This window comes from Mustela nivalis (genome assembly GCF_964662115.1).
Source record: "Mustela nivalis genome assembly, chromosome: 3".
Lineage (NCBI taxonomy): Eukaryota > Metazoa > Chordata > Mammalia > Carnivora > Mustelidae > Mustela > Mustela nivalis.
In genome coordinates, this window is record NC_139022.1 from 153779093 (window position 1) to 154355808 (window position 576716).

Consider the following 576716-nt stretch of genomic DNA (forward strand, 5'->3'; position numbering starts at 1 on the left):
TCTCAAGCCCTGCCCAAACATCAAGGACCATCTTAAGGACTTCATCTCTAATTAATAGGTTTTTGTCTGTTTACCTTCCCTGTTTCTTCTGTCATTCAGAGCCTACCTGATTTAATGGTTGCGGTGTGTGTCTCGGATTGTGGCCCCTTGCTTTGGTCTCTAATTAGCTCCCATATTTAATATTTGCCTCTCTTACCCTTTGAGAAAAAGAATTATTTCATATAATAATATGTATTATTACATATTGTGTATTGTATGTTCCTCAACTTAAGTTGTATTGTAGTTCTTCAACTTAATTCAGCTGTATTGTAGTTCCTCAACTTAATTCAGCACTGGGAATATAATAGGGACTCAATAATACTTCTTTGAATTGAATTAGATGAAGTTAAGTGGATTTCTGTATCTAATCAAATAGTTTTTTAAAAATTCAAATTATAAGTCCAAAATTGCCATCTTTGTGACTCTCTTGTGTGTGTGTGTTTTTAAAAAATCAACTCTTTCGTACTCTCTGCTCATGAAAGAGCACAGGTCCACAAGAAAGAATGGAGGCTCTGATGTCACAATGTGATTTTTGTTGTTGGCTATGACTGGTAATGAGGAATGTTCAGAATACACACATTCCAGAATTCCAGGCCTACACATTCTGGCTTGGCTCCTTGACATACACACCATTTTCAATTCTTTCTGCCATTGTCTTAGGGTAGAATTTTCTTTTCTCCTCCTGCCAGAGTCCCAGCGTTGCTTCAGCTCCCGACTCAGGTATACAAGATGTTTTGTAAGATAGAGGCCTCTAGTGTCCTCTGAGTTTTGACCATCTGTCTCCTACAGGATTCTGTTCCTTCCAGCCTTCTCCTTCTCTGAGAACGCAGGTGTACATGCTGAGAGGAAGGAAAAGGAAGATTGGAGGTTTTCATGTCTAAAAAGGAGAAAAAGATTTCAACCACATAGTAAATATCAATATACATATGTGGGAGCTCCTGGAACAGAGCCTGGGTTTCATTTCAAGGCAAATTGCAGGTGTTTAAAGCCTGTCCAGGAGGCCAGGAACAAGCTGATGACTTCATACTGAAATCATGCAAACCCATGAGCTCATGGGCTGGAAGATGAAACCAGAGGAGAAAGCATGACTTTGAGGGAAGTTGCAGGAAGTCTATATACGATCACAACCAACCTGGAGAGGCGAAAGTGGGGAAACCTGGCTGCTGGAATGTGGAGACTTTCCTGCAGGGACTTGTAGTGAAATGAAACTGCTTGGTTTCGCTCAAGCCCCAGCAAGACTCTCAAGAGAAACTGAAGGATCAGAACTGGAAAGCCAAGGGACACTTTCTGTTTGCTTTTTGCTCTCTCTGACCTCAGCGAGTGCCATCCTCAGGTCAGGATGGGGTCACAGCAGTCAACCTGCCCTCTCTCCATGTGCAGTGCCCATGCCTGGTGTCACATGGCTCTTGTGTCACTGGGCTACACAGAGTCATCCATTTGTCACCCCCTTGGTCAGAGACGGGGTGCTGCGGGGCCTGGCCCAGGCTCCCAGAAGCCGGGCTGGAGTGGGGGCAGTGTTGGGAGTGGCTCTGGGCTCTGATGACACCAGAGAGGACCTGAGACACGCTGCTCAGGAGCACAATGTCCAAGTCAGACAGACGAAGGGAGCAGAGGTGTTGGTCTGAAGGAAGAGTCAGACAAGGTAGACTGAGGCACAAGACCAAAGCTGAGAAAACCTTACCAAAGAGAGCAGGTACAATGGAACAATGAGGCCCCAGAATGTAGCCAGTGGGGCTTTTCCTAAGACACGGGAATCCTGGTCATGGAAGGGAGGTTATTATGTGCCCCGTATTGGTCAGATGCATAGAAAGAACCCATCTAGTTGTTTTATGCAGAAAGGATTTATTTCAGGGACTTGCGTGGCCTACAGAATTATTTTTTAAGATTTTATTTATTTGACAGACAGAGATCACAAGTAGGCAGAGAGGCAGGCAGAGAGAGAGGGGGAAGCAGGCTCCCTGCAGAGCAGAGAGTCTGATATGGGACTCGATCCCAGGACCCTGGGATCGTGACCTGAGCTGAAGGTAGAGGCTTTAACCCACTGAGCCACCCAGGCACCCCCTACAGAATTATTGAGAGGGCTCCAGAAGCCAACTCAAAATTAGGGTTTCCGGAAAAACTCCCCATGTGACACCAAGGAAGCAGGCCACACAGGGAGCCGTGGTTTCTTCTGCATCTGGAGGCTGCCTTCCCAGTTAGGGAGCTGGCTCTGGAGTACCCTGCCACTGATGAGATGGGGAGGCTGCTCTGACTGGGGGTTCTGCAGCCACCACCTGCCACCGCAGGCACCCCTGGTGCCACTTCAAGCCACCCAAACCTTGAAGGGCCCTCTGTGGTCAGCAGCACCAAATGAATGTGAGGCACATGTTCTGATACTCAGGACTCCAGGGATGGAGGGCTGGGCCCTCTACTCCCACTATCATGGGACAGCAGATGCCCCTGTGAGCAGCCAGCCCAGAGAAGCAGAAGGAGAGAAGCCTCATCTTCATTAGACCTAGCTCTAACGCACACACGGAAGTATGATGGAGGCCCACTCCCCATATATGTTAAATGCTCAAATTACAAGTCAGGTATGTTCTACAAATATGTTCTGTTGTATGCATCCTGAAAATATGTTCTACCTCCTACTTAGACCACTACACCCTTATAACAATGTGGACATTCAGTGTCAAATTTAGATTCTTGAACTCCTCTGAAGAATGTGCCAGAACTTGGCTGTGTGGGAGAGCTAGCCCGTCACCCCAGTCTCCTGCCACCCTTGGCTTGTCCTACACTGCCAAGAGCTTTGTGCTCATGTGGGGACACTTGGGCTCCCATGTCCAAGCTCAGCTTAGACTGAAAACTCCCTTCTGCCACCCATTAGCTACCCCGTCATGGAACTTGCTTTGCTTAGTGATTCTACTTTCAGCCTCCAGTCCCCTCTGTTCTCTTACCTATCCAAGCAGCTGATTTCAAGGGTTTGGGGCAGTAATAAATGCTTCTGCTTATAAGGAATTGAAAACCCATTGGTCTCTAGGAGACAGGAGAGCAAAGTGGGGAATACATGGGCTTTGGCAGTATTAGACTGCATCTGGCAAATTATCTAAGTTCTCAAAGCCTCAGTCCCTTCATCTCTGAAATGGAATAGGATGCTGCTTAAGAAAATGCATGGAAAGTGCATACTCCAGGGCCCAGGCATGTAGGAAGTGCTCCCAGAAAGTTAGCCATTATTAGTGTTGTTGTGATTACAGATAAATAGGTAAGACTGACTCTACATTAACAGTCATTCGCGGGTCTTGAATCAGATTTTGAATCCAATGAATTCTTTTTTTTTTTTTTAAGATATTTATTTATTTATTTATTTATTTATTTATTTATTTATTTGACAGAGATCACAAGTAGGCAGAGAGGAAGGCAGAGAGGAGGAAGCAGGCTCCCTGCTGAGCAGAAAGCCCGATGCGGGGCTCGATCCTCAGGCTCATGACCTGAGCCGAAGGCAGAGGCTTTAACCCACTGAGCCACCCAGGTGCCCCAAATCCAATGAATTCTTATACTTATGCCCTGAGCCAGTCATGGGTACTGCTTGGACCAGGCTGGAGAAGAGCAGCCTTCATTTTCCTCTTGTGGCTGATAATGGCTGTGGGAGAACTGTGCTGGGGAGGAGCCCACAGCCAAATGTGGGCACAACTCTGTGATTGATTAATGATGTCTGCCCCGGGTGTGGGAGAAGATCGAGTTGTATGTGGGCCAGGTATTTGGCATTCTTAGCCTAGACCTCATTTCTGAGCAGTAGAAAAGAAAACAGACTCTTAGAGAAGCAACCAGATGGAGTCCCGCTTCTCCTGGCCCCTGGGTCTGGGATCAGGGCCCAGCCACTCAACCCACCTTTGCCCAGATGCTTGATCTGTCCAATGAGGATAGCCAGGCTTACCCTGCCTACCTTACAGAGTTCTTTGTGAGAGTCAAATGAGATAATGCTTATAAAAATGCCATCAGTTGTGAGGTATTGCCTAAATGCAAGGTGTTTATTATTAGTGGGTGGTATCTGGCCAGTTTGTACTTGACAAAGAGGAAGAGCCAAGTCAGGGATAGTTTTGACCTGCCTCTGCCTGGGTCATCCGGGCCTTCCTTTCTGTTAGTTTCCGAGGGCTGACCTGTTGTGGAGAGCCTGGTAGGGCAGAGAGAACATGTATTTGAAGCCAGGGGCCACCTCACTTACTGACTACATGCTTTAGGTCAAGTTCTGTAGCCTGTGCGAGCCTCAGTTTCTTCTTCTGAGACATGGAGTTGGGATAACGATGAGGGGGACATCTGTTCTGACTGTCCCAGGGCGAAGACAAGAGGCTGGCGAAATCCAGAGTGGTCACAACCCTTTAGGATGTTCTGAGCGGCGGGCAGCCTCGTTCTTCTCGCTTGTCTGGTGACGATTCCAACCAAGGTGATTGAATGAAGATGAAGAATGAGGCAGAACGAAACAACAGGGTAACTCAGAATCTCCTTGTACACAACTAGAAACCAGAGACGGCGTCGTGCTAGGTAGACTCGTCCCTCGTATTCTGCTGGGGGAGGGCAAAGGGCGTTCCATCCTGTGTCTTTAGGGCTTAGAACAGCCCTGGCATGGAGCAGATGATCAGCTTGGCACCAGCGGCTGGCTGGGCTTTATCCTCGGGTCCCCGAGACTGCCTGGGCTGGAGAGAGGAGACACGAGAGGGTTGCTGGGTTTACTGTCCCCTTGTCCCGGACAGGACACACGGCCTCATCTGTAAGGGCTAGGCCTTCCCAGGAGCACAATTAAGACCTCCGGGGAGTGAGTCTCAGGGGACTGGGCCCTTCCTCAGCCCCATGTCCTGGCCTGTGATCTCAGCCCACCCACTCCAGGCCCTGTTCTGAAACCAGTCTAGATACCTGAGCTCAGCTTCACGTCTCTAAGCTGTGAGGAGCTCATCTCCCCTCCCAGGACACGCCCAGCCCACGCCCCCTCACCTAGCAGCATCGTCATGTTCCAAGTGCCCTGGTCACTCTGGAGTTCTGCTTCTCCACTCGTGCAGGAGGGAACCGAGGTTACAGGTGAAGTGATGGGACTGATGTCAAACAGCCAGCACCCCTGAGCCCCGTCTGTGGCTCCTTCACCCTCAGCCCTGCCTTCTGCTGCTGATTCTTAGTAAAGAATGCATCAGACACCGGGATCCCTCTGCATGTGTGTGGTAGACAAGAGAGGGCTATGCTCCAGCTCAAACACTCACGTTTCCCCAGTGTGTGACGCCAACCGTGGGGACCTGGGGCATTTGGCTGGTGGCCAAGAAGGGGCACTAGTTCACACAGCCACCCACCCAGCTGGTGGTTTGCTTCACCTACAGGGAAGGCTGACTTTCCATCTGGGAGTCCCTGACATCAACTCTCTCACCATCCAGAGACAAGAGCATCCTTGTGGAAAACCAGGCAGCAGCCCAGTCCTGACCTCACACGGGGCTGCCCTTGCTTGTTTTCCCATCCCTCCTGGCCCTGGCCAGTTTCGCCGAGACCGAACAATGTCTGCAAGTAGGTGAGCTCATGGCCTTGGCCTCTTACAGGTGCTGCTTTCATACAATGGCCAGGTCAGATGAAGGACGTGTGGCCTTAATGGTCCCCCTTCGACTCTTTACAGCTCATGATGTCCTAAGAGAAGGCTGATGGAAGCCCAGTGGCCTCCTCGTGCTTCCTTGGCACTGCGCCAGTCCCACAGATGCTTTAGAAATGGCCCCTTGTCACTCACTGTGTGAGGGGCTTACCTGCAGTAGCTCCTGCCTTGGAAAGCTATGCGTTTGTAAAACCTAAACTACCAGTAAAAAGCCAAGTTTAATAAGGAAGAACCAACCAACCAAACCAGAAGCAGAGGGATTGCCAGATAAAACAAGTAACCCAAGAATTCATTTTTCATATCAGTACGACTGTGCCGTAATTAGAATATCTTCATACTAAAAATTATTTGTCATCCATCGGTATCTGAAACTCAAACTGAACAGGCTGTCCTGTGTTTTCTCGGACATCCCTCGTTCTTGTGGAATTGCATGGTCGGGGTATCTTATGAACCACACCTCGACTCTTGACTGTTGGAATGACATGTGGAACTCTTCCAGTCCTGACGCGAGCAGCTCTGCTTGATTTGTTACTGTTCACAAGCCCCGGGCCAGGGACTTGGGAAGTTCCCCAGGAAGGCTGGTGCCTGCTCCCTGCTGCAGGAAATGCCCTAGAGCAGGAGGTTCCCAGCCAAGGCATGGAAAATGCAAATGAAGCAAAGTCAGCACACTTTGACACAGAGGAGCTACAAAGGGCTTTCATACAGCTTTCTCCTTTGGTTCCTCAACATCCTTGAATAGGGTCAGGCACCTGTCATCCGCTGCAGAAGAGAAAACCCTCAGGTACCATGGGCCCTGTCAGTGCCTGGTGAGTAAAGACCCAAGAGTCACCTGGCTGTCAGGCTCTAAGACCAACTGCACTTTCCCTTTCTTTACTGGAAAATTCGGTGTTGGTATTACAGTCAAATAATTTTTTCCAAAAACCATTTCCATATTTCTTCTCTTTATAAATATAACATTCAAGTATCACAGCAAACGTGGGGACTACAGATATGAAAGAAAGAAAATCAAGAAAGAGAGCAATTCCACAATCGGCTGATAACTAGATAACTATTGCTGACACGCACGCGTGCGCTCCTCCATTCCGGGTCCTCCTTATGTACGTGAGTATGTTATGTCCTAGTCAGCCTTGGCCACTAAAACAAAATACCATAGACTGGGTGGCTTAAACAATAGACATTTATTTGTCACAGTTCTGAAGACTGGGAAGTCAAGATCAAGGTGTTGGCAAACCCAGTTTTTGTCGGAGGCCCTCTTCCTGGCTTGCAGATGGAAAAGGGCCTTCTCCCCATGTCCTCACATAGTAGAAACGGAAAGCTCTGGTGTCTCTTCTTATGAGGGGATTCATCCCATTATGGGGGTTCACCCTTATGACCTCATTGAAACCTAATTATCTCCCAAAGGCCCTACCTCTTCACACCATCGTATGAGGGGCTGAGGCATCAATATATGATTTGGGAGAGGATACACACACATTCAGTCCATAATACATTCCTACTTTTAAATAAAAAGGCCATGTCATTTACTCACATGCACACACATGTGAGAGAGGTAAATACAAAAATAGTAACATACGTGAAGCTAACCCAATGTACATATGCATAAACGTATCTCTAGGAATGATTCTGAAATGAGATGATTTGCTTTTGGCATTAACCAGGACTTAAGACCAAGCACAGAAAGAGGTTGGTAAGTACCAAATAAACCGCAGATAAAGAATAAAGAGCGCGCAATGAGGGGCATGGGGCTATGTTCTGCCACCCTGAATGTGGAAGCCAGCAATCCTGTGTAATGAACTGTTCCTAGTCAAGAATGAGGCCTTGGCAGCTGAAGAGGTTTGAATTAAAAATCTTTAATGCTTTCCCATTGAAATGGTGATTGCTGGGGTACCTGGGTGGCTCAGTCTTAAGCCTTTGCCTTTGGCTCAGGTCATGATCTCAGGGTCCTGGGTTCGAGCCCCACATCAGGCTCCCTGCTTGGTGGGAAGCCTGCTTCTCCCTCTCCCACTCCCCCTGCTTGTGTTCCCTCTCTCACTGTGTCTCTGCCAAATAAAATCTTAAAAAAAAAAAAAGAAAAAAAAAAAAGGAAAGAAATGGTGATTGACAACTCACTACTACTCCCCAACAATTGGTTTCCCCTTGGACACAGGCACTGGGAAAACACAACTCAGAGTAGATGTTATCGTGATTTTTAATGGTACTTAGGCCTTGGCTATAATATGTCTGTAATCAATATATTCATAAATAACTCATGCTTATATATCAGCTCAGGACAGCTGATGGTTTTAGGATTGGAAGCCTTTCTTCATTTGGAAAGCTCAATACTATAAAACTGGAGGCTCTTTATCTTACAAGGCAGCTCAAAGGGCTGATTTTTTGCAGACAGACACCAGACACAGTGACTCAGCAGAGCATATTCTGACAATGGCCTGGGGCTGGGGTCAGAGGCACATGTTGAGAGCAATGCTTCTCAGGTCTTGAGGCTAGCAGGCACCCAGAACCAACATGTGGTTCCCTGGTCTTGCTGAGGGCTCAGTCACATTAAATGGGCCATTTATCATGTTTTCCCATCATATGACATACTAGTTCTCAGAGAAATTTTGCTCTCTCACTAAATGAACCTCAAAACACCTACTCCCCTAAATAAGTATGCTATTCAGGTCTTTGCAACCCATTCTCTAGCACTGCAGCAGATCTCGCCCAAAACGACAGAGGAGAGACTGGGAGCTGAAGATGATTCCCCATCTCATTCAAAGGATCCATCTGACCTTTTGAGTCTCCACTGGATCTCCTGCCTTAGTAAGAAACACTGGCATAAGCCACTCAAGCAACAGATGGCGGTGGAAATCTAGATAAACGCAGGCACCATATTTGGTTATTTTTAGTTCTATGCATGTACGTAAGCACTAAAGGTATAGTGTTCTTTGTCTTCAGAATAAACCTTTTATAAAGGGATCCTATTCAAATTCCTTATCTCTCTTAACTGGGCAAAGTCAGGGTCTTTAAATGCATTAGATAGAATGAGAACCTACAGAAGAAAAATCTATCCAAATATTGTAGCATCTTATACCATTGTGATGTGACATGGTTTGTTCAATGTTAATCTTGCTTGGAAAAGAAAATGTTGGAAAACTTCATTTAAACCTACCAAAGAAGATATCCAAACTAATACAAAACAAAATCCCAAACAGCCAGTTGTTTCAGACCTGAGACCTTGTTCTACTCCTTCATTTGTAAGACTTTTTTGCCTGGGACACGGTTTTTAATTATTTCCAAGTTCCTAAGGAGAACAAAAGAGGTGCAGTAAGTGTGAATTCCCATCATGGAAGGAAGATCACACCAGTGAGTTCAAAAACAGTGTTTCAGGCCATCATTTTGGCCAGTGGTAATGAACACTGATAAATTGCATCGAATAGTGAAATGCAACCAAAGTAGAATTTGAAATTAGAATTCATTAGTGCCATGTGGTCCTATGAGGCACCAAGCAGGCCAATCACTCTGTTCTGCGACGTCCTCAGTTATTCTGAACGTGTGAATGCCACCTAGTGGCAAACGATGACTTTACTTACAGGGCAGAGGAATTCTGCAGCACCCCCCTTACCTAAAGTTTGGGAAAATAGCTCCATTCTCTGCTAACGCTGACCTCAATTCTCTTTGCCCTTTTCTGTTTTATTGTATTCCTCCTTAGTTCTGTTTTTCATTTAATGCAAAGTCATCCATTTACTTTCTCTAACGTTCCCTTTACTTCTACATACTACCAGTCCAAAAAAGCCCAAGCGCCTACCTGAAAACCTCCCTCCGTGTCCAAGATCCTTCTGTTCTATCCCTTTCTATTTCATGGCACGGGATGCAAAGATCCCTTAAGAGAGCAGCCCTTTGAAGACGGCTTGGTATGAGCAACTGAAGAGCTGAGAACACTAGCACATCCATTAAGGGATTAATTAAGTAAACATTTCTATAACTATGACTTCCAAGGTTCAAAAAACCAATCATACAGATGGTATTATGCTAACTGAAATAAGTCAGACAGAGACAAGTTCCGTATGATTCTACTCATATGTGGAATCTAAAAAACAAAACAGAAATAGACTCATAAACATAGAGAACAAACTGGTGGTTTCCAGTGGGGAGAGGTGCAGGATGGGAGAAACAGGTGATGGTGATTAAGAGGTACAAGCTTCCAGTTGTAAAATAAGTTAAGTCACAGGGATTAAAAGTATAGTGGATAGAGTATAGTCAGTCCTATTGCAATAATGTATGGTGACAGATGGCAACTACATTTATTGGGGTGAGCACTGCATAATGTATAGAATTGTCAATCACTATGCTGTGCCCCTGAAACTAATAAAACATTGTATGTCAACCATACCTCAATAATTCTTTAGAAATGTTGAGATAGCAAGTATGGTACAAAAATACATGGGAAAAAAGTCTCAATATTTTTCTTTCATATTTTCAGTTAAGGAAGGATAGATGCCTATCTTCATGCTATGGGGGAAAACAAATAAACCAACATACAGTTGGGTCAGTACAAAACAAATATAAGGATACAAAATGGCAAAGCAATGGTGAAGAGAGATAGCATAGGTCAAAATAAGAAATGCTCCTCATAAAAGATTTTGGAAAACTGTATTAATGTCCACTCCCTCCAGCAAGGTATGCCCCCCAAAGTGTGACCTAAACCGGCTTTCAACCTAACCTCCAATCCAGCATCGTCCAGGTATCCAAGGCATCCTTGAAAAATCACTCAGCCCAGGCACCTAAAGGTACCAGTCAGTCATGCCTTTTCAGGCATCAGCAACACCAGCCTTATAGTATCCAGACTATCATCTTCCATTTCCAAGAGGTTCTACAGGACACAGGTATCCAATTGTATTCTTTTGCTATTTTAGGAGGCAGGAACATGACTGTCTAATTTGTTCCTCTAACCTATTGCTCAGCGCCAAGTGGCCAGCTTATATAGTTGAATAAATATTTGCCAAGTTGAACTGACCTAAAAAAAGAAAGAAGAAAGTTGGTAAGGTGAGCATGTGAAGATCTGGCATCTTCTCTATGATGGAAAATGTTTAAAAAGAGAAGTGGGAACCACTGGTTCATAAACCAGACCCATGAAGGAAAAGTCTACAAAACTGACCTGGGTCTGTGAGGCACAGAGTAGGGGGCTCTGGGGTAAGGGTTAGCCTTTGGGTGGGGGTGATGTATGCAACGGTGACAGCTGGGACTTGTGCATTCTGGTCATGTTCTTTTCTCGTCCTGTGTTCAATTTGTGAAAATTTATGAAGTCATACACTTATGTGTATTTTTCTATATATACATTAGACAAGAAAGAAGTTTACATAATAGCAATCTTTTATAGGCAATCCAACTTCAAATAATGGAGCCTCCGAAGCATGGCCTGAAGCCATTTACCCTTGAACATTAATTAATTAAGAGTCTGGGCTCTGACCAAAAGGCTGGAGTCCCGATTCCACCCCTCACTAACTGGGAGATCTTGGTTGTATTGTGTAATACCTCTGTGAGTCCACATTCTCATCCATAAGGTGGGCAAACAATAATATGAATGTGACTGAGGAGTCGAGAAGGCTACTCAAGATAGCTTATGCCCAGGACCTGTTACCTAGTCCCCTGCCAACGAGCGACTGCTAGCCCCCTTAGAATTACTGCCGTGCCTACAAACCTCAGCTGTCAAATGTAGATGTGCGGGAAATTCACCTTTGTTTCTGCTTCATACTTGGCCTTATTTATTTATTTATTTTTAAAGTCCTGATTCCTTTGGGTAGCAGAAAATCTCTTGTCCTTTCAGATTTCCTACTCTCACCGCTAGGATTACATCTACATTTCAGGTTGGCCTATTCATTGCTCTGCCCATGTCTGCCTACTTTTTACTCCCATGAGACCTTGGGAGGCCAGCCATAGAAATTCAAACTGCCCGGCTCCTTAGCATCCCATCAGCAACTCCTGTGTTCCTCTGGGGAACACGGCATGACTACACTGCTCCTGTTCCTTGCTAGGGTGAGAGGGCTCTGTGAGGCTGTTTTAGGCTGTCTAGCTGTGTGCACGCTCTCTACTCTGGGATCCTATTGACCTGCCAGTGCTATATGTGAGAACGTGGTTTGTCTTCCCCCCAGCCCTGCTCCCTGCCCAGCCCGCCTCAGCCAATGGAAGGAACAGGACACAGGGAGGCATGCATTACTTAGCAAAAGGACTGTAACACAGAGACTCTTGAAACGGGGGGGGGGGCACCTGGGTGGTTCAGTCATTGGGTGTCTGCCTTCAGCTCAGGTTGTGATCCTATAGTTCTGGGATCAAGCCCCATGTCCAGCTCCCTGCTCAGTAGAAAGCCTGCTTCTCCCTCTCCCACTCCCCCTGCTTGTGTTCCCTCTCTTGCTGTCTCTCTCTCAAATAAAAGCTTTGAAAGAAAGAAAGAAAAAAGAAAACCAGAGAGAAGTTTATTTCTGTCTTACATAATTATCCAGTGTGTCTGGGCTGGTGGACAACCTGCTTCATGAGGTCATTCAGGGAACCAGGTTCTTTCTGTTTTATTTTTCCATCATCCCTTAAAGTATTTCTTCTTCTTCATGGTCAAAGTCAGACTGAGGCACATTCATGTTCCAGATCACAAGTAGGAAAAAAGAGTAAGTCCAGGCAAATCATTACTTTAAGCAGGTAAAGCCGAAGTTACTCCAAATCTTATCACTCATGATCTTTTGATGAGCGCTTATCTCATGACCACATCACTGATTTATCCAAGCATTCCTTTCAACAATATTTGGCACTCTCCCTCTGGTAAACACCAGCTTCTTCCTCAATGCCAGTGGTGTTTATTTTCCATTTCAGTTAGTGACCGTCAGGAATTCTCTCTTTGCCCACTCTACTGGCTTTGAGTGTGAAAGGACAATGGAAATTATGGAAGCAGAATCAACAGGACACGACAACTGCTTACAGCTGATGACGATTTTAGATTCCACATATGAGTGAGATCGTGCAATATTCATCTTTCTGAGTCTGACTTATTTCACTTGGGTTATATGCCCCGTATTTGTCCGTGTGGTAAAATGGCAAGATATCCTTTTTAAAGGCTGAATAATATTCCACTGTACATATACACATTGTGTTTTCTTTATCCATTCATCTATCAGTGGACATGTAGGTTGTCTCCACGTTTTGGTTATTATGAGTAATGCTGCAATGAGCTACAATAGTCAAACTCATACAAGCAGGGAGTAGAATGGTGGTTGCCTGAGGCTGGGGCGGGGGAAGAGGAAATAGGGAGATACTGGTGAAAGGGTCCAAAGGTTCAGTTATGAAAGATGAGTAAGTTCTGGAGAGACTAACATACAGCAGTGTGACTATAGTTAACAAGACTGTATTGCATACTTTAAATTTGCTAAAAGCATAGATCTTAAGTATTCTTATCACACACACACACACACACACACAAAAGAAAGAAAATAATGATGTAGATAGTCAGACTGACTATGGTGATCTTTTCACAATGTATAATTTTTAAAAAATATTTTATTTATTTATTTGACAGGCAGAGATCACAAGTAGGCAGAGAGAGAGAGAGAGGGAGAAGCAGGCTCTTCACTGAGCAGAGAGCCTGATTTGGGGCTCGATCCCAGGACTCTGGGATCATGACCTGAGCTGAAGGCAGAGGCTTTAACCCACTGAGCCACCCAGGCACCCCACAATGTATACTTATATCAAAACACCACACTGTATACCTTAAATATGTACAATTTTTACATACCAATCATATCTCAATAAAGCCAGGAAAAAGGCTGGTAAAGTAAAAACAGGAATTGAAGTTTTTTTTTTTTTTTAAATGTTAAGCCTAGGGTAATATGAGCTGATAGGGGAAATACTAGAAAAGGAACATATTTAGTGAGAATTTAAAAATTGTATTGAAGATAATAGCAATACCCACCTTACATACATACAGAAAACTTTGACTGTATGACTTCCTTTAATCTTCAAAACACTTACTGTTATTTTCATCCGGAGATAAAGAACAGGGGCACAGTGAGGTAAATCAAACAGCCTGAGATCATGTTGCTTAAAGCCACAGATCTGTGGGTGAATCCACGTCTGTTTTGGTGAAGACAGGTCCTTCTATTTCTGCCTTACCTTGACAGCTCCCTAACGAAACTGAACATGGGCCAGTCCGCCTGACTGCCAACCTCGCCTCCACCTGCCTCCATGCCCTCTCTGGCTCATCGCCTTCCTCTGACAGCAGCCTCTTCCTCCTGAGGTCCGTGAATTCACCAAGACTTTTCTCACCCAAGGGGCTTTGCTTTTGCAATTTTCCTTGCGTGGAACAGACTCCTCCTTTTTGTCACCTCTTCAGAGAAGTCCACCAGGACTCGAAACCGATGTGAAAAGTCCATCCCTACCCCCCGCCGCCCCTTGCAGGCTGCTCTTCCGGAGCATGAGCACACTCTTCACTCCTGTACAGGCTATCGATTTGTATTTCTCTGCTGAGGAGGGAGCCTGGTGTAAGGTCTATGGGCGCTCGACCAGACCGCCTGGATCTCAGCCTCGCCCAGCTGTGCGATCCTGAGCAGGTTACTCGAACGTCCTGATGCCTCAGTTTCCTCAACCGTAAAATGCGGGATATTAACATCCCCTACCTTGTGGGACTGTGAGGAGGGTTAAACGTGTTAATATTTGTAAGGTGCCTAGAACAGTGGCCTTTACATAGCAGGGACTTTGTGTTAAATAAAAAGAAGAAAGAGCGTACCTTTCGTCCACCAACCTGTGCAGTCCACGAAGACAGTGGCCACATGTGCGGTCTCGCAGTGGTAGCTGGCCCAACGCCAGACCACACCATTGTTGCTGTTGGTGTTGCCGTTGGTTTGCGTCTAGTGAGCATTAAGTCTCTACTGAATGAATAAACACATAAATCAACAGCTGAGTGATGTTCTCCATGGGGGAGGGGAGGAGCAGGATAACCAGGTCACCAAAACTAGCACATAGAAAGAGCACAAGTTTCTAGAAAATACTGACCATTAGAAGTCCCCGACTCAGTGAGGAGTTGAAATTTGAACTGCCTCTGCTGTCTGTTGGAACCAGACCATTCCTGACAGAGTGGGAGAGCCGCATGGGCCACCCCCTAGAACCGTCCCCCTCCTGCTTCCCAGCAGACAGAGCAGCCACCGATGCTGCGAGTACTGCATGGTCCAGGGCAGCCCCGGGAAGGGAAAGGATCCTCTGGGTGGGACCCAGATGCCCCCTCCCACCTGCTTGGAAAGCTGCGGCACTGATGAAGCCATGCCCTTTGAGGACCCCACCACTCAGGCGACAGCGGCTTCCCTAGCTAGTCTGAGTCCTGGCCCTGTAACAACGCGGGGCTGTTCTGACTCTGAAATAGATTTTTCCAGACCCCAAACTCTGGCAGCTTTGTAGGCCAGCTGCACTGCGTTCCCTTTCAGAGGCAACCAAGGCCCTTAAATCATGTGAAAAGTACATCCAAATTACACTGTTGGGGACTCAGGCAACCGGCTGCCCCACCAATTCTTGTCCACCTGGGTCTCCAAGGAGCCAGCAGAAGCCCAGTAAAAGGACCTTGATCGCCCCGGCTGGCTTCTAGAGCCTACCCTGCACTGGCCTCCGCAGCCTCAGTGGAGCCCTGACCCTTCCCTGTGGCCTCTGGGCGGCCCAGCAAACACGGTGAGCTTCGGCCTTCCCGTCTGCTGGGTACCACTTGTTTTTCAAGCCTCTTTGCTGAATGGCCGCAGGGTTTCCCCTGTCCTGTTCCAGCCCAGCTGGAAGCCTCTTTATGAACAGTTTGTTTACAAGCTCATGGTGGTCTATGAACTCGTCTGCAATTTCCCCGAAAGGGAACAACTGCTCCCAGAGGAACGTTCTGTCAGTCTCTCCTCAGATAATTCTCGCTCTGCCCTCTCTCTGTCCCTCACGCACCACACACCTTGAAAACACTCCCATACTCCAGAGTTTCTGAGGACGGAAAACACTTCCACCCCTAAAATAGTGAAGCAGGGAAAGTCACCTCCCAAGAGGCTCTTTCAGGATGGTTTTGGGGGAAATTCCAGGTCAGCTATTTAGAAGCAGGTTGCCGTTGGGTCTACTCATTAAGGAGAATTTGTGGCCCCACTTGGTTGTGAGAACCAAGCCATACTGAGGAACAGGGAAGAGAGTGACAATGACTAAGATTTGCTTTGGCACAAATGTCTTCAACGGTCTCTTCCTGTCCGCAAGGCCTGGCAGTCACTCTGAGCTCTTCCCTGGACGCCACCCCAGAGCCAGACAGCCAGCTCCTGGGATTCGCTCTCCAGGCACCTCCCTTTGAGCGGACTAGCATCCATTTCCCACAGCAGCCCTCCTGAGAAAGGAGGAGCCAGCCTCGCTGCGCTAACACCTCGGTGGGTCTTGGCTGGAAGCGTGCGTGGTCAGACCCTCACTTTCAGCCAAAGCCTATATAAGTCATCAACATGTCCTTCCATTTTCTTAAGGCTAACGAAATGAAACAAACCTTAAACTGCTAATAGCTTTTTGACTTGGAAGAGAACTCAGAAATGATCCAGTTCATTGGTGTTTAGGGTTTTTTTTTTTAGCCACAGCAAAATCCCTTCCAGTGAGATCTTACTAAGAAGCTCGTGAGGCTGCCCATGGAGTGGAGAAGCGCACAGACCCCACAGACTCAGACCCCCTTATCCTCTTGGTAGTCCCTGAGGCTCTCACTCTGAATTTCTGGACTCTCTGGATCCTACCTGAAAAGTAATTCATTACCAGGGAGGAAAGTGCAGCCCAGAAAACCCAACCAATATAGCAGTTATTTGGAGGTCTGAACATAACTGGAACCCAAGTTTCTTGAAGCCAGGCTTATACACTTACATTCTGCCATGTAACATACTATCCACATTTGTGTTTAACTTAGCCCTATTGTGAAATGGCTTGTTCCATTTCTTTTTACTCATTAATTTTAGTCATTTCTTTTTTGTTTTTTAAAGATTTTATTTATTAATTTGACAGAGAGAGATCACAAGTAGGCAGAGCAGCAGGCAGAAAGAGAAGGGAAGCGGGCTTCGCACTGAGCAGAGAGCCTGATGCGGGGCTCAATCCCAGGACCTTGAGATCATGACCTGAGCCAAAGGCAGAGGCTTAACCCACTGAGCCACCCAGGTGCCCCAATTTCAGTAATTTCTATTGTGTATTAGTTTTCTAGGGCTACCATAACAAAGCTCCACACACTGGGTGTCCTAAACAAGAGAAATTAATTTTGTCACAGTCCTGGTGGTTGGAAGTCCAAGATCGAGGTGTGTGCAGGCTTAGTTCCTTCTGAGGCCTCCCTCCTTAGCTAGTAGATGACCTTTTCTTTCCCCCATGTCTTTACATGGTCTTCTCTCTGTGTATGTCTGTGTCCGAATTTTCTCTTCTTACAAGGACACTAGTCACATTGAATTAGGATCTCATTTTAACTTAATTACCTCTTTAAAGGACCTATCTCCAAATACAGTCACATTCTGAGGCACTGGGGTTTAGGACTTAAACATATGAATAATTAGTGGCATGAGGCAGACACAGTTCAGCCCATCGCAGTCGGCCAACATTCACCTTTGAGTGGTTCATTCAAACAGAGCATATGGAAGCTATAGTCCCCTGACTTCTTGTATGGTTAAAAACATTTTTCCATAGTCTTATTTTTAGGTCACCTTTTTTTTTTTCTCTTAAAACTTGGAAGATATTGCACTACTGACTTCTGCCCTTGCAAATCATGGAGAAAGTCTGAGGGAAGTGGAATTTCTTTTTCTAGTTCCAACTGGCAGACACACGAGGGAGGCCATTTTGGACCAGCCCTGGCCAAACAACAGCATGACTTCTGCCTAATCGGGGTGACTAGCAAGAAATGCCAGCTGAACCCAGCACAACCTGCTAACCCCAGAACCTTGAGCAGAAGAACAGTCATTGTTGTGAGCCACTGTGCTGGGGGATGATGGAGTGCTGCCCAGCAACTGAGGCCCAGCACACGGAGCCAGGAGGAATTCTCCAGGGGTCACGGTGCAGTTTAGGACCCAAGGTTATGTGAGTGGGTGGGCAGTTTAGACAGCCTCTCCCTCAGGCCAGTAGGCACCTGCCTCATTGGTGGTGTGTAGAAATGCCTACCTCATCCACAGACTGCTTTCTCCAAATGTGGGGAGTCTGAGCACATCTTCTCTCAACTTCTTATAGGCACCAAACGTGGCTCTGCTGACTCCAGCGCCCACCATCTCTCTGGGGGTCCCCCAGCATTCCTGTTTGGATTGCCGTGGATTTGACAGCTTTTCTCCAGATGGGGCACCTCAGCTCAGGGGGCGATCACAAATAGTGCCTTGTCTTGCCACCGAGGGAGTTGCTGTCTCTTGATTTTGTATTTGTAGGGGGTGGGGAGGCAGTTACATAGTCACTCTACCATTTACAAATACTAGAATAATAAAAATTTAAAAATGAATATGGGGGACCAAGGCAGGATTGTCAATTTTTTATCTTACCACGTAAGCGTATTTTCAAAAGAGGAGGTTTTTCTTTACTATCATCATCGATTCACCAAACAAAGTCATCAGAGCACCAAACTAACTGCAAAGCACAAAAACTCAGAGAAAAGGATCATCCTCCTCGAGAGAGAATTAGTGTGTGCTGCACATCTTTATGGGAAATACTCGTTTTTGGAGATGCAGAAAAACTGCAGCTTAAAAACAGATTTCACCCAATTTTCCCGAAAGTGGCCGATTTTCCTTAAAGTGTGCCTCCAGAATATAAAGGAACGCGTTCCTCTTCCTGCAGAGGTGGGAGCTCATCTCCCTCCCTTTCTGGGCCAAGTGCTATGACCTTCAAGGCAGGACAGTCACTTAAGGCTGCATCAGGTTTCATGCTTCCTTATCTTGAAAGAGTAAACCTTATTAGTCCCCCAGATCTGACCACTTCTGAGTTTAGCCTTGGTTGGCACTTCAGATAAACTCTGTTAGTTCTGTGGGGGCATCCAGCCAGGTTGGGGGCCATTTGGAAGGTCGGGAAAGGACTCTGGCAGAATGCCATCCACCAGTCCTCCACTGGTCTCGCTGTCTCGGTCTTCCTGCCCCATCTAAGGGGCTGGTGGGACTCAGCGCACAGGCCTCCGGATTCTCCAAGCTTCCCCTCTGGATCCAGGCCTCGGAGAGCTATGGGGGGTACTGTCCTGTCCCCCTCTCGCAGTGCATAGATGCCAAGGAAGAAGGGAAAGGTCATCGCGGGGCCCCGCGCAGACACGCTGGCTGCTGCTCCAGGCCGTCGGGATCTGCCTCACCGAAGGCTGCCCTACAAGTCTGGCGAGGGATTCTGTCAGGCTGCACAGAGCTCCCAGAAGGCAGACACCGAGAGGAGTGCAGTTAAGGGCACTTTTTCTTCTTTTCGGAGAAAGGGAATGAAAAGTCATTTAGAAACCCAAGGAGAAGGTCTGGGAGGGGTTGCTTGAAGAATGGCCGGGGATGCCCCAGGGCTCCTCTGTGCCTTTCAGGGGAGCCCAGGGGAGGCCACTGTATCCTGCCTGTGCCAAGATCCCCACTCCCCCTGCCCCCAAGGTCCAGAGAAAGGCCAGTCCCCCTCTGCTACCCCTCTCCTCAGTGGCCCACCAGGAAGGCACCCATGGGCTGCAAACCAAGTTTGTATCTGTGAACAGGAAAGTGAACCCTCCTGCTGGGCAACGGGCTGCTCTCAGGTGTGCCTCCAAGAAGCCCAAGGAAGGTTCCGCGGAGAAGCTGGGCGCGCCACGATCTTGCTGCTGCTGTGTCCTCTCACCAGCCACCACGTTCCCCACCCCTCTGCCTCGCTTGAAATCAGACCCCGAGGAGACTGTTGTCAAATCCCACAGACCCAGTACTTGCAACCGAAACAGAAAAGCCGGCTTTCTCAGCTCTGCCTCGTGCTAACGGAGTCACGACAGGCAAGCCGGGAAAGCTCCCTAAATATTAAGTTTCTTCATCTACAGAAGGCAACAAATGCTAGCCCCTGGCTCCTTCCTTTGAGGAGGCCGTGGCCCAGATGAGTCAATACAGCTAAGAAATCACAGTCATTATCCGGGTAGTGGGGCTGCCGGGGGTGCCCCTCCCCGCTGAGCTCATCTTAATTACCAGGTAGGGCGGGGGGGGGGGGGGGTGTTAAATAAACTTGACCATTGATAAGTCCTCTGCATTATCAGCTGCCAGATCATGCTGCTCTGGTCTCGGAACACCTGGGGGCAGGGCCCGGCCCCTGCTACTGCGGGGTGGGGGTGGGGGGGGTGGAGGAGGAGCGGCTCCACACAGCTCCCCGCAGGTGAGCAGAGCCAGTGTTGAGGCTGGAAGGTCCTCACGGTTCTTACTGAGATTGCAAACCGCTCCTCACAGCAATCATCTGGGAACTTTAAAAAGACAAGGTGAGGCACACAAACAATGAATTTTGGAACACTGAAAAGAAATAAAATTAAATTGAAAAGAAAAAAAAGAAAGGACAAGGTTTATTATTCACAAATCCTGGACCACGCACAGCATGCCCAGGGCCACACAGAAAGATTTTGGGGAGAGACAGAAAGATAGACAGCGCACCGATACTTAGGTTCTGCCTTTATTGAGGTCAAGGGTGAGATGCCTAGGATTTCAGTCTTTCTTGGTAAATTTAAAATATAAGAGCGGAAGTAGGGCACTGGCCAGGAAAAGGGTCCCTCATTCGGTCAGTTATCTAGGACCCGAGGGTGGGCTTTCCTTCCCTTCTTCCCTCCCTCCTTCTTCCCCTCCTTTCTTTTTATTTTATTTTATTTATTTATTTGAGAGAGCATGAGTGGGGGGGTTTGGGGGTGGAGAGAAGGGCAAGCAGACTCCCCACTGAGCAAGGAGCCCAATGTGGGGCTTGAACCCAGGATCCTGGGATTATGAGCCAAAGGCAGAGGCTTAACCAACTGAGCCACCCCGGTGCCCACCCCCACCCCCGAGGGCTTTCTAAAAGGGAACCTCATGGGTGGAAGGCCTGCCTGTCATCTGGTTGTGTAGCTGGCAGGATGTTTATTCGAGTTGGAGGCCTCCGAAATGAGGCCTCAGCAGCACAAAGCTTAATGCCAGGCGTTCGCTGCGCACCCAACTCTGAGGAGCTGACACAGCGGATTTCCTAGCTGAGGGTCGTGCCCACTTGATAGACAGGAGGCTGGAGACACAGCGCTCCTTCCCCGACGGTCTTCAGGCAGCCAGTGGGCTCCACAGGATGTTCTGATGATTACATTCCAGATGGTACCGTTGTCAAAGAGAGGTGAGGGGGACAAAATGCTTCCTGACAGTGTAAAAGAATAAAATATCCTCAGACCTAATTAATGCAAAGGACTTATCAATGGTCAAGAGCCGAAAATGATCATGAAATAAACTTTCTTTTAAAAAGACTTCCCAGGGGTGCCTGAGTGGGTCAGTTGCTGGGCATCTGCCTTCGGCTTGGGTCATGATCTCAGGGTCCTGGGATCAAGCCCCACATCGGCCTCCCTGTTGAGCGGGAAGTCTGCTTCTCCCTCCCTACTCCCCCTGCTAGTGGTCCCTCTCTCACTGTGTCCCTGTCAAATAAGTAAAATCTTAAAAAAAAAAAAAAAAAAAAAAAAGACTCTCCATTGAGGGGAGAAATACACGCTCATTGTAAAAGTGAAAAAAAATGTATAGAAGAAGAGTGTAAAGAAGAAAAGAGCATCACCAAAGTGTCATCGCCCAAAGATAAGACACGGTTAACATTTAGGTGTATTTCTTTCAGTTTATTTTCTGTTAAAAAGAAACCTTAAAAGCACTTTATATAAGTTTCTGATAAATTTATATAAAGTATATAAATATTTCTTGACACATACATATTTTCCTATACCATAAAGAGGCCTTTTATTGGTGGCAAAAGTATTTCATTGAGTGACTATATGATTTCATGCATGAATTTACACATGCTCTTAGTATTGGAGAATAGATTTCTATTTTTTTTTCTATTGTAAATAATAAGGAAAGAAATCTAAGTACTCAATTCTCTGTTTATAGCTCTGACAATTTCTATACAATAAATTCCTAGAAGTGATACTCTTAAGTCTCTTCCACATTTTCTACAATTTCTCTGGGTAGCTCAGTGATTCTATCACCTTACTCTCCTGCCAAACTTTTCTTAAAACAAAACTTTGTTAATAGCCAAAGATAGTACTGACATAATTATCCTGTAATAGGTAATACAATCAAAATCCAAAACAATTTCACAGGCTGGAACAGTAACTCAGATGTCAAATGAAAATCCCTGGGATAAAACCTGTCATTCTTCACCAGAGAGAGTGGTTGGAGTACAAGATGGAGGTCACATCACTTAGCAACAGTTGTAAAGGGTAATGTGAATGCAAGAAAGCTTACCATTTTAGGTCGTAATAACAGAAGTATGGAGTCCAGAACTGGAGGCCGATATCCTCTGCTCTGTGTGGCCAGACCTAGCCTCAGCACTTGATTCCACACTGTGAAGGGAACAGTCACAATGGTCCATGTTCAGAAGAGCGATCAGAATAAGGGAACGGGAGCCTGTGTTCTCTCACTTTTGTGAGTTGGGACTCAGCAGCCACGCCTAAGTTAGGTGACACATGTCCCCTGTCCATGGCTGATGGGTCCAAGGGTGGGTGTTCAGAGGAGGATGACACTTGGAACTGAGACATACAGAAAGGAGTCACCGATCTGAGTTGTGTGAACGGCACATACCCCCAACCTCATTTCCCAGCAGCTGCTTCTTCAAATCACAGATGTTTCATTCTCCCCTTGTTCCTGAGGGCCATCTCAGGTAAAGCTAACCAGAGCCATTTCTGTAAGTTGCAATAGAAGAGAGTCCTAACTGGACGCCTGGGTGGCTCAGTGGGTTAAAGCCTCTGCCTTTGGCTCAGGTCACGATCTCAGGGTCCTGGGATAGAGTCCCACATCCAGCTCTCTGCTCAGTGGGGAGCCTGCTTCCTCCTCTCTCTCTGCCTGCCTCTCTGCCTACTTGTGATCGCTCTGTCAAATAAATAAATTAAATCTTAAAAAAAAAAGTTAAAAAAGAAAAAAGAAAAGAGTCCTAACTAATACAATATGAGAAATGTTAAAACAATGATGGTGTTTATTCTGGAGGACAAAAGACTCCGAGCGAACGTGACAGAAGCAGGCAAGTATTTGACCTCTAGTCATGGAGCAGGCCCATCAGACTTGTTCCACAAGGCTTCTAGGGGCAGAAGCAGAAGATGGGAAGAGCTGCTCTGAGAGTCATTTTTCCGCCAGTGCAAATGTCCCCTCGTTTTTTTGCGCAACCATATGACAGGACTGTTGTAGGATTCCAGCCTGGACGTTATTACTACTTTTAGAGCGTCACTCTGATCAGTGACAGACAACCCACCTTGCTCATCATTGTTCAAAGCAATCGGAAGACTCTTGGAGGGAGGTTTCTGGGATTTTCATGCCCCCTAGTGGACAAGAGAACTTAACATACTCTCCAAAGCAGTGCTCCTTCTAGACTTCCGAAAGCATAAAATAAGAAGGAAAATATAAAAAATAAATAAGAAAATGATGTCATGAATTTCGGAGAAGCTCACACTGCCTGCTTCATGTTTTGATGCTCTTAGTAGCTTAGTGTCTGGAAAGTTTATAAAATTGCCTGCCTCCCCCCATTTGCTTCTAAGCATCTCTACTCTGTTCTCTTATGTACATACCCTTCCCAGTCAGATGGATTTGTCCCCAAGAGCAGATCTGACTCATGCATGATGGAAGAACAGTCCCACACCAGTTCCACATCCCATGTCGTGCTCATGTTAAAAAAGGCCATGGTAAGAAAGTCCTTGTCCTATTAGACAAGGACTTTCAGACTCATCTAATCTACTTTCTCATTCTTGTTCTTGGGTAATAACCTCATTGTTAAGGCAACGCTTAATCACAGAACCTAAATGACATCATCTGACATTCTCTAAGAATCCAGAGAATTTCGTAATCTATCTCCAGCTGGATTGGGCTTCTGGGACAGAAGGCTTTTAATAGAACAGATTTCTGTGAAGATACCTTATTCTTCAGGTTTACAAAAGCCACTCTCCCATTGGTCAGTCTTTGGGGCATTTTGAGAGGACTCTGAGTTTTTCTGAATGGGGCATCATTAAAGAACAACAACAACAACAAACCCCTACAGTCTCATTTAGAGCATCTTGAAGAAAACCCATATGTTTCCCAAACCTCCAGGAAGGAAGATTGAGTCTAGTGGGAACCTTGCTGACTAAAGAGCTAGTCCCTGAGTTTACCCAGCCAGCCCGGGGGTGGGGGGTAGGGGAGAATAAATGGACTACTTGTCTTCAGCGGTTGCCTGCTAACAGGTTGATGGAATATCTGCTTTTTCCACTACAGCCCAGGAACTGGTAACTGACTGAATGAGAAACTCAGTCACTTAGAAAAGAACGAGTCTGTGTCTAATGTGGCATAAACTGGAACCGTTTCAAAGCAACAAACGAAATAAATAATCCCAAGTGCAAGGGTAAAGTCCTCATCATACAGGGGTTATGTATGTATTTGGGGAAATTCACTGAAGTGGCTCACAGGCCTGTAACTGTGCCAGATTCACAGGAAGATCTCAAGAATATTTGTAGAGTGAACAAAGGGGGAGAGGTGGGGACTGGGCTGGGGAGAAGAGGCAAGTCTCTGACTTGGAGACGTCTTAAAGGACCTCTGGCCCAGCAGATTTCAGCGTGCCCTGTGAACCCAGAGCATATAAAAGAGGTGTTCAAATGTTTTATTCCAATTTAACTTCTAGAATGTATTTTACTTGTGATTAAAAGTGCTATGAAATGTATACTTAAAATTACTGATTCTTCAAATGCATGGGCTTATGCTGCCTGGTTAGCTGGTTTTGGGGGGTTTGTTTTGTCTTTGATGACCTTAGATTAAAATCTGCTCTACTGCAATTAAGGACTTCCCTAAGTAGATTAGGCAATTATTGAAAACAAACAAAACAAGGCAAAGGAGGGAGAAAAAAAAAACAACAAACAAACAAGAAAGGAAGGAAGGAAGAGAGAAAGAGAGAGACTAGGATTTGCAAACACTTCTGTATACCAATCACGATCTTTGTGATACAGGGCAGCCAAAATAAATACACAGATAGCCTTGTTTGACTACTTTGTATTGATCCAACATGCACTTGAAGTTGTTTACGCATATGAATCTATAACATATTGTTACATCTGCTTTTTATAAGAGTTCTGAGGGCAAAATTGAGTGTTGCTAACAAATAATTATAAAAGCCCCCATTCAACCTCCTCATTTTACAGAAGAGGAGACTGAGGCACAGGGTAGGAATGAACTCCACTGGTCACTCATTACTACGAGGAGCCAAGCCCGCACTTGAACCTAAATTTTACTTCTTCATGCAAATCATCCTGGGTTTTTTGTTTTGTTTTGTTTTCTGGTAAAGGTAGTTGAGTTTTGTATCTGCCCTCTTGCTGGCAAATGAACTCAGTTATCTAACATGAATTCTCTTGCATTGGAGGCAGGAAAAATGTTACCAAACAGCCTAGAGTGTGTTTTGGAATTAAGCCATAGAAGCCCAAAGGACAATGGTTAGGAGCACAAAGCCACTGACTCACGGCAAAGTTGGGAAAGAGGCTTCCAGCTGCAGCAGCAAAACCGGGGCTATTGTCTGGTCTCCAAGTCCCTGCAGAGGGAAAGCTTCACCAGCTGATGTACTGAGAGCCTTTTTGTACTTCCCAGCTGAGTCCTGTCAGTTGGGCTTTGTTGGCGCTCTCTGGCAGGGTGATGGGAAGGACCCCTACCCCCAGCCCCCAGGTTCCTTTTTCCTTCCTTTAGAATCACCCTGAAGCTAGGATCACAGAGGCTGAGAGAAGAGGGGTGTCGTGTGTGTCCCATGCCCCACCTTGCCCCAGCCTCACAGAGACAGCAGTGGGCCAGCTAGAGCTGAGAAGCGTACAGCTGGCCTTTCCCAGCATCACACAGGGCCTCGACAGATGATTTTATGTGGCTTTTCAGGAATGGTGTAAATGGTGGTAGCCCGTGGGAGTCTCATCAAGTCCCAAATGGGCTACAGTGGTTTCTATAGGAACAGAATTTGTGTTTCTAGTAGCAACAAGCTGGACTTTGCGTTCTACCCTACTCATTCTGCAGACTGTTCCTGGGGCCAGCCCACCCTTGTCTGCTCCTTTCCTTTTCTCCTTAACCCTCCCACACCACTTAAACCCCACTGCTTTGCCCTCTAAGTCCCAAGTCACATCTGATTTTCATCTTTTCATTCCACTCCGATCCTTCCTCTGCTCTCAGGTGACTTACCGCACTGACCTTCTGCTGATCTCACTGGCTCCAGCCACCAGCCATGATCCTAAGTCTTCACCATGAGCAACGCCCACGCACAGGCAGAAAGAGCCCACGGGTTCTTATGAGGATTAAGAAAAGGGCCAACTTGCAAGTGGCTGACAAATGTGCTTGCGTGACAGGGTGATCCTGCTCAGAACACGCCCTGCTGGCTGGGGTTAGAGTCCTTCCTAACTGGGGCCCCAATCTTTCCAGCCACCTGTCCACTAGATTCCCCACTTCTGTGCCCCTCACCAAATGCTACTGGGACAAATCTTGCTATTTGCCATCACTGCGTCCTGGCTTCAAACTGGCGTGTTCTGTTAGTGAAACCAGGACACCATGAGACTGAGGTGGCTGAAACCAGGACACCAGGAGACTGAGGTGGCTTTAATGCCTTAACCTAGGTCAGCAAACCCAAAATCAAGCCCGTAAATGCGTCCAGGTTAAGAAACGGAAACCTAAGTTCAAAGGATGGGAACAGACAGCAAGACTTTCTCACATACGGTGTCCCTTTTAAGCAATGGCCTATCAGGATTTCTCTTGCTTTGCTTCCTACAGCTTCTCTATGAAAAGCTCGCCCTGGTTGGTCGACCCCTTCCCACCACTTCCGGTTTGGCACTTCCTGATTCCAATCGAGGTTTGTTCAAATAAACTCGAAAATGTTAACATGTCCCAGTTTACCTTTTCACGGTTCCTTCAGCGTGGAAGGCTTTTCCTCCTTCCGTCTGCTTGCCAGAGTTCTTCTGCACGCTCAAGCTCGGCGAAACCTCACCTCCTCCAAAGAGCCTGTGCCCGGACCGAGTCACTCCTTCCCTCCCTCGTCAGCGCATCACACGGAGTCTGCGCAGGTGAGTGTGAGGGCCCGACAGCGACCCTGCGTCGTCAGCGGGAACCTGGCGACACGCGGGACCACCTGGGCATCGGTTCCCTCCCGTGGGCGATGAGGAGGAGCCTCGTGTGTGAGAGGAAAGGAATTAACCCACACGAAGGGCTTAGAACAGGGCTTGGCCATTAGAAAGCCCTCAGTCAATATTAGCGGTTTCATTAAATCAGCTGTTTTGGTTAAATGGGCGAAGAAGGCTGCACTTTAGTTCTCTGACCCTCTGTTGAAGCCCCTTTGCAGATTCAGGGTTGCCTGCTCCTCTGAGGAAGTGCTGCGCTGGTCCTGACAGTGTCCTGGGGACGTGAAAGCGTAAGGGCCTACTTAGTCAGAGGGAGCCATTTTGTTGTTTATGCAGTGAACTTAGATTGACCCCGCCCCTCCCAGAGGAACTTACTTGCAAAGCCCAGATACAAGGGCGGGTCAGGCCAGGTGGAGACATCCAATCACTGGGGCACGCATATATCTACTAGGGTAAATTGAAATTCAGTTGGCCACTGGTGTGTGACCTAGCATGACTGTGCAGTTTTCTCTGTGTATTGCAGTCTCATTGGCCACCTGTGTATAGCCAGGTTCCACCACCTCTATAAAAGTCTGTGAGGCTGAGAGGGGTCGCCTCTTTGTAAGAGATGGCCCCTACCGGTTGGTTTGGTTCTGGATGCTTGGCGCGAAATAAAGCTTTGCTTGACCTTGCTCCTTTGATTACGGACCCTAAAAAAAGAAACTCAGAGGGATGGGCCCTGTGGGGCATCAGGGAAACTCTTCCAGATTCTTGGGTCCCCATCCTTCCAAAGGCACCATCATTCCGAATGTGGCACAAACAAGACAGTTGTGGACCAGGCAGGGTCATGGGAACTAGAACAAAGGGTATCTCAGTGATTCTCAGTGTGGACAGATGACTAATGCCAGCAGGGCCCCCCCAGTGTGTTGGTGGAACCCAAAACCTTGGTCCTTTGCCCTCTTCTGGGGATGAGAAGGAGAGGGAGCCTCCCCAAGAATGAAATTTAATTTTCTTTGGATCTTGAAGCCTTGCATAGACTGAGTTATAGAAAATAAAGGCATTTAGTGTTTTCTCACACCTTAGGGTTTGGGGACTGAGATTCACTCCCATTGCATTATTTCAGAAAAGAGATTCGGCCTTAAAATCTTCTCCAAGATGCCCAGCTTGGTCAAGGTGCGAAGGATTTCTAGCAACATGGATGTGGTCGCCCCCTAGTGGTTATTTAACACAATGACATTTACATATAGACCTAAGAGAAGCTCAGTATTCTGTATTTTGCTCTTCTCTGGAGAAATTCAAAATGGCAGAAAGATACTACACAAAAAAATGAAGGTGTGAAAAATTACCTGTTCCACATACAGGATTTCTAAAAAGGTCTAAAGTTGAGGAGATAAAATGATAGAGTAGTAGTATAATTCTAGGGCCTCCCAGCCCTTCTAGAAATTATAAGAATTTAAATTAATGTGTTAGTAAGTTTATAGAGTAAAGAAAAAAAATATAATAAAATCATCATATTTATAAAATAACCCCCCAGCCTCATTTCAACAATTTCCAGGCAAGAATTGCTACAACTTTCACAAGAGTGAGGAGCGTAGGCTTGTGGAATAAACATTTGTTAAAAGTCCACGCTTATGGGGTGCCTGGTTGGCTCAGTTGGTTGGGCGACTGCTTTCAGCTCAGGTCATGATTCTGGAGTCCCAGGATCGAATCCCATATCGGGCTCCAAGCTCCATGAGGAGTCTGCTTCTCCCTCTGACATTCTCCCCTCTCATGCTCTCTCTCTCAAATAAATAAAAAATCCTTTAAAAAAAAAAAGTCCATGCTTACGTTCCGGTGTTTCCTGATGTACATTCCCCACTCCTTTAGAAAGATATCCCCTAATTTTTAGCTATCAGGTGAAATCACAGAAGAAAGAATACATATTGAATTTCCCAGGCTTTCCCACTGGTGGCATCCTATGACTCCGTTGCATTATTTGCAGCTGTGTCTGGGTGGCTGGAATGGGAGCATGACAGCTGGAGCTCAAGGAACCATCCTGAACAGAGAGGTGGAAGACTGTGGTGAAAATGACAGAACATCAAGAGAAATGTTTCCTGGGTCTTTGATAATTAATGAGCACCATGCCAACCCTATACTGTTTCTCTCCAGACTTACTTCATAAGAAAGAGGAATACATTCATATCTTGTTTAATACAACATTTGATCTCTGGAAATGGCTTTTTGCACGTCAGAAATCAGCTGAAGGACGCTGCCTGCACGGTTTCCAAGGCTATTAAGTAAGCCTCCATTCAACTGAGCCATTTTGAACTGGCTTCAGAGTACAGAAACCCGAAAATCGAAGACCATTAAAACAATGCCTGGAAGAGTTCTGATGGGTTCTTCAGTAATAGTGGTCACTTGGTTCTGGAGTCTCGACATATCCTTCCCCCAGCCCTTAAAGTCAACATGGAGCACAAAATCACATGTGCCCCGAGCCTGCAACATTGCTAGGAGACAGGTCTCTCAACAAACTCCAACAGGTAAAAAGAGCAACAAGCACCAAATTTCAGCAGAGATGCTGTGGGAGTGCCTGTGGGGTGGGGAGAAGGGGGAGGGAAATCCTGCCACTGTGTGGAGGGGGCCACCAGGAAAGTCTAGGACAGTGAGCAGACCAGATCCTCAAAAGAGATAAAGATATGCCAAAGAAGGGAAGAAAAGCATTTAGAGGCAAGAGGATTGGAAGAGAAAAGTTTTACTTCTTTTTCCTTTTGTGTGATTGATGCTAATATAACTGGAAATTAAATAATCAGTGCTTGCACCAATGCAAAAAATGAAAGAATCCAACAATGGAGCAGGTTGTACTGTTGCCTTGTGTGAAACCATTCACCTTGAAGGGCATATCACTCCTTGGATATTCTGCCCCCAAACCTACAACCCCAGTCTGGTTTCAAGAAAAATATTAGACAAACCCAAATTGAGAGGCATTCAGCAAAATGCCCAACTAGTACTCCCCAAAACTGTCATAGTCATGAACTATAAGGAAGGGTCAAACAATTGTCACAGACCAGAGGAGGCTAAGGAAACACGACTGCTAAGTGGACCATAGCATTATGGGCGGGATCCCGGAATGGGTAAGAGGACATTGGGGGAAAAGCTAGTGATACTCCGACAGCAGTCTAAAAATGTTGGTGTTTTAGTTTAGACAAAGGTAACATCGTAATTGTGAGATATTCACCTTGGGGGAACTGGGTAACTGGGTATGTTGTAACTCCGTTCTGTTGTAAGTTTTCTATAAATCAGACTATTCTCAAATTAAAATTTTGTGTTCAAAAGAATAAATAGCCTTCCTGTATACAAATAATAACCAGTTATAGGAGAACCCCTAGGTACAATAACCTCAAACACATTAAATACTTGTGCAGAATCTAAATGAATAAAACAATAAAAATTCCCTGAAAGATACAAAATTAGCCTTAAACAAATGGAAAGATACCCCTTGTTCTTCAGTGAAACAATTAGACATAATCTCTAAAAATATATTTATAAATATATCTCAATCCCAATTAAAAATACAAGCAGGATTTTGTTATGAGGCCAGACAAGTTGATATTGACTTTCACATGGGGGAAAAAGTGCAAGAAAAGCCAGAAAACACTGAAAAACAGAAGGTACGGGGTGTATGTGTGTGTGTGTGGGTGTCTATCAGACATTAAAACATGTAATACAGCTTCTATAATTAAAACCTTGGGGGTGGGGGATGCCTGGGTAACTCGGTCAGTTGAGCACCTGAGTCTTGATTGTGGCTCTGGTCATGATCTCGGGTCCTCCAGTGGAGCCCCACATTGGGCTCCATGTTTGGTGGGGAGTCTGCTTAAGGACTTCTCTTCCTCTCCCTCTGCCACTTCCCCTGCTCATGCACACACTCTTTCTTTCTCGTTAAAATAAGTAAATAAATCAACAAAACACAACAGTACGGTACTAGTGTATCCACAGACAAACCAGTGAAACAGCAGAAGTCCAGAAACAGACCCAAACAGATAGGGAAATTGGGTGAATGATACAGCCGGCATCTAAAATCACTGGAGCAAAGATGGGACTTCAACCATCTTCTTAAGCAAACTTGGCCCAGATTGGCCTTACTCAGCGAGGTGGGCATGACATGTTTTGTGGGAAGAGAACCAGATGTGTGGTGTGGTGACCTCACTATCTACCAATTTCAAGTAGATCCCTTGATCCCGCTTGTGCTTCTTCCCATTGGTTGTGAATTGGGAGTAATAATTGTTGGGTCTGCGGCTCCAGGAATGCAGGAGGAACAATAGAAATGACCACCGGGCCCCCATCTTGCAGGCACCCCACCCCCCCTTCTTAACCCTTGAATCTCCCACCAAAAGGATGTATGCCTAGGTCACGGCTCCATAGTTAACCCGATACCTATGCAGGAAACAGGAGCAACAGGACTCCCTCATACCCTCCTATCACCAAATACCTTACCATGTGTGGATGTGAACCCATGCCCTGCCTTAGCCCGATAAAAGACTCCACCGACTCCCTCCCAGCGCAACTTCCCTGACTCTCCTCTCCGGAGTGCCGAGGATGCCTTTAATAAATCTTGCCTTGAGCCTACCTCGCCTGGTGTCATGTTTATCTCGCCTGTAAAACCTTACAATAATTATACCTAAAGCACTCCCTGGCAAGGGGAATTGCTGCTATCCAGTGAAAGAGCTATGAGATGAGTAGAGCTATAAGGGATTATGAAGCAGGTTCAACTCAGCACAAATTCTGATGGAGTTTAATGGAGTTGCTTTCTATTCTAGGGCCCTCGTGACATGGCCCAGGCTACTCTGGGTTAGAATTTGCTGGTGCAGTGAGAAATAGAGGAAAACAATATCAAGTTGAGGAAGGGACAGGCAGGGCTAGGTAGGGAGAGATAGACAGGGGGTCATGGGATCAGGCTCACAAAATTAAAAAATGCGGGATATGAGAGGAAACCAGAGGTAAGGGAACAAACCAGACCATCCTGTCCCAGCTCTCAGAGGAGGGGTCTTGTTACAACAGCTACTTGTGACTAACCAAGAATTACCAGACCGTAAAAAGGAAGTAAGCCATTGGAGGTGTGATCGCTAGTCCTTACTCAATGGTGTTATCAATAGAGATGTTTAAAAGATTTGAGTTCCCTGGTTAGCCTTCAATAAAAGACCAACCCTAAAAGCCCTCACTGGCAACGCTGTCAGGACCCCTCTCACTCCTGAGAGCTTTTTCTGTACCCTTGCTTAATAAACTTCTACCACTTTACTCACTCTCCGTTGTCTGTGAGACAAGAATCTTGCTCTCCTTCATCAAAATGGCCATTAATAAGTCTGAAAAAAAAAGGAGTTTTTAACATTTTCTTATTCCTGCCTCTTCCATTTATTCATTTTTAAATTAGAGTTCAGGTCCCCCGAGTCACAAAAAAGTAGGAAAACACCTCCCATGTATGGGCTTCACATGAAGATGCTGAAGGTCAGCTATGAAGTGATCCATCCAGGAAAATGAGCCATGGCATGGTCTGTGAAATGCTTAGGTGGCTGTGGCCTCTGGGCTCCCATTGGTCTTCCCGTGACCCCAGCAAGGAGATGTGCTCAGCATAGTACATTGACGGAGGTTAGCTATGGATCCTTAGCAGTGCAGGGCCTGAGAAATCTTAAGGTTCAAGGGAAGTCTGAAGAACAGTGTTTCTTAATGCAGGCAAGGCGCTTACTCAATTTCACTATGAGTTTAGCTGAGTTTTGAGTTGGAGAAAGATTGCACTCAACGACACGGAACTTGGTCAAGCCAGCGTTGTGTCGTTCATGAAGACGTATTATATCATGATGATGTATCAAAGAGCATTATGAATCCTCCAGAAATGGCACAGTGGAAGTGTTCTGAGAGAGGAACCTCTGACTTTCAGCAAGATGTTTTTCTGAAATGCTTCTGCCCCACCACCATAGTCATGGCTACCTACAGTTCTGATGAGGAAACTTTCTAGAAGTGTTTCCCCCTAGGGTCTTCCTGACGTGGAGGATACCTCCCTCCAGTCTTCCAGGCATGAAACGTCTTTCCCACTGAGAGCCTCTGTCTGACCAGACAACAAAGATTGAGTCATTGTCTGAAGAAGATGTCCATTAATGCCCTTGGAATGTTAATGGAGTGAGGGGAAGGCTGTTTAGTCTTGTTTATATTCATTAGTCCCTTCGCACAATGATCTTACAGACACCCAAGGCCATGGACCCCAGTGCTGAGAAGATGAGGGAAAGGGACGCCCCACAGGAGGAGGGGTAGCCGCATGGATGGAAGGAGGACTGGGAAGCATCCTGGCTGGGAATTCGGAGCAGCCTGTGAATCACACACGTAGGAAGGCGGGCTCTGAAAGTTGGTGTAGCTGTCACAGGTATGGGGTAAATCAGAGGGCCCCTTACAGACTAACATCCTGAAAAGCGCCTCAGAACAAACTTGGCATTTTCCCACCAGGACGTTCGCGTGCCGCTCTTTATTAGAAGGCGCTCGCGTGAAAACACTGCCTGCTTTCCCGAGAGGAGCCAGCAGAGGGCGCTGTCGCCCACGAAGCTGCATCCCAGGCCCAAACCATCTTCCAGTTGGGTAGGTGGGCCCCTCGCACTCCCAAGTTCATGGAAATTCATCTCCTCGAGCGATTCTAGACGGAATGCTCCCCCCCCGCCCCCCCCCCCGGCTTCCTGCTCAGCTGTGGTGGAGATGTTTGTTTGCAACAGGAGCGCCGCGGAACACACGCTCCGTGAACCGGGTTGTTCAATGTCCTGGTTGAGCCCAAAGAAACACAGGACGGTTTGGGTGGCCTTGTTTCCCCCGTTCCGTGGCACGGAGAAGGCGGGCCTTCTGGTGTTGGGAAGACCGCACAGGCACGCACGTCGAGGATGTAAAGGGGATTCGGATAGCGGCGGAAGCAGAGCGTCCCGAGGTTGTGCCTCCTCGGGACTCGAAGGCAGCGCACACACGCGTGCAAACACGCGCGCACACCGCTCGCCCCTGCACGCACACACTCGGCGTCTTCTGCGGGGGCCCGACGGGCGGGGACTTCGGTTCCCCACGGCCTCACCAGGGCCCGGCGTCTGTGCCTGCGTTCTAGCAGCGTCTATAATGGTCTCGGGATGACAACGGATCTATTTACTCTCAGAATGTGTTGAGAAGTTCGGCCCACTGGCTGCTCAGTTAAGGCAGGTCTAAATAATGTTTCACTGTTTTAACGGACTTTTAACTCCGCTAACTGAATCAGCTCTTTGTTTGGAAATCACATAAATCCAGGGAGAGAGTCCGTAAATACACGGACCAAACACTGACTGCCCTTTTCCCCTCCGCTTTCCTGAAAGCCTCCCGTTGTCCCCACTTGACTTTCTTCCTAAAGACGGCCTGCTTCTCCCTCTCCCACTCCCCCTCTCTGTATGTCTCTTTCTGTCGAATAGATAAATAAAATCTTGGGGGAAAAAAAAAAAAAAGACTGCCCTTGGGGTCTGGTTAATGGGAGCCTCTCCCCGGCCCAGCTGTGTTTTTCCCCCTGGGTTCCTAAGGGAAGGGTTCTACTCCCTGGAGGGTCTCCATCTGCTCCTCTGATTAGTCCTTTTCCTTCCAGCGTCTGACCTCCAGGGCAGGCCCCAAAGAGATGGCACAGTGATTTTTTTTTTTTTTTTTTTTTTCTGTCCCTCCTCTGCGTGGAGCCTCTTTGAAGTCCTGAGGCTTTTATTTCAAGATATTTAAAATGGGTCTGTTGGAAATGAAGAGCAATGACAAAATGGGGTTGCAAATACTATGCCACAACTCAGATACTCACCTTGTGTGAATTAAATGCTTAAAACATGAAAAGTACAATGCAGCATATTTATGCCAATGCCTGATTCAACTATTCATAAAGGACCATGAACTCATAATGTCGAGCAGGCACGGTTCAGAAGTTGCAGCAGAGGTCTTTCACCTGAACCCTGTGAGTTTTGTCCAGGAACACACACCCTCAATCGGCCATGACGTCAGAGGTCTAAGTGCTCCGTCCTTTTTCTCCACCTGAGTAGGGAAGGCCTTTGGCAAGTGGATATGTGGGCAAGGCCTTCCAGGGACTGTGTACAGCGTGGCCTGCGGTGGAGAGAGATGAATACGGGGGATTAATTTGGAGGTAATGGCAGTCACCTGGACGAGGCCCTGAAATAAAGCCACAGAAATGGTAATGACGAGATGAAAGGGACTAACAGAGGTATTTTGAAGGGAGACTCTCCTTGTTTTTGTCTTACCAAGGAATTTTTACCTATTTATTTTTAATGAGCAAAAAGAATTAATCTGCTAATCTACTGGTGACCTGCCTCAGAGTACTGTTTTCCTCTTCCCTGGAGAGGAGAGATTTTTACTCAGGCAGACAGCTTGCCAAATGACTATTCCTCCAGGAATGCACATTTGTGTATTTTTCCCCCGGTGCATGTTTTTCCTCAAAATGTCCAGGCAGGAGCCAGAGGGAGACAATGTGTCCCAGAGTAGCTGATGCTGCCAACAAATGTCATTTCCTTTCTTGTGTCCTTGCAGACCACGCTCAGACCATTGCAGTGGCAGCTGCAATGCTTTCCATCATCCCTGTGTTGCACAGGCACCGGGCACTCATCTGGAAAAGGAAGGGACCTCAGTTCTCAGTTTCAAGGCCATGCTGATGGAGTTTTGGAGTGTAGGTGAGGTTTGGTGGGGTGGGGTCCGGAGCGACGGCCAAGAAAGAATTCTTGAGAAGTCTTTGGTGCAAAATGGTGGTTTTATTAAAGCTTGGGGACAGAACCCTTGGGCAGAAAGAGCTGCATTGGGGTTGTGAGGAGCAAATGATTATATACTAGGGGGTTGGGGGAGGTAAGGAAAAAGGGAGGTGTCCAAAAGGACTTTCATAAGCCAAAGAAGACCGTCAGGATACTGGAGGAGGCCTTGTTACTATCATGCCAAGTATGTTTTTCCCTCTAGCAAAGCATTAACATTAAGATATTTGGGAGTTTCCTGGAGGAATGTCACATGTATCCTACCCTGAAGCAGGGGAGAGAGGTTGTGGAGTGTGGGCTTGTGTTTTGTCCTCAGCTAGCCTTCTGCTCCCTTGGCAGTGTGGCAGGAGGGGTGGAGCCCTAGTAGGGAGTTTGGGTTCCTCAAAGGATAGCCAAGGGTTCTCCTCTCCGACGCAGAACTTTGTTCACCAGGCTGCTCAAATCCCACCTCAAGAACCTCAGTGTCACCAACTGAAGAGTAATAATAAAGCACCAGGCTTTTGGATTGAGATTTTAATTTTTTCTCTGTGTTTTGCTTTGTTCCCATGTTTATTTTGCAAGAGATAAGAAACTTAGAGGGGTTCTTCTCTCCACTCCCCCATCCTAAGAGAGTAGTCAAGCCTTCATCTTTGGAGTCAGGGAGGGACCTCCAGGGGTCCCTTCTCAGTCTTGGTGTCTTAGAACCACAGACAGACTTCTGGGCATCATGGAGTGACTGCCAGGCAGGATTCAGTTGGAGGGACTAGCCTATGAGGGGGAGCAGGGGAGAAGCAAGGGACTCAGGGGAGAGAAGATAGACCTCCCAGTGACTGTGGAGGGCACTTGGCTTTTGAGGGGTTTCTAAAAACAGAGGAAGCCTGTGCTCTGTTAGCACACAGCTTGCTGAGACACATACGGGATTGCTGCAGGAGTTAAGAATGGAAGCAGAAGGAAGCTGAAGAGAAATGGTCTTGGAGACTGAGGCTAAACATCCCTACTTGCTCAGAGGAAATGGAGCTGCCCAACTGTATTGATTTCAAATGGGTCATACTTTAGTGGTGATCGGGAAGGATTCATGGCTAAAGCTTCTGTTTTCCAACTGTAGGCTCTTTGGAATCTTTTATGGTCCCAGGAAGGGAAAGAGATCCTCAAAAGACAACTGAGGTTGCATTTCCCATGGACTCTAAACAAGTAAGTGTAGGGGAGGGAGCAGTTTCCGTCTTTACCCTCATGGTTCTTCTAGCTGGTTTAGGAATTTCTTTGTTATGAGGAAGATTAACAAGAGAAAAAAACCCACAGAGTTTTATGTGCACACAGACACCTAGTGATAAAATTGAGATCCAAAGAAATAACCAAGGCAGGTAGAAATAACCAAGGCAGGTAGTCAGGTACATTTTAGACAATGAGACAATGTATTTGTGAGGAATTGACAGGATAAAGAACATAGGGGTTTGGTTTGGGAGTGTTCATTCATAAAGAAGTCTAAGAATTTAGGGTAAGATGATAAGAAAAAAATGTAAGATTTGTTTCTACAGCTTTCTCACTGTTAAAATATCTGTCTTTGGTGATAAGGATGTCTTTTTACTTCTTAGTATAGGGAGGGTCTTTTTCAAATCAAAGGTTTCTTTCCTGCTTTCAGGGTGACAGAATGTCTTTGCTCCAGCTGTTTCCCAAGTCACTTCAGTGATAAGTGATCAGTATGCCATCATGCTACATTTTGGGGCAGCTTACCCTGTATCCTTATAGTTCCCTTCTCTGAAACGTCTCTGGAAATTCTATATCCTATAAGCCAAGCTGGTGACTGTGGAGGGAGAAATCGAGTCTGTCAATGAGTGATAGGTAATCTGCAAAAGATAAAAAGAATATAGATTAGAAGGAAGGTGAATATTCCATTTGCACATTTCCCCATATCTCATTCAACTAGTTCTCCAACCCCGGAAACAGATTGGTCTGACATAATGCCCATGCTTTGTTTACCTGATGAAAAATACTGATTCTTTCTTTTAACAAATTTAAGTTAGGTATTACTTGTCCCATTTACTTCATTTAGAAGCAACATGTTTGACCACTGATTGCATAAGCTTCTTCCAATCGCTGGATGGCCAGTGTGCCTAGGGCACGGCGATGTTAACTTCTCCGTGGAATATTCTGAAAGTTTGAATTGTAGTATTAAACTCTTGTTCCATTACCATAGAGAGATCTGGGATTGCCATTTGTAAATCATAATCTTCAAGACTTGAAAATAAGACCCTTAATGCTGAAAAGAACTTGGAATTGTGATTTACTAATGGATTTTCTATGATTTCTCAATGGGTGTGTTTACAGGGCACAACTTTATGAACAAAGGAGTCCAAGTTTGTAATTTGGCTGCCATGTATGGTGGAGAGCTGGGTGACAGAAGGAGTTGGTGTCCAAGTCCCCATGGTTCTGACGATTTAGGTGAGAGCCTTTTATACACTTTTGTTGCCACATAAAATAAAAAGACCAGTGTGGTTTAGAGACAAGATTAGGTTGGAACCTATACGTCACCTTTTTCTTTTTTCTTTTTGTTTCTTTTCTTTTTTCCTTTTTTTTTTTTTTAAAGATTTTATTTATTTGTCAGAGAGAGAGAGGGAGTACAAGCAGGGAGAGTTAGTTGCAGGCAGAGCAGATAGAGAGATAAGCAGACTCCCCACTGAGCAGGGAGCCCAATACAGTACTCGATCCCGGAACCCTGGGATCAAGACCTGAGCTGAAGGTGGATGTTTATTTGACTGAGCCACCCATATGTCCCTGGAACCTGTATTTTTCCAAGTGTGGAGCATTCCATGATCCTTGCCTTCGATAATGGTCCATACAGCTCCATAGTTCACATGGTCTCATCAGTCTATGAGAGCAAAACAGGTGGTAAAATAGCTTATTTAGGAGACCTGTTGTTTGGTTCTGGTTGCTCTAAAGCTTAGCTTTGTCACCTAGCCAAGTTAAGTTCAGAATTTTGGTCCACCCAAATAGTCTGTGGTACTGGGTGATTTAACAAGGAGGGCAGCTGAAATACCCCATGTTGTGAAGAACTGCTATAGAACACATTTAGTGATTTGTCCAACTATTCTATTTCTAATCTCCTTGCCAAGTTTGAAGATGCCATTTTCAGCATTAAACCCCAACATAGTCTTGGTATATCTCCCAGGAGAAGTCCTGACAAAGTATAGTCCTTGAGCTTCTGTAGAAATTTTCTAGAGTCCAAGTGATTCACCAGGGAAAAAGAAAGAATGACTTTCTTCTGGTCAGTACCAGACCTTGTCGTCTGTCCATCTCCTGTGCTCAGTGCACCAGGAACAGAGACCCGTTTGGGTTCTTTTGCATCTAGATACTGACACAGCCGACAGTCAGACGGTTAACAAAGCCAGAGTTTGGTTAGCTGGTACAAGGAGGTGTTTGATCTGTGCCTGACCTGTGGGAAAAGAGAGGGTTAATGAGAACAAGACACAGGCTGGACAAGAACCCATAGTAAAAACAGAGAGAGGGGAAGCAGGATAGATAGAAACAAATATTCTTGGGTCAGCCTTCTATTCAGTGACTTAAAAATGTGAAAAATTATTTTTTTTAAAAAGTTGAGCTTTTGTGTTTTTGATTTTGTCTTAATATCAGGGAGTCTTTAAAAAAAAAAAAGAGGGGTAGGCAAAAGAAAAGCTTCTTGATTCGTGATCTTGGGAAAAGCTGTCAGTGTCATGGCGTCATCTGTTTCTGGGGGTGGGGACTTGGCCCTGGAAATCTTTATCTTCAGGTCACTAGGAGGGATCATTTCCCAGTTGTCTGGAGAGCAAGAATGTGGGCCTATTTTGGTGTGACATGCATGAATCCAGGATGATTTCTCTTTTATTTTGATGGCAGTGTAGGTGGTCAGCAGTTCCTCATAGCATCCTTCCCAGTGAGTTTCTTCTAAAACCCTTCTAAAACACCTGGTCTCCTGATAGAAGTGGGTGCCAAGCCTCATTATTTGGTCGAAGCCATGCCTCACTGGCCTACTGATGATGCACTTCCTGTATACTAGTTAGTATATTAGTTAGTGCTTGCATATAGTTAGTCATAGCCTCGGAGCTTTCATTCACTTAATCCCTGAGTGAAAGATTTAGAGATGCCAGTAGGCCTTTGATGACCCAACGTCATTTCAAAAGGGGTCAATCCATGTCTCCTATTTGGAGTATTCTGAATCTTTTTTTTTTTTTTTTTTAGTATTCTGAATCTTAACTAGGGTCAAGGACAATGTTTGCGGCCACTTAAGTCCCGTTTCTTGACAGATCTTTTATGTCTAGATTTTTATATTCCACTTGCCCTAATGATGGAGGGTGACATAAGGCATGACATTTTCATGAGTACCCCATAGTTTTTGCAAGCAGCGGGTTTACCTCTGCCATATAGTGAGTTCCCTGGTCTGACTCAATCCAGAAAGGAATGCCCACACAAGAAGTAATCTCAGGTACTAATTTCTTTTTTTTTTTTTTTTAAGATTTTATTTATTTATTTGACAGAGAGAGATCACAAGTAGGCAGAGAGGCAGGCAGAGAGAGAGAGAGAGGAGGAAGCAGGCTCCCTGCCGAGCAGAGAGCCTGATGCGGAACTCGATCCCAGGACCCTGAGATCATGACCTGAGCCGAAGGCAGCGGCTTAACCCACTGAGCCACCCAGGCGCCCCCAGGTACTAATTTCTTCACCCTTATTGCAGCATCAGCACATCTGGTCAGATCACATTCCATTTCCCCCCTAAACACACAGACAACTAAACTGTAAGACTCGTCACATTGGGGGAAAATCTGTAAAATCCATTTGGAGTTCTACACAGGGTAGTGCGGGCCTGGGTGAACTTGTTGGGAGTATGTTGGTTTCTTCCAGAAATGTGGTGAGACTTACACAGGAAAAGAGTTTGGTTAGAAGTTCTGTGGCCACCTGGGAAAAACCGATTGTCTTTTAGTTCCTTAAGTATCCTCTGTTTGCACTTATGTCCCATCTGGTGGTAGATAAGTACGAGCAAAAAGGTTGGAAGAAAAGTGACTACAGAAAGTCTCTTTGGCCGAATGTGTAATCCGTCTGATAACTGTTCGGCCCCTTTTATCTCCAGGTGTCCTTTTCAGACTATAGGCCATTTGTCTCATAATTAATCACATCAGTCAGAGATAGAAGTAGGGTTAAACATTGGGTGGAGAACGGATGAAGGGTCTGTGTGGGGTTGTATACTTCGCAGCCCTGTTAGCCCTATTGCTCATTAAAGATAAAGCATCAGTTTCTTCAGTTATGGGGCCAGGTAGTGAACAATGCGATTTTATTTATTTATTTATTTATTTATTTATTTATTTATGGTCAGAGAGTGAGCACAAGCAGACAGAGTGGTAGTCAGATGCAGGCAGAGGCAGAGGGAGAAGCAGGTTCCTGCTGAGCAAGGAGCCTGATGTGGGATTCGATCCCAGGACTCTGGGATCATGACTTGAGCCGAAGGCAGCTGCTTAACCAACTGAGCCAACCAGGTGTCCCACAATGTGATTTTAGAACGAAGGTGGATATATTGTAATAAGTCAACAGTTACATGCTCATTAGCCACAGGAGTGCCCTTAAGCAGTTAAGAATTCATGGGATTTCCAAATTGTGCCAACAGCATGGCAGTGTCCAAAAGCTTATTGTGTAAATATCTATATAAATAGTAGCAATGTTCCCTTCTGCCAATGTGTAAGCTCTAGTAAGAACCATGAGTTCAGCCATGTGGACAATTTTTACAGTGGGCAGAGAATATGCCTCCAGAGTTTCATGTTGGAAAACTATGGCAACATGAGTAATTACCTGTCCCTGGAAATTTCTTTTATAGGAGCCATCACCAAACAGAAGTGAGCCAGAGATGGTCTTGTGGTTTTGAGACCGTATGCACAGCTGTAGGGCAATCATGGGGAACAGAGGAGGGCTCTCATCATTAGAGAGAACTAGTCAAGTAGCTGGAAGCCAAGTGTTAGGATGTAAGATGATGGAAGGGTTAGTCAAGAGAGTTGGGTCATAAGTGGTCTGTCACCAGGCAGAGAGGTGCTGTGTCTTATGTGTCTTATGAATGGGAAGAAGGCAGACACCTCATGGAAAACACACAGGTGAAGGGAGGAGCCTGTCCATCAAGGTGGTGGCTGTGGCTTTGCCCATAAGTATGGGGGCATATGAAGCCACAGGATTGAACTGGCATGAGAAAGGCTCTATGCCATATCTAGGAAGCTGCCTTGCAATGCCATTGTTTTCATGGCAGGATGAATGAGAGGGTGGATAAAAATTAAGTAAGCCATGAGCTGGGGGTGTGGACAAAGATCATCTTAAGGCTCCAATGGAGGTTAGTGCCCCTGAAGTCATAGAAATAGGCTCAGAGATGCTATCTAAGATAAGAGCGTATAAAAGTTTAACAAAAACTGGGAAATTAGGAATGCCCTGGCGGTTGTAGCCAGCCACCCTAAAAACTTATGTAACTCTTTCCTCGTTTTACTGGAAAGAAGATTGGTTCAAAGCATTTTGGACTTAGCTTTTGAAAGCCCTGAGATAATTCAATCTTATGTAAACAAACAACAGTCATTTGTGACCACTGAAGTTTAGATCTGGAGGCTTGGTAGCCCTTGTGCAATTGAGCTCTCAGAGAACACCCGGAGTAGCTCTCTTTTTTTGTCCTTTTCTTTTTTTTTTTTTCCTTCTCTTTCATGTTTGAGAAAACTCAATAGTGTTTTCCAAAGTGGCTGTGTGAGCTTGCATTCCCACCAACAGTATAAGAGGGTTCTCCTTTCTCCACAGCCTCACCAAAATTTGTTGTTTCCTGCCTTGTTAATTTTAGCCATACTGATGGGTGTAAGCTGGTATCTGATTGTGCTTTTGATTTGAATCTCCCTGATGCTGAGTGATGTTGAGCATCTTTTCATGTGCTGGTTATTCATTTAGATGTCTTCTTTGGAGAAATGTCTATATACATGTCTTCTGCCCATTTCTTGACTGGATTATTTGTTTTTCTTGGTGTTGAATTTGAGTTCTTCATAGATCTTGGATGCTAGGCCTTTATCTGTAGTGTGATTTACAAATATCTTCTCCCATTCCACAGGTTGCCTCTTAATTTTGTGGACTGTTTCCTTTGCTGTGAAGATTTTTATCTTGATGAAATCCCAAAAAGTTCATTTTTGCTTTTGTTTCCCTTGCCTTTGGAGACGTGTCTTGAAAGAAGTTGCTGTGGCTGATGTTGAAGAGGTTACTGTCTATGTTCTCCTCTAGGATACTGATGGATTCCTATCTCACATTGAGGTCTTTCATCCATTCTGAGTTTATCTTTGTGTGTGGTGTAAGAGAACAGTCCAGTTTCTTTCTTCTGTATGTAGACTATGGTCTCCCGGAAACAAACTGAGGGTTTCGGAGGGGAGGGAAGTGGGGCATAGGGTAGTCAGGGGATGGGTACTAAGGAGGGCATGTGTTGTGATGAGCACTGGGTGTTCTATGCAAGTACTGAATCATTGACCACTACAGCAAAAACTAATCATGTACTATGTGATCCATAACTGGACATAATTAAAGAAAAAAGAGAGAAAACATGGGACTGTAGATAGGCTCTGTGCTTAGTCTGATTACAGAGTAAAATGTCCTCAGCATGTTGCATCAGTGTGGAACATTGGGTAAAGGTTATAAATCTAGGTTGGGTTTAAGCACTTGGAAAAATATTGAAGGAAATTCATAATATCCTCAGGGATATGTGAGTCCAAGTTCATTATCTCCCTTTAAATGTGAAGGCAAAAAGAAACTGGGACTTAGGGTACAATGGATTTGAAAAGAAAGTTGAGCAGAGGTCAATTACTGTAAGCCAGGCTTTGTCAACAGGAATGATGTGAGAATCTCAGCAGGATTTGGGACCAGTAGGAGCCAAGAAATTATAAAACAAGGTATGGCCTTCAAGTCCTGTACAAATTTGGTCTCCCCCTAACTAAATTTTGCTTTCTTTCTTCATTGGCAAGATCAGGGTATTACAGGATGAGGTAGTAAAGTCAAGGATGCCCTGTTTCAAAAGAGAGTCTCTTATAGGGTTAATTCCTTGCTCTGCATTTCTGGAGAAAAGGTAGCGAGCTACTGATGAAAATGGTTTATCTCTTTTCTAAGAAATGCACATAAGCTCTGTGCCCTCTAACAATCCAGCTTCGTTTGCATGTGTGGCCCCAAGACTCGATTGGACATCTGTTAAAGATCATCCTCTGAGGAATTTTGATCAGAATGGGTTTCCAATTAAAAAAAAACCAACAATAGAAAACTTGGGGTCTGGTCTGATGGTAGAGAACTCAAAAAGCTTTCTCATTGTGATTTATAATGGCATTAAATTTACCCAACAAATCTCCACCAAGAAGGTTTGCTGATGAACAGCTGGAAATTAGAAAGGCATGGTGAGTGTTAGAAGGCCGGGCTGGGACAGGGGCAACAGAAGGGCTGCCCTCAGCCTTCAACAGCCTGCTTAGACTCAGAAGTGACAGGTAGAGATAAAGGTTCTGAGTGGGTAGGAGAGAGATTTGCACCAGCGTCAATGAAGAACTCCAGTTCCTGCTCCTCCTTTTTAAGTTTTATGGTAGATGTGGGTCTGGCTGAGAAGAAGCTGACTCTGTTATTTAAGGGGGAACAGTCCCTCGGAAAAAAAAAAGGAATTTCCTGAGGGTTATGGGGTTTAGGATAATTGCTTTTTTTTACCTTCCTTTTTCTTAAGTTCAGGACAGTTTCTTTTCTAATGTCCTCTGTTTCTTTAGGAGACAACAGAGAGACTTCTGAGTGGTCTCTGAGTTATTCTCAGAGTCATGTTTTGCCTTTCCAAAGATTCAAGTCATAAAGTAAGAGTTGAAACTCCTATGTGGAACATAAGAAACAGGACAGAGGACCATAACGGGAGAGAGGGAAAACTGAATGGGAAGAAATCAGAGAGGGAGCCAAACCAAAGACGTGCCCCTGGGGAGGGCATAAATGGTGCAGCCTCATAATCCAAAGTTTACTCCCAAGAATAGGGTAAGAAAGCAAACACCTTCATTGTACAGGCAGTGAGAATGCTGTGGTGTTTGTGGTATGTGCCATCTCCCACACACGGAGATGCCTCCAGCCACAGATCTGCTCATGTGTCACTAGGCAGGAGCTACTGGAATGGGACTTTCCCTCACTAATGAGCAAGGAAGGTTAAGACAACAAAGGCCCCTTCTGGGGTGGGACTTCTTCCGGCCAACTCTCCTGACAGCTGGCATGACCAGACAAAGATTGTTCTGATCTATTTGACTGAACAAGATACACCCTCCCCGCCCCCCAGTCAGTGCACCTTTCAGATGGTGGAGACCTGAGTGACTGTTCTCCCTGCTCAAAGCCAAGCTCTTAGGATACAAAATACAACAAGAGGAAAAACCTCATCCTGTTTTGACACAGGAGACCCACAGCAAAGTTTGTCTAAATAGACGCTGATCTGATGGGAACTGTGAACTCACCAAAAGCACTGCAACAGCAGGCTCACAGGGCCTAGACCCCAGTCCACCTTACAGCAATTCCCTGTTATGACAAACAACACAAAAGACACAGACCAAGGAGAACAAAGACCATCTGTGGGAAGAAATGAAGTTGTCCCAGGGCCACACTCCCTCCAGGGGCTCTAGGGGAGAATCCCTTCCCGGATGCTCTCCCAGCTTTGGTGGCATGCCACGGTGCTCCTTGGCTTACAGCTGCATCTCTCCAACCTTTGCCTCCATGGTCCCCATACCTCCTCCTTTTCTGTTTGCCTCCACTATGTGTCTCTGCTAAGGACATTTGTCGTTGAATGTAGGGTCCACCTGGATAATCCAGGATGATCTCATCCCAAGGTCTTTAACATCATCACATCTACAAAGGCCCCTTTTCCTTTTTTTTCTTTTTAAGACTTTATTTATTTGAGAGAGTGAGAGAGAGAGAGAGCATGAGCAATGGGGAGGCAGAGGGAGAGAGAGAAGCAGACTCTCCTCTAAGCAGGGAATCTGATGTGGGGCTTGATCCCAGGACCCTGGGATCATGACCTGAATCGAAGGCAGGCACCTAACCGACTGAGCCACCCAGGCGCCCCAAAGACTCCTTTTCCAAATAAGGTAATATTCATGGGTTCTGGGGATCAGGAGGCAGGCACATCTTTCTGGACATCTTAGCATTTTATTTTTATTAAATAACTGCCTGACATACTTCTGAGTACTTTTTCTTCTCGTTTTTGGCTGTGTACTCTTTGATTGCTTTTCCATATGACAGTAATTTTATAATTTTACATTCTGTAGAGATGACAGAAACTCAATGTTATTTCATCATGACTGATTTGAGTGTGCATATTATGACTGATAATTGGGGTGCAAATGATGTGGGAAACAAAGGCAGAAGGAAATGTAGAGAAGATTAAATGTCCTTGTAATTGACAGCCAATTGACAGATACCTGAGGCAGGCAGAGTATAACCTTTCACCAGGAAGGTCCCAGCTGTCTTGATGTAAATGCCTTGCTAGAGGGAAAAACAACCTTAACTTGACAATAGCCAGACCTCCAGGATCCTTGTGAGTCTTCTTCGGCATCTGAAAATCCTTTTGGAACTTCCCTTACCTTCCCCCTGCACCCCAAAGTACATAAGCAGTTGCCCCTCACAATCTGGGGCAGCAGGGAGTAGCAGCTCTTTCTGCCCATGGGTTCTGTCCCCAGGCTTTAATAAAACCGCCATTTTGCACCAAAGACATCTCAAGAATTCTTTCTTGGCCATTGGCTTTGGACCCCACCAAACGTCACCCATCTTCAAAACTACATCCCAAGAATATGTAATTCTGTACACTCACTGCTGCTAGTACTGCCTTAGGTCTGTGCCTTCACAACACAGTTCTATTTTATGTGATTCCTTGTGAAGAAAGGAAAAGGAAAAGTGAGGTGTCGTATTGGATGGTTAGGGCTAGTGTAGTAAAGCGCTGAAAACAACAGAAATGTATTATCTCACAGTCCTGGTGGCTTGAAATACAATTTCACGGTGTTGGCAAGGCCAAGCTTTGATACTCAGGGTAGAATCCTTTCTTCACCTCTTCCTAGCTTCTGGTACTGCCATCAGCCATGGCATTCTTTGACTTGTGGCTGCCCTATTCTGATTTCGCCCTCTGCCATCACATGGCTTCCTCCAGGTGTGTCTGTGTCCACACTTCCTTCTTTTCAAAAGGTCCTTGGTCATTGGGTTAGGGCCTGGCCAACTTCAATACGAGAAAGTATGTGAGTGTGACTTCAGCTTAACTGACATCTTAATTATATCCGCAAAGACCCCATTTCTAAAGAAGGTCACATTCACAGGTACAGGGGGTTAGGACTTGAACCCATCTTTTTGCAGGATAGGATTCAGGTGCATTTATAAATATATATGATGCATTATGCAGCATGGACCAGGACAGAGCTTTCCTTTGGCCTATGCAAAGTGAGAACCAAATTTCTCCACTTAGAATTTTACCCATCTGATGATTGTGCTAATTTCCCACCAACTAGTTTCTGTTTCTGGACATCTCAAACCTGGTTTGTTATGGTTGTCATAATTTTCTGCAGAGATGAGCATGTATAATAAAATTCGGAAACCCCAAATGAAAACCCCCTAGAGGAGAACAAAAGAAGATGTCTGTGGTATAGCAGTGAATTTCTAGTGGACTGGTGGTGCCTCCCGATGGAGGACAGAGTAGGCCTTTTATTCCTGAAGATGCAGACATGATCTTCATAGCTTGTTACCTATTCCAGGGTTTTACAGTGCTGACAATGTCTAGTTCTTCAGATTCCACAGCAGTCCTGCTTTACGTTAATCCCAACTTTTTGTGTTTAGGGGTCTCAGAAGAGCCAACAATTGCCCAGCATGCTTGACCTTAAACCCTCCTATGGGCCAAGACAGGACAGACCCCAGACAGCCTGGTCTCTGAGCCTGGGCATCTGGCCCTGGGGGCCCCAGCTGCAGAATGATTTCATTTACATTGCTATTCAGAGACAAATGGCCCAGCTCAATGGAAAGTCTTTCATTCCTAACAAGCAAGCCAGTATATGGCATTTTTCTTTTTCTTGCTCTGTGGGATAAAATGAACCTTGCAGATGTTCCTGTAACACTAGATGAATAAGATTCACAGATGAGCTGCGGAGAGTGGCTTGGCTCCCTACTGGGTTCGCCAGCTGCCATGTGGCCTGTGGTCAAGTCAGAGGAGCAGCTGGGAATCGCATTTGGGAGCTGACTTCACAACTGTGGTCAGAAAGCCAGAAAGCCTGTTTGTATAGAACTTTCCCTCACAAACTGTAGTGAGCGCTTCCCTCCAGAAACAAGGCCTGAAACACAGGGGCTTAGATAAGAGCATCTCTTGTCCTAATAAAGTCTGGGGGGTCCTCATGCTGGTGTGATGGAGCAGTGGTAGTCAGTGGTGGTGCTCACTGGGCAAACAATATATGGAAGTCACTGAGACATGAAGAAGGCAGGGCCCTCCCCACAGGATGCAAATGGCGGGGGGCAGACAAATAAATGATACAAAAAGTTATCCATGATGACCCTAAGAATAGCCATCACCTTAACAAGTAGAAACAGACAGATGCTGGGGATGTACATTTCTTAACAGACCCATTTTACCGGGTGGGTCAAAAGTTCAAAGCCAAGGGGCCCCTAGGTGGCTCAGTTGTTAAAGCATCTGCCTTTGGCTCAGGTCCTGATCTCAGGGTCCTAGGATCAAGCCCCATATCAGGTTCCCTGCTCAGTGGGAACCTGCTTCTCTCTCTCCCTGCTGTTCCCCCTGCTTATACTCTCTGCAAATAAATAAAATTAAATTTCAAAAAAACTTTTAAAAAGTTCATATGCCAACAACATATGCTTTAGGACCATAATTCCCACATTCAAATTCCCATATTACTTTTAAGAAAGAATCCAGGTTGTAAATAACCATTCAGTCTCTATGCAGGAAAACCCTTCTCTCCTTGATGACATAACAAAAGGCTAGCTGAGGGCAGAAAGCACACTGGCACTCCACAAACCACACCACCAAAGGTGGGATGTATGTTACATTCTGTGGGCACTCGTGACCACCCAAGAACAAAGCAAGGACAAACAAATGACCAAATGATAAAGATTGCAGTCCTGCAAGTCATAAAACTCTATCCATTTTTTATCTGTCTTAATGATTTACAAGAAAAGCACAATCTTAATAACAGCCAGACCTCCAGGAGCCTATTAATTGAATTGCTTGGAGGCCTAACATCACCCTCCCCTCCATAGGATTAAAAAACCCTATATAATGGGTCACTCCTCACATTTATGATGCAGCTTTTTCTATCCACAGGTCCTGTCCCCGTGCTTTAAGTAAAAGCACCTTTTAGCACTGAAAATGTCTCAAGAATTCTTTCTTGACTCTTTACTCTCAGACCCAAACTTCAAATCACATAATTTTGGCGACCAGCATGGGGCTCAGTTTTCTCATCTAGCCTCCCAACGTTGGTGCAGACTTGGTGAGTACTTCCTCTTCTCTTTCTTTACTTTCATTTCAGGGGCTTCTCAAGGACGATGGTCTTCTTGGAACACTCTCCTGTCAATTGCTAAGGCTGTAGTCCTCTACCCCAGGGCTACACCACGGGAGGAACCAAAAGCCTACCTTTTGACTAGAAGTTAGTACCCTAGACAGGATGGTAATAAGACTTGGAAACCTGATGCCCTCTCTTTATTCCTGTCATTATACAAAGTTGTCTGTCTGGGCCAGATCAGCCAGCTAAGTGACTAGCATAGCTGCCCATCTTAAGACTCCGTTGTGAGGTTTCTTCCTTGTTGGTCTAATGTGATGCCCTCCATTTCTCTGTGGTCTAGCCACTTCTGGCCCCGAAACCTCTGCCCAGAGCTAGTGAAAAACAGTATCCGATTGAATTAAAACCCAACTGGAGACCTTTTCCTAGTGAAGTCAGCTGTAAAGACTACATGTGTTAGAATGTAGTTTAGATGATGGTGGATTTCTATCTTCACTGTTTTTTGTCAGTGTCCCCTCTTAACTCCTTAGATTATAGAACTGGATAATTTGCCCTTGTAAAACTTTTTTAGTATTTTCCGTGGGTTAAAAATAGCAGCATGGCGTGGCATTTGAGTCCATTCGCCAGCCCCATTTGTAGCCTAGGATACAATGCAGATGTGGAGGGACACCAGCATAAGGGAAGGGTGTTCATAGTGACTTCGTAGAGGGACACCTCTGGTCACTTTGACACCATGAATCTCTGATGTATCCTGCATAGATTGCCACCTGGGAGTAGGATGGGGAGATTTATTTTGGTAATGGCCTTTCTCTACCTTTCTAGGAACAGAGGGTCTCAAGGCTTCTTCCTTGGGTTGCTTTTTAACCCACTGGAATCAATTCAGATTGTAAGATTTAAGAAAGAAAAAAAACAACAATGAGCTATTTCTGTAAGATTGCATGGCCTCCGTACTCCTTAGGGGACAAGGAAAAATGGCCCATTAATAGGACATTAAGCTTCAATACAATCTATCAGATAGATCTCTTCTGCAAAGAACAGGGCAAATGGGCTGAGGTATCCTATGTCCAGGCCTTCATGGCCCTAAATCAGGGCCCTAAATCAGGCCTGCAGAATGTGTCTAATTACCAACCAGGTTAACAAGCCCCTCTGGACATGTTGTATAGTGATTGTGTAAATAGGACCATTCCTCCTAATAAAACTGGACTACTAAAGAGATCACTGGCCAGTCCAAGCAAAGACAACACTGGCTCTGTTGCTTTCCCTCCTCCGCATGAAACCCAAGACCCCTTTGCTCCCAGCCCAGCTGGACATACCAGGAGTAGAACTGCCTATTTTGCAGGGGTTCTGCCGAAATCTGGATTGCAGAGGTTGCTAATGGAGAAATGGGCACAATTAGAATCCATGTCCCATCCTCCGTGGCAGACCTGGCTCAGATAAAACAACTAGAACAATATTCTGAAAACCATCCTCAATTTATTGAGGGCTTCCAACAAGTTTCTGTTATGTTTGATTTGACCTGGCAGGATATATATCTATAGTATATTAACTCATTCTTGTGCCCCAGAGTAGGAGAACCATAGCTGGGCAGGTGCTCAAGAATTTGTCGATGAGCAAGCTGCCAGAGATTGAGATCATTATCTGGTAGGGGGAACTTCTCTTCCCAAAACTGAACCTCATGGGAATTACGAAAAAGATAGGAAAGGGAAAGATTTAATAGAAGGAATGAGAAAAGGATTCTCTAAGCCTGTAAACTTTGATAAAATTCAGGAAGGCACGCAAGGAGCTGACAAGAATCCAGCTCTATTTCAGGGTCACTTGATAGAAACCATCAGTAAATACTCAAATCTGGACCCAATCTCACCTGTGGGAGTAACTATACTAAACATGCATTTTATAAGGCAATCGGCACCTGACATCAGCTGAAAATGGACCAAAGTGGCTTTTGGCCTTCAAACCCTGACCCAGTGCCTACCAAAGGCAGCTATTGGATTCTTCAGTAAGAGATAGGGCCTTACAGCAGGAAAAGGGCCGGGGAGCTAAATTACAGGCTCTAATATGGCCGCCCCTATTGCTGATTCTCCACATCACCAGAGTAATCAGGGGCCAACAAAAAGCCAATATTAGACTAAGGACCAGGTAAGACCCCATGCTAAGAGTGTGGCCAAATTAGACAATGGAGCAAAGAAGAGCCAAACAAATGCTCTCCACCAGGGCCGTGTCCTGTCTGAGAAAAAAGGACACTGGAAGAGAGACTGACTTCATCTCCAGAGAGAGAGGAAGACAGGAGCTCACTTCCCTGCCTGAGAGCAGAACTGGGGGGGATCTGGCAAGATGGACCCCTGAGGCTGGTTGGCTCCATTGATGTCAGCACTGAGTATCAGGTAACCCGGGTGTGGGAGGTAAGCTTACCGATTTTCTTACTGAAACAAGAGCCACTTGCTCTATTCTTATTCAGCACTCCGGCTCTACTAGTCTTTCTAACCATAACATTGTTGGCATAGAAGAGGCAACTAAAATGTGTCACCAGGCAATACCTTTCTCCTATAAGTATAGAAGCCAGTTGGTCACTCACGTTTTTCTAGTTCTTCTATCTTGTCCCACTCTATTACTTAGATGAGATTTAATGTGTAAACTAGGAAGCAGGTTTGTCCTTCCTTAGGAAGAGGACAGCTGTTCTCTTTAATACCTGGGGAATTAACACCTTACCCTGGCATGCCTTCTAATATCTGGAAGCAAGTAAATCCACGGGTCGGGATTGTGATATCCTGGGCTGGGCTCCTAAAGCCCAGCCAGTGAAAGAGGCCTTACAAGACCAACCACTACACCTCATAAAAAGCAATATCCTTTAAAACCTGAGACAAGGGGTGCCTGGGTGGCTCAGTCATTGGGTGTCTGCCTTCAGCTCAAGTCATGATCCCAGGGTCCTGGGATTGAGCCCCACGTCGCGCTCCCTGCTCAGCGGGAAGCCTGCTTCTCCCTCTCCAGCTCTTCTTTGCTTGTGCTCCCTCTCTTGTTTCCTCTGTCATAAATATATAAAATCCTTAAAAACAAAACCCAAGGCAAAAGCCGGGTTTACCAACCACTTACTGATAAATTTCCTAAACAATGTATTTTAAAGTCTTGTCAATCTCTTTATAACACTCCAATTTTACCAGGAAAAAAAATCAAATGGAAAATAATGGATGGTACAAGATTTAGGGGCTATTCAGGAGGCTGTCCTCCCCATGCATGTCACAGTGCTCCCTATGCATGTCACAGCGCCACATCCTGGCTCTTCTCCCCGAGGTGCCTGGTGACACCAACTGGTTTAGAGTACTTAATTAAAAAAAAAAAAAATGTGTTCTCTGCATTTCTCTAAAGTGAGGAAACACAACCCCTATATCCTACTTGCTTTTGAATGGGCCTCACCTGCAAGGCCACAGGCTGCTCCATGAACCTGGATGGTCTGGCTGTGGGGATTTAAAGACAGTCCTCAACCATTCCGGGCTGCATTTAGTAAACACCTCAGTGAATTCTGACCCTGAAAGGAGGAAATGAAGCAGGACTGGTGGGCGATTTTTCAGTGTCACTTAAGAATGTAACCTAGGGGTGGCCGGCGTGTCTCTGAGCAGTGATGCTTCAGTCTTCCTGATAGAAGGAACTTCACAACTTACTATGGGACAGTCCTCTCTGAAGATGACAGATGATACCACCTCGGGTCCAAAGTGTTCTAGAGACCAGAGGTCACCAATGGATGAAGGGAGGCCGACTTTCTAAATACCAGGCTATGCTTTTGGACACACCTGAAATAATGCTTAAAACCTGTCCAACTTTAAATCCAGCTTCCCTTATCCCTGGGCCTGACCGTCATACTTCTATGCTAGGACACGAATGCTCAGAGATGATCGATCTTGTTTATTCCCGCAGACCAGATTTAAAAGATCCCCAGATGACAGTGATGAGATAACAAAAGGCTAGCCAAGGGCAGAAGGCACACTGGCACTCCACAAGCCCTGCCCCCTCAAAGGTGGCATACATGTGACATTCTTCAGGCACTCATGACTGCCCACGAACAAAAAAAGGAAATATAAATGGTCAACTGATAAAGATCGCTGTCATACACGACATAAGATTCCATCCATTTTTACCTGTCTTAATGATTTACAAGAAAAGCACAATCTTAATAATAGACCTCCAGGAAACTATTGATTGAATTTCTTGGAGTCCTAAAATCACCCTCCCCTCCATTGGATAAACAAAACCCTGTAAAATGGGTCACTCCTCACTTTTATGATGCAGCTTTTTCTGCCCACGGGTCCTGTCTCCGTGCTTTAATAAAAGCACCTTTTAACTGTGAAAATGTCTCAAGGATTCTTTCTTGACTCTTTATTGTCAGACCCAAACTTCAAACCACATCCTCCTCACAAATGATATTGATGTCAATAGATGGTCCTCCCGTTCAGAGATCTAGCCTGTTCCATTTCCTTCCTCATTCCACGTTGATTTTTACCCTTGTTAAATCATAAGGGAGAAAAACAAAACTTCTTCTACCCTCTTAGGTTCTGGGCCTGGAGCCCTAGAAATTAAACTGATAAAAGACAGAGTAAATGGAGAAAAGGCATACACATTTTATTTGTTATTAATAACTTTATGTGTACATGGAGTCCTTGAGATTAAAAAAAAGTGAGAACCCAAAGAAGTGAAAAAAATGAGAACCCAAAGAAGGCTCAGGAGCATATATACCATGTTTACCAAAGAGCAATGAATTGTGGAGATGTGATAGACAAAGGTAAAAGAGTGTGAACTCTTAGAGGGGGGAAACTGTGAGAAGGTAAATAAAGGGGGGAATCTAATGGAAGGCAAGGGTTGTTTAGTAGAGTTTGTTATGTAAATCACTGTCATTGTGTCTCTGGACTGATAGAAGTTTAGATAAGTATTTAGACTGGTGAATACAGTGGTTTTGTCAACATGTCACTCCAGACACGAGAGAGGGAAGGGGAACACCTCCACAGAGATTTTATTCAGGATTATCACAATGAGGGGAAAGAGAACCCAGTAGAGAACTGGGTTAGTTCCAAACACAGCATGGGCAAGTGGGCCTGTCTAGCCAAGGATCGGGGTGGGGTTCATATTCTGATCCCTTACATGGCTGTCATGGGACTCAGCCATGTACCAGCACCCCAAGGGAAGATAACACAAGAAAACCAATACCTGGGCTGTGTAATAGACATTTAATTTTTTAAATTTTTATTTATTTATTTTTAAAGATTTTATTTATTTATTTGACAGAGATCACAAGTAGGCAGAGTCAGGCAGAGGTGGGGGGGGAGAGCAGGCTCCCTGCTGAGCAGAGGGCCTGATGTGGGGCTTGATCCCAAGACCCTAAGATCTGGACTTGAGCTGAAGGCAGAGGCTTAACCCACTGAGCCACCCATAGACATTTTAAATAATTCCCTCAGCTACGGAGGCATTTGATTGTCATCATGGCCAGAACTCTTAATTTTAGAGATAAAAATCCACTACAATTGAAGGAATTCAATAAAAAAATGTATAGAAAGTGACTGATGCCCAGCCTCAATTTTCTTAAGAATGTGTCTGCATACGCACGTGCGTATATAATTATTTGCAGTTGTACATTTGTTGATGATTAATACCCGTCTTCCTGCCAAAGTGTAAACTCCTTGAGTGCAGGGATAATTTCAGCTGGAGCCTGGAAGACAGAGATGATTTTCTGACCAAATGAACAAATGAAGAATTTCCAGCAACCGCATGTATTCTGTTTCCATCCTCTTACTATGTCTTAGCTATAAATGGCTCGCTCAAAAAGTGCTGACCTTTCTTTCAATCCGGATGATGCAATGCTTTGGAAATGTTTAGATCTCATTATTTATCTCATATGTGACCAACTCCCCAGCTGCTGGGCTCAGAAATCTGTCATCAGTTTCCTACAGAGACTGGTTTTTCCACAGGCTGCTCCCATCTGCAAGCTGAGCACAGCAGGGATGCTGGGCTGGCCTGCTTTGGGGATGGGTGACTCTGGTTCGGGGAGTCCCCCATCAGTCTTGCCAGATTCCCCTAGAATTGTACTGTAGGCTCAAACTGTCCGGGACACCTGGGTGGTTCAGTCAGTTAAGTATCTGCCTTCGGCTTGGGTCATGATCCCAGAGTCCTGGGTTGGAGCCCCATATGGGGTTCCCTTCTCAGCAAACGGTCTGTTTCTCCCTCTCCCTCTGCCCCTCCCACCAACTTGTATTCTGTCTCTCTCTCAAAAAAAAAAAAAATAAAATCTTCAAAAGAAAAAAAAAACCCTCATCCACTCAACCTTCCTTCCTCTGCTCCTTCCTTCTGAGAGCAGAGAAATCCTGTCTGGTTTCCAGGGTGAAACATGTGGAAGCAGCACACACTAAAAGAGGAAAACCAGTGGCAGAAGGTAGAAATGGCTGCGGGTTCTATCCCAACAGCAGGGCCTGGCAGAGTACCCAGAGCCTTGTCCGCCCTCGGCAGGGCACAGAACCCCCATGTGACCAAGGATCTAGGTAACCTTCAGGCAGAAACGTTCACCCAAGATCTTAGTTGTCACCCTGGGGAAAAAATGGGGCAAGGCCGCCTCCTGAAATGGAAATTTTTCATATATGATATGATCGAGTTATTAATATATTAATCAAATATACTTTTCACTGGCAATGTCGCTTCTGACTCCAAGGTGAATGGCAGCTCAAGACCCGTCTTTGGTTTAGGTTTGGAACAAATGTGGAAAATGAGGTCTACGGATTAGTTTGACTTTGACAGATTTTACAGATATGCTTCCTGTATAAGTGCTTTATTCATTGAACATTTCTTAGTACTTCCTGGAAGGTGAGCTCTTTCAATGTCGATTAAATACTTCTCATTTTCAGTGGATGGGTAGGCACCCGGTTACCCAACCACTCCCTTTCCTCACTGGCCGTCGGCCAGGAGCCTTTCTCAGCTCCAAGTCCGCCTGCAGTCCTGGGCCCGTTTCCTCTCCACCTTCAAACCCGCACTGGTATGTCCAGTGCTTTTCACACTTGGAACTTCCCTATCTCCTCTTCCTCCCACCAGGTGAAAGGTCCTCCCTATCCTATGCCTGCAATCCCAATCGCAACGACGAAGTCCCTTTCCCATGAAAGGTAGCATTTTCTCAGATTCCAAGGATTATGGTGTGAACATCTTTGGAAGGCTTCTGCCTTACACGATGCTTTGTACCATCTATGCACATAGTTAGGTGCTTAATAAATACTAATTGCTTGATTCACAGACCTGTACCCCTGGGGCTAATAATACATTATATGTTAATTTAAAAATTAAAAAATATATCAATTGCTTGGTTTTATGTCCACTCAGGCTCAGGTTACTCTTATTTCACTGGATAATGTTAGAATAAATCTCTTTATTTTGTTCTTCCTGGGTCACATATCTCACATATTCCAAATTTCCTCAATTCTGGGGTCAACGTTTGAGGAAAGATAAAAGACTACATCGTCGATCCCACTTACTTCTTCCTGTGTACAAAAAATGGATAATCGATCTCAGTGCATAAGAATATAGAATTGAGGGGCACCTGGGTGGCTCAGTCCTTAAGCCTCTGCCTTTGGCTCAGGTCATGAGCCCAGAGTCCTGAGATCTAGCCCGGCACTGGGTTCCCTGCTCCACAGGAGGCCTGCTCCTCCCTCCCCCCACACCCCTGCTGCGTTCCCTCTCCCACTGTCAAATAAATAAATAAATAAATAAATAAATAAATAATATTTAAAAAAATATATAGAATTGAGAGCCAAGAGAAATAATGCAGCTGCGCACAAATCTTGTATCAGAATTAGGTGCAACTCCACATGACAGAAAAGTTGACCTTTAAAGAGTTAAAGGTCTTAAACAAGATCGAAGTTTATTTCTCTCCCATAAATGAATTGTGTACTCAGAATTGTGTACTCAAGAGCTGGTACATTAGCTTCACAATAGTCATGGGCCCTACCTCTTTTTATTTGTCATGGGCCCTACCTCTTTTTATTTAACTGCTTCACTTTGTCCTGATGGCTTCCACCTCATGGTACAAAATTCCTGCTTGAGTTCCAGCTATTATACGCACATTCCCATCAGCAGAAAGAAGGAAAAATGGAGACATCACACATAAGACCCTATATGTTTCATCAGCCAAGAGTTGGTCGCAAGGGCTTCCTCTAACCGCAAGAGAACCTGGGAAATGCCATCTCTATTCCAAGTAGCCATTATGCCCTATATGTGATCCTATTACTAAGGAATAGAGAAGAACAGATATTTGGGGGAAAGTAACAGTCTGCTATTGATCTAAATCTAAAATTATCTTGTTTTTCTTCTGAATCCTCCTATGTGTTGGCTGACAAGAGATCTCTGGTAAACTCCATATATGCTCAGGAAGGTGCAAAGAAACTATGGAAGGTCATTATATTCTAAACATTTAAATGTTCATTATTGAAGCCCGCAGACAAAGAGTTAAAGGTACCAGTGAACTGATTGCATGTAAAATTCACCATTTTCCCCCTCTGTCTGTGCTAGCCTCTGTCACTACCCCCATCTTCTCAGAACTCTTCTTCAGTCTCGTCCAGAAATTTTGATGATGCAACAGAGGGCAGATGCCAGGCAATCTGATTGCAAAGTGACATTGCAAGTATTACCGCAGGTTCATGAGGTCCCTGAAATGATCATGAGGAGCCTCTCGTGTCACTGTGAAACCAATGACAGACAAGCAGTTATGTGTGTTAGCAAGACTAAGCTGTGGTTCAAAGAGGAAAAATAAAGTCACTTCAAAAGGGAGTTATTTGATTCTTTAAGATTAGGAAAAGCACTTGATGAAATATGTGAAAATCCCCTCTTTTGGACTGTAACACACCAGACGTAAAAACCCCAATCCTAACAATTATTTGTTCACTTAAAGGATAGCACACAGTCACAATTAGAAGATAAATCTAGTTCCACAAAAGATAATACAAACTTCTTTAGAATTTTATATTACATTTTTCAAGATTTTTCTTTAGAATTTTATATTACATTTTCAAGATAAAATTTTTTTTTTTAAAGATTTTATATATTTATTTAAGGAAGAGAGGGAGAGCGAGCACAGGAAGGGAGTGAGAGAACAGGAAGCAGACTCCTTGCTGAGCAGGGAGCCCGGCGCAGGACTTCTCAGGACCCTGAGATCATGACCTGAGCCGAAAATAGACTCTTCACTGACTGAGTCACCTGGGCACCCCAAGACAAAATCTGAATTAAATCTTTTGTGCACTTTTTAAAAGTACACTTTTGTACACTTTTTGATACACTTTTTAGACTATTTGCTTCCATTTTTAAGTGGATTGGTTTTAATGTAGCCTTTTTCAGGATAATTGGCTAATGAATATTCTAAATCTTTTGCCCTAAAGATTTGTGAATTTTAAGGCACAAAGAGCTCAGTCACTCGCACACTAGCCTGAGAGGGTAAGCATGTTGAACTGCGAAGAAACACCCAGTGCTGGAAGGACCTAGGAGAGGGGGGCATCCATTCCCACTGCGGTGATTGGGCTGCCTTTGTGGTTCCAGGGGACAAACTGGTCAGAGAGATTGCTAGGAGCAGCAGTGGGTGCAGCCCAAGGGAGGCGTGGGATCTGTCTGGTGAGGGAAATAGATGGAGAAATTCCCATGCCATGTGGTCAGTGGAGCGTTAGTGTTAGATGCAAGCTTGCTGGAGGGGCTCACATCCCAGTGCCTAGGACAGCGCTGGGTGGGTGTACAGGAGGGACTCAATAAGTGCTTCGCACTGAACGGTTGAGGGAATGGGCACTGCACAAAATAGGAACAGCTGGTGCTTAGCCTAACAGAGTACAAGATGAGAGGTAGAGGAAGTGAGCCCTGAGGTGGCAACTGTCCTGCAGATCAACATGGACGGCATTTCTAAGTTGAAGAGAGGGAACCTGAAGGCCCTGAAGGAGGGAAGAGACCTGATGGAGAGGAAATTTGAGAAGGGGAGCTCCCTCGGGCACTGCGGGCATCCTACATGCCAGTCCTACCTATAGAAGGGTGTTATTTAATGACATGACTAACCCTCCCATCTGACAGTGAGGAAGGCAGCCACTCTCCATCATGTAATAATATGCCTGAAAGGCCCAGGGGAGATGGAGGGTCAGAGCCCAGGGGCTGTGGTAGTTGTGCTGGATTCAGCACATCCTGGAGGCAGGAATGCGAGGGCCTTGAAACATGGTCCGGACTGTTTTTGTGAGCCAGAGATCCCTGAACTGTGATCCCTCCAAATTCATACATCGAAGCCCTAACTCCTAGTACCTCAGAGTGTGACCATTTGGAGAAAAGGCCTTGAAAGAGGTAATTAAGTTTAAATGAGGCCTTTAGCGAGAACCCCAATCTAACCTGCCTGGTGTCTTTATAACAAGAGAGTATTTGGACGCGCACAATGATGTAAGGACACACAAGAAGGCAGCCATTGGCAAGCCAAGGCAAGGAGAAACCAAACCCGCTGACACCTTGATGCGTCTGAGACTTCTAGCCTCTAAAGCTGTGAGAAAATAAATTTCTGTTGTTCAGGACACCCAGTCATATTGCTAATTGTGGTAACAGCCGAGCGTACTGTGCGGCAATTAAGAGGAAGAGACCTGCTGGGTATCCCTAGCTTCCCCTCTGTTCTCCTGCACTCAGTTCAGATCTTCACCCTAACTTTTCATGTGGATGTTTTCTGTGACTGTGTTTTCACAGTCTCTTGACGGTGAATCCCTGGAAAGGAGGGACTGTGTTTTGGTCAACTTGAATTTCCAATGTCTAGCACTTTGATTCTGTTCTGAAGACTTCGGGGAGCCATCACTGGGCACCTTGGCAGTCATCTTGCCGAATATATGACCATCCATTCATTTGTTCAATCATTCAAAGCATTTTCTTGGACATTTGCCTCATGAAGGTAGTTACTCGTTTATTGAAAGAGTAATACATGGTCACTATTACAACCTAAATTATAGTAATGGGCTTTATTCCAGGGAAACAAAATACCTGTGGAGTTCCTGACCTCAATGAACTTGGGAGTTCAGAGCAATAAATACATATATTGCAATGCTGGATGATAATGCATAATAATGGACAGAACAAACCGAGGGAATTGGGCCCATCTTCTACCCTGAAGAGGGTGAGCAAGAATGCCTATGTGTGCCTTAAAGGTCTTCTGTCACAGTAGCTGGTGGAAATGGGCAGTTGACTGTGTCTCATGCTGAATGGCAGACAGGAGGTTAGGACATTTGTGATTCCAACCGTGGGCTTTGAAAGGCTACTTACTACATACATTGCCCAATCCTTTGAACAGGACCAGCTCCTAGAGAACGGCGAAAGCTCAGAGTTCGCTCACTGGTGACATTTCCATCTCCTCTTTACTCTAGTACATGCAAGACAGCAAACCAAACCTCTCTTGCCTATCATTCATCTTCCTTGGGCTTTGGCCTGGGGTGGCTATCATCTTTTCATGAAAATGACATTTCTCAGAGACCCCTGGAGTGTTTGAAATTGTGCTCCATAGCCACCCAACGGTCCTTGGAAACAAAGTGTGCTTAAGCATCAGGCTTCGGCCGGAAATCCAGCAGGAGAGCGGTTAAGCAGGTTTCCACCCTGCTCCCCACTCTCTCCCACTCCTTTGTTCTACCCTCCCCCTTTATCCCAAATCAGCAACTTCCAGTGGATGATGACAGAATCAGAATCCAAGAAAAGCATATTGTCTCTACATCAGAGAAGCGGGACAATGGTAACGGGGTGGGGGATGGCATCAGATCTGAAGCGAAAAAGAAGCCTCATATGATACTCACAGAGGGGAAATCTATATGATGGGAAAATAAATCTCACTGAAACTTTCCCACACAGGGTCTCCCTCACGCACACTGTTCTTCAATCTGTAAGAGTGTCTGTAAACTCACAGCCTCGCTCTTGAGCAGACTGAGCCCTCTTAGAGAACAAGCCTGGGCAACCTTCTTCGCATCTAGGATGGTCCAGGCTGGAGCTCGGCAGCTGAGGAGTGGAGGGAGGCTGGCCTCCCACCAAGACCAAGAGCTGATGCTTCATCCCAAGGCTGTTTATAGCACACATCCACTAGCACTGCCCTGCTTATGACAGGAAGCACAGTATTTACCTAACTCTGCTTGAGGAAGTGTGGCCTCTAAGAACCTGAGCTACCCTGGCCCACTTCAGGGGTGGGATTGCCTCATCATCCCTGAATAAAGCCGGTCAACATCAGATGTATGCTTTAGGCTCCCCACTATCCTCACTGCTTTAAAGACGAGAGAAACTTGCCCCCCAAAGTGTCATCTAACAAAGGATTGCTGCTAAAAGAATTAGAAAGCACATTTATAGGGGAGTTTGGGTGGCTCAGTTGGTTGAACCTTTAGCTTTTGGTTTCAACTCGGGTCATGATCTCAGGGTTACAAGATCGAGTCCCACGTGGGACTCTGCGTTGGGTGTGGAGCCTGTCCCAGAACACATGTATTTATGCCCACTACTTGGCACTATTGCTCCCTCTGTTTCTCTCTCTATCTCATTAAAAAAAAAAAAAAAATTAAAAAAAGCAAGCCCAAGGCCTATATTGGTCAGCTGGGCTCTGCTCCTATTCAACTAAAAATGCCAATGCCATTAGTAGGTTATTGCTTATGTTTATTAAATATTCCCTTTTTGTTATTACTTTTATGGCCTGCATTGTACCCCAATTCATAAAAATGCATTAACCACCTGGACTGGCTCATTCGAATATAAAAATCATGATACAAATTAATAAGTAAAATTCTACAATCCAGAATAATGTCAAAAACAGAAAAGGGGGAACCAGGACTCTAGGGCAAGTATTGGGCCTAAATATATGTGTTCTGGGACAGGCAAAATCGCAGATGTGGTAAATATATTCGCAAGGAACTCTAAGAGAAAGTCCAAAGAGAATGTTTCGGAATGAATACCTAAAACAGCATTTCACTGATTCCGTTTCCATTCAGTCTCCCCTCTTTCCCCCTTCCCAATGTTTTGTCTGTTGTGAAACCATAAAATTACAGCTTAGGACTCATCAAGGCTTTACATAATTTCCAGTCAATGTAAAGAACCTTTTTCTGATTAACTACATTTTTGGAGGGAACAAGTATAAAATCATGCATTTCAGAGCAAAACTGATGGATGTGGCTTCTAACTTGGAGAAAAGAGGTCCCCCAAATTCTCGTGACAATGACCAAGTTACAGGATGCATCCCAGAGTAGCTTGTTACCTAGCATTGCAGCCATTGGATAAGAATGACCAGATTCTGAGGGGTGGATGTCAGGGAGCAATGAACTTGATTATCTCAAGGCTGAGCAGCTGTCCCTTAGCTGCTGTGTGTTCTAGTGTTGAAGACAGATGTATGCAGATTTCCCACTGCATATTGGAAAATATGAGCTTTTCAAAGGAATAACTGCCAGAACATTGCATCTGTCTCTAGAGAGCTTCAGTTTTTTAGTAAAGCCTCCATGGGCTTAGAAGACAGATGCAGACCAACCAGCACCCAGGAGGTATAAATCCATGTCAGTGATTCATCGGCAGCCTCATGCTCCTTGCTATGAATTGAAAATCCTTCCACAGCCAGGGAATGTTGGTCTGGTTATGCTGACAATCTCCACTTCCCTCTCGTGCCTGAGCCTGTAGGCAGCACACACACGTAACAACACTCCAGTTAATTTAGATCTTCTGCTCATATGTCCATCCTCATAGGTGAATTTGGTGTTTCACTCAGGGGTCAACCTTGGCCTTGAATTCTCATCTGCGCCTATTGACTTTTGTCATCGTATTGACTGTTCAGTGTCTACACCCTGTCCCTATGGCAAGAACTCCCCATTGTGTGTACTAACAGTGGGACTCAATGCCCAACTGCCTACTATAGGACTTGAAGTTAGAGATTTCCTTTCTCCCTATCCTCTGCCAGCTATAGCCTGGGTGTGTGGCTTAGAATCAAGAGATCATACTGCCTCCAGGACGTGAATTTAGAATAAGTGATGAAGAACAAAGGGTCGGTTAAGATTTAGTCACGGTGGTTTCAGGGGTGTCCAGGAATGTGCATGATCTGACTCCAAGACAGTGCCATTCCAGCCTCATGGTTCCTACTGCAAGATAACGAGGCTCTTTTGTGGGACCCTCTGTACTGTCCTTCCTATTTGTATTCCAAGTCTGGTCTTCGGGCTTCCAGGCAGTTCCATGAGCACCTCATAATGTTCCAAGGTGAGCCCTTTCTGGCCATCACATCCCATGATGATTCCTAGTTTTCACAGCCACATCTTTACTTGATACACATGCTTTTTGGTCTGTGTATGGTGGGGAAAAGTGATGGCGGTTATCAAAAAGGAGGAGGAGGAGAGAGAAGAGAAGGCAGAGGAGGAAGGGGATACGAAACCCATCATGAAAGTATAGAAAAAGTAACAAGAAGACAAACAGGAAGGTTGTGAAGTAGATGGGAAATTCAGGTTCTCACAACTCATTTAGAAACACGGCCTGTTATCATTTTTACTGCATCGTCCCATGTGCTAATAACATTCCTTAAAAGTTACAAAGCGACAGTGACTTCCCTGATGGTCTGTTCCCTAATTCAGTCGAAAAGACCCTAACAAAAAGCAGCATTTCACTAGATTGGATCTCTAACTTATCATTCTTTTTTTTTTTTTTTTTTTTAGAGATTTTATTTATTTATTTGACAGAGAGAGATCACGAGTAGGCAGAGAGGCAGGCAGAGAGAGAGAGAGAGAGGAGGAAGCAGGCTCCCTGCTGAGCAGAGAGCCCGATGCGGGACTCGATCCCAGGACCCTGAGATCATGACCTGAGCCGAAGGCAGCGGCTTAACCCACTGAGCCACCCAGGTGCCCTCTAACTTATTCTTTGGAAAAAGATCACTCGTCTAGAAGTCAACAGACCTAGGTTTTAGTCCTGGCCCTACCTCTAACTAGCTGCATAACCTTGGGCACATCCCTTCTCCTTTATGGGCCATTATTTGCTCACATATACTGGGGAAGAGGAATTAGATTACATGGACCACAGCTGGTTCTGCTTTTCTTAAAATCCTGGGGTGCTCTTGTTGCTTGCAAAACAGGGGACCTCACCACTGATACATATCCCAACTAGATACATAAAAACGTGCTGATTTTGCACCAAAATCCATCCTAAAGGGGCCAGCCAAGGAAGCAGTCATGGAGCATGAGCATTTAACAGGATGTGTGGGAAGGGCTGCAGACAAATGGGGCAAATGTCTCTGGAAGATGATAGCACTGTGTCACACCAGCAGACAGGAACCAACGAGATGAGTAAACTCATTAGGGGACACGACTGGGTGGACTCTTGGTTTAGAATCCAAGAATGCCTTTCCTTTATGGCCTACTTTAGGCTTGGAATAAAGAAGTGTATTTGGGATGCCAACCCCAGATCTACTCCCTCTGTGGTTCGGGTGGAGTGTCTGGAATCAGCATTACTCATGTGGAAACATTTTGCTCTTTAATACCTCCAGAAGATCCTGGAACAGGCTGTGGCAGACCATGGAAGCAGGCAAGACAGAGCTGACCTACTATTTGCCGAATCAAATGATTAATTTTCAAGGTGGATTATAAGTTATATATGAGTTATTCATAAATCTGTAGAACTTTACTCCTTGCGGTTTTTACTCTCTCGTATGTCTATCTGCATTTTCTCAACCGCATCTCTGGGAAACAAAAGAGCTTAACAAAATTCTTTTAAAATTATACCAGGCTCCCCAACTATTTACTGGCCACCAACACCCTGTAGCTTAATTCAATGGAGGGAAAATTTCTCGCTGTACTTAAAAAAGGAAATTGATTGTTTTTACTGATTTGAAACCTCTTATTAGGTTTAATGACTCAAATACTATTTTTAAATTGTCCACGCACTAGCAGGAAGTATAACAAAGTCTATATTAACCTGATGTTCTCTTTCTAATAATTCCTGCCAGCTCCACCTTTTTTTCTACCTCTGCGTTATAATCTTAGTGAGTGCCACAAGCACCATCAGACATCATGCGTCTCATTCTATTAAAGAGGAAACAGGCTTAGACTCAGAAAGTTGAGGAATCAAGATTCAAACTTTGTGTTGTTTATGCCTCTGATAAACAATACTGGATTGTATTACTTAATAGTTTTTACACATTTGTCTTATCTTTTCAACTAGAGCCAAGATCCTGAGGGAAATACCAATGCCATGTATATTATTGTGGAAAGCCTTATTCTACAACTTTCACACAGCAAACACTCCCTAAATGCCTTTCACTAGTAGACTAGGTAAATGGAAAATATAAACCAAATTAACTCTTAAGTTTGGACTGATTAGTTAAAGCCTGCCTAAGCTCAAATAAACCAATTATAAAAGAGCTGAGGTGGGAGGGTTAGGAGAGGCACCTGGATGACTCAGTTAGTTAAGCCTCTGACTCTTGATTTTGGCTCAGGTCATGAGCTCAGGGTCATACGGTTAAGCCCCACATTGGGCTCCATGCTGGGTGTGGAGCCCGCTTAAGATTCCCCCTTCTCCTGTTCCTGCCTCTCCCCCCACACTCTATTTTTTAAAAAATAAAGCTGAGGGCTTTAGAGGGCTAGAAATCCCTCCCCATTTAGGTGTTCCCCAGTGTTTCCTTAGGGGACAGCTTACCTTCTTCACATATCTGTCACACTTTCCTCAAGGAAGCCTTTCATGACTTCTCACAACAGAAGCGGTGCTCTGTGTTTCCCATTCCTTGTTCTCTTCTTAGACATTTCCCAGTGTAGTTCACTTGGGGCCAGGAGACTGGATTCTGGCAAATGGATGTGAGTGAGGCGAGCCACTTCTGAGCTTGGCCTTGAAAACATCTACTGTGGTCATCCCACTTCTCCCCTCACACTGACATTGGAGACTGATGGGAGCTGTGATGGTAGAGGCTGTGTCAGCCTGGGTCCCTGAGTGACTAGGTAGAAGAGGACCCTGACCCTTATAAAACAGGTATTCGAGGTTAGTAATGAGCATTATTGTATTAAACCACTGTGCCTTCAGTGTTGACTGTATCACCATATTTCACATCTAAACATGGTGGTGTTAAGTGGAAGAAGAGACAGAAAAGGTACATTTCTTCTTTGTATGTCCTTTTTTATGAGAGAGGGTCCTTCCCCAAGGGACCCTAGCAGATTTCTTTCACACTGTACTATGTCAGTGTCCATGCCCAGCATAAACATCGCCAAAAAGATGACATCAGTCATGATTAACTTCCTTTGGGGGACTTGCTTCTTCAGAATGAAGAATGAAATCAAGTTTCTGTTACAAAGAAGAAAGGTTGTCCCTGTTATATGGCCTCAAACAAACAGTGTCTGCGTGGAGATGGTGCTACATGCTAAATGAGGACTCAGGCATGTATTATAACAAGAGAACCTACTGTGGTGTTACTGGAATAAGCCTGGAAAAACTTCATGAAGAAAGACTGTAACATCAGGGAAGACTTTTCAGGCAGGAGACAATGACCAGGAGAGAGGAACATACAAGGATTGATGGACAATGGAAGGAACTGTCTGACTGGAGTGGGGACATCTATGAAAGCCCAAGGAAGTCTGAACATGGGGAAACTGGGTGTAGAAATAGTGAGGTGATCTCCATAGGCCCATCCCAAAGTGCTTATCCCATCTTCCCTGGGATATTTCACGATGAGGAAATTATCTTCCAGACTTTCAAGTAGGACTGGATTATTCTTTGTAGCCACCCAATGTACCCAGCTCTCCTGGGATATCTATATACTTTTCACAATGACATCTGTAATGATTAATTTCATGTATCAACTTAGCTAGGCTCTGGTGTCCAGTTGTTTAGTTAAACACCAGTCTAGATGTTGGTATCTTTTAGATGTGATTGCCTTTCAAGTCAGTAGACTGAGTAAAGTAGATCAGCTCCATAATATGGGTGGATCTCATCCAATCCATTGGAAGACTTAAGAGAAAAGACCGAGATCCCCAAAGAGGAAAGAATTCTGCCTCTACATTGCCTTCAGACTCAAGACTTCAACACTGACTCTTGCCAGAACTTCTAACCTGTAGGCTTGTCTTGTAGATTTCGGACCCCACTGCCCCACAATATTGTGAGGAAATTCCTTAATATAAATCTTTCTTTCTTTTTAAGATTTGTTTATTTATTTTGGAGAGAGAGAGACAGCATGAGCAGGAGGAGGGGCAGAGAGAGAGAGAGAGAGTCCTCAAGCAGACTCTCTCCTGAGAGTAACCCAGTGCAGGGCTCAATTCCAGGACCCTGAGATTATGACCTGAGCTGAAATCCAGGGCCTGGGATCATGACCTGAGCTGAAGTCAAGTGTCAGCTGCTCAACCAACTGAGCCACCCAGGCACCTGCATAGATCTTTCTTTCTATATATACATCACATTGTTTATCTGTTTCCCAGGAGAACCTTGACTAATATAGCACCTTTGATGACAACAATCTCCCATTTTGAAGATTAGCTTGGATTTTGGGTTCTAGCTTTAGCTCAGCAAGATCTTTGAGAAAACAACTCTTGTCTCATTTTCATTACATGAATGCATTTTGTCTGGTCAATGACTAGGAGAGTGACATGGCCCCTACTGGGAGACTGAGTTCCTGAGTGTCAGAGAGCTGTTAGTGTCCTATATGCAGTCAACAAGTCACTTTGATGAGAAATACTCAAAGCCATTTATGCATACCCTAAATCCAATCCACATGTTCTGGGTGACATCTACAGAGGAAATAAGAAAGCTTTTGGATAAGAAATCACATTGTCGGGTGCCTGGGTGGCTCAGTCGGTTAAGTGTCTGCCTTCCTGGGATCCAGCCCTACATCAGGCCGCCTGCTCCATGGGGATCCTGATTCTCCCTCTCCCTCTCTCCTTCTCCCTCTCTCTCTCTCTCATGAATAAATAAAGAAAATCCATTTTAAAAAAGAAATTACATTGTCTTCTGTCTGAAGAAAGAAATTGTTAGGAAAAATGGAGATGATCTGAATAAAATTTACAAAAGGAGAATTCAGACAGACCCAGCTGGGTGATGTGTCTCAAATGCCACCCCAGGAATTTGATTAACTGTTTCTTGTGGTGAGAACAGTCCTAGAGCAGAGACTGGTGCATCAGGTTACGAAAGCTATCCTGTTGTCTCTTAGTTCCACCCCAGCCCTCAAAGCAGCCTCATGATGCTAGGACTCTGCAAATTACTTTTCTCCTTGATCAAGGAGTAGGGGGCAGTGGAAGGAGATGCTGAAGGTAGGAAGAGTGCAAAAAAAGCTTGTTCTTTTCCTTTTTCCTTTTACCTTTTGCTTGTTATGTTTGTGAGTGTATTTGGCCAATAAAGACGATCAGGTAGCTGGAGTTGGTCCCAGACCAGCTTCTTCCTATAGGCCCAGAATCAACTTCACCACACCTTGACAACGGTGCCAGATTACCTCAGGCAGCCCTCCCTTCTCAGCAGTGTGAGTCCCAGCTCTGCAGGGCCCCTACTTCCAGCTCCCAAGATCTGACAACACCCACCTCTTCTCTTTATACTCCTAACCTCAGGACATGTTGCTTCTTACAGTTTCTATCTCTGTGTTTAACCCATTCCTTCTGTCAAATTCTCTCTCTTGAAATACCTGGGATGGTTTCTGCTTTTCTGTTTGGATCTTGACCTAAACTAATGCCTGATAATATGAGTCATAAATATTATCCGAAAAATTCCACACCACATACACACTTTCCTGCTGATCATGCATCTCTCTGATTAGAATTGGTTTCTCATGCACGTTTTCCATGGAGAGAATTTCTCTTCCGTAAGCATATAACACATATTTTCATTGTAAGTGAGTACATTTGAATGCTGGTTTTTATACGCCAATCTCTGGCAGCCTTATTTTGGCCATGGACACATCCATTTCTGGGACACTGGCAACGCCTGTCCTGCAGTTGCCAAAGGAGGGTCAGACCCAAAACTGTAATTCCAGCGAAGTGAGGGCACCCTAACCAGTCGACCAACCTCCTCTCTTATTCTTCCTCAGACTGGTGTCAAGCACAAACCTGTTTCTTCGCAAAAGGCAATAGCTAATATTAAGAGACAATGTCCCCTTTTTGAATACATTATATTCCTTTCTTTTAATTCTTCACCAAATAAAACTTCTCTGAAAATGATCTAAAAGCCTTCAACATTAAGATATAAATGACCAATACAGTTAAACCACCACCTCTAAGAGAGTATTTTAATTTTATTTGCATTTTAATAAACCTTGAATTGGTTTAAATTCAAGGGATAGAGCATTGCCTTTAGAATCCCAGAATTCACTGAGCTGAGTAAAACTACTAGAGTATTTTTCAGAGAGAAGGAGTAGGGGGGAGGTGGGTCACACTCCAACTGCTCCTGAAAGTCATGCAAACAGATGCCTTCTTTAGCTACCCCTCATGTTGGCACTGATATAAAGACATGTTCAATTCCACACAGTCCTTGACTGTCCCTGGCCAGACCAAAGCTGATCTCCTCTTGGCCAGGGCCACAGTGGAGCACCCTGGGGGAGACCACAGGTCACCCACACATTTCATAACAGCCTTCTTTGTAGAGCTGAACAAATATTTGCCTCCAGCCTGTAGAGCTGCTTCACGGGCCTGAGTTTTCACAGGTAGTCAGGTATATCCCTGCTGCTCACAGCAGTGGCTGCGCCAACTTCCTGGCTGGACCCCCACGGCCAGCTGAGCCAGCAAGACATAGTGGCAGTCACAGCATATCTTAGCAGCCAGAGGCCCCCAGACCTCTGTGCAGAATGGGGACTCCGGCTTCCACCGGCAGCAGGTTCTAGATGTTTCCAGGCCTCAGTTCACAGGAAGAAATGATGGTTCCACTCTAATTCAAATCTTTGAAAACTGGATACAAAGGACATGCCCAGAACCTGTGTGAAAGGATAACCCCAAGTAAGATTAATTAAGAAGCCAAAGTTTAAAATGAACCCAATGGGAAATTACTGGAGAAAAGTAACAGGGGCTCGTGCGTAGGGGCAGGGCCCCTAATCGGGGCCAGACTTACGACTTGAACTTGGACATTTGGCTAAGTCTTTTCAGGCAGCCATCGCCTCATGCTTAAAATGATGAGGGCTGGTTTTTTTTTCTTCCAAACTTCCCCACAAGTTCTCTGTATTTGTTTTCTGGGGCCGCCATAACAGAGTGCCCCAACTCAAGGGGCTTACACAAAGAAAGCCATTGTCTCCTAATTCTGGAGTCCAGAAGGCTGAGATCAAGTTGGGTCCTTTCGAGCCATGTGGAAGAATCTGCTCTGTGCCCTTCTCCCAGCTTCCGTGGCTCGCGGGCCACCTTTGGTGTTCCCTGACTTGTAAATGCATCACCCCTTGCCTCTGTCTTCACACCACATTCTCCCCATGTGTGTGTCTGTCTCTGTATCCAAATTTCTCCTCTATAAGAACATGGTGGTATCTGCTTAGGCCTGCCCCAGTGACCTCATCTTAACTCGATCATCTACAAAGACTATATTTCCAAATAAAGTCATCTCACAGAAGTATGGAGACTAGGACATCTTTCTGGATGACATAATTTCAGTCATAGCCTTCTAGCCTGATTTTTGCAGGCGAGCCTCCTGGCAGGAGGCTGTGGGCCTGGTCTTCTCGCTGCAGCCAGCCTGTCATTGGTCTTCTCCTACTTTTCTGTGGGAAGACAGGACGATAGAGAGCGACGTGTCCTGATGACGGCTTTCCAACTGTGTAACACCAGGCGAGTCCCTTTACCTCCCTGAGACCAACGTCTCCTCATCTAAGAGATGGTAATAACGGGTTTTCTGAGCGACGTCAGCGACCTAAAACAAAGAAATACTCATCTGACACACAGTGAGTGCTCACCAAATTATAGATATTATTATTTATTCCTGTTGAGTCAAGGAGAGGATGGCTCAGGGATTCTCTGACCCTGGCTGCATATTAGAATCATCTCAGGGAGCTTTCTCAAGACTCTTGGCACCCAGGCCCCACTAGAGATTCTGACTCAGTTGGTCCGGGATAGGATCCAGGCACTGATCGGTTTAGCAACTTCCTGGTTTATTTTCCTAGGTCGCCAGGATTGAGAACCACTAGAATAGTCGAAAGGACTGAAATCACCAGTGGAAAGCCTCAGTGCAGCTGAAAGACCGAAAAAGTTGCCTTGTAGCTGCTTAACCCGGGTGGTCCGGGTTGCGGGGGCTGCCAGGGACAGCTCTGAGAGAACTCTGAATGAGGTGACCTAGATTTCAGAGCCATTTTTTGCTTTGTGGTCTCCCTGCAAAACTGTTTCCAGGACCCTCCGGGGAGGGAGCATCCCCACCAAGGCACGTCTTCGGGGCCTTTTCTCTCACAGCCATTTTCCATCCACTGGCTTGCCCACAAGACCCAGATGTCATGTTTCCGTCTCGCTCCAGGTCTGGGAGAGAAACCCTCAGTAAGGGTGAAGGCCTGATGCGTTACCCAACCAAGGGCTAGCTGCCTAGGAGGGCTTGTCACAGGTCTCCTAGAATTCTCAGGAGAATTCAGACGGGTAGACTTACAGGATGCGGATGGCGGAGCCTCGCAAAGGCCACTGGGTGGGAACTGCTCGCTTTGGAATAGGCGTGACTCACAAGGGCCCTACACTGGGGACCAGGAGAGCTTCTGCTTTACCGAATCTCTCTCTCACGTCTTCACTCTGCCCCCGGGACCTGCTTCCTTCTCTGTGCAGATGTGGGCTCTGGAGGCAGCTGTCCGGCAAGAGTGATGGAACTTCCACCAGTAGCTTTTGTTTCTCAGGCCCCTTTGCTGAGTGAGGAAGGCAGCTGTGGGCAGCCCTCCTGCCTCTTTCCCCTCTCCAGCCCCTCTGTCGCCTTAGCAACAGGCCTGGCTTCCCCCAGATTTAGCCTTCTTACAGTGCCACGCTTGTGCACTTAGCAGTAAACACTTGCCACTCCTCGTCCCTTAAGTCCCAGGGTCTCTGCAGTTCTCCTGGGGGGGGGGGGGGCAGTGGCTTTTTATTCTGTGAATGAATGAGTAATATTAAATGAAATGCTACATAAATAGAGCAATTTTTTCATGGCCAGGCTACATAAATGCCCTTAATTTATTATCATAAAGAAGTTAGGAATATCCATTTGCTCTTTGGCCAAATGACTAAAAGTGTAGCAAATAAAAGAAATGATCCTGGTCTCCGTGCTAGTCTGTTTGAAGCAGGGTATTTGGTTTGGCCCTTTTCATTCCTTCCATTTTAATCAAGAATATGTCAGAAGGATGAGTGGCCAGAGACAAACAACTTTCTTTCAATACAAAGCAGGATGTTATATCTTCATCTGGCAATCATTGACTTTAATTTAACCCTGGTTTTTGGAAATGCAGGGGGAAAGGGAAGATAGCCTAGAATGGGGAAATGCTTTTTACTAAACCCGGAGACTCTGCACCTGAACCCAGCTCAAAGCTCTGGACTCACCCAACTGCCTTCTGCCACTGGCGTCTGGAAGGAGGAGTAAGTTCCTTGGAGTGGACCCCAGCGGCTGGCGGGCGGGAGGCGTTAGCTGTACAGGGAGAGTGCATGAGCTCTCCCGATGGCCGTGAACCAGTCTCCCCCCAACCCCAAACATTTCAGACAGAACAGATGCAGTTAAGCCCAAATTTCCTGGCAAGCCTGAGGGCGGGTTTTTCCAAAAGCATCTCAGACGGCGAAGGCACATGTCTAATCACGAAAGCCAACCTCCGGACACACGCTCTCTGTTTCCCAGCCAGTTGTGTATGTTTCCTCTACACTTAACACAAATGTGCCAAGGTGTGACATTTACGAACCCCACCAACTGCAAGCTGCGCGCGCCAGCCCCGCCGCCTGCCGGGTGGGAGAGTGATGAATGGGGGCTGTCCTGCCCCGGGGAGGAGGGCTGCTTCCCCTCTGGCATGCCTGCAGCCTTATTTATTACACACCAAAGTATAAAACCTCCCAGCCGGCTGCGGCTCGCATCTCCAGCCCTGGCATTTACCGCAACGCCCCGCCGTCGTCTCCAGGAGGCTCTGGGGCTCTGTTGAGAATCATGCTCCGGAGGCAGCTCGTCTCCTGGCACCTGCTGGCTTTGCTTTTCCTCCCATTTTGCCTCTGTCAAGATGAGTACATGGAGGTGAGCGGAAGACCTAATAAAGTAGTGGCGAGAATAGTGCAAAGCCACCAGCAGACTGGCCGTAGCGGCTCCAGGAGGGAGAAAGTGAGAGAGCGGAGCCATCCTAAAACGGGGACTGTGGATAATAACACTTCTACAGACCTAAAATCCCTGAGACCAGATGGGCTACCGCGCCCCGAGGTAGATGACCTAGCCCAGATCACCCCATTCTGGGGCCAGGTACTCGGAATTCTCTTCTAAGGATTACTGTGAAAGCCTAACAAGTTTTGTTCTTTTTTCAGCTGTGATTCATAGGATCGATGCTTTCGAGAAGTTGGCTGTGCTGCTTGTAGGGGTCTTTCTGGGCTGCTCTGGGGTCTTGGGGGGGGGTGTGGTGGGGGACTGTGCTGGTCTGTGTTAGAAAATCAGCAGAGGATGTGGGAGACGGTGTCCCCCAGGGGAGAGGAGAGCAGAGCGGCCAGCTCCCTGCTGTGCTGTGCTGTGACTTGGTTTCTTTCTTGCGCTCCTGGTGTGGAAACAAATGTTGACCCATGCAGATAGATGGGTCTAAATCATTTGCAGATCCCAAGAGTTGGATTTTCTTAATCCTTCCCAGAAGGGAGAAGCTGCCCTTTGAGTTTTTCACTTTGATGCATTAGTTTACTGTGACATTTCTTGCCAGGCTTGTTTATTTGTTTTACAGTAATCTAGGTTACCAAGCCTCTATGCTCAGCCTCTGAACCTTAGAGTTAGAACCAAAAAGACTGCATGTGTGTGAAAAGCAAAACTTCGTTGTGTGATTTAAAGTCTGATAATCACAGAGGACCTGATTTATTTTCTTGGGTGTGAACTCAGCCCTCAAGAAAACATCTTTAACTCTTTACGGGGATGACTGGAGTGGGGTCAGGTTTCAGCGTAGTGATTTGCAAATTGGTGACACTCAATTTAATTTAAAACATTAAGAACCAGACAAAACGGATTTTGACTTACCTTCTCGTCATCTGGCATGCTGAAATCAGAGGAGGCGGGAAAGAAGAGTTACTTTGAATTATGGGAGCATTGAACAAAGAGGTTTTACAAGAATCTATTGAGTCTTTGCATTCAGCAGGCCCTGGAAAGCTGCATGCCAGTGAAATCTAAGCCTGTCCTCTCACAGATTGAAAAGTTTGGGTTGGTACTAGCAAAAGGATCATACTGAAACCCAACACAGGATCAGATGGAGATCCAGGGCTGAGCTGGGATTTCTGACTTGGCTTAGTGCAGTCGCCCAGATTGTTCTGTGAGCCTGTGTGAAGAAAATTTGTTTCTTGGGGCATGTGGGTGGCTCAGGGGGTTAAGCGTCTGCCTTGGGCTCAGGTCGTGATCCCAGGGTCCTGGGATGGAGACCCACATTGTCACAGTGGAGAACCTGCCTCTCCCTCTTCCTCTGCATGCCACTTCCCCTGCTTGTGCTCACACGTGCTCTCTCGCTCTCTCTCTCTCTCTGTCAAATAAATACAGAAAAATTTTTTTAAAGACTTTGTGTATTTATTTGACAGAGAGAGAGAGACTCTCAGAGAAAGAGGGAACAAAAGCAGAGGGAGTGGGAGAGGGAGAAGCAGGCTTCCAGCTGAGCAGGAAGCCCAATGTGGGACTCCATCCCAGGACCCTTGGATCATGACCTGAGCCGAAGTCAGACACTTAAGGACTAAGCCACCCAGGCACCCCTAAATAAGTAAAAGCTTAAAATAAAAAAGAAAGAGGGGGCGCCTGGATGACTCAGTTGGTTAAGCAACTGCCTTCGGTTCGGGTCATGATCCTGGAGTCCCGGGATTGAGTCCCACATCAAGCTCCGTGCTTCTCCCTCTGACCTCTCCCCTCTCATGCTCTTTCTCTCTCTGTCTCAAATAAATAAAATTAAATCTTAAAAAAAAAAAGAAAAAGAAAAAGAAAAAGTTGTTTCTTTAAGGAGCAACAAAAGAAATAATCTCCAAATACTTATTTTTCAAGGGCCACTTTTAGAGATGGTCCTTTCATCTGACAATCTTTTTTTTTTTTAAGATTTATTTATTTATTTTCGAGAGAGACAGAGAGAGTGCACAGGAGCAGAGGGGGCGGGAGTCTTCAGCAGACTCTGGTGCTGAGTGTGGAATAGAAATGGAGCTCAATCTCCCAACTCTGAGGTCACACCCTGAACTGAAATTAAGAGTTGGAAGCTTAACCAAGCCCACTTCCCAGCACCCCACCCTCCCCCACATTTTATTATTATTATTATTTTTTTAAGTAATCTCTACACGTACTGTGGGGCTTGAACGCACAACCCCAAAATAAGGAGTCACATGCTCCGCTGATTGAGCCAGCCAGGCGTCCCCTCATCTGATAATCTTTTGACTGGAGGGTGACTCATGCTACTTTGTATTTTCTTAGTGGTGAAGATATTTTCGTTTTGGTCCAAGCTTTGACCTGGACTTTCCATTTCAGTGGATCGGATCTCTCTGCTGGGCCCTCCCTGGCCTTCGCAGTATGAGCTCCCAGACATGCAGAAGGCAGATGTAGGCTGTCATTTGTTATTTCTTGGCAACCAACGCTGAGGAGGCCACCGGAATCCAAATGACATTTCTGCTTCACCCCACCTTCCAGGCGTAGGCAGCCAGCATGCTGGAGTCAGATGAGGGGGCAAGAAGTCACTTCCTGGCTTTCTTTACTTGAAGTGGCTGTGGGGGGTCCGGGCGCGAGGGGAGGCTTTCAAACCCTCCCGGGCTTTTAAAGTATTTTCAAACAAACCCCCTTCAGCAGATACCGAGAAGATTTAGAATCACTGATATTCTGGATATCTTCAATACGACTCATCAGCCAATGGGTATGGAAACTCGCGGCATTTCGGATTTTCCTGTGTTCCCCTTTTCCTTGCATTCCTCGCCTGTCTTCTTTTAATTCTTCTTTTTTCTCATTTATCGTTTCACCTATAATTTCCTGTGCTTCTACTATGTGTCAAGCTTTATGTTAGGGATAAATAAGCCCAAGCCCATCTCCAGACAGCTCTGGGGAGGCTCTCGTGGGGACAGATGAACAGACAATTGAACACCACGTGATCAACAAAATCTCTACACAAAAGGCAGTTGGGGAGACAGTGCCAGAGTGCTGGTGGTCGCTGCTTTGAACCTCAAAGGTGACCCAAAAAGGATGATTAACCACGCAAGAAATAAAGTTTAAAAATATGTGGGACAGCAAAGAGACAAGAGAGCCCTGGAGGAGTGGGTATAGGTGAAGGCCGTGGGAGGAAGACACAGGATGATCTCAGGACCCGCCTGGAAGATTCTGTTGGCCGGTTATGGAGCTCAGACCTTAGTTTTCCAGCCAAAGTTGTGTTTGTTTGTTCACAACAGCGCAGTGAGGTGAGCTGGTGTGTATTCTAGAAAGAGGACTCTGGCCATGGGGTTCATGGTGGGTAGAGTGTGCAGAGATGGGGGTTGAGCAGACCTGGGCTCTCTTTTCTAGGCAGTTTCATCCTTTTTAATCTCTGGTCCTCCTCCTCTACCTCCTGGATTCCCTCCTCCCCTTCTTCCCGTTTCCCCTCTCCTTTGTCTTCCGTCTCTCTTCAGTTAAAGAAGGAGCTGTGGACCCTCTTTCTGAGAAGTCACTCACTAAGAGCAGACCTCAAACCTCAGTACCTGTCCCATGGCCTCCATCCACAAAATGGATGGGACTTGTCTTAGAGACCCATCCCTCCTCCCACACTGCTCATTCTCCTGTCTTTGGCTTTCAAATTTGACATGATTGTGAGTTGAGGGTTGATAAACTTAAGAGGGTGTCTGTGGTAACTCCCCCGCGTGTGATGACAACCTCTGAATTAAGGCATCCTGTCCAGCTTGTTTGAAGGGGCCCTCCAGAGGCTCACGAGCATTAGTCCATTTGACTGTGTTGTGAAGGACCAGAGGAACATGGGAAATGTTGTAGGACGGCTCTCAGAACATGACCAGCTAGTAGGAATCAGAAGATTCTCCCTGCTGGGGTGGAAGGTCTCTGCTTTCTAAGTGTTCCCAAGTACCTTGGACACCCACCCCAGTGCTAGTTAGCTCTGGTACCAAGGAGCTCTTTCCTGGAGCTAACTTCTCACACTCAGACACTAGACTTCACAAGTGAAATCTTTCTAAACTATTATTTAAGGATTTAGAAAAGACCTTTAGTATCTTTGCTTGCTCTTCAATCTGGCAAGAAATTTCCTAACCGTTTTACCTAGTGCCCTAATTTAGTGGACAAGAAAAATGATGCCTGGGAGCAGGGGGCAGTGACATCACTGAAGTCACACAGAACTGAGATGGGAGTTCTGGTTCCAGAACAGACATGTTCCTAAAATTCTTAGGGTCCCAGGAACTCAATTCTATTCTCCAATGGCTCCCGATTCGGAATTTTCCCTCTTTCTCTCCTAAAGCCCATTATTGGCAGAATCTTAGATTTCTGAGAACTTAAAAAACTGTATTTCACATTAGCAAAATCACACCAGGAAACTATGAAATACTTACTTCTCAGATTGCATCCTTGGATTGGAAGGTGACGCAGTGCTGTGGTGTCTGACTTTCCAAGTGTCTGAAGTCACTTGTCTCCAGCCACTCGCTTTGGCTGATTTTTTTATTCCTCCACCAGTTTTACCAAAGGTTTTTACAGACTCCCACATCTGTCCAGTGAGGGGTCTGGTGGGCAGAGGACTAGACATGAGTTAGCTCCACACTGTGTCCCCTGATCACTTGAGATCCAGCCCTGAGCTGTTGCAAGAGAATGCTGAGACTACTGATGCTCTGTGTTTTCCCTGAAGAGCTTGGTAGAGGCCTGTAGAGAAAAAGAATGAGGGGGTGAGGAAAAAGTCCACGCCCACTTTTAATTAAACAACAACAACAACAAAAGTGAAGTCTAAATGTGCAGCAATGGGAAAGACTTGACCCACTTTTCTGCTTGGATTTCTAATGATAGAGACAACCTGAATTTCAGATTCCTTCTTCCTTTCTCCTTATTCTGTCCCCATCCCTCCAACCTTTTTCTCCTTCTCTTTCTTTAGAATCCTTTACAAACAATATGCTGTTTTCAAAAGACCATTGAATTATAACTCAAGTCTAGGAAAGTTTCCATTAGTATTTTATATGATATAATCAAAAGGCAAGCTACCAATTTGGTGCCACTCTAAATTTTATCAGCGAATCTAGCTCTTACACTAGATCTGTAGTTCCTTGATGGTAAGCACACATTTTAGAAATTTTTGTTTAGGGGTGCTTGGGTGGCTCAGTTGTTGAGCATCTGCCTTCTGCTCAGGTCATGATCCCAGGGTCCTGGGATTGAGCTCTGTATCAGGCTCCCTGCTCAGTGGGAAGCCTGCTTCTCCCGCTCCCACTCCCCCTGCTTGTGTTCCCTCTCTCCCTGTCTCTCTCTCTCTCTCTCTCTCTGTCAAATAAATAAATAAATAAATAAAATCTTTTCTTAAAAAAAGAAATTTTTCTTTAAATAGATAGGCAGATACTCATATTTGAGTATACTTAGTATCCATTAAGTACTTGCTGAATATTGGTTTGAACGATGTGATAATCATTTAAAATTTTGAAGTGAAATATGGAACAGAACCTGAGGTTAAATATTTCTCAAAGGGGAGTTAAAGTTGTTTCAAGATGTAGATAGTTAATACTAATTTACTGGGCTAAAGAATACTTTGTTTCTTCCATGTCCTAAGGCAATTGAAGTGTGCTTGGACTGAAAGGGTGGCATTTTGACTCAAAATTTTAAGAACTCTTATCCCTGTAGCCTAAATACAGAAATTCTTAATTCTCTTGGAAGTTTACCATTCTTACTTTTTGAGGGTCACCTACTCAAAGAAGCGACAGGGGAGGCTCCTGGCAGCTGGGAAAGAGAGGGCCGGCTCTGAAGAGATTTCCTTCTTGGCCATTACCAGTAGCCTCAGGACAGTACTTTCCAGAAATACTGCCCCATCTCCTGTCAGCACCACACTCTTTCCAAAGAACATGCCCTTCTTCTGACCTTCTGGCTTCCTGGTCCTTTTGGTCATCTGCTCTCTTTAGCTAGCACGCCAGTCAAGTCCACACCAGCTTTTCTGATGCTGTCCTAGGTTGTCTGGAGTTAAACTTGCCCAAAAGACAAGACCAAGAGAAGTTCACAAGTCCTAATGACTCCCCCTTCTCTCTGTATCTTTTTAAAGTCTCCACAAACTGGAGGGCTGCCCCCAGACTGCAGCAAGTGTTGCCATGGAGAGTACAGTTTCCGAGGCTACCAAGGCCCCCCGGGGCCCCCCGGACCCCCTGGCATCCCAGGTAAGGATGAGAGAGACGCTCTGTTTATTGCCAGTCTAACTGGGCCCTGTGCCAAAACCGGAGCCAGGGCAAATCGAAATCATTTGGGTTCACTTTTGTGTGATCCAAAGGGTATGTGTGGAAAATCCAAAAGGGAGTTCGGGAGGGGACTAGGTTTACAGAGCCAATTAGGTGCAACAATGTACCAGAAGCTCAGTAGTATTTATTATTTATCCCACTCCCAGGATCCCACAGGTGTTAGACATCTTGGGGCACCCGATTCACTGGTGGCAGTGGGGAGGGGGGTCTTAACCAGCATGGAGTACAGAATTATGGACTCTTATTGGACATACGCTCGTTTTGGTGTTTCTTCCACAACGTGCTTCATGCAACACACTCTAACTTTCAGGGAACTTAGGACCTGAAGGTGGGGGAAGAGGAGCGCTTACTGGCCTGGCTATTGCCATCTCCATAGTGACATTCACTGAACCACACAGCCTTCTGTCCGAATTTGTGTCTAGCTAAGTTTTTCTTCCCTTAATCTCAGGGTCTGTCCATGTTCAGCTATCTCCGGGTTGACTTTCATGCCTCTCTTGGGCTCATGGGAATATTTTTGGGCTCCCGCACCACTTGGCAGCATGGGAAATGCTGTCGGACTCCACCGAGCCACCCTACCCCACTGAGTGTGCCCCAGGCACGGGAGGTCCTGAAAACTGGCTAATGTCTGGGGTCAGCCACGGAAAGGATAGCCCAGATCCTTTCTGTCTTAGGACTCCCAAATCCCTCTGAGGGTTCATTGTCTTCCTCTTCCCCATGTCAGTTCCTGGGGGCAGGACTTTTTCTCGGGGTTTGACAGCAGTCTACTTTCTCTTCTCTCACCTTCATTGATGTTAACATTTATCATATGAGTTTTAATTTTTAAAAAATATTTTATTTATTTATTCGAGAAAGAAAGAGATCTTGAGAGAGAACAGGGGGGAGATGGAGAAGCAGACTCCCAACTGAGCAGGGAGCCAGATGCAGACTTCAATCCTAGGACCCCGAGATCATGACCTGAGCCGAAGGCAGATGCTTAACTGGCTGAGCCACCCAGGTTCCCCAAGGTTTCATTTTTTAATATAATTTTGAGTGACTTCTTATATGAAACCAAATTTAAAATGAGAAAATATTCTGTTAGACTTTAAACTGTGATTACTGTCTCAGAGTCCATGTCCTTTAACATCAAGGGCATCTGCCCGCAGGTGCAGGGACTGGGGTTAGAGAATATTCAGCCTCTTAATATCTTCTGAGGCTAAACTTTCTTGTGGGTACAGAACAAGCTGGCCTTGGCTAAATGTTCCCAAACAAAATAGCTTTTTTCTTTTTTTTTTTTTTGGCCCATTAACTTGTAAATACAGTTCAAGTTTATTTACCTGGAGCGCTGGCAAGCCTGGTACAATCCCTGACCAAAGGTGGCAGGCAAAATAAAGAGCGAAGGGGGGCGCCTGGGTGGCTTAGTGGATTAAAGCCTCTGCCTTCGGCTCGGGTCATGATCTCAGGGTCCTGGGATCGAGCTCACGAGTCTGGCTTCTCTGCTCATCGGGGAGCCTGCTTCCTTTCCTTTCTCTGCCTGCCTCTCTGTCTACTTGTGATCTCTCTCTGTCAAATGAATGAATGAAGTCTTTAAAAAAACAACAAAACACATTTGTCTTAACAGCGAAGGGGTGCGAAATTCAGCAAATACAAAATAAAGGAAGAGCTGTAGAAACTGTCTCTTAGTGGCAGAGTGAAGAGTTGAAATCATTATTCAAGCCTTGCTTTCAAAATTATTGTTACAATTTGCATCAATGATTTTACATCTCCTTCCATGATAAAAGTGGTGCCCGTCCTTTATAGAAAAATTCAAAGAGACAGAAGAGTACATAGCATAACACAAAAGCCACTCATGTTTCATCCATTTGGGAAAAAAAAATACTGGAAATATTTTTACGTCGTGAAAGGTCCCCCAATAATAGGTCTGTGATCAAAGGAGCGAGACTGATACAAAGCGAAGGTCAAGCAAAGCTTTAATTCGAGTCAAGCATCAAGAATCAAACTGACCATTCGGGGCCGCCTCTTACAGAGAGGGCTACCCCTCCCAGCCTCACAGACTAACTTTTATAGAGCAAAGGCCATGTGGCCTTTGAGCCTGGCCACACACAGGTGCCCAATGAGATTGCAACACACAGAGAAAGCTGCACAGTCATGCTAGGTCACGCACGGGTGACCAATCGAATTACAATTCACCCCATAGTAGCTATTTGAACTAACCTATCACCTTGGTCAGAATTGGTGCCCAAAAGGCAGGGCTCACACACCTTGGTAGCTAGGGAGACAGTATGTGCACCCCACTGATTGGATGTCTCCACCTGGCCTGATTCATCCCTGCAATGGGGCTCTGTTATCAGGGACGGTTGACCATAATCTACTGGTTTCCGGGACTTGCTTTTAAGTAAGTTTCCCTGGAGGGGGGACGGCAGGGTCAGTTTAAGTTTTACTGCATAAACAACAAAATCACTGTTTAACCGGATGGAATCGCTCTGGCTAAATAGGCCCTTACACATAGTATATAAATACTGTTCACACATATTATTGCACTGCCTCTAATGATTCATAACCTTTTAATCTAAAAATATCTTTAGCTTTTTGGGGGGGTGGTATAACATTATTTACTGGGATGTGCCTTTTTTTTTTTAATGGAGCTCTTCCAGTATTGTTTGTTTCTAATCTCTACTATTATAAATAATACTCCGATTATCAGTCCCCCAAGTTTTTCTTTTCTTTTCTTTTTTTTTAAAGATTTTATTCATTTATTTAACAGAGAGAGAGAGAGAGAGACAGTAAGAGAGGGAACACAAACAGGGGGAGTAGGAGAGGGAAAAGCAGGCTTCCCACTGAGCTGGGAGCCAGATGCTGACCCTGGGATCTGGACCTGAGCCCAAGGCAGATGCCCAATGACTGAACTGCCCCAATCCTCAAAATTTTTCATCCAACTCTTGCTCTATGGGAAAAACAGTCTTTGGAGACTTGAATGGCTAAGGCTGTCTTCAGTGTCCCCAGTAAGAGAGCTCATTTGGTGCTGCCCCCTTGGCTGTGTTCAGGACTGTTTCAAGTGGTCTTCTTTTGCAATTGAGAGTGAGCATTTTTGAAGAAAGGGTCTGTATTTGTATAACAGTAGGTGGTCAGTGTGAGTGATGGGGGCTTTCCCCAGTGATGCCTTCTGCTTATAATTTAAGGAAACCACGGGAACAATGGCAATAATGGAGCCACTGGCCATGAAGGGGCCAAAGGTGAGAAAGGAGACAAAGGTGACCTTGGGCCACGAGGTGAAAGAGGGCAGCATGGCCCCAAGGGAGAAAAGGGCTACCCGGGGGTTCCTCCAGAACTGCAGGTAAGTCACCTTGGGCAGATCTCCGTTGGACTTCTAAACTGCCTGCACCCTCGCAGTGCAGGAGGCAGAAGGTCCTAGAGCTTCTTCACGCTCTCTCTGTTGGCTCCTGGCCTGCATGGCCGCATGCCCGAGGCTGGCTTGACTCACTCCCGCTGCGGGATGTTCACAGATGGCCCACACTGTTGTTCAAAGAACATTTTGAAATCATTCTTAAGAAGTTGAAATTCAACTCCCTTCTTAGACCAAATACACCACAGCCCTGGGTATCTGCTAATGTTCCATTTTCCTTATCAAAAGAGATGTTAAATAAAAAGGTTTCTGGTAACTCAAATGTAAAAATGGCATGTGTCTACCTCGAATATTTTATGTATTCATTTTGTTACATTTACCAATTTAAATCACATATATGGATATGAATATATAAGTATCATTCTCTATCAACTCAAGATTTTGTGGCACAGTTTTCATTTAAATTTTTCTCCGTGTCTTCTTTATCATTAGAGATGTTTTATTTTTGGGTCCCCCATCCTAGTTTAGATTAGACCAGACTATATTTATTTCAGTTTGACGTGTTTTGAATCTATTTATGAGGCTCTAATTGAATATTTTAGCCTAAGCTTACATGCTCATTTGTTTACTGTTTATGTCTCCTTTAAGAGATGTTCAAAATTCTTGTTGCCAATAACATCTAAAACTGGAAAATGCAAGGTTAGGGCACCATGAAAATTACTAAGTTTTGGTTATCTCTTTATTTTCTGGCTGATGTTTTTAAAAATTGATTTTTTCAAGGGATTCCTATCGCCATTGAAAGCTAGTATTTATGTTAGCATAAAGGTTGTTAAGTGTAATATCTGTTGTTGACCCTCCTGATCCTGTGGCTGACGGGGAGCTGTAGCTCAGCGCCCCTGCCCAGCATCATAAGAGAGGATCTATTGCATATTGATAGCCCAGGAAAAGATCCAAATTTAAAATCTGAAGTGTGGTTTCTACTGAATGCGGATTGCTATGGCAGCATCTAAAGTTGAAATATTATTAAGTGGAACCATCGGCAGCTGGGGGCCGTGTGTAAATGAGAGAATGTACCACAGCAGGAGAGACCTTCCAAGAACCAGAATACAGAGACTCTTGTCTGAAAGAGCGACTGGGGGAGAACTTTGTTTTTTATTTGGGCGTATCTGGTGGTTGGTTGACCTTGTATAAATTCCATCATTTTTCTGGGCCTTGATTTTTTAAAGTTATAACTTAAGAGGTCTTTTGTGTTTCTCTAACTGCTTTTGAGGTTTTGTCACTTGTAAATGAATGTTGTTTAATAATCGTAGCAACCTGGCATCAATGGGCCATCAATAATTTACAAAGAAAAGACAGATGCTGCCTAGCCAGGTGAAAGGTGTCTGATGAGAAGGGGGATAAACATTCCCAAAGCTAGAAACTCTAACTCTAAACCTGCGATGGTTGTACAAGGCTCAGGGGCCCTTGTAGCCAGTCTGATGGAGTGCACCTGGGCAATGATTAAATTGCTCCATCAATTATTACCTGACAACCACAATGTTGGCAGAACTGCATTCACACAGTTTTATTTTTTTTATCATTTTATTTCTTTGTGAGATTTTATTTATTTGAGAGAGACAGAGAGAGAGAGCATGGGCTGAGAGAAGGAGAAGCAGATTCCCCACTGAGCAGGGACCCCGACAAGGGGCTGGATCCCAGCACCCCGGGATCATGACCGGAGCTGAAGGCAGATGCTTCACCAACTGAGCCACCCAGGCGTCCCCTACATTCACATGTTTTAAAGGAGGCATTACAGAGGAGGGATGACTGGCCTCACGCAGCCTGTAAAGAAGGGTGATTCCAGGACCCTTTATTCCCTTTTCAAAATCCCTCCTCTGGTGTCATCCTTTACTTTCCCCTTCCTTCTGCGTCCACAGCCTTCACGCTGTCTTTCTGACTGTCCAAATCCTTGCCGTGTTGATTTTCCTCAGTCTGCTTTCCCCTGAGTCTTCCAAACTTCCAATTATTCCCTCTCTCACACTCTCCTCTAAGCCCTTCCTTTAAACTCCCATTCATTGAAGACAGGTAATCCCAGCAAACTAAAGAATTTATTGATTTAACTCACACTCACTTACAATGACGCATGTTGATGGGGGACTGGCATTTATTTTCAAATGTGACTGTCTAAGAGTGGTACAGTTCCAGTGTGAGGGTTTTCCCCACACCACCAAGCATTGGTCCAACATCAGCTAAGTGTCCTTACAACTCAACGCAATTCTGACACTACTTACTTGGAAAACGCCTCAGATTCCAAAGTTAAAGGCTCAACCCTACAAGACCGCCACCGCCAAATTGAGACTCTAAGTCTGTGCTTCCGACATTCTGGCTATGAAGGGGAGGCTACGAACCCTCCTGGAGTTCAAGTAATTTGCTAGCAGGAACTCAGAGAAACATGTTATTTATTCAATCCCTGGTTTGTTGTAAAAGGGTGTAATTCAGGAACAGATGGAAAAGATGCATAGGGCAAGGTTTGGGGAAAAGGGTGCCGAGGTGCCATACCCTCTCAGAGACCAAGTACCACTCTCCAGCACTTCCCATGTTCAACAACCTAGATGCTCTCTGAGCCCCTGCCTTTTAAGTTTTTATGGAGGCTTCATTGTATAGGCAGGATTGATTAAATCACAGGCCATTGGTAATTGAATTCAACCTCCTGCCCCTCTACCCTTCCTGGATGTAAGGTGGGACCGATCACTCATCTCTAACCACATGGTTGGCTCCAATGGCAAATAGGCCCCATCTTTAGGTTACCTAGGAGCTTTCCAAAAGTTATCTCATTAACATAACAAAAGACCCCTTGATCTCTCTAAACACTTAAGATTTTCAATGGTTTTGGGCACTATGCCAAAGGCTGGGACAAAGACTAAATGTATATTTATTATACATCATAATATCACAGTTCTTTTGGAGAAATAAATTACACAGAGTGAATAAAATTAAAAGGTTATTTTGCTGCAGGCCTTCTCAGATCCTTTAATATGCTAATGTACATTTAATAGCTATTCGTCGATTTCATCTATATTTTCCCCACAATAGTATTTTAATATTTCAAAAAAAACCTTTTGAAGTCTAATGTTCCATGAAACACAAGGTCAGAACTGCTGACATATACTATCATTTAATGGCTTCATAGCATAAAAAATGTTAAAAATTACCATGATTTAATTTTTTTCTGTTTATTTCCAATCTAGCTGTTACAAATAATGTCGAACAAAACTTACTTTTGTGAAAACCTCATTTCTTTAAGATAAATTTCCTGTTAATTAACGTTCCTTAGATTGCATTCATGGCTTCTCTGGCGACCCACTTCAGCAACCAGAATAGCGGGATCATCTTCAGCAGCGTGGAGACCAACATCGGAAACTTCTTTGATGTCATGACTGGTAGATTTGGGGCCCCAGTATCAGGTGAGAAGTAAAAACAAATGAATGACTGAATTAATCAACTAGCAATCTAGAAGGAAGGACGGAAGGAAGGTAGGCAAAAGGTGAGAGCGTGAGGGAGGAAGGTAAATGATGAAGGAAGAGGACACAAAGAAAGGAAGACACTACGAGAGTTGAGAATTCTTTCTGATTCCGGTTAAAAGTGATCACCTCACTTTTTGTACTTTCTCTAGTACAGAAATTCTTACAGATTTCTGTTGGATTTCAAAGTAAATGAATTAGAATTCAAAAAGGTGAATACACTTTTATCTTTTAAAAAATATTTTATTTATTTATATGAGAGACAGAGAGAGAGAGAGAGCGCGCAAGAGCGGGGAGGAGAGGGAGAAGCAGATTCCCCGCTGAGCAGGGAGCCTGCCCCGGGCTCAATCCCAGGACCCTGGGATCATGACCTGAGCCCAAGGCAGACACTTAACTGACTGAGCCACCCAGGCGCCCAAGTTAACCAGTGGTGTCCTAAGGTGCAGGGGAGGGGGCGGAGGGTGCTTGTGAGTGGTCAACCCCAGAGGAGAGGAGTGTTTTATCATGGACAGGGTTTCGAATTGCTGCACTATGATGACAATAAAAACCTAGTGACCTTTTCACTGGTCTTAATATAGTTCAAAAATATCCCATAAACAATGTGCTGGCTTATTGCCTGATTTCCTAACACAAGTCACACTGTTCTCAGTGCCACCCCACCTTAGTACAGCAAGAAGAAGGAAAAACCATGTTTAAATTTGTATTTAAAAATATAATTAAAGAGTGTCTGGGTGGCTCAGTGGGTTAAGCCTCTGCCTTCAGCTCAGGTCATGATCTCAGGGTCCTGGGATCAAGCCCCACATCTGGCTCTCTGCTCAGTGGGGAGCCTGCTTCCTCCTCTCTCTCTGCCTGCCTCTCTGCCTACTTGTGATCTCTGTCAAATAAATAAATAAAATCTTTAAGAAAATAAAAAATATATATATATAATTAAAAAAACTTTTCAGGGCAAAAAGAAGGCTTACAGCCACCTAGTCAAAGGACAGCAGGAAAAGTCTACCCAGAATGATCAGCTTGTGGTGGCTGAAAGTAAGGAAGCTGTAGGCATTGAATGATGACTCCCAAATTGGCCCAAGACCTAAAATCCCCAGGAGCTGCGAATGGTACCTTATATGGCAAAATAAGGGATTTCACAAGACTGAGTAAATTCAGGATCTTGAGATGGGGAGCTTATTTTGGATTATGTAGGTGGGCCCAAGATAATCACACTGTCTTTGAGAGCCAAGGAGGTCAGAATCTGCCAGGAAGTGATGTGACCATTGAAATAGAGACTGGCATGACAGGGCTGATGGAGAGGGAATGTCGACAGCCTCTCAAAATTGCAGATGGTAGCATGGGAAGGGCTCCAAAAATGTTTAGTTGGGTTTGTGTTTAAGTTTTCTTTGTCTTCTGTAGCTATTATTTTCTCTAATCTCTTGCTGTTTGTTTTTGTTTTTGTTTTTTAATTTCCATTTCACATTGTTTGCTTTCTCCATCCCAAAGTGGAGTCGCTCTGGCTAAATAGGTCCTTACATGCTGCATGTCCTTAATTACATATGCTGAGGATGAATTTTCCTTTTTGCTTCTTCCAATTTCTTCTGTCTTATTTCTGTGTTGTTTCTTTACTTTTCCCATGCCTTACCTTACTTATTAGTCCCAGTTTTTAGTTCCTTCTCTTATCTGAACATTTCTGCTAGGAGTTCCTGCTTTTTGTTTAATAATATTCTTTCATAGAAGGATTTGCTTTATTAACATTATCTTAAACTCAGGATGTCTACATTCAGATTTAGTTATAGTTTTCATCTACTACCTGACAACATTGCTTCTTGGTGAGTATTCTTCCTCTACGGGTAGTTTCTGCTCGCTCTTCTTTTCTACTTTCTAAAGCTGACTGGCGGTTGAAAGAGTTGGGTTTCCTTAGGCCAGCCACAGATAGTAGTTTCTTGGGGGGAGGAGGGACGACAGGGGGGACTTCAGCATACTTCTGGCTTCTACCATGGCTCCCTCTCCAGCTACCAGGAGACTCACTCTGGTCCTTCTCAAGTGTGGCCCTTCTGTGTGTTTTCTCTGTCCCTCTGCAGACTGCCCTGGGTCTGGGAAGACTTCTGAGACAAGCCTGGCACTTAAACTTCTCTTGCCCTGTTTTTGGTGGTAGTTTTGGAAATCTGCCATTTTAGGACCACTCGCCTCACTTTTTGTACTTTATCTAGCAACCTTCCCCCAAAATATCACTTGGACTTCATCTCAGCCCCACTCATAAGAGCTTCTTTTCAGCATGTGGCCTTTCTCCATCAGGGAGTGTCTTTTTTTCCAGTACTGTGAGATCAGCCACAGCGTGGCCTCCTCAAAACTCCCTGCCCAGCCTCCATGTTGCTTCCCTGAGACTCTCTGTCTGCTGTCTGTTGCATCTGACAGACAAGTATTTTAAGTTTATTGACTTTGATATCTCCTAATCTTCTGAAAAATAGATTCTATCTGGTGTTTGTGTTCAATGCTCCTTATTTCCCTATGTGGTATCCAGAAGGAGAGGAGGAAAATTCTGATGGATGCAGTCGCCATGTTAAATTTGACACAAGTGTTTTTAACGCCTTGATTGAGGTTTCCACCCAGCTAAACTCAGAAGTCAACGGGTATATGAAATGACCCAAGTGATCTTTCATCACACTTTAAACAGTTTCAAACTTTTTTATGTGACTTTCTGCTCTGGAGGTTGACAACTTTCCTATAATTATTTTGTTACACACCTCTGGGCTGCAGTTTACATAAGCATCTAGAGAAGCCCAACGGTTCCATTGTTTTCAAGGGCTTTATTTATTTTCTATTTATTTATTATTATTTTATATATTGTTATATATTATACAATATATAATAATATTAATAATATAATATATAATATTATTAATAATATATTACTATATTATTATTTATTTATTTATTTTCAAGGGCTTCCATTGTTTTCAAGGGCTTTCAAGAAGCTCAAAGATTTAGTAGTTGTTTAGAACTCTCTTGAATTATCACTTGGGAACAACCATCATTTGTCTCCCCCTTTAACAACAGATAACAAATTGAGCATTTTCTGCTTTTCAGCTTTGGGAGGGATGAGACAGAGAATTACTGCAATTACAGCAACACAAAGACCTAAAAACTAGAGCAGAAGTGGGTTACCTCTGCTTTCAGTAGCTTCCCTAGAAGAAAGCCATAGGTGGGTAATATACATACTCACTTTTATATTTCCACATGTAGACATTTTCGTTTTTTCCCCATCTGGTCTCTTAGTCAGTTCTAACAGGCTTCTGCAATCTACTTTGTATAGTAGCCATCATTGTTTCAAGAAAAATAACATCTTTTCCTGTCGTTTCATTCCAGCTTTATCTTCCTGAGGCATTGAAGATTGTCACCCATGTCTATGTATGTGTGTGTCTAATACACTTTGTAAAATGGAAAAATCTGAACACACGTAAACTATTTTCGTAGAGTCCTGTAATTTCGATCTGCCTTTACTTTGCATCTGTGAACTAATCTCCAGCCTTATGAATGGGTATGACTGATTTTTTACACCAGTTCCTTTATTCCCAGGATATTGAATCTGCAAGCCTGGCCCTAAATGAGGCATGATCACACTTTTTCACTTGGTTCAACTTGACTCAGAAGCAGGTGTCAACATGGTACCCTCACAGCTTCTATCATACTTGATTGCACCTTTGAAAAAGAACATGCTGTGTCATGCTATCTTTTTTTTAAAAGACATTTCTGGGTTTTCCCCTTACAAGGCCTGCTGCTATGGTCTGAATGAGTCCCTCTAAAATTCATACATTGAAAACCTAAGGCCCAAGTTAATGGTATTAAGAGGTATGGCCTTTGAGGGGTGATAACCTCATGATGGCAGAATTCTAATGAATGGGATTGGTCCTCTCATGAAAGAGGCCCCACTGAGTCCCCTAATCCCTTCTGCCACATGGGGATACAATCAGAAGTCTGTGACCTGGAGGAAACCTCTCACCAGACTGTGTTGACACCCTGCTCTTGGACTTCCAGCCTCTAGAACTGCAAGAAAGACCTTGCTGTAAACTTAAATGCACAAAGACAAGGTCACTAATTTGAAAATGTAGTTTGGAAAATCCATAAGAGCTTGATGATATATATTCATTCATCTTTCCAAAATGTACTCTCAACTCCCACCTCGTTTGGAGTTGGGAAGATTTTCCCTTTTGCTCATCTCTGTGCTTTTGGATTCATTCTAACCTTTTACAGTGTATCAGTTCCTATTAAGTTCCTTTCTGTTGGGTGGCCTAGAGTCTTACAAGAAAACTCACATCTTTTAAAATACATTGATCCTTTACAAATGAGAAGGATCCTTATTTTTAGTAGCAAGATCATGCTGCTGAGTCATCATGGAGTCTTTTTCTTTATGGTACATAATTTCTTCTATTACAATGAATAACATGATAAGTTTCTAAAACTATTTGTTCAGAACTGATCAACATTTTTCTGCTAAAATTACTTCTTAGCTCTGGCTAACATCTCTGGGCTGAGTGTACCTACCCACTGTAATGCTATTCACATGGCTTGTTTTGTTAGGCCGAAGAGGCCATGAGTTCATCCATGCAGGCTCTGTACCTTGTACAAAGAGTCCTAGTGGTAGTTAACTGATACCTAGGAATAGTGTGTATCTCATCATAAGTGCTTATTAGGGATACACGGTACACACACTGAGAAATTTATTTAATTTAAAGTAGGAGCTGAGAGCAGATAAAGGAAAAGTCCTGCAAATAAAGGCCAGGAAGAGCCTACATGCCATATAGGATATAGCATATGCATAGAAACAAATCCATAGGATATAAACAAAAAAACGTGAAGTCATACAGTGTATCTCCCAGTCCTCAATGTACAATATGTTAATATAAATGCAGATAAATACCTGCCTTTTTCAGGTGTGTATTTCTTCACCTTCAGCATGATGAAGCACGAGGATGTTGAAGAAGTGTATGTGTACCTCATGCACAATGGCAATACAGTGTTCAGCATGTACAGGTGGGTGGTCTTCTCTATCACAAGGGTCAACCATGCCGCCATTGCTTGCTCAAAGGATGGCAAACACCACAGAGTGTAGAAGAATCAGGAGCACCTGACTTGTCATCACTGAGAGCTCCCATATACCAATATGTGGCCAGATTATAATTACTATTTGGGAAGAAATAAATCTGATGAACTTGAGAATAAGCAGGTTGATGAGAGGCCTTGAGCTGATTGATTACTACCAATACTCCCCATAATTAATCATTTATATATTTTTAAAACATCTTACTTATTTGTTGGAGAGAGAGAGAGTGTGAGCGCACATGTGCTTGTGAGGGCAGGAGGGGAAGGGCAGAGGGAAAGGAAAGGACAGTCTTTCCTTTCATAAAGATTTTATTTATTTATTTGACAGAGAGCAAGAGAGAAAACAAGCAGGGGGAGCATCAGGCTGTAGGTTCCCCGCTGAGCAGAGAACCCAATGCAGGGTTCGATCCCAGGATCCTGAGATTATGACCTGAGTTGAAGGCAGATGCTTAACCTAGCCTTTGCCAGAGTTGACCCCTATTGAGGATCTTCTCTACTATCTTCCTCAGCTGGCAGGTAGAGAATTGGGAATGGGCCTTGGTCTTTAAGCTTTTCTGCTGCTCTGATATTTATCCTATCAACCTGTCCCTAGAGCTTCTTCTAAAAAAAAAAAAAAATTACTTTAGGGTCCTTGAATGGCTCAGTTGGTTGAGTGACCAACTCTTGGTTTCGGCTCAGGTCACGATCTCATGGGTGGTGAGATGGAGCCCTGCATGGGGCTCCCTACTCTCGGGGAGTCTGCTTAGAGGATTCTCTCAGCCCCTCCCCCAACCCGCTCTCATGTGTGCACAGGTGTGTGCCCCCTCCAAATAAGTAAGTAAGTAAATAAATAAATAAATAAATATCTTTAAAAAATTATCTTAAAAAGAAATATTACAACTTGTTTTGATGTAAGCTTAAGATGTGGGAAAGAGGCAGAGAGCCAACATCTTTCCCATAACTAAATGGGTGGTGAGATATTTATGAACAATTCTGTGGCTGCTATCTTATCTTTTGATGACTTGGGAGGATTGCCATTTCTTCTGGAGTCTGGTCTCCAGTGGGGGGATGTATTTGGAAAAACCAAAAGAGAAAAGGATAAGTAGGTGGAATTGCTGCAAAAAAGAGACTCAAGGGGCGCCTGAATGGCTCACTGGATTAAGCGGCGGCTGCCTTTGGCTCAGATCATGATCCTAGGGTCTTGGGATGGAGCTCTGCATTGGGCTTTCCGCTTGCTGGGGAGTCTGCTTCTCCCTCTCCCTCTGCCTCTCCCCACTGTTTGTGCTCTCTCATAAATCAATAAATAAAATCCTTAAAAAATAAAAAAAAAAGACTCAATATGGCAGCTCAAACACTGCAGAGCTCTATGTTGCTTGACCAGCTCCAGGATGGGGAAGGATGGAGACGAGAGGGTGGAGGAGGGACTGGGGGGATGTGCTGTTGGGAGGGAGGTGCTCCATATGGGTTTTGAGAGATGCAGACTGGTGAAAGCAGTTCTGCCACCTGTAAAAATGACTTGCAAATTCTCCCTGGTCATTGTGATTGCCATAGTCAGAAGGCAAAAAGAGAAACAGGTTTGTGAACATGTTTATGTGTCATCTCACATTCTATTCAGAGAACACAGTTACGTTGTTGTCCAGCCCTAACTCCCCACAGCCTATGCAGGGGCAGCTAGGAATGTAGAGCTGCTCCTCTGGAAGAAGGGAGATGGAGTCTGTTAAACAGCCAGGCTTCTCTGCTCCTCTGGCTACCAAGTATCTGTTGAATTCTTCTTCCTACATTTAGAAGATAAATCTCCCCATCTCCACCCCCATGGAAGACCGCCTAAACTGCAGTTCATGCATCCAGCTCAAAGCCCCAAGTCTTAGGAATGAGCAATCCTTTTTATCAAGTCAACCTTTCAGCTGTTTTTCTCTTTGGCCCCTGATTCTGTCCTCTGGGAGGACCTTCCTTGTTTGTCTCCATCCAAAAGGCGAGTAGGTGTTCCCTGGGGTCTTTCACTGCCCACTTCTTGCTGGTGCAAATTAGAAGACTAAGAGTATTTAGTCAAAGACCTCAAGTCCCTCATGAACCAGGTTTGGATTTCTGGGTAATACCATTTCCTCAGAAACTTATCAGGCTTTTGTTCCATTTGCTGCCAGTCAGTGACATGTGTTAGCAAACCACATCCAACATTCTTTTCTTGACATCTCGTTTTTCAGCCTGTTTTTCCTTGATTTCTTGTCTTCATCCCCTTCTGTCTTAACTAGTGGTGGTTACCACAAGATCTTCTAAAACAACAGATTTAAGTAGAAAGGCAATATTTGTAATCTGTCAGGTTATGTCATAGGCCATGTCTATTAGATCAGATGAGAAGTCTTAATAAGACAACATCAACTTTATATCTGATGTCTCTGGTTGGCTTTTCCAACCCTGTTAGACCTCAACTTTCTAGACCCTCCCTTTCTTCTTCCTGTCCTTCAGACATACCAATTTTTGTCTGAACTCATCTTTTGCAGAAACATATTACTAAAAGCAGTATTTTGGCTTTTCCAGTCACTTCCTTGCTTAGGTTATAGGCTTGGTGGACATAAGGTCTGCTTTCTGTTATCAGATGTTTTCCTTAATGTTTTGCCACAGCACAACATGGATCTCCAGCTTTCAAGCCCACAATCTTTGTCTCCTCAGTACTTTCTGCCTGATCCTGAGCCAATGCAACATGTTTTAGTTTGCGTTATGAAATCCCAAAGAAGTTAGGGTAAACTAAACTGCTATAACATTAGCCTAATGGCTTAAATGTAATGGAAATCCCTTTTCTTCTCATGGGACAGTCCAGAGTGGTTGTTCCCGGTTGGGACAAGTGAGAGAGATCTTCCCACTACACAGTTTTCAAGAACTCAGGCTACAACACTTGGCTTCCAGGTCATTCTGGTCATCGTCATTACCATTCCACATGGTCAAAATGAGGAAGAAGCAAGAAGAGGGGTTTGGGAGAGTTGTGTTGTCCAATTCTAGAAATGGTACATGTCTGTTCACATGCCATTTGGAGAACATAATCCTAGAACTCTAAGTGCATGAGAGCCTGGAGAAGAAGAGGAGGACATATTTTGGTAAAGAGGTGATTTTCCATTGCAAAGGCTAAGTAGTTGGTGCCTTTTTTTCTTTACAGCTATGAAACAAAGGGGAAGTCAGATACATCCAGCAACCATGCAGTACTGAAGCTGGCTAAAGGGGATGAGGTTTGGCTGAGAATGGGCAATGGCGCTCTTCATGGGGACCACCAGCGCTTCTCTACCTTTGCAGGCTTCCTCCTCTTTGAAACCAAGTGAATATATGACTAGACCAGCTCTACTTTTGGGAAGACTTATGGCTGAGCTGGTATTGTTGTGATCTGAGGGATATTAGGGTTAAGGGTTCTACTCGGGAGCTCAGAAGAAGAATCCACAAAACAGTCTTCTCAAGTGACCTTGACTAATATACTTGGCATGTTTACTCTTCCCCAGGCACCTAAAGAAGAATTCCTTCTTGATACAGGCTAGAAATAATTGTTCCATCAAAGAAGTCCTTTGAAAAGAATTTGGCTGCTCTGTTTTTAATTTAATAGCAACTTCCAGGAATTCCTGAGGTTTGGGGTTCATCATTCTTTATAACATTTCAGAGACAAGGGTGCAGTGACTAGGGTGGGGCCGGGCAGGGCAGAAAAAAGGCACTTGCGAGGACCAGGTTACCAGAAACATTTGTGAAGCCTAGACTGGGAAGTAACACTTTGATCCAGTGGGTCAATATTTATAAATAAATATAGATAATTTTAGTAATTCCAGATAGCTTTTAGATAAAGAAAGTATTCACAATGCCCATAAATAATGTACTCCTGCTGTAATTAAATCTTGACTTGTAATGGCTTATGTTTTTGGATATGGAGTTTTCTCATGATCCAAAATTGGGTTTATCAGATATGATTTATCATATTGGCTTTTTCCCATTGGGTTTCTTCTGTTACAATAGATCTTTGTTGACCCTGGCCTGGAGAACCAGCTGAGGTGAGCTTATGTCCATATACACAGTATACACAATGTCCTTATTCTCTTATTCTCTCTCAGTTTAGAAGTTACCCCAATAAACTTCACTGACATGTCATTTGAGGAGCTGTAAACTCAGTTATATACAAACTAATGGATAAAAAATATAAGGGCATTCCATTTAGAAGACATAAAATAAAATCTCTTAACGTTTTTAAAGATAAAAATTGATATGCTTTTTTTGATCACCATATTTAGGCAATACTTACAATGGAGCTGTGCTCCTTTACTTTTGCCTGTCCTTCCCCAAAAAGGGACAAGTTCAGGAGATAGTACCCCAAATTTGTTTATTTTAAGCGAGGAAATCATCATTGGAATATGTGTTTATCCTGATGTTGAATCATATTTAAAATGCACTAGAGAGATACCTATCTGAAACATATCATTTAATGAATTCCCTTAGAAAGCAATTATCCATTATTTTATTTTCTGTTACAATTTCAATTTCCACAAAGGCTTTTAAACTATGGATTTAATTGTATTGATTACCCCCTATAGCTAGAAGCAGAAGAAATTAATTAGGGCTACACTATTAGCTAACTTAGTGTGCTCCATGTTCAGTTCTGTCTTTGACCCATTCTTTTGGTCTATAAATATTTTTAAACTCTTCCTGACCAACACAAACAATTCTATTTTAAAGTGAATGGATATTAGCCAAAATGTGCTTGACTGGTTGGTAATGTTTTTGTGATTTTGTATACATCTCCAGTTGCTTCTGGGCTGTGTGGTCATGGGTGTTGAGGTTTACTATTTCCAAACATCATAAATACCTTGTATTGCCAGTAGACAATTGAATGTTGCATGTTGCCCAAAGGGATTCCATGTTTAAAGAACACACATTATTAATAGAGTACCTTAGAAGAAGACATTGGCTTAGCTTTAGATAAAACTGAGATGAGAAAAATGTAAAAGCATCGTATGGAAATAAACATACTTTTGTTAAATGTATTGTTTTATAATGTTCTTAATAAAGTTGAATAGTCATACGTTATAAGTCACCACAGTGAGTTTCATCCGGATTCCACACTGAGCCCTGGGCCCAACTCAAGGCTTGACATGGGGCTTGATCCCAAGACTCATGGGATCATGACCTGAGCCCAAACCAAGAGTCGGATGTTCAACCAATTGAGTCACCCAGGTTTCCCTCTCTGCCCATTTTTAGTTGGATTATTTGGTTATTTTTGGTGTTCAGTTGTGTAAGTTCTTCATATGTTTTGGATATTAACCCCTTATTGGATATATCATTTTCAAACTTCTCTTCCCCTTCAGTAGGCTGCCTTTTGGGTTTGTTGATGGTTTCCTTCACTGTGTGAAAATAGTGACATTTTACTAGCATTTCACTAGCTCTTTGGTTATTCTGAAATACTGTTTATATGGAAGACAAGATAGATGCTTAATCTTTTTTTTACTTTTATTTATCAATTTTTATAATAATGAGTTAGTGTTCTAGAAATCTTCAAAGTGATTAATAAGATCTCTTAAAAAGCATTATTAACTTATGATTTTTCATATATTTAATATGTTTCAATCCACCAGAGTCATTATTATAATTGGGCCCCATCTTAATCATCAGTGGGAGACCCTACAAGTAAGTACCTCTATACTTTTGACCCAGAATCAGGCTGGTATAAATCTCTCAGCAGGACAGAGGCAAGTGGAAACTGTGGAGATCGATGTCCCAATCAGACTTTCATGCTTTGACCTCTGGTGGGACTCCAGTGGCCTGAATTCAGCAGCATCAGGCAATTATGTAAGCTATTTGATTAAAGCCAAGAATCTGACTGATCTAAGAGAAAGGGGTAGAAACGGGGAGACGAGTTGAGTTAGGATAAGACGGAGTACAAAAGCAAATTCAGAAGAGTGATTGCAATGTAACATCATTTATGTAAATTTAAACTACAGAATATGATATATGTATACAAAATACAGTATACAAATAGTATAGTTACAGCATCAATAGATATAATAGACTGTGGACCATATATCAAAATCATGGGAGTGCGTGGGTGTGTTGGTGGAGTGAGCACCAGCAAAGAAATGTAAATTTGGGTAGGAGGGAAGGGTAAAGGAGACTTTAGCTATGGAAGATGTTAAAAAGCAGCTGGCCTGTGATCTATATACTCCCTTTAGTACATGGATGACTTGAGGAATAAAGAAAAAGGCAGGTGACTCTCCTTGTCAGTTGTACCTTTTGTACCTATTTACCTTGGGTAAATAGATGAATAGTATCTGCTAGAAGGAAGAGGACTCATCTATTTGATGCATTTAACAGATAGCCCTTTACTTATGCTAATTAAACCCCAAAGCTAAGAAGTATGGTTCCAGAGCTAAGTAACTGCCTGGGACGTAAAATGAAGTCTGTTAGGTACCTGAGAAACTCATTAGAGACCTAAACTATAGTCATGGGTCAGACGGTATATTATTTTGCTAGGGCTATAACAAAACATCCTGACTGCCCCCATCCCCAACCCTCTTAATAGTTGTATTAGTTTGCTCAGGCTTCCATAATAAGGTACTACAGGCCGGGCAGCTTAAACAACAGAAAGCCATTTTCTCTCAGTTCTAGAGGCTAAAGGTACAAAATCAAGGTATCTGAAAGTTTGGTTTCATATGAAGCTTTTTTCCTTAACTGGAGGATAGCCACCTTCTTCTGTGTCCTCACATGGCCAGCCCTCTCTCCTTGCTTTCTGTATCCTAATCTTTTCTCATAAAGACACCAGCTGTATTAATTAGGGCCAACCCATAGAACTTCATTTAACTTTAGTTACCTCTTCATAAGCTCTGGTCACATTCTGAGATACTGAGAGGTAGGACTTCAATATATGAATTTTGAAGGGACATATTTCAGTCTGTAACAGGGGGTATGTGTCCAATGTAGGAAAGAAGGGCCATGTAAGATTTTCCAGACCTCTGATTTGACTGAGCCTTTCCATGGCCTGTATCTTCGAACCTATTAGTAAAACTTGATGCTGGGTAATATCTCTGACTCATGTGAATCTGATCCTGGTTGTTAGCCTAAGCTATATGTATACTGTTTATTTTTTAGGAACAGTAGTCTGGAAGCAAATAATGAAAAAATATTGTGTCATTCTGGACATTCTGGAATGTCTTCTTCATCATTCTTTGCAATTTTCTCTTTAAGTTGTTTTTTTTTTTTTTTTTTTTTTTAGATTTTATTTATTTATTTGAGAGAGAGACAGTGAGAGAGAACATGAGAGGCGAGAAGGTCAGAGAGAGAAGCAGACTCCCCATAGAGCTGGGAGCCTGATGCTGGACTCGATCTTGGGGATTCCAGGATTGTGACCTGAGCCGAAGGCAGTTGTCTAACCAACTGAGCCACCCAGGAGCCCTTTAAGTTTTTTAAACTAAAAATAAAACAAAGAAGGGGGTAAGGAAGCTTATGTCTAAACAGAGGTAGGAACACGGGCTAAAGAGGGACAAAGAGGTGCTATATTAATAAAACAAGAAGGCCGTTAGACTGCTGTGGTTCCAGTGCGCTAGCAGCCGACTAAACAAACCAAAATCTAATCCTGTAAAGGCCTCAAAGTTATAAAGTTGGAACCTAAGGACAACCCATCACAAACAACCAAGCAGACTTTAATCTATTGCTAACTAATCATTTACTTGCTTTTCTCTATAAAAGCCTCTCTCCAGGTCCTGTTGGTAGAATGCTCCTAATCACTTCCTTTTTGGCTTTTTTGGTGCTGGTTAATTAGTACAGATATTTTGTTCCAAAAACAAACAAACAAACAAACAAACAAACTTTTTGTTTGTTTGTTTGTTTTTTAAACAACCTTCAATTTAACAGAGTCTAGGCGGAGAGGGAGGCAAGAAACCATCCTGTCTCAGTTAGGTGGCAAGCAACGCCTCAAAGGCAAGGAGCCAAGGCGAACGGAAAGCGCCCATTGAACTGGGCCAGGAGCGGGGGCGGAATCCGCCCAATGCGCAGACTCCAAGCCAGGGCCCCGCGCAAGCGCAAGAGGGAGGGACTCCCGGGAGCACAAGCCTGTCCGGCGGTCAGGGCTAGATGTGGGTTCGGACACTTCTGCACTTGGAGACGCGGGAGCCATGGCGCTGCACGGCATCTCGGTGCTAGAGCTGGCCGGCCTGGCCCCGGGCCCGTACTGCGGTATGGTCCTGGCGGACTTCGGGGCGCAGGTGGTGCGTGTGGACCGGCTGGGTGCCCGCGGGGACTTGAGCTTCTTGTCCCGGGGCAAGCGCTCCCTGGCAGTGGACCTGAAGCGGCCGCAGGGGGCGGCTGTGCTGCGGCGCCTGTGCGCCCGGACGGATGTGGTGCTGGAGCCCTTCCGCCACGGTGAGCCCCGGGCGCCCCCGCAGCGCCGCTGGGGGACCACACGCGGGAGGGTCCCCGCCGAAGGGAGGAGCCGGGCCGGGCCGTTAGACAGGGTGCGCCCGCTACACTCCTTTCCTGGTCCCACACGCACCCGTCCCTGTCAGCGTCTTTCTAGATCTTTCTGTCGCGTTTGCTATTGTTGACCATTCGCCCGTACTTGGAATCCTAGATACCGCAGTTGCGCTGCTCTCCTTATACCCATTCCCGGCTCCTTCCCAAATTCCTGATTTTTCTAATCGCCTCTTTGCATTCGCCTTTCTTTATTATTTGAGCGAATCCAATGAGAATCCAACGAAAGCCAGAGATTCCCCACCTGGATAACTGCAGATAGGTACATAGTCGTTTTTCTACAGTTTGGGGGTTTGGTGTACCCTCTAAAAGCCATCCTCAGACCCAGCCTAACACTGGTAAATCCTGGCATTCCCGTTCCCAGGTTCGGCTGCAGATCGATTTAGTTTACACTCTGACCCCTGGAGCCACCTTATCTATTCCGAGACCGTTTTCGCCTTTTATAAGCAGATGATGACCAAATATATAACTGTACCTCCTCCCCCTTCCTTGAGAGCCACCGACCGACCGCTGAACTACACAAGCTCTGCCCATCTTAGCTGGCTGTCTCCCAGGCATGGCAACTTCCACAAATCCCAAAACAAGCCCATTATCTTATCTCCTAAAATAGCATCTCCTCTTCCCATATTATTTATCTCAGTAAATGGAACCAGTAAGCCACCCAGGTGCCTGAATCATAAGCCTGCACTCCAGCCGTGACTCCAAATACTCACTCATTTGCTTACAGTTATCAGGAATCCAGACATCCTTCCTCCTTGCTCTCACTCTGGCTTTCCATACTTGCTGTAGCTTCCTTCACACTGTTACAACAGCCTTTTCAAAGCTGATGTCTGGGTCTAGCACCACTTGGATCCATTCTCCCATAGCTGCTGGGGTAAACTTGCTCAAGTACTAAACCAAAGCTTTGCCTGGTGTATAGCAGGAAGTCAGAAAATGTTTGGTGGATTGAATGCCTGTGGGGCACCAGACATATTAAAGGTGTTCACTCATTTATCCTCACAGCAGATTGGAGGATTATAATAATTTAATAATTAGGATTGTATCACAATTTAATAATGCCCTGTTTAAAGGTGGAGGCACAACATGGTTGATTCCAGGGTCTTAGAATTAGGGGGAAAATCAAGCCCTGAATACAGGCATAGCTGCTGGGTGAGAGAATTGTGGCTGGTGTTTGTTTAAGCATAGGACTAGAGTTTTTTGTTTTTTTGGAAATTTACATAGCTTTAGGAAGACAAAGACAAGAAAATTATTATATAATCTTTATTATCTTTAGTCCCAGGAGATTTAAAGTGCCAGTTATCTGAATTTTGTGCAAATATGGTACTTATAAGAACTCTTAGATGCTATTTTAGCAATCTTTCCATGGATATTTGCTGAGCCTTTTGTGAAGGTACCCATGCTAGGTACTGTATGTAGAGGCTCGAGGAAACAGATCAGGCATGAATCTTACCAGAGGATTCTAAGCTGATACCAAAGGCGATGGAATATCTACACACATAAGCACAGCATGAGGTAGAAGGTGGTGGGCAATGACAAAGGTACAGAAAAAGAAAAGATCCTGAAAGGAATAGCCATTTTTGAAAGTGTATTTTTGACCAAATAAAGCTCCAGGGTAACTGTTCCTAGAGAACAGACCATTTCTAATAAATGACTAAGGAGAGGATTTGGGGAGCTATAAAGGCACTGACCCAAGGAATGAAAGGCATACTATGGGGACTGAAGGAACTTGGATTTGCCTGAAGGGAAAGAAGGAAGGGCTGGAGGAACAAAGTATTCTGGGGCAGACGTCATTCATTCCAGAAATAGTGGCCTCACTCTTTATGTCCCTAATTATTGGAAACATGCTAAAACCCACAACAAACGTTATTAGTATGACTTGGAAGAGTGCTGTTTCTTATTTGCCGCAGTGATGGGATTATATGCTCAGTTTCATCCTCTTTTAAAAAACAATCACTGTTACTTTCCTCTTAAGGTGTCATGGAGAAACTCCAGCTAGGCCCAGAGGTTCTGCGGAAGGAGAATCCAAAGCTTATCTATGCCAGATTGAGTGGATTTGGTCAGTCTGGAAGATTCTCTAGAGTGGCAGGCCATGACATCAACTATTTGGCTTTGTCAGGTACATCCAGAAAATAATTTCTCTGTGCTTTTTATTTTGGTCCCAGTCAAGATGGACAGTTAGACTAATTACAAAGAATTTTCAAAGATTTGCAGATTTGAATATTAATGAAAATATTAATGAAAATCGATAAGGGAACCGTGGTCGCTCAAAAAGGGTGGGTTTGGCTGGCTCTGTCAGTGGAACATGCAACTCTTGATCTCAGGGTTGTGAGTTTAAGCCGCACTTTGCCCATGGAACCTAGTTAAAATAAAAAAGGAGGGGTTGGTTTGTCCTGGAACAGTTATTCTCAATCCCTTTCTCCTTGTCTTCACACATTTGAGGAATAATAAACCCTTGCTAGTAACATTTACTTACCGCATTTGTATAATCAATTCTCAGTCAAGCCCCTACTAGGAAGTAAAGAGACCTGATGGTCCTATAGTTTGAAAATGCTCATATTGTTTAATCCCGATTCCCCTTTCCTTCCAACTTCATTGAGAATTATTGCCTGAGTCACTATTTTAGACTTTACTGAATACCTGTAGTTTTCAGGTCGTATTATCACTTTATTAGAATTTTTACCTATGATATTGAGTCTTAGAATGACCCAACCCTTGGATTCTAAGAAAGTGTGTGTTTTTGAGATTTGAGTCTCAAATATCGTATGAGAACAAATTGAAAGATTGAGGAAAAGAGTGAGGATAGAATTGTTTTTTCTAGCTATTTTAAAATGTAGTCACTTTTATTTTTCTTGTGTTTATTTTCTTGTGTCTCTTTCTAATAAGAATGGCAGTGGATTACCATGTTGTATAATTGATGAACTAAATTGGTAACAGTAATTAATGATAATAATTTTTTCCCTGAAACTCAGTGAGTAAAAACTGAGTAATGAAATTCTGAAAGCATTCGTTGGAATAAAGTTTTAGAGAAGAAAAAAAAAGGTGAAAAACAAAACAAGGAGCCTTGTTGGGGAGGAAAGCCTGTTTATAGATATGCTGAATAAGTTTAGATTTGGAAAAGCATTATGTACTAGTATTCACTATGTCGGCAGCTAGAGAGACTGGTTATTAGTCTTAAGGTGTTCATGTATTTATTTAAAAGAGACATTAAAATTATAGGTACTGTTCCCTGATTTTTTTTTTTTTTTAAATAATGTAGGTGTCCTGTCAAAAATTGGCCGAAGTGGTGAGAATCCATTTCCCCCACTGAATCTACTGGCTGACTTTGGCGGTGGTGGCCTCATGTGCACACTGGGCATCCTCTTGGCTCTATTTGAACGCACGCGCTCTGGCAAAGGTCAGGTCATTGACCTAAGCATGGTAAGTGTTAATTAGGGGAAGTGATGAACCTCCCTGTTGTTCCCAAGTCTGATGGGCAGCTGCCTCAGATTCTTTTCTGGATAGGACAAGAGAGAGGTGGGATTCAAAATTGGAAACCATATTACCAAGAACATCCTTTTCTTGAAAATAGCTTCATATCCTTTACATGTGTCAGAATGTCATCAATGATTATCTGTTTGTGGAATCAATTCTCTGAACTTTTCATGGCTCATCTGATTCCTATGTTGGCTTCAGCAATTTTCCCCATTTTCAAGCAATCTTCATGTGAAACTGGGCTCCAGAAGGCTCCCTTAGCAGATAGATAGAGAAGATTCTTACGGGCGCTAAAGTAAAATGGGCCAGTCTAGATCTTCCTTCTATGTTTTTGGGGGAGACTCTGATATTATGAGGCTTTGCATTTTTTCACTGCCCTGCCTTGAGCACAGGCCTTGTGTTACGCAGAGCACTTCCCCCTGCAGTTTCTCCTCATCCTCAAATCAGCAGTTTCGCTTGGAATACATTATTTTAAAGAGGAGGAAACTGAAGCATGGAAACTTGTCCAAGTTATCACAGCACCTTGGAAGGAGCCCAGTCCAGCACCCCTATAGTTTTGCATTTGGGCAGGTCTTTGGAGGGAGAATGGAGATGGATGAGGAAGACAAGACTGGGGGCAGAGAGGCAGTTCCTGGGTGGTTGCTGAGAGAGATGTGGGAGCACTAAAGTCGTTGGTGATAGAATGGGTCTGGGTTTAAGGGCTATTTATCTCTGAGATGTAAAATTGCCAGGATTTGATGATGCATCAGCAGTGAGGGGAGAGGGAGGAGTCAAGACTGACTCCCCTATTTCTATTTTTCTTTTTGAGATTTATTTATTTAGAGAGCATGTATGTGTGTGCATTTGAGTGAGAGGAGGGGCAAAGGGAGAGGGAGAGAGAATCCTCAAGCAGGCTCCCCACTGAGCAGGAATCCTGAGGGTTCCATTCCAGGACCCTGAGATCACGACCCAAGCTGAAATCAGGACTTGGCCACTTAACCAACTGAGCCCTGTAGGTGTCCTGACTCCCCTGTTTCTGGCGTGGGTGACCGGGTGAGGTTTTACGTAGATGTATATTCATGTGTGTATGCGTATGTGTCATTATATGTGGTGTTTCATTCTATGTGTGTGTCTGTATATGTACATGTACATGTGTATATATAGATACGGGGACTCTCTAAAATCTATGTAACCGTGTTTCAAAAGAAGCACCTTAGGCCACCTATACAAAATACACTATTTGGTATGTCAGATGTCAGAGCCATAAATTGAAGTGTGCATGAGATTTAAAGTTAAAAAGGAAAAGGGGATATATCCAGAGATATATTTCACATTTGTTTCACAGCCAGTAACTGAGGAATTCCATAGGCCCACTCCATTCCAACTCTTTAAGACAAGGATGCTTTGATGGCCTTCTTACTGGGGGCCTAGAATCATTAGGATCACAAAGTCAAAAGTAGAGGGAAGTAGTTTTCTTTGGATAGCCCCATGCATCTAGCCTGTCACCATTACACCTGAGAATATGACTCTGTTACTGTTACTTCAGGACTCAGCGGGAAATGGGCAATCCTCAACTAGTTGTCTGGACTCAAAAGACCCATATATCTGCCACTCATATTGTTGTGTTTATTTTGTAACTTTCTAGTGATTGTTAAAATTAAAATATATTAAGTGCTCAAATACAGTTTTGTTGGGCTTGGAGTCAAACTAAAATAAGCTAAATTTAATTGTAATATGATTTACCTTTATAATGTGATATTCTTCATATATTGACATATATGTGTTTATAGGTATTGAGATCAAAAATAGATTTTTTAAAAACCTTTTTGCTTTATTTTTAACTATTTATCTTAGTAGTTTTAAACATATATAATTAAAGGGAGAATATATAATGAACTTCCAGGTGCCCTCCCTTGACATAAAAAATTGTCAACATTTGGCAGTTTTATTTGAAGGAGAGAACAAAAGTAGTTCCTTCTAAGTCTTTTCTGAAAAATATCTTCTGACCTGAATAGTGGAGAAACCCTGTATCATAAACTTGTTCTAACATACTTTCATGAAATATCAAAGAGTTTTGGTTAATTACTAAGAAACATTTTTATACCAATGTTTTAAAAAATCTAAGTGGGAGTTAATCATGCTTTTATAGTTTAAGTATTGGATTCATATTGTATCCTGTTTCTTCTTCAAAGGTGGAAGGAAGCGCATACCTGAGTTCTTTTCTGTGGAACTCTCAAAAAACAGGACTGTGGGAACAGCCTCGAGGACAGAACTTACTAGATGGTGGAGCACCTTTCTACACAACTTACAAGACAGCAGATGGGGGGTTCATGGCTGTTGGAGCATTAGAGCCCAAGTTCTACAAGCTGCTGATCAAAGGTAAGTAACTATCATGTGCCTCCCCCATCGCCCCTCTATTTTGGAGCCTTTTGAAGTTCATTATGTCTTTATTATGTAGCTACCTTACAATTTACCTCATTGTAACCATCATTATATTATGGGGCATTTCCCTTGTGTTTTATAGGTAATTTGGCAAGTCTATAAAACAGCTCAGAGTTTTAAAAAACAGTCCATTTTGTGGAAGTTCAATTTTTTATCACATTTCATGATCAGTAGTATTGGGTATATATACTGCCCTTGTGTGCCCACGTCTTATTCTTCCTTAGAATTGACCTGCTGGTTCTACCAGTTCTTACTCCTTGACAGATGTCACCTCTAGTCTTTCCCAGTGTCAGGGGTCACCAGAGTACAGGGTGACTTTGGTGAATAAGATATTATCGGAATATGTTATTATCACTTGATGCTTCTGCAGTATACCTTTCTTGCAGATTCTTGTCTTTTTTGCACGTGGCCACAAGTTAACAGGAAATATTTGAGATTTCTTCTTCCCTAATTAAATAATTGGATTGATGTTATTTTGTTCTTGTAACATGTTTGAATTTAAAGTTTTCTTTACAGATACCTGAGTATCTAAGAAGTTTTAGAGCATATAATGTAGTAGTGTGACAAGCTGGTCATGGCGCATCTGTCTTTTCAACTTCCAAGTGTGGAGTTGTGTTGTTACGTTTGGTAGCTTTTGGGATGGAATACTACCTACAGTTATTTGCATATAGCTGAAATTGTCTTTTGCAAGCATCGGAAAGCATTTTCTGATCAACCATATTAACTTCACTGACTTAAATATAGTTGGAGAAATGAAGAACAGAATGGTTTCTCTAGATAATAAAAGCCTTTCTGTTCAGAAATTAAACTAAGAATGGAAGATCTTAATTCAGAATTCAGGTCAGAACAACGCTACAGGAGGGGCTGAATGGTGGGAACAATAGTGCCACCTCCGTGGTGCAGGGCCTTGGAAGCAGCAGGGACAGAGCACAGTGGCGTCTGTACCTGATGTAAACCTTGTGTGTTCATGCACTGTCTGTAGAGGATTTAAATATAATACTGAAAATGACTAAACTTCATTCAGCTTTTTGTTATCATCATTCACAGGCAATTCTAAATGACAATGATAAAGTATATTCATTGAAAAAGATTTTGAGTTCTAATCAATTGCTACAGATACTGTTGAGTTCTAATAACATGTAAGCTTGTTAGCACATTTGTATTACTTATCCTTTAGTAAATATTACATAGGAGTTATTCAGAGAACTTCCAATTTTGTAGTCTCACTCCGATGTTCTCTTGTAAAATTTTTATAGTTTCCGCATTCACATTTAGGCCTCTGTTACATGATGAGTTAATTTTCGAGCTAAGGGTCCATCTTCATTGTTTTGCATATAGCTATCCAGTTTTCCCAGCACTTTTTGTCAAAAGGACTGTTCTTTTTCCATTGAATGGTTTTGGCATCCTTGTTGAAAATCAGTTGACCACAAGTGTAAGGGTTTATTTTGGACTCTCAATTCTGTTCCATTGATGTACATGTCTCTCCTTATGTTAGCACCACACTGTGTTGATCACTGTAGCTTTGTAGTAAGTTTGAAATTAGAAAGTGTGAGTTTTCCAGTTTTATTCTTTTTCAAGATTGTTTTGGCTATTCAGGGTCCCAATATACAGAGAAAGGAGGGAAAAAAAAAAGCTAGAATTTTGTGCACCACCACACAAGGGCCTAGCACCCTCCAACTTCCAATAGAGCTAAGGGAGCAGGTTTTTATTTTTTCCCACAGATCACAGTGGTGTTGATTCCATCAAGATTTTGTTGAGACAGAAAGGGATAAAAATAAATTTGGAACAGAAAGGGATAGACATTCTTTTCCCAAAGTATTCTGCTCCAGATATTTCTCCCCAAAATAAGTTGAGAACCATGGTATAAAAGGAAAGAAAAGAGACTTCAAAAAAACAGGACAAATGAGCATAAGAGTAGGGGGCGGGAAAAAGACTGTAAATTGCTTCCAGAGACTAGAGAGAATTAAAAAAGGAAGGTTAGAATCCATCAGTATTCCTAAATTAAAATTTAAAAAAATTTTTTTTAAATAGAAATGCAAAAGAAAAACACAGGTGTTTTTATCAAAAAGTTCAGGGTAGAAGGTTATTATGGAATTTGATGTACTGGACATCTCACTGTGATGGTAAATAGGTTAAAAAATTATCTATATAAAAAAAAAAATGAACCAGAATAGTGGGAACGAGTTAAAAATAAAAGTTGTCCTATGAAGTAGTGGTGGTTGTTCTCTTGTAGACTTTTTTTGTTTTTTCCCCTTTCCTGGTTGGTTTTCTGGGGGAAGGGATTGCCACGTGGGTTTTCAGTCAATGATGTTCCCTGAGTTAAGTCCTCCTGTCCCCCTCAAGGGGGTGGGCTCTGAGGAAACCGGTTTTTTCAGGCTTTTGTTCTCTGGAGGTTTTTTATGTTTGTTCACTTTTTTTTTCTCTCGCCTTGACCGCTTTTGATGGTTATTGTAGGTTTAGAGGAAAGCAAACTGCACCCTGACCTCCCTCTCAGAGAGAAGCCTCAGTCTGGTCTCCTGTGGGTGCTGCAGAGCCCATATAAATTCCCCCTTGGCCTCTAGCAGAGCAGGTTCCAAGTCGCGGTCCCTGGGGACACAGGATCTTCTGCTTGTACCCAAAACCACAGCAGCGGTGGCTGTCTGGGTAACTCCAGACCGCCAGAGAGATTCCAAGCAGCGATCACACACTGAGATTTTCCTGCTGGCCCGGGAGTGCCTGGTCTTTCTGGGTCTAAGAGCGACGGGCTTGCGTGCACCTCTCTCAGGGGAGGGTGTGGGGCGCACAGGCATCTCAGGCTCTGGTAGAATGGCGCAGGTCTAAGAGCGCCAGGCTGGGCCTTCACGCACCTCTCTCAGGGGAGGGTGAGGGGCGTGCACATCTGAGCTGTTAGCACGGCTCAGCATTCTGCCATCTGGCGAGGCTCCCAGCCCCTCACAGGAGCCGGACCCCATGTGTTCTCGGGCGCGCTGGTGGGTCAGGGACCAAGACCAGGGAAGGCTCTCCTGGGTTCGGGGACTTAAGCCCCTCTTTCTAACCACCCCGATACACACAATTCACCCCCCACCACGATCCTTTGCTCTTTTTGAATGCTTTCAACCAGTCTCCAAGTTAATGCTGGTTCCCAGACACAGGGCACTCTCGTGTTAGGGGTATTACTTTCCAGTAGGTCGCCTCTGGTGGCTCCCAGAGGTGGCTCCCCTTCTGTTTATCTTCCAATATCTGTCCGATGTTCCCACTCTGCTTTACCTGCCCACTGGCATCTTCTGCCCCTGTAGAGATCCAGACGTGTATAATTCTGATCTCAGGCTGATTTCATGGGTGATCGGAGTTCTTTGGTAGGTAATCAGCTCACTTTAGGGTACAGGTTGGAACGGGGCCTTCTGCTTCTTGTCTCCCCCATCAGTATTCCATTAGTCATCTTCTGTTTCATCACCTCTCCTTCCTCTCCCTCATTCTCCTTCATCTCCATCCTCATCTCCTTTTCATCAGTACCTTCCATACCTTCTTCGTCGTCTTCTTCATCTTCTCCTTCCCTTTCTTCATCATCTGTATCAGGAACCAAGTAGTCCTGTCGTGGATTTGGCGCAACACCATCTCTGAGGACCTCTCCTAACTCATCTGCGTCAGAATGGTCCGTAGCCAGCTGAAGAAGCTAGGCCTCTGGTTCCTCAGGCTGTCCCTTCCTGCTGGCTTTAGTCTACGTTTGACTTCAACATTTCACCAAATCCTTTCCAGATTTCCACTTGATTTCAGTGGACTTCGACAGTGGAGCACTACTCTCATTCGTGTGAAATTATTTTGAGAGAACTTTATTTTCAAAGTAAGGATTTTCATCAAAATACTATTCTATTCTGTAACCCGATTTAGTATCTTCAAATTCTGCCACTTCAACTCTTGTCAGATAACGTGACACCTCCTCCCCGAGCAGTGCAGACCCTTGTAGATGGTTGACAAATGTTCTCACCCCCAAATTTGGGATTTTGGCAGTCGGTTCTGACCTCTTTGGTAGGGTTTGTTACGGTCCTGTTCTGCTTTCAAAATCTCCTCTCTGCCTTGTTCATTAAGTATGTTTTATCTTTTTTATTTTATTTTATGATTTTATTTATTTATTTGACACAGAGAGAGAGATCACAAGTAGGCAGAGAGGCAGGCAGAGAGAGACGGAGAGGGAAGCAGGCTCCCTGCTGAGCTGAGAGCCCGATGAGGGGCTCGATCCCAGGACCCTGAGATCATGACCTGAGATCATGACCGAGGGCAGAGGCTTTAACCCACTGAGCCACCCAGGCGCCCAGTGTGTTTTATCTTGTATTTCATCACCATGTTTGAGTGCTTGCTCTTGTTTCTCTCCCTTCAGCAAGTGCTGAGTTGTCATCATCTCCCTCTGGCTTGAGGGCGGGAGGCCATCTTGGTTTCTTTGTTTGAGGCAGGAGTGAACACTGGTGTTCAGGGCCAGACTGTGAGGAAAGTCCAGGAAACAAGGGCAGAGGCATGTGTGGAAGAAGCTCCAGTTTCTCCATGTGCTGCTCTTCCTGATTGTGTCCTACAGATCTCCGAAGTTCTGTTTGTTTTTCTTTTCTTTTTTCTTTCTGCTCCTCGGACTGGCTAAGCGGTTCATGTCTCTTTGAGCTCACTGATTCTCTCTCCTGCTAGTTCATGTCTGTTGTTGAGTCCCTCTCATGAAGTTCGCATTTTATTGTACTCTTCAATTCCACAATTTCTTTGTTTTTTTTCAAGATTTTATTTATTTATTTGTCAGAGAGAGATAGAGAGATCACGAGCAGTGGGGAGGGGTAGAGGGAGAAGCAAGCTCCCCTGCTAATAGTGAGCCCGATCCGATATGGGACTCAATCCCTGGACCCTGGGATCATGACCTGAGCTGAAGGCAGATGCTTAACCAATTTTTATTTGGTTGATTTTTCAATAATTTCTGCCTCTTTATTGATATTCTCTTTGATTAGACATCATTCTCAAACTTTCTTTTAATTTTTCAGACATGGTTTCCTTCAGTGATTTGAACATATTTTATTTATTTATTTATTATATTATTTTTTTCAGTTCCAAGATTCATTTTTTGGGTGCCACACCCAGTGCTCCATGCAGTACGTGCCCTCCTTAATACCCACCACCAGGCTCACCCAACCCCCCACATTCCTCCCCTCCAAAACCCTCAGCTGGTTTCTCAGAGTCCACAGTCTCTCATGCTTTGTCCCCCTTTCTGATTTACCCGAATTCACTCTTCCTTTCCTTCTCCTAAAGTTGGGTATTCATCCTTTCTGATGGCTGCATAATATTCCACTGTATATATGGACCATATCTTCTTTATCCAGTCATCTGCTGAAGGGCATCTTGGCTCTTTCCACAGTTTGGTGATTGTGGCCATTGCTGCTATGAATATTGGGATACAGATGGCCCTTCTTTTCACTATATCTGTATCTTTGGAATAAATACACAGTAGAATAATACCTCTTCTCCTGAAGCTGTTTCAGAAAATAGAAACAGAAGGAAAACTTCCAGACTCTTTCTGTGAAGCCAGCACTACCTTGATCCCCAAACTAGGCAAAGATCCTATCAAAAAGGAGAATTTCAGACCAAAATCCCTGCTGAATATGGATGCCAAGATTCTCAACAAGATCCTAGCTAATAGGATGCAACAGCACATTAAATAGATTATCCACCATGACCAGGTGGGATTCATCCCTGGGTTACAAGGATGGTTCAACATTCACAAATCAGTCAATGTGATAGAACAAATCAATAAGAGAAGAGAGAAGAACCACATGGCCCTCTCAATTGATGCAGAAAAAGCACTTGACAAAATACAGCATCCTTTCCTGTATAAAACTCTTCAGAGTATAGGGATAGAGGGAACATTCCTCAACTTCATAAAATCTATCTATGCAAAACCCACAATGAAGGGGTAGGGAGAGGGTGGTGGGGTTATGGACATTGCAGAGGTGCTATGTGCTATGCTGAGTGCTGTGAAGTGTGTAAACCCGGCGATTCATGGACCTGTACCCCTGGGGCTAATAATACATATATGTTAATGAAAAATCAAAAATTAAAAACACCACAACGAGTATCATTTTCAATGGGGGAAAAACTGACAGCCTTCCCATTGAGATCAGGAACATGACAAGGATGCCCACTCTCACCACTGTTGTTCAACATAGTACTAAAAGTCCTACCAACAACAATCGGACAACAAAAAGAATTAAAAGGTTTTCAGATTGGCAAAGAAGAAGTCAACTCTCTCTCTTCACAGATGACATGATACTTTACATGGAAAACCCAAAAGACTCCACCCCCAAACTACTAGAACTCATACAGCAATTCAGTAATGTGACAGGATACAAAATCAATGTACAGAAATCAGTTGCTTTCTTATACACTAACAGTGAAAATATAGAAAGGGAAATTAGAGAACAGATTCTATTTACCTTAGCACCAAGAACCATAAGATACCTTGGAATAAACCTAACCAAAGAAGTAAAGGATCTATACTCGAGGAACTACAGAACACTCGTGAAAGAAATTGAAGAAGACACAAAAAGATGGAAAAGCATTCCATGCTCCTGGATTGGAAGTGTAAATATTGTTAAAATGTCTATACTTTTCAGAGCAGTCTATACTTTCCATGCCATCCTGATCAAAATTCCACCAGCATTTTTCAATGAGCCAGAACACACAATCCTAAAATTTGTATGGAACCAGAAGAGACCCCGAATCACTAAGGAAATGTTGAAAAAGAAAAACAAAGCTGGCGGCATCGTGTTACCTGACTTCAAGCTTTACTACAAAGCCGTGGCCACCAAGACAGCATGGTGTAGTGAACTGTCAAGCTGGCTGATTGATAGTCTTTTCCAGTAAGTCCAATATTTGGCTTTTTTGGGAACAGTTTCTGTTCACTGCTTTTTGTCTTGCATATGTGTCATATTTTCTTTCTTCTTTGGATGCTCCATAAATTTAGTTGTAACTTGATATTCTAAGTAATGCAATGTGGCAGCTGTGGACATTAGGTCTCACCTTCCCTTCCCCTCTCCCCAGTCCTGGGTTTGTTGTTTCCACTATTTGTTTATTTAATGACTTTCCTGGACTAAATCTGTATTCTTTGGTACATGAAGCTACTGAAGCCTGTTCAGTTAGCTTGGTGATCAGGTAATGATTGGATAGGGATATCCTTAAATGCTTTGAACCAATTAATTTCCCATCTTTTTCTGAGGTGCTCTGTGCCTTCGCGTTTTACTTATATGGGGACTCAGGGTTGCCAGAAGTGAAACACTAGGATCTTCTCAGATCTTTCCTGGGCATGCTCACAGCCCTACACATGTGCTTTCTAAATTCTCAGGAATGTGTTGGAACATCTCAAAGCCCCTCATGTATATCCTATTCCCCACTTTTGTTTGTCAGCTTCTTAGTCCCAACAGGGGACACCTCAGATAGCTGATACTAAACAGCTGCATCTGATTTTTTTGACATGTGTCAAAAATGTTCTGGAAATAGGGCATTGTGAGCTCTAAGTCAGATCAATTGAAGACAAGCCCTGAGAAGGGAACCTTTCAGGGAGCTGCTAGACAAACGGCAGTTCTCTGGGGATGGGTTTTGGGGGAAGCTCTCAACTCCATTTCTTCTTACCATGACTGTTAGTGAATACAGCACTATGGCTAAAAGCCTTTTGGTTTTGGTGGCTGCCCCTGAGCTGGGGAGAGAGAGGGATGAAATTTGTGCAAGTTACAGCACTGCAAGTCTCACTGATCTTACTGAGATGCAGTTGTTTTTCTTGAATAAATGCTCTTTGGATTATTGTAAACTTTTAATTTCCAGAGTTATGAAAAGGCTCATTCTGACCATTTGGGCCAAGGTTCTTGCTGCTTTTATGCAAGATCAGGTTTTTGAAGGTTCTGACTGCCATTCCAGAAGTTACCTTCTCTCCTTAGTATATCTTGTTGTTATCTTAAAACGTATGTGTTTGGTATGATCATTTCTAACATGCACACTCCACCACAATGAGTAAGTTTTTCTGGAAATACTGAAAATGAAATGAGATGTTTTTCTAGCAGGCTAATTGTTCCAGCCCTTCATCTTCTGACCACGTTCTAGATTTTCTAAGTCTAAATTCTATAACCACCCTCATTTTTTTTATAGCCTCTTCTCTTTGCATCCACAGCCTTTTATGGTATCCTTAACCTGCTCTCTCCCTGCAGAGTTCACTAGAGATCCTTAGTTGATAGGTAGGTTTCTGGTTCAGGCTGACTTAGCATGTTAAATCAGCTTTGGCTAATCTACACAGGCCATGTAAAAATGCCTCAGCATTTTCTTTCTTTTACAGTATTTATTTACAAAAATAGTACTTTTACTAATCACATATATATTACTTCTCTCTCAGGTCTAACTGGACAAATGGCCACATCTATAATGATTTTTTTAGGTAGTATTAATTATATACCTCATTTATTTTACCTTATATTTGAGATCTTCGAGACTTCAGTTGAACTCCTCAGTATCTGAACATAAATACACAAGGTTTTGGGAAGGTACAAATTCTATTGTAGTAGGACCCTGTCTTTCTGGGGCAAAGAAATCTGACAACTCCGAATTTTATGATATTTTGGGATAACAAGACTCTTGTAGTATAATCAGTAAGCAATAGAGAATTTTTAAAAATTTTAAAATTTCAAAATATTATTAAAAGGAAAGCAGACAACAAGAAGTTTTGTCAAAGTTGTGGGAGAAACTGAAGGCATGTGCCTTAGTGGTGGGAATGGAAAATTGTGCAGCTGCTATGGAAAGCTGTATGGCACTTCCTCAGAAACCTAAAGTGGAATTACTACAAATTTTATGCTATGAAAATTTTTAAAAATGAAAAATAATTCAAAATAATGCGTGTTTTAGAAAAAAGTGTGGTACAGAATTGGTCAATTAAGAAGTAAAGATTCTCCCTTGTCCTTTCACTTTGGGAAAGTTTGGGATGTGGCTTTCATGAACTTTTTCTATGTGAATATCAACACAATTGGTTTATTTATTTATAAATTATATTTATATATAGTATATAATTATGTAAATTTTTAGTTAGTAGCTATCTTGTTTTATTGAACAATATATTAAAGATGTCCTTTCTTGTCAATACAAAAAATTTGCCTCATGCTCTATGTAGCAGCCCTATGATAGTCTATGGTGTGCCTGTACTAAAATGTAACCACTTCTTAATTCAAGTTCATTTACATTATTCTGCAGTTTTGTATTGTAACACATTTTTTTTGTTTTTTATTAATAAACATTAATCTTTGTACATAAAACATTGCACAATCACAACACGGATTTTTGACTGCTTAATATTTGCCAAATATTATGTCATAGAGCAGTAAAGTTTATGACACATACTTAAAATAGTAAGTATTTTGTATAATTGCCTGTGGTTATGTATATGTGTACACACATATGTAAGGTAGCCTTTTGGAAATTAAAACAGTTGTCCCAAGTTTTAAATAGTGTCTGATTCTACAGACCAGTCCTTGAAACATCTTAAAATATGAGTAATTTATTGCGGGTTATGCTATAAAAACTAGCCATAATCTACAGTTGTACTTATGTGGTGGAATGGTTTTAGAGTTCCATACAGGAATATCAAGAGCACAGCAAACAACCTATCCTGAACCATTGGTGGCTAATCCTGGGGCCTTGATCAGGGTCATGGGCAGGATGGGAAACTGGGGGCTGAGAAAAAATGAGAAGACAGTGGAAGAGCTGGGGTGTCAGAGTTGGGGGGAGGAGCCGAGGTCTTTTGATTTCTAGTGTTTTTCTAGTGTACAGACCTTTGAGACCATTATTCTCAAATATAATGTCTGTTACAAAGAGAACATATTGGATCCAGTTTTATTTAGTGTTAGGATTCTGATCACATTCTGATTAAACAAACATTTAAAAAGCATGCAGATATGTTTCTAGCAATAGCTATGATCTATATCACTATTTTTGACTAACTGGTCATTTCATTTGTTTTTTAATCTCAGCGTTTTGGGGCAGTCAGGAAAAAGAAAGCTAAGTAAAAGACATCCTTAGAAACTTTTTTTTTTTTTTTTTTTGGTAGATTACAGTGGTAAACCTGCAGTTTTGGTTCCATATTTATGCTGGTATTTGAGTGGGACAAGTGACTACAGAGAAAAATTTATTTGTATATCCCACAGGTGACTTTTACAACTGTCCAGAACTATATGAGTTCTCCTTTTTTCCTTTTATACCTCAGAACCCTAAGAATTGCCTGCAGTATCCATGTCTTCTTACCTCTTGAAGGATTTTCATCTTCAGAGCAGTTTACAATTAGTCATTGTTCTTCTACATGATAGGGAAGGGAAGGATGATGAAAGTGACAAGTATTAGATTAACTTGACTAAACTTATACAAAATAACATGCATAAGAAGGAGGGCCTTTCATTATTATTCCACTCTCACCATCTACATTTACAAACCCTCTTGCATGAGAGAGTAAAAATGACATTCACACCAAATCCTAGTAAAGAGGCCTTGGGTATAATTTGATCAGCCTTGGAGTTCAGGTGCATCTGGGGGGCTGGTGCTTTAGTCTATAGAGGAGGCACAGATCAGGTCATGGGCCCAGAAGCCATCCTTTCTGTTAAATCCTGAGCTGTATGTTTTCATCTTCTCTGTACCATGTCTTGATGGGCCCTTCAAGGTCTCCTTCGTGCCTGACACACAAGTCTATGTGCCCCACTCATGAACTGGCTGGGTGATCACTTTCTGTCTGTTCTGTAGGAACAGTTTGTTGCATGTGTCTTTGGTTACCTTACAAATCCTTTGTTTCTAGCTCACAGCAGTGTTCTAAAAGGTTAATGAGTCAAACATCACTGTCCTACTACAAGCTTTTTTATTGGACCAAAATAGAGGTGAATATTACATATAAAATTGCAATTTTGAATTTAATCATTTATCTTTAGGTTTCTTAAAAAATGGGATTATCATGTGTAAAGTTGTTTAAATTTTACCTTTCATAGGGTTTGGGTATACTATATAAAATATGGGGTTATTTGAATTCAGTATGACAGATAATAACATCATGAGGAAATTTCTTATTAAAAACTTAGGGAAAAAAACCAACTTCTGGAAACTAGACCTTTACAAATAGACTACTTCTGATGAAATATAAATAATAAAATCTTGTCTGTGGGAAGTCTCTTTGGAGTCCTGCTAGCTACTTACCTCTAGACATTGTCTCTAGCTTCAAGCTGAGTTTGAATCTCCTCCCTTGACCCAGCTGAGAAACTTACAGAACATCCTGTTAGGGACAGTATGGTAAGGTCAAAATGCATTTCTCACTGATTATAATAACTCCACCCAAAGCTTAATAATGTAAGAAATTGTGTTTTTATCTCAGGACTTGGGCTAAAGTCTGATGACCTTCCTCATCAGATGAGCATGAGTGATTGGCCAGAAATGAAGAAGAGATTTGCAGATATATTTGCAAAGAAGACAAAGGCAGAGTGGTGTCAGATCTTCGACGGCACAGATGCATGTGTGACCCCAGTTCTGACGTTTGAAGAGGTTGCCCACCACCATCATAACAAAGAACGGGGCTCGTTTCTCACTGATGGGGAGCAGGGTGTGAGTCCCCGCCCTGCACCGCTGCTGTCAGACACCCCAGCTGTCCCTTCAGCCAGAAGGGATCCTTTTGTAGGAGAACATACTGAAGAGATACTTCGAGAATTTGGGTTCAGCCAGGAAGAGATCAATCAGCTTACCTTAGATAAAATTATTGAAAGTAATAAGCCAAGAGCTAATCTCTAAGTTTCAGGCCTCCTGTGAATTGAATTTGAGTATTCAATTTGAATGAATTTGAATTTGAATATTACATGTTCAATATAGAATAATACATAAAATTCTAAGTATGGAAACATGAAGGAACAGTGGATCAATTGTTCTAATCAAGAAACAAGACTGATTACTGATTGAATTTTGAAAATGGTTAACATCATAGCTTTTGATTTAGGAATGTTTTCAGTTTACCACTATTAAATGGTAACAGTTTTTCTGCCTTTCAGTTTGATAGATTATGTTTTTAATATTGAAATGTTAATTGGGTACCTGAGTGGCTCGGTCAAGCATCTGCATTTGGCTCAGGTCATGATCTCAAGGTCCTGGGGTCAAGCCCCGCCCACATCAGGCTCTCTGCTCAGCAGGGAGTCTGCTTCTTCCTCTCTCTGTGGGCACACATGCCTACACGTGCACACTCACGCGCATGTGCGTGCTCTCTCCCTCAGCTCATTCTCTCTTGCTTTTTCTCAAATAAAATCTTTTAAAAAAATTAAAATGTTAACAATGTACCTTAAATGAATAAATATAATGCTTTTTATTAAATAAAGCCTTTTCTCTCCTAAAGTTTAATTATGCTTTTAAGTTTGTGAAAAGCTTTTAAGAAAGTCCTTTAAATAGCCCTTAAAAACCATTTTGTGGCTCATTGAAATAACTTTGTCTCTACTATTTACCAAAATGAAGTCCTTAGATAGAAAAGTCTAATCCTCTTTATGTGATAAGAAAATCATTCAACCAGTCTCTTTGAATTGGAATTTTAGAAAATGTTCTTGAGATTTCTTTCTTATAATCCCCACTCTTCATCTATACCACCATACTGAGAGTCTGGCTCCTCTGTGTGGCTGCCTCTTAGCATCTCCCACCCATGTCTCTTTCTCAGTAAATTATCATCCATTTGGAAGTCCTAGACTCTTCCTCCTCTTACCAGTCTCCAGCCTCCATTCCCATCATGTCTGCCTCTGCCCCAGTAGACCCATGACTTATCCCTCAGTTCACCGTCAGGCCCCCTGCCCAACTGTCACCTTAAGGAGCACCCTTACCTGACCCCTCCCTAGAATGGCAGCCACTTCATCATTCATTCTCTCCTCACCCATTTTGTTTTCCTTCATGTCACGTATCATTAATGACATTATACTGAATAGCCCCAGCCCTCTTAACCAACTGCCTCTTAACCAAGGCACCCTAGAATGAAAGCTTTATGAAGGACTTTGTGGGTTTTGGTCACTGCTGAATACCCAGTTCCAAGAACAGCAACTAGCCCATAGTGGAAACTTCGTAAAGCTTTAATAAAGAAGTACATCTCAATAGTCAAGTGCTGTCAGTTCCATCTTCATAGCTCTGGAACAGTCCTTTCTGCCCAAAACCCTTTGTGCCTTCATTCAGGTTCCTGTTATCTCTGCCTTGGCCTGCTCAGCTTGCCTTCCTGACTTCTGACCTCCAGTATGACTGCCTTCATTTTTTTGGTTTTATCATGTTTACTGGTAATCTTTATCCTACCAAACTGGTCTTTCAGTCTTTCAATGGTCCTCTCTTTTTCTTGTATAACAAAATGTAAACCCATTTATATAGCATATCAACTCTTTATTTATAACAAGACTTCTCCCTAGCTGTCTAGTCCCACCCGTACTCCCTGCTCCCCAGAACTTTACAAGGCACTGCCTTAAGTTCATAATTATGTGGCGCTCTCTCTTGCTTCCATTCCTTTCCAAATTCTAAAGTGTTAAAGCAGCACTAACAATACTCCTAGTCCCTTTTGCTCCATGTTCCTGATTTAGCAAACTGAGACCTGGTTGAAACACAGCCTTCTTTGTGAAACTTCCTGTGTTTCTTGGCCCTAGGGCAGTTTCATACAGTGGTTGTGAAATTTGGAGTCAAAAAAGTCTTGGGTTCAAATATCAATCAATCACTCTGGTGTCTAAGACAAGGCCCACTATGTGCCTGGAACATCCTAGGTGCTCAGTAATTTTTAGTTCTATTCTTAGGGGCCCTTTCTATGTTTTCGTTGCACTTAATACATTTATCCAAAGGTAGTCATTGCTTATAATGTAGTTTACATAACTCTTCATGAGTCATAAGCTCCTAGAGTAGTTGCTTTAGCACACAGAATAATCATCTGGAGATACTGTTAAAATGTAGATTTCTAGGCCCACCCCTAGAGATTCTCATGCACTATGTCTAGGGCTAGACCCATGAATCTGCAATTTTGCCAAGCTTCAAGCTGATTATCATACTGCTGGTTCAAAGCCCACACTTTGAGTGGCACTGTCCTAATGGATATGAACCAAGTCTTTTTCCCTTTGTTACTATCATAATAGGTGCTCAAAAAATATCTGCTGAAGGGCTGATGAGGGGAAGAATAAAAGCTAGTTGGCAAAAATCTGTAAATAAATAGATGTGTTAGCTCAAAATATTGATTTCTGTAGTTAATTGACTTCATATCAAATGTTTGAAAAATTGTTTTCTGTAGAGTATAAACTTTTAAAAAATACACGTATATAAATAAAGTTAATGATCGTTTTTTTAAAAGATTTTATTTATTTGAGAGAGAGAGAGAATGAGAGATAGTATGAGAGGGGGGAGGATCAGAGAGAGAGAGAAGCAGACTCCCCGCTGAGCAGGGAGCCTGAAGCAGGACTCCAGAATCATGACCTGAGCTGAAGGTAGCTGCTTAGCCAACTGAGCCACCCAGGCACCCAATAACAGCTTTTGTTAGTGACCCATACTTTGCTTCTGAAGAGTCTAAGACCTTGTGCAGAAAATGCTACACTTTCTCTTTTGTTGATCTTTTGACAAAGTATAGGCAAGGGGGCAGGCGAGAAGAACGTAGGAGGCTATAAGAAGAATGGAGGGGAAGCAGGAAATTGAAGATGGCAAATTCTAATGAAGGACAGATTATATTCTTGAATACATAGAAATTTTATTCTTGAATGTATAGTTTGATATACACTGATTTGCACTTTTCTCTTGATCCTACAATGTAGGAAGTGATACAAACTGTCTGGTGATAAATAAATACCATGGAACAAGGTGACTGGCTGCATCCAGGCTTCTTTGTATTCACATCACTCCTCCAAGCACATTCTTGACTTCATTTACAATTACATTTCACTTTATAAGCTGCAAAATACTCTCCCCTATGTCACATCAGGATGCCTTCAGCTGGCAGTAACAATATCCAAAATATGAAATGTTTTGGCTCACATACCTCGAATCCAGAAGGATTTTAGAGTTGCCCGAATCCGGTCACCCAGACCCTACTTCCCTACATTCTTTTGGCTCTGCCAACTTGCCAACCTCCTTATGTTCACTTTATCCTCAGCCTGGTAACAAGTTCTAGATGTCATACCATACACAAGGACATCCAGAAGAAGAGATGGTCTCAGAAACCATCAGCAAATCTTGTCTTGTGTCTCTTTTGATGGTCAGTCCTACTCCAGTCTTTATCAGAGAAGGTAGGGTTGTCCTTAGATAAAACCAGCCTGCTCTTGGACCTCCCCTGGACTCAGCTAGCTGGAAGCACGTGGGTGTATGAGGAAGGGGTAGATTCTGAAATCTAATCCAGGTCCCATCAGGATGAAAAGAGTGGAGAAAGGATGTTGGGTAGACAGGCCAAAACATTCATTATATATAGTATCCCAGTCTCTGTTCAACAATCACAGGGGTAGCTGGAGGCAGATTTCTTCATTGTACAGATGAGAACGCAAGGCTCAGATGGTCTTAAACCTTTGTCCCCGTCTTCCTTTGGGCCTGAATAATTATTTCATGGTTCCCCTAGGTCAAAAGAAATATCTAACCATTCAATTTATAAACAATTAGGTCCCAACAACTTCAGTATTTATGCCCTAACAGCTAATTTGCTGTTTGTAAAAATAAATAATAAAATTATATTATTGAGATAAATTGAGAGAAAAATAAATTGAGAGAAAGCATTTTTAATTTTATTTCATTTTTAACACACTTATGGCTCATATATGTGTTGGACTTTGTACAGCTTCTCATGCCTCAAAATCAGACTGGACACTACTACCCCCATTTTCTGTTCCATATTTGTCTTCATATACTGTTGGCTTCTTTGAAAGGATTAGAGTGCAATCTTATGTTGAAAGTGTGAACTATTTCACTAATAGTTCAAGGGGTGTCTGACAGATGTTGAGTTTCACTCTGTTTACTATCTTCAAGATTTTAAATATTCTGAGGCACGCCTTTGAGTTCAGTTGGTGTCCTGAGGCATCTTGGCACACAGATTGGGAACTGCCAGTTTAAGTGATTTGCCCAAGAAGATACTGCTAAGAAGAGTCAGAACCAGAATTTAAATTTTAATATTCTGACTCTGAGTCTTGCTCTTGAACCATTTTAAGGTCCTCCCCTTAAGATTGTGTTCCTCTTGCCCCAGAGACTTTTCACTTGAACTCATGGTCCAGCAGAGAAAATATGACCCACTCAGAGTCTTTAAAACAGAAGAAATTTATTCTTACACCATAAACAAAAATAAACTCAAAATGGATTAAAGACCTACGTGTGAAAGCTAAAACCATAAAATTCCTAGGAGAAAACATAGGTAGTAATTTCTTTGGCATCAGCTGTAGAAACGTTTTCTAGATATGTATCCTCTAGCAAGGAGAACAAAAGCAAAATTAAACTATTGGAACTACAACAAAATAAAAAGCTTTTCAACGACAAAGGAAACCGCCAACAGAACAAAAGGACAACCAACTGAATGGAAGAAGATATTTGCAAATGACATATCTGATAAGGGATTAATTCCCAAAATAAGTAAAGAATTTATACAATTAAACACCAAATATTAATAATAATAATAATTCAATTAAAAATGGACAGAGGATCCGAATAAACGTTTTTCCAAAGAAGACATACAGATGGCCAACAGACACATGAAAAATCCTTAACATCACTAATCTTCAGGGAAATACAAATCAAAACCACAATGAGATAATCACCTTATGGCTGTCAGAATGACCAAAATCAAAAACAGAAGAAAAAACAAGTATTGGCAAGTATGTGAAGAAAAAGGAATCTTCTTGCACTTTTGCTGGGAATGCAAGCTGATGTAGCCACTGGGGACAGTATGGAGGTTCCTCAAAAAATGAAAAATAAAATTACCTTATGATCCAGTTAATTCCACTACTGGGTATTTGCCTAATGAAAACAAAATCACTAATTTGAAATGATACAGGCATCCCTGTGATTCTTGTAGCAACATTTATAATAGCCAAGATAAGGAAGCAATCCAATTGTCCACTGATAAGGAATGGATAAGAAGATGTGGTATATATATATATACAATGGACTATTACTCATAAAAAAAAGATGAACTCTTACCATATGTAACCACATGGATGGACCTAAAGGGTATAAGATTAAGTGAAAAAATCAGAGATTGTCTCTCTGTCATGATTTCACTCATATATGGAACTTAAGAAACAAAGCAAAGAAAAAAGAAGACCAAAAAACAGACCCTTAAATACAGAGAACAAATTGGTGGTTGCCAGAAGGGGGCAGGTGAAATATCAGTCAGTCAGTCAGTCAGTCAGAAGATGTAGTATAGAGAATTACACTGATGATGAAAGAGCTGAGAAGCCAGGGACAGACAGGCAATCCAGATGTGAGCCACAACAGGGAAGCTAGGGCCACTCCCTATGTCTGCAGGGTTTGATGGGAAAGGTAGTGTGACCAGGACTAAGGAGGTAAGGTTGCCTTTGGGAAGCTGGACCCACTGTGGAGATGCACCCACTGCCATGGAGAATTCAGGAAGAAGAAAGAGAAGGAGGAAAATAACATGATTTCCTTCTGCTCCCAGTCTTCCCACCAATGCCTTCCATTGGCCTAATCTACCTAGAAGCCAGAGAGCAAGGGAGCCTGGGAAATGTGGTCTCTAATGATATAGAGAATGTGAGGAGGAGCTCAGAATGGACCTGAGCAAACAGGCAGTTGACTGATACTACAAAATGTAGTGTATACACTTTGTTCACTCAATATTTGCTTAGCAAATACTTACTGAGGACCTAGCAGGTATCAGAGATCATGCGAGATGCTGGGAATACCATAATGACCAAAATAAACTTGATCACTGCTCTTAAAGGGATCATAGACGAACACAGGAGAAATAGAATAAACAGAGAACTAATTATAAAGTGTGTTAAGTGCAATGAAGGGAAAGGTCACAGTGCTGTAAGACAGCTAGAGACTGGAGAAAGGACACGAGCTCCCACGGTTTTAAGACTAATTAACCTTGAGGTGCATGTGTAGAAACTTGTGTTCAGGGAAACAGAATATTTGTATCTAGAAAAAGTCTAGAAGGAGATAGTGATGCATTCCTATTTTGACTTGACGCCTGCATCATAGAGCTCCATCATCTCAAAGCTGTGTATGTGATTGTGTATAATAGAAGGTATGTATATGTGTTTGTGTGTGTGTGTGACAGAGACAGAGAGGGAGAAAGAGAACAGCACAAAGAAAGATTCCTTTAGACAAGCATTCTAAGGAGCCAGCGGGCTCACAGCAGCTAATCTCCTTCATGCTTGCCTGACCCCACCCCCTTCCCTCTCATCATAACTTGTGATCTTAGAGGCATGAAAAAATTTGAGCCCCTCCCCCAGCTCAACCATCTCTGTCGGCCACTCTGCCGGGCTCCATGTCAAACCCAGTCTGGGCCAGAAACCAGAGGGCCACACAGAAGGTGCTGGGCTTGTAGGCAGGTTCCTCACCCTGTGGCCATGGGTGGCAACATGGGGCAGCTTGGCGTTCAGACCTGTGAGTCCCTGGCCAAGGATAAACCCTTTGACCCCGTGGATCCACCCAAGAGACCCACAAGCAACCTCATCATGCACAGCATGGCCATGCTGGGCCGGGAGTTCTGCTACGCGGTGGAGGCGGCCTACGTGACCCCAGTCCTGCTCAGCGTGGGGCTGCCCAAGAGTTTGTACAGTATGGTGTGGCTGCTCAGCCCCGTCCTGGGCTTCCTGCTGCAGCCCGTGGTGGGATTAGCCAGCGACCACTGCCAGGCCAGCTGGGGCCGTCGGAGACCTTACATCCTCACCCTGGGCGTCATGATGCTCTTGGGCATGGCTCTGTACCTCAACGGGGACGCCGTGGTGACAGGTTAGTGCACCGCACCGGTGGGCAGGCAGGGGCAAGGGGCCCATGATGCAACTCAAGGGGAGGAGAAGTCCGATTTCTTTATGGAACGCTTCTTTAGAAATTGATTAGAACTGATTCTCTCCTAGGTTACAAGGAAATTCCACCTTGGAACCGCCCAAATTCCATGGCTTGGGGAGATCTTACTTTTAAAGACATCAGGATGCATTGCTGTTGTTTACTTGTTGTGAGGATTTAAAAATAGGAATCATTTTTTATCTCTTTTCTCAAATGAAATATTTTTACATGTTTATTAATTGCAGTGTGCTTTGAGGTTGTGCTTTAGTTAGTATTTTGTGAAATTAATCATCTGCTAAATGACTCTATGAATACTTATAATAAATTACCTATATGTCTAAGTAAGAGCTAATTCTGTTCATAGCTTTATGGAGAGTCTTTCAATGGGGCAGAGCATCAGCTCATCAGCTCCAGAAGACATTTTTGCACTGCAAATTCTGGGCAAAAACAAACCTGATGGTGAACACTTTTTCTTGACATTAATCAGCCACCAATTAATCAGTAACTGGGGATAGTACATAAAAAAGTTGCATTGAAAAAAGAATTGTTGAACTTAAAAATAGCACACATTTCAGGACCATTAACTCTCAGGCTAGCAGAATGGATCTGGTAATGAGGTGGATAATCAGCTATCGTGTATACATATTTAAAAGAGGGCATCAGCACATGAATGTAGGTTGTTTCTGCAAAATATTCACAAAAACCCCTGATAAGAATAGTTGCTTCTAGAGGGGACTACTGGAGGATTTCGGAAGTAAAAAGTGGAGTATAGGCTTATTTTTTTACTTATTGTTATACTGTAATCTTAAAAAATGTGCATATATTACACATTATTCCTAAGTGACACTGAAGGCAATAGGAGATCGGGGGAGAGAATTCTGGCATGTCCACAGAGAGAGTATCATTCAGCTGTTCAAAACTGTGCAGCTGTTCTCCATTAACTAAAATGCAAAGGTATTAGGAGAGTTATAGATGAGCGTGTCCAGCCTGATCCCATTAGTCAGTGCTCCTCCAAGATGGTCCTCAGACCTAGGGCATCAGCGTCCCCGGGGGGTGTAGAGATGCAGATGCCCAGCCCCAATTCAGTTCTACTAGAGACTCAGGGAGATTCATGGAGAATCACGGGAAATGGAGCCCAATAATCTGTCCAAGCTGTCCAAGTGATGATTAAGGATGTGGTTTGAGAGGCACTGCCTTAGGGCACAGGAATATACCTTTTTCTGTATGTGTGTAAGTACATAAAGGGAGATCTGAAGGATGACCATCGGTGGGAGCTGGGATGAACCATTTCCCCCAGCTTCTCTACATTATTGGAATGGTTTATAATAAGCATGTACAATTTTTTAAACAACTTTTAAAAATGAGATATGTTATAAAATTCATACAACTTGGTGCCTTTTAGTATATCCCAAGGTGGTCTAATCATCACCACTATCTAATTCCACCGTATCTTATGACCCCAAAAAGAAAACTAGTAGCCATTAGCAGCCACCACCCCCCATTCCCTCCTCCCCACCAGGCCTAAATAACTCTTCAATCTACTTCCTGTCTCTATAGATCTACCTTTATTTTTTAATTTATTTTTTACTTATTTTCAGTATAACAGTATCATTATTTTTGCACCACACTGAGTGCTCCATGCAATCCGTGCCCTCTATAATACCCACTACCTGGTACTCCGACCTCCCACCCCCACCCCTTCAAAACCCTCAGATTACCTTTTCCGGCATTCACGTGTATAATTTTATAACCTGAAAAAAATAACAAAGCCATTTTTATTTAGAAAAGCAAAGCAAAATGAAAGCAAAGGGAGAAAATTTAATGATAGGAATTTTGGTGGAAATAAAAATGCAAATCATTCCAAAGCAGAATTTAGGTGATGTATATTTATTTCCTTTTTAGGTTTGATTGCTGATCCAAGAAGGAAGCGGATTTGGGCCATAACCATCACCATGATAGGTGTAGTTGTCTTTGATTTTGCTGCTGACTTCATTGATGGGCCCATTAAAGCCTACTTATTTGATGTCTGCTCCCAGGAGGATAAGGAGAGGGGCCTCTACTACCATGCCCTCTTCACAGGTAGGGAATATTCCAGAAAGTCTCTCCTTAAGCTCCCCAGACAGGGAGGCACTTCCACGGAAGCCATTTCGTGTCTCTACACATCAGTTTTTGAATGAATGGATCTGTTGATGGAATGTTCCTATCACGCGGGCTCTGTCTTTCAGTACGTTTCTCTGAACAAATCAGCTTGTGACTGGGCTCTGGAGGTTTTGCAAAGGAAGTTTACAGAAGAGTTTTCTGAAGAACCATTTGTGGAGACATTTTCAACTGCAATGAAAAGGGGCCCTTGTGCACTTTACTTTTTCTTTTTCTTTCTTTCTTTTTTAATCAGTAATGTAGCAGCAGCATTACTTGGGGGCTTGTTAAAAATGCAGCTTCCTGGCCTCTCCTCCAGTTATTTTGATTCAGTGGGTTTGAGATGGGGTTCAAAGGTCTGCATTTTAAATGACTATCCTGGATGATTCTGCGGCAAGTGTGCTAAGAACCACAATTTAAAAATAAAAATAGAAACAAACCAAACAAATTTAAAAAAAAGAAGAAGAAGAAAAAGAAACCCACATGTTCTAGAGATTTCTTAGTTATATAAAGAGTTGGCATTTCCTCAACCTCCTGGTCTGAGAAAGGCCATGCCAGAAGGACCGTGAGGGGCTCTCTTTAGTTCTTGGGGCTGTTGTCAGCCTCCTTTGGTTACTGTTGGGTCATTTGTTTAGAACAAGGTTAGCAATGTTCAATATGCATTTATAGAGCACCAGTCGGGACTATGCTAGGACCCTGGGGAGGGGGTTTACATTAGATTACAGCATGATCCTGGCCTGGGAGGGTTTTCATATCCAGTTGAGTCCCTCTTATTTGATGTCTTTATGGCCCAGCCAATATATTTATTTTATGTTTTGATATGTTCTGTCAAAGCCCAGTCTTTGAAATACAATTACAGAGGTCATTGTATTTTAAAATGATAACTCCAGTTCACAGTGTTACCTGATCAAATTTATTTTAGGACTGTTCACAACCTCCCGTATATTCTAATTCAGTGTGTATTTATCTTTCTCTTTTACAAGATTTTGTAAACTACATTATTTATAAAAACATGAGAGTTTACTTCTGCACAGCATCTAACCCATTGCCTTGTTGACAGCAGGTACTTAGAAATGTTAGTTGCATAAAAGGAGACTCTTGGTTTCATACCCCAGCTTATATTTCCTGCAGTTTTCCATCAAGTTGATGGCAAATTGGATCAATCAGGTATGCTCATTTAGTACCTTATTTGGTCTCTGACTAACACTGAACTCTGAATCCCAGCCAACTGTCTCTGGTTATAGGGGGGATCCCTGAGGGTGTTTGGATAGTTCAAAGCAAGTTTTTCTTTTTCTTTTTTTTCCTCCTATTAGGAAAAAAATAAAACATCTTCCCCTTCTAAAATCGTACAGTGGGGCGCCTGGGTGGCTCAGTGGGTTAAGCCGCTGCCTTCGGCTCAGGTCATGATCTCGGGGTCCTGGGATCGAGTCCCGCATCGGGCTCTCTGCTCAGCAGGGAGCCTGCTTCCTCCTCTCTCTCTGCCTACTTGAGATCTCTCTGTGTCAAATAAATAAATAAATAAAATCTTTAAAAAAAAATAGTACAGTGAATTCTCACCTTGTTTAAAGCTTAGATTCTAAAGCTTATCACTTAGGCAGGATTATTGATAAGCATAGAGTCTATATTATTCATAAATATATCTCAGATCACACATAAAATTCAGTGTGCCTTATTTTGTGGGCACAGACCTGCATGGTGATGGGTAGATATAAAAATATCTGCAAAAACATCTCCTCTTTAATGTTTACTGCTGAACATGGGCTCAATGAATGGGACAGAAGATAGGGTCACCTGTATTATTTAAAATGTTACTCTCTCTCTCTCTCTCTGTCCCCCCTTCTGCTCAAAGTGTTAATAGTTGAACTCTATCCAGTTAAACATGTGTGACCCCGCCAAAGTGTCCTTGCTCTGAATGGAAGACCACACTGAAAAATGGAGTGAAAAATAACCAGCAATGCATTATCATACTGCTCTGTCTTTGCATATTATAGGCCAGACCTCAGTTCATTTACATGAACTTGACAAAGAGATGTCTATAGCATTCTGTGTAACTCAAGCATTTATGATAAAGGCACATTCAGGGTCAGAGCCTGTTGTAGTTTCGGAATGTAGATGTGTTTTGGAGGGGTGAGGTCCCGAGTTGACAACCAGGAAAGAATTCTCGAGACGTCTTTGATACAAAATGGTGGTTTTTCGTCAGGCAGGAGAGGAGGACAGAACCCGTGGACAGAAAGAGCTGCTGTACCTGGGATGTGAGGGGTGGTTGGTTATATACTTGGGAGCTGGGGCTAGGGAAAAAGAGAGGTTTCCAAAAGAAGTTTCATATGCTAAAGAGGACCCACAGGATACCTGAGGCCTTTGCCATCATCAAGTTCAGGTCCTTTTCCCCTCTAGTAAGGCATTAACATGAAGAGAGTTGGGAGGTTCCTGGAGGAATAGCACACAAATCCCACGGTGGGGCTTGGGGTGGGAGAAGGGGGGCGGCTGTTCCAGGGTGTCAGCTTGTGCTTTGTCCTTTGCTAGCCTTCTGCTCCCTCATCAAGCCTGTTTTGATTTTCATCATCAACAAGACCTTGGTCACCCAAGGAATCCAGTCATCTGAGTAAATTGAAATTCTTCTTATTTATTTCAGAGCTATTTATTCTATTATAGTCCAGGCCTAACAATTCCAAATGCTTTGCACTTAAGTGTCAAAGGCTTTGTTGCTAAAATATTTCCCAGCATATTTCTCACTTTTCTTTCTTTCTTTTTTTTTCTTTTTTTTTAAAGAGACTCCAGTGTTCCCCGGGGACATTTTTTTCCCTGGCTTCTGTCTCTTACCTTTAAAGGTAACTAACTCGAGCCTCCCACCATCGCTGACATGTGTGGTGGGTTTGGTGAATCCACCCTTGTCCTTCCACCTCTAGGGGCACATGGGTCTGTGGTACCCAGGTTCATTAGTAGAGAATTCCTTATTGTGTCAGAATGCTTCGAACTGAGCATGTATCTGCTAAGCCGAACCCGCCACCTTACTATCTTTAGCAGTTGGCTCCATCCTGCAATGGGTGGCTGGCATGAAACATGATGGGAAAAGTTGTCCTGATTCAAATCCCGGCCCCTCTTCTCAACTGAAGTATTTCTGAACTCTTGTTTCCTCACAGGGATGTTTGCACAATGTTTTGTTTTGATTTGTTTTGTTTTAAGAATTTATTTGATAGAGCAAGAGAGGACAAGCAGGGGGAGGGGCAGAGGAAGAAGGAGGAAACAAGACTCCCCGCTGAGCAGAGAGCCCAATCCCAGGATCCTGAGATCATGACCTCAGCCGAAGGCAGAAGCTTAACCAACTAAGCCACTCAGGCGTCCCCACATGTTAATTAATATGCTGCCAAATGCCCAGAGCGAGAGATTGTTTAAAAGGCTCAAACACCAAATGTCTATATTTAGTTCATTTCCTCTGTTCCCACTGGGCTTATAAAACCCATCAAAGTTTTATTTGTGGTAACTCAGAGAGGAACTTGCCCCATGTCCAAGGAACTTGTGGAGTACAACCTCTTTCAACTTTTCTGTTTTTCTTAATATCCCAAAGTATGCATACAAATGCTCAGGTTACAAATGATCTGATTAGAGTTAATTAAAAGCCAAGGAAAGAGTCTTAAAAATGAAGTTCAGGCAGGGGATCCTGTGAGTGAACCTCGCACGCGGGTAGAAAGCTGCTGTGTTTCGTGTTCGAGTGTGAGCGCTGTCTCCTTCATGAGTAACTGTCGCCTGAGTGGTTTTCTCGTGTCAGCTGGGTTCCCTTTGAAGTTTCCGTCCCTGGTGAACTTTCACATCTCCTCAGTCACTTAGCTCAGAAAGGATGTGGCCAGAGCACAAGGCAAGGACACAGGAATGACAGTTTTGTGGGCAACATGGGTTACTTAGAGCAAAGCAATTCATATCTCCAGATTGCTTTGTCTCCAAATTCTGTTCAAGTGCAAGCAGCGCAACCTCTCCAAGGATTTCCAAGGTGGGTTAGAGGATGTCTCCTTGGCTTCATCCCCGGCTTGAAAGCTCTTCCCACGGGTCCTCGCTATGTGACCCTCTGGGGTCACATAGCCCCTCCTCTGTGAGGTATTTAAAATCATTATCTGACTATTTTATTTATTTGTATGTTGCTTATTTTCTGACTCTCTAAGCAACGTATAAGCTTCCTGAGGGCAGGAACATTATCTTTCCTATTTGTTGCTTTAGCACCGGGACTTCGAATAGTCCTGGAATGTGCTCAAGAAGTATTGATGGGACAAATATTCTATTTTAGCATCCCCACTGTACCTCTGAGGAAGCTGTTGTTACTGAGAGGTAAAGTGATGAGCCCAAGGTCACACAGCTGGGTAGCAGTAGGCTGGACTAGGGGCAAAACCCCACCAACCTACCAACCAACTAGCCAACCAGACAGCCAGCCAACCAAAGGCATAGTTCAAACTTTTGTCCAGATTCCCCTAAAACCTGAGCTTCAGAAAAAGACTGTATGCATAGTTTATTCGGGAAAGGATTTCGGAGTGTGGGGGTGAGGGAAGGGTGGAGCAGAGCAGACCAACCATGAAGCACTGCAGAGTTGGCCTTTGCTCTAGGTGACCATCCTCCATTCTCTCCAGGACCCACTGGGGAGCCTAATGAAGTTCGTCTCAGAACTTTCTATTTGAGGGACCAAGAAGGGGGATGAATCCATTGGCTCCCATGTCCACTGGCCAAGGGTGGTCCCATGGGTGTTAACCTCACTTGTGCGAGTGCTGACCCCCGCCTAAGTGTGGGTTCCCTCAGGCAAGGCGCTGTCCAGATGCACCTGAGCCAAGGTGGCCAAAGTGGCTTACAACTGGTCCCTGCAGCAGCTGTTGGAGGAGGGGCTGGGGTGCTGAGGGGACCTGCTGAATCGCACAAGGGCTGTCCTAGCCAGTATGTGACTTCCAGTCCTGAGCCTTTTCTCTCTTAGCCTAGGTGCTTCATGCTACTTAGTCACCACTAGAAGACTTAAAGCATTTTGCAAAGTGCTCAGCGATTAACCTTACAGTGAACTGAGCTGTTGTAACCCAGAGCTAATATGTTAATTCTGCAGAGTTAAAGAAAACTCAAGGTAATCACAAATGGCTCCAGAACCAGGCCAACTAATTATCTGACCTTGCAGTCATTTCTAATCCCTAAGAAAAGAAACAAGAGTCAGGTTTTATGTGCCATGTCAGGGGATAAGAAGTTTCAGGAATCTTATCTGAACTAGGGTAGCAATAGTTAATGCCTATGTTCACATCAAGAAAATTGCCTTTGGGGGGATGATGAAGGTGAATACTTTTATGGGAACCATTATTGCATTAGACATACTAGCACATGTTAGCAACTTTTGACAGGAACGCAAATTGCAAATTCAGTGCATTTGACCTCTGGCAAATAGCCTATTCCAGTTCTCTGAATTTATGTCTTTAATGACATTACTGATGGAGAACAATAAGATTTCAACATTGCCTTACTGCACTTTCTTTTTTTTTTTTTGCCTATAGCATAGCTAATGCTCAGTAATGCAAAGCATTGGGTAAATCTTTATGTCTGAAATGGGTGTGAATCCCAGAACCCCCCCGCCAAATTAAATTAACTTAATCGCTCCTGTGTTGAGCCCCATTGTCCCAGGATGGTGAAAATTTAGTCTCGGTTTATAATGTTCTCCCAGGGCGCCTGGACGGCTCAGTCAGTTTAGTGTCCGCCTTCAGTTCAGGTCATAATCACAGGGTCCTGGGATCGAGTCCCAAGTCAGGCTCCTTGCTCAGTGGGAAGTCTGCTTCTCCCTCTCCTTCTCCCTCTCCCTCTCTCTCAAATAAATAAATAAAATAATAAAATCTTTAAAAAATAAAAAAAAAAGTATGTTCTCCCATCGCTTTCTCCAAGGTGGCTTCTAAGTTCTGGGGATTTAAAGTGCAAGGGTTTGGGGTAGTGAGTTCCTGGGTTTTGGGGTCTTCTGCTCGAGCTGGCATTTACTGAGATCTCTCCTGTCCCACTGCGTTTCCGCGCTCAAGGTGAAAGGGTCACAAATGAGTTAGTTATGTCTTCTTCTCCTCTGTGAGGCCCCTGTAGAACCGCAGGCTTCTGCGCTTCCTCCCTGCCGTTCTGCTCTTCCCTCCCCACACCAAGGTGAGCGGAACTCCGTGAGCAGCAAATGGCTCTGTGCTTCTTGCAGTACCCTCCTCAAAGTGCTGTTGTGAGGATTGTGTGAGTCAATAGACGTCAGGCACTTAGAACAGAGCCTCACACACACCATCTATCCTTAACCACACCAAACCATTTCTTCCTCGAGGTCTTATTATCTCCTTGGGGTCTGCCCAGGAAATGAGGCATTGGTCCCTTCTATTTGGGGATTCCCCCCAAGCTGCTTGGGTGTGGTTCTGCCCCCTCTCCCCTCCCCCAGTACCAGCTAGGCCCTAAGAGCAGGAGGCAGAACCACCACTGCCTAAGGGGTTCACCAGTACATGTGTACCCATCAACAATGCCTTGTTCTTGGATCACATTTTTTTTTTAAAGATTTTATTTATTTATTTGACACATTTTCTACCAAATCTTCCTTCTGTGCTTTTGGATCCTAAGGGCTTTTTAAACTCCAAAGCAAGAAGACACATTCTTGTTTCTCTGCTTTCTACTTTCATGTCCTTCCCCTATAACAATGATGAATCTTGGCTCAGCTTGAATGTAAAGGAAGAGCCCAGAGGGACAAAGACATCAGGAAATACCACGAAACCACAGGGAGGGGTGGGGGTGATGAAAACAATGGCCAACACTTTAAATATATTATCTCCCCATGTTTTTGGGAGAAAAGTTGCCTTGTAAATCTGAAGAAATGTCCAACTACTCATGTTTCCTGTCTTTGACCAGAGTACATATGTCTTCTTGGTTGATTTTCCTTTACTCTCAGCCTCCAAGAGGACAGGTTGTCTGTCTTACTCATTGCTGTGTCCCCAGGGCCTTCCACAGCTCTTGGAGAGTGGATGCTCCATCAATTTCTATTGATAACTGGGCCCAAGGACACACACACACACACACACACACACACAGTAGCTAATACCTATTTGTTAACTCTCCAGGATGGGGGTGTATATGTTGAGGGAATCTAGGAACCATATACCTAATTGAATACTTCCGTTGTTATTTTCTTAGCATGTAGAATAGAGTCAGAATCACTCTCTCATGAACTCCATGGGAATTTGGGGATTTTTAGTCTGATCTCTTGTTGAGGTGAAGTAGCGGGCAGAACACCGTTAGCTCTCTTGACTCGAGCTATTTTGCCGTCCGATCGTGGATCGTTAAGCCACATGTCTGAAGCAGAGGGGAAATTCCAGGTACATTGTAGATGCAGAGATCAACACAGACAGACTTTTTAGATTCCTTGACCTGAAAACTCCCCAGTTGCCCATTTTACCTAGTATAGTTGTGAGCTAAAGAGAAAGAACCCTGTTTCCATATGCTTGGACTTCTTCCAGGATGAGCCTTGTTCAAGTCGTATCGTTAATTAGGAAATGTAACATCTGCCCGTCAAGCCGTTCATTCTTCTGAGGCTGGCTGTGGTCTGCATGTGACAGCGAGGCCTGGTTCTGCAAAGGAGCCAGCTGGACCACTGTAAAGGCTCCTCATCGGACATTGGCTGATGTCCTCTAGATGTTCCAGCTTACGGTTTGGGTTTGGCCAATAACCTGGTGATTAATCCCAGAGGCCCCAATGAGACTGACGCTGATGAGGGAGCAGGAGGCTGGCTGAGGACAAAGCAAAAGCTGGCGCCTTGCACCCCCCCTTCATCCGCTCCCCTCCATATGTGTAACATCCCTCAGGCAGCCCTGACTGCCATGAACAATAAGCAAATAGTTAACTTGCAGAACTCACAATCCTGCTAGACAGGAGTCTCCCTTGGCTTACAAATGTTCTAAATCTCACTAACAAAGACGATTGATAGCAGGATTGTGACACCCCACCAAAAAGTCTCCCAACTATCTTAATGTTAATGACTGGTCTAAAGACAACATTGATCCAGCAGCAAGGGCAAGGCCTCCGGCAGGCCCGGAACATCCTGGCACCTTGTAGGCCCTCTTTAACATATGAAAACTCCACTGAAACCTCCCTTCCCCTCACCTTCCCCCAACAGCAGGGTACATAACCAACCACCCCTCACAACCCGGGGCGGCAGCTGCATCTCTGCCTGCCCACGGGCCCTGTCCCCGTGCTTTAATAAACCACCATTTTGCACCAATGACGTCTTAAGAATTCTTTCTTTAGTCGTCGGCTCCGAACCTCCTCACCACACCGAACCTGACTTAAGGTTCTGGGACTTCATCAACGCTGGCAGAGAAAGAAATGTTGTCTGGATGCTGATGTGGGAGTCAGTATTGGCCTTTGTTGCAGCTGACTTGGCTTTGTCTTGGAGACTGTCTTTGAAGATAAAATCCTTAGCTTAAGCAGAGGCAGCAGAAAGGAAAGCTTTCAGTGAATCCTTACAGCCCTCTGCTGGCCTTTGTCATATCTGAGGGTGTTTCTATCCAGAGTTTTAATACGGTGCCTACGGAGTAATTACCCCAATGGCCCACTCTTCCTTCAGGATACATTTTGTTGTAACATTTAACTACATCCTATAATAGCTTTGGAACAAACGAAACAGTTTTGCCTGATTTATTTTTTTCTCCCTCCCTAAGAAAAGAGAGGATCCAAAATTCTCTAAATTACTGGAAGCAGGTGTCTGAATTTTGCTCAACAAATTATTGAGGGAACTGACAGGGAAGATATAAAGAATGGTTTCCCCACGTTCCTGCGGGGTGTGTGTGTGTGTGTGTGTGTGTGTGTGTGTGTGTGTGTGTGATTAGCAAAAGAAAAAGTGTTAGGTTAGATATAAATCTGGTTAGCTTTCTACAGGGCAGTAAAACTATAACTCCCCTGTCATGTTTTGGGGGGTAATTCCTCTATCAGGCTACAAAAACATAATCAAATTGTAGAACCCTAATAATGTCTGCAAATTAATCTCAATTTTACACAACTGTCCATCATTGTACTTGGTCAGTTTTGCACTGTTGGTCAAATATCCTCTGACGACAAAATCCCGTTCCCTGAGAACATCAGGTAAGGGTGGAGCAGAGTTGGTTAGAACCTGCTCCCTGGGGGTGCCTGGCTGGCTCAGTCGTTAAGCCAGCTTAGATCATGGTCTCAGGGTCCTGGGATCAAGCCCCGCACTGGGCTCTCTGCTCAGCAGGGAGCCTGCTTCTTTTTCTTCCTGCTGCTTCCCCTGCTTTGTGCTCTCTTTCTCTCTCTCTCCCTCGCTCTGACAAATAAATAAATAAAAACAAAAAAAAAAAAAAAAAAAAAGAAAGAAAGAAAGAAACTGCTCTCTTACCCGCCTACGCAGAGTGATGTTTAGACTGGCCACACTGGCATCCCTGGGGAGCTTGGAAAGACCATACCCTGAATCTTTAAAACCAGAACCTGTGGTATAAATTCAGTGTTTGCCCTCAAAATGTATATGTGAGCCCCCTAAGCCGCAATGTGATAGGGACAGGAGGTGGCGCCTGTAGCAGGTGGTTAGGTCACGAGGCCTCCTGAGTGGGATTAGCGCATCTCACTAGATACCCCATCTGCTGACGCCACAGTCGCCACTACCCACACAGCCAACACAACTGGGAGAAATAACTCTTTGTTGTTTAGAAGCCACCCGGCTTCTGGCATTCTTGTTACATAAACCCAAACAGACCAAGGCACTCTGCATTTTAACAAGATGTCCATATGATCCACATGCAGATTAAGGTTTAAGAAGCACTGCTATAGACTGATTTTTTTTTTAATTTAATTTTATTTATTTGACAGACAGAGATCACAGGTAATCGGGCACTTACCATTGTTAAATCAGGCACTTTCCAGGTTTGGGATCCATTTTCCTTCCACTATACTTCCCACTTGCCCTGCTTGGTCAGTGGTAGGCCCAGTTCATCCCCCAGAAAGATCCCTGGATTCTAGTCACTGGGCAGATTGTCCCCCTGATGCAATAGTCCTCTCTCTCCCACTTCTGGGGAAGGCTTTGGAGTCAGGGTTTCTGGAACAAGTCTAGAGGGCCCTCGGTTTGGGTCCTGGTGCTGCCGTGTGTTGTCATGTTAGCAGTCACAAAACTCAAGCGAGGGAGTTTCACCACCCCCAGAAAGCACATGGTGCGGGGGCAGGGGGGCGGGCAGGGATTGAAATCCGGGAAAATTCCACATCCCTTCTTTCCGTTCTGTCCCCTGTCACTTAACCACTGGAAACCACTGGCTTTCAGATCGAATTCACCCAGACGAGTTTGGAACAGCCTTCTACCTCTAATATCTTTGATATACTGAACTCTTATGAACTTCATTGCTAATCAAGTGGAATCCTATAATAATTATTAATAATCAACATCATCTTGGTACTATTAACTAGGTGCCAGAAACAACTAAATTCTACAGAACTCCTCTATACTCTGAGTACCCAGGTCACAGTTTTAGCATCATTTTCTTTTATTTTTTTTTTTTTAAGATTTTCTTTATTTGAGAGAGAGAGAGAGAACAGGAGCAGGGAGAGGCGCAGAGGGAGAGGGAGAAGCAGGCTCTCCACTGAGCATGGAGCCCAATGTGGGGCTCGATCTCAGGATCCTGAGATCATGACCTGAGCCAAAGGCAGACACGTAACCAACTGAGCCACCCAGGTGCCCCTCTAGCATAATTTATTACAGTTTTTTTTTTCTTTAAAGATTTTATTTATTTATTTGACAGAGAGAAAGATCACAAGTAGGAAGAGGGGCAGACAGAAAGAAGGGGGAGAACAGGCAGAGGCTTAACCCACTGAGCCACCCAGGCCCCCAGTTTTTTTTTTTTTTTATTTTAAGTAGCTGTTTAGGGGCCTTTGGGCGGCTCAGTGGGTTAAGCCTCTGCCCTTGGCTCAGATAATGATCTCAGGGTCCTGAGATTGAGCCCCGAATCGGGCTCTTTCTGCTCAGCGGGGAGCCTGTTTTCCCCACTCTCTCTGCCTGCCTCTCTTCTACTTGTGATCTCTCTCTGTCAAATAAATAAATAAAATCTTTAAAAAAATAAATAAAGTAGCTGTTTACTCACCTGCTTCTTCCATTTTGCACTGCCTTCTGGGGAGGAATGGAAGGGGAGCTGTGTCTCCTTTACATCTGCATGCCCAGAAGTTCGGGCATCTATTTAATTATTTAGTGCTCAACAATATTTATTGAAGTACGCTAAGCCAGCAGACATCAAAATAGACTAGGAAACCTTCCAGTTATAGGACTCGATCCTTCTAGTCAATGCTGAACAAGAATTCATCATTAGATTTATGCCCATATATTTACATCCATAAAATAGACCCACCATTCTATTGCACATATAAATACTTCTAATACTTCTAAATGGGCAGGGGTCTTTTACTCTACATTTCCCTTGCTCGGTGGAATGGTAGCTGACAAGGGAAGAGGCATAAATGACAGGAGAACTAAATGACAATATGACAACTGTTGATCTGGTAACGAATGATGAACAGTTTCAAAAAAAGAACGTGTAAGTTTTCCATAGGATTACTTTAGATCAGAGGTTCTCAACCAGGCGTCATTTTGCCCCCCATGGGACATTAGGCAATGTCTGGATGCATTTTTGGTTATCAGGCTGGTGGAGGAGTTGTTACTGGCATCTGGTAGGGAGAGACCAGACATGCTGCAGACCACCCTGTAGGGACAGAACAGCTCTTCACAACCAAGAATCCTTCAGCCCCCAAGGTCCCGGGTGCTGAAATTGGGAAATCCTGATTTAGATAGACCCTCAAGTAGTGCTGGGAATTTAGTACATCTTAATTGGTTGATTGCTTGGCTCCGCCCAGGACCTCTGATACCCTGGGCGTCTCCACCACGAGATAAAGAGAGTCATTGTCTGATAATGATTCTGAGTCACCATGAGTCCCAGAGAGGCCCTCCAAATCACAGCCGGGTGTGGCTGGCTCAGTGGCCCCTCCTTCCTCTCACAGCCTGGGACCCACCATCCAGGTCAGGTCCCCACACGTGTCTTATCTGTTTATGGATATGACCGTCATCCACAGCTGGACCATGTATTCCTGTTGGCAGAAGACATGAACTTTTGACCTCATTGCACCCAGTCTGCCACTGTCTCTCATAGTTCTGTCTTATAATGCCTTGGCACTCAGGGCAGGACAACGATTCTTTATTTTTGAAATCCATTGGTTAACCGTTAAATAGTTGGTCGCCTGTAAATATCCTCTGTTGTAAATTGCAACTAACCAGAATGTAGCGTGACCAGAATCGCCCATTCTTCCACCATTTGAGATAAATTAGGAGTCATGGTATTTGACATTGATACTTGGGTTTCTGGGGTCAGGGTTTATGTTGGGTATTTAGGGTTAGACTTAGAGAATCCCTTAAATTCCCTTTTCTTCCTTGATTCCCTGGCTTGTGAGGGTACTGTCTTTATCTGGGAAATAAGATGGAGACTTCAGTGGCCCAAGAAAAATAAAGACAAAAACAAAGCTTTTCTGTCCAGGTGGCTCTCTGTGTTTGGGAAGGCATGATGGGCAGTTGACGTGGAAAGGTTGACAGGGTGATCGGCCCTACATAAATTTGTGACACAGGTAGGCGGTGTGTCTGGCATCCCTCTCCTTACTTCCCCCGGCACCCTCCCACGCCGAGAAGTGCCCCCCACCTCGCGTTTTTTAGAACCACTGACACCTGCCACCATCCGAAGAGCACTTAAAAACTACTTTGGCGCTGGGTAATACAGTGTCTTGCCCAGGTCAGGGGCTCTTGTGTTTCAAAATCCAGAAAGAATGAATCACTACTAATAGGATTTCAAATATTAGACCATTAGAGGGCAGGATTGATTTGGGGAAGTCCTTCCTCATTGTTCCTTAAATCACACTGTCTTTAGCAAAAGCAGGTAAAATGAGCAAAGGAAAAACTTCAAGTCAAAATCCCATCCTGTGAGAAGACAGTAAGATTTTTAAAATTCATATTTCACCTTTTGTTATTCACTAGAAAAAATTCCTTTATTTTCAAATAGAGGAAAGAAGGCAGAGTCCAAAGATGTTTGATCTTGGCAAACCTGCACCACACTAGGAAGCTTATTAACAGATAAATGCCAATACAAATAATTTTACTGCAGTCAGAGGTTGGTTTTCCCTAGGGCTCTTTAAGGGCAGGACTTTTAGTTCCGAAGCAGTTTAGAGTGTGCAGTTTAGAAAGGCCACAGGGTTTCTGATGGTGGCAATGCTTGTGTCTGGCACTAGTCCATTTTCCAATCAGTCCTGATTTAGATAGACCCTCAAATAGTGCTGGGAATTTAGTACATCTTTATTGGTTGATTGCTGCAGCTCAGCCCACGACCTCTGACACTCTGGGCATCTCCATGATGAGATAAAGAGAGTCATTATCTGATAAAGATCCTGCGGGACCATGAGTCCCAGAACAGCCCTGTGAATCACAGCCAAGTGGGGCTCTTCTATCATTACCCCCATGTTATGAGTGAGGAAGGCCAAGGGCACAGCAAGCACATGCCAGAACTAAGCTTAAACCCACGTTTTGTGGTTGCAGATGTCTTGGCCTCCTGCTGTGTTAACTCTATCATAACCAGGTACCTCTGCTGTGCTCAGGGAGCTTTCCCACGGAAGGGTGCGGGTCGCCGGACACCATGGAAAGAGAAGATGGTTTGCTAACTATGCTAACACAGATTTTTCTTGCTTTCTAGGTTTTGGAGGTGCCCTGGGTTACCTTTTGGGTGGCATCGACTGGGCTCATCTGGAGACAGGAAGAGCACTGGGCACAGAATTCCAGGTCATGTTCTTATTCTCCGCCTTGGTGCTCACTCTGTGTTTTATTATTCATCTCTGCAGTATCCCTGAAGCCCCACTTAGAGATGTCACAAAGGACATATCCCCACAGCAAGCCCCCCAGGACTTTGCATTGTCATCAGACAAAATGTACCAGTATGGGTCTATTGAGAAAGTCAAATTTGGTTCTGTAAACCCAGAACTGGCATTGCAGGGAGAAAAACACAAAAATTCTACTGGACAGGTAAGAGGCAAATTCTTTTTTTCCTTACTCAGGAAAAATATCCTTGGTCTTCCTCCTCCTTCTCCTCCTCCTTGGTCTTCCTCCTCCTTCTCCTCCTTCTCCACCTATTTGAGCATAGGTGTTCAAATCCTGCCTCTACCGCTTCTAGAACACATGACCTTGAGCCTTTACATTTCTGTAAAATGAGAAAGTCATTCTATTTACCTACAAGTGTTTTGTGCTGATTCTATGACATAAGCCATGCAAAACTTATTTAGATAGGTTCCTACCACATAGTAAGATGTTAGCTACAAGTGCCTATTATGAGCCAAGCAGAATGTTGAGCCCCTCACACACCAACAGGGAATAGACTTAATCTGTGCTCCAACAGAACTTTCATACGAGCTCAGTGAGTCTCTGTGAGTTCAACTTCTTTTGATGGGTTGGCCTATTTTCCAGGATTATTGGGTTGTTCAACTAAGATAAAGCATGTAAAGGTGCTTTTTAAGCTTTATATGACTATAAAAACATTATAGTCATTATTTAGTCAATACACTACTTTGGGTACCAAGTATGTACAGGGCATTACTAGGTATTTAGGGATCATGAAATTGACTAATCTGCTCCCTATGCTCAAAGACTTACAGTCCTAACAGGGGGCATAATAAGCCATTTATACCATTACTTACATTCCAAGGTGGAATATAACACTTCCCAAAATGAGGGTGGTGATGCAGTTGGAGAACTGGGACTAATTTTTTTTTCAACGGCAAGAGGAGGCCTGAATTATTTCAGGGTTCAAACTGGATCCTTCATAAAATTCATCTGCAGTTCCCCCATGCTATCATTGCTTACTTCAGCCTTTCAGTGGTCTCCTTTTGAGTGTGCGCTCATGAAGTTCTCCTGCCCACTCCTGACTCTGTGCATTTTTCACGTGTAAATCCACCACCACTCAACCTCCAGTTGACAAAGGTGCAGGATACATGCAGTAGTGCAACTCCCAAGGGTCCTGTGCCATGGAGAGGGCTTCTCCAAGGGAACTGATGAGTCCTAGAATAAGATGCCTTCTGAATGTTCCTTCTGAGTGGAAATACCCAAAGTGTTTGAATATTTACAATCCCAGCTTTTGCAGAAACACTAGACACAATTTGAAAGCTCTTATTTGTTTTTCGATGAAAGGAAAAGTTAGATTAACAATGAAAGTAGGATGAAAATTACATCTAAGTCAGAAGCATAACTTAGTATTTGGAAAGAGGATGAATACTTGCCGGCCACATTCACTTTTTAGAATTTTGCATTTTTGGAATGAAAAGAAGGAAAGGCATGAAACTTAGGCTATTGCTGTTTAAAGATTTTATTTCTTTACACTCAGCACGAGGCTTAAACCTACAACCCTGAGAACAAGAGTTGTGTGCTTTACCAACTGCACCAGCCAGGAACCCCTGTTTTTGGTTCTCTACCCTTAGCTTCTTCCTATGGTCAAATAAAAAGTAACAATCCTGCATTGAGTTTCTTTTTCAGGCAGCATTTATTTTGACAGTTACTATATTTTACATGCAAAAAGTTATTTTTCCTAATTCCAAAGGAATGTCTATGCTTTTTAAATACTGACTAGGTATGGTTGTCCCGAGTTATCTGAAGTTTCACTTTCCAAATTTCAGTTGCCTATGGTCAACCGCCATCTGGAAGCAGACGACCCTTTTGATTTATCATCAGAAGGTCAATAGTGGGGACGCCTGGGTGGCTCAGTGGGTTAAGCCTCTGCCTTTGGCTCAGGTCATGATCTCAGGGTCATGGGATCGAGCCCCGCATCAGGCTCTCTGCTCAGCGGGGAGCTTGCTTCCCCCCTCTCTCTGCCTGCTGCTCAGCCTTACTGTTGATCTCTCTCTCTCTCTCTCTCCCTCTGTCAAATAAATAAAATCTTTAAAAAAAAGGTCAATAATAATAGCCTAATGTATGTCATCCACCTCATTTCATCTCATTCCATAAAAGCCTTCTATCATCTCATGTCATCACAGGAAGAAGATGAAGAAGAACAGTTGGTGCAATACAATGATGTATTTTAGGAGGGAGAGATCACACTCACAACTTTTATTATAGTATATTATTGTAATTGTTCTATTTTGCTATTAGTTATTGTTGTTAATCTCCAACAGTGTCTAATTTATAAATTAAACCTTATCATTAGTATGTGTACATATGAAAAAACATAGTCTATCTAGGGTTTGATACTATAGGCTCTTTCAGGCATCCAGTGGGGGTCTTGGAAGGTATTCCCCATGGATATGAGTGGGAATGACTGTGTAAGATCATTTATTTATTTAACCTATAGGCAGACTATGCCAAGTAGGTTAAATACTAAAAAATTGACAAATTAAAAAAATCAATTTACATAACAAATCTACAATAAGTAAATGTATTTTTCCACAATAAATATTGAAGGGAAAGGCATTGTTATATGAAGTTAAGAGTTATAAAACAATATGTTGTTATAGTTAAAATAGAAATTCCCAGGAGACCACCTTATAAATAAACTAGCCAGGACTCAATTTCATTATGTCAAGACTCAGAACAAATAAAAATCTGACAAGAAAGACCTAATTCCCCACCATGATTGATGTTTATAGTCTCAGTGTCTTAATATTCCCAACATTTCTTTCTTCTGTTATAAAACAAGACGCCAAAAGCGCTTTTATTCTTTGTATTTCAAAACAGTTGTGTCAATAGTTCAACATTTCTCATTTTCTCAAGGTTTCTGATACAAAAACAAAAACAAAAACAGTGTAGCCTTTGGTTTCAACACAATTTAAGTCTAAATTAAAGAATGTGGATATGTGTATTCATTGTGTGTGTATATGTGTGTGTGTGTATATTCTATATTGTCTTCACCTCTGACTCCATAGAGGGATCATTTGCACGTGCTGGCTCATGGCAGGATCCAGAAAAAAATAAACTGGAAAGAGGGACCTGAGCAATAGCAGGGAGCTACTTGGCTCTCTGTATTAGTTTTCTGTTGCTACCTAGAAAATTTTAAGGAGCTTAAAATCGTATTTATTATGTCACAGTCCTGTAGGTCAGAGTTCTGGGTGGGCTCAACCAGGTTCTCTGCTTAGGGTGTCACAAGGCTGAAATCAAGTTGTTGATGGTAGTGCATTCTCATCTGGAGGCTCAACTGGGGAAGAATCAGCTTCCGAGCTCATTTAAGTAGAACCCAGCTCTTTGTGGTTGTAGGACTGAGGTGCTCCTTTTTTTTGCTGGCTGATGGCCAGGAGTCACTCTCTTCTCCTGGAGTTTACTCTAAGATCCCTTCCAATGATTCTCTTCCACCTTTAAAGCCAGTAACCCTTGTGCTTTGAAATTCTCTAACTTCCTCTTCTGCTCCCACCTACAGAAAATTCTCTGCTTTTTAAAGGACTCATGTGATCTGGTTAGAGTACCCAGATAATCTCCCTTTTGATTAACTCAAAGTCAAGAAATTAGTAACCTCAATTATATCTGCAAAATCCCTCTTCCATGTAATATAACATAATTATGGGGTAACACCAGGGGACAGAGTTCATGGGGCCATCTTAGAATTCAGTCTAACACACTTTCAGACTCAAGAAATCTAAGAATTATAATAATCCAAGGGCAAGCTTAGATCTGTGAGCTCTGTCCTGATGTAGTGGCTTTGTCATTCAAAGACAGGATGTTAGATATTTGTTCCATCTTGGCCCAAAGCAAGTTCCATTTGCAGTCCCTTTGCCCTTAAGTCTCCAAAGCTTTATTCAGGGCCTGAAAGTGCTCAGTATCCACACAGACTTAACAGAACACCTCCTATAAGACCTCTCCATGGAAACCTTGGTGCTGTGCCCAGAAAGTGTGATTCTGTGGGGATAATCGACAGACAAATGTGAAACACAGCTGTGTGCTCTGGCTTACACAGCTGGCTGCATGTCTGCCCTGAAGTTTACACCGGTTTCATGTTTTATTCCAGTCTAGGAAAGTGATGACCATGAAGTCACTGCTGAGGACGTTGGTGAACATGCCTCCCCACTACCGCTGCCTTTGCATCAGCCACTTCATTGGATGGACCGCCTTCCTGTCTAACATGCTCTTCTTCACAGATTTCATGGGCCAGGTAATAAACATGTCTCTGCAAAGACTCATTGACTTGCACATCACTCCCTTGTTCAGCACCTGTCGAGTTTCTTCTCGGCTCACCCCTAGGATGGGCACAGTGAGAGTATAAGAAAGAGTACCTTCAAAGAGCTGTCTTACAGACAGGAGCTGGAGACAATTTACTGCACCCAAGGCATCTCTATGGGACCAGCACTTGATCAAATACAGCAGACAGGGAAGAATCAGTGTGAGCTACAGCTGTCGTGGCAGGCTCAACAAAGGAGGTTTAGTATGATCCAGGCCTCGAAAGGTGAATAGGAGCTAGACAGAGAAGAGGGAGAAAGCATTCTAAGCAGGAATAGGAATGGCACATGTGGTGATGAGTCAGAAGCCTGCTGGTTTACCCGAAGAAGGGTGGCAGGGTTGCCTAAGTCAGGCAGGATCCAGGGGTTAGGCAGAAGGAAGGGTATTAATGATCCGGGGAAATGCTGCTTAGACTTGATGGCATTAGGACTTCCTGAAGGTCCTTGAGTAGAAGTGTAAGAGGAAGAGAGGGATAATATGCTCATGGGAGAGTGAGCTCTGTGTCCTGGGAAGCTGTACAGGGATGGAGAAGCAGAGCACTTAAAAGGGAGTCCCTACCACAGTGCATTTGTATCTCAACGTTCCCAAATCTCTCTTTCAGATTGTGTACCACGGGGATCCCTACAGTGCACACAACTCCACAGAGTTTCTCATCTACGAAAGAGGGGTTGAGGTTGGATGTTGGGGCTTGTGCATCAATGCCATGTTTTCCTCACTTTATTCTTGTAAGTCTCTTCCTCCTGAAAGTATCTTCTAGAGGCCTCTGGTCTAGCAGAATTTTGGATTTTATATTTATTTTCTGCTTTTTAAAATACCAGATCCTTGGGTTCCCTGGGTGGCATAGGCAGTTAGGCATCTGACTCTTGGTTTGGCATAGGTCGTAATCTTAGGGTCGTGAGATCGAACCCCATGTCAGGCTCCTTCTTCAGTGTGGGGTCTGCCTGGGATTTTCTCTCCTTCTCCCTCTGCCCCTCACACTCATGCTTGCTCTCTCTCTTTCAAATACATAAATCTATGAAATAAAATAAAATAATAAAATAAAATACCAGATTCTTGATAATTATATGGAGATCAGAAAATCTCTTCCCTTAGAAAGGACCACAAGATGTATTCTCTTTCCATACTGAATTCTATGTTACTTTCCTCATTGATTATTTTTTCCTTGGAGTTCATGGTTTCTTGATCAAAGTTCCCCGGAAAATAAAAGGAAACCTTGGAAACCAGATGGTGAACTGTAAGATGCACAAGGGCTAGAGTCCCAGCACTGAGTACTGATTAGCATCAGGTCTGTGTTCTGTTGGAGTTAGGTCTCTGGTGGAGCTTCACATATACACAAATACAGCTTATTAGATCTGTAGATGACAGAACATAGGAGGGATGGTTAATATGCTAGGTAACAGAACTAACATGCAAAATGACCTTAGCTCAGGTGGGGAGGAAGGTATGTTACAGGAGCACTGTTGCAGGATGGAGGATGACAACTTTCTTTCCCAGGTACCAGCTTTCCATGGGGACTGAGTCCATTAACCCCCACTTAGCCACATTTCATTTGTAAAGACACTGCACACAAAGAGATTCCTGTGATTGGTTTTATTTATTTATTTGTTTGTTTATTTATTTATTGTGTTTTTTCTTTAAAGATTTTATTTATCTAATTTATTTGAGAGAGAGAGAGCACTGGGGAAGGAGCAGAGGAAGAGATATAAGCAGACTCCAAGCTGAACACAGAGCCTGATGCAGGGCTCAACTCCAAGACCCCTCAGATGACCAGAGCTGAAATCAAGAGTCTATCGTTCAACAGACTGAGCCACCCAGGCACCCCTGTGATTGGTTTATTATTTTTAAAAATAGTTTTATTTAATTATTTGACAAAGATCACAAGGAGGCAGAGAGGCAGGCAGAGAGAGAGAGGAGGAAGCAGGCTCCCCGTGGAGCAGAGAGCCCTAAGCAGGGATCAATTCCAGAACCCTGAGATCATGACCTGAACAGAAGGCAGAGGCTTTAACCCACTGAGCCACCCAGGTGCCCCCCCCTGTGATTGGTTTTAAACAATCCCAAATTAATGTACTATAACCTTAGTCTCATTTGGTGCCTGCCAATGTATATGGACATCTCCAAGATCTGTATGCATTGAATTAAGTGAAATAATCTAGCCTATAAAATGTAATCAGGCCCCCCCTTTGGGTGGAAATTGGGCTACTACTAATAATGGAAGCTCCTCTTAGATTGTGGGGAGATAGCTGGCCCCCAACTCGAGCTCTAAGCTTTGGGCAGGCCCAAGGGACAGCAGGGTTATGGCCCGTTGTGGGAGAGGGGGAAGTATTGGAGGGTGATCCCTGTTACCATTCTCAGGGGCACTCATTCTGCCATTGAAGTGTGCTTCTTGAGTGGGGGCAAGAGAGGGAATGCTTATAGTGTCCCCTTGTCTGACTTCCAACTAGCCACAGCACAGCAGGAAACCTGCTTCAGGGTCAAAAATTCTCCTCAAAATATAGCACAATTGGGAAAAGTGCAATTGGGAAAAACATGTAAGGAATTCATGAGCCCAGTAATCATGAAAGAGTAAGCTTTATTATTTTAAAATTTATGATAACCAAATAATAGTGGCTTAAAACTTATATTTCCCCTCCCCACTCCCTACCTCCCACTCCCAGGGGGCATGAACGAAGAAAATCACAGGAGGAGGGTTTCAAGTACTTAAAATAGAATCAGAGAGTAATAGACTAAAAGGGTCTCTTCATTGCTCTCAGTTCTTTTGTGCTTTCAAGACGTGGGGAGACTATTTACTACACCCTCGTTCTTGTAAGAGGAGCCCACTTTTCCACAAGTAATACGCATTTTAGTTTTGTGTCAATACTTTTTTTTTTTTTAAGATTTTATTTAATTATATGACAGAGCACAAGTAAGCAGAAACAAGCAGACACAGAGAGGGGAAAGCAGGCTCCCTGCTGAGCAGAGATCCCGATGCGGGGCTCCATCCCAGGACCCTGAGATCATGACCTAAGCCAAAGGCAGAGGCTTAACCCACTGAGCCACCCAGTGGGTTGACACCCCTGTGTCAATATTTTTTTCTCAAGGAATCCCTATTAGGGACATTCCATGAATCTAGTCTTAGTTCCTCTATGAATTGCGTGGCATTTGAAGATTAAAATGCATGTTATTTTTAGGCCCTTTTGAGTTCAAAGTCCTGTGTACAATAAATTATTATTTGAATAGTTTCCCAAAGTTATATTAATCTATCAATCTATGGGATCCCTTTCACTTGAATTAGAACTAGATTTTATTTATAAATTACCAGCCAGCCCTTGAGGATCTTCAGGGGCTCTCTGTGACCATAAGACAAAGTCCAAGTCCTGAACCTGGTGTTCCAAGATTCTCAGGTTGGGTCCCGGTCACGCTTTGACCTCTCGCTCCCCGTTCAGATTCACTGCCCCTGAGGACTCACTCACTACACAGACTTTCTCAGCTCTGTGTTATTTCCTATTGCTTTTGGTTTCTCCTTCTCCAGATGCTCTCTCTAATTCCACATCTAGACAACTGCTAATTGCGCTTTTAGACTCAGGCCCAGTGGACCTTGTCTGTTAAATCTTCCAAGTTCTCTCCCCCTGCACTCCAGCCCACCCTGAGCAAAATCAGTCATGTCCTTCAGTTCCAGAGCACACCCGCTATCTTGGACTCATCATATAACATCAGATGTGGATCTAGAATTTCTATCCAGATGGAGTTTAGCAGGGCAATCTGGCTGTTGCGGTGGAGGATGAGGGATGGTATTTTCAAGTTCCTTTTGCATAGCGGGCATACTTAGATCCATGAAAATAGCAGTATTAAGTACTGAAATGTAGCCAAGTTTTCATATCCAACACTCCTACTCATAGCCGATGCTTAAATCTGTCATTTATCTCCAGTTGTAACGAGAGACACACCGTGAGGACATACCGTAACTCGGTATTAGACCCAGTGGAAGGCAAGTCAGCTTTACCCTTAAACTGACTGATTTCTTCTCATGGATAAAAGATTCTTTGCTTGGCTTCTAGTCTTTGTTCTGAAGTTGCTTATATTTCCCAATAGCTCTTTATGCTTCTTTGCCCTCCTCTTGGCTGGCCGACATACTGGATGAGAGCATTTCTCCAGTGAACACTGATGATGTCTTTTAGGTACTGAGACACCTAGATTACATTTTTTGTATAAATATAATCATTAAGCAAACAGAAGCTGACCTAGCTCTAGATGACTTTTTCTCTCCACCTTGACAACAGCCCCCTACGGATGATATGAACTGAGTAGAGGAAGCAATGGTGCCCACTTGTCATTTTCACATGTCCTTAGTAGAGGAAGCAATGGTGCCTACTTGTCAAGCTCTGACTTCCATGGGATGATCTGAAACAGGGTTTAGTTTCATAATTGAATCCAGTGTAATACAGATTAGGTTTCCTCTCTCTGTGATGCGAGTCCAACAGTTATTTGGTTAGATAGGGAGAATGTCATTCTTGAATAGACACACTCCAGGTCTTTGTCAGTCATCCCCTGGGTTCATATGTTCCAGTAGGATGGCCAGGAGAAAGACAGGGAGCCTATGGATGAGAAACAGCCACTTAAAACAGAGAGGCTGGAGGGTTTTTTGGGGATCTTCCTACCAAGGTGGAACACAGAATGAAACATTTTAAAGCAAAAAAATTTCAAATTTTTGGAATGAACTCTCCTACAGTACTTTTAGGAGCAAGCCAAATTTACTTGCTGGGAGGGGAACCTCCTTAAGAGATAACCATCTTGCGTGCCTGTATTTGTTGAAATAACAATACCCACCATTAATCATTAACTGGATGGTCTCTGCCTGCTGGGTGCAGGCTTTGGATCTCACTTGATCCTGACAACAACCACAAAGAGGGGTTTTACTAGTCCCGTTTGTTTGTTTGTTTGTCTTTTTATGTTTCTTTTGGATGAGCAAGTGAAGGGTTTTGACAAGTGAAGGGAATGGACTGATGGGGAGGGAGCCTACAATAGGGTGGCACTGGGTATAGTAAAGGACCCCTCCCCAAAGGAGAAGTGTTGGCAAGTCAGACAACCTGCCTGTCCATAGACAGAGAACATTCTTTGGCTTCCTTCTTAGGCATGCAGATGACATTCAAATGCGGGAGGGCGGTGGGGTGGGGGAGAGATTACTTGCATCATTCTTAAAATCTGATGGTTTCAGTTTCCTCCAACCTGACTTTGGGCCATGTGGCCAAGATGGGCCTGGATTGTTGTTTGTGTCCTGTTAGGCCAGACTCTGAATCAGAAGGACCCACGCTCCGCTCCTCCCACACCTTGCACCCCTGTCAGGCCCACAGTCCTATAGCCAAGGTGACCTTTCCCACCACCTCTTTGCATCCTGGCGCTATTCAGCTGCCTGGTCCTTACTTGTGGAAAAAGAAAATCAGCCTCGGGAGGCAATTTCCAGCCCTCTGTGTGCACTGATTCCAAAAGCCAGCTGTCTTGAAGCGCAGATAAGGAGGTTCTTTTGTTCCATATTCAGTATCAAAGGAAAACTCCTTAGAAAAAAAGTGTATTTGAAAAGAAAAGATTGTCTGAAATTACAAAATAATATGAGGAACTGCTCACCGTAATTTCTTTCTTTCTTCTCCCCACAGACCTTCAGAGACCTTTAGGATCCTACTTAGGGTTAAAGGGTCTTTATTTCCTGGGGTATTTTCTATTTGGCCTGGGGACAGGATTGATTGGACTTTTCCCGAACGTCTATTCCACCCTGACTATGTGTACCTTGTTTGGTGTGATGTCCAGCACTCTGTACACTGTGCCCTTCAGTCTCATTGCCAAGTACCATCGTGAGGAGCAGGATGAGAAGGTATGTCATAGAACCTCACCGGCAGGCCGGGGGGATGTGGGAGGGAAGGGGAAGGCTGAGCCAGACAATAAAGGTCTTGAAACAGCAACTCTAAAATGCCCAGCCAAATGTAATGATGGTCTGGCCAAAGCATGACCAAATTCCCAGCCCACACCCTATTCCTGACGTGGAAGCCCTGCGCCCCCGGAGAGCAGCAGAACAGGTACCATTACCCTCTGTTATCCGATTAGGAAAAGGGGGCTCAGGAATGCTGAGAAACCACCCCACCATCACACAGAGAAGAGGAAAGGGGAACCTGGGGATTCTGACAGTTGCCCCAATGTCCCCTGCAGCTGCAATATTTCTGGGCCCCCCATCCCAATGGCTGCCCTGAAGGACGGTTCATGTAGAGTAAGTGTGTTCCTGCATTTCCCTTGCAGAGACAGCAGGCCCCAGGATGGAGCCTGGACAGCGATGGGAGAGGGCAGGGCCTGGATTGCGCTGTCCTCACCTGCATGGTGCAGCTGGCTCAGATCCTGGTCGGAGGTGGCCTGGGCTTCTTGGTCAACAAGGCTGGGAGCGTCATTGTGGTGATCACGGCCTCTGCAGTGTCGCTGATCGGCTGCTGTTTTGTGGCTCTCTTTGTTAGATACGTGGACTAGGTCAATAAACATTGTCCCTACCCTCAGACACTGGAAAGTCCATGGCAGGAAATCAATCTCTTTCTTTGGCTCTACAGTTTTGGGGTTTGCCTGTTGGACGCCCTGTGTTATGACATCAGCGTCAGTGGTCTGCCCACATCTCACTTTCTGCCAGCTCTCTGCACAAGTTTCCAGATTTCAGGCATTATTCATCTTAGAAAAGACTGGGATCGGGGCACCTGGGTGGCTCAGTGGGTTGAGCCTCTGCCTTCGGCTCTGGTCATGATCCCAGGGTTCTGGGATCGAGCCCCACATCGGGCTCTCTGCTCAGCGGGGAGCCTGCTTCCTCCTGCCTCTCTGTCTGCCTCTCTGCCTACTTGTAATCTCTGTGTGTCAAATAGATAAAAAAAAAAAAAGAAAAAGAAAAAAAAAGAAAAGACTGGGATCGGCCTCCATTCACTGGGGCAAAAGCTGAGTGTGGGAGAGAGCGCCTCCATCTCAGGGTATTTCTGGCCTTGACCAAACTTGAGAAGCAGACTAGTTCTACACACGACAATTGGCTTTATTCTATCATGTGTTGTGTTTTTTCTAATTAGAGGTCCATATTTTGTCAGAGGGTCGTATTTTTCATTAATTCACCAATACTCAAAATATTGCTGACGATTTATTTTATGATATTAATTTATTCATATTTAATTCGCTCATACAGACAGATAGTCCCTGACTTAACAATAGCTGGACTTAACAAAAAAAAAATTTTTTTTTTTTTTTTACTTTATGATAGTTGGACAGCAATGCGCATTCAGTAGAAACCCATACTTCGAATTTTGGAATTTTGATCTTTCCCAGGTGATAATGCCATATGACCCTCTCTCTCTTGATGCCAGGCAGTGGCAGCCATAGCTCCCCATCAGCCTCACGATCACAAAGGTGAACATCTGGTACATTGACAACTATTCTGTCCCCATAGAGCTATGTTGTTTTTTTTCACTTTCAATACAGTATTCAATAAATTACATGAGATAATCAACTCTCAAAACCAGTCTGTCTTCCAGTCTTCCCTCCTCCGTCTCCTTCACATTAACTATCCTAGAGCTGCAAGGTCATGACTGAGTTAGAGGAATGATCAGGGACAATCAATCCTTGCTCCCTTCCCCGTAAATGTGGGATGATGATGAGCAAATGCCCAGAGGACCCCACGTGACTTGGTACCCTACATTTATTAAAAGAGACAGCACCAAGCTACCCCTCTTGCTTTACCCAGCTGTCTTTGACCTCTGTAAGGTTTCAAAATGGAATTATTTGCAGACTTCAATGTTTATTTCCTGATCATTTCTCCAAAGACTGTTCTGGTGATTGAATATTTTGAAATCAATGAATGGGTGAGCTAGGAGGGTGACCTGCAGCAGAGGACCCTCTTACCTGGACCCTAAGAAGTTAAGAGTTGTTATCTCTGGCCTACCACAGGGTATGATCTTTATTATGACTGAAGCTCTTTTCAGCTAGAGCACTGGATGGGCTGCTGGCATGAAGAAAGGAGCCAGAGTACCCACCCTGGGGCATCTACCCACCCCATCCCCCTTTTACACATGCATGCACACTCATTCAAATATTCAAATAAACACTCTGCTCTTTTAACTCAACTCCAAGGAGGTTTGAATGAGAGGATAGAAGTAAATTTTAAAAGTCTTTAACCACCTTTGGGAACTCAAGTATTTGTTCTGAGAATACCAACGACATGTTCTGTCTGGAACAAAAAATGTTCCATTCTCAGACAAACAAAACAAATACAGGGACATTTAATTCTGAACAGAAATCCCAGGAAATTCTGTAGAAGAAAAGGAAGCCAAACTGCTTTATTTCCTGCTCCCTCCCCCCCATGCAGCCGACAGGCCAATCTCCAACCTTTAATCATTGCTTTTCTTCAGCTTCAAATGTCCTCTCTATGTCCCTGCTGCCCATCTAAATCGCCATTCCTGCCCGTCTAAATTGTACCCATATTTCTAGGTCCATCTCAAGTACTGTTTTGGTGAGGAAGTCTCTGAACCCCCAGCAGAGCTAAGCTTTCCATCCCCATGGACGCACTTTCTTGTAGCCATTAGGACATTCAGCTCTTCTTTCAGTGACTTAGTTGCCTTGTGGACATGACTTGTGTCTCCTTTTAGATGTCAAAATCATTAATGTTTCTAGCTTGTATATGTCATCTCAGCAGCCAGTACAGGGCTTGGCACACACTGGCACTCAAAAACATAAAATAAATGTGGCCATTTCCTAGTTTATTTATTTATTTATTTTTGTCTTTGTGGTAGATGGAAGTCATAATCTTAGTTTTCTGTCTAAGCCTTCAAAAACCTTGTCGGAGCCATCCCTCCACTGGTTGGTCCCGAGCCTCTATCAAATGGGCGTCCGGATTTGCGAAGAGTGGGGGCGGGGAGGGGAGTGCTGCAGAAAAGTCCCCACCGCAGGCCTGTCTACTCGGAACTTGTCAAGTTGTTCCAGGGCACAGCTCGCCTGCACCGCGCAAACTGGAGCACACAGTGTTTCCAGGGGACCCGCTCCGTCCTCCGGGAACCGGGACCTCCCCGCTGCCAGCGCCTGGCGCACTCACTTTCTCCTCGTTCACCAAGTGAGTACGTCAGCTCCCCTTTTCCTATTGAGGCCTTGACCGGCCCCGTGATTCAGCCCCTCTCACCTCTCCGCACCGGCTTCCTCCCGCAGGGCCGCCACTCCCCAGCGAATCTCTAGCGCTTGTTGGAGACAAGTATATTGCCTCGGTGACACCTAAGCACAGAGTCTCTGTCCGGTTCCCGCGCACCCGCCGGCTCTGTCCGGGATGATGAACGATACGATGGCTCCATGGGAGGTACCCCTCCCGCGGTGCCTTTCTCTGGAGGGCGGATCGGGGTTGTCAGTACTTTCTGGCGACTCCGAAAAAGTTTCTTATTCCCAAACTAGGTCCCCTGCGCAACCACGCTGCGAGTCAGATGGCGCGCTGTGGCGGTCTCGCGCTCGAGGCGCAAAGGAAAGGTTTTGCGGGCGGCTCGCCGGGTTGGATGCACTTTGAAGACCCCGTCAAGAGCTCCATGAAAGTCGCTGGAGTAAATGCGCTCAGTTGTCAGCGCATCTCTGGCTGAGCTCCACTTCCTTGTGCCCCAATTTCTCTACATTCCTGATTCCTTTCTCCGCTTCTGGGCGTTCTCACCCTGCCCAGTGTTGAGAGCTTAAGGAGAGGAAGAAGTCTATGTGGGGAGAAGGAGACGCAGGCTGGCGGCGTGTTCCTGTGAGTCTGACCTCGGCCCCTTTGCCAGCGTCCTCTCTCCACCTGGTTTGAAGCCTTCCCTCACCGCAGACGGCCTCCCCTGCCCCGCCATTTCACAGGCTGTTCCTTTAGGCTTCTCCCATCCTGGTCCCCCCTACCTCTCATCCGATGGGCCCCCAGCATCGCCTAATCCGCTTTCCTCTTTCCCCATCCGGGGAAGGCCAGTTGGCAGTGACTGCGTCCCCTGCCCCCAGTCAGTAGGCGGAGCTGCTGGGCAGCGGGTCGTAGCGCCCCCCGCTGTAGACCACCACGCCAGGCGGGTAGTAGACCAGGTCAGGCTCCGCGGTCCGGTGGAGAGGTGCCAGGGCCTGCAGCCCCTGCTCCTCGGGCTCTGGCTTCGTAGTGGCCGTGAAAGGGCGCATGCTGGTCAGAGAGGGGGACGCGATGCGCCACAATAGACTCTTGAGCGCTTTGCGGAACTCGCGGCGCACCAGGCAGTAGAGGATGGGGTTGAGACAGCTGTTAGAGTGAGCCAGGCATACGCTCACTGGGAACACATATACCTGGCACAGGAAATACTCTTGGCTGAAGGGCACGGCGTTGAACTTGATGAGGATACTCCAGGTGGTGAGAGCTTGGTTGGGCAACCAACACAGGAAGAAGGAAAGGACCACGATGGTCACAGATTTGGTGACCTTCGACCGTCTCCGGGCGCTGGCTGCGGCCAGGCCGCCCTCGGCCGCTGAGGCTCCTCCTTCGGTCCCAGCCACACGGCGGTAGGAGATGAAACGCACCAGCAGAAGATAGCACAGGCTGGTGATGCACAACGGAAGCACGAAACCTAGCAGCACCTTCTGCAAGTGGTAGAGGCCCAGCCAGAACTGTCTGTCTCCTCCCAGCAACTTGTCTGGGAAGCGCACCAGGCACAGCTCCTCGCCCATCACCTTGATGGTGGTGGAGAAGATCGCGTTGGGCATGGAGGCCAGCGCGGCGGAGGCCCAGATCAATACACACAGTGCTTTGACTGAGAAGCAGCAGCTGTCCCCCAGGCTTTGGCCGCAGCATTCGCCCTGGCCATGCCCTCGGGTCCGGTGGCTCTTAAGAGCGGACGCCACCGAGTGGTAGCGCGCCACGCTCATGGAGGTGAGGAAGAAGACGCTGGCGTACATGTTCATGGACGTCACTATGGATACGATCTTACACATGGCCTTGCCGAAGGGCCATTTAAAGTCGAGAGCATTTTCCACCGCCCAGAAGGGCAGGGTGAGTACGAACTGAAAGTCTGTCAGCGCCAGGTTGGTGACAAAGAGGTTGATGGAGGACTTGCGCCATCCCTGCTTACTCTTCATCAGGTAGAGCACCAGCAGGTTGCCAGTCAGCCCCAACGCGCAAACCACCCAGTACACCGCGCTGATGAGGATCCGCACCCGGGACTCGGTGTCCGCACTTTCTGCCCCGCCGGTGCCCGGGGGATGCCCCGGCGCCGCGCCGTCAGGCAACTCCAGCCCCAGCTCCCACCACAAGTCCTGGAGCTGCAGCGACGACGCGTTGCCGCTGGTGTTGGCCGCCTGCAGAAGGTACGGGATCAGACCAAAGAGTTCTGCGAGCTCGTCTCCGCCAGCCTCCTTATTCATGGTGACTGTCCTGGCTGCGGCGACTGCCTCCAAGCGCAGGTGCCTCTAGGTCATGTTCGGGGAGGGCGGAGGGCAGAAGTGAAGACCAAAGCGAGTCGAACTGTGGGGGTTCTGTCCCGGCGAGGGCGCAGGGCGTGCGTGGGCCCTTTCAAAGCCGCATCTGTAGATAGCCCCCGGGAACTGGGTGCCAAAGGCTCTCCCCGCGCGGGGTACACAGCCTTGGGGGCCGGAGTTGTGCTCGGCGTTTGTTCTGGAGGGGAGATCTAGAACTGAGCAGCGCAGCTCCTGAGGCGAGCGGTGGACATCCAAGGATTCTCTGGCCAAGGTGGGAGTCTCTGGTCCTTGCTGTACGATCCAGACGTTCCCCCCACTGCCTTTTTGGGCACTAGCTTATACCCATACCCACCCTGCCGCTCAGGACCGCTACAGGGGGCTCCCTCCTTCTCTTTCAAACCTTTGTCGGTTTCTCTGCAGCTTGGACGAGGTTTCTGTCCCTTGAAAGGAAAGAGAGAGATAGGAGAGTTCCGACTACCTTGCTCTGACCCCCTGGAGGTCTTTCGATGTCGACCTCGCTGCCTCGCGCATTCATCTCTCCACTGTTGTCAGCTCCCAGTGAGTTGTCAGCGGCGGCCACCCGAGTTCTATTCGCACCCGCAAAGCCCGGGCTGCGGGCTCCCATGGAGCATGCGTAACCCGCGCGCGGACAAGAGGGGGGCGCTTTCCGAGGTGCTGAACTTCGCCACGCCCTCCGCGGGGAGGGGGAAGTGGTGGGGAGCTGGCAGAGCCCACCAGCTGATTCCCCCTTTCCACTTCAAAGTTTCAGGAGATGTTGTAACCCTTTATTTTCCCATGTTGCTGGAGAAAGTCGGCTTTGATTTGCGATCCCTTTTTCTTTTTTATTCCAAACGTAAACAGGTATTAGATTTTTTTTTTCTTTCTTCGTTACTCCCACTTTATCTTTGAAATGATCCCATTCGATGAAAGGCGTTTCTAAAACTTCACGCTGTTGCCCATTTCTATTTTTGAAAGCAATGAGTAACCTCTTTTCAAGCCCAAACCTTAAGTCCGATCGATGATGGGCTTTAACCGGATACACAAAAACACAAGCTCCACTTCTCCTTCTACTTGGTGCCTGTGGCTGTCAGGATTTTCAAAGCATCCTCCTATTAGCAAAACTCTGGGTTCAAGGGTTGCCCTCTGCCTTTGGTACATTCTTAGAACTGAGGCTCAGCAGAGACTGTATCATTGGTGAGCTGACTTCATAGACACTAGGTACCACCGGTCCAGCTCTCAGCCCAAAGCTCTTCCACAAATTGTTTATCCACATGACTCTCTTTACCTTGATAGATTGGAATAGAGGATTCCATAAGGCTATTTTTGGACTACCAGCCCCTTACTCTGACAACTGTTATGATCAGAACTCTTTAGCAGGTGTTTTTCAGACCAATGGGAGTAAATGCTAAGGAATCTTCTAAGTTACTTTGGACAAGGGGAACAGGTGTAAGCCATTTGAATTACTTCTCAGATTGCAATTTGTTTAAATGCCAGTTCAACTGCTCTAGTGTAAATCGCACTTTTTAAGGGTGCATTTAAGAAATTTGAAATGTTTTCCTCACTGTCCCCCATAAAACTGAGATTTAAAAAAAAAATCTTAAGCGTGGCTCTCCTCTCTCCCGCAGAATCCACAACTTCACTTACAGTTCTCGAGAGGATGTGACTTTAAAGCAGAGGAGAAATTAAGCTACTAGTTTAAAAAGAAATGTGATACCCAAAACATATGAGGGGAAACCGAAACAGTCTGGCTGGATTCCAAAGCGAGAACCTAGTTCGAAGCCCAGAACACGCTTCACTACAGACTCTGGACTTCTCCACTTGTCCGCTAGAGGGCGTCAGGACTTTAGTGAAGGAATGAACTAAAACCAAACCCCCTTTCAAACAGTTCTAATCTAGAGAAGCTCAGCGATGTTGGGACTATTGCTCCCAATCCACAGGGTTCCTTTGGGGACACCTCTTATCTCTGTATTTTTTACTAGTCTAACCTTCGAGCTCACTTTTGACTTCATGTTTTACCAGTTCTTTCTCCATCAAATTTTTATCTCTCCTTTCTTTAAAAAAAAGTAAAAAAAGAAAAAAAAATTCAAGGTGCTGTTGAAAAGGAAGACTAGGGCATACCCTGACAGCCCTTTGCCTTGGTTTTTACATCTGTTAATGGAAGGAATTATAGTTGCAAATATTTTGAGGCTTGGTACTAAGCAGGTGACTTCAGAGTCAGGTAGACAACTTGCTTAAAAATATAAATTACAACTCTCCCCCCAGCCCCATGCTGACCCAGAGACTCTGATTTTCAGTGGATTTGAAAAGGGCCCAAGACTCCACATTTTAAAAGCCTTCATCCAGATGATACTAATTTTTTCCTAAGTTTGAGAACATCTGGACTTTTTTTTTTTTTTCTGATTTTCCATGTAAAAAAAAAATTAAGCTCCCCAAAGTTTATCACACACTAGGACTGGAAGTAAAGGAAGAGAAGGTGGTCTTGACAAGTTTTCCTAAAATCACATTTTAGGGTCCAACCATGACATTTTCTTCACTGTGGGACTTGAGAGGGCAGGTGCTCTTGAGGTACACCAGGCCTTGGCTGGTCCCAAGTGCTACTCTCCAAGAATGTTGTCAGATGCTTCTGAGTCTAGAATGTTCTTCATTTTCAAATCGGCTCTCTGAAAATGAACCAGAGATCATGTTCAGGAATTTGTAGTATCACTTAACTAAGCCTTTGTTATGGAAGCAAAAATCCACTTTCAAATATGAAATGCAATTTTCCAATATGAACTAAAGATATTTTAGACCATTTACTTAAAAGCATGAGCCATGCTTTTCTCAAACATCATCTAAAAAATTGAAGGAGAGAAACATTAGTTGTGGTCAAATATCATTTAGGTATACAAGATCATAATCCAAATAATGGAAAATATAACAAACAGGTAAGTAAAAGTAGGGTGTGAGTTTGGGGGAACCTGTTATCACCTGGATTGTTTGTTCTGGGTAGACTGTAGCAAAATGGAAGAACTTAAGCTCCACCTAAATGAGGAGACAGGAAATTACAGGAGTCAGGTTAGAGAGGAGATACAGAATCGTAATTCTGGGATTCTATAAAGCAAAGAGGATTTTCAGATAAAAACTATGATTTCAACATTCTTTTGGAATATGTGTAGTTACCCCTCACTGTGCATTACTTCTTTTCAGTCTGCAGATATCACAGATTTTTATTTTACCATAACTATGAATTGAGTTCCTAATATGCAAAGCAATGTGTTAGGTGTTTGGATAGACAACGAAAACAACAATAGCACAACATGAATGATAATAATAGAAACCATGACTAACTAACTACTCATACTCCACATTTATTTGGGCACTGTATTATTTTTCTAGGGTTGTTGTAACAAATAACAGCAAAACAGGTGATTTAAAATGACAGAAATATAGTATCTCAAAATCCTCAAGATTAGAAGTCAGAAATCAAGATGTTGGCAGAGTGGGTTCCTTGGAGACTCTGAGAGAGAAAAATTCCACGCCTCTCTCCTAACTTCTGGTGGGTCTATGTTGATTCCTTGGTTTGAAACTACATCACTGTCATCTCTTTGTCTTTATTTTTTTTTTAAGATTTTATTTATTTATTTGACAGAGAGAGAGATCGCAAGTAGGCAGAGAGGCAGTCAGAGAGAGAGGGGGGTGCAGGCTCCCTGCCGAGCAGAGAGCCCTATCCCGGGGCTCCATCCCAGGACCCTGAGATCCTGACCTGAGCTGAACGCAGAAAGGCTTAATCCACTGAGCCACCCAGGCGCCCCTCTGTCTTTGTCTTTACATGGGATTCTCCTTTTGGTGTATATATTTGTGTCTCTGTTTTCTCTCTATAAGGATACTAGTCATTGAATTAGGGTCTACTCTAATCCATGTGACCTCATCCTAACGAATTATATCTGCAAAGAATGTACATTTACATTTCCAAACAAGGTCATATCCACAGGTACCAGGGACTAGGACTTGAGCACATCCTTTTAGGAGAAGCAATTGTACCCACTGCAGGTAACAATTGTGTGCACTATGCAAAGGGCTTTACCAGCATTTTCTCACCTAGTACTGAAAACCAGTGAGGCTGGTACGACTATCATCCCAGATCTGATTTCTAGCCTTTAATTCCCAGAGCTGCATATCCAACTGTTACTTGCTACTTCTACATGGTTGCTGATTTCCTTCAGATTTCTCAGTCTTCGTCAAAGGCATGACTATTCATCTAACTGTTTGAACCAAAAGCCCAAGAGTCATTCTTTTTCTCTCATCTCCCACAACGTCGTCCCTATTCTGTTGTTCAGAGGCCTGTCAATAAGTCTAGGGGCACCTGGGTGGCTCAATCAGTTAAGCATCTTCCTGAGGATCAGGTCATAATCCCTGGGTTCTGGAAGCATTGGGCTCCCTGCTCAGTGGGGAGCCTGCTTCTCCCTCTCCCACTCACTCCCCTTGTGCTCCTTCTCCCATCAAATAAATAAATAAAATCTTGAAAAAAAAAAAAAAAAGTCCAGCCCGTACTCATGGAGAGGGGGATTATACAGGAATATAATTACTAGGAGGCAGACATCACTGGGATCATCTTGAAAGCTGACTACCACCGTAGGACAGTTATCACAACACCCAGCAGGAAACAGGAGTTGAAGCCCCACTTACCTGAGTAGTTATCTCCAGAGCTATGCAGTACTGGGACAATAAAGACTGATGTTCAAGTCTAGTAAAGTGGAGGGGACTGCATAAACAGTCTAGGCTTTCAGTTCAGACCCCCAAAGAGGCACATCCTAAGGGTAAGTTCTACACTCTATTCTCAACATCCAGAAAATACCCAGTTTCTTCAAATACACAAAAAACATTCACCAAGATAGGCTATTTCATGGGACTAAATCAAGTTTCAACAAATTTCGAAGGACTAAAATCATACAGAACATGTGTATTTTGAGCACAGTGGACTTAAACTAGATTCAACAAAAGGATGATTACTGCAAGTCCTCAAATGTTTCAAATGAAGCCACACATTTTAAATAATCCTGATTAAGGAACTAAAATGTAAAATGTTATATAATATAGACTATTTTGAGGTAAATCATATTAAAACATGGCATCAAATTTTGATATGCAATCAAAACAATGCTTAGAGGGAAATTTATAGCTACAAGTGTATCTTTTTAAAAAGAAAAGAGGTTACACGTCAATGATCTAAGCTTCCAACTCAAAATCCTAGAGGAAGACAAGACACTTGAATTCCAAAGAAGCAACATGGGAAGATGGAAGATAAGAGCAGAGTATGCGGACAGCCCCTGCTACACCAGGGATCAACCCTCTAGCTGCTGATTCAGAGAGAGCGGGTAGAGGAGGTCTCAAGAGAAGACCAGAGCAGCCCTAGGTGTGGTTACTCAGGGGGCTTTCAGCATAAACACAAAGGACAATATTTATTTCTGGGGAAAAAGAGAGAAATGAATAGTCTAAATACTAAAACCAGAATCTGCTTCCTGACTCCAGGATGGTAGTTAGAAGGGGAAACCAACTCTTTAATGGAGAGGCGTGACCATGGGTCTCAAAGCACGTCCTTTCCAGAACATTCCCCACTCGGTCTTCCAGCCACCCACCCTTGGATCGAATATTTGTTTATCATTTTTATCTTTGAGGGAAATGTAGTAATAAATAAATATAGTCCTTGTATCTATAGTTTATAATCAAGGGGGAAAATCAATAGTAAGGAGTCGTGAGATTCATAAACTCGAGTTTCCCTGTGTGAAATTCTGCCTGCTCTCTAATTCATCTGTTCTATGAGTCTTTCACAGACTTCTCTCTGCCTTACTTACTAGCCCCTGTATTCAATAAACATATCCTGTGTACCCCATCTTCTCACACTGGGTTTCAAGGACTCCAGCAGGGATAGCCACACACACATCGGTCCTCTCACCTTCGGAAGAGGAATCAGGACATGTTCATCGGATCGCAGCCACTGCTTTACTGCTGGGAACGGTGGCTGGATGGATAGAGCCCTTTGCTCCTGGAGGCTGCTCAGGAGCCGGCGGTGGGGGTGGAGGGGGTAGATTTCCCAGGACAGCAAACACACTAACAGTGCGAGCCAGTGCTATCTGCCACACTCAGACGGACTGTGAAGCAACAGAACAGGCCTTCTTGTTGCCAAGGAGGCGATCCTGGGGGACGCCATGTGGAGAGTGTGGCCGCAGTAGAGAAAGGTGTTCGCAGAGGCATCTAGGTCTCGGCCAGCTGTCCCCTGGGCCCCAGGAAAGGGTATCCGAGAGCAAAGAGCCGGGCTTTCTGTGCTCTGAAGATCAAAGGGCTGCAGATACCCATCTCGTGGCAGTAGAGAGAAGCCACACCTCTGTCTGGCAGAGAGGACCGTCTATGCTGAAACTCTACCAAACCGCCCAGAGAAGCTTTATCTTAATCCAGGGTTAACTTCAAAGCCTGTTTGTCATGGTTTTCATCTGCATCTTTTCAAGTCACTTTATCCTGAGGAGAAACATATACTGTCCATTGAAATGAGATTGTTGGAGGACTTAGGGGCCTTGGTTTCGTTAAGTTTCAAGGAAATATCTTTTTTGTTTTGTTTTAGATTTCATTTGTTTATTTGACAGGGAGAGACACAGCGAGAGAGGGAACAAAGCAGGGGGAGTGGAAGAGGGAGAAGCAGGCTTCCCGCTGAGCAGGGAGCCCAATGCGGCTCGATCCTAGGACCCTGGGATCATGACCTGAGCCAAAGGTAGATGCTTAACAACTGAGCCACCCAGGTGCCCTCAAGGCAATATCTTTAACAGGGATTAGTAGAAGGCATGCGTCTGCCTGATTAGGCTAGGTGCAGCTGACCAAGTTTTCGCTCCGTCAGTGTTCCATGGCCAGCAGATAAATCAGTGACAAGACAAATGAACAGGCCCACAGCAGTAGATCCCTACAGTGGAAAACTGTGCAGAAATAAAAAGAAGCAGAAGATTGGGACACAAAATGCCCAAATAAGGATACTGAGTGAAAGAAGGTAGAAAAAAGTCCGTTTATACCATGAGTCCCTTTACGTGAAATTCAAGAAATGGCTAATGAATGTCCATGCTGGCAGGGGAGTGGCTACCTGTGGTTGTGGGGTCATTCAAGGAGGGGCAGGAGGCGGGGACTTCCAAGGAGCAGGAGGAAGTTTCTGGTTTGACTCATGCACACTAGCACACACACACGTGCACATACACATATATATGTCGAAGCTTACTGTGTCCATAATTTCACAGGTGTGTCTGCGTATATGTGCAAACACAGAAAATTGTATACTTGAAACATATGCAGTTCACTGCATGTCAATTGTACTTCAGTAAGGCAAACAAGTGGGGGTACTATTGTGGTCTATCTTTATTGCCACCTGAACTAATCTCATTGACTTGTTTCCAAGTTTCTTGGGAGCAGAGCTGATCTGCTCTCAATGACCCCAGGAGGCTCACAGAAAGCAGCAATGAGTAGCAGGGGAGTCCCTCTGGGGCCAGGGCAGGAGCTCTCCTCTGAGGAGAAGAATGCCAGCCCAGGCTACTCATAGGCTCTTTTTGAGCTCAGTAGGTTAAAAGAACATTAGAAGTGGGGTAAACTAGGATTGTGCACCTTTCTTAGTACTTTCATACCTTCCTGACGCTGCTTTCTATGAGAGAATTTCTGATTGGTCAGATTCCAAGGACGTTGATGAGCTGTATGTACTAGTGGGTAGAGTTATTGTTTCTTAACCAATCAAACTCAACCTTTCTTCTCCATTTTTTTTCTTCTTCTGGGCAACAGAGGCGGTAAAGCCTGGACTTACCCCCTGTCCTTATTCTAGTCTGAGCTAGTGAATCAATCCTCCTTGAAACACTTTCCACTTGGTGTTCCCTTATTTCCTGTGATGATTTCTCTTTATTTCCCGGAACTCTAAATAGTGGAGCACTCCCAGTGTCTTAGCCTGTTTGGGCTGATATAAGAAAGATGTCAAAGACTGGGAGGCTTATAAACTGCAGAAATTCATTCCTCATGATTGTGGGGGCTGAGAAGTCCCAGATCAAGGCACTAGCAGAGTCAGTGCCTGGTGAGAGCCTGCTTCCTGGGTCACAGACGGCCGTCTGCTTGCGTATCCTCACACGGTAGAAAGAGCGAGGGAGCTCTCTGGGCTGTCTTTTATAAGGGCACGAACCCCATTCATGAGGCTTCCACTCCCATGACCTAATCACCTCTCAAAGATCCCGCCTTCCCATGCCATCACACTGGGGTTTAGGATTTCAACGTAGCAGTTTTGTGTGTGTGTAGGGGTAGGAGCAAGGGCAGACACAGCTATTTAGTCCATAGCACCCAGAGTACAAGCCTCGTGTCTTTTTTCTTCCCCGCTACGTTCACACAGTAGGTGTTTTCCTTCCATTTCAAGGCTGTTAATATCACCCAAATACCCACGCTGACCCCAATCCGAACCTCTTCTGAACTCGTCTTATACATACAACGGCCTATTGACATTTCCTTTCAGATCTCTAAGAGACATCTCAACATGTCTCCAAGTGAACTTTTTATTTTCCCCACCCCCACCATTTCTAGTCCACCTTCCATGTTCCCCATCTCAATTATGGGCAACTCAAAACCTTGAAATCCATCTAGAGTTCTTTTTTCTCACACATCCAGTTAATTAGAAAGTCTTGTTGTTTTGCCTTCAAAACATGCCCAGAGTCTGCCCAACTTCCTCCATGTCTTTTGCTACCACCTGATGTTATCCATCATTGTCTCGTCCCTGAGTCAGTCCCGTGGCCTCTTAACCGCTCTTTGTGCTCCTCCTTTTCCCTCTACAGCAGCCCAAGGCATCTTGTCAATCCTAACTCAATTCTTGGCGCTCCTGTACTCAAAATCCCCACCCCCACCCTCACCCACCCGATGGTTTCTTAATGTGCTCAAGGTAAAATTCCAAAGTCTTTCTTGTGGTCTCTAAGGGCCTTCATGACCTTCCCTTTCCCTGTCCGTCACCACTCTGTTCACACACTACAGTCCCAACAAACACTTGGCTTCCCCTTGAGCTCTCTGAGCATACTCCTACTTATTCCCAATTGACGGTCTTTCCTATTACTATCTCCTTGGCCTGGAATGTTCTTCTTCCGGATACCTATTTCATTCAGATTCTTAGTGCCTTCCTTAAAATCTTTTTGGTGGAGGCCTTTCTTGACCCTCTTATATAAAACAGGAACCCTCCCCTGTTGATCACTTCCAGTCCTTAGCCTGTTTATTGTCTCCACTGCTCTTACCACTGTCTTACATATTATACATTTACTTGTTTATTCTCTTTCCCTCTGGCTCAAGCCATGGCATATGCAAACACAGGAAAGAGTCTCTGATTATTTTATTTGTTGCTATATCCCCGATGCCTGGACACAGAAGGCAGTCAATAAATACTTGCTGAAGGATTACATGAAGTATTCTCTTTTTGCTAGGGCAGTAGCGCTCAAGGTTTCCCTAATCTATTCCATCCCTGATTTCCTCCTCTCCTTGGGAACAACGGGCACACGATTCTTTAACAGAGACTTAATGTTTAAGGCACAACGACAGAGGGGGACTGGTGCCCACATGGTTCAGGAATAACCCAGGACCAATGTGACAATGACAGTATCTGCAGCTGCTGGCATGACTGCTCAGAGACTGCCATGCCCGGGCACTCAGTGGGCTACTAACTTCTCGTTATTAGGCATCTCCAATTTCCAATTCCATAGGATCTCCACCAAGTGTTAAATTATGCCTTAAGTAAGGCATATGTGTGTTTGATTCTGCTTAGTGGCTTGGCTAATGCTTTTCCTTCTTCTGAACCTCATTACTTCATCCCAGGTTCCCATTTCAGAGTAGACTCTTTCAGTGTTTCCCCATCTATCAACCCAGGATAATAATAATACCTACCTAATAGGTTTTTGTGAAGATTAAATGAAGTAATGCTGATACAGTGTTCAGCACAGTGCTCTGTCCATAATTAGAGTGAAATACTTTTTTTCTGTTCTTAGCTATTACTCAATACCTGTATTCTACATATTTTTATAGTCTTCCTTCAGTGGTAGTATATTTGCTTCTGCTATTTCAGAGGTATTTTGGAGTCTCTGCAGTGATTCACAGCTCTGCTCTCTGTAGTGGGTATATCAGGAAATTTGGCATTTTTTTTTTTTTTTTAAATCACTACCAACAATTGTCACCATGAACATTTGTTACTTTTTCCCAGTGATCAGAGGAAAGTTGAGTAAGATGAACTCTTCCCTCTACTCTAAGGAAATACCAGGCTTTGGAGGGATTTTGTAAATTCTGGGAAAAGTAGGAAGAACTTGGTGTTGGATTAGTAGCAGGATGTGTGTTTGCACTGAGTCATGTTGAAAACTTACTGAACTTGAAGACATGAATTGATCGTCGCACCAGTAGGTACAGTTAGGTGACTCTTTTCAACAGCACTTGGAGACAAAAAGCAGAGAAAATCAGCAGTTAGGGTAAAACAAGGTTAGAGCTTGATGAGGAAGCCTTGTTGAAGGCACTGGTGAGAGATTATTTAAGAAGAGGAATCATAGCATATGGCTGGGCAGAAAAGGAGGTAAAGTCAGAGAGATGCTTATAGATTATGAGACAACCAACAATGGAGAGATCAGAAGATAGGCAGTTCTTACTAGGCTGAGGACCCAAGGTATTGGGTACAAAGGGTTGAAAGGGCTGGGATTTGGGTGCAATTTTAGAGTTTTAATATTTTAGGTTGGATGACTCTGGATGACATATTTCTAGTCATGGTCTTGAAGAGTAGGAAGGAAGAGAAAGTAACGGGAAAGCCATCAGAGTTGAAGAGGTTAAGAAACTTTGAGTCTAGAATGTTCCATGGGTCCTCACTGACATTATTGGGACTCAGAAGTTCCCAGAGTTTTTGGGCTGAGAGACAGAGCTCTTCTCCAGGACATGGAAGCCAGGAGTGATCCAGCCCTTCAGATGAGCCCCTGCTTGCTACTAAAAGGATAAAATGAAGAGGAAGAAGAGTAGGAAGTGGAGGAGGGAGACTGAGGGAAGGAGAAGAGAAAGAAAGGAAAAGAAACCAAAGGAGTCTGGTTCAAAGTGGTTCTTCAGTGCCCTTGCAATTACATTTCTGCTAGATAATCATGCCATTTCACCAGACATGCCTGTCTTATCTGAGTTTCTTTTGTACTTAAATTATGCTCTTCCTACTTGATATTTATGTCACAGGAGAAGAGGCTCAGAGCACTTTTATGACTGGCCCATGATGACATAACATGTTATGTTACAGGACAGGGGGGTTGAAGGTTGCAGATGGAGTTAAGGTTGCTAATGGGCTAATGGGATAATCGTAAGATCAAGAGATTATTCTGGATGATCTGAGTGGGCCCAATGTCATCATAAGAGTCCTTATAAACGGAAAAGGGGGGAAAAGAGATAGTGTCATGATGATGCCATACAGGAGACTCACTGGCCATTGCGGACTTTGAAACCAGGGGCCGAGGGCAAGGAACTGAGGAGTGTGGGTAGCCCCTTAGAAGATGAAAAAAGCAGGAAAACAATGCTTCCCTATAGCCTCCAGAAAGGAATGCGGCTTTGTTCACACCTGAGTTTTAGTCCAGGTGGACCCATCTCAGACTTGTGACCTCCAGAGCTGTATGATACTAAATCTATGCTGTTTTAAGTCACCAACTGTATGGGAATGTCTAATGCTGGTAATAGGAAACTAATTCATACCCCTGGAAATACAGTGGCGTGTAAGTATCCAGTCTGAAGGATTCCTACCCACCCCAAGCCTGCGAGGACCACCTTGCCCTTGGATCACTGCTTTACTGGGGCTGCCCAGGCCTGCCCAGGGTTGAACGAGTGGCCTTCCTGCATGTCTCATTGGCTAGAAGGCCTGGAGGACCAGTATGGGGCCAAATTCTTCCTGAATGGAGTAAGGAAGCCTGTTTGAGCCCAGGGATGTGAAATCTTGGCTGGATTATCCAGTCGATTCTCAGGATGCTTGGCAAAGCTCCCTGGTTTGCAGCGTAATCTCAGTAATGGAAAGCTCCAGCCCCGTGGTTGCCCCCTCCGCGAGCAGCCTGGGCAGGCGAGTTGGAGAAATACCTTCGCATGTTCTTGGGCTTACTTCCTCCACTGTCTTGGTTTGCTTGTGGGCGAGTGGGGTGGGCTAGGAAAGGTGGGGTAATAGAAGTAGAAAGGCACCAGGGGGACCTGCAGACCCACAGTGGCTCATAATCATCTGGTCTCAGCACCTCTTGGTGGCCACTAAGAAACTTGTTCAGGGTTGAACCAGAAGACTAGCTCAGGCCTTTTCCCTCTGCAGAACTTGGCCGAGAGAAACTGCCCATTTCTTTTTAAAATGCAAAAATCCTATCTCGCCTTGGAAAAGAGTCCCGGAGAAGACGGAGGGGTCTCCATAGAGAGGTGTTAGGAAAAGTTCGGAACTGGGTGGAGAAAGGCAGCCAAGGGGGCAGCACTGAGCCGGGGCGTGGAGGAGTGGGGTTCCCCCGTGCCCCACCTCTGCGCTCAGCACTTTCGGCCTGTATTTTGGCCAGGGAGGGCTGGCCTGGGGGCCTCTCTTTCCGCAGTCCCGCCCAGGGTGGCTCTCCCGGGTCTCCCCTATTTGGCCGGCTCGGCAGGGCTCTGGGCGGGGCTGGAGGAGCGTGGGGGTGGGAGGCCGGAGGAAGATGAGCGGAGCTGGCTGCGAGGCCGAGGCCGGGCGGCGCGGAAGGCAGAGGGGTGGGGATCTTGGGTGGGCTGCCCCCTCCCGCTCTGACCCATTCCACACCCCGCGGAAAGCAGGCGCTGCCAGTTGAATCATTCCCCTTTCAGGAGGGAAGGGGGATAAAGGTAACTAACCCCTTTCTGCGTAAGAAAGCAAAGGGAGATCCCGGGCAGCTTTGCAGCCGCTCTGTCCCACTCCTGGACCATGCACCTCTGCAGCGTTCTGCTCGGCCACAGGCGAGGACTTGATTTCTTGAGCTGAGAGCTAAACTTTGTTGACTTTTCTTCTCCCCAACAACTGAATCATGCCATGTGCCCAGAGGAGCTGGCTTGCAAACCTCTCCGTTGTAGCCTACCTCCTTAACTTTGGGGTCCTTTGCTATGGGAGCCAAGCTCAGCCAGGCCCAGTGCAGTTCCCGGACAGAAGGCAAGGTTAGTGGCTTTTCTTTATTTCCTTTAAAAACCGTGGTGGGGAGACGCGTGGAAAGTTGGTTGCTCCCCCTCCCCCACTGGCTGAACTCTGCAAAACCGTTTGGCTGAGTCGTAAGAAAATCTGGGCTGGGAGCTCAGTACCATAGGTTGTCTCAGAATTCAGTGTTGAAAGTGATGATTCCTTAATTCTTACCGAAAGGCTGCGAATCCCGTCTCTTACACACTAATGCTGAGGCAGAAAAGACCCAAGTGGTAACTGGTAACGCCCCCCCTCCCCTTTTGTCTCCTCTTTGAATGCTGCACTGTTTCAATCTCTATTTTTCAAGTTCTGAACACAGAAAATGATTTTTTTTTTTTTTTTTTTTAGTTCCAACTGGCCACTGGGGGTGTTTCTAGTTAGTTTCAGCTCTGGACAGGGGAGGGGAAATGTGATTCCGGCCTCCTGCTGAGTGAGTTTGGCTGTCTTTTGGTTTCCTGGAAAGATTTAGGGCTGTGTTTTAAAAATAACAGTTCTTTTGGGGGGAAATTGACCACTGTAGGGGCTCACCTTTCCCTGCTGGGCCTTCTGATGGCAGCTGGCTGCATCTCCTTGTGAATGTCCTGAAGCATAGGGTGCCATTGGAAACCCTGGAAGTGGTGTGAGGACAACTTGCCCTTTAAACCTAACACCTGGAGCAGAGGGTACTGCTGCCTCTGCTTTTTTATTGGACTTGGGAGTGTCAGAGACACTCCGGTGTTTTGTGGGGAGTTCCATGTGCTTCTGGGAGAAGACAGAGCTGCAGCAATGGCCCACGTGGCTGGAGAAAGTTGCATGCGCCAAGACTGCTGTGGCACTCTGCCTGTATCAGCTCAGCAACCACTGCCCACAGCTTTCTGGGGTGCAGGGACCATTGTTACTGTTTTAAAGCTGGGGAAGCATGATGAGTTCATGGGCCCAGTTCATGGCAGAGTGAGGTTTTGAACCCAGGTAGCCTGGCTCCGGAGGCTGGCCTCTTAGCAATAATAAGGTAGGGACAACACACACACACACACACACACACACACACACAGACATACAGACACACAAATGCACAGACACACCCACACACCCACAGCACTGCTTTAGCAGACATGGAGTCCAGTGTTTTGCTGACTGTGCTCAAGCCTTGAGAAGCTTGCCTAGCATTCTGACCCTCTTAATCCTCAAGACCACTTGGGTGGCAGAGATCACGAGCCTGTCTTTGTTGAGGCTTTCTACACAGGGTTCTGCCTACGTTGCAAAGTTCCAACACAGCTGAGAGCTCATCTACTGTGACTTCAAGAGCCATCAGGAGCAAGTCCCTTTTGCTTTCCTTGGAAGCTGGAGCCGAGCACTGGGGTTAGATGTCAGCCAGCCAGCACTTGCTTGTGTAAACGTTCCAGATACCATCTCCCACCCCCAAGTTTAAAATAGCAGTGTTTGTTTTTCTTTGAAAAACAGCCCCTTTGTGAAAAATCTCTCTTCTGGCAGCACAGACAGAGCCTGTGAGCACTTCCCAGGGCATTTAGAGATGACCTGGTTCAAAGACACACATTCTCGTGGATTGGTTGCTTTTCAGGTCTCCTTGCTCTACATCTTTGTAAGTGAATTCAGCTTAGTGTGGAGCAGATGCCCCTGGGCCTTGCTCTCTCCTTTCTGGAAGGTGAGAGATGGTTCTTTTGCTTGGTCACCGCTGGGGTTACGTGCTGAAATTATTTGATATTGACAAAGAGCTGTAGAGTGCTCCGAGTTTATCAGCGATGCCCAGCTATTTAGGTTTTAAAAAGAATTTTCATTCCTAAAAGTCTTTTCCCCACAATATTTGTTCTTAATAAACTTACCAATGGACTTACAAGTAATCCATCTTTGGTCCAACAGAGAAATTTCTGAGCAGGCTTCATTTAGAACCGAGTAGAGAGAGAGAACAACTGAGAGAGAGACAGAGAGATGGAGAGAAGGGACGAGAAAATTCTAGGGCTTCTTGGGACTAAGATGACCTGAATTTTGCCCCAAATGGCCAACCCCTCATTTCACAAAGAACCAATGTCCCTAGATTTCCATTTCTACTCTGACATTTTTGAATTGCGCCCAAATGCTGCATGTTTAAACTCGCCAAAGACTTCAGATATCATCTCTGCCAGCCTTATTTTTCCGGAGGTGGAGTGAGGGGCCTGGGAGGTGAGTCTTTTAGTCAGCGTGAATTCGCGGACACCTAGGAAGTGTTACTTCAGCCCAGGGGTGGAGGGGAGTGCACAGGGTCCCATGGTTGGAAACATTCTGATCCTACATAATCCTTAACATTCTTTCTAGTTCTATGGGGCAGAGGGCAGAGGCAGGCTTTTAGCCCTGGGAAGAACACAGAGGTACATTCAATCTTTTCTTGGACCAGGAAAGGCAGATTTGACACCCTGGCCAGTATTCTTGCTACAGCGCTTGCCTGTGATACCAAAACATGCAGGGACTTCCCCAAGCTTTCCTGGTTCCCAATCAAGTATCAGAACAGTGGGAAGCTTCAGTCTTGTGCACAACATACTGCCTTTCTGCGACAGCCATCATAGCCCCTTGGGTTCCTTATTCCTTCTACTGCCTGCAAGTCGCTGGCTGTTTCTATGATCTCGGTGCTCCCAGCAACTCGGGAATCAACAGTGCCGGCATTTCGTCCCAGGGTAGAGATGTGCTTTCGGCTGCTCAGGTTTCTGCAAGAACAGAAGGAGTGTTTCCAGACAGAAGTTTCGAGTGTGTTTCAAGACAAATGGTCTAATCATGTATTTCTGCTACTGGGGGGAAAAAAAAAAGGATGGAAATGATCTCATTTATTTTCTTTATGTAAGGAGACACTTCACAGTTTTGGTATTTTATTTGCGTCTGTTATCCTAAGCAATGATGGTCTGGAGGTTAGTGGTCGTAGGGTTGGTGAGCCAATCCGAAATCCTGGGGCCTGTGGTACAACGTGGGGGACCAATACGATCCTCCACATCCCGACATTTGTAGTTTTCTACCATAAAAATGTATTTGAAAAGTTGCAACATCCCACTTGGAGGAGAATTCTGAAAATGAACTTCTGACTCTTAGAGAATTTCATTGCCCTTTTTAGTGAAGAGTCTTAGAAATTTACTGCTCTCTAAGAGAGAAATACACCATATCAAGAGTTAAATATAGATTTAACCTAAACTATAAAATCTGGCAGGTAAAATATTCTCTCAGCACTCTTCCTTTCTTCCTAAGCAGAGGGTAAAAGATCACCTGGTGTTGTGAATTTTCAAAAGCACTTGTGCTGGGGCGCCTGGGTTGCTCAGTGGTTTAGAGCCTCTGCCTTCGGCTCGGGTCATGGTCTCAGGGTCCTGGGATCGAGCCCCGCATCGGGTTCTCTGCTCAGCTGGGAGCCTGTTTCCCCCTACTCTCTCTCTCTCTGCCTGCCTCTCTGCCTGCTTGTGATCTCTGTCAAATAAATAAATAAAATCTTAAAAAAAAAAAAAGCACTTGTGCCAACAGGCTTCACTCAAAGTTTCCCATGAGGTATCATCAATGTTTATGACTGAGGGTTTGGAGGCTAATTTTAAAGAAGGCAAATCAAGGTATTCAGGGCTGATAATGTATTTCTATAAAGGGGCAGACTGTGATGGGATTACAGTGTGCCTCAGTTCCCCCCACCCACAGCCTTGCTGACGTGCCATCTTGATGTCTGGTTCTCAGCAGTAGACCCTTGAGAAGCCGCAAGGGCAGCCATTAGAAGGGTCGGCTCTGGGGTCAGATCACCCCAGAATGAATCCTCACCCCTCTTTTTATCAGGGTGGGAATGAAGGCTAAGCTGAGGGACACAGTTAATAATATCTGTCCCAGAGAACAGTACGGATTAGACAAGACCGGGTTAGTATACCGGTATAAATGGTTAGTATAAATGGTAGTATAATGGATAAATCGTATAGTATAAATGGTTAGTATAAATGGTAACGATTATTTCCTGATTTGTGCTTTCTCCATTCCTGTCATATCCCTTCTGAGCTGAGCTTTCTGTTGGCCAAGGTTGTAGTTACCTCATCTTCCAAACTCAATATGCACTGAGAGGAAGCCAAGGTGAGCGTGGGCTTCTCCCCTGCCTCTGCTCGGAGGTTGTATCTTTATGGTGCAGTGATCCCTGATGGCCAAGTTTCTGTCATAGCCACCGAGTGCTCTTGGTCAAGCACTGTTCAACCTCTATTACATTTATAAATACACGGGATTCTCACAGTGACGCCTTTGTATAGATAAGGCAACAGCAGGTGGGCTACCAACATAAATCAGACTCCTGTGGCCTCCTATTTCTGTCCACACCTATAGGCTGACATGGCTTGCTGCTTCGTTTGCAATCAAATTAAGAGGCAATACTAGTCTTAACCTCTTACTACTCTACCTGCTAAACAGGCCATTATTATCTCTCTTTATTGCCAAGCAAAAGCCTCTTAAAGAAGTTAAGCCACCCTCTTCTTGTCAGATTATCTCCCTAAGGCAGTGATGTAGCTTCTGATCTGTTACACTCTGCCAAGTGCAGCTGCTTCTGTACGTGAAGGGCAGTGGCTAGGAAGATCATTTTGAAATAGAAAGCATGAGATTTCAGTATAAGGGATGCTGCCTATTGGCTCTGGGGCCTTTCTTAGGCTCAGTGTCTTTATCTATGAAATGGGAATTCCCTGATCTGTGGCACAGGTTGCGATGACCGAGTGAGAAGGGACTGATGGTCCCTGGCTCCTCGCAAGTGCTCGGTAAATGGTGACAGTGGTTGTTATCGTCGTGTTATTGCAGAGCCAACTTACGCTGGTTCTCTTCCAAACCCATTAGATGAAAAGCAACTGGGTCAAGAGGTCTAAATTTGTTTGCTTTTTTGTTCTTTGAGGAGTAGGTGCTGGGGCTTAGGCAAGCTTTAGCTTTCATTTTATACTTTCAAAAATCGTGTTTAATTCTTTGAGATACAACTACAGAGACAGGCCCTGTAAGGCACAGACGAGCGTTCCCTGAGAGCATCTGGGCAGGGACCACGCACAGCTGGGCCCACTGCAAGGTGATGGCTGTCCACTTGAATAAGGCTTTTCTGCCCGTAACTTCCCATCCACTGCTCACCCTGAAGAAGCCAGAGACATCACTGTGAGTAGTAGAATAAAAGAGTAACCTGAGAAGAATACCAGGGAAGCCAGTTGTATCCACCCTGTTCTGACCCATCCTCTCCTTTTTTCTCCTGAGCTCGGAACTTGGCAGGATACTAAATATACTAAAGATACTAAATACACTAATATAATATACTGAATATACTATATATAAATATAGTATATTATACTAATATAATATACTAAATATATCAGATACTAAATATATACAGATACTAAATATATGTAGTATATTTAGTCAGATACTAAATATATACAGTCAGATACTAAATTTTAGTCAGATACTAAATATCTGACATATATAGTCAGATACTATAGTATATATATGTGTATATGCATATATATGTGTATATGCATATATATACACATATACATATATGCATATACACATATATGTGCATATATATGCATATACACATATACATATATATGTATATATATGTATCTATACATACATATGTATCTATGTACGTATTTATATTATATATACGTACATAGATACATATATAGTCAGATACAGTAGGCAGTATGGAGACCGAGGCCATTTGACTCCGAGTTCATGGCAAGTTAGTGTCACTGATTCAGGCAAAACCCTTTTCTTTTATTTTTTTCTCTGCACTTTTGTCTCTACACCCATTCCTCCTCATGGAAAATCATTTTAATGGGTTCCATATGTATTTTTCATTTACATATGTTCTGGCTGACTTTGTATTATTGTTTTGGTGTGCTTGTATTTTCCATTGATGTCAGTGGCTCTGTATTAACTTGTTTTGTTTCTTCTTTTACACTCAACATTGTTTTTAAAGATATATCCATGTTGCTGTGTGATCTCTTGCTCTGAACAGCTGCGATCAGAAGCAATAGTTCTGGATTTTTTTTTTTTTTTTATGTTTAAAAAACGGAGACTGTTCATTAGTACCTAAGAGTGAAAACTCTGTGCTCGGCCCCAAATTTCATCCAAGGCAGAAACGAACGATTTCACGAAGTGTGTTAGAAGGCAGTTATCTGGGAAAAGAGGCTGTTTTATAAATGTACCCCCATTAAGTCCGGTTCTTTTAATTAACCAGCTACAAATGTGCTCACATTACGCGCCAGGCACCTGTGACGTGCAAGATTCTGGCCCCCAGAGGCTTCGGGAATAAAGTCTCATTAACAAAAAGCACGGTAAAATGAGGTATTCTGGGAGGTATGGAAAGTAAGGACCTGAGAGAACTTCAGCCAGGAACATTAGGGGAAGGAAGGGGGATTGGAGTTGGGACTTCCAAACCTAAATGAGAACAGAAGGGCTGTCAGTGCAACAGACAGGGTAGCGGGAAGTAACAGCCGAAACTGCATAGGCTGGGAGGCGGAATGTCGCTGGGAGACGGCAGGTGGCACTTGTTTTCTCCCCTCTCTCTCTTGCTTCCACCCTGGCTCCTTTTCTTTTCTTTTTTTTTCCCCTTTAATGCAAAAGTTGGTTATTTTACTAAGTGGCTCATGGTTTGCCTTAAATAGTCTGTAATCCCGAGTGATGATTTGCTCCTGTTAGATTCCTTGTTCTTCTCAAAAACATCGGGCTGAGGAGGAAGGGGTGGGAATTTAAGCGTGAGCAAGCCAAAAGGTGCGTGTATGTTCTCGCGTGTGGAAGGGACAAGCGTTCCTGTCTTGCGTTTTTAAAGTGGTCGTTTTCATCTTACCATTTTATTTTGTATACTTCGTTAACACAGAAAGAAAATGCGAGTTTGTTTTTTTAAGGACCCGTTTCGCGGCACGGAACGCGAACGCCGTGACTGGTGTGAAGTTTGTCGGCGTGTATACGACCGACCGACCGGTTAGCTGTTTTTATTTTTCCTCGGACCCAAGTTAATGAGAAGTTCCTGAGGCGTTTAAGCTCCTTCAAATAAACAGTGGAGCTCTGTGATTTGTATTCAAGAACTCGAGGCTTGAAACATTCCTTTCGCTGACCTTGCCCCTTTGCTAACAGGACGCCTCATGAATGAATTCATCTTAATTTGACTCTGGGAAAACATCTGCCCTCCAGAGCTGTGCCTGGGTGTCGGCTCAGACTGCCACGTGTCCTCAAGGAGGGGCCCCGAGTGGATTTGAGTTGTTCAGGGAATTTACTGTTGACAGTGTTTGCGCAGTAGATGGGACCTGCAGACTTCAGGCCAACGCTGGTATTTTGCCCTCAACACGCTAAGTTCCGAACGGCAGAGCGTTGACCTTGCTGTAGACTCCGCCGAGAGTGCTCGCCATCTCATTCTTTGTCTTCTCTTCTTTCAGAGCATTTTCTCAAGGCCCTGCCCGAGTACCACGTGGTGGCCCCAGTCCGAGTAGATGCCAGGGGGCACTTTCTGTCCTATGGCTTGCACCATCCCGTCACTGGCAACAGCAGGAGGAAGAGAGATGTGGATGGCTCAGAGGACCGGGTGTACTACAGAATTTCACATGAGGAGAAGGACCTGTTCTTTAACTTGTCGGTCAATCAGGGATTTCTTTCCAAAAGCTATATCTTGGAGAGGAGGTACGGGAACCTTTCCCACGTGAAGATGGTGGCTTCCTCAGCACCCCCTTGCCATCTCAGGGGCACAGTGCTGCAACAGGGTGCCAGCATCGGGACCGCAGCCCTCAGTGCCTGCCAGGGACTGGTGAGTGCCTGGGTCCCTCTCTCCCTCCTCTGCCCCCAGGCCCCTGTCCTCTCGGCTTACACACCCAGTACCCATGGGTTCACACACACCTTCAGTGTGTGCAAACTGAGCACTTGTGATGTGCACGGTCCTGGCTGCCAAATGGGTTGGGGAAGAAATGCATAAAAGAAAAAGTTGACCGATCTGGAAGGTATGGAGAGTGAGGGCGCTGAGGACTCCCAGCAGGGAGAGCAACTTCAACCAGGGACTGCCTGGGAGCAAGGGAGGACTGGAGTTGCGTCTTCAGCCTCTGAGGCCTCTGTGAGGGTGTTGTGCCTCACTGGCTGGCCGGCCCCTTTTGAATTTGGAAAACCTGGATTTGCACTGACTGAGAGGCTCACTGGTGTTAACGGTATTGTCAGCAGCTTTTGCGGTCTATAGTTGACTGTGTAGACTTCGTCTTCAGACTTCATACAGAAACTTAGGCAGTCAGTTTATCCCTTCATGCCTTTCTTTTCTTTTTTTTTTTTTTAAAGATTTTATTTATTTATTTGACAGAGAGAGATGACAAGCAGGCAGAGAGGCAGGCACAGAGAGAGGAGGAGGCAGGCTCCCTGCTGAGAAGAGAGCCCGATGCGGGGCTCGATCCCAGGACCCTGAGATCATGACCTGAGCCGAAGGCAGCAGCTTAACCCACTGAGCCACCCAGGCGCCCCATGCCTTCGTTTTCTTATCTATGAGATGGAGATTGTGACAGTACCCATCTCATATACCAGGGCGTGGCATATGGTTTGCCGACCAAATCTGTTCATCTCTTGTTTTTATAAATAAAGCTTTACTGGAAACAGATAAGCCCACACGTTTGCATTGTCTAAGGTTGCTTTCGGACTACAACAGCAGATGAGTAGTTGGGGTCAGGACTGTATGACCCATGAGGCCCCAAAATTGCTATCTGGCTTTTATAGGAAAAAAATTTGCTGATCCCTATAGAATATTGTGGAAATTAAATGAATTAATATATATAAACACCTTAGAAGAGTGCTTATAAACAATACGCACTCAATGGTTGTTGGTGGCTATTATCTTTTTTTATGTTTCCAACATACCAGGTACTAAAATATGTGGCATATGAGGTAGTTTCCATACGTTCTTCTCTCCTGCTCTCCAGCCCCCCATCTTGGTTGTATTGCGTAGATGATGAAGCTTGGAGATGTTGAATAAATTGCACAGTTCATTTGAGCCCGAGTCTTTCTACCAGTTGCACTCTGATCCCCTCATTTTCCATAGTTTTGGGGAACCATGAATCTACTTTCTGTCTCTGTTATCTGCCTATTTGAAACCTTTGTTTTAATGAGTCCTCCAGGAGATTCTGGTGCTCACTGAAGTCTAACGGTCACCGGACTACAATAGTCACTCATAACCCTGTTTGAACATTAGGATCCACGGGGAGTTTTTTTGAAAAAATTTTTAAATTTTTTATTATGTTATGTTAGTCACCATACAGTACATCATTAGTTTTTGATGTAGTTTTCTAGGATTCATTGTTTACATATAACACCCAGTGCTCCATGCAGCATGTGCTCTCCTTAATACCCACCTGGGCTAACCCACCCCCCTACCCCACTCCTCTCCAAAACCCTCAGTTTGTTTCTTGGAGTCCACAGTCTCATGGTTTGTCTCCCCCTCTCATTCCTCCCCATCATTTTTCCCTTCCTTCTCCTAATGTTCTCCATGCTGTTCCTTATGTTCCACAAGTAAGTGAAACCATACAATAATTGACTTTCTCGGCTTGACTTATTTTACTCAGCATAATCCCCTCCAGTCCCGTCCATGTTGATGCAAAAGTTGGGTATTCATCCTTTCTGATGGCTGAGTAATATTCCATTGTATATATGGACCACATCTTCTTTATCCATTCATCTGTTGAAGGGCATCTTGGCACTTTTCACAGTTTGGCTCTTGTGGACATTGCTGCTATGAACATGGGGGTGCATGTGACCCTTCTGTTCACTACATCTGTGTCTTTGGGGTAAATATCCAGTAGTGCAATTGCAGGGTCATAGGGTAGCTCTATTTTTAATTTTTTTAAGGAATCTCCACATTGTTTTCCAAAGTGGCTGAAGCAACTTGCATTCCCACCAATAGTTTAAGAGGGTTCCCCTTTCTCCAAGTTCTCTCCAACATTTGCTATTTCCTGCCTTTTTAATCTTTGCCATTCTAATTGGAGTAACATGGTATCTCAATGTGGTTTTGATTTGAATCTCCCTGATGGCTAGTGATGATGAACATTTTTTCATGTGTCTGTTATAGCCATTTTTATGTCTTCATTGGAAGTGTCTGTTCATGTCTTCTGCCCATTTTTTGACATGATTATCTGTTTTGTGTGTGTTGAGTTTGAGGAGATCTTTATAGATCTTGAATATCAGCCCTTTGTCTGTAGTGTCGTTTCCAAGTATCTTTTCCCATTCTGTGGGTTGCCTCTTTATTTTGTTGACTGTTTCCTTTGCTGTGCAGAAGCTTTTGATCTTGATGAAGTCCCAAAAGTTCATTATCACTTTTGTATCCTTTGCCTTTGGAGACGTGTCTTGAAAGAAGTTACTATGGCTGATGTTTAAGAGGTTACAGCCTACGTTCTCCTCTAGGATTTTGATGGCTTTCTGTCTCACATTGAGGTCTTTCATCCATTTTGAGTTTATCTTTGTGTATGGTGTAAGAGAACGATTGAGTTTCATTCTTCTGTATTTAACTGTCCCATTTCCCCCAGCACTATTTATTGAAGAAACTGTCTTTTTCCCACTGGATATTTTTTCCTGCTTTGTTGAAGCAATTAGACAACAAAAAGAAGTAAAAGGTATTCAAATTAGCAAAGAAGAAGTCAAACTCTCTTTCTTCACAGAGACATGATACTTTATGTGGAAAACCCAAAAGACTCCACCACCAAATTTCTAGCACTCATATAGCAATTCAGTAATGTGACAGGAGACAAAATCAATGCACAGAAATCAGTTGCTTTCTTATACACTAACAGTGAAACTGTAGAAAGGGAAATTAAAGAACCAATTTCATTTACAATAGCACCAAAACCCGTAAGATACCTTGGAACAAACCTAACCAAAGAGGTAAATGATCTATACTCAAGGAACTAGAGAACACCCATGAAAGAAATTGAAGAAGACACAAAAAGATGGAAAAACATTTCATGCTCATGGATTGGAAGAATAAACATTGTTAAATTGTGTATGCTGCCCAGAGCTATCTATATTTTCAACGCCATCCCGATCAAAATACCAAAAGCATTATTCAAAGTGCTGGCACAAACAATCCTAAAATTTGTATGGAGCCAGAAGAGACCCAGAATCGCCAAAGAAATGTTGAAAAAGAGAAACAATGCTGGGGGCATCACGTTGCTTGATTTCAAGCTTTACTACAAAGCTGTGATCACCAAGACAGCATGGTACTGGTACAAAAACAGACACACAGACCAGTGGAACTGAGGAGAGAGCCCAGATATGGACCCGCAACTCTTATGGTCAAATACTGTTTGACAAAACAGGAAAAAATATACAGTGGAAAAAAGCCAGTCTCTTCAGTAAATGATGCTGGGGAGCTTTTCAAAAGTACCCATTGCCCACCTGTCCTCCCGGATGCTCTGATTTGATGGGTCTGAGAGGGGAGCTCAGACATCTGTAATTCTTTAAAGCTCCCTGGGAAACTCTAACATGTGGTCAGTGTTGCCGGCCAATGGATTGGCGTGAGCGGGGATTAATTAACAGTATTAGCTAATATGACTCTACAGTAGCAGCTCTCCACAGTAATGCTCGTGTGCAGCCGGGGTTGAGAACCGCTGCTCTCAGTTGGCCCCTCTTTTCACCTTGTGCTTTGTAAGGGAGGTTGCACACTGTTTAGCATTATTCCAGGCTCGGGAACAGAATATTGGGATCTTTTCAATTTCACATGGCCCCAGGGAGCCATGAAGACAACCATCTGGGCATTTTCATATTCAGATTCCAGATTCCTATTGAGTACAGGGGCACAAAAAAGCAAATATGAACTAATGGACTAATGTGGTAGCCAAGATGATGGAAAATTTTAGATTCAAATTGCTGAATGATTTTTTTGCCAGAAGAGCCAGTCCACTTGCATTGCCTTGGAGCCCTTCACCCAGAATTGAGCAGTTAATGAACAGTTATAAAATAGGCACTAAAATCCAAAGGACTTTCTTTTCCTTTCTGTGAGCATACAAGCTGGCCAGCTTCAAGTTCATTTGCGATTAAGACCTGGTGCGCCTGGGTGGCTCAGTGGGTTAAAGCCTCTGCTTTCGGCTCAGGTCATGGTCTCAGGGTCCTGGAATTGAGCCCCGCATTGGGCTCTGCTTAGCTGGGAGCCTGCTTCCTCCCTTCTCTCTTTCTGCCTGCCTCTCTGCCTGCTGTGATCTGTCAAATAAATAAAATCTTAAAAAAAAAAAAAAAAGACCCAGTGCCCCTCATCAAAAGGATAGTGATTGGACGTGTGTCTGATTTCTCCTGATCAATTATCTGGGAATTTGACTTCTGTGTTATTTATTTTCCTTTCACCCAAACATGACCCTACACTCAAATCCACAGGATTTGAGCTTAGGATATATTCACTTTTAAGCCCCCACCCCCCAAACCTAAGGACAGAGGTGGCATTTGGGAAGGCTTTCTGAGGCTTATTTTTGTGAGTCTATTTCTGAGTTTTATGTTCTATTCCACCAGTAGAATCTTTACTACTGTAGTAGCTATATAATTAGTTTGGAAATCAAGTAGACCGATGCCTGCCATGTTACATTTTTTCAAACCTGCTTTAGTAATTCTTGTTCCTTTGCCTTTCCCTGTACATTTTAGAATAATCGGACCACAAAAATTTTCTGAGATTTGGTAGGAATTACGTTAAATCTGTATATATAGAGAGAGATTTGGGGAATTAGCATGTGTTATGTTTAGTCCAATCCATGAACACAGTAGGTCTCTTCCAATTCTTCTCATGAAACTTATCCAGGTTGACTGGTGGGACTGAAAACGTCCAAAATACTAGGTTGTCCATCCTTCCCAAGATGAGAATTTTGTAGCTCCTTGGGCCCTCCCTTCTAAATCTCACTCTGATGGCATTTCTCACCAGGAAATCTCCCAGCCATTAAGTGGGCGGTCCTTACCAAGGGCAGGCCCGTACCACCTGTCAGGTAGTTAGTGTGATTAGAGAATGAGGCTGTTAAGTGGAATCAAAACTTGCCTTGTATTTTTTTTTGCAAATGTGTTCCCTTGGTTTGTTCACTCCTATTTATTCTTGAAGTATTCTATTTTGGAGAGTTTTCTGATTCTAAATTAGTCTGGTAGAACGATAGTACTTTCTTCTGCGCAGAGCCTCACTGTGTCCCCCTGCTGCTCAAAGATGGCCGCTGGTGGGATGACGGCATTTGATTCCCAGGGAGACTTAGCTCATCGATTCAGAGCAGATTTGGAGAAGAGTCTGCTCTGATGGAACCCAAGTTTCTATGGCTCGTTAGTATGATTTACGATTTCTTTTCAGTCCAAAGAATTCCAGTGCCCTTTTCCCTTTTGATAGGTTTTTAAGTGTCAGCTTGTCTCGAAAGCTGTGGCAAGAACCTTCATTTCTGTGACTGCCTTAACCCTCATAGGCCCCTTGCAAACTATTCCTGCCTGAAAAAAATGGATAATCCCATTAGTCAGCCCTGCTTATCTCACACCGCTATAGATAACAGCTTCAAAATACTTGAGAAAAGTATCCTGACCTTTTGTCTCTTGTTGGCTGAGTAGGAGGAGTTGATCTCTTCACCGACAGTGCTGGGACACCTCAACAAAACTGTTCTTGTCAGGTCAACAGTGAAGGTCATGTTGCCGGTCGGTGCCTTTCTGATTTCCTTGTACTTGTGTTTCAGCACTATGTGACACAATTCCTATTTTTAAGTATTTTTTTCTCTTTGCTTAAGTGACACCACATTATTATGGTTTTACTCCTACCCACCACTCTGAGAGTTCCGTCTCCACCTCCTTTGCTCCTTTCTGTATCTTTTAATTAATAGAGTGTCCCAGGGCTTGGTCTGTGGCTCCCTCTTCTCTCACTTGACCCTCTTATTAGGTGGATCCTGACCAGCCGCAAATGCTATCAACTTCTCTGTCAGCCTATCTGTCCGTCTGTCCATCTGTTCATTCATCATCTATCATTATTATCTGTCGTCTACGTAATGATCTATTTGTACAGTTACCTGTTTGCCTTTTGTATCCACTTGTCTATCTCTCGCTCCTCTGTCATCGTATCTTTCTCCATCTCTTTATACTTATGTGAATAACTACTCAATTTATTTATTTATTTGATATTTCCTTATAACTCCAGCTCTTGGCCATCTCATATGTATGCCTAATAGGAATCTTAAATTTGACACGTTCAAAGAAATATTCTTTTTTTTTTTTCCTGAGGATTTGATTTATTTATTTGACAGAGAGAGGGAGAGAACGAGCACAAGCAGGCCGAATGGCAGGCAGAGGGAGAGGGAGACGCAGGCTCCCTACTGAGGTGGAAGCCCAACCCAGGGCTCCATCCCAGGACCCTGAGATCATGACCTGAGTTGCAGGCAGACATTTAACTGACTGAGCCACCCAGGTGCCCCCAAGCAATATTCTCTATTCCCTCCTCCTGTCATCTTCCCGATCGCTGTACGTGTCAACTCTGTTCTTCTGGTTACCCAGGCCCAAACCCATGGAATTATCATTGACTCATCTACTTCTCTCCCACTCTGTATTTATTCCTGTCAAATCCTGTCGGCTCTTCCATCCCAGTGTGTGCAGAATCTATTACTCGTGTCACTTCCACAGCTAACACCCTAGTCCGCTCGTTCTCAGCAGTAGTTTTGCCCTATAGGGGACATTTGGGGATGTCTAGAGATATTTTTGGTTGTCACACCTGGGAAGGGGGAGATTGCTTCTGGATTCTAGTGAGAGATGTTGGAAACTTTCTACAGTGCACAGAACGGCCCTCTGCAGCAAAGGATTATAGGGTATAAAATATCAATCGTTTCGAGGTTGAGAAACTCTCCTCTAGTTCTCGTCACCATTCTGCCTCTCCTGGACCACAGCACTGACCTCCCAAGTGGTTCCCCACTTCCTGTGTTAATTCCCTGCAAGTCATTTCTCACAGCGGTACACTGGGCTTTTGAACACATTTATAGAGCGGTGCACTCTGCTGCTTAAAATCTCCGCTTATTTCCCACCACAGCAGGATAAAATCCAAATGTCTTGTCCTGGCTGCCAGGCTCCCTCTGACCTGCTCCCGGCCTGCCTCGCTGCCCTCCTGCCCCATCCCGTGGCCTCCTGCCTAGTTCTGCAGTCACGCTGCCCAGAATTCTCTCTGGCCTCATCGCCTTTGCGTTCATGTTCTGTCTAGAATGCTCTTCCCTCAGACTTCCACGTAGATGCCCCTTCTTGTCTCTCAGATCCCCGCTCATGATCTTCCCTGGCCGTTCAGTCTACAGAGACACCTCCAGAGTTCCATCACATTGCCTGTTTTATTTTAAAAAAGAACCGGCAATACCTGCTATTTTCTTCTCCTTTTTGCCTAACTCTTCTTTCCCTCACCCTGTCTTGTTCACGCATGTTTAGCCGTGTTCCGTAGTAAACCTTCAGTAAATCATGGTTGAAGGGATGGACGTGTTTATTTCAGCCGTTAGCCTTCTCCTGCCCCACGTTTCTGCAGACCGTCCCTGGCTGTGGCTTCACGATGAGATGATGGTTCCTCAACGACTCAACCAAGGGCCGGAAAGCCATCTATTGACTTCCAAAACATAGTCTGCTGAAATGGTCCCTGAGTCACTTCGGGTGGGTTCCCAGGGCACTGGCTCCTCGTGATGGCAGTGTGATGTCGCTCTGCTCTGTGGCCCTCCTGGGTTCATCACTCTAAGAACGCTGGGACTGCCACCATCATGTTGAGTTTGGGAAGGGGACACTGCTGTCAACTCTGCTGTTCTCTTCTGGGCTTGGGTCAGACCTTTTCTTCTTCTTCAAAGTGTAATTTTTAGTAAGACTCTTTTAGAAAGTTTGCATTAAAAGGAAGGAAAGACAATACGAATAATGACCTGAAACTTCTCTTCGCTTTGGCTGTGCTGGGTGTAGGCTGAGCTCCAAGAGGGTTTCTAACCAAGTGCTGGGCTTTTGATCTGTAGCAAGGGTCGCCCCACTGTTAATCCCCCTGCTGAGGGGTACACAGAAGCATAATTGTCTCCTGAGTCCTGGGCCCAATTACGAGCCTCTGAGAAAGGAGGAGAATATCTCACCCCAGAGTCAGGCCCATCTTTGTTTCTACTTCTTTCCAGGTGTTTCTTGTAAGGAATAGCTACTTGCTTCAGGGGAATCCCCAACCGAAGGTGGCTGGGCCCCCCAGGGCAGTTTGTGCTTTGCCAACCCCATAAAAGCACCCCATCACAGGGACCAGTGAGGGCTGAAATCCAGCTCTCACGCTGCTAATGGAACTAAATCCTAGTTTCAGGAGGAAGAGAGGGATTTTTATAAGCTCTTTGCCCAAAGTGGAGCATCTTTTTTTTTGTTTGTCAACTTAGGTGCCTTTTAAAATTCATCTGTCTGAAAGGGATACCTTTATAATTTCATCTGTCTCTCTTGCATACCTTCTTGCAATTTGCCCAAATGTGTGCTATTAGAATAATCCCAGAGCCGCCTACCCACAGGATTTGGGCTGGCTCTGTGGCCCCCAGGTGACAGTCACATGAGGACACAGTCTCCCATTGTTCCCACGTTTCCCAAAGCCGGAGGTGCTCAGTTTCATATAGCAGTATGGAGAGTTGGGCTATGTATGGGCATTAAGAGCAGATCCTTTTCCTTTTTTGTTTTTTCTGAAGATTTTATTTGTTCATTTGACAGAGAGAGAGGGCACACAAGCAAGGAAATGGCAGGTAGAGTGAGAGGGAGAAGCAGGTCCCCCACTGAGCAGGGAGCCCGATGCAGAGCTTGATCCCAGGGCCCTGGGATCATAACCTGAGCCAGAGGCAGACACTTAACTGACCAAGTCACCCAGGCGCCCCAGGGGATCCTTTTCCGCTGACCTCCCGAAAGTCTTGACCAAAACGTTTTCCCAACCTCTTCTTCAATTCAAGGTGAAGAACAAGTCTGTGTCTATTTCCCGAGACTATTGGGTTCTTGGCTTCGGATCTCCAGTGAACAGCTGCTTGAGCTGGACTGAGGGAGGAGGCTTTCTCAAGAAGAGACGGTTACATAAATGCTCAGATCCTACCGACATGTCAGAGAAACACATTTCCACCCAATACCCATCTTTGAAGGCATCCCTGTTTCCTTGATTAGTCAGCTTTGCATTGAGGTGAAGAGAATTTTGATTTATGTCACCAGAACAAATGGAAGGTATGCTCAAAAATGAGATTTAATTCTAGGCTGTGGGCCACTATGAAGCCTTGGAGTGGTCCTCCAGCCTCTCACTACCAAGACCTCAGATTTTGCTACCGCATGCTGTTATAGCACTGTAACTCTGGGAACTTTGTTAGGTTCTCATTTCCATAAGTGCAAGAATTAAGTGTTCTCTGTGTTTCACTGTGCAAATGCTGTCAGTGACATGAGTGATATGTAAACCTCTAAGCTCAAGCATGGCGCCTCCACCGACAGAGGGGTGGGCTTCCTACCACATGAGTCCCTCAGTGTGGGTCAATTCTTGACCCAGATGGAAAGGTCTGCGTGTTCTTTTTCCATACAATCAAAGAATGTAACCATTTCTGCCCTCTTGTTCTTGAACTCTGGCTGAAGGGGTGATGTAGCCAAGGAATGAAATGCACTGGCAGAGCTGTGTGGGAAAACTTCCCCAGCATGGCTTCTAGCCTTGCTTCCTGATCTGGAACTCTGTGCTTGTTTGCAGAAAACAGTCCTTTTGAGTTGTGGGATGCCTCTGGGTCAGGGTTTGTTGTTCCTCAGTAGGAGGGATGGAAAGAAAGGCTCTGTGTATCCTCTAACCCTGCTCCCAGGCTGAGGAATTCCCTGTGACCCCTGACCTTTGGGGGTTGCCCGGTCAGACCCATGCTTACTCTGACGGGAGACTTTGGAACAGGGCCTCTGGCTGGCGGCAGAGTCCCCTCCTCACCATCAGTGCTTTGTGTTAGAGGCTCAGAAACATGAGTTTCCCCCTCGCCCTCCTTCTTTTTTGTCTTTCTGCTTCCTTTTCGGTTCATCTTGTGAGTTCCCAGCATGATATACAGGAAGTGAGGGAGAGAACTGTAGAACCTGTATTTCAAGAAGCGGCATTATTTTCTTTCTTTTACTGGGTTGTGAGTTAAGGGCCTTCTCTGTGGACCAAGCACAGGTCAGGAGCTTGGTCCTGAAGGAGCTGACCTTCAGCTAACCGGAGCTCAGAGGCCAGGTGCTCTGTTGTTACCGGTTCATTACTTAGCTTATGGATTCACACGAATTCAGCTAGAGATGTTACTCTCTCCTCCTCTGTCTCTCTTCTCTGAAGACTATTTGGAATCTCATTTCTGTTTTCATTACAGAGACTGAAGACAAAATGTCCAGAGTTTCCCACTTGATGTTCCTGTATTAACAGTCCTCCTCTTTTTTGATGGAGTGTGAATCATAAGTCCAGGGAGCTTAAATATTAGCTTTCAGAAAGCTCTAGTTCCTTTCACAAATGTCTCCTTTGACTAACAGATATTAATAAGAGCTTTGAAAAATGAGAAAACAGGAGGCCTGAGTTTTATGTTTTGTAACTGAAAAAAATGTTTCGCTTGGTTGCTGGAGATGATCTTTCAGTGTGACCTAACTGATTTATTTTTGACCAGACAACCTATGTCAGAGGGACACGGAACCAGGTCTGTGGCGACTTGGCATATTTTTCATACAGAGCAATCACACTGGATTTGGGAGTCGGAGGAGCTGGGCTCAATCCTACTTCTGTGTGATCTTAGTTGAGACCCTTTGCCTTTTTTGAGTCTGTTATTTGAGTGGATTGAGTCCTTGCTGTGAAATGTGTGGCCCTCGGACCACTGGCATGAACATCGCTCGGGAGCTTATTACTAATGCAGATTCTCAGGTCCTACCAGGATTTCCTGAATCAGAACCTATATTTTAACAAGATCCTCGGGTAATTTGTATGTGCATAACTGTTTGACAGGCATCGGTCCACCGCACCTAGAGACACTCATTCTGGTTGAGTTCTCCTTTCTACGTACTGCAACCTTGTGGCAAATTGTTGGCCTGAACGTCTCATGAAGCTTGGAAGCAGTAGGGGGGGATGCTGCTGTCCCAGTGGATGTTGGTGGATAGAAGGTTGGAAGAGGAATCTTAGATAATGTGATTCAAAAAAAAAAAGACTGAAAAGATACACGAGAACTTGGGAGCCAAATGAGAGGGGCTCTGCTGGCCGGGGGTGCTCTCTGTCATCCTTTGCTTCTCTTCTGTCCTCCGTGGCATTTTGTTATATTAGAACCCTCGGCCCTGGCATGGAGAGCTCTTCCCAGGACAATTTCCCGTTGTTCTCAAGTTCTTTAATCTCCTCCCTGATGAGTATGCTAAAACAATTATCTTTTGTTTTGGGGTCTTCATCTAAGCTGTTGAGAACAGATAAGCTTTCCTGGCCTTCCAAAGACTAGGAGAGACCCTAACAACTGATACTGTTTAGACTTTCATTCCTGCTCCCAAGAGGATGGAGCCTTGCTGATGCTAAGTTTGGGTCAACAACGAGGAAACCTTAATGTTTATAAATACTCCCTTAAGAGATTGTAAGTGTGGAGTTTTCCAGGATGTTCAGGAAAGTCTAGGAATAAAGGGGCAATGGCAAAGCAAGAATGAGGCTTTCCCCTCAGTTCTGGGAGGATGTTCTTGCAGAGAGGGCCCCTTTCTCTTGCAGAGAGGGCCAACATTCTCAGCTTATCTCTGATGACTGATTCTCCCCCCTCCCCGACAAGCTGTGGGTTTTCTGGGCTTTCTTTTTGGCTTTCCTTCCTTTTTCTTACTCTTGCTGTGTTTTAGATATTTTTACTATCTTTTGTTTTTTTTAACAGATCTGTAACAGGAACCCATGAAGTTGAGCAATTAGCTAAATTGAGGTTTATTTAACTTATATAAGTTTTAACTTCCAAAACAGGTATATTTAACTTATATAACTTTATATGTTACATATTTTATAATATATGTTTTATATGTTATATATTACTTATAAATTCTTCAAGTAATTTACATCAGTTATATATAATAGTATATATTAATTAAATTAATCACATTTAGTTATACCTCTTATATATCATTTATTAAATTATATTTCTTTCTTTTCTTTCTTTCTTTTTTTTTTTTTTGAGAGAGAGAACATGCACACTAGAATGAGCCAGAGGGGAATGGTACAGAGGGAGAGGGAAAGTCTTAAACAGGCTCCATGCCCAGCGTGAAGCCCAGTGCAGGGCTGGATCTCAGGACCCAGAGATCATGACCCTGAGATCATGACCTGAGCCAAAATGGAGAGTCAGCTGGTTAATCAACTGAGACATCCAGTTGCCTCAATTATATTTTAATCTTGGGTCACCTAGCTGGATTAGTTGGAAGACCATGCAACTCTTGATCTTGGGGTCATGAGTTTGAGTCCCACGTTAGGTGTAGAAATTACCTAAAAATAAATAAATACATAAACTTAAAAAAATTTTCTTATCTCCTTTCCAATCTCTGTGTAGCTTGATAGAGAAAGAACAATGGAAATAGGCTGTTCTAGCAGAGCTTCCGGATGAGATGGAGTTTACTGGAAGAAGAGAAGCAGACTCTGGGGTGTGTGTGTGTGTGTGTGTTAGGTATGAGAAGAGGGCACTACCTAATGCAGAATAAGTCCACAGAAAGAGGTTTTTATCTAAAGCTATGTTGCAGGAGAAATGGCTGAAATCACAGTTACAGTTATAGTTAAGTTAGTTAAGTACAGTTAGTTAATTTACAGTTACAGGTATAGTTAAGTGTGTAAAAACAGCCTTGACCCTCATTCATTTGAAATTGCATTGTACGGGAGGGTACATCTGAGCTTGGATGATGACTGAGGGACAACCATCCAATTTCCCTTCGGGGTGAGTTTTCTTTTTTCTCTGGAAGGTTGTGATGGCAGTAGCCATGGCAAATGACCAGGAAAGGATTTTGAGATCCAGTGATAAATGCTTTACATCCTTTCTCTGGAAAGGATTTGCTCTTTCATTAGTTAATTCTATTTACATTAAACTGTTTTAATAGAGAGACGCAAATTTGGTAAGCAGGCTTTTCTTCCTTTTTACTCTAATCTCCAGGCCAGTCCCCTGAGATTTAGGCTTTTATTAATCAAAAACATCGGACCTGGAGTTGAGGGACCTGTGCTTTGTGTCCGACACTCCTGGCTTGCAGAAGCGCTAAGGCACGTCCCTTCACATCTGTGGTCCCAGGTTTCTGGTCTGTGAAAGGAAGGTGATGATTCATGGGCAGCTAAAAACCTCTCCTTGAAAAGTAAATCTGAAAAATTAAAGTCAACCTGGGTGGCTCAGTGGGTTGAGGCCTCTGCCTTCGGCTTGGGTCGTGATCCCAGGCTCTCTGCTCGGTGGGGAGCCTGCTTCCTCCTCTCTCTCTGCCTGCCTCTCTGCCTACTTGTGAGCTGTCTGTCACATAAATAAATAAAAATCTTTAGAAAAAAAAATATGTGAGAGTGAGAAATTGTGTTCTAGGCTGAGAGGTGCCAGAGGTGGGCACTGACATTTTCTGTGCCGTGGAATTGGATGGCTGGCAGAAGGAGGATGCTGATAGGAGAACCTTCCCAGTGATAATTTTCCCTGGAGATTTCCTAAGGTCACTTCAGTGAGAGGCATCTAGTGTTTAGAGCCTGGCAGATTCTTGAGTTAGATAGATTTTGGTAAATTTGGGCAAATGATCTTTGAGATTGTAATATGTGGCTAATCTAATAACACCTTTTTTTATTGTTGCCTGTAAGGATTAAATGAAATATTGATTACGTAACACTGTCTTTTACAGAGCAAAGGTTTGAGAAACTGTAGCCATTACTATTATTGATACCATTATTTTTCATGTTACTGTTACAATTGTAGAATAACTAGAAGATTCAGTTCTCTAGAAAATGGCTTTTCTAATGTTCAAGTATTTATTCCCATTTATTTAATTCCAGTTATTTATTCAAATTAAAATTATTTATTCCTATTTATTTGCAGTGCCCTGGGATTAACATATACTTTATTATTCATCATTTACTCTTTTAGACAAGAAAATTAATATTTTCAATTACTTCTTTTTCCTCACACACATTTTTCTGCCTTAAGCTTGGGCATTTAAAGTTTTTACTCTCTTTCTGCCCGTCTTCACCTTTTATTACTGATCCAGAGGAAGAAAAAATAATCTAGAGTACAAATCACCCCAGGAGAAGACTCCAGATTTTCCTCCCCAGTTATAATTGTTTTTTGTTTTGTTTTGTTTTTGTTTTTTGTTTTTTGTTTTTTAAGCAGGTAATACATTCATGAGCTGCAATATTTAAAAAATACAAAAAGACTTATGAAGCAGCTTGTACTGTCACCGACCTCTGCCTCCCAGGGACTTCCCAGAATTGCTCTGCCTAGCCTTCAAGAGGTATTATTCTAGACTACTTTTGTGTGTAGTAAAATACACATAACAGAAACTAACCACTTTAATGTCTGAAGTTCAACGGCATGAAGGACATTTGCATTCTTGCACAACCCCAGAACTGTCTCAGCTTCCCAAATCCCGTACCCATTAAACTACAACTCCCCATCCGAGTCTTCCCCTCAGCTCTTGGCAACCCCCGTTTTACTTTATGTCTCCATAAATGGGACTACTCTAGGGACCTCAAAGAAATGGACTCATACTGTATTTGTTCTTTGTGACTGGTTTCTTTCAATTAGCATAATTATCTTCAGGGTTCAACCATGTTGTGGCACGTGCTTCTCCCCCCCAACCCCACCATGGTTTTACTGAGGTATACTTGGTATTCAGAAAAATGACACAAAATTAATATATCCAGAGTAGTACATTTGGAGTTATGTATGTACTTATGTTACTGTTAACACAACCCAGATAATAAACATACCCATCATGTCCAAAAGTTTCCATGTATCTCTTTTTCTTTCTTTCTTTTCCTTTTCTTTTTTTGTGGTAAGAACACTTGACATGAGGTTCTTCCTCTGACATTTTTCAGTATACAACACCTTATTGTTAACTACAGGCTCTCATGTATAGCAGATCTCTGCTACTCACTCCCCTTGTACAACTGTGACATTTATACCCATTGAACAGTTCCCCATATCCTTCTCCCCCACCCTCTGATAACCACCCTTCTAGTCTCCACGTTACACCTTTGACTATTTTTGATGCTTCTTTTAAGAGGAATCATACAGCCTTCATTTTATGATGGAATTATGTCACTGGGCATAATGTCTTCCAGCCCCATCCCTGTTGTCATGATAGTGGCGTTTCCTCCTTTTTAAAGGCTGTGTAATATTCCACAGCGTACACGTTTTCTTTACCCTTTTATCTATTGATGGGCTTTGGGTTATTTTCATCCTTCAGGTTTTATGAGTAATGCTGCAGTGGACATGGGAGTACAGATATCTTTTTGAGATTCTGATTTCAATTCTTTCAGATATATTCCTGGAAGGGGGATTGCTGGGTGACATGGTAGTTCTATACTTATTTTTTTTTTTTTAAGCAGTCTCTATATTATTTTCCAAAGCAGTTGCACTAATATTTTATATTCCCTCCAACAGGGTATGAGGGTTCCAATTTCTACACATCCTTCCCAGCAATTCTTAGCTTTTAATTTTTTAAATCATAGCTATACCCAACAGGTATGCAGTGATAGCTCATTTTGGTTTTGATTTGCATTTCCTTGGTGACTACTGATGGTGAATATCTTATCATAGACCTGTTGGCCATTTGTATTTTCCTTTCCGAGGCTGAATAATATAGATCATTAATAATCTAGATAATAGATCATTATTACATACGATAATATAGATTGAGGATATATAATAATCTCTTCTTTCTAATTAATTATTCAGTCTTAAATTGGAAGGAAATTTTTAGTGTAGACCTTAAAAATTTTAGTGTCTGTGTGGAGAACAGAAATTATGACTGTCACCTGGAATTCCCGGACTGGAGGTGGAGCCTGGTGGTGTGATAGGACAAATCTCTGAGCATAGAGCCAGAAGATCTGCACTCCAAGGCCTCCCATGACTTCATTCAGGGAGTTGGTTTTGACAGCGAGGTGCAATGAATGACTTCCCATAGGTCCTCCGTGTGTTTCGTTAATGTCCACCTTGGTAATATTCCCCAGCAAGAGCTTACACAGGAAGAGAAATCCCAGCACCTGACTGCTGCCGTTACTAAGCGTCCACAACACCAGACACGGTCATTGTGGTGCACTGTTGGAATGAGCTCTTAGACAGTTAACCGCTGACATAGAACTGGGCTGTTGGCAAGCACTGTGAATGCTATAGGACCCTATAAAAGAAGGACCCAGTGGTGTCTGGGATTTGGGAGGCTTTTTTGAGAGGCTAGTTTTTGATCTGAGCTTGGAGGACAAACAAGAGAAAAGACTGGAAGAGAGCATTTCTGGAACATGCGTCTGGGCCCTGGAGCAAGAAGCGCAAAGAGAGCCTCTTGGAGGAACAGCAAGAAGGTGCTGTGGGCAGTGAGCACTCTCTGTCTCACAGGTTTCAATTCACTCATTCCCTTATTTATGGTAATATGTCCATACTAATACATTATCATTTCATGTGATGTGCCATTATTTACTGCGATGCTCAGTGACCTCAGTTTGGACAGTGGAGGCCCTTCCATCTGGTTTCTGTGTCCTTCTGACTTGTCTCATCCTTGTCTGAGCACGCTGTTGTTTTCAGTACAGTAAGATGTTCTAAGATCACCTTGTATCTTCCCAGCCCTAGAATCAGTCACTTTTTTTTTTTTTTTAATTTATTTATTTGATGGAGAGAGAGATCACAGGTAGGTAGAGAGGCGGGCAGAGAGAGAGGAGGAAGCAGGCTCCCTGCCGAGCAGAGAGCGGATGTAGGGCTTGATCCCAGGACCCTGAGACCATACCTGAGCCAGAGGCAGAGGCTTAACCAACTGAACCAGCAAGTGCCCCGAATCAGTCACTTCTTCAGGGAACTTTCCCTCCGCGACGACCACTCCCCTGCCAGAAGAGTGGTATTTAAGCGAAGATCTGGGCACTAGACGTGCTCATCGCTACTGGGTGTTGCTGCTCCGGGCTCTCTCAGTGGAACACGTAGACGTGTGTACCTACACATAATCAAGACACACAAGTCCACCTACAGTCTATAGTCTATGTAGGAAGTCATGAATTTATACCAATACCTTCAATTCCAGATCAAGACCACAGGATTCATTCTGGTTTTCTCTTTCCAAATTTGTCAAAAGAGCTTCTCTGACAACGACCACTGGTTCCTGTTACTCTTGGCATATTTTCTCACTGGATCACACCCCTGGCCTGTGCCCCGTGCCCCGCTGCAGCCGCTGCCCTCTTGGGTGGACGCCCTCCTCACCTCAAACGCGCTTCCTGTTCCCCCCGCAGAAGCCTCAAGTGACTGCTCTCCTCACCTCACTTAGAGTCTGGCCCTCAGGCCGGGCCACGGGCTCTGATTCTCTAGCTAGTCTGTTGCCCTGTGGGGTTGTGAGGGCTCAGAAACTAGCTTGGAAACCCAGTGTTGCTTTTGCCTTGTTTGCATTCTGAGGTCTGTTCCCCTGCATCCCACATCTCCCCACCGCAGAGATCTTTTCACTCTACTCAGGCGCTGATGTGCTGCTCTGGTCCACCTCAGGGATCCCTGGACCCTGACCTCCCTACTCCAACCCCATGCAGATGCCTTCTGCCTCCTGACTACTTAGGGGCTTTAGAACTGAGTTGTTGAGGAAGAGAGGAGAGTAGGGAGGGGGAAGGCACCTTGTCCGTAATTTGACCACGTGTGTCTGGGGATCACCAAATGCCTGTCCAGGTCAGGTGTTCTGTGATTCCACCAGGGCTGATGACAGATTCTCAGCCCAGCCTTGGTAAGTTCCTCTGTGTCCACCACGTCTGGCTCTGCCTTTGGAAGCTGTCCTTGCTTTTGCTTCTGGCCTTTGTGCTCACACCTGCTACCCTAGCTCTGGACGTAATGCCCACTTTGCTGGTGTCCTGGAGTCTTCTGCCCTTGTCTGAGTTACCTGCAGAGCCTCTGCCCTAACCATTAGATGGCTTAGCTGGAGAGGCTGCCCCAGTCCTTGGCAGCATGCCTGTTTCCTATTTCCCTGTGTTTTTCCAGCTGCCTGTGGAGTGTTCTCAATAGTTCTTTATGGAACATTATAGATATTAAGTCAACTTTATGCTAGTTTCAGTGTAAAAAGGTCTGTTTAAGGGTTGCAGTGCGGATGACTTCTGTTTTGAATTCCTTTTGCTCTAAAAGGCTTTTAAGAGACTGACTTACACTTTTGTTAGCCCTCCCTTTGTGGATAGGCACAGCTCTGTAAGTTTATTTACAGAGACATCAGCCCCCAAGTCCATGCTGTTTTACCATTGATTCGGCTGTATAATTTGAAATCCATTTCTAAGTAAAGCATCTTTTAAATTTATGTAAGCGTTGGAAAGAAAGATGTGAATCAGCAAAAGGAGCAGAGGCATGATTGAAAAGGCACCAGGAGAACACATTTCACTTTTGTACATAGGATTACGAAGTATTTTCTATCTCGTAAGTCATAGGTGAACATTTCCAGTTACCTGTTGGGCTTATATATGTAGATGTCCCAGCAACGTAAAGTCATAATCTTTGTGTTCTGGAGACTGAGAAGGTGGTTCTGAGACATAGTTAAGGAGGGAAGACAGTCTTATCTGATGCCTGGGTGCTGTTAATACCATGCATTCAGGTATGCAGGGGTTCGAGATCATGGAGTCAGAAAGGGGATGGTATAAGAGGAAAACAGATGCCAGAGTCTGCCATGTCCCGGCAATCGTGATGAACAGTGGTGTGGGGTGGGCAGAAACCATAACCTATTACATGGCAGGGGACAGAGAAGGAAATGGAGTTCAAAATGTGGTCAGTTCTTTCTGAAGGAAAGATAGTTACAGGTCAATGAATAAAAAGAAACAAGATTACGTCGGAACGGACTTTTTCTTTTTTGAAGTTGGGAGCGACTTGAGAGGAGCCATGGGGATCCAGAGGTTAATCCCACAGAGAGAGGAGAGTCGTTCAAACAAGAACCCTAAGGAAATAATGTCGAAGACCCAGGGCACAGTAAGAAGACTGTCAAGGATAGGAAGTTTTTGGAAAGGTGTGACTTTCATGAAGACTCTTTGAGGGTTTCTGCACTTCTGTACAGCTTCTAGCAGAGAGAAAGCAAGGCCGCGGCATCCAGTGGAAGCCCCAGGGTGTGCACAGGTGTGGGGTTCCGATGTGGATCAGGGGTGTCCTGTGGGGATCTGGAGCCTTGGGCCTGAACCCCAGAGTGTACTCCATGAATCTGGGTGTTCGGCATGGATCCTGGAGGGTCTGTTGTGGTTTGAGGGCTTCTGGAGTGGCTCCAGGGGATCTGATGTGGATCCAGGGGATCTGGAGTGGTTCTGGGGTATCCAGATTAGGTCTCGGATATCTGCCGTGGATCAGGGGCATCCAGTGTGGATGAGGGCTTCGGGCAGGGTTCTGCGGCGACCAGCATTGATGGGGGTGTGTGTATTTGAACGTGGACTCTAGGGCATCTGGGGTGGATCCAAGGCATCGGGTGCGGTTCTGGAGTGGCAGGTGTGGTTCGGGAGTGTTAGGTGTAGTTCAGGAGCATCAGGCATGGTTCTGGTGTGTCTAGAGTGGTTCTGGAGCGTCAGGAATGGTTCTGGAGTGTCAGGTGTGGTTTCAGAGTGTCTGGCGTGGTTCTGGAGTGGCAGACCTGGTTCAGGAGTATCTGCTGTGGCCCCGGAGCATCAGGCATGGTTTTCGAGTGGTAGGCGTAGTTCTAGAGCATCAGGCCTGGTTCCGGAGTGTCAGGCCTGGTTCTGGAGCATCAGGTCTGGTTCCGGAGCATCAGGCCTGGTTTGGGAACGTCTGCTGTGGCTCTGGAGCATCAGGCGTGGTTCTGCAGTGTCAGGCGTGGTTCTGCCACCGGTGGCGTTGTTGGGGACATCTGGCGTGAATTGGGGGCTCGGGCTAGTGCAGGTTCCAGATGCACAAGCCGTGCAGCATGGTGTTGGAGGCCCCTTCCCGGAAGGTAAACCGGATGTCACACCTGCCCACTGCAGCCCCCTGTGCTACTCTGCCTGGTCTGTCCTGGGGGCCATGTTCTCTGCACTGTGGCTGCTGCTTTCCTGAAGACCCTTTGGAGGAAGAAATACTTCAGGCTGTCTCTCCAGGGCCATGCTTTCTAATACGCTGCCAGCTGTTGCTCCTGGCTGTGCCAAGTGGGTGGCTGCACGCCTTTCTTCCCAGCGGATCCTCCACCCCTGGGAAACACGGGTCCACCTCGGGGCTGTCCCCCGCCATGGGCACTGCCCACCACATCTCCTTCACTAGGATCTCCAGGGCAGTGAACTGCTTGGGCTGGTAGGTGAGGTGATTGTGGGTGGGCCGCTTTGGAAAGTGTTAAAGCCCCTGGGTGTTCCACTCTAGCCTGTGGACATGCCTCCCGTGGGTGTGCGGGCCCAGCTGCAGGTTGGGCTGGAGGCCAGCATGGTGCCCGTGAGGCTGGCCGTTGCTGCTTTTCATAGGCTCTGTACTGCTGCATGCTCGCGGGGCCAAGCTTGGGCGCCAGGATGCGGGGCCAAGCTTGGGCGCCAGGCTGTCCAGGAGCAGGCAGGTGGTTTTCAGAATAAGGGCTTACAGCACAGCCTGGCTATGAGGCTGAATCCCTTTCGCAGATACAAGGATGGATGTGAAGCAGACAGAGAGGCAGAGAAGTGTGAGATTGGGGAACAGGAGGTGAAGGCAGCTTTAGCAGTGTCTGGAGTCTTGGAACCCTGGCCAGAACTGCTAAGGGCTGTGAGTAGCATCCCCTGGTTGGGTAGTCTGGAGTTCAGGGTGAAAATCCAGGACTAGTGTATGAACCAAGAGATGGTGCTGAAGGTTAGCCACAAAGACCAGGTGAGCACCAGAGGACTGGTGATGGAGGCAGCTCAGTTTAGCAGACCTGGAAGGTTCTAGGCTCATAAACTTTTGCATTAGACCATGGGCCTTGGTAGCTGGGAGCCTGAGGCTGACAACCTGGCTAGATCAGAAACTGAGCAGAGGCTGAGTCTGCAGGCTGAAGATCATTCCTACCCTTGCTGGTTGGCCTTGGTGGCCACTTCTACCAGTGGCTGAGTGGCCACACCCATCAAGTGATGGAAGACCAAAGCTGTAGTTAGCCTGTTGCGCTCTTGGGACCTTGGGAAGAGAGCCTACCCTTGGTGCTATGCCATGGCTATTACTACATTGAGCTTTCAGGTGTGTGCCAGGCATTATATTAGGTGTTTTACTTTTGGATTTTATTTAACCTTCAACCCAGTTTTATGAGATGGTCCTGTTGTGATGTCCACTCTTCAGAAGAAGAAACTGAGGCACAGGGAAGTTAAGTGAGTTGCTCACGGTTCTGCATCTGGTAACTGATGAGGAACCTGCCATCCAGGGAGGTTGAACTGAGAGCTGAAATAGCATCTCAGATTAACTTCAGAGCTGGGACATTCTGAGACCAGTTGTTTTTCAGTCAGAAGAGGAAGTTATGATGACCATGCAATCATTTCCAAGTGTTTTAGTCAATTGTCTAACCTCAAAGCACATTTTCTTTTAGGAAATGACCAACCGTATCCTGTGGTGAGCTCTTCCCTCTATTTTTTTTTTTCTTCCCTCCTACGCTCTGTCTCTTCGTCCCCTCCCCAATCCCTTTCTCCTTCTCCATCTTTCCCACACTGGTTCTTTCTGGGTCTCCCTTCACCCCTGTTACTTCTGTTTCTTTAGTACTTTTATGTCCTACGATTCTCTTTGTCGGCCTCTAGCTTCCCTTATCTTTTCTCATCTTTTCTTCTAATACTGTCATTTCTATTTTTAATTTTGTCTTTTTTATACTTTGACTGCAACGAGTTCAGCTGTTGGGATCTGAGAAACTGTAATTGATGTGGTTCTTGTGACGGAACATCTTTGGTTCTTTACACTCTTAAAAGATGACCTTGTTGCTTCATATTTTCTAAATTTGTATGGTCTTTGCTCATCCCGGAAGTCTAGACACCCACATAAGTCCACATGAGGCATTTGGGGAAGGTCTCTGTAAGCCTTTCTGTGGCGATGTTATGGAGGGTAATTACAATGCAATGTAGTTCCTTAAGATAGTCCTTACTTAAAAAAAAAAAAAAAATGGGAGAGATGTTAAGCATAGCCACAAATACTGGTCTAATTTTATTGTGACATTTTAATGTTCTTATTAAGTTCTAGTTTTCATAATGTATTCATATTATATACAGCTTTTACATTTTTCTTAAATACATTCTATGCCCAGTGTGAAGCCCAACATGGGGCTTGAATTCACAACCCTGGGATCAAGACGTGAGCTGCAATCCAGAGCTGGATGTTGAATTGACTGAGCCACTCAGGAACTCCACAACTTTTAAATTTCTTGAGAGAAAGTTTTCTGGAAGGCAGACCCTCATTTTTAGGAAATCTGCTTCCCTGGTAAAAATTTACAAGTGAGGTTTCTTTCAATAATTAATTCTCAGCAGTGTTCTGATTGTAGGAAGTGTTGACTGAGTAAGGCTGTTAACTGAATCCAGATATTCACTGCCATTGACCTGTCTCCTTGGTTGCATTATTATCCTGTTCTGCACATTCTTTTAAACTTTCTTTTACAGAATAACCCTACCCTCCAAGAAGTACTAAGCAGGAATGCCATGGCAGATGCTGGGGGGACGGGAGGTCATAGGAAGAGCTCTGCCCAAACCTAGGCATTCCATTCAGCTGGAAACAAAGGCATTCCCTGCCCTACAAGGTCAGATTCTTATAAGAAATGGATGCTTTTCAAGAATTTCCTGGTGTACCCATTGGTCCATCATTGGAAGAATTTGTTCATGTGGGTGTAGTGAGCAGAGCTGTCAGGATGAGTTTTCTTACAATATATATTTGTCCTGATGCTGGGGACATGTGTTCTCCCCTCCTCCTGCCTACGGCCACATCTAGGTCCATCCATAGTCCTGCTGATTCTGCCTCCAAAGTGTAGTTCAAGTCCTTCTCTTTCCTCCATGTCCACTCTGCCAGTCTAGTCCAAGCCCCCCATCTCTTATGTGCTTGCATTGCTGTTTTTCTTACTGCTGTATGATTCATTCTACACAGAACAGCTCAAGTCACCTTTTAGGGAACATAAGTTGGGTCTTGTCTGACACACTTAAGCCCATCCAGTGGTTACCTATTGTTCATAGGCTGGAACCTAGACTGCTGTAGGGGCGGGACATGACCTCTCTCTCCCCATGCGTCCGCTGGTCCTCAATACTCAGCTACCCTAGCCTCCTTTTAATGTTTTTGGATGCCTTGAGCTCTTTCTTTCCCACCTGTGCAAGTGCTGCTATCTTTGGCTAGAAGATGCGTTACTGGCATCTGGTTCCCTCTGGTCCTAGGGGTCTTTGCTTACATATGACGTCCTCTGAGAGTCGGCTGAGCTCTCAAAGTCAGTGTCTGCCCTCTTTATCATTTTCCATTCTGTGTCCCCATCCCCATCCCCCTCTCCCCCCACAGTGCTTTAATCTGTGCTTCTTCTTTGCCTTAAAACCACGTGGCCTCCCCTAGAATGAAAGTTCACCCAACGGCAGAAGATCCTTTGTCTCGTTCACTCTTACTGTATGTTACGTCCTTAATATCTGGTGACTATGAAATAAAGATTGTCGAATGGAGTTGTTTCTAGCCTCCGAGGTTGTCCAGCTGACTAGCCTCTCCTCCCAGAAATGTAACATGCCACTCTGTCTGGGTGTTTGCCTGTTGAAGGAAGATTTTTGGAGAAGGCTGGCATGAACAGAAGGAGCGAGTCACCCATTGAGAACGCCAGGGTTTAGGGGAGGGACGATTTGTAGGGCTGCTCTGAAGCCATTCCAAATTGTCTCCACCTGCTCCTCTAGCTGGAGGAGTCCCCTTGCGGCTCGTGTACACCCTTCTCCCCCGGCCCGACCAGATCACAGCAGGCTCGGATGCATGGTTTCAGGATTCAGTGTTCACATTCCTTCAACTCTCCCATCTGGGTGAATGCTTTGGGAAAACATACTGCACTGAGGGTGTAGACCTCCAGGAAACATAAAACCAGGAACGTTTATCATTGTACTGAGCTGCGGCATGCGTGTCTCATTTGGTCTCTGCATAAACCGCTGAGCTAGATACATCATGCATAGATGACACCCTCAATTTGGTTATAAATGCTTTGCAGGTGCAGGGTGGGGGGGTTCTTCTCCTGCTCTGTATTTTCCAGTCCTCGTGGCTTTAAGGCCCTGTGACCACCACTCTAAAATGGTGATTATAGTTCTGATTTTGCGAAGTTAGCACAAGGACTGAGGATAATGCTTGACCAGGCCTTATTAGTCAATGGCGATTCTCTTATAATGAAGATAATTTGGGGGGCAGGCTGTATGGTCTTCTTTCCTTAGTCAGTGAATCCTGCCAGGGGACCCTGATGCGGATATAGTAAGCCATTGTCCTGCGGAGGTAATGGAGCTGAGTGCTTGGGAACGGGGGCTCCGGAGATGGGCCTCGGCTCAGTCCTGGCTTTGCCACATACTCACTGGGCAGCCTCGGCCGAGTAACTTCTCTGAGTCTTAGCTTCTTCATTTGTGAGAAACAGGATGACTTCAGAGGTTGTGCTGAGAATTAGAGGGATAGTAAAGGAAAAGTGCGCAGCCCCTCTCACGGGTCACGGGAGTTCTGAGGAGACAGGGCCTAATCTTTGCTTCCATTGCTAGTTCTCTGCCAGGTGTTGTCACAGGGTAGGTGATTTTCTCTACTTTTTTCTTGCCCCCCACTTCCTCCTGGGTGTCACTTGGGTCTGAACTGCTCCCAAGGATGTCAGGGGAGTTGGAATCACTAGTCTTCCTGTGATCAGTGAGTATCGCAAGCCTTTGACTTGTGACCTAAATATGTATTTTCAAGCAAGCATTTGAAAGAATCATTCTTGGCCAAAGCAGCCTGTGTGTATGCAAGGTCAGAACACAGTGTCCTAATCCTCTAGAGCACTGGTGACATCTGTCCTAAATTCCTGTCTGCCCAGGGAACTTGGGTGAAATCTGTGTGTGTGAGGGGCTGACTAACAGGGGTTAATCTGACTTTGGAAGATCGGCTTGGTCCTTCTGACTCCTTCAGTGCAGTTTTATGGACAAGGGCAGGGCCCTGGTCCCTATAATGTAAGCCAAAAGTTTACAGACAGTCAGGGGTTCCTGAGTGAGGAGTAAGTCATTCGCTGACACATACCTGGCACTTAGCTCGTTGTAAACTATGTAGCTTTACAGGAAGGCCTTTCTGTATTTCTTAAGAATGCTAAGAACTTGTTTTAAAAATAACTTTTATTATTTTTTCTAAATATAAAAGCAACACATTTATTGTAGAACATTTGAAACACCCATAAAAATTACCAAGAGAAAAATGAAATTCAGTCCTTATCCCACCACTTATGTTGAGCTGAAGCCCAGTGAAGCCAAATTGTGTGGCCGCATTCAGAGTAAAAATGTAAGTGGTGCTGTGCGGCCTGAGGCGCACTTGGAACTTAATGGAACAAAGTTTCTGTGAACAGAAATTTTATTTTCTCTTCTCCCCATCTAGTTGTTCACCTTCATCATCTCGTGCTAACTTCTGTGTGCTTTTATAAAATTATGGGGGCAATGACTTACATCTTTTATTTTTATTCATAGCTATCAGGCTTCTGAAAGATCTAGGAATAGAAAGAAGTCAGTGTGTTCCTGGAATAAGCTGATAAGAGGGCTCTATGTACAACAGCCAGACTGTGGAAGCGGCCCTGGTGTCTGTCAACTGATGAATGGTATAGAAGATGTGGTATAGATCTACAATGGAATATTACTCAGCCATCAAAAAGAATGAAATCGTGCCATTTACAATGATATCGATGGAGCTAGAGAGTATTATGCTAAGTGAAATAAGTCAGAGATAGACAAAAAACATGTGATTTCACTCATGTGTGGAATTTAGAAAACAAAACAAATGAGCAAAGGAAAAAGAGAAAGAGAGAGACACCAAGGAACAGACTCTTAGCTGTAGATAACAAACTGATGGTTACAGAGGGGAGGTGGGAAGGGGATTAAAGAGTACACTTATCATGATGAGAAAAAACAAAATGAAAAAAATTATTAGGAAAAAACATTAAGAGTACACTAGTGACTGAATTTTTAAAAAAGGAAGAATAAAAGGTTGACCAAAAGATGGAGAAATATCAAGTGACTTTTTCCTTGTGGAGATACAATTTACATAAAACAATCCATTAGTTCCAGGTGTACAGCATAATGATTTGATATTTGTATATATTGCAAAATGATCACTACAATAAATCTAATAAACATCCATCACCACACGTAGATACAAATATTTCTTTTTTCTTTATGTGATGAGAACTTTTAAGATCTAGTCTCTTAACAACTTTCAAATATCCAATGCAGTATGATTAACTGTAGTTATCCAAAGCTGTACCTAAGAGTTCTGTATTTTATTTTATAACTGGAAGTTTGTACTTCCGTTAAATGTTTTTTAAGATGTTATTTATTTATTTATTTGACAGAGATCACAAATAGGCAGAGAGGCAGACAGACGGGGTCGGGGGAAGCAGGCTCCCTGCTGAGCAGAGAGCCTGATGCGGGGCTCAATCCCAGGACCCTGAGATCATGACCTGAACTGAAGGCAGAGGCTTAACCCACTGAGCACCCAGGCGCCCCATTCCCTTAAATTTTTGATGTCAGGACAGTTTTTCTGTCTGGTCTCTGCCTCCCATGGTTGTCTCTGGTGCATATGTGAGAGTTAGAAGGAGTGAGCCTTCTCTTTGTGTTGATATAAATGGAGGCAAAGTATAGGTTATGTTTAAAGAAGGGGAAATCCAGCCCTTTTGTAAACCATCGTTTCAAATGTATCATTGTCTCTGAATCAAAACATACCAAGGGAGAACACTACCACGCCCCAGTGCTGAGTGGAAACTTTGTTAGAAGAGTGGTGGAAACTGGACACGTTAGGTGTGTTGCAGGGGTTTTAGTGTATAACACAGTTGTCTGGACAGAAGTTGAGTGGAATTCTGTTTAAACTGGAAAGGTTATAGTTTGTGTTTGAGAAAATTACAACTACACTGAAAATTACAACTACATCTCAGAAACGAATAAAAGATCTCATTTACTATTTAAGGTCTTCAACCCACAGAATCCAGGATTTTTCCTTTAGAAAGCAAATTGCAGATACTGTTCTCCCATCTTCTATTTGGACCTTTCTAGATAATTTCAGCAAAAGTCCCAAATGAAGGTCTTGGGGATCACCTGAACTATGAATCTGAAGCCCTTGGAAAGTGTTATATTCATCTGGAGGAAAGGAATAGTGCTTGGTACCAGCTAACCCCAGGGATCCTATAAACCCCCAGTCTCTTAATGGGGAACACCCCTTGTTCTTTCATTTCTGGCAGGACTCACACTGGGTGTTGGGAGGTGCTTGAGAGGACCTGCTGCTTCTGGCTCCTACAGTGGCCTTGGCTGTGGGACAGGGCTTTTGTCACTCTGTGCCACCTGGAATTTTACTCTTGGGGAGCTAATCATTTGCCATGGCAATATAGTTTGTTTCCTGGGGAAGCAGATTGGGTAGTAATTGTGATGAGTGTCCAGAATATAAAGGAGATAATGATGGGGTCAGCTTCATTTGCAACTGCCATTCTGTTACTGATTAAGCAGCACAGTAAATGGCATGGAGGCAAGCTCTTGGCTTTGGAGTGCTATCTCCTGCGTGATTCGAGGAGTGAGAAGTCACCCAGGCTGGGGACCAACCAGACGATGGAACTGGGGCCCTTTGGTTGGACCCAACCATGTGCCTCTTGCAATTAATTACTTAAAGGGCAGTGTCAAAGCAAAATATTTGTCTTTAGCTGCTGTACTGCTTTCTGGGCTAATTCCCAGGAATTAGCTCAACTCATTCACAGGAAAGCTAAACTTAAGGTCACTGTTTATTTTTGTTGGGCAGATACGTCTCCATCATTTAGGAGGTAGGGGCGGCAGAGGGGTTTTAGTGCTGGGTTCTGGAGCCAGGGTGCACGAATTGGGATTCCAGCCCTGTCCCTGTCTCATTGTATGATCTTGGAGAAGATATTCACTTACTACAGAACTCAATCTATGGGGATAGAAATAGTTGCTACTTTATGGGACTCAATGAGTTCGTGTATGTTGTGTGCTAAAAGAGTGACTCTAACATAGTATTATTTATTTTTTCCTATTACTGCAGTTAGGTTTTTTGCACTGTGTTAATAGGCGTGTCCTGAGTGGTATGTATGTGTATGTATGTACTTCATAAGGTAAGAGTCTGTAGCATGGACACAATGGAAATCATTTCAAAAGTGGAATGAAACCAGGCATCAAATCAGCAACTGCCAACAGTTATAGTGTGAGCTTTTTTTGAAGAAGGTGACAAAAAGGTAGAATTCTTTTTTTTAAAAATTAATTAATTAATTAATTTGGCAGAGAGAGAGAGATCACAAGTAGGCAGAGAGGAAGTCAGAGAGAGAGGAGGAAGCAGGCTCCCTGCTGAGCAGAGAGCCCGATGTGGGACTCGATCCCAGGACCCTGAGATCATGACCTGAGCCGAAGGCAACCGCTTAAACAACTGAGCCACACAAGCGCCCAAGGTAGAATTCTTTAATAGGTGGCTTTACAGTTGTTAGGCCCCTCCATACCCCCAGACTTTTATTTTGTTCCTTGTTATCCAGCTGCTTTCTGAGTGGGCGGACTGTTTACTGATTACCATCTCTTTTTTAAATGAATATAATCATGTAGTTGTGTTGGCCTCAGGCCAGATCGTGCTACAGATCACATTTATCATGTCGCTCCAGTTGCCCGGCCCCCTCGCCACCCATCCCTTTGAGTCACTCCCGCCTTTGGCCCTCCAAGGGAGTCAGAGCCACAACTGTGGCTCTCAGGAGCCTTGGTTGGGCCATTTCACTCCAGTCTGCCTTGCTCATAGATCCTTGATCTTCACCCCAGACTCGTTTCCACTCCTTCTTCTCCTCTGATCCATCAGAACCCCATTCCCATGGGCTGGCCAGGAATGGCTGCCTTATCTTCTTCCTGATTTTGATTCATACTCAATGACCCAAGCCTCTTTCCATTCTGGGATCTTCCCTACCTTCCTTTGTACATCAGGATTCAGGACATTAACATTTTGAGTCAGAGGTACAGGATGACCGAGAAGGTCCTAGGGAAGGATTTCTGCCTGTTGCTGAGGAGCCTGGGGCTCCACATTCTAATACCCTTCCTGAGTGTAGGGACTTTCCATCTCTGGTGCCAAATGGATTCCTCAGTAAAGGGAGGCTGAATTCTTTGAGAACTGAGGAAAGCTGGTTGACATTAGAGCAGTACTGGAAAGGGCCCTTCTTAAGGGAGGCTTTGTACTTATCATATTTGCGTAGTGGAATTTTATTCCAGGGAGTGAGTTCAAGGAAACAGAGAGGCCCCGGGAGGAATTAATTATTAAGACCCATGGGGGTTAAAGAAGGCAGGGGCATTCTGGAGGCCAGAGGTCAGATCCTCCTTCCATGCAGTTCCTGGGAAATCACTTTTGAATTCGAGACTGAAGGAAAAGCAGAGGGGAGTGAGTATAGCAGAAAGTTAGTTTTGTACTGCTTTGGAAAGGTGGGGAGGGAGGGTCCTGGTTGAATAAGAAGAGAAGAGGAATGGAAAACTTGCCCTCAAAGCATTAAAATAAGCAGTGAATTTAAAGTATATAACAGAAGTTGCTACCTAGGGAAGGTCTTGCTAACGGTATGTCAAGGTTCCTCATGTCCGAGACCAAGTCCTGCAGCAGGACCCAAGAGTCCTCCCTCATGCTGTGCTCAGGGGGTGCCAGCTTGGGGAGGCACAGCTCATGATGATGGTCCTTGTCATGGGTTCTTCTCCCATTGTTGGCCTAACAAACTGTAGCATTTGTTTATCTCACTGGGCCCTATCAGTTTTGCAATGAAAAAGATTTTAAGGTAGGGTGAGCATGTGTTGGACTAGAATACATCCAGCTCAGTGTGGTTAATGCCAACTGCTGATGTCCCCAGGGCTCACGTGTATGCCAGCATGGCTTTTCTCTGTCACCCTCCCAAGTGGAAAGGAACTCTGGTTTTCAAAGAAAGCAGATAAATCAAAGATTGGAAATTAAAACACCTGGGCCAAAGAGGCTGTTCAGATCAGTATCTACTGAGACAGATCTTTCTCCTTACCTCTTCTCGCCACCAACATCTTCAGTGACTACATCTCGCCCTCCTGCAGAGACTAGTGGGATCACTTTGGCTTCCCAGCCCAACATACATCCATATTTCTCAAGTTGCTTCTATACAGGGTGGATGGTTGAGCAGATGGTGTTAGGAAAACTGGCTTACAATATGGAGACAAGTAAAACTACATCGTCATACAAATCTGGACCCTCGGTGGATTAAGGACTAGGATGGGAAAGGTAAAAATATGAAACCAAGTGAAGACAGTACTGGATAATATGTTAGTGAGTTAGTGGTGAGACATACTTCTTAATAAAGATTCCAGTAGGGACGCCTGGGTGGCTCAGTTGATTAAGTGCTTGCCTTTGGCTCAGGTCATGATCCCAGCGTCCTGGAGTCAGGTCCCTCATCAGGCTCCTTGCTCAGTGGGGAATCTGCTTCTCCCTCTGCCTCTGCCTGCCACTCTGCCTGCCTGTGCTCACTCTCTCTGACAAATAAATAAATAAAATCTTTTAAAAAAGTATATGTTTAAAAAAAAATAAAGATGCCAATAAAGTATAAATTACAAAGCAAGCACTGATGAATGTGGTTATAAAAAATTAAGGACTTCTGCATTCACTGAAAAAATATCACATTGGAAGATACTGGAAGAGTCTGGTATCCAAAAGATGTGAGGACTGTCTCGAGATCAATATCTAAAATCAAATCAAATCTAGGAGAAGGTGGGAAACACAGTAGAAAAATTGGCAAAGTGTAGGAGCAGGCAGTCCACAGATGGGAAAATCCAACTGGTTAATAATGACATGAAGCAGCACTCAGAGTCATTGAGTCAAATACAAATTGAAATGACTAGATAATACTTTATTCTCAGGATACTGACAAAGATTAGGAAGTCAGTAATGCATCTTGGAAGAGCTAGGAAACAGGATCCTGTGCACTGCTAGGGGAGGAGCTGGTTCTGACCAGTTTGAGAGAATGATCTGATAGCATATGGTTAAAATAAGTATTAATATATTCTGTGACCTATCCATTCTATTGGTGGGTGTACACTCTGGAGGGATTCTTAGGATACTGAGGAAAATTCTGTGAGAGATGCTTATGCACAGGTTTTGGTAGCAGGGAATTGAAGAACAACTTAAGAAAAATGCATTAATAAAAACATAGTGGATACATACTACGGCATATGTTGTAGCAATTAGAAGGGAATCCTAGATATACCCATGGCAAATGGATAGATCTTGACAAGGTAGACCTGAATAAAAAAACCCAAAAAAGTAGAAAAACCCAAAAAACAAAACAAAACAAAAAACCCACCCAAAACAGCATGGCAGGTATGGCACAATGCCATTGATATAAACCAAACTACATACACAAAACAAGAATATATATTTTCCAGTACCTGTACAAACTCAAGGACACAAACAGCAAGTATTTTTTATGGGTAAAGGGGAATGAGAAACGTGCTGAGATACTAGTTTTCTATCGCTAAATCAGACTACCACAAATTTAGCGCCTTTCAACAACACCCGTTTATTAGCTCACAGTTCTGCAGGTGAGAAATCTGCCACAGCATGGCTGGGTTCTCAGCCAAGGGTAGTGTGTGACTGAAATCAAAGTGGTAGGTTGCCCGAGTTTTTGTCTGGAGGCTCTAGGGAAAAGTCTGTCTCTAAGCTGAGTTCCTTGTGGTTGTAGGACTGAAGTCTGTTTTCTTGCTCGTTCTAAGAAAGCTTCCAGGGAGACTGCCAGCTTCTAGAAGCTACCTGCATTCCTTGCTACATGCCCCACGCCCCATCTTCAGGTTAGCAATGACACAACAAATTCTCTCATGTTTCCAACCTTTAATTTCTTTCCCAGTGAGGAGACAGAGAAAACCCTGCTTTTCAAGGACTCGTGTGATTATTATGATAATCTCTGTATTTTATTTATTAATCTCTGTATTTTATTATTTATTTATTTTTAAAATTTCTTTTCAGCGTAACAGTATTCATTGTTTTTGTACCACACCCAGTGCTCCATGCAATACGTGCCCTCCCTAAGACCCACCACCTTGTTCCCCCAACCTCCCACCCCCCGCCCCTTCAAGACCCTCAGGTTGTTTTTCAGCGTCCATAGTCTCTCATGGTTCACCTCCCCTTCCAACTTCCCTCAACTCCCTTCTCCTCTCCATCTCCCCATGTCCTCTATGTTATTTGTTATGCTCCACAAATAAGTGAAACCATATAATTGACTCTCTCTGCTTGGCTTAATACCCAACTTTTGTAGCAACATGGATGGGACTGGAAGAGATTATGCTGAGTGAAATCTCTGTATTTTAAAACCAGTTGACTTGGGATCTTAACTATGTCAGTGAAATCCCTTCACAGCAGCACCTAGAGCAGTGTTCCATTGAATAACTTGGAGAAGCTGTGTTGACAGCAGGGACTGGGACCTTCTTGGAAGTGTGCCCACCACACTGACAGAATCAGATATTTACCCTATCACAGGCCCTGATCTCTAGGAAAGGGTTTCGTGTTTATTTGTTCATAGTTTCTTCAGTTAGTGTTCCTAGCCTGCAAAGACATCCTCCTCGTCTTCAATCTTGACTTGACCTGGGAGTAAACATATCCTCGAAGATACCATGAAGAACACAATCTTGTCATGAATGTAATGAGTCGCATGCATTCTTGTTCTGCAGGAGGTCACCTTAGGCTTGTTGAGCTGAATTCACTGTTCCAGACCCCACAACACCACCATATTCCTGTGAGGAACTTGGTCAGGCTGCCTCTTCTGTTTCCAACAGCCTGCCAAAGATAGTGGGCACATTCCCCCAAGATCGGGTTGATGTTGTTCATTAATGGCTTTGAAGAATAGATTTTCGGTTACATTCTCTAGGTCCTTCTAGCTTGGAGATCTTTTTTCTGGCATTCTGGTGCCCAGCCTTGGTCTGCATTATTCTCTGCTTGATTGCTTTGGTATCAGAGTGCAGCCTTCTGACAATGCAGAAGAAAGATGGTGCCGGAGATGTCAAGGTTTCCCTTGGAGTCTGCTCTCAATAGTTCCGGAGCAAGCTTAGTAACTGTCCATCCTTTTTCTGGAGAGTTGCCCCTTTGGAAATGCATAGAGAAAAAATGTGAGGTGGGGATAGGACTTTATTCAGCCAGAGTGGCTTGAGAAACCTATCTGTTTATCTTCATTTATTCTAGAAGTGGTATCGGGGGTTTGGATACCTTAACAGCAATAGCTGTTATTACTTTCGTGCCTTTCTAGAATAGTAGAGGGGAATAAAAAATGCATGCGAGAATCAAAGAAAAAGCCTTCTAGCATTCAGACTTTGGACTTCCTGTTTCCCCTTAATCCCCCCAGGTTTTGAGAAACATCTACATAGCTATGTATATGTGATGTTGTATTTTTCCAGACCTCGCACCATGGCTTCAATCAATGCAGCTCTTTTTCCAAAATGTGTTATGTTTATATGTCTGGGTGACTTTTCTTTGAAACCAAGTGTTCTGAGGACTTGGTGCCAGAATCCAGTTTTCATTTTTAACTGTTCTCTGTTGTTTCATAGCTCCTAAGAATTCACAAGTTAATATTTGTAAGTAACAGAATGCAAAGCCCTGGACACAGAACAGTGGCTCAGTGTTGATATTGCCAGCAGTCACACAGAAGAACATGTGTGGATTTTAGGGCCTCCTGAAGTGTTGAGAAAAGGGCCAGGTCTTTACCAGGGGAATGATGGGTGCCTCGTTCCAAAGACCTTAATTTCCGTGGATGACTAAGAGCTATTTAACAGCAATCAGTTATGTAAGTTGTTAAGGGTTTTCACATTTTATTATTCATAAACTAAAATTAGTGCATTACTGGAGCTTATTATGGACTCTAATTTGGTATTTTATGAGCAAGTCCCATTGCCTGGTAATGCCTAGCAGAGGGCCCACTGCCATCCAAACATGTGGGTGTCTGCCGCTGTGTGGGTTTTGGCCAGAAGCTTCTTAATGGTCTACCATCAGGGTGGTATTTAGCTGTGTTTTTATTTGCTATTATTCTTGGCTCTTAGTTACAAATTATACTTACAATTCTTAATTTAATTTGTCACTTAGGTTTACCAAATACTGTGTAGTGGTACCCATTTTGGTCAAAAAAATATTTTTTAAAGTTTTTATTTAAATTCCAGTTAGTTAATATTAGTTTAGGTAATATTAGTTAATATGAGTTAGCGTAGTATTAGTTTCAGGTGTACAGTGTAGTCATTCAGCACTTCTGTACAACATCTCTGGTCACATTAACAAGTGCTCTCCTTCACCCCATCACCTGTTTCACCCATCCACCACCCCCTGCCTTCTGGTGACCATCGGTTCTCTGTAGTTGACATAGCTTTTCAAACAGACTATAAATCATATACACGCATATATGCACATGTCTAGGGATGTATATATTGAGATGCAAACTGAATTACCCACAACCAAAGGTTGCTCTAACATTTGCTGGTAATCTTCCAGAGATTTGCTAGTACTGTACCCACTATTTTTTTCCATTAGAATTTGATGAAAATAGATGACTTAGGTGAACTGTGAATCTTCTGTTCCCACTGAGCAGATGGCCTTTAAAAAAAAAGTTTCAGGTCCATGCCTCTGGGAGAAAAACTTTTTTCCCCCTAAATGCACTATCATGGATCTTATCAAGAGGTATAAACTTTTAGAAGAGAGGAGGTTGAAAAACCAATTTATCTCTTGACTTCCCGTAGAAATGTTTCTAACTCTTATCACCAACAAATTATCTAGGAATATACAGGTGAAAATACCATGTATTTCATCTTCTTTTTAAGAGAGAGCTTTTTTTTTTTTTTAACACCTCCGCTCCCACCCCCACCCACCACCTGCAGTTCAAGAAGTGAGTTGAATGATTTGTCCCACTCTTTCAGCTGTGGCAAGGGAAGGCTATGTTCCTGTGTCGTTTCTAAATCCAATTTACAGAGATGATCCGGCTCCGCCACAACCTCTAGGCCTGATGATAGTTTGGACTCACTCTTTGGGTTACATGATACAGAACCTGTGGGACGGAATGTTGCCTGTGGTTTCTCCTGGGAAGAGTCAAGGGAGGACTCCCAGGAAGAACTGCTTGCATTTAGGTCTAGCTTTCTTTCCCATTTCCAGAGAACTTTCATGTAATCAATTATTGCTTCTACCTCAGTCACAATTTGCTGGACAGAACCTGTACATTTTAGAATTATCCATTTGAAATCATCTGATCTTTCTTTATAAAAACAAAAGCCACTCTGATTACATGAAAATCTTCAAGCCCTACATATTGGTCAGATAATTTCATACTACTTTGGAGTGAAGAGATTTGGATGCTTAAAAAAAAAGCAGAGTACTCCCTTTGGTTTTGTGTGGTATTTGAAACACAAATCTTGGGTGTACAGATTTTTCTCTTGGCGGGAGCTTCTGTCACATTCATTGCTGTGTTTGTCTATCAGCTGAAAGTTTGACCACTGGTTAAGACTCCTGTCCAGTGAAATGGTTTGTCCAGTTCAGTTTCTCTGAACTCATCCATGGGTATCACTAGACTCCTGACTATCAGCTGTTTTTGTTTGTTTGTTTGTTTGTTTGTTTTTTAGGATCTCTGTTCTCACATTGAGCCAAGAGGTCTTCTCTAGAGTTGCAGTTAGATGGCTTTGACTTTTCACAGAGCTAAGGAGATTTTCAGTAGGTTTTGTGGGGTGATCTCTGGGAATTTCCTTAATAGTAAGCTCTTCGACTATTTGAAGGGCAGAATTGGTTGTGCAGACTGGACACGTGGTTAAGCATAGAGGAAAGGACTCTACTTTTTCTGGGAACTCTTATTAGGATACGCTTGCTAGCTGTTTTAACACATAACTCCCAAATCTTAATGGCCAACCACGAGAAATTTTGTTTCTCATTTGCATCGTAGTCCAGTCTGGGTCAGCATCTCTTCTGGATGGTTCTTCTGGATGGCTCTGCTCCAAGAAATGGCTCCCCTTCCAGGGGTGACTCAGGAATCCAGAATCCTTCATCCTGTGGTTCTGTAGTGTTGGAGCCCCTCACTCCACGACTGCTGCTGAAAGCGATCAAGGTGTGAGCTGTGGTTCTCCTAGGAGTTTTTCAGACATGAGGTGCCATCCGAACCATGACTGCATAACTTTATGGAGCAAGGGATGTTGGGAAGCGAGGTGGTCTTGTGTGCCCGGAAAGAAGAAATGGGATTGGTGAATAGCTAGACAGGTTCAGCCACAAATCCCATTCTGGGGCCTTTTTCCCTCACTCGTACTCCCGAACTGATGGCCTGCCCCTGGACAGCCATTCTTCAGGGTGTGAAAAGGTACCCTGAGGCATATTAAAATTTGGAAGAGTTTATTTGAGCAAAAGTTGATTGGAATCAAGCAGTGCCAAACCAGAAGGGTTTAGGAGTGTCTGGCCAACAGGAACCAGGGAAAGGTATGGAAGCAAATAAAATATTTGATAGGCTACAGCTTACAGCCTAGCTGGCTGTTTGTTTGGTTGTCCTGAGGTTTTGATTTTGTAACCATGAGGCATGTAGAGGCTTAGACTTTGATTTAGTCATGGAGGCCACTAGGGCATTTGGCCCACCTTGGTCTAGTGGCTTCTTTGTTGAATTTTACAGACCTTAGCCAACTAGCTCCTCTTTTGGGCAAAAAGCAGGGCCCTTCCCTGCTCTCCCTCTGCTCTAGATAAAGACTGAGTGACTTAGAGTGGGAGAATTGACGTTTTCAGGCATGTTTATATTATTATTGTTCATTTTTAAATTTTTGTATTGACTAAATTGCCCCATTGAAGCTTGCCAAATGGTGCTCGCTTCGGCAGCACATATACTAAAATTGAAGCTTGCCAAATGTAAACTTGGGGGCAGCTTTCTCTGCTAAGATGAACTGACAGAAGGTCTTGTGAAGGGAGACTACTTCAAGGGCACATGAGGCTCATAGCCCTTTTTGGGGGGGCTGCTACAAGTGTGCAGTTCATTTTCTTCCTTCCTTCCTTCCTTCCTTTCTTCCTTCCTTCCTTCCTTCCTTCCTTCCTTCCTTCCTTCCTTCCTTCCTTCCTTCCTTTCTTTCTTTCTTTCTTTCTTTCTTTCTTTCTTTCTTTCTTTCTTTCTTTCTTTCTTTCTTTCTTCTTTCTTTCTTTCTCTTTTCATTTTCTTTGCAGTTCCTCAAGCCAGTGGCTTTGTAGGGTAGAGCATAGAGGTTAAGAGCATGGTCTTGGGTTTGAATCCTGGGAGAGACACTTGGAGTTGTGGGATCTTTAGATTTCAATGCCATGAACTCTGTGAAGCCCTCACACAGAATCTGGAATGTTCTTCGTATATCTTAGTTCTTGGTATTATTATCTGTCAGTATTGAGAAGGAAGGAGCCTCCTCGGTGGGTGAAGTGGCTCATGACCAGGATATGCTCTGGAATCTTTAATGATTTGAAACCTTGGAGGTTGCTTTCCTTCATGCTACTCCCTTTCCTCCCCCATTCACCCTTACTTTTTGATTCCAAAATGAGACCTTTGTCTCATCAGATGGTTGTGTCTCATTTTTTTTCAAAAGGGTAGATCCCACACTGACTGTACACAGACATAGTTTATTCAGCTTCCGAAATATATACATAAACTGGAGCTGGCAGCTAAAATATCAGTTTTTACCTAAAAATGTGAAGATCCTGTTCCTCAAAAAGCAGATCTTACAACCATAGATCTGCATGCTGGTGGGGCCAGAGTGACTCTGGGCCGAGTCTTCCTCCCACCGGGATGGGGATGGGTGGGTCCTATCAAGTTCATGGCAACCCCCACCACCCCCAGCGTCTCATTGACACAAGGCTGCCATGGAGCCGTCATTCGTTATCATTGTTTTTGTGCCTTTGTTTTCTCATTGTTGAGTGATACAGTTTTTCCCATGAATAACTATATAAAAGAGAGAAACAAAAGATAAATCCATGGTGTTAAATGTATCGGGAAAATGGGAGAAGGCATAACCCTTTAAGTGAAGGCTCTCTGTATGTCGGAGAATAAAGCACATGCCAATTTCAAAAGAATAAAAACTCGCTTGCTTCACCCACTTCTGTTACCAGTTTGGCCCCTGAAGGCAGCTGTGCTTGCTCCCTGGAGAGATCAAGTATAAGGAAGTGGTAGAATAGATAGGACAACAAATGTTATGGGCATTCTGAAGGAGGGCTTTGTATTATTCTCCTAGAGAATGTAACCCAATTCCCTCATTTTCAGATGAGGGAAACTGAGGCCAGAGAAAGAGTAAGTGTGATCACACAACCAAAGCTAGCACTCACATCTGCCTCCCAGTGCGTCTGTGTTCTGGCTGTTCACAGAGGCAGTCGGACGCCCCCATGAAGAGCTTTGCCACTTGGAGGGCGGGCTCAGAGGCCATACCGAGCTTCATGTGGCTTTTTACTTTCCAGGCATTAAAATCAAAGTAATGAAGGTTTAAGACATGCTGTGAAGGACAGAAATGGTAGGTCTATGATTGTGGAAGTGGAATAGTCCATGATGATAAATAGTAGAGATTCCAAGAATAGAGAGGGGATAAGAGATGAAAAAATATGTTATTCTTTGTAAGCAGTGTCATAAAGGAACATTTGTAGAAACAAAATGGGACATTACTTGAGGGCTCCTAAATCTTGATCAGATACACTTGGAATAATAAATTTTACTATTTCGGTCTAGACAGAAAGCAAACAGTTGTAGCAAATCTGAAATTCAGCAATTTTGACTGAAGAGCCAGGATTTAGTCATCGATGATTTGCCTGGCAGAGATCCATTATTTTATTGAAAACTCTTCAGTGAAGGGATTGAAGGAGTGAAGGTGGGTCATAAGGATCCGCAGAACAAGTTCAGAGCTAGAGAAAGGAAGGGAGAACTTCTGGCTTAGAGTAGCTGAGCCACAGGAATGAGTCTTTCTTTCTTTCTTTTTTTTTAATGCTCAGAAAAAATACATTTGTTGCCTATCAGCTTTTAATTACATAAGAGTTAGCAAGTACTGAGTGTGGTAAGGGCAGGGGCACACTCACGTTCTGCTGGTTGGAATGGATTGGGGCACAAGTATGTTCAGAGGGCAGTGTGTTGATACAGATCAAAACAAAAATTTGATTCCATTTATAGAGTTTTATTTCCAGTATGCTCTCTGGCTTTCAGCTACCAGGATGTTTATAGAAGCATTGGCGATAATAATGAAAAACATAAATTGGAAACAAACCGAATGCCCACCCAACAATCTGGAAATGTTCAATTGGAATATCTTCATATAATGAAAATTTGTGTAGCCATTCTCAATATTTTGGAAGGTTATTTGATGATAAAGAAGAGAATTCATAGTGTTGTTAAATGTGAAAAGAACATGAGTCACAATTTTAAATTATAAAGATTATAGATATTACTGGGGCACCGGGGTGGCTCAGTCAGCTGGGCATCTGCCTTCAGCTCAGGCCATGATCCTGGGGTCCTGGGATCAAGCCCCACATCAGGCTCCTTGCTCATCAGGGAGCCTGCTTCTCCCTCTCCCTGCCACTCTGCCTATTTGTGTTCTCTTTCTGTCTCTCTCTCTGTCAAATAAATAAAATCTTTAACAAAACTACTATAGAAAATAAAGATTCCAGATATTAGTAAAGCTATGAGAATGTCATCAGTGGCTGTTACTGGCGTTACTAATCACCTGGTAATATTTTCCTAATCTCTATTTTCCAAACTTTTTTTATACTTTAGCAATAACAAGTTATCATTTAGTAATAAAAAGCCCAGCCCCATAATCAAACAGATTTCCTATCTCAGCTGAAACTGGCCTCAGTTCTACTGACTGCAGAGCCATGTCTTTAGCCCATGAACTGTTTTGCATTTATCTTAATATCTTGTGCAGATGCCATGTGTGATCTACCAAACATACTTTAAAAAATATTTTATTAATTTATTTGAGAGCAAGAGAGTGAGAGAGAATGAGCACTAGTTGGGGGAGGGGAAAAGGGCGAGGGAGAAGCAGACTTCCTGCTGAGTGTGGAGCCTGATGTGGGGCTTGACATGGGGCTCATCCCAGGACCCTGAGATCATGACCTGAGCCAAAGTCAGAGGCTTTACTGACTGAGCTACCCAGGCAACCCTATTTTTACAGCTTTGTGTAAATTCTTCTCAAAGAGATCCCGGACATGCCACACGTCTTTCTTAGAAGTGAAAAATTCATGGAGTTCCTTCAGTATTCCAACGTGATGACAACTGGACTATTGTTAGCAGGCTGCTCTGTGCTTAATTTAAATTTGCTCTTGATCCGGGCACCTGGGTGGCTCAGTCATTTAGTGCCTGCCTTTGCTCAGGTCATGATCCCAGGGTCTTGGGATTGAATCCTGCATTGGGCTCCCTGCTTAGCAGGGAGCCTGCTTCTCCATCTCCCGCTACCCCTGCTTGTGTTCCCTCTCTTGCTCTCTCTCTCTATCAAATAAATAAATAAAATCTTAAAAAAAAAATCTGCTCTTGAGTTCAAAGACTGAACTGCCCTCTGTACAGAATGAAGCCCTGATACTTTTTTTGGCTCTAAATATCACAATTCTGGTGATTTCAGTTACTTTATTTCATTTTTTTAAAAGGAAAATATGTTAGAGTTTAAAGGAATATTTGAGTATAAAACTTAGTGTCAAAATTTACCAGTGATATAACTGAGACCTGGGAAAATTCAGTGATCTCTCCAAGGTCACAGTCAGTGCCAGAGATGCCTAAATAAATGTCATCTGACTATGCAAACAGCATCTTGAGGGGCCTACATGTGTAGCCTACCAACAGAAAGGATTTGTGAAATTCCTGTTAGATAATCACAAATACAAGATGGCAGCCAGAGAATGGTGAATGCTTCTTTTTCCCTTTCCAAGGGTCAACTTTTAGCTTTATATGAGTCTTAAGAGCGTCTCTCTCTGGTCTTCTTTTCTCTTTTCTGCACTTCTGCCCTTCCTATCAAGGTCAAGGGTAGGAATGACATCACTGATGACCCCATTGTAGGATAAGCCCTTGCTGCCTAGTGGAGGACCCCTTTGGTCTCATAGAGAAGCATTTATGGACAAGTAAATCCTTATCTGGTTAATGCAGCTTTCTTTTCATATGGGAAAGCCTCATGCTTTATTATATTAAATAGCTTTTTAAAAATGTGTATCATACCATGGAATGATTTTCATAATGTCATGTTAAATTTAAAAAAAAGGGAGGAGAAAAAAGTCACATTTAAAAATTTAATGAGACAATGAGGGATATCCAAATATGGGATATTTTGATAAATTAAAGAATTATGGCTCATTTGTTTAGGTGTGGTAATAGCATATATATATTTTTTAAAAGAATCTGTGTATTTGGAGATGTATACTAAAATATTTATTGATGAACTTGGCTGATGTCTGGTTTCCCACGGAGTAATTTGGGACATGATTGTCCACAAATCGGTAAGTGTTGGAAGTGGGTGATGAGTGTGTGGAGGTTTGTTAAATTTTTAACATTTTTTATTTAGTTATTAGTGAGAGAGGGAGAACACAGAGGGAGAGAGAGAGGGAGAAGCAACTCCCTGCTGAGCAGAGAGCCTGATGCGGGGCTACATCCCAGGACCCGGAGATCATGACCTGAGCCCAAGGCAGATGCTTAACTGACTGAGCCACCCAGGCACCCCCTAAATTTTTCTGTTTTTGTAAAGTTGGCTGTATTCCATCAGAAAAAGTGGAGGAACTCCTATTAGGATCTGCAGTGGGAAAAGCAAGGACCTCTAGCTTGAGTACTCAGGGCTTAGGGAGGGGGCCCGGGCTGGGTGAGGGACATCCCACCCTGTGGGGTCATCAACCTTTCCTGACAAAATGATAGCTCGCAGGTGTGAATGAATGAATAACCAAACCTGATTCTTCTGGTTCTGGTGCAGGGCAGTTTCCAGAGAAGTTCAAGTTAGTGCCTCCCGTAAGACGTGAACTAGTTGTCACTTACAGGTTTCAGATTAGGTTTTTTTGTTTTGTTTTGTTTTTTACTTATTTATTTGACATTGTGCTTTGCAGTCCGGGTTCCCTCCTGAGTTCCACGCGTTTCAAACTGGCATTGTGACAAGCTTTCTCCCTTCCTTCTTTCTTTCTTACCTTTTCTTCCTTCCTTCTTCTTTTTTTTTTTTCTCTTTAATGTTTGTACCTTCTGACCATCTTCACTCTTTTTGCCCATTCTCTACACCTCCACTCTGGTAACCACCAGTCTGGTCTCTGGATCTGTGATTTGTTTTTTTAAAAAATATTCCATCTCTAAGTGAGATTATACAGTATTTGTCTTCTTCTGTTAATTTATTTTATTTAGCACAATTCCCTCGAAGTCCATCCATGTTATCACAAATGACAGATTTCCCTCCTTTTTATGGCTGGATAATATTTTGTTCTGCATATGCCACAACTTCTTAATCCATTCATCCATCAGTGGAGACTTAGGTTGTTCCCATATCTTGACTGTTATAAATAATGCTGCGATGAATATGGGGGTGCACATATCTTTTTGAGATAGTGGGTTTGTTTCCTTTGAATAAATACCCAGATACGGAGTTGCTGGATCATATGGTAGTTCTATTTTTAATTTTTGCAAAATTAAAATCTGTGCTGTTTTTCATTGTGGCTGCATGAATTTATGATCCCATCGCCTTTTTGAAATGGCAGAATTGTATCCTTCCTTTTGTCCTCCAAGCAGCTGTTTTCTGTAGAAATCAAGCATTTTTAAAGAGCACAGCTTGAGTTGGCTAACACGGCACATACTGTGATCAGCTTGTCGACTTAGTGGCTGTTTGTTTCTCATTTTTGATTCAGAACCATGAGAAGGGAGCCCTGAAAACCACACAGACACTTGGGAAAAGTAGGTTTATGTTGCTCAGAAACCCTATCTCATGTCTGAAAGACTTAGGCATTAGAGAATGTTCCATGTGGGAAGGTTTCGGTATTGACAGAGACCCCTAGAGGTATAGGTAGCTGAGGCAGAGATGTACAAGGAGGCAGCTAAGGTAAATCAGATCCAGAAGAATCCTCCTCACTCATTCCTCATCTGCTCTCCATTTCCTCAGCTTCACCCAAAGTGCTCCCAGGAAGCCTTGGATTTCCCCCCAGCCTCGCATTTTTGCTGGGTTTGTGTTCCTGTTGGAATCCTCCTACTCGCTTGTCATCCACATTGCTTTATTGTGTCTTACCACCGCACTGAGCATGTTAGCGTTTCATAGTCTTTTTTTTTTTTTTTTTTTTCCCCGATTGGGTATGTTGGATAACAAGTCCCTGGAGGAATGTGGAATGATGCAATCCTGAAGATGAGGGAAACAGAGTCAGAAGACAGGAGTGGACCCTAGAGGCAGTTCCCAGTCTGCTTTTCACTCAAGAATATTGAAACTAGGGAGGTCCATTGACTTGCTCAAAGTGACAAGTGGTAGAACCAGACCGGAACTCTGTCTGGGGAGCTCATGGTCTTTCTAGAGTATCACACTACTTATTACGGGATGATAATGTGCTGAGGAGCCTGCAGACTGAGTTCAGGAGTATCTTTAAGAGGGTCCTGACTACTTGTCTCTTGATGTCCTGTTGGTCTACAAAGTGGTGAGTACTGACTGGTCCATAGCAACTATAAAAGGAAAGAGAAGAAAGAGTGGTCTTTGGTAATATCATAACAATTTAGATGAATCCTTTTGGATACTCAGAGGAAATTGGAACTGGAACTTGTCCTAGAAACATTTATGGATCTCGGTAAATCTTATCTTTCCTACCTTTCAGGATCAGCCCTTCTTGTCTCCTCCATTTGGTCTGACTCCCTCATTGTGCAAGATCTTCAACATTGATGCCCCAGCTAAGCTTGTTGCCATGAGCCCCCCAGAACTTCCCTTACCTCTGTGTTAATCTCCCCAGGACCCTGAGGCCACAAGTAGAGATGCAAGCCTCCAAAAATAATTGATCCTGCTATGTAATGGCAAATTATATCACTGGTGAAACAAAGCTAATATCCATCAACAGTGAGTGGTTGTATGAATCGTAGTATATTCAAACGATGGAATAACATACAGCAGGGAAAACAATATGAGCCCTTGTTATGCTTTACGTGTAGATGCTTCTCACCAGTTAATATCAAAGGAAAAAAATAGGCATAAGAGTTCATACTGTGTGATGCCATTTATATGGAGTTTGAAGGCAGGGAAAACCAATCTGTGGTGATGGATGTCAGCATAAGTTATCTTTTTTTTTTTTTTAAAGATTATTTATTTATTTATTTGACAGAGAGAGATGACAAGCAGGCAGAGAGGCAGGCAGAGAGAGGGGAGGAAGCAGGCTCCCTCCTGAGCAGAGAGCCCGATGCGGGGCTCGATCCCACGACCCTGGGATCATGACCTGAGCCGAAGGCAGTGGCCCAACCCACTGAGCCACCCAGGCACCCCAGCATAAGTTATCTTTGAGGTGAGTGGTGACTAGGGGGGACATGAAGAAGGCCTTCCCTGTTGGCAAAAATAGTCCCTCTCTTGATCCTGGTCGTCATTACCTAGGTGTATTCCTTGTGTCCGAAGTTAAGATGCGTGCATCTTTCTGCAGGTTTCTGTGAGCCAGAGGAACTAACTTGTCGGAACTGGAACTTCTCACCTGCTCCCCAAACCTGCATGACTCACAGTCTTCCCATCTGACCTGGTGGCCTCCCTGCCCTTTGAGTTGTCTCTGACTTCACTCTTCCTTTCACCCACCAAATTCATCTTTCTGCCTGTCTCGTGGGAGAGCCTTCAGCATACAGCTGGCTTCCACCCACCCTCCACTTCCTCCTCTGGAATCGTCCTGATCCAGGACACATTGTGTGCTCCCCAGGTTATTGCCAAAGCCTCCTACCTAGTCCTCTTCCACCATCACCCTTGTACAGGCTGTTCTCAGCACTTCTCCCTCAGAGTCAAAGCCAAAGGCCTTAATGCAGCTTACAGGGTCTGGAGCAATAGGAGCAATAGGACCTCAACTCTTCTCTGATTTTCTTGCTTCCTTTCACCTCCAGCCATTCCGGTCTCCCTGCTGTTCCTTGGACACAGCCTGCACATACCGCCCTCCCCATAGGGTCTTTGCCCTCCTTGATCACTCCTTCCCCACCTCTCCCAGCTCCATGGTCATTACCTCTTTTAAGTTTTTTCTCAGATGTCACCTTCTCAACAAGACTTACTCTGACCTCCCTATTTAAAATCACCCTTTCGGAAAAAAAAAAAAAAAAATAAGAGGGGTGCCTGGTGGCTCAGTGGGTTAAGCCTCTGCTTTCGGCTCGGGTCATGATGTCAGGGTCTTGGGATCGAGCCCTGTGTGGGGCTCTCTGCTCAGCGGGGAGCCTGCTTCCTCCTCTCTCTCTGCCTGCCTCTCTGCCTAGTTGTGATCTCTCTGTCAAATAAATAAATAAATCTTTAAAAAAAATAAATAAGAGGAAAACAGAGAGGGAGGCAAACCGTAAGAGACTCTTAACTGTAGGAAAAAAACTGAGGGTTGCTGGAGAGGAGGTGGGGTAGCTGGGTGATGTGATGAGCCCTGGGTATTATATGCAACCGATGAATCACTGAACTCCACCTCTGAAACTAATAATACATCATTATATGTTAATTAAATTGAATTGGAGTAAAAAATTTAAACCCCCTCCCAAAACTAAAACTAAAATAACTCTTCACTTGCACTCTCCTGCCCTGCTTTGAATTTCATCATTGTACTTACTACTTTTAACGAACTATATATTTTCCTTATTTACTATGCATATCATTTGTCTTTCCCCCCTCTCCACAAACTCCCAGGGGAATTTTGAAGTAGCTTAAAGTTTGGGAAGTTCTAGTTTTGGTGGTCCTGATTGCAGAGTGTTTTTATATCCCATGTTTGAGTTGGGTTTTACCCTGGGAGTTGACAGAACGAGTACAGTTAGCCCCTAGCCTTTTGTTGTTTTCACAGATGAGGCAATGAAGTCTGGGAGAACAAGGTCAGGGGCTAGGAAGAGGCAGGGCAGAGATCCAGAGCTGACTGCAAGGCCACTGTTCTTTCTGCCATCCCTGGTCACCCCTAGGGGCAAACAGCTGTAACGAAATGGCAGAGGGGGCCCTGGAGAGAGCCCAGGGAAGAGGTGGGCCAGAGAGCAGAGGGACTGACCGGGACTTAATTTACTTATGAAGCAAGACATGGGTGTTGGGTGTATGGACATCAAAATGACAGAGCCTGGCTAAGAGATAACTCGCCCCCGCTGTCCCCAGGGGCTGTTGTGGAGTCAAGTAAGGACAGTCCTGGCTTTACTCTGTGTCCAGAGGCCAAAAGTGGAGCTGGAGGAAGACAGATCCTTTAGTGACCAGAGCCCTATTTCAGGGCAAAGTTTCTGGATGATGAGGTTATGTTCCTTGTGTTGCTGGTGCCTGCAGACCTTTCTGGGCTCTCAGATACGCTGTGGGATTCACATGAGAACTCGCTCTCATTCTTCAGCTCTCCTTCTAAATAGATTTGAGCGAGGTCACAACTTAGTAAGACCCACAGCATAAACATAAAAGATAAATAGCCTTTGTGGGGACCAGAGGATGTAATGAGCCAAAAAAAGTTCGCTAGTGAATGTACTGTGATTGGAACATTTGGTTTTCATCATTCTGCAAGCTGAAGGGAAAATGAGAAGTAACAGTTACTGCCTGATTAAAACATGCTCAATATTTGGCTATAGGCACTTGGAATTTTTAGGGCAATGATTGTCTTAAGAGGAACCCACCACACCAATCCTATTTAAGGGACATGGAATTCATGAGTGGGTTTTTATTTTTACAAACCTATTTTAAAACATTTTTTCTGCTACAAGATGAGTGTTCTATTTCTCTGGTAGTCTTCTCTAGAGATGAAAATGAAGGATGCTTGCGGAGGGCTTTCAGGAGGAGAGATTTGCGTGGTGAGGATCTTGTGCTTCTCCAAGCCCTCACAGCGACCCACACTTTAGCATTTTCTGGTATATCCTGTTCTTTGGGGCCTCCAGCCTGAGCTTCCCAGTTAAATTTCATGTTCTTAAGGACTGAAACATCTTCTACTTCTTACGTACTCCCTCAGGGCTAGGCCTACAATATTTTCAAAGCTGCAAATGTCGGTAAACCTAAAAAGTGGAAGCCAGAATCCTTGCCCTTGGGGAGTTTACAACAGCGTGCTGAATGGGGGAACCAGCACGCACAGGAGACAGAAGGTCACCTGTGCTCTGCAACTCATCAGGAGCTCTAGGTTCTAGTCTGGAATTCGCTAGTGTGTGTGTGTCTGTGTCTGACTTTTAAAGAGACTGAATCTCTCTGATCCTCAATTTTGTCATCTGTGAAAGGAGTTTATTTAGGTCACTGGTTTTCAGACTGTTTTGAAGCTGGCCCACAATAAGAGGCACATTTCTCTCGACCCCATTCATTCATAGGCACCTATGAAAGGAAACGAATGTTTATCGGAATGATGCTTGCTCTTTGTATGTGCAGTGCACCTGGATATTTTCTATCCTTCTTCCTTGATAAATTTGCCACTGTGCTTTATTTTTTTTAATTTTATTATTTTTAATTAACATTTAATGTATTATTTATTTCAGGGGTATAAGTCTGTGATTCATCAGCCTCACACCATTCACAGCACACACTGTAACACATACCCTCCCCAACGTCCATCATCCAGCCACCCCATCCTTCCTACTCTCTCCCCTCCAGTGACCCTCAGGTTGTTTCCTGAGATTAAGAGTCTCTTATGGTTTGTCTCCCTCTCTGGTTTCATCTTGTTTCATTTCTCCCTCCCTTCCCCATGATCCTCTGTCTTGTTTCTCAAACTCCTCGTATCAGTGAGATCATACAATAATTGTCTTTCTCTGATTGACTTATTTCACTTAGCATAATACCCTCTAGTTCCATCCACTTTGCAAATGGTGGAAATCAATGGATTAGAAACCGAAAGAACAGTAGAACAGATCGACAAAACTAGGAGCTGATTCTTTGAAAGAATTAATAAGATTGATTAACCCCCTGGCCAGACTTATTGAAGAGAAAAGAGAAAAGACCAAAATTAATAAACTCATGAATGAAAGAGGAGAGATCACAACCAACACCAAAGAAATACAAACAATTATAAGAACATATTATGAGCAGTTATACACCAGCAAATTTTACAATCTGGAAGAAATGGATGCATCCTAGAGACATATAAACTACCAAAACTGAACCACAAAGAAACAGAAAACCTGAACAGACCCATAACTAGTGAGGAGATTGAAGCAGTCATCAAAAATCTCCCAACAAACAAGAGCCCAGGGTCAGACAGCTTCACAGAGGAATTCTACCAAACATTCAAAGAAGAATTAATACCTATTCTCTTGAAACTGTTCCAAAAAACAGAAATGGAAGGAAAACTTCCAAACACATTTTATGAGGCCAGCATTGCCTTGATCCCAAAACCAGACAAAGACCCCACGAAAAAGGAGAATTCCAGACCCATATCCCTGATGAACATGGCTGTAAAAATTCTTACCAAAATACTAGCCAATGGAATCCAACAGTACATTAAAAGGATTATTCACCTCGACCAGGTAGGATTTAACCCTAGGCTGCAAGGTTGGTTCAATATCTGCAAATCTATCAATGTGATACAATATATTAATAAAAGAAAGAACAAGAACCATATGATATTCTCAATAGATGCTGAAAAAGCATTTGACAAAATATAGCATCCTTTGTTGATCAAAACTCTTTATGTAGGGATAGAGGGAACATACCTCAATGTCATAAAAGCCACCTATGAAGAACCCACAGCAGATATCATTCTCAATGGGGAAAAACAGAGAGCTTCTCCCCTAAGATCAGGAACATGGCAGGGCTGTCCACTGTCACCATTGCCATTCAACATAGTACTAGAAGTCCTAGCTGTTGTGCCTTCAAACCAAAGGCTCTCTAAAGTTCTTTTTGGTTCTAATCATATGTAGCTAATTCCTTTTTTTTAAAAAACAGCATTATTTTTGAAAAAAATCTTCTTTTAAATATTTTATTTATTTATTTGACAGAGAGAGGGAGAGATGACAAGTAGGCAGAACAGCAGGCAAAGAGATGGGCGAAGCAGGCTCCCCGCTGAGCAGAGAGCCTGATGCGGGGCTTGATCCCAGGGCCCTGAGACCATGACCCGAGCCGAAGGCAGACACTTAATCCACTGAGCTACCCAGGTGCCCCCATATGTAGCTAATTCTTAAAGGTAAATATTAAATTATATCCTGGTTTTGAAACCTAAGTGCAGTTAGGATCTCTTGGGTGGTTGTTTCCTAATCACTGAACCTTGAACTCCACCTCAGAGATACTGATTTAATTGGTAAGGGGTATCACCTGAGGTCAGGATTTTTAAAAGCTTCTCAGGGAGTCTATAGCTTGGTCCAGTGGGAGAATCCCTGCTGACAGAGACTCCCCCCATGCCAAAAACATCTCTGTTCATGGAAATCGCTTTTCTCAGGCCTGGCTTTTTGGTGGTCCATCGCAGAGAACAACACTTGGGTCCGTGAAGACATATACATGTTTCTTTTTCTTTTTTTTTTTTTAGGATTTTATTTATTTGACAGACAGAAATCACAAGTAGGCAGAGAGGCAGGCAGAGAGAGAGGAGGAAGCAGGCTCCCCAATGAGCAGAGAGCCCGATGCAGGGCTTGATCCCATGACCCTGAGATCATGACATGAGCTGAAGGCAGAGGCTTAACCCACTGAGCCACCCAGGTGCCCCGACATATACGTTTTTCTAATTCCTTTGGGTTCTACAAGAAAAGGTGTCCCTCCTCCTGCCTGAAGTTCATGCTTCTCCTCTTAAGCTCTGGATCCTGTTATCCTGACTTCCTTGGGAACATTGTAGAACCAGCCGTCACCTTTGTGCCCTGCACCTTACCTTGCTCTCTCTGTAGCTCCCTTTGTCTCCCATGGTTGTGCAGAAAACCATGGGAGTGGGGAGCACCAGGTTTTTGTCTCACCAAGTCCAAGAATGAATCCTACAGACAAAAGAGAGTGAGTAAAGTGAAAGAGTTTCTGTTAAGCAAGGGCACAGAAAATAAAACAGCTTTCAGGAGTGAGAGAGGTCTGGACAGGGTTGCCCATGAGGGCTTTTAGGGTTGGTCTTTTATTGAATCTTTTTATCATGTCTATGGATAGCACCACTGAGTAAGGACTAGTGATAACACCTTTAAAAGCTTACTTCCTTTTTAGGGTCTGGTAATTCTTCTTTGGTCACAAGTGACTGTTAGAACAAGATCCCAGCTCTGACAGCTGGGTCAGGGTGGTCTGGTTTGGTCCCTTATCTCTGGTTTCCTTACACCTCTGCATTTTGGGGATTTCTGTGAGCCTGATCCTGGAGCCCCCTAGCTATCTCTTCCTACCTAGCCCCGCTGGTCCTTCACTCAGTTTCACTGAGCCTTAATCACTGGAGGAAACAACCCACTCCTCCCTCTTTCATAGTGAACAGAGATGTCTGCTACCCCCTTTCCAACACCAGCCCCCATCAGCCAGCTGCCCTCTGCCTTCCACACCTGTGTGTGTATCAGAGCGGCTCTTATCAAGGTCCTCAGCGCCTGCGAGACTGTTGGATTCGGTGGACAGAGTTCGGAGCTTAACTCCAGCCAGAACTCCCCACCGCGTGCTCTTGTCACCTGGCTCTCCCCCTGCCTTTCTCCCAGCTTCTCACTTCTTTAACTGGCTTCATCATCACTCAGATCACCTCCTCTCTCTCCTTCTTACTGGGTTTGCTCTTCTCAGAGCTTCATTCCTAACCTTCATCTCTATGCCCCGCTGTGGATCTCGTCTTCCCCCGTTTTCACCTGTGCGAGACAACTGGTGCACTTCGGCTTTTTGCCTTGCGTCTTTGTCTTGAGCTCCGAGTGCTTACAGACCATCTCTATGTGGATGTCACGAAGCTCGGCTTGTCCAACATTACTTATTTTCCTTTCTAGTCCTTCTTAGTCCTTTCTGTGTCGGCATCCCTGTCTCACTAAGCGCACCAGTATCACCCGGTGGCACAAAGCCAGAATCCCGTTACTCTTCCCAACCTTCTCTGCTGTGACCCCCGCAGCCAGTGAGTCTGCACGTCCTGCTGATTCCACCTTAAAATCGCTCTTCACCATCCTCGGCGTCGGTTCGTCCTGTTGTGTAGACGGAATACATTTCTATGTTCTTCAGTGACTTCTGGATATTGGAGGGGAGGGGACAGAGGGAGCCAACACCTTCTGAAAATGGCACAGGGTTTCTTCCTATGTTCCAAATCTGCTGTAAGTACTCAGTACTCTAATAATTATAATGCATTATCCCATTTGATCCAACACTCCTTTAAGGTGTGTACGACCTTTGTATTACAGGTGAGAAAGCGAAGGTTTGTAGGAAATCCTTAGCAGCTAATACTAGACATTTAGCATCTAATACTTATCCCTTAGGCTGCAGTGGCTTCCAACTGAACATGATGATATATAATTTATTTTTAAGTAGTTCTACAATTTCTATTTTTTACAAAGTTATTTTGCCAAATTAGAAAAGGCTTTTTTTTTTCTTTCGTGGCATAGACCTCCTAACCTCTTTCTTCCATCGCACATAAAGACGTTTGTGGGACAAGCATTCGTTAAGAAGGCAGGTGCAGAACATTGCGCAGATCCATTCTGTAAGCTGGGTGAAACCCTCCGGTCTCTCCTCTTGGTGCTCTGGCCCCCGGTATGGAACAGCTCATTTGAGGCAGCCGTAGCTACTCCCCTGTGCTGTGTAGTCAGTGGTTAGATGTGGCTCTGACAGAGGGTGCAGGCTGGAATGCCCTGTACAGGTTTCTAGCCTTGCTGGATTCTTATACTTTGTTCATATAGGAACGGAGAGTGTTCTCAGCTGTCTTATCAGTTTACATACCTTGAACAACTTCAATTTCTCCAGTGAGAACACATTTCTGATATTCACTATGTAATTAACAAAACACGGCTTTCATTAGTGTATTTTTATATAAATTGTACTAAGTAGCAAGGTGTAGACTGTTGATGTTGACACAAATGGTAGGATTTGGGGGAGCCACTTGAGGAGCATGCCTCTTTTTATTTGAACGTTGGATGACTACTCTTGGGTTGTGCATCAGGCATACTGTTAGTCTGGCCAGTCTTAGAATTTAAACTTTAACTAGTGCATGTGTAATACCATACTGACTAGACTGTACTATTTTACAGTAAATTACAGCCTTCAGGGGCGCCTGGGTGGCTCAGTCATTAAGCATCTGACTTTGGCTCAATTCAGGATCCCAGGGTCCTGGGATCGAGCCCCACATGGGACTCCCTGCTTGGTGGGAGGCCTGCTTCTCCTCTCACTCCTCATGCTTGTGCTCCCTCTCTCACTGTGTGTCTCTCTCTGTCAAATAAATAAATAAATAAATAAAATCTTTAAAAGAAATTACAGCCTTCATCACGCTGCTGTTTGACTACAATGGCACTAGTCAGACACTGTTTGTGTGTTTGTGGGGATAAAAATACATGTAATGAATGGGGACCCCATCTTGGTTATGCCAGTTCCCATTGGCTTCCAAATACTTCTGTATTCCCTGGCCTATACTTTGTATGACTCCCTGGAGTTCAGTGTCTGGCCCTCTCCCACCCCCACTCCTAGGCTAGGGAGATGAGCAGGTCTGATGGGGTCATCTGCAAGTTCCAACCGGTTCTGATGCTTCGTCTCCCCACTCAGCTGCCTTAGGTTGATACTGCCTTTTGGACTGCCTTTTGCATTCTTCTTTTCACTTAGGAGCTACATTTTCTTGAAACCTTTTCTAGGGTGCTGTCATTTTCCCAGGATCTCTTAGTCTGAGGAGGTTACCTCAGCAGTCATTTTGTCTTGCCGGTACATCTACAGCCGGTACTACTCCAGCTTGGAGTGGGCTGGCCTTGGCTCGCCATGCAGGTTTGAGCTCAGGTCTGCTCCAGGAACAGTCCTTCTGAGGCCGGCAGGTGTTGGTGGAAGCTCTTCCCAGAGCTGTGACAGAGATGAGGACGGTGAGTGCCACTGGGCAAACTTGGTTCCCACATTCAGTTGTACTAACATCCTTTTCACTAAAAGATGTCATGTGGACAGGCAAAGTCAGGGAGCGGACAACTGTATTCCTTAGGTGGGGAGGTAGAACAAGCTAATCTACCACAGGCTCTGGACAAAAATAATGGGTATTTGGGGGTAGTTTTTGGTTTGGACAGAGAAGAACAGAGAAGGATTTAGAGATATGGTATCTTAAAAAAGAAAGACTAGATGGCTTTCTGTAAGCTACTCTTGGATGATACATTCACATGCCACCAGAGAAGGTTGCCTGAGATCTTCTCTGAACTTGAAGCAGAGCACTCAGCGAGAACATTTATGACGAGTAATAGGAAAAGATGCGGAGACCAGGGACCCAGGTGGCCATCAGAGCTGGGGTTTGCTTGGCACCGTTACCATAGCATTGGTGCCAGTGGAGGCATCTTTGATGATGAACACCATCCCCATGGTGACCCCATGGGGGGGCTCCTTTTGTGTGACAGATGCTACCTGCCTGTGCTTAGAATCCAGTTCTCTGCTTAGCCCAGCTGTGCTTTGCTGGGAGATAGTGGTTTGGTTCTGTGTTCAATAGAAAAGTTAAGCAGTAGAAAAGTGGTTACCTCCCAGTCCCTGACAACCACTTTTCTACTATGTAACTTTATTTTTAGATTCCTCATATAAGTGATACCATGCAGTATTTTGGGGGGGATAGGATGGGGTCTGGCTTATTTCATGTAGCATAATGCCTTTCAGGTTCATCTATGTCAAGATTTCCTTCTTTCTTAAAAGCTGACTGATATTCCATTGTATGTGTGGGTATGTGTGTGTGTGTACATATATGTATATGTACACACACATATATATTTATGTATATGTGTCTACATTTTATTTATGTATATGTGTCTACATTTTATGTTACACTTGTCTATCATTGGACACATAGATCATCTTGTACTTCAGCAATTGTGAATAATTCTTCAAGGAGCATAGAGGTGCAGTTATGTTTTTGAGATAATGACTTTCTGGATTATAACCAGAAGTGGGATTGCTGGATCATATGGTATTTCTGTGTTTTGTGTCTTGAGGACCCTTCATGCTGTGGCTGCACCACATAGTGGCTGCACCAACTTACATTCCTACTAAAAGTACACAAGGTTTCCATTTCCTCCATAACTTGTTATCTCTTGTCTTTTTAATAATAGTCTTTTCTAACAGGTGTGAGGTATTAGGGGCTACACCTAACAGGTGTGTGAATTTCTAGGAGCTAGCATTTAAATAGATTACAACATGACTGTCTTTGCCTTGAGTTTTACAGGGCAGGAGTCTTCCTCAAGAAGTGTGGCCAGGAAGATCACAGACCACTGACCATCATTAGAGTATAGAAGTGCAGGCTAGGTTTTCCCTAACAACTAGTACTGGGATTGTGGAAAGTCAAGTATTTAAGGTTGCTGATATCATATGAGCTAAAGGATTGCTTGTTTACACTCTTGTTGGCAGGATGTTACCTTCTCTTGCTTGAAATTAGAGGTACCTTTATAGAAGACTTCTCAGCTTTTTTTAACCCTGCCTTCTGTGAATGTTTTGTCCTTCATTTTGGACCCAATCTGATCCTGTTACAGTTGGAAAGAAGGAACCTGCCTTGAAGAAATTTCTGGCCATCAGTAGTCAAAAAGTACTGATTTGAAATCATATAATTTTGATATTTATTTATTTGTTTGTTTACACATTTATTTTTATTGCATCATGATCGACAGCTAACATTATATTAGCTTCAGGTGTACAACATAATGATTGGAGAGTTGTATGTTATTGTGTACTGATCACCACAATAAGTCTACTTAATAGCTGTCACCATGCATAGTCACAAAATTGTTTTTCTTGTGATGAGGACTTTTCAGATCGTTTCTTTTAGCAACTTTCAGATATGCAGTATGTTGTTACTAACTGTAGTCACCATGCTGGATGTTACAGCCCCATGATTTATTTGTTTTATAACTGGAAGTTTGTACCTTTTAACCTGCTTTGCCCATTCCGCCCACTCTCTGGTTTTGACCTTTCAAGGGAAATGATGATGTGAGATAAATGAGATTCAGTCTGTGGGTTGGCTTTTTTTTTAAATTAAATTTATTTATTTTCAGCTAATAGTATTCATTATTTTTTCACCACACCCAGTGCTCCATGCAATCTGTCCCCTCTATAATACCCACCACCTGGTACCCCAACCTCCCACCCCCTCGCCACTTCAAACCCCTCAAATTGTTTTTCAGAGTCCATAGTCTCTCATGGTTCACCTCCCCTTCCAACGTCCCCCAACTCCCTCCTCCTCTCTAATTCCCCATGTCCTCCGTGCTATTTGTTATGCTCCACAAATAAGCGAAACCATATGATAGTTGACTCTCTCTGCTTGACTTATTTCACTCAGCATAATATTTGAACTTGCCCTTTGTGCCACAGCGTTGTCACAGAATTGAAATGGCAAGTAGCGCTCATGATATTAGCAGTCAGTAAGTTGGAACTGATTGGCTTAACGATGTAAAATAAAAAGGATTCCAGTTTGTAGCAGGCACAGTTCGGCTCACTGGGATGCCTTTATGGTCAGATAAGTATTATGAAATAACAGTTGCTCTTGCAGTTCTTCCCATTTTCCCCTTCTCTATTTTTAAGGAGAGATGAGAGAGACAGACTTTGATTTCTGGAGGCTTTGGGGCTGGGATGGGGCGGGGGGTTTGGTTTTGTGTTCTCCCATTGAGCTTCAGTCTTTTGACTTAAGGACTTGACCTCTGTTCAGACACGCTGACTTCCTACTTGGAGGGGTCACAAAATTGCTCATGCTGTTACCAGTTTGGAGTAGTGGTTCCCTGTCAGCTCCCTTCTCTAAGCCTTGGTCACCTTGCAACCTTGGTTGCATGTTACAAGCCCTTGGGAAACAATGGAAACTACCAGTGCTTCTCTGTCCCACCACCAGGAATTTGGGTTCATCTGGTTGAGATGTAGCTTGGACCCTGGGAGGTTTTAAGGCCCCACCCCCCAGGTGCCTCCCAAGTACAGCCAAGATTGAGATTTGGTAGCATAGGTCAAGGTGCAGTTGGTGACTTTGAGGGGGCTGGAGGAGAAGCCTAGTATACTTGGGTACCTTAGAAGTAGGGATGATAGACTGGTAAGAAAAGAGAGAACAGAGAAGAGGAATGGTACAGAAGAGACAGCTAACCAAAGGAAAGACAGGCTTCTCATATCTCACGTTTACCTAGATTGGTTCAATGAGAGAGTGTCCTTCCCTTTTAACCCGTTGAATGATTCCCAGGGATCGTGCACCACCTGATGCCAGGAGGCGCGAAGGCCTCAGGAACTGCAAGAGATCTATAGCTTGAGGTCTCCTTTTGGCTTATTTAGCCTTACTCATGGACAGGTCAAGAGCAGGTAGCAGTCAGAATTACTAATTACAAAAGCAGTCATGTTTAGTGTAAAATAATTTTTAAAATAGAGAATTACATAAAATACACACTGAAAGCCCTCTCCTTAATTCCACTTTTATCCCACCTTATCTGATTGTTTCTTTTTACAGATTTCTTACACATGCTGATATTTGCATGTATGTATTCATAAATACACATAGTTGTGTGTCTGTTTTGTAGTTGTCAGAAATAGGTTAGATTATGCTGGGCTAACTAACAACCCCAAACCCAGGGGAACACAACAGAAGTTTATTTCTCAATCCCATATTATATGATATTGACTAGGGGAGCTGCTCCAAGTTGCCAAAAGCTTGATCTCAACAAATACTTTCAAGAAAACTTGGGAGAGGGAAGATTGCTCTGAGGCACATGCTGGTATGTAATGTTGTGGCCTGCAAGTGACATATGTCATTTATACTCACAGCTCCTTGGCTGTAACTAGACCTGTGACCCCACTGAGCACCAAGAGGGCCAGGAAATTCAGCTTTCTATATGCCTGGAAAGAGAGGAGTACTGGATAGCAGCAAGCGACACCATTATAGGTCATAGAGGTGCATATCAATACTCTTTATCTACATGAACACACATAATTTTAAGATGAAAAATAAAGAAATGTATATGCACTGTTAATATAAAAATGGAGCCCTACCGCTCAAGAATTTGGTGCTTTTCACGCAGCAACATAACCTTGACATCTTTCCATGTCTATTAAAGTCTTGTTTCTTCTAAAGTTGGTGCAGTAGTGTGTGCATTTCATTCACTTTTTCATGAATCCAGTGTCTTCTCTCTGCCAGGCTGTGTGCTGGGTGCAAAAGTGAGTGAAACGGACATGGCTGCCTTGTTTTACTGGAATGTCCTGTGCAGCTAGCATGTAGCATATGCCCTGTATGCACCGTAGTCTGTTGTCCCGTTGATGTCCTCACTGATGGGTCACTTAGGTGTTACCAATAATGCTGTAGGCGACGTCATTGTTATTATGCCTTTGGGCACTTGCAAATTTTTCTTTCTCATCAGTCATGGAGAATAAGCTGTGAATCCTGGAGGTTCTCCATGTGCCCAAAAAGGTTCTGTGTGTCTTAACAGAGGTATGAGCAGGACTCTAGTCTAGAGTGAGGTTCTCCAAGTGAAATTTCTAGGTGTTTTTCCTGGGCTTGGTTGTTGTTGTTCCTCGGCGAACTCCAACATTGCATTGTTACTGAGGCAGTCGGCCTAAGGTTCTGGGTTCCTTCATTCTCTTCAGCCTTCACCTCGATCAGTGGGGGAAAGGGTGGCAAATTTTAGAGCCCTCCACATTTGGGCTGAAGGGCCATATTTTTTTTAAGATTTATTTGACAGACAGAGGTCACAAGTAGGCAGAGGGGCAGGCAGAGAGAGAGAGGAGGAAGCAGAAAGAGAGAGGAAACAGCTCTCTCTCTCTCTGAGCAGAGAGCCTGATGCAGGGCTCGATCCCAGGACCCTGGGATCATGACCTGAGCCAAAGGCAGACACTTAACGACTGAGCCACCCAGGCGCCCCTGAAGGGCTCTTATTGACCCGGCGGAAGGACATTGTGCATTCCCCGGGAACCCCCTGCCACCATCTTAGCTCCCCTCCTCTCCACCAGAAGTAGCAGTGAGGAACTTTAGGAGTCTGGGCATATGGTGCCTGCTTTAGGACCAGAAACATGGAGAACATTCTTCCCAGCTTTCCTGAGCTGTGCGCTCAGAGTTCCCAGATAAAACCCAGACTTTGCTCTGCATGAAAGTCTGTTTTTGTGACAGCTGCTTGAAAGTACCACACCTTTCAACTGTCTTTTCCGAACGTTTAGAACTTTGTAATTACTAAAAAAGATGTAAATAATGGCGTTGCTGGGAGGAAAAGGATGGCTGTCCTTTTAAGAATATTTCAAGCTGCAAGTGGGGCTTTTTGGGGAGCTGACTTCCCTACAGGTGACAGCTCAAGATGCCATTTGCAGAGTTGGAAGGTGCCCTGTCTCCTTGTTCTTCCCTCCAGCCCTGGGGTCTGACATTTCTCCCACCGACCCCTTGTCCACTCTTAGGACGATGCTCAGGTGTGTGGGTTCCTCCACTGCCTGCCAGACCATTGGTCGTGGCTCCTGAAGTTAGAGGCATGCTCAGAGGGAAAGCAAGTGCATTGTACATTGAGCTAGAGAACCACTGTGCTTGGCTGAAGGGTCACCTGGTCAACTCTTCCCTCTGACTATGAGTATTGAGTTGATTGAAGCCAACTAAGGCTGATTACATAGCCACCTTTCCTCACACAAATCTTTCCCTCCTGTGACTGTCCCTTCTCCTTCAATCCTACCCCAAATATTTATTCTTCTCTGCCATTTCTTTCTCTGGGCCTTCAGTCCAGTTGATTCTTTTGTTTCCTATTCTCCTTTCCCACTTTTAAAATTCTGTCCTTCCTTCAGGGCTCCTTCTGGGTTTCATCCCTACCCATCCTGCCCCGAGAGACCTACCGTGCTGATCTCATTGCATTTGAACATTACCGATGTTGAGTAATGTAGCACCCCGTAATTGGTCTTGGTCAGTTTTTTTTTTTTTTTTTTTTATTTTTAAAAGATTTTATTTATTTATTTGAAAGATGGAGATCACAAGTAGGCAGAGAGGCAGGCAGAGAGAGAGAGAGAGGGAAGCAGGCTTCCTGCGGAGCAGGGAGCCCGATGCGGGGCTCGATCCCAGGACCCTGAGATCATGACCCGAGCCAAAGGCAGCAGCCCAAACCACTGAGCCACCCAGGCGCCCCGGTCTTGGTCAGTTTTTGTAGGTGTTTTTTTTTCTCCACCAGTCTTAGAGGTCAAGCTTGTATTTGCTCCCTCTACAGTAGAACCCAGCGTCATGCAATAAGTTATTATGGCTGGTATTATCTTGCTAAAAGTACCAGACTTTGAGATTCATTTAGAAAAGGGTCCAGTTTGAAAGTATCATATATATAATAATAAGCTGAGTTGTGGACATCAGGATTAGCTTTTGGATCCCAAACTTTTCGGTGCTCTATGCTGACCAGACCCCTTTCTTTGTGTAGTTTAAGATTTTAAAACTCCTGATCACTCCTGTGGGTTATTTCAACCCAGTAGCTTGTAGAAAGCTAATTTGTGCAGGAAGCCAGAGGCCCTGTGTCCGCTGTGCCGCCATGCGCATGAGATGCTATGATCATGTGGGGCAGGACATCAGGGACAGAGCTTAAGCCAGAGCCACTGGCCTCCGTCTCCTGACATGCGTTCCGATCTGGGCATGGCTTGCTTTCATCCTGAGAGGCTGACCCCACACTTTACAGTGGAGGGATCGAAATCACCAGGTAAGCCTCTAATAAATGTTAGTATTGCTACTTGAAGCAGCGCCAGATGTCAGGCCTCCTTCATGTATGACGCAGCAGGAAGAACACAGCACAGCTTATGGGGCACCTGGGTGGCTTAGTCAGTGAAGCCTCTGCCTCCTGCTCAGGTCATGATCCCAGGGCCCTGGGATGGAGTCCCACATCGGGCTCCCTGCTCAGCGGGGAGCCTGCATTTCCCTCTGTACCTCCCTCCACTTGCGCACAATCTCTCTCTCTCTCAGATAAATAAATAAAATCCTTAAAGAAAGAACATAGCCCAACCTATGAAGTATTCCTGTTTCTAGGAATAATTCTTTCATATGGACGTATGCGTATATATAGAGAGGTAGCTGATATCTACCGCTTATCCATAGATATGTATATATATATCAATACGTATTCTGTATATGGAGCTAGAAACTTGATTTTATCCAGATCCATGTGTATACATATGTTTGTACACAAACACACTTGCACATGCATATGCACACACAGGCATGCCACACATCTGAATCAAATCAAGCTTCTAGTTTACCAGTTTACAGAGAGCAGGGATAAAGAAAGCCGCAGGGAAGCAACCAGATTCGGAATGTGGGACATTTTCCAGGACAACAGACCTGGTTTCTGCACCCGCCAATGGCAGGGGGGAAGGTGGGTGGGCTTGTTCCAGAATAAAACAGAAGCGAGAAGCAAAACGCCCAGATGCTGAGTGTGGAACTTCTCCACGCCATATTTGTACACATGAACTGTAAAGAGACTTTCTTTGAGAAAATGGCAATTTTGTCGAAAATCGAGGGGTCATTTTTTTTACCCTTGTTAGGTGTGATAAAGGCCTAATATTTACTCTTGAAAATGGCCATAGTTTTAAAAGATTCATAGTGTAGTTTTGGTGTGAAATGATGTAGTGCTGGGATTTGCTTGAAATTACTGCAGCGACCAGCACGGACCTACTGGGAGCTGGAGAGGAGGCACGAGGCTGGCTAAGGTGGCCAGTCAGAGGGAGGAGGCTGCACAGGCAGCCTAGTGTTCCTGTGCTGAGAGCCGGGTCGGGAGTGCTGCAGGAAAATGCACTTGCCCCAGAGTTAGTCACTTCCTCAGGAACACCAAGTAATTTCATTTTTTTTTTCCATTTAATTTTTAAACTCAATTAATTAGCATATGATGTGTCATTTGTTTCAGGGTACAGGTGTGAGATTCATTCAGTGTCATATAAGGCCTGGTGCCCATTGCAACACACACCCTCCCCAGTGTCCACCACTTAGTTACCCCATCCCCCTACCCCCTTCACTCCAGTAACCCTCAGTTTGTTTCCTATGGTTAAGAGTCAATTAGGGATTTTCTCCCTCTCTGGTTTCATTTTGTTTCATTTTTCCCTCCCTTCTCCTGTGATCTTCTGCCTTGCTTCTTAAATTCCACATATCCTTAAGATCATATGATAATTGTCTTTCTCTGATTGACTTATTGGCTTAGTGTAATACCCTCTAGTTCCATCCATGTCCTTACAAATGTCAAGATTTCAGGTTTTTGATGACTGCATAGTATTCCATTGTGTATATATACCACATCTTCTTTATTCATTCATCTGTTGATGGACATCTAGGTTCTTTCCATAGTTTGGCTACTGTGGACATTGCTGCTATAAACATTGGGGTGTGGATGCCTCTTTGGATCACTGTATTTGTATCTTTGGGGAAAATTACCCAGTAATGTGATTGCTGGGTCATAGGGTAGATCTATTTTCAACTTTTTAAGGAACCTCCATGCTGTTTTCCACAATGGTTGCACCAGCTTGCCTTCCTGCCAACAGTGTAGGAGGGTTCCCCTTTCTCTGCATCGTCACAAGCATCTGTTGTTTCCTGACTTACTAATTTTAGCCATTCTGACTGGTATGAGGTGGTATCTCATTGTAATCTTGATTTGTATTTCCCTGATGATGAGTGATGTGGAGCACTTTTTCATGTGTCTGTTGGCCATCTGGATGTCTTTTTTGCAGAAATGTCTATTCATGTCTTCTGCCCATTTTTTGATTGGATTATTTATTCTTTGGGTGTTTGGTAAGTTCTTCATAGACTTTGGATACTATCCCTTTACTGATATGTCATTTGCAAATATCCTCTCCCATTATACTGGTTGTCTTTTGGTTTTGTCAACTGTTCCCTTTGCTGAGAAACATGAAGTGATTTTCAAAATAAAGGAAAAGCAAACTGTAGTTCTGAAATGCCAGTGACAGTATGTCAGGAACCTGATTGCTAACATGCTCACCATTTCTTTTCAGACTCACTGGGAGCACGGCTGATGTGCTGCTCTTGGCCACCAGCAGTCTCCCTCCTCAGTGGAAGCCATTATTAGTTTCTTCTTTCCTGCGTGAGAGGCAGCCACTGAAACCTCTTATGGCTTTTTCTGGTAGAATAAAGGTGAGATGGTGAGAGCGGGCTGGTTGGCAGACAGGGACGCTGAGTGACAGAGGCTGTTCCGTCCCTCACTCCCCTCAGGGTATGGCCTGGTCTCAGCCTGGGGGACAGAGTGTGTGGGCCATGCCATCTGCTGCTGGGTTAACAGATAGGTCTGTGTCCACATTTCCCCACGCCCACAGTGGGGCAGCATCTGGTTCTCTGGGGATCTGAGGCCCTGTGCCCAAGACACTGACACTGTCAGGCTGTCCCCTTGTTCAGCATGTGTGGCCCTTCTGTCCTGGAGGGAACTCACAATGTCCACAACCTTTTATACTCCTCACGTTCCCATAGACCCTGATTGTTTACTTACAGAGCAAAACCATGCTTTTGTTTACAGGATCCGTGTGATCCTGAGTGTGTGTGTGTGTGTGTGAGAGAGAGAGATTGATTTCTGGGCCCTGAATCATATTTTTAGTGAGCTGGGATTTCACTCTTTCAGAGACAGGACTTTCCAGGCTCTCAGGAGTGAAGGATGTCCTGCAGAGCACTGTGGAAACAGAGGATTTGGAGAAAACTGGGTTAGTGCATCTGTAGGAGGGACAGGGGTGACACCTGTCCTGTCTCTCTCCCGGGGTTCCTAGGGAACAGAGGAGGATGTGTGCAGAGGTGCTGTGGAAATTGTGCAGCGTTCTGCAGTTAACGGGGGCTTTCTTGTTTTGGTTTGCTTATGGCGAGAGACACATGCTTCTCTTAAATGGCCCTTCCCTTCCTTCAAGGCTATAATGTAAGGATCCTCTCACAAATGGAGAAATTCAGAATAGCTGCCTGGTACACCTGCTTCGGGTTTTTCTCTGAATCGTGCCCCACTCTTCCCTCCCCCCAAATCATCTGGATGCCATGGGAAATGAAACCCCATGAACTGTCAAGTAGAGAAGGACGTTTGCGTCTCGTGTGCACCTCTGCTGGCTGTATTTTATAGTCCCCCCCCCCTTCCCACTTCCCCCCTTCCCCCCTTCCCCCCTCCCCCCTCCCTTCCTTCCACGCTTTCCCACCCTCTTCCTCCCTTGTGGGTACATTTTCATACCATTTCAGTGAGTCATTGTCAAATCTCATAACATTTGTTACCTTGGATGTGTACTTATTTATTGGCTAGATTGAGAGAGAGAGAGAGAGAGAGAGATCTCCACACCTTTCCCAGAGGGGCTTGTTTGTTTCAGCCGGATGCACATTATTACGAGGTCCGCTAATTCTGTTAAGTTGTAGGAATCACTGTGGCCACTTGTAAGCAGGCATCTTTTACAGAAAGACTGCAGTGCAGAGTTCTGGGTGTGCTCCACGGCCATTAGCTGGTGATCAAGGCAGGGACAGGGGTGCCCATCAGTGCTGGAATTACTTGGCATCCTTATGAGATCATCTCGATTCAGGGTGACTCAGCGTCACCTTTTCCCTCTCGTTGAGCGAGGCTGGGAGGTCCTTGGTGGCAGGGCCTGTGTTATATTCATCTTCAGCTGTTTGCTACGGAAACACTCCCTTGCACGTGGTAGGCATTCAGTGTCTATTTAATTCCTGTAGAAGAGTCAGGAGAAAAGAGCTCTTTTTCCTGCCCAGCTTTCCCGTGCCTTTAAATATCCTAGAGAAAAGTCACTTTCTTTTATATAGGGGAGACTCTTCTGTAATCCTACACAATGATGTAGTAATGATTCCTAGGAGCAGTCGTGTCTGAGGGTCCCCCAAGGACAGGGACGTGGAAGGGTCGAGATTATGGACAGTGTGGTTGGAAACCAGGAGACAGGCCTCCCGAAAGATGGGTCACAGCCCAGGGGAGCTTGTGGATTTGATGACATTCAATTCTTGAAGACTTTGGGCTGGTTCTGATGACAGATGTCACTGCTGTACCCTTTCAAATATGTGGGTCACTCAAGTACCCATAGTTTCTCTCTTAAGAAATGTGTTCTCGCTATGAACGAACCTTTATGAGAATGAGACATGTTTTGTTCACAAATGCTAGCGATGGTAGGAGTTTCAGGCAATTGGCTAGATTGGAACCTTGCTGAAATGCATAGAGCTGCCGGGGACACTTCCATAGAGGGTCATCTTAATTTTATTAATACCCCGTGTTCCCTCCCTACAAATCTTTACTTTTTCTAAAAAATAAGATCTTTTAGCCTTTTTCTGTAGCCACCTGTTTATTTGTTTTGTTTTGTGTTTTTTGTAACCTTGACAGCAAAATAAAACAGTAAGAGGTGACTGCAAATGGTAATTTTTTTTTAAGATTTTTTTTCTTTTTGACAGGCAGAGATCACAAGTAGGCAGAGAGGTAGGCAGAGAAAGAAAGGAGAAGCAGGCTCTCCGATGAGCAGAGAGCCCGACATGGGGCTTGATCCTAGAGCCCTGGGATCACGACCTGAGCCGAAGGCAGAGGCCTTGACCCACTAAGCCACCCAGGTGCCCCTGCAAATGGTAATTTTTAAATGTTTCCTATGTTCTTCCAAGGATGGGAGACTCCATCTGACTAAGGAATGACAAGCTGTTTCAAAGAAAAAGACATTACTTTTAAAAGGGGAAGTATATTCTTACAATCACCGAATTGGAAAGGCCTAAAGCACGTTTCATCTATTGAGAACCACACCAAGGCATAAGTTTAGTGAATTATGTCATGGCTAACATGTGTAATGGGTGTGATTAGTTATAATCATCATGAAATTGTCGGCCTTTTTAGTACTGAGCTCAGAGGGGTCACTTTCAGTGAACTGGAGTCCCCACAAAGGTGGAGGGATCAGGAATTGTAGTTGGTTTAATTCATTAGGATCGGGCAGGCACTTGCTATTCTCAGATCTAGCCCTGGAGGTGGACAGCATAGATATGATTGAAAGAGGGTCAGGAAATGGGTCTTCCCAGAGTCTGTTGATCCCACTGGGCCCTGCCACCGGGCGGAAGGGTTCTGGCATTGGAGACCATGGGCGGTGCGTCTTATACTCGTCTCATCACAAGAATCAGCCGTTTTGCTTTTTGAAAACATGGACTCCTGGGACCTAGTCTGTTCAAGAGTATATGTTCAGGAGTATATGTGTGTCGGCTAATGTGTATCAGAATCCCCTGGAATCATCAGAATTGTTTGCAAGCTGTGTAAGTCTCCCCATAATGGATGACGATATCCTTTGATGTCTGGTATTACACTGCATAGAGGAACAAATGCGTGTGTTTAAAAAAAAATTTCATTGGGGGTAATATGCCTCCTCCTGTCTTGCTCCCCTTCCCCATAACCCATCCTCACTGGAGAACCATGAACCCAGAAGAATGGCCTTTTTTTTTTTTTTTTAGGAAATGTTTTTCAATAGCTTTGTCAAGGTAACATCTGCATGTTATCACATTTCACCCACTGTTAATTGTACAGTGCAGGGATTTTTGAGTGAACAGCAATTGTGGACTCATCACCACAATACATTTTTTAAATATTTCTGTCACTCCCAAAAAGTTCACTCCTGCCTATTTGCAGGCAGTTCCCATTCCCAGCCCAGCCCCAGGCAGACATCATTCTCTGCCTCTCGAGCTTTGCATTTTAAAGAAATTTCATGTAATGGAATCACGCAGGATGTAGTCTTTTGTGTCTGGCAGTCTTTCACTTAGCATAACACCTTTGGGGTTCATCCCTGTTGTTGCCTATATGGGTGGCTCATTCTTTTTATTGCCGAGCAGTGTCTGTTGTATTGATAGACTTTGGTTATCCATTCACCAGCCGGGGCACGTTTGGACTGTGTCTAGCTTTCGGCTACTTTATTTTTTTATTTTTTAAGATTTTATTTATTTATTTGACACAGCGAGAGAGATCACAAGTAGGCAGAGAGGCAGGCAGAGAGAGAGGATGAAGCAGGCTCCCTGCCAGGCAGAGAGCCCAATATGGGGCTCGATCCCAGGACCCTGAGATCATGACCTGAGCCGCAGGCAGAGGCTTAACTCACTGAGCCACCCGTGCCCCAGCTTTTGGCTACTTTAAATGAGGCTTCTGTGAATGCTGCCTCCAAGTCCCGTGTGACAGCATGCTCATACGTCTCTTGGGTAGACGTCTGGAAGTGGAATTGTTTGGTTATATGAAGAGTATATGTGCAGTCTTTTGAAAAACTGCCACACCATTTTGAAACATCTTGTTTCCCAAATAACTACGCTATTTTACATTCCCACCAGCAATACATGAGAGCTGTGGTTTCTCCAAATCTTAGCCAACACTTGGCATTGCCAATCTTTTAGATCATAATCATTCTTCAAATAGGTATGTAATGATATATAATTTAATGTGCATTCCCCTAATAATGAATAGTGTCGAACATCTTTTTGTAACCTTAGGGGCAAGTCATATCTTCTTTTTTTTTTTAAGATTTATGTATTTATTTGAGAGAGAGAGAGCGAGCATTGAAACCTTAGTGGTCTCTGTGCAGAGCGTGGAGCCTGACTTAGGGCTCATCTCAAGATGATGACCTGAGCTGAAACCAAAGGTGAGATGCTAAAGTGACTACACCAAGCAGGGGCTCCAAGTCATGTCTTTATATTTCAGTGTTCATTTAAATATTTTGCCCATTTCTAATTGGTCTGTCTTCTTCCTGAGCTGTAAGAATGTACTGAATACAAGTCTTTTTCAGATACATGTTCTGCAAATATTTTCTCCCTCTCTGTGTCCTTTCTTTTTCTAAAAGATCTTTTGAGGAGAAAAACCAAAATTTAGTTTTGTTGAAGTTCAGTTTACTAATTTTTTCTCTCAGGTGGTGTGCTTTTGGTATCATATATATAATTTTTTTTGCCTTATCTAAGGTCATAGTGATTTTCTCCTCCTATAGTTTTAGTCTTTGCATTTAGGCTTGTGATCCATTTTGAGATAATTGTTGTATATGGCATGAGTTAAGTACCATCTTCATTCTTTTCCAAGTGGATATCTACTTGTCTCCCCTCCATTTCCTTTCCCATTTTCCCTGTCCTGTCCCCATTAAACTGTTTTAGCTACTTCATGAAAAATTAATTGACTTAAGAGTAAGGGTTAATTTCTGACTCTCCGTTCTCTTCCATTGATGTATTTATCTTCTCTAACACCATGCTGTCTCGATTATGGTAGCTTTACAGTGAGCTTTGGAATTAGGTAGTGAATTTCCAAACTTATTCTTCTTTATAAAAGTTATTTTGGCTATTCTAGGTACTTTTCATTTCAATATAAATTTTAGGATCATCTGATTATTTTCTACCCAAAAAAAAAAGGCATCCAGAATTTTGATGGGGATTGTGTTGAATCCATAGGTCATTCTGGGAAGAATTTCTCAAAACTGTTTTCAGTCCTTGAACATGGTATGTCTCTTCAACTATTTAGAAATTATTTAATTAATCTCAGTGATGTTTTATAGATTTCAAGGTATAAATATTGCCCATATATTTAAAAATTGACTTGTAATTATTCTATTCTCCTTGATTGTGTTTGTGAACTTTAATGTCCTAGTAATACTGGCTTCAGAAAAGATTGGGAGGTTTTACCTTCTATTCTGCTTTCTGAATATTATTTCTTCCTTAAATACTTGATAGAATTTACCAGTGACAACGTTGAGTCTAAACTTTCCTTTGTCGGAAGTTTTTAACTACTAATTCAGATTTTAAAAGAAGTTTATCTGTTGCGTGTATGAGTCAAGACTGTCCATCTTGTAATCTCAGAGCGTAAAGTCTGAGAGGCTAAACGTTTGGGTCCATGGCTGCGTTGTCGACATGACCCAGGAAAACTACTTAGTGTTCCTCATGGATTATCTCAGCACATATTCCATACCAGCCACCGCAGTATTCTTGGGGAAAGTATAAAAGAAGAAAAGGGAAGAGGGTTTTTGTCAGTTTTTACCTGGAGACTTCAGAGTTTTACCTGGAAACATCTGCTGTCCTGCCACTGAGATTCTCTGACGTTACTCCTGTTGCGTGACTTCCAGTAGCTCTGGAAATGCTGCTGGCAATGGGAAGGGGAAAGACCACGTCCACGTTTATTAGACTTAGCTCAGCCGAGAGCTACAAGAACCCAGAAGTCAGCTGGGCACAAAGGGTGTCTGACCCAGTGGGATGAAGTTAGCTCTTCACCTTTTGAAGCAATGCGATTTTAGAAAACAATTTTTATTTTTTTATTTTATTTTAAAGATTATATTTATATATTTGACAGAGAGAGATCACAAGTAGGCAGAGAGGCAGGCAGAGAGAAAGAGAGAGGGAAGCAGGCTCCCTGCTGAGCAGAGAGCCCTATGCGGGACTCGATCCCAGGACCCTGAGATCATGACCTGAGCTGAACACAGATGCTTTAACCCACTGAGCCACCCAGGCGCCGTAGAAAACAATTTTTAAAGACTATGTATTTATTTATTTGAGAGAGAGAGAGTGAACGAGCATGAGCAGGGGCAGAGAGCAGAGCGACAAGCAGACTCCCTGCTGAGCGTGGAGCCTGATATGGGGCTCGATCCCAGGACCCTGAGATGATGACCTGAGCCAAAAGCAGACACTTAACAGATTGAGCCACCCAGGCGCCCCTAGAAAACATTTTGAGTACACCATTAGCCTGATGATGTCCTGAATACTGATGAAGAATTCATATTTGGTAGTATAAATGAAAATTCAGATGCTTTTATAGAAGATCTTTACATAGGAAACTCTCCAGTCTTTTTCTTTTCTCGTCAATCTACGTGAATCACCTTAGCTTACTATTCTCTCAGCTTTTCCAATTCCTGTCAAAACCTCACCTTAATGAGACACCCTGAGCTTTTATTGAGAGCTGGAAGAAAGAAAACAGCCACACGACAATTTCTTGTAGTTTTTGTCTGTAAACCTATCATTGAACCCATACCTCTTAAGCATCTCCCTGTACCCAGCATGAATGGGTCCAATTTCTAGTGTCGGAAGGAACCTTTTGTTACTTCAAACGTCCTTTTGGGGAATGAGAATCACATAAGACATCTGATCTCCTTCATAACTGGCTGACTGTAAAGCTCAGGGCAGACTTGATTTTTAATTGCAATGAGCCTCCATTTAGGCCTCCATGGTGCAGGTACTTGAATTTTACCCTTCCTCATGGATTTAATTTGTGACCTCTGTCTTAAACCTTTTATGTGTATCTTTTTCTAGAAAGAAGCTTGCATATGTTTGGGAGCCAAAAGTATATACTTTCAAATTTATTATTGTTATTATTTTGTTTGTTTGTTTTGTTTTGTTTTTAATTTTTTTAAATTTATTTATTTTCAGCATAACAGTATCATTATTTTTTCACCACACCCAGTGCTCCATGTAATCCGTGCCCTCTATAATACCCACCACCTGGTACCCTGACCTCCCACCCCACCCCGCCACTCCAAACCCCTCAGATTGTTTTTCAGTCCATAGTCTCTTGTGATTCACCTCCCCTTCCAATTTGCCCCAACCCCCTTCTCTCTAACTCCCCATGTCCTCCATGCTTTTTGTTATGCTCCACAAATAAGTGAAACCATATGATAATTGACTCTCTCTGCTTGACTTATTTCACTCAGCATAATCTCTTCCAGTCCCGTCCATGTTGCTATAAAAGTTGGGTATTTGAATTTCAGACCAATATCACTGATGAATATGAATGCTAAGATTCTCAACAAGATCCTAGCAAACAGGATCCAACAGCACATTAAAAAGATTATCCACCATGACCAGGTGGGATTCATCCCGGGGCTACAAGGATGGTTCAACATTTGCAAATCAATCAATGTGATAGAACAAATTAATAAGAGAAGAGAGAAGAACCACATGGTGCTCTCAACTGATGCAGAAAAAGGATTTGACAAAATCCAGCACCTGTTCCTGATTAAAACGCTTCAAAGTATAGGGATAGAGGGAACATTCCTGAACTTCATCAAATCTATCTATGAAAGACCCACAACAAATATCATCCTCAATGGGAAAAAGCTTGCATCCTTCCCGTTGAGATCAGGAACACGACAAGGATGTCCACTCTCACCACTCTTGTTCAACATAGTATTAGAAGTTCTAGCAACAGCAATCAGACAACAAAGGGAAATAAAAGGTATCCAAATTGGTAATGAAGAAGTCAAACTCTCTCTCTTTGCAGATGACATGTCTCTTTATATGGAAAACCCAAAAGACTCCACCCCCAAACTACTAGAACTCATACAGCAATTCAGCAACGTGGCAGGATACAAAGTCAATGTACAGAAATCAGTGGCTTTCTTATACACTAACAATGAAAATACAGAAAGGGAAATTAGAGAATTGATTCCATTTACTATAGCACCAAGAACCATAAGATACCTGGGAATAAACCCAACCAAAGAGGCAAAGGATCTGTACTCGAGGATCTACAGAACACTCATGAAAGAAATTGAAGAAGACACAAAAAGATGGAAGACCATTCCATGCTCTTGGATCGGAAGAATAAACATTGTTAAAATGTCTATACTGCCTAGAGCAATCTATACTTTTAATGCCATTCTGATCAAAATTCCACCGGTATTCTTCAAAGAGCTGGAGCAAATAATCCTAAAATTTGTATGGAATCAGAAGAGACCCCGAATGGCTAAGGAAATGTCGAAAAACAAAAATAAAATGGGCGGCATCACGTTATCTGATTTCAAGCCTTACTACAAAGCTGTGATCACCAAGACAGCATGGTACTGGCATAAAAACAGACACATAGACCAGTGGAACAGAGTAGAGAGCCCAGATATGGACCCTCAACTCTGTGGTCAAATAATCTTCGACAAAACAGGAAAAAATATACAGTGGAAAAAAGACAGTCTCTTCAATAAATGGTGCTGGGAAAACTGGGCAGCTATATGCAGAAGAATGAAACTGCACCATTCTCTTACACCGTACACAAAAACAAACTCAAAATGGATAAAAGACCTCAATGTGAGGCAGGAATCCATTAGAATCCTAGAGGAGAACATAGGCAGTAATCTCTTCGATATCAGCCACAGCAACTTCTTTCAAGATATGTCTCCGAAGGCAAAGGAAACAAAAGCAAAGATGAACTTTTGGGACTTCATCAAAATCAAAAGCTTCTGCACAGCCAAGGAAACAGTCAAGAAAACAAAGAGGCAACCCATGGAATGGGAGAAGATATTTGCAAATGACAGTACAGACAAAAGGTTGATATCCAGGATCTATAATGCACTCCTCAAACTCAACACACACAAAACAGACAATCATATCAAAAAATGGGCAGAAGATATGGACAGACACTTCTCCAATAAAGACATACAAATGGCTATCAGACACATGAAAAAATGTTCATCATCATTATTGTTATTTTTTAAAAGATTTTATTTATTTCTTTGAGAGAGATCACAAGTAGGCAGAGAGGCAGGCAGAGAGAGAGAAGGGGAAGCAGGCTCCCAACTGAGCAGAGAACCCGATGTGGGGCTTGATCCCAGGACCCTGAGACCATGACCCAAGCCTAAGGCAAGAGGCTCAACCCACTGAGCCACCCAGGTGCCCCTCAAATTTGTTATTTTTAAAAAGTGGTCATGTTCTGTCCAGGACTGTAAACCAAGTAGTGATGGTAATGAGGCTGTTGTCCCTGTTGATGCTCACGAGTCTCCCCACCCCACCCCAGTAGGAGCTTTTTTAAAAAAAGATTTTATTTATTTGACAGACAGAGATCACAAGTGGGCTGAGAGGCAGGCAGAGAGAGAGAGAGAGGCGGAAATAGGCTCCCTGCTGAGCAGAGAGCCCGGTGTGGGGCTGGATTCCAGGACCGTGTTATCGTGACCTGAACTGAAGGCAGAGGCTTTAACCCACTGAGCCACCCAGGCACCCCTCCCACTTGGAGCTTTTATTCCTTTTTCTCCTTGGGCTCTTTATCCACCTTGGAAATCCTATTCTCTCATATTCCTCCATTTGCAGCCCTGTCCCTCCACAACCCCATAGTACAAATGGCTAAAGAAAGATTTAATTATTCATCTTTAAGAGGGGTTTATATCTTCAGGGGTTCAAAGCCCTGAGATAGAGAGGAGAGTTTCTGTTGATGGGATTTAGGCTTGGGCCGAGGATGACTTCTCTGGGCATGGGGGCATTCTGGGTGCTTTTCCTCCAGTGGTTTCCAAATACCATCACACTGACTTCTCAGCATCCGTCACCTGGGGAGCTGGGAAAAGAGGCAGATTCTCAGGCCCTGTCCCCCGAGATTCTGATTCAGTTAAGCTGGAGACTTAGAGTCTGTATTTTTATAGCATTCCTCTCTTTTCTCTTCTTGATGACTTTCAAAGAGTTAAAAACATGATTTTCACACACACACACACATGAAAGTTTAATTCGTTAGGAGGAACCAAGAACCTAGTAATGCTGGTAAAAGCAGAACACAAGTCACAGGAAGTAAGTGTGCTGGGATAAGAAGGCCAGGCCCCATGCAGAATGGGTTCCTGTGGTTCAGGGCCATACAAACTAACTGTTGGGCTTAGATTCTCTCCTGGACGGTAACCCTTTGCATTTCTACTGGACAACATCATTTTCAACTTTTCAGTCTTGTGCAAGTTAACCCTAACGTCAGAGAGTCTGGACTCTCATTGAAGGTAAAGAGCACCTCGGGACGCCGGGCTGCCTCAGTTGGTGGAGCATGTGAGTCTTGATCTCAAGTTCATGAGTTTGAGTCATATTGGGTGTAAGGATTACTTAAAAAAAAAAAAAAAAACCCAAATCTTAAAATAAAAAATATTAAACTGATAACTCAAATAAGAGCACACTCCTCTGGAGAATTAGACAGCCTTTTAGTGGGCCTGATAGTGTGCTGGTATGAAGTCAAAGGGAAATGCTGCCCTCCTTTTGCCTTATTTCAAAGCTTTTAATAATTTCTTAAAATGTGTACAGCCATGCTTAGAAAAAACAAACCCAGTTCATCTCTATACAAGCAGCCCCAAAACGTGTTATTTGGTGCCAAATTAGCTTAAGTGTCATTTCTTCTGGGGAGTCTTTCCTGGAACTCCTAGGTTCTTGTGTGTTCTTACAGAATCCTACACTTTCCTTGTTAGAACTTTTATTACGAAAGGTTTTCATTGCTTGTTTAGTTCTCTGAGTTTCCTCCCGGGATAATGAGCTCCCCAACAGCTGGAGCATCTAGTTTGTTCACTGTTGTATTTTCAGGGCTTTGAAGGAGAGGCTGGTGCATAGGAAGCACCTAACACGTGCTTCTTGATTGGGTGAATGAAAGTGGTGATCTCCAGCCTGGTTGGGGGGGAAGTGAAAAATCCAATATGGCGGATGCAGAGGAGACCCAGCCAGCTTCTTTCTTGGGCCAGTGCTTGATGGTCAGTGGCTTCTTCACAGTGTTTCTCTGGATTCAGGGCCAGCTCAGCCCCTTTTGCCCCCTTCAGCATAAAGGATTGAAGGTTATAGGCTTCTTAAAAAAAAAAATCAATCATCATCAATACCCTTCAAAGGCTATTTTTTTAGTAGCTCTGTGTGTGTGGTTCTGTGCTAGGCTCCTGGAAAGAAGACATTCTCCATCATCAGGACCTGCTTGGGGTTAAATGGGATATAAGGTGTAGGGTAGACCAAGAAAACATAGATAGGATCTTTATTCTTCACAGTTTTGTGCATATAGTTAGGTTCATGCTACTACAGGGAGTTGGGGGAATTGTGAGTCCAGTTACTAAGAATTCACATAGAAAAACAGACCCTAGTTTATCACACTGAGGGCCACAATGGTGTAGCTGTGACAAGCCATGATGTAGGCTGTGTAGTTGACACACATATATACCTGGAGTAGATGCAAAGGTCAAGAACATGACCTTTCCTTAGCATCGAGTAGACTGATTATTAAGAAGCTGGCCAAAAATTGACTGTGTTGAGCCTTCATTCAAGAAGAGACAGGCCCTGGAGCCTGAGACATGATTGAACAAAGAGATGAGCAAGAAAAAGGACAAGGAAGAATTAGAACAGAGGCTTCAATCAAGAACAGCTCACATTTTCTGGGATCCTGGCTATCCCTTATACCTTTCCTGTCTGGCCTTTGCACAGAGTCTTTTCAGCTGTCTAAAAGATTCTACTCCCAAACCATGAACTATTACTCCTAGAAGGCTCATATCATAAACATCTCCTTTATGAAACCTTCCCAGATGGAATTAATTTCTTTTTCTTTATACATCCACAGTGAGGTATCTCTTGCTTTGGTATTTCTTGTTCATGCCTTTCTAGAAGGCAAAATTCATATGTATATCACATGTGGTGGTGCTTAATGGACTTCAAATAGTAGGAGCTCAACATAAATAGATAAATTTATCCAATTTATTCATATGTATATCACATGTGGTGGTGCTTAATGGACTTCAAATAGTAGGAGCTCAACATAAATAGAATTTATCCAGTGCATACTAGCTCAGCTCTGAAGAGTAAAGCAGACCTGTCTTTAAGACAGAGCTCTCATTGTGCACAGGAGGTGAAGCATAGCCTACTGGCTTCTTTCCAAGAACCCCGGAGAAAAAGGTTCTCAATTTCCATTCACATATTTACTTTACTATGTACACGTGCAGTCACAAATGGGACCTGTCTCCATCTCTTTCCCTAAAATACATATATTTTTTCTGTATATGTATAATATATTCTGCCATGATTTTTGTTCAATGTCCTGATATCCCATATATTTCCTAAATGAGTAATAGAACATCTTAGGAAAAGTTATATCTAGATCACAATGGCAAATAAGTTTCATTTCACAATGTCAAGTTTTACTAATGGATCAAGTATGCCTGGAGAGCTTGTTGAGAGGATCTGTGATGGATAGAAGATGAGCGTGTGCTAGAAGGGAATAGCAGTGTCTGCTGAGCACTGTACAGGGCCACATAAGTGAGGTGGGTGACAGCGTTGTGGAGCATGTTTTTTTGCCGTCTCTAGTGTAGGTGGATTATACCAGCTCTGTGCAAGGAAAAGGCTGCTACGAATCTAAAATTAAAATTACATAGAATTTACTTATTGAAAGGAGCCCCAAAGGGTCTAGTTGGCACTATAATTTTCCTTGGCAGTGTTATCATTTTAAGAACATGGGTATTTTTTTCTCTTTTTTTGCAGTTTTTGTTTATATCATGGTAAAATATACATAATATGAAATTTACTGTTTTAATCATCTCTACATGTACAGTTCTGTGGAATTAAATATATTAACATTATGGATCTAGTTGCAGAATTCCTTTCATCTTGCAAAAATTGAAACTCTTTTTTTTAAAGATTTTATTTATTTATTTGACAGACAGAGATCACAGGTAGGCAGAGAGGCAAGCAGAGAGAGAGAGGAGGAAGCAGGCTCTCTGCCGAGCAGAGAGCCGGATGCGGGGCTCGATCCCAGGACCCTGGGATCATGACCTGAGCCGAAGGCAGAGGCTTTAACCCACTGAGCCACCCAGGTGCCCCTGAAACTCTATATTATTAAACAAACTTTATTTTTTAAGATTTTACCTTTTAAGGGAAGTTTTGGGTTCGCAGCAAAATTAAGAGAAAGTATAGAGATTTCCCATGTGTTCAGTGCACGTATGTGTACGCAGCCTCTCCCCCATTACTGACAGTCCCTGCTAGAGTGGTACATTTATTACAACCGATGAGCTAGTATTAACACATCACATTCACCCAAAGTCCATGGTGACATTAAGCTTCACTCTTGGTCTTGAACAAGAGGGGTCAGACAAATGTATAATGACGTGTATCCATTAGTATATTAATTATACACAGTATTTTCACTGCTCTAAAAACCCTTGTGCTCTGCTTATTTGTCCCTTCCCCACCACCAGTCCCTGGGATCCATTGATTTTATTGCTGTCTGCATACTTTTGCTTTTCCAGAAAGCCAGATCGTTGGAATCATACAGTACGCAGCCTTTTCAGATTGGCTTCCTTCACTTAGTAATATGCATTTTAGTCTTTCATGGCTTGATAGCTGACTTCTTTTTAGTGCTGAGTAATATTCCAGTGTCTGGATGGACCACAGCTAATCCATCTCTTCATCTGCTGAGGGACGCTTTGTTTGCTTCCAAGTTTTGGCAATGATGAATAAAGCTGCTGTAGTGCAGGTTTTGTGTGGACGTAAGTTTTCAACTCCTTTGGATAAATACCAAGGAGCTCGAATGCTGGATTGTATGGTAAGAGTATGGCTAGTTTTATAAGAAACCACCAAACTGCCTTCCAAAGTGGCTGTTCCGTTTTGCATTCCCACCAGCAACGAGTGAGAGTTCCTGCTGCTCCACATTCTCAGCAGCATTTGATGTTGGCAGTGTTCTAGACGTGGACCATTCCGATAGGTGTACAGTGGTAACTTTTTGTTCTTTAAATATGCATTTCCCTAATGACATGTGGTGTGGTGTATCTTTTTATATTTTTATTTGTCATCTGTGTATCTTTTTTGATGGAATGTGTGTTAAGGTCTTTGGCCCATTTAAAATCAGATTGTTTGTTTTCTTATTGTTGAATTTAGGAGTTCTTGTTATATTTTGAGCAACAGTCCTTTACCAGATGTATCTTCTGGAAATATTTTCTTCAGTCAGTGGCTTGTCTTCTCATTTTTTTGATGTTGTCTTTTGGGGAACATAAATTTTTAATTTTAATGATGTCCAAATAATCAATTGTTTATTTCCTGGATCATGCCTTTGTATTATATCTTAAAAGTCATGGTCATACCCAAGGTGATCCAGGTTTTCTTCTAGGAATTTTATACTTTTGTGTTTTATATATACGTCAGTGATGCATTTTGAGTTAAATTTTGTGAAGTGTGTAATGTCTGCATCTTGATTAATTCTCTCTCTCTCTCTCTCTCTTTTTTTTTTTTTTTTGCATTTGGATGCCAATTGTTCCATCACTATTTGTTGGAAAGACTTCTTTGCTCTGTTTTATTACATTTGCTCTTTTGTCAGGAATCAGTTGACTGTACTTATGTGGGTTTATTTCTGGGCTCTCTGTATTGTTCTATTAATCTGTTCATTCTTTTGCCAATACTGTACTGTCTTGATTACTGTAGCTTTTAAAAAAACATTTGATTTTATTTTTTAAACAAGATTTTATTTGTTTATTTGAGAGAAAGCAAGTGAGGGAGAAAGAGAAAGAGAGTGCCAAGTAGGGATAGGAGCAGGGGAGAAGGAGACGCACACTCGCTGCTGAGCACAGAGCCTGACATGGGGCTCGATCCCAGGACCCTGGAATCATGACCTGAGCAAAAGGCAAATGTTTTGCTGACTAAGCCAACCTGTTTTATAATAAAATCTTGAGGAGGTTGGGTAGTGTTAGTCCTCCAGCTTTGTTCTTCTCCAATATTATATTGATTATTATTCTTGTCTGTTTGTTTGTTTTTTGCCTCTCCTTATAAAGTATAGAATTGATTTGTTGATATCCACAAAATAATTTGCTAGGATTTTGATTGGGATTGCATTGAATATATAGGTCAAGTTTGGAAGAACAGAGACATCTTGACAATACTGAGTCTTCCTATCTATGAATATGGACCATCTCTTCAATTATTTAGTTCTTTGATTTCCTTCATCAGAGTTTTATAATTTTTCCCATACAGATTTTAACATATTTTTCTTTTGGTTTATACCTAAATATTTCATTTTGGGGGTGCTGATACAAATGGTATTGTGTTTTCAATTTCAAATTTCATTTGTTCACTGCTGGTATATAAGAAAGTGATTAACTTTTGTGGATTAACCTGTATCCTAAAACTTTGCTATAAACTTTATTAGTTCCAAGAGTTTTTTTTGTTCATTCTTTTGTATTTTCTTTTTTTTTCTCCCAAGATTTTATTTATTTATCTATCAGAGAGAGGGAGAGAGTACACAAGCAGAGGGAGTGGCAGAAAGAGGGAGAAGCAGGCTCCACATTCAGCAAGGAGGAGCCTGATGCCGGACTTGATCCCAGGACTCTGGGATCATGACCTGAGCTGAAGGCAGATGCTTAACTGACTGAGCCACTCAGGAGTCCCTCTTTTGTATTTTCTATGTACACAACAATGTTCTCTGTAAACAAAGACAATAATATGGCTTTCTTCTCAGTCTGTGTACCTTTTACTTCTTCCTCCCTCCCTTGTGATCTTTCTTTACTTTTTTTTTTTTTTTTTGGCCTTTTTGCATTAGTTAGAACTTCCTGTACAATGTTGAAAAGCAGTGGTAAGATGGGACATACATACATGCCTTGCACTTGATCTTAGTGGGAAAGTTTCAAGTTTCACATGATGATGAAGTATGATGTTAGGTTTTTTTTTTTTTTTTTTTTTTTTTAGATTTTATTTATTTGACACAGAGAGAGAGAGATCACAAGTCGGCAGAGAGGCAGGCAGAGAGAGAGGGAGGGGGAAGCAGGCTCCCCGCTAAGCAGAGCCTGATGCAGGCCTCCATCCCAGGACCCTGGGATCATGACCTGAGCCAAAGGTGGAGGCTTTAACCCACTGAGCCACCCAGGCACCCCGGTTGTATGGTTTTTATAGATATTTTTATCAGGTTTTTTGTTTTCGCTGGTATGCTCAGGTATAGTATTTTTGGCATTTATCCTACATGGTGTTATCTGAGCTCCCTGGACCTGTGGTTTGGTTTCTGGCATTAATTTGGAGGAAATTCTCAGTCATTTTTTATTTCAAGTATTTCTTCTTGCCTTTCTTTCTTCTCCTTCTGGTATTTCCATTATGGGTAAGTTACACCTTTTATGGTTGCCCTGACAGTTCTTGAATTATCTGTTCTTCTTTCTTTTTTTTTTTTTTTCAGCCTTTGTTCTCTTTGATTTTCAGTTTTAGAGGTTTCTATTAGTATATTCTCAAGCTCAAAGATTCTTTTCTCAGGTCTGACCAGTCTGCTGATAAGCCCATCAAAGGCATTCTTTATTGCTGTTATAGTGGTTTTGATCTCTAGCATATTTTTTGGTTCATCCTTAGGATTTCCAACTCAGCCTACATTTCCCATATGTTCTTGCATGCTGTCTACTTTATCTAATAGAGCTCTTAGCACATTAATCATATTTGTTCTAAATTCCTGGTCTGATAATTTCAACATCCCTGCCGTGTCTGGTTCTGATGCTTGCTCTGTCTCTTCAAATTGTATTTTTTGCCTTTTGGTATGCTTTGTCATTTTTTTTTTAAGATTTTATTTATTTTTCTGACAGAGAGAGATCACAAGTAGGCAGAGAGGCAGGCAGAAAGAGAGGGAAGCAGGCTCCCTTCTAAGCAGAGAGCCTGATGTGGAACTCGATCCCAGGACCCTGAGATCATGACCTGAGCCGAAGGCAAAGGCTTAACCCACTGAGCCACCCAGGCGCCCCTGCTTTATCATTTTTTAAAGAAAATTTCTCTATGTTTACACATGCTGTTTTGATATACATAGTGAAATGATTACTATAGTCAAGCTAATTAACATCCATCTTCTTACATAGTTGCCATTTTGGGGGATAATTTTTCTTGATAGGTGACATACCAAATAAAAGAAACTGCTATGAATAGACTTTTTGTGGTAAGGTTTAGGGGAAGGGGAAGTGTTCTGTAGTCCTAGGATTAGGTCTCAGTGTTTTAGTGAGTCTTGTTTCTGGGCTGTGAACTTAGAGGTGATTCTCAGGTTTTTCCTTCTCCTTAGATGGGACAAGATGGGCTTGAGTGGACTGGAGTTGGGTATTTCCTTTTTCCCATGTAGAAGGCTAGAGCTATTTAAAGTTGGGTATTTTCTTTCCCTAAGGTGAGTCAGACTCTGATAATACCCGAGCAAGTTAGGCTCTGGTTAACTGGTTTCTTCTAAAGGCAGGCTTTGTGAAGAACCTAGTGTTCTGGAGTATTTCACAATGGCTCCTTCTGCTCTCCTCCTGCCAGAAGAACGGCGGGATTTTTTTCCCCCCTCCTGATATTTATTGTGTGGATTTGGCCAAGTTTCACTATTTCGTAGGGGCCCCTTATAAATGAGTTCCCTTAGTGTTAATTCTCAGAGTTGTGTCTATGCTGAGCCTCCAGGACTGTGTGAACTTATAGTTTAGGTTTTCCCAGTTCTGGTTCCCATGGTGGTTTTCTCTAGTGAGTCTTCTGGTAAGCCGCTGCTCTTATAGTCACCAGGCTGTCTCCCCAATCCTGGGAATAGCAGTTTGCCCTGTGTCCTCCTCTCTTTATGCATCTAAGAAGAGTTGATTTTTCAGTCTGTTGAGGTTTTTGCTTGTTAGGATGGAATGGTGACTACCTAGCTCCTTATATGCATAGTGGGAAACTAGAAACCTCCTCTGTACCTATTTTTGCTGGATGGATATTCATTCTTTAGTTTAAAATTTTAGTAATAAAAACTAATTACTTGGGGCGCCTGGTTGGCTCAGTGGGTTAAGCCGCTGCCTTCGGTTCAGGTCATGATCTCAGGGTCCTGGGATCAAACCCCACATTGGGCTTTCTGCTCAGCCAGTAGCCTGCTTCCCTTCTTCTCTCTCTGCCCGCCTCTCTGCCTACTTGTGATCTCTCACTGTCAAATAAATAAATAAAATATTAAAAAAAAACTAATTACTTTAGGAGGTTTAGGATATACAAGGAAATAAAAAAGAGGAAAGTATCATGCAGAATGGGACTCAGTGTCTTGGAGAATGCTTCTCCACTTAATTGCTCAGGCTCTGATCTTGGTTTCCTGTGATTTATCAGGATCTCCTCCCAAGGGCTGAGATCAGCTCATTCAGACAGACTGAAAACTTTTTAAGATACTTCTTCCAAAGTTATTTTAATTAATTTCAGGAAACAAGTCTTTATTCACTTTAAGGAAAGGAATAATGATCTAATTATGGGTTTTAAGCATCCGTTATTCAACATTTGTCACTGATCAGAGACATGTTGAGCACCTACCAGGTTTTGGGCCAGATGCTAAGTAATGGTGGGGATACAGCATTGAACGAAATAGACAAAAGCTCCTCCCCTCATGGAACTAACACTGTAGTGTGGAGAGTGATACTAGACAAGATTACACTGGTAAATAAATGCCAATATATAGTATGAAATAAGTGCTATAAAGAAAAATAAAGGATGAAGGTGGATGGGGAGGGTTGGGGTGGGCACTATTTATATTTTTGTTTGCATGCTCAGGAAGTACTTTCTAGAAGATGACATGAGAAATATACGTATGTCTGGAGGAAGGGGATGAGAAGGCAGGGACCCTGAAAAAAAAAACCCATGATTTCAGTGATTCAAAGTGGACTCTCTGCTTAAATGCCTGAGTTTTTATGAATGTATTTCAGTCATATTTGAGAAGCACCTTTGAAAATATTTTTATATTGCTCCTCCAAAATCCCAGATAGAGCTGGGGAAATAAAATCAGTGAGAGCTGGATTATTTGGAGTTCCTCATATGTCCTGGGAGAAGCTGAGTCAGAGACAGTTGAAGACTCCCCTTCCCCCAACCACATACAACAGTGTACAAGTTACAAATAATGAGAAAGGATTCAGCAATGTCCCTGCAGTTTCCCAGGGGACTCCGGAAAGGTTGAAACTTGATCCGAATGGGATCTCTTGTTCCCTATAGATTTCAGATTTTCTTATACTCAGTTCATTATTGAAAACAGCTTCATTCCAGTGCATAAGACCATTTCCTTCTTAATGCCGTTGAGGTCACACAGACTGTTCTGGGAAGGTCTCTTTGGAACCTTTGGAATGAAAACGTGTTTAAAACCATGAGCTCATGCTTTCCATGGATGAGACGTTTTCTGATGGATTGTCACATTATTAAAAGAAAAACAGCCATCTACCATCCTAAGCATGAGTTAATTTGAAAGAAAACTATTCACAAAGCAGAATTATGATTTTCAGCAAAAATAAGTCATTGGGATTTTTCAGCTGAAAATGATAGGGGGATGTGTGCATGTATTACTTGCAGATTCATGTATATAGTTTTATTTGCCTTTCATTATGGGAAGAAGACAGGGCAAGTATTATAATTTCCATTTTTCATCTGAAAAGCCTTAGGTCCAAGAGATTCAAGTTTAAGGTCACGTCCCGGGGTAAGACTTTGCCTCTCCCAGTTGCCTTACATTATTCCATTTTATTCTGTGCCTTGTAACTCAGAGTCCCAAATCCTCTGTTAAGACATCCAGAAAGACAACCACATATCTCAGCACCTTCTGTTTCTAATTATTCTTCTCAGTGGGAAGAATACTGTATTTCAACCCTAAGAAACTTGACATTTTCTTTGTGTTAATCTGGCAGAAACTCCCGGGGCTGAGATGAGCTCTTACCACTGTAACTGACTTAAGGTGAACACAGTGACCTCTTTTTTTTAAAGTTCTTTCAAACTCTTTAGCCTGAACCAAGTAGCTACAATTTTCAGGGGGCAAAATTCGCCCTTTCCATCAACCCCAGGGCTGGATACTAGCTTTCATCTAAATTTAGGTCATCTTCTTTGATTTAGAGCTAGCACTCTAATTCTAGCTGGTACCGTCTCACCTTCTACACTCGATGTATATATAAGCATAGTGTGTGAATTTTCTTTTGCTGCTTTAACAGATTACCAAAAGTTGTGTGGTTTCAAACAACACAGATATTTTATCTCACAGTTCTGGAGGTGGGTGGTTGGACATGGGTCTTAGCGAGCCAATAGCAGGGTGTCAGCAGGGCTGCCTTCCTTCTGCAGACTTGAGGATAAACCCTTTCCTTGCTTTTTCTAGCTCTAGAAGTCCCTTTCATGGCTTACAGGCTTACATTCTTATTTCTCCATTGTCAAACCCAACAACGTTGGGCCAAGTCTTTTTCATACTGCCATCTCTCTAGGTCTCGCTAGTTCCATCTTCCATTTATAAGAATCCTGTGTATGACATCACCCCTCCCCTCAATGATCCAGGCAAATCTCCCATCTCTCATTAGCAACCTTAATTCTGGTGGCATTCTTTATTTCTCTTTGCTATGTTATCTCACTTTTTCACAGTTTCTGGGAATTAGGACATGGTTATCTTTGGGGCCTTATTTTGCCTACCACATATATATGATTTTGTTTTCTAGTTGTCTCCTTTTAATAGTGCACATATTAGTATACAACATTTTGGGTAGGGGCACCTATGTGGCTCAGTTGGTTGAGTGTCTGACACTTGACTTTGACTCAGTCATGTCTCAGGGTCATGAGATCGAGCCTTGAGTTGGACTCCCTGCTCACTGGGAAGTCTGCTTGATGATTCTCTCTCCCTCCCACACCTGGCCCCCCATTTTTTCTCTCTCAAATAAATAAATAAACCTTTAAAAAAAAAAACCCCAAACCTCCAAATTGGATAGTTTGTCATGCTGGTAAGTATTCCTGAACACTGTAATAAGAGGGATCTTGTTTTCCTATACGGAACATTTGAACCAAATAAATTACAAGTAAAACTCACAGTGTGCTATAAAATAAAAGGTACAGGCATTAAAAACTTTTAAAATTAGATTAATGATATTAAGCCATAAACCCTGCAAAGCAAAGATAAATTTGTTCTGTCCAGTAATTCCATATTGCTTGTTCAAGTACTGAAAATGATAAAGTTAGCACAGTACGGTTTTGACTTCATCATTTAAATATGGTAAAAACTAGTATTTTGGCAAGTCAAATATCCATAAAATACTTAAATATATATATAAATATATATGTAGTATAAAAATATATAAATATATAAAAATATAAAATATTTAAAATACTGGTTTATAGCATACTGTGAGTTTTAGCTATAATTTATTTGGTTCAAATGCTTCTTATAGGAAAACAGGATCCCACTTATTACAGTCTTCAGGAATATTTAGCACAGTACTTCAGATGAGGTCTAAACCTGATTAAAATAAACAAACAAAAAATCCAGCGTGTTATTTAGAAATATGGAGATAGCTTCCAGAAGAATACGGTTAAAAAAGCTGCAAGTCATTACTTCTGAGAATTGGGTGAGGTAGAGCAAAAGATTCCTGCTCTTCATAACGGGCTTTTAAGAAATATTCCACTTAATTAAACTATGTGCTTGAGGTAATATGAATTAATTTTTAAAAATCAATTTATTATATAACAACTAAATGCATTGTTTTAAACATCATTAGATTCCAGTTACAAACAAACAAACAATAACTCTAAAGAAATTTTGGGGAAAATACAGGAAATTTGAACATGGAATGAAAATTAGGTTGTGTTGTGGAATTATTACTAATTTTCTTAGGTGAGGTAATGGAACTGAGGTTATCTATGAGAATGTCTGCTTCTTAGGACAAGCATGCTGAAGTATTTAATGTGGGACTCCCACCGTGTCTGCAGATTATCTTCAAATAGGGCAGCATGTTCATTTCAGAGGTGGAAATATACTAGGATTTGTCGAATCTAGATTGGTGATAGATGGGTGTTTATTATACTATTCTTTAAATTCTCTGTACTTCAGAAGTTTTTTTAAATAAAACATTGGGAAAAGAAACATCATTCACATGTACTTGGAAATCAACTTCTCCCCTGAAATGTGATATCGAGGCAGGTACTGTCTGCTTATTTTGTAGAGATTGGGACTGTTTGCAGAGATTGGTGTGTGAGTTCATACCCCAAACAGCACTGCCATAAACTGTTAAGGGGCCATTTCCATTAGGATGCTGAGGGAATGGTCCAAATAGTGGGGAATTCTAACTCTTAACACAGGAGATGTCTGGCCGGTTCAGGGCCTGTTTAAGAAAAAAATAATCATTAAACCTCAGTGTCCCCTGAGACATTCTGCATTCAGTGTTGTCACAATGTACCTTTCTCAATCCTAGAGCTCATTGCCTGGACCCCATGAAATACCATGGAGAAAACAGATCTTTTTGTTAAGCCCTTGTACAAGAAGTAAGTCCTTATTAGACCAGATTTTTGCCTTACTGATTTGCTCCCTGCAGGATTTGATTCTTGTGGAGGAAAAAACTATACTTTTCCCACTATTTTATTTCTCTGAGGTTGATGGCATTGGAGTGCTAGACTCCCAGCACTCAATTCTGGTGTCATTTTAGAGAAATATGAACAAGCTGTAGTGTGGCTCCAAAGAGATTAACCAGAGTGCTGGTGGTTGAGCCTAATAGGAAATAAAAAAGGGTTGAAGGAAATGGAAATATTTATCCTGAAGAGAAGTCTTAGTAGTGCCTCATAAATGCTGTCCAATATACTAAATAAATATTGTGTGCCAAAGATACTAGACGTATTCTGGTATAACTCCAGAAGACAGAACTAAAACAATGAGTGGAAGTGATAGGGAGAAAGATTTTTAACTCCACAAAGGGAAGGAATTTCTAATGATTAAAATAGTTTAGCAAGAGTGGATACCTTGAGAAATGTAGTCCCACTATCATCTGCAAAATTGAACCCTCTTATGATGATAAGGTTCCCTGATATTAGAGAAAGCCATTATTATTTATGAATTAATACTGTGTGCCAGCCACTGTGATAGGTCTTTCTTTCTTTCTTTCTTTCTTTCTTTCTTTCTTTCTTTCTTTCTTTCTTTCTTTCTTTCTTTTTTTTTTTTGTGATAGGTGTTTCTTGATAATAGTTCTTTATTCGTCATAATGCCTTTATCAAGTAGGCACTCCCCATTGTTCATACAAAGAGCCTGAGACTCCTCAATGAACCAATTTGACCAAGGTCATGCAGGAAGAGAGCACAAACGGAGGATAAGAACTCAGATCCAGATCAAGCAATGAAGTCCAAGCACCATATCAATGTTGTTGAATCTGCAGGTTGTAACCCATTATGTGGATATGAAATTGACTTCGTGTGTTGGAACCAGAATTTAAACTAAACAAAATAGGTTAATAGAATGGAATATATCAGAATGCCTCCTACATAGGAAAGGAGGGAAGCGTTACTCGCTGAAACGTTGGTTTGGTAATGTACTAGAGTCTTGATGTGAAATGTATTTTCTATTGTGTCAAGGCCAACACCTTAACCTCATGGACCCTTAACCTTCTTGATTTTCCTTCCCTAGACTTCTGCGACTGGGCTAACTTTGGTGCCCACTCCCCAGATATATGAGATTCCTGGGACTGTTGTAAGAAATCACCACCATCATAGTAGCTTAAAACAACACAGATTTATTCTCTTATAATTCTGGAGGTCTGAGGTCAAAAATTCAGCATCATTAGGGCTACCTTTCTTCTGGAGACTTCATGGAACAATCTGTTCTCTTGCCATTTTCAGTTTCTAGAAGCCCCTGTACTCCTTGGCCTGTGGCCTCTCCCTCCAATCTTTGCTTCAGTCACCCCTTCTCCTGCTACTCACTCTGACCCTCTCACTTCCCTCTTGTAAGGACTCTTGTCATTATATTGGGTCAACAATCTCCCCATTTCAAGATCTTTAACTTCATCACATCTGAATGCTTCAATGTTAATATTCCCTTCTCTGACCACAACCTCTCCTGCGTTTGCCTAATTTGTCATTTCCTTTGACTGGGTGTTCAGTGGCCCGGTGTCCACTGAGCGTTCATCCGGGCTCCGTAAAGTGATGGTGTCTTCTCCCAACCTGAGAGCAGTTTCCCGGCTGTCCTCCCTGCTTGCCGTCAGCAGGCACCCTCACCTCTGCTGAAAGAGAAAAAGAGGTTCCCTCTATGTATTGACCCGGTGACTCTCCTCTCTTTCTGCCCAGGCCGTCTGTGGCAACATCTGAGAACACCATCTGAGAACACAGCCCTTCTAGTCCCATCAAAGTAATAGAGAAAATATTTATTTTACTGAGAATTTCACAGGCAAAATGGTAAAGGAGTTTATAATGTAATTTCCTATCATGCTTCAAGTAAAAATCTGCAGTTTCTTTTTGCAAAGCTTTCACTTTGGCTGCTGGCTGGTGTGTCTCAGTTCCTCTGTGGATCCTGTCCCTTCCGGCCTCTGCACCTCCAGGGGCTGCTTTGTCTGTACCTGGCTTATCTCCGGGGCTCTCAACTCCTTTCTTCTTTCTTAAACACAGGCCTTTAGGGCTCTCTGAGCTTCTCTTTCCCTTCCCCTTACCACTTCAATGTTATCTTCAAGGATAGGAAAGCCTGTTCTGCTGAGGAAGATTTTGTTTGTTCTTGGCCCAAAATACTAGTTACCCAGGCCTGTTCTGACAGGACAGTAGGGAATTACAAATAACTAACACTTGTTCTGCGATAGTTGTGTCTTCAGGGGAGTTTGGAAAGTAGAGACAGTAAGTATAGACTTATTTTTTAAAGAAAGAGCCCTTGGGAAGGCACATCTTCTTCTTCTTCTTCTTCTTCTTCTTCTTTTTTTTTTAATCTTGTTCATTCTAGAGATGTGATGAGGTTATAAGTATCAGTGTTCACACTGTCTTTAATATCTCATACTAGACCTATTTTTCCTGTTCCTTTTAGTTTTTGTTTTTGTTTTTACCTTTTTTCTGCTGTGGCACTTAGGGAAGCTGACATCTGTCAAATTTCCTTTTGGTTTGCCTTCTCCCATCATTAGGCCACTAGAGAAGACATTCACCTTTGGCCAGAAACCACTGGTAAAAATCCCTGGAATGTTGTGTTTCAGGCCAGAATCACTTTGGCAGCCACAGCAACAGTCTTGGCTGGCTGCTGTGCTCTTTCCTGCCCATGCGGGAGCACTCCCAACCAGGAATTGTTGCCCATCGTGCTGGGAGAAGCAGAGCCAGGGCCCTATTCTCCACAGCCCAGTGAGGCTTTGTGTCCTCACAGTGAAGGATGGTTTCTGGACTGAGAATGATGACCTGCTGGGGCACTATGAAAAAATAGTGCTGTATCTTGGCTCAATCCGCCATAATGGTTTTCTTCTCCCCGTGGGAGAAAGTGCTTTCACTTCTGCAGAGCTGCTTCTCTCCCATTGTTCTCCCTAATAACATGTTTCCTGGGCTTCCAATGTGCTGCCAGTTACCTCCCCCCCTTTTTTGTCGTTGGACTTCCAGTTTTCTGGTGGTGACAAACATGGCTTGCTACTTAGAGCCGCTCCCCCGCAATGGCAAAGCCATAGAGAAATTCTGAGGAACAATATTTTTCTGATAGAAGATTATTGAGAGAAGGAGAAGTAGTCAGAAATGACCTTAAGTCTCTGACAACTCCTCCTTTTGCTCAGGACTGGAAAGACCATTTGGTAAGACACTGTCATCCAGGAGGCTCCCTCCCTGTCCCTGAAGACTGTGGGAGAGAGAAGTTCTGATGAGTTTTTGGTTGCTGCAGTGTATCTTAGCTGACGCTCCTTGATTTTGTTAGCTTATCAAAGAATGCATGATTTGAGAAGTAATGGAATTCCTTTTTTAATTTTCAGGAATAATAGGGTTGGTGGGGTTCCTCAGCATTTGTGTCAAGCTAGATCTTTTAGATGCCGTATCTTCTTTTATTTTAATTAACATGTAATGTATTATTTGTTTCAGGGGTACAGGTCTGTGATTCATTAGTCTTACACAACTCACAGCACTCACCATAGCACATACCCTCCCCAGTGTCCCAGATGTCCCATCTTCTTAATGTCAAATGATTCCACATTTCAAACCCAGAACATTTACTCAATTAGAGAATCTACTTCCTAGAATGTTTTAGACTTTTTTGGCATCTTGTATTGCTCTGATATGTTAAGATGTTATGGAAATTCTCTGTGAACCTGAGATTCAGGGAAACTTTCTCCATAAGCTGTAGTCAGTAGTTGTTATGCTGAAACTTCTTTTGGTGGAGATGAACTAAGTGTTTAATTGGGGTTATTGCTAGTAACTCTCCATATCTTTAGTGTTGATGGGAGAAGAGGATAGAAGTAACCAAGCACCATCTAAAGGAATAGTGTCATGTTTTCCAAAGTAGGATATGTGGATTATCTGTATCAAAAACCCCAGAGTACTTGCTAACATGCAGATTCCTAGGTACACAGTTGATGTACTGATGAGAATTTTTGGGCAAGGCTCCTGGGCACATGCCTTTTTGTAAGCTTTCCATGATTCCTTTGCACATTAAAATTAGAAATAAGTGGACCCTACGATGCCTTGTTCTCTTTGGTCATTGTGTTCTTATTTCTAAAGATCCACTTTATTGGGGTGAGTGGCTGTTCTACTGTCAAGGACTTAGTCTTTCTTCCCTAATAAGGGAACCTGAGATTCAGTGAATCTATGTGAAAAAATCTATATGAATCTATGTGAATAGCTCTTGGGAATTAGAATGGAATACTTAGTTCCAAGTGTTATCTGGTGAGAACAATGAATTGAGAGACAGCTTTTCTATCCTTACGTGAGCAGAAAGTTTTCTTTTGGAACCAAAACCTGAGTCCTTTCAGAGAGGAGGAGTCAAGATGGCGGAGGAGTAGGCTGAGATGATGTCAGGTAGCAGGAGACCAGCTAGATAGTTTATCAAAACCTGAGTACTTTTAGAGATAAACAACAATGCTCACCATGCTGTAAGATGAAGAAATGATTTAATTCCAGAGAAGAGTCCAAATACCATCACCTTGAGAAAATCCATAAGGAATGGAAACATTTACTGAAGGCCCGGCTCTGTCTGGAGTAATTTTATGTATTGCCCTATTCAGTTCTTACCAGAGCTCCTCAGCAAAGAACATGCTGTCATCAGCATGCTACAGATGAGGAAACAGGCCCAGAGAGACCAAATTACTAGTGCAAAGCTATGGTGCTTGTAAGTGCTGGCACTGACTGGCAACTCAGCCTTGTCTCCAAAGTCTGGCTTTTACCATTAGAGGCAGAAAGACTGTACTGCTGATTCTGTTTTCAGGACACAAGGAGGCCAGGACTTGGCATTCATGGTTGACCTAGCGACTTGAAATTAAGTTTATTGAAGATTTCAGCCTTCATTCATCTGAGGAAATCCCAGCTGGGGAGTTAAGCTCGATTCTGCCTGAGAGAAGCAGAGAAAATCGGCTCTCCAGGCTGAGGAGATGCCTGTGACGTGTGGAGGTTTGATTAGAAGGCCTCCACCTTCACTTGGAGCTCTCAGACTATTAAAGGAAGAAAAAGAAACCAGTTAATTCTGTCTCTGCACAAATTTTTCCAGACCACTCAGTGTACACCTGGTCGTCACTGATTCTCCCCTTGATAGTGGGGCATATATGTACGTACAGGAGGTTTATTGTCAGGAAGTGGCTAGCACATTTATGGAAGCTGAGAACACCCACGATCTGCCATCTGCAAGCTGGAGAACCAAGCGAAGCGTGGAATACTTGAATCTGAGTCTGAAGGCCTGAGAAGCAGGGGAGCTGATGGGATACAGATCCCAGTCTGTGTATAAATCCCAGATCTGACTCTCCAGCGGCCGGAGGATGTCCACGCTAGGGATGGTGCTCTCCTTTACCGAATCCCACTGACTTCAAATGCTAAGGTCATATGGAAACACCCTCACAGACACACAGAAGTCAGATTGAACGGGGCATTCCATGGCCAGTTGAGGTGGCCCGTGAAGTTCACCATCACATCAGGCATTGGGGGGAAATGTTTCCTCAGATGATCACAATAGCTAATAGCATACTCTTATGAGACACTTATTAGGCGCCAATGTTCATCTACGTGCATTACGCTGGCTCATTTAATACACATGACAACTTTAATAAGTTAGGTAGCAAGTTACTATCACTATTCGTATTTTTCAGGTGAAGAAATTGAGGCCCGGAGAAGTTAAGTGACATGTAGCTAAGAGAGGAACTGAGCAAATGGACTTGGGAGACTTAAATTTTGTCACCACCCTTTGTGTTGCATTCACAGTAGGTGATGCTCTGATCACGTGAGCTACTGTGCATTTATTAAGTGCCAAGAAATGCGGTAAAACCTTCTGCTAGGCATTTTACCTACAATGGCTCTGAGAGTTATTACCCTGCAAATTAAGATTGGTGATGCCCCATTTTACAGATGAGAAAACTGTGACTCACTGTGTTGACTCATTTGACCAAGATCACACAGCTCAAGCTATTTCTAGTAAACCCTCTCATAACTTCTTGAGCTTATAAATTTTTTGGAATTCATTCCATCAGTTTTTTTGTTTTTGTTTTGCCTTTTTTTGGTTGTTTTTGTTTTTCTACTATTTAAACTCTGATCTGCCAGCCAGAGAGTGGGATGTGGTCTCATGTGTGTAAGGGTTGTGGTGGGCTTCTCTGAGAGCATGGCAGGGGTATGAGGACATGTAGGTTGACATTTCAGGGCTCTCAGGGAGACCACGCCTTGCAGAAGTGGAACCTTCTAGAAGTGGAGCAATTCCGGCCCTTCCATTTTGGTCTCAGGGCAATGGCAGCCCCCTCACGTAGCCCTTGTCCTGTTTCATTTTAATTCTGGCAAATGTTGGATTGTTTATAGCTACTTATCTCTCTAATTTCTCTGAAGTCTGAATCAGTAAATCGTTGTTTCCAAGCTGGCTCCCGGTTGACTTGATCTTAAAAAACAGACTGTTACAGTGAAATGTCACTTTCGTGGTTTTTCTTTTAAGGCAGGTCTTCAAATTTGCCTTGATTACAGTTCTGTCACTGTATGAAGCCTGTGCTATGGCTCTCTTTCTGTCATCAGCAGGTCTCTAGAAATTTGCAGTCCAGTGCAGCCATTGAGCACCTGTGGCTCTTTTAATTCAGGATAATAATTAAAGTTAAATGAGATTGGGTAAGAGGGTATTTCTATTTTTTTTTTTTTTTTTTTTTTTTTTTTTTGAGGAACCTCCGTACTGTTTTGTAGTGTGGCTGCACCAGTTTTCATTCCCACCAACAGTGCACGAGGATTCCTTTTTCTCTACCTCCCCACCAACACTTGCTATTTCTTATCTTTTGGAGAGTAGCCATTCTGATGGGTTTAAGATAATATTACCTCATTGTGGTTTTGATTTGTATTTCCCGGATGATGAGTCATGTTGAGCATCTTCTTGTGTGTCTGTTGCCATCTGTATGTCTTTGGAAAAATGTGTATTTAGGTCCTCTCCGCATTTTGTAATCATGTTTTTTTTTAGAGTTGAGTTGTAGAAGTTTTTTATATATTTTAGATACTAAACCCTTATTGGGTATATCATTTTTTAAGGTCAATTTTTATTTTTTATTTTTTACTATTTTATTTATTTATTTGTCAGAGAGAGAGAGATAGAGCACAAGCAGGGGGAGGGGCAGAGAGAGAACCCGACTCCCTGCTGAACAAGGAGCCCAATGTGATACTTGATCCCAGGACCTGGAGGTCATGACCTGAACCTAAGGCCCTTTTGTTTTGTTGATGGTTTCCTTCCATGCACAGAAGCTTTTTATTCTGATGTAGTTCCAGTAGTTTACTTTTCCTTTTGTTTTCCTTGCCTGAGGAGACATAGCTAGGAAAATGTCGCTACAGCTGATGTCAAAGAAATTACTGCTTGTGTGCTCTTCTAGGATTTTCATGGTTTCAGGTATCACATTTAGGTCTTTAATCCATTTTGAGTTTATTTTTGTGTGTGGTATCAGAAAGTTGTCCAGTTTCATTCTTTTGTATGTGGCCTCCCAGTTTTCCCAATACCATTTATTGAAGAGACTGTCTTTCCCCACTGTATATTCTTGCCTCCTTTGTCATAGATTGATTTACCATATGAGCAAAAGTTTGTTTCTGGGCTTTCTATTCTATTCCATTGATTTAGGTTTCCATTTGTGTGCCGGTACCATACTGTTTTGATTAATCCATCTTTGTAACATGTCTTGAAATCTGGAATTGTGTTACCTCCAGCTTTGTTCTATGGTTCTGCATATATTCTCTATAATTCTACTATTGGGTATTTACCCAAAAGAATGAAAACACAAATTCAAAAATGATAGAGGTACTCCTCTGTTTATTACAGTATTATTAATGGTATTTAAGATATGCAAGCAATCTAAATGTCTATTGATAGAGGAATGGATACACACACACTCACACAGAGAGAATATTACTCAGCTATAAAAAAGGATGAGATCTTGTTATTTGTGACAACATGGATGGACCTAGAGGATATGCTGCTAAGTGAAATAAGCTGGACTGAGGAAGAGAAATGCCATGTGATTTCACTCATATGTAGAAACTGACAACAAAACAAATGAGTAAAACAATAAGACAAACAAAAAGCAGAATCAGACCTTTGAATACAGAGGACAGAACTGATGATCGCCAGAGGGGCTGGGGCTGGGGGAATGGGAATAATGATGAAGGGGAGTGGGAAATACATGCTTCCAGTTATGAAATGAATAACTCACGGGAATAAAAGACACACAGCCTAGGGAATATGGTCACGGATATTGTAATAGGTTTAGATGATGACCATACTTATAGTAAGCAGCGCATAACGTATAGACTTCTTGACTCACTATGTTGTATACCTCTCGAATATACTCAAATATTTTTAAAAATAAAATTAAGTGAAATTAAAACTTCAGTTCTGCTATTACATCAGCCACATCTTAAATGCTCAGTAACAACATGTGGCTTGTGGCTATGAAATCGGATGGTGCAGATGTAAAATGTCTCCATCAACACTGGAAGTTTTATTGGGCTGCACTGGTCTAGAAGATAGGGACCAGGTGTGTACTGTTACAATATCTGCCCTACATATGGTTAACTACTGGGTGGAGGCACCAGAGGATGTCTTCTTGGCTTGAGCTTTACCTCTTCACACCCCATGAATTACTAGCACTAAGACTAATACGGAAAATCTTCATGAATCTATGAGATTACCTATCACTCTCCCCATTGGCTTAATGTGGGCCAGTCAGGGAGCTCCTGGGATCACATCAGGGGGTGTGGTATTCCTGGGGTAATCTTTCTAGTGGTCTTCCATCTATATTCTGAGGCTTCTATCATGTCTTAATCTCTGGTCCTGGTTTAGGGTCCTGGTTACATATTAAATGGTAAAATGCTTTTCCTGCTACAGACCAGCAGAAAAAGTTGATTCTGGAAGGCTAGCCTGGCTTTAGGACTGTGCCAAGTGTTTTGGACACCAAAGAAGCATAGTCTTCTGTGTCTGCCCTCCAGAAGCACTCACCCTCACTGGTCTTCAACTTCCCTGAACCATAGCACTGGAATCTGTAGCACTTAGGGAGGTACCCTCCCCCCCTCCCCCTAACCCAGATACACACATTGCTCAGGGGTTCTGTATATCAAATCTTGTCTTCCTGGCTGCATTATAAACCTAGAAGTTGATATACCCCTCTTGGAGTTCTTAGCATAGGCCTGGCCAAGTGATAGATACAGATGGATAATCAATAAGGATAATTGTGGGGGTGTATTTTACCCTCTTTCCTGTGTATTATAATGGGCAACAGGTGGTATCTTTTCCAGTGATTCATGCAATGTGATGGAGTACCTTGGCTATCTCTATCCCAAACCAATATGTTGCTCCTGTTGTCTTTGTCCCTATGAGAAGGAAAAGTTGATCTGGTAACTTCAGAAATTTTCAAATGAAAAGGAATTTCTTTCCAGGACAGGTTGATGAGTTTTGGCAGCACTGTTTCATTGTACAACTCCAGGGGGTGCCATTCACAGCTTTTTCTTACGTGAACAGCAGCCCCTTGAGCTGCATAACCCAGGGCTCTGAGTATTGGAACTGATTTAGTAATTCTTTCTTATGCCTTTTCCAATACTATTGTTGGTACCCTTCAGTCTGCTAGGTGTTATTTGTGGTAAAACTGGAAGGCATGTCAGCATAGGTTAGATGACTCTTCAGGGTCTCTAGGCTGTGTGATTCTAGAACACTATTCACAAGTTCCTTATTAGACACTGCCAGTTTCCCATTGGACCCCAAATCATCACACTGATGCAAGTATAATGTCAGTTACATCAAGATGACTTTGATGGGAGGTGGAGAAGAGGTTGTAGGTTTCTTAATCCGAAACTGGGGAAAATAAGTTGGTTCTGAGGAGTCTGTGAAAGTCCTTCCCCCACTCTCCTTAGCAGAGAGCAGTAGAGGTTCAATGTCACTGCCTCACACCAAGGTGGCTCAACTCTTTGTCTCATGCTTACCTAGTTGGGCTTATCTGATGAGTAGAAAGCAATCTGAAGAGTCTGATTTAATGGACTTTAAGAAATCCACCTGTCGGGGCGCCTGGGTGGCTCAGTGCGTTAAACCTCTACCTTGAGCTCAGGTCATGATCTCAGGGTCCTGGGATTGAGCCCCGCATTGGCCTCTCTGCTCGGCAGGGAGTCTGCTTTCCTTCCTCTCTCTCTGCCTGTCTCTTTGCCTACTTGTGACTCTATCAAATAAATAAATAAAATATTAAAAAAAAATAAGGAAAGAAATGCACCTGCCTTAAAATCTTTTCCATCCATCCCTAACACTTGAAATGAACTAGTAGACATTTTGTGTGTGTGTGTGTCAAATAATACTTCCTATAAAAATTAAAGATGGACTTCAAGTTAATATATTAGAGTTAAAAATCAGAATAATGGTTACCTTTGTGGGGGTGGGGACGGTATTGGCTGGTAGGGGAATGGAGAACTTCTCAGCTGCTGCGAATGTTCTGTTTCTCTATTTAGATGTTCACCTATCGAAGATTTATAGGACTTTACAGTTATGATTTGTATATCCTTTTGTATGCTTATGAATCTTCAAAATAAAGTTTATTTAAAACAATTCTTGGGGCGCCTGGGTGGCTCAGTCAGTTAAGCAGCTGCCTTCAGCTCAGGTCATGATCCCAGGGTCCTGGGATCGAGTCCCGTATTGGGGCTCCCTGCTCAGCAGAGAGCCTCCTTCTCCCTCTCTCTCTGCCTGCTGCTCTGCCTACTTGTGCTCTCTCTCTCTCTCTCACTCTCTCTGTGTCAAATAAAAAAAAATCTTAAAAAAAACAAAACAGTTCTTCGACGATGGCCTCAGGAAGCATTCACAGATATTTATGACTTAGTTAAAGTAAGGAAGGGAGTTTCTTTCTGAAGGGGAGTCGGCAGTGTGCTGGGAGTACTGGAGCCTGACACAGAGGAGTAGATGACAGTGGAGAGAAGGGGCAGATTGGCCCTCCTCCAGCTTCTGCTGGGGTTCATTCTGCCCTGGCACATCTGGGAAGAGAGTACAAGCCCCTGGTGAATTGGATACTTTTTTAAATTTTTTTAGTCCAGCCCCTGTTCTTCAAAGATGTCAGAAAGGTAAGCAGGTTAGAGAGAACACTGGAGTGAAGAGTGCCTCTTCCCAACCTGGTAACGGGAGATGCGGATTCTCGGGGGGCCAGTTCGCATCAGGAAAGCAGAGAGCCGGCCCTTCATTTGGAAAGCAAACCATAGACGAGTTCTTCCAGCATAACCTGGCTCTGGTTAGGTGAGAAAACTCCAATGAACCACGGCCACCTGGATACTCGCTGTCGAAAGCTCTGTGTCTCCGTATTGAGGCAGAGAAGAGGCGCAGAGCTCTGCCAAGAAATCTCCTCTCACTCTCCTCCAGACCAGTGGCTGTCTCTTCATCCCCTCTTCTTCTGCGTGGCACCCACATGGGGTCCATGCGTGTGAGCGGGTGTCCTGCTTCCCCTCTTGCTGGAGAGTCAGCCCGCTCCCCAAGGTGTCACCGTCCAGCCTCTGAGAAATATTTAGACTGGATATTTAGGTGATTTCCAGGTGCCAGACTGGCCTCGTGGAGGAATGCAGATGAAAGTAAGCCTGTAGGAAAATGCTGGCTTGGCTTTGAGGCATTCTCATTCATGTTGCCCATAAATAGTTATTATGTTCGCAGCCACAGCCCCGTCTGTTTCTTCAGTACCACCTGGGTCCAAAATTTGAGGTGAAAGAAATGCCAATAAATTCTTGTCGGTGAATGTTTTTTCTTCAGGGACCTCCGTATTGGGTTGACAGCAGTTGTACAAAGGGACCCTGCACCAGGCTTCCCTGAGGAGTCTTTGAGTTCTCCTTGTTTCTATGGAACAAATGAGCTTTTTCAGCAACAGGCTTACATTCTCCTCATGTCCCTCCTCTTTGTCTCAGAGCAGAAACGGAACCAAATCCCAGCACTGTGCAAGGCTGTTCGCAGCTATATTATTACAGTCTGGGTCTTGTCAGCTCTTTGTGCCCTATGGGATTCCTCGGAGAAAACATTCCCACCCTATGTTTGTCAAGTACTTCGCATGGCACTTTCATAAGCCTTAGCTCCTTTGATTCCTCAAGCAGCCCTGGGAAGTAGTGGGCATCACTCCTCTGGGAGGTTGGGTGACCTCCTCCAAGTCACACAGCCGTTCTTACAACCGCCAGTAAGTGTGCCCCCCCCTTTTCCCCCTGTTCCTTGTGTTATTAAAGGTATTTCAACATCAGTAATCAAAACAGGAAGCCAATTGTGAGATTTATGTTAAGATCTGGTTATGTTACTGGTCCGATGAAGCAAACGTTTTGGAAAGTCGTCCGAGTTAGGGACTGTCCAGAGAGAGCAGCCTCCTTTCATGGAGCCCCTCTTGCCTTTTGAGTGTGGGGGCTGCTCATTGGACTCAGGCTGCTCATTGGACTCAGGCTGCAGAGCAGGGCAGCCCTGGCTTGCTGAGGTGTGGTGAGGGGGCTTGAACTTGGAAGCCTTCACAGTTTCCCTGAGCCCCCAGTTTTTTCAGATTTGCTTTTGCAAATGTATTATTCACTGAATGGCTATCTTGACTCTAATACAACGAAATGACATAAAATTTGGAAAGAGACTAATGGTAGTTAAGACTAGGAGCCTTTTCTAAGAACTTCACATGTATTATTAACTCATTTGGTTTTCATAACAAGCCTTGATTACCCCCATATTTCACTGCCCAAAGTCACAGTGCTTATAACTGGGGGAGCTGGGATTGAATCTTGTTGAAGTCCATTGTCTGAGCTCCTGATCAGTAGGTCTTCTAGGGATAATTCTTTTTTTCATTAATACAAAATTCAGATCCTGAGCCCTAAGTCCCCCCAAGAGGATCATTGGCAAAGGAGTTCTCTAAACATCTCAAATGGGCCCTAAGAAATTTTCTTGAAGAGAAGAGATAGTTGTAGCAATAGCACTTCTAGACCTGACCTCCAGAAAGAGTGGAGTTGGTTCTGAGGGGTCTGTGAAAGTCCTTCATCAAAGGGCTTTTTCTAGCCCTTCACTGATTCCCATATCTGTGAATGAGAATGCCCCCTGGAAACTGACAGAGGACAATGCACTGTGAACTCCTGGAAGTCTAGTCCCAGATTTCTTTGTTTCTTTGTTTCCATGAGAGCATTATGGCAAAAACACTTCAAGCAGTTGAGTGAACATGTAGCTGGACTCCTCCCATACAGGTTCCCAAAAGCTGTCCATGGAATACGGCTTATAGATACCAACTCCATAATAGGGCAACTGGGAAGCATTGGTTCTTAATTTAAGATTCACAGCAGTGGGTTTTAAAGGCAGGGCAATGAACTTGCAACATTGCATGCCATGTTTTGGATACATGTGTATAGGTACCCTTTTTTCATTGGAGCCTCAGCGGAATCCATGACCCCCAAACACTGAATAACTGTGACTACAAAGACATCTCATTAACTTATTTATGTGTAGCTTTTCTGTGAGATAAGATGGAAGATTCTGAAAGCACTGGTATTACGGGTTTTAAGGGATTATCATGATCTATGTACTTTGCACTTTACTAATTTTCTCCGCATAGATATGGAATGGATTCAAGTAGACCTTTGTATTCTGTATATTTACAGACTGGGTTTTTCCATCTACCCCATGGAGACTTCTTCATTGAGCCTGTCAAAAAGCATCCACTGGCTGAAGGAGAATACCACCCACACATCATTTACAGGAAGCCGAGGCAGAGACCTCCAGAGAAGGAGGAACCAACCTGTGGATTAAAGGGTATTGTGACTTGAATCTCCTCACCTCGTTGTACAGTCTGTTTTGTTCCATTATTGTTCTGCTACAACATGACCTGCTCTTACTCACATCTGTTATCTCTTCCCCCTTTCTGTTGCCACAGAGTATGTGCCCTTGTAGGAATAATCTATATGCCAGTCTCTTCATGTTCTTAATGGGAAGGGGAAAAGGCATCACCCACATCTTTGCCACATTAATTGATGATATTCATCATGATGAATTGTTTGTTCTTTAAACTCTTTGAATTCCTTAGAAGATGATAGTCTAAACTAAAGACAATGAGTTTCACTATTAGCAAAATTATAATACTTTAGGGTGGACTATTACCAAACTGCTTGTCATATCCGCACATGAAAGGCAGATTTCAAGGTGTGATGATGCTGATGTGCGAAGAGAAACTGAAAGAATTATCAACACTTTATCAGGTGATGAATTCAGCAAAGCTTCTTTTGGCTGCCTTTTGTTTGTAGTTCACTGACATATGTTCCCTGCCCCTCGACTCAAGAGGGATCTGAATTGGATTGCAGACAGGTCTGCCTTGTACCAAATAGTTTCAGGTAGTTTTCAGAGGTGAATTGACCCAAGTTATTTCCTTGCAATTCCCATATTCTCTCTGATTCGTATGCTATAATAATCTATGCATAAAGGACCACTGGAAATTGAGACATTTTCTTAAATATGGTACAGTTTCTCCTTTCTTCAGAGGAAAAAAAAAATAATGGGCTGGGGGACAGTTAACAAAAGGAATCCATAATATTATTTCTATGTCTTAAGGATTTGGGTTTCATGGACCTCCGTGGGAAAATAGATTTGCTAATCTAGACGGATTCTAATAAAGATTTGAGAGGACTCAGAATTTTGCAAGCAGGAGAAGGAAAGAATAAGGGTACAAGTCATTTCTTTATAGACTTCACCCAGACCCTGGGATAGATGGTAACTTTCCTGGGAGTTTCTTCTGTGATCTTAGCAGAGTATGTAAACAAGAAGAAATTTTGAGTCTGTAATGTTTCCTGTACACAAAAATGGACAGCTGGTTACATTCCTTAACTTTAGGAAGCTGTTTCAATTTCATCCTGAATTAGATAACAGACTGTCTAATTCTCCTTATAGCAAAAGCTAAGAGAAGGGAAGAGATTCTTCTTCTGGATGGTCTGATTGATTAAGTTACCAACTTAGTCTCTATGTGAAATTTTAGGGCTCCAATCTAATCACTTGAAGAATTTCCCAATTCCTGTTACACAGTGGATGATGGGATAAAACTTTGTGTGATTCACTCTTTTTGAGATCACTGGGTCATCAGTATGGCAGAGCATGTTACTAGGGCGGTGAGTGAACTTGGCCAGAGAATTGCTTCCCTAGCCACAGTTGTGCTATGGAATAAGTTAGGTTATTCCTCATGTACCCAACGTGAACACCTTCTCTTTGAGGTAGACTTGATTAATAATGAACTGAGAATGGCATATATTTCATCTTAAAGGCAAAAGGGATGGGTAGGAAAAAGTAGGGTTTATGAATGTCATGTCCCCATTAGGTCACATACCATACCTCAGCCTTAGTGCTTGTCATACCATTTTCTTATTCATTCTCCACCAACCCTAAGACTTACCATTTCTTTGGAAACTTCTCTGATTAATCCCATTTGGAACAGTCTTTGCATTGTGAATTTCTCTACACATATCTTCTAAAAAATCCTGTCTTAAACTTGCTTAAATCTTCACAATATCAGAATTGAATAGATAGCTCTGTTGGAAGGACACTTAAGGTGCCATAATGCAGCCCATTTTTTTTCACCAAAGAAGCAGTGTGACTCAGAGAAGGGAGTGAACTTTCAAAACCATGAAGGTGGGAGGTGTTCAGAATATGGTCAAGCTTAGATGTCAAGGTTCTGTTATATCTTGGGCTTTATACTCCCTCATGGTTATCTTTATGTCTTCTTTGAATATATAAATCTTATTTTATCAGCTGTCTTGAAAGCCCCATTAAGGTAGGTCCCTTCCCAAACAGTATGTATCATAGTGTAATGTGAAAAGGAGAAGTTTAGTAAATCACCGGAATGAAACGAAGAGTGATTGATAACCAAATAGATGAGACTAAAGTATACTAGCCTCTCCTCTATATAACATTGATAGAAAGAAAAAGGAAGTGTGCATTTTCTAGAAGTTGACAAGTGTCCATCATTTGTGACCATCTCTGTTCCATGGACAGTAAACATGATTTAATACCTAAATGATAGATAGAGATTCAAGAATAATCTAATGTGCTTGTGAATATTCTTAAAATATACGTGACCTTTGGATTTTACAAATCTTGGTATATTGAAATGGACTTGGTCTTGCTAAACAAGGTAATTGCATTGTTCTTAGACCACGTTACCCTGCAGAAATGATGGAATTAACTGACAGTGTCCATGTCATTAGCCAGCATTAAGGTACACTTTATACTTAGGTCAGCTGGTGTTGCAAAGTTGAATTACTGTGATTATATCAAGAAAGATCCTATTTACTTGTGTAAAATATTCTGTCTTTGTTATGTTTAAAGCTGGAACACCTTTGGTATTGAAAAAAGATGTCCTTTAAAAAAGCTCTAGTTGTTCAGGAAGGAAAATGTGTGAATTACTTTCCTCTAAAATGTGTCCCTTTACTTATGTTGATCTCGCATATAGAAAGGTGGCCAGGAGTTTCACAGTGGGTCCCTTATTATTATGGTCTGAAAGTTCATTTGATTAAACTCTCAAGAAATTCATTTTATTGACGTTGGCAATTTCCTTTATCTCAGGCTTTTGTTTTTTTATCAGGAACATAGACTGGGACTTGAGTGGCTATTAGATGGAAGTATCAAGGGGAACTATGGTTTTAGGAAGCTAGGGAGGGGGAATTAACACCAGTCGGATCAGATGCTACCTGGCTACCAGTTTGTCTGTGGCAGAAAGGGATCTCGGCAGGTAAGATCAGAGTTTGAGATTTCGTACATTAGGACTCTAGGCTAGGAACATGGGATCTGGTTCCTGACATGCATTTTTGAGTTCAAAATTTATTCATTTAGCAATTATCTATTGGGTATATTCTTTATGGCTGGTACTCTCCTAGGTTTTATGGGTTCATATGTGAATATGATATAATTCTTGGTCTTCAGAGCTGACAGCCTGGATATAGGACATGGGTAAGTAGGGATCTGGTCCAGATTTTATCAGTATATGATAAGACCATGAAGGGAGATGAAATCTTAATGCATGTATTGGGCTTTTTGTCACTCTGCCTTACGTTTGCCCAAGGACAAGTAGCTGTAATTCATTCATTTTCCCTGCTGTAACTGTATTCCATTATGTGAATCTTTCACTTGTCCAACCTCCTGTGAGTAGATCTGTAGTGCTTCCAGTTTGGAGCTATTATATATTATGTTGTAAAGACTCTTCTTGAAAATGTTTCTTAGGATTCAAGTCCATAGGGTTATCCTACATATATACCAAGTAGTAGAATGCATATCTCCTAGGATATTTACATCTGGCTTGACTGGATGATGCCACTTATTTTCCATAGTTGATGTTCAAGTGCAGTGAGTGAGAGTTCCCACTGTTCCATATTCTGTCCAATACATGCTGTCCTCACTTTTAAATTTGGCCGCTCTAGTGGACATGAAGTGCTACCGCTCTATGCTTAATGTTGAACTTCAACCTCTTTGTTAGGGAGTTGAGCCCCAGATCTATGGCTTATGGTGATAGATTCTCCATGAATAGTTCTACCTAGAGTGGAATCCCAGAGAACCAGCTTTAGGTTTGCTTACTCATTTCTTCATTTTCTGGTTCGCTTTTTCACTTAGTCTCTGATCTGACTTTTCAACTTGTCTTTTTTTCCTCCAGAGCAAAAGTGAGCAGCAGATATCTCACGTCTGCAACTAGCTGTGTGTATCAATCAGGGTTCAGCTAGAGAAGCAGAACCAGTAGGAGATCTAATGAGGATATTTATTGCAGGAAATTGGTTACCACAGTAGTGGGGGCTGGCTAGCAAACCCCAAATCCAGGACAGGCCATCAGGAAAGGCAGGTTGCTGGTGTCAGGCCTGGGCTAAAGCAGCTGTCCAAGGCAGAGTTTTCCTAGAAAGTCTCAGCTCTATTCTTAAGGTCTTTTAGTTGATTAAATCAGGCCTACAGATTATCAAGAATAATTCTCTTTACTTTGGCTTTTCTAAAGCCAACAGATAAAGGACTTTAATTTACATCTGTGAGACACCTTTTCACAGCAACACCCAGATCAGTGTTTGATGGAGTATGGGGGACAGCAGCCTAGTCAAGGGGACACCTAGAAAAGATCATCACGGTCCATCTTTTGCTTTTCTCACCAAATTTCTCCTTACTTATATTTGTTTTTCTTTTTTCTATTTTTGGACTCTGAAGATTTCTTCCCTTTTTGATGCTTATTCGGGGCTTAACACGGAGAAATCAGTCTTGAGCAAGATTTCTTATGGAAGTCATTTGGAAATTTGTGAGTTGTCTTTTAAATGGCACGCACAGACATTACCAAATACTAACAAATGTTTTAAATGTTATACCATTAACAATAGCTCATTAGAATAATCAGCATATCAGATCACTAATCAATGTAGTAAGTGCAGGGTGAATGGTTCTGATTTTATGGAAATCCACTTAGTTAATTCTAAATCACTGCCATACTCTATACTGGTTCTAAAGCACACAAGTTGTTTGTTTGTTTTGGTTAACAACAAACTTTCTTTTTTTTTTTTAAAGACTATTTATCTGACAGAGAGAGATCACAAGGAGGCAGACAGGCAGGGAGAGAGAGGGGAAGGTGGAAGCAGGCACCCCGCAGAGCAGAGAGCCCAATGTGGGACTCGATCCCAGGACCCTGAGATCATGACCTAAGCTGAAGGCAGATGCTTAACCCACTGAACCACCCAGCCGCCCCAACAGCAAACTTTCTGAGTAGAGTCTGCCTGAGACTTGTCGTGAAATTCCGGATTACCTGATTGCCTTATGATTATAGCCACTCCACAGTGATCCATACCTGACTTTGCTGTGAGGTAGTTAACATTTTAATTGTTATTCTGTCCTTTTTTTCCTCTTAGTGAGATGGCCTGTTGGTTTTGATTACTGGCTTTCAGAACTGGTGGGAAGATGGGTGAAGCGGTTCAAGCTTTTACCCATGAGAGGGATGAGAGGACTGTTGGGGAGAATTTGGGGAAATACATAATGCGTAAATGTGCGGAAAGAGAAATTGGCAACCCGTTTCTTTTGTTTGCTTAGTAAAATCTAAGACCAAGACCATAGGGACTCAAAGCACCCGTTGTCTCTGTGCTGCAGCGGCTTGGTAGCTCTGAGAGACTCCTGGATCCGGTCAGAAGCCTTTCCTCATGAGCCAGGCCTCACCACGGACTCCCCGCCTCGCATTTCCTCACTACTTGACAGCTCTTTGCCTTTTCCATCATCAATTCAGGGCCATAGGCTCCCACGTTCTGAACATATCATATCTATTTGGAGCTTATCATTCCAAACATAGCATTTGCCTTTCTGAACTAGTTTTTATTCCTCAAAAAAGCCTTGCTTTTCCTTAGCCCTTGTGTTTAGGTTCCTTCTGTCTGAAACCTGTTTTCCCCAGAAGCTTTACTGAATTACTTCTGTTTTTTTGTTTTTTATTTCTTTTTTTTTGTTTTGTTTTGCTTTTTAGGACTTACGCATAGCTTCCTTTAGAAAACCTTCTTGGCTCAATCTGCATTAGATGTCTCTCCTCTGACTCTTAACACCAGCTTCCCCTATGTCAGGCTCTATCATATGATGAAAATCTGTCTGTGTCCTTCTCTGCACTGTAAGCTTAACGGAGCTGAGAATCATGTCTGTTCATTCACAAGCTTGTCTCCAAGATCTGAGAGAGTTCCCAGCTAGGGGTGGAATCAGAAATGCTGAACTTGGAAGTACTGAGTTTCTGGACCATCTCTGATGCATTTGGCAACTTATTACAAGCTTGTATTTAGCTATATGGAACACGTTTAACTTCTGAGAATACCCAGACTTGCCTAAAGAAATTTAGTAGACATGCTGATGCCTGAACATTGAAGAGAAGTTTGCATAAGACAAAACGTGGCTGTGGTTGGGACTCTTGGCCCAAGGTTGTAGCTGAAAGTGACTACTTCAGATTTTGATTTTAGAATAAAAGAGGGTGGATGGGTAAGAGAAAGCAAGTGACGTTCATTCCCTCGGCAAGCTCCACCAGGCACCGTTCTAGGAACTGGGGATGCAGGGGCGAACAGATCACTGACCGAGGCAGGAATATAGAGACAGTGAGGCGTGGGAGCCTAAGGCAGGCAGGAGAGGGGAGCTCTCCAGGGAGAGGCACAGAAGAGCAAGTACCTTGGAAGATAAGAGGGCTGAGCCGTCATTTGCATCTGACACAAGGATTTTCAGCTTCCTGTGGAGAGTTGGGAGGACAATTCTCAGCTGCTCCTGGAGGCAGATTTCAGGTATCCTTTCAAAAGCTGCTTCCTTGTGAGTCTTCTCCCCTTACATGGTTGGCCCTAGGAGGACTGATGAGTTCTGAAAGGTCACCCTGCGTTTTGATGTGGTCCCTGGAGTCTTCTACCTTCCTGCCTCCCCACCTCCCTCTCCTTCCCTGCCCCGTAGATGTTCCTTCAGATGGGCTCACCTCAGGGCTTATGCACTTACTGTTCCCTCCACTGGAACATGCGCCCTCTCTCCCTTGCCCCCGCCATTTCTTCATGGCTTATTCTCTCCCATTGCTCAGGTCACTGCTCAGATTCACACAATCAGAGAAGACTTTCTGATCACCATCTAACATAGGAGTCTTTCCGTCACTGTGTAAACTCTATATCCTACTTTCTCTATTTTCAGAGCATTTGTCATCACTTGATGTCACTCACCTATGTATTCGTTATTGTCTGTCTTCCCCCAACTAGAATGTAGATACCCTGAAGGCACACACTACCTCACTTTTGTTCTCTGATGTATCCCCACTGCCCGGCACAGAGCCTGCCATAGTAAGCACCTAGTAAATGTTGAGTGAATGAGTGAGTAAATGAATGAACGTAGCTTCATTCATGATAATCCTGTAGAACTTGTAGTCCGTTTCCAGCACTAGACTCATCTTTGTACCAAGGATACTTGTATCCTAAATATTGAGCCCAGTGTCTGATCCTCATAGTTTGTTGATAAATGTTTGTCCACTGAATGAGTGAATGATGTGTACTTCCAAAAGGGTCCTGCAGGTGTGAGCAAACATTTAACCTCACCAAGGCTGGGGGTCCAAGCATACCAAGAGTGCTCTGAGTCACTGAGGGAAAGCAAATATGTTCCCTGGGAAGCAGCTAATGTTAACTATGTATTTGTTTCACTGCTTGATTAATGTCAGTGTTTGTGGAAACAAACATTCCCACCCCCATATAGTCCCATTTCAGTGTAGCAGCTGGAAGTCTCATAAATAACCATGAAATTTTCTCTATGGGGAAGGAAGTTTACTTGTTAGATTTGAAATAAAATATTTGAGGAAATTATGAGTGCATTTTAAGCTTCAAATTCTCTCCTCCAAAGGCAGAAAAGTGGATCCCTAGGGTATTTTCTGGGCCAATAAGCCAAAGCTTAGAAAGTTCCAGAATTTAATTTACATGAGTGTGTGTGCCATTGGTTGACCTTTCTCCCTCCGGGATATATTAATTTGCTGTTTCTATGGGCTGGATACTAAGTGACACAGCTCTGAACATGGCAGGTTGGACTCTGCCCTCATGGACTTACAAGTTTGAAGGAAAAGAGTTTAACAAAAATTGTAAAAATAGCACACATGAGCATTGTGACAAATGCCATAAGAGTGTATAGAAGAGAATCCCAGTATGATCAGGAGCGTTAAAGAAGGTCTGTCTGAGAGAAGCCATAGACTGGTTATAAATTCTTATGGAGCCATTTTCCTTGAGATCATTTCTATGGAACATCAGCATTTAAGGAATGGTATCTGTTAGGGATTATATTGTATCCCCCGAAATTCCATTGTTGAAGTTCTAAGTCTTGGTACCTCAGAACGTAACTACATTTGGAGATAGGATCTTTAAAGAGGTAAATGAATTAAAATATGATCATTAAGGTGGGCCCTAATTAAATATGGTGTCATTAGAAGAAGAGGGTATTTGGACACAGATACATACAGCCAAGACCATGTGAAGACATAGGGGGAGGATGGTCATCTTCAAGCCCAGAAGAGAGTCCTCAGAAAGAAAGCAGGTTGCTAACACCCTGATCTTGAACTTCTAGCCTTCAGGATTGTGAGGAAATAAATTTCTGCTGTTTAAGCTACTCAGCCCGTGGTACTTTGTTCTGGTGGCCCTAGCAGATTAATAAGAGCAATGATGTGTTAGCTTACCTGCATGGCGATCCTCTAGTTATTTCAAGCTGTGAGGAGTTGGTTATGCTGCATGAAGAACAGAAGACTGTACACACAACAATAAAGTGTAGTCGGGACTGGCTATAAGGTGTGTGACTGGTGTGGCCACACAGGTTCATGCTCAGAAGAGCGGCACTCCATGGTAGCCATCTTGAAATTCTTAATGATTTTATCTTTATCTCTTGTGCTTTGCAAGTGAAGACTAATCAGACAATGTAGCATGTGCTGTGGGCCTGGAGCCTCAGCCCCTACATGTTCTTGCCTCTGGCCACCTCTCTGCCTTCCCAGGATGGGTTCTCAGCCAGCTTTACTTTCTACTCTGACTACACTGCCACGTGAGCCTGTCTGGGCAGTGACCAGGGCACACCAATGTGGGGAGGCCTGCTTCCATGGCTGTCTTCCGCCCCTGGGGGAGTCTGCATGCACAGGAGGAGGTTCAAGAGTGAGTGTCCTACAGTGTCTTGGGATGAGGCACGGCAACAGTCCTCTCCATCCTAAGCTGGCATTTGGTAGATGACTGGAAAGGGACCGCTTATCCACTTCCCATTCAGGTACTGAACTTCTCCTGATGTGGTATTTGTAATCCCATGGGGTCATCTCCCCGGGTAGCTTGAGGTCATGGGCTATAAAGGAAAGACTGACTTCTCTGCCCCTGCCCAGGACCCTATGTTTTCTTTTTGTCTTGCACTATACAAATCACGGCCCTGGGTTTACAGTTGCTTTGCTGGCAAAAAATTAAAGTGAATCTGACACATATTAATGGTACTCCCAAGACTGCTGCAGCGGATATGATACTTTATATGGAAAACTCAAAAGACTCCATTGTAAAACTGCTAGAACTCACACAGGAATTTAGTAAAGTGTCAGGATATAAAACCAATGCACAGAAATCATTTGCATTTCTATATACCAACAGTAAGACAGAAGAAAGAAAAATTAAGGAGCCAATCCCATTTACAATTGCACCCCAAACCATAAGATACATAGGAATAAACCTAACCAAAGAGGCAAAGAATCTGTACTCAGAAAACTATTAAGTACTCATGAAAGAAATTGAGGAAGACACAAAGAAATGGAAAAATGTTCCATGCTCATGGATTGGAAGAACAAATTTTGTGAAAATGTCTATGCTACCTAAAGCAATCTACAAGTTTAATGCAATCCCTATCAAAATACCATCAACTTTTTTCAAAGAAATGGAACAAATAATCCTAAAATTTGTATAGAACAGGAAAATACCCCGAATAGCCAGAAGAATGTTGAAAAAGAAAACTAAAGTTGGCAGCATCACAATTCTGGACTTCAAGCTCTGTTACAGAGCTGTAATCATCAAGACAGTATGGTCCTGGCACAAAAACAGTGGAACAGAATAGAGAGCCCAGAATTGGCCCCTCAACACTATGGTCAACTAATCTTTGACAAAGCGGGAAAGAATGTCTAATGGAAAAAACACAGTCTCTTCAACAAATGGTGTTGGGAAAATTGGACAGCCACATGCAGAAGAATGAAAACTGGACCATTTCCTTATACCACACACAAAAATAGACTCAAAATGGATGAAAGACCTCAATGTGAGACAGGAATTCATCAAAATCCTTGAGGAGAACACAGGCAGCAACGTCTTCTACCGCAGCCTTAGCATATTCTTCCTAGAAACATTGCCAAAGGCAAGAGAAGCAAGAGAAAAAATGAACTTCATTCATTTTGGGGAATTCATCAAGATCAGAATTTGTACAGTAAAAGAAACAGTCAATGAAACCAAAAGACAGCCAATATAATGGGAAAAGATATTTGCAAAGGACATATCAGATAAAGGGCTAGTATCCAAAATCTGTAAAGAACTTATCAATCTCAACACCCAAAGAACAAATAATCCAATCAGGAAATGCGATGGGACTGGAAGAGATTATGCTGAGTGAAGTAAGTCAAGCAGAGAGAGTCAATTATCATATGGTTTCACTTATTTGTGGAGCATAACAAATAGCATGGAGGACAAGGGGAGTTAGAGAGGAGAAGGGAGTTGAGGGAAATTGGAAGGGGAGGTGAACCATGAGAGACTATGGACTCTGAAAAACAATCTGAGGGTTTTGAAGGGGCGGGGAGTGGGAGGTCGGGGGAACCAAGTGGTGGGTATTGGAGAGGGCACGGATTGCATGGAGCACTGGGTGTGGTGCAAAGACAATGAATACTGTTACGCTGAAAATAAATTAAAAAAAATTTTTTTAAGTGCTATTAAAGATGTTAAAATATTAAAAAAAAAAAGAAAAGAAATGAGCGGAAGACATGAACAGACATTTCTGCAAAGAAGACATCCAGATGGCCAGCAGACACATTAATAAGCGCTCCACATCACTCATCATCAGGGAAATACAAATCAAAACCTCAATGAGATGCCACCTCACACCAGTCAGAATGGCTAAGATTTACAAGTCAGGAAATGACAGGTGTTGGGGAGGATGTGGAGAAAGGGGAACCCTCCGACATTGTTTGTGGGAATGCAAGCTGGTGTGGCCACTCTGGAAAACAGTATGGAGGTTCCTCAAAAAGTTGAAAATAGAGCTACCCTACAACTTAGCAGTTGCACTCCTGGGTATTTACGGTAAAAATACAAATGTAGTGATCTGAAAGGGCATCTGCACCCCAATGTTCATAGCAGCAGTGTCCACAGTTGCTAAACAATGGAAAGAACCTAAATGTCCATCAACAGATGAATGGATAAAGAAGATGTGGCACACACACACACACACACACACACACACACTGTGTATGTGTTGTGGTGAGAACTATGTGTTGTGTAAGACTGAAGAATCACAGACCTGTACCCCTGAAACAAATAATACATTATATGTTAATTTTAAAAATAATTTTAAAAAGAAGGAAAAAAATAATAAGAAAACATTTTTAAAAAATCCATCAAGTGGGTTTGTATACACCAGGGTCTCCCACTGGTGAGAGTGACCCATCTCTCTAGTGTCTGCAGGGCAGGGCTTCTGAGGGCCACTCTCCTTCTAGGCCTTCTGCCTTCTTTACGCACTTGCCCCATCCCAACCTGCCAAGCCTAAAGCTTTGGAGCACAGGCTGCTGCCGAGGGAGGCCCATGGGGGCTGCTGTTTCTGGGGCTCTGAAGCTGAAAGCCCTGATTTAGTGGATGCGTCTGGTGTGTCAGCATGAGGAAGGGGCAGTCCGGAAACTGAATTCAGGCCCAAGGTCCTTAACGTCTTGGAGAGAGAGGGAGAATGTGATTAGAGGGCCTACTTATCCAGCTTCCGTGTCTCTCTCTCTCTCTCTCTCACACACACACACACCCACCCACACATACACACATATACACTTCTCTTGAAATGTGATGGTTGATTAAAGAGACTCCACATATATTTAAGTGATGTCAGAAACAGTGGGATTGTTATTCTAGGTTCAGGACTTCATGTTTTAGCTAAATTTAACCTGAGGGGTGTGTGTGTGTGTGTGTGTGTGTGTGTAGTATGTGTATACATGTGTTTACATGTGTGGTGTGTAGGTATGTATGTATGTAGGCTGTGTATTTGTGTAGTATATATGGAGTGTGTGTGGTATAGGTGTGTGTTTATGTGTGGTGTGTGTTTGTGTAGTATGTGTACATGTGTTTACATGTGGGTGTATGTATGATGTAGGTGTGTGTTTATGTGTGTTGTGTGTGTAGTATGTACACATGTGTTTACATGTATGGTGTGGGGGGGTATAGCTGTGTGTTTATGTGTGGTGTGTGTTTGTGTAGTGTGTGTACATGTGTTTACATACATGGTATGTGTGTGGTATAGGTGTATGTTTATGTGTGGTGTGTGTGTGGTATGTGTACATGTGTGTGGGTGGGTGGTGTGTAGGTGTGTGTTTAAACACACATGTTGCACACCGTTGGCTCCAGGAGGCAGACAGCTTGCTCAGCTGCGATGACTCAGGATTTATGGAAGTTCTTTCCATTCCCATTAAATAGACCTAGTTGAAATTCCAGTGCATTCTCCTAGTCAACAGAGGAGTTCTTTGTTTAATTTAGCCGAGGGAGCGCCCACGCGCGCAGAAGAACCCTTCCCCTTGCGCAGAGCCTGTGCTAAGAATAGAGCCAGTCCCAGCACTGCGGCCCCGCGCTTCTGAGGGGATCCTGCCGCTGTTTCCACAGGAGGGGACGGAGGGCCTGTGTTCTAGGAACCCCCCTCTGCCCCTTCCCTCCCCTCACCAGATCTTTAGCCCGAGTCAGCCCTTTCCACCAGCTCCTCAGGGACACCAGAGCTTTCTCCGGGGGGCATCCATGCGCGCTGAGCTCCTGCAGATGGCTCTGTCCTCCCCCGGCCAGCCAGCGCCCTGACGGGACACCTGACTCACGGTGGCTTCCCCAGGGCCCTGCGGCCGGTCGGTGGCAGGGAGACAGGCAGCTGTGGGCGCGGGTCTGGTACGAAGACAGATCCATAGAGTATTGGCAGCTAAGAGCCGCTTCTCACCCCAAGACAGAGCAGCCGACCTCAGACAGCCGCGAGGAGGAGAGCCCGAGGCCTTGTATCTGGCCAGTCCTGTCAGGCTTCAGATCCCAATGGCGCTGTTTCCCCTCGGACTACGCAGACGTGCCCGGCTGAGAGAATCGCCTTCATTTGCACACCTTCTGTTTCGGGGGAATAGTCCCAGTTGAAGGCAGACGATTAGTGTCGAGGGGCAGGGGGACAAAAGCCAACTGACTGCGGGTATTCTGTACTTCAGTAATGGAAAAAAAAAAAAAAAATCGAGGGATAGTCTCTGGGGACACAGTGGTTTTTCCTGCTCATGATTCTGGCTCAGAGGATGACATGAATCGGGCTTGTGAGAACAGTCATGGCCGTCCCGGGGGAAAGGCCGTTATCGAAACCCCCAGATGGCTCCATCTCACGCACCTTCCACTAGCACGGACCCAGGCTGAGATCTCTGGGATTCTGTCTTCACATTTCAGGGGACTTCTTTAGGATTCTGTGACTTGTCGATCACATCTGTGCCCAGGGGAACCGGGCTCAGCAGTAGCATGAGGCCGATTAAATTCCAACTAGTGGGGCGCCCGGGTGGCTCAGTGGGTTAAAGCCTCTGCCTTCGGCTCATGTCATGATCCCAGGGTCCTGGGATCGAGCTCTGCATCGGGCTCTCTGCGCAGCGGGGAGCCTGCTTCCTCCTCTCTCTGCCTGCTTCTCTGTCTACTTGTGATCTCTGTCTGTCAAATAAATAAAATCTTAAAAAAAAAAAATTTCCAACTAGCTGGCAGGGGACTTGGGCAGGGGACTCTTTTCCTACTCTGTGACTTCTTATTTCTATTTTGTTATGTGTAAATTGTGGATAATAAAAATTTCATATTAAGATGGGGTAGGGTGGAATCAGTGAGAACTACAAGCTCACAGTTCCTGAGTGACAAGTCCAAATTCCAGAGACCCTTGAAAACCAAAAGTAGTTTAGTGGTTAGCGACTTCGTTTGGTGGCACAGTGCAACCCGCATTGGTATGAGGCTGCTTATAATTTGCATTCATCTTAGTGAGACTAGGTGCACAGTTTGTTGTGGAAGAATCCACATGTTTTGTTTCAGGGTGCTCCCCTAGACCCTATAGTGTTGTTCCACTAATACAGAGTGTGTGACCCAAGTTATTATTTTTTAACTGTGGCAAAATACATGTAGCATAAAATTTACTGTCTTGGCCTTTTCCGAGTGTACGGTCCAGTAGTGTTACTTATACTCACAGTGCTCTGCAACCGGTGTCTGGAATGCTTCATCTTGTAAAATGGAAACTCTACACCCATTAAACAGCTACTCTCTTCTATCTCTCCCCAACTAACGGCCATTTTGTTTTCCAGAGTATGTTTAAAATGGCAACATTTTGAATTCCAGCCCATCTGGCCCCAAGGGTTTTGAATAAGGGATCACGGACCTTTGGGGTAGAGGAATGGACAGGATTTTGCAGTCACCACCCTGTGGAACCGTCCTGGAGAGGCCTGTTCCTCTGATCCCCCAGGGAGCTTTCCGCCACAGCTCCCCACTTCCCAGCATCAGGAGTCCATGTGTGACAGATTGCAAAACACTGAGAACTAGCTCTGCTGGGTTCTCACTAATCACAAAGAAAGTGTGGGTGCTTGAATGCAGTGACTAATACTCTCCTTCTCTGTTGTTGCCTCCATCTTGGTTTTGTTTTTTTTTTTTTCCCCAGGAAGTAGAGGGGCACACACTGGCGTGGGGTGTGGTGTCAGCTTTTTAGTTCTGGTGCTGTGGAGCGCAGTGTAGGACGCTGTCACAGTGAAAACGCATTTAAACCTTCATATGGACTGCACTACAGGGAACACGCTGCCAGCCTATTTAGACCCTGCTGGAGACCTTGAAAGCTGGATTTATGCATTTTGCAGAACTCTCCAGGCATGCTATGAGAAGTAGTAATGCTTACCTTCCTATTCCCAGCAGACCCAGTGTAGAGACCGGTTCTGAGTCATGTCTTCTATAACTGGAATGAGTCAGGGAATTCCTGACCCATCTCTGAGAGCTGTGGGAGTGCATGGACCACTCAGGGTCATCATCGAAATCCCGACAGTGGTCGAGTGTTGTGACTGGACTATCTCCAGCACACCACTCATTTTGTGAACAGCCTGGGGCCAAATGGAGAGGTTGGTCTCTGCAGGAGGCTTGTGGTTTCTTGCCCTGTTTTTAAATCACTGGGGACAAAAGTAGATGCTTAAAAAATTGGAAGCCCCTGAACATAATTCAGAACATGAAACCCTCTGACCGATAACTCCTTATAAATACAGAATAACCTTAGGACCAGATCTTTCACTTTGGGGTTATCTAAAATATGCAAAGAATTATGTACTTTTAAAGGCGATGACACTAATGTGGATGTCTTTCTTATCATTGTACTGTTTTTGAAAAGCTACGAGAATCCTCTACTTCCAAAGAAAATGACACTAAATAGAGAATTTTCAATGTCATCTGTCCCTGGAAAAATCAAACAAATGATCAGTTTGCAGACATCTACATGGGACATTCCAAATCCATGGTGACTAGGATGCCCATGAGTGTCTGAGGCTTGGGGCCAGCTGCAGAGGAAGTTTTCCCCTTAATGACGTTGCTCCCACGGTCACTGCTATTCTCTGGCCTGTGCTGGACGTTGGTCAAACACTCAACAGCTGAAGCTGAGGTGCACTTTTTTTTTTTTAATTTAATTTTATTTTTTCAGTGTTCCAGGATTCATTGTTTATGCACCACACCCAGTGCTCCATGCAATACGTGCCCTCCATAATATCCACCACCAGGCTGATCAACCTCCCACCCTCCTCTCCTCTAAAACCCGCAGTTTGTTTCTCAGAGTCCACAGTCTCTCATGGTTTGTCTCCCCCTCCGATTTCCCCCAACTCACTTCTATCTCCCCATCTCCTCCGTGTTATTCCTTATGGTCCACAAGTAAGTGAAACCATATGGTAATTGACTCTCTCTGCTTGACTTGTTTCACTCAGCATAATCTCCAGTCCCATCCATGTTGATAGAAAAGTTGGGTATTCATCCTTACTGATGGAGGCATCATACTCCATTGTATATATGTATACATTGTATATATGTATATATATCTTCTTTATCCATTTGTCTGTTGAAGGACATCTTGGCTCTTTCCACAGTTTGGTGATTGTGGCCATTGCTGCTATGAACATTGGGGTAGAGATGGCCCCTCTTTTTGCTACATCTTTATCTTTGGGGGTAAATACCCAGTAGTGCAATTGCAGGGTCATAAGGTAGCTCTATTTTTAATTTCTTGAGGAATCTCCACACTGTTTTCCAAAATGGCTGCACTAACTTGCATTCCCATCAACAGTAAGAGTGTAAGAGGGTTCCTCTTTCTCCACATCCTCTCCAACATTTGTTGTTTACTGTCTTGCTAATTTTTGCCATTTTAACTGGTATAAGGTGGTATCTCAATGTGGTTTTGATTTGAATCTCCCTGATGATTAATGATGACGAACATTTTTTCATGTGTCTGTTAGCCATTTGTATGTCTTCCTTGGAGAAGTGTCTGTTCATGTCTTGTGCCCATTTTTTTATGTGATTATCTGTTTTTTGAGTGTTGAGTTTGAGGAGTTCTTTATGGATCTTGGATATCAGTTCTTTGTCTGTATTGTCATTTGCAAATATCTTGTTCCATCCTGTGGGTTGCCTCTTTGTCTTGTGAACTGTTTCCTTTGCTGTGCAGAAGCTTTTGATCTTGATGAAGTCCCCAAAGTTAATTTTCGCTTTTGTTTCTTTTACCTTTGGAGACATGTCTCCAAAGAAGTCAAGGTTTACTTTTCTGACTTGGCCATTAGGCAGCTGAGACCTCAAGAGAAACAGGAAAACTGTGTGAGGTGGGGGGGAAAGGTGGCCCAAGACCAGAAATTAGAGTCTTGACCACACAGCATATTTGCCTGCCATCTGTTTTATTAGGGCCTGAGAGCTAAGAATGGATTTTATATTTTTAAATAGTTACATTTACAATGGTTATATGAGCACCTATTTAATAGCCTTGATTTTGCCTCTTGATCCACAAAACATAAAATATTTGCTGCTGTGGCCCTTTCATCAAATTTGCTGACCCCCTGTCTAGACCACTGGTTCTCAAAGTGTGGTTGCCAGACCAGCAGCATCAACATCACCTGGGAACTTGCTAGAAATTCAGAAACTCTGGGAGTGGGACCCAGTGTGTGAGTCCAAACTGGCCCTCTGGAAGATTCTGATCCAGGCTACAGCTTTGGGAACCACTAATCTAGACTGTTAGTGTGGCCCTTCATCACGAGTTTGTCATTTATTCATTACAAAAGAAGACCTGGGGCAAATTACTTAACTCTCTGTGCCTGGGGTTTTTCATCAGTAAGGGTTTGGGGGGGGATTAAAAAAGCCAAAACACATACAACATATTAAATGCTTAATGCATGTCAGTTGTTATTTCAAATTTATTATTGTTATTAAAACCCATTTTATTAGGTCTCAGGTCAGTTAAAAACAAAGAGAACTTACCAGAGACCTGAGAATTTAGCAGAAATCATCAGGGTATCTTACAGCAGCTGTGCTCTGGTAGAAATCAGACATGCTGGTCTAGACATCGGGGGCCAAAGGCTACAAACCCTGTCGGGGTGGACCATGAGTCCCCTACCAGCCAGACCACGGGGCATCTCTGTGGCTCTGACCAGGTGCTCTGCTGGTCTTTTTCCCAAGGCAGTGCCCTGCCCGCCTGTTTTCCCTGATTTTGGCTTTTGGCACCAGTGCCCTTCCCGTCAGATCTCTGGGGATTTTCAACATTTGGAACACCAAGCATCCCAGTCCCTCACTAACCTTGAACATGAGCACACATCATTTATTCGTGAATCACTACCAGGAAATTGAGCTCATAAAAACCACTCTCAGGGCATAGGGTTGTTGTAAGGAATGGGAAAAGCTGCACGTGTTTTAGGACGTGAAATTGGACATGTGAGACCTGTAAGCTGCTGTCGTTATAATTTTTAACAAGTTTGTAATTGTTACTCAGAAATCGGTGGTGACTGTGTCTCAAACTGTTCTGGCAGCTGAAGGTTCTCGCGGATGTTGCTGTTTCCTGCAGGGCTCTGGGCCTCGCCTCCGCTGGGAGTCCTGAGGATGAGCTCTGCAGATCTGTGTTCTCCCCTCTGACGCAGGGGTTCTTTAAACAGCTCCGGCAGTGCCCGAGGAGTTCCTCTTTGCCTAAGGGGAGCCCCAGGAATGACAGAAATGGTTACCCACAGGAGAGGCCGAGGGGCTTGGTCTCCAGTTGGCAGCAGGAACATCAGGAAGCACATCCCTTGGTTGTGGGGTGGAGGAGAGAGAGGCAGGGACTGGAGCCTCTCTGCTCCCTCTGACGGCTTAGCCACTGCTCAGGGCCGGGCCCGGAGTGCTCGGCCATCTTCCAGAGGCATCCTGATGCTAAGAGCTCCGTGTGTGTGCGTGTGTGTGTTGATGGTGGTGGTTGGAGAATCCAGGCTTCGATGTCACATGGATCTAGGGGTGAATCTTGTCAGGGTGCAGCTCTGTGACCTCGCCGAGCCTCCTTGTTTTCATCTGTAAAATGCACGTGGTCCTTACTCGGTTGCATTTCTGTGTGAGTCGGAGAGGATAAAGGGCTCAGTGAGCGCTGGCCTCTGTTGTGGAGCCTGGAAGCCACTGTGTCTCAGCGATGAGACTTCTTGGCTGCGGAGTGGGATGATGGTGTAGGAGATGGCCTTCATGTCTTTTCTCAAGAAACTCTGGCTCACAGTGGTTCTTCTGACCAACCGTAAAGCTGCCTGGACTTCCACGAAGCATGATCCTATAAAGCACGATTTGGAATGTAGGGGAGCAGGGATGCCAAAGCCCCCTTTCACGGGCTGATGCTCATCTGTTCCACACTGATTGCTGGTTCCCCTGAGACCAGCTAGTGATCAGGATTAAGTACCCCCCATGTGCCAGGGCTTGTAGTAACCACCTGAGAGAATCTCTTACTGAAGATTTCAGCTGGCTTATGGATAGGTAAAATTCTTCCTTAAGAAACTTCTCTCTGGGAGATATCATGTCTCATTTTTCTACTGGATCATTAGTATTTTTCCTAATAATTCAGAAGAGAGTCTCATAAAAAACTATGTGATACCTTTGTTTTATTTGTGAAAAATATTTTCCCTGCTCTTTTTATTTTGAGTATTTTTTGATCCTCAGATATTTTATGCCTTTGTTGAAATGTTTGGTTTTCTTTGTGATTTCTTTCATTCTTTTGATGCTTACAAAGTTCTTTCCCATCCTAAGTATCAGATAAATATTCATCTGTTTTTTTTTTTTTGTTTGTTTGTTTGTTTGTTTGTTTGTTTTGGTACCTCCTTCATGGCTTACAATTGGATTTCAAATGAGGAGGGAGATGGTGAGTGGTTGGTATGTGTGCGCGTTGTTGCTTCTGACTCCCGGTGTCCGGTGTCCGGGCAGACATCACTAATCTATCACAGCACCATAGCTGGCTTGGCCAGGAGCCAGCCTGGGGAGGATTTTTCAATGCAGCTACCCCTTGAGCAGTGTAGGATGCTAGGTATCCTATAAATCGGGTGTACTTGGAGTAATTCCTCATCACACACAATCTGAAAAGATACAGTCTTACCATTTCTAGGTCAGAGTGAGAAGCCATCTGCAGACTTCTGGCATCTTTCCCCGGACAGCCTCTGCTGGGACAGAACACCTTCTCCCTATTACCAGAGCTTCCGAGTGAAGCTTAGGAACGCGTGACCAGACAGCAGGAGCCCAGTATGCATCTCTGTTGTCTTCAGTATGCGCTGTACTGTAGGGGAAGAGAGATCACAGGCAGAAGGGAAATGAATCTGTAATTCATAATAAGTGATTAAAAATAAGTTGCCCTTTATTACATGTACGATATTAAGCAAAATATTCTGCCAAGATCATGTGTCTCATTCTCACAGTAATGCTGAGGCCATTTTTAATGCCCCTGTTTAGGGGTGAGAAAGCAAGGCAGGTGCGAGCTTGTCCAAGAGGCAAATGTGGGTGGAGCTGCGCTGGGATTCATGTCCAGACCCGCCGGATCCTTCGCCACTTACCGTTATGCTCTGCCCTTCCACAGCCTCAGCTGAGGCAGGGCCACCATTGCCGAAGAGCCTCAGCAAAATAATTAGCTTATCCTAAGTGAGCCAAGCAAAAGGGCCATGCAAAGAATTGCCCGTCTTTCATGGCCACAGTTAGGAATTTGTTCGAATGCATCCATGGGCCTAATGATATCGTACCACGGTGGAAAACACTGTATGAAGCAGAGGCTCGCAAAGAAACAGACCTGCTGTAGAATGAGGTAGAAGAGGGACCTTTCTGTCTTTTGACACTTGCTTCCTGCAGATCGGTGGTGGGAATCGGCCTCTGGGAGACCACGGACTGATTTTCGTATATTTTCCTCTTACTGACAAATAATAAGATTATAGATTTTTTTAAATAATTTTTTATTTTTTATAAACATATATTTTTATCCCCAGGGGTACAGGTCTGTGAATCACCAGGTTTACACACTTCACAGCACTCACCAAAGCACATACCCTCCCCAATGTCCATAATCCCACCCCCTTCTCCCAAACCCCCTCCCCCCAGCAACCCTCAGTTTGTTTTGTGATCCTGCCCCTTAGAGATTAAGATAATCAAAATTTTATATGAGAAATAAAAATGTGCATTCAAGTTGTATTTTAGGAGCAAGTATAAGGTCAGGAGGCACAGGGGAGCAGCTGGAGGAAAGGGATTCTGTGGTCATTCCTCCCTCCCACTCTCTGTCCACCCACCCCCTCCAAAAAGGATTAACTCTTACTGAATCCTGACAGACACACACACACACACACACACACACACACACACACACATGCACACACCCCACCCACCCAACAGACTTTACCAGCATACTATCGCCATCTTGTGGCCATGTGCAATATTAATACTTCCAGAATGTCACAGATAATGCTATTTTTGCAACTCTTGGCATAAACTGTATAATCCCATTTCTTGTGAAAAGATTCCGATTGACCCTGTGCTAGGAGGGCCTTCCTTATAGCCCTGGGTGGACGGTGGAGGACATGGTTACGAGCACCAACGTGCAGGAGAGGAGCCTTCTACTTTCTGACTTTCGCTTCAAGTTACAGAATTGAACTTTTTGCCTAGAGCCCTCTTCGTTATTACGTATTTTTAAGCTGTTGGGTATTTAATAAGTACTATTTGAAAAGCTACACATTCTGTAATAGTGATTTATAAAATACACACACCCCTTTTGCTCTGCTGCCTGAAACTAGGTGTTAAGGATCTCATCAGTGCCAGCATCTCTTCTTTTCATTCGGAGGGAAATGTGGAGAGACTCTGCCATTGGCTAACAAGCAGAATCTGCCTGACCTGCCAGTTGCCAAAATCCCAGATGTTCATCTGCGCAACATCTCGGATTGTTCAGAGTACTTTCGAGCGTTATCCCTTTGGATCTTATAACTACTAACGTACCCAGTGGGCTCGAACTTATTTTCCTCTTAAACTGCTTTCCGGATTGTGTACGTTAGGTCTGTACAATATAACATTTGGAAATTTCATATGGATATAAAGATATGAACAATCAGAATACCCTTCAACACCTGGGGCTGATATTCATGGGTCGTATTTCATGGGCCTCAGTCTTCCTGTGCACCCATACATATATGTGCACACGCATGTCCAAGTATACACATGCATGTGCACATGTACACACATGATGTGTGTTTCTTTGTAATGGGATACTTTATAAATGATGTCATCCCAACCGAGAGGTTAAATGTCTTGTTCTGCTGTACCTGATACTCCTGGATAGTCATTTGATCCCAGAAATGCTTTCTCTTGATCCCTGTTCTAACTGGCCTTTCCTCCGCTGCAAGCCATCTGAGCTCTCCTTGGGTAGGTGGCCTTTCCCAGCCTGGGGTTTGTGGAAGAGCCTGTGATGGGGAGAGTCCTTGTTAGCGTGGACACTGCCCTACCCTCAGTGAGGAGAAGTCAGCCTTAAAGAGCAAATGGCTTTGTCAAAGAGGGTCCGGGGACAGCCCATCCCACCAGTGCTGGTGATCAGACTGCGTACTGTGAATCTGTGAGGGCCACCAGACAGAGGGCTGTGCGTCTAATGGTCACAGCTTTGGGGAGGGAAGAGGAAAGGATTGGAGGGTGTGGGCACCGGAAACTCACTCTGCCTACCTGGCCGCCCGTGGCTGGTCGTGTCACCGAGGGCCTGGGGTGGGGGCGCTCCGTCCCAAGCAGGCAGTGCCCGGGGAAGCTGGCTCTGCTCCCAGGCTGTCCTCCTTGGGGGCTTTTCATCGTCAGTGCTTTGGCTCTGCTCTTCCCTCTCTCTTCTCTCTAGCATGTGGATTTTCAGCTGAAATGTATTATTTCAGTAAACATCCCAAATGGAGTAACTTCCTCTGGTCCCAGGGATTCTGGCGGCATACAAAGAGACGGGGCCTCCTCCTGGGGGAAGAGGCTGGGTCTCAGGGCTGCCCCAGGAGGAGGGCGGGTTGTCCAAGACCTGAGCATGTCATGACACACCAGGTGTTTTGAGCCAATTTCTGCTAAATTTATTTGCTGTGTTCTTTAGAAAATATGAAGGGATCCAGTCTTTGTGCTTTCACCGAATCTGTAGATACATCGGATGGAGCGCTTACATTCTAGATGCTGAGGGTAGAGTGTGAACACAACAGGCAGCAGGGCATCAGGGAGTCCATTTCATAGGAAGACTGATAAAGAAACAGATAAAATATTAAAAATAAAATAAATGCAAACCAGTAGATACCAGAAATGGAACTGGCAGCATAAGGCAACAGAGGACCAAGGGAATGATAGGGGGGTCTGCAAGGATCTTAGGGAGAAGGGAAGGAGAAGGGGCCAGCCACTCAACATCCAGGGAAACGTGTTCTGGGAACAAAATGAACAAGGGTCTTAAGCACAAATAGCTTGGCTCATCTGAAGAACTGAAAGGAGGTTTGTGTGGCCAGAGAGAGAAGATAAGGGAAGAGCTTGGAGAGAGAGTCAGGGGCCCCCATGAATAAACCCTAAAATTGTCACTCAAGTTTCTGTAACAGTCCAAGGCCCTGGAAAATCTGGAGAATGGAAATGCCCAGGAAGCAGGCCTCAAGTCCATCTGTAAAGCTAATAATGTTTGGTCTGCTTTGGGTTTGCGCTCTCTTCAAATACACGTTGGAAAACTGCTCTTAACTTTCGCCTCCGGAGACATGGCTGCAAAGCTGTGAAATGCCTCTGAGGAGAAAGAACAGTCACACAATCCTGAAAACCTGCTCCAGGGTTAACTGAGAAATCATTCAGAAATGCGGGGACACGTACATGTACCTGTCACCCCAGCCAGACCTCCAGGCTGGACCTGACTTTGACCCGGATTTACAGGAGCAGGGAAACCGTGATGCATGGTTGCCAGCCCAGCTGTCTGGCTTTCTGTTTCACAGCCCTGTTCCTCCCGCTGGTGAGACGGGCACACCCCTGTCCAGGGGAGGTGAGAGGAGAGAGCAGACTCTTTGGGAGCCAGGAGGTGGGGTCAGGGGGCGAGTGTGACTGGATTAGAATCAGGAGCTTCCCCTGGAGCCAGGAGGAGCCAAAGAGCCACGGGTGAGGATGAAGTCAAGGAAGTACCGTCTCGATAAGCAGATTTCTGGACCCTTCCAAAGGGTGAATTCGTGTGGCTCCAGAATAGGAAGTGGAAAGCACCAAAAAAGCGTAAGGATTATTTTTAGCACCGAACTGAAGACGTATTGGTGATAGCTTGGAGATCACCCGACCAGAGACTTGGAGCTCAGCCACTGAACTGTTTCAGGAGCCCACATCTGCAGCCCTCTGCCCAGACCTCCTCATACAAGCATACGGTGGGGGAGAGATCAGTGTACCTTCCAAATAAAGGAGCTTCCACGTTACTCCCCTGGACACTCCTTCTTCTGACCAAATTGCTGCCTTGAGCCCCTTACAGACCTTTTCAGTGACCACCGTGGACACTGAGTCTTCTGGGGTTGTTGCTTAGGTCAGGTAGTAAATGAACTAGAGCAGGACACAGGAGACCTGGCTCCACGGCCTGGCCGTGCCACTCAAGAGCTGTGTGACCCGGGTCAAGTGAATCGACCTCTCTGGGCCTCTTCCCTGGCCTAACTGGCAAGGTCAGGCACACTTGACATTCCTGTGCCTGTTTCCTTGGGCTCTGAAGGGTGCCCAGCCTCTGACTCTGTGTTTTGGTCCATGCGATCTACTTCAGATGCTTCACCTCAGCGCCCTCCCCACCCCGCCCCGTCCTCCCTCCTCTAATTTGGCAAGTCTGTACTCACAAGAGTTTTAAATATATTGGAGAGTTTTGAGCTCTGGGATGGCAAGGGAATTTGATATCGTAAGAATGGGTAATGCAAAATCTCGCTTTTTAGGGCTGGACGAGATGATAAGGCAGGGAAGGAAGGGCTGGCTCTTGTGCCAGATGTCTTCCCTTAATGTTTGGTCTTCCGGAACCAGATAAAGAGAAGCGATGTCTGGAGAGCCAGACAAGCCTGGAGGGCACCCCGGGAGCAGATCAGGATTGGAGCATGCTAAAGCTGGGGGGCGTCTGAGATCATTTAACTCAGCGGTTTATAAAAGCTGGTGTTTCTGCCAAACCGTAGGGAGGGCCGTTTCAGGCGTGCCGATTGTCTGGCCCTCAGAGACCACCAGAAACTCCTCCCTCTCTTAGCTGGTTTGGTTAGACGTGCCGCAGGAGGGAGGGCCTGGTGGGGTCCCTCTGTGGGGAAGTCAGGGCGGGGCATTGATGGGGTTTTCAGGCCTGGGGTGGGGGGAATGTCCAAGCAGGTCCTGGAAGGGAGGAATGGTTGGGATTGGGAGGGCTTACGACACGACAGCTTTGGATGGGTGGGCTCAGCAGGGTGAGTTTCGCGAAGTGGACGTTGATACACGAGCTGCTGGTTCATACGTAGGCTGTTGAGAATCTTTATCCTCCAGAGAAAAGGTACGCCAGGTTGCCAGAACATGTAGCTTGTATATTCTTGCTGGGTCTCCAAACTGTGTCAGTAAGAACAAAAAAGTATGTGTGTTTCCAGCATCATTTAGCAGAAAGAAACAAAGGGAATTATACTGGCCTCAGATCCCAGGGACCATGGGAGCTGGAAACAAAGGGAATTATACTGGCCTCAGATCCCAGGGACCATGGGAGCTGGAAACAAAGGGAATTACACTGGCCTCAGATCCCAGGGACCATGGGAGCTGGTGACTGTGTGGGGTGCTCACCCTTCCCCTCACCTCTCAGTCAACTGAGGGCGTCTCCACGTTTTCTTATTTTCCACTTTGGGTCTCTACATCAGATTCCGTTGAAACAAAGAGCTTTATGTTTGGGGAGTGGTTAAAAATCCAGAACTCTATTTTAAAAATCTCCATTTAGAAAAGAATACTGAGGCCCAGCGAGGTGATGCTGTTGGCCTCAGTCACACTGGTTCATAGCAGAGAAGAGGGTCAGGGTCAAGGACACACAGCTCACTCCAGTGGCACCATTTGCCATGCCCCTGGGACGATCATAAATGATACCAACAGGGGTCGGGCAGCTTTCCTGAGCCTTCCTTCATTACCACCCAGAGCACGGGGTCTCCAGTGTGCTGCGGAGGAAGAAAGAGAGGGGGAAGAGATGGCACCCTGACCCTGACCAGCAGCTGACACCCCATAGCCCCTCAGTGGGGACTGTGCATAGGCCGTGGCCGACCTGACGGCAAGGGAGGCTTGGAAGCGTAGGGGAGCACTCGGAATGATCAGTGAGCACTGACTCCCTCTACCTCACCCAGGATTTGGGGGAGCACACATGCTCCATCTTGTGCTGCTTTTATCCCCCAGGTTCCAGAGGAGAAAATTCAAGAGCAGCAAGGAGGAGCCGCTTGGCCACTGTCACATAGGTTGCTGTGGACAGCACTTGAGTCCAGATCTGATTTAAGATTAGAGCTCTCGTGGCTCTCCTCTCCTGTTAGGGACAGAGAAGTGGGTCAGATGAGGGGGCCAAAGCCAGATCGCTGGAAGGTGGGACAGCTCTGTGCACTGCAGAGGCAGAGGGTTAAGAACAGGGGGGCAAGGAGTTCAGGTGTAGGACGTTGAAATGAGGACCGATAAGATCTTCATGTGAAAATAAGATGAAAAGCACAGATCACATATTAGCAACCAGACACAGATGGGATTGTGTCTCTTCCTTTGACGCAAAAGGGAGGATCTGAGAGTAGTTTACAGACAGTGACTATAGGGATGAATTGAGTGTGTCTTCCAAAACCTACGTACAAACTTGAGATTCCGATGACAGATGACAGGGGTAAGGGGAGGGGCCATCCGCACATGCTGAGTAGGGCAGGGAACGAGCAGGGACTTAGATGACCCAAGTGTGCGTGACCCGAGAGGCTGAGCCATCCGTGGCTGTGGGAGCGTCCTCCGTGGCACTGCTCTCGCGGACTTGTCTCACGCGCTCGCCATCTGCTCTCCTTCTCCTCTCGCTTCTGCTGTGTGTTGGGCACTTGCCCTCTGCTCCCTCAGGTGCCCTGCCTCCGGGGAGGCCAGCTTGCTATTCTGCTTCCGTCACACCTTGCTCATCACTCCCCGGGCTACGGTTCTGACCTAGTGATGCCTTCATCACCTGCCCTTGACTGGCTTGCTTCCAGATCATTCCCAGCAAATTCCTCTCGACCCCTCTGGCCAGTTAGTAGAGTAGTTGTCTCTCTAGACTCTCCTCATCCTTCTAGCCAGTCCTCCTACCCGCACAGAAAGGAATCAAGTGTATTTTGATACTTGGTCTAAGAGAAAAAGCCAAGAAAATCCAGCCACCTCAGAGGATCCAGTGAGGTTGCTTAGGTTTAAACCCAGTGGCCTACCTACCGAACTCCGAGCCTTTACACAGAGTACTTAATCCCTTCACCTAGCTCATTCTTCGTCTGTGCAGTGGGGAGAGCAGTGATTTCTATCACACCTGGTGTTTCCGAGCATTACAATTTGACAATATGTCTAGAGCCCTTGGAACAGTCATAAGAATAGTGTAACTGCTATTCTTTCTTTTTTTTTAAAAAAAAAAATTTTATTTATTTATTTGACAGGCAGAGATCACAAGCAGGCAGGGAGGCAGGCAGAGAGAGAGGGGGAAGCAGGCTCCTCGCTGAGCAGAGAGCCCAATATGGGGCTCGATCCCAGGATCCTGAGATCATGACCTGAGCCGAAGGCAGAGGCTTAACCCACTGAACCACCCAGGCGCCCTATGAACAGTGTAACTGCTAACTGTCATCATTTTTATTAGTAAACACACAACCCAGTACGGGGTTGGTGGTGACACTGGTTTTATTATTTGTCTGGTAAGAGGTCTATATGCTGTTTTGCTGCATTCTAATAGTAAATGATTATGGTGGGCCATATCCTTAGGTTGAAATATAAAAACATATCTTCCCAGTTGCCATGTTGGTCGAACTACATACACACTTACACTCTTGTCCGGGCAATACTCTGACCCGCGGAGTCCTTTTATCGCCAGTCATGAGGGGGAAAGTCTTACTGAAGCCCGGATGAGGGGGAAATCTTGTCCGCCCTGCCCTCAGAATGAAAAGAAGTCTTTACACACTGATCCTGCGGCTTGTTTATGTAGAGAAGTCTCTGCCTCAGATCGCTATGAGCAGAGACCACAACCCCAGGCCCAGGCGGTGGGAGGCTGAGAGGACCGTCAGGAGGACAGGCTTGTGTCCAGGGGTGGCAGGCCGAGCTGCTGAGTTTCTCCCTCAGCCAAGGCTTTCTGCTTGAAGACAAACAAAGGAACTTGCAGGTGGTGACGGGGGAGGCGGCGATAGACTCAGGATTGCTGAGATCAATCCAGCTCAGGATGCGGAATTAAAATATTTACTCTGGCATTGAGGAATGGCTGGGTTGAGTGTTTGCTGTCTCAGCCACACCTTTGTCCTGGCTCCTTTTTTGTCACTACCAGTCTTCAAGCCTGTGAAGCCTTTTAAATTACCAATACTTAGCATTTTGCAGGCGGAAAGCCAGATCTGGGGAAAAGGAACCCCTTCTGTCCTGGGAGGTCATGAACCCTTTGCTCCAGCCATGCCGGAACCGTCTGGAAAGGAAAAGACAAGGATCCCTTCATGATCCACCTCCTGATCTGAACACTATTCCAACGGATGGACTGGTTCTGTTTTTTTTGTTTTTTGTTTTTTGTTTTTTGTTTTTTGTTTTTTTAACTCCTTCATCTATTTAACTTAAAAAAGTTATCAAATATAAGTGCACAGTTTATAGTTTTCACAAACTGAAAATACCCACATAACTAACATCCAGATCAAGACCCAGAACTTGCCCAGCCCTCTAGAAGCTTTCCTGTGCCTTTGCTCTCCCCTGATTACTACCAGAATGGATCCCTTTTGCCCATCTGGTACTTTGTAAAATGCAATAACTCAGTATACACTCCTTTGTACCTGGCTTTTCTCCCTCAGTTTCACACTGGTGAGATTCATCCATAACATTTCCTGTGGTTGGAGATGATTCTCTGCTGGAGAGAAGCCCATCAGGTGAATGCTGTGGTGCACATTTGGGGTGGGGTGTGTGTGTGTGTGTGTGTGTGTGTGATACACATACACAGGCATTGGTGGGTTGTACAGTATGTCTATAGTCAACTTTCACTGATCCTACAGTTTGACCAAATGGGTTGTGTCAGTTTGGTGATGGGGGTTCCATTTACTCTCCACCCAGCTTTCGTCTCCCTAGCATCTAGGCTAGGATGACAGCCTGCGCACGGACTGAGCACGTACAACAGGGAACATGCAATTCTGCTTCAAACAGGCAGGTGTAGCTTCTTTTCAAAGTAGGGCTGGGATTGTTCCCACTCACCTCAGCTGCTCGCCGTCTGGCTGATGACTTCAGTCATCAAGTCCCTCATGATAGAAACACAGATCAGATCCTTGGTTCTGGTTTTCCTTAGACCGTTGACCAACCTGCTGAACATCTTTTTATTCATGGTTGCTGTCAAAAGACTAAATCTCCATGACCTGTTTATGACAGGAAGGGTAGGAGGCCTGGAAATGCCTATTCCTGAATCCAGGAAAAATACTTAGACTGGAGTTGGGAGAGAAAACTACTTTCTGGAATTGGCAATCATATTTTGGGGAATGAGGAGAGTATTAAGAGCCTTTTTAAGAAGCTTGATACATTGGTACCAGAAATCTCTTTCATTCTCACTGAAGAATTCATTTTAATCCCACCATCCAATTGCATAAGAGTTGCTCACAATTTTAGAAGTCTCTGGATAACTTCTACTTTGCGTATTTGTTTGGATGGTTTTACAAGCAGTGTATTTTCTTGTGGAATGTTTGGCAGACATTTTTAATAAAGATTTTGGACTTGAGGTTGTGGATACAGATGGATAAAATTAGACACATGGGGGGGTGTAAAACCATAGAAAACACCAATAAGTGCCATTTTAAAGTTAAATGAGATATAAAAGAATGTTTGACTTTTTGTGTCCCCCACCCAATATTTCTCTTTAACTTGTATTTTTTTATAATTGTTTAACAGGATTTTTTCCCCCTTTTTGTTGGGTTTTGGGCAAAAGACAAAAAAAAATTGCCTTCATCTTACATAGTAACTTCTCTGCTTTTGAGAGAACTAGTAAAAAAGCTGCTTTTCATGGTGCGTGTTACTTAGAAGTTAACGTAATTCCAGCATGTAAGGGTGACCAAAGCCAGTGGCTGCCTATTAAGGAGTGTTTGTCCTGTGGGTAGGATGTTTGGCACGAAGGGCTTTTAGATGTCGTTTTGCATGAGGGACCTGCTTCAGACCCAGAAGCTGATAGTGCTGCGAAGCCACGGCAGTTACCCCATTCTCCTCACACAGCCGCGCCGCCAGGCTTCTCACTCCCTGGTCAGAAGAGCGAGCTAATCACATACCCAACTATTTTGTAGCTAGATTTCTAGAAATGGAATTGCTAGGTCAGAGAGTAAGTATATTTAAGGATGTTAGAGATACTGCCAAATCGTGGTCCAGGAGGGCCGCCTCACTTTTCACTTGGTCCAGACTATATAAGAGTGTATATCTTTCTCATCACCTCCCCCAAAACGTGTCACAAAAACAAATTCCCCTTGGCATCCCTTGAGAGCCTCCTTTTACCTCCCTCCTTTGCATTTCTTCAGCATCCATCGATCTCTTCTTTATGGCTCCTATTTTGCCCATTTTCGCAGCTTCCTTACCTACCCACCTCCTTCATCCACCTGCTCAGTCCATTTACCTTCCTACCTAAGAATGAACACCCAAGTGGACTGCGAGAATTGTTAAACTCTCATCTGGGGATTTGGAGTTATGTATAATTTTGATTTCATAATGACTTACTACATCGATAAATTGGGTAAGTTGAGGAAAGCCTGTATAATGATGACGATATCAAGATTGGGACCATTACACTCTTCACAGTGACCGTGGTCTTTCCCTTGGTCCAGGCTGCCCCATGAGGGAGGAGGGTGTTCATGAGACATGGTGGGTGTGGAGAGCCAAACTGCCTGTGTTTGAATCCCTGCTCTGCCTCTTATTGTCTCTGTGACATCTGGTAAGGGACTTAAGTCATCTCTAAATGGGGGTAATAGTTGTATTTACCTCTGGGGGGTGTAGATACTTAATATATGCAAAGCAGTTCAGATAGGATCTCATGCAGGACTATTGTTATTAGTTTGGGACCATTATTAGTTCATTGTCTCCCTTTCTTCGACTCACTTAACTATTCCAATGGACAAGAAGATGAAGAGTCCCTCTGAGTAAAACCTGCCAAACTTTGGATGCACAGCAAGGCAGATTACTTGATACAAGTGGGCTCTTCTATCTGAAAAAATAGGCAAAGTGGTACTAAAAGAAAGTAGCAAGTGAGGGGTGCAAATTTTATTTTATCTGTTTAAAAACATTGCCTGTGCCAGCCTCAGTTTTTCACCTATCTGATGGACGCTGCAGCTGGCCTAACATGGATGCTTCTTTTTTTCTCTTCTTGGCTCACCTGACAAGCCTTCAGCAAGGAGAGAGAAGCCATGAATTATGTGCATGCCCCTAGATTTTCTCCTTCCTAAACCAGAAAAATAAAGATTTCGTTGGGCAAGCTCAGTGACTATCTTCTGAGTAGGGCTTAGTTTTGCTAGACTAGTGCTGGTGAGGCACTTATACTGGAGAGTTACGAGGACAGCAAAAGTGGAGGAGAGAATCTGAAACCCTTGGGCTTGGGTTGGAGGAGGAAGTTCTGGGGATAATTTCAGAGGGATGGGGTTTAAGAGGTTAATGGTCACTGTGATGATTCATCCTGGCTAGTAAATCACTCAAGTTATTTTATGTTTGTTTGTGGCTAAATTGTGTTCCTTGGTTCATATCAAAATATAATTTTCAATGAATAAAACAAACATAGCTCTGATCCAAATTATGGTGAGTGTGTGCCAAGTTTTAACTGGCACAGGAATGAGAGGACCAGCAGGTGACAAAGCTGATTCGTAGAACGTGGAAAACTAACCTATAAGCAGCCAGTAAAGGGAAAACAAAAAGAACACTTCAATAAAGAAGAAAACGCAATCAAATTCCTGATTTAGATAAACAACTGGTTCGTTTCCTCCATAGGCCAATAAAACCATAACCTCCGGGTTAGCTTATCTACTAGGCAAAAAGCATTTGTAGTTTGTAAGTTTTCTGCAAATTAACATCTATCTTTACAGAGTTGTAAATGCCTGGGTCCTTATCAGTAGAAAATAGGAAGTCAAACAAAGTCACATCCCTGAACCTGGAGAGTCCGATGAACCTTGGGTGGGCTCCTTAGACAACTTCCTGCGTGATAACAACCATCGCCCGTTATCATCTCGCTTATCTTCCAAGATTTGGGTATTTTTTTTTACTAGTCCCCTGTGTGGTCTTGTACAGTCTCCTAAGATTGTCTTTGATCACAAGAGAAAGCTGGTCTCATCGTGGTTTTGTCCTGTGCCAGGCTTCGTTTACAGAGAAGCCACATACATACCACAAGCACACACCCTTCCCCTCCCAACCCCCCCAACCAGTTCAGCCAGCACGCGTACAGCCATGAGGAGTGAAGCAGCTACAGAAGCCAGAGAAATCAGTGGCTTTGGTCTGGAAACTTCATAAAAAATCTAGGATTGCATCTCAGTTAACCTCTATTATTCTGGAGATCACCACCCCACATGTTTCTTTTAATTCTCCTCAGAAGTTTACTTATTCCAAAGCTAGAGAAACAAAATGAAGAACTTCACCTCCATCCAGATTGTATCTGCAGTGCCTACAACTGCACGTGAAATCCCCCCACCCCCCACCGTCCACAGGCTGCTCAAAGTGCTAAGCCTCCTTATTGTCCGTGAGCCTGGGACCCAATACGCCACAGAACAGATACATGCCAGTTGCTGATGGTGGTGTTTTTAAATTTTATTTATTTGAGAGAGAGCAGAGAGGGAGAAGCAGACTCCCCACTGAGCTTGGGCCCCCGACGTGGGGCTCGATCCCAGAACCCTGAGATCGTGAACTGAGCTGAAGGCAGACACCTAACCGACTGAGCCACCCAGGCGCCCCTCCAGGAATGGTTTTGTAGTTGTTAGTTCTAATATGAAACCCAGCCTTTGTTGCTTAATAGTGAGCTTGTCGTACTGGATGAAATGCGAATTAACTCAGGTATGACACTCCAGGTGTGGCCCGAGTTCAGGAATCAGTGTGTTCTATTATACCTCCGCAAAAGGAAAAGACAGATTTTTAACAAAGCTCCTCGAATAACTGTCTTGCCACAAGAGTGTTATGGCATTGGTGTCAAGGTAAAAAGTGGGTTGTTGGCATTTTTGTCATGTAACAAGTGCCAAAGATGATTTGACTTTACAAAACACTTTGGCAAGGACATCTTTCTTTCTTTCCTTTTTTTTTTTTTTTTTTTTTTTTTTCCCGAATTTAGGGTCTTAATTTGAAAGGGCAGCATGGAAAAGAGATGTCAGAGGAGAGCAGGTTCTTATTCAAACAGAAGCCTAACTGCCAAGCAGTGGTGAAGGGCTTTGCCTCATAACCTGTTTACCAGAGCAGTAATCCAATATTCAGCAGTAAGTACGTCAAGAACGACCTAAGGAGCTTCAGGCCTCTCAGCCCTCTCTTCTTTGTTTTTTAAAATCAAGTGTCTACAGAGTCAGTGCCCAACACAGAAAGTATTTTGGGGAGAAGCAAAATCTCTGTTATCTGGACAAATGACGCAGAAGATAAAGAACTCCCCTTGCTAAAAGCAGACTGAATACTCTAGGGCCAATTTGTCATTTTAATGGAAAGAAAAACCACACTCTAATTTTGGATTGATAGCAAAAAATACGTGAGCATTTTTTTAATGAAAATTGAGCCAGCTCTGTCAACATTTGTGACAGGTTTCTTCTTTGCAGCCTTCAGTTTGTAGGTTTTATAAACAAAGGCACATAAAGCTCCCTTTTCATTAAACCCTGTATATCCTGTTTCCACCCAGGTTTTGGCATTTGCCAGTCTTCTCTCCCCGCCCCCCACCCCCCCACCCCCGCCCCACCAATCTAGTATAGTCAGGTGTTTCACTGTGATATTGAGTTACTTTCTTTTTTCATTGATAAAGAAAAACACATCTGATGATTTTTTTACCCACCCAGCCACCCACACATTTTTATACTCACATTTGTTGGGCACTGTTTTTCTTGGTGTATCTCAAATATTCATTTATAATTTTTAACTGAAGTTACTAATTTCTCTTTCAGAGTGAAAACTGGGAGGTCGTATTTAAGAACCATCTGTTACAGATGAGGCCCTTCAGACATGAGCAAAGTTCTTAAACACAAATAACACAGCCTACCACTCTCCCTTTTATATCCACATGCCAGTAGCTTGTAGCTTCAGCTCCACAACTGGGTCACAAATGCCGATATAGGCACAGATACGTATCAGACGCACTCACCCACCAACCCACTGCTGTCTGGAGTTAAAAAAAAAAAAAAAAAAGAACTCTTACAAGTCAACAGACTCTGAGCCTAGATAGATAGCTACATTTTATAAAGGTCTTTCCGCAGAAATAGCTATGGACCATTACTTTATCAGACATTCAGATACAAATAAGTAGTATCACAATCAAGCTCCCAATCTGGTCTCCGCCTTGAGGACAGGTGTCCAACCAAGTCAACCATACTGCCACCTGGCAAAGGAGATCAGTGTGAAGGTGGATCTTTCAGGCTCTCACTCTGAATAATAGTAATCAGAGCAACTAGGCCTTAACTTTGTTTGTTGTTGTTGTTGTTGTTGTTTTTCAGGTCTCATAATTAGTTTTGTTTCTCTTGAGCAGTGGATTTTTATCATATCAGCATTTGCCCGACTTGAACAACTAATCATGTTTCTCTTTTTTTTAGTGACAGCTGGAACTGTAGCTAAGTTTGTAGACCAACCAAAGCCAAAAAGATAGAAGATAATAACCAGTTTGTTAATTAGTGTCATTATTTTTCTTTTTTTTAAAATTAATTAATTTATTTTCAGAAAAAACATATTCATTATTTTTTCACCACACCCAGTGCTCCATGCAATCCGTGCCCTCTATAATACCCACCAACTGGTACCCCAACCTCCCACCCCCCCATCACTTCAAACCCCTCAGACTGTTTTTCAGTGTCATTATTTTTCACTCATTTTACCTTTCCCTCTTATTCTTTTTTTTGGGGGGGGGGCTATTTTCTGACTTAAGTTAACTGGGTGGTAACTAGAGAGTGTCTACCTTCAGGAGCCATGTTAACCCCTTTGTGAAATAAAGCAGGGAGTGTATAGATATGAATTAAGGACCCATTCTGGGTACATTCTCAGCCTCCAGTTTGTGATGCCCTTTCGTAGTTTTGAAGATCAAAAGTGCTTTTGAATGAATCAGAAAAAGATGTTCTGGCTTTAAATCTGTGCTTTCGAAAAGCTCTTTATAAGAACTAATAAGGACATTATTTTGTAGGTTGCGGGCTTCTGCTGACTCTGGCTTCTGCTGGCTTCCCTGGAACTCGGCTTCTCAGCAATGAGCCGAGGGACACAGCCATCTACATCTTGATAAGACAATGTGTGCTAAGTGCAGCTCCATGATTGGCCCTTTTGATAATACTGACTTTTCCCTTTGTTGTGTTTTATGCTATGAATCAAACTCTAAGATCTGTGTGGGAAGCATCTCCTTAGTTTCAGAAACATCAAATTCAGGGCTTTAAGGCCCCAGATTACAGACCTTCCCCATGTACAAATCCAGTGTGGAATTTAGGGTATTTGACTAGTGTTTGTTCAAAATCAAGATGGGGATCTCTACCAAGTTCCGAATTTATTTTAAAATGAGGCCAAACTACATGAAGTCTAGCCAGACCCCTGTGTTCTGCTGTGACCTGAATTGCCGTTGGGTCCAGGCCACGGTCCAGCTAGTGGTCCACAGGCAACTCTGCAGTCCCCAGACCAGATGTTGGGTTGGGGGAGCCAAAGCCCCAGTGAGCCACAGGAGGAGATGAGTTTATCTCATTTGGATCCATCTCTCTGTACAAGAGGAGCTCCCAGTAGGCTCAAAAGGAATGAGGTTTCAGTCAAGAGGCCAAACTAGTTTGTCTTTGCTGGTTTATTACATGAGTAGTCATATCGTGTCTGCTTCACTGATCTTGGAACTTGGCTCTCTGTCCTTTACCTTGTTAAGCCTCACAGACCCTTTTGTTACCTGTGGCACCCCTAAGACCTATGGCAAATTTCACTCACCTTCATACTCCGCTGAACCCATGCCCCTTTGAGCTGCAGACTTGTCCCACACCGGCAAGAGGCAGATCTACTCCAAAGATGGGGGTTCTGTGACTTCATTTTTGCAACCTGCTTTTCTTTCTGCACGCAGTTCTTTTCTGTCCTCCTTCACCTTTGTCTGTATTTGAGGCTCACCTTTGAAGAGCACTGGACAGCTTAACTCTGGCTTCATACATGTGTCTGAGCGATATGTTAAGACCTGCTCTTACCATCCAAAGCCCCGAGGCTAACTTTGCTATTAATTGACGATGACTCGATTTTTGCAGCCAGTCTTTTTTTATCGAATTAATTCTTAACAGTACTAGTTAACATTTATTAAATTTCTTACAGTGTGTCTACAACTGTTAGAGGTGTTTTCTGCATCAGCTCATTTAATGCTCGTAATAATTCCGTCAGATAAATTCTAGTATATTCCATTTCTAGATGAGGAAACTAAGGCCGAGGGAGGTAACTCACAGTCAGTTCGGAGCTCCTAGGAAGCAGTGCTGATTTGGCCTTGAGACCCTGCACCTAAACATCATTCTGACCTCAGGAGGAAGATTAAGATACAGACCTCGGCTCTGCCTGTATGCTTGGGGCCCTCTGTCTCTCCAGGCTCCGTTCTGTTCTCTGTAGGGAGTAGTAATCATACCTGGGTTTCAGAGATAACTAGCACTGCAGTTGTCACCCTGTAGACACGGTCAGCGAGGAGAGTGGCCGGGCACGGGGAAGGGGGAGGCCATCATGATTGTCACCTGAGGGGTTTGGCATTTTGTCTCTGTAGCACGGTGTTCCCTTGTGTGTCTGTTGACCTACTCTGTTCTCTCTGAGAGTGGTGAGGGGCTGTGGTGTTCGGGCCATGCAGTGTGTTTGGAAGGGCTCCAGACTCTGTTTGTGTAGCCTGGACCCTGGGTCCCTGAGGCCTGGCCGTCCCAGCTGCAACTCTGCAAGGGCTTTAATTGAGAATTTCCTGAGCCACTTGTGTGACTGATCCAAAGTATGTCATATGTGTTTCAAAATAATAATTAGAAAGAAAGCACAAACAGCAAGTCGGCTGTACAAATTGTACGATATCTAACAATGGGGTCACGTTACCAATGGTTGTCACCCCTGGTGGGAATCAGGAATAATGTGCCTTGGAAAGTTCCATGTTAATTTGGATGGAGAAGGTGGGGTGAGTCTAGAAGTGGGGGATGGTTCAGGCAATAATCTGAGTAGGGCAAGTGAGGTACTTACTGGGCTGGGATTTGGATGTGAAGGACATCATCTGGGTCCTGAGTTGGGGATAAAGTCCCTGCCTTTCAATGTGGTTTCTGCCTTCAAAGCTCTTCTTTGGAGATTGCTGTTAATGTATAAACACTCAAATAAATCTGAAATTACAAGTGTGATCAGTACTTGAAGAGGGAATATGTCATGGGAGGAGAGCCCTGCATCTGTGGGAGATTGATTCTAGGTAGGGAGGTTGGGTAAAGGCCTATGAGGAAGGGACTTTAGAGCTGAGATCTGAAGGAGGAAGGAAAGAGAGCGACCGGCAGAACAAACAGCATCCAGATGTGGAAGCTCTAATGAGGGACAGAGCAGGACGCATTCGAGAATCAGGCTGAGGCTGGTGGGGATGGAGTTCTGAGAAGGAGGGGCTCCACGAGGGGGTGGGCTGGAGAATGAGGGAGGCAGGAGAAAAGAGAGAGGAGGTGGTGTCAGAAGGAGGGAAGTGCATGGATTCAGGGAGAGAGTTCCCATTTACATCTTTCCGAACTATCATATTCCAAGGTCTGTGGAGGACACAACCTTGAAGTAGATGGTGTTGTTGGTCTTTACAGATGGAAGATTCAAGTCCTTTGCCAACATCATTGAAAACCCAGAGGTTTCACCTTATTGGTTGTAGTGACTCAACACCAAAACCCCCAACTTCTCCAGATCCAGGAGTACTGTGAGAAGGTCCTTGGGAAACTCTGATTTCAGTAGAAAAGTGTAGTTGGTTCATAAAAGAAAACAGCTCTTACCTAGGAAGGTTTGGGGGGACTGAGGTAAAAAATAGACTCAGTGTCATTTGCCACTTGGCACTTCCAGAACAGTTTTTGTATAGGGTGAGTTCACTCGACGCTCTCTTGTCCAGAACCATTAGCCGCTGAAGGGTTCAGGCAAACTCCACCCTCTGTTTGACTTACACTCTCACCTGTGTCCCCCTGTGTCTTCAGCATTTAAAATCACAGAAGATGATGAAAGTATTCAATAGAGGACTCAGATGGGAACAAGGATTTCTTTGATGATTGAGAAGGCACGTATAGGTCTTCACAGACTTTATCGCCATCAAGGCCATATAACACTATAGCAAAAGAGAGTACCCTATAGGGAAGCTAGGCTGCCTCTAGGACCAGTGCTGGAAGCTACTTTATATAAATTATTGATATCAGTGCCTTTATTACTCAGAGTGCCTGAAGGGATAATGAAGTCCTAGATGTGTCTTAGATGGAACTTTGTGCTCGTCATGTTTCTGTGAACAAAGTCATTTAGTGTAGCATTAATGACACTTCTTCTGTGGAATCGGTTATGGGAGACTTTAATCTGTTCTTAGCCATCTGTGTATACCCAGAAAATCCATTGGATCTGGCACATGAACTACAAAAACCCTTTAAAGCTTGCTGTTAGTGGTTGTCACTATGCTTTAAGTTGACAGTGACAGGGAACCTGAAAAAGAAAAATGGCAGAGACGTTTGGGGCTTTGTGGCTTTGGGAGTTTTTCCAGCTTCATTTCAAATGGCTTCAGACAGACTACGAGGAAAGGTATTGTGCCTCTGTTTGGGTGGTGTGTATCTTCAAATTTTATCCCCAGAAATTAAGTCTCCAGTTGGCAAAGGACCTGCAAGACAGGAGTCCTCGTCCCAATTGCCAACTCTGAATATGGTTACTAGAAGGCCAAGTCTGTGGATTTGCTCCCAATTTATATGGCAGTCTCAAAGCACCTTTTGCAATGGCCTGGATACGCTCTTTAATTTTGTTTAATCTTACTTTATATTTTGAACATATAAAATATGAGGAGAGCGCCTCAGTAATTCTAGACGTCCATATTCAGATAACTTCTTAACTCAGATCTGCTCCCAAAGACTGTGCTGGGACAGGTGGGGTGGTTACCCCTCCCTTTTGAGTTTCAAGGGAAGCTCAAAGGAAAGAAGAAGACACTGGCTTGTTTGGTCCATAATGCATGTAGACGTAGTACACCGGGTCACCCTTAATAAAAGGAGTAACCAGGCAGCCAGGGGTTTTGCCCCTTGAGGAAAACCAGAAGGGGATGAAGGTTCTAAATGTGGTTGGATGTTGGGAAGCAAAATCTAGAGAAATTCGCCTAGCAAGTGACAGCTCAGCTAGACCTTTTTGTAGGCTCACTGTATCTGATTTACTTTGTCTTACTTGTTTGTATTTACTTATGCATACCTCTCTAATCTCCATTCCTGGAATTATATCATGCATGCTGTTATTGCTATGGACAATTTCCCTTTCCCTACCCTACCCCCAGCAAGAGGGAGTGGTGGTGAGTCATCGACTAGGACTAAGAATTGGGAGATTTAAGTTTAGTTTTTGCTTTTGCTACTGCTGTGTGAGCTCAGACAAAGAATTTCTTTTTTTCTTTTTATATTCTATCATTTTTTTAATTTATTCATTTGAATGCTTATATAAAAAGGCACTTATCTATTATTTGGTTACTTAGTAGTTCAGTTTATCTAGGAAAGGCAAGATAAATGCTTAATTCTTTACTGTAATCTACCAGTTTTCAGAAGGTTTAATTTAAATAATTGTAGATTCACATACAGATGTAAGATACAATGGAAAAAGATCCTACCTACCCTCCACCCACCTTATCCCAATGGTAACATCTTACCAAACAATAGTATGCTATCATACTATTGATATCACAAGCAGACCATCGACACGGACATTACCCAGTGATTTTACTTAGATTTCCCCAACATCCTTGTACTTGAGTGTATGGATTGGGGTACATTGTGAAACGACACAGTTTTGCGACACGTGTGGTTTCCTGCATCTGCTGACATAGCTGGGATACTGATTAGTTCCTTCCCCATGAGAATCCCTCATGTTGCTCTTTGCCCTGATGCTCCCCATTCTTCATTCTTAAACCTTGGGCAACCACCAAGCTGTTGTAACATTTTCTAAAACTGTTTTCATTTTGAAATGTCCTATACATGGAAGGATACAGGATATAGCCTTCTGGGACTGGCTGTTTTCACTCAGCAACATTCCCCAGACAACTCTCTACTTTGTTGTGTATTTCAATGGTTTGCCCCTTTTAGTACCCTGTAGTGTTCTATGATACATATGCACCATAATTGGCTTAACCATTCACCTATGAAAGGACGGCTGGACTGTGTCTAGTTACGGGTTATTAGAAAGAAAGTTTCACTAAACATTGTGTACTGGTTTGGGGATGAATGTAAATTCTCATTTCTCTAGGGTAATTGCCCAAGAGTACAGTTGCTGGTCATGTCATAATGGCCTGGGTAGTTCTATTGCATGGCTGTACCATTTTACAGTCTCATCAGCTGTGGATAAGTGATCCGTTTGCTCCATATCCGATATCACAATAATGATACTGTCACTATTTTTAAGTTTAGCATTCTTGATAGATACGTAGTGATATCTCCTTGTAGTGATAGCTCATTAATTTTCATTTCCCTAATAAGTAATGTTGGACATCTTTTCATGTGCTTTTTTGACATCTGTATATTTTTTTCAGTGAAATATTTGTTTCTATCTTTTGCTCATTTTTAATTTGATTTTTTTGGGTTACCATTGAGTTTTGAGAATTCCGTACATATTCTTGATAACTAGGCTTTTGTTACATATGTGTTTGCATATATTTCTTGCCAGTCTGCAGCTGGTTTTCCCATCCTCTTCACATTTTTTTAAGACAGTTTTGTTGAGACATAATTCAAATACATATAATTGACCCATTTAAAGTGTACAATTCACTGGCTTTTCGTATATGCACAGAGTGGTTCAACTATCACCACAGTCAACTTCGGAGCATTTTTGTCACCCCAAAGTGAAGCTCTGTACTTCGCACTGTCTTTTCCAGAACACAAGTTTTAATTTTGATGAGGTTTGATTCATCAGTTTATCCTTGATGAATGGTCTAAGAACACTTTGCTTATCCTAGATCTCAAAGATTTCCTCCTATTTTTAAAAATAATTTTATAGTTTTACATTTTATGATTAAATCCACGCACTCATATGTTTTTATTATGTTCATGCATTTTAAAGTAATTTTTATATAAGAAGGAAAGCTTAGGTCAAGGTTTTTGTTTGTTTGTTTTGCCTACGGATGTCTAATTTTTCCAGCGTCTCCTCCATTAAATTGCTCTGCACCTTTGCCAGAAGTCACTTAGGTATCTTCATGTGGGTCTACCTTTGGGTTCTCTATTCTTCTCCCTTGACCTGTGTGTTTATGCCTCCTAACTTAATTTTAAGGCTTTTTAAATGAAATTGGTGTATCTGGAAAACAGGGTTAGTAATAGCTGCTGTCCTACTACTAGGTTATCAAGAGAGGCAACTATGATGGTGTAAGGTTCATGTTCTTTTTGGAAAGAACAAATTTCACTCATTCCTCTGAAATTCTTTAAGCTTGCCTAGTTGGCATCACTCAGTTTTCATATTCATATGCTGGGAATCATGGTGACTTAACTACTCAGCTGCAGACATGGGAAAGGTTCACCTTTGGAGTCTTTGCAGCAAAATCAACATTTTGCTTCCGTCTGTAACATTTTTACAGGCTCTCTGAGTTCACCCTGCCAGCCCGTGTGTTGGTTTAGAAATACAACCTCATTTTAATAAGCAACACATACCACGAAGGAGAGCTAATGTCCCCTACTAACTTGGCAAATTAAAATAGTTTAAGATCAGGCAGTTTGGAATTGTTCAGGTCATTGTGAATTTTTGAAAAGCTTCATTCTCTCTGCACCTTTGTCCATCCTGATCACCCCATCTGCTCTCCTGTCTCCAACATCTAGTTACAGTCTACCCACCCTGAAAATCTACCTTCTCCCTCCAGAAGGACGACTGTTCCATCTGCTCACCAAACAGAGAGCACCTCTGTTTAATTGTATTCATTTCTGTCATCTCAGGGCCCTTCTGAGGACTGGAAAATACAGCTGCTTATCGAATCCAGCTTTCCTTGGTCTCTTTCTCCCTCCAAAGGCTTATCTGCACTCTGATAAGCTTTTAATCATTTATTGTTTATATGATTCTCTGTTTCTGGCTGATGGGTTTTTTTCCTTCTCCAGTAAATGAGAGAACATCTTGAGCTCAAGAACTATAGTTTCTACTTTATCTTTCCACAGATAGGCTAGAGGAGGCCTGACAGGTTTTGAATACACGCACGGTATCTTGTGCCTGATGAAATATCACAGTTAAGTGTGCGCCATTCCTGACTTACCATGGTTCAGCTTACAGTTTTTTGACTTTATGATAGTGTGAATGCAGTGTGCATTCACTAGAAACCGTACTTCAAGTATTGAGTTTTGATCTTTTCCTGGGCTAAGATTCTCTGCCTCTGTCTCTATTTGTCTCAATATGGGGGACATTAGGGAGGCAAAGCTCCCAGTCAGCCACACCGTTATGAGGGAAACAAGGGATACACCTACAACCTTCTGTCCCCGTGCAACTACGCTGTTCTTCACTTTCAGTACATTATTCAATAAAATTACATGAGCTAGTCAATGCTTTATTCTAGAATAGACTTTGTGTTAGATGATTTGGCCGAGCTGTAGGTTTGCATAAGTGCTCTGAGCATGTTTAAGGTAGGTGAGGCTAAGCCATGATGTTTACTAAGCTAGGTGTAGCAAATATATTTTAGCCTAAATGATATTTGCAACTCACAGTGGGTTTATGGGGACATCACCCCATTGCGTGCCAAGGAATATCTGTATACATATTGAATTTACTACCCCATCTTTGAGAAGAGAAAATTCTAGAGTTTCTCTTTGTAAAGCCGGGAGGCCCAAAGCAACATCCGAGAGAGGAGTTATGTTTGGTAGATGCATGACAGAGTCACCGTCCTGGGCCAACAAGGAGTTAGGTGGAGGATTAGAGAGGGAAAAATCATGTGCTTGAAAGATAGTCCAACAAAGCCAGAAGATCTATGAGGACACATGTCAGGTTGACAGTATAGCCAGAAAGAGCTGTCTAGAAAACAGCCTCAAGAAGGCAGAAGTGGGCAGAGGCATAAAGGTTCAGCCAAGACCAGCTTGTCTGGCGTTGATAGATGACTGTAGCCCTAGGACAGGGGGACAGAGTCACAAGGGGCAGGAACAGCCCAGGTGCAGTCAGGAGTCCTGGAAAGGTTCAGGGAAAACTTTTAATCTATGTTACTGCCAAACTGTGTTTTACTGTAATGTGCTAGAGAATGGGATTTTTGGCCAACTAAAATGTGAGTTTACTTAGAAATGTCTTACTTTGACAGCTCTGCGTGTTGAAATGTTAACGCCTGAATAAGCACACTTCAGTGATTGTGAAACAGTGATTGGTGAGTGAGTCTCCTTAGGGACCTAAAGGTCACTCTGGGGCTGGCTGACGTAGTGACAGAAAGTGTGAGATGTTGAGTTGATCTGTGTTCGCTTCAACATCCACCATCTACCATGAAAGTTACCCATTTTAAAATTTTTTTACATTGTGGTAAAATTGATATAAAATGAAATGTACCATTGTCATTATCAAAGGGTGCATTTCAGGGGCCTCACGTGCATTCGCTTTGTTGCGCGGCCCCAGCCCTCCCTGTCCATCTCCAGAACTGTTTCCATCTTTTTGAACTGAACGTCTCTGCCAGTCAAGCAATAGCTCCTCTTACCACCACCCACCCCGCCCCCGCCCTGGCAGCCCTTGGCAACTGCCATCCTGTTATCTGTCTGTATGAATCTGACTACTCCAGGTGCCTCAGGTACGTGTAATCATACAGTCTTTGTCCCCTGGTGCCTGGTTATTCCGCTTAGCATAATGTCCCCAAGTTTCATTGATGTAGCAGGTGTCAGGATGCTGAATAACATTCCATCCTACGTAGGTGTATCACCGCATTTTGTTTATCTGCTCATCTCACGAAGGACGGAAAGACACTTTTTATTTTTTTGCAAAGATTTATTTATTTATTTTAAAGAGGGAGCGAGCCTGAGTGGGTGGGGGGAACAGAGGAAGAGAGAGCGAGAGAGAGAGCGAGCGAGAGAGAGAGAGCGCAAGAAACTCAAATAGACTGTGCTGAGTTCAGAGCCTGATGTGGGGCTTGATCTCACGACCCTAGAGATCGCCACCTGAGCTGACTGTGCCACCCAGGTGCCCCAGGAAGTCACTTTTTAGAATAAATCTAATAAGTGTTAGTACTATCTGGTTTCTCTCTGTCCCCTTTAAAAAATTGGAAAAAGTAATAGGTAAAATTACTTGCTTCTGAGTGATGCTCCCTTGCTGTTTTGCTCTAGTGTGTGAGGAGCCCAGATATTTTGTAAGGTGAGGGCAGGGATTGAGGCAGCCAGGTCGGTTAAAATCATGGCTCTCCCCAGTCGTGAAATTACATAGGCATAACTGAAAACAAGAGGAACTAAGGTTTTCACCTATTAATAAGCATCATATCTTTAGCTGCAAATAAGATGAAGGAAAACAAATTACACTTGTTACCACTCTGGCCTGTGGCAGGTATGTGCTTGGTGCTCCCACCACATCATAAGGTACTTCTTCCTTATAGCAATTCTGTGAGGCAGACTTTAGACAAATAATTAGAAGACCCTGGATTAATAACCAAGTATCTAGAGCTCTAAACCAATTCTGTGCAATAAAAATCCAATGTACAATACATATAATTCTCAACTTTGTAGCAGCCAAGAATAATAATAATAATAAAAGAAACAGGTAAAGTTAATTTTAATAATTTTCTTAACCCAAGATATCAGAATATTTATTTCTACATAATCAATGTAAATTGTTAATGTGATACTTTATTTTTTTATACTAATTCTTTGAAATCTAGAGTGTGTTGAATCCAAACTACAGTGAGATACCGCCTCACACCAGTCAGAATGGCTAAAATGAACAACACCAGAAACAACAGGTGTTGGAGAGCATGCAGAGAAAGGGGAACCCTCTTACACTGTTGGTGGGAATGCAAGCTGGTGTGGCCACTCTAGAAAACAACATGGAGGTTCCTCAGAAAATTAAAAATAGAGCTACCCTACGACCCAGCAATCACACTACTAGGTATTTATCCAAAAGATATAAAAATAGTGATCCAAAGGGGCACGTGTGGCTGGTGGGCTACGAATTGTCCTGGGCTTCCCTGGATCGTAATGTTCTTTCCAGTATCCCAGGAAATGAGTCTGTCTGGCTGAGTTCAGTGTCTCCCTCTGTACTTCATGCATCTCTAGTTCCGTGATGGAAATGCTGTTTCCTGTTTTGGAAGCTCTTTGCCACCACATACCTTCATAGAAGAATGGCTGGCTGCTTACCTAGAAGGAGTAATTCCTTTTCTTCCTCCATAATTTTCTATCTTCCCCCATCCTGGTCTCTTTGTCTTCCTTTGGGGAGCCAGAAAATGAATGAATAGATGCATTGTGTGAGATCTTTCTTAATAATTATGTCATTTACTGTGTGATTGCTGTTGCTAGGGATGCATTATAGATGGTTGGGGAGAATAACTTTTGGCTACTTGGTTGAAAGGACAAATATTAATGAGAGAACTGGTGAAAAGACTCAGAAAAATGCTGCTGTTAAATTATAAATTGCGAGGAAAATAAAAGTGAAGGGTCTTTTTTTAAAAAATTTTTTTATTTTTTATAAACATATATTTTTATCCCCGGGGGGGAAGGGTCTTCATCACATTTTTTAAAGTTTATTTTTCCAACTATAAAAGTAACATAGAAAACACAATAAAGCAGATAAAAGAAAAAAATTACCCCAAATTACATTTTCTGTTCTGAACTTCTGAGAAATCTGAGAGCTGAAATGGGAAGACCTTATTACTGTGCGGCTTCCCTCATCTGTTGGAGGCAAGAGAGGACCTTCCTCCAGAATAACATTTCCTTCAGCAAACAAAACTTGCCAGATTTCGATGTGTGCACAATTGTTGTTGACATTCTGGTTTGGGGATTGGGGGTTGGAGGTGGGTAGATGTGTTGAGAAAAATATAGAAGTTGGAATGAATGAAAGGTGAAGATTAGATTAGACTCACTAGAACCTGAATACTTCTCTTTGTTTTATTTAATGCCCTATGTGACCCTTCAGCCCCACAAATAGATATTAAGTGAAGAAATTCATATACTCGTTCAGACACATACCGCATGTCAGAAGACACCAGGCTCAGTGCTGAGTGTTGAGTTACAGCCCTACTATATTTACAAAATAGTGTATCCAACTTACAAAAATGTTTTTTGTAAAATAGAAAATGTTGCAGAGTGTAGAGTCTCCCTATGTGTTGTAAGAATCTGTTTCCTAGGGGCACCTGGGTGGCTCAGTGGGTTGAGCCACCACCTTCGGCTCAGGTCATGCTCTCAGGGTCCTGGGGTGGAGTCCCACATTGGGCTCTCTGCTTGGCAGAGAGCCTGCTTCTCCTCTCTCTCTGCCTACTTGTGATCTCTCTCTCTCTCTCTGTCAAATAAACAAATAAAAATCTTAAAAAAAAAAAAAGAAAAATCTGTTCCCTAAATAGTCTAAAGTCACTGAAAGCACTAAATACAGCATTTTTCCTTAGCCTTCTCAGATATCACACATTTGACAAAGTAATTCAAGGGAGGGAGAACTCAGGAAACATGAATTATAATCCCAGGGGACATTATATCTGCTGCAGTCATGGGCCACTTTGCTTTTGTGACAAGTGCCAAAAAGAGAGATTGCAATTTGCTTTTTTCTAGTAGAGGTCGCGATGATATATTATCATTGTCATGAACCAAAGGTAGGATTTTAACTATTCTCAAATGTAGCAAATAAATGGATTTGCTACTTAATTCTCTTAGCTCAAAGCTCTATGTTTCATTTACTCTCCAGCCTGGGTCATCCTGCTGGTCTGGACTGCATCGCCCTGAGGAGGAAGCCTTTCTTTACAAGGGAGACCTGATCTGTGTCTCAGTCATCTGTGTCACTCAGCAGTTATAAATCCCACACGCTTTCTTTCCCTTCTTCATCCTCCGACAGAAATGTGCTAATGCATTTCTCCCAATGAAGATCAGCATGGAAGAGGCAGCTAGGGGCAAAAGACAATGAAAAGAACCAAAAATTTAATAATCAACCAAGCAGAATAATGAGTCCCAGTAAGCTGAGACGTTGGTAGGACTCCAATGACAGCCTTTCCTTAGCTTAAGTCAGGAAATGGTGAATAACTGATGCCTTCGCCCAAGGCATCATGAAAGGCGTCTTACACAGCCTCTAGGTCCTCGGTGGTGAGTTCTCCATTTCTGAAGGTGTTTAGGAAGAGTTTATTCCTTCACTGTTACATTTTCATGTTGAATCTAGAATTCCGCCAGCTTATAAATAACTAGCTACCCTACAGTGTAAGCAGGGAATTCAGTATACTCTTTCCAAACGCTTTGGATCTTGGGACTTGTAGTTTCAGAGCTCTCATGAATACTTAATGTTCCAGGCTGCATCACTTAGGAAATACAGCTTTTAAGGATTCTTGGCTCAGGAAGGAACTCAGATTAAATGACTGCTGAAGCTTCTTCAGATGATAAGGATCCATCAATCTTAGAGGATCTTATGATTATTGTCGCCCTCGGCCCGCAGGGACGTCAATGAGCCTGGTATGGTGTTAATGCTTCATTTCCGTTTATTTAATCAACTTCCTTAGCTTATATACAGCAGGGTGACCAATAAGGGGCCAAGCAATAGGGAGAGCCAATGAGGGTCCTGTTACTATGCTGACTAAATTTGATACAGCCAATAACTATGTCCTCCTTTAGGCGGGCTTCACCAGAAAGTTCATTGTATACTTGCAGCGTATTTTGCTAGCAGTGAGCCAAGCGCCTTCTTGTAATGGTGGGGACTTTCCCGGCCAGAGGCAGTCCCCGACAATTATCTCTCTCTTTTTTCTTTCTTCTTCTTCTTTTTTTTTTTTTTTTTTTTTGGAACTACTTCTCCGTGTTTTCTGACCTCACACAGATGGTGAAAGTGAGCAAGCAGAAAGGGTTACAGAGCAGACCCGTGTATCCACACTACCTTTTGCCTTCTTGAAGGACATGCAGCTGCCTCTCCAGCTTACACGTTCTCCAGCTGTATGCACGTTTCCTCAGTGGGAGACTACAATGTAGAGTACATGAAAAATGCACAATTTTAGGGCATAGAAAACCTTGGATCTTCTGGACCTTATGGGCTGTGTGACTCTGGGGAAATTATTGAACCAAGCATTTTGAACATAAATTTTCCCATGTGCAAAACAGAGATAGAAGTACATCCCTCATAAACAACTTGGTGTTTTAAAACCTCGTGTTGCTTTGTGCATAGTAGGCACTGAATAATTTAGAGGAGGAGGAGAAGAAAATGTTTCCAATTTTTATCATAACACCTTTTGATAGTGAGGGACCTGTTTAATGAAATAGGTAATAATTATTTCAAAGAAGTACTTTGAACCTCTCTATAAGGTACAGATTTCCATTATCTTGGTCCTAATCATTCAACTCAGTCCCTTCCTCCATTTCAGACGTGTTTATGAGAACACTGCGTTCCTACATTGTTGAACATAAATTAAACCTACGGCCTTGCATCTTTAAAACATAGGTGGGTAGTACGTGCGAGATACACACTGTTAGCCCACTGTCTTCTGTTTAATGTTTAGATGGCCTTGCCACCTCCCAGAAGCCGGAGCGTCAGCGAGAGGAGTGGGAGAGGAGCCAGTGGCCCAGGAGAAGCCTGTCTCGGCGGTCCATCAGCAAAGAGCGCTGGGTGGAGACGCTGGTCGTGGCTGACACGAAGATGATTGAGTATCATGGGAGCGACAGCGTCGAGTCCTACATCCTCACCATCATGAACATGGTAAGTCAGACTGTGGGGTAGGGACACACAGACGGGGACAGGTGTCACCCTCCCAAAATAAGAGAGACCTGTTTCATTCCTTCCATATATATCTGAACCTATTCCCTGGCCAAGTGAGGAAGGATGGAAATTCAGGACCAATTTGTCCTGTCTCTTAAAAAAGTGTATCCTGGGGAAATTTGGAATTTATCACCCATTTTCTGCTAGGTATTTCTCAAGTGACCCAGTCCTTTTAGTTTGAGTTTATCTCACCACTTTAGTGGTTATCTCCTCTTTAGTGTTATCTCCTCACTCAGGCAAGGAATTAGAATGTGATTTCCTCAAGTTAGTTAGAATTGGAGTAGAGTTAAGGACCCCTGATTCCAGAACTCCCTTTTGTATTCTTGATGTTTCTGCCTTCCCAGAGAGAGTATTAGTCCTGTCAAGATGGGGAAAGGTATTTTCCTCCAGAACTGATAGTAAAAGAGAGAAAGAACCAGGTCAAGGAAAAAAAGTCGGTCTGTTACCTTAAAAAGGTCGCCTTTCAATATCATAGTGTGGATGGGGCCAGGGGTATCTCTCAATCTTTGTCATACCCCCCCCCCCCAGAATTCCTGACCTCTAAGGCGACATTATTTGAAGTGTATCACAATGCTGTTTTCCCCCTCCTCTGGCATTTATCACGTATCTATTTCATGTGAGCTAATGGTTTTCCCTTTCTGACTCTAGGTCACTGGGTTGTTCCATAACCCAAGCATCGGCAATGCCATTCACATTGTGGTGGTTCGGCTCATTCTACTTGAGGAAGAAGAGGTAAGGGGAAGTCTCTCTCCACTCTTCTGACCTATATCCTTATACTCCCTACCTTTTTTTAGGACAGCTCTTGATGGACAAGAAAGGGGACACGAGGAAGCTATTTAGAAGCCCATTGAGAAGGACAGTGATATTTCTATATTATTTTCTTGGGAATTTTGTGCTGTCAGGTGGGAGATGGAGAACATTTCTGGGAGAGACATCATTGGACTCACCTGGTAGTCGTTTAGTCTAGTAACACACAAATCAGATTGACAGCAGTGGCTTAGAATGTCCACAATGAATAAGACTAAATCATGAAATGGTTGTGTGGTTTCAGTAAAAGTTAAGAGGGACATGGACACGTTGAGCCCTTTATCCTGTTTATTTGCCTCTTGCATATTAATATATACCCCTCAACTCTGGGCTGTCTTGTCTCTCTGTCTCTCTAAGATTACCCTTGGAAATGGCATCTGTTCTCAGAGACTCACATGTCTTCTACATGGTGAGACTCGGTTGTTACCTCAAACCCAGACCTCTTCCTTACTTTCACTCCAGACTCCCATCCTGTTGCTTCCTTGCCATGTCACCCTGGGTGTGTCGGAGCCCACCCAAACTTGCAAACTCAGTTAGCCCACAGCGGCATTCTTGATGGCTGCCTGTCCAGATCATCTCAATTCTGCCACCACCCAGGCTCCAACCCTCCCTGTTACCCACCTCGGTAACCACATACAGGCCTAGGAGTCATTCTCGAATCCCCCTTTCCTTATCTTCCACATTGAACAGCAGGGTCTGCAATGCTACCTTCAAGAAGTTCTGGAACATACACGGCCCTCTTCAGCCTCATGGCGTAGGCACTTATGGTTCCCAATGCCCAAAACACCCGTCCCTTGGCTCTGCTGATGGCTGGCTTGTTCTCTGGCACCTGTCAGACCAATCTGTTCAAATGCTGCTTCTCCAGAGAAGTCCCAGTGACCATCCAACTCAAAGCCAACCCCACTTGCTGTTCTCCATCACAGAATAAAGTTTTCTTCCTTTATTTGTACTTCTTGCACAGTTCATTGCTCTTCTGTATATTTGTTTACTCTTCTCTTGGCTGTCTTAGCCACCATCATGATGTCAATTCCTTCTTTATTCTTGGCTGTATCCCCAGCACCTCACACAGTGCCTGGGTCATGAATGAATGAAGTGACATTCAATGAAGGCATGAACCCTCCAACCTGGTGAAATGCCTTTGCAATCTACTGACCTTACCCAGCAGTGACACATGTGAAGAATAGCCTCATTCAAGTCTGCCTCCTCAAGAAACCTGAGGTTAGAAGGCTCCAGGCAGGATTTACTGTTTTCTGGCCCTTCATGCTCAGAAGACGGAAAAACAATAATATCCAGACTCTGGATCCATTTTCCTTTTTCTTTCCCTTTCTATGCCCCACTTCCTGAATCACTGAAGGCATACATTGGGTATCTTGGAATACTGACAGGTGTATTATTTTCCTTCCTGTGAACCTTTTGTTATGAAAATTTTTCTAAGACTTAGAAACCAAGCCAGACAAAAGCTATGTATCTTTTCAATGTCTAACATGACCTGTCTGACTCTACGGGAATGCAATTTTGTCTGATTATTATGTGCTATTGAGTGGGTCCTAGACACAATAAAGTTAGATATGAACATGCAGAAAACTGACAGGGTACAAATGGTTTTTGTCTAGAAGAGGTAAAAATAATTCGTGTCTAATAGAGAAGATAACTCTGAAGGTTGCAGTTTTATTGGCCTGTTGACTAATTTTGTATCTAATTTAGCAATCTGATTCCAGCATTTTTTCTTTATAGTTTCACCAGCTAAAGTGGCATCACTTTCCTGTATCTGTCTTTAAACCAGCTTGGACATCTTGTCTATCTTCTTATTAATCAGTTAAATACATCCCTAACATGTTCACTGTATATTTTTTTATGAGAATTACATTTTTTTTAGCTTTGTAAAAGTTATACTTTGATACTTTGGAAGACAAATATCCACTATTGTGTAATAGTCTCTCCTATATGCATGCTTCACTGCAGAATGTGCAGAAGTTTAGGGTTTTCAGACAAAAAAAAAAAAAAAAAGCCAAGCAAAAACTTTTCCCCTCTGCAGTCCCTGTGGTAGTGCTAGTCAGATGTCAAAGTGTGCCTTCTGTGGATCAGGCCCCTGAGAACTCCACATCTCTCTCCCCTCAGGGAACAGTGCCACTTGGAGACTGTGGAAGTCTCCTGATCAGATGTGGGGGGCACCAAATATTGGGCGGCCCAGTTGGATGGAGGCCAGCAGTGTGGACAGTGGAAGAATTCACTTGAGACAGAACAAAAAAGATGGAAGTGTACAGAAACTCCTGTCAAGGAGCAGCAGGAAGGACAGCAAGGGAGAGACTGTCCACCACGAGACAGTGTGGGGGGCTGTAGTTAAGGAGGAAGCAGAGGAGGAATGGGAACATAAGAAATTTTTCTTTTTTGGTAACCCTGTCTGTGTTCAGTTACCTCTTGGTCAGCTGGGGCTTATGGGTCACCTATTGGGCCTGGCTGTATTTGAGGGATGGGGTGTTGCTGTAGGTTCTCTTACCTTAGGTATGTTTCCATTGTTCAGATTGGTTGCCTAGAAGCAATCTCAACAGAATCCCTTGAAAGAACTTGATTGGCAGCTACCTCTCTGACTCCCTCACAGTAATATTGTTTTTCTTCTTCCTGTTCTCTTTTTGCAAGAGGAGAGGCACAAAATGATTTGCTAAAAAAATGAAAACCATGACTGTCTTCCTTTTACTTGCCAAATCAAATACTTTGATACTTTGGAAGACAAATATCCACTATTGTGTAATAGTCTCTCTTATATGCATGCTTCACTGCAGAATGTGCAGAAGTTTAGGGTTTTCAGACAAAAAAAAAGAAAAAAAAAAGCCAAGGAAAAACCTTTCCCCTCTGCAGTCCCTGTGGTAGTGCTAGTCAGATGTCAAAGTGTGCCTTCTGTGGATCAGGCCCCTGAGAACTCTACATCTCTCCTTCAACCAAGCTCACATAGACTCTCCATGTGATACAAGGTCCATAATTGGACAAGAGAATTGCTGTCTCATCAAAGAGCTACAATTTGCAGTTCTCATTTTCTTGATTCCCAGATCATGACTCAAGCTATTCTTCACGTCCTTGACTAACGAGCGGCCCCAACCACAACGAGCAACTGTGATTCCAGCCCTGACATCAGGGTAGCAGCCAGAGGCAGAAAGTACAGTGTGAAGTACTGGGAGGGACTCCTCCTTTGAGCAAGGGGACCTGATTCTAGTCTCACTTTGCACTCATCCAGAAGATCACTTGGAAGAAGTGACATCATTGCCTCATACACCGTTTTTCTCCATCTGTAATTCAAAAGAGAATTATGGTATATTAACTGTATGTCAAACACTATGTTGGCTTCTGAGGATACAAATACGAGTATAAGTCTCATTTCCTGATTGTGAGATGCTTCAACTCGGATGCCCAAAAGCACAAAATAGAAAATTTCAAACTGAGTTGTCATGAGTATAATAAATAAATAAATAAATAAATAAGCATCCAGTCGAGGGAAGGCTAAGGTGGGTTTTAGAGGATGAGAAAGAATTAACTTGTGAGGAAGAACATTACAGGTAGAGGGACCTGCATGGTGCCTTTTGAGCATGTAAACTAGCATCTTACACATGAGGACACATCACTGTACACATCACTGATAATCAACCTCCAAAAGGGGGGCTGAGTACACCTGGCTGTGCACAGAGGAGACAGTGGACTATGCAGGAGGCAGGAAAGAAGATTGTGGGTCCCAATCTGCCCTGCTCCATGCACACCTGGTCTTGTTGCACACTGGGTCTCTCTGCTGGCATCATCACCGTTCTAGTTGTGGAAGTCAGAGATCCAGAAACATCCATGACACCTCCCTTTCCCACCCCTCATATCCAGTCCATCAGTAGGTATTGCCAATTTTGTCTGACCATCTGCATTTCTATCACTCAAATTCAAGATGGAGTCCTCTCTTCCTTGGGCTACAGTTGTGTTTACTTTGGTCTACTTGGATTCCTTTCAATCTCATTTTCTCATTGCAGCCAAATGGTAATCCAGTCATATCCCCCCTTCCTGGCACCCACTCTCCAATCCCCATCCCTGGATTAAAGTGCTTTTAGAAAATCACTAAAAGAATTAGTGCTTTTCTAATTCCCTCTCTCATCCTTACCATGCCCCTCTTGCCTTTGGAATAGAACAGTAGTCTTCTCTTCATGGTGTCTCCTGCCATGGTCTTGTTGCCCGGACTGTCTTCGCTGGGTTGACACCTTAATCCTTCAGATAGCAGCTCCAGAGTCAGTTCACTGGGGAAGCCTTCCTTGACCTTCCTGCCCAGCAAGATTCTATCATATAACTTCATAATTATATGATTGTGAAATTCTCCTCCATAGCACATATCACACTTGTAATTTCACAACTTTTGGTTTGATAGCCTCCCTTCATTAGTATGTAGGGCTGAAGGCCGAGGCTGGGTTTGGTGTTGCTCACCACCTAGTCCTATGGGTACATAATACATAAGGGAAAGTGAGTATGTGAAGTCAGCAGTCAGAGGGCAAAGATGAGGGTCAGCCATGGCCACGGTCATGAAAAGTCTTGTAAAGGGATAGAGCCCATATAAAGGGATGTGGGTCTCATTCTAGGGGAGCCTCCGGTGGTTCCAAACTGAGGGATAATATGGAGAGAAAGGCATTAGAGAGATGGTTCTAGGGCTCCGTGGAAAGTGATATGAGGTGGGCAAGCTGAGGCAGGCCCAGCTGGTAGGTCCTCCATTATGCCTAAGAAAAACTCCCGTCTTTCTTATTCTAATCACATCTGACAGCTGACATCATTTTGGTTTTCATTTCCTATGGTGGGTTCAAGAGAATTTCTGGTCAATAAAGTTCAGAAATTCTGTAATTTTCCATAGCGTGGAAAAACCACTCTGGATTGTCATTGCACTTTGAGATAAAACCAGGATAATCAGACATAATACTCAATTTGGAGCATTCTAGAGACTTCCTCAAAGACTAGGTGGTCATATTTCAGACCAGGGGAAACTGAGGTACCCAAAACCATGCACTGGAAAGACCTGTCAGGCATACTGAGACATCGTGGGCTGTGAAATCAACGAGTAGCTTCAGAGAGGAGGCAGTGTGCTCTCATTCCTGACCTACCTCCCTCCAGCCCTGAATCAAACGCTCGTTTTCCTGCGCTCATTTTCCTGTTATGACCCTCATCCTATCCTTTGAACTTTTCATTCTCCCTCAAAGACTTGGACACAGACTTGGCCTCAAGCCCTTTGCGCTTTAGACCAATTCATTCAATGGCCTCCCTGTTCCCCTTTTGGGCCAGAGGTTAAGGATAGGATGACTCCCCTCCTTCCCATTCCTGTGAGCAGTTGGCATCAGGGAGAGTTTCCCATTTATCATTAGTCCCTCCCCTTGCAAGCTGTAGGAGCTTGGGTAAGTTATATAACCTCCATTCTTTATTTTGTAAAATGGGGAGAATCATATCTACTTCCTAGGGTTGCTGTGAGAACCAGACATGTGAATTCCCGCATTCGTGAGCGTAGTATCTGGCTCCCAGAAACCAGTGGGTAAACATTACTTCCCATCGTCCCCTCTGAGGTCCTACCACAACCCCGTAAATTTGTTGCTGGTAGGCTCATTTCACAGAATTGTGCAGAATTGTTGGAGGAAAACAAAATTGGCAGGACAAGATTAGGATGTGAAGTATGAGACTTCTTTTAAGAACAGGCTAGAGAGAAAACAGGGATGCCAGTGAGCTGGGATGAGGCCGGATATGCCATCTGGGACAGAGCCTGAGGGCAGCAGGCTGGCTTGATTAGCAGCCGGTGGGCTGATAGGCAGGGAGTTGGCGACTGTCTTCACAGAGAATGAATTTCCCTCTTGGTCTCACAGTGATTTAAGGTTGGGTTCCCTTTTGTGAGACTCTGGAGTTAAAAAGTCTGTTAGTTTTGGGAATTCAGGGTGGTGATTTCCCCTGCCCCCTCCTTGAGAATTTTTAGATCATTAATGACCTATAAAATTGTGGCTCTTTCAGGATCAGTGTCAAAAATACTGGCAGAGAATTTGTATACTCATCACCTTTTTTTTTTCCCAGTTTCTGCATTGTTATTTTTTCTTTATCTTTTTTTTTTCATTTTATTTTATTTTATTTTATTTCTTTTCAGTGTTCCAAGATTCATTGTTTATGCATCACACCCAGTGCTGCATGCAATACGTGTCCTCCTTAATACCCACTACCAGGCTCACCCAACCCCCCAACCCTCTCCCCTCCAAAACCCTGTTTGTTTCTCAGAGTCCACAGTCTCTCATGGTTTGTTTCCCCCTCTGATTTCCCCCAACTCACTCATCACTTTTTTAAATCAAGAATCTTTCCCTCTGGTAGGGCACGTGGGTGGCTCAGTGGGTTAAGCATCTGCCTTTGGCTCAGGTCATGATCCCAGGGTCCCGGGAGCCTGCTTCTCCCTCTCCCTCTGCATCTTCCCACTGCTTGGGCGCTCGCACGCTCTCTCTCAATTGAGTAAATAAAATCTTTAAAGAAAAAAAAATGAATTCTTTCCACCGATCGAGGAGTTATTCCTTAGTTTTCATTTAAAGCTTTGTACTGCTTTCCCTTCTCTGCGTCCTCTCTTTTTTTCTGAGGAACCTAAGCCTGGCCGGCAGAGAATAATCACCTTATGTATTGAATCCCAAGCTCTACTGGCAATTCTCAAGGAAATGGATACAAGATTTTTTTTTTTTTTCATTATAAAGGGAGCTTATCCAGAGAGAACAATTTATAGTAAAAGCCACATTTTGCAAAATCATTTCTTCTCTCCCATTGGGGCTGTTTCTGTGCGCGGTTGCTGATTTCCTTGACGTCTTCTTGCGCTCCTTTCTCCTTCGGCCTCACGTACCCAAATGAGTAGGGAAGGGGAAGTGGGGAGTGCATTGGACTCACTTAAGAAAATGAGATGAGAAAAAAAATAAAACCAACAGTGGAAGAACAAAAAGGAAAAGCTATTTTTCAGGGGCAACATCAGTGTGGTTGGGGATTTGTCTTGATGAGCTCAAATAATTACGAGGGTGCTTCACGAAACACGTGTGGTCCAAGTCTCCCCAAATTTGGGGAGCCAGCATGACCCCCCTGCAGTTCTTTTGCAACAGGGACACTCTCAGGGCATGTGGTATTGAGGCAAAGCTCATTAATTAATGCCTCTTGAGGCTTCTGTGTTCAAAGGCATTCAAGAAACTAAAAGGGTAAGTGTTTCCTGGATTTAGCTTTTATGAGACTTGGAGATTAAGAGGCCAAGGGGGCAGAGAAAAATTGTACTCACTTAAAACCTGCCTGCAGAATCGTGACATTTAGTAGAGAAGTATTAAGGTGTCCTGATGACCTTGTCACTGAAAATGTGTTAAATGCCACATATTGCAGGTGGAAGTTCTACACAGCGGGGAGGTACCTAGCCACAAATGATCAGCGCCTTAGTTCCTTGTGCACTAGCTTTGTTAAAAAAAAAAAAAAAAAGCAAAAATTGACAAAAGCACTAGAGGAGGCTCCAGGCCCTAACATTTCGTTCCTCTCTTCAGTGACTAACCCCCAGGTTATTCCAGAATTGCTCTTGTAGGCGTGATGGGACGGGGGAAGAATCCTCCCCGTGGCTGCCATCCACATTTCTGCTCCTTCTCCTCTCCTTCCCTCCCTCCGCCAGTGGTCCCACTGCTCGCTTATCTCCACAACCTCGCAGGCCCAGCCCATGTGGAGACAGTTCAGCCTCAGCTGTCAGGGATCCTGACTGCTGGGTCCCTGTTCTCCCTTCTCGTCCTTATTGCTGTCAAGAGTTATACAGAGTCTTAGATTAGAGCAAGGCTCACCAGCTCTCCGGCCATGCTTCCGTGGATATGATGCTGGGAGATGGCGTGAGCCTTCCAGGTGGGGATGGAGGACTTTCCTCCTCACAACACGACACAGCACAGCACAACACAGCACAAGCTCGAGCTTCATGTCTGCGGCCGCCCCTCTTGTCCCTTTGCTGTGGAGACAGGGGCAGCCCAGGTGGATGCTGGGCACATAGTGGGCTTCATCTCGGCTGAGGAGTTCCAACCCAAGGAAACATCAGCCCTTCAGAGGTGCCTGGGAGCAAGCCTGTCAGCTTGTGCCCTAGAGGGAGCCATTATCCTGGACAGTGAAGAAATCTGCCCTCTTCCCTGGAGGGGAACACTGACTCAGTACACCAAGTCTGTTTCTACACAACATCCTTGGAGAAAGACAAAAGCTGTTGGTGTCTTTGCTCAGATGACTTGAAGAAACATGAGAGAGCCACGTGGACCTGCTGCCCAGCAGTTCCTACCACAGGCACCAGGATTATTATGACAGATGTTCGTTGTTCTGTTCTTATACTTCTGACCCCTTACCTTCCGCCTCCCTAAGCCACAGGAGATCTTGCCTCTTCACTGACTCACCACGAAGCCTTGTCCCCATGGGTGCTGCACTTTTGTCCAGCACAGTGGGCGTCTTCTTCACTTTTTCTCCATTCCTGGCGGGGGTGGTGTGCGGCCCCGGGGTGGGGTGTACACCTGCTGTGTGTCAGGCTTGTGCAGGGCTGAAGCGAGTAGGGAAATAAGCCTCAGTCCTTGTGCTGAAAAGAACTGAGGAGGAAAACGGGCCCACGGTCTGGCCATTCTAACCCCAGGCAGCAAGTGCTGTGAGCCAGCGGGGCACGAGATAAACGGGTGCGAACATAATCCAGAATGAGGTCAGGGAAGGCTTCCTGGAAATGCTCAGATTGAGTCTCAAAGGATTGATGCTGGGTAGGTTGAAGGGGTAAGAGAGGGGAGGAAGGCATTCTAGGTAGAGAAGCGGCTTGAAGAAAGCAAGGTAAAGGGGTGCCTGGGTGGCTCGTCGATTAACGGTTTGACTCTTGGTTTCGGCTCAGGTCACGATCCCAGGGTCATGAGATAGAGCCCCACATTGGACTCTGTGTGCAGCAGGAGGTCTGCTTGAGATTCTCTTCCTTCCTCTCTTCCTCCCCTTCTTCCCTTCTCCGCACTCTCTCTCTCTAAAATATATATATATATATATATTTTTAAAGAAAGGTAGAAAGAGCATGGTATATGGCATGACGGGGGTGGGGGATATCAACTGTTTGAATGTTGCTGGAACATGCGCTGTGAGGCTGCAGATGAAGGGAGAGCCTCCTGGAGGTCACACTCCGAGGGGTCTTGAGTCCTGGGTCATAATATGGGCAGACTTTGGTTTTGACCAGATCGGTCTGGCACCAGCCTGGAGAATGGATTTAAGAACAAGGAAGAAAGGGGAAGAGTTATGAGATGATGTGAGCAAAAGCCAGGCATGAAATGAAGAGGGTGTCAGCTCGGGCAGCTGGGAGTAAAGAAGGAGGCGAGGTCGACTAGCAGCACACGAGGACAGATGGGGACGTCAGATGCAGAGGGAAGAGAAGACCACCAGGAGGACATTGGGGTTTCGAGACGAGGCTGCTAAGCTCATGGTGTTTCAGCTGAGAGGAAGCAGGAAGAAGAGCAGGTGAATACTGTCGGGGGAGGACTCTGGGGATGCTGAGTTGGGGGGTCCTCTGGTGCCAGCTAGAAGGTGCCCATCACGAGATTTGAGTGCATGAGTTTGCCCTCTAGGAGAGGTTTGGGGTGAGATCTAGCTTGGAGAGTCAGGGGCATACAGATGATCTCCCCCAATCTGACTGTGATCGAGAGTGAACTAAGCTGTGAGCCCAAGGAAGGCTGAAGAAGAAGAGCCTGTAGAGGGGCCTGAGAAGTGGTCAGAGGGCAGGAGGAGGATGAGGAGCTGGGGGTCTCAGAAGCAGAGGGTTTCTTTCTGTGTTTGTCTCCTCCCCAGGGTGGGAGTGTGACCTCGGGGAATAGAAAAAAGTCAGAGTCATTCGTTGGCTAACTGATAAATCATTCCAGTTATTCAAGCAATAAGTTTAGAGAAGTTTTCAACAGTTTGGAAGCCACTCGTCCTGGATGCGTAGCTGCAAACCTGGAATGAAAGCCCAACTCTGCCAACCGCTGCTGTGTGGCTTGGCTAAGATTGTGCCCTTCTCTGGCCTGGGTTTCCTCACTGTTGAAGTGAGAAGATTGGATGCATAAAACCTAAGACCCTTCAGGGAAATGGGCCCTTAGTAATGATGGGAAAATTGGAGGTAGTGTTCCTGCTGCAACATCTGGAAAAGGACTCTGCTTTCCTCAGGATGAAGAAGAGGTGTCCTTGTGGACACTGAATTTGGCTCAGGTACTGGGGAGAGTGGAAGTTAGTAAACATTCCCTTTTCTTTAAATGAACATTCATGGATTGGTATCTAAGTCTTACAAAATGGTGAGTCTCGCCAATATTGGAGCTAAAATTGAGTTTTCCGATCTGGTGGTTTCCCATCTTGAGCTGTGTGCCCCACCAGGGCCTTTGTGAATCAAAGGAGAACATTCTAAGATGGGATTCTTCTGCTTCTGTGTATTTATGGCTATGTAGGGAACTTAACTGACACTTTTGTGTGGGTGTGTGAGTGTGTGGGGTGTATGGGTGTGTGAGCGTGTGGAGTGTATGGGTGTGTGAGTGTGTGGGGTTGTATGGGTATGTGAGTGTGTATGTGGGGTGTATGGGTGTGTGAGTGTGTGGGCTCTTCCTACCCACTGTCACTCATTGAACGTTTCCCTTTGAATCAAAACTATGGAATGTCATGTAAAATTAAGTAGTAACCCACATAGAATCATACTGAAAAGCGCTTTGTAAGATTTTCTGTTGCAACCCTTAAGCCTTAATTCAGATCAGTTATTTTTAAGATATTTAAAAAATACTCTCGTTTTGAAATAATTATAGATGTACATGCAATTAGAAGAAACAGTTCAGGGAATTCCCTTATATCCCTCCCCCATCTTCTGGTGCTAACATCTGGTTTAACTGGAGTATAATATTATAACCGAAAAGTTAATATTTGTACAAACCCTTACCTTATTCAGATTTCATTAGCTTTACCAGCGCTGATGGGGGGGGTGTCTTTCTGTGTACATTTCATTCTATGCAGTTTTAACACATGTAGATTTATGTGACTATTGACACAATACAGAATGGTTTCATCACCAAGTCCCCACATGCTACCCTTTTGTATCCCCCCCTCTGCCTACCAGCCTAACCCCTAGAAAGCCCTAGTCTGTTCTCTGTGTCTAGAATTGTGTCATTTCAAGAATGTTATACAAATGGAATTGTAGAGTATGTGTAACCTCTTGAGATTGGATTGTTTCATTCAGCCTAATTCCCTGAAGATACATCCAAATTGTGTCTTCAAGTATTTGTTCCATTTTATTTTATTTTAATTTTTTAAAAGTATTTTATTTATTTATTTGAGAAAGAGAGAGAGAGTACGAGCAAGAAGAGTTGGCAGAGGGAGAGGGAGAAGCAGACTCCCCACTGAACAGGCAGCCTGATGGCGGGGGTCCACCCCAGGATACCAAGATCATGATCCGAGCCAAAGGCAGATGCCTAACTGACTGAGCCACCCAGGTGTTCCCCTGTTCTGTATTTTAAAGAAACTGTCAAGCTGCTGTCTGCAGAGGCTGTGCCCGTTTCTGTCCTCACCAGCAGTGTTCCTGATGACCAGCTTTAGCACACCTGTCCTCCCCACTCTTCGGGTGCTGCCGCTGCCTTTCATTGCCTTTGTTCGATAGGTCTGGAGTGACAGGCCCTGGAGGTCTTACCTTGGAATTCTCTGATGGCAAAAGATGTTGAATCTGTCTTCACGTGCTTATTTGTCCTCTGTCCATCCTCCTCAGTGAGATGAAACTTTATGTTTGCTTATTTTGTCATTGTTTCTATTGTTGAGTTTTGGGAGATCTTTATGTCTTCTAGGTCTGAGTCTGAATCTTTGTCTTACAAAGATTTCCCTCCACTCTACAGTCATCTTCTCATTGTCTTTGAAGATTTCTCTCATAGGAGAAATTTTTAATTTTGAATGCGGTCCAGTCTTTCAGTTTCCCTTGTATGGTTCGTGTCCTTACTGTCAAGTCTGTGAACCCTTTGGCTAGTCCCAGGTCCCCAAGATTTTCTCCTGTGATTTTTTTTTTTTCCTAAAACTTCCAAGTTTAACATCTTACATTTAAGTCTGTTCCATTCTGAGTCAGTATTTGTGTAAGCGGTGAAGCTGGGATTGAGGCTCCTGTCTTTCAACAGTGTTTGGTCGTTTTCCTGATCCAGAGCTTACACCAGTTCTGCTAGACTTATACCTAAGGATTTCTTCTTCTTTGGAATAATTTTAGATGGTATTATTTTTTAATTCATGTGTATTCTCTCAGAGACCTCCTCGCTCACACACAGAAAACAACAAAAGCCCATAACCAAACAGAAGAAGAAATACAGGATTGAAAACAGACCTCAAAGTGATTGAATTGCAGTTGATGCTTTGTTGAATGCTCGGGCCTCCGGTGTGAAGGGCCTGTACCTGAGGCGCCTCCTCACCAGGCGGGCTACCCGCGGGAGGCGCGCTTCACCTGGAAGCCCTTGTTCTTGGAGCCTTCGATTCCGTATCTGGCCCGATTCACCTTCAGCGAGCTTCTCACGTCTCTGAGGTTTAATTCCTTCTTATTATAAAATGAAACTAACTCTGCTCTCTTAAGGAAAAAATGCCCAGAAGATGCAATTAAATTAAATGAAAGAAGGTATGTGACACATAGTGAAGGTATCTGACACATAGTAAATGATCGGGAAACATTGCTTTCTCTACCCTTCCTTCCTCTCTGCCTTTTCATTTATTTCTCTTTCCTTCCATTCCGACTTTGCCGGTTCCTGATGGCCGGTGGGGGCTGTTGGATCTGGCAGGGCTGCTACTGTAACTAGGGCTTGACAAGATGAGCGGCGGGAGGCTGCCCCCTGTGCCCAGCTAGTCTCCCACAACTCTGCCTCCTCCTCCACCATCTAGCATTCCGCTGGACGATGAAATAGTGAGGATTAGTAAATAGTGAAGTCTGTTTCTTTTATTTAAATTCAGAATGCTTAGCAGCACATGAGTTTTCATGAGTGAAGATGAGCCACCTTTCTGTGTTTCTGTGGTGGTTCATTAGCATACCTGGGACCTGCAGATGCCTTTAACAGGCAACTGCCAGCCTCTCAGGTCTTGTTTGGGGTGTGGGCCTTAACAAAATACAGAACGGTACCGAAGCAGGTTCATGGTTTCATGTAGAGATTGTCTCAAACTCCTTGGACTGAAGCCAGAGTGATAGACTCAGAGCAGGCCAATGGAAGTCGTCATTCTCCAGGTAGAATCCATCTTGTATGAAAGATAGCTTCATACTGAGATCCCAGAGAAATGGGGCAAGTGAAAGGAATGTCTCCTTTAGAAATTCACATGAAGCTGGAGTCCCCCTAGAGCTGATTATCCCTCCCCCTCCTTTTGACAAGTGTTCATCCAGTTAATTTGGAACAAGTCCTCTCCTCCCATCCCCAGTAGTAACTTTGGGCCAAGTGGGTGACTCGGGAACCCTGGGAGTTGCAGGCTGGGGGTGCCCCCTCCAGCATCCTGGTCATTGTCAGACAGCCAGTGATCCTAACTGGTCAGAAGCCTGGAGAGATTATGTCACCCTCTGCCCTTCACCCACGGATGTGAGACCAAAATGGAAACCACGGGCAAGCAAGTGTTGAGTGCAACCCAGCCTTGTAGTTCTCATATAAGGAAGAAGCTTAGTGTTGAATTATTATTATTATTATTATTATTATTGGTAATAGAAATAAAAATGCCTCTTTGGAATTGTACTGGCTTAGGAAGCAGAGAGCTGCAAGATGGAACATCACACAGGTTTTGGTCTTGGCCAGTGTACTTTTAAGTTTTCTTTAAGGGCTACTTGTTCCAGTGATAACTTCTGTCCCGCACTTTTGTCCTTCAGGTTCTTTTAATAAAAGTAATGAGGGTAATGGTGTTGAGAGCAGGGAGGGGCCTTTGCCAAACTCATGCCAAAAAGATGTCTGAGGCGTCCACCCAGATCTTGGCCCAGCTCGGCAGCTTCCAAGGACTTGTGTGATGAGCCCTGAGCACAGGAAACTCAGCTGTGCCCATCTCTTCCTCTTCTTTCTCCAGCAAGGATTGAAAATCACCCACCATGCGGAGAAGACACTGTCCAGCTTCTGTAAGTGGCAGAAGAGCATCAATCCGAAGAGTGACCTCAACCCTGCCCATCATGATGTGGCTGTCCTCCTCACCAGGTACCCTGGAAACTACATGGAGGCCGGGGTCTGCAAAGCAGGGGACTGGTGGGTGGAGAGTTACCTGGTTTTCAAATGTAGGCGTGTCTCTTACTGTTCACTGCTCTGTCATTTTTAAAGGCAGTCCTGTGATCTACGTGACTCCCAAGACCCATACCAGTGAGGGGGCAGTTGGCAAACAGTACAGGAAACTCTCCTTTTTAATAAACTACATCTGCTGGCAAAATGCAGGCCTTTTTCCTATCCTGAAAATGACTTCATTTTTAAAATTGGCTTTTTCATGCAGCTCCATAAGCAATCAGGAAGATTGTTTGCAGATCCTCATTAAAGACTCCTGAGAGTCTTCAGCATGGGGTTTCTGATCCTTTGTTTTATTTTTAAAAACTTTCCCTCTAGTTTAGAAACATGCAACTGTCTCTACAGAAACCAGTCCTCCTGGTAACCCACCCCTGACTGATGCTAAAGACAGAATATAGGCAGCAGGTCTCCCTCGCCTGAATAGGCAGAACTGTTTGCCTACACTTGAAGATAATATTTACCTTTACCCCCATGAAGATAGTATTTTGTTCTGATTACACATAGCCCCTCTGGTACAAAGAAGAACCATCAGCCTTCTAGGATTCTTAGCTGTGAAAGGCTGATAAACTCTTCTGATCATCCCAGGCTCTTGGAGGCTATGTGTGCTCATTGATTCAATAAATGTTTGTTGAATACCTGCTGCGTAATAGACACTATTTTAATCTAGACATATGAAGGTCTTCCATTCATGGGGAAGTATGTTCTCATGGGGGGAACCCCTATGCAGATTCAGAGACACTAAGAAATCCAGGCACGTGTCATGGAGGAGGGTGCTTGGCCTGGCCTTTCAGCCACCAAGAACCTCCTGCACAGAAGGCCCTTGTTTATGTTCTCCCTGGGGAGGACAGGCTGCCCCTGAACACTTGGGCCTGTCATCTCTCCCAGTGCATGGGATGCCTGCAGAGGTTGATAAGCAGCCTTCACTCCAACTATCAGAAGCACTCTTTTGAGTGAAAGTATCAAAACATTGGTTGAATGCAAACAATCTCCAGAGGTTCATATTGGAACCTGTGACATCAGTCAGTCCCCTGGGAGGTAGGTTAATGTGAGTTGGGAAGGTAAGCACAGGGGCCCTGGGAAGCTAGCAAACAGGCAGAAAACACTGAGGACCTGGGCGAGAAGCCATGGAAAGACTTCAGTCCAGGCAGGACCTCTCTGTAGAGAAGAATCCTGGATCTGGGACCACCCTTGGAAGCTGGGTCAGCTCCACCTCTTTTCTTGTCCTTAAAGTAGAAATTATTTCTTCTCTCCTTCTCACATGAAGAAATGAGTGAGTTGAGGATGATTAGCATTTGTGGAGTGTTTGATGTAGCACTGTGCTACATCTCTTAGAATAATCAGCATTCCATTTAATCTCCACAGCAACCCTGGCCATTGACTCCTACTAGCCATTCCCATTTTTCAGAGCGGAAAACTGAGGTTTGGTTATGTCACTTGCCCCAAATCTCATTGCTGTTAACAGGAACAGCTGGGACATGAATCCAGGCAGTTGTACCCTAGTAGTTTAACTATTAGGGTTAGAACAGAGAGACAGCTCTGTTCTAACAGAGCTGGAACAAAGGCCTGGTTTCAATGTATGTTGAACTTCACCAGCTCCTAAACAGTGGAGAGTATTTCAGATTAGAAAACAGGATTTCTCACTCTTGGCATCACTGACATTTTGGCTTGGTTAATTCTTTGTTGTGAAGGGCTGTCCCGTGCATGGAAGTATATTTGACATCATCTCTGGCCCCTCTCCATGAGATGAGAGTAGCACCCACTTCTGAATGTGGCAGCCAAAACTGTCTCCAGATACTGCCTAAATGTCCTGTAGGAGTCGGTGGGTGAGCCAAAGCACCCCCTTCTGGGAACCTCTGTTCTGAAGAAACAGGCAGCACCAGGGAGGGAGGTGTGAGACTTGCCTCCAGAGATCCAGGCTGAGGTCCACTTCAACAGGGTTCTCTATAGAGCTGCATTGAGGAGAAGGTACATTTGCTTGAACATATTTTGGTTTGAGCATACCTTATGAAGTGGGAATAGTATACCGAAAGATGCATGCCAAGCCATCTTTTCTCTTATACTACTCCCAGTATAGGGGTGGGGTGTAGAGCTTATGTGCTTTGGGGAGCATAATCTCCTGGCCTGGAAGACTCCTATCCCTACATTTCTATTATTACCCCCTTGTTTTCTCTTTAGTGCTAGATACTTAGTAGGCATGCAGTGAACAATTGTTTAATGGACCTAACTCCTGTCTTATCACAATGAGAAAGCCAGGGAGTTAGCAATAGACTCCATCTTTTCCCAGCAGCTCCACGCAGGCCTAGACTTTTTGAAAAAAGTGAAATAGTGACCAGTACATCTTGCTGTAGGGGCAGAACAGTGTTTTCTTGATCCTCCCACAGACCCAGCAATTAGTTAGAATGATTGGGCTGTATGATTCAATCTAGCTCTCCAACACAAAACCACCCAACAACTATTACTATGACAGTGGAGATCAGATCTGCCGGGGTACCCTGAGATGGGAGCTGTTTCTCTGTTCTAACCCATTGTCCCAGCTGTTGTCTCCTGAGGAGCTGTTCCCCTCCTGAGGGGAACTGAGGACTCATAGGAGTTTTTGGAGTCTCCATCTTTTCCATGGCCCATTGGAAACAAACAAACAAAAAAACCCAGACCATTTGTTGCCGGAAATGGTACCCACACTAGCCCAGTGAGTTGAAGATCTGTAACTAAATGAAGTTCAGAGCCTTGTTAGCATTTGTGCTAATTATTCTCGGCAAAGAGCTCTTTTTGAATTGAAGAAAACCAAAAGACTAGTTAATTCTTGTCCTTGACTGAAATAATGCGCACAAACATATGGGAGCACGTTTTTACATTTAAAGACTATAACCAGTATTTTTTTGAGATCCAAGGAGTTTTTATTTGTATAGGCATTCCTTCCCATATGCCATGTTGTTAGCATAGTGGGGCTGCAGAGACAGCTGATTTGAGCTCCAGATGGATTGATGAGACCAACTGCCTGTTTTCGTGAATAAGCAGAAGTTCTCAGGAGAATTTTGAGCACAGATCTCAGAAAGATATACTTGAAAACCTTCGGCCACTGCTCGTTGTCCTAACTTTGTATAAAAGTTCAAATAATCTTAAATTTTCCATCAAATCCTTCTCTTTTGGTCCACACAATGTAATTTGGCCTCTTGGGATTAAGGCAGAAGCAACTCAAAATAAAACATTTGTCATATTTTCCTACATTTTTAAGGTGTTACTGAGATTTAGTAATTAAGAAGTGAAATCAGAGTAATCTTGTGAATGCAGAATTACCCCGCTATATTTGTATGGACTTTTAAAAACAATTTTAATCATGCTTCCCAGACCACACTGAATGTGAGTTAATACCCAGATTTTTTTCCAGAAGGGTTTTTTCAGATGTTTCTTTGCAAGCTTATGCATCTCTGTTCTCTGCTTTCAGAAAAGACATCTGTGCTGGTGTCAATCGCCCCTGTGAGACCTTGGGTCTGTCCCACCTGTCTGGAATGTGCCAGCCTCATAGGAGCTGTAACATCAATGAAGACTCTGGACTCCCTCTGGCTTTCACAATTGCCCATGAACTTGGACACAGGTAAAGGGCTAAGGAAACAGAGATCTCCTTGCCATGTTCATGTACCATGTGGGTAGAAAGAAGGGAAAGTCCCTTAAATGGATCATCGGGAGTTGGGTTGTGCTGCATCTTGAGACTCATTCTCCCAAACTTCTGCTTCCTCACCTGTAAAGTAGGGACCATCATGTGCTTCAAAGATTTCTGTGTCTTTTATTCCCTGACCATTCATGCCTGTCTACATCACAGAACCAAAGAGGCTACTACAGTTCTCTAAATTAGACTGGATGGAGCACAGACAAGGACAAAAGCTGTAACTCACTTGATGAATTCAGAAATAACAATCCCTGTTTAGTTCTTACGGAATAGTAATAATATTAATATCACTTAAAAGTCACAAACATGAACATTTTTCACCTTTACTTTATGTCATACGCTTTGTGTTGTGTTATTGAATCCTCTCAAGAACCTTATAAAACAGCTACTATTGTTAACCCCATTTTACTCATATGCATTAAAGGAACACATTGAATAAAGCAGAGATTTAAAACTGCCATCAACTGGAAAAGACCATCAAGCAAACGTCGGTGAGCAGGATGTACATTTGTCTCAATAATGAGTGAATTTGATTAGGTGAATTCATAGAAGGCAGATTGCAGAATGTTTTGAGTGAAGAGAGAATGAGGATTTTGGATATTCCAGGCCTGGCCTCTGGTCTGGGCTTTCTCATCTTTTTTCTCATGTAATACTGGAAGTTTTCAAAAATACTTTTACCTGCAGGACAAAACTAGAGTATCGGCTTGGAAGTTGGGAAAAGTGAGTGCTTACTCTGGCTTTCCATCAGCCAATATTATTACCTTAGATAATTCCCAATACCTCTGCTCACCAGCTCCCTCATCTGTGAAGCGAGTAGGTTGAACAAGGCAATTTCTTAGGTATTGTCATTTTTTAGATTATTACCAAAAAGCCCTGGGAGATAAAGGTGTTATGTTTTAGTATCCTTAGTTATCAGAAATTTAAAGACAAAGAGGTTAAGTGACTTGCTTATACAGGTAATTAACGATCGGAGAGAGAAGGCTAGATGTTGAAAAGACTAGGCTGTAGTAGTTGGCATGCTGATAATAAAACTTGACAAAATGAAAGCTATTCTCATGTAGAAACATAGATATCCTCTGTCCTGATATGTGAAAGGATATATTCCCTGCAGCCTCCAGTCAAGTCTTTGGTGTCAGTAGCATCTGCTGGCTAAGTAATGCTAATAAATATAATGAGGTCAAACTGAGAAATGACTGCTCAAGGCCTTCCCCGAGTGGTATACTCAAGGTAAAGAAAAATTGAGAAGACTTGCTTGATAAAAGGTGCTCACAAATGCTCATTACTTCTGTTTAAAGAATGGATTTCTTATATGTTCAACTTAATCTGGCTGTATAAAAGGCGTCAGAAATAAGCTAAGCAGATTCTACAAAATCAGATTTGCTTCAATTTTTGACACAATCATTGGCATGATTATCTGGACATGGACCTATGATTTTTGTGAGCAAGACTACAAAGCCAAGGCCATAAAGCCAAGGGCAAGTATGATCCTTTCAGAGTTTAGAAATTCTCCAATAAATGTAAAAACCTCTTAGTAACGTTACTTGAGCACTATTTCCCTGAATTCTTGGAAACAGAGTTGTAGATGTTTACTGGTTATCAGAAGTGGTAGGTTATCTAACAGAATTGAACTGGGTCACTATCTGAATTGATTTAATATTTTGATATTTGTCCTCTAAATGTCAAGGATCTGTGCTGTGATTGCTGATGGCTGCTTCTGATTCACAGAGGTAAAAACAAAGTTGTGGGCAGCCATTGTGGTTGTACTTCTCCATGTTGTAAGCCTCCACGCCCCTGCCTTTAACTGGAGTGTCTTCTGGAGAACTTAAAGGACCAGCACCCTTTTCTCCCCCTATTCACCTTTCTTTTTCCCTTTGAGAGCCAGACAATAAAGAATAGGACTTTTGAAAGTAATTGCACATATGGGGAGAATTAGAAAGTAACCACATATGCCCAGATAGATTCAGAAAAGACCTGAGAAGACCTTAAATTTTTACCTCAGTTTGCTCCTTGGCATAAACACAACCTATAACTAAGATGATTAATAATAATAATGATAATAATGATTGGGGTGCCTGATTGGCGTGGGTTAAAGCCTCTGCCTTCGGCTCAGGTCATGATCCCAGGGTCCTGGGATCGAGCCCCGCATCGGGCTCTCTGCTCAGCAGGGAGACTGCTTCCTCCTCTCTCTCTGCCCACTTGTGATCTCTGTCTGTTAAGTAAATAAATAAAATATTTTAAAAAATAATAATGATAATAGTAATAATAACAATAATAAAAACAGCAAACCCTAAGGAAGAAGAACATGATTTTTAGAGTTTCCACATTAATAGATTCAAATGTTCACTTTCCCCTACACACAAAAATCCCAAAACATGCAAAGAATCAGGGAAGTATGGCCAATTCAAAGGAAAAATAAATCATTAGAAATTGTTCCTAATGGCAGATTTATTACACAAAGATTTTAAAACAAGTGCCTTAAAGATGCTCAGAGAACTAAGGAAGATATGGATAAAACCAAGAAAATGATGTATGAACAAAAATAGAATATCAGTAAAGAGATAGAAAATCTAAAAAGAAAACCAAGATGAAATTTTGAAGCTAAAAAACAAAAAGTACAATCAGTGTAATAAAAAATTAACTAGAGGAAATCATTGGCAGGTTTGAGTAGGTAGAATAAACACCAACGAACTTGAAGATAGGACAATGTAAATGATCAAGCCTGAAGAACAGATAGAAAAAAGAGTACAGTTTTAGCCAGTGCAATAAGACAAGAAAAAAAAAAAAAAAGACAACAGGTTGGGAAGATATATAACTAGCTTTATTTGCAGATAATATAATTGTATCTGTAGAAAACCCCAAAGAATCTATGTAAACACACAGACTAGAAAAATAAGTTCACAGGGTACAATAGAGTCATAAAAATCACATTTTTATATACTGATCATGAATAGGTGGATATTGAAATTAAAAATGCAGTAACCTTCATGATCACTCAAAAGTATGATATTTTTACATACATGATTATATACTTTTAAAGCTAACAAAACATGTACAGGACTTGTATGCTGAAAACTACATAACACCAAGGAAAGAATGAGAGATCTAAATAAATGGAAACATATACTCTGTTTATGAATTGGAAGATTCAACATGATAAAGATGGAATTCTCCTGAAATAAATATATAAGTTTAATGATATTTCTACCAAAACTGCAGTAAGATTTTTTTTAATATAGAAAATTATTCTAAAATGTATGTGGAAAGGCAAAGTAACTAGAATAAGTTTTCAAAATAGTTTGAAAAAGAATAACAAAATGGGAGGAATCAGTCTACAAGATTTCAAAAATTATTATACAACTTCAGTAACAAAGATTGTGTGGTTTGGGCGGAGGGAGAGACGCAAACATCAATGGAATCAATCAGAGAAGTCAAAAATAGTGCAAAACAAATATAACTGATTTCTTGACAAAGGTATAAAAGCAGTTCAATGGAGGAAAGGTGGCCTGTTAAAGAAAGGTACTGAAGGAATTGGACATCCATAAGCAAAATTTTAAAAAATATAAAATGAACCTCTACTTAAGTATCACACCATCTGCAAAAATTATCTTGAAGTAGACACAAACTTAAATGTAAAATGTACAACTAAAAAACTTTCAGGACATAAAGAGGAGAAAATTTTCAGTATCCAGGGCTAGGCAAAGAGCTTCTAAACTTGACATCAAATGTGCATTCCATAAATGGAAACATTAAAAATTGTACTCTTCAAAATTAAAACAAAAACAAAAACAAAAACAAAAACTTTTGACTCTTTTAAGAGGATGAAAAGACAAGCCACAGCCTAGGAGAAAATACTTGCAAATCCTATGTAATGACTTGAACAGTGTTCTTCACTAATCCAAGGCTACTTGGAATTTCAAAATGTAACCTGTTTTAGAAATAGGGTCTTTGCAGATGTTGTTGGTTAAAAATTCTGAGATGTAATCAGACTAGTTTCAGGCTCGCCCTAGACCCAGGAACTGGAAAGGGAGATTTGGACACAGAGAGATCAAAGAGAAGAAGACCAGGCACAGTCGGAGGCAGAAGTTCAAGTCTTGATCCCAGAAGTCAAGGAAGCCTGCACTGAGCAGGAGCTGGAAGAGGCAAGCACAGATTCTCCCCTGGAGCCTTTGAAGTGTTCATAGTACTGCTGACCTGTTGATTTCAGACTTCTATCCTCCATGACTGTGAGAGAAGTAGTTACTGTTATTTAAGCCCCCGAGCTTACAATAATTTTTATGGTAGTTCTAGGAAAAGAATTCACCATATATCAATAGGACCAGCATCTAAAATACATAAACAGCTATCAAAACTCACTAGTAATAAGACAAATAGTAATTAGAAAATGGACAAAAGACCATTTTACCAAATTTCACCAAAAAGGATATATGGCAAATAAGCACTTGAAAGTATATTCAAGATCATTAGCTATCAGGGAAATGAAAATTAAGACCATGATGAGATATCACAACACACCAATCAGAATGACTAAAACTAGAGTGGTGACACCAAATGCTGGCAAAGGTCGCAGAGGAACTGTATCGTTCATGCATTACTGGTTAGAAAGTAATATGGTTTGGGCACTATAGAGAACAGGTTGCCAGTGTTTTGAACAGTAGACTACCATATGGTTCAGTACTCTTGAGCATTTATCCTGGAGAAATGAAGTCACACAAAAAACTGTATATGAATGGTTATAGAAGCTTAATCTTAATAGCCCAGAATTGGAAACCATCCAACGGTGGTGTTGACCTAACAGAGTGAATGGTTACTAAACTGGGACAGACGCCCTAAAAGAAAGGAACCAATGATGCATGTAGTGACCTGATGAATCTTCAAAGAGTTACACTCCATGAAAGAAAGCCAATCCCCACAGTTACATCCTGTGTGATATATGACTGACATGTCAAAATTACCGAAATGGTGGTTTTAGTGGCTGCCAGGGCTTCAGGATGAACGGGGGTGGGAAGGAAGAGAGTGTGACTGTAAGTGCAACAGGAGAGATCCTTGCGGTGACCAGAGCTCTGTGTCTTGATGGTATCTACATCAGTACCTCGTTGTGTTAGTGGATTATGGTTTTACAGTGTGTTATCTTGGGGGAAAAGTGCGGGATGGGTACAGAGGACCTCTTCGTTTCTATTTCTTAAAACTGCAGCTGAACTTACAATTATCTCAAAATGAAAAGTTTAATTAAAAAAAAAAGACATTGGGCCATGTACAGATGACCTAAATAAAACAATGTCATTTATTTTTTAATTAAAATTTTTTCATTTGAGTATAGTTGACACACAATGTTACATTTTCCAGGTATATAATATAGTGATTCAGCTTCTCTATACTTTATGCTCTGCTCAGCACAAATGTAGTGTATCTGTCACCACACAACCCTACTACACTATCATTGGCTGTATTCCCTGTGTTGTACTGTTGATTCTCACGACTTACTCGTTCCGTCCCTGGAAGCCTGTATCTGCTGCTCTCCTTTGCCCATTTCGCCCACCCCCAACCCCTTCTCTTCTGGCAACCACCAGTTTGTTCTCCATATTTCCATGTCTGATTCTGCTTTTTGTTTGTTTATTCATTTGCTTTTTTAGATCCCACATATAAGTGAAATATACAGTATTTGTCTGACTTATTTCATTTAGCATAATGTTGTCTAGGTCCATCCATGTTGTTGCAGATGTTAAGATCTCATTCTTTTTTATGCCTGAGTAACAGTCCCTTATATGTATACACACACCATGTCTTCTTCATCCATTGTCTATAGATGGACACTTAGGTTGCTTCCATAACTTGGCTATGGTAAATAATGTTCCAGTAAACATGGGGAGCATATATCTTTTTGAATTGGTGTTTTCATTTTCTTTGAGTAAATACCCAGTAGTGGAATTACTGGATCATGTGGTATTTCTGTTTTTAAAGAACTGCCATACTGTTTTCCACAGTGGCTGTACTGATTTACATTCCCACCAACATTGCCCGAGGCTTCCTTTTTCCCTACATTTTCCCTACATTCTCATCAAACTTGTTATTTCTTGTTTATTTTTTATTGTTGTTGTTGTTGTTTTTATTTTAGCCATTCTGACCAGACTGAGGTGATCTCTCACAGTGCTTTTGATTTGCATTAAAATGCTGTCTTTATTTGGCAAAAAAAGTTCAGGGTCACTGGTAAAAGTATACAACACATAAGCTTGAGTTTGAATGATGGGAAAAAAAATGCTTTAGTAAAACACAAAACCAAACCAGAGAAGACTTTAAGAGCTTCCTAAGAAACTTTTGCTTCTGGCCAATGATACTTCTGAGGTATTTAGTTCTTTCTTTAGTTATATAGTTCTAATTATCTGTGGACCAAACAGAGAAACTGGAAAGTTCAATGAAAGGGCCTGAGGCAGCTCAAAAACAAAAATGAAAACTGTGATAAACCAGTATCCCCAAAGACACTCATTATAGTTTAGTAACATAGATACCCCATTGTTTCTTGGAAACATGATTTGTTTCATTACCGATTATGTGTGATGCAAAATAGAAAGTAAAATTAACTAACTTGTGTTGTGGCCTTATGTGAATAATTTCCCTTTTGAGAGAAAACTTTTTGAAAATCTGTATATGAGGACCCTGGATTATATCAGTCATTTATACCTGAGTTCTCTTACTACCTTCCTTAGGCTCCACAGATATGTTACCAAAAACGAAGGTAGAGTTCCAGGAGGAAATTTAAAAACTTATCTGAGACCTAGCATCCTTTTCTTTTAAGTAATGAAAATATCACGATATATAGATACACACCTAAAAGCCAATATTCACCCAATATTTCTCTTCTGCTTCTGGATTTCATTAGAGACCTTTGCATGTTACATACATGAAATCGGTACTTCCTCAATCAGCTTGGAAAGCACACAATCACGCTTATCATGGTTTTTGTCTTCTGCACCATGAAATGAATCACAAGTCACAGGAACAAAAGGTAGAACATAAGGAATACAGTCCAGGATGTTGTAATAATGATGTAACTGGACAGATAGTAGCGAAACTTACAGTGAGCGGAGCCTAATATAGAAACTTGTCAAATCACTAAGTCGTGCATCTGAAACCAATATACCATTGTGTCCCCTATACTCAGATTAAAAAGAAAAAGAAGAAGAAAAGGTAAGGAATAGCCATCAAATGAAACCCTGAAACCCAGCCAACGAACTTACTATTTCACAGCTGTAATTCGGCAAACTCATCTAACAGAGGTGAAGCCGGTGAATCCAACAGCCCAGCAAGTTGTGGGAGACTGGGGAGGGCTTCGTACTCCCAACTGCTCTTCAGCGTCCATCCCATCTGCTGGAACGGAGCTTCCTGGAAACATTCTATGACCCCATGTGCTTTCCTTGGCCTTCATTTATCACTGGCCCACTGTGCTCATGTGGCAGGGGGGCCCCACACATCTAGACATAGTAGACACAGTCCAGAGGGACACTTGTTAGTGGCACTGCTTTTCTCCCATAACATGGGGGCACAGAGAGGTGACAAAGCTGGAGGGGGAAATCCTTTAGTGAATTAAAAACTTGAGGTAGAGCAGGAGCCCCTGGGTGGCTCAGTTGGTTAAGTTTCTGACTCTTGATTTCGGCTCAGGTCATGATCTCAGGGTGATGAGACTGGGCTCTGTGCTCAGTGGGGAGTCTACTTGAGATTCTCTCTCTCCCTCTCTCTCTCAGCCGCCCCTCTGCATGTGTGTATGCTTTCGTTCAAATAAATTAATCCTTTAAAAAGGAAATAAAACCTTTCGATAGAACAAAAAGAGCTTTAAGGGAACTGATATGTTTTGAATGTAGGTTTGAATCCAACCAGTGTATAGGGTATGGCTGTGTGGTTCTGGAATTAGACTATCCGATGCTAGAAAAACCACTATACGTGCATATTTTCAAACCATGCCTACAGTTCAGTGTTTTACTGATTATTGGGAAGGTGAGCTTGTGGCCCACCTGAGCAGGGTAAGAATAGGGTTTGTGGCCCATAAGAGTGGGGTAAGAATAGATTTAAGCGAGGGTAGGGAAGGCCTGCTTTGCAATAAAAGCTTTCACTGAGTCACATTAGTGGCTGAGTGAGAACAGTTCTGTAGATTAATTCCCTGATTCCTTTGTGAATTTTGTATTTATCTGGAATGTGATCAAAGTCCGTAAGGAAGTCGGTAACATCATAACACATTAAGCAAAATACAAGAAACCTCTAAATCCCCCTAGACGGTTCTCTGTGAGAGTTGCTAATGTGGATTGGGAGATTGTATTCAAGTCACATGTGAGCTTGCCTGTCAGGGTGGTTGAATTTCACTAGCGGAGTCAGAGGTCACCCTTCCCCTCTGTTCAGATTTGGAAATTTGAGCCAACCTCGCCGCGTCGCAAGTGCGCCAGTGAAGAGAGTTCTTGGGGAGCCTCTGCAGGTGTCTTGGGGCAATCCTGAGGACTCAGCTTATAAACAGACTCTGAGTCCGCTTCCTTCCCCGACGCCCTTTCACGTGGCGAACGAGCTCTGTCGGGGCATTCAGGGCTGCTGTACCTGCTCAGCCACGGCAGCGGGAGGCCGGCAGCAGAGGAGCAGGACGAGGGTAAGGACACTGACGGAGCAGCACATGCTGCGGAAGACCTGGTTTTACCTCTCACGAGCTGTGCGATGTTTGAGAAGCTCCACAAGGATCAAGGCAGCAGTAAAGGACTTCCATGAGTCCCCGAGTCCTGATTCTATGCCAGGCCCTTGCTAAGTAGTTTTCAGACTCTTCCATTCAGATCGGACCCCAACGCCGTGATGACCTCTGCGTTTTCCAGGGGAGGAACTCCTAGATCACGAAGTGGAAAGCTGGCAGCCTCCAGATGATCTGTCTGTGAACCCCCTGCTCCGACCCCTCCTGGGAGGCCTCCCTAACGTCTCCCATCTTGGAGGACGCCCATGACAATACTCAAAAGAAAATCAGTCACTCAAAGTTTGTGGCCTCGGACGAAGTCTCTCCTAGGCTTTCCCTTTTGTGCCCTTCTGTACAGGATAATGAAAAGAGGAGAAGGAAGGTTTGGGTGTTTTGTGCTTCAGCTGCTAAAGCAAGAGGAAGACCGCTTGAGGCGGGATTTGCCCTCCTTACTCCAGACTCCTGGAAAGCCGAACTGGGAGCTCTCAGCCAAACACAGGTTTTTGAATTAACCACGTGGTTCCCATGGTTGTAGAAGCTGAAAGCATCTCCTGCGCCTTTTAGTTCAAAGTCAGCTGTCCCTGTCCAGGGAGAGCCTCACTTTGTAAACAGGTGCATTCGGTACAAAGTGGCTCTCGTGGAGGGACTGGGGTTGCGCCCTGTTTCATACCCGCCTCCTTAATACTCCTGCGCCTTCTGCCTTCTTGCAGCTTCGGCATCCAGCATGACGGGAAAGAGAATGACTGTGAGCCCGAGGGCAGGCACCCGTACCTCATGTCCCGCCAGCTCCAGTACAATCCCAGCCCACTGACCTGGTCCAAGTGCAGCAAGGAGTACATCACCCGCTTCCTGGAGTAAGTGGCAGCATGTTTCGGGGCAGCCTGACCTGGTGCTCTTTAAACCGGAAGTCCCTTGGAGTTTCACCCTAGGCCTGGAAAAGTCTCCGTTCCTCTCCCAGATCTTTGCATCAGGGTGGCATCAGAAGGGGGTGGATTTTGCTTCTGCTTTCCGCCCCCGAGTTGTTGGTGGGACCTGTCTTCCAAGCACAGCCCAGTGAATTTCCCATCCCCCTGCTTGCCCTGCTTGCAGTGGGCAGAGCAGGCACTTTAGATCTGAGTGTGTAAGTCCCCCACACTGGCAGGAACAGCTGGCATATGTTACGAGTGGTCACTGAAACCCCTTTGATGATTTTATTTTGCTCTCCCACTTGTATTTCCTGGCTCACGGCTGAAGTAATAGTCTGGGGTATGCTTTGATTTCCTGTTCGGCCATTCCTATCTTGGGCCTAGAGGGTTCTATGCCTTGTGGCAATAAATTTGTCTTGAAGGACAAAGGGTAAATCACAGGAATAGAAGGTTTCTGTTGAATAAAAGACTAAGACAAAGGAAATCATAAGCAACTGTTCTCCTTTTTGATAATTTGTTTTCAGCCGGGGCTGGGGGTTTTGTCTTGATGATATCCCCCAAAAGAAAGGCTTGAAGTCCAAGGTCATTGCCCCTGGAGTGATCTATGATGTTCACCATCAATGCCAGCTGCAGTATGGCCCCAATGCCACCTTCTGCCAGGAAGTAGAAGTAAGTGTTGGGTATCTTGGTGCCTCTGGTGGGTGGGCGCTGGACTTGAGATCTCCAGCATGCTAAAGAAAGGGCCAGGGAAAAAGCTGGTAGTCCAAAGAGCCCGACACAGAAATGGAAACCTATTCATGGTATGACGTTTGTAAGGCAGTATATATGAAGTCAGAATCATTTACATTCCTTGATCCTGCCTCCTTGGTATTCTTGGTATCTATTGCTCTGCCCACAGCAAACCTTTGCAAGTGGGTGCTGGTGAAGAACATTTTATAGTGATTTTCAGGAATCACAGTGATTCACGCCTGTAGACTCCATAGCAACCTAGAGTCGCTCCCTTTCCTGAATTTCCCATCTGGTTGTAGAGAACCCCCAGATCCCAAGGTAAAAATAAGTTTCATCCCAATTCATTCTCCTCCTTAATTTTTAATATCCAAATGTGCATTTTTTAAAAAGATTTTGTCTATTTATTATTTGAGATGGAGAGAGAGAGAGAGTGTGTGGCTGTTGGGGGAGGGGCGGCAGGGAGGAGTAGAGAGGGAGAGAGAAGCGGACTCTATGCTGAGCACGCAGCCTAATGTGGGGCTCAATTCCACCACCCTGAGATCACAGTCCGAGGGGGAATCAAGAGTCTGATGCCTAACCGACTGAGCCACCCAGGCACCCCTCAATATCTAAATGTTAAGTCAAGCCCTGACTTTTAGCCTCCGAAAGAGTTTGTGGTTCTGCCCTGCCATCTTCATTCCCACTGTTACTGTCTTGATTCAGTCTTCGATTTTCTTTCCTGGCAATTGTAATTCCCTCCTACCTAATCACCTCCCCATTCAAATTGTTGCTTAGGTTATTTCAAAACAATGCAGATCTAACCACAGCTCTGCTCTGCTCTGTCTAACTCCTTTGTGTGGCATTCCTTTGTGATCTGAAATGGGCAATCCTCTGAAAGCGTCCCTTTCAGAGCGAAGGTGCCGGTGTTAACACATAGACGTGGGCCTGGCAAGGCTTGAACCCCACCCTGATTCGGTGCTGGGTACGGAGTGAGATGAAAAAGAGAAGCCCTCAGTAATTAATAGGATAAGTTCTCTGACTTTGAGGAGCTTGTGGTCTTGTGGAGGAGGCAGACTGAATCATTTCAATATAGTGAGATAAATACACAGAAAGATTATGCTGAGTGAAATAAGTCAAGCAGAGATAGTCAATTATTATATAGTTTCACTTACTTGTGGAGCATAAGGAATAGCACAGTGGACATTAGGAGAAGGAAAGGGAAAGTGAGTTGGTAGAAATCGGAGGGGGAGACAAACCATGAGAGACTATGGACTCTGAGAAACAAACTGAGAGTTTTGGAGAGGAGAGGGGATGGGGAGTTGGGAGGGCCTGGTGGTGGGTATTATGGAGGGCACGTATTACATGGAACACTGGATGTGGTGCATTAACAATGAATCTTGGAACACTAAAAAAACTAAATTAAATTAAAAAAAAAAAGACATGTAGAAAGACCTTTCGAGGAGGAAGTAACTGTGCTTAAACACAGTGAACAAGACTTGTGCTCTCTTCGGCAGCACTTATACACAGTGAACAAGACTTAATAGAGAAGGTAAAGTTGATGCAAAACCCCTCACCCCTCACTGGTTCCCAAGTTACTCCAACTCTACCTCCTGAATATCTCTAAAATCTCACTCGTCCAGGTGACTGCAGTAGTTCTCCTACTGCTCTCCTTTCCTGGAATTTGACTGCTTCTCTCAACGCTGATCCGTCTCCCAAAATGCAGCCAAAGTGACCTTTATAACTGGAAATTGGATTTTGCTCCTCTGATGAAAATATTTCAGTCTCCCTATTCCTGACGATAAAGTTTAAATTCTCTAAAATGGCTTAAAAGAGGCCTCAGGATTCATCCCATCTCTTGTTGTCTGGCCTTATCTCTTAAAATATTGTTTTGATTCTCCATTCTGTAATCCAGAATTCATTCTTTCTTTCTCTTTCTTCCTTCCATTCTTTTCTTTTCTTCCTATTCTTTCTTCTCTTTTTTTTTCTTTTCTTTCCTATTATGTTACATTAGTCACCATGCAGTACATCATTAGTTTTTTTAATTAATTCATTTATTTTCAGAAAAACAGTATTCATTATTTTTTCACCACACCCAGTGCTCCATGCAATCCGTGCCCTCTATAATACCCCCCACCTGGTACCCCAACCTCCCACCCCCCCTGCCAATTCAAACCCCTCAGATTGTTTTTCAGAGTCCATAGTCTCTCATGATTCACCTCCCCTTCCAATTTCCCCCAACTCCCTTCTCCTCTCTAACACCCCTTGTCCTCCATGGTATTTGTTATGCTCCACAAATAAGTGAAACCATATAATTGACTCTCTCTGCTTGACTTATTTCACTCAGCATAATCTCTTCCAGTCCCGTCCAGGTTGCTACAAAAGTTGGATATTCATCCTTTCTGATGGAGGCATCATAATCCATAGTGTATATGGACCACATCTTCCTTATCCATTCTTATCAATATCTGTTGAAGGGCATCTTGGTTCTTTCCACAGTTTGGCGATCGTGGCCATTGCTGCTATAAACATTGGGGTACAGATGGCCCTTCTTTTCACGACATCTGTATCTTTGGGTTAAATACCCAGGAGTGCAATGGCAGGGTCATAGGGAAGTTCTATTTTTAATTTCTTGAGGAATCTCCACACTGTTCTCCAAAGAGGCTGCACCAACTTGCATTCCCACCAATAGTATAAGAGGGCTCCCCTTTCTCCACATCCTCTCCAACCCATATTGTTTCCTGTTTTGTTAATTTTGGCCATTTTAACTGGTGTAAGGTGATATCTCAATGTGGTTTTAATTTGGATATCATTAGTTTTTGATGTAGTGTTCCATGATTCACTGTTTGTGTACAACACCCAGTGCTCTGTGCAATATGTGCCCTCAATATCCATCACCAGACTCATCCACCCCCCTACCCCACTGCCTTCTGAAATCCTCAGTTGGTAACCCAGAATTCTAATCACATCTATGTTGGTCTTTATCACTAATCTTCCATATCTTGGGACCTTGCCTTCATATTTTTTGGCCCTTTATATTTCTGCATTTTGTGTAATTTATCTTTTGACTCACTAGGTCTCTCTTCAGATACATCTACTCCTCTGTGTAAGCTGTCTGTTGACTTTTTAACCTCATTTACAGTATTTTTTTTAACTTGTGACAGTCTGTTTTTCTAAATTTTCTCTGATGTATGGTTTCTAGTTTCTCATTCAAAATGATCTTTTATTTTTTAATCATATTTGAGACATTTATAATTTATGTTGTATAATTCCAGTGTCCAAAGTCTATGTGGAACTATTTCTCCTATTTGGAGTTTTTCCTAGGTCTCTCTTACTAGAGATTATTTCCTTGTCTTGATTTTTTTTAATTAATTAAGTTATTTATTTATTTTCAGCATAACAGTATTCATTGTTTTTGCACCACACCCAGTGCTCCATGCAATCCGTGCCCTCTCTAATACCCACCACCTGGTACCCCAACCTTCCACCCCCCGCCCCTTCAAAACCCTCAGATTGTTTATCAGAATCCATAGTCTCTCATGGTTCACCTCCCCTTCCAATTTCCCCCAACTCCCTTCTCCTCTCTAACTCCCCTTGTCCTCCATGCTATTTTTGTTTTTAATTGTGAGCGCTTTGTCATGAAACTTCCTATCAGGTTATTCTTTAAGGCTTAGTTGGCTGGCAAACTCATCCAGAGAGAATTTGGGCTCAATTAAAATAAGTTATTGGTTGGATGTTGTTTGACTGCAAGTATTGTGTGAGGGCCATTGTGGGTACAAACTCTTGGGGGTAACATTTACCACGACTTTTAGAGTTAAAATCGAAACAGACACATGTCCCAGCTGTGTCCCCGGGTTCACACAAGGCTAATTCATCCTTTCACACAAGGGCTAGTCTTTTGGGATTATGGTCTTTGTGAGGTCTCCAGTCCAACTTTCCAGGCAACGCAGGCCCAGGTTATTGTCTCTACTACTCAGGTGACTGTTAAAACAAAAGTCTAAGTGACCAGGTTTGTATGTTTAGATCTCCAAAATTTTTGCAACATTTTCAGCCTCTGAGGATTTCTCTTACTTTCTTGCCAACTCAGGAATGCATTTAAAATATTTTTATCCACAATTTTAGATGTGTACAAAGGTAAGGATTTTCCAGGGAATCCTGCGGTTTTCTGCAAACACACCACCCTGGCTCTCTCTGGTCAGTTACTGGTTCATGCTCTGTGCTTATCTGTATACTGAACAGTCTCAACCCCTAAAAGTGCTGGGGGTCCCCCACTACCTCTGTATGTGCTGGTTCCTTTGCATCATCCCTCCTGCTCTTCTTTGGAGCTCAGCTTGGACATTCACATTCTATCCTGTGCTTTCCTGGACAAAGACTTTATTTACTTGACAGAGAGAGAGAGAGATCACAAGTAGGCAGAGCAGCAGGCAGAGAGGGAGGGGGAAGCAGGCTCCCCACTGATCAGAGAGTCTCATGTGAGGCTCCATCCCAGGACCCTGAGATCATGACCTGAGCCGAAGGCAGAGGCTTAACCCTCTGAGCCACCCAGGTGCCCCCGGACAAAGACTTTATTAGATGATATTAGAGTTGCTTTCTACTTGTCTGTGCCCTTCCCTACTTTATGTGAGCTCTCTGAAGGAACTTTTATTCTCAACATTCAGCAGGGCCTGGCCCATAGGTAAATAGATAATGGAAGGAAGACTTGAGATAAACGAATGAAGACTTCAGACTCCTGCATATTACAGCCAAGATAACCTAATCCTTTTCAGTAAAGAAAAAAGCAAAAAACAAAAAATTTAAAGTACCAGAGAATACAATATCAACTTTCTTTGTTAAAACCTTTTTTTTATCTTGAAAGAGTTTACAACTCAAAAAACCTACATCATCTTTATAAATATAAGAAAGGTTAAAAAACATCTTCAGGGGGAGAAAACTAAAGAAGGGAGTGATAGGCACATTGAGGCGGATGAGGAGAAAACCAGAGGGCCTTGATTTTAACTTAACATCCCGTGGCAACAGATGATGACCTGCACCCCTGAAGCAAGGCAGGGAGTTGGAAGTGAGACCCTTACACGAATCCAGGGGACTTGAGGAGCTGTGGTTCAGTGGGGGTGGTGGCGGCTAGAAGAACACATTGGCAACAAAGGTAGATGGCAGAGAAGCATCTTTTACCTCAGCTTGGGTTTTGAGGTGGAGGGGTGCTGGTGGATAACTTTCTCCCTAGAAAATACTTGACCACAGTCAATACTTATTTTTTTAATTAATTTATTTATTTTCAGCCTAACAGTATTCATTATTTTTTCACCACACCCAGTGCTCCATGCAATCCATACCCTCTATAATACCCACTACCTGGTACCCCAACCTCCTACCCCCCTGCCATTTTGAGTTCAAATTTATACTGTCTTACGGTTGTAATGGAGGTTAGCTAGAAGAAAGGCAGGCAGGGGCAAGGCCCACTCCCGTCCCCCAGGAAACTACTATTAAAAGGAAAAAGACCCCATCCTATTATTCTCCACCACCCTGAAAGGAGTTCTCTACCCCTTCCCATGTGAACAGCTCCCTGACAGGTAGATGAGCATGTGGAAAAAAACCTGATTGGATGACAGGTGGGTGCATGGAGGGTTAATCATATGAAGACAGCTGGCCAACAATCTTATAAAAACCTCTAGATTTAAATGCCAAAATAGCAACCGTCTTGGGTCGCCTCCATCTTTGGGAGCGTTTATCACCAATATACAGCCTTGCTGCCCACCACTCTTCGTCTGGTCTGCCTTTTCATTGTTTGAAGTGGTGTGACCAAGAACTGCAGGTACTAAAGGAAAAGAAATCCTGAAACAGAGAAACTCTATGCCAAAAAAAATTCAAATAAACATATTTCTGACCTAGTAAAGCAATGGGATGCCTGGTAGAAAGAAAGATTAAAAACCTGCCTTGAAAAAAACAATGCTCAGCTAAAACGCACAAAAATCTCTAATAGATAAAGCTTTTGATTAGGTGAATTCATCATTTAGCTTCTAATTCAAAATTTAAGACAATCTACAGTTAAGTAAAGAAAGATAAATAAGAAAGATAATAAATCCAAATGACTTTGGATAAATGAATATTTTAGATAAGGATAATAAAATGAATACATGAAAGAGGAGTTACATTTGAGAAAAAGGAAAAATACACCAGAAGGTATTGGTAAGGTAGATATGAAATACAGTTACAGCCTCTAGAAATGAAAAATATGGTCATTGATTTTAAATTCAGTGTGTGGGTTAAACAGCAGATTTGACACAGTTGAAAAGAAAATCAGTCAGCTGGAATTTAGAGCTCAGAAAATTACTTCCTATCTCTCTTGAGTATTTCTCAGAGGTGTTTAAAGGAGAGGCTGGTCTTTTCCTGATAGAAATCCAGACTTTTTCAACTTTTATATACAAGAAAAGTGAGAGTTAGAAAATATAAGTGAAGTTGAGATGTGAAAGACAGAATGGCAAGGCTCATCACCAACAGTTTAGAGGTCTGGGAAGGAGAGAATAGTGGTAATCAGGGAGAGACAAAATTTAGAGAGATCCAGACTGAGAATTTTCTAAACTGTGTAAAAATGTGAAATCTTATTTTAGAAAACATTGAATCTAGAACATAGTTAAATAGAGGGAATGGTGAATGATGGGTGGATAGAAGAAAGATTAAAAGGTGGATGGGAGCAGTGGAGCCATTTCTGGTGATCTGTAAGACTCTTGTCAACCTTCCCTTGTTCTTACTGTAAGAGGAGAAACAATAGGGAAAACCCATTTCACTCCCTGGCACATTAAGCAAGGGGGCTACTTTGGGTCATAAGTAAATAAGCTTGGGCTGGCTAAGTGCAATAGTTTCTTTTTCCTTCAGTGAACAGGCTCAAGTTATAACCACCCAACTGTTTGTAATCAGAGTCCTTCGTGCATGGTTTGTATTGGCCTTTGATAGCTACTGTCCCCAATTACCCTGCCTGAGGTCAGTGATACTATGTCACTCATTTAGAAACTGGCCTCAACTGCTAGGAAATGTGTTTTATCTCCTGTTTTCTTTTTTTTTTTTTTTTTTTTTTTTTTTTTTTAAAGATTTTATTTATTTGTCAGAGAGAGAGCGAGCGAGAGCGAGCACAGGCAGACAGAGTGGAAAGCAGAGTCAGACAGAGAAGCAGGCTCCCTGCGGAGCAAGGAGCCCGATATGGGACTCGATCCCAGGACGCTGGGATCATGACCTGAGCCGAAGGCAGCCGCTCAACCAACTGAGCCACCCAGGCGTCCCTATCTCCTGTTTTCTTATTGCTTAGTAGACCATACCACTGTGTAGGACTGATGACAAAGCCCAAATTAAGTTTGAATCAAGAGTTCTTGAATAATTACTTTTTTTTTTAGAGTTTTATTTACTTACTTGACAGAAAAAGAGAGCACAAACGTGGAGGAGGGTCAGAGGGAGAACCAGGCTCCCCATGGAACCAGGCTTCCCCATGGAAGCCCAACATGGGCCGCGATCCTAGCACACTAGGATCATGACCTGAGCCTAAGGCAGACGCTTCACAGACTGAGCCCCCCAGGTGCCCCACTAATGATCACTTTTTATCACTCTTGCTCACTAGTAACAACAGCATTATTGTGAGTCTGTGGGTGACCAAGTGTGTCTTTCACCATCACTGTAGAGTGCTTTTGTACAAATTTTGAAAATCCCAAAGAGTAGAGTTTCACGTTTGTTTTCCAGAATGTCTGCCAGACCCTGTGGTGCTCAGTGAAAGGCTTTTGTCGCTCTAAGCTGGACGCTGCCGCAGATGGGACACGGTGTGGTGAGAAGAAGGTGACGTGTCGGGCTGAGGGAGGAAGGTGGTGGGAGGGCGGTGGGCACAAGGTTCTTGGGAGGAACAGGGAGAGAGCCCTGGAGAGCAGCTGTCTGGGTGAATGGAGGTCACACAGTCAGACTAGCCAGGGAAAAGGATTCTATCTCCATGATGCCTTTTGAGCCTTCCCTGGAAACTGTGGAGAGAGGGCTGAGGCCCAGTTCCACACCTCACTTGCAAAACATCCATCCCAACTTTGCTGGATGAATGTCTGCAGAATTTACGGTTGATAACATCTGCTGAGCTTACTATCACCCTTCATTTTGACTTCTTCCCCCCTCCCTGTTAAAAACTGAAAAGGCAAGCCAGTGGCTTCTGCCTTCCAAAGATGCTGGACTTGAGCCACTTGTTATCTTCATTCTCATCATCTGATCTGACTACATTTCTTGACATCCTGCCCATTTAACTAAGGAGGAAAGCCAGACCTCCAAGAATTCAGAAGATGGAATTTCTGCAGACCGCTTGAGAGCAGGGGCACGTGTGCTGCTCAGCTAGACCAGCTGTGTTTGTTGTGAGCCTAAGATTCAGACATTTTCTGGGTATCTTTATACTGCCTGAGAGTGGCAGTATCCATCACCGAGATTCTAGAACTTGGTCAGAATGCACAGTGACCAGAAATAATGAGGGAAAGGACACTAGCAGAGAAAGCGTGCCCAAACCCTCAAACAACCAAGTTTCATTTTCTTTTCTTTTCTTTCTTTCTTTCTTTCTTTCTTTCTTTCTTTCTTTCTTTCTTTCTTTCTTTCTTTCTTTCTTTCTTTCTTTTCTTCTTTTAATGTTCACCTTCCTAAGCTGACAGCTGTGGAAGGATTGCCTTGAAGAGAGAGGACAGCTTTTTTTTTCTGAGCCACAGCTAGAACTAGAAACAATGGATAGAGTTACAGGGAACAAAAATTGTTCTCATTATTAGAACTTCAACTAGTGTTTTTCGGCTACGGATGGACTTTTTGCAAGAGGATGCCGTGTCTGCTGCTGACATTAGATACCTACCGAGATACCTACCTAAGGAGAAGTGTTATCTCAGTGTCAGTCTGCAAAATGTTTGTTTATGGTCTGCAGCAAGGTAAGGAGCTTGCAGCCGAAAGTAAATCAATGACATTATAAAACAACTTTGTTGCTAAGCAGACTGAGCCGACATGAGTGTCAGAGCAGGACTTTCCCAGTGAAGGAAGCAGGGTGTGGCTTTACCTTTTGCCATGCCATCCGCCAACTGCACTTAGAGGAACATTCCCCAATTGGCTGACTGCAACAAGGCAGCGGAAAGTTTCCTTTGGTTTCTAACATTGTCTCATTCGAAAACCCAAGACTCTTGGGAGACATTTTTTTGTAAGCCCTACTTTGTTCTCCATACGCTGTGTGACCATTGGAAGCCTGCTTGCTTGGGGAGAATTGGGTTTAGATTTCTAGGGTTCTTGGCTCAGCATGCTATGGGAACTTTCATGATGTATGTGTCTCCTGCCTCTTACCTCTCCAGTGGTGTATGGCTGGCAAGTGCATCACAGTGGGGAAGAAACCAGAGAGCATCCCTGGTGGCTGGGGCCGCTGGTCGCCCTGGTCCCACTGCTCCAGGACCTGTGGGGCTGGGGCCCAGAGTGCAGAGAGGCTCTGCAACAATCCTGAGTAAGTCTGGCCAAAACTATTTCCCTTCCTTCCACGAGCGCCGGAGACCAGTCTTGGCTAACGTGATGCCAGTGAGCTTAATCCTCCTAGGAGAAGTTCAGTGGGTTCCTAAAACTAAAGAGAACCAGAAGATTCTTCAAAATATGGTTCTGTTTTGTTTAATGTTGGTGTGGCACTGGATGGTTACTAGAACTTGGATAAATACGCTCATCCCATCATTTGGAGAAATAAGTAAATTTTCATGTGAAAAGATAATCCATGGGAAAGATCTTAGGAGACTATGCAGGGAAATTTTTCTAGATAACTTCACTCTGTCAGTGAAATATTACTTAAACTCAATTTTGCTAGTAAGTCTGTAGCTTTCTTTGAATCATAATGAATGCTTAATTTTATGAAAATAATTTTCTTCCCTTAAGTTAACTAATAAATAGTACATTTTTGAGCATAATTATTTTGAAAATTTTAGATAAGGATTTTATGAACCTTAAGCTTTAATATTAACCATATTAAAGGTTCCAGAGAAGTTAATACACAAAGTAGTTTTTAATTTTTTAATTAAGGTACTAAAGTTTTTCATTATTTTAAATTTGCATAATGATCTATTATGTGAATTAAATTTAAATTCCCTTGTTTTCCAAATATATATGACATTAAAAAGAAAAGACTTTATGTATTTATTTGAGAGAGTGGGAGACAGATGGAGAGGGAGCGGCAGACTCCCTACGGAGTAGAGAGCCTGATGTGGGGCTTGATGCAAGGACCCTGGGACCATGATCTGAGCTGAAGGCAGATGTTTAACTGACTGAGCCACCCAGGCGCCCCCCCCAAATATATATGGCATTCTTAACTTCATTATTGCCTGGCATACTTGGGAAATTTTTAAGAAGTGTACATGTGATGCCTCTGGAAAGTAGAAAATATGTTAAGCTCCTTTGGCCTAGATTTTCATTAATCTGCACCGAGGAGTAAGAGTCCCTTTTTTTAAAAGGCAAATAGTGAATGTGATTACAATGTCCTAAGTATCTAAGTTCCAAATGTCACTTTTCCTTTTTATTAGTAAATATATTACTCTATGTATATATGTGTGTGTATGTATACATACACTGAATATTTAATAAAGATATATAATAAATTTCTCCTAAGAATTAAGTTAATATATATAAAGAGTTGAACACAGAACCTACTAATTAAATTGTCAATAAATGGTAGGTGTTACAGTAGTTATTATGATCTTTTTTCTCATTTATCACTCATAAAAGCATACCTTTGAGGGATTGGGATGAAATTGTTTTTAAATTTTACTCTTTAATAAAAGTCGCTCTTGTTTAAATAAAAGATTTCAGTGGCTTCAAAAATTAGAAGCCAGGGATTTCTTATTTCTGCAGAAAATCTTCATTTTGTGAGTTATTTCAATGTGATAAGAAATATGATTTCCATTTTAGAGATTAGTTAATGTAGGCGATTTGCTCTGAGACCTGTTGTCTGTGTTCTGTGTTCCGCCGCTACTGTCTACAGCCTCTTGGGAGGGTGATCTGTGGTAGTCAGAAAGGGACATCTTTGTTGAGGAACTGTTGGATGAATCTCTAACTTGGCGTCATGGGAAAAATGGTTCCAATGCCCATCTTAGAGACCACAGTGTGTCATAGAGTTTCCTCAGGTGAGTGACCCTGTCTGAGCTCAGTAGCTTGTTTGATTAAGTTTGTTGAGAACAATGACAATGGAAACATAGCCTCAGATTCAGTTGTGTGACTCAGGTTATGGATTCAGGCCAGTGCGGGGTCAGCTGACATTGAGACTCTGCTCTTGATGTTGATCAGGTGTCTAGTAAGAAGCCAGCAGAGGTTGTAAGACTTTCAGAGATGTTTGTTGGATGGAAATGGATTGGAGAAGAGCCAAGTCATAAAGTGTCACTCTGTCTTTATGAATGGGAAATAGATCTAACCTCAGATATCATGGACAATTCTTACTACCTTCTACATGGAGTCAGTAAAGGTGAACTGGTATGGTCAAAGCTCTTTTATGTTCAAGGAACAGAAGGCTACTCAAACCACATAATGAAAGGTGGGGAGGGAAATATAGGAAATGTCATGGGCGCTCAAGGAGAGCAAAGTACAGCAGAACCTCATGAGAAGACAACTGCAACCAGAAATGAATAAGACTGCCAGGGTTTGAAGTCTTTGTCCCCCTAGACCACATGGTCAGGCAGCGTAACAATGGATGAGGACTCTGGCTATGGACTAAAGAAGATAAGGGCTTAAATCTTGGCTCTCCAACTATCAGTTGGGCACTTTGGGAAGATGTCCTACTTCCCCGTGCTTTTAGAATGTGATTTCATCGAGACTGCTCACTTGGCATGCTTTCTGTCTTAGCACCAAGAAGCCACTTCCATCCATCCTCTAAGGCTGTTCTCCAGGAGAGCTGTTCTGTGAGTTCTTTCCAATCAGCCTGACTTCCACTGTTTACTTCCTTCCTCAAACCCTCACTGTACTTACAGTCAGGGGTACATAATTGCTCTTAAATTTTCTCTTATTTATTACATAGATGATTATTTTTTTTCCTCCTCAAGACTATAAGCTTCTAGGAGACACAGGGCATGGGTTGACCTTTTTTGGACTCTGTCCTCCCTAGAAATGATGTTGAACACATTGTATAAATACTTGTTGATTAATACTTACAATAATCCAACAATGATATCATTTACTGAGCTCTTACACTGTATTAGCTACTCTATTAAATCTTCATGTGCATTGTCTTGTGATTAAGAACTATTATGCTCATTTCACAAATGAAAAAAAATTGTGGTCTAGAGAAATAAGATAACTTGTTCAAAATCATCTAATTAATAATACAAAGTAAAGCAGAGTTCAAACCCCAAGGTATTTGACCCCATTCTGCTGCACTGCAAAAGCAGACACAATTCCCAATTTCAGACACAGTAAGTGGAGACAAGAAGACATACATAGATTGCCTGGAACTTTCTTTTTTTAATTTTTAAGAAAGATTTTATTTATTTATTTGAGAGAGAGCATGAGAAGGGGGAGGGTAAGAGGGAGAAGCAGACTTCCCATTAATCAGGTATCCTGATGTGGGACTTGATTCTGGGACTCCAGGATCATGACCTGAGTTGGAGCAGTCACTTAACCAACTGAGTCACCTAGGTGCCCTGCCTGGAGCTTTCTTAAAGGACAGAGAATTCCTCTTCTTCTGTGACAGCAGTCTGATATATTTCTTTTGCCCTTTTTGAATGAATAATTGATCCTCGTGGGAAGGTTGTTACTGCCCTTGTGTGTATTGCAAAGGAAAAAAAAAGGGTGGAGAAAGATTATTCTAAAACAAAGTTAACTTATATTTTCACTGAATGTTTATTAAGAGCTGTCTGTACTCAAAATATGACTTAGAGATTACAGGTGACATAGAGCTTGGATTGGATCATCAGTGAACTGTGTTTTGGAGTGGTAAGTAGAGTAAATGCATACAGTAGATACAAGCAGGCATCAGTGAAAGGAGAAAGAGTTTACTTCTGGCAGAAATCCAGGAAGAGGGGCGCCTGGGTGGCTCAGTGGGTTAAGCTGCTGCCTTCAGCTCGGGTTGTGATCTCGGGGTCCTGAGATCGAGCCCCGCATCGGGCTCTCTGCTCAGCGGGGAGCCTGCTTCCCTCTCTCTCTCTCTGCCTGCCTCTCCATCTACTTGTGATTTCTCTCTGTAAAATAAATAAATAAAATCTTTGAAAAAAAAAAAAAAAGAAATCCAGGAAGAGTTTATGATGGAGGTATAGCATTATTCAGTCCTGAAAGCTTTGGTAGCAGGTAGACAGAGATTTAAGAAGGGGGAGGTCTATCCAGGGGCATGGAAGAGAAATAGTAAATAAGTCAACTTGTGTCACTGGAAAAATATGGAAATGAAGGGGTGGGTGAGAAGTGGTTGGTAGGATGAATTAAGTCAGGATCATGAGGGCCTTGAATGTTAAGCTAAAGAGGCTGGACTTGGTTCTGTGGTATATTTTGAGTTTGGGAGGCTGGGGGGATATACAAGTAGAAAAGATATACTCACTGTTTCAAATTAGGCAACTACAGACCTGGAACTGAATGGTCCTGGGCAACAACAACCGTCAAAAAATGTATGAAATTGGAAGAATTTCGGCAAAAGGTTAGTTTTGAGCGTAGATCAGGGCATGGTTTGGCCAAGACCAGACATGACTAGATGCCAAGGGATGTTAAAGGAAAAATGGTAGCCTCTAAGGAAACAAACGAACAGCTTGTCTGTTTCCTGTGTAGACCCAAGTTTGGCGGGAAGTACTGCACTGGGGAGAGGAAACGCTATCGCTTGTGCAACGTCCACCCCTGTCGCCCAGACGTGCCCACCTTCCGGCAGATGCAGTGCAGTGAGTTTGACACCGTTCCCTACAAGAATGAGCTCTACCACTGGTTTCCAGTTTTTAATCCAGGTAAGGAGCTGTGACAGTATAGGACAGTAGGAGCGTTTCTATGTCAGGGCATCTGGGATGCCCTGGGATGCCCTGGGTGCCCTGCAAAGTTCCACAAAGAGAGAATTACACCAGAAGGAGTTTTATATTTAAAGAGTGGAAATGCTGGCCTGGTTAGGTTGATTATTACATGTTGAAGGCTGAAGATATCTATCCGGTGACGGGTTCTGTGGGAAATAAAAGACACTTATCAAACATGGCGGCTCACTTCAGAACCTGGGAGGTGCCCCTAAGTCATCAGTGGGGCAAGCGGGAGTGTGGTACTAGATTGCTGATGAAAGTGCTCCTTGATGAGTGTGTGAACTGATTATAATTTTGGCGGAAATTCAGAGAAGGTTGTTGTAGGTTTGGAGTCATTTCACAGAAGACTGCTAAGAAGTGTTGATGATTGTTAAGCATGAGAGGTCTTTCTACTGGAAGAAAGAAAAGGGAAAGCATTCAAAACAGAATCAGTCATTCCAGCTGACAGGAGGAAAACACAAGGAAACCAGGATGGTAGGAATGCCTTCATCAGAAATAAATGCAAGCCAGTTCTGGGCCAGAAATCAATATTTTGTATGTACAGGAGAGTATAAGAAGTGTAAAAAGTAAAATCAAGCATCTAAAGGATGCTCATCAGGTGATGGGAACACAGCTGAGCTGCAGAATGAACCAGAAGCTTTGACAATGCTTCCCCTGTGTAAGTACCAGTTACATCTTCCCTCCTGAAACTGAAGAAGACTCATTAACCATTAGGTACAGATTAGCATCCAAAAATATCCATGCAATGTGTTATTATTCAAGCAGAGAATGAAAGAGGGAAGATTTTCCTGAGCTAAGGAGATTTGAGTCAAGGGAGTAAAGAATAAGCAAAATTTTTGATGATTTTTTTTTTAAGTTTCTGTCAATTCAGTGTGATAGAACACAAGAGGAATCATGTGAATGAAAATTATGTATTTGGACTATTTAAAAAATTATATAGCCGGGGCACCTGGGTGGCTCCGTGGGTTAAGCCTCTGCCTTCGGCTCAGGTCATGATCTCAGGGTCCTGGGATCGAGTCCCTCGTCGGGCTCTCTGCTCAGCGGGGAGCCTGCTTCCCCCTCTCTCTGTGCCTGCCTCTCTGCCTACCTGTGATCTCTCTCTCTCTATGTCAAATAAATCTTTAAAAAAAAATAAAAAATTATATAGCCAATTGCTTTTGAAAGAAAGACTCAATAGTGCTTTGTCATTTTGGGGTCTCTGGACTACCCCGACGGTGTTTGGTTGTCACGGGCCACATTTGCTCCTTGCCCCCACACCGTTGAGCATCATCCTTGCTCTACAGGTGTGAGTCATTTGGTTATTAATTCAACTTTTCAGCTTCCTTATCCAGGTGCTTGAATATAGCAGAACTCATGTGTATAGTCATGTGGACACACACACATGTACATGCACCCATGCACATGTGTGCACAGGAGCTTTCACACACACATACAAACACACACACACAACTAAAGATGAAAGGTACATCCAATTAGAACTATCTGTCTTTATATTTTGAACATTCTCTATTTTTTTGGAGCTCTTTGGGACAGTAGTGCTGTAGACCCCAAATGAGCAACCTTCCTGAACTAAAATAGCATAGCTGGCCCAGGGTTGGGACATGGGCTTAGTTTGGGATCCCCTCCTTGCCTGATGCAGGGTGGGGTTTGAGCTGAATTCTGACAGTTCCAGTAGCTAGATTTAGAATAATAAGATGTGATTTGCCTTGGCTTTTCATTTATTTACCAAGCATCTGTCATATGCCTGCATATCGCATAGCAGAACAATAGGTACCAAAGAAACGAGTCATCAAAGTGGACATAAATTTCACTCACTTTGGAGGGATCATTTTGCATCTGTCACTGATACTGATGCTGAGTAAACCACAGGGGGGATTCAGCTGAGGGCCATCTGCTGACCTCACTATCCACTCGGGCTGGAAGCCTCCCTCCCCCATCCTGGTGGTATCCTGCAGGCTCTGGGACCATTCCTGAAGCACAGTGACTTAGCTGCTAATCCAGGTAGCTACCGCCTTGAGCAAACACACTGATTTATTTTCCTCATTAAACTCTACCCTACAGAGTTGTTATTTGTTTAGTTGGTGACCAGAAGTAGGTCATTCATGTCAACACCAGGCATGGAGCATTTCTTCTGGGCCAGGCATTGAGCACTTCACCCTCCCAGCCTCACCATCAGAAGTCACCAGAGGATAAAGTAGATGTACAGCAGGGTTTTCAACCCACGTGGCGGACACTGATAAGTGTCTTGGTGAATGACTTTGAGCAGCTGGGCTAACTAGCTAATGACAGAAGAAGAACCATAGATTCAAGCAATTTGGAATAAGCATAGAAACTCCATCAAATTTTATTGTTTTCTATGGAACCCCAGGGCTTCCAAAAATGCTTGATTCTGATTTCATTGTTTTAAAAGATTTTATTTATTTATTTGACAAACAGAGATCACAAGTAGGCAGAGAGGCAGGCAGAGAGAAGGGGAAGCAGGTTTCCTGCTGAGCAGAGAGCCTGACTTGGGGCTCGATCCCAGGACCCTGAGATCATGACCTGAGCTGAAGGCAGAGGCTTAACCCACTGAACCACCCAGGAGCCCCTAATTTCATTTTTCAAAAAAATTTTTAAACTAGTCTTTAAAAGTGCATGTGATATGCTGAGCACTGGGTGTTAGACGCAACTAATGAATCGTTGGATGCTAATCAAAACTAATGATGTAGTGTATGCTGGCTAATTGAACATCATATGCCAAAAAAATCAAAGTGCAATGAAAAACAATGCTTACACTAAAAAATACTGTGTTTCAAGCTTTAATATACCAAAGACCACCAGTGCACTAACTTACATAGTCAAATTAATTTGGCTTTTTGAAGACCTTAGAATGAAAGTCTCCCATCAATACAATTTAATTGAGAAATATCCTGAGATTGCAGGCTGAGTTGCTCTAAACTGTTATTTGCAACTGTTTGCCTGTGAGTTGAGATTTTTCAATATTGTGCAACAAAAAACTGAAAGGAAATAATTAGATGCTGCAGCGAACGTAAGTCTAATTGCCATCCATAGGCTTGATTTCAAAATGTTCTGTTCCTCTTAATGATTTCTTTAGATCCCACTGACTTCTTTTTAACCACTATATCCTTGACCTTCAAAATTTTGCTTCATAAAATCCTGACTATGTTAGTTGCAAGTTCTTGTTTGAAAAAAAAGAAAAATAATTATTCTGCTTAAAAGATTTGAAAACTACTAAATCAATCTAGATCAACTTCCTTTCCAAGATAGACATTTTCTTTTCTAGCACTCCTGACAAAAAAACTATCCATACTTCCCTTGATCACTTTCATGTAGGCACCAGCATGAAGAGCTGCCCTGATCAGCTGCATTTTCTGACTAGTATTTATATAAGCATGTGACTCTATGTTTTACTCTATGTTTTCTCATTTACCCACTCCCTAGCCTTGGAGATAAAGAAGCTTAGTCTCAGAGGTGAAAATAACTTATTCAAGGTTATAGGATTTTATAAAATAGAGCTGGAATTAAAGTATAAGTCTGACTAAGAAGCTGATAGATAGATGATGGATATATATTTAAATGAATTTATACAGATTCTCAGGAACTTTGTTAGCCTGTGTTAATAGAAATGTTTATCTATCCTACATCTTCTATTAGGAAATGACCAGAGCCTGCTATCAGTGTTGTCGCTTTCCTGGAATCTCTCTCTTTTTAGATTTTCATCTTTCTTAGAACACCCAATTTAGCCCAAATTCATTTAGGCTAATTTTTAACTTGTTGCTTCCAGATATTTAAGACCTAGTAAATGCTCGGTGCCAGTGAGGCTTCCAGCAAAGGTGGAGGTTTCTGATGTGAAGTCAGGCCCCATCTGCTCCTCCTGGAATAGGATACTTCAGGAACATCTTTCCAGAATCGCTGCAGTTAGGGTTCCCTAGGAAACAGACTCAGAAACCAGCACTAGCAGGCAGGAGGTTCAGCAGCTGTGGGAGAAAAGGAGAGGGAAGGCAGAGCAAGTATGCAAGGGGGAAGCTGGCCTGCAGGGCATGCACAGCAAAGGCCATGCCCCTCCCCACGGAGAGCTCTGCACTTGGCAGAGACTTTCAGAGTGGCCAGGCTGAGGTGAGAGAGCCAGACCTTTATGGCCCAGCTGGACCGGTCGCTGAATGTGGTCTGCCTAGGGAAGGAGTGAGAGTCCTTGGATAAGGAAACTTTCTTAAACCAGGGTGACAATTGAGCGTCCCACAAGCGGGAGGGCTCAGTCCCACACCCAGCCTGGGAGGTGTGCACGGAGCTTATTGCAATAATACTTGGGCTTTTGATAGGAACAGCCTTTAAAGAGAATGTAAGCATGGGGAGCAGCGTAGGAGATCTTCTGGCTAGAGCCTCTCATTTGACAGATTAGGAATCTATGGCTTTCATTTCCATCATTAGGAAATGAGGGAATAGTATGGACGCTGTTGGCAGACAGCCCAAAGCCAGGCCCAACCCTCTTTGCCCTCACTTGCCGCTACAATAAAAGAAGATGAAAAGACTCACAAACTTATATTCCGGGGAGATCCAAATCTGACCAAAGAGGTAAAGATGGAGGCTCCTCAGGGTAAGGCTTGGGAGGGTTTTCGGTTTTGTTTTTGTTCTGGAGGGAAGGGGGAGCGCAGAGGGAGAGAGAGAATCTTAAGCAGACTCCATGCCCAGTGTACACGCAGAGCCTGACGCAGGGCTCCTGCTCAGGACTCTGAGATCATGACCTGAGCCAAAATCAAGAGTCACACGCTTCACCAACTGAGCTGTGCAGGTGCCTCTGCAAGGGTTTGCAATGGAGGGTACTCCGTTACAAGGGTACTAACGGAGCTGTCCTCACCCCCACACCTTCCTGCCGTTCACCTTGCGGGGAGTAGAGCAGTCACAGTGCATCCAGAAAGTGGACACCCCACATCGAGTGGCTGAGCAGGAAGGCCAGAAGGCGGATGACTTTAAACTCCCGCCTGTGGATCTCCCGTCTTTGGGGGCAAATAAAGTCCCACCTGTTTCAGACAAGGAAACAATAATTTCTGCTACTTTCAGTGAAACTATCTCCTAACTGATAATGGGAAGAGCTTGTCTTAGACTTAGGTCAGGCTTTGCTCTGGGCCAGACCCTCCACCCAGCATGTTATGTGTTTTCCTGATTTTCTCTCCACAAGAAAATAATAGGAGGAAATGTAGGGGTTTGTCCCAGTTTTTCTGGACTTGCTCTTAGGTGAAGAGAATTTAAGTGGCTTGCCTAAACGCAGACTGTAGCGTAGAGCCAGGAGGAATTAGCCCAGGCCTGACTGCAGCCTCCGTGCTAACCAGTAAAACAGACTAGGCTAAGGTTCTGTCCTTAACAACCACGCATTGCATTTTGAATTTTACCTAAGATGATGTTCCTATTTTTAGGAACAGATGATCTCACGGGCAAGGAACTCTGGTCCGGAGAAAAGAGCCCCCACTGTGACAAGTTGTGACAAATGTTAGCTTTGTTAAACTGATCTGTCTCGAATCCTTGAAAACCAGGTTTTTCTAAACTTATAAGCATTATGACAAAATTGTTCTTAAATAATTTAAGTTGTAATTCCAAAGATAGTATCACATTTCTTAAACATATTCATCAAAAGACAGAACATAAAAATATATAACAAATGGAAAATATTACTACATTTAGCCTCACCTAAAACATCAGTGGAATAGGTTTAATTTATTGGAAAAAATTACCTCTGTTCTTGTTTTTATAGCTCCACGGTTATTGTAGAATGTATTAATTTTAATGTCTTCTTCTGTTTAATTAATATTATATTTTGATATATTTAGGGATTATAATATTGCCATATCAGAAAGTAAAAGAATATACAAGTTTAGATCTGCCAAAGTTACAGAGTCTTAGCAATTGTTTGATTTTTGGTTGAGTTTTTGGTAAGAACTTTATATGTTTTTTCCTTCAAGCTGATCTGAGCCTTGTTATTAAACTGAGTTTGTTACATTAAATATTGTTACAAGAATAAAACATCTTAAGTTGTGTCTTTTGCTTAAGGTTTAGTATTTCTTGAAATCTGGCAAGAAACAGCAGATGTGCATATCACCCATGTCTTCTGCTCATGCAGGCTCTTCATTGTCCTATGAGACCTCACTTAGAAAACACAAGTTCAAATATAAAATTAAGACCTTCAAGGGCTGCCTGGCTAACTCAGTGGGTTAGGCGTCCGAGTCTTAATTTTGGCTCAGTTCAGGATCTCATGGTTGTGAAATCCAGCCCCATGTCCGGCTCGGCACTGGGCATGGAGTCCACTTGGGATTCTCTCTCTCCCTCTCCCTCCCTCCCTTGGCTCTCTGCTCCTACTCTCTTTCTCTCAAAAAAAAAAAAAAAAAACAGAGCTTCAAGACAGTGATGTAGAGCATTCAGCCAAGTGTTACGTCCTGGCCAGCAGCTTTGGGGCTCATACTGGGGAAGCCCTGCCTAAAAATGGAGTGTAGAAACTGGATTTTTGTTTAAATGGTGAAACTCTACTAGCAATCTACTTACAAAATATGAAATGCATCAAAAGTTTTCCTTGACCTAAGAAATACTTTTATCCTTCTTACCAAGTTTTATCTTTGGCTTCTAATGACCACTTCTGAAAATCATTATCCGAAACTCTTGAGCCATCCTGTTTCACCAGAAGTGAAAATGCAACCGTTGATTCATTAGGTTCATTTAATTCCTTACACTTCCTTTGAGAGGATTAATCAGACAGAGTGAGGCTGAGAGTTCACCAGTAAATGAGCCTGAAAGTCTTCCCTTAGCTGAATTATAAATGGGTTTGAAAGCTCTTGAAAGGTAGAGAAAAAGAAAATCTTGTGATCCAAAGGGAAGTGTCAGGGCAGATGAATAAATCTGAGACAGTGAAAACATTCAATGCTGTGGATGTTATGGAATCCAAGGGGTTGGGACAGACTGTGATGATACTATAATGATGGTGGAGAGCTCAGAGCATCTGTGGCTACTCCTGTCTCCTACAGAGGCCTGTGTTCTAGGCCAACCCAATGACGTACCCGAAGCACCATGGAAGAGAAAGGCCAGAGGAGAGGACAGGGAAGTAGGACTTCAGGGTCAGGCTTGTAAAGTGCTGAAATGACCCTCCACCTTCCATTCAACAAGGTGCTGCTGCTCTCAAGCACAGGGTTCTTTCTGGCCTTCGGCACCCCTGTGGGTCACAGGTGTGTGAGCTCTGGGATAGTGGGAGCAGGAGGTCTGTGTGTTGTTATTGCCTGAAGATTCTTTACTGGATTATTCCTAAGACTCCATGGACCACTATGCTTAGATTCGGTAGAAATGTGTGTTTCTTCCACGAGTAGACTAGAGTTAGCCTGTCTAACCTTGGGTCGTAGTAGTCCCGTATCACATGAGCAACATGCAAAGAAGTCCTGAAATGAGGGCCTCTCTTCTTGGAGATGTGTTTTATCACAGAAGAAAGGAGACCTTTCCGGTGTTCTTGTTGGATGGCCAAGACGTTATTTTTAAAAGAAATTTATGTTTCCTTAAGAGACATGCACATGTATGTTATAGAATGAAATAAAATAAATTCTCATCCCTTGCTTCACTCATTCCTTAGCGTCCACCGTTGTTAACAGCAGGTTTTAGCTGGGACACAGATGAAATCCTGCCTGGTCAATCCTGCCACGTGCTGTGCTCATTAGCAGAATGTCATGACATTGTGGCTTACTTCATTCCCCCTAGTGACTGCATAGTGACTCTGAATATATGAAACGACATAATGGAAGTGCCCCTTCATGGATCTGTCCTTCTCTCTTTGCATAAACATTTAATTGCTGCAACGAACAACCTTGACTTTCATCACTAAGGTCAAGGTTCATTTTTATGACTGAGTTGAAGATTATCTCTCAGGATCGAGGTGGTCTCTTTGCCACTTGATCCAAAATTTTCTCCCTAACAGTGTTGACATCTGTCATGTCTGTTAATTAGTGAATGTGCGTTAAAAGCCTTTTCTAGGAGTAAGGTCCTGTTAGTATTCCTTGGGAAATGTTGATGGTAGTAACTGCCACATTTAAGCCACTGCTCTATGCCAGATGCCTCATGAGAGGTTTTAATACTCTTCTCCGACAAGCCCCTCCGACAAGTAGACTAGAGACCGAGGAGGCCTTGGGCGAGATGTAGGAGTCAGACCTGAGACCCGAATTGCTGGGGGTCTGATGCCCAAGCCGTGTGAAGCAGATTCCCACAGACTGTTCTTATTCTCACCTCCTCCATGTACTGGAGTCCTCAACAGGCATATGTTCTGTCCTCTCCTTCACACGCTGAGCAGGCCAGCCATGGCCGGTTAATGCACAGAGGACCAAAATGCCCTGGCGGACATTGCTGCTTGGTCAAGGAGCTTGTCCAGTCCATAATCTCAGAAGTGTAGAGCAGTGAGGACCTTAGCGGTAACTGTATGAGCAGAACAGCTTCGAACCAGGTCCAGAGGGGCAGTAGAGGAAAGTCACAGAACCAATTACTGACCTACCAAGATCTAGAATTTTGTATGATAAACTGACAAGACAAATTGTTTAAGAAATAGTAAAACAAAGTCCGGGTTTACTGTAGAACTGATTAGAAGTGACATAACAGAATAATCTGAAGGCAAAGAGGCTCTTTCAGGAAAGGATTTTCTGGGTGGGAAGGAGAACTGAATCAGCATTACAAGATAGGTGTCTTTGGAGAAGACTGGTGTGATAGAAGCATGGCATGGGGGAGCAACTGTGAGACCTTTAAAATTCATAGAGTTCATGGTAAAGACGTGAGAACCGAGATCATGACTGCTGTGTGTCAAGCACTTACTGTGGACCAGACCCCATGCCGAATGCTCCACATTCGATCTCCGTCTTAACCCTCACCAGTTGCATTGTAATGTGGGAATTATTATCCCTGTTTTTCAGATGAAGAAACTGAGTCACAGAAAGCTTAAGTAACTTTCTCAAGGAAATACTGGGTTTTCATGAGCTAAAGCTTTTATATACACTCTCTGTAGAAATCCGTGACTCCACAGGCTGGTGGTTCTCACTATATTTAAGCCCTGTGAAAAAATATTAAAATGGAGTCCCACTGGAATTCTACCAACACGATCTGTAAATAAATGCATTGCCTAGTAACATACAGAATGGATGTTAGAGAGCTTCTATTAAAGAAATGCTGTGCCTGTCGCTTAAGGCATAGTAGAGTGGGCTCTAAGCTAAGGCACCAGATTTGGCTCTGCTACTCACACTGTGAGATCTCGGGAATCTTCGTTTTTCAGTGCCACATCTATGAAATGGTGCTAAGAAAAGAACAACACCATAGGGTGGTTGCAATAATTAAAATGAGAGGAAACTGCTAGGAAGCACAGCAAGATCTGTGAGAGTGTGCAAATGCTATGTTGGCTTTTTTTTTATTATTATTATTAAGTAAAATTCTTCTTAACTCACCATATAAACAAGACTAGCGAAAGTCTCTGGATGGTTTTTTCCTTCAGGGAGTGAGTCAAACATCATAAGGCCAGAGGGAGTAAAACTAAGGCAAACACTAGAACTTCACCATTCTGGAGTTCAGTACAATGCCTGCCGTTGGATGGGGGCTTAGATGCTAGGAGGACCCATTTCTAGAACCCCTGAGAGTGAGCGTTCTTAAGTTTGCACCCTAGGCGCTTGGAGGCCCAACCCTTTCCAGCAGGCTGGAACAGATAACTCCTTTAGAAAAGCTCCAGAATTATTCAGAGCAGCTTTCTCTTTTTGCTTTATGTGTCCAAACACAGTATCTCAAATCCAAATTCTAAAGCTCGAATCAAATTCTCATTTAACAGTGCTTTCTCTGCCTCTGTCCTTCTAGTTAATAGCCCAGGGTTTCATGAAATGATTCTCCAGACTCAGCCCACCTGGATGGATGATTGCATCTCCAGGAGAGCAGAGCGGAGCCTCGGTGGCTCCCTCTTGTACTTCTGCTCCAGTTCAGGTGGCGACAGAGCTAATCATACTGCCAGGAATAAAGGTTTACAGTCATCCCAGGTCTTGCTTTGTCCCTGCCCCCTACCCGCCCCCCAACCCCCGGCCTGTGGCCCTTTTCCATTGGTGCTTTGTGCTGTGATCTCTGCAACTCATTTTGATTTTGTCATTTTCTCAGACAACTTATCCATTGCTCTTTATATAATATAAGTTAGTATTCTTTCTTTGCTTTTATTTTTCTCCTTTGAGCTTTAAAAGGTGTTCTTGACCCCTGTCTCAAGTTTGTCTCTAGCTTCTGCTCTTAGTTATATTTGTGTTTTATGCTTTTATTTCTTTACCAAACGGATCATCGCACTCTTGAGGAGCCACACCTAGGCTTTGTGTTAGCTGGGTATTTGTATCAGCATCCACACGGGGTGGGTCCTTGGCACATGGCCGATGGCTGGTCTCATTGAGCCCTCAGCTGGTCACATCTGCCAGAAACTCAAGTTCAATCCCAATAAACAGATCCAAACGAGATTCTTCCCAAGATGGACCTTTCTGAAGAAGACATTCTCAAGCTTTTTTTTGTTAAAGATTTATTTATTTATTTACTTAACGGATAGAGATCACAAGTAGGCAGAGAGGCAGGTAGAGAGAGAGGAGGAATCAGGCTCCCTGCTGAACAGAGCGCCCGATGCGGGGCTTGATTCCAGGACCCCGAGATCATGATCTGAGCCGAAGGCAGAGGCTTTAACCCACTGAGCCACTCAGGTGCCTTTACCTATTAAAATTTTTAAGGCAATTTTTGTTTTCAAAGTTACCTATCTTTTTCTGGTACTCTAATTTTATTAAGTAAATCTTTAGAACAGTTCCTGTGCTGGAAATCACCCTATCCTCATTAACAAAGGAATAGAACATTGAACCCTAGAATGTATTCGTGGGAGGAGAGAGCATGGTGGGATAGACCATTACGGTAAGCTCGTTGGCTTCAGCTTCAGCAAAAAGTCAGGCTTTCTATTTCTCTGTGTTTGTAAATTTGTGTCCAGGCACTTGTTGAACTTGAGGAGAATAAAGAAAAATATTTGTTGGAGGTGGGGTCATGATTGTGGTGGCGGTTGTTGTAGAGAGCTGGCCCTGGGGGAGGGGCCTGCCTCTTCCCTAGAGGTCTGCTTCTTTGCAACAGATGGTGGGTGGGCACCATGCTTCTCTTGAGTCTGGCAGCACTGGTTACTATTGCTTCTTTTCTAGGTTAGCCCCAGAGGCTCCGCACCTTCATTTTATAAGCACAGTTCCATGTTTGATTGAAAGGTTACATTGTTTATAACAAAAAGCATAGCATTTTAAAGCAATCTCCCCAATTTAATTTGTTGTAAAACCCTTTAACTGGAGAAAAAGAAAAAGCCTGCATTTCAACATGTGTCATGGGAGAGTGAAAAATGGGAATCTCCAGATAAGCGACTTGTGGGGATAGTGAGTACAAAAGAATCCTGTAGGAACGGTGCAGAGCTAAAAAAGCTAATTTGCAAGGATTTGTCTCTTTTTCACTCCAGCACATCCTTGTGAGCTCTACTGCCGACCCATAGATGGCCAGTTTTCCGAGAAAATGCTGGATGCTGTCATTGATGGTACTCCTTGCTTTGAAGGTGGCAACAGCAGAAATGTCTGTATTAATGGCATATGTAAGGTATTGGGTATGTTTCCTTAATCTACAACTTCATTAAATCATGGTTTTTATTAATTCAGGAAGTCAGATGTTCTAAGCTTTCTTTTGTGACTTTGACATGTGGTCCTTTTTTTAGTATGTGATCTGCGAGACTGGACTTGAAAGTCTTGATCAGAGTCAACAGTTTGGAATTGAAAGCTTTCACTCCTGCTGTGGTCTTTCTTGACTAACTGATGTGCTCTGTGATGTCATTTTAGGCATAGAACAGGTCAAGTTGAAGAAGCAACAACTTAAAGGAAGAATTATTAGGAAGAGTTGACCCTGATTATTTTTGTGGTATTAAATTACTAGCTGGTTACTTACCAGCAGAGTACTTAAACTTGAGAAAAATCTGAAATTAACAGTAGTTTGCGTAGTGTTTTGTGCAAAGCATTTTTACATGTAATTCTCCGTTGATTACCAGAATAATCTACCGTAAGAGGAGAGATGACTTGATAGGAACTTTTCAACCAGATCTTCCGATTTCCATTTAACTTTTCGACACTGACTCCATTAATCAACTCCGCCTTTTTGGAAATGAGAGAGACCTGATTTGTCCATGCTTTTATGTGTGCAGCCCATTGAAGAACTCCTCTCTGGTACTCACAGTTTAGTTTGCAAGGACTTGATGAACAAGTTTGTGACCCAACACCCGGGCATAAAAATGTCAGTTTAAAGAAAAGGTGTTTTTAATCAATGAAGGAAAATTTATATAGAAAGTTCTAATTAGCTCTTTGGAAAGTACAGTGGTTAGGTCTCAGGCTCTAGAATGTGAACTTGATGCCATTGTGAACCAACCATATAACTCAAGACATTTTGCTGAGACTCAGTTTCTTTTTCTTAAAATTAGGATGTTAATGTATCTTCCTAGTTAGTGTCAAATAGGTTAAATAAAGACGTGTATGTTAAGCCCTAACATAAGAGAGTCCTTGGCACACAGTAAGTTTCTGATGCATTTTAGTTTCTTCAACAAATGTTTACTGTAATTTTTTTCCCCACTGGATTAAATTGCTGCCACAGAAGAAGGCTCCTGCCCATAAGGGTTCAGCACCCTGAAAAGATACGTTTATCACCATGAAGTTGCCTATTGATTTATTCCAGTAGTGACCAAAATATAGGAGGCAACATGACAATTCCCGGGAATGAGTGAGTTAAAAGCCAGTCCTAATCACACTCTACATTTCTAAGAACTCATGAAATTCTCGTTCAGACTCCTTACCAATTAGCTCTGTAGTTATAAAGAGCCAAAAGTAATTAATATATATTCAAGTTAGATCTGTTCTCCAGAGTGGGAAGAGGTTTATCTAGCTAAGTCAGGCCAAAACAGCAGCATCGCTATCCAGAACAATAGGTTCTCAGGCCTGGCTGCCTATTAGAATCACCCAAAGAGCTTTTAAAGACAGGTGATGTCCGGACTCAATCTCAAACCTGTTGATTCAGAACTTCTGGGATTCGGGGCCTGGGCACTAACATTGTGAAAATTTCCCAGGTAATTGCCATATGCAGCTAGGGCTAAGGACCTTAATCACTGTGAAAGGAATGTGATGTTAAATGATCTGTTAGACCTGAATACCTTTGCAAGCACAGCAATGGTATCTTTAGCAGAAGACAGAGAACACTGCGTTTTTTGTTTTGTTTTGTTTTTTTGTTTTTGTTTTTGAAGGTCAAGCAAAGCTTTATTTCGCGCCAAGCATCAAGAATCTAACTGAACATTCGGGGCCGCACCTCTTACAAAAGAGAGCGACCCCTCTCCGCTTCACAGACTAGCTTTTAAGGGCAAAGGCCATGCGGTCAGGTCTGGCCACGCACAGGTAGCCAATGAGATTGTAACACACACAGGAAATTCCACAGTGATGCTAGGTGACCAGTTGAGTTACAATTTACCCTAGTAGACATTTGAATCAGCCTATTACACCTTGATTGGGATTGGCGCCAAAAGGGCTCCCAAAGGGGGGGGGCATACTCCTTGGTAACCAGGGAGACAGTATGCATGCCCCCCAACTGATTGGATGTCTCCACCTGGCCTGACCCACCTTTGTATCTGGACTTTGTTACCTGTAAATCCCCTGGGGGAAGGGGAGCAGGGACAGTTTCTAAATAGGTCCTTACATTCCCCCCTTTTCTTTGGAGACAAGTCAAATCTTTGACTTTTAAGCCAGTTCTATACCCTCCTTCAGCTGCTAGACTTTTTTAATGACTCCAGTGTAATTTACCCAAAAACAGTATTTCTCTACTAAGGTTATACAGAGCCCCCCTCCTCCTTTTATCAGAAACAGTAGGTGAAGCCCCCCCTTTTTTATTCGTAATTGCTTATACCTCCCACCTATAACTTAACAGAGCCAACAATGAATTTAATGAACTCATTGTTTTTTGAGTCTTAGTTTTAGTCCACGATTGGCAGGGTCCATTGGCAGCAGCATCCACTGGCATCCACCTCTCGGGGACGTTCTGAACAAAACCTAAGGGATCTTGGGTGCCTCTCTTGAAGCCAATTAAATGAGCTGAATAGAAGAGGCTACAGTCTCTCAGCTTGACTTCCTCTTTTTGGAAATGAGTTGGGACTTTTTAGAAGCTTTAATTACCCACTTGCTCTCTTTACCACACTGAGCAAGTTTTTAAGCTTCAACATTATGTCAAGTCAAATTTGCCTTAATAGCCTAAATTCAGTTTACCTTCCAAGGATCCAGGCTGTGGTTATTTCCAGCTTTGTTAGTTGTCTTACTCATTTACTACAGTTTTTTCAAAGGTCATTGATCAGATATTGAAATAAAAAGATACATCATAAGAAAAAAACTATAGTATCTAATTCACCTTCTTTGTATGAAAATATGTTTGCTCAGCTTCACATAAACATTTATTGAATTTGCTTTTATTCATATACTTAACAGTCCATTTTGAAATGATGATATTTGCCATCATTTTGGCTCATTAGATTTGCAGATTCTGTTGTCAGGAGAGTCACCAGGCCTTGATCAGAATGGAATTTGTTCTAGAAGGTGACTGTCTATTGATGCCCTTCTCCCATTTTTTAAAAGAGTTGTACTAAACTCTTTAAGTTTGTTTATCAAAGATATGAATTTAAACTTAGACTTTTCAGGCTATCTCCTGTTTTTAATCACAAGCATGGCATGGCGTAAGCTTGCAAACCTGTGGGCAGGAAGTCCCACGCCTGCCCTCCCAGTCCTTTCTCCTGAGAACCAGCTCTTGATTTCAGGTTCTTCTGTCTCCCCTTTTCTACCAATCCCCATGGCTCTGGCTTCAACTTCTTCCCGAGCAGCCCAGATGTCCTGATTTGTCACACCGGCTGTCCCCAGACTTCTCTTAGCCTTCAGTCCACCTCTCAGCCCAGGATCGTAGGTCCGATCAACCCTTTTTTGCTCTTATGCTCAACCTACTGTATACATCTTAGAATAGAAATGGCGACACTAATCCAAAAGAAAAGAGAGAAAGCTCAAATACATAAAATTATGAATGAAAAGGGAGAGATCACAACGAACACCAAAGAAGTAGAAACAATCATCAGAAGTTATTATCAACAGTTATATGCCAATAAGCTAAGCAACCTAGATGAAATGGATGCATTCCTGGAAAACTATAAACTCCCAAAATTGAATCAGGAAGAAATTAACAACCTGAATAGACCAATATCTAGTAACAAGATTGAAGCAGTGATCAAAAACCTCCCAAAAAACAAGAGCCCAGGACCTGATGGATTCCCTGGGGAATCCTACCAAACTTTCAAAGAAGAAATAATACCTATTCTCCTGAAGCTGTTCCAAAAAATTGAAGCAGAAGGAAAACTTCCTGACTCTTTCTATGAAGCCAGCATTACCCTGATCCCCAAACCAGGAAAAGACCCTACCAAAAAGGAGAATTTCAGACCAATATCACTGATGAATATGGATGCTAAGATTCTCAAAAAGATCCTAGCAAACAGGATCCAACAGCACATTAAAAAGATTATCCACCATGACCAGGTGGGATTCATCCCTGGGCTACAAGGATGGTTCAGCATTCGCAAGTCAATCAATGTGATAGAACAAATTAATAAGAGAAGAGAGAAGAACCACATGGTCTTCTCAATTGATGCAGAAAAAGCATTTGACAAAATCCAGCATCTGTTCTTGATTAAAACGCTTCAAAGTATAGGGATAGAGGGAACATTCCTGAACTTCATCAAATATATCTATGAAAGACCCACAGCAAATATCATCCTCAATGGGAAAAAGCTTGCATCCTTCCCGTTGAGATCAGGAACACAACAAGGATGCCTACTCTCACCACTCTTGTTCAACATAGTATTAGAAGTCCTAGCAACAGCAATCAGACAACAGAGAGAAATAAAAGGTATACAAATTGGTAATGAAGAAGTCAAACTCTCTCTCTTTGCAGATGACATGATTCTTTATATGGAAAACCCAAAAGACTCCACCCCCAAACTACTAGAACTCATACAACAATTCAGCAGTGTGGCAGGATACAAAGTCAATGTACAAAAATCAGTGGCTTTCTTATACACTAATAATGAAAATACAGAAAGGGAAATTAGAGAATCTATTCCATTTACTATAGCACCAAGAACCATAAGATACCTGGGAATAAACCTAACCAAAGAGGTAAAGGATCTGTACTCGAGGAACTACAGAACACTCATGAAAGAAATTGAAGAAGACACAAAAAGATGGAAGACCATTCCATGCTCTTGGATCGGATGCCAGTACAACGCATGGTACTGGCATTGTTAAACATTGTTAAAATGTTTATACTGACTAGAGCAATCTATACTTTTAATGCTATTCCGATCAAAATTCCACCAGTATTCTTCAAAGAGCTGGAGCAAATAATCAATAAAACAGGAAAAAATATACATTGGAAAAAAGACAGTCTCTTCAATAAATGGTGCTGGGAAAACTGGGCAGCTATATGTAGAAGAATGAAACTCGACCATTCTCTTACACCGTACACAAAGATAAACTCAAAATGGATAAAAGACCTCAATGTGAGACAGGAATCCATCAGAATCCTGGAGGAGAACATAGGCAGTAATCTCTTCGATATCAGCCACAGCAACTTCTTTCAAGAAATTCAACCGTGTGAATTCCCGTGTAGTCCTCCACCTTGCCTGGTAGTCTTGCTCCCTGTCCTAAGTGTGCCCCCTCGCTGGTTTCTCTCAGAAACTGTCCCAAACCTGCTTTGCTCTCTCTGGCTGTTTTGGCCATTTCAGTGATTTGCTGAACATCCTCTTAGCAGTTTGTCTGGGGCACATCTCCCTCCAGAATGCCAGATCCTAACTCCCAATGTTAGAGCGAGGACAGCATTATTGTTACTGTCCCTTTTTATCAAATGGCAGTATCATTCACATGTTCTTTTCAGGTGAGTGTAACTCTGCCCATCATTACACTTGGAGTTTCACCGGCTAAGAACGGGCCTCATCTCAGAACCAGGCAGACTTCCTTTGTCGACCTCTGCCACGGGTCTGTGAAGAGCAGGGACGACATTGCAGGTGGAGTGGGTCTTGGCCCCAGTTGGTGTTTGAGTTCTTCTCAGTCCTTTGAGAATTTACAAAGTAAAACAGTGCTAACTCATAGGGAAAAGATGAGAATTGCTAAGAATATGTAGTATGCATTCACTCACAGAGCCAGGGGCCTGGAGAAAGCCTGGAACCTGAATTCTCTAATACTCAAGAGAGTGTGCTCTTTAGGCCAAGTGTCAGGGTTAAGAATGGATGATACACTTCTGACAGAGAGGACATAACCATCAGAGTAAAAAGGCAATCTACAGAGTGAAAGAAAATATTTGAAAACCAAATATATGACAAGGGGCTAATATCTGGAATGTGTAAGAAACTCCCAACAACTCAAGAGCAAGAAAACAAATAACCCGGTTAAAAGAACAAGCTGAATAGGTATTTCTCCAGAGAAGGCATAGAAATGGTATGTGGAAAGGTGTTTAACAGTATTAAACATCACAGAAATACTAATCAAACCCACCATAAGATACCACTCACACCTGTTGGGATGGCTGTCTTCAAAAAACCAAAAGATAGGTGTTGCCGAAGATGTGGAGAAAGGGCGACCCTGCTCACTGTTGGTGGGAATGCACAATCGTGCAGCCATTATAGAAAACAATACGGAGGTTCCCGCAAAAAATTAAAGATAGAACCTACCAGAAGACCCAGACATGGGATTTCTGGGTGTGTATCCAAAAGAATTGAAATCAGGATAATGATGAAATGTCTGTTCTCCCACGTTCACTGCAGCATTATTTGCAACAGCCAAGAAATTAAAACAACCCAAACATCCATCAGCAGATGAAAGGACAAATAAAATGTGGTCGGTACTGTGTTGTAGCCACACAACAGAATTTTGTTCCATCCAGCTTTTGAGAAAAGGGAAATCCTGCCATTTGTGACAGCAGGGCTGAGCCTGGGGGACGTTGCGCTAAGTGAACAAGACCCTCACAGAAGAATGAGCTCCACAGGATTCCATTTACCCGAGAATCTAAAATAGTCAGACTCATAAAAGCTAAGAATAAAGCAGGGATTGCCAAAAGCTGAGGGGAGGGAACCACGGAGAGCTGTTGTTCACTGAGTACAAATTTTCAGTCAGGCAAGATGCAAAGGCCTGTGCATCCCCATGGCTGTGGTGCCAATGGTTAACACGCTGTACTGTGCGCCTAGACATTGTTTGAGAGCCTAGATCCCCCGTTCGAAGTTCTTAGCACACACACACAGAGTCACAAGGAAACATCTGGGGGTGGGATATGACTGTAACCTTGACCAGAGTGCTGGTTTCACAGTTACTTGTGTGAATCCAGACTCATCAAGTTGTTTATGTTTAATTGGTACCGTATTTTCTATGTCTGCTATGCCTCAATCAAGCTGTTTTTTATTTTTTAATTTTAATTTTATTTTTTTAAAGATGAAACTGGGACTCACAGGAGTTCCTTAGTCTTTTTTAAAGACTCATTTATTTATTTGACACAGAGAGAGAGAGCACAAGCAGGGTGAGCAGGAGGCAGAGGGAGAAGGAGAAGCAGAGAGCAGGACCTGGGGTTCGACCCCAGGACCCCCGGGATCATGACCTGGGCCAAAGGCAGATGCTTAACCAATTTAACCAACTGAGGTGCCCCAAAAAGCTGTTTGTTAAAGAAAGAAATTATATAATGGGAAAGTTAAAGGATTTCTCTTTTGATGTTGCTCACTGAAGTGGCAGTTGGGCACACGAGGAGTCCCATCAGAGGAAATCCTGGCTGGAGTCATTGGCCACATTCAGTGGCAGCAGGAAAGCCACCTCTGATTCTGCGGAAGGTGGAAAGACGATCCTGTCATGGGTCCCTTGCCAGAGCATGGGATGTGAAAAGCTGAGTGACATCTATTCGTTTTCCCCTGGGAGCCCTTTTGTTTTATGTGCAGCAAGGATGACCGGCTCATGTCTTCCCAGGCCTCGTGGTAGACATTGAACTCATTGTTGCTTGGGCTGGGAGCCAATGACGGGAGAAGCAGTTGGAGTGAAGTCTCTATAAGAACCTCTTGACTACACTATGGGACATTCTCTGTGGGGTTTTTAGTCTCTGCAAGAACCCCTTGACTACACTGTGGGACGTTCTCTGTCGGGTCTCCCTCCCCCGGCCCCCACCTCCATCCCCAAGTACGCGGGCAGATGCTGCTGAAGAAGAGAGATGAGCCAGTGTGTTTGTTTTCCTGGATTTCTTAATGTTATTCTTCCCATTTGTATCTATCCTCTTTTGGTAGAGATTTGAAAAGACACTTTAATGTTCCTGTGTCTCAGGGTTGATATCCTGGCTGTTTTTTATTTTTTAATTTTAATTTTATTTTTTTAAAGATGAAACTGGGACTCACAGGAGTTCCTTAGTTATTCTTTTTTAAAGATTCATTTATTTATTTGACACAGAGAGAGAGAGCACAAGCAGGGTGAGCAGGAGGCAGAGGGAGAAGGAGAAGCAGAGAGCAGGACCTGGGGTTCGACCCCAGGACCCCCGGGATCATGACCTGGGCCAAAGGCAGATGCTTAACCAATTTAACCAACTGAGGTGCCCCAAAAAGCTGTTTGTTAAAGAAAGAAATTATATAATGGGAAAGTTAAAGGATTTCTCTTTTGATGTTGCTCACTGAAGTGGCAGTTGGCAGTTGGAAATCCTGGCTGGAGTCATTGGCCACATTCAGTGGCAGCAGGAAAGCCACCTCTGATTCTGCGGAAGGTGGAAAGACGATCCTGTCATGGGTCCCTTGCCAGAGCATAGGATGTGAAAAGCTGAGTGACATTGATGAAGGAATGAAGGTCTCTGGGGCTGCGATGTATACAGATCAGCTCATCAGCATATGCTCCAGCCTGCTGAAAACACGGCGCATTGAAGAGCTAATGTTTTACTCATGACCGAGTACACATCCTGACAGTTTCTCTTTCTTGTGATTAGCATGAGTAATTTTTTGATCTCTTAGCACTTTATTTTTTCCCAACTGGGTCAAGTAGCACAATCCTCAGAGCTGAAGAGAGAGTTAGTTTGAGGAATGGAGGTATTTCCTGTCACTGGCCATTAATTCTCTGTTTGGCTGGTGAAGGGAGGGTGTATTTAAAAATTCAAACTGTTCTTCCTTTCAGCGGATTGGAATTGGAGCTAAAACAAGAAAGGAAATGTGACGGGTACTGGATGCCCTGTGGAGGTGCCTAGTCACTATGGTGTATGCCTGAAATTCTCCTGGAACGAAAACACAAACTTAGAAATATGAAAAATAAATCAAGGAAGGAAATTATGTTTGAAGGAGGAAAAAAAAACAACTGCCTAAGCACAATTCTTCTCAAGGAGATGTCTGACTAGTAGGATATGGTCCAGGTTCCCTCCCTCTGTTGCCAGAGAGCAAGTAACCAAGACCTCTGGCGGAGGCTCAAGTGTTTCATGACTTTCCGTCTATGTGTCATAACTTTTTGGTATCTGATGCTACTGAACACCCCAGTTTAACTGCCCCCCTTTTCCAGCCTGGGGATTTTCAGGTGGGAAAGAATTGGCTGAGGAGAAGAGCTCATGGTGAGGGAAAGAAGGTGACGGAGAAGGGCCGATGGGCAGAGCCCTGGTAGGGGATCGGGTCCAGAGCAGGGTGAAGTCAGTCTCGGTTCCTAGGAGAAAGCTCACAGTGGCTGGGGTTTAGCTACATGTGAAATGTCAAGGGGTCTTAGGGGGCTTAGGGGGCTCCCAAGCATCTGATGGTGGTCCCCAGGTCAGAGATGTCATATCCTGTGGGACTGAAGGAGTCTCAACATTGAGCCCACTCCTCGGTGGCTGCCGGGTCGCCGGCTGTGCTCAGACAAGAAGCAGAGAGCACAGCAGTGAGGCCCATAGAGGGATTGAACCACCACTGTATTACAGGCAGAGGAACTCGCGTCATTCCTGGGAACTCACTGAAGACAAAGGGGCAGGAGGTTTGCACATCAGAAGGGGATATACTGTTCTAGCAACTCTGATTCCAAGACATTCTCCATGTTAACTGTTCGGAACTGTGTTCAGTTCTGCCTGGGACTCAGGAGAAACTGGGAACCCACTCAGTGTGTCCGTCTTTCCTCTCTAAGTTCCTTTACTATCAGTGGACGCTGTGTTTCCTCCTCTGGCTCACCCCAGGGACAGGAACCATTTGTCTCTGTATCTGTCCCCAGCCCAGATCTCATCAAGAGCGGAGGGGAAAAGGAGAAGGGAGGTGTGGTGTCCCCATCCGTGTCGGTCACCTGCAGCCTCTCTTCCCCACAGATGGTCGGCTGTGACTATGAGATCGGCTCCAACGCCACAGAGGATCGCTGCGGTGTGTGCCTCGGGGACGGCTCTGCCTGCCAGACTGTGAAGAAGATGTTTAAACAGAAAGAAGGATCTGGTAACAAACAAATATTCAGTGTGGCAGGGGGCTGAGAATGGAGAGCAGGATGGATGGTTGTGTTTTAAAGCAGATTGTAACTTTCGAAGAACTCCACAGGGATGTACTCTTCGCGACAAGGGGATAAGGGCTCCTGGACAGTTTTTGGGCTCGGGCTGATCTCTCAGCACTTACAGAAAGTCTCCCACTGCACGGGGGCTGTCTCTGGGAAAGGGAATGAGTGTCATCCAGGACTGAAAGCCAGTGGCATAGGCATGGACCTTGAACTGGGGGACACAGAGATCAAAAGTTGACCCCAAAGGGCACTGAGAGAGGGTGGGCTCTAAGAGAGAGGGCAGAGAAGCTGGTGGTGGGCTTCAAGGCAGAAGGCTCAGGGTGCACCTTCAGGGACACAGGAGAGGCAAGGCAAGGGGGCCTGGGCTTATTCTACTTCCCCATCTCTCCCAGTAAGGGCATCCCAACCTCTCCCTCCCTGTGGTGCCCCAGCTGGCGACTGCCACCTGATGTCCCCTCCTGACCCATGCTCTGCTGTTCCTTTCCCATGATGACCTTCTGCAAGGTTTCTTCTTTGTGCAACTCTGGCCTACTAATAATCCTCGGGAACAAATAACTCTCCTACCCCGAATCTGCTGTGACCCCTGCATATTTGTCTTCGGGTAAAACTGCTGGTCCTTTGGCATCAGCAGTGATTAGTAGCCAGACGGGTCTTGGGAGGAGGACAAGTGAGGCCCGGAGATGATGAAGACAACTCAGAGGAGTATCACAGTTTAGGCTCCTCGAGAAATACCCTAAGACAAGAATTCGGGAACCAGGAGCTTATTTGCGGGTTGGGAGATCCTGGAAAACATCAGTAGGACATCCAAAAAGTGAAATGGGGCAGGAGGAGAGCCAAGGAAGGGTGCATCACGAAGCCAGTGACCATCATACAGGAGCCAGTGTAGACATCATACATTGGAATTTTCCCACCCAAGGGGTGAAGGAGCCAAGACGAGATATGCCAGCTCCCTCCGGTCACGGCTTGAGGCTGCTTTGGGGAGGGGCAGTTAGGTTGTTAATTCTCCGAAGAAATGCAGGTGCTGGGAGTAGGGAGTCCACTGTGCACTCCCCAGGTAGGGCCCAAGGAGAGGAGCCTCGTCTACACTGGAGTGTTACCCAGGGCAGGAGTGATGGGGACTCCCAGATACAGTGGGCTGCCCTTTTCCTCGGTCCCAACAAAGCAGTGCCTCTCTTTTAGTCATGCCTGCCACCCAGGACAAAGCTACTAAGTATGTCCTCGAGTGTCGTGTTCATTGATTAGGTGCCCTGTTGGTCCCTGGGACACATCACAGTGGATGACCTGAATTTGTTTAATTTTGTCCCTATTTTTTGATCTTTGACTATTGAATTGATAAGGTTAAACTGTAAAGTGAAATGCTTAATTATCACTGAAGGATTGAATTTTATGTCTATCTATTCGATGGCTTGGTATGCATGAAACATCCCTTTGCGTTACTTACTGGGAATGTGAATGATAACTCAGTGTTTCCTCAAGCATCCTATGATAGCTAATATTTATTCCATCTTATTTATAAAGTTGATATGTAAATATTTTGTTATTTAAATGTGACCTCATTTACTTGGATTATAAAGTCATCCTTAAAATCACATTTCTATATTTGAGCTCTGTAGTATTTGTTAATGGGTGGGGGGTTCATCTCTGACCTCAGAGACCCTATGCTCCTAACATTATGGTAACTCCTTTGAAAAGCATTTTTCATTCTTGAATCTTCATCACTTAACCTTTTAATTAGCTAAGCCTTTAGGAAACTGGGCTTTAGTTCTGGATTCTTGACTTTACTCTGGTTTCTTGGGAGGGAAAAGCCCAGAAGCATCTTGAGCCACACTTCCACCTCCACCACTGCCTTAGAGACCTTGTGCACATGCCCAGCACGGGGCTCCCTTGTGCCTTTGGTTTTCAGTTCTCCTTCTCCCATTTGCTTCCCAGAGAGCTTCTGATGGCCCTTGGTACCCAGGGAGGGATGTCAACTTCAGACCCTGTGTGTCTTGAGAGAGCCTCAAGCCTCCAGCACTGTGAGAGAGGCCATGCTGCCTCCAGCACTGTGAGGAAATCCAGCCAGATCTCACTCTGGACTCTGTTAACCCCCAGAGGGAGCATCTGTGTTCCTTTCACCCACTGGGCAGATCCCACCTTTGCTGTGTGCCTGATGAAGCCAGGTACATTACACAGACCCTGGCTGAAGAAAAACAAAAACAAAAACAAAAACAAAAACAAAAAAAAAACCCCAAAACCCAGAAAAAAAACAAAAAACCTTAAAAAACAAAGACCCTGACTGCCACCACTCCACGGTGAGAATGAAACCCAGAAGTAACACAAAACTCCAGGAAATGGAGTGAGATGGCTCTGGGTAGATTGATTAACCCAAAGGCCAAAGTCAAAAGAGGGGACTTAACATCCTCTTTCTGAAGACACCCAGGGCATAGTTAGTTGTTTTCTCTGTGTATTTACACGTGGCCGCCTTTCTCCTTACATTGTGTTCTTTCTCTCCAGTGCACTTAAAAACCGAGGGCTGAATTGTCTTTTAGGCTTTGTCACCACCCTGCCCCACCCCAAGTCAGCAAACATGATTTCTATCTGTAGGAGGTATTCAGTAAGCGCTCATATAAAGTCAAATGAAAAAAGGTTTTCTTACAGTTGATTCCATATCCCTTTGACAATAAAGGAGACCAATCCAATATCCCACCACATATGTTGGTGGGATATTGGATATTTTTTCCTCTGTGTTGTCCTGCTGTTGTAGTTCTGGGGTTTTTTTGTTTTTACTTTTTTAACATGAACTGGTGCAATATTGTAATCATAATTATTGTAAACCCAATGTTGTAATACTGGGTTTTGGTTACTTGCTGATTGTAGCCCAAAGACATAAAGCTTAGTTTTCCCCTTCTTACACATATTCTGAAGTATTCTTTTTTCCTTGCATCTCCACCCAGAACTGTGGTTTCTTTAAAAAAATAAAATAAAAATAAAAAAGAAGAACCGTGGTTTCTTTGGTGGGTGGTGGTGATTGGCTTGGGGGTCTCACACTGTCACTTTGTCTCCCTGGTCCGGGCACCACATTTGCCTTCGGGAATCTGTGACATGTGGTGAGCCCTGACAGAAGATTCTTCCAGAGCAAGTATGATTTTGCAGTCAGTTACGTGGGGGCTTGGTTAGAGATGGCTTCTTTATCCCAGTACTTACGTGTCAGATCTCTAGAGACTTGTTGTCACGGCCATGACCTTGAGAGAAAGCCCAGAAGTTGGCAACCATCAGACAACACCAGAAAAACAATGAACTTGGGCAACAGATACAATTAGTACTCGAGGCAAGATCATCTCTGTAACTAGGAAATAATGGGAACATGTAGTCATGTAGTCAGTCACCTAGAAGAATCCAAAACTTTTTTAAACCTTGCATGTGTCTGTTTCAGTTCTCCTTCCTTCTGTTGACTTGGGCTTATAGTTTCTTTTAACAGAGGGGTTGAAGACAAGAGTTTAAGTGGTAAGTCTGCATTAGAGATGCACGTAGTGGTCAGACCCAGCTTCTCCTCCTCTCTGACTTCTCTTGCCTTTGATGATGGAAGTATGAAATACTAGCCAAGACCTTTTTTCATGGCCCTATGTTGTTGTTGCTATTTTGGTTTTTTTGTGAGTGCTCCTAAGAAACAGAGAGGATGATGAATGATGTGGAATTAAAATAGGCTGGGAGACAAGAGACCAGGTGCTGATCCAGATTACCATTGGCCATGGGGAAGTCACCCCTTTGGACCTCCATTTCTGAGGCCCCTTTCAATCCTGTCTTGTATTTTTTATCTTCTTCCTACCTTTAGCCCTAAGGCTGATCGTTTGTTTGTTGATATCTAAAAGTTGAGGTTTGGCAGAGTCTCCCAGAGCTGTATTTATCCATGGCTTCCTTGGGCTATCCCAACTACTCAGTCCCTGTCTACCCTGTGAAGAGGACCTCATTCAGTAAACTCAGTGCTGGGCACCACATGATAGCATCGCCCCTTTCAGTTAGTGTCACACATGGGGAACATAAGGTCCACTTTCTTGCAGACTCTCTGGGATAGCTTCCATTTCCTCTCTTGGAGAAAGAAAAAAGAATTGCCATCTTGGGATAGTGCCATGGTTACCATGAGGAGAAGTATCTGGAATTAAAGAACTTAGGTCCAGAATACAGTGAACTACGTACAGATATCATCACTCATTCGTTTAGCCATTCACTCTATTATTTGATAAACGTGGAGTACCTATTGTGTGCTTGGCATGGAGGATAGAATGACAAATAAGACAAGCACTCCCTCTACTGCCTTCCCTGCCTTACTCCAACCAGGTAAGGTAACAGGCCTGGGCCCCATTCTGCCATGTGACCCTTAGGCAGAATTTAAATGAGGAGCCTTGTTCAGAAGGAAGTTGGTAGAGCATTAAGCTGTGTTCTTTTAAGGGCACCCTGGGCTTGTTACCCATACCTTGACCTTCATCCCGAATTCTTGTAGCCCATTCTTTTTGGCCTAGAACACTGACCCATTGTTGTCCAGTTCCTCAGCCTTGTTCCCTCCCCCACCATTGCCTAATTTCCTCGATTCTGTATGACTCATCTCTCTTGGTCTTAAATGTTAAAACCTGACAGTTTTTAGCCTCTTGAACTAATTCACCAACTTCTTAAAACTACTACTCTGGACTCCTCTGTCCTTGCTTGGTGTCTCCAGACTTGACTAACGCCAGACCCAGTGATCACTAAACCAGATCCTGATCTTGCTCATACTGGCTACTTTCCTCTGTTGCTGGGAACAAAGGCTCCCATTCTCTGAGTGCCCTGGAACCCTGATACAGGTGATTGTATCACTTTACTCACTGCCCAAACTGCCAGCCTCGGTTCCTACATCCTTTATTCAACCATAAGCAGAATGTGCTGCTGCCAGTATCCACATCTTCAGGAGATTCCTGGAATGTGTGAGAAAAGCAACTGCCTAGGATTCTGCTCGAACCTGACCACCCAGATATCCACCCACTTCCCAAGCCTGTGTGTTTACATCCTTCATTCTTCCAACTGTAGCTTCCTAGTCTCTGCTGCTGATCTACTTGGCTGGATTTGGTTCACCTAGAGTTAGGAATTGACAACAGTTTCAAGTTTGCTGTTGGCTTAAGAGAGAATAAGTCCCACTCTGTGATTTTAGATGGGTGAATGACACGAGGAGGTCAGTGTCATAGATGACTGGTTTGCCAACAACATACACAACTGCCTGGGACAGGGAAGCTGCGGGCTAGGAGGTGAGTCCACAGAGACTGGATGAGAATCTCATAAGAAAACATTTCCGAAGAAGTCTGAGGTAGAAGGTAATGCATCATAAGAAGAAGGGATGTGGCTTCCTTGAAACCAGAATATCACCTCACGTGGAAACCGTCTTAGATCAGGTTTTCTAGGAAAGCCTAGTCTGGAAGGAACAGGAAGGGAAGGGGAGGCATAGGCATTCTACTGGACAGTTTTCCTATCAAGAGACCTCAGGGCTGCCATCCTTTGTCCCAGAAGCATTTAGGGTCAGGAAGCCCCTGTCAACATCTGTTCCCTCTCCTACGTTTCCTTTCCTCCAGCCTCTAGCAGGTGGGTTGTGGTTGCTCATTGTGTGTGCCAAGGTTCCGGTGCCCCTAAAACTTGCTTTTTAAAATAACTGAAGCTAAAACTCATAATCTAGGACAAGGCACTTGGACTTCTCAAAAGATCTACTGGGCACATTTATGTGTACGTAGTTCTTCCTCACTCTGATTTGGGAGGGGGTCAAATGCAGGGTCGTACCTGAACTTGACATTGACGTGTCTTTGCTGTCAAGACAAGCATCAGGGGAGAGATGGGCCTTGCCCAGGAGCCTCCTCACATTAAACTATGAGATTTGGCCCTGCAGTGAGGATTGTTTTGTTCACTGTGATCTGACAGCATCAATCTCCTTTAAAAAGATGAGCTTTAAAAAGATGTCTGGGGTTAATAGTATGACCTCTTTGTGAACACATTTTTATTAGAAGTGACTGGAAATCAAATATGCTATCGGGTAAATCCTTTTTTGTGAATTACAAAGGACAGCTGGATAAGATGCACTTTAGCCCCAATAATCTATTTCAGCTCTTAACGATAATTCTGAAGCAAGGTCAGTCTTCTGCCCCGGCCCCAGAGGCCCTGAGTATTCTTTCAACTCAAGGGGCTCAGGACTCAGTGATGGGATGTTTTCTCCACATGAGACTCCATGGGCCCAGATGCCTTCTTTGAGGTCAAGATTAACATTTCCCTACTTCCCCCAGTTTTCCCAGTATTGCCCCCGTACTGGTGCAAATGACGAATGTTTCCTAGGGAAGGTGGGAAAGAAGTGATTTTCTGAATGAAAAATTCACCATTCTTAACACATTGGATATAATCTGACTAACGCTGGAAAGCCTTCTTTGACACAGAATAAATGTCTCAGTAACTTTCTACCCTTACTTTTATCTTTTTAAGATTTTATTCATTTATTTGACAGAGAGAGAGAGAGAGATCACAAGTAGGCAGAGAGGCAGTTAGAGAGAGGAGGAAGCAGGCTCGCCATTGAGCAGAGAGCCTGATGTGGGGCTCGACCCCAGGACCCTGAGCCCATGAACTGAGCCAAAGGCGAGGCTTAACCGAAAGGGCCACCCAGGTACCCCAGCTTTCTACACTTACTTTTTAATAGGATTCTCATTTCTATAAAGAAGACAGTTGAGGGTAGGATACTCAGGGGGATTTTTAAAATCTCTTTCTACCAACCACATTTTTTATTAAAAATGCTATTTTAAGAATTGGTTAGCAAACCTTAGATATACATATATGTACTTTCCACCTAGGTATGTGATGTAGCATAGATACCTTCCTCTCTTGTGAACTCAGTTTTCTCATTTAGTAAGCAAAATCTTTGTGGCCATTTGTTTCCAATTAAATACCCATTAATAGCAGATTGGTTAAATAACTGGGTTTATGTTATTTTTGCAGTTGTTGAAATGCTCCAAAAATATGGAAAGATATGTAAGGTATATTAAATCCAGAAAGCAGTACCTTGGAATAGTTCATGTAACACGATCCCACTGGTTTAAAAAGTTATGTGTATATGTGCTTTATGTATGCAAGCAAAAGTTTTAGAAGAGAATCCAATAAACTATTAACTGTAATGATCTTTGGAACATAGGACGGGGAAGGAAGGAAAATTGAAATTTTTATTTTTCATTTTATACACTTCTCAAGTGTGGTTTTTCTTATTATGTGCAAAGGAGTCTGGTGGTACATCATGGTTCTTTTTAACTCCAAATTGCTATAATTTTATCTTTTCACTTCCCCCTAGATATTCTTTTACAAATATGAATTATAAATATGCATTACTTTTGGTCACAGCTAAATCTGCCTCAGTTTACATCTTCCGTCTGTAAACTGTTCAGAAGCAGCACTTAGATTCACCGAAATCTTTAATCTAATCTGATGTACCTCCACTTCGAATTTGGAAGAATCTGCCACGATAAACATTTCTCATTTTGGATTTTCTCTCTTAAGTGAAAGATAAAAAACAAAAGTCTTTTGGATTTTTTTTCCATTTAGTTCTCATTGTTTTTTTTTGGGGGGGGAGGGTTGTTTTGCTGTTTGTAAACAAAGGTGATGCCAGTAGATCTACTTGCATGAGTTCTGCTATGAGAAGGCAGGGGACATCCCAAGTCAGAAAGCGACTGCAGGTCGCAACACTCCAAAGCATTTCAGAAAATTGGATTAGCCTCCTGACATGCGATAAATAATTTCCCTGAGATCATTATAAATTTGTAGTTTTAGGGCACTTGGGTGGCACAGTTTGTTGAGCATCCGACTCTTGGTTTCAGCTCAGGTCATGATCTCAGGGTTGTGAGATTGAGTCTTGCATTGGGCTTCACGCTCAGCTCAGAATCTGCTTCAGATTCTTTCTCCCTCTCCCTCTGCCCCTCCCTGCTCACATTCTCTCTCTCTCTCTCTCTCTCAAATAAATAAATAAAATTATTTTAAAAAATTGTAGTTTTAATCAGCCATCTCAGGCAAGTATTGTGAGGGCCACATGCAATTTAATCAAATACTATGAGACCTGCATTTTGGTCTTGCTGGATGGGAGCTTCCAGTTTGAGAAACAGAGGAGAGGATGTGACTCCTGAGCTTCTGAGCCAGTCGTACCTGCCGGCCAGCCCTAGGATCTGAGCTCCCAGCACCCCCCGTTACTGTAGTGTCTGAGGGAGAAGAAACAGTCAAGTCACTTTCAGGTGACAGAGATGAAGGTTTGCTTGTGGCTGAAAAACCTAGTGTGTCTCCAGTGCAAAATGACCAGGATGATCAGGGTCTTAAAGCCAACATTTGTATGGAAAGGTTAAAAGAACAAAGAATGTTCTGCTTAGAAAAGAAAAATAATTGAATATTGGAGTTATGAGGGATATCAGACATCTCACTGGAGCCTCTTCATGGTGCAGAGGACATTTAAAGAAGTTAAATAAGACAGTGAACACCATAGAGCTCATTGAAGGTGATGCAGAAACTGGGACTCATGTGTTCTGACCCCCTTTGCCCTGGCACGTTCACGTGCCATCCCCAAAGTCCGTGTTTTTTTCCATTCCATCGCACTGATGAGGTGGTGGTTCTTAAGAAGCACCAATAGGATAAATGCCTGAAGTGCTTAGCATAGAGTCTGCCAAAGGGAGGAGAGCATTATGTGTTCATTCCTTTTGTCCCCAGTATGTCTCCTGCCGTGACATCCAGTAAATGAGGGTAGGACTATAGCTCGACTTGATCATCATCTTTAAATGGACACCCTCTGTGCTTTGTCAGGAAAGTAGAATGTAAGTTCATATTTTAGCAAAACATAAAAAATAAGAAAAAACCCATTTAATGAACAGAATTGTCCAGCGATACAAAAAGTTGTGGTCAGAGCAGAGTTTCTCATCAGTAGCTATATTCAAGAGCGCCAGGTGGCAGATGATCCAAGATTCCCTCAGGGATTCTCTTAATGAATTTAAGCTATGATTAGATTATTTCTAAGAGTCTATCTTTAATTTGCAGGCAGTGGGGAATGCATGAGCAGGGGGCACATCCAATACAGGGTTCAAGAAGATTCATCTGATAGCAGCAACAAATGGGGAAGTAAAAATGCTAATGGGAAGCTAGTTAGGCTGTATATTTTTGAACTATCAACTTAAAATCACAGAAAAGTCAATGCCAGATCAACCACAAACTCTTTAGAGTCAAGTCTGCCTTTATTTCACCTCTTCTCCCAAAACCGTGTGTACACCGAGTCACAGAGCTCCTGGGAATTCGGCTCCCAGCCAAGCTCTTTAAAATTCACTGTGTCTAGTGCATCTGCGCATTCCAGTGACCACCCAGGAGGAATGCAAGCGCGCTCAACAATGAGGATGAACGATGAGTCAGAAATAGGTAGTGTTCAGCTAAGCCAGTGTGCCGCTTTCATTACTGTGTCTTCTTTCCTTAGGTTATGTTGACATCGGACTGATTCCAAAAGGAGCAAGGGACATACGGGTAATGGAACTTGAGGGAGCTGGAAACTTTTTGGCCATCAGGAGTGAAGACCCCCAAAAATATTACCTCAATGGAGGGTTCATTATCCAGTGGAATGGGAACTACAAGCTGGCAGGGACCACGTTCCAATACGACAGGAAAGGAGACCTGGAGAAGCTGATGGCCACGGGTCCTACCAATGAGTCGGTGTGGATCCAGGTAATGTGGAAGCAAAGGGAACTGCTGATAGGTATATTACTTAGGGTCTTTCTGATTTTCTTTTCCAAGGTGTTTGCTACAAGACACTAATTAAGAACTTATAAAACTTCTTTTAACAAGGAGCAGGGAGGAAGCAAGACATTACTTTGTGCTGTTAATCCTAATCCTTTATTGCCTAGAAATTACTGAAACCCTAAAAATGAAGTGCTGGGGCCCCAAAAGTCATCAGTTGGGAGTTTGGAGTTCAGCTTCCAGTATGATTGAAATAGGCTGTTTATTGGAGGGTGATTGTTTCTCAGGTGTAAAAAAGGAACTGTCAGTTGATGTCCATCTGGCGTGAGTTTCCAGGTAGCTTTCCGGCAGTGGTGTTGGACTGACATGGTTTTTTCATATGTTATCATGTGGTTGTTCGTAGGCAGGAGGTTTGATTTGGTGAAGCTCTTAGAGGAGAATGGGGTCATAAGGTAATATGTGCACCTTAAAGGCATGGGTGATTCATCTTACATGTTGGCAAGGAGCTATAGAGAAAGAGTGAAATCATCATAGCAGAAGAGACAAGGCCGGTTGGTGATGACCAGTGGTCCAAGAGAGAGTCAGATCTAACCATATTCAGAAGTAAGAGAGAGGTGGTTCCAGAGGCAGAGATCAGAGCACTCACAAAAACCAGAGATGAAGGCTTGACAGCTATGAGTCATAAATGTCTAGAAACCAGATATCTTACCCCCAATGTGGTAAGGATTTCTATACGGGAATCCTGATCCCAAGGATCATCCAATCCATCACCTGTAAGTTTAAAATGAAGCCATTTTAAATGTGTGGTAAGGGGCACCTGCATGGCTCAGTCAGTTGAGTGTCTGACTCTTGGCTTCTGCTCAGGTTGTCATCTCAGAGACGTGAGATGGGTCCCACGTGGGGCTCTGTGCTTCGCGTGGAGTCTGCCTGGGATTCTTTCCCTCTCCTTCTGCTCCTTGCCTGGCTCGCATGCTTGCTCATATCTTTCTCTCTCTAAAATAAGTAAATAAATAAAAGCTTTTAAAAAGAAATACATAAACATGTGATAAGTTGATTGCCTACGGGAAAGGGAAGTGAGGGAAGCTTCCAAGAGTGGTATGACTTGGCTAAAGCCCATGACCATTTTACCCCCAGAACTATATGCTTTAAAGGAACTAACCAGCCTGAGAGCCGGAGAAGAGCGTCATAAGACAACAGCAACAACAATAATAAGCATCAGTCATGCTGTTATCATCCTCACGTTGTTAATGGGGAAACTAAGGCACAAATTGATTAAGTAACTTACCTGTAATCACCAATTTAGTAAGTTCACGAGGGTGCAAGGTGACCCGCCAGTCTGTTGTTGGAAAAGACGCCCCCCCATTCCCTCAGAGCAGTTTCTGTAAGAGTAGACCTCCCCGGGAATTCAGCCAAGAAATAATCGAGTGGAGATGAGGTATAGGTAGATGTAGACACGAACGTAGATAGATACAGATACAGACAGATGTGTCGATGGGTGTGGAGGCGGTGGTGGTGATATGTTCATGGATTGGCCTTTGCTCCAATGCATGCCTTCATCACTACTTTAAGAGGATGGGCATTCTGTGGTGTTGTCACTAAACTGTGTTTTGTAGTATCAAGTCATGACAGGAATGTCACCCCCCCCCCTTTACCTTTCAGCTTCTGTTCCAGGTGACTAATCCCGGCATCAAGTATGAGTACACAATCCGGAAAGATGGCCTTGACAACGACGTGGGAAAACTGGTGTACTTCTGGCAGTACGGCCATTGGACTGAGTGCAGTGTGACGTGTGGGACAGGTGGGTGGCAGCTGCTCTGTCTGGAAGACCTTGTCCTCTTCACAAAGGGCCATCCAAGGGTGCCGAGAGGTCTGTAGGCTTCCACAAACATGGCCCAGGGGCCTCTGTGGGAACAAGTATGCTGGTCATGGTCTAAGGACAGAGGCAGTTTTCCCTTTATACTGTCCTTCATAGAAGGTTCTGTTTGAAAAAAGTGTTCTGTATCTTGTTTTGTCTTGTTTTCAGCTTTATTGAGCTGTATGCGACACTAATATTGTGTAAGTTTAAGATTTACCACTGAACGATTTGGTCCATGTGTATATTGTGAGATGTTTACCACAATAAGGTCCCACGCCCACCACCGCACATAGTTACCTTTGTTGTGTGTGGTGAGGACATTTAAGATCTACTGTCTTAGCAACTTTCAAGCATACAACACAGGATTACATGTGTTCTAAAAAGCAAAACAGAGAGATTTAAAAGCCTGGTTGAGGATCTGATTTCTGCAAAAGTCAAACATCCCTCCCAGAGGTGTTCGATAAGCATGGCCAAACCCGAACCATGAGAAACTCTCCCAACTCCCACCCACTACTCTTTGTTCCACCCCCAGTTTACGGAGTATTTGTATCTACGAGGACAGTAGCTTTCTGATAAAATTGAGCACTGGAGAGATTCCTTGCTGTTAAATATGTCAAGATGGAATAAGTTCTTTGTGTTTTTGTTTTGTTTTGTTTTGTTTTAATATTTATTTATTTATGAGAGAGGGAGAGGGAGAGAAAAAATCTTAAGCAGGATCCCCACGGAGCTCAGAGCCCAAGGTGGAGCCTGATCTCACCACCCTTGAGATCACAACCTGAGCCGAATCAAGTCAAATGCTTAACCGACTAAGCCATCCAGGAGCCCAGGATGGAATGAGTTCTGCTACCAGAACAAAAAAATCAAAATCTCAGGAATTCAACACAATGTGGGTTTATTTCTAACCCATTTTAAGTCTGGTGCAGGTTGGGTGGCCCGGCTTCATCTCGGAGCTAAGACATCTGAAAGGAGTGGCTGCCAGTGTGCCCTCCAGGAGTAGAAAGAATTGGAAGAAGAAGACTGGCTCCTTTTTTTTTTTAAAGATTTTATTTATTTATTTATTTGAAAGAGAGAGAGGGAGCATGAGCAGAAGGAGGGGCAGAGGGAGAGGAAGAAACAGGCTCCTCAATGAGCAGGGAGCCTGATGCAGGACTCGGTCCCAAGGAACACAGGATCATGACCTGGGCCAAAGGCAGATGCTTAACCCACTCAGCCACCGAGGCATCTCAGACTGGCTCTTATTAGGGGCTTTGGCCTGGTGGTGACACAGATGATTTCTGCTCATCTTTTGTTGGTTGGCCTTAGTCCTCTGGGTACAGCAACTGCAGAGAGAAGGCAGGAACTGTGGACAAGCACAGGGACATTTGTGTGGCTCTCTCTGCTGCAGGCTAGATGCAATTCACTGAGGCCTGGGAGGGCAGAGTCCAAGCCTGTCAGGTATGTGGGGCTCTGTACTCATTTGAGGGGCTTTAATTGTAGTACCAGGTGAGAAGGCCTCTGCCTCAGTCTCTCCTTTTGGATCATGTCCAAGTCTATTCTGGAACTTCCTGCCTCGAGTCTGTCACTACTGCCTAGAAAGTACGGCCCGAGTCAGCAATGGAGCCAAGGCAGTGACAGTGAAGGAGTGGATAGTTCAGAAGAACCCAGTCTACTCCCCCATGGGCTTCCCACTCATTTCCTGTGTCTCTGCACCCCTCAGCCCCCTGCTCTCTCCCAGCCCCAGGAAGCAGTCCTGGAAAGAGGTGCAGCAGACACTGTGTCACCCCATCAACCTAATAAACAACGTTTGTATCACCAGCTTCTTTCTCTCCCTCCTTCAGTACAGAAACCAAGGGTTTGCCTTCAGAAATCCAGAAGATGCTGTTCATTTCAAAATGAGTTTTGAAAATCTGAAACTTCTGGAGATCCATTAGGGCCCAAGGTGGGATGTGTGGCAGCAGCCGGCCGTGAGGTCGGTGTCACTGGCGGGGTTGGTGTCGGTGGTGTTACCCCAGGGCTGTGGTGAGCATTTCTTTTTGGATGTCCCGCCCCACTGCACAGCGGGGGCTGGGCTAGCCCCGGAACTCAAGGAATTTAAGCAGAAAATCAGTTGGCGAAAACTAGCAGTTGTGAGGGAACTGAGGTCACAAGGACTGTAGTCACCAGTACTTTTTCCAGATCTCATTCCCACTTATCTCTTCCTTCCGTGAAGTATAGGGTTAGATGTAGGATTAAATCATTTGTGCTGGGACACCAGGGAGGTTTGAAAATGGAGCCAGTCCAGATTGGGCAGGGGTCCCTCCACAGACAGGAGAACATCCCCCCTTTAGGCTCCATGAGATGAATTCTTTGCATTACCCTTTGCATTACACAGCATAGGAAAAATGGCTGATGTGTGTGGTCACCGGAAAGCAGGCTGCTCTTAGCTGGGAAATGAAAAGTCCTGATGTTCTGACCAGGTGTGAATCAGGCATTTAGTGTTGACACAGCCAGACCCTTGGTCTTGGACGAATGTCATCCTGGTTGGCAGACCTTAACAGGAACTATCAGGGAGACATCAGTGTCCACACGCTCACCCCAGTCTCGGTCCCACTGCCCGTCGGAGTGACGGTGAGCTCTCTTACTGTGACGGAGAAGAAAGACAGCATTTCTACTCTCATGCTGTCAGACACAGAGGGCGAAAGGCATGTCCCCTAGGACACACGTTGCTAAATACAGAGATGGAAGACCGCGTGAAACACTGAATCAGTCAACGATGTTTTATTTTCCTTGAATGAACATTTTCTACATCTTTAAAGTAAGTTAAATACTTTACTGGAAAATTAAAAATAGAAAAAGTCACACCCTTGACACATGTCTTTTTGTGCTTTGCTTTGCCTTTCAGTATCCTTTTTTCTAGTCAGGGACTTTCTAGTTGCATGCACATGGATGTATTTACGTATGTATACACACACCTTCACTGAACATTGTGGCGCGGGTAAACTTTCCAAGCACTACTTGGTCTTCTCAGCTATCATTTTTATGAATCATTTCTATATTTCCCTGGTAAGACAAAGCAAAATGTCCTTAGCCAATTTCTTGTAAAGAATAATTTCATCAGTGTTAATCTGCCATTGAAATGTCTAGGTTCAAAGAGTGTAAATATTATGGTAATATGAAGAAACTTACTACCATATTGATTCCCCTAGCAAAAGAGTTACAAACAGGTAGTAGCAATCACTTTGTTTTGTTTTGTTTGTATTGTTATTGTATTATTTTAGCTTTACACTTTGTTGCTGGGAAGCATGACGAGTGTCCTGGGTAAGTTCCTGCATACCAGCCACTCAACTTTCTCAGCTCTTACTATTACTCGTGCTTATTTCAGTCTTCCTGTTTAAAGAATAGAAATTGCACAGGTATACGTGAAGACCAACTTCCCCGACTCCACTAGCTTTCCTCTTCCCCCAGAGCTAACTAGGGTCATGAAACCAGTACATATTATTTTCACACATGTTGTTAAATACTTTTATTATACACGTGAATAGCCATATACGTTAAAAAATATTGTTTCTCAGGCATTTCCATTTTCTATAAATAATATCATACTCTATGTATCAGTCATTGTCTTGCTGGTTTTTTTCAGTACTGTGCTTTTGAGATTAAATCCACACTAATGAAAGTGGCTCTAGTACATTTGCTTGAATAGCTGCAAAATGTCCCATTGTGCAAATACGCACGTATTTATATGTTCCACTGTTTTGCAGTTATAAACATTTTTGTAATGGTATAATGACCACCTTTCCTCAATATCATGAAAGCTCAAAATATCCATGTACATTTGAGACAGGTGTGCATATCCCTGAAAAGCATGAGAATCACAGGACACCTGGGTGGCTCAGTCGATTAAGCCGCTGCCTTTGGCTCAGGTCATGATCCCAGGGTCCTGGGATGGAGCCCTTCATCAGGCTCCCTGCTCAGTGGGAAGTCAGCTTCTCCCTCTCTCTCTGCAGCTCCCCCTGCTTATACTATCTCACACTCTGTCAAATAAATAAATAAAATCTTAAAAAAAAAAAAGGCATGAGAATCACAAATAGGGACACACATTCCACTCTGACCCTGATGTGTGACCATACAGTGATGCTGAGAAGACAGCTCACTTCTTCGGAAAATCAGAGTCTGATGCTTCCTTGACGATTTAAATATAGCATTCATTTTGCTACTAGTCCATCTGGCTTCATCTGCTATAATTGTCAGGTAGGGTCAACCCAGTGAAGATATTGATTTCTAACAGTACCTGCAAGATTTTTTTAATATTCAGGATGTCATGAAAATAATAGAGATGTTTATTGAGGTGGATTTAAGCATATGCCGTGGAATGAGGTTTATATAGTTTATCATATACATAAATACATAGTATTTATCAGATAAATTACAAGTAATATATAGTAATATACACCATTAATTCCAAGGAGAAACTGACACACCACGATTAACTTTGCCCTCTGCACGTGACGATCATCTGCCTGGCCAGTTCATCTGTGCAGCTCGCTGCTGGTCCAGCACACTGTCCCATGGGATACTGTTAACATAGCAAGAGGGATTTTACATAATAAATTGTACCCTTCTGCTACTTCTGGAGTCAGCAGCATTGAACAAGGATAGTTATCTTTGCTACTCATGGGCAGAAACAAGCCTTTTGGGGCGACGTTTCCAACCTCTGAGAGTCACCTGACATTTTCATTTTAGGTTTTGACATTCAGAGTTTGCCAAACTACCCAAAGTTTTCATGTTAATTCCTAAGAATCTAAGTCTCTCTCTTCTCTGCTCTACCATGGCGGGTACCCACCAACGTCTCCGGTTTCAACCACATCAGCCTGCATTCCGCTCACGTTGTCTAAGACATCTCTACAGGTGCTCGTGTCTTTCCGGAGACTTCTTCCGTGTGCCATGAGAGTTCCTTTTACATGTCCCTTCCAGCATTTTATTTATATGATGAAAGAAACGTAACACAGTCTTATCAGCTGAGAAAGCCTGAGTAGTTGAAAGGTTGCCCCTCTCTCCAAAAGAAGCTCCTACCTTCTCCATTCCTTTATTACACTAGGAGCAATCGTGTTCAAACACCTGGTGATAATATCTGCTTTCATTATTTAAATCTCACTTTGTATTTTATTTGGCATATATGCACTTGTTCTCCACAGCTAGGTTATAATCTATATATTAGATTATGTATCAATCTACCTATATTACCTATAGTTCTTCTCAAGCACCACTTCTTCCACCCATGGCTAGCTGCCGTGTGGGTGGGTAAGAGACCCCGTTCCGCATGCACACTTTAAAAACCAGACACCTTACAGACAACTTTCCCATTAGCCATAAGCATGATCACTTGACATGACCGGGGGACTTCACGTGACCCTAAGCACGTGGGCTCAGGATTTAATATGTGTGAACCCTTCTGCCCGACCCCCAGGTGTTCGCCGCCAGACTGCCCATTGTGTAAAGAAGGGCCACGGGATGGTGAAAGCTACATTTTGTGACCCAGAAACCCAGCCCAATGGGAGACAGAAGAAGTGCTATGAAAAGGATTGTCCACCCAGGTAAGCACTGAGAAGAATTAGGACTCTGTGTGTCTGCCTAGAATGATGTCTGATTGGGGCATCCGGGTGGCTCAGTTGGTTGAGCGCCTGGCTCAGGTCATGATCTCAGAGCGGTGAGATCGAGCCCCAAGTTCAGCTCTGCAGTGGGTATGGAGCCTGCTGAAGATTCTCTTTCTCCCTCTGTCCCGCCCTGCTTGTGCTTTCCCTCTCTCTAAAACAAAAACAAAAACCCAAAAAACAAAGGATGATATCTGATTTAATAGTAAAGGCTTGTGAGGCTCTGTGGTTAGAATATAGGAAAACTCTTCAGGCTCCTGTGGCTTTGCTGTTGGAGCCCTAGGCAAGCTGTGAGTGAGAACGTCTCCCCATCGAGCAAGATTCCTTACAAAGCTGGTCTGCTCTGTGTCTGCTTATTTGGTCTCATAGCGTTGTTGAAGAGAATACTATGTGCGTCCCCCAAAAGTTCTTGAGCTAACAGTGTAGCTTTCCCAAGAGCACCATGCAGGGCCGGGACGGTGTCCCCTGTCAGATCACATGCCCATCTGCACGGAAGGCAGCCTGCAAGAGTGGCCTTCCCGGGCAGGCTTTCCCGACGTCCGCACTGTGGACATCCGGAGCCGGTAAGTCTTGGTTGGGGGGCTGTCCTGTGCGTGGGAGGGCGTTCAGCTGTACCCCTGGCCTGTATCTGCTTAGATGTTAGTAACAACTACCACCCCCCTTCCTCTGGGTTGTCACGACCAGTGATATGTTCCGACATTGCCAAGTGTCTTGTAGAGGACAGAAGCACCCTTGGTGGAGACCTAGCATTCTAGAGCTGTGCACTTTCTGCGCCATATTGGTTCTAGATCCGGAATCCCGGAAGGTGGCTAGCCTGCTGCTCTGTGGGGCTTGCAGGCTGCCTCACACTCCAGCTCCCTCAAGGTTAACGACGCTTTACCAGTAAATTCCTCTTGTGCTCCTGGGACGCACATGCCTGGGATCCTCACCTCCCTTTTCAAAACCCTCTCTCTGACAGGTCAGATACCCTCTTAAAGCCACTGCTGTTTCTTTCCAGACTCTAATTTTGTCCCTGGCTTTCAGGTTCTCATTTTTATCGTATTATATAGTCTCCCTCGGCCTGACTGTTGCCAGCAAGTATTTATTAAGCTTCTCTTATTTCCCACGAGGGGCACAGTGGTGATTATAGGCATGTAACCATTACCATTTACTGAGTGCTGAGACACTGTGAGTCGGTGAAGGCTGGATATTCCATCTCTGTCCCTGGTTCCTCACAGAGCTCTTAAAACCTTTGGAACCCCCAAGTGCTGTGTCTTGTTGTATGTGAACCAAGTGCCCAGGTGGCTGCCCCCACTCCCCACCCACCTCCTCCCGACCACACAGCCTCAGGGTGAGAGAGCTGGCCACCTGGGGAACCTGTGACTAGAGGGTTTGAACTTGGCAGATCCCTGCCCCCCACCTCCGGGGATGTCCAGGGGCTGGAGGTTGAGTTAATCACTAATGGCCAATGATTTCATCCAACATGCCTGTGCAGTAAAGCCTCCATTAAAAAAAAAGAAAAGAAAAAGAAAACATAAACAAGCCCTAACTGGAGAGGAATGGACAGCATCCTGCTGGCCAGATACATAGGGTGCTGGGGGTGGCACTATGCCCTTAAGAGGGTCTAGAAGCTCTGCCAGTTTTCTTCTTGGACCCTGCCCTCTGCGTCTCTTCCATCTGGCTGGTCCTGAGTTGTATCCTTTTATAATAAACCAGTTTTCTAGTAAGTAAAAGGTTTTCTTGAGTTCCGTGAGCCCTCTAGCAAATTATCAAGCCCTTGGCAGGGATTGTGGGAACCCCTGATTTGTAACCAGCTGGTGAGAAGCACAGGTCACAGGTGACCTCCTGGACCAGAAGAGCGGGGGATGAAAGCAGCGTCATGACGCTGAGCCCTTGACCTGCCCGGGCAGCGCTAACCCCAGACAGTGAGGGTCAGAATTGCTTGGTGTGCAAAACCCATACAGTAGTTGAAACAGAAGTGATGTGAAAATAGAGTAGAAAAAAACAGTGGCTTTTGGGGTTTTGTTTCTTTTAAAGAGAGAGCAGTAGAGGGGCAGAAAGAGGGAGAAAGAGAGAGAGAATCTTAAGCAGGCTCGTGGCCCAGCCCAAAGCCCAATGCAAGGCTTGATCTCATGAACCTGAGATCATGACCTGAGCCCAAATCGAGAGTCAGACGCGTACCGAATGGGCCACCAAGACACTGTGGAAACAGTGGGGTTTTTCAGCACCGCCTTCACTTCTGATGATGTTTTAAAGATAACCTTCTATCTTCTCTTTATTGTTCTCAATTACTCAGAAAAATAATTATTATTATGTCAGTTTCACAGAGCAAGAAATTTTCTTTCCCTCACTCAGTACCATGCAACTAGTAGACAGCAGAAGTTCGAAGACAGGCACGTCCCTCTCCCCCACCCAGGCTGTGTCTGAATTAAAGCAAGCTCTGTGCCAGGTATGGTGGGAAGTTCTTGATGCCGACACTAACCTGCTGAGGCCAAGGTAGAGCTCCAGGGACGTGGGCTATGTACGTAAAAGCGACACAGTCAAAGAAGATTCTGATATCAGCTCTGGTTTTAGAACAGACATCAATCTGTTGCTGACATTTTCTTATTCCCCTGTGGCTGAAAACTTGACTTCACTCTTTTCAGAATTCACCTTCCATAAGGGGGATTATCTTAGCTGTGTCCACACTCCAGCTGTAAGAATTTCTAGTTGGAGGTAACTTTACAGTAAGGGGTACCGGTGCGAGAGGGAGAAGGAGGTTGGAGCAAGAGTCCAGAGGCTGAAGGACTCTTGGGGAGGAGCTGAGCTGAGGGGGAAGCCCATGAACACGGAAGAGGAGCCTTAATGAAGGAATTCTTACATGATGGCCGCTGAGCTCTGTGGACTGGAAGCTGACCCTCAGTGCGGTCATGGGACAGGCTGGAGGGACGTCTCCTTCTGGGTCTCCGCAGCCTGCAAATGTGACCTCATTCCAAAGAAGGGTCTTCACAGATGTTGTTAAATTAAAGGGTCTTGAAATGGGGATGTTATCAGCAATTACCCCCTTGGCCCCAAATGTCATTGCAAGGGTCCTTAGAAGAAAGAGGCAGAGGGAAATTTCACACACACACACATACGCACGCACGCACGCACGCGCACGCACGGCGCACACACGGTGATAAGAAGAGAGAACAGATAGATTTGAAGACACTAGCCTTAGACACTGACGGGATGGTCCCCAAGCTGAGGACCACCGGCAGCCCCACAAACTGAAAGAGGCAAAGAACAGATCTTCTGTAGAGCCTGGGGCGGGGGGCAGCGTAGCCCCACTAGCAACTGGATTTTATCCCGCTGACTTTAGGACTCTAAGAAACCAGATTTGGCTTCTAGAACTGTGGGAAACCAGATTTTCGTTTTAAGCCCCCAGTTTTATGGTAATTTGTCGTGGCAGTCCTAGGAAACTAATGCAGGCAGCTGAAGAGGAGAGATGCCCCCACCCAGCGATAGACTTTGCAGAGCTGGGAAAACCATTGCATAGAGGCTTCCTGGAAGACATGGCCAAGGAATTTATGGACTGGCACACCTAGGTTGCTTCCTGAGGAAGCTTGCAGCCAGGCAGGCAATCAGATGCACATTCATGGGCGAGGCAAGCTGTTGTCATGGAGGGACCAGCAGCCAGGCCTGAGGATTCCTCATCCAAAGCTGTGCCTCCTGGCCACTGTCCCCGTGGTCCTTGCCCTCCTCGGGGCTTTGTAGTTAGTAGACATGTCTTCATCTCTTCGTTCTAAAAGCAGCATTGTAGGAACAAGGCAAGTGATACATTTACCCCGGGAAGGCTGCCTAAGCGAGGGATGGATGCAGCTTGTTGATTCGGAGCAAAATTCTCAAATGGACCCCTGACTCAGCAGCCTCTCCCACCATCAGTACTGAAGCCCTGGCAGTCAGAAAGGAAGGACTGTGGCCATGGCGGCAGGTGGGCGAGGGACAGTCCCGGCCAGCACAGGTGTGCCTTCCGGTGCCCAGATGCTCTCGTCAGGCTGAGTGTCAGTTTCGAAACTGCGGTTTCTGCCATTCCGCATTGTGGAGCTTCAGGGGATGAAGACAGCCCATTCTGCTCCCCGACTTCTGCTCTTATATTGGAAACAATTTCCTGCAAACAACTTGAAGATTATACTTACGGAGAGGGTAGCCTAAGCAATTGAACAAATCTTTTTAAATCATTGTCAACTGGTAGCATTTTTTCCTTCTTAAAGCCTCTCACTGTGTTGTTATGGTGACAGTTGTTGATAGATCCGCAGTCTGCAGTCTGTAGGACTTTTTTTTTTTTTTTAAGATTTTATTTACTTATTTGAGAAAGAGAGCACGATGGGGGGTGGGGTGGTGGGGAGAGGCCGTGGCAGAGGGAGAAGCAGACTCCCCGCTGAGCCAGACATGGGGCTCCATCCCAGGACCTCTAGATCATGACCTGAGCTGAAATCAACTGCTTAACTGACTGAGCCACTCACGTGCCCCCACAGGACTCGTATGTTGTCATTGGGAGTTGAGACTGGCCCCCATAGGGGGTCTCAAGAACAGTGCAAACCAGTATAAGATCAGTTACCCAGTTGTGTGGGGAGTGTCATCAGCATTTGGTAAGATAAAGATCAATAGCAAAACCAGAACAGATCCAGGAAGGTTGTTGCTAATCCTGTGCTAACTAAGCCAGAGCAGTTGTCTTGTTGGGGTGAGTGAATGGGCTGGGCTTTTGTCCTGCTGAGTTCTTTGCAGTACGTTGCACTTCTCCCCAATCCCTCAGGGCATTTTAACAGCCTTCTGTCATGTGTCCTATAAATATAAAAACAGTATTCTGTTATACATCTCCTAGAAATCTGGCATTATGGCAGACATCAGAAAATGAGATGGATGACAGGAAACAACTCGACAGTAGTTCCTGAGCCCTGGGCTTGGAAGACCTTGCTGATATTTAAATTGGGCGCGGGGGGGGGGGGGGTCTGTTTTCAATTTAAACTAGTGACAAACACAGCCCAGGAGACTGTGGAAGAAATTCTAGAATAAGAAAATAAGGAGGTTCATTATCACTTTGTGATGACAGAGCTGGAAGCCTGATAGCAAGTAATTTGATAAATTATGCTTTTTTGGTCCACTCATATTATTAAAGCCCTCCAGAATGACATGTTATATTCAGTAACGTGTCTGGCTTCCCCCAGACATGTCAGCAGTAGAGCAAAGTGATTAGATTCATAATTACTGAAGTGGGCGTTCTGTTGCTCTCACATCATGTAGTTCCAAAATCATCTTTTTACCCACACAAGATAGCCAGATGATAAACACCAGGGCCTAAGGGAGTAACCATATGTGTTGTTATTACTTACTAAGTAAATGAGCAACTCATCTTAATTACTTAATTATAGATGTTCAACACTGAAGAATAAATAAGTAATCTTTACAACTTAAAAATAACTTAAGAAGAATATAACAGAATCAAGGAATAACTTTTTTAAAAAATACTTTTAACCTGAGATTAAAAATGTGAAACTCAAAACAAGTTTTACCCAGACAAATCCAGTACTTACTTTTGTCTCCTCCAAAATTCCATACTATCTCAAGGACAGAAGTCCTCCCCAAATTCAGGAATGAATGACTTTATGAGCTATCCTATTGTTTCATGAAAAACAGAAGCATTCCATTTTATTACCGCACAGAGAGCCAAAGAAGTGGGCCGTATGTTGCAACAGCAGTGAACCCAGACCACAGTGGATCAGTACACTTGTTCTCTCTTCTGTGCTGGCGAAGATTTACACGGTGATGGAGAAGCGGAAACAGAGAGGGCTCTCTGCCACTTTCTAGTAGCCACACGGTCTGCCTCTTAGAATCGGGAGTGCGTCATCCAGGATAAGGGGGTAGAGAAAGAGCTCACGTTCCTGTTTGTCCACAATGAATCCAGAGTATTCACTTAGCAAACCGTGTCAGCACTTTGACTTGTCAAGAATGGCTGACAAGTAAGAAATTATTTTGTTTCTTCTTTTTCTCTTGCTTTCTTATCAAAGGGACCGGTGAAACTAGTCGTAGGTACACTGAAGGCGATGGGGAGAATGAAGGCCGTGCCTCTGACTGACCGTCTCCTGAGTAACTGAAAACCACTGATTGTTTCAGTACCGGCTTCGCAGCAGAACAGAAAAACATTCAGTGAAGAGCTAGGGGACCTAAATTCTATGTGATTCTTTTACTCGCTAGCAACCGTCAAAATAACAACATGTAAATTACAGGTGATCAGGTTCTGTTATGTGTCAGGCTCTGTACTGTGCACTATGTATAAGTCTGGTATTTTGTTTCGTCTGCAGCACTCATAGAAACTCTGTATTGTTGTACCCATTTGACAGATGAAGAAAGTAAGGCTTAAACTTGCTTGACGTGTTACTATAGAAAACTGGACCTCAGTGTTTTTGACTGCAAAAGAAGAGGGCTTCCCCCCCCCCCCCCCATTTAGAGACATCCTTAGGTAGCATCTCCTCCTGCAAGGGGCTCTGCTGGACTCGAGCTGTGATTGGATGAACCAGCTGCAGCCCTGTCTCCTCCTCTAGCTGGCTGGAATGTCTCCAAGGACACCCCCTCCCCCCACGCCAGCTCTGTGACCTACACTTCCGCTCCCACTTCCTCTTTCCAGAGGCTGGACTGAATATGAATATGTCTAAATGCTTTTGGTGTCCTTGTGTGTCTGCAGGTGGTGGGCCGGGGAGTGGGAAGCATGCTCAGCCACCTGTGGGCCCCACGGAGAGAAGAAGCGGACAGTGCTGTGTGTCCAGACCACGGGCTCTGATGAGCAGGCTCTCCCCGCTAAAGACTGCCAGCACCTTCTGAAGCCCAAGACCCTCATTTCCTGCAACAGAGACATCTTGTGTCCATCAGACTGGACAGTAGGCAACTGGAGTGAGGTGCGTGTCATCACCCCCTGCCTCTTCATTAACCAGTCCAGAGCAGCTCTAGAGAAACTTGCGCAGTGGCCGGTGTCCGCCACCTCTGGCCTGTTCGCTGTGTTTCCCTGGGGCCTTGTATCTGATCTGGTTTATTTTATCTTCTTACGGGATTTGCTTCTCTCTCGTCCAGGAGTCGGATACCTGCCAGGGGTGAGCTGGATCCCATTTGCACAAGCCCGCAACAGCTAACTGGCACAATGTCAGGGTTTTTGCAGTTCCATTGTTAAGCCACTGGTTGCACATCGGGACTCTCCCACCCACCCCAAGAGCTAGTTTGCTAAACGCTTACATTTCTGTTTCCCTGAAACTGTGATAGTTAAAACCGGAGTGTTGCTCTAATTATAGAGGGATAGGCGGTGTACCACAGACTTGAAGAAGCCCCTCAAATCGTCTGTCTGTTCGGCATGGGGCAAGGCAAGGCATGAGGTTTAGAGCATGTACTGTGATTTGCCACATAAATTCCAAATCAGTGTTGTTCCATTTTGCCAAAATTAATCTGATCAAATCCTCTAAGTATACTTAGAAATCAGTGGGCTAGAAAGTCACAAAAAGCTCCCAGGTTTCATTTTTCTTTAGGTCACCATGGAACCTGGTCCTGTCATGCCTGGTGCTCCCAGAGTCTGGAGTAGAAGCGGAGACCTTTTTTCTCCAGAGGTCCTGGAGTCTCCAGGGCCTTGCTTTGTTTCCCTATGCACACTGCAGTTCAGTGACCTCAGGAATGACAAAAACACATGATTTTTTAAAGTAACAGTCCAGACTTTATGGGTGGTTGCTGACTACTTCTGAGCTCCCTTGGAAAGCCCCGTCCCTTTTGGTAATAATGCAGTCACTGACCAGAACGTCACAGGAACTCCTCTTAGAACTCACCGTCAAATAAATAGGAAATACTTGATTCAGGAGAATGCAGGAAGTACTCTCTATACTAATAAAGGTACTCTGAAGTATTCTGTGAAGAAGAATCTGAATGTTCGTATGAGCAAAGGTGTGATTTCTGAAGATGTTTGAGAGCAGAAAACACTCATATGCATACAGCCGCTGTGATGACCTTATTTCCAGAACTTTATTTCATTAGCTCACAGTCACAGTTTGGGTTTATTTAGCTTCTAAATCTGCTGCAGAATACTCTCGTGGGCATCGAGGTGAAAAGAAAAAGAAAATGGCTAGTATGGTTCTTGCGTTATAAGAACTCTCTGCCAAATGGGACAGGTGGGACCAAAAAAGGAACGAATGAAAGAAAAAAAGGAAGAAGAGAAAGAGAGATGAATAAATGCAAAGAAAACATACCCGCAAACTAAGAGTGTACGATGAATCTGTGCACATATCAGCAACGGGGCTGATCCTGGGAGAGGACCATGAGAGCCTATGCCTGGCCTGGCCTGTGAGGCCCCTGCCAGCCTGGACTGCTGTAAATTCCAGTGTTGTCAAAATCAGCCTGGATGAGCTATCGGGACTGGTCCGTTACATCTGTTGACCAGGAATGTCTGGGCTTCTTCTGAATGGTCCATAATTCTTGTCAAGGAGACTTTACTAACTGCCAGATCCTTCGTGCTTTTTTAAAGGACTACAGTTACGTCTTTGGCTGAGGAATTCTTCTTATTGTGTTCATGTGTATGGGGAACAAAGTGACCTGACTTCACTGGAGAACAAGGGACCCCAAAGTTGGCAGGATGTGATAAGTCCTTGGGTCTGTGGTCCCAAATCCAGGCCGTTGCGTAGCGTACCATGAGCCGACATGGGGTTCAGTTTCTGGCTTCACTGGATGGAGTTAAGCCGAAAGGCTGAGCCCCGGAATGCTGTCATGAGAGGTGTTTTTAGTTCAATCAACATCGAAATATTCATCCAGTGGGTCTCCCTTTCTTCCCTCTGCTATCTCGTTAATGTCTGTCCATCTGAGCCCTCTAATGAGCATTCCTGGACTAGGAGGAAATGTCTTTCCCATTCTAACTAGGGCCAGATACATTTTCTTTTTTTCTTTTTTAAGATTTTATCGATTTATTTGACAGAGATCACAAGTAGGTAGAGAGGCAGGCAGAGAGAGAGGAAGAAGCAGGCTCCCTGCTGATTAGAGAGCCCGAGGTGGGGCTTGATCCCAGAACCCTGCGATCATGACCTAAGCTGAAGGCAGAGGCTTTAACCCCCTGAGCCACCCAGGCGCCCCGCAGATACATTTTTGAGAGAGATGATGCAGGGCTGTCTTCTTACTATCATAGTATTTATGGTCCGGATCTTGTCTTGAGATTGGCATTAATTAATGTAGGGTATAGCGCGCCAAGTGATACTTCATGATTTGGTCTGCACTGTGCTGTCTGGGTCACTCTGGGTATTGGAAGAGAGGAGGTAACTGGGCTAAAAGATCTAAGAACTATGAGGCTCGTGCAGAGTCTTCCTCCCCAGGCCGACTTCCCTTCCCTGCCAGGACACCTCTGCCAAGCCAGGCAATGGGAGAAGGGTGAGCTCAGCTGTGCCAGGCTCCACACTCATCCCTGACCCAGGCTCCACACTCATTCCTGACCCAGAGCTAGGACTTAGTGGGAGCTGGGGGCCTTTCTGCCACTCTGACCAGCCCCTCCCTCTCTCCTACCCCCAATCTCGGATTTCACAAAGAATCTTGCCCTGTTTTCACCCAGCCTACTTTCTAGGCTTGGAGGGTAAAGAAGGGGCCTCAATCTGTTGTAAAGAGAGTATCAGAATTTCTGAGGCCCCCATTTTTTATTAGGTATACCGCTTCAGTGACATGCCTTGTCTGGGGGTAAAGGGCATGCGTGGTTTCAGGGAATGGGTCCCTGGGTTCAAATCCTGGCTCTGCCACTTAACTAGATGTGTGACTTTATTTCTATGTGGTTCTTTTTAGTTTTCTGTGGCTTGTTTTCTCCACCCATGAGACAGGACTAACAGTAGTACTTAGACTTAAGAGAAGCTATGGGGAGTGAGTTAATAGTTCCAAACGTCTTATTAGACCAGTGCCTGGGACATAGCAAGCTGTAGACACACTCATTTCCTAGCAGAGTAGATAGGTAGGAATAACAACATCATCTATCATTTTTTGAGTGCTTTTCACATTATATGGTTCGTCTCATCTAACACTGAAGATAACTCTGTAAGGTTGATATTGTTGTGAATTCCCCTGTTAGTCCTGGTAGTTTGGCAAATAGATTTAATGGGAGAGAATTTTCCTTAGTTTTCTAGCCCTGGCAATCCCAAACAGTGGGGCCTGAGATAGTGTTAACCATACCCCCCAAGCCTTTTCTCATTTATAAAGACAGGGTTAATGTGAGGCTTGGAGATAATCCACAGAAGCTCTTTGCGTGGTGTCTGCAAATAGTGAGTGTTAGCTAAACGGTAACTTCCTTCTCAAGCTAAGAAGACAAGTAAGTGTCTGTCTTCTACACTACCCTGATTTTGCAAGCCTTATTCAGTCGCTGGCACTCAGATACCCTGAGAGATTTGGTCTCTGCCCCTCTGCATTTTCATCTAGACCCTCGCCTCAAGCTCAGGGCCATTTTCTATATGGAGCAGTGAAAGTACAAGACTTGGGTCTAGGGTCTACAAATGTTTGACACGTAACAAAGAGGCAAATGTATGTATAAATATAAAGGACCCAGCAAAATCATAAGTCAATATTGAATTACATATTAATGGCAGATACTTCCTGGATACTTACTGGTATTAATATTAAATACTCCCATAGGTATTAATACCCGTGGGTGGCGATTCACAGAAATGCCTGCAGACCGAAGGACAACAGAACAGGAAGGCGAGGAGATGTCTATAAGTCGCTTACCTGTGGTACTTCCCAGTTTGAATTAAGGTCCAAGGCACTTCTGTGGTGTTGGATGCCTGATATTGGAGCCTTGACCACCTCCTCTTGTGGCAGGGATGTCTGGAAGTGCCAGCATCTCAGTTCTCAGATTTCAGCAGGCAACCTCTTTTGACTAAACTACTCACAGAAAACCAGTTGGGGACCATGCTGATTCTCTTCTTCCTGTCTGATATTTTTTAAAATTAGGGTATCATATTAGTTTGCTCGGGCTATCATGACAGAGAACCACAAATGGGGTGGTTTAGACAACAGAAACTTATTGTCTCACAGCTCTGGAGGCCAGAAGTCCAAGATTGAGGTACTGGCCGAGTTGGTTCCTTCTCAAGGCTGTGAGGGACAATCTGTTCCATGCCTTCTAGCTTCTGGTGGCCTTTGGTTTCCTTGGCTTATAGATGTTGACATCCTGATCTCTGCTTTCATCTTCAGTGGTTTTGCCCCTATTTATTTGTCTCCGTATCTGAATTTCCCCAGTGGTCCTATTGGATTAGGACCCACCTGGGGACCTCATTTTAACTTGATTACCTCTGTAAAGGCACCATCTCCACATAAGTCTCATTCTGAGGTATTGGGGGAGGGGCTAGGCAGGGGTAAGAAGTCCAGTATATCTTTTTGGGGGGAACACAGTTCAACCCATAACAGCCACCTATGTTTTTCAGCTTACTTTCAAAGCTGATTTTAGCATGAGATCTAATCATTCATTTATAAATTCCCGAGACTGTACAATAAATGTCTTTATGCCAAAGCACTAGCGAGTTCTCTCCTCGTCCCTTTAGCTGGAACTCTGTGATGAGCCCCGACTGTGTTTTTGAATAAACTCTTAGCACCGCAGCTCCCAGACTTTTGTGAGCTCCCCTCCCCAATAGGGCGCCTTAGGTGGGTGGCTTGACTCATTTAAGCAGCAGACCTCTATCTCAGCGGGCTCCCCACAGGTGACAGGTGAGAGCACAATGACCCCCAGGGAGGACAGTAACAGACTGATGAGCCACTGGCCCCGTGCACAGTTCAAAATTATAAGGTTAGGACACGAGGTCATCACAGCAGATACTGGCTTTGAGAGTCCCGAAACCACCAGTCAAGATGAGAGATGAGCTCTGCGGGGCGGCGGCGTGCCCAGTGTTTATCTCACGCAGGGGGCTTGACAGCTCCCATGGAGATAATCAGAGCTGGAAGATGTCTTGGAAGGAGCATGGGGATGAGTACAAAACAGTGCTGCGCGTTGCCACGTGACTATGAGAAAAGGCAACTTCCTTTTTAGGCCACTATACTTGGTAGACAGTTAACACTGTCCTGCTGGGCACGATATGCCCCAGGCCTAAAGAGTGGCGTCCCTGGGCTACCTGGAAGCCTCTGGGTCTGTGGGTGAGGAAAGCGGGTGGGGACAAAAGGTAGGTGTGCCCGGGAACATAAGAACTGCTCCCAGACCCCAGGCTCCGTGAAGGACATCGTGAGTTGCCATCTGGAAAAGCTGCCTGGAGTTGGAGACCGTCTGCTTTGTTGAGAGAAGCTAAAAATCTGGAATTTTAATATGCGATCTGCTAATTTTTAGGTGTTGGCTACTAATTCAGTGTTTGTATTTTATCTGTTTGCTTAAGATTGAGCAAGCCAGGGTGCCTGGGTGGTGCAGTCGCTGAAGCGTCCAACTCTTGATTTTGGCTCAGATCATGATCTCAGGGTCGTGAGGTCGAGTCCCGCATCAGGCTCCGTGCTGGGCATGGAGCCTACTTGGAATTCTCTCTCTCCTTCCTCCGCCACCTCTCCCTGCCCCCGTTTTTAAAAAAAAAGAAAGAAAGAGACAAAAAAGATTGAACAGGCCGAAGAATGAATGTCTGTGGGTCCAATTTGGTCCTGAGGCTGCCACTTTGGATCTCTGTTCTAGAATAATCTTCAGTTTTAAAAAAACTTAATGTATTTGAACTAAACAACCAGTTAGCTTTTATGCACTCCTGTTTTATTCTTTTACATTGAGCAAATTTACACAGTAGGAAATAACGTTATTTAATACTTGTAATTTATAAATTCTAAAAAATATGTATCTGTCCATCTGTTAACCCTAGGAAATCTAAATCTCAAAAAATCTAGCAATAAATCAGTGAGATCTGTGGGTAGCCACAGTATCTTCTAGATACAAGTTGGCAATTACTTCACCCAGGCAGCGGCTCACCTCTTAGCTTCCCACGGACAGATGTGTGTCTCTGTGCTTTATAAGCATTTCGAGCAAGACAAACCAAAATAAATAAATAAATAAATAAAGGAATGAAGAGAAAGAAAAGAAAATCCAGAGAGCTTCCCGTCACGTAGCTGTCTACTCTGACGTTTCTTGGAAAGAAAATATCCAAAGGGAGGTACACCTGCCGCTTGAAGACCGTTGGCACCGTCTGGGACCTCTCTCAGGGATCAGCTCTCGAAACCCAGCCTGCCAAAGGCAAGCAGCGCAGAAATGTGTTCAGAGCCACGTGAAAAGTGTTCAATTGGCCAGATCATTTTCCAAGGTGGAGATTTGAAAATTCAAGGGGTTTGGATTAGAATGTAACAAATGGAGAAGCCGTGAGGAGGTCAAAGCAGACAGAGCTTTAAAGCACTTTTGCACAGAAGAAGGTAGAAATACTGTAGTAAACCAGGAAAGTACCTGGCCCCGGACTGCCCTTGCCAGGCTCTGCAGTGGGGTGAGCCCCAAATCCTCAGCTGAGCACGATCTCGGCTGCCCGGTCTCCTGTGCTGACGAGCACGTCCTGCTTTTCAAAGGAGCTGATTGCACACAGAGCTAGCAGACATCGGGGGGAAATGGTGCTTGACTGGAACAAAATAAAGGGGATTTCTGTGTATCTATATTATTTTCCCACAAAGAGGAAACGGAAAATAGGACTTGAGAAGGCAAGAAATTTAGGCTAAAAAATGCCTGAGCTCACAGAAGAATTTTCCCATTCCTGATTCCCCACCCCCCCGGGGGAAATAGTCACTTAACGTGTTTTAAGTGATTGATGTGTCCCAAGAACATATCTGGAATTCAGTTCTGAATGAGAAACAGTTCCTGCCTTTGGGTAGCTTTTCAGAAATCGAGTTTGTATTCAAAGATGAAATCAGTAGATGGCTACCTGTCTGGTGTGCTGCACTAGACTTCATGGAGGCTTTGAAACAGATCTGATTCTTACTCTGCCACTGACTGGCAACCTTTCAAGCAAGTCCCTGAGTCTCAGGTTCTTCTCCTGTGGAATGTGGAATCCCAATTCCTGCCTTGAAAATCTCATAGGGCGGTCGTCAGTATCGCACGGCATCGTGGCTGTGAACCTGCTGAAATCTGCCAAGCATCATGCAGTCCCCATGCTTTAAAAAAAACCTACTTTGAGGTCAGGAATATAAGACGGACACATGTGAAACAGCCCATGAAGGCCCCTGGGTGGTTCATATTCAAGGGCAGTATATTTGGTGGCCGACTTAAAGTTGGAAAGAAAAGGCAAACATCTGGTGAAAGTAGAGATTATTCCAAACATCTAGAAATTTTGTGTGATGTAGCAAGTACGTGTGGTTTATGGCGGCTAAGACTGAGGAAATAAAGATTCTTTACCATGAGCCCTGAGGAAAGACTATCCTGTTAGGATTCCTCCAAAGTTTCTCCACTTGCATGTGTCTTGGTGTGCCCTACAGAATGTGGAGGGGACACGGGGTGGAGGTACCAGCCATGGCCCCTCACGTTGGCACCATGCCATGGGAGTCACTCTTCAGAAAGGCTCTCTCTCTACTTCGATTACCCTCACAGCAGAAGTCCTGGATCTGTGTACATGTTGTGTGAATGTGTGAGTGTGATAGTTGTCTACCTCTTACTCTGATTCCACATGACAGTCAAGTGGAAATGTAGCCTGTGTGCCTCTCTTAGTTACATTGGGTGTTTTCTTAATAAAAGGGGAAGGTTTGTTAATAGATTCCAGGAAATATGTAAACAGCTTATGTTAATTTAACAGCATCACAACCCAAGGAAAGATAATTTTACCATCTCTTAAAAAGAGCGGGTGAGGGACGCCTGGGTGGTTCAGTTGGTTAAGCAACTGCCTTCAGCTCAGGTCATGATCCTGGAGTCCCAGGATCGAATCCCCCATCGGGCTCCCTGCTCAGCAGGGAGTCTTCTTCTCCTGCTTACCTCTCTCCCTCTCAAATACATAAATTAAAAAAAAAAAAAAGAAAGAGCGGCGACTCGCACGTTTCATCGCACTCCCTGTGAATTAACGGTCCTGCCTCAGAGTCCTGGCAGACTTCAGTTTTACTCTGTCACGTTTGTATGTTTAGTTTGTGAAGAGTAAAAGGTTGGTCCCAAACCCCACCTGGTCTCTAGGAGACACATATTTCCGTGGAGAACTAAAGGAGCTCAGAGACCAAATGTAAAAGTGGAAGAAAACGGTCGGGTCGCACAACTCTGTTTCATCAGGGCTGTTCTCACCCACAGTAAACCTGAGCCTGAGAACCGGTGCATCTTTCCCACTAATCTGACAGCCTTCTCTCTTTTCCAGTGTTCTGTCTCCTGCGGCGGGGGGGTGCGGATCCGCAGTGTCACGTGTGCCAAGAACCATGACGAGCCTTGCGATGTGACAAGGAAGCCCAACAGCCGAGCTCTTTGTGGCCTCCAGCAGTGCCCGTCAAGTCGAAGAGTTCTGAAACCCCACAAAGACCCAATTCCCAGTGGGCGAAATCTCCCAACATCTGAGCCAGACCCCCCGCAGCCCATCCCTCCAACTCCATCCAGTCCCAGAATGCTGAGCACATCCACGGTGCCTGAGTCTATGAGCACCAGCACTGGGGCTGTCAGCAGCCCCAGTCCAACCACAGCCCCTGGACAAGGAGACACGGATGCCAAATGGTGGCAGAATAGTTCACACCAAACCGAACTGGGCTCCCATTATGTCCTTTCCACCGGAAGTACTTCCCAGCCCATCCCCACTTCCTGGTCTTCGAGTAGCCAGGCAAATGAAGGGAATGTTCCCAATTCAGACCCTGGTCCTACCTCAGAGGGAGATTTTTTCACCACAACAGTGAGTGGTTCTGATTTGCCATCTTCCGGCAAGCCTGTGACGTGGCAGGTGACGCCATTTTACAATACCTTGACCAAAGAACCAGGGATAGAGATACACAGTGGCTCAGGGGAAGACAGTGAACAGTCTGAGATCAAAAACGAAAACAACTCTGTAACATGGACCAAAATCAGAGTAGCTGGAAAGGATGCTTCGGTGGTGAGAAGTACAGAAATCCCCCTTGGACCTCCGCCAACACCTTATCTCGGGGGGGCGTCCTTGTGGCCACCCTTCAGCACTGTGATGGAAGGTCTGCTGCCCAGCCACAGGCCTGCTACTCTCAAAAATGGTACACCTGGTGCGGAGGTGATCACAGAAAAGCCAGCAAACAGTCCATTCCCTCTGGGAGGAGACCACCAGCCAGCACCAACAGAACATTCAGTCCACCATAACCCTCCAGAACTTCCAGGCAGCGTGAATCTAACACAGGGTTCCAGACCGGTCCTGACCAAGGAAGACGCAACAAGTCTGATTGCCGAGGGGTTTTTGCTGAATGCCTCTGACTACAAGGAGCTCTCGACAGGCAGAAGCCCAGCATACTGGATTGCTGGAAACTGGAGTGAGGTAGGAGTTCCATTTCTCACCCCATGCCCGACTCTGTAGGGAAATAGCTAGGACTGTTGCATTCTGGCGCAGATTTCACAATGGGCTTAAGATACAGCCCGATGTAGAAGAAAACGTGAAGCCATTAGATCCATGCCCTTCCTCTCTCTCTCTCCTCCCTAATTCCAAAAATGAGAGAGGGAAGAAAAACTCTCCAGGAAAGGAGGACAAATGTAGTGAGATAAAGTGAAAAGAACTCTGCACTAAGTCAGGAGGACTGGGCAAGCTAGCCGCGTTAAGAGCAGAGAACTCAGTCCACATTTCAGAAGCCGCTTTGTGGCAGTGCCCATGTAGACCAAGAGCAACATGCCCCCAGCTGCGAACACCTGAGGAGCGCCTTAATGGGCCTCAGGTGGCATTTCATTCAGAAAGCTGATTCTGGGATTCCAGATCTGTTAGGTAATCCTAATTGGGGTGGGAATCGAAGGTAAAATTCCCTAAAAGCGTTCTCTAGTTCAGTGTTATCAAGGGATTTCTTTTCTTGTTGGTCTGTTTGCTTGCATGAAAACCAAAGCATTTTGGCTCATTAAAAGAATTAGAATATGGAAGAAGAAGAAAATAAATATGACGACAGAATGTTGGCCCCTGTTTTCAAGCTTCAGCATTTTGGCTGGATACGTGTTTTTCCATTTCTAGAACTAATTAATGTCCTTTGAAGCATCATAATCATTTTTCCCCATTTGAATTTTGAATGCACAGGCTATGAGCTTGTTGAAATAATTTGACAACTCAAAAGAGGTCTTTGTGGTAAAATAATCGCATGTTTAAATTAATCAGCATTTTTATCACAACTCATGGCTCCTCTCCCTGGCCAAAGAGAAATGAAGTATTTGCTGCTAATATAACCGCTGTACATTTAATTTGTAAAGCATGTTAATTTCCAAACCACTTTCATATCTAGCTCTTATTTTCTCCCTTTAACAGTCCTGAGGAGCAGGTAAGGTCTCATTGATGCCAATTTGCAATAGAAAAACTAAAGTGACTTGTCTAAGGACACAGCTGTCAGTTGGAAGATGAACCTTCTAACTCAACTCTATTCCATTGGTAAAAAATACATTATTTCTGAGTAAAGTGAGGTGTACCTGTAAATTAAACCAAAATAAAAGTATATATTAACTCAGATAATCATGGAGGCCAGCACTTAATTGATATGTTTTAATTATAATAAATCAAGCTATACTTAACTTATCACAAATGTCATCATTTGTCTTTGACAGAAGTAAACTGTCTTACTGAATACATCATAGCTCACCCAAAATTTGGCAACAGTGGTGAAGCAACTGAGAGCTGTTAATTCCAGGTCGTTTGGCTAGAAAAAGGGTGTTGGTCCACACTGCAGTTTTTCAGAACTCCGAAAGGATGTTACAAGAACAGAGTTCAACATTTGGCAGAAATTCCCTTTGTGGTAGGGTTTGGTGCCTGCCCCTTTTATACATCTTTTGAGACAATTTTTTCAATTTTTTAAAAATATTTTATTTATTTGACAGAAAGAGACATAGCAAGAGAGTAAAGACAAGCAGGGGGAGTGGGAGAGGGAGAAGCAGGCTTCCCGCCGACCAGAGAACCCTATGTGGGGCTCGATCCCAGGACCCTGGGATCATGACCTAACTGAAGGCAGATGCTTAACAACTGAGCCACGCAGGCGGCCCGACAAAATATTTTAACACAGAATTGTTGGAGAGGATGAGGACTCAGGATGAAAACTTTGGTTTTCCCTGTGGATTTTTTATTCTGTCCACTTCTTTTTTTTTTTTTTTTTAAGATTTTATTTGTTAGAGCGCGCACACAGGGGGAGTGGCAGGCAGAGGGAGAAGCAGGCTCTCTGCTGAGCAACAAGCCTGATGTGAGACTCGATGCTAGGACCCTAGGACCATGACCTGAGCAGATGGCAGAGGCTTAACCCACTGAGCCACCCAGGTGTCCCTATTCCGTCCATTTCTGAAGCTATTTCTTTAGGATGGCCTCTCAATTACCCCATTGAGATCAGTCTTCCCCAACCCCTGTAAAAACCCAGACAGTTTTCCAAATCAGTGTCACTTCCTCATCTCTGTCATCTCCTCTTTATTTCCTGTTAGTTCTAAGGCCAGATGTTTCTAATCTAATGGCAGGAGGCACTTGGAGAAGATGAGATGCTTCTGTTTGTTGCAGTGATGGCTGGAGGGGGCCACTACCCACCGTGATTATCTGAAACCCAAAGATGGTAAAACCCTGTGACGTTCAGGGAGGTCTCTTATAAGGAAGGAATGTCCCGTCCAGAATGCCAGTAGTGCCCCAAACGTCAGTTACTGTTCCCGGCCCCTTGCTGGTCTGCGCGCCCCCGGTCTCTCCCCTCGGCAGTGCTTCCCACACATCATCACAAGAGACAGAAGCCTGCCGAGTCAGTCTTCTGCAGGAATTTGCCAATCATTCCAAACTCCTGCTCATAGATCTCTCCTGTCTCCTTGTTCTTCTGATAAATCAACTCCAACAGTCCAGCAGTCTCTACAGCATTACATAATCCAGCATTCTGAGCCTCACTGACCCCACGCTGCCTCCCCATCTTCAGCTTCAGCAGATCAAAACTGCTCAGGTCCCCCCTAAGCCTCCCTCCCGCTCAGTCTGTTTCTGTTTTTCCCTCTGCCTCGAATTTCCTTCCCCTCGTCCTCTACCCTTGCAAATCCCTCCCTGCTTTCTTCAGGACCAAACTTTGAGCTGCTTCTTCCAAAAAGGCACTCCTGATCCTTAAGATTGGCAGTAATTTCTAAAGCTCCTTATCATTTGATCCAAAATGGCTCTCACCGTGTCCCCCCACTTTCTGCCCTGTGTGGAAGAGCTGTTCACGCTCCCCACTCTACACAACACGTTCCTCAGATGGTGACATTGAAAATTAAAGCATGGTTATAAAAACCCAGTTAACACTGTCAACAGGCATATAGCTTGAAACCAGACTTTCTGGGCTGGAATCCGGGCATGGCCACTCACTGTCCATGTCCCCACATGCTCAGGTTCCCCATCTGTGTAACGAGGACAGTGACAATGCCCAACTCAAAGACCGTTAGCAGGGAAGAGAACTAACTCTGTGTAAGGTAGTTGGGAGCATATGGGGCACGTAGGGAGCCCCCAGCCAGTGTTTGCTCTGGAATCTGTTCTCAGAGCAGAAAACCCAGCCAGTCAGCAGTGTGCGTGGTGTGGCGCTTCCGTGGTCAGAAAATCACGTCCCACTGAATCACCCCGTCGTCCAGTCAGAGCCCCCGGGCCAGGCAGTTACTCGTCAGCGGTGCAGCAGTTGTGTAAACCGATGCAACACAACGATTTTCCAGAACCATGGCAGTTTTCACGTGATTCTAATGCAGCCCTCCTTATTAGGTGCAACTCTGAACATCCCGAAACCTGAACTCCTTGACCTAGGACATCGGTGGCCACACGGCCACTGGCTGTAACCAGGAGGGAGGCTTCCAGGACAAAGTGAAGTCCCTTGACTCCTCACGGCCCTCCTTTCTTGTCCCCTCCCCCACTCCCAGTTTGAAACTAATACAAGTGACCGTTGATGGAGCCCCATCTCCCTTTTATTGTGTTCCATGATTTTCCCGTCAGCTTTCGCTTTGCACTGTTGTTGGCTGCCTCCGTAGAAACTGTCAAAAAGGAATTCAGTGTCTGCTCCTGGGATCAGAAACGGGCAGGACTAATGTCAGAGCCCCAGAGACAACACGCATTTATTTGCCACACAATTATGGTTCAAAGAATCCTAGACATCCCTTGAGATTTACCACGTTTTCACTACCCTGGGAATTCCGTCTCACTAGGCCCTTTCCTGGGTTTGGGCAAATGTATTTTTCTCTCTGTCATATATGAAATTAACAACAGTGACGTGGCCTTGAATGTGGCTTCTATCTCTGGGCCCCAGATATCCAGAAAGTGGACTTACAATTTTGACCTCGCAGCTGTGTTGTGTTTAATAGGTAACATTTGTAGGGTCCTGACCATGGGCGTGAATGTCTGTGGTCCTAATGTATCACCAGTTTTACAGGCTCAGGGGTTAGGAAACTGCAGAAGATCACACGACTGGCTAACTGCAGAGCTCTCGTTGTATCCCGAGTCTCAGAAGGCGAGAGAAGTTGTAGGGAAGGTACCTGTTATGTAGCTGTATCAGTGCCTATTACTACAATAATGCCAGGTGACAAACCACCACAAAACCCCAGAGTTGTGTTCATGAGTCTGTGGGTCAGCTGGGAGGTTCTGATGATCGGGCCTGAGCTCAGGGATCCCAGCTTCACCCGAGGGTGGACTGTGGGAGGGCTGGTCTCAGGTGGCCTCAGCAGGGTCACCCAGTTCTATTTCACATGAGCTCTCATCCTCCAGGAAGGTAGCCTGGTTTTATTCTATGGCAGAGACAGGTCCAAGACAGAGAACTGAAATTAGCATGTCCTCTTGAGAACTGGTATGTCATATGGTGGGTTTTATTGGCCAAAGAAAGTCACAAGAGTTTCCTTGATTCAAGAGCTGGGGGGGTTATATCCCGCTGTTTGATGAGAAGAGCTGCCAAGTCCCACTGCAGAGAGAGAGCATGGCATGTCCCGTGTGGGCCACCAGAGCCATCATCCGATGTCAGTGGTCCAGACTCTATCACACACCTGCGTGATGCAGCACTACAAAGATGTTAGGGACTTAGGTGTGTACCAAATCCTAAAGAACTTAAGGCTGGAGGAGACCTTACATCCTTAAATGAGCCGGTTGGAAAAACGATGCCCTAGGCTGTGTTCTCCTCTTCCTTCTCTGAGATTCTGTGGTAGAGTCGTCTCCCCAGAGCCTGTGTCGTGTCACGCATACGTCCAACAAGCGAGTCTGCCCAATGCGACACACGGGATTATATGGAGGATGAAATAGCAGCAAGAGAAAAGTGAGGCTGGATTTTATTTACAGCTCATCAAAAGGAGCTTTCAAAGATGTCCTAAATGGAACTTCTACACTTTTTTAAAAATAAGCCCAGAACTGTGTTTTCCATCTGTACAGAGAGCACCCCTGTTCTGAGAGTGGACAGGGGAGAAAGGACGCAAGAAAAATCAGGTGTACAGAAGAATACGCACACAGAATAAAGGAAATGGAGGGGGGTGTAGCTTTCAAGGTGACCCCAGGCTAAACTTAAGGTATTCAAGAATTACGAATAAATAACAACATCATGTGAGGAAAAGGCTGTCATATATTACCAGAGGGCAAGTGGTGAAAAGCACCAGGCTGTAACATCTTTGTGACCCCCAAGCCCGATCTGAGGACCGGAGGCGTCAGCAGCACCTGGGAGCTGGTTGGAGACGCAGAATCTCCAGCGCCACCCAGCCCTGCTGACTCAGCGCCTGCCTTCAGCAAGGAGCCCAGGTGAGGCACGAGGACGCTGACATCCGAGAGGAACTGCTCTCACAGACCGCGTACAGCAGTTTGGAGGCGGGAGCCCGAGGCTCACTCCTCGGTCAAGCCAGCTCTTCGAGCTTCATGGGGCTTTTTGGGCACCATGACAATACCCGTCTACCCACGGATTTGTTGTGGAGAGGAGGAAGTGACATAAGGTCACCGAGGTGTTCGACCAGGCTGCTGAGTAGATCGGACACCCTCTGTGAACGGACATCCTTGGGGTGATATGTGGGGGGCCGTCTGCCCGCAGCGCCTAGACAGTCCCGCCGGGATGATTTTTAAAGAGAAGCAAATTCCCCCTCCAATTAGCTTTTCTTCTCCTGTGCTGATCAGGGATTCTCATCCAGCCTGTTTTGTTAGAATCACCTGGGGCATTTCTTTTCTTTCTTTTTTTTTTATTTTTTAGGATTTTACTTATTTATTGGATAGAGAAAGAGAGCGAGCACAAGCAGGGGGAGTGGCAGGCTGAGGGAGAAGCAAGCTCCCCAACAAGCAGGGAGCCCAATGGGGGACTCGATCCCAGGGTGCTGGGATCATGACCTGAGGGGAAGGAAGACATTTAACGGACTGGGCCACCCAGCACCCCCCACGCCGGGGCATTTCTTTTTGCACTGATGCCTAGACCCTACCCAGGGTGTTTCACATTAGTTTGTCTAGGGCGGGCCCCCAGCACTGGTATTTTTGTCAAAAGTTCTGCACCTAGGTGAGCCTCCAAGACAGAACTCCTGACTGTAGGATGTGGTAGGGCATGTCTGAGAAAGAAACCCTCAGCCTCTGTCCTCTCTGTCCCCCTCCCCGCCGCAGTGCTCCACCAGCTGTGGGCTGGGGGCCTACTGGCGAAGCGTGGAATGCAGCACCGGCAGGGACTCTGACTGTGCCGCTGTCCAGAAGCCCGACCCCGCTAAGAGGTGCCACTTCCGTCCCTGTGCCAGCTGGAGAGTGGGGAACTGGAGCAAGGTGAGTGCCCGGCCCCGCGGTGTTCTGGAAGGGACAGCCTAGGTGCATGTCTCCTCCCTTCTGCCCTTTTCTCTGATAGGACTTGGAGGAGTAAATCCTGGGCATCCCCACAGGCCTCCTTGAAGTTGCACAACAGTCTTTGAACACGCACAGAGTTCTGAGTAACCCACATGTTTTCACCTGCCTGTCCTTTGCCTTCCCAGATAAACTAGAATAAAACCTTAAATTAGTGCCATGGATGGCTTGTCCAGTATGCCACATTGTTTCTCAAGGACTCACATGTAGCCTTCTAATGAGAATTAGACAGCACCCCGCGTATCATGACGTCACGACTCAGCAGCAGCTCACAAAGCAAGTGTGCTCTTTCATTGTCAGACCCCAAAGGAGAAGAAAGCTGAGACCTAAAGGAAAAATTGGTCTTTCATAAGTGTATTTCTCATACAGATCTTTTTGAAGAGTGGTTTTACTGTCTCTGCTGATCTGGCTGTGGTTACTCATTTTGCTGTGCTGTCTGTATGGTCCCTTGTGAAAGACCATCAGGCTTTGGGATTCTTTGGCCTTGGTGCTTTGGGGCACTAACCAGGCCCAGCCCGGGCTGGGGCTGAGCCAGGCGCCGGAGGATATGCCCCAGCTCTGAGACACCTGTCAGTGGTGGGGCTGACAGCTGATCGGCAGGAGGAGGGGAAGAGGTGTGAGCTGGGCGCGTACCTTCTGTTTGCCAAGCACGCCCCACGCTAGCATGTCCTATGGGCCCCATCTTCTCTCTGGGGAGCCAGTTTCTCCACACAGCTGAGACACAGAAGGGGAAAAAAAGAGCTACCCAGAAGTCTGGAGAGACTGGTGAGCCTTGTAAATGTTAGCGCCGTCATCCAGTATTGAGCTCCTGTTCCCAGACAAGCAGGACCACCAGGTGTCTCGCAGGACATCTCTGGTTCTGGAGGACTTATCTGGAAGACTGGAGTTTGCAGCATCATTTATCTCCTTTAGACCCCTTCTTGCAAAGTGAGGCTCCGATTCTGGAGAAGAAAGGGAGAGTAGGGTTACTCCTTCAAAGATTACCAGCCATCCCTTTGATACCTGCCACCCTCCCTTTATTCTGCTTTCATGTCATTTTCCTTTCAAGAAGGCGTACCGTGCTGGTTCTTTCTTCTTTATCTTCCAACTGCTAACAAACTCAAGATCCAACGAAGACCAGATGCTTTGCTGAAGTTTCTCTTCCACATCCAGCAAAAGCCCAAGAGACATTTTGTATCCCTGACCTGGCCAAATGTTGAGCAGTCCTAACGCCCCAGTTTGCTGTTACTGGGAACAGCCCTTCCCTCGGAAATTGCATGGCTTGAAGAAAGGACAGATGTGCGAAATCGCTCACACTTTCAAAAAGGCACTCCAGTGAAAAGTACCAGGAATTCTAGCTTGTGAAAAACCCTGAATGAGAGATCCAGAAGCCCTTCTCTGGGTTCAGACCTCCCGAGGAAAGCCCTGCTCTGCCAGCGCATACCTCCCTTGTCTGTCCCTGGGTGTGCCCCGTCATGGCCGGGAGGGCTCTGGGGCTATGTACACCCCCTGCAGTGCGGTTGGTTCTGGTGTTTTCCTGGGAGCTCTCTCATTATCACCAAGCCTGCCAGAACGTGATAGCTACCACATGTGGGATTGGTCCTCCAAGTTACCCCATTCCTCCCACTCAAGAGATGCTAGAGAGAGATATCTCAGGATACTAGATAAATCTTGTCAAAGACGTGGCTTAACCACTGACAGCCTATTGCCCTGACTTCTTTATTTCTGTTATTATGAGCCTTACACACCTGACTTCCATTTTTCCCAGGCCTGTTGGTTTAGATTTTATCTTAAATTTTGAGGAGTAAGTATAATTCCTTCTTAACTACCACATTATTAACCAGTTCATATGGAGGTCTGAATTCCAAATCATGTACCAGGAAACACTCAAGGGCTTCTTCATTTCACTGTTCTATTAGGACTTTGAAACTCTTTCAGAGGCAAACCTCCAAAACCTAGAGTAGGAGCTTAGGTACATTTTTTGCCTTTAAATGTCCAGATCATTTAGATTCTTCCCTGTTGATGGTTTGCCTTTACACAGATGCTTTCTCAGAGGGAAGAATTCCAATTTTACCTTGAATCTTTGGCATTATCCCCCAAATCTCTACCACCGTCCCATCCACGGACACTGAATTCTCACAGAACTGTGCCCCTGATGCCTCGGGGTCACTCACCAGCAGTCCCCCCTTGCTTTGTGATGGCTGTGTGAGTTGTGGTGGTTTTACTGACTTCTGTCTCCAGCACCATGCGGCTCCCTGATGAAGCCCGGTACAGCTGCTGGGGACGGGCTCTCCCTGGGTGTGAGAGTAGAGTAGGAGTCTATGTTCAGCCCTCTGCCTTTACGTGTCTAGAAGCAGACTTTCAGCATGGCTTGATTCCCCTTCATGCATCAGTCTGTCTGAAGCAAAGTTCAAGTCCTAGTTCTCGGGTTTCTCCCAGAGGCATGCTCGGAAAGACCGTTCTGCAGAATTGCATCCTGAAAGTCGTGCTGGGCAATGGACGAGACCCGTGTGGGTTGGCAGTCCTGCTCTGTCATGACCAGCATGTGACACTGGTGCATTCACCTTAGAAACTGTGCTTCTCTCACCTCTGAGAAATAAAGTGGATGCTATTGCCTCCACTTACCTCATAGAGTTGTTACAAAGGTCAGAAAAGAGAGTGTTCGTGAAACTACTTTGTAAATGGTGGAAGACTATTCAGGGGAAATCCTGGGCCAACTTTGAGCTCCAGGTGAAAGTTAGGACTGGCCCTTAGGTGCTTCCTAACCTCTGGCTTCCTGGACTTAGGCCAGAAAGCTTGTAGACAGGTGACAGCAGAGAAAGTTCTGTCAACAGAAGGACTGGCTGGAGAAGGTGTCCGCTCCCCTGGACAAAGCAGACAAGGTGCTCAAAGTGTGTATGAACTTTGGAGAACTTGACCCAGCCTGGGCCCCAGCACTCTCCAGATACTGTCATGTGCCCAGCATTACACAAGAGCTGCTTTAGATAATCAAGTCCATTTTTATCCAGCCCAGGACTTTCTTTATAATTCCCACTGAGGAAACTGAAAGCTCGGGGTGTTTAAATCACTAACGCTTGCTCACACAGCTGTTACCAAACACTCCCGGTTTTAAGAAACCATCAACAGGGGGACACGTCATCTATTTAATGACAGCTTTTCAGAAAGAAGGGGAACACTGCACAATAAATATGTACATCAGTTGTAAGACGCATGCCAATTTCAGGGCATTAAAATTTGTAGGAGGAAACAAGAGGGAGTGTCATCATGCAGGAAATTTAGGAAGTGACAAAATGGGTTTGAAAAGCTTCCATTGGGTTTGACCCCAAAGCGATGCATCACCCACAGCCCCACTCACCGCCTGGTGGAACATCTTGATGCCTACCCCTTCTGAAGTTTTGTAAACTGGTGGTTTGACAGGCCCTTTCTTTGCTTTCTGAGAACAAGCACTTCCCTTTTCATAGTTAAGTTGTAATAGATCTTGATTATTTCTGAAATGAATCAGAAACGTTTTTACATTTTTTCTTGGAATATTCTGTTTTTCCTCCTCGGCAGTGTTGCCATTTTATTTTTGCAGCCTTTGACTTTTGCTGGGAAATGAGAGAAGGTGGCAGCCTTTCCTTATGGCCGTGGGTTTCATTTCTTTTTTTAAAGATTTTATTTATTTATTTGGCAGACAGAGATCACAAGTAAGCAGAGAAGCAGGCAGAGAGAGAGGAGGAAGCAGACTCCCTGCTGAGCAGAGAGCCCAATGCGGGGCTTGATCCCAGGACCCTGGGATCATGGCCTGAGCTGAAGGCAGCAGCTTTAACCCACTGAGCCGCCCAGGTGCCCCATGGCCATGGGTTTCAAATATTTGCTAATGTAATTGTATATATCGCTAGTATTCCTGTCTCATTCTTCTTGCCTTTGTGTTTATTAGAATATACAGATTGTCAATGGCATTGCTACATTTTTTTAGATCTGAATTTTTAGAACTAAATTAGTAGGGAAAGAGCTCCTTTCTTGCTAAATACAGACCATCCCCAACTTTGATATATATCATGTTCCCAGGAATGTATATTACAGTCCAATGTGCAAAAGTCAAAACTTAGACTTGCATGTTATAAGGGATTCTCTGTCCCCAGAAAGCAAAAACTGAGTAGCAGGAAGATCATCATATGCTAAAAATTGCTGCTTTTATTTTAGTCTTGATATAATTTGCTAAATGTCTGAACCGTAATTACCTTCTCTTAGCATCGCCAAAGGTTTTAGATTAAGGGATCCCTAAAAAATAGAGGAATGAGAATGAGTTAAAAACATTTAGGAGCACAGGAAGCACGAGCCTAAGACCACCCAAGACCACTATGGGGCTCTCCATGATGGCCCTGCCCATCTCTATCCGCCCCGACTCTTTGCCCTAGCATTCTGATCAGCTTGCCGATCCCAAGCGAGCCTTGTTTCATAGCACTCTCCTCCTTACATGCCATTCTCTCCATCTTGATTGTCCCCCACCCTCTTTTGTCAGCTGAGTGAGCGCCTACTTATCCTATATGCTTCAGCTCAAACTTCAGCTCCTTTATTTAGACCTTTCCTGACCTCTTCAGGTGAAACTGCCCACCTCCTCCATTGTGCCCTCAGTAGATCATGAGCAACTCATGATGTGATATTTATATTAAATATAGCCTTTAGTGCTCCATCTCATTTATGTAACTCTCGCCTCCTATTGGATTGGAATATAGAGTCTGGAACATAGAAATGTCTAATAACTGGAAGGGACGTGGGGGTGGCATGGGAGAGAGATGGAAGGGTGAATTTTGTTCAACTGTTCAATTTCGAATTTTTGGAATGAACTATTTAATCTTAAGCATCTTAGGAAACTGTTCAGCATAAGGAAAGGAACAGGAATGAATTTTTTTTGTATCCCAATTTAGTATTTAGTATTTAGTATTTCCAAGTTCAACTTGGAAAGCAAGTAAGTATTCTGAAATCAGAACAGAATACAAATGCAGTGACCCCATACTTCACACCACTCCAGAATGTTGGGATAGTCTAATCGTCTCGTCTATCCTCCTTTCCACACCAGTGGAGAAACAGAGGCTGAGAGACAAGAAGTGGTTAACCTACACTAAGGTAGCCCCTTGCTGTCAGGGTCACACCTGAATGCAATCTCCCAGCCCTGTGCATCTCACTGTACCTGACTGAGCAATCTGTGTGAGTCCAGCACAAAACGAGTATCGTGATGACTTCACACATCAAAAACAACACTAGTCATCAGGGAGATTCAAATTGAAACCACATTGAGATATCACCTTTACTCCAGTTAGAATGGCCAAAATTAGCAAGAGAGGAAACAACATGTGTTGGAGAGGATGTGGAGAAAGGGGAACCCTCTTACACTGTTGGTGGGAGTGCAAGTTGGTGCAGCCACTTTGAAAAACAGTGTGGAGATTCCTCAAGAAATTAAAAATAGAGCTTCCCTATGACCCTGCCATTGCACTACTGGGTATTTACCCCAAAGATACAGATACAGATGTAGCGAAAAGAAGGGCCATCTGTACCCCAATGCTTATAGCAGCAATGGCCACGGTCGCCAAACTGTGGAAAGAACCAAGATACCCTTCAACGGACAAATGGATAAGGAAGATGTGGTCCATATGCACTATGGAGTATTATGCCTCCATCAGAAAGGATGAATATCCAACTTTTGTAGCAACATGGACGGGACTAGAAGAGATTATGCTGAGTGAAATAAGTCAAGCAGAGAAAGTCAATTATCATATGGTTTCACTTATTTGTGGAGCATAACAAATAGCATGGAGGACATGGGGAGTTAGGAGAAGAGAGTTGGGGGAAATTGGAAGGGGAGGTGAACCATGAGAGACTATGGACTCTGAAAAACAATCTGAGGGTTTTGAAGGGGCGGGGGGTGGGAGGTCGGGGTACCAGTTGGTGGGTATTAGAGAGGGCACGGATTGCATGGAGCACTGGGTGTGGTGCAAAAACAATGAGTACTGTTACGCTGAAAAGGAATAAAAATTAAAAAACAACAACAACATAAGGGAGAATTGTGATTTCATTCTGTCTCTGCCAATGGCCTCTATAAGCTAAGGGTATTTTTCATGCTAACTTGATCTGGTCTGCAGATCGCACTGTTGAGCTGAGGTGCTAACCGGAAAATGGGACCATTTGATCCCAGGAAGGCGCTGGCCAGGTTTTGTTTTCATTAGTCTGACTCTTGTGCTCAGTCTGGTCCACAGGCGCCAGGTTAGGAAACCATAAATCCAAATGACCCTCCTCTAGGGCAAGAAGAAAATGAACATAATAATTGGCATTCAGCATACAAGGCAGAACAGCATTAGGAATGGAGTGATTTAATATCCTGCCCCTTCTCTATTGCTAACTGAACTAGATGCCGTTTTGAAAATGGAATGAAAGTCATAGATTTAGTGAGGGTCTTCCCTTGTTATTTACTTCAGCATATTAATAAAGTTCATTTCCCATTGACTGTGAATAACAAAAGGGAAATGCTAATTTAAAAATTAAATTTTGGAATAACAGATTGCAACAGCAAAAGAAAAAAAGGAAAGTAAAATCCCATTTCATACTTAACTCTTATAAAATTCCCTGTCCTAATAAAGATCCCTGTTGCTTTACTACGTGTTATTTCCCAGAAATCTGTTTTGTCAAACAAAGGGCTGCTTTGTGTGGAAATTATTAGCATGTCTCCTCATTTGTTCTGTGGCTGATTTCAAACTGGCAGTTACTTTTTCCTTTGTGTACTTATTACATGGCAGGAAAGTGAGGGTTTTTTTTAAAATATATTAATTTATTTAAGAGAGAGAGAAAGCTCATGAGTGATGGAGAGGGGCAAAGGGAGAGGGAGAAACCGGCTCTCCCTGCTCAGCAGGAGACTTGATCCCAGGAGACTCGATCCCAGGACCCTGGGATCATGACCTGAGCTGAAGGCAGATGTTTAACTGTCTGAGCCACCCAGGCACCAAGAAAATACGGTTTTTATTTTATTATTTTATTTCATTTTATTTGTGTGGGGGGGCGGTTATTATTTGGCATATGTTGATTATTTCTAAGAAGCTAAACATTCAGTTTATGGAAGCATTAGAGCATCTGTCTGTCCCTTGTCACATGGGCCAGCATCTTTCTATGTGACAGCCCAAGGTTGAAGTCGGATGACTTGGTACAATGTGCAGATGGCAGAAGGGAAAACCGTACTGAAAGTTTTGAGGAATTTTCTTTCACCATCCCAAACCCTGCAATTAGGGTTATTCCACCAGAGCCAGAAAGAGCATAATTATTCACCATGTAGAGAGGGGCCAAATGTACCTAGAGCAACAGACACACTTTTCTTGCTGGTACATTCTCTCAGCCAAGACTGCTAATGAGATCATAGCTGGGGGGATGGGAAGGCTAAAGACACTTTTCATCTCCACAGCAACCACAGGTCGCTTCAGCCTCGCAGAAACTCCCAGGTTACCCATTTCTCCAAATCCGTGCATGCGTTCAGCAAGCCTGTGTGGAGCATCCGTGCCTGGCCGCATGCCGGGTGCTCGGGATGCAGTAGTAACCAGAGCAGATAGGGTTCCAATTTCATGGCAGTGAGAGTATAAGTAAAAAGACACACAGAGTGAGTAAAAATGGTTCCACATTTCAAGTTCTTGTGATAGAAACAGATAAGGAGCTGAGAGACATAAGAAGAGGGAGAGTCTCCTTTGGATAAAGGCTTTCCAGGAAGGCCTCTTTGAGGAGAGGACATTTCAACTGAGGCCTAAAAGGAAGAGCGGTAGCAGAGAATGTGAAGGGTAAAGGGAGGAACATTCGGGACATAAGGACAACAGGGAGGTACTCTTTTTTTTTTTTTATAAAGATTTTATTTATTTATTTGACGAGAGAGAGAGAGAGATCACAAGTAGGCAGAGAGGCAGGCAGAGAGCGAGGAGGAAGCAGGCTCCCTGCTGGGCAGAGAGCCCTATGTGGGGCTTGATCCCAGGACTTTGAGATCATGACCTGAGCTGAAGGCAGAGGCTGAACCCACTGAGCCATCCAGGTGCCCCCAGGGAGGTACTCTTAACCCACAGAGAGTCTGAGGGAAAGCGCTGAGGAGCACAGGGGTCTGTTTCCATCCCTCCTACCTCGGGTCCCCAACTGAGTGTGTGGGTGACAAGACAGGCCAGGCAAGGACAGGACTAGGAGACACCAGAAGACGGGGGCAAGAAGAATGGGAGGGATCAGTAGACACTAATAATCTGAAGACACCCGAGACCATGTCTTGGAAGCTTGAGTTCTGATCAAGTATAACACAGGTGGAGGATGGAGTAGCTTCCAGAATCCAAGAGGTCAGGGAGTAGGACTGCTTCGGAAGAGGCTGTGTCAGCTGTGGTGTAGGGGATGGGACCCTAGTGCGCCAGTGTTACCATGACATTAAAGAGTCAGCAGCGTGCTGGTGAACAGTGCTCTTTCCTGAGACACAGCAGGCCATGGGGGCTGCCATGCAAGGTGGCCGATGCCCATACCTATGCAGTGAGGAGCGCCTCATGATGGCTTTCCATGAATCTGTGCCGAACAAATGCTCAGTGAAGAAGGCAGGGGGTGTTGGCTGTGGGAGGAAGGATGGTGGTAGAGACAAGCTCGCTCCTGTGAGCCAAACCACTGGGCAGTTACTCCAGTCATTTCCCTCATTCAGGCCCTTCACATGACCAAGGGTGACCCATCCTGCCTTCAGAGTCACGGAGCAAACAGGTTTTTGGCAGGATTCTGAGGGAGAGGTGGGCATGGCTTGGCAGAGTCGTCCAGCCTCATTCACCCAGGATGACTCCACACCAGAGAGTCGGGCCACCCACTGAGGCTGACGCTGTGCCAGTAGACACCCGACCCCAGGGTCCGTGATCTTCACCACAGCCCTGGGAGACACAGTTATATCCCGGTTTCCAAGTATGGCGCCTGAGGCTCAGAATGTTTCTGAGACTTGCCCAACGCCTCATGACAAGCGAGTGACAGAACAGGACTTGCCATTCAGTTCCTATAAGTCCCTGCCTGTATTTTCTGAGATGGGTGGCCCCATGTTTGGGAGCTGCTTGGGTGACTTCCTTTCCAGGGCCTGTGAGAGAAGCGGGTCTCTTGAGCTAGACTTGCCCCTTCTTCATGCCTGGAAGCCTGGAACTTCATGGTTCTCTGCAGAAGCCCCCTGGAATTCAGGGGAATGGAAGCCTGACACCAGGGACTCGCGTAACCTCCTTGTCTCCTTCGTGCAGTGCTCCAGAAACTGCAGCGGGGGCTTCCAGATCCGGGAGATTCAGTGTGTGGACAGCCTGGACCACCGCAGCCTGAGGCCATTTCACTGCCAGTTCCTGGCCGGCATTCGTCCCCCACTGAGCATGAGCTGCAACGTGGAGCCCTGTGAAGAGTGGCAGGTGGAGCCCTGGAACCAGGTATGGCCTCCACATACATCATCCCCAGCCCCGGCCAGCATCAGTCTCTGCATTACCTTGTGAGTCTAGAAGTCAGGGGAAGCCGCATGTGCCTTATGACAATGACCAGCCTCCAGTGGCCCCACACTGTCCACACAGGAGGCCGAACAGGGACTTGAAGACTACATTGTGTGGCTTCAGCTATGACAATTCAGCATTTTAGCACAACCCAGTCTCCCAGTGGATATACTGGGCAGAACTGGGGTCCGTGTCAGGGAGATGCTCACAGACCACTCTGATGAGAGCCCCTGAAGGCAGAGCCTCCCATGCCTCTGCTAGGCCTCTGCGGTTGAGCTGGGTGTCATGGCCAGCTCCTTCCCACACACAGTGTATTTTAGAGTTCCACCTCTCAATTCAATGCCCAGATTGCTGTTCACACAAATAAAGGGAAGTGTATTTGTGCCTGTGTGTGCCCTCTGCTTTGTGAGGGCCCAGGTTCTTCTGGGTCTTTGTCCTACTTCAGCACACAAAAGTGAAGTGACTGCTCTTCTGTGAAGTATGATGATGTCGTTTGCCAGTAGACAGATACCGCGACAGCTCCAGCCAGCTCCCAACCTTATCTGTGCACAGTAGGAAGAAGAGAAAAAAGGAACCCAGCATATTTGGAGTATGTCTATGGGCTAGGCGTTTTGCCCGTGATACGTGGTGTGATACTCACAGCGACCTGAATGGTAGGCTTTATTACTTCCATGGTATAGGTGAAGAAATTGAGACTCAGAGATTAAGAAACTTACATGAGTTCACACAACTAGAAAATAAGTGGTGGGCTGTTAGTTTCGGTACAAGGCAGACTCCAGTGCCTGTGTTCTTTCTACCACAGAAATCCGCCCAGTAAACATTGAACAAAGAGTGAACTCAGGAGAAGGAGTGAATCAGTGACTATTTGCTGGAAATGGGGGGTGTGGAGAGGGGTTGGAGACCAAACCTTCCACGGGTTCTGGAAAGGAAAGTGGTAAACCACAAGTGTGAGACACAGAGTTAGTGCCAAAGCTTACAGAATAATGTCCCCCCATCCCAAAGTCACTTCCAGTCTACATATCAAGCAACCATGTTGATTCCTGAGGCTCTGGGCCAATACCTGTGATTTCTGGGGCAGCAGCTACCACTGTCCCTTCTTTCTCCTCCTTACCAGCTTAGTTCTAGAGCACATAAAATGCCTGCTCCTCTCATGCTGTGGACCTCCAAGCTCTCCACATATGATGAACCTGGTGACAGCTTTCAGAATCCAGGGATTTGCAGAGGGGCCTTGTGAGAGAAGTGCATCTGCTTGTTTTTAAAGAGAAATCAGATCTGCCCTCTGATTATGAAGAAGATGTATCCTGGGAGCCCCAGTCAGGAGATGTTCCCTCAAGGGCTTCCGCCACCCTCCTTTCTGAATTAGTACTCTCATTCAAGCCAGCCACACAATTGAAAGACTTCCCTCTGAGGGAGATGGAAAATGCAAAAATCATTTTGAGTGTTCCTCTGGAGCTTTTGAAGGTCTGGGCACCCTTGTGCTTTGCCCTGACTACGCATGAGGCTGCTTTGTCTGTACGCACTCACAGTCTGCCATCCTGAGAATACTGTGGGCCCCCTGGACATGTCAGACGGCCCAGACGACCAGCACGGAAGAAGCCTTTCTGCTATGGGGATGTCTCTGCAGGAGAGCTTCTCACACTTTAGCACACTTGAGAATCACCCTGAGGGTTTGTCAACACACAGATGGCTGGACCCCACCCCCGGAGTGTCCAATTTGGAGGTCCAGGGTGGGGCCTCAATTCTGCATTTCTAGCAAGTACCCAGAAGATGCTACAGTTGCTGGTCCAGAGACCACACTTGGAGAAGCCCCGGCGTATACTTTCTTCACCTCCTTTCTTGGGACATGACATGGCCAGATGGCTCTGAATATATGCACACATGTAGGTATATGCCCATGTGCAGGTTGTGAGGAAGCTACACAGATTCTAGAACTGAGCCGGTAAGAAGAAAGAAGGGACAGTGGTGAGTGCTGTCCCAGAAATCACAGGTATTGACCCAGAGCCTCAGGAGGCAACATGGCTGCTTGGCATGTAGACAGGAAGTGTCTTTAGGGAGGGGGGACATTCTTCTGTAAGCTTTGATGCTAACTCTGCATCCTACACTTGTGGTTTACCGCCTTCCTTTCCAGAGCACATGGAAGGTTTGGTCCCCAACCCTCCCCATCTCTCCCATCTGAAATGGGGAATCCCTTCTCTTCTGTTGTTACCATAGCATAATTAAGATTTTTCAAAGTACTTTTCAAAGCTTCTTGGTGGATAATGTAATTTCCTCCTAGAAGCCGTAGGAAAGTGAGAATATGATCTTATGTAATTATATTAGTGAGCAAAAATCTGACACGTTTTGGAGTTGTCTCCCTTTAGGAATCCAGCTTGTCATCTCAAATTTACTTTTGGAAGCATGACAGTTGGTGGATCAGACCCCAGGGCAAACCTCTCCAGGCCCCTATTCAAAGCCATGGACCCATTTAATTCTAAAACATTTTGTAGTGGGAAAGGAGGACTCAATCCCATTTCAAGAGGAGATGAACAACACTGTATTGCAAATGTGTGCTCCCTGTTTGCACTGTTGGAGCTAATCATAATAAAGACATCTACATTTTACAGTTTGGTTTCTAGATACTTGTTCCAGAAGGCAGAATGCAGATAACATAATGTCCATTCTGGAAGGACCACTCATTCAGGTTTTTTTTTTTTTTAAGATTTTATTTATTTATTTATTTGTCAGAGAGAGAGAGAGAGAGCACAGGCAGACAGAGTGGAAGGCAGAGTCAGAGGGAGAAGCAGGCTCCCTGCGGAGCAAGGAGCCTGATGTGGGACTCGATCCCAGGACGCTGGGATCATGACCTGAGCCGAAGGCAGCTGCTTAACCAACTGAGCCACCCAGGCGTCCCTCATTCAGGTTTTTAACCAGAATTCCTTCTGTGTGACCTCCAGTTCTATGTTACATTGAACTATGTGGCATCTTCTGATTATTTTTTCTCCTCTTCAGATCCTCAGAATGTCCTTTATTAATTTCCTTCTTTCTCTTTAATTTTTGATTCATCACTGTTATGTAGTCGTTATAAGGAACCTGCACAGATTCTAATATAGACACTAATATTCTTATTGGCACTGTAGACAACAAAAATGATAATAAAAAGTTCTTCCCTTATCACTGAAAAGGTCACTCTGGGATTTTTTACCTAAACTTGTCCCTGTTCTACATCAGTGTTCCAGGTCCTGTGGAGGCGGAGTTCAGGAGAGAGCAGTGACTTGCCCAGGAGGTCTCTGTGACTGGAAGAAAAGGCCCACACCCACTGCCCCCTGCAACAGCCACCCTTGTTGTCACTGGGTCGCTGGGAACTGGGACCTGGTAAGAGTCAATTACATTCCCTTCTATTTATTTTAGTCTTTTAAAAAATAGCATTGTTTTGTTTTGATTTCAAAGGTAAGATATATTCATTGTCAATGTTCAGCATCTCCACTGGTTTATAGAGGGTTTCTGTGCATTTTAGTTCTGCTACTCTTCTGCCATTAATACCTCTAAATCTGCTAGAAGTTCATCCTTAGCTGATGTGTGGCCAGTGTTTATGTCATGAACTCAGAAGAGAAAGGTTCAAATACTGTCAGAAGACAACAGATCAAATACCAATATTATCCCAGAGGCAGAAAGCCTAAGGAAAGACAGTTTGGGGTCCCAGCACCTTAGATCCTGGGGCTTGTCCTGAAGCAATCAAGAGTGGATACACCCTGCAGCTTGAGGCTTAGCCTGATTTTGTGAGTTTCAGATCTTGTCAAACCACAGATCAGCTTGCCAGATAGCCAGCCTGTTGGATGGAGAGACAAACAAAAAATTAAACTGCAAATAGGGAAAAGATTTATTGTTGTCACAAAGTTTAGTTGTTATGTAAATAACTGTATCCGTGACACTGAAAATGAAGAAAATTCTACCATAGACAGTTTCTGCCATCAATCTGATGGGTCATATCCTGGATTCTCTAGAAAATACAGTCTTAAGGCCAAATCTGATACCACGTCAAGGAAGTGGAGGTGATAGGAAAGAGGAAGGAGACAGGAAAGGAGGGGAATTGAATATAAGGTGGTACGTTACCAGACTGACCTCTTGTCTTAAATGACTGCTGTTCGGGGTTAGGGACAACTGGTTGCTCTTAAAAGAAGGTCTTCTAAAACCTGTGTGAACTACTGCCTCTTAGGGTAGTTTGTCTGGGGGCAGGAAGGGAGGAGATGACCCTATTGGCTCCTATCTCTGGGGATTGTGGGTAAAAAGTGTCCTCTCAGATGACTAATATCCCCTGTCATCCTGGGTTATTCACGTGTGGGCAATGGGAAGACCCCACCATGTCTCATGTCTCAACAAGAAAAGCCCAGAGTCGGGAGGTGAGAAGCACACAGCATGGACATGGGAGGTGCAGGCCAGTGGGTTGGGCTGTGCTATCATGAAGCTGGTTACCACCTCAGTGGGGACGGATCAACCGCTGGAAGACGGGGAGCCATGAGGATCTGATATACAAATCCCTCAACCATTAATATTTTTAAAGTGCCTTGTTCTTGTGTATTTTGATTATTCTGACACAGGCCATCATAGTATTTTGCTGCACATAATGCCCTCGGATATTTTGCAGCTGCTATATCCTTATTGATCGGCATTGTTCAGAACGCTGTGGTGGCTCCTGCATGCCCATGATCAGTTCACTTGCTGGCATGTGGTCTTGGAAAAGGCTTCTGCTGGTACATCCAACTCAAGGTTGTGCTGGTCTCTGGATATCACCCACTCAAAGCCAGGAAGAACAAGATGATTCATTATTGCTAAAGGGACATTGCACATGAATCATTTACCCTGCAAAAATATTTTTTTAAATGCACTGTTTATTATTTTCATAGCTTGAAAAAATGCCCAGGAGGCAAAGAAGAATGATGTCAACCACTTCATTAGATAGCCAGCGCACGTAGTACCTTCTGTGAATTCCCTATTTCTACTGGCATCTAATGCTGCTTCCTGATGAATGACCGAAAGAGACACTGGTGTCACGTGCAATTGTAATTTTTTTCATGTAAATGTAATTTAATCACTTTATATTTCGGCATCTCACAGTATCTCCCTCAGAAAATTACTTCATTTCCCTTTTCACTAGAAATTCAGCTACTCTAAAACTGAATTTCTTCATCCATCATTGATTTCAGAACCTGAGAAGATAATACCTAGTGAATAAATGCATGTTGCAGATTAGGCTCCTCAAAAATACCCTGGGAAGTGCCTGGAGGGCTCAGTTGGTTAAGCCTCTGCCTTTGGCTCAGGTCGTGATCCCAGAGTCCGAGGATTGAGCCCTATGTCAGGCTCCCCCCTCAGCAGGGAGTCTGCTTCTCCATCAGACCATCCCCCGAGTAGTACTCTCTCTCTCTCTCTCAAATAAATAAATAAAACCTTTAAAAAAATATATCCTGGAACCATGGATAACAATATAAGGATCACAAACCAAATCACATGTGATCCTTAGAAGATAATTGATGTAACATAAACTATCATGAACATGTTAAAAATTTGGGCCCCCTTCAGGAATACAAAATCCCACAGAAGATTAACAACTACAGATGGACATGTGTAAGTCTGTCAATTCCCTGAGGCTCTAGTACCTCGTTCTTCATTGTAAAGGAAAGCTGACCAATATTCTTTCTGGCAGGAAAGATAATGATAGCCCAGCAAATGTTACAGTAATGATGTGTGAAGCATATCCTGCCCTTAGGGAACTCACTGAGAAGGTGAAATTGTCAAAAACAGCCCACTTTGCTATAAGAATGCAGTCTGCTTCTCATTTTGGCACTCAGGTAGCATCCAGGTTGCAAAATGAGATTTTGTATGGTTGTTGTTCTTCAATTTCCAGCACATTTTTTCAATTATAATCATCTTCTGGAGTTAGAGCAGAAAGCATTAAAATCATGGAAAAACTTAAAATACATAAACTCACCCAACAGTTCTACCTATAACAATTTTTCCCACAAATATACCATCAAACATAATCCTAGCTGATGATAAAGATGTTCATTGCCATAGTGTTTGTAATAGCAATTCCTAAAAATAACGTAATATCCTCTGATAGAACTGGTCAGTCTATTAATTTGTTATAGTTCATCCCTTTTAAGAATGAGGTAGACTCATATTTCTGAGTTGTAAAACTTACTAACAACAGAAGTTCAAAATTTCTTTAGAGTGAGTTAGAGGTAACTGCCTCCTGGAAGTGGACGTGAGTTAAAGTTTCCCTGGAAGAGCCATGGGTCAGAAAGTCATCAGTTGTGCATGTCAAAGATGAGGGGACTTGAAGGGTGGCCAGCACCTACCAAGCCAGCCTTTGGGATTGCTCTTGACCTCCAGTTCCTATAATTAAGTGAAAAAGGCCAATTGTTAGAGTGCAAGTAACACATGCAGATGGGTTGAACATATACATTTGCCTCTGTTCCCCAAACTGCATTAAATAGAAGAGGTGAAAATTAAAAGTGCCACAAATCCACAAAGACAAGAGAACAGGACACAATATCGTAGGAGTCAATAAAATTTTGGAAGCTAGAAGCAGATAGCCAAACTTAAAGTTGACTTAGCATGGTAGAGAAAGCCAAGAACTGTCCATAGCAGAGATTTTCTCTGAGGCAGCTGTTGGGGGGGACATGGGAGGAGGTTGGGGGTTGGGGGATGAGAGTTGGTTGAAAGTTTGTAAAGAGACATTTGGCTCTTAAGATCTTTCCTGACCACAGCATAGAAGTCTTCTTGCTGGAGAAGTAAACCATGATAGACCTTGGAATCAGTCATGATTGGTGAGGACAAAAGAACTTCTCTCACCATTGATTAAGTGAAAATATACACAGTACATACTGTCCTCCTTTCCTCGATAGAGCTCCACAAAGGCAGGGGATAGAGTTAGCCCCGAGAGAAAAAAAAAAAACCCACACAACATAGATCTCTTCCCGATCACTTCATATAAAGCTACCTTTCAGTAAGTGCTGCCACCCATGAAACTTCTAGTCAGCTCACAGGTACCTCATCGTAAGTCAATAGCCTAGGATTACTGGACATTGAAAAAATTCTATCACACCAAAGACAAAATAACAAACAGAACAAAAGAAACCCCAAGGAACAGAAACCTTGAAAGAAACATCAAACTCCTCTCCCCCACCAACAAACTATATCTTTTCAGAGAAACAAGAGATGACATCCATGACCTAGCTTCCTAGTATAGCTATATAAAAAGACTATTCAGAGAATATAAGAAAAACTTAAAATTTTTTAGAATAACAAAAGTAAAAAAAGTAAGTAGAAGGATTGGGAAAATAATGTGGAGAAATCTCTCAAGAAAAGGAGAACAAGCACAAACAGAAAATATGAAAGATAAGAAAAGTAGAGGGTCAGACCAGGAGATACAATATCAAAATAATATTCCAAAAAGGGAGAATAGCGATGGGATAGAAATGAGGTGATGAAAGAAATAGTAGAAGAAAATTTTCAGATTGGGAAGACATGAGTCTCCATGCCCATTAAATGCTACAAGACAAAGAAAAGTCAGGAGAGAGGAGGGCGTTTCTACACCAGCAGAAGTAGCAAACTTTCCATGGTTGTTACCATGACTGAACTCAAGGATATCTCCTGTGCACTTAGAACTGGGCCTACCATGCATTAGTAGTGAGTGCAAGAAAATTATTCAGTAAAGATGCTTACATTAGTTTTAAGACCTCTAGTGGTTCCTCCTCTTCATAGATCTCCATGCCATCCATGTTGGCTGAATGGTAGTGAACCAGAGATTTATAGCTTCTCACAGGTGAATCTTTGCTAGTCACCTGCTGAACCCTGGGAATCAACATTTCCCAACAGGCCAGTTTAAGCTGAAGAGAAACCCAGGGCTCTGATTGAATAGGCATCCAGGACTGAATGAGACTGGCATGGAGTTCAGCTAATCAGCGTTAGCCCCATCCTCATTTTGGGATGCTCAGTTCTACACCAAGATTCTCTATTGTTGCTGGTTCCAAAAGAAGCGGAACCGAGTATGGAGAAAGGTGTAGCTTCTCTCTAAACCCCCAAACTCACAGTATTACGACCATTAACAAAACCCAAATTAGCCACCATGGTTCCTGCTTAATCCTCCAATAAAGTACAACATAAATTCATGCATCTTCTTTACTCACAAGTCATTTTCTTTGAGTAATAAATGCATAGACAGTGACCTCTCTGCTTATTTTTGTGCTTGGCTTGGAATTAGTTCTTCCATCTTCATCTGTTCTGCCCAAGAGGGCCTAGAGCACTTCAGCACCCAGAACCAGCCCAGCCTGGCTCCATCAGACCCTTAGGAGAAGAGAGCAGGAAAGGAAGTCATTTACTTTATCTAACAGCATTATTTTACAGAGAAAGAAAGTGAGAAGTTGAGTAAATGATCCAGGACAATGTAAAGTAAGTGGAAAAGCCCATCTCTGGCATCCTGGTTCAGGACTCTTTGCCAGATTCTGGCTGATTAACTTCCCTTGTTCTTCCCACTGGCCTCTGTTGCAGAGCTCAGTAGTTGTTTCTTACTGGTTTCTGCCCTCTTGGAGGTTTTGATTATAAAAGAAAGAAGAGGCTAAAAGTAATAAAACATGAAATAGATGCTAATCATTAGAGTATCTAGGGTCCACAATAGCCAAAATGTGGAAGCAACCCAAGTATCCATTGATTGATGAATGGGTAAACAAAGTGTGGTATAAACAGGCAATGGAATATCATTCCACCTTAAATGAAATTCTGGCACTTGCTATAATATACAGGAATCTTGGAGACTTTACACTAATTGAAATCAGCAAGGACCAAAGAACAAATATCATATGATCCCACTTAGATGAGGTATCTACAAAGGTCAAATTCATAGATACAAAAAATAGAATGGTGGTTGCCAGGGGTTAAGACTGGGGCTGGGAGATGGAGGAGTTCTTATTTAATGGAAACAGTGTTTCAATTTGGAAAGATGAGAAAGTTCTAGAGATGGATAGAGGTGATGATTGCACAACAGTGAGAATGCACTCTTAAGGCACTGGATACTGTACTTAAAAACAGTTTAAAAAGTGGATTTTATGTTCTGCAGATATACACAATAAAAAGACTTTTTTTTTTTTTTTTTAAGAGTATATGTGCTAAGTACAGACAAAGGTTCTCACAGCCCCAGAAATCACAGGCCACTTTTGCAGGCCAGAGAACTCCCTTCGGCTTATGGGCAGCTGCTTCACGACATTGTGGTGCCCTCTTGCCTGTGTGGCTTGAGGCCACAACAAGATCAAGCTGGGCCCATTCCACGTTCTCTCTCCAACCCTCCATGGTTTTCCTCTCTCATTTCTCTTTCCTCACATCTGATTCCCAGCCCCAAGTCAAAATGAGTGCAGAGAAGCTGGATTTCTGAGGCACCAGGACCTAGACACGAAATTTTGTTCTATTTTTTCCTGCTGTTCCACCTTTGTCTACATTCTTCAGGGAACCCCATAGTAAATTAAGCCGAATTCAGTCCACAGTCAGTAGTATAGACTCCTCCTCAATTCACATTTCCAGATGACTAGTGCTTTATGCCCTGACACCTTCGAGACAATTCCTGGTCATGGAGACTTTCCCCTGCTTGAGCACAGTGGCGTTAGCAATCCTGTCGTGCTGTGGGGAAGACTTGTGACTCTCTGCGTGCCCCTCTCTTTCAGTGCACTGCTTCCTGTGGGGGTGGCTTTCAGAAGAGGACCGTCCATTGTGTCTCCTCAGAGGACAATACGACTGAAGACCGATGCCTGTGTGATCACGAGCCCAAACCTCCAGAATTCCGAAAATGCGGCCAAGAGGCCTGCAAGAAGCGTGACGGTGGGTGAATGGATGACTGCTGGGCGGGGCGAGAGCTTTTCATAAATAAGGTGTCCCGTGTGAATTCACTGTGGATGGTTTTAGTCCCCTTTGGTGCCAGGAATCTTCATGCTGAAGAGGCCAGCCAGCTCCATTCAAAGCAAGCTATCACTTTGGTGAGGTTTGACTCTAACTCCTTGAGGGGTTATCTCCTATGTTTTCCTGCCTCGGAGCACACTCAGACTGATGTCATCCTGCACAGATGAGAATCTCTTCTGCTTTGTCAGAAAAGTCTGAGAGACGCGCCCGTCCTTCTCAGGAAACCAGTCAGGGCCGAGCGGCCCTCCCCGTCAATGCCTCACCGCCGGCTTAGCTCAGGCACCACAGAAACAGCTCTGAGGTGCAGATTCGGTGCAAGGGATCCATTTCGGAAAAGCTCCTGAGGGAGACCCTGAGGGGAGTAGGGGCAGCAGAACAGAAGAGGGAGAAATCACAGCCAGGCCGCTGCTTCAACCTGGTCCCACGGGAGAGCTCCGGGGGGATATTGTGCGTCAGAGCCGTCTGCTCCTGAGGTCCTGGAGCTGGACTTTCACGCTCCCACACTTTTCAGCCACCGGCCAAGGGCCACCCCAGGGGAAGGGAATTCGCAGGTTAAAAGCTCTCCACATGGAGAGACAAATGAGCTCCAGCAGACACTGCGGGTACTCCTCCAAAAGAGCCAGCGTCTCTGGGTGTTAGCAGCTGAAGAACAGGGATGCTGGCACTGGGGAAGGGGGTCGGGGGTGACACATGAAAGTGGACCAACAAATCTGAGGAGGGAGACCTGAGCAGGGGAGCATCCGTGTCGTCTGCTACATCCCACCTCCACTTTCAGAAAGCTTCCCAGGTTGAATGACCTGTGGTCACCTTCGTCATGTTAAGTGTGTTGAACTCCAACCTGGAAAGGTTAAGAGGCCTGTTCGTGAATACATGGAGGGCTGATGGCAGAGCCGGAGTCTCAGGCCAGGTCGCCGTCTCTTCGCAGGCCTTGCTCTCTCAGGGTTGGAAGGAATCCAGTGTTGGAATCAGACAGCAATGGGTGTGGGTCCCCTAGCAGCCCCTTTCTATCTCTGTGACCTTGGCAAGTTATGTAATACTCTGAGCCTGTTTCCTTTTGGCTCTAAGGAGAATAATAACACAGGCCTTGTAGAGGTATTGTGAAGATTTTAAATAGCAGGTATTGAGTGGGTTTGAAAAGAAAAAATTCCATCAACAAACCAGTTCGATTACCTCCCTCGGGCACCTTACTTCATTTCAATAGACTAACAGTTTTCTGAATAGGTCCAAGCATGAATTCTAATGTCTATTCCATTGGTGTCTGGGGCTTCACTGATATGTGAGGTTTTTTTAAATTAAATTAAAAACCTAGAGAGAAGGTTTTTAGGTAGGGAGAGAGGATTTTTTTGATAGTTAACATCCATTATAAAGTAGAGAATGCCTCTTTTAGATGTAGTCCTGAGATCGGGATTTAGAGGGTCAGGCTGAATTTACTCTGCCCCTCGTTCAAGAGCTGACTACTAGACAGCAGCACCTCAGAGAAAAACTCTTGAAAACCATCACGTTGGTGGTCCCCAGTGGTAGTCGTGTTCTGAAGATTCTTCAGGATGAGAGGTAGTGAAGGCTGCGGTCTGTGAATCTATTCCTTGCCTCCTTCTAAGGACTGAGGGGGCAGGTATTCCACAGAGACCACCATTAGAGTTTGTACCCGAGAAGATTTTCCCTAGAGGTTGCTTGTTGGCAAATCGTGCTCTTCCTCAGCACATATTTGCTAGACCCTGACCAACTCCATGTAAACATAATGTCAGTCAAGAAACAAAGCCGCAACCCAGCAACATTGAGAAGGGAAGTAAGGATGTTACAAGAGTTCTTGGAAAGGCATTGACTGCAAACTGGGGAGAGCAGGGAAGGCCTGTGGAGGAAGTGAAGGATGAGGAGACGGGTCAGGCAGGAGGTTCCTGGAGAGACTTTCGGTTTCTGCAGTAATCAGGAAGAATACAAGGTCATGGCGCAGAAGCCTAACTCAAGCTCTCTGAAGGTCAAGGGAAGTTAGAAAAGGTAGGACTGAAGGGGAAAGCTGGAGCTTAGGAAACATGCCAATGAGTTTGGACTTTATCTTCAGGGCAGAAGGGGCAAAGGGGCACTGGAATATTCTAGACAAGGGTGTGGAGATGAGAACATCATGCTGGATGCCACTGAAAGGTAGACAAGGAAGACTACTCTGTAGACGCAGCTGTCCCCCACACCAGAGATAGATGTGATATAAGCTGGTGTGGTAGACATGCAGGTGGAGAGAAGGAAGTAGATTCAAGAGCCAATGGACGGGGAGATGTGGCAGGACTCTGTTCTAGGGGGAAGATGAGAGAGGATGAGCCCAGATTTCCAACGTGGGCCACTGAATAGAGGAAGCTACCATTCATTGGTCGTCCTATGCCCAGAGTGGGTTTGGGAATGAAGAAAAGAAATGAGTTCTGTTTGGGATGTGTTTGTTGATAGGCCCATGAATCATTTAGGTAGGAGTGCCTTGTGATTGGTTTTCTACACAGATGGGAAGACCAGAGGGGGTTTTGAGCTGGAAATTCTGAATGCAATACACTGAGGGAGAAAATGTTGTGGAAGTGATTATCATGTGCAGTTACTTTCCGAACAAATTACATTTGAGGATGGCTATCATGGACCTTACTTGAAACTCTTAAGAAAAGTGCTAGGGTTTATTTTCAGAGGTGTAACTAAGTTTTAGTTTTCCAGATTCTTACTACTCAAAATGTGGTCTGTGGACTGGCTGCCTTGGCCTCACCTGGGAGCTTGTTAGATGTGCAGGAGCTCAGGCCTCACTGAAGACCTGCTGAATCAGAATCTGCATTTAAACAAGATTCCCAGGTGATTTGCGTACATGAATGTTTGAGAAGCCAAAGGGCAAATTTGAGAACCTCTTCCTTTCATGTCATCTCATAACCTTCTATTGTACCATGTTTTTAAAATGTTAAGGTTATAGAACCCATCAGTGTTGTGTTGATTTTTACAAAATTGAAGCCGCAATATAGGCCTCGTTGACCACGTCCAGTGTTATGGGCTCTTATTTTTAAATTCTATGTAGATTTTTTTTTCAAGATTTTATTTATTTGAGAGAGAGAGAAAGAATGAGAAAGAGCATGAGAAGGGGGAGGGTCAGAGAGAGAAGCACACTCCCTGCCAAGCAGGGAGTCTGATGAGGGACTCGATCCTGGGACTCCAAGGTCATGGCCTGAGAGGAAGGCAGTCACCCAACCAACTGAGCCACCCAAGCACCCTAAGTAGATGGTCTTTAACTGTTTGATTGCTGGACAGTGCAATCTTCAATAATCAGAACCAGGTTAAATGCATACTTGGTATGACTTCTCTTGAAATCTCACACTGAGAAGATGATGACTAACAGCTGGCTGGCAACAGATATAAATAGCAATGAATTCCACTCATCAACAATTATCAGGGCAACAAAAGTTAATTACGAGCTTCTCTTGAAGGCCGAGCCATGCTTACTCATATAGAAACAACATGAAGAGTAGCATCAAGAAATTCCTTGATTTTAAAAACCCACCACCCACCCTTACCCCCATGTCCTCTAAAATGCTTTGAAAGTAAGTCATTTAGTGTCTGGAATCTTGTCAGCCAGCCAGCCAGCACAATAAACATATGCCCTGTGTCCATCTTACAATATCAGATATGAATTCCACGTAAAGTTTGCTTTCCTCCAGGCCATTTTATTTCCTTTACATGCCATCTAAGTTGTTAATGATTTAAATTCTAAATCAGAACTACCATTTCCATAGTAGAGAGTACATAGTAAAACCCTAAGTAGGTTAAGATATTTTTTAATTTATCCAGAAATATTTACTATCAGGTATATTCTAGGCATTACATTCATAATGATTAAAAAACAAAAGCAAAACTCATACATACACCACTATTCCTAGGTTGGTTGTTGTTTTTTTGTTTTGTTTTAAATTTAAGGAACGAGGGGTAGAGAAGGCAAGAAAAAGAATAAAGAAAGTAATGAGGACAGTACATTGACCCTGATTTGGTACAAATGAACATTTGAGTCAGCAAACTTTCTATTCTGGAATATTCTTTCAGATGAATAGGATTTCATGTTTTCATTTATTCAGCAAATATAAAGGATCACAAGATACGTCCTAGACAAGTGCTTAAAAACTGAGGCTACAGGGGTGCCTGGGTGGCTCAGTGGGTTAAGCCGCTGCCTTCGGCTCAGGTCATGATCTCAGGGTCCTGGGATCGAGTCCCACATCGGGCTCTCTGCTCGGCGGGGGGCCTGCTTCCCTTCCTCTCTCTCTCTCTGCCTGCCTCTCTGCCTACTTGTCCTACTTGAGATTTCTCTGTCAAGTAAATAAAATCTTAAAAAAAAAAAAACTGAGACTCCAGAAATAAGTAAAATACAGCTCTTGGCCTCAAAGAACTCAAACTCTTACAGAAACTGTATTTGTCAGCAATATTGAAATTGTTTTTCAACTTTCTTTTGTGGGCAAAACATTATCCTTTCAGCCTAGACACAGCTGACCACAAAGAAACAAGCTTTTAAATGTCCCTTTAAATTTCCAAGCTTGGTTTCTGTTGAACCGGCAGAGCCAAATTAGGATCTCCTCTCCAAGTTGCCCCTAATTACAAGCATTGTGTGTGCTTCGGCTGGGATCCAGTGTGCTGATGAACACAACAAGCCTTCATTGTTTTATAATAAGAAAGAGAACTGTGCAGTCAAGCCATGTCACGATGTGGGGCTCATGTCATTGTCTAAATGAGCTGCTCAACATGGGCCTGGAACACAGGCTCCCCATTTAGGCCACCACATCCATTCTTCCTTCGAGTACCCCACTCTCAAGCAGGAGAACCCAGGACCCAGCATGCTCCCAGGACTCTGAGGACCGTTGAAAAGCAGGCTTCCTTCTTTCATGGTTCAGGCAAGATTAGGCAAGAACACAAGGCATGGTTGAGCCTCCGTCTGTCCCATGCGTGTCACCTAACCTGACAGCTGGGGGCCTGTGTGGAGCCAGGGAAGAGGCTGTGTTCAAGGAAGACCTGTCCATGGTGGCCCCTTTCCCACCCCATCTCCCATCGCCAGTACAAGAGCTTCATACCCTTGGTGGCATCCTGGGAACCTTCCCTGAAGCAACATTCGGATCCCGGTCACAACTTCATATCAGCTATGCAGCACGGGGCCAGTTACTAGACTTTTCAGAACCCTCAGTTTTTAAAAGAAGAGCCATACCTATAAGTACGTTTCTAGGTAGATCAAATGAAATAGTACAGAGGAAGTATGTGGCCTGCTGTGGGGTAAGTGCACCATCTGTTGTATTTCAGTTATGATTATTGTCACGGGAGAGGCGCATTACTGTCCCAGGGCTACCGTACCCAGCTACCAAGAGCTACAGAGCTGAAAGCAACAAAAATGTGTTCTCACACTTCTGGAGGCCAGAAGCTCGAAATCAAAGTCTCGATAGGGCCATGCTCTCTGTCTTAGCCTCTCTTCATTGCTGACAGTCCCTGGCTCTCCTTGGCATGTAGCTGGGTCACTTCAGTCTCTCGCGCTGTCCGCACAGGGCCAGCTTCCCTCTGATGTCAGGGTCTTCCCGTGGCTTTCTCTTCACTGTGTGTGCCGGTCTCTCCTCCTCTTCTTATAAGGACACTAGTCATTATTAAGGAATAAGGGCCCACGCTATTGTGACCCCATCTTATTTTACATCATTATTATACCTTCAAAGAACTGTTTCCATGTGGGGCCCCTAGGTGGCTCAATCGTTAAGCATCTGTCTTCAGCTCAGATCATGATCCCAGGTTCCTGGGACTGAGCCCCACATCAGACTCCTTGCTCAGTGGGAAGCCTGCTTCTCCCTCTCCCACACCCCCTGCTTGTGTCGCCTCTCTCTCTCTCTCTCTCTGTCAAATAAATAAAATCTTTAAAAAGAGAAAAAGAAAAACATTTCCACATAAGGTCACATTCACATTCGCCACTGCCACTTTGGGGGACACTTAAACTTTGGAGGATGCGGTTCAGCCCACAACAGGTAAGAACTTTGGGAACCTCTAGGAAGCCTTTTTTAGAATGGTAGACACCCTCGAGAGATCACGCTAGAGCCTTAGCAGAAAAGGCTCATGCCACCATTTACAGAACAGTTCAAGATAGAATGTAGTACCATGTTTGAGCAAATATTACATAATAATACAAGTTTGGAGACTGAAACAGCAGGGATCCATGTGAGCCAGCATGGCCAAAAGAAGCTTCATGAAGAGATGGAAGGCAGGCTGACTTTTGACACTGCCTCTGTCTTCTTCCTCTCCTGAAGTAGCCCCAGAGCACTCCCATACTCACGTCAGGGAGTTGTGGGGCAGAGAGCTATGCCGCCCGACTCTCCTCCAGCCACCACCCACAAGGGCTTCAGGAGATGCTGGTTAAGAAATTGCAGCAGGTCTGTGCCACCAGGCACCCATGCTGGTCCTGCTCCAAAGCCAGCATCCTTGAAAGGAATTCTCACCTCACTCTGAACAGCCACCCACACGATACCTGGCCCAGAAGTCACGGTAGGAATCCTTGGCTGAAATATGTACGCCTTCTGAAGCAGAGCACCTAAGAAACTTCCCTGTGGATTTTAGGAGTGATCGGATTTTGTAATAGGCTTAAAGAAGAGGCCTGAAGAAGAAAAGAATCCACAGTGAAGACCTTTTGGGTTCTACAAACACTGTGCGTTACCAAATCCCAACTGCTGTTTGAACCTGCAAACAAAATAGGACTCTGACAGCTAACCAAATACGTTTTTGTTTCTTCACAGAAAAACAAGGTGGTGTCAAGGGAATGATGAGCTCTGAGGAGATTAAAAGTTTTTTTCTTTTTTGCCTTCATGACCTGAAAGTGAAAAACAAAACAAGCAAACATAAAGAAGAAAAAATACCTTCATGGTTTTTGGATAAAGAGGACATTACTTCAATTTGTGAAAAAAGTTTTTCTTCAAAACTATTCAAATCTCTTCTGTAAAAAAGAAAAAGCAAGGCAACCAGAGCTCGGAGAGGCACTCAGGCAAACTTTGAAACAATTCCACTTTAGAGAAGGAAAATCTGCTCTTCGGGGCCTTAGTGAGTTCCTTCCAGCTCAAGAGTCCGTGGACTAGTCCGGTCTGAGTATCGCTCCCAGAATGTGTGTGCTGGTGGTCCCTGAGAAAGTCCCCACCTCGTGGATAAAGAAATCAAGGCCAAGGGGGAGAAAAAACAATGAGGGACTTACTTGCTTAGACCTGTCAGAGTAGAACAAGGATTAGACTCTAGGTAGCTCGCTGGATGCTTGTTGTGGGAATTATCTACATATGTTTTGTTCTTTCACCTACATGGTCCATTTCTGGAGGGCAGTGATCACATTTCATACATCTGTATCCTCTGCTCAGAATCCGCTGGCTAGTCAGCTAGCTGGGTTATCATCTGGTGCTTTGAATGATATGACTGATAAAAGCATAAGCTCTAGAGTCAACATTGTCTCTGTTGAGCTCTGGCTATGCCCCTTACCAGCTGGGAAACATTGTGTAGGACTTTAACTTCTGTAGGGCTCACCGTCCTCGTTTGTAATAATGGAAAGACTCCTGTTGGCCTGATAGCCCTGCTGGGGAGATTACGGAAAGCAATGCTTGTGAAACATTGCATTCAACGATCGCATGAAAATACTGCAGAGCCAAACACCTCTAAACCCAGGGCCTTAAAACTACAATTATGGGTGGTTAGCTCAGCATCTGTGGGTCAGCTAAGGTTCGGCTAACCTTGGTTGGCCTTGGCTGCAAGCTGGAGGTTCTGTCTAGGTTTGCTCCCTGTGTCTCCCATCCTCCGCGGTCCACTAGCTGCACGAACAGGTCCTTCTCCTGGGGACAGAAGAAGCTCGTCAGGACAGGTTCACCACATTGCACTTCCCAAGGCCCTGTAGGGATCATCTCTACTGATACCACATTGTCCAAAGCAAGTATTAAACTGAAGCCAAAGTCAGGCTATGAAGTGTTCACCCCCCTGCCCAGGCTGCCATGGCAAGGGTAAGAACGTATATGGAGCTATGTTGCACAGGAGTGAAGCACTGTGACTGATAATTCTGTTTAACACAAACACTTTGTACCTTGTCTGTTCCATAATCACCATTAAGTGGGTGTCAACTACTATGAATTACTACGAAGCCTTTCTGGGTAGACCTGTAACATCTTCCATTCATAGAAGTTGTGCTCATTCACTTACAAAGGATAATCTTTCTTTTTTTATGTTCTTTTTCTTATTTTTCTCTCCTTCCACAGATTTACTTTGTAGCAAGGACAACTTATCAACCAGTTTCTGCCAGACACTGAAAACCATGAAGAAATGTTCTGTACCCACTGTGAGGGCTCAGTGCTGCCTCACATGTTCCCAGACACACATCGTCCACACCCGAAGGCCAAGAAAGCCACAGTCACTCAAAAACCCCAAAGCATTCTAAGTCCAGAAGCAAGCCACCCCCCACCACAGACCACAGCTGCCTGTTGACTGACTCCCCCGTGTTCTAGCCCCAGGGACCACTTCATTGAAGTTTTTCGGGTTCAACTTTGGTTCAAAACGAAATCCAGTGTTTTATTCGCCACAGAATGGCTTTGCGAAGGGCATGGGATGACAGTGCTTGCTACTCCCTGATAGGCCGGTGAGATATCCAGGAAGTTCAGACATCTCCTGGGACAGGTTCTTGGGAAAGGTGCCAAATTAGGTAAGTCAGTGACTGATGTCTTTTCCCCCTTAATAGTAAAAACAAAGACCCCAGGTTGTTCCCAGACTGCCTCAGGAGTATCTGGAAATAGAACCACATGCATCTAGGAAACAGTCTTGTTAATTTACCTTGGTGAAATCCTCCTTTTTTTCCTCCCTACTTGGGGAAGATGCTGTTTAATATGTCATGGAAGAGCTTTCAGGAATATTCCTTTAATTCATCCAGGCGAAGGCAACTTTCTTTAGTCAGTACACAACTGGGACAAGGAGAGAAGGTGCTGGCTGTATCACTCAGTCCCCGTAGACTCATCATCTGGGCTGTTAAGACTCCCATGATGGCCTGGAGACACGAGAAGAAGAGGAAAGAGGAAATGGTCAGAAACTATAGACTCTAACTAATAAAGGTAAGGGATTTAGCTTAATTATAGGAAAGACATTCTGACTCAAAGATAATTTCTATGGAAATTCTTAAAAAGGAAATGAACAGAAATTAATTTCTTGCCAGTGTAAAAAAGAAACACAGACCTTTATACTTATCACTTTCCTGGCAAAGACCTTTCCTCTGGGGAAGAGCAGAGGAGTCTTCCCATCTGACTTTTCCTCTCCAGCATGTTCCCTGCCTCAGTCATCAACTCAGAGGTCCAACTGTCTTTCTCTTACTGGGGGTTCACGTACAACTGCTGCCATAGTCAAATCCATGGTAGCAAGACACTCCTGCCTACCCCAGGACAGAAAATGGGGCTCAAGATCAAAATATTTCAGAGAACCAGGTAAACTGTATTAAGTACAAGAACTTAATACAAACTTCAGTCTTGAGAAAGAAAAAAAAAAATACATAGCTCCAAGCGAGGTTAAATAGGACCCCAGTATACCCAGTAGTTAACTTTTGAAGGTCTGTCCCTTAGGGGAGCAGGCAAGTCAGAGGAGTCCAAAAAAGTGAAATGAAAGTGAAAATGCTTGTTCTGGATGTTCTCACCACGGATTAGGCAGCTGTGGTCTCAAATGCAAGGCAACTTTCCTGGTTTGTCAAGGGAGGCATTTACAGAGAGCCAGGATGGGGGGCGGGGATGGGGCCTTCAGGTCACGAGCAGCTTGGCTGAGGCTCATACACAGGTAGACTGCACTTACTGTTCCCCGTGGAGCACAGAGTCCCCTGGCTCCCGTGGATTACCTATCCGTTCAGCAGAATGGTGCTATTGAAAACCGGTGCTAATATCTAGAAGGGTGCAGAACTGATAGAAACACACAAATGGATGTACAAGTGGACGAGTCCATCCACATCTGTCAAACATGTAACGGTATTGCCGGCCAATGCCAGTTCTATTGCTTGGACACTAGAAGCTTAACATTGTTACTATGATGTGCTTTTTATTTTTTTTTTTTCCAAGCCATTAATGTGTATTATTCTGGTAAACTCCTGTGGAAAATAAAATACTGAGGTTGGGATGGAACTTAAGAGAGAAGAAAAACAGGACAGAAACAGCCATGTTTACCTGAAGTGGGGGAGTTTATTTCCCGATGATGAGGTTCTTGTATTCTCTGTCTTTAAAGGCAAACACTGCTGGCTGATAACAGTCTCTGGTGACACGATGGTTTTAGAGAGGAGGGGCTTAAATGGTTAGTGACGTGACTGGTGAGGGAGAACCTGATGTTTTCTAACGACGCAGTTTGCAAAGACTGTTCCTAGAGTGGAGTATGGACTTTCGGTGGTGGTGGGGGGGGGGGCACTGAGTGTCAGCCCCGGGCCCGAGTTATTTCACCCAGTACTGTACTAGCTATCAGAGGCTTATGCATGTCATCAGAGACCTGGATATGACCAGCCTTTCAAAACTCAGGAACAAACCCGGATCCCTAGTGATTCTCAGCAAACTCAACTAGGCCATATCCCCCAATATACAAAATGGGCCATGTCATTTATGACCCATGTGGTGAAGATGATAGATGTGTGAGGAGGTTCTGCCCAGAATCTCCATTCTAGGCCTTTCTCCAGTTTCTCAAAGACAAGAAATTAGCCCCTCCTCATGCATCCAACACATTCCCTTCCTGTGTGGAGGCTGCCCTCTGGGATCGTTGTGTGGCCTCTGTCATTCTGGACTCCAGGCTAGAAATAGCCTTGCTGTTAGTCATCTGACACAGTCATTTCCTTGACAGTCACTCATCTTTGGATCCTCAGGGTTCGGACAGGTCCCTATGCTTGTAATCAGAGAGGGGAGACTCTGAAGATAAGAACCTAGAGAGTGTCTTTACCATTTCTTCGGTGCTCATGGGGGACAACACAAAAGCAACATCATTGGTTTACTTAACACACATCCTCTCTTCTTCCCACCTTGAACAAGCAAGTGAGAGGTGTAGCAAAACACACTGGACACCCATCTGCCATGAACCAAGAGGCCACCACAGGGTCTGGTGCTTCGATATAGCAAGGTTCTCGAGGCCAGGTTGGTTTACACTGCCTTTCACCTGGTAGAGTTCACTGTTCTCTGAAAAGTTGTGGGTTAATTTATTTCAAGGGACTAAGGAATACTTTTCTAGAAAGGGAAATCATTCTGTGGATACTACAGTTGCCTCCTTGTGGGAATGACTTGTTGTATGATGGCTTTTTTGGTGCAAGCAATCCAATGTGGTGCTTTCAGATGTTTAGTGAATGTTCTGGATAACTTCCATCAAGTTTCTGAAACCAGTTTGGGAGATTTACATTGTTTCAGACAATCATTTCCCAATCAATTGGCTTAAATCCTTCAAACCCTGAGAGCTACACATTGCTACCCCAGAGACTACAGGTCTCAGCTCTTCTCCCTCTGACTTTCAGATGAAACCAGGGGACAGTATCTGGTGCTCAGTGACAACGATTCACTTTCAGGGGAGAAACCACATGACATGAACTGCCTGGTGCTATAACTTAGCCAACATATTTGATGCTACTCCTGTTTTGTTGTAAGGCTAATTCAGATATTGTTGTTATTAGTAGTAGAATTTTAAATTATGTCATATTAAAAAAAAAACCCTACATCATTGGCAGAGCTCAGTTCTTCCTCTGACTGTCCTCCAAAGTGCTTGTATGATGTGTATGGCCCAACCCATCCATTCTCCCTGCATCTCTGTGCTGTGCTGCTTTGCCAGGCCCACTTTAGGGGGTCCCTTGGTGGGGACCTCAGTACTTAAAACCTGATTGTAATCATAGCCTGCCATTGAGTGGCATTAATAAATGGCTAAACTCATTGATGTTTCCATGTGATTCATTTACTCCTGTGGTGAGACCCCCACCACCCACCAGTGTTAACGTGGGATTCAGCAACTGGAGGAGGAGGATGCCAATTTCTTCCTCCCACACTCCATGAATATTCCTTCCTCTTCCACCCTGAGCTCATTATGTCCCCGGATGAGTCACATCCCAGATGAGGTGGACCGTAGGTCTCTTCTCGTGAATGATTATACAACAGACATGATCCATCATAAGATGATCTGAACTGATGCACAGAATTCTCAGTGCTAGGTTCAGTGTAATCAGACTTGCAGCTCCCAGCAGAACCTACTTCCTCAATCTATCCAACCTGTAGGCCTAACATTTAAGAGAAAGTAACCCACCTCTAGAGAATCTTGCTCTGGAAATCCAATCCTTTTCCCAAAATGGTACATAGCATAGCAAGTATGGCCAGCAAAGGTCAAATTTGGCCATGAGGACATGCAATTTACTCAGCTGGAATGAGTAACACTGAGCCTGGCAAGAGTCAAGCAGCTGCAGGCCGTTCCTAGCATGTTCAGAGTCATACACAGGAGTCGTAGGAGTCATTTTTTGGTCAAGAAGACCTCACAGAGGGCCATGTACACCTCCTTGTTAAAAACTCTTATTTCTGTGATGACTAGGTAACTCCTATCCTACAAAACTCAGCTCAGATGCTGCCCACCCCCCGAGACCTACACTAACCCCGCCAGAAAGCCCGAGACACTCGTCTGCTCCCTCACCCTATTTTTCTCTAGAACAGCAGTTCTTAATCAGGAGTAATTTTTGTCCCTAGGAAACATTGGACAATGTCTGGAAACATTTTTAATTTTGACAGCTTGCGGGGTAGGAGGTTGGGGAGAGGGTGCTATAGGAATCTAGGGAGGAGAGGCCAAGATTGTTGCTAAACATTCCATGTGGCAGCCCCACCCCCAACAGAATTATCTGGTTCAAAATGTCAATAGTTTGAAGTTGAAAAACTGTGCTTAAACAATGATCACCCTGGACTGAGTAGCAGCATTTCTGGGTTGAGTGAAACTGAGCTCTCCCTAAAATTCAGAACTCATGAAAGGACTGACAAGGTGGGTCAGGAACCTCTGAAGAAGAAAACATGTTTATCAGGATTCAAAGCACATCTCCTTGAAAAAGCATCTTAATGTTGCAGGAGAGAAAGAGTAGTGACCATCGCTCCAGAAAAGTCTTGAATCAGCCCCTGGGGGCTCAGGTGTCCAATCCTAGAGCCAGGGACAATAAACCAAAAGCAAATAAAATAGAAAAATGACATATTGAGGATTTGGAATAATCCTCCACCTCCAACTGAGTATTCTACCCAAACGGAACAGACATAAGTCATATCGAAATACTTTACTAAAGTATTACTAAATTACTTTACTGAAGTATTACTGAATTACTAGTGAATTACTTTACTAAAGGTGAAGCTGACCTGGAGACCATGCTTTGGATGCGGATAGAAAAGTGTTTTCCTATTCTTCTGTATACCTCCAAGTTTCTGGCTCAAGAAGGATGGGGTCAGAGAGATAGAGAAGGAGAGATGGATCAGTCAACCCATTAACCCGTTGAAAGTACCCATGGCCATTAAATGTCCACCAATAGCAGCATTCCCTCTTCCACTGGGAAGAGCTCTGGACAAGGGAATCACAAAAGTCCCCAAATCACAAAAGTCCCAAAACAATTCTTTTATGAAAGGTCCCAATACCACCAACACTGAGTCCTCTTGTTTCTACGGAAGAGAGGTAAGAGTAGCGAGTAGCATGAAGGTAAGAGGTGTGGGGGTGAGGGGAACAGAGAAGGCAATATCTAAAGATGTTCCTTTTCCATAAATCATAAGTGAGGATATGACTTTTTTTTTTTAAAGATCACAAAGATAAGATGTGCCAGGCATAGTAAAAAACAAGACCGGAGAGAGGCTAATGAGAGAGTAGTCCTGCAACTGTGCTCATTCTCCAAACAAACATTGCCCACGCTTTCCCTAGACAAGGCCAGGCCCCATCCTTTTGCTGGTACAGACTGGAACACCTCCATCTCCAGCTTTGTGGGTTGTTGCCCAGACAGGGGGTCCTCAGTGGTGGTGCCTGTAGCCTCTGCAATGATGGTCTATGGTGCCTGGGGTCAAGGTCATATCAAGGGATTCCTAAAGCAGCAGCACAGTCTGGCTGGAGCTGGGCATCGGGCATCAGCCAGCTGATGGCAATAGGGGAGGGGATGGCTCTTGCCTAAATGTCAATAAGAAACCACTGAGGTGTGGGAGAAAGTCATTAGGAGAATTAGTCCACAGGAGGGATTCTCTTGTTGTTCCCAAACGATCAGGAATTTACAGGATATGTAGGAGCAGATCCAGGTGAAAACTAACTCTTAAACCATCACTAATTATATTCTTAATTCCAGACACCAGGGACCTGCTTAACAATTCTTTTATGAACATGCTCCTCCTCCAGATGCAGCCATTTGAAGAGGAGGAGAATATTTCTGTTATTTTGGTTCCTGGAACTTAGCTCACCGTCTAACACATAGTATTTGTTCAATAAAAAATGTGTTGGTGCCAAGTGAAGGAGCTGGGATGACACATCAAAGTCTTAGCAACTGAGAGGTGAAAGATTATTCTGGAAGCTGAACTTGGTGATCCATTCAGAAACAACACAGAGAGCTAAACTAATCATGATAGCTAGTAATCAACAATTAATTATAGGCACTTGAAGTGTTCAAGCCATTTTTAGGAATGGTATTTGGGAACATATTTGGGTGTCCTGTGAACTACCCTCTCATACAGGACCCAAGGGCTGAAACTAAGGAGCCCAGGGTTTCCACTTTACTAACACCTGATGCCCAGCTCTTTCTGGGGTCTTCCCAGTGTCTGAAGGGGAGGCAATGTGGTGGGAAGCGAACAGACTACACTGGGAGCAGAACGGGATGTAAATCTCTGTTCCACCGCCAGGTTGTAGACTTTGGGCAAGTCTTGGGCAATCATTCCCTTACATTTCTGTCTCCCAATGTATGATCAGCTCTCTGATGGCAGAGTCACTTCTTATTCATCATTATCCCCCCGGTTCTTAATGCCATGCCCGACACAGAGAGGATGCCTGGGAAAGTGGAAGGAATGGTCGCGTGGCTAGCTCTTCTGTAGAACGAGGCTGTTGGCCTAAGTCTGGGTGTCTGAGGGCTGTTTAAACCACAGGAAAAGCATGATGCTTCTGAACTGTCGATGTGATGCAAAGTTGGGAGCAGGGAAGCATTTTATAAAATAAAATACATATTGTAGCATATGAAGTATAAATCCTTAAAATAAAACGGGAAACTCCAAGGGCACTTCCTCCTGTGTGGGATCACTTCGGTCAAGCCCCTGGCCTCTCTCCTGCCTTGGGGCTTTTTGGTGGGAAAACACAAGGCCCGATCCAGTCTCTCTGAGTCAAATCTGCTCCAACAGTCTGTAACAGGATGATTTCTTACATTCTGGCCGCCATGAAAATCCCACAGAACATCTCCCCCTCTGTCTGCTACACAGTTTCTCACTACAGTACCCGCCCCCCCCCCACCCCAACCAAGGCTCTTTACCTGCTAGTCCAATTTTCCTGGCAGTCAATAAAGCTTTGGTGGCAGCTGACGGGCTTTTTCCTCTCCACCCCTCAGCCCATCACCCCACACTACCCTGGGGCCAATCATGGGCAGGACGCCAAGTACAACAACGGTGCTCTTTCCAGGTCAGCCCGCAGCGGCGGGCTGCTGAGTGTTCTTCACACCACGACTCTGAGGATGGACTGAGCCATCCATCCAAGGCTCTGGATCGGACTGGTTCATTTACACTGGGGAGAGGCAGGAGGCCGGGCCGCTCCTGGCAGAGGAGAGGAGCTGCAACGTTCCAGTTACTATTGCTGCATCCCAAACGTCCCCCGAGCTTGGTGGTGTGACAACAACCGCCACTTTATCGTGCTCACACATGCCATGGGTCAGAGGCTCTGCACGCAGGCACACGGTGGGATAATATGTCTCTGCTCCGGGATGCTGAGCACTGCAAAAACTTGCACGAATGACTCCATCCAAACCCCTGCACTAAGAGACTTGACCAAATATTAGCATGGATTCTAGCAGCGTGAGGCCTGGTCCCTGGGACAGCCCACCGTCCCCCCTCTCTCCATCCCAGATGAGTCTCCGTCTGGAAAAGCTTAACCGTGCGGAAAAAATTTAGCACTTGTTCCAGCCAACTCTGAGGGCAGGCCCGCATCCTCCCTTGTCTTAGAGTATTTATTAAAAACTTACTATAAATCCTCTCTCCATCCCTTGGAGATGTATTTGTATATCCTACACCCCAGGAGTCTCTTTCTCAAGGACTGAGAGCCATTCCTTTGAAATATAATCCTCGGGAAGGGTAGGGCGCCCGTTTCCCAGTCTCCGTGGGAGGACAGAAGCCCCACCTCGTCACAGGTGACCTAATCACACGGACACTGACCAACCCTCTAACCCAATTGTAGTAATTTTTCATTTCCTTACTCAGCCCAAACCCCCTCCCCTCTCGCTCCCTCTCCCATGAAAACACCAGTCCCTTCTGCACAAACCGGATTTGAGCTCAGCCCAGCGAGGGCCCTTCCTACATTCGAGGGGGCAGGACACGGGGCCATTTCTGTCACTGCAGCAAGAGCCAAATCACTAGGGCTTTGACTAGAAACCACCCCATGCACCAAGTTTAAGTTCTGTTCGCAACAGAACCCCACCAGTCACAGATTCCATCATTGCAAATTGGCCTGTTTGTTAAAATATAGTCGTAACTCCCAAACAAGTACTAGCAATGCTCTCCTGATTTGTGCAGAGCTGCCAAAAATCTGCGTCACCTGCGCATGAGCTCCCAGTTGAGGTTGAACAAGGCCATGCTCTGCCTTCTTGTTTCCGCTCTCATACAGTACGTGAGTGTTCTTCTCAGTCTATTTAGTGCCACGTTTTTCACAGTTTAGTGCTTTTTGTTGGTGATTTCACTAGTTAAAATGGCCTCTGAGTATGGTGCTGAAGTCTGTTAGGTGCTGAGGTGTGAGGGCAGGCTGAAGTCTGAGAGAACATTGGGTTAGAATGGCCTCCACAGGTCATGGCATTCCATGATCATGAGAGTTAGGGCAAAGCATCATAGGGTATCAATTATTCACACTTTATCATCATTTATCCTATCAGTTATTAATTAATTATCATTATCCTGCAAGAACTATGCTACTGTCCGAAGTGCTGATACAGCTTTATTCAAAATAGTCAAAACACTGGAAACCATCCCGGTGTCCATCAGCCGCAAGAACTGTAACCCAACTGCGACGTATGTGTATCATGGACTATTACTCAGCAATAAAAAAGAATGAGTTCTAGAGACACGCAACAAGATGCAGAACCTCAGGACATATGCTGAGTACAAGAAGTTTTACCCAAAAGAAGACTATATAATCTTTTTTAAGATAAAATTTAAAAAAAGTCAAAACCAATATGTAGTGAAAAAAATCAGAACAGCAGTTTCCTCTAGGGGCCAGATGGGTCGAGAAAGAGCTACGTGAAATATTGTTGGGTTCTGTGCCCAGAATTTCGGACTCAGGACCAAGAATTTGTATTTCTCATAGGTTTCCAGAAGGTGGTCTTGGACATCACACATTGAGAACCAGTGCTTTAACCTAGCCTTGCTTGACTGACATAGCAGACACCTCTGGTCACATTCCTAAGGCCCATTGCAGTTCTGTGTGAGCCCGGAGTCATCTTGCTTCACGCCTGTGCCACGCAACCCCTCTCTATACAGGTAGCTCTGAAAGGTAGAGGGGTTAAGACTGCTGGGGGCAACTCTCAACCAGTGGGAGTGGACATTGTGGATAAAGGACCCCATCCTTCAGGTGCACGAATGTGGGGATCCTGTATGCTTCGCAGGAGGTGCTGGCATTGTTGCCCATAGATATAGCTAGAGCAACCTCTTTAGCACACTCTGAGGTTGACTTTCTCCTTCCCAGTCCCCTTATTTCTGTTTCCTGAACTCACTCCCCCAAATAAGCTATTTTCATCCAAGTCCTTGTCTCAGGCGCTGGGAGGACCCAAACAAGATAACTGGGGGTATACTGGGAGATGAAAGCTGAATATGATCACAAGGGCAGCAGCTGACATTTCCGTAGAAAAGAAAGATGGTGGACAATGGCTTTGTCTGTGCCACACCCCTGTCAAATCTAGTGTTCCACAGTTCCCTTCTGAACCTCCAATGCCTACTCATTTCTTCTGCAGACAAAGATCTTCCCGCTGTCACAGTCTGGCTTTGGTTGGGACAGAACCCAGGGTCAGGGCTCGGTGTCACAGGGATGGGAAGGGGCTGCTCAGTGTCCAATACCCTTCCTTCTGCTGGTCAGTCATGCCTGTTTCTCAGGCCACTCCCTGGATTCTGACCTCTAGTTCCCCAGATGTTCTGCCTGATCTCTGAGCCCCTTGAGAGTCTCCTGATCACAAATTTAATGCCTCACCCTTCATCAGGCTTCCTTAGAATTAGGTCACTTTGCCTGGTCCTGGTCTGTCAGGAGAAACGTTAGAACAGCATGTATGGGACAGAGAAGGATGATGACATATGTGAAGCCCCATTGCAGTAAACTGAGGTAAAGAAGCCAGGCACGACCAGGCCTGGCTACAAGGGTGCTGAGGCGTACTTGTAGCCTCCAGACCCGAAATATTAAACACAGACACAATCAATATACACAGGAACAAGAACAACAACTCTCTGGAATCCAGGGAGTGAAACATTATCAGCCATAATGAGGAGGCATTTGGGGACAGCAAGCCCAGCCTTGGGTGTCCTCCAGTCTCCCACGACCTGGCAGCCAGCCTAAGGAGCTCTCATCCCTACTCCCACACAGCCTCTTCACGCTGCATCTCTGGAGACCGAATCTAGCGATCTCCCGGGAAAGGGGAGTTCTCCTGGCCTCCTAACAGCCTCCCTCTGCCAGGCTTCGTCCAATGTTGGCCTCTTCTCAGACCTGCATTTCCATGGTCCATCCCAGGTCTTCCCTGACTGCCTCTGGCACAAACCTGGGCTTAGTCAGGCGTGCGCTGCACCCTGGTGGCTGTCTTCAGGAAGAGAAAAGCTGCGCCAACCTACCCGGCCAACACACAAAGCTGGTATATCCCACTGAGAATCAATGCGGAGTCTCAACAGGAAAGCAAGCCCCTTGTGAGGAGAAATTAGAGTGGAGGACGGTGGTGGCGCCCATCTGCTAATAAACAGGAACACCTTTCTCCAACTGGGTGGAAATAATTGTGAATGGAGTCCAATGGGCGGAGCCTCAGGGAACCAGCTTCAATCTACGGCTGCGCACAATGGCAGTTGGTGTTGGGCTGATGGTCTTTGCATCTGTTTTTGATTTTAGACAACGAATAAGCTAATAAAGCATGAGATTCAATTAGCTCTCCTTGACCCTTGTGGATTGAGGAATGGATTAGTTACATATTGCTGGGAAGCCAATTGCCCTTAAGTGCCCTTATGATCTACCAAAGGGCAAAACATGAAGAAAATACTCCTTCATGTGTGCTTGAACACATGGGCCTCTGAATCAGAAGGGGCATCTGAACTTCAGAAGAGGAGGAAGGAAGTTGCAAGCTGACAAACATTTCTGCTCTTCTTCTTACTTAGGCCGTAACCACCCAGGGGCAAGAGGGTTACTTTTAAATGACAATTGTCAGATTAAAATTAAATTGTCCATTAAAATTAAATGTCAGATTACCGGTAGCAGGGAGATCAGAAGCGAAGGTGGTATGGCTGTGGGCTCCACTGTAGGGATTTTTTTTTTTCCAAGATGCTCGCCAAGCTGAAATCTTGCTGACTATTCATCTGTACCACAGTATTCCTAATACATTTTCATGACACAGTTCCAAAAGCCAGCTTCCCCCAAGATGCCTTTGCTGGGCTATCATACATGCCCTCTGAGGTTGGAAGTAGAAGAAAATATCCACTCTAGCCAAGTAAAAAAAGAAGGAACTTCCGGGGTTCCTCAGTGGGTCACTTGGCAGATAAGGCTCTGGGCCCTGTCTCGTTTCGCATGATCTTGTCCAGGGTCTTTGATGAATTAGAGTGGCCCTCCTGCCGTGATAAGCTGTGTAGGTAAAAGAATAGAAACCTACTGTTAGCATTATGACAGCATTCACTTGTTCACTAAGTATTTTATTGACTGCCCATTGGGCAATGAACACTGTGCTTTAAAATAGGTCAATTCAAAGAAGTATTAAGACAAGTCTCCACCCTAAAGGAGTTTGCCTTCCAGCAGAGCACTAACCCAAACATTAAAAAAAAAAAAAAAGATTCAGGGGTGCCTGGCTGGCTCAGTCTGTTAAGCCTGTCAAGCCCCATGTGAGACTCCATGCCCAATGCTTGAGATTCTCCCCCTCTGCTCCTCCCCCTGCTCTCTCTGTCTCTCTCAAATAAATAAATAAATAAATACATCTTTTAAAAAAAGAAAAATTCAGAAGCAAAATACAGTAAAAGGGAATAAACCAAAACTCACCACAAAGGAGAACAGTTAGTGCACAGGGAATCAGAATAACCAGCCAGCAGAGTTTAGAAAAATGACCAGCAGGGAGAAGTTTAATCTGAGTAGCCCAATCTAAGGACAGTGTCTTACTGGAAGAAATAGTCTTAACAACCAAAAGCAAGTGGCAAGTATTTCCAGACTTTGCCAGCCTCTCCTGAAGAACATGAAGGAATGCATTTCAAAACCTACAGATGTATTTCTCTAATTTTTTTCTTCTCCCTTCTAGTTGTCCCACATTTAGAGAGGCTCATTTTCTCAAACCCTAATTCTTCCCACAATTATCAGGAAGCCCCACTCCTTCCCTACTTGTCTGTCTTCTCTAGACCAGAGTCTATGTAACCACTCTGTTCCACTGGCAGCCTGTAACCCAGGAACAAATGTGCCAATGGCAGGACATTCCTTAGAGGGTCAGCACAGGAGAGAAACTGGGCCGGCAACAACAAAACACAAATTCTCTCTAGCAGGCCATTTGTTTAGGGTGGATGGAATGGGGAACAGGTTTCACAGCAGCACTGATGATGACTTTGCTCTTATTGCTAGTTAAATCACCAGATGAATGGAAGCCACCATGTGTAGAAGTTGCCCCTGGCTTTGCAGCATCAGAGGTGACCAGGGAGACAAGACACCGGCAGTGATGTCTCTTAGAGCAACATCATGAGATATTAATACTTCACTCCAACATTTGAGCTGTGATCTAGCCAAACCACCCTTCCATTGACTTATACTTATTTAATGGGCTTCGGAACGTTAATCAATTCCATGCACATGTTGCAACATGTGCTATAAAAATCATACACACGTGTGTCTGAGTGAAGACGAAGGATCATCTGTTATTAAGCATTTGCTCCATATTCATTTGTCTTGGCTTCTGCTAACCTTTCCTTGCAGAGAAGGAATAGCAGGCACCAGTGTCTCAAGGAAAAAGTGGCTGAAAGAAGATGTAGGAGATGTCCTACTTTCATTTGTTCACTTCTAACTGGGGAAAGGCTCACTGGTATCTAACCTTTGGTGTGAGTTCCTGGAACACTGACAAAGTGTGTGGTCATTCCCCCTATGACCTCCCCCACCTCCAGTTAAAGTAGTAAGAGCTGAAATTCTAAATCTTGTCTAGTTACACCAGTCTGTGAAAGCCAGCTGAGGTGCAATGGACACAACTGATCTGTTAAGGAGAAAGTAGGGGAAAAGTGGTCAGTTGCTCTTTAGCACCTACAGGAAACAAACAAAATTTTCAAGTGCTTTCCTACCACTTTCCAAATAGGAAAGTCATTCACCACCCTATACCACTATCACCATCCACTGATAAAGTAATATGATAAATTGACATTCTGGTTTATACATCAGTCTTCTGTGAGCTTAGCTGATATAAGTCAATTCCTCAGATAAAATTCAGTCTCCAAAGCTGCCAAGCTGCAAGTCAGAATTCAGACTAGCACTGAGCCACCCCCCCCCCCAAAATGCTACCTTTTGAGGCTCGGCCTGAGTAGCTAGCTGACTGCCCACTGTGACGTCTGAACCTCTGCTTTCCCTGATCTCACTCAGCAAGTGACAGAGGCAGTATGTTCTGAGAATTTCCGTATCCAGTGCAGTGCCTGCCATAGAGGAAGAATTTAATCGCTTTTGTTAAAATCATCTCTTCTTTCGTTCATGGATTCATTGGAGAGATATGTGTGGTCAAGAAGTTGGAAGTGGCAGGAGGAGGCAGCAAACCGAAGGGCTGGAGGAGAGGAAGGAGGCAGAGGTGAGAAGACATGGGGGGTCATGCTCTGTGACATGAAAGCTGCCTGTCTGGGATGGAGAGCTTAGTGGCACGATGGGGAGTGCACCCAGGTGCCCAGCGGAGGAGTGGGGTGACCAAGACACTGAGCCGCAGAGATAGTGTCCTGCCCTATTCGCCCACCGTGGCAGGAGACCAAGAGTATGCCGGGCCGTCTCAGAGGGGACCGGATAGGTACTTCCTCCCGGTCCTCACGCGGATCTGAACCCTCCCCCTGTCTGCCCCAGACCCAGTCTGTTGCAGTCCCGGCCGCAGAGAGAGCCTGTGCCAGGTTTCTCCACAGCTGCCCAGGGTTTTTCCACCAGGCCCATGTTGGCGCCCGCCCTGCCTGTTCTGAGCCCTGACAGGTGTTTGCTTTAGCCTTGCCTCTTGCATCTGTGGGGCCTGGAGTGAGAGGCCAGCTGGAGGGCCACATACCAAATGTCTTCACGCTTAGAGATTATGGAACAAGCTACATCCTCAGTCCAGCGTGGCTTTCTGTACAGCGTCTCACGGCCCTCTTCCCTTATGACAGAGCAGATACACAAACCACCCCTGAGCCACTCCTGCCCCCTGAGAAGCCGGTCCAGACCCAGGGCTGATCACAAGTCCACGATGGACGCTGACCTGGCCAAGGTCTCTAGGAGCTCAGGACATGCAGGTGCCACCCGGTGCCTCAGATTTCCAGCTCAAAATCTGCAGGCAGTTCTAAACACTCGCCCAAACCACATCTTGGGGAGAGGAGGGAGGGAAGGAGAGAGCCCGGTTATCTGGCGGACCTGCTCTGCCCACGAGCCCTAACACTTGCCTTAGGTGCTTTGGCCTGGCCGCCTTCCAGCAGGAACAGCCACACTCCATCTGCTGTCCTTGGGCCTGGGCTATGATGCCACGTCCTCAGCCTGCACTCCCACGGCCTCAGACCCACAGACTCCTCTGGCCTGAAGAACCCAAGCTGTGTCTCTGGAGTGTTAAAAAACAAAAACAAAAACGAGGGCAAAAACAAAATATAAAAACATTCTTGGGTTTGTCCCCGGTTCCACAGTCAACATGAGGCATTTCAGCCCAGGATGCCCACCCAGGGCGTGTCATTCCTAAGGCAGTACAGTACAGTGAGTCCATCTAAGTGGGGACAATGGCCCCTAGTCTACAGTGTCTGCTGCATATGACAGAGATGCTCTGGAAAGAATTGTTTTACGTAATCGAATTATGTTGTCGAATAATTCTCAGGATAACTCTCCCAGCTGGTACTAGGAAGAACATGCCGTAGGACGTCTCTCTCGTGTAACCGTGCATGATAGAGCTGAAACTGAAGCCCGAGCTATACAGAGAGAGAGAGAGAAAAGAGAAAGACGCCACTGGCTTTCCTGCTTGGAAGCTGAGCTTGAGCCCGCCAACAAACAACCACCAACTGGATGGCTTAAAACATCACACGTTTCTTATCTTACACTTCTGTATGTCAGAAGTCCAATTGTGGGCTCATGGGGTTACAGTCGGGGTGCTGGGGAACCTACTTCCTTGCCTCTTCCAGCTCCGACTGGTCTCCAGCATCCTTGGCTCATGGTTCCCATCCTGTCTTCACAGCCAGCACCAGCTGGTCAGGTTCTGCTCACATGGCATCCCTCTGGTTCTTCTTCGGACTCCTTCTTTGACTTTCCGGGACCCTTGTGATCCTGTTGGATCCACGTAGATAATCGAGGATCCTCTCCCTGTGTTAGTGTCAGTGGATCAGCAGCCTTAATGTCCTCTGCAGTGTGAATTCCCCTGTGCCATGAGCCCAAACTCCTCTGTGACACAGGACACAGACAGCTTTGCCGGGCCATTATTCCATCTATCGTCATGGTTAGAAAGGACCTTGCCACCTTGTGAAGGGGTTTCTACTTCAGTCTAAGGATGGAAGGAGGTCATCCAAGGGAGTTTTAAGTGAATAATGTGATCACACTGTGTTTCGGGCTAAACTCTTGTATTCTCTTTTCCTCTGTAGTAGGGGATGGAGACAAAAAGCCACCAAAAGGAGCTCCAGGCCTGGGTGCTGTGCTAGGTCCTAGAGAAAGACCCATCCAGGGACCAGAGGAGGAGAAATTATAGATGCAGTGCTTCCAATGGACACCTGTAGCCCAGTTCTCAAACCTCACCTGCATGTCCACACCTAATGCGCTGAGAGGCCACTTTGGCTGAGACAGTGCCATTACTTATTGCTAACCCACAGTCACCTCTATCTCTCTCTGTAACCCTGCTGGATTAGAGAGGACATCACTGAGGAAGTCAGAGAGCTGCCATCCAAAGTCAGGAAACATGCATGCATGTGCACTTGCCCCCCCCACACACACACTCCTCTACCTCACTCTCATCTAGGTTTCTTTCCATTTCCCTGCATTTGGCAGGAACAACTTGTATAGTATCACCTGTTTCTAAACAAGACTCCTTTATGGTAAGACAATTCGGGAAATATACCCTTTCACCTATTTAGCTGATTTATTGTAGAAAAGATGTTCCCAAATCCTTAAGGTCTTATTTAAGTCCCAAGAATAAGATAAAATGGGGTACCTGGGTCAGTTGGTTAAGCAGCTGCCTTCAGCTCAGGTTATGATCCCAGAGTCCCAGGATGAAGTCCTGCATCAGGCTCCCAGCTCCATGGGGAGTCTGACCTTCTCCCCTCTCGTGCTCTCTCTCACTCTCTCTCTTAAATAAATTTAAAAAAAAAATCTTTAAAAAAAATCATTTAAAAAAGAGTAAGATAAAAAGTTAGGAACATTTTATTCCCTTTCCATGAAAATGCTACTGTAAAAGGGCAACTTTCTAGAACATTCTCTAAATATTCATTAGGAGCCAAACCTTGCTTCTAAAGGGTATAGGCAGCAGGACAGAGAACTGGGTTAAGCATCACTTTCAACGACATGTGGCTAGTTAGCGCCACTGTTCTGCTAGCTGCAATCAACTGTCCATATCAGCTACTTGGTTCATAGAACAAATGGTGATCCTTTGCATGTTTTAGTCTGTATCTTCTGAAACATATCCCACACTGAGCAACAGGGGCCCCTCTGGTTTCAGCCCTCCCATCACCTCCAGGACTAGGAGCTGGGACCCCACCATAGGTTCTTTGGTTTTACCCATACCTGTTATTTATTTTTCACTAAAATCATTTGATATTAGCCATTTCATCCATTTTACCCATTCCTCGATGACACAGACCACCCCAATTCACCTTAAATCCATCCCATGCCCTTTCCACAGCCTGCTGATCAGTAGCTCACTGCACCTGGGGTCTCCAAGATAAGGAAAACCTGGGCATATCTCTCCTTCCCTTCACAACATGCTATGGCCTTGGAGTCTCAAAACCCGGGCCCCAAAACTCTGACACTTATAAGCTGCTTTCACTTGTTGGGTAATAATAATAATATTGTCCTCATGGAGTTATTGTGAGAATTAAATTGGTTCATGCCTGTAGAAACATGTACAAAATGTGACTCAGAGTGTATGTTATGAGGCAATACAGTTCGCAGATTGCTTGGTCCCAATCTGCAACCAGATCAATATGAAGTATAGTGGAAGTCATTTTGAAACTTGTCAAGCAAATCTCATTGGATCAGTGGGTTTAAAAAGGAAAAAGAAACCTCATTTGTCACATTACACACTTAAAATATGGATGTGTACGTTATTTATCCAAGGTATGCATAAAGAACCTTAGTGTAAGGACTTCTTATTTCACTCGTAGCTGCTTGCAAAGTTGTATTTGTGAAATAACAAGTTACTAGTGTAATAATAATTCTCTACATTAATCATACATAGCCTTCCAATGAACAGTATGCACAAGTTTTATAGTTTTTTCTCTTTCTTCCTATGTCACTTTCCACTAATTTGTTTTCATGTATTCTGTAAAACACTAATCTATGGCAAACTGGAAATTAAAGGAAGAGAACAGTCCCTGGTTCAAGAAACACAGGAGCTCTGAAGAAACCACCAGGTACGTTGCAGTGTAAAGACAAGTAGTGATGTTCTATTTCAACATTAGCTCTCATGAGTTCCATTTTATAGATGAAGAACTGCAGGCAGAGAGAGGTCTGGCAGTTTACCCCGGCGCCCCAGGTCCATGGCCCAGGTCTACCCAAGGCACTCTGCTCAGGACCTGGAGGTCTGCCTGGGGGAAATCGCCCAGATATTGCCTTAACTGGGACAGGGGAGCCCGGAAGAAAGTCCTACAGGACAAGAAGCAGAAGCTGGAGACCATGGGTATCTCAGCTTGGTTGGAGCCAGCAGTAACTGAGGTGACTAGAAAGCACCTCTGGGCTCATTGCACAAAGCATAGGAATGACCCCGAGTTAATACCACACAGATGTTGGTGCAGGGGACCAACGAGGTACCTAGTAGCTTGGTGGCAAAGAAACATCCAGAAATGAGATCCAAGGCTCTTGAGTTCCCTGTAGGACCTCAACTTCTCCCCAAAGCCACAAGGACAAGTAAGTTATATCCTTCAATATCAGATATAATCTTAGGGAGAGAGACAAAGGAAGAGATGCTATTTGAGGAACTGAACATTATTTTTTTTAAGATTTTATTATTTATTTGAGAGAGAGAGCAGAGGGAGAAGGAGAAGAAGGCTCCCCCTCTGAGCAGGAAACATGACATGGGACTCAATCCCAGGATGCCAGGATCTTGACTTGAGCCAATTGCAGATGCTTAACAGATTGAGCCACCCAGACCCCCCCTGGACTGAGCACTCTTACCAGAAACCGAAGAGGTGCCTGGCTGGCTCAGTGAGAGAACATACAACAATTGATCTCAGAGTCCTGAGTTTGAGCCCCACATTAGGTGTAGAGATTACTAAAAACCATAAGCTTAAAAGAAAAAAAGAAACTGAACCCCACTTAGATTGGAATGAAGTTGTAGTTGATTTTCACCTAGTATCGCACACAAGAGGGCTCAGGAGAAAACAGTCTTCTTTTCCCTGCCTCTCTGAGTTGCGACAAAAGTTGAATATTTCTATCTTGCTGCAAGGACATCAGGGGAAAGCAGAGAATAAACAAAGAGACCTAGGATTCCCGTGCTCAGTGGTCCGCTTCTGACTCTACTCTTTCCCTCCAAGCACCAGTGAGATCTGAGCCCCAGCACACAGCGGCAAGTGTCTTCCATCATCTGAGCAAGCATGAGACTGTGCTTCCCAACCCATTAGCCAAATGTGAGGACAAGGGAAGTTAAATGCTGTGACCCACCACAGAGCATGTAGGTGTATTTCAAAGACGTGGAGCATGACCCTTTGAGGAAAGTGCCTATGAAAGCTGGGCAGACAGTGGGACAGGTGGGCGGCGCTGCTTCTTGGGACTAATGAGGTTTTTCCTCGCAGAAGCACGTCCCTCTGCCTAGACCTTAATGGGAGGTAAGAGGAAAAGCAAGCATTGTCTTCAGTGAAAGATCTTATTTCCTATCTCTTTGTTTTATTGTCAGATTTTTAACCTTTTCAAAAGCCAAACACAGATTAGCATTATATGCTATATATCTAAAAATTGGAAAGAAAAGTGTAACAGTCATAGCTATAAAATAAAAGCATTTAAGAAAGCCCAACTAATTCCTGAACAGTTTTATTTTATTTTTTAAGATTTCATGTATTTACTTGTCAGAGTGAGAGAGAGCACAAGCAGGGGAAGCAGCAGGCAGAGCAAGAAGCAGGCTCCCCACTGAGCAAGGAGCTTGAAGCAGGACTCAATCCCAGGACGCTGGAATCATGACCTGAGTCAAAGGCAGATGCTTAACCCACTGAGTGACTCAGGCTCCACCTGAACAGTTTTAAAAGAAGTTATCCACAGTTAAAGTTCCTTCCTTCCTTCCTTCCTACCTTCCTTCCTTCCTTTCTTCCTTCCTTAGACAGAGAGAGAGTGGGGGAGGGAGGGGCAGAGGGAGAGAGAGAGAAAGAGAATCCCAAGCAGACTCCCCACCGAGTACAGAGCCCGATCCAAGGACCCAGAGTCGTGACCTGAGCTGAAAGCAAGAGTTGGGCACTTAACCAACTGAGCCACCTGGGTGGGCCAAGTTAACTTCTTGAATCCTGAAAGCAATTTTAAGGAAATATATAAATATTTTAATAAATTTTTTTTGGAAATAATTTTAAACTTACAGAAACATTTCAAGAACAGTACAAAGAACTTTTTTCCCTAAACCCATTTGAGAATCAGTTGCTGACCCACTGCCCCATGACCCCGGAATACTTCAAGGTATTTCCTATAAATAAGGACATTCTCCTACCACCAAACTACCATCAAAGTCAAGACATCTACACAGAACCTAACCAGACTTCAATCCTCTGACACCACTCAAGTTTAACCAGTTTCTCCAATAATGTCCTTTATATAAAAAGGTTAAACCCAGAACGACACATTGCATTATTTATAGTATTCTTCTTCTCTCCAGAACTACACCTCCGTCTTTCCTTGATTTCTATAGCCTGGGCAGGTTAGAAGATTACAGGCGTGGTGTTTTATAGACTGTCCCCAAGTTCAGGCTGGTCTGCTATTTTCATGAGACTCGGGTTAGAGTTTTGGGCAGGAATATGTCAGAGGCGAAGCTATGCTCTCACTGAATCCCATCAGCTGGCTCATAATTTCAAATCGTCCCATCATTAGCAATGTTAATTTTGATCACTTTTTTAAGGTGGTATCTGAGAGTGTGTGTGTGTGTGTACACAAATTTTCATATCTATATTTACTTTTATACCTAGCTCTATCTACTGAATATCATGAATCCATGGTGACATCTCCAATTCCAAATAAGTATCATAGGATTCTGTGAGTTTTCTCCCTTCTTGGACTGTGAGAAACCCGGCTCCCATCCTCCTCCATGGATTTACTAACTTCATTTTCTCCCATCGCCCCACCCCCCACCACCCTCCATGGACCCCTCTTCACCTCACTTGTGTTCACACCTCTGGTTCTGGCCACTGCCGCCTCCCCTACCGGAATGCCCTCTTTCTTCACCTCGTCCAGATGCCCAGGGGAGCGGGGTCTCTGCCCCTGCCCTGCCGCTCACCCACACAGGTGTTCTCCTGACTCCGTTGAGGCCCTGACACCCTGTGCCAATTCTGCCCCTCAGCCCCTGTAATAGGTGCCTATTTGGCTCAATCTCCCTAATGGTATTTGGGTTGAGTTTTCCAGGAAAGAAAGGGAGAGAGAAAGAAGACTCACGGAGATGTTCTCTGTGGGGCTTTGTGGTCTTTCTGCTTCAGCCTTGGCATACGTGGAATCGGTTCTCTCCTAGCTTGAGGTTAAGGCACTCGACAGATCCCAGCTACAACTTCTTTTCTTATTCTCCTTCACGAGTTTTGCCATTTCACGGCCACCTGCAGCTCTAGCCCTCACACTACGTTGAGACAAGCTCATGGCTGGGCATCTGGGTGCATGCCCACCTCTTCCGGGCTGGTCACCTTCCTGGGTCTCCATGTGTGCTGAGAGAAAGGGTGCTCGCAGCGTCTTGAGGTAGCATCCCTGGTAGATCATAATTAGAGGCTGAAAAGGCTCTGTCAGCCCACTGGGAAAAACACTTCTTGGAGGGGGTTCAAGTCCTGCAATGTGCCATTCGGAAAGGCAGGTTATTCCCTGAGCCCCTCCAGTGCTAAAGGCCAAGGCCTCCTGCTCCCTCACCCCAGGTCAACTCTCACACCTGAGAGTGCCTCGTTATGAGGGGCTGGGTGTCAGTCCCATGCTGCAACCCCACCCCTGGCCTGACTGGTGGTTCCGTTGCTCTCCCCTGAGCTCTGCTACCCACCACCAGAGCTCAGAGCGATGTTCGAGGCTCCCTAAGAACCGGTCACGAGTTCCACACACTGTCATGTGCAGCAGGTGATTACTGTAGACTTCCGGCAACGTCCCTAGTGACCTCAAGGAGAAAACAAAACCAGGAAGAACCAGAAAACCTTTGAAGCAGAGGCATGCAGGAAATATTTCTGAAAGATCAGAAGCGAAAGAAATATAATGTATTAAGATGAGCTAAGGGTCTTTCATGGGTGCATGTGCCAATCAGCAAGCCTTTGTCTTTTCCAACCGAAGAAATTAAACCTCATGACAGAGTTATACTTTAGAGAACTGCTTGCAAGCACATAAATCTCATGTGTTTTTCATGTATAATCCCCTGTAAACTGACGAGCTCTGAGGCTCTTGCCCTCTGGGGCTCTTGCCCTCAGTAAGACGACCCATAAGCCTTTACTAAGCCCACTTTGAGGTTGACTTTAATTTTCCCTCGACTGGGGAAAATTCACTAGGAACTGGTCATGGCTTTCATGCTCATGTTCTTGAACAAGCCAACCCCTTGACCTTCAGTTAGTTTCTTTCTTTCTTTCTTTCTTTCTTTCATTTTTATAAACATATAATGTATTATTAGCCCCAGGGGTACAGGTCTGTGAGTCGCCAGGTTTACACACTTCACAGCACTCACCATAGCACATACCCTCCCCAATGTCCATAACCCCACCACCCTCTCCTGACTCCCCCTCCCCCGGCCCCCCTCAGTTTGTTTTGTGAGATTAAGAGTCTCTTATGGTCTGTCTCCCTCCTGATCCCTGACCTTCAGTTCCTTTAAACAGGACTGAGAATAGTAATGCCCTCCTCACCGAGTTATAAGGAATAAGCAGAAGAGGTAAACTCTTAAAAGAAGGCGCTGGTCTTTCTGCTTCAGCCTGGTTTCGCTGCCCTCAGCACGCAGGGCCACCAATGACAAACTATGGTGACCAGCGAGGCGCTGGGAGATAGGACTTCATAGTCGCTGCCGACGCCGCCGCCGCAGGAGCACAGCTCCAGGATTCTGGGACAGCTCAGGGCCACACCCTGATCTCCTCCCCCTCATTTGTCTGTATTCTTCATGAGCTTGAGAAACACCCCTTAGAAGCTTTCTTACACAATTCATCGATCCTCCTGGTGATTACGGCGGAAGGACAAAGACAGTCGGGGAGCTGGGACCCTCCACGCCGCGGGAAGGGCCGCTCCGGCAGCCGTGTGCACGGGGGTGAGGGCCCAGCGCGCAGACCCCACACACATCCTGGGGACCGACCCAAGCACAAACCGTCTAGATTTTTCTGATGTGCTCTCGGTCTGGGGAACACTGGCTTCAAAAGTTTAGCTAGTGGGAAACTTGATGGAATCCTCCGAGCCCAGTTTGGGGCGAGGGGAAAGAGCTCTATTACTCGCTCTGCTATCAAAGACGACAACTCAATGGCCTCACGAAGCAGTGGTGCCCTGTTTGTGACCACGGACTTAGGAAAATGTGGGATAACGACGGACAGGAAACACTAGACAATTAAAATTCAAATGTAATGACAGAAGTAAGACATTTTCACTCCAGAACTTGTGGTCTACAAGTAGCAGACTTTACTCCACGTCAACAAAGACTAGAAGAAATCATACAATATAAACAATGCGCAGCTGTATCTATTAATTAACTTTAAATGTATTAATTACTATTCCTCGACAGTCTCTATATTTGCCTCACAAAGCAGAGATTCTCAAGCTTTAGTGCATGGGAGATATTGCCAAAGGAGCTTGTTAAAAGATATATTCCAGACTTTCCCCTCAGATACTGACTTAGAAGTTCAGGGATGAGCCTGGGGTTTTAACAAGGACTCTGGGTGATTTTGAAATATGTTAAAGGGTTAAAAAAAAACTCACCTTAAGACAGCTTATTCAACCTTTCCATCTAGCTGTGTACTGAATTAATCATCAATAGCGAATTTAATGTAATGTGTCCTTTTTCAGAGCCATGAACACAGTAATGATTTCCACTTGCCAGAACTGAATTTTTTTTAAAAGAAAGTATTTATTATAAGAACTTGGCAAGTTAATATAGGCTGGTTCTCTGGTTCCCTGACGTGTGGGCACACATGCAAATCGAATGCATCGCGACGCATTGCATTTCTGTGCCCAGGATTTCTGCCTGTGGGGCGGACTGGCAACAGGGGACATGTGCATTTGTTGTGTTTTTTGTCACTCAATACTTTTAAAATTCTGTTCCTATGACCACGGCACAGTTTCCGCCCTTCTGCGTGTTATCTCCTCATGGTGGAAGCCCTCCATGAACCTTCCTTGAAACGAGAGCACAAGGAGCGAAACTTTCACGGGGAAAGAGGCGGCACCATGAGAATCCACTGGCAGAGGGGAGCAGGAGGATTATGGGGAGGGACACCTGCTTTACGAGGCAGCGCTCGCTCATGGAGACGTGAGGTCAGAATCCCTCCTTAGAGCAGGCTTTGTGCACCACTTAGTAGTATCCCTGAATACTTGAACAAGCTGGCGGGGCTTCCGTTGTTTGCTGCTGAGAGTCCTAGTGGAGAACAGTAATTGTCCATCCTGTCATCGACAAATATTTATTCTCTATCTGAAATGTCATCACATCCACTTTCCCAAGTTTTTTTCAAACATAAAAGCATCATTAGTAACGAGGATTCCTTTTGTATATCGAAAATGAATCGGTGTAAAGGGGGAAGGATTGCCGCCATATTCAAACCCCTCCTTCTGTGTGGGAAATGGAACTGAAACCCACGGGGAGGAGGGTTGCGACCCCTTCTAGTTAACGCGGATCTGGAGTTTGGATCCCAGATCCCCAGCCTCTGGCTCTGGTGGCCACCCCTACCCACATCCAGCTTACACATCGCCCAGGACAGTCCCAGATGGGGATTTTAGCACCAAAGCCTCGGGTTTTTTTTTGTTTTGTTTTTTGTTTTTGTTTTTTTTTTTTTTGTAAATGGATGAGCAGCTGCTGAGAATTGCTGGTGTATTGCTATTCATTCCAGATCGCATAAACAAAGCCCTTGGGCCTCTGCCTATGCTGTCGGTGGTGAACAGGTAGGGTTCCAAACAGCAGGTATTGTTGAAAGTAGTGGCTACAGAAAAAAAAAATTTAGAGTCTCACTTACATGGTCTAAGGCTTTGACCTTCGCAGCCTAAACACTCACATGGACATTTTGTAACCTACCTGGGCCTCCTTGGTGGCTGGAGCATCTCTGAGTAAGAGTCTGAGCCACAGCTGTTGAGAGAATATTGATTCCCGCCTTCTGTTTAGGCTCCATTCCCCGGTTCCTCTCTTAAGTTCTCCTTATTTCCCACTCCCCAACCAAGGGGGCACGTTAGCTGGTGGGTGAGTAGGAGGAAGAGCTACCTCCTGTTAGTCCTGTCCCCCTTCCTCCTGCTGTGAGCCCCCTAGTTCAGAAAATGCTCCGCCTCATGTCTTATCAGAAGAGGGTTTTGCAACTTTGTCTGGACTGGATGGAGAGATTTTCTTCTACGGCAGACGTGGGGTCGTGTACTCTGAACAGTTTATCAGTGAGAAAGGTAATGATGGGTTCTCCAGCTGTTGGGATTTCCCTCTCTTTCCTCCTCTCTCTTTCTCAACTGGTTTCACAGCCAGGAGAGGGAGAAAGGGGGATTCTTTCTCAGACCCTAAAACCCTTATATTCTTGTATCTCTCCCTCACCAGTTCCTTCCCCATATATCTAATCCCCAGCTACTGATCCCATGACATTCTTGGTCTAACTAAAATGAAGGTGTTAAAATGTTCCTGCAAGGTCTCTTAGCAAAAGGGCTTTACTGACCCTCTTTGGGGAATAATGCTATAAAAAAAAAAATCCAATCACTTATTATAATAGTAACTCTCTGTATCATAAAGTTTTGTGACATTTCATACTTTCTGGCCACAGTTGAGAAATCCGCTGGGCCTCTTTGCCTGCACTGCTCCCTTTCCGATCATGTTAGGACTTGGGGAAGGAGCTGCCCGAGGCAAAGCTGGCAGGATGGGAAGTAAGACTTTGGGGCCACAGCCAGCTGGGACGGACACAGTGGGCATCGCTATGACTGTGACTCTGCCTGACGGCAAATTAATTTTACACTTCATCAAACTCCAGGCACAGTCAAGGTTCTGCCATCTTTTGTCTTCAAACTGGAAGTAATGCATATATCTCTCATTCAATAGGTTTAGTTTAGATCCAAGTACTAGGAGGAACGAAATCATTGAGTAATGAGTTAGCATATTTTATTCTTCAGATCGGCAAAGTTGTCTTTCTCTGGTAGGTAAGTGATTATGTCTAATAATAGGATTGTCTACAGATTTTTAAAGGGATTAATTGGATCTCTACTAACAGACCTGAAAGTTTTGCCACTATATACTGTTAGGCAAGAAAAACGAGATGTACATCTTATAATTCTATATTTTTGTTTATTAAAAAAAAACCTATGTAAGTGCATAGGTGGTTGTACATTACTGTATGAACTTGGAGAGAAACATAACCATAGTTAATGTAGCATATGAATAGGAAATAATGAAAAAAGAGAAAGCTTTTTTTTTTTTTTTTAAAGATTTTATTTATTTGTCAGGGACAGAGGGAGAGAGAGCGAGCGAGCACAGGCAGACAGAGAGGCAGGCAGAGGCAGAGGGAGAAGCAGGCTCCCTGCCGAGCAAGGAGCCCGATGTGGGACTCCATCCCAGGACCCTGGGATCATGACCTGAGCCGAAGACAGCTGCTTAACCAACTGAGCCACCCAGGCATCCCGAGAAAGCTTTTTTTAACCATAACAAAAATGAATCAGAAGATTGCATTAAAAGTTGGTTCAAAATTCCTGTGTATAATATTAGAAGTCTGGAACACTAAATGGTCAAGTGTAGGAATTTTATTAAATTCATGTGTTAGAGTAGTTTATTGATCCCCCTGTAGACATGAAAATGATGTTTGGGATATAAATCAAAAATGAAAATCAGGTGGTTAAGCTGATAACATATAATCTTATTTATAAGTCTAAATGTGGATGAGTAAATGTGGATGGATATACAGGAAAGTATAATGGTAATTATCTATGCTATGAAGTCATGAGTCTTTTATTCCCTAATCATGTTTTCTAGTTTTTCTAAATGAGCTTGCATTTAATTTATAATACATACATACAAATGTGAAACAATCTTGTACGGTTATAATGAGGGGAAGCTGAGAATGATCAGAGCAACGTCCCACTTTAAGATGTAATTGTAATCAAATGATGCTGTTTGGTTCCAGTACCCTTCTCCAGTAAGTGGACCACTCAGAAAGATGTCTCCATCTGAGTTTGTTCTGATACCTGAGTGGACAGCTTATTCCAACAGTTCTCATGGCTGATTTTCCACAATAATGAAAATGAAGTTGGGGGTAACCATGGAGGAAACAGAAGAACCTCCCCTTGAAGTTCGAACTAGCTCTAAGGCGATTTTAGTTGATTTTACTTTAAGCTTATCTGAAGCCTGTATCAATCTGGATAAGGAGGGTAAGGTTGCCCTCTGCTGCCTGGAATTAAAATAGCCTCGTTTTTTCAGGACCACAGATTCCTCAATGAGGATATCCCAGAGTGAATTCCTTACAGTAGTGGCTGGGAGAGAGTCACTTTTGATAAAAGGAGTTCCAGCATCACTGGAGATTTTTAATGCACTTTGGGAAGTCATGCCATGAAGAAATTGGCTTGCTTAAGTCTCCCTGATTGATATTTTAAGAACCTAGAGAAAGCACAGGAGTTTATAATAGTTTCAAAGTCATTATGTAAATGTCACTTTAAGCAGACCATTGCAAATCTAAACCAATTCCACAGAATCCCAGCCCCCTGTTCCCACTACTTCTCTCTCGCCGTCCTCCTCCCAAGCCTGGTCACTTACTTCCTGATAGCTTTTGCATCAGTCCCTTGCTCTCATTCTCCATGCTCCTGATTTCAAATTAAGCCCTTCGTTCTTGATCTGCCTTCCATGCCTCTGCAGACGATGGGTGGTTCCATTGACCCAGTGCTTCCTCCTTCACAATATACATCAGGACTGTAAGTATTTGACTTGTTCCTCTCCTGCTAGACTATAAACTTTAAGAGGACAAGGAACTTCTCATTGATCACTGCTAATGAAACCCCAGTTCCATGGTTGGATCCCAATGGGTTATTTTCCCCCCTGAACACATGGATATCTCCAGAGAGAGTGGTCAATTGCAGCACAGACTATCTCTGGTCTCCGGCAAGCACCCCTTCAATGTTGTGGAGGGAGTTGAAGTCAGAATAGATAAGAACACACTATAGCAGAACAGAAAAGATGGTACTTTGGGGTTAAGAGGTAGAAGACAATTAGAGGAGAAGTTGGTGATAGAGCAGGAATAACTATGGTAGGAAAGTACTAGAGAAAATGAGAACATTATTTTCTTACACTACATAAAAAACTTACTGACTACAACAATTTAATGAAAGGGGCATTATCTACATCTTATAGATAAGAAAAGAGGCTCAGAGAAATTAAATGAACTTGCCTAACTGGTAAGTGCCAGAGTTCGGATATTAACCCAAATGTCTGGCTACAAATCTCATACCTTTGCCTCTAGACCACACTTTCTCCCACGGGACCAAGAGCTCCAGTGGAATGATTGGCCTTAAAAAAAAAGAAGGAAGAAGATCTCATTCACTGGAGGTGAGGAGGGAAGCACTGATAGAGTTTTTTAGATTCAGTGAAGTAGGAGGAGACCAGTAGTCTCCTGAGAGTGAGGGGGTAGATAAGTGTGAAGTGACATTTGAAAACATAAAGTCACATGATTTCCATAGGCTTTTAGATAGGTGTAAGTTGAGAGAGATGTAGCAAATTTTTTTTTTAAGATTTTATTTATTTATTTGACAGGGAGAGAGAGAGAAATCACAAGTAGGCAGAGAGGCAGGCAGAGAGAGGAGGAAGCAGGCTCCCTGCTGAGCAGAGAGCACGACGCGGGGCTCGATCCCAGGACCCTGGGATCATGACCTGAGCCGAAGGCAGAGGCTTTAACCCACTGAGCCACCCAAGCACCCCAGATGTAGCAAATTTGAAGAAACTAGTGGTAGTTACTGTGGGACTGGAAAAAGAAACTACTCATGAGGATAAATTATTGTACATCTGAGTTGGAGATCATGAACTGGAAGTGGCACCAATTCTAACAATTCTATACTTTTTCCTAGTAGTGCCCAGTCATTTGGCTGTAGGAATGGAGAAAGGCTGAGTATTTGTTCAATGGGTCAAACTGAGCAATGATGCTTGAAAGTTGAGAGTGTTAGTGGAAACGGAATTCAAGGGATCAGCCATGATGTCAAGGCTTGGTGAGGAAGAAAAGCAAAAGGTGGCCTGGAGCAGGGGTAAAATAGAAGGAACTGGAAGGCTAGACTCTTGTGAGATCCTAAAGCAGACAAAGGACTTCCAGTCCTGTTAGTTCAAATAATGACTTTGAAACAAAGACCAAAACACATGTCCGTTTTTGAGGAAAGCAAGTGTATGAGTTGGGGTTTGCTTTGGCTATACTGAACCAGTATTGTGACCATAGGTATTTAATCAAATGTGTGTTTATTTCTCTAATAGAAGAAATCCAGAGTTTGACAGTCTGGGCAGTTTTAGCATATCCACAACATCACCACTATGCTGAGGTCCTTCGATCATTCCATTCTTCGTGATGAGCATGTGGCTTTCATTCTCATGGTCACCTTGTGGGTGCATGATTGCTGCTGAATTGCCTTCCAAGCAGAAAGAGGAAGAAGAATTTACAAGGGTAGTGAAAGGGAAAAAAAAAAAAAAACCAAAACTGTCCTCTTTAACAGACTTTCCAAGAACTCCCACCCAAGACTACCATTCTTATCTCATTGGTCAGATCTATGTCATAAATACTCCCAGGGGAAAAACAAACCTCTGGGAAGCTGAGCATCTTGAGGGCATAGTGGCTTCCTCAATAAGATCTGAGTCCAGAAAGTAAGAATTTGGACGGGCAATTAACAGGCTGCCCCGGGAGGAGACATCTGTAACCAAAACCACAACATCTGAAAATGGAAAGTAAATGGGGCATTGGAAAGTGATGCAGCGTGGAAACGAAAGGTCAAGTTTAAGCACTAGAAAAGGGTAAGAGTAGCAAGGCTATTTGCCTTGAAGAACCAAGAAGGATTCATGGATTAGAGGATCAGGTACCAGGGGAAAAGAACGATTAAATTTAAAAGCATTATTTGAAAGTAAATAGAGAGCAGTTAGACACCTGTCTGCCTCTTTACTTGTGAGCTCAGGTGATTGTTCCATCCTGTCCTCCCAGAAGACTGTGGAATTTGTTCTTTAGAGAACCAGAGACTGAAGGGACAGCAGAGTCAGGGGAGGGCTATGATGAGGTACTATTCTGGCCTTAGGAGTGTAAGTGAGTCTGCATACTTGCTGTTAGACTTCCTTTCCCTAGCCCCCTTCCCAAATGCAACACCAAAAAAACCACAGGCTTACCTCTTAGGAAGATTGGAAGAAAATTCTCTAAAGAAACTTAATGTCCCCTACGGGATGCTATAATATGAGAAAACGAGATAAGAACAGAGAAGAACTTTGACAGCTTAAAAAGTGACAAAATATATATTTTTTTAAAAATCAGTAGAATGAATGGGGAAAGTAAGGTTAAGGAGAACTCTTAGAAAGCAGATCATCTAGGGGTGGCTCAGTTGTTGGGTGTCTGCCTTCAGCTCAGGTCATGATCCGAGGACCAGGACCCAGGGGTCCTGGGATGGAGCCCCACATCGGGCTCCCTGCTCAGCAGGAAGCCTGCTTCTCCCTCTCCAGCTCCCCCTGTTTTTGTTCCCCCTCTCTCTCTCTCTCTCTCTCTCTCTGTCAAATAAATAAAATCTTTAACAAAAAGAAAAAAAAAGAAAGCTGATCATTTAAATAATAGAAGTTCCACTAAGAAGAGAACAGAATGAGAAAATAATTTGCCCACCAGATATTAACTCCTTGAGTTCTCCAGCCTATACCCACCTTCTGTAACACACACACACACACACACACACACACACACATATGCACTTTAAATATATATTTTAGCGCTTCACTGTTCAAAAAGAATCTCTGGCAATTAGATATACTTACAATTTGACAAGAGACCAGAACATTAACATATAAACTTAGAAGAAAGTGAAGATAATGCAGTGTGCTAAACACAACTTGTATATAATTTTAACAAATACCCTAAGAAAAGAAATTTAATTCACGGAACAAGAATAGGATGCTGTAAGATACGGAATAACATAAGAACAAGAAAGAACTCTTGAAAACTAAAACCAAACAAACCCCTAAATAATAGAGGCTCCATTAAGAACAGAAAATAGGAGAGAAAACCATCAAAGGCAACACAAAAAGCTTTTCTCAGAATGGAAGGATACAATTTTCCAGAACGAATAGGTTGCTCACTATACTGGAAGTCAAAAGACCTACAGCATCACCATGAAATTTCAGAACAATAAGGCTAAATAAAATAATCTAAACCTATCAGAGAAAATGACAGGGGACATACAAAGGAATGGGAATAAGAATGGGTTCCTCATAGAAGCACAAAATGGCAGGAGAAAATGGGACAACCTTTTCTCAATTCTGAGAGAAAAAATTGTTTTCAATAAAAAATCTTATGCATCTTTCTTTGAAAAGCAACTGGAAAATCCTGTCTACCAATAGAAAGTAGTTAGCCCAGAAAAAGGAAAATATGGAATCCAAGGAAGAGGACCGAACATGCTAGAGATGGGGGCTGACAAAGGAGGACTGCCAGGAGTCTGCACTGGGTCAGGAGACAAGAATCTAGAGGGGGTTTGTTTCACAAGATAAATAGAACCAGTAAATTATCTGTCCAGTTGACTTTTAGATCATAATTATGTGAAGGGATGAAGGTGTTAACTAAACTTATTTTGATAATCATTTTGCAATATAGATGTGTGTCGTATCGCTGCATCATATTCCTTAAACTCACCTATATGTCAATAGTATCTCAAGAAAGCTGGAAAAAAATTTGACTTTTGGGAAAACTGGAGTGAAAGGAATAAAACAGAGCTGATCAAATCAGATATTCGAAGAAATATTTTGGGGGCGCCTGGGTAGCTCAGTGGGTTGAGCCTCTCCCTTCTGCTCAGGTCATGATCTCGGGGTCCTGGGAGCGAGCCCCCACATCGGGCTCTCTGCTCAGCAGGGAACCTGCCTATCCCCTCTCTCTCCGCCTGCCTCTCTGCCTACTTGTGATTTCTGTCAAATAAATAAATACAATCTTAAAACAAATATTTTGAAAGAGGTAATTATTAATGCCAATAAAACAAAAAATTGCACTAGAAAATAATCATGAAAACTCTGGCTTATTAGAACAATAGTATTTATAAACCTAGTAAAAAAATAACACCTAATATGGATTTAACAAAGAGATGAGATATTGGAAGGATGGAGTGAGAAGATGAAGGGGTGTGAACTAAAATCCTCATCTTTTGCAACAGAAGTCAGTAGAGGATTTCTAAAAGGGACGAACCGAGAGAGCCGCCGACTTTAGCAACAGGAACAGGGCATACAGCATCATGGCTAAAAGTGGTTGTCCCTCGTAGTGGGAATAGGTGAGGGTCAAAAGGTTAAGAGGCTGGTTTCTTCATAAGCCTTTTATGTCCCTCGCTGTAGTAAAGGTGAAGTGAGGCCAGGTGACTCATGGAGCAGCAGAGGGTTCATAAGAACTCAGCCCTGCTCTAGGTCCTTTACCCTTGCCTCCACCTCCCCAACCTGCCTCAAGACTCCTGACTTAATCTGTCTTCGCAGATTCTGGTTGGGGTGCACCTGTTTTACACATTTTGCAACCTATTTTGGTTTTGGAACCTATTTTACTTCACAAAATTGGGTTTTTACAGATTTAGTCGCATGCTGGTCGCAACTGTGCTGTCACTGCTCTAAAATTATTCCTGCATATTTGATTACCGAGATCACAGAACTCTAGATGAGATGTCTGATCAAAGTTCAGCAATTCAGCTCTTTCAATTCAAGTCAAATACCAGAATAGAACAGGTGGGTAAAACAGTGAACAGAACCGTATCTGCACTCCAGAACAAAAACAAACCCCCTAAAACCCCACACCAAAACACAATGGAAAAACTAGATTTAAGAGCTTTGATGGGATAAGCCCCCAGTTCCAAGAGCTCTTAAGACAGTTGTGCCTTAATGTTTCCACTAGAACAGAGGACTGAGGACTAAAAACTAAGGTGTCAGTTACAAAGAGGATTCTTTGATTCTGTCTTACTAACCTATGAGTTTATTATACTTTTATATCTTAAGTTCTGAGAGGTTTATAAAGCTTCTCTAAACATTTTAAGAAACCACTATATAACCCATTTGTTGCTTTGTGTAAAATAAGTACTGAAAGAAATCTAGTTAAACCAAAGTTGGTTTTGGACTATTATGGAAGCCATTTAAAATGATTCTATGATATAAAGTTTTTCATACTGAAGAAAAATTCAAATTAAGATACTATGAACTATAAAGTAACAAAAATCAAATACATGATTTTCAAATGAATCAGAAATTTTGGTGTCATGACTTAGGAAAGCAAAGTTCTGTTTCAAATATATTAGATTTTTCTCAGAATACATAAAAAAGTTCATTACAAACCTGTCAAAAGCTAAGTCTTAAGACGTTTACTAGCAAGGCTTAATTATAAAGTTCTTTAAAAAATCCCTATGATTAGAGGTCTTATCTCCTTTAATAAAGTGAGGATTAATCTATGCAAAGTGACTTCATTTTGAAGTGACCCTACCAAACAAGCTACTGGGGTTATTAGAGAACTGACATGCTGTTGCCCTTTCCAGATGACAGTATTAAAGAGGAATTAATATCTGTTCACACAAGGAACTCCTTATTTTGTGGCGCTCTCCCAATCATCACTTACTGATAGAAAATTCAAAAATGATTCCTTATGAGAGGATAGAGAATTTGTACAACTAGGATGCTTTGGTGCAGAGCAGTCTTCCAGCCCCCTGTATTTCTTTAAAAACTCATCTTCGGGGCACCTGAGTGGCTCAGTGGGTTAAAGCCTCTGCCTTCAGCTCGGGTAATGATCCCAGGGTCCTGGGATAGAGCCCCATATCGGGCTCTCTGCTCAGTGGGGAGCCTGCTTCCTCCTCTCTCTCTGCCTCCTTGTGATTTCTGTCTGTCAAATAAATAAATAAATCTTAAAAAAAAATGTTATAAAAACTCATCTTCATCTTAAAACCTTGTGCAAATCTACTTTATATTAGATCCGTATTTGGTTCTAACTGGTGTCATCTGAAAAGAAGTGACACTCCTAAAAGTTGCCTCCTAGGCCAGAGAAGCAGGCACCCAGCCCATCCCCCACTCTGAGAATAGCAGTCCCACCAGACAGACATCATATTAGAAAACATTAAACACTGAATCACACAATTTGTTCCAGGCAGGTGTGTGTATATATATATGTATACATATATATGTGTGTGTGTGTGTGTGTGTGTGTGTGTGTGTATATATATATGCAAAGATCAGAGCATTGAAACTTACATGAATTCAAGTTTTTATTTTTACCACATAATCTAATTCTGATCTTTTACTTTAATCAAATCTGAAAATTTTTGTTTTTCAACTTCATTAAATTTATAAAAAACATTGTCCCACATTACATTAAAGCATTCCTCATGCTTTATTTCCAGTGCTCCAGTGTTTATTTAACAAATAAAATCATTTAGTGTCTTTTAATGATCTCCTTCAAATACACATTATCTAAAACCCGTCTAGGTCACAAAATAGGTTGATCCTGCTGTCACCCATGCAGACTCCACCGAACTACTCCAAATTTGGTATAAATTGATGTTCTCTAGAGTATAAAATTAATATTTCAGAAACACTGTTCATCCTTTCCCAGTGAGCCAATCTGGGTCAAGTTCTTCATTAAAACTCTTCTTCTGCCTGTCTGCTGCGGGACTGCTTGAGCTGCTGCAGCCGCTCGATGGTCTCAGCAATCGTACGTTCTCCGTGGACCTTATTATCTCTTGTACGGATATTAACGGTGCTGCTGGCTTTCTCTTTTTCCCCGACAACTAAAACAAAAGACATAAAGCTTTATTAGGTGGAAGGATTCTTCTCGAACATTTGAACAGAAATGATCCGAGGACCTAAAAGACACCATGTAGCTTTTGATTTTTTAAAATGTTCAAATGAGCTATCAAGCCATGAAAATACACATAGGAATTTTACTTAAATGCCTATCACTCACTGAAAGAAGCCAGTCTAGAAAGGCTACATACTGTATGATTCCAACTATATGACATTCTGGAAAAGGCAAAACCATGAAATTAGTAAAACAAAAAAACAAACAAAACAAAACCCCTCAGTGGTCATCTGTGGTTAGGAAGAGAGTGTTTTGTATGTGGAGCACAGAGGACCTGGGGGGAACAGCAAAACCACAATGGTGGAATCTCATTATATATTTGGCCAAACCCACAGAATGGACAAAACCAACAGTGAGCCCCTATGTGAACTGCGGACTTTGTTAAGAAGTCTACCAGTTCGGTGCAGGATGTTGGTAGTGAGGTGGGCTGTGTCGGTTTTGGGCAAGAGATACACAGGTAACTTTGTCCTTTCTGCTCAATTTTGCTATGAACTTAAAGTGTTCTACAAAATAAAATCTATTTAAGAAAAAAATAAAATAGTCAGGTGACCATGTATAGTTAGACAACCAATTTAAGAATCTTTTCATTTAAAAAAATAGATCACTTTACAATGCTTCAAACCACTGTACTTACTGAGTCACTTAATCCAGCCAACTTAATAAAAACTTACCATATAAAAAGAACAGGAGATAAAGGAAAGAAGATTTTTATACAAACTTTTAAACAATATTCTTTTTTACACCAAAATTTCCCTTTGTTATAACAAATGAAAGAACTTCATAGTGTAAGAATCTGGATTAGAGGAAATTAAACTATCAACCACAATTCTCTTAAGTCTCAAGATTTCAGTGTCAATTCTTAAGGTTTGGCAGGTTTTCTTCAGTAAGTTTCCTTTCTTACCTAGGATGAAGTTATATTGTGCTAACTGTGCATTTCTGATCTTCTTATTTAACGTACAGCCTGGATCCAGATCAATGTCCGCCATGAATTTAGCATCATGGAATTGCTGCCGTACCTATTTAAACAGATACAGAATTCTTCAGATTTAAAACAAGAAGTAGATTTTGACCTTGAATGATTTTATTTAATGTATGATTTGGACAGTCATGCAAATATTTAAAAAGGAGCGCTACTAGATACATTGAAGCATATATTATTAATTTGTGACTTAGGACTACATTTTCAAAAAATAAAAAGATATATTTTGCTCTTGAGAGGTAATTGTTTTAGAAAACCCGTAAAAATCAGAACTCAGGCAATCAGCTAACTTTAATCAGCTCTCTTTACAAAAGAAAAAAAAATCCCTTTGCAAACATAAATTCACTTAATGGCTGCCAAGAAATAAATTGCTTATTAGTCTCCGTATTAATACATAGTGATAGATATCCAGTCTACCACAGAATGTAGTATCTCTAATCTCTCAAATAGGCAGCAAGGTAGGAAGAGGAATTCAGTCCTTGCTGTCATTTGTGTGCGCTCCGCATTTTAAAAGAAATTGATGATAGCACAAACAATAGGTCCAAATCACCTTAATAGCTTCTTTTGTTTCTAGAAAGTGGAATACAAACCGCCATATAAATTGTCTTTTAACACTGTTTCTTTAATAATAACCTTGTATATATGACCTAAGCTAAAAAGAACTCTATAAGAAAAAAAAAAAAAAAAAAAAAAAGAACTCTACAAGAGTAATTTATGTAAAATAAAAGAGAACAAGTTTGAGAAATACTAAAAAGAAAGTAGTTTTTTCCTTTCTGAATGGCACCCCCCCCCCTTTTTAAAAGATTTTATTTATTTATTTGACAGAGAGAGAGAAATCGCAAGTAGGCAGAGAGGCAGGTGGCGGGGGTGGTTGGGGCAGGGGGAGAAGCAGGCTCCCTACTGAGCAGAGAGCCCGATGTAGGGCTTGATCCCAGGACCCTGAGACCATGACCTGAGTTGAAGGCAGAGGCTTAAACCACTGAGCAACCCAGGTGCCCCAGGTACTTCCTTTTTGATTAAAACAAAGTTTTTTTTTTTTTTTTTTAAGAGAGTGTGCCAGTGGGGGTGGGTATTGGAGGGACAGAGGGAAAGGGAGAGACCGAATCTTAGACACAGGGCTCGATCTGATGAACCAGAGATCATGACCTGAGCCAAAATCAAGAGTTGGATGTTTAACTGACTGAGCCACCCAGGCGCCCCAAAAAGAAACCTTCCTAAGGTTCCTTCTTTTTTTTTTTTTTTTTTAAAGATTTTATTTATTTATTTGACAGAGAGAGATCACAAGTAGGCAGAGAGGCAGGCAGAGAGAGAGGAGGAAGCAGGCTCCCTGCTGAGCAGAGAGCCCGATGCGGGACTCGATCCCAGGACCCTGAGATCATGACCTGAGCCGAAGGCAGCGGCTTAACCACTGAGCCACCCAGGCGCCCCCTAAGGTTCCTTCTTAAGGAGCCACAGGCAAAGATCAAATTGGAATTTCCCGAAATAAACTTCCAGGAATCTAAAGTTGGCTATTTACATTAGAAATTATTATTCCATGCCCTTTCTTTCTCCCCTAAAAAATACTAGTTCCACTTAACCGTCTTAAGTTTTTGTACATTAAATAGTAAACAATGTTTTTAGTATTTTTCCTTTCTACAAAAACTCAACACTATGTTAAATTTTACTATTTGTAAATTAAATTAAACTATATTAAAATTGCCATCTACCTGATAACCAATTACCACTAACAGGACACAAGATTTGAATAAACCAGTTTTACTTCATTACTAGGCTGTTAAGTCTACATGATCATTAACCAATAGAGATTTTTGTTAAGTACACAAATTTCAGAAGGACCTCAGAAGGGTCCTTACACACAGTTTATTAAGAGTGCCAGGACAGGACTATAGTTTCAACTGTATGCTATTTTAAAGACTAAAACACCAGTGTTTTAGTTTCTTAACATGGGCCCTTACACGCACGTGAGCTGCACTACTCGGGGAAGTGGAATGATAATCACAGGCTGTTTAGTACCTCTGGTTTCTAGTCATTAAGTAACAGCAGTAGTGCTCCCCCAACCCCGTCCACTCAACACAGCCAAAAAGCCACGCTTGCATAATTCGAAATGCCACCCCCACCACCGATGGAATGGGAGAAGTCAGTATTGGCAACAATTGAGAAATGAGTTATTTAATTATAGACCTTTCTCCTATCATGTGAACTTTCATAATGCAAATAAGAGAAAGTATAATCAATTAACCACGGGACATAACTGATTTTTATCGTTTACAACTAAAAACTATTGTTGCAGTAACAGAAATACAGTATGTCTGAATGGTTTGCTTTTCAGGTGGTCTAATGTTCATGAATTTTTTTTAAGGACAGTTAAGACCTGGGTGTATTTTTTCTGATGACGCAGAAAGATGATGGCTGTGAGGTTACGATATTGTTCTCTGATATTTAGATCTGTTTTAACCTTTATTACCTTCAGCTTGCAATTATAAAACAATGCTTATTTATAACACAACTTCTAATGATTTGAAATTCCTTGGTATGGAATTGTCGCTATAACAGAAAAGACTGTTCTTGTCTTTAAGATGTGAAGTATGAACGGATATTTACGAATCTATATGTAAGGTAGGTTTTTGGTGGGTAAGGCAAAACATGGGTCTGGCACCATTAATCTAAAAAAAATTTACAAATAATTGAAGAAATATACATTACAAATATGAAGAAAAATTACTCTCTGAGTCAAAGAGCAACTTAAATTGCATTATGCATCTGAAATTACATATCATACTGCATATATGAAATATATAGCATTCACGATTTCCTCATACTAAACACTAAATATACAATAGTATATAAAACACTATCCAAATTATGTCTTCTGATCATGAACATGCAGGAAAAGTATAAAAGAGGTAATGTAATCTATTCAGAAATAGTAACATTTCTTTATACCACCTTGGCTTGATCTACCAAGGATATATATCGTAATGAGATTTAAAAAGCCAAGTGACAGTAAATCGAAAGAAAAGCTGTATTTAAGGATTACCTTTTGGGCATATTCATCACATGTTGGTCCCACTGGAACTACCATTACCTGACGAGGAGACAGCCAGAAGGGCCTTCAGAAGAAATTAAAAATATTTAATGTGGACTGGGACCCTTTCCTAAACAAGAACGGCACATTTCTTAGCTTACTTTTCAGTATCTTTTCCTGAAATATCCAAGAGCCACATTCAAAACACTCTCCCCCTGCCCCTTATATCCAATAAAGACTAAAGGGAGGAGACTGAGGGGCAGAGAGAGAACCTTAAAGCAAGAAAATCCACAACTAAGGTTTGATTTACTAGGCAGATGGCAAAGCACATCGAGGGCAGGGACTAGGCCTCATATTTCGACCTGTTCTGTTTCTCAGGGAAACAGAACCTCATGCACCAGAGGCCAGCGGGGCTAACAAAGAAGTTCATTTAGTGAGTCACTGTTCAACATTCTCTTAGTAACTACTCTTCCTGGGGCACTGGGACCAGACTATGCCTTCAGTCATTCAAGATCCATGCTGCAGGATTCAGGAAATTGTAACTGATAATAATTGGTGATGGTATTTGATAAAAATGAGTGTTTTCACTTTTTTTTTTTTTTTTTGAAAGGCAGACTGCCACCTGTAGCGCCCTGTTTATGTCCGGAAGTCTTGCAAGCCTGACCACCCTATGTTCTCTTATGTTTTCACTTCTTTTTAAAAAACTAAGCATTTGTAATTCTACCTGTGGAGTATTTCAGATGTTAAATTCTCACTGTGCTGCAGACACGAGGTCTAGTACTTCTCTTCATCACTGCTCTAGTTTCAGTTGTCTTATTACAGCAGGGATAAGGCACTAAATTCTACTGGAACTGGCTGGCGCAACCAGCTGAGGATTGTCCAATTCTCTAGAAACCATGGAGAGAATTTTTTCTATATTCGATTTGGTTTTGTGAAACAGAACTAAAAAGCGATGATCTCATTTCACTGACAAGTATGACGAACTCTCCTTAAAAGACTGAACTAACCAAATCAGAAATAAAATTGAAATGACTACAACAGGTAAGAGAGAACAGATTTACATTTTACAAAAGTTTTGCATCAATACGATCAATACAGCAGACTCTACGTAATGGGTGTTTTATAACCTTGTGTGGCTTTCAACCGCCCTTACAAATTGTGGGCCCAGACAAAACTGCTTAAAAATAACATCGAAGTCATGGGCTCATTTCCTGCCAGCAAAAGCATAATGTTGTAGAAACAAGACAAAAAGTGTTGATCAGTTTGGAGTCTGTACTTTCAATTAGAATAGTAATTGGCTTCGAAAGGATGTCAAAATAGTTGCTTATTATGATCAACAATACTCAAAGAGGAGAGCCCAAAGCCACTCTTGTATACTCAGACAAAAACATCAAAACCATACTAATCCCAAAACAACAAATGTGCTTCTTAGTGTATAGTAGCTCCTAATTAGAAAGTATTATATAACATTCAAACAAATCAAGTTCTGAAATAAATAAAATCACTAATAATTATTCTTAAAGCAAAAATTATGGCTTCGATTATGATTCCTTAGTGAACACTTGTCAATAATTAGAAGGGACGAATCAGATCATTCTCCTTTTTTACTGTATAACTAAACTGTACAGCAGACATTTCTTCTAGTCAATTTACATCGTCTGGACAAAAACAATGAAAAAATTACCATTTGCCGCCAAAGTTTTCAGTGAGGATTGCAATCATTCTTTCCACTGACCCCAAGATGGCTCTATGGACAATCACTGGCCTTTTCTTATCATCACCATCATGGCTACATAGGAAAAAATATTTGTTTTACTTTACATATCCCTTAATATGCCCCTAAAGACAATATACTCAGAGCAGACACCAGAAACTCACCTTACAAAAGTGAGATTAAATCTGATGGGCAACTGAAAATCCAACTGGATTGTTGCACACTGGTGGTATCGACCAATCGCATCTTTAATCTGTATATCAATCTAAACAGTAAAGATTGGGTTATTTTAAGTTACTGTCTATATTAAAGCTGAACTCAGTAGTTATAACAGGACTGGCCTGCTTTCTTTCTCGCTTTCTCTCTCTCTTAACTTAAAGTAGGTCCTCTTCGCCCCAAAATAAAAATCACATTACTCAAATATACTTTCATACTGACCTTTGGACCATAAAAAGCTCCATCTCCAGGATTTAACTCCCACTTCTCACCAAATTCATTCAGACTGTTTTCAAGTTGCTAAGGATAAAGAAAAATGATTTTTATTTTGTTCATCTGCAACTTCCCTTCCTCCAGCCTGATCTAAGACTAAAACTATAGTAATTACTTTCATGAGTCCCTGTGCACTGTGTTAGAATTTCGTCCACTGAACCACTCACATACAAATTTCCTTTTCTGAGAAGTAACTGACACACATCACTGTATAGATTCAAGAAGTACACCACAATGGTTTGATTTACATATACTGTACAATGATTACCATGTTAGATTCAGTAAACATCCATCTTCTCATACAGACACAATAAAAAGAAAAGGGAAGAAAAAAAAAACACATCTCCCCGTGACGAGAACTCTCAGGATTTACTCTCTGACCGCCCTTCCTGTGTACCATGCAGCAGTGTTCGCGACAGGCATCACGATGCGTATCATGTCCCTGGCACCTGCTGTTCTCATGACAGGAAGTTTTTATCTTTGGACCACCTTCCTCCAATCCCCCGCTTCTGTAAAGTACAGCTCGATGACTGAAAATATATCAACTATTTATAATCTAAAATCATACCTTAAAAAACTAGCTTGCCCAAGCCTAGGAACCATTTCAATTTTCTCTTACTTTTAGCCACTTAAAGAGGCTTGGGTTTCTTGAAACAAGTTCATTTCCGTCAAATAGTATTCAAGTATACTGAAGAACAAAACTTACTTTCTCAGCTTGATTCCATACTTCAACATCTCCAAGGAATTTTTCTGGACGGGTAGACAGGTTCAGTTTAAAAGAAAATCCAAATACACTATATACCGTACGTAGAAAATCCAAACAACCCTTTATTTCATCCTCAATCTTTAAATTAAAAAAAAAAAAAGACAAGTGGTAACTTTCCTTGACTTTATTCACAATTCTTTCAATTATTTTATCCCACAGAATTTCATACTACCTGCTCCATGGCACAGAATATGTGAGCATCATCTTGCTGGAATCTTCGTACCCGTGTAAGTCCTGTAAGCGCTCCTGACAATTCATTCCTATGAAGTACCCCAAAATCAGCTATCCGCAGGGGCAACTCCCGCCAGGATCTCGGCCGATGATCAAACATAAGGCTGAAGGAAAAAGAAAATTAAAGCCCACTGATATTTAATTTCACAAGCATAAAACATACAAGCAACATTTCTCAAATCCTGGAGTTCATACCAGAATATAAGTACTTGCATGAGTAAAACAGCAAATACATTATAATACAACCATCCACAATTAACAGAAGATAAAAACCGATTCCCGTGGGTCTGGAGTCAAATCCTTGTGCTCAATAGTTCATTAATTTGAGGACTGCCTTTAATGCTCGTATTAAAAAAAAAAAACCTTGGCTCCATACTAATCATTTAATACACTGGAAACTAAAGACTGCTTTCTTGTCACTCTCAAAACTGCTTCAGTTCTGTCTGTCTGAAGGTGTTTCAGCAACTTTAGAGAATCTGGGGAAACTAAGAACAAACCTCGTTGGCTCCCTGACTTACAACCCAGTTCCCTTATGGACAGTCCTCTCGGCCCTCAGCTCCAAGGCCCTGCTGCTGGGAGCTGCAGACACCGAGCGACCAGAGCCACAGCTTCTTCCTAGACTTCCCTTGAAGTCACTCTTCAGCTAACTTTCAAGGACAGAAAGTAAAAGAACTGCAAAGCAAGGCAGATCTCCCAAGGAGGTCGATTCATTAGCAAGGTTTTAAAAGAACATGTTTAAGAAAAAGAAAACAAACAAACATCTAGAGAATTCGCTGCGCCCACATTCAGTCTCCCTGTTTTATATACTCTCTGTTCGCTGCTATCACCCCACCGCCATTCTTGGATATCTACATATCTGAGGATCTAACTGTGCATGAAAAATGTTTATAATATCATAATAACGTTGCATTTAAATATTCTCTTAATTGCATAATTTGCTTTAAACAAAAATGCTTTCAAAGGAGGGAGAGTAATCCAGGACCAACTGCAGTAAAGGAAAATCTTGGCGCAATACCAGTGTCCGGGACAGTTCATGGGTTTCAGGGCAAACAGCTCCTTCTCCACCTCAAAGGAGAACATGTTGTCACTGTAGTGCTGCCAGTGGCCCGACGTCACCCACAGCCGGCTGTTGTAGATGTTTGGGGTGACCACCTCCTGGAATCCTCGTTTCCTATACTCGCTCTGTTCGAAAACACACACGATACACATGCAGGGAACAGAGAACATCAGACTTCCGGTGGGAGTAAGATTTAAAAAGCAGTTGTATACTATCTAGGGAAATTCAAGAAGCACACATGTTACAATCCAGAAATTCCACTTGGAGGTATATACCAAAGAGGAAACCCCTGCACCCATACATAAGGAGGCCTATCAAAACAATGCTATTACTGTATGATCAGTAATTGAGAAATCACATCAGTGGCTACCAGTAAGGAACGGGCCTAGTGTGGGTCGTTAAAGAATAAAATAGCAAGTGAAAATAAGCAGGATTTTAAAAATATTATGATTTTTTGCATTATGAAGACTGATACACGATGAGACTTCATGTATGTAAATCTGAACTCCACAAACACATAAATAATTTAAGGTACATACGTATGGGTAGATATAAAATAACATGAATATATGCTAACTCTAAATAGTAGTTTCTTCTAGTAAAGGAGGGAAATGAATAAAAGGGGTCCTAAAAGAGAGTTTTTCCTTTACACTGTATGTATTATTTTACTTAAATAAAAAATCTGAAGCAAGAAAGGCCATTGCCCATGTGTGGTAAATCAGGTGGTGAGTATGCAGATGGCCGTGGTATTATTCCCTACAAATCTGAATAAGCCGGAAAGACTTTGTATTTTGTAAAGAATAAAAAAGCAATGTAATGACTAACTTGTTTTTTTGAGGAAAATATAAATTGTCAAAGAGCACACAGAGTTCCCACTTAGAGTTCACCAGCTTCTCTGTTGAGTACATACACATGTAAAAGGATAAAGTCATGTATTAGGAGGAAAGAATTTTGTTTTTTGTTTTGTTTTGTTTTTTAAGTAGGCTCCCGATGTGGGGCTCGAATTCATGACCCTGAGAATTAAGACCTGAGCTGAGATCAAGAGTCTAGACGCTTAACGGATAGCCACCCAGGTGCCCAAGGAAGAAGGATTTTTAAAACATTTTATGGAAATTCACACTTGCATTTTCAGTCTTTTAAATGTTTCTTCTCACATACAAGATTATCTTTTCCTTTCAGAAGACCTTATTTAATATCATCAACTTATATCCTGAATTTACAGAAGAAAATAATGAATATGGTTTACCCTGATGAATTCAATAAGAGTATTATAAATATATGCTCCCTTCGGCAGGAAAAAGCAGCTTCCAGGGCTGAGTTCATGAAAGAAATATAGTTCTTGGTCCTGAGTAAAAGAGAAGCAAAAGAATGTTTCTATATGCACATAACATCAACATAAACTTCAGTGTTCCTGAGTTCAGAATATGACCATGGTATCTTGTATTCTAATGTATCCCGTTCCTGAATCAAAGAAAGCGTTAACGCTTCTGGTGCCATTCAATAGCATAGAATCGCAGTTGATTTGCAACTTAGCATGAAGTACATTCTCTGCCTGTTACATGCCTGAATCCAGTCAAGTTTACCCAAGAATGACCTGGAGCAGGGGTCTTAGTTCTTTTCAATTATCCACAGCGGGAGCTCTCATAGTTTTAATACCTCAAACCTCTGGGATGTGAATCTTGTTTCTTTTTTCAAAGTAAGAGCAGCAGGAAGGAGACCAGGAAAATGACAGTGATAATCAAAGAGAAGATGCTGATGAAGTTGCCTGATTTTGGGTCTTGGTGAAAGCAGCATAACCTCCAGCCTTCTTGCCGACCACTCCCCCAACAAATACCCAGAATTCTTAGGGAGGGGCCCCACCAATTGTTGGTACTTCCTTACCACTGGAATTTATTTTAGGCCACCAAGAAAGCAGGGTAGGAGATGGCACAGAGCGAACACAATTTTAGAAATGCCATGTTTTTATCAAACCTAACTTCTAGTTTAGAAAACATTAAGGGGTAGAGGGATAAAGAAAATGACACCATAGTATCCCCTGGTGACTTGCTATGTCACCTTGGGCAACAAGTAGATTAATTTCAGGGGAAATCCGTTTCCATGTCTTTAAAATAAGTCAGTGAGACCAGGAATGTCCAAGGTTATCTCTCTCTCAGCTCTATGAAACACTGCTATGCTTCTTTTACTGTGAGCTAGGTCATCAGCATTTGTTCTCAATACAAGTAGTAATTAAAACGAGTCTTTGGGTGGTACTGAGTACATCATAGAAAGATAATGTGGACAGTAAACAGTAAGATAACAATAAGATAATCAGTAAGTAATCTATGGATTATATAGAATATAGCAGAATAGCTACTAGAAAGCCACAGCATCTTTTTAAGAGGAAATTCCTAGTACTTAATACAACTGAGTTACAGATAAAAATAAAGAAAATTCAGTCTAGAAACACTATTATTCTCTTTTAACATACCCTCCCAATTTTCCTATGATCTCGGTTTTTAGCTTCCTCTTGGAACTTCTCCCATTCTTTCAACATTTTAGGATCTGGGAATGAAATGCCGTAAATTCTCTGTAGAGTCTCCATATCTGCTTTGCCTTCCCAATATGTGGAGGAATTCTGAAAACAAAGATTAACCATGAAACAATATTTAAATTTGTTAATATCTCACTTACTTTGAACTAGATGTTATTTCTTATACTGGTCTCTGAGTCAAATTTATAGCAGTCGTCATGATAAGAAAATTACCTCCCTCTCAACTACCACTCAAAGCTCAACCCCATGAACATGAGATGCAAGCCACAAGATGATTAAGCAAAAATGTAAAGTAACCAACAACAAAAAATCTTAAAATGACCCAGTTTAGTTTTATAATTCAAAGTGCAACTGAATAATCACTCATAAAATATTTATGAACTGGCAAAAACAGGCAGGACTAGTTTGGTTAAAAAGCACAAGTAAAGTAATTATTACTTCAGACAAAGGGCAAAAGCACATACTAATAGTGAGTTTCAAAGCTCTTAGAACCATGACCGTATGAGTTCTGGGAATTCCCTAAAGCTCCATCCCCATGTGCTCTGGTGATGGATGGTGAGTCAGTCACCATTTCAGACTTTCAGTTAAAAAAGACTAGTGACATTGAGCAATTACTAGGATGAGAAAAAAAAATCCATCCCTAAGTTTGCAACGGAAAAACAGGCAGAAAGAGAAACCAAGAGAACCTATACTAGATAAATACATTCATACAGTCTCTAAAGTTATATTGCTTACTTTGTGTATTTTCAAAGTCTTAATTTTGCCAGTATGTCTGACATGAGGACCCCGACAGAGGTCTATTAAAGGGCCACACCTAGAGATAAAAAGAAAGGAAATTTTAAAAAGAAAGACTTAAAAAAGACATATATACCTTTTAGTTACATTTAATGACATTTGACATTCTCACCTATAGACTGTGGTAGTTGGAGTATTCACTTTTTCATTCAGTATCCGGCACTTGAACTTATTGTACTAAAAATAGGAAAATTGTTTGTTTAAAAACCCTCCTTTAATTTTTATCTCTAAATACTACAGCTGAAATATAACTCAAAATACATCTTATCGAAGCACTGTAGGAAAACAAGTATGTCAATACTTCATGTTTTAAAAACACGTGTTTTTCTAAAGAAAATGCTTCAACTTAATACACTAAACCCCAGTGTGACAACTTCAAGTAACATTACAGAGGAATACAGAAGTGGAGACTGTATGTTACAGCTCAATTTACCTTAAACATTTCCAGTAAAGTTTCTTTCTTTACTTCTAGTCTTTCAAAAGCTTGCTTTTCTTTAATGATTTTTTTACATAAAGCCTCCAAAGAAGAGAAATCATTGCTGGACACACCCCTGAAGGAAGAGGAAGTATAATTAATCTCTTTCCACTCTATTCTACTCACCTAGTAGCTTGGTGAAATATTTCTTTAAAAAAATGTGAAGAGTTTTAATATAAGAAAAATAGGCCCTTGTGTCATATATTAGAATTTTAAACCAGGTATTATTATTATTTTTGTATTTTATATTTTCTGTGGCTTCTACCTTGGTCATCATGGAGACTGTTCTCACTAATGAACCCTCCCTCCACCACCGCTATGATCGGCCTCATTTTATTTCCCAACATCCCTTAGGTCTCTATCTCCACTGATCTACAACAGAGCTCTTGTAAGTTACTAGTACTTCATAAGTTACTACAACACTTCAAGTTTTGGTAGTGGAAACACTTGGTGACTATTAAGCAGTAAGCTTATTATCGTTCCTTCCTTACTGAGAGCTCTTTAAAAATAATGTATGGACTCTGAGTAACTCCGAACTCTTTTTTTATTCAGTTACATAACTTACCCTTCTTCAAGGTACATGTCGTAATAGAATCCATTTTCTATTGGTGGGCCATAACATAAACATCCACCATAGACTCTTTCCATGGCTTCACCCATTATGTGAGCACTTGAATGCCAATATACCTGAAAACACAAAGAAAAATGGGACGGTCTGAGTTTGAGCATATATGCTGTAAATTAATATGGCTGCCTTAAAAAAGAGATATATAAAATTTACTACAAATAAACCTAAGACATGAAAAAAATCTAAATTTATAAATGTATAAACTTTGGTGTGACTCTACGCAGAGCCAAATAATTTAAGAGGGTTTGAATTACTAAGTTGCATTTGTAACTTAGAGATCATCTGGTTTAGCTGTTTCCAAACTAATTAAGTTAAATTCAAATTAGCATCATTAATTAAAAGGGATAGACCCTGGTCCCTGAAAACAATTGCCACTCACAAAGTGACTGTCTTATTGATGGTAATGACTCAGGGTCTTTTGAGACAACAAGCCCATATCCTACCTCCCACATGCTATGCTGTGGCTCTTATTGAGATGTGGGGCATTTTAAGAATAACACTCTTTTTCCTTATTGGCCGCAAACAACTAAGGTGTTATAACTTGTCCCCACAACTCATTTATAAAACACATGGACAAACAATATGGATACTGAAATCTGACAGCAGCGTTGCTGACCCTTGAACAATGTAGGGGTTAGGGATGCTGACCTTCCCAATGTAGGGGTTAGGGATGCTGACCTTCCATGCAGTCAAAAACCTTAGTATAACTCATGACTCTTCAGAAACCTAACTACTAACAGCCTACTACTGACCCGAAGCCTTAGTGATAACATAGTCAATTGACACAAATTTTGCAGGGTATATACACGTTATATACTGCACTGCTACAATAAAGTAAGCTGGAGAAAAAAAAGTTATTAAGCAAATCATATGGAAAATACATCTATTTTATCAAACAATACTTACATTTATTTATAGAAAAATAATCTGTGTATTAGTAGACCTACACAGTTCAAACTCATATTGTTTAGGGGTCATTTGTACTTGGTTTTTAAGGTGGTCAGATGAGTCAGAATATATCCAAAGTTATATTTTTAAGATTTGGAAGGTACCAAAATGATTTTTTAAATTTTCATAAAAAACTTACGGAATGCAGAATATATCTGCAAACCACCAAAACACATATTTAAGTAACTGTCATAATAAAACAAAATATTTTATTTTCCTTTATATGGTATACCATCCCGGAGAAATAAGAAGAAAACCTTGCCATCAAGTGCAGGCTGATTTTTATAGTGCTTTCAAGCAGATTTGCATTTTAAGATAAGGAAAATATGGAAATTAATTATTCAATAGGAACAGTAGTTTAAAGATGTGTTCAATTTTATTTGTAAGATCTATACATACTGCTTAAGTGTTGACTGACAGGGTAAAGGAATTTTTATTTGCTTTGCCAATTTTTAATAAAAATCCCAGAACATTTTTCTCACTGAAGTATCCAGTAATGAAAATAAATTTATTCAAGTTCACTTCTTAAATACACAAGGCATGCTCTTTTATGCTGCTTTCCTAAATGAAAGATATAATAATGATTTCAAATATGATAATAAGATACCAGTAAACTCTAAACCCACTGACAGTGGGAGCAGGAAGAGACTGGAAATGTGAACCTTTATCTTGCAATTCAGTGACTACTAAATAAAAACTTACCGCTTGAGCTTCCTCATCCTCAAATTTGAGAAGCTCCAAGGTACAATCTTCCTCGAGAGGACGGTCTAGGTCCCAGGCAACCTGATTCACTTTAGCGATCACAGTGTTGTCAGCCAGGCCTTGACTGAAAAAATATACACACAAGCATATATATATATATACAAAAGAATGTAAGAAAGAATCTTCTGTAGTGAAACACTTAATGTGAGAATAAAAACGGGAAAATAAGCACTATATATATTCTACATTAACACTACATGTTACTTATATGTATTACAGCTTTCTGAAATAAAATGGAAAAAAACAACAAACTCCCAAAATGTACCCAAGTATAACTAGAGGATCCCCAAAATCTAGAATACTATTACTTTACATTTAATGCCTCTTATTTAAGCAGACACAACTGTAATAAACAAACAATTTTCAGCAGTTTGATTAATCTTTCATCTCTCCCAATAAAGTTTTCCACAAAACCAAGCTATTTAGACTCCAAAAAAGAAAAAGAGGGGCTACTGAGTAACTCTTCTCCTCTCCCTCCTGCTTGAAATCTGTAATAGCTCTTTTCCGTGAGATAGAATAAATTCTGTAAATGCCTAAGATGGTATGATTTCTAGCAAGCATATAGGTAAAATATAGGACTATTCAATAAAACTTGTTTATAATCTGGACTTAAAAAGTCATCTACACACAGACAGCACAGATACAAACTACCACCAAGCGATTAGGACCACACAATCAGACCACACCAAGTGTAAGAACCACAGGAATTCTGAGGACTGGAATGCAGCAGAAGTCAGATTAGTGTGGACAAGCTTTGAGAATTAAGTAATGAGGGGCTGAAGGATCGCAGCCTGCACAGGAAGAAAAGGAGAGGAGACAGCACTCTAGACGAGGGAGATGTGAGTTAAGAAAGGTTCAGGAAGCTGCATGGCTAGAGAATTGAGTAAGATTAATCAGATGATAGGTCTGAATGGGCAGCTAGAGAAGTGACAGTCTGTCATAGTCTAGACACAAGCAGACAACACTCCACACTGTGAAGGAAAAGTCTGCCGTCTTTGTATTGTTAGTCTTAAATAAACCTGCCACCTGAAAGCTTCAGCTGACAAGCCTTGTAGGGCTGGATGGTTCCCTCCTTATTCTGCATAAGTACAACTAAGCACATCCAACCTCCCCCCTTGAGAAAGCAAACTATTAATTCCTATCCCATTTTCAAATTCACTGAATTTCCCACAGATTACATCCAATGTTTTCTTTCTTTCTGAGCTCATATAAAGCCAGTAAAATGAAAACCATATACACACTTCATAACACATACACAGATCTGGCAGAGAGGAATGTATTTTATCATATCGGTGTAAAAGTTTTCAGATGATTAAAGCATTGACCAAAAGGTGACTAATAGTCTCTGTATTCTTCGGGAGAAAATGGCTTTTATCTCAGGGCCCAAAATGGTACATTGAGATGTTAACAGCAGTTACTTTAAAATGTAGATATGCACAGAACATATTAGATCATCTTTTTCAATTTTCCAAAGAAAGGATAAAGTATTTAAATATTCAGATTTAAAACAAACAAAACTTCAAAGAAAAACCTTTTGAAGCAAATGGAACACGCCTTTTTTTTTTTTTTCTTTCCTTTTGTATTCACAACTGATTATCCAAACCTTTCAACAGTCTGTTACTTATGCTACAATTCTGTACACAACAGCCAAGAATTTATTCTGGACTTTTGTAAAAATGTCATAATGCACCCTCACTTGCAGATCAGTTTGCCTTATGTAAAATTTTGCAGCTCTCAAAAAAAATATCTTCTAATCGGTTACTTGATGAAATTACAATGTAATCTGGAGGACAACACTGTAGAATGTAGAGAAAAAGTTCCTGGACTAATAGGAGCCTGAATTAAACCGCTACAAGAGGAAGAGCTATGTAATTCAGGCTATCAGTTACATCTAAAACGAAAGGCTGAACTTATATTCAGAGGTCTATCCAGTTATTTATGATCTCACATGGAAATCTACTTAATATTACAATTTTCTTCATACTTCCTCTGGAGTAAGATAGAAGTACTTTAGATAGAAGCAATGGTCAAATTAACAGAAACACTCCATTTTCTTTGTAAAAAGTACTAATTAGTGGGCGCCTGGGTGGCTCAGTGGGTTAAGCCGCTGCCTTCGGCTCAGGTCATGATCTCAGGGTCCTGGAATCGAGTCCCGCATCGGGCTCTCTGCTCAGCAGGGAGCCTGCTTCCTCCTCTCTCTCTCTGCCTGCCTCTCTGCCTACTTGTAATCTCTCTCTGTCAAATAAATAAGTAAATCTTTAAAAAAAAAAAAAAAGTACTAATTAGTGTCCACGGCACAATAAAGATTCATGGCTCATAGGCCAACTGCTTCTACGCTCACCAGCTGTATCATCATCATGGGCTTCCCACTAACCGGCTAGGCTGGTTCCCAAACCTCTTTCTGTACTTGTTCTTTTAGGCCTTAGGTTCAACAGTACGAAACTGATGATAATAAACCATTTTTAACAATTACATGGTGATGGCAGGTGGTTGAAATCAACATATAATGAATTAGTAAAAATAGAAATAATTACATATATAGGGTGAAGGATATAGTGAATATATATGTTTTAAATTAGAATGTTCAAGAAAGAAGTTGGCAAACTTTTTCTGTAAAGAGCTAAATATCTCAGACTGGGCCACACATGGTGTCTTAGTTTTCTTAGTTTTCTTGTTTTTTTTTCAGACCATTTAAGAACCATGCTTGCTCCGGGGCTGGACAAAAGTAGGCTATGACCACAGTTTGCCGATACCTGGTATGAGACAGGTGCATCAATTCATGCTTTCCCATCTGTATCATTTCCTATAAACAATGATTCATCCCAATCATATCAGAGTTAGAAAGCTTGAACTGTACTACAAAGTTTGCATCTAATTCTGTTATTTCTTCCCAACCCAATACAAGTTTTAAAATCAGACATGTTTCTTTGGATTTATAAAAATAGTACATTATTTTCATGTGTCATATATCAGCTTCTTAACTTCCCCGTGTGAGATGTTCTACCTTCATTTTTAACTTGAAAACAGATATTTAAGTCAGAATAGGTGAAACACTGTCTACTTAGTTTTGTGATATTTACAAAGTAGAAGAATTAATAATATAAAATCTTTTGTCACATAAGAACCAAAGTGGACTCTCTCAAAAATTAACTTTGAATCTTTTTTTTTTTAAAGTAACTTAAAAAAAAAAGATTTTATTTATTTATTTGACAGAGAGAGAAAGACAGAGAGAGCGCACAGGTCCACACAAGCAGGGGAAGTGGTATGCAGAGGGATAAGGACAAGCAGGCTTCCTGCCAAGCAGGGATCCCAGGACCCTGTGATCATGACCTGAGCCAAAGGCAGACGCTTAATAGACTGAGCCACTCAGGCGCCCCTTAACTTTGAATCCTGAGTACAGAGCTCCACAGCATTTTGATTTTTTTAAAATCCCAAATAATATAAATTAAACATTAAAACCACAAACAGTAACATAAAAATATCATGAAGATAAAACTTAACAAGATAATAAAAAAAAGAGTTTAGTTATAAACAACAGAAGTTGAAGACAGGTGTAACTTTTACCTAATTCCACAAGCAATTTGATATGGTGTAGTTTTCCAGGATTCTGCATTGACCTGTTTACCATCAGGCAGAGTGACTTTAATCGGCTTGCTATCTTTTTCTGCCTTCTCAGCCAGAATGGAATCGTGTTCTGCTTTTAGTTTATTATACATCTCAAGACGTGTGTTAATATATTCAGGCCAAGGATTCAACTGCAAGACAAGAAAAGAGGAAATAAATGATTAGTAAATACTTGCTTTCCTCTTCAGAAAAAAGAAAGAATAAAAACAGACAATACAAAAATTATGATTACTAACACAACATGGTAAATGGATTGCCCAAATCATGAAGCACAGCTAAATCTTATGCTAAAATTAAGGTAAGAAAAGGAATTAAAAGCTGTTTTCTTCTAATTTTTACTATAAGAAATTTTTAAAAAACAAAAAATATAAATAACAACAGACACGTAGCTGTCAGTATCTTAAATGGACAATTATTACCATTTGCTATTTGCATAAGGTGATTTTTTTTCCTTTTAAGGCGTCCTCTGAAGGGTTTTTCTATCTAAATGACACATATAGTTATAAATAATACTAGAAATAAAATGGCTTTTCCATTTTGTTTCAATCTTGTTCAAGGAACTGTCTGTGTAGCTGGTCAGACTATAAGTTCACTTACAATTCTTAACTAACCAACTATAAATTTATTTGACTTAAGGGCTCCCATTCAAGGAAAATTCTCTCCGAATTCAAAGAGAAGAATAACACCTGCACCTTGCCCCTGGAAGGGAGGTAAAACAAGTACATAAGTGATGGGAGCACAGAGGAGGAGGAGGAAAGGTCTTGGACCGCTCACTATAAACTTTTTTCCAGACAGATCATTTCAGACACATATGGCCACATTTTGTACTCAACATATTCTCTTCAGAAGGGTCCTTTAATTGCACCTTTTCTTTCCTCTTTGCAGGCTAATTCTCAAGCTGTGATGGAATTAACACATACCACTGTACTGAAAACATGAAAAACAGATGAGGAAACATACATATTTTTCTATTTACTTGCAAATTTTAAAATTCACAACCAACAACTTCCCCCACAATTACAGCGGACTATAATGAACAAAACCTAAGAGAAATGACTGGGTGGGGCTCCAAGCAACACTTAGTTCTTGATCACCTACCAACTGACCCTTCAGCTTGAGCGACATGGCATTAGTAAGAGCAGCTCTGTAAAGCCGGTTTACTGTCCTACAGGACACTTCTAGAACGCCTGCTCCTTTGTGCTTCCACATCCTGGTGATTTTCTAAGGAGTCTCTAATAAAATGCAATGACTAAAGCAAAAACTGAAACATGGTTCACAGAAGTTCAACTTCAAAAATAAAGTGGGAAGACGAGCTTAACTGGCTCAAAGCAGAACACCCAGAAACCAGGTTGATTCTAGGCTGACTTTTGAAATGCCACCTACAGTCAGTGAGAGCTGGAGGAACTATAAGCATTTTCTTTGCAATGGCAAGGCCCCCAAAGAGATCTATCTGGCTCAAAACCAAACCCTAGTGGCAAGTCCTTGTGGAAACAGTGTGATGGGTCAAGGAATTGGGCCCTCTTTGATATCTGCTGCATTCAGTGTAAACTTAAACATCGAGTCTCTACCTCTTAGTATCTTATTGAATGAAATGATCAGACAGCTGGCATCCAAGCTGGCAACTGAGTAATTACCAATCCCCTTCTTTCCAGCTTTTTTTCTCTGATTTTTATATCTAATCCCATAGATTATCTTTCAATCCTACTTCAATATACTTTTCCTTTTTCAATAAATAGCTGCGAATCTTTTCCCTCGCTCAGACTTTCCTTTCCTAATTCTTCTCCCAGAGTTTCCCACCTACTGCCATGTAAACCATCTACAATCTTACACAGATTAAGTGTGAGACCTGTCACTTGTCAATCTTTGACAACGGGGCTCTGCAACACTCACCTCTGCTCGGCCTCCGTCTCCAGATCCTTCTTTGTTCTTCTTCTTGCCTCCATCCTTTTGCTTCTCCTCCCCGGCACCTACCTACATAAGCAAAGAAATAAAATTTTATATTCTACTCTAATCTGACACCCTATCATGCTGCACCCAGAAAAGTTCTGAGGATATTATTTGAGCATGTATTTAAAAAAGGGAGGGGTGAGTAATGTGATTTCAAAAGACAAAAAATTTCACCATTGACAAAGACAAATTAACAACTTGCAATAAGCATGTCTTAAAAAAGTAGAAAGGAGTTATTTGATAATAGTCAAGTTTTCACATTTCCTTTATTTTGCTTGTTCTGTGAGTCTCACTTCAGGTTTGCCTGGACATATACTCAGTATATGGCCACAAAAAGGCATGCAATTTATTCAGTTATAGTATTTGCAGGAAAAAAAAATTGAATCTAATATATAACCAACCACTCTACAAGTACTACTCAGAGACTGTGCTCATAGATTTTTGTTAAACCCTAAGAAAGAAGCCTAATCCCTACAATGTGCAAACTTAATCTCTCCAGGGAAACTAAGGCACACACATGTGAGAACCTCCCAGAGGAGGAAAGAGTACAGCTGCAGCATTATGATTAGATGTTAAGTAAGTTAGGACAACTAACTTTAATGAATGAAGATTTTTAACAGACTGGATTTTGAGAATGGAGGAAATAAACTGGTGGAAATGTTGAGAGAGAGAATGAGAAGAGAGAGAATGATAAAACCAGGCTAACGAAAACAGAGTGTTTTAGGAAATCATGTCAGTTAAGACAGACAAGGGCTTAGACAGAAGCAAACACTTCTATCTTATGGGGTTTTGGGGTTTCCGTAAGGAACAAGTAGAAGTACATGAAGTCATAGAAAGTTTTAAAGCAGTAAATCCTGTGTAAAAAGGCAACCAGCTGGTCTATCCTGGTGGTTGTCAACCAGAAGAACATTCTGCCCCTAGCGGATACCTGGCATTGTCAGTTGACACTGGTTGTCCCAACTGGGGGGTGCAATTGGCATACAGTGGGTAGAGGACAAGGATGTTATTAAACATCCCACAATGCACAGGTCAGCCTCCCCAAACACAGAATTATCCAGTCCACAAGATCAAGAGACCCTGACATGCATTATAGGATGCTGTGAAAAGTATCTTCACAGAAATGAACACCTTACTTCAGTGCTCAGGCAGAAACATCCTAAAGCAAACTGTACTACAAAGTTTTACAATGTACAAAGTTCCCCCACAAACAATCTGCATCTAGTTCTCAGCAACCCTGTGAGATTGACATCATTATCGTTCCTATTTTACACATACAATTAAATCCGAAAAAGCTAGATGATTTTTCTAGATTCACACATTAAGTCACAAGAAAGATACGCATCCAGGTGCTAAAAGCAGTCCACTCTAAGGAGGAAAATGATCATCAGTAGTGAAGGAGTTTTGAGGGTAGAACTGGGGATAAGGGGGGGGGGTCTTTATTACAGTTTTCTGTATATTTGTGGTCTTTGATTTTATTTCCCAACAGTTTTACTGAGATACTTTCCTACATCATACAATTCACCCATATAAAGTATAGAATTCAATATTCATTCAACTATCACCACGTTCAGTTTTAAAACATTTTCATCACCCCAAAAGGAAACACTGTCCCCATTAGCAGCCACTCCATTTTCTCTTCTCCCCAGCCCCTGGCAACCACTAATCCACTGTTTCTACGCATTTGCCTATTCCCGGCACTTCATATAAATGGAAGCATATAATAATATGTGGTCTTTTTGACTGATTTCTTTCACTCAGCAGGATTTCAAGATCACTCATGTTAGTACGTCATTCTTTTTTATTGCCAAATAATATTCCACTGTTTATTTACTCATTTAACAGTTGGACATTTTGAAATGTATTACTTGTATAATTTAAAAAATAAACTAAATTAAAAAATATGACTTCTAATTTCAAGCTGAGCTAAAACTTTTCCCACTCTGGGATTCTGGATTTCACAAACTTTTCAGGTTCATTTATAGTCAGTAGATAAAAAATGAATATAACTTGCACCTATTCCAATCAATAAGTACTAACCAATAAAGTTATAAGACTCTCTATATGCCTTTGCTCCACTGTAGAAATGATGCAACTAGTTAAGTATCTCTAGGAAGAGGGATGAAATTGAACCACAGGTGTGCAGGTTTAAAATGGAAAAATAATGAGATACTTCTACTTTTCTGATTGTATGTTTTTGGTTTTAGTTGTATGGATATTTGTCAAATGAACAGGAGTAATGGAAAAGAAGGAGAAAATTAACAGAAAGGTTTTTTGTGGTCCAAATACCTCTTTTTTAAAAAATGAGAATACAGGCCCAAGGAGAATAAAGTATTTTGCTTATTTGTATACAGTTAGTAAGTAGCAGAGCCAGGACTTTAAAACAGGTTACTCTAGAACCCTGAGCTCCAGTCCATCTTTACTACAGCAATAAGGAAGATGTTTGGCAACTGTTCTCTATTTCTAACAAAAACAGAAAAAAAATCTGAGTTTATGCACCATGCATTTATGTACAAGCAATCTAAAATTTCAATCCAAAAGTTGGAACTGTGAAGAGAAGCTACAGAATTACCTTCCTCAGGGATATTCAGGAGTTGAAGGAAAAGTACCTATACAGACTGTGGTGTAAATTCAGACCCAGAGACTGGGACAGGTCTTCGGGTATGTCCTGAAGACCAATAGTTTGATTCAGTATCTGTCCCTGACTCATTACTAGGCAGGGGACAGGAGGTAAGACAGCACCAGAGATATAAGTATTGTTTACTGAATATTGGGTTTGAGCAAGGTACTTGTTCTTTGCCGGTTTCCTCATCTGTGTAACGAGGATAACAGAACCCAATTCATAGTTATTATAAGGATTGAAAAAGCTGAGTTAATGCATGTAATGCATAATATAATACCAGACCCCCAGTGAGCACTCAATGCTAGGTATTGCAGAGAAATCATGTTATCTGTTAGCTCTACATCAACTCCAATTAAGAATGGCATAACATAATATTTGTGGACATGGAAAGTTGTTGACTATAGACTATTAAGCAAAAAAAGTAAACAAGTTACAAAACAATAAAGATACCATTTTTAAGTGAAAAATATAAATGGAGAAAACTCTATGGATAGGCACCATTTATCACCTTAAATTTCATTTATGCAGTTTAGAAATATGCACATATGCATTTTCCCCATTCTATTCCTGAGTTAGAGGACATCTTTATTTTACTGAAGAGAAAACTGTTGCTTTTATGCGATTTATCCTTTCAGAGTTAGGGCTGAGGCTGTTTTAGCTTGAGACATCACCACTTCTCACTTGGACTACTGCAACAGCCTCCTGCTTGTGGCCTCACCTCTTTTCAACACACCTTCCATCCCAATGCCTGAATGATCGTTAATTAAAACTACAATCCACACTTAATCATTTTCCTATTTAAAAACTTTCACCTGTAGAATACAATTTCAAGTGTCTATCGCCTGAAATCCTTCTAAGAGCTGTGGCTCCCTCTACAGACTGATCCCTTGCAAGCAGCTTAAGGACACTTCCTGGGTGCCCGTTTTTACTGCCCTTGCTACCTTTACCTGGGAAGCGTTGCCATGCCTGCTTTACCTGGTGCACTTAAGACTCGTTAGTGAACCCAAACGAGCTGTGCCCAAGCAGAGTTAGGTGCTCTCTCTTTCTGAAATCCCACACGGTTGATCACATTGCACAATGATTTTTTTTTTTCCTGCCTCACACATAAGGCTGTGAAGTCTTTGCTATCAGGCACCACTAGGTCCTTTTCACCTACTTACCTTCATCTCCCAGCAGTGCCTGGCAGAATGAACCTAACATCTGCTTGATCACTTAAAAAACAAAACTAAACAACTCATCCTAGTGGTGTGAAAGTGACCTGGGAGTTGTTCCTATGAAGCAGATGAGACCAAAGTCAAAGTGCAAGGCTGAAATCATCAGCAGGTGTGAATGTGGTAAGGCATGTCTACAGCACCAGGCAGGGGAAGTGTGTAACCTCTCTAAGACACCCGGCCTCTACCGCTTACTATAAACCACCCAAACTGGGTAAATTGGGTCCGATCTCGGGGACTCAGTTTTCCCTTTCTTCAAGTGAAGGGAACCCCTACGGGGCTTTAGGATTAAACAAGGTTCTGCAGTGTTCTTCCCGCCTAAGGTGAGTAAAAAGCATTACTCTGGGAGTCCCGTGTCCTAGATTCTAATTCTGTCGCGGCTTGTAATTGGATGTCTGGCTCTAAGCTAGTCCCTCACTCAAGATCTCAGTTTCTTCAACTGCAAAAAGAGGATGGACCTAGAGATGACCTGCAAGGCCCCGCCCTACTTTATAAATGGACACTCTCTCCCCGAAAGAGGCTCTGACTCCTCCAGGAGCTCCACTGTCCCCCTCGGGTCCCTCCGACCCACACGGCCCGGACCGCTTCCTCCTTCCCGCCTGGTTGGGCGCGGTGGACACCAAGCAGAGCCCCAGCCTGCCTCCGGGTCCCCCTCAGTTCGCTCACCGGCTTCTCCTCGCCTCCCATCTTCCCTGAAGGGCTCCTATCCTTCTCTTCCGACATCAACAAGCCACGAAGGGAAGACGGAACACAAAAGTGACGCTCTAGCAGAGAGGAGAGCCGAAGCCAGTCACAGGCTGGCTGGGGACCCGGGAACACTGCGCTTGCGCCACGTGGCGCGGAAAGGACCAGCTGATGCAATCGGAAAGTGTCCAAGCCCCGCCTCCCAATCCGTTGGTTGAAGAGTCAGCCAATCGACAACGGGGAAAGGCGGGTCCTTCCGTCTCTAAGCCAATGGAAAATCTTGTTGGTTGATAACCCTGTAGGAAAACAGAGAGCTGCGGTGTGGGAAAGGGATCCGAGGGTACAGGTTTTAACCCTTCCCTGAGCCCAGTAGTCCTTAATCCACTTGCGCCTTCTTCCACGCATACTCTGCCCATTAGTCAAGGACCTTTCCGGCCACCATAGCGAGTGGGAGGGGCTGGGTTCAAGCCTCGGTCCCTATTGCTTGGAAGAGTCCGGGGACGGAGCGCAGTTTCCTACGGCTTCTGCCCGGACTGACCTGAAGTGACTGCCGAGTTGTGCGGCCTTCGCGGGGACCTCTGTAGCGGCGAATGGAGCTCTCCTAATAGCAGTTCAGGTTTCCTGAGACCCGCGCGTTGATGATCCAGGGATGAGCGCCTTTCCTCCGATATCCCTTAACACGTGCTTCGGCTAATCTGTAACGCGTCAGAGAGCATTTCCAAAGGGCCACGAAAATACAATGAGACTTTGACTTAAGGAAATAAACACTGACCCCAGGGTTCTCACGCAGAAGCCTCAGTGTTTGGAATCGAATGGGCCCATTTTTTATTTTACTAGCCAATTCAAAAACAGTTACTAACTTGAAATCGGAAGTGCAATGAGCTCATTCACAGTTTATATACTTCATCGCTGAGTTGTACGGATTTTACTTTAAACAGCAGCCCTCGACAACCCGCCACCTTCAGAGTCACCCCTCCACAAGCAACAACAGCTTTCTAACCCGGCATTCCGTTTTTCACATGGCACCAGGATCGTCTTTGCAAATACAAATGTGATCACGGCAGCATTCTGCTCAAAACTCTTTTAGGAGGCTTTCGTTTACTCTTAGAATAAATACAGTTACGGCTTTGAAGGCCTCTGATTGCCCAATTCTCTCGCCCGGTCCCTATACACTGAACTGGAACTATTTTCCTTATGTGTTCTCCCACAGTTTTGTTTTTGTAGGTGCCTAGATTGTTCTCCCGGTCCTCTCATCTCTGTTTGCCCCCACACTCTTTTTGCCTGTTGAGCCCCTACTTCTCTGTCAAATCTCAAGAGTCATTTCATTAGGGGAGCCATTTCTTGACTCACCCCCCCCCCCTTACGGGAGGGACCAAGTCTCCTGTTACATTTGCAGAGAGCTTCATGTGGCTCTAAATATGCTAGCACCATCAGATCAACTTCACAATTTAAAAATTACTGTGTCTTCGAAAACTGAAGGAAAGCGCAAGGTGTGTATCTTTTGCCAGCATCTAGCAGATGTAAACCTGGCACAAAGTTGTTCAGTAAGTGTTGAGGGTGTTAATACGTTTTGAGATAAACCTTATTTGAAAAATTACTTCTTAATTTGTATTGTCAAAGAAAGAAGCCAAACTCCCTAAATTACTATATCTCGGAGGCTCATAGTAAGAGTAGATTATTTCGCCGCTACAGAGGTCCCCGCGAAGGCCGCACAACCCGTCCTACTTGGCGGGTGGTCACCTTAAGAAGTTCCAGGAGTTTTGTACAATTTTAGTAGACCTAAGTAGACCAATCTGACTTATATTTGAATTATAATGAGAGTTAACAAGATCTAGTCTTACTTCTCAAAGTAAAAAAAAAAAAAAAAAAAAAAGTCATGCTCATAGTTTATACGTACCTGAATAGTATGCTACTTTTTAATAAGAATAACAAGGACCAGAAAGATTGAGATTACTGAATTTTCTAGACCAACAGTATAGACTAACAATTGCAGACTCCTTTTACTGCTATGCAACTTGGCATGTAGCAGCTTCTCTTAACCCCTTATTCTCATTCAACCTCAGAATCAGTCTTGGTCTACGGATGGCAAAAAAGATAAAGCAAAAATCTTCTACGAAGTTTCAATGTGCTCTGATAACCCAGGCGAAGCTCTCAAAATTAGCGGCTAGTATGGAAACCTCTCAGGGAAATATGCCAAAGGCACAGTGCCCTCTAGTGTTAGGAAGAGATTTTTAGGGTTAAGCAAAGATTATGAGAGCTTCCAACAGATCCCAGATCCAGAGGACAACAAGCTGTTTTTCTATTTTGTCTATTTACTCACAAGAAAACTGTTGATTGACATCATGTTATAGTTGATGCCCTCTAACCTACATACATTGTAGGGCAGTGACTCAACAGCTCTGCCTTGAGAAGTGAAACAATCATTTATGAACAAATAATAGAAATGTTACAAATAATAGAAGATGACACATAATCAACTTTTTAAAAATATGAGTCAGAGGAGATTCAACTTTATAACAATCTTTTATTCATTCACGTAAAAACTTTTTTTTAAAGGAAATATAGTATGCAGCAATGGAGGATATACATGGAAAGTTCTGCTTTGATATGAGTACATCTCAGAAAAACACACAGCTGGGACATGGCCAGGTAAATATGAATCTGATTACAGGGAGAATGGGGAAGGATGCCCTTTTTGTTGTAAGAAATAGAGACTTTAGTGATTTTTGACAAATGAGGAATTTATTCTAAAACGACATAAAGTAGGGGCAGCCTGGGTGGCTCAGTCCGTTGAGTGTCCCACTCTCAGTTTCGGCTCAGGTCATGAACTCATGGGTTGTGAGAGGGAGCTCTACTTCCAGCTCCATGCTCGGTGGGGATCTACTTGAAGACTCTCTCCTTCTACTCCTCCCCCCAACTCGTGGTCTCTCTCATGCTCTGTTTCTCTAAAATGAATAAATCTTAAAAATAAATAAATAAATAAATAAAACTACATGAAGTAGAATTGGAAACAGGGATCTCATCTGTGTAGTCAGGCCACAGGGAGTGCAGGGAAAACTGAACAATTAGGCCTCATGGGAGGCTGCAGGGACTGTAGCTTGATGGTTAGTCAAAATCCAAGGTCCTTTATAGTAACAAGAAGGTGTGATATGAACTCTAGAACTTCACTATTAATATGACTCCGTTACTCTTGTCTGTTGCTTCTCCTCCTATTACCCGCTGACCAATTTACTTTAGATGTCATGGTTCACATTTCCAAAGAGGAGAATGAAGGGGGCTGTGTGATTACCAAGCTGTGTAATCATAGATCAAGGCTAGCTTACGGATTGGTTGGTTGTCCCTTCAGGTCAGGTGCCTCCCCTAGCCTACTCAACAGGGCTGAGGGGCTCGTCATATAGTGTATCCAGCATGCTGCAGGATCAGATGATTTCCTCATTACGGAGTGTGGGCCCCTTTAGAAGGGAGGATGAGCGTGATGGGTGCTATGGGTAATATCTCTAAAGCAAAGCGTGTTTGTGATTCATTTGGCAATATTTTCACTATAAACAATTTGAGTGCCATTTCATTTAAAAAGGTTTGGGGGGAGCTTTCTGTTGGAAGGGGAGTCAGGGATGCTAAAACTTCCAACAGTATCTAACAGAAATAGTTGTTTCAAGAATGCACTTTAGGAAATGTGTCACTATACTTATAAGGTATATACCTTATGATAAAATTATTCATCAATCACACTTGGAGTGATGTAATGCTTTTCAATGCTTTGGTTTATGTTTTACTGTGAAATATTTGGAGCTATTAGATATGTGGTCCTTGCTGATGTGGATTTTTTTCCTTCTGATTTCTTTACAATTAATCTAAAAAAACATGATTAAAATTGTAAATGTCATTAGAAATGATACCAATCATCATGCACATTCACACCATACAAATTACATCTGTATAAATAATAGCAGAGAAGATAATGCTGATGCAATTTTAGAAGTTGGTGTTTACTCAGGACACAGGTATAATAACTGCCAAGTTGAAACTCACCCGCTAATTCTTTGAGTACTTTACACCAATGTTTCTTGTTTCCCTTTCAAATCTATCCAATGTCTTTAGGGCACTTCAAATGAGAGTGTCAACGTTTGGTAGGTCGTTCCAAAATAGAAAGTCTATCTATGACTTGAAGAGGGCATTCTTTGTGGTATTTGAATCCTGGTTTCTTATGAGTGAGTTATTCTAGTTCGTTTAGAGACCTTGCTTTCCATCCTGTTTGATTTCAGTGGATCTCTTAGTTTGTTCTGATCTAATAATGCGAAACATATCCCTGCATTCTATTACCTTTTTGAAGAACACCTTACTCCTCTACTACATTTCGAAGTCACTCCATTTTATATGTACTTATCTTTTTCTTAAAGATATCATTTCTCCTTTTTTCCTTCTAACATAGTAATTTTTTTAAGGGAATCTCTGTCTTCCTCCAACATAATCAGCCTGCTTTCTTTTATCTTTTTAAAAATGTAATTACTTTCTTCACTGCTGGGTTTACAATAATTTAATTTTTTCTCTATTTCAGTCCCCCAGAAGAGCATATTCTCTTTATAATAAAGACCCATGTTCTTTTGTTGTTGTTTCCAATAATACCTACCGTTTTTTTTTTTTTTTTTTAATTTTCTTAACTCTCAAGAAAACTCTCAAGAAAGCCTCTCAAGAGGCTTGTGAAACCTCTGGACAAACCACAAAAGTAAAAAAACATTAATCTTTTCAGCCTTTCCCTTTACCTTTAAATATGGTTCCAGAATCATGCAAACAGGCATGGATTTAGGGCGGTTGATCTAGCTCTGGATACCTAAACCTAGTACTAAAACTAGTACTAGTACAAGTACTATTATAAGACTACTCCAGGGGCGCCTGGGTGGCTCAGTGGGTTAAAGCCTCCGCCTTCAGCTCAGGTCATAATTCCAGGGTGGAGCCCCGCATTGGGCTCTCAGCTCCGCAGGGAGCCTGCTTCGCTTCCTCTCTTTCTGCCTGTCTCTCTGCCTGCTTGTGATCTCTGTCTGTCAAATAAATAAAATAAAATCTTTAAAAAAAAAAAAAAAAGACTACTCCATAGCCCCTGCATATTAGTCACCTTTGTACTTTGTCGTTCTGCACTTTGGCTGAAAAATACTGTGAAAAAACAAATATTGTTTGTTTGTTTGCTTTAACAATACCTAACAGAATACCCACGCCCAGTGTTCAATGCAAGGAAAAACTGACACAGCCATTCGTGGAGGCCCATACAATCTGCTCGTAAGGACAGGTGCCTGGCTTGTTGCGATTAAAGGCAACTAAAACTACTGATAAAAATCGGCTCCTGATCACAATACAAACAGCTGAAAACCCATTCAGAAATTTTGCAAATCAGTTGTTAAGTATAATCACGGTTACAAATTAAATTATATTAAATGCAGTGTGGTATCCTGAATTGGATTATTGGAATCTGGTACAGGGAAAGGACATCAGCGGAAAAACTGATGAAATTCAAATAAAGTCTGTAATGTAGTTTGTATATTGCACTAGTGTTAATTTCTTAGCTTTCATAAATGTACCACAGTCATGGAAGATGATAACATTAGAAATGGCTGGGTGAAGGGCATATGGGAACTCTGTGCTGTCTTTGCAGTTCTCCTGTAAATATAAAGTTATTTCAGGATAAAAAGCATACAAGCTTTTAATCCTGAAATAACTTTACATTTTTGCCACATATACTCATATATAAATTTTATATATTGCTTATATACATGATTTATAGTTATTATATGAACTTATAATTAAATCATATTTTAAGAGGTAATAGATACTCAAAACTTACCACTTGCTAATTATTTTACTACATGAAGTATTACTTATATTCTTGAGCTCATTTTTGTCTATTTTATCAGTCTGGTAAAATACTTTATCCTGCATATCTGTTCCTAACTCAGAGTTCAGATATTAGTAGCTTGAAATCAGCCACGGTGGGAATATTTATACCTCAGAAACTGGCAAATCCTACAAATCAGGGCTTATTGTTTTCCCAGAGAGCTGGTTGTTAAACATTTAACAGTATACCATTGGGTATATGCCCTAAACTTTTACCAGTGTTATGGGGCTTTTAATTTGAGATTCAGAATTCAAGGAGAGATCTTTCTCATTATTAACCCTTAATAACTCAACTGAACAATTTAATTTTTTTAAAGACTTTATTTATTCATTTGACAGACAGAGATCACAAGTAGGCAGAGAGGGAGGCAGAGAGAAAAGAAAGGAAGCAGGCTCCCTGCTGAGCACAGAGCCTGACTCGGGGCTCGATTCCAGGACCCTTGAGATCATGACCTGAGCTGAAGGCAGAGGTTTTAACCCACTGAGCCACCCAGGCACCCCTCAACTGAAGAATTTCTGCTTCTAGTTCTTACAACTTTGGGCTAGCTCATTTTGAAGGTTCCAGTCCCTAAGGGGGTACAGTCATGATTCAGACGAATTAGTTGGGACTGCCCCCTGGCCTTTTGGGGCTCTACAGGCTGCTGTACCCACCGGCGGAATTGGAGGTTGCTGTTCTGATCAGAATGATTGATCCTGATTCGTGGAGGGCAAATGGGTTTCTGCTACCTAAAGGAGGATTTTGCCAGGAACCCCGAATATCAATGATTCATTTTTTTAGTACTGCCTTACCTAATGTTCTGCTTATTGGAAAATCCAGTAAAGACAAGGAAGGAGGGTTTGAGTCATCCACTAGGTAAACAACCCTGTCTAGCAAAGTCTGACAAAGGCGAGGGTAGCTTGAATAGATGCTAGAAAAAGGAAGCTCTGCAGGATTGGCTACATAATTTGCAGAACCCAGGGCAAAATAAATATGTGGGGGCCCCTTGTTCAAATATTATCAAGAACTTCAATATATCAACAGGAGAGTATTGACTAAGTACAGGTCGGTTCTAAGTTTAGGGCTCCATGTGGCCATGTGGAATGTACATCCGCGAATCTGGTCCTGGTGCTGTTATTATCAACTTCTCCCCCATGATCAGGAAGAAGTATGGATTGTAGCAGTGAAGTTTTACCTCACTTCTTTCTTTTCTCCCCTCCCCCATCTTTTTCTTCCTTCGCACATGAAGAACACCAGAGGGAGCTAACACTTTAGATATCATGAGGGAATATTATTGACGATGACACACAATCTTAAGGGACTTCATGGGTCTTTTATGGTAAGGACGTGAACTTTTCCTGAGGAGGAAAGACTTGAGAAGGTATTGATGGGGGGTATGGCCTGCATCAACAGACTCCTGGACCATTACCTTCTAGTTGCTTCCAGTCAATGGTACCCTTAGAAGGAGATGGGAAATCAGAGAACAAAATCATGGTATTTGTTCCCCTGGCATTTCCTTGAGAGGAGGTAGCTTTGGCCTGCTGATGTGTCACTGCCAAAGGTCACTGTTCATCTCATGGCAGTCCTTTCTACACAACACTCTTTCCTTGTAGGTTCCAGTACAGCTGGCTTTCCTTGTTCCTCCTGGCCTAGGAGTGGTTACAGATTTCTAATATTACTGGCCTCAGGTTCCCTACATGTCCAGTATCCCTTTATAACCCACTCTAAATAAATACTTCAAATTACCCTAATTCAGGTTTGCCATCTGTTTCCTGTTTGGATCGTGGGTGATATATTTGTGTTCTTCAGCTGTAAAATGGGTTTAACACATGATTCTGGAACTTGTTGGGAGAGTAAAATAAAAGTAGATGTATGAGAGTACTTTGCAAACTCTAAAGGTCTATAAAAGTTAATTATGTTTGGGGAAATGAATGTTCTGGCTAATTACCCTCTCAGGATTATTCTAGGTTCATTAGAAACTATACCGAAAAATCCCCCTCAACGGATATTCACTTTTGTCCTATCTCTTCTCTGCTGAGAACTTTATAATAATGGTCTTTCATTGCCTAGAACAATAGTTGTTTTTGTCCTATCATTAAAAGATCCTCACAGCTTAGATCCTAATCACTTCCCAGTTTATCTTTCTTCTCTGTCCTCACAGCTTCCAGTGAAATAGATGCACCCCAGAAAAATAGGCATATTGTTTTTCTGTGTTTTCTGGTCTTTGCTCACTCAGTCATGTACTTACCCTTCAGATCCATCTAAACCTTGCCATCTCTCAACGCCCAGGATAAAAGCTTAACAAACTCATAGTTACCATATGACCCTACCTTCTAAGAATACATTTGAACAGCTTTTTGGAGGTTCTGGACCCATTTCCAAAGGGCATGCTTTCCTCCAAAGTAAGTTATAAGTTCGTAAATTTGTGCAATCTAACTTCGGTGTTTCTCCCCTCTCATTTCTTTGTGGGTTACCTCTGCCATTCCCTGAAGTTACTCAGGAACCTCACATTCTTCTACAACCAAATCTCTCTATGAAAACCAGTTTCCAGGAAAGGCTCTGAATTCATTTTCATTAAATAAATGACTTCTTGACTTTGACATGTTCTTTCCCTGAAAAAGCACAGTCTTTTGCCTTAGGTAGGGTTTTCTCAACTTCAGCAATATTGACATCTTGGGCCCAATAATCCTTTGTTTGGGGGGGGCTATCTTATGCATTGTAGGATGCTGAGCTGTATCCCTGGCACCAACAGACAAGATGCTAGTAAGACCCTTCTTCTAGTTGTGCTAACCAAAGTGCCTCCAGGCATTGCCAAATGTCCTGTGGGAGCAAATCACACCCAACTGAGAACACTGGCCTACAAGGATGAAGTCCATCGGTGCAATCTTTGGACATTATCAGATCCAAAGGGAAAACGTTGTATTAGGGCAGTAACTTGGAGGTCCTTCTGAAAATTGTAGACTTTGAGTGTTTGTTGGGAAAGGACCACCTGGTTTTCTAACTGAATTACATGACCAGATCATTTTTCTTTCAAACAAATCTGCACACACACCACACATACACCATCTTCATATATCTATATTTTCCCTTAACATTTATTACCTACTGATGCAGTTATGATGACTTGTGATCATGAATAAAAATATATTTTCAGTTTCTGTTTTGCATAGGAATATATGGGTGATTAACATATGCATTTGAAATATCCTCTATATTAGGGTTCTCCAGAGAAACAGAGCCAATAGAATGTGTGTGTGTGTGTGTCGGGGGGGTGTATGTAGAGAAAAAGAGGGATTGAGAGATTGATTTATTATAAGGAATTGGTCATGTAATTATGGAGGCTGAGAAATCCCAACATATGCAGATAGGAAGCTGGACGTTCAGGAAAGCAGTGGTGTAAGTTCTACTCTGAAAGCCAGCAGGCTTGAGACCCAAGAGGAGCTGATTTTTCAGTTGGAGTTGGAAGGCAGTAAAAGGCTGATGTCCCAGCTCAAATAATCAGGCAAGAGGAGTTCCCTCTAACTCAACATTTTTGTTCTATTCAGGCCTTCAATTGATTAGATGAGACCCACCCACATTGGGGAGGTGTAATCTGCTTTACTCAGTCTACTCATTCAAATGTTTATCTTACCGAGAAACATGCTCACAGACATACTCCAAAAAATGTTTTACCAGTATCTGGGCACCCTGTGGCCTAGTCAAGTTGATACAGAAAATTAACTATTACATCTTCCCATCGACTTTTTGGATAATCCTTAATTTTCTTCCCAAAAACTGACTTGGCAGGGTTGATATTGGGATTGCAATCTGAGCCACTGGGCTAGTTTGAGGAATGTAGTCAGCTGAGCTCTTCTCAGCTTCGAGGGTTAAGTGGAGCGTTCTCCTGGTTCATCCTTCCCAGAACCAAAAGGACCTTGAGAGTACATCCATGCTTTCCCTAGCAACAGTGAGACCTTATGTATGGCAACATTTTCTGAAAGAGCCACATCTTAAATATTGGAGGTTTGCAGGCCAATATAGTCTTCATTGCAGCTGACTACTCAGCACTGTCACTGTAGCGCAAAAGCAGCTATAGACACTATGTAAACAAATGGGCTAGCTGTGTTCCAATAATATCTTCTTTACAGAAAAACAGGTGGCTGGTCTGTGTGGCCTGTAGTTTACTGACTCCAAACTTAGAGTGTTGTTCTCATCTTTATGGTTGCACTGGAGTTACTGGGACTTCTGTATTGCAAGGTACCAGCCTCCCCCAAAAAAGAAAAAAAAAAAAAAAAGGAAAAAAGATAATGAAATTGCTCAAGCCAAATTTATTAACGTCCAGACCCAGAAGTGGCACATCATCACTTCTGTTCATATCCCACTGGTCTGGTCTTAGTTGCATAGCTGCTGGGCAGGCTGGGGAATACAGTCTCTACCTAGATAGTCATGTAACTAGCTTAATTTCTGTCATGGTTGAGAAGAACAGATTTTAGAAGGAAACTAGCAGCCATTGCCCCATGAAACCAGCCACTTAGGAGACAATTCTACAAATTACATAATAAGTCTCTCCCTTATTGCAAGTTTTATTTAATTAGATTAGGAATTTCTTTTGTCTTCATTTGAAATAATTCTCATAAAATGTTTTCTGAGGGTATTACATATAACTGAATAGCTATACACAATTTAGACCTTATATACTCATTAAGAAATATTTACTGAGTGCTTCTTTGTTCTAAGATATTCTGTGATTTGTACCTTTTGGGAGTTCACAATATGCTTAAAGAAATAAAATATCTCAACATAGAGACTATCAGTAAATATTCTATTATGGAATCATAATGCATTCTATAGGCATTTGGAGGAAGAGGAAGAAATAATTCATATTTCATATCTAGGATATGGCTTTCTATTTTCACACTGAATAGATCCTGTTGCCTTGTTTTTCATGGAAAGAATTGGGAACTGGATTTGAAAGACTTGTCCTCAAAAAATTGTTCATAAAGTCATATATCTTAGTATTATCAGCACTTGTCTTCAAGGGACAGAAATCCATTCAAGAGAGTTTAAGCAAAAAGAAAATCAGTGGCCAGATTCAGGGTCTTTGATAATGCTAGGCCACTGTCTCTATCTCTTCTTTCCTTCATGTGCTAGCTACATTTTTAGAAGAACTTTTTCCATGTGGCTGAAAAATGCCCACTGGCTATTCCAAGTCTCTATCATCTTTACTCAAGATTCCAGACAAAGAGGTGGCATTTTTCCCAGTGCCTTCAGCAGAAAAGTCCCCAAATGGGTCACTTTGGCTAAGGGGAAGACAAATGGGGACAGGCCTGACCTTCATCATGAACTTTTGGAACTGAGAAAGACTAGGTTGGCCCCACCCAAGTGATGCAGAATGGAGATAGGTAGTTTTCCAACAGAAAGTTGGGAAAAAATTGTTCAATAAATTTGTCTTATTTTTGGCTACATGTAAAATACACACTTACATTAAAAATGATCTTATTTTATAGAATTGCACACACCTCACTGAAATTTTAAAAGGATATATTGACAGTATGTTCTTAAACCTTGAATGATAGGTAGATTGATGAAAAATAATAGATAGATTAGATAATAGATAGATAGATTTGAGACTGAGTGCTGGGGCTGCAGAAATGAGTGCTACCTGAGGTTCCCCAGCCTCATAAACCTCATGACTAATGAGGTTAGTTAAACCTGTAAACAAACATTACAAAACAATATGATAACCATGAACAGATAATGATCTTGCACAAAGGAATAAAATCCCCCTTGGTCTTTTGTGATATTATATCTCGCCTTTTTTTTTTTTTTTTGACTTTTGTGGGAAACATAAAAATGTAAAAACCACACACACCAGATTTAGACTCTGTAAACTTTGGGTAACATCTAGCTCTGTGTCCTTAAGCAAGGATATGACTGCTTTGGTTCTCAGTTCTCATGAGTGTAAAGGGAGTGGGTTGAATTAGATTATTGTCTCGATTCTTCTGTGTTTTAAAATACTAATATTTTAATGTATAAGATTGTAGGAATTGGTGGTGACTTCATTCGTGTTTGTAATCAGGATGTATATAAACTGAGAAGCCACTAGATGTCATCCTCTCACAGATTTTGTGCTAGTCAGACCATATTTTAAATGCCAGGATATCTAGGAGCTGAGTGGGACCTTAAGAATCATTACCTGTTCAAACATGTCCGTTAATTAAAAACAAAAACAGACTATTTGGATTAGATAAATAAAATGACTTAGCCGAATTCAGGTAGCTAGTTAGCATTAAAGCTGGATTGCTTGATATCTAGTCCAGTGGACTTTCCTCTTTCTAAACTGAATAATGCTTGGAAATGATGTTTTGCATCAGTTCTCAATTTTGATAATATTTTTTTGTTCTGCTTTCTTCCTGAACAAATTACTTTCTGAGTAATTTGGGTATCTTGGGTAGACTGTTCAAATGTCTGTGATTTAAGATAATACCAATAACACTGGACCAAAAAAAGTAACATTATTCAGAGATTACTCTTCTGCCTTGAGACCTGCTTGCATATAATTCACAGGAGAATGTAAGAAATTGAGTAGATGTGAGTGAAAATGGAAATCAAAATTCACAAACCCCTGGCTTATCTAAAGTTTAGACTTTAGCAACCTCAGATTTTCCTTTCTTAATATGGCCCTGTATGGAAAGTAAGTTGAAAAGGGCTTTCTTTGAAAAGTGAAACAGTTTTTTTATGGTCTCTGCATCAAACCCATTAATGCTAACTTCTATATCATCCTTTGAACCTTACCTAAACATGCAATTCTTAATAAACACAGTAATCGAATTCTTGGCTTAGAGGACTCTGGATGATTTGAAACAGAAATGGAACTGTAAGAGGTAGGCCCACTAAAATAAGAAGCCACAGCAGATAGCCTGCCTGATTGTAAGGGGACAAATTGCTGGACTCCAAAAAACCCTGCAAAGGTGTATTATATATCATTATAAAATGACAAGATCTATACAATGACAACCTTGGGTCTTCAAGAAAAGGCTAAATTACATTGTTATCCTTGGTGACATATGAGCTCTTTTAAAAAAATTGAAATATAGTTGACACACTGTTACATTAGATTCAGGTGTATAAATAGTGATTTGAGGACTCTACAAGCTTTGTTATGCTCCCGATAAGCATAGCTACCATCTGTCACTATGTAACACTATTACAATACCACTGACTATATTCCCTATGCCGTACCTTTCATTGCCCTGCCTTATTCATTCCCTAACTGGAGATCTGTATCTTCCACTATCCGTCACCTATGTTGCGCATTCCCCCATCCTCCTCCCCTCTGGCAAACACCAGTTTGTTCTCTGCATTTGTGGGTCAGTTTCTACTTTGTTTCACTTTTAAAATTCTACATATAAGTGAAATGATATGGTGATTTCCCTTCTGACTTATTTTGCTTAGCATAACACCCTCTAGGCTCATCCACGTTGTCTTAAATGGCAAGATCTCATTTTTTATGGCTGAGTAATAATCCATTTTATATGTATACCACATCTTCTTTATCCGTCCATCCACTGATGGACACTTGGGTTGTTCTATATCTTGGCTATTATATATAATGTTGTAATAAACACAGGGGTGCATATATTTTTTTCAAATTAGTGTTTTAGTTTTTTGGAGAGTAAATATCTAGTAGAGGAATTACTAGATCATATGATATTTCTGTGTTTAATTTTTTGAGGAATATTGGTAAAGTTTTCCACAGTGGCTGCACCAATATATATATTCCCACCAACAGTACAGGGGGGTTCTTTTTTCTCCACATCCTTGCCAACATTGTTCATTCATTTGTTCTTTCTTCCTTCCTTCTTTCCTTCCTTTTTTTTCTTTCTTCCTAGCATTCTGACATGTTTAAGGTGATATCTCATTGTGATTTTGATTTGTGTTTTCCCTGATGGTTAGTGAAGTTGTGTGTCTTTTTTTTTTTTTTTAAGATTTTATTTTTTTATTTGAGAGAGAGAGTAAGTGAGAGAGGAGGAGCAGGAGTGGGGGAGGAGCAAAGGGAAAAGCAGACTCCCCGCAGAGCAGGGAGCCCGGTGGCACCACTGGGCTCCATCCCAGGACCTCGGGATAATAACCTGAGCAAAAGGCTGATGCTTAACCCACTGTGCCACCCAGGCACCCCTGTTGAACATCTTTTCATGCGGCTGCTGGTCACCTGGATGTCTTCTTTGGAAAAATGTCTATTCAGGTCCTCTGCCCTTTTTAAAGTGATTTTTTTTGTTTTGTTTTGTTTTGTTTGTTTGTTTTTTAAGTGTTGGGTTGTATGAGTTCTTTATATATTTTGGATATTAACCCCTTATCAGATGTATCATTTACAAATATCTTCTCCCATTCAATAGGTTGTCTTTTCATTTTGTTGATCGTTTCCTTTGCTGTGCAAAAGGTGTTTTATTTTGGTGTAGTCCTAGTAGTTTATTTTTTGCTTTTGTTTCCCTTGCCAGAGGAGATAGATCTAGAAAAATGTTGCTATGGCTAATGCCACAGATATTTGCCTAGGTTTTCTTCTAGAAGTTTATGGTTTCAGGTCTCACATTTAGGTCTTAAATCCATTTTGAGTTAGTTTTGTGTATGGGGTAAGAAAGTGGTAGTTTCATTCTTTTGCATGTAGCTGTCCAGTTTTTCCTATCCTTTATGACGTTTAAGCCTTTTGAGAAGGATTTCCTGCAAAATGGTTAAAATGAAGTTTGGTGTCCAAAAAGAAGAAGTTTTGCTTATATGGGAAAGTCATTTATATAATGCTTATAAATGTGAAGTCACAATAAATCCTTTTCTCAAGATGGGGATGGAAATGGACCATGTATATAAATAATAAGTCTGTTAATATTGGCTTCATTTCCTGAGTAAACTGGGAATAATAATACTATTGCAGAGGGATGCTATGGGGTGTTTGAAAGAGTATAGAAAGTGGAAACTGCTGTATAATTAATTACAAGCTATCAAGATGATGATAGTAAGGAGAAGTGAATGCATACACCCTCCCAAGAAAAGCAGAGGAACTCAAAATTTAAAAAGACAGAAGAACAAAACAGAAGGTCATGGGTTAGCGTCTCTATTGGTGGTGAAGTAGCAGGTCTGATCTACTTTTCAAAACATAAGAAGTGATCAGAGAGATTCTGCCAGGAAAATGGGGACACTCTGCACTAATACAAGTACCAAGACATGACCCATCTGTTCATGAACACATGTAAAACTATGGCCCTCCAACTGGAGTGGAGTTTTGTAAATCTAAGGGACCCGCTTTGGTATTTTCATTTTTCTCTGTTCCATTCCATCTTGAAGGAATACCATACCAGGACTCACATTTAAGCTATTTGATTTAGTTTATATCTGCCCTGGGTTGGACTAGGGTGATCTGCTGTTTTTCCTACTTTCTTTGGTCAGGCTTCAGTATTTTTCTCCCTTTTTTAAAAAAAAATTCTCTTAATGAATTTATACTTAAAAAATGAAAGTTGCTTGTTGTAGGAAGATTCCAGTTGTTTCCATGAAGAAGCAAGACAAGTTGGCCATTACATGTGTCCATTTCTCTCAAGCATGTGCTAACTGGATTTCCTATATTCTCTCAAGTCAATCCATGTCATGCAAAATGGTTATGATGTCAGAATCCAGTAAGTAACCAGGAAATGTGCTATATTTCAGTGTGATATTTTAATATCCTCTTGTCTTTTACTGTCAAAGAATTTATTTCCTGAATCTTTTGATTACATTATAGTGGTGCCAGTCCTGTTGTTGTGTTAAGGTGGTATCAGCATTCTCACAATAAACTTTGTCAGGCTTTTGCAACTTGGCTATAGAATTCTGCCTCACGTCTGAGACTTGCTTTCAATCCCAGAGCCATTTAGGAAAGATGAAAATAAATTATCTTACATTGAATAAAATGTTGAAGAATCTAAATAACAGCAAAACCCTCCAATTGCTCAAATCTAGTTGCTATTTTTCATCAACTCCAAATCCTAAAGCACAATTTTTGAATTCAGTCAGTTCTCTCATTTTGTTTGACTTTGACTATACTTCAAAAGTTCACTTTGAGATCACAGAAGGACATTTTATCTCTGCAAATAACCAAGTCAACATGTGAGTGAGAAAAATAATTCTATTTTTAAAAAATGTCTTGTTTTTAACAAAGTCATTTTGTAAAGGTCACATAGTAGAAGGGCAGACAACATGAAGACCCAGAGGAACCATTCATGTGTGTTCTGATGCTGGCTTTCTTCAACCTTAGGGATGAATCCACAGAAATCCTGCTTCAATTGCCTTTTCTATCACATCGCTTGCATATTTTTTTCCCATTAAAAAATTTTAGTTCAAATTCTACTTTTTATTTTATAGCAAGGAACTTCTGAGGGTAGAAGTGAACAGAACAGAGCTGCACATCAAATTCACTTTATAAAAACATCTCTTGGGGAACCTGAAGCCTCTGCCTTCAGCTCAGGTCATGATACCAAGGTCCTGGGATCAAGCCCACATTGGGCTTTCTGCTCAGCAGGGAGCCTGCCTCCCCAACCCCCACCTCTCTCTGCCTGCCTCTCTGCCTACTTGTGATCTCTTTCTCTCTCTCTCTGTCAAATAAATAAATAAAATCTTTATTTTAGAAAAAAATGTCTCTTTTTAGCTTATCAGTAAGTGAGCCAGGATGTTGTGGAAGTAAAATGCTTTTTCAGTTGAACCATCTTTCTGGAAAACTTCAATTTTTTAAAAATTTATTTCAATTGTGTGTGTGCGTGTGTGTGTGTGTGCGTGTGTGTGTGTGTTCCAAAATTCATTGTTTATGCACCACACCCAGTGCTCCATGCAATACGTGCCCTCCTTAATACCCACCATCAGGCTCACCCAACCCCCCACCCCTCTCCCCTCCAAAACCGCTTAGTTTGTTTCTCAGAGTCCAGTCTCTCATGGTTTGTCTCCCCCTCCAATTTCCCTCAACTCACTTCTCCTCTCCTTCTCCCAAAGTCCTCTGTGTTATTCCTTATGCTCTATAAGTAAGTAAAACCATATGATAATTGACTCTCTCTGCTTGACTTATTTCACTCAGCATGATTTTATTTCCTCAGATTATTTTACTCAGATTTTATTTCCTCTAGTCCTGTCCACACTGACATACCACCTTACACCAGTTAGAATGGCCAAAATCAACAAGGCAGAAACAACAAGTGTTGGAGAGGATGTGGAAAAAGGGGAACCCTCTATACTGTTGGTGGGAATGCAAGTTGGTGCAGCCTCTTTGGAAAACAGTGTGGAGATTCCTTAAAAATTTAAAAATAGAGCTACAAGCTACCCTAAGACCCTACAATTGCACTACTGGGTATTTACCGCAACGATACAGATGTAGTGAAAAGAAGGGCCATCTGTACCCCAATGTTCATAGCAGCAATGGTCACAGCTCGCCAAACTGTGGAAAGAACCAAGATGCCCTTCAGCGGACGAATGGATAAAGAAGATATGGTCCATATATACAATGGAGTATTATGCCCCCATCAGAAAGGATGCCCCCCAACTTTTGAAAAACCTTAATTTTTAACTGCCTATTTGTACTTCTCAGTTTTTAACCCACTGTCTCAATGATGACTTGGATGACCCTGGGGCTTTTGTTGAAAAGTTACTTTCAGAGATGAGAGCTCTAGTCAGGCACACTTCCCCTCTGGGGATGTTTTGTGCTCTCACTAACTTCAAAGCCAACTGAGCCCAGATAGGAAGCGCAGTGGGGATATCTGAGCCAAATTTGTATCCAGACTATTTGGGGGTAGGGTTCTTGGGGTGAACTAAGCTAGGCACCACTGTTAATCACATTCAAAGCCGTAAATAATAATAGTTGGTTTCAGTAAGTGAACTTTAAATTGGAGCCAATCAGTTGAAAAAATAGCAGATGTATTATGAGACCTGATGCTAATGACTTCATTTGCGGTTCTACAATCGCAGTAAGGAGTGTGGGGTGGAAAATGGGATGAGAAGTCTGGCAACCACCTTGCTGGGTGATTTTCACTAAGCTGCTATATTTCTCTGAAAGTCACTTTCTTTCTACATTAAAAAGGTAAGAAAGAAATAAAAAGAAAAGCAAGGTATCATAATTTTTTTTTATAGTTTTGCAGGGATTGGAGCTTTTGTTCTGAAAAAGGCCAGGTAGCAAGTATTTTAGGCTTTACAAACCACGTGACCTCAACCTCTCTGTTTTTACAGCTAGAAAGCAGCCATTGACACTATGTAAATGAACGGGTGTGGCTGTGTTCTATTAAACACAAAAACTAGAGGCCTGCAGGCCAGAGTCTGCCAACTCCTAATTTAAGGCATGCTTGCAGACTTCTGTGCCATGCGGGTGTTAACCGCTTTATACACAGTAATACACCAAATGAGGTAGGTACTGTTATTGGCATCAAATTATCAGTGAAGAAGCCAAAACTCAGAGACGTTAATTCACTTGCTCAAGGACACAATGCTAGTAAAAGGCAGAGCTAAATTTTGGGATCAGGTCCACTTGCCTCATCCTTACTCTTTTCTTTAGACAGACTTACCTTCCTACCTAAGAGAGTTTCCATAATGGAATAGCCTATAATGTAGACTAGGAAATATGACCCAAATCTTAATAACTCCAACCGGTGAGTGCCACAAAATAGCATCAGATTATGTTAATAAAAAATTTAAAAAAAATTTTTAAAAAATAGCGTAGGATTAATTTACCTCAAAACACATTTTCCAAAGGATTCTTAGAATTTTTCTTGATAATGTGGGTCAAAACTTTTTTTTTTTTTCTGGTATGCGACTATACTTGTTTCATCCACATTTTAGCTTCAAGGGAAGGGATTCTCCTTCTCTACTCATGTATTTAATACTTTTTCTACTTGTTTTTCTCCCTTGAAAGCAAGAGAAGAATGATTAAGATGTACTATTAGGTTTGTGTTTTTCTTTTAAGTGGGAAAAACTCAAAGCATATTTTATCTGTTTTTCTTCCATAAGAGAAGAAAAAATGGAAGCAATGAGAAAGCCTTGGCAAGTACCATAGAGATGGTGAATTATAATTCAACATGAATGCCATTCCCATCCTCTGGTGTGATTTGACAACCACTGAAGGGCTTGCATTTTTAGCTGATGGCATTTGTAATGTGGAAAAGTGTATGCATTTTCATAATAAGTTTGTTGGATTGTTACTCAGGCGGAATAGCTCATTTGGCAAGGCTTAGAAGTAAATTGAGAATCCAACTTGGTTTATCTCCATCAGGCAGGGGAGAGCTCCCCCAATCTCCTGTCTTCCAACTGGCTCTGCCTGGCTCCCAGGGCAGGCTGAGACTAAATAAGAAAACAGTAGAGTATTGACTGGAGAGTTCCCACACTTCAGTATGGTAGAAAGAACCAGCTGTCAAGATTTTCTATAGATTGACTGTGATCTGTGATGCCCTTCACAACTCTTTTAGATTTCCCAGGAGATCTTATCTCCTCTGAAGGGAACATGAACTTAAAAGAAGGTCTGTAATGCTTCAAAGATTCCCAATGAACCTGACCTAAGCAGGGTGAACTTCTTCATTTCAAAGATTACCTCTTAACCAATGAGGTCTAGAAGAGCACAAACAGACTCTAAAGTCTGGACTTTCAGGACAAAGTACACATACATACATGTGTGTGTGTCCTGGCTGGGATACCTGAACCATCCTTTATGGTGAGGCCATTCTGGCTTCTGAAGCCCCATGAACTTGCTTTGGTGTTTGGATTGAATGGCGTTATGAATGTTTTATGGACAGTAAACCTCCCTGGAAATTCTTCGAAGGTCTTAGATGAATTCTGTTAAAGGTCTCATCCAACCGAATCAGTGTTTATAATTTATTTTGTGGGAGTAGTGATGCAAGGTGCATAGTTGCCACTAAATTATTATCAAGCAGTAATAAGTGACCCATCTGGGGACACGGTATATCAAAGTCATCATCTATCTTTCCAGAGTCTCTTACTTCCAGGAATTTCCACATTTTGTGGTCCTGATGCCGATCCCTCATTTTTATGCCCCAACCAAGCCTGCCTTTTCCAGGCTTGCTATGTATCTCTGTATCTTACTCATTTCTCCAACTCTGGCAAATTCATGTTGCTCATGTTGTCATAAAACACATTGTTTTTAGGAAAATTAATCTTCCATTTTTTTAATTGCTATTAAGTCTGAAGGGGAGAAACTAGATAAAATTTCTTGTTGATTTTTTTTTTCTAACAAAGGAATACCAGCTGAGTCAAATACCAGCTTGAATTATAGCTCTCTAGGAGGAGTGATTAATATGTATAACATTAAGGTGCATGGTTTCATTAGACATAACATTAAACTTTTGAAGACTAATGTTTCAAGGGGAACTCCTTACAAATGAAGTAGAAAGTACACATTTATGAAACCAAGATGTAGAACACGTGTTAACCATTGCATCTCTTTATAGAGACATCAGGACAAAGGTGATATTTTAATTCTTGAACTGTCTGGAGAGCTCAATTAATTATCTACTTATTGATGTAGAATTGATCTCCTAGGAAGTTACAGAGCTCATTTTTATTATTGTTGCTAGAGAGAGATAATTGCTCACTTTTTTAAAAATTTGTGGTAAAATCTACTTTGCTGGAATGAGTAAAAGATGCATTAAGATTAGACATTTAATTATAAACCAGATAATTCATCAGCTCCTCTTTCTATAATGCTGTTTAGAAACACATTTCATTTTAATCCATTGTTTAGGTAAGTTTATCATGAAATACCTTTCTTCTAAATAAACAGCACAATCAGTTTCCGCGAGAAAATTATACTACCCAAAGCAAAGTAACGATGAAGTAATGCCATCTCCTCCCTAATCAAACTTTTTTCTGTTTGGAATAATAAAGTCTACTCACCTTGTAACATCTGAAAATATGAAATATTATATGAAATTATATAAAAATATTCATAATTCTATTGCTCATAATAAGCACTGTTACCATTTTGGGTATTTTCTTCCAACCCTTATACATACATGTATACAACAGTGTGCATATATATCCATGGGATTGCAGTAAGAATATTAACCAAAATTAACTATATTCTGTCCTCATCTGCATAGGTCCAGCCTCCAACTACAGCCATCTAGCTCCACTTTACCCAGTTATTTCTGGGAATCTGTGTAGTGTCCCCAAAGAGCATGTAAATAGTTTCTCCTGTGCTGTCCTATTTTTTTATTACATTTTTCTAGCCTTCCTTCTTGCTCACTGTGGAATCCTCAGAATCTAGAAGAATGACTGGCACAGAGATGTGTTCAATCAACTTTTATCGAGGTGTTCAATACATGAAAAGCCTCCCTGAGGGATACGTCCTGATGGAGCCCCGCTGCTGGTGGTACTCTTTCTGAGTAAGTGTCGTCCCATTCAGCATGGAGTTCCTCATGCTCTTCCTAAAGTTCTCACTGTTCTGAAAAGTTGCGTCACACAGAGGTGTGGAGAAGGCCCTGCTTCCTAGCTTTGTGCCATACTTTGTCACCTAAAACATCAGGTCCCCATGTCTCACGGAGTCCCTTTGAAAAAGTTTCCTTTGGCTTCTACCTGAAGCCCCCTCTTCACTGGCCTCAGAGATAGGGTTGGGGTTAACATCTGAAATAGACACCATGCTGTCTCTTCTGGTTGGTGTCCTACATCTCTAAACATTTTTGTACAAGTGAAGTTTGATTATAAAAGAGAAAAGGAATTACATATTTGATACTCAGCATATCGGTTCAGAAGGCTTGAACAGTAGACAAAATCAACTCAATGCATTAAGGGTGTGTTTTGCCTGAGAAATGCCTGAGAGACAATACTGTCTTATTTACGTTGGCTATCACTTTGCGATAATGGTATTAATTTAAGTATTGTATTAGAGTTGTACTTGCCTCTTTGCATTTTTTTTTTTAACCTCAGCTAGAGCATCTACATTTCTCTTCATTTTTTCCTTCTAGATTCTAGGCCAGTCCTCCATCCCACAATCTCATTCTCTCTCTCCAGACATATGTATACACACATACATTGGATCACCTTCATTCTTAATAGACTGATATGATGAAGTATGGCTTCTCTCTTTCTTTTTTTTTTTCCAGGCAATTATTCTGAAAAGCTCACAATATTATTAAGTTGAATTCCATCAGCTCTTTCCTGAAGAACCCTTGTCAGTGGAGTTTTTCCAGGTTTTAATGAAATTTTCATGTTTTGGGTTTTTTATTTATTTAATTCAGTTTTTTGAACCATACAATCAAATTCACTTTTCTTATGATTCACTTAATCCATTCACTGATGCCAGACTCATCCCTTGATACATGCAGAAAATTTAGCTTGTGCAAAACAAAAGGAATCAAGTCTATTAAATATTCAAGATCAAATACTAAAGGGAAAGAAGTGATGAAATTTTCAGTTTTAGAAACACAATTGTTTTTGTTCCTAGCACTTTGATGTGTGAGAATTTTTTGAATTCATAAATTGAGTCATAAGAATGATGGGTTGGGGGCTGGCAGCTTCAAGAGTGTCTGAAATCTTGGGGTTACCTTTAACCCCTAGCAAAGCTGCTCTCAAGACCCTCTGTGAGCCAGTAGCGTATTTTGCACTTGAAGATTGAACCACAAAAGTGGGGACAATATCCAGAAAAGAAGGTAATCTGGGATTTCTCAGAATGATTTTGAAAACCATCCCAAATCTTATTTTTATTCTTTCCCTACATGAACTCAGTTCCTGGCTCATATCACATGCTTTCCTGCCTCTGTCTCCTCTCATGTCATTCCCAGCTTGGCACCAGAGCCATGGGAAAACTACCATAGCCCTCCCAAACCCTTTCTTGAAGCCACCTGTGAACTTCAAGGCCTGCCTTGAGTCCCTCCTCTTCTTTGTTGCCTTCTCTGACTATTCCAGCCCTTACTCAGTTTCCTTTCACTCTGATCACTTCCCAAATTTGTAATTTGTCTTACATTATTTAGCAGCTAGCTAATATTTTGTATTGGTCAAAGTTATTGACTTGGAATCAGGACATTTATGTTTTAGCCCAGTGCACTTACTAGGTAGATGTCCTTAAGTCATATCACCTTCCTGACTTTTCTGGATCTTAGTTTTCTCATATAAAAAACAGAGGAATAGGTAGGTCATCTCTAAGATGCCATTTGTTTAATTTCTATTACTTTTGTTGTTTAATAGATCTTAATTGCACATAGAACCATTTCAGACCCTTCTATCTTCATTATCCTTAGCTGGCTGCTGTATGCAAAGAACTCAATAAATGAATGATTAGTGGTGCACTCAAAACACCAGAAATTACAAATGTTTTAATTTTTATTCCATTCTTTTATAGATAGAGGAACTAATATCAAACGTTTATTGCCACGTCTTGGATGTGGTCTCTAGCCCAAGGTTTTCTACATTGCTTTTATCTAATAGGATTGTAAAATGAGAATTGGTGGTCAGAGGTGACTCTGAAACCCATACAACTTTAAGTATGTCTTCCTGCATAGCAAAGTTATCCCCTGCTGCAGTTTTGTCTCTTAGGAGATATATGTAGCAATGACCAGATATTTTTGATTTTCAAAATTGGAGAAGTACTGCTGGCATTTAATGGGAAGAGGCACAGGATGCCATTACATATTCTACAACATAGACAACAGCCTCTTATAAAAAGAATTATTTGGTCCAAAATGTTAATAGTGCCAAGGCTGAAATACCCTACTATATGACACACCTATTAAGGGTAGAGATTATATCTTATTCATATTTTCCCCCTAGAGATCAATACTCACATCCTCTAAAAATTTATCTAATTCTGTTGGTTTGGTTTTAATATTAGGTACATTTTATAAAATTAAAATTGATTTGTAATTGATCATTTATGAGGATCTCTTATTTGGTAGTTTTTAAATAATTAGAATGCAAAATTAACTAGAACAATCACCATTCTAACAAGTAAGATGTGTTATCAAAGCCTTTAACACCGTAGTTCTCTGAATATTAGGCCTACATAATGCTATTTACAAATAATAATATGATCTTTTTGTAATGAATTCACTGAAGTCAACTTTTCCCTGTGACATCAATTTATGGTACCTAAACTGTATGACTATGAAGCACATTTCCAGATCTGAAGATGCAAGAGTGATGATATCCAGTTTTTCTGTAATTGAATTAGTGAAGAGAGAAAGAAAGAAGAGGCATTTGGTGTTTATGACTTTAGTGTTAATATTTTCATTTTTCCAACTTTAAGTTTGAGTATAGTATTTTTTGACTATTTGAGAACTTGTGTAGATTCCATTGTTATTTACCAGTTGAAGGTGCAAATACCTAGAAGATGCTATCTCCTAGATTGATTGATCCATCCAACCAAGTATGTATAGGTCGACCACATGTACAAGATCTTCTATGGTAGATAAAGATTGAAGAATGAAGACTCTATTCTCTAGCAGTGTACAGACAGTCAGGAGAGGTAAGAGATATCTATGTATATCTATAAAATAAAAAACAAATTAAAAAGTTTATGAGACAGATGCAAATGAAGATCTAGTTCAGACAATTATTTGTAACTTCTGGGAGTGGTAGGGGGAGGCTACAGATAAGCCAGAGAGGAAATTTGGGATCTGGAAAGATGGAAAATCTATAGAAAAATAAAGTGCTCAGTAATCTTTGCCATTTCTGGCTAATAACAAAAGCACCATTTCTTTTGTGTGGAAATTCTTAGAGCCTTTGATATTACAAGTGAACCTCAAGAGAAGATTGTGCAGCACATCTCAAACCTCTTAATACATGTGTCACTTTGTCAGGATTAGAGTTCCAAAGGACACATTCCAGATAATGTCGTTCTACTCTGAAAGAACTGACTGAATGTGGAAGAAGGCAGGCCTTTGGATATCTGTACAGCACAACTGGGGAAGAGGAAAAGAAGTAACAATTCTCATGTGACAGGAGTTGTGCTGCATTTTGTACATCACCAATCCCATGGGCCACTATAAAGTCTCAGCCCAAGGAAAGCATTGATCTGGAGACCAGAGTTGAGCAGAGAAAGGCCTCAAGACATTGGGGTTGCACATATCTGTTTCAGGTCTGTGCTCTTCATTATAAGCCAGAAATCTGGATTAACTTCCTATTAGCATGCAGACTGCCTACATCACTTACCTTGTCCCTTACCTGCCACTGAACAGAAACAGTATATAAAGAGAAGTTTCCAGGTCCCCCAACCAGCCTTTTTCTTTCTTTTCCAGGTAAGAGAGTTAATCTTTGGCATTATACTTTTCTTTTAAAATAAAAAGAAAATAAAAAAATATTCTTTTAAAAATAAAAAACTGTGGCAGAATGCTTCTTTAATTGTAAATAGTCATTTCATGTGTTTGGCAATGGAGGCCACTTCGAATTGAAGGGTCTCAGGGTCAAAATGTGGCTTCATTCTGACAACATCAAAGCCTCCTCTGTCCTCTTCAAAAGGCAGAGAGCAGACATATCAGCTTGATGCAACACATACTTTTCTTGCAACCAATGGGTTATTTATTGCTGTTGTACACACTGACAAACAATGACACAAGGCAAGGACTGGGGAAGCATCTTGCCAAATGACTACCTCCCCTGAGCATCTGTAAGGGAACATTATAAAATCATAGAATACTAGAGCTGAAAGGAACTTGGAGACCCAGATAAAAGAAACCAGCTCTCCTAGACAATGTAGGGGAAAACTGAGGTTTCTCAGAAAGTTTAAGTGACCTGCCTTAATCAATAGTCCATAAAGGCAGATTTTGGACTCAATATCCTACTCCTAGGTCTATATTCATTTTTTTATACCATAAATTAAAATTTATAATTGGGATATTATTGTACTACAGTCTCTATTCACACTTGGATTTTAAACTCTTAGTTTGTTCAAGTGTAAATTAGGATTCCCTGCTATCCTTTCCTTAGACACAAGATTTTGGAGACTTCTAACCAGAAACACTAGACGGTTCTGGCAAAGTTGAGTTTAGATGGAATAGAACACAAACAGATTTGCAACAGGGATTCAGTTTTGTTGAAAATCCACTGAATTTGAAAAGTAACATACAAAATTTCCAGGTAGAAATATGTTTGGGGTTTTAATAAATCCAGAATATTGAGAAAGAGTTGGAGAATTTATATTTATTTATAAAGATTTTATTTATTTATTTGACAAAGAGAGATGACAAGCAGGCAGAGAGGCAGGCAGAGAGAGAGGAGGAAGCAGGCTCCCTGCTGAGCAGAGAGCCCAATGCAGGGCTCGATCCCAGTACCCTGATATCAGGGCCTGAGCTGAAGTCAGTGGCTTAGCCCACTGAGCCACCCAGGCACCACCAAGTGTTGAAGAATTTAGACCAAACTACTCATTGCTTGACTTGCTTAGCCCTCTTCAGCACTACCAGGAAATTCTGTTAGAAAACATTGGAAATAGGTTTAATGTATAAATATCCCAGCTGGTGAGATGGCAAGCATCCTAGTGACTAACAGAAAAGATTTTTGTCTTGGAATTACTCCAAATATAAAAATAACAAGGGTGGAAGCAGTGTGCAGACCTTGCTTTTAAACCAGAGAATTCCAGCTCTTTCAGGAAGTCCTCCCAGATTAAGTTAGGGTAATAACTAGCCAAAACAAGCTTGAGCTAATGCTTTTATTCTCAGTATATCCAGTAAACAATTAGCAAATATTGCTAAGCATCTTTTGTGTCTCAGGCACTGAGGATATAATGCCTTTTAGTGGTGCTCTTTCCCCTCGACATTTTGTCTTCTATCATGGAATTTCCAGAGGACCTCAGGAGATTGTCCTTGACCTGCAGTATCCAGGTATATTTTTGACTGGTTGTGGAAGGAAAATGGAATTTAATCCACAACTGAAGTTCAAATATCAATATACTTTCTTGTCTGATACACTGGGATGAGGGGTAAAGTGGCAGTCAGGGATCATGGATCTTCTGAGGGAAAATGATCATGAGTAATGAAAGTGGGTTCAGTGTCTCAGATAAAAAAACATGGTCATGGTCTGGATGTTGGAGAGTATAGTGGTTCGAGTTTTGGTATGAAACTATACTTGACCCAGTCAATTCTCTCTCACCTTCCACGGGTACTTATTTCATTTTATCAGTATTTTAATATTTACATGTTTCTTTTTTTATCTAGGCTGTAAGCCTCTTAAAAGCAGATATGTATTTTTTAAAATAGGAACTTGTTTTTTCTCTTACTTAAAGAGAAATGCATGTTTATTATCAGATACTTGGGAAATAAGGATAAGTAAATGAAACCATCAGTTAAAATGATGGCACATAAGCTTCTAATGATATATAGAGATCTAAAAATAATTATATATACATATTCACATGCTCACATATACATGAAACAGTCACATAAATTGATAATAAAATGGACTATAAACATTCTACTTTATCTACCTAAAAGTACCCAAATATCTCTCTCTGTGTCATTAAATATCATCAACACCATCATTTTAAAATAATTTCATAGCAATTTATCTTATAGATATACCATAATTTATTTTATTAAATATCTGCAAATGGACATTATTCCCTTGTTTAAAAAAATGCAATACATACTCTTTAGCTTATTTTTTCCACATATCAAAGATTCCTCCTTAGAACAGATTTTTAGAATAGAATTCATGTGATGAAATGTACAATTTGATGAAATCTGACAAATCTGTTGTGTAACAACCATCATAACCATGATATAGGACCTTTCTAGCACCACAAAAAGGTTCCCTGTGTCACATACAATCCATCTCCTCTCCCCATTCCCTGGATCCATTAAGCACTGACTTGCTTTCTTTCACTATACTTCCACCATTTCTAGAATTTCTAGATAGATAGATTAGTAAATGAGATCATGCAGTATGCAAGTATGTAGAGTTTTCTTTTCTTTCTTTCTTTCTTTCTTTCTTTTCTTTTCTTTTCTTTTTTTTTTTTTTTTTTTGGTCTGACTTCCGTTACTTAGCATAATCCTTTAGAGAGTCATTCATATTGTATGTTTATTGGTAGTCATTTTCTTTTTGACTAATATTCTATTGTATGAGTACATCCCAAAATATGTACTCCATTTATCATTTGATGATTATTTTCTTCCACTTTTCAGCTTTTATGAGTAAAGTTGCTATGAATATATGAGCACAAGTCTTCGTGTAAACATATATTTTCACTTTTCTTGAGTAAATATTTAAAATCTTAGTGCTGGATCACTTGTATGCTTAACATTATGAGAAATCAAAATTTGTGAGCATTTCAGTTGTCTTACGTTCTTGCCAACCCTTAGGTTATCAGTCTTTTTGATTTTAGGAATTCTAGAGTATGAATAGTATAGTCAGTATGGTTTTATTTATATTTTTAAAGATTTATTCATTTTAAAGAGAGAGGGAGAGGCAGAGACAGAGATAGAGAGAGAGAGAGAGAGAGAGAGAATGTGGGGCAGGGAGGGGAAAAGGGAGAGAATCTTTCAAGCAGACCTTCCCCGTTGAGTGCAGAGCCTGTCTTTGCAGGGCTGAAACTCAGGACTCATGAGATCATAACTTGAGCTCAAACCAAGAGTCAGACGCTTAACTGACTGAGCCACCCAGGCACCCCTCAATTATTATTTTAATTGCATTTCCCTGAAGACTAATGATGCTGAGAATTTTTTGCCATTCATATATCTCCTTTGGTAAAGTGTCTGTGCAAAATATTTGTTCCTTTTGTTCTTGTTTTCTTCCTAATGAGTTGTAAGCATTTTTAAAAATATAATTTGAGTAAAAGACTTTCATTAGATATATGTTTTGCAAATATCTGCTCATATAATAGTTGGTGCCTTGCCTTTTCATTTTCTTAACAATGTCTTTGGAAGGGCAAACGTTTTTCATTTTAATGAAATCCAATCTTTCTATTTTTAAATATTTTATGCTTTTTGTATCCAATTTAAAAAAATTTGCCTAACCAAAGGTTACTAAGATTTTCTCCTTGATCTCTTTTGGAAATTTTATAGTTTTTAGCTTTAGTTAAAACTATGTTTGATTTTGCAATCCATTTCAAGTTAATTTTTGCATGTCGGAGAAATAAAGAGTTTTCTTTTTTGCATATGGGTATTCAGTTATTTCAGCATCATTTGTTAAAATGATTTCCTTTCCCTTACTGAATTGCCTTGGAACATTTGTTGAAAATCAATTGGCTACCTATATGAGGGTTTATTTGTAGAATTTTAATTCTGTTCCTTTGATCTGTATGTTTAACTTCATGCCAATAAAATTCTTTCTTACTTACTGTAGCATTGTAGTACATCCTAAAACTAACTTTATTTTTTTTTTCAAAATTATTTTGGCTATTTTAGTTCCTTTGTATTTCTATATACATTTGTGGATCAGCTGGTCAGTTTCTAAAAGGTATCTTCTTGGATTTTTGATTGGAATTTCATTGAATCTATAAATTAATTGGAGAGATTGACATCTTAATAATATTGAGTATTCTGATCCATAAGCATAGTGTATCTCTCCATTTATTTGTGTCTTTTAATATTTTTTAGCTATGTTTTACAGATTTCTGTGTACAGGTCATGCATATTTTTATTAAGTTTATACCTAAAAGTGTTAGGTTTAATGTTATCCTAAAGAATAATTTAAAAACTTTCCATTTCCAATTGTTGCTACTTGTTAGAAATACAATTGATTTTTAAAGTATTGATCATATAAACTGAAGACTTGCTAAATTCACGTATTAGTTACGGTTTCTCTTAGGTAGATTTCTTAGGATTTCCTATAAGTTGTATTATATTTATTTATTTATTTAAAGATTTTATTTGACAGAGAAAGACAGTGAGAGAGGGAATACAAGCAGGGAGAGTTGGAGAGGGAGAAGCAAGCTCCCCACTGAGCAGAGGGTCCTATGTGGGCTCCATCCTAGGACCCTGGGATCATGACCAGAGCCAAAGGCAGATGCTTAACAACTGAGCCAGAGGTTGCGCTATATTTATTTATTTATTTATTTATTTATTATTTTTAAAGATTTTTATTTATTTATTTGACAGACAGAGAGATCACAAGTAGGCAGAGAGGCAGGCAGAGAGAGAGAGAGGGAAGTGGGCTCCCGGCTGAGCAGAGTGGGAGATAGATCCCAGGACCCTGGGATCATGACCTGAGCTGAAGGCAGAGGCTTTAACCCACTGAGCCACCCAGGCACCCTCAAGTTGTGCTATATTTAAATAAAGATTTAAGTTTTAAGTTTTCTTCTTTCTTTTTCTTCCTGAGGGAGAATAGGGCAGATACTCAAGCTTGTATGGCAGGAGAGGCAAGTGACCTTGGGATTTGGGGGTGGGGCCAGGATAACTATTAACCTCTGGCCACTATTTGCATGGCTTGAATATTCTGCTGGTGCCAAGGGGAAAAATATCTGGGCCTATGGCTTGCTCAGTTGTGGGATACCAGGGGAAGAGGGAAAGGTAAGGCTTAAAAGTTGTTAAAAATTAAACATCAAAACTGGAGTCAGATTTTATTATAGTTTGATTTGCTAAAATGATTTCAAAGAAATTGGACGATCAACAACAGGAGTTCAAAGTTGATGGTTTAGGAGCAAGATGACTACATTGGTTTATGGTTTTCATTTCATCTAGATGGACTATATGACTTTTAAGGAATTTAATAACATGGGCAACAGGAAAATAATACTATCAGCAGTATGCTGTCTACTGTAACCTTTACCCTACCATCTAAAGACCCTTCCCCTTCTTTGTCATTTTTTCATCTGGTTTTATTTTATTTTAAAAATTATCTGGGTGTAATGCCAGATAATCATTCTTTTGGCTGTCAATTCTCATCTTTTTATCTGGCCAGCCCCAGCACTAATTGCTTAGTTGGGGAATCCAATAATTTTTTTCATAGTTTCTGGACTAGAAATGTTGGTATCAGAGAATATTTTACCCATTACTAGACAAGTCTTGAATAACTTGATTTCCTGCTGCTGTTATTAATAAAATAACTTGTCTCTCCTTTCCTTTCTCCCTTAAATTCGGAAAGCTCAGCACTTAGGCCAACTCTGGTCACTTCACATTTGAAATCAACTCATTACTTGCATTCTTGAACTTATTCCAACCAAATTGCTAAAAGAATGTATTCCTGAGGCAACTGCTTTGGTGATTACACTGATTTTGCCTTTTTCTGGTGACAGGTGTTAGGACCATGACAATTATGACTCACTGGGAAAAAGAAATCCTAAATCAAAATTCTGATCAGGACCTAGGCACCCAGGCTGTCTGGGTTTTGCCATACTTATTAACACTGCAGAAAAAGCTTGTTTTTCCCGTCACCATTTTAATTTAAATACATTCCCTTTCCAGGCTGTCTATCTGTCTGGCCTGCCTAGGGAATGCTGGAGATCTGATAAATTAATTTAATTCTTCCTGGTTGCTAAGGGCAAAAGAGACCATGCATCCTCCCTACAGTTATCCTGAAGAGCAGCAGAGCTGGACTTGCACTCAAAGGTAGTATTTCTTTCATTAGTAGGGAGGTTAGCAATTCCTGACCAGAGAACAAATATCACTAAAACTCGGAATACCTCAAATTTCTCCACCCTCCACAGATAAGATGTTTTGGAACAATGTATCTTCAAGATCTTAGAATCTCACTGGGGGATAAATGGGTAAGTGACTCACTATAAAAGAAGTTCTTAGTGTGAATTAAGAATCTCTTAAGGAGGGGTGCCTGGGTGGCTCAGTGGGTTAAAGCCTCTGCCTTCGGCTCAGGTCATGGTCTCAGGGTCCTGGAATCGAGCCCCACATTGGGCTCTCTGCTCAGCGGGGAGCCTGCTTCCTCCTCTCTCCTTGCCTGCCTCTCTGACTACTTGTAACCTCTGTCTATCAAATAAATAAATAAAATCTTAAAAAAAAAAAAGAATCTCTTAAGGAAAAGTACAAAATATAGAATATAAAGTGATCACTAATTAATAATAATAAAGTATTTCACGGCTATGTGGCAAATATTCTGCTAGTATCATCACATATTGCAAAATAATTATTTCAACAACAACAATAATAATATCTAACATTTCTTGAACACCTATCATATGCCAGGCTGTACTAAGTACTTTATCATTATTCAAAGCAGGTGCTGTTACATTCTCTATTTTTAGATAAGGAGACTGAGGCTTAGATAGATTAAATAACTTGCCCAAGATTCTACTGCCGATGGGTGGCATAGCTGGGATTCTGACCCGTCAGAGTTATATTTTCCCCCTCTTCTATGTGATCCTCTATGGACAAATGCCTGCAGGAGTTTGAACTGGGATGACAATCAGAGAAAACTTCAGAGAAGATGCCAGATGTGATGGCTTTGAAGCATGAGCTGAAATTGGAACACTGAAGATAGTAGGGAGAGAGGGGACCAGCCATTTCAGGTAGAAGGTGCAATCGACAAATGCTCTGTGAGCATTGCTTTGTCTTTTAACTGTGATCTCATCTCCCCAATGTGTCTGGCCTGTTCACACATCTTGGATAGGTATATAAACGATTGTATTATGTTCTGACATGATTTTTTTTGTTAACGCTACTCTATCATGACTAAGTAATGGGATCCCCTCTATGGGGGGGGTGTCTCTGAGTACATCCTCTGTGGAAGGGACCATGCTTCTGACAGGACACTGATTCCCCTAATTTTGGGGAGGCAACTCTTAGGGAGAAAACGTCTTCTTCTTTTAAGTCTACCTCCTTCTAAGTCTAGACTTTTTTTGTTTGTTTTTAAAGATTTTATTTATTTATTTGAGAAAGAGAGAGAGGGAATACGAGCAAGAGAAGGAGAGAAAGACAGGAAGAGGGAGAAACCGACTCCAGCTGAGTGGGGAGCCTGATGTGGGGCTTGATCCTAGGACCCCACAATCATGACTTGGACCAAGGTCAGATGCTTAACCAGCTGAGCCACCCAGGTGCCACAATGAGCCTGGCCTTAGAGATGGGATCAGGGGCTTTACTGAGTGGTGAGGAAAGATTCTTACTTCTGTCTGGAGGCACAGTGTGCATACCAGGCAGTACTCCCATAGAAGATATTTTGGAAGACAAAGCTGAAGATATTCTGGAAGACAGATTATTTTGCTTCATTTTGCTCTAATTCCCTTTTGTGATCTGAGAACTTCAGCAAAGTTGTATTTAAATGCTTAAAATTGATCTTGGCAATGTTATGCCATCTGTGCTAAAACCCAGTAATACCCCCTGAGGTCAGGGTGGTGAGGGTAGCAGGAACTCAGTATCTTTTCCCATAACCCTTCTCTCATTCATTCTCACTTTAACTTTCTTGTTCCCAGTATACCACTGAACTTTTAGAGTACAGGCTATATGCCAAATGCAGTATTATGGATGCATATTATCTCAATTAATGCTCACGCCAATCCTTGAAGTACCTTTATACCTTCACTTTATAGCTGGAGGTTACAGAACTGGTAAGTGGCAGTTTCAGTTATCTATCACCACCATAATGCTGCATAGTAAACATAGTAAACATAGTAAACATAGTAAACATAGTAAACAACCTCAAGGCTTCAATGACATATAACAGTAAACCTTTGTTTTGCATGTGAGTCTGTGGGGGTCCACTAATCTAATATGGATTTTGCTTCTTTTAGCTGGTCTCACTCTTGTGGCCAGCTCTGGGTTGGCCATGTGGCTCTGTTGATCTTGGCTAGGCTTGCTCACATGCCTGGGGTTTGGCTGGTCATTGGTTAATTGAAAATGACCTTGGCTGGGATGACTTAGAGTTTTCTTTGTTCCACTTCTTGCTCATCTTTCAGCATTCAAGCCTAGGCATGTCCATCTCGTGGCATACCGGAGGGTAAGAGCATTAAGCAAAAATATCTAAGTGGTCTTCAATATACTGTTGGGCAAAACAAGTCACATGACCACACCTTTAAGGGTTCTGACAGGTGGAAAATCAGGGCTATTAATGCAATCAACCTGCCATAGTGATGGAGCTCATGCTCCTCTTACTTCTCTGTCTCCCATTAATAAATGAAATGATTATCGAATAGTTGCCAAATTGTTCTTTCTTTGTATTTGTATTGTATTGTATTGTTCTTTCTTTGTATTGTAAAGTTAACTTCAGTTTACAAATAGTAATCTGACAACTCTACATGTTATGTTATGCTTATTACAAGTCCATCTGTCATCTGCCATCTGTCACCATATAATGCCACTACAATACTACTCAATTACATACCTTCTTGCAGCTGATAGATCTGGCTACATCTTCTTGTGAAGATTCTGGCACTGACAATCTCAGAGGAGGAGTTTGTTTCCCTACAATGTGTGTTTTCATATTCTGGGGTAATAATGACTTTTCAGATTCCAGGTTGAAGAATCTTCCTTGGCACAATGATTAGCAAGATTCCAGAGGATGAAGACTCCTTTTTAAGAACAAAGCACTAACCAAACCTTACATAATATTAGCTGTATCAGACTGAGGAAGTATATAATAGCAGTTATTCCAAATTTATTCTGTGTTAGTCCATGTATTTAGATTAATTTATATTTTATTAATGCCAACACTATTTATATCTACATATATTTTGAATGTAGTCATACTTGTATGTGTGAGATATTATTTATGTATTTTACAGATAATGCAGTTTGTGCATATGGATTTTCTGGTTTTTTTTTTGCAGTAGGTCCAAAGCTTCCTTCCCAGGTAAAGACACACACACACACACACACACACACACACACATACAATCAGCCTCCTAGTCTTAGTGACAGAGTTTTCTTGTTATATATTTTATCCAAATGCCTCATTGGAAATGTAGGGCTGAAGTTGTACTAGGAAGGCCCTCAGAGTTAGGACAGTTTTTCACAAGGTACAGAGGCAGGAGCAACCTCTCTGCTTTCTACAAAGACTCTTCAGTACATATAGGAGAAAGGGCTAACTCTTTAGCCAGGGCTCTGAAAACCTCCCAGATTGAGCCTAAACTTTCCTTTCTAGATTTTTTAAAACTATAATTTCCCTTACCAAATGCTCTCCTTTTCTGCCAACACACAGGATTACAGTGAAAACTCCATCTCTGCCACTAAGAAACTGAAGTTGCTTCCTCTTAAACATTTTAGATCTCCAGCTTTATTGCAAGCATTTTATTTTTATATACCCTATGGCATCAAGCAGATAGATATAGTTTAAAAATATATTTGAATTGAAATAGTAGAAAGGAAGTCACTGATGAGATTTTCTCTCAGGGAGGATGTATTGAAAGTCTTAAAAGTGATTGAACTCTGTGGCTGTAGAATATTTCCCTCTGACCATGGTGAGGGGGCTGATTAGAAGACAATCAGTATTAGCTCAACATTTAACCTAGATTATTGTCTGAGGAATCCACCCTAAGCTCAGGTGAAGAGTAGAAAGGCAAGAGATCTTTCACTAGGGGTTTGAGGAGGAGAGACTGATCAAAGAACACCACAGAGTCAGACTGTGGGGACTCTGCATACCGGGTAGTGGTTCATTTGTTGTTTGTACGGTATGAACCCTGACAGAATCAGAAAGGAAATGACTGGATTGTCACTTGGCTTTCAGTTTTCCAGTGGAATGACCCTAGTAGGATCAAGTGACTTTACTGCCAACCAAAAGCACAGATGCCATGGAGGAAGCGAGAAAAGTGGAGGGTGCTTGGCACACAAACATTTCATTTATGTCTTATCTTTGTGCAGTAAACCTCCCCAAGTTTCCAGTGTTCCACTTCTGTGTTCTATATCCACACAGACCCACTGAGAAGGCCTGTCTTGCCTTTCAAACTCCTGTGTGACAGCTGCAGAGGAATAAGGGGGGAAAAGCAAACTTTCCCATATCTAATTAGTGGGATAGTTCACACTGGAGCAAGGCCATTCTAAATCAATAGCCTTTGCTGGCTGCCTGCCTTAGGCAAATTGCTTAAACTCCTTGAATTTCAGTTTTCTCACCTCACCTCTAAAATGCAGATAATAGTAACTATGCCACTAGAAGCTTTACTCAGATGTTAGCTGCCATCTTGTTTGGTTTCAATGTTATAGAAAGATGGAAGGTTCAAAAAGTAATTTTCCCTTTCTCTGGCACATTCCACATGCCTTATATTCAGTTTTGTGCAGCCTAATTCCTAAGGGAATTAAATTTCTTTGTGTGTTAGGCATTCCCTTCTAACAAGTCCATCACCAACCAGAACTTTTGCTTGGAAATTAGACATCGCTATGGAGAGGAAAGAGGAAATTAAGTGGTGGCTGATTTTTAGCTATGTCAGGTGGGGCTAAGCCAAATCTGATTTGAAATAAAAAATTAAAAGCATGTGATAATATTTGCATGTCAGTGTTGTGGAAGAAGCTCTTATACTTTCCATTTTTCTGTCAGAGTTAATGCAAGGATTGAAATCAGTGTCTGTGAAAGCACCTAGCCCAGTGCCTGATTCAAAAGTCTGGCCTCAATAAAGGCTTATTTCTCTTTTTATGCCTGTTTATTTGTACTTTGTTATCCAGGAAATGCCTGTCAGTTGAGCCATTTGAAATCCAAATATCTGCATTCTATGTAGATGAGCTGTCAACAAAGTGGATTACTTGTACCCCTAGGGTGCATAGAAACTCCTGGGAGGGGTTGCGTGGGATGAGAGAGAGTTAGAGAATATGTTTCTAAATCTTAAAACTCTGCATTTACTTTTCCCTAAAATTGATCAGCTTGAGTTGGACGTCATTCTAGTTCTCTTTCGCGACTTTTACAATCACCTTTCCATCACTCTACAAAAGAAATACTTTCCTCCCCTCATTTCTGAATCTTACTGAGTCTGAATGGCTGCATTGTCTGGGGAGAGGTTCTCACATAAAGCAAAAAACAGAAATGAGAAAAACATGTGTTGGCAGAAAAGGAGAGCATTTAGCAAAGGAAAGTGCAATAAAAAAAAAATCTAGAAAGAGAAGTTTAGGCTCCATTTGGGAGATTGTCAAATCCCTGGCTGGAATTGGGGCTTTCTCCCATATGTAATGAAGAGTCTTTGTAGAAATCAAGGAGGTTGCCACTGCCTTCTGCACCTTGTCACCTCGTAAAAGACTGTCATTTCTCTGATGGCCTTCCTATTGCAACTTCAGCTCTACATTTCCTATGAGGTATTTTGTAAAATACATAACATATATTTTGTAATGTACATATGTAGACTATATAATATATAACATATATCATGTTTATATATTATTAAAAATATATGTCTAGTAAAATGTTACTTTTTTATTCAATAATTATCAAATTTTATAATATATTTGTGTTTTTTGGAACAGTCATATTCTAGTAATAATTTTAATGGCTAACTCAATCTAGAAGAAATTGTAAACATAAGAGAATGATGGATATAGGAAATTAAAAACATAAATACATATTTGAGTAACATACATATTTTTGTTGTAGAGAACTATGGCAGGATGATCAATAAAGCATAAAGATATATTTCTCTGAAAAATTCCATGAGGGCATTCTCTTTGATGATGAAAAAAGCAACAGTGTGGGCACCTGGCTGACTCCGTTGGTTAAGCACCCACCCTTGGTTTCTGTTCAGGTCATGATCTCAGGGTCCTGAGATCCAGCCCCAAGTCTGGCATGGAGCCTGCCTAAGATTCTCTCTCTACCTCTACTCTGCTCTCCTCTACCCGCCCCCTAACACGCCCTCTCTCTTGCTCTCATTAAAAAAGAAAAAAAAAAAAAAAGGAACAGTGTAAAACAGATGTTAAAATGGTGTTCATTCACTTATTTTCGAATGGATGGATAACAAATCATTGTGGCATTTGGATTTCCCTGGACAGATTTATAAAGAGATGCAATAATTTTGTTTTTAAATGTTACAATGCACTGAAAATATCACCCTTTGTAATTATTTAAATTTATGATGAGAAATTTTAAAGGACAGAAGTAAAAATGTGTGACTTGGTACTTAAATTTCAACCTTTCGAGAGTGAATAATCGAAGAAGTTTGAAGATCACTATTACAGGTAACGTGCAAAACCAGGGGTGGTTAAGGCTGGTGCGATCCTCACAGGCGAAAGCAAAGGGTGGCTGTGGAGCCACCCGGAGCAGTGAGGAAGGGGAGATTGCCGTGTGCGTAGCCGAGGGCACGTACCATAGAGGGCCTGGATGCCTGAGGGACAGAGAGGCGTTTCCTGGGCTGGGCGGGACGCAAGTGACTTGGACCGGGCGCGGGACAAACAAAATGGCGGCCGTTTGACGGAAAGGGGCGGCACCACGGAGATCTGGCCAGGTTAGTGACAACAAATGGCTTTAGAGCAACAGCTCCTGTCCCCACAGGCTTCCAGGGAGATGGGGCGTGAAGTGGTGGCAGCCAGGCCTCGTGGGTGAGTTGGAGTCAGAGCTGCTGCCGAGGAGTCGTCGTTTTTTCACTCGGGAGATGCCGCACGCCCCGTTTCTGAGCCCTCATGGTGCAGTTCACGCAGAGCGTCTGTGTGTCACCTCAGAATTTCACACACTGCTTAGCAAAAGGTGTCAGATTTGTTTCGGTGAATGACGGGTTGGCCAACCGAAGAAGCCCGGGGTCCCTCGGTGATGATGACATCCGTGTGAATACAAACTCATTCTCCAAAGCCAATCAGTATTTGGTTAATTCAACCTCTTAACTGCTGGCACTGCCACTGATGCTGATAAAAACCAAATAATTTTTCCCAGCCTTAATTTCTGCACCTGTGAGTATATATACAGTGGGAATATCCTTGCCTGTTTGCAAAAGGGCAGGGAGGACTGATAGGCAATTACAGGAATTAAAAATCCCTAAAATGCAAAGGATCAGATTCTGCGCTCTCTCTTTCCTCTGAGGGTACAATTAGGTAATCCGAAAACCTGCCATTCAAATGCATTAGGTGGCATAGGTAAAGACCCTGAGTGCTGGGACTTTGTCATATTTCCAGTGCCTAAACGGTGTCTGTCACATCGCGGGTACTCACTGTATGTTTACAAAATGAAAGAATGAACACGTGACTGGAGGCATTCAGGGGCCTCCTTCAATCACCCGCCTGCCTGCTGCAGCCCTATGTCCAGATGACTGGGTAAGTAGAGTTTAAGAGCTGTGGGTTTGCTTAAGGATATCCTGCTTCCACCTGCTTTTCTCCCTGACAGTTTTATTTATTGATTGATTTCTTCATTTTTAAAGATTTATTTATTTGACAGAGAGAGAGGGAGGGGAGAGGGAACACAAGCAGGGGGAGTGGAAGAGGGAGAAGGAGGGGGAGTGGGAGAAGGAGAAACAGGCTTCCTGCTGATCAGGGAGCCCCATGTAGGGCTGGAGCCCTATGTAGGGCTTGATCCCAGTGTAAAGACCTATTTAGCCAGAGCAATTCCATTGGGTTAAACAGTGATTTTGTTGTTGTGCAGTAAAACTTAAACTGACCCTGCCAGCTCCTCAGGGAACTTACTTAAAAGCAAGTCTGGGAAACCAGTCCCAGGTAATAAAGCCCAAATATAAGGGTGGGTGAGACCAGGTGGAGGTATCCAATCAGTGGGGGTGCATACTGTCTCCCTAGCTACCAAGGAGTATGGGCCCTGACCTTTGAGCACCAATTCTGACCGAGGTGATAGGCTAGTTCAAATATCTACTATAGGGTAAGTTGTAATTCAATCGGTCACTTATGCGTGACCTAGCATGACTGTGCAGCTTTCTCTGTGCTTTACAATCTCATTGGCCACCTGTGCATGGCCAGGCCCAACTACATGGCCTTTGCCCTTAAAAGCTAGTCTGTAAGGGAGAGAGGGGTTGCCTCTTTGTAAGAGACAGCCCCAGCCAGTCGGTTTGATTCTTGATGCTTAGCTTGAAATACAGCTTTTCTTGACCTTTGCTTTATATCAGTCTCGTTCCTTTGACCATGGACCTAACATCAGGACCCTGGAGGACCCTGGGATCATGACCTGAGCCAAAGGCAGAACTTCATGACTGAGCCACCCAGGCACCCTCCTGACTGTTTTATAATAGTAATAGATAACATTGCTTGAGGACCAAATATGTGCTAGGAGCTGTGAGGTGCTTTACGTAAACTATTGGTAATCCTCACATCCTAAAGAGGTGTGCATCCTTATGTTAAACATCAGAAACTCACGCTCAGAGAAGTAACTTACTAAAGTAACTTACTAAAGAAGTTACTAAGTTACTAAGAAGTAACTTACTAAAAATAATATAAGCTAATGTATGAAATTTGGACAGGCTAGATTATGCTGCCGTAGTAAATAACCTCCACATCTTAATGACTTAAAACACAAAGTTTTATTTTATTTTTTTAAAAAGATTTTATTTATTTATTTGACAGACAGAGATCACAAGTATGCAGAGAAGCAGGCAGAGAGGGGGGGAAGTTTCCCTGCCAAGCAGAGGGCCTGATGCAGGGCTCTATCCCAGGACCTTGGGATCATGACCTGAGCCGAAGGCAGAGGCTTTAACCCACTGAGCCACCCAGGCGCCCCACAAAGGTTTTTTTTTTGTTTGTGTCATGCGTTCACAGTGAGTCAGCGGAAGGGCCCTCCTCACTGTTGTTAGGTATCCAGGCTACAGAGCAGCAACCCTCACAAATATTGCTGGACCAGAGGAAAAGACTCTGGAGAGTGTCACTCCAGCAATAAAAGCTTGGCCTAGAAGTGACATACATCCCTTTTTCTCACACTGTATTTGCCAAAATTGGTTATATGACTCCACCTAATCAGAGGCAAGCTAGGAAGTGTAACCCTACCATAGGTCTGGAAGGCAGAGCAAGAAATCTGGGGTGCTGCACAAATGACTGTCAGACCTAGTAGTAAGTGGAAGACTTAGTTTCCGAATCCAAAAATTATCTGATTGCAGAACCAGGTTTTACAAAAGCACATTGCTTTACTCACTTTGCCTAGAGTTCTGGGGTTGGGAATATCCATATCATTTGACTTTGTGTTGTTTTTCAGTGAGGGTTATCTTTTTGAGGCAACGTAGGCTAAATCTTTCTAAGCTGAGAATAACTCTTCCTTCTCAGTTGTCATACTACGAATCATGATCCCTTTGGCCTGTGGCAGATGAGGGCTTGAAAGTGATACCCTCTTGGGTAGGCAACTGTCCCCATCAATGCTATGATTTGCTTGCATATCTTTAGCAGAAATATTGTCATTAGCACCATAGTTTTACTATTCCAGTCTCACAGCTGCTGGAGGGACCTAGCAATTGGCTAGAAGCACCCTGAATTATAGAAGATGCATGCTGGGCCAGAAACAGGCCTTCTTCCTACAGACTTGGAAGGAGCTGATGACAGAGGCCTGCCAACATAGCTCTGACTGTAAGTTGGGATCATTCACATTTCCATCTTTGTAGGCAGCCTGTGATGTGAGTTTGGAGACTGCCAAAAGCTAAAGCCATGAATTAGGAGTCAAGAGCTTTGAAATCATTCCTGGCTCTATCATCACTAGTTGTGTGACCTTGGGCAAGTAATTTAATCTCTCAGAAGTCTGAGTTTTCTCATCTGGAAAAAGAATTGCAGTTCCAACATTCAGGTTTTTAAGATGAAATTGCCAATTTGTGCATAATGTGAATGGCTGACATCTGGACAGTACTTAATATTTTATAAAGCTTTTCTGCAGCTGTTTGCAATGCAAACATAATTACTGTGGTTTCCCCAGTGAAGAAACTCAGTCTTGTAGGAGCAGGTGAATTGCTCAAGGTCTCACAACTAATAATTAGCAGAAGTAGGACCCAAACATAAGTCTTCTGTCTCCAAATATGATGTTCTTTTCTGTGATCTGAGTCATTAACTAGGATAATCCACAGGATGTAAAAGAGAACATACAAGTAAAGAAAGTGGATAACAGAAAAGCAAATAGTAGAGGATGTAGCTTATTGAAGACTAATTTTGAATCCAAGCTTTGCCATTTACTGGTTTATACTCCTAGAAAAGCCATTTCCTTCTTCCTTCCCTCCTATGTTTGGCAAAAGCATGTAGTGCTCAAAATCATCTGGTACACACTAGTATAGCCACACTGCTTATTAAAATATTGAAATCCTTCTGTACTGTTTGATGAATAGTTACTCTAACTGACTCCCTTCTTTAAGATTCCAACCCATCTCCTCATGATTTAGTAACAAAAGCATTAGTATGGGGCTCAGCAGGGGAGCATTAAGGACCTACCTCATTCCAGGGCTATGATTGGTTCCAACCTATGTTGGTTGTTAAATATTTTTAATATCACCAATGATAGCAATCACCAGGTTTAGTGGGCTGCTGCTGAACATAGTATAAAACAATGAAGATGATGTACCAACTATAAACCTCAAAGGCAGTGTTTTTTAAAATGCCATAGCAATGGTCTCTGAAGAAATAATTCTGTTGTACTAAAAATAGCACAGAGGTTTTCACCTTGGTGAGACTGATTAGCTATTAGCCTATTCAAGATTCTGAAACAGAAAAGAAATTCAGGAGTTGAGTTTTCTAATATTTGAGAGTACAATTCATTTTCTCCACCACAATATACTTCTCACATCCTCTGCTAATTTTGTGAATCTTGGTTTTTGACCCTGAGCTTATTGTTTTCTCTACTTTTACTTCTTTTTGTTTGGTATGTTTTTCTGTGCACGGGCTCACATGGTTCGGTCCAGAGTCAGAGGAATCCACAACCTATGGCAGGTTTATCACAGAACAGAGGTCTTTGGAGTCTAGCTATCCTAGAAAAACAAAAACAAGGAAAACAATACATCATCAAAAACAATGGTAGTTAATATTTATTGAGTGCTTTTTACATGTGGTGGATTCTGCTGAATGCTGTACATATTCTGCTAGTCATGGTGCTTAACTTTCCCTCCATTTCACTCCACATGATTAAGCCAAGGGGCAGTAAGCAAACTATGGCCTGTGGGCCATCCATTCCTTGGTTTGTTTTTGGAAGACCTATGAGCTAAGGATATTTTTTATATTTTTATAGGGTTATAAAAAGAAGAATATGCTATAGAGGTTCTATGCAGCCCCAAACACCTAAAATTGTTTTTATTTTGCTTTTTACAGAAAAAGTGCCAGTACATGGTAATCCCACTTCACTTACTAGTGGTTAGATTAAAATTAGGCATGTAATCCATTCAGACAATATATGGTTTTCGACGCCTAACCACTCTTTTGAATGTTGGGGATACATCAGTAAACAAAACAGACAAATATTCCTGCCTTTGTGTATTTTACTTTGAGTTCTAGTTAATAAGCTACAAGTCTATTGTTGTTGGGTTAATGTTTTTCCATATTCAAGTAGGGAATAGTGAAAAAGATATTCCTTTCTATTTTAGATGTCTTTCTCTTTAAATGGAATACTTCTTTTTTTTTTTTTTTTCAAGATCTTATTTATTTATTTGAGAGAGAGAGACAGGGAGAGAGAGAATGAGCATAAGTAGGGTGAAGGCAGATGCTTAACCAACTGAGCCATCCAGGCACCCCCAAATGTGATACTTCTAACTTATATCATGAGGGGAGCCAGTGCAAGAGTCAACAACACATCCAGGGTGACAGAGGAGTAAGAAAGAAATTGATTAACCTGCTGAGTTAATAAACCTTGAAATCTGTTATACCTAAGACTTTCCAATACATTAGGTAAGTTTGCTTAAGTCCTTTTCAAATCAATTTTCTGTTACTTGAACTAGTGAACAACATATGTGTACACATACATTACCTAATTTAATCCTCATAACAATCTTATAAAATATTTACCATTCTCATTTTACAGAAGAGGAATGTGAAGATCAGAGAAATCAACTTACACAGTTAACACAGTAAGTGGGAGAGCCAAGATGGTAGCTTCATCTCTTTAGACTTCTCAGCTCTCTCTAGGAATCAGGATCTCCTTCTTTACTGAATTTCTAAGGAGTGAGAATTGTTAGAGGTCAAGACAGGAAGTCAAAAGGGGAACAGTTTTTATGACCTGATCCTGTGTGTATAACTGCATTATTTAGTTTCATCCTTTTTCTTAGACCTACAATAATCTTTCTTGACTCCTATTCCACAATGAGAAGGTAGAATTTTTCCATTTTTTGAGCAGTCATTGACCTAAGATAGTTATATTAATATATATAAGGAACCAAGCAAAAAATTTCCCAGGGAAGAGCAAATCTATTTTTTAATCTCTCTCTCTATATCTACATATAAAATTAATCTATTTTCTCCATTTTGCCCACCACCATTTAGATTACTTCTCACCTTGTCTACCTGGTCTATGCTCAATCTACTTTGGCCTTCTAATATAATATTCACACTGTAACTAGGAGATAAAGGCAATTTTTCAATATGGCCTATAAAACCTGTTCAGCTTTATCTTTTCTCTGGTATCTCCTGCTTTCTCTGTTCCTGTGACACCAGCTATTATCAGCCATTAGCTTCTGCCTGGAATGATCTTTCTTTTATTCTATGCCCAATAAATACCCATTTGTCTTTTGCTCAAGTTTTTTTTTTTTTTGAAAGCCTTTATTGATCTCCCTACCAGACTGACTCCTCTCACTAGCCCTCATTGGGCCATGGTACATGTTTGTGTGTGATTATCTGTTTAATCTATCTACTATATATTAGGTAGAAGAGCAGTGACTACATTTATTACCATAGTAAATCCAGTGCCTGGAACACAATAGGTGCTCAATGAATATTTGTGGAATGAATGCAGAAATGTATGCATGAAAAGGCACTTTGTATTTTTTTGGTGGTCCAGAGCATTACAGAGATTCTAGAACTCAAGTTATATCAATTTGAAAACCTGCAGAAATACACGAGATCCTCAAATGGAGCAATTAAGGAAAATTTAATTTAGGAACTATTTATTTAAGTGAAATAGGCCTTTTTAAAAAAAAAAAGATATTTATTTATTTATTTGACAGAGAATGATCATAAGTAGGCAGAGAGGCAGGCGGGGGGGATGTGGGAGGGGGGGAAGCAGGCTCCCTGCTGAGCAGGCTCCCTGCTGAGCAGGCTCCCTGCTGAGCAGCCCTACCGATGCAGGGCTGGATCCCAGGACCCTGAGATCATGACCTGAGCTGAAGGCAGAGGCTTAACCCACTGAGCCACCCAGGTGCCCCTAAGTGAAATAGGTTTAAGGGAAAGTAACAAGGGATGATGAAGCATTGTGGGGCTAGCAACAGTGGGGAGAAGTCTGTACCCCTAAACTGAATGGACAAGTGAAGGGAGACATTTCATTCCAAAGAGAATAGGTGTGGGTCTAGAAGAAAGCCACAGGATAGGAACTATGACTGTGGTAGATAAACCCATCCAACCTGAAGAATCTCTATCGTGTCCAGTGATGTCAGAATTAAAAGAAGGAAAATATCATTATCAAACACTGTCTTCTCTCTCTTAACCTCCATTTTGTGCTCTCAGTGGGTAAACCCAGCTGAAAGCCAGAGAATTGAAAACTAAATGATGTAGTGCATGAAGGCCATTTCCCAGGGCATAAAGCTAGCTGAGTGGAAAATGGATCTGGTAGAACAAATGAAAAATATCTAGCCATTGGTCCTTGGGATAATTCCATCTCTTGCTTGTCTAAAGGAATTTCTAAGACAGCACTAAAGGGTAGCTTGAAAAGTTTAATATAAGAGAAAGGAATTACTGAAGTTAAAGTTATATAAGTAATTGAAGCTATGAAAGTTTTCTTATCATGGTAATTCAGTGACTTAAGTGTGGATAAATGAAAAGTGCATCAGGTTCATAGTTAGACATAAGGTCAAATTATTGCTCTGCCACTACCTACTTTGGTAGCTTGGTTTTCTTGTTTGTAGAGTGAGGATTATAGCACTCATCACATAGAGTCATTGTTAAAATTCCAGTGTCTGACACATGGTAGGTGCTCATGAAATGGTATGAGAAAGATATGAAGTTATTACCTGTTAGGCCTAGCACTATGATAGTCTCTCCCTCAGAACTTTTTTTTTACTTATATAAAAAACAATTTACTTCCCACATAGGAATTGCCCCTTATTAAACAATTTAAAAATATGTGATATATAGTCTTACAAGCAAAGACAACCAATAATTTGATGTACAAGAAGATAAACTTCAGGAGTTAAATATGTCCAATGTAACTAAAAGGAGCTGGACTTCACTTACAAATTGGTTAATTGGAAAGGGAGTTAGTGTTTAAGAAATGTTTTTGCTAATGAAAATATCACCCTAAAAAAAAAAAAACAATATACAAAAACATTGATTGACAAAACCAAAATATTTCTTAGTCTCAATTCTTATATATGGTAAATGAGGTTCATATTAAATGAAAATAAAAGGTTAAGCATTCATCAATATGTAAAAATGGAATTTAGTTGCTCAAATAGTTGATACAACTTCATATTCATCTTCAGATCTACTCCCAGATTCATGAATTGACTTTTTAAAAAAATTATTTATCAACTGCTACCTAAAGTTATTAACAATGACAACTAGTATCACTCTGACATATTATTTATTTCTCCTATTGCGTTTATCACTGTAGTACAATATAGAACTTCCAAACTAACTTAATGGCCCTATAATCAAGCTAATTAGTACCTTAAAAAATAAGGTTCTATTTTGCTAAGCATGATAGCGAAATAAGTCAAGCACAGAAAGACAACTATCATATGATCTCTCTGATATGAGGAAGTGGTGATGCAACATGGGGGTTTAAGTGGGTAGGAGAAGAATCAATGAAACAAGATGGGATTGGGAGGGAGACAAACCATAAGTGACTCTTAATCTCACAAAACAAACTGAGGGTTGCTGGGGGGAGGGGGGTGGGGAGAAGGGGGGTGGGGTTATGGACATTGGGGAGGGTATGTGCTTTGGTGAGTGCTGTGAAGTGTGTAAACCTGGCAAGTCACAGACCTGTACCCCTGGGGATAAAAATATATGTTTATAAAAAATAAAAAATTAAAAAAAAATAAGGTTCTAAATGTAAAATTGGTGGTTTAAGGCTCAGTAAACAGTAACCAAACAGACATCTTCTAACAGATTTTCCTCATCAAATAGAGTCAGATAGCCAAAGGTTGTTTTCTTTCTTTTGCTCTTGCTTCATGTATCTTGCTTCATAAGACATAAGGATGGCGAATGGCCTCCAGCCATTATTATGGGTTTGTTTTTGTTTAAGCCAAAGACCTTTGAAAATAGGTCTTCAGTTCTGGCAGATTAAATTCTCAAAAATTCACAGTTTCTTCAAAAAATTTCAACGGGTGAGCTTTTACAATGTAAGTTATGTATTTTTCACCCATGTGCTCCTGTAAACGTACCTCTCCCTCCAATTTGTCCTCTTCTCCCAAAAATCATCCACCTGTTCTAAAGTAGAATTTCCAGGCCTTGTATTACATAAACTCTCAAGACTTCAACTATTGTGTTCTGATCTTTTCAGAACCTGGCAGGACAGCAGAAGGTAGTAGCCATACCGCCCTGAACATACCCAATCTCGTCCCTCAGAACTCTTGCTGTCATTAGGCAAGCAAAGCCACCAAGGATGGAGTAATTAGAGACTAAGAGGACTGAGGAATAATCAAGTATCATTTGCAGTTAAAATCCGCAAGGAAGTTTCAGGTCACAAGACCTGGCAGCTCTGTGTAACTGGACCACTCCTCACCCTTGCCCACCTCTGTACCCCACCTCCCGCCGACATCCTTGGATCCTTAAGGAAACTTCCAGTTCTAAAGCAAAGACAAGCTTTGTGTGCAGTTAAACCACAGGCTATCGAAGCCAATGACAGCAGGAGCAGAACTGCTTAGTGGGTAGTTCTACTTTAAGACAATAGTTACATCATACCACTTAGCTCAGATGCATTGTGTGAAAGTGACAACTTTTCCCCGACTTAAGTGAACCCCTGTTTGCTTATTTGGTGCCAAATGGCTCACATATAAACACTGAAGAACAGATTCAAGTCCACATTGTACTTTCCTTTGCCATTGCGTGAAGGGCATTATTTTCCATGTTGATAAAATCTGGAGGGAAGAATAAGGGACAATGGACTTATATTTTAGCCACTAAACACTCACTGTATCCCACAGAATGTCTGGGGCTTTGTTCTACTACTCTGGGTCTTAAAGCTTTGCCATTAGGAAAAGTAAAGACACTTAGCTCAGTGTTTATCTTGAGGGGATTGAACAGTGTCCTGGGAGTTCACTGGAAAGGAGTTATGATGGGGGATGAAAAAGGAGAATTAGAGCACCCAGAGAATTAGCTGAGGTTAGTATCCATGCCTGGAGTGCACTGCATGCAGTATGATTTCTGCTCTCAAAGAGCCTGAGACACTGTGACACAGAGGGGCAGAGGGCACTAGAGCATTTGTGACAGACTCAGATAAGTCCCACTTTACCCATAGAGCCTTCCCTAATGAATCTGTCCTGTGTTGATCCTTGTCTTCTCCATGTTTTTTCCAAACAAGGCTAGCAATTCTTTCATCCTCTCCTCTCTTTTCCCACTTCTACTAATACCTTGTGTTGTCTGAGTTCCTTTTTGAATTTGAAGTAATATTGGACCAGGAATTGAGAGCTTCTTCTAGCTTTAGCTTTGCTCTATGTCCTTAAACATGCCCTTTTAAAACTTCCACATTTCTCAGCTTTCAAGAAATATCTATTTGCTATAGTTAACAGCCCTGAGAAGCCAGGAAAATACAAGTAAGTGAGGGATTTTTAAGAATTTACGGTAAAATTTGATGAGCTGTTATGTATCTGTTAACCAACACTGCAATCAGGATATTGGATATTTCTATTACCCTAGAAAGTTCACTAATGCCCCCTTTTTTTTATCCCATCCAGAGCTACCACTACTCTGATTTCTGTCACTAGAGATTAGTTTTCGTGCCCTTGAGCTTGTTAGGAGCACTTTGAAAAGTGAAAGACACTGTATAAAATCTAGTATTATTACTGTTTTCCAACTAGATGGTATATGAATTAAAAGAAAAGATCTAATCTTTTACTTAGTACAAAACAGAGAGCATGGAAAATCCTGATTCAGTTCAATGTTAAGTATGTATTAGAGTGAGTAAATTATAAGGACATTTGACCTGGATTTTAGGAAAGCTGAACTCTAATCTGCTTTGCCTTTATCCAGCTTTGTGTCCTTAGGCAGGTTTTTTTTTTTTTCTTTTTTAAAAACATTTTGACCCTAAGTTTTTCTTTTATTAAACAAAGAATTAGACTAGATGATGTTGTTGTGTACCTTACTAACTTTCAGAAGTTACGTACTAATGATAATGATTAAGATTTATCGAGTGTTTATTATATACCAGCCAGTATTCTAAATACATTTATTAACACATTTATCTTCATAACAGCCCAAAAGGCAGATCTTATCATCTCCCATTTTACAGATGAGGAGATGTAGATGTTAATGAACTTTCGTAAGGCCAAGTAGGCAATGCTAGGACCCAGGCAAGGATCTAGACAGTGTAGTTCTAGAGCCTACAACTTAACCACTAAACTCTGCTGCCAGTCATTAGAGTAAAAAATCAGTATAGTGGATGGGTGAGAAAATGAAGAGCAGTGGGTGTGTGGTTAGGTAAAGGAGTGGGTCACATTTCAGAAGTTTCAAAATAAAATTCTTATTATGGAAATTTCCAAACATATACAAAAATAAGGAGTTCAGCGAACCTCCATGAACTCATTACCTCGTTTCAACAACCATGTTATGCCATACTCTTTACCTCTCTTCTTTGAAACTATCAAGAAAAATTTCAAACATATCCTCACAAGTAGACAGCATGACACTTCACCCTTAAATACTCCAGGATGCCTCTAAAAAAAAGGACAGGTTTTGACTGCAATGCCCTGTCACACCTAACAAAATGAAGAATAATTCCTGAATATTTGTTATTTAATACCAAGTCCACGTTCAGATTTCTTGATTTCTCTGGTTGCCTTAACATTTCTTTCTTGTTTTTTTTGTTTTGTTTTGTTTTTTCCCCTCAATTACAGCCAAAAAAAGGTCCACTCACTTTATTTGGTTATATGTCTTTTAAGTCTCTTTTAATCTCAGATCCTTCCTGCCCTGAAGAGGGGAGCTTTAGGTGGTTTTTCTCTGAAGGTTGGGGAGACCATGGAGATAACCTTTCTACTTTTTCCTTATATGCAGAAATGGGATGATGGAGTTTCAGGAGAATAAAGTAAAATCACCCCTGCTTTTTCCATTTCCCAGGCCCTCACCCACTCTCTTACCTTATATATTACCATCCTGCTTCTGTAACTTACTTTCTTATGTAAGTCGTATAGTGTTGCCAGGAAGAAGCTTGGATTTCCTTGCTCTTACCAGAAATAGAGAGTATATCACTACTGAAGGAAATTACTATTTATAGGTCTCAGCAAAACCCTTCCATTATAATATGGTCTCAACAAGGAAATTGACACTTAAAGATATGTCTATGTTTCCTTTTTTGGGGGGGGGTACAGGAAGGGGAAACAACATGGGACTGTTTGCATTGCAGGGAGGGACTCTTAAAGGTCACAACTGGCTCCAACCTGGCTGAGGCCCACGGGTCTACAATTTCTGACATTTGGAGTAGGCCTCTAAAGAACCAAGTCCTTCCTCTTCAGAGTCTAGTTTTGATATGCACACACTCTATTGATCATAGAAATATAGTCCTAGGAAAGGCCTAGAGAATATTAAGTGTTTTCAAACTATGTTCCACAGGGCTCCATCCATAAAGACACTTTAAGTATTCTGCAAAAGTTTGGCTTAAATTTCACTTTTCAAAAAATGTGGTCAGGGTGCCTTGGTGGCTTCGTCAGTTAAGTGATGACTCTTGATTTTGGCTCAGTTAAGTTAACAGGTCTTAATTTTGGCTCAGGCTATGATCTCAGGTCATGATCTCAGGATTGTGGGATTGAGCTCTGCACTTGGAGGGGAGCCTGCTTAAGATTCTCTCTCCTCCCTTTCTCTACTGGTAACCAACCCCTCACCCCTGTCTCTCTGTAAAAAACAAAAACAAAAACAAAACTCTCCCCCCAAAAATCCTTAAAGAAAAAAAAAGGTCAGTTCTTAATTCTAGGAGTAGTCTTTATTTTGGTCTTCTTTTATAATGTCTCTCTTAGAATCTGGTTTTGAGTAGACCATACCGATACTAAATAGTAAATTTACTTCATCTCTTTATCAGAAATATCTGAAATAATGGAAAGACCCATTTTGGAGTTAGAGGATGCCTACATAGAGTAGGAGTTGGGTAAATCAGGGTTTTATTTTTTTGTTTGTGTAGACAGTGAGAATAACTTATTCATTAATTAAACCTGAAACAATATATATTTTATGTGGCTACACATTTTTGTATGTAAATGCATTTGTCAATGTCTGAAAGAGAACATGTCTAACCCAGTATCTTTTAGCTTGGAGGAAGTAGGGATGGGCCCAGGATTGGAGAGGTGGGCAAAGAGGACTTTGTTATCTATAATGTTTGATGTGTTTTAGAGTAGAATGATTTATTTCTATTTGATGTTCTTAGGTAATAACTGAAAAATGAGTTAAAGACTTATTAATCATATGTGAAACAGTTTTGAAAGAAGAATAAAGAAATTGAGATAATTGGCACAAGTTAACCTTCCCCTTGTCTTACTATAAATGCCTGACAAATCTCTTTCCCTTTGTGCTTCCTGCTGTTCCTTATCATAATCCCTCGTTTACCTCCACTAAGCAAAACTTTCCACTGATTTCCACAAACTTTACTCATTCCGACCTTGAGAAGAACTGGAAATGGGAAAATCAAGAAACTAATGATCTCTGTGGTGTGGGTTGTATGCTCAGGCAGGCATACTGTCAGATAGGCTTGGAGGCAAATCCTGCTCCTGTCATTACCTACCTTTGAATCCTTGGTAAATCACTGAACTTTTTGGATTTAGTTTCTTCATCACCTAAACAGATATAACTTTATCTACTTTGTAAATCTTGTACCGAGGTTAAGTAGTATGTTGACAATGTCCTGTACAGTGTCGTGTGTGTGTGTGTGTCTGTGTGTATAGTTACAGTCAATAAATATTAGATTCCTCCCTTTTTGTTCTTTTGTTCTTTTACATGCCTAGGAACTGTGTGGTAGGAGCTGATACTTAAAAAAAAAAAAAAGTGATCCTTTTGTAAATTGTTAAATGCAGTAAAGTGGTTTGAGTTCTACGATAGAGAACTCTATGAAAGAACACAAAGAAAGCAGTAATACTAATAAGAAAATAACAACCATTTAGAACTTGTTTATTCTGAGCTAAGCACCACGTCAGGTGCTTTTTCTTATTCTATCTCATTTAATTATCCGCATAACCCTTTGTGGGATGAACTGTATTATCCCAGTTTTACAGGTAAGGTGATTGTAATTTATTGATGTTAACCCCCTCCACCCCCATCATCTATCTAATAAATAACACAATTGGGATTTGATTTCAGGTCTGCCTAAATCCAAAGCCTGTTTTTAACTTGTGCTTGAGAGTTGAGAATAGAGGTAAGAAAATTTTATAAAGAAGTTTTATTGGTTCATCTATATATCTGTCCATTCATCCTTCCTTCCACATATTTCAGAAAGGATTTAAGGTGTCTTTGGAAAAGTAACATTTGGGCTGAGTCTTGAAAGACATGTGTCAATCAGGTAGGTAGGGCCAGAAAGGGCTTTCCTGATAAAGGCAATAACATGTGAAGTAATATGGAAGGATCCGTTAACAGATAGCCTATGTGGCCCTAGTGGGTGAAGACAGAAGCTGGAGAGGTAGATTTGGCTGGGTACCTTGAATGCAATATTGCAAAACTGAGAATTTATTCTATAGGCAGTAGAGATTCAGGAAGAATAGTGAGTTTCATAAGACAACACGTTTCATTAACATAGAATCACATCTCGTGTTTTGGCCCCAAGTGGAGTACCCTTGGTTGATTGTTCCTCATTCACTCACACAATTGAGAATAACATTTGGTAGTTTTCAGAAATTTAATCCACTCTTCAAGGCTGAAGCTTTAATTCCATAGAGGGTTGGGGAAGGAATGTTCCTCATCGTGTAAGGGCCATTTCCAAATAGGATTTAAAAAAAATGATCTGGATATTGGAAATATAGCTGGAATATGTTTTCATCTTGAGGGTTAAGAATGCTAGATTTAGCAAATAAAAATATGAGATGCTGAGTTAAATTTGAATTTTAGGTAAATAACAATACTTTCATTTTAAGAATGCAATATATTTGGGGTATACTTATACTAAAAAGTTTGTTATTTATCTGAAATTCATATTTATCTGAAATCTGTCTAAAATTAAAAAACACGATGTTGTGTTTTTTATCAGGTGACCCTATTGAGTTGACAACTTTGTTCTGATATGTGTAAAAGTTCAGATTTATTAATCTGTAGTCACTCTTCCTAGAATCCTTTTCCCCCAAATGCTGAGTTCCTGTAGGACTCAGTGCCAGAAGAAATGTATGCTGTGTACAATGTACTGCCACTTCCCACACTTGGGGACCTGAAAGAAGTTGACCCCAGGGCAGTGAGAAACAAAAGAGGAAAATCAAGGCATGGGTCCCTGTGAAGTCTTTTTTTTTTTTTTTTAGGGCTGACCTTGGAAGTTTTGTGGCCTCCGCATGGCCTGGCAGCCTGGCCTGAGTGGTTTAGTGTTGAAATTCTTTTAAGTGATTGTGTTAGTTTCCTTTTCATAAACCTTATCTCTTCCTTGGAATGTGTTTTAGTTTGCCTGGATGGAGTTGAGCATTCTTTTGGCTCCCTGAGTCCTCACGTCGGACTCTGTTTCTGTGGGATTTTTTTCTTTGCTTATTTGCTTTAGGAAGAGGCTCACTGATAAAGGAGGGCAGCCAGCTGGGGGCCAGAGGATTCTCTGGTGCAGCTGCTCAAAGGGGTGCTGCTTTCTCCTCAGGCTACAAGAAGTTTCTTATAATCATGGAATGTTTAAAATGCAAAGCACCTTAATATGATGTATTTCAATGGGGCATGGGAAAGGGTCCCCTTGACTTCACTCAAAGTAGTTTCACATTTTGTCTGTCATATACTGCTAGTTTGCCTGAAAGATATTTTTTGATGAAAGGATTTTGCAATGAGAAATAAGTTACAGAATTCTTTATTATAGCCCCCTCATTACAAATAAGGAATCAGAAGCCGAGAGAGGTGAAGGGACTTGCTAGAGATACTCAAGTAGTCGAAGTGGGAAATACAAGCACAGGTCCTCCAGCTCCCAGATGGGTGCTGTTTTTCATGTGTACTCAGTTCTGAACACCATAACATGAGGAATCTGTCATTCACACTATGCACATTTCAGGGGCCAGGAAATAAATAGTTTTTTGGCTTTCCAGTACACATGCTTTCCCCCTTCTCCATATTGTTTTGATTGCCACGAGGGGTGCTGGAGGCTTAAAACATAAGTATCTGCAGGAGGCTAGACAGCTATCCTATTCCATCCCAATAGGTATATTAAGATAGGAGTTTGTTGCCTGAGAGAAATGTTTCATGGAGGAGAGCACAGAACAATCTGGGAACCTATAATCGGAAAGATAGATGGGTTGCTATTAGGGTACAAATTGATTCCAAGAGCAGGATATAACCCTGGCCTATATACTTCTCAATTTTTCTCTCGCTGGTTCTTTTTTTTTAAATAATTTCTAAATGTATAAGAGATGTATGATTCCCTTTTCTCTTTTTTCCCTCTTAGGGGAGCACTCGGCAGAGGTATGGTACTTCTGTTCTTGTGTGGTGTATTTGCCTTGTTGTAACCCTTTCCCCGAGGGATTCTCCACATTTCTTTATTAGATTGTTACTCAAACACTCCAGGCAACAATAGTGAATTACTAATGCCAGGAATCATAACCCCAAAGGTCCCTTATATTTCCTTATATAGATAGAAATTTACAATGACATGAGGGAATAGAATAACAAGATGATTAAAGACCCGGGATTTGGATTCGAGCAGACCAGGATTAAAGTCCCAGCTCTGACTTTACTAGCATGTGACTTTGGGCAATCTCTTATTATCTCTCTGAGCTCAGTTTCTTCAAATATTAAAAGAGCAGAGGTTGGATACTAAAAATAGCCCACTGTGGCTATGAAGTTTAAATGAGAAACTTATATAAAGTGCTTTGCATACTGCTGGGCAAGTGGTAAGCACTCAATTGCCACTAGTTGTTTTATTATTATTTTTAATACCTTTATTATTATTTTTTAAGATTTTATTTGTTTGAGAGAGAGAGATAGAGAACATGAGCTGGAAGAGAGGGGCAAAGAGAGAGAGACTGAGAGAGAGAGACAGAGAGAAGCTGACTCCCTGTCAAGCAAGGAGCCCAACTTGAGACTTGATCATAGGACCCTGAGATCATGACCCAAGCCGAAGGCAGACGCTTAACCGACTGAGTCACCCAGGTGCCCCTTTTAATACCCTTATAAATATTTTCCACAAAAAAATATAACTAATTTTAGTCTCCTACATCATCACAATCTGGGGTTTGGTGTCATTCTTATCTTTATTAAAGAAAATCCCTCTTTGAATCAAAAGGCTACTTACCTTGTTTTTAATTGTGTTAAATTATGATTTCTTAAATTTTGGTTCCAGTTTCACCTCCTCAATGAAATCTTTCACCTTTCTATACCACTTATCTCTGTCTCCTGTAATTTTCTGATTGACACATTCTCTGTGCCAGATAATCTAGAGAGCAGTTTCTAACATTTTCTACATAGTCTTTTTTTTCCTTATTTTCCCCATGAATGCTATAGTCGGAACCATGTATTCAATCCAATTTTCTTATTAGGGGAAATTTCAAATGTTTCAAACATAAAAGCAGTCAAAATAGTATAATGGGATCCACGTATCAATTATCCAACTTGAAAAATTATCAGCATTTGTCAGTTTTGTTTCACCTATCTTCCTCACTCCTGTTTAATTTTAGCCAGGATATTTTTTTTTTTTTTCCAGCCAGGATATTTTGAAGCAAATCTCCAGATATTATGTGATACATATATAAATAGTTCATTAAGTATGTCCAATTGATAAGGATTTTTTTAGTAATTACAATGTCATCAATAACAGAATTAATGATAATTCCTTTTATCATTTAACACCCAGTCAATATTCAAATTTCTCTGATTGCCTCAGAAATATTTTTTTTTTTAAGATTTTAGTTATTTATTTGTCAGAGAGAGAGAGAGAGCAAGAGCGAGCACAGGCAGACAGAGAGGCAGGCAGAGTCAGAGGGAGAAGCAGGCTCCCTGCGGAGCAAGGAGCCCGATGTGGGACTCCATCCCAGGAGGCTGGGATCATGACCTGAGCCGAAGGCAGCTGCTTAACCAACTGAGCCACCCAGGCGTCCCCTCAGAAATATTTTTTAACCGTATCTTTCTCAGCAGGCAAACTCTCTTTGTATCTGGAGACCCCCACTGTGTTCTCACTAATGCTGGTTGATGATGCTGTTCTGCTCTCTGGGTCTCAATCTTTGGCTTTGACCTGTTAACTGACTACCCTTGGACTTTGCCCTTCCCGTGAGACTGGACAATGGAAGGAATGAGGGGACGTATCTTTTCTGGAGTTGGAAGGAGGGGAGAACATGAAGGCTGTAGAGAGAGAAACGTTTGGAAAGAGTTGGAGATAGAAACCTTGAGAGGGATAGGAGCCATAGAACTAGGTTAAGGAAATTGTTGAGAAATTTTTATATTCAGACTGAGAGGAGAGAGTGTTTGGTCCATTTATAACCCCAAATGAACTTAATTTTGAGTAAGAGGTGATATATGATAATAGCTGGGTCAAAAACAAAAAAAAAAACAAAACAAAAACAAACAACCAAAAATACCCCAATTCCAAAACAACAAAACACCTAAAAGCAAGTTATTTTTCAGTAAAACCTTGGACAAAATTAAAAAAAAAAATTATATCATCACTTGCTGAAGCCCTTAAAGGTACCACTTAGATATATCATAGGCCTTTTAATTTTCTCTAGCAGTGGTTTCCAGCTATGGCTGGCTGCCTATTAGGATTACTAGGAGCTTTGTAAACTATTGATTGGGCCTTACCCCTAACCCCTAGGTTCTGATTTAGTCTGGGGTAGGTTCCAGGAATCAGTATTTTTAAAAGCTTATTACATGATTCCAAATGCACCAGTATTAATGATGAATTTTTATATTTATTTTAATATCTTTCACTATTTTTCTCCCAGTTTTAATATTGTAGTTTATTGGGAAGTCTTGTGTTGTTCCTCTTCAAATACTCTTCCATAGATTCTGTAAGCTCAAATATATTATTTATTTACTTATTTTATTGTTTAAAAAATTTAAGCAGTTTTTTACCACATTATGTTATTGCTTTTTGTGAACTATGTTAAGTCTCTTAAGCATCATTTTATTAAATTAGTCTTATGGGAAAATAATCCCATTTTAACTGAAAACTTTGATCCAGATGGAGCTTAACTGGTTTTTAATTTGATACTGGAGCTTAACTGGTTTTTAATTTGACACTGGCTGTGTTGTTTTACTCACATAGTTTCACATAGAATACCATTATAAGCTTTTTGAAGGAAAATTAGGTTTGGGTGCAAGTGATAAACACCCAAAATAATAGTTGCTTGAACAAGAAAAAAATTACTTCTCTCTTGTGAATAAATTGAATGGGGGTATGGCATGATTTTCCATGATGTTAGAAGCCTGGGATCCTTCTATTTTGCTTCTCTGACAAGTGAGTCTTCCATTTTAGGTTATGATGCAGTCTAAGATGAAGGCAAAAGCCCTATCCATGATATCCACATTGTAGCAACAGGAGGAGGTAGGGCAAGGAAGGGAAAAGCTCCTTCCCTTTAAGGTCATTTCTCAAAAGTAGAGCAGTTCACTTGGACTTACACCCAGCTGGCCAAAACTTAGATCTTGACTTCAAAGGAGGTTGGGAAACAGTGTTTATTCTGGTGGTCTTAAAGCCCGGCAAAAATTGAAGGCTCTTCACTAAGGTAGAAGAGAATAAAAGATATTGGGGGATAGTCATCAATGCCTATCTAAAGAGTTATGACCAAGTCTTATACTTTTTTGTATACCTGATATGCCCACTTCAGTTGCATATACAGTACATGCCAATAGGTAATTATCCAGTACATGCCAATAGGTAATTGATTCCAGTTAGAAGGGATTGTTCTTTATTATTTAAAAAAATTATGTTTACTATATTTTACTCACATAACTTATTGATATTGTGTCCTATCTTGGGGTTCTAAGTGCCATTTTATTAAATTGTTCCGATGGGGCATTCCCATTTTAAGTTGCAGACTTAATCAAATTAATGGTAGACTTCTAGATCTTAATTCATTTATTTGTTTTAATATTGCTCACAACTCAGTGTTACTGTTTTCTGTAAAATTCCTATAAAAGTTTGTGTGTGTGTGTTTCTTGAGGGTAGAGGTTAGTTCATAGTGTTCATCAGATTCCTTAATAAATTCACATCCCATAAAACATTAAGAATCACTGGTATAAACTAAGAAATAACATGGGAAGTTTGATTTCTAGTTAGTAATTTTATGAAAGTTTTACTTGCTATTGTCATCTGTTACGTGGTAATCTGTTCTTTTAAATATATTATTATTTGAAATTTTTTAGAGGGGCTAAATATTCAAAATTGTAATGCTTTAATTGCTTGTTTTAAAAGTTTGGGTTTTGCTCTTGGGACTGCATCAAAATAAAAACCTTTGTACCCTGAAGAAAACCATCAATGAAACAAAAAGACAGTCCACTGAATGGGAAAAGATATTTGCAAATGATACGTCTGCTAAAGGGTTAATATCCAAAATATATAAAGAACATTTACAACTCAACACCAAAAAAAAAAAAAAAAAATACAATTAAAGAAATAGAAGACATGAACAGACATTTTTCCAAAGAAGACATACAGATAGGCAACAGGCATATGAGAAGATGTTCAACATCACTCATCATCAGGAAAATTCAAATCAAAACCACAATGAGGTATCACCTTACATCTGTCAGAATGACTAGAATAAACAAGTGTTGGTGAGGATATGGAGAAAAAGGAACCCTCATGCACTATTAGTGGGAATGCAAACTAGGAAGGCTATGGTGGAAAACAATATGGAGGTTCCTCAAGCAATTAAAAATACAATTACCATATGATTCTGTAATTCCACTATTATTTACCCCTAGAAAACAAAAACAAAAATTTGTAAAGTTATATGCACTCGTGTGTTTATTGCAGCATTATTTGCAATAGCCAGATAGATATGGAAGCAACCCAAGTGTCTATTCATAGATAAATGAATAAAGAAGATGTGGTATATCTATCTATCTATATGTGTGCACTGGAGTATTATTTATCCACAAAAAAGAATGAAACCTTGCTATTTGCAGCAACATGGATGTGTCTCTAGAGGGTATAATGCTAAGTGAAATAAGTCAGTCAGAGAAAGACAAATGCCATATGATTTGATTCAGATGTGGAATTTAAGAAACAAATGAACAAAGAAAAAAAGAGACAAACAACACATACTCTTAAATATAGAGTACAAAATGGTGCTTGTCAGGGGGCATGGTAGGAGATGGGTGAAATTGATGAAGGGGATTAAGAGTACACTTACTGTGGGGCGCCTGGGTGGCTCAGTGGGTTGGGCCGCTGCCTTCGGCTCAGGTCATGATCTCAGGGTCCTGGGATCGAGTCCCGCATGGGACTCTCTGCTCGGCAGGGAGCCTGCTTCCCTCCCTCTCTCTCTCTGCCTGCCTCTCCATCTACTTGTGATTTCTCTCTGTCAAATAAATAAATAAAATCTTAAAAAAAAAAAAGAGTACACTTACTGTGATGAGCACTGAGCAATGCATAGAATTGTTGAATCACTGTATTGTACACCTGAAATTAATATAACACTCTATGTTAATTATACTGGAATTTTAAAAAATAAAGATTTTTAAAAATGCATTTGGGTTTTAGTTAGAGTGATGTCACCAAGATGGTGACAGAGGTTGTTCTTGACTTTGCACTCCTCACAAGAACAACTGGTAACTGTTCAAGAACAAGATACCACTAAGAGAATCCTAGAACATAGGGGTGAGGCTGAAGCACCCACTAAACCACAGAGACCATGACAGATGGCAACAGATTGCCTTAGAAAGGTAAGAGAAACAGCTACATGTTGACTGCATTCCTCCTCCTCTAGGCCAGTGCAGCATTATGCAGAGAC

General features: G+C 43.1%; 6 protein-coding genes and 2 long non-coding RNA genes across 14 annotated transcripts; 4 read left to right on the forward strand and 4 right to left on the reverse strand.

Annotated features, from left to right (window-relative positions):
• Positions 1-10244: 10244 nt before the first annotated feature.
• Positions 10245-14417, reverse strand: LOC309860832. The gene is made up of 3 exons (XR_014309660.1): positions 14376-14417; positions 12097-12225; positions 10245-10625 (listed from the first exon to the last, which is right to left on the reverse strand). It is a non-coding gene; the product is annotated as an uncharacterized lncRNA (long non-coding RNA).
• Positions 14418-26033: 11616 nt separating this feature from the next.
• C1QTNF3 (C1q and TNF related 3) lies at positions 26034-96398 on the forward strand. 3 transcript variants are annotated; one of them, XM_082724874.1, is made up of 6 exons: positions 26034-26786; positions 79286-79397; positions 82631-82785; positions 86108-86237; positions 91202-91301; positions 94498-96398. In XM_082724874.1, the coding sequence occupies exons 1-6, from the start codon at positions 26598-26600 to the stop codon at positions 94655-94657; spliced, it is 846 nt and encodes a 281-aa protein (XP_082581000.1). In that variant the 5' UTR covers positions 26034-26597; the 3' UTR covers positions 94658-96398. The 3 variants fall into 3 exon arrangements, with proteins under 3 accessions (XP_082581000.1, XP_082580999.1, XP_082580998.1); XM_082724873.1 differs by lacking the exon at positions 26034-26786 and adding an exon at positions 72838-73128; XM_082724872.1 differs by lacking the exon at positions 26034-26786 and adding an exon at positions 72923-73347.
• A 2961-nt stretch (positions 96399-99359) lies between these two features.
• On the forward strand, positions 99360-120569 carry AMACR (alpha-methylacyl-CoA racemase; the record flags this gene model as incomplete). 2 transcript variants are annotated; one of them, XM_082724467.1, is made up of 5 exons in its annotated part: positions 99360-99722; positions 101803-101946; positions 103087-103247; positions 105473-105659; positions 117109-120569. In XM_082724467.1, exons 1-5 carry the CDS (start codon positions 99476-99478, stop codon positions 117516-117518), a joined length of 1149 nt encoding a protein of 382 aa, XP_082580593.1. In that variant the 5' UTR covers positions 99360-99475. The 2 variants fall into 2 exon arrangements, with proteins under 2 accessions (XP_082580593.1, XP_082580594.1); XM_082724468.1 differs by lacking the exons at positions 103087-103247; positions 117109-120569 and having other exon boundaries at positions 99363-99722; positions 105473-105663.
• Positions 120570-124132: 3563 nt separating this feature from the next.
• On the forward strand, positions 124133-151577 carry SLC45A2 (solute carrier family 45 member 2; the record flags this gene model as incomplete). 2 transcript variants are annotated; one of them, XM_082724463.1, is made up of 8 exons in its annotated part: positions 124228-124661; positions 126618-126794; positions 140579-140904; positions 144860-145003; positions 145670-145793; positions 150696-150910; positions 151014-151112; positions 151330-151577. In XM_082724463.1, the coding sequence occupies 8 exons, from the start codon at positions 124277-124279 to the stop codon at positions 151549-151551; spliced, it is 1692 nt and encodes a 563-aa protein (XP_082580589.1). In that variant the 3' UTR covers positions 151552-151577. The 2 variants fall into 2 exon arrangements, with proteins under 2 accessions (XP_082580588.1, XP_082580589.1); XM_082724462.1 differs by lacking the exon at positions 151014-151112 and having other exon boundaries at positions 124133-124661.
• Positions 151578-154552: 2975 nt separating this feature from the next.
• Positions 154553-157297, reverse strand: RXFP3 (relaxin family peptide receptor 3). Its single transcript, XM_082724466.1, has one exon. It carries the CDS (start codon positions 156421-156423, stop codon positions 155044-155046), a length of 1380 nt encoding a protein of 459 aa, XP_082580592.1. The 5' UTR covers positions 156424-157297; the 3' UTR covers positions 154553-155043.
• Positions 157298-168991: 11694 nt separating this feature from the next.
• Positions 168992-461146, forward strand: ADAMTS12 (ADAM metallopeptidase with thrombospondin type 1 motif 12). 3 transcript variants are annotated; one of them, XM_082724445.1, is made up of 24 exons: positions 168992-169623; positions 177022-177386; positions 276385-276535; positions 325028-325224; positions 325933-326016; positions 340126-340250; positions 343771-343920; positions 353398-353541; positions 354117-354261; positions 362020-362112; positions 363627-363772; positions 368047-368216; positions 379768-379901; positions 389679-389799; positions 399321-399565; positions 401237-401375; positions 406858-406984; positions 413721-413931; positions 422293-423414; positions 429640-429792; positions 439092-439268; positions 442533-442676; positions 449015-449168; positions 457490-461146. In XM_082724445.1, exons 1-24 carry the CDS (start codon positions 169497-169499, stop codon positions 457666-457668), a joined length of 4803 nt encoding a protein of 1600 aa, XP_082580571.1. In that variant the 5' UTR covers positions 168992-169496; the 3' UTR covers positions 457669-461146. The 3 variants fall into 3 exon arrangements, with proteins under 3 accessions (XP_082580571.1, XP_082580572.1, XP_082580573.1); XM_082724447.1 differs by lacking the exon at positions 168992-169623 and adding an exon at positions 239808-239946 and having other exon boundaries at positions 177306-177386; XM_082724446.1 differs by lacking the exon at positions 177022-177386 and having other exon boundaries at positions 168993-169623.
• On the reverse strand, positions 399727-401058 carry LOC309861502. Its single transcript, XR_014309965.1, has 2 exons — positions 400863-401058; positions 399727-400570 (listed from the first exon to the last, which is right to left on the reverse strand). It is a non-coding gene; the product is annotated as an uncharacterized lncRNA (long non-coding RNA).
• A 30585-nt stretch (positions 461147-491731) lies between the features above and the next one.
• Positions 491732-517118, reverse strand: TARS1 (threonyl-tRNA synthetase 1). Its single transcript, XM_082724395.1, has 19 exons — positions 516805-517118; positions 512251-512331; positions 510301-510491; positions 506677-506800; positions 504964-505085; positions 504357-504474; positions 504036-504100; positions 503864-503942; positions 503066-503212; positions 501845-501943; positions 500557-500723; positions 499483-499645; positions 499251-499388; positions 498494-498571; positions 498220-498320; positions 498026-498130; positions 496354-496426; positions 493239-493353; positions 491732-492266 (listed from the first exon to the last, which is right to left on the reverse strand). The coding sequence occupies exons 1-19, from the start codon at positions 516859-516861 to the stop codon at positions 492118-492120; spliced, it is 2172 nt and encodes a 723-aa protein (XP_082580521.1). The 5' UTR covers positions 516862-517118; the 3' UTR covers positions 491732-492117.
• Between the last annotated feature and the right edge of the window lie 59598 nt (positions 517119-576716).

Coding starts and splice junctions, on each gene's coding strand:
- ADAMTS12 (XM_082724445.1), top strand. CDS start 169,497: ATGCCATGTGCCCAGAGGAGCTGGCTTGCAAACCTCTCCGTTGTAGCC. Junction 340,251..343,770: donor GTGGCTGTCCTCCTCACCAG/GTACCCTGGAAA, acceptor CTCTGCTTTCAG/AAAAGACATCTGTGCTGGTG. Junction 413,932..422,292: donor CAGTAGGCAACTGGAGTGAG/GTGCGTGTCATC, acceptor TCTCTTTTCCAG/TGTTCTGTCTCCTGCGGCGG.
- TARS1 (XM_082724395.1), bottom strand. CDS start 516,861: ATGTCGGAAGAGAAGGATAGGAGCCCTTCAGGGAAGATGGGAGGCGAG. Junction 510,492..512,250: donor GAGACGGAGGCCGAGCAGAG/GTGAGTGTTGCA, acceptor CTTGTCTTGCAG/TTGAATCCTTGGCCTGAATA. Junction 498,572..499,250: donor TATGGAATCAAGCTGAGAAA/GTAAGTTTTGTT, acceptor CTTTATCCTTAG/CAACTTGAAAACAGTCTGAA.
- RXFP3 (XM_082724466.1), bottom strand. CDS start 156,423: ATGAATAAGGAGGCTGGCGGAGACGAGCTCGCAGAACTCTTTGGTCTG.
- C1QTNF3 (XM_082724872.1), top strand. CDS start 73,045: ATGCTCCGGAGGCAGCTCGTCTCCTGGCACCTGCTGGCTTTGCTTTTC. Junction 86,238..91,201: donor ATTTGGGGCCCCAGTATCAG/GTGAGAAGTAAA, acceptor TGCCTTTTTCAG/GTGTGTATTTCTTCACCTTC. Junction 91,302..94,497: donor ACAGTGTTCAGCATGTACAG/GTGGGTGGTCTT, acceptor TTTTCTTTACAG/CTATGAAACAAAGGGGAAGT.